Source organism: Choloepus didactylus, chromosome 1 (genome assembly GCF_015220235.1).
Source record: "Choloepus didactylus isolate mChoDid1 chromosome 1, mChoDid1.pri, whole genome shotgun sequence".
In the NCBI taxonomy this organism is placed as follows: domain Eukaryota; kingdom Metazoa; phylum Chordata; class Mammalia; order Pilosa; family Megalonychidae; genus Choloepus; species Choloepus didactylus.
Window position 1 is genome coordinate 32,812,839 of NC_051307.1, and position 576,716 is coordinate 33,389,554.

Here is a 576,716-nt window from a genome sequence, read left to right on the forward strand (position 1 = left end):
TTCTACATTGCCATGTTTTGAACGTGGCAAGCATTTCTGACACTATTCTTCCCCAAATGTTGTGTTTTTAACATTCATCAGAATTAATTTAGTGCAAATATGCACACAATGTGTTCTGGAAAAGAGACAGATTAATAATTATCATTTACATTACATTAATTACATTAGTCCACTGTGCTCCAGTTCTTATTCCTGGAGTGACATGATGAAAACCAGATGGAGAAATCTCCTATGTGAGTGGTCAGACACCAGATACTCCATAAGCAAGGGATACAAAAAAAAAAAAAAAAAGATTTTTTCTCTGTTTATAAAGGACAAAAAGACCAAAAAGACTATTAATCCCTTAGTTTCCTGAGGGTGTCTTCTTGAAAAGCTAGCTAGACTATAACTTTTGATATGTAAATAAATCTCTCCATGGACCAGTTAAGCTAAATGTTTCCAACCCAATTTGTTTCTAAGGTCCTAGGCCTCATTTCCCCTTGATATATAAACAGCTGCCTTTGGAGTTAGCTAAATTTATCTAGAGTTTTCTCACTATATATACAGTTGTAAATTAATTTATAAGCCTTCCTAAGTGGTTCAGAAAGCCGTAACTGTGCACACACACAAAAATATTTTTTCTACACTCCACAACAAGCCAGGAAGCATGAATTTAAGTTCAAAGGAAGAAATGGGAAAAGTATGAATAGAGCAGATTGACCAATTCATAGAACAGCACATTGTTACATGTTCAAATTGAAAATCAATAAAAGGGTGACAGTAAAATGGAGGAAGATGGTCACAGCAGAAAATTGAAGAGATTGAAAGTAACAAAGTAATACATTCATTACAGTAATACTTTTAAATTGATTAGATCACAGTATGGAGTTTAAAAGATACATAATACAAAAGAGTTTTTCCTAATGGCAAACAGAAATAAGATGATAAAAAAATAGTTTTTTAACAGACTTACTGATAAGTTTTGGTTACATGAAAATAAATATGTTTTAATCATAATTAAGTTGAAAGAACATATTTTCATTTATATACGTAAAACAGCTCTGTTTAAAGGATCTTTTAAAATATTAAGCTCTTTTTTCAGGAGATGATAATTTCAATTACAAGAATCTTTATTCCTATAAATATATCTAGTTTTATTTAGATTTAACTCACTGGATAATTTCATTTCCTAAGGGACAACACTGCATATTATCTTGTTATTCTAAGTGAAGTATTACAAATAAGTTGATCACATTATTCAGTGATATATACCAGGAATGTGAACTAAGTAATATTTCCACAAAAGTATTTGATGATTCATATTTTAAGTCATCTTTTTAATTCTTTAAGACATTAACATAAATAGTCCTGCATTTAATGAACCTTTTGTAATAAAAATATGTTCTACATATACATTATCAGGTTTTGATCTTCTCTACTTTTTACTCTTTCCATATATACTCAGAATTCAAATTATTCAGTTGGCTAGATGTACTTGGTAAATGTAAAAATGGAATAACGTTAGGATTAAAGTAGACAATAAAAAGGAAGTCATTTTCTTACCAATAACCCTTCAGCAGGATACTTTGTGAAGAATTTTTGTTGCAGTAATATTATCGCTTTTTGTGAAACATTTTTCAGGAATGAAGTTACGTTAAGTTTCCTACTGGCCTCTCAGGGTGTACTGGCTACTCTTTGGTTTCAGTCCTGTCTCCTGGAGTAGCATCCTATAGTACTGTTCTCTTTATACTGTTTCTTTTATGGACCCAAAGATTTTACTACTTATTTTCATCTCCTTTCTAAGCCTGCAGCTTTCCTTAGGGTTCTTTTCTCTTTGCAATTTAACACATTGTAAGATATGATCCCTCATATGTCCTTTCAAAAAAAAAAAAAAAGCAGCATTTTTGTCACTGTTCCTTACAAAGAAATAGAGAAGACAATAGCTGAATAAAGAAAGAAAGGCAACCTGGAGGTGTTAGATACAGGCTATCTGGTTTATTTTTTTTCTGATGAACATTTCTTACATACTGCCTCCATTCTTGTGATCTCTGGAAGCTATTGTATTTGGGACCTGGTGTCCAAATCTGATGACAGTTGTGTTCAATATAGTTGTTGAAATAAGAAGTAATTATTCAAATTATATTGTTAATATGAACATAATGTAATTCTTCATTTATCTACCATTCACAAATACATAAATAATTTTTAAATCATTTGCAAACTGATTCAGCCAATCCATCACATTAAATTAAGAGCTAAATAGAAACAAAAAAAATAGTTTTTTAGATTGTCTGAAAAGACCACCCATCTAGACACTATGGTATTTGTTTTGGTGCCAGGAATATTTCTACAAAAGTAAGAAATAAGATAAAGGGATAGGCATGTGACAGTGGTGGGCTGTAGACCAGAGAGAAAGGAGTGCTTACACCTTTGAGCCAATACTAGCATGAACGTCATACTAACTTCAAAGCAGTTCCATGCTCAGATCAGCTCTGCAGGACATATGACAAGAGAACAGCTGGTTACCCACAAGAGCTGGAAAGATAACCAACTCACAACACACAACTCTCACAAAAATGCAGGTACTATATGAAAAGGAGATCCTGAGTACAATTCACTTTGAAGTTTCAGAGCGGTTGCAAATAGTACTTCATGGGAAGGGGAGAAAATGTCCCAATTTTCCCAACTAAACTTTCAAAATTATTTCACAATAATGCATTCACTGGCTATAGTAATAGGAGGAAATATCAGGCAAAACATCAAAAAGTTTATAGTTTACCTAACAAATACAAACATGCATGAAAATTAAACCAACTAAAAATATTTTATCAAAATCTGAAAAGAAATTTCACCTTCTGATCCTTCATGCAAGTCTGGTGTCCTAGATGTTTAAAAAAAATTGATCTCTAGATTTAAAATAAAAATTCTATCATTTCATAAAATGATAACTACTTTTTGCACTGAAATTTTATGGGTGGACCATGTGACTAAACACTTGGTTTACTGAGTGTTTTTCCATTTAAGGTTGTGTGTGTGCTCTGAAGACTGCAGCTGGCCAAGTATGTTGAGGAGCCTAAGGACAAGGACTTCTTTGTACCTCCAATTCCTAACTGAGAATTTTGCATGTGGGAGGTTCTCATTGTCTGTTTGCTGCTGCTGGTGAGACTGATCAAAATTCTGCATTTCAGGAAGTCAAAACAGCTCTATTGAAAGTGGAAACCTTAATTAACCAGATAAAATTTTTTTTCCCCCCACATAGATACTCACAATTTTAGGACTAAAAGCGTAGTAAAGATTGGCTTTGTGATTTGTTTTTTGTGGCCATCAAAAACATTTGAGCCTTCTTTCTATGCTTGGGAAATTAAGTACCTGAATCCATGTCTCCTCAAAGTAGAAGCCAGAAAATTACTTTCCAGCTTGCTTTTCAGGTACACCATAGGCAAGTAACCGGATCTTCTTACAAGGTGAGTGGGTAAGATTTGTATTAGGAAGTAAGGGCTGTGCTCATTGGAGCAATGGTGGGTCTCATGCCTCCTTCAAAGACAGCCGTGGAGGAGGCACTACCTGTGGTCACCAGCAGGGATGCTGCTTTCTGTGGCTTTGTGCCCAGAAGCTGCAGCGATGACGTTCCCGTGCTTGCAATAGGGTGTTATTCCTGGCTGGACAGTCTCTATACCTAATTCTCATGTCTTCAAGGAGGTAAGGTAAGTTACATAATATCCTTCCATGTTTCTTTCCTCTGTTAACAAACCAAAGCAGGTCTTTTTTCTTGTAAGGAAGAGCCTGACTGGTAAGAGAAGACACAGCTGGAGTCATTTAATAAACTTCCTTCACTGGACCTGGAAAAAAGTGACATTCAAACACCAATTTTAATTTCCCAGTTTTACAGTCAGGCAGGCAAAAAATCAGGATTAGAGCCTGATTTGTTTCCTAGGGCTGTTGTAAAGGAGTACCACAAACCAGATGGCCTAAAACAATAAAAATCTATTGTCTCAGAGATCTGGAGCCTGGAAGACTGAAATCTAGGTATCAGTTGGGCCATACTTCATTTGAAACCTGTAGGGGAGAATCCTTCCTTGCCTCGTCTGGTTTCTGGTATTTACCGGTAGTCCTTGGAATTCCTGGACTTGTAGATGCATAACTCCCATATCTGTCTCCTCTGTCTTCACATGGCCATCTGCCTGGTCACTAACTGTGTGCAAAATTCCTCTTCATTCAAGGACCACCAGTCCTGTTGGATTAGTGCCCACTCTAATCCACTTTGGCCTTATATGAACTACTCACATCTTGAAAGACCCTATTTTTGGATAAGATCACATTCACAGGACTCAAGGCTAGGACCGGAACATGTCTTTGGGCTGGGGGCGGGGAGAGATGGGGCAGAATTCAACCCCTAACAGAGCTGGTGTCTTTCAAATCCTCATGAAAACACCATGCCTAATGTTTTATCTTGTTTGTTTTTAAATCCAGATGCTTTTAAATATCTAAGTATCTGGATACCTTACTTAACATCTCCCCACCCCCATACAACTATATGACATTACTTATATTGTCTTATCAACATAATTAAAATTGATCAAGAAATAAATTTCCTTGGCAGTGTTAAAGCTAGAGTGAAAGAAACCTACCCCATTTCTTAGCAATTACACCAAAGAAAGCTACTCCGATTTCTATAATCATTTGCTGCAGAAAGAACCAGGCTAGCTTTGCCTCACTATCTTTTCAAAAGACAGATAAGCCATGGGGGAATGATCTGCTTTCCCTTACTCTGTGGGCTTTTTAAAAAATGTTATAGTGAAACAATTCAAAAAATGTTTCCTTTGGGTCCGTAGTTACAATGTTATAAAGCTATTATTTCCTTAAAGAGAAATGATAAACTACAGGAAATTATTTATAGGCTCATATTATCCTTTTCTATAATATGTGTCTTGCTCTCTGACCTGAAGTTCAGTCATCTTGGGTCTTTTTAAAGCTAGGGATGAATGAATATTTGAGTTAAGAATCATATTATGGTAAGCATCTTTCTCCTTGAATAGTTCTCATTCAGCTCTCAGCTCTCTAATTCAGGGAATATTAGATTAGAAACACTTTAGAAATTCTCAAAGGTTACAGCTGCATGTGTGAAGAAAAATGATCTTCAAGATAGCTAAGGACTAAGCCACATATCAAAATGAACATTTGCACTGCTCTGAGAAGTAAAATGGTTGCCCCATACTCTACAGAGCAAGTAATGTAACTCACAGGGGAGACATGATTAAAGAAATCCTATCTACAATGGACACAGTAGTTGAAAATGTCCTATAGAATTGCCTCAGAAGTGTATATTATATGAATTTATTCTTGAGATTTAAATCACAGAAAAATGGAGATTTTGCTTCTTATAGTTAAAGCACACAGTTCATAATATTCATACGTGTATAATATTCAGATATATTTATTTCTTATTTTCTTTGTTTAATACTTAGTGATGTCTCTAAAAAAAAAAATTTAGCATGACATGCCTGCTCGAGTTGCTTTGTTAGCAAATAGGAAAGGGAAGTTAAATGAAGTAGACAAAGATCCATCATATGTGGAGCTTATATTACAGTGAGAAAGAGAAACAACTGAAAAGGAATTGCAATTACTATGATAAATATTTGGAGAAACATAACAGGGAAACATATGGATAGGTGCCTAATTTAGGTTACTGTATTCTGGAAAAGCTTCTAATTAAATGCAATATTTGAACCATGACCTGAATCATGTATGGGTTTAGCTAGATGAAAAAGCTGTGAAAATATTTCAGGAAAAGAACATATTCAAACTGATCCCAACCTTAGGCACAACTCTACAACTTGGCAAATTGATTTCACACTATAACAAGCAACTTATTTTTTTTATCTTTTCTGGTCTATTTCCTATTACTTATTTTATTGTAGCAAACCTACTTTGCATTCTAACTTTGAAGTATCGGTGAAATTCATATCATCTCTCTTTTTCCAATGCCTTTGCTTTAGTTAAGACTGAAGGTTCCTTGTTGGGTTTACTACATCACCCTTCTAACTGATCAGTCAGTCCTCTGATGTCAGTCCCTCACCTCAAATTTTCCAATCCACCATACACAGTGCACCTAGTGACAATACTTCTAAAACGTATTTATGTGATCAGTGTTCTCCTTTGCTTAAAATGCCTTAATAGTGCCCCAAGTACATCAGCTTAAAATTCAAAGACTTCCATACAACGCTTTTGGCCATATTCTGTGACCACTAAAATATCTTGGAGCACCTTTCCTATATTTGAGAAATTAACAAGGTATTTTATGATGTGGTCTTTTCCTGCCTTTTCTGTATCATCAACTGTCATACTACCCTCTGTGTTCCTACCGTATAGAACCATTTTGAATAATTCTAGACATATTATGCTTTGCAAGGATGGTTTCTTATGAACCAACTCATCTTTCATCCATCCTCCTCATCTTTTCCTGGAAAATTCTTATGTGCTGTTTTATATCTACTTGTTGTACCTTCTCTGGTAAATGTAGATTTTTCTTTTATTTCCCCTGACTCTGTATTATACCCTGATTATCCTATTTCATACATTTCTAATAGTAATAGATACGTCTCTGCTAGCTCACCTTGTGTTCACTGAGAATAGGACTAATTTTCCGTGCATATTTGTATTCTAGCAATAGTAATCTGGAAAATTTTAGGCTGGAAAATTGTAGGCTTTTGATAAATTATTATAAAATGAATGAATGCCTTGGGTATTTCAATTTGTCTCAACTTTTTAAAAAATCTGTGAATTCAAAGAAAATACTTTTAAACATTTAATTAATTTTTATTGATTACCATAATTATTTATATTTAAATAAATAATTTAAATATAAATGTGTAACAATTTTATTATTAAAAAAGAGTAATAGTTATTTTCGTTAATTCCATCAAATATGTGCACACTTTCCCCCAGGGTGTTGAGTTTCTTCTTATTGTGTATATTGGACTTCTCAAATATCATTTTGAAATAGTCTGCAATGCATGGAATATACTTCACAAATATGATTCAGGCTACAAGTTTATAGAGTATGCTCAGCATGCACACAACTGGTTGTTAAATAATTTATTAAAACTGTGAGGTGGTAAAAATAACTGAGGAAAGGAAATTTTTCCCACTCATATTGCATCTACTGAGGCAGAGGAAAGAAGTTGTTGAGGCAAAGGTCTGGCAGCATATCCTTTTCTATCAATTTATCTTTTTTTTTTCCCCCACAATTCTCTACTGCTTTCTCAATTCATCCTTCTAAATGCAAGAAAAAGCCAGCATCAAAGCAGTAAATAAAGGTATTACAAACTTCAGAGATCTTTTTTTGATCCATAAATCACAATTCTATTGATATATTTAATGAAACCAGAAGGTATTTCATCAATATTTTGCACATCTTCTTTAGATATCATGCTTTTGTCACAAAGCATACATTCAATATTTGTTGACCGAATTTGTTAGGTTTACGGACACTGTGTATATAAAATTAGAACTATCTATTTTTAATTCAGGTTCGAAGGATGCCAATCCTTGTTAGCTATTTTCCTGAGCTCTGTTCAGAAATAAAAATCCACTTGATATTCAGACAATTATGTCTAGAGAAATTGACCTATCTTCAGTTGGTATACAGGGCACTGCAGGAGGTACTGTGGGAAAAATTTAAAAAAAAAAGATAATTGATACATTTCTTCTTTTGACCATGATAGAAGAGCAAGGCATGTACTTAAATTCACCTCACTGGAGAGCTTGCAAAGAAACACAAAAACAGGACAAATATATATGAAACAACAGTTTTCAGACATTGGATAACAGGTAGTTCAGGTCTGTGATTGCTGAGAGAAGAAAAATGGGTGAGGGAAACCCTAAAATCACCTCATATATCTGACCGCAGGTACATTTTGGAACTCAGGTAAAGGAGGGTTATCGCAAGCAAAGAAAGGCAGTCTTTAGTTGATAACAGAGATGAAAGTTCAGGATGGCTAAAGTATCAGAATGTTGCAGGATAGAGTTCTGGAAAGGAGAGCATTTCACAGAAAATGAACTTCATATGTTTGCATATTGGTTCCATTCTGTCTTTTCTAAACACTAAGCTATGTATATGTATGGTAAAACTGTATTCCAGGCAAAAATAACAGGGGAACTATAAATTGCTCTTCAGTTTCTGATGCAAGAAACTGCTCTTCTCAATCCCATGCTACACACCCTTAGAATAATAATTTCTGGCCCCTTAACTGAGCGCTTCTGTAACTGAGTGCCTCAATGACATCAGCTTAAAATTCGAAGACTTCCAGACAAGGACAGAGTTCTGGAAAGGAGAGAGTTTCACAGAAAATGAGCTTCATTTATTTGCATATTGGTTCAAACGTTGTGTCTTTTCTGAACACTAAGCTATGTATATGTACGGTAAAACTGTACTCCAGGCAAAAATAACAGGGGAGCTATAAGTTGAACAATCCCCAGGGGTCACAGAGCATAGAGATATTTGAACTTCAACCATATGAATACAGAGAACTTACTGATTATTCAGGACATTGACCAGAGATAATTGAAGGGTAACACCTTATAGTAATACAACACTATATTAAAGTCTACTCCAAACAATATCTAACAATGCATAAAATGAATCCTTCAAAGAGAGAAAAAATAATTTCATTGCCTATAAGGTCAAAGCCCAGTGTTCTTCAAAGGAATAAAACACAATCCAGATACTTCTGATTTGCAGTTGCATTGCATAGGCGAGATCGATTCTCTCCACACCTAATTGGTTTAGATATTATTAGGAGTTGAATTGTTTCTCCCCAAAAGTTATTTTGAAGTCTTAACCCCCAGTCCATGTGATGTGACCTTATTTGGAAATAAGGTCTTTGCAGATATAATCAAGTTTAGATGAGGTCATAATGAATTAGGAAAGGCCCTAATCCAATATGACTGCTATCTTTATGGGAAGAGGACACCAGACACAGAAAGGAGAATGCCATGTGACACAGAGGGAAGACAGCCACGTGAAGATGGACATAGAGATTGGACTTATGCTACCCCAAGCCAAAGAATGCCTGGGGACACCAGAGCTAGGAAGAATCAAGGAAGGATTCTTCTCTCTTGCCCTATGGACAGACACCTAGATTTCAGACTTCCAGCCTCCAGAACTGTAGCATAATGAATTTCTGTTGTTTTGGCATTCCTAACCCATAAGATGTCACAAATGCACCAAGAGGATATGGAAATACTTATTACTCACATAATGATGTTCTGGGAGAGCAGAAGCTGGTGCTCAATTATCTGAAAATGACTCAAAGGGAGGGGTGAGTTACTATGGTTTTTATTGTGGTTGGAATGGTGGGGCTGGGGTGAGAGTTAACATGCATGGGTGGAAATTTATGTTGTTTGAAGCTTCCTGCTTGTGTGAAGTATCTTGGCTTTTGCATGGGCTTGCCCAAATGTGGGGTGAAAGGGAAAGAAAAAGGATGAGACGCAAAAGTTGTCTGTGGTCAAACATCAAAAATGGAGACAGACTCTATTATAATCCAGCTCAGATCCATGATTGATACCAGAAATGTTTTATTTAATTAAATTTGAATTTACTTAAATAAGCCCTTTTTTTCTCTGAGGCCTGCAACCTGAGGTTGGTAAGGGAGGTGAAAATTCTGTTGAATGCCTTGTTCAAGAGCCCAGTGTTTTCTGTTTTAAGGAGTGAAATGAGTGTCTTGGTCACTATAAATAATGTCTGGAACTCTGAAGCAGACAAAGAATGTCATGGTGAGGCCTTGTATTATGGCTTTAATATGTGCAGAGACATAGGTGGCCTTGATTTATATTTTGGTATCTATGGGGAAAAAAATTTCCAGAATTATTTAGCATAAAGATAGGGCCTTGGATGAAGAATAGTTTTTGCCATTGGCTGTACCAGATGTAAGGACCATTGGCAATGGACCATCTGTCTGTAAAAATGTACATATGGGAATGATTATTGGTCAGAGCATCTTCTAGTGCTAAAATGAATGACTAATATTTGGCCATTTCTGATCCTTGCCCCCATCCTAAAAGGAATATCCCTATTATTGAATGGATAGCAGCAGCTCTCCAGCTTGTTCTTTCACATATGATGATGGTGTAGTCTTTAAAGTATATGGACTTTGTTTTCTAAAAATCAGTTGAACCCAAGAAGCTTCCCAGATGGAAAATGGATCCAGTAGAGATGTGATCTTCCAGCACCATTGCCCATGGCATGGGACTGAGGACAGGTAAAGCCACTTATTCTTCTAGAGTATATGTGTAGGAAGATTTACATTGGCTGGATCCTGAAACTATAGTTTTCATTTCCATAATGAGGTCAGTGTGAACATGCAGATCCTGTGGGGCACTGCCTTCATGATGCATGGCATAAGGGGAAATTGGGTGTGAAGACTCATTGACTCAGGGCTTGTGAGAGCCTTCGACTCCAGAAGGGCTCAGTAAGTGGTCAGAAATTATTATTCTAAGGGTGTGTAGCATGGGGTTGAGAAGAGCAGTTTCTTGCATCAGGAACTGATGAGCAATTTAAAGCCTTCATGGGTAGTCTAGGGACTATTAGAAGTTTTGCAATAAGATTTCTGAAGTTTCCACAGTGAAAGAGTCTCTGGGGGGAGGGGGGTAGCCACCAATAAGAGTATTGTTGTATTTCAATTGGTCAGATTCTAGAGATTTTTGTGATAATGGGCCCAGTTCACATGGGACAGCTTGTGAGTAACAGCATAACAAACTTAATTAAAATTTGTAAATGAGGACTAAATTGTCTCCAAAATCCAGAAAGTCTTAAAAGATACTGGATTTGCTTTAATATTGTTAAAAGTTGAGAGGATTGATAGCTGTTTCTTGAAAGTATCTGGTATGGAGTAACCCTCAACTGACCAAATGACTCACAGGAGATGTGTGGGACAATGGCCCAGCCTTTCTTGTGAGGTCCTTTGTGAATATTTGTATATCCTGAATGAGTGTGTCCAAGGAATCTCCTCAGAGAAGGATGCCATCAATATAGTATCATACTTATGCTTTAATGTAATATCATATTTACGCTCTTGGAAAAAGTTGGATGTGGTCATTTGAACCTTCTATGGATTAAGCCATAAAAGTTTGCTAATTGATGCATCTCAGCACATGTTAGAGTTAATTTAGATAACATATTGAAGAGATGCAATGTCAATAAACACTCTTTTTATTATGCAATTTTTTTTTAGTGAATTTTGTACTTCCATTGGGTAAAATTGTGGCACTCTCTTTTGGTTTTGGTTTTCTCCCCATCATTCAAGACATTTTTCCTCCAGGATGTCTCCATGGCAATTGCTGCTTTTTGCAGCTTAGGGGCTTCAGGCTTAACTTGAATTTGAATTTACCCCTTGACATGCTAAGAAGCCTTGGCCCTCAGTTGAATCTAAAATCTTGTTTCCTTTTACAGTTTTCCAATAGGTTGATAGTGTCCTCTGACATTTTAAGGGGGGGGGGGGAGAGTGTAAAGCAGTTAGTACCATTTTGCATTAGGATCTGTGCACAACATGGGGTGCCATGTGTGTCTTTTCTCTATAGCCCTGAGGATCAGGATCATTTTTCAGCAACAGAGGCATAGTCAGCAGCTACACCAAAGGTGTGTGTAGGTCCTAGTGAGCCATCTGCTTTATGGGTGTGAACATAGCATGCTGACTTCTCTTCCCCTCACATAAGCAGCCAACAGATGAGACCATGACTCAAGGTATATGTTTTTCCACTGACCATTCTAAAGAACTAATATCTATGGCTGGGATTAAACACACAACTCATGGTCACAGGATAAGAGTTGTTCCCATGCCTCGAGTCACTCATGTCTTAAGCTAGAACTGAAACACAATTCAACCGCATGACAGAAGGCCACTTTAGGGAGGGCTCAAATCCTATACCCCATCCTTACATCCCTAAAATTTCTAGTGAAACTTCCTGCTCAGGTCAGTTAAATATGTAACAAGACTCAGTAGGATGCAGCAAATGCAGTCAGTAGGATGCAGCAAATGCAGCACAACGCAGTTTAGCTCAAAGTTCAAGATCACCAGTAAGCCACCAGACATTAGCTAAAGGTGCATGCTTACAAGTAGGCAGCAGAGCCAATTATACAAGCCAAAATCAAAAGAAGGAAGATGCCTACAATATGGTAGCTATCACTTAGACTATCTTGCTCACAGCACTGATTTTTTGTGGTTGCTCAGCAGAGGGTGAGATTGAAGCCATGGGCAGGAGAAACTGATTTGTGGAAGGATGTCTTCTGTTCCTACAACCTTTTCTTCTGAGCTTGTTTAACTGCAGGTCATATAACCTGAGCATGCCGAGAAAACACTGACTTTTGTCCCTCAGATGACCTTTGTGACACCAGGAACAGAGGTCACCTCCTTCATAATCAAGATTATGAGAACGGGTAGACATCAGAAGGAAATCAGATGTGAGATGGATCTGGCCTAAAATCATCTCTACAACATATGGACAGCTCTATAATTAACCAAATGGACAATGCCAAAATCATATCTCCCCACTTCTGTCCCCACCTCTCACCTCCTATTCTCATAAAATCTCCCTTGACTCCCAGATTGGTGAGACAGATTTGAGCATTGTCTCTTGTCTCCATGCTGGTTGACCTTGCATTAAAACTCCTCCTTTTCTCAAAATCTCAGTGTCATGGCATTGACTTCTATGCACATTGGGCAATGAGTCCTTGCTGGGTAGCAAGATCAACTCCTCACTCCATCCAAAATTGGTTAAGCTGTCAAGACTGATGATGCCACATACTTACCAAGACAGTATTATAAGATTTATTACTCACATATTGAGGTTTTCTAGGAGGGCTGGGCAAACACCCAAACTGACCCAAAGTAGATAAAGCAAAGTAGATAAGACAAATAGCTCTCTTTTTTAATTGTGATAATATGGAAGGAATGGGTGAACATGTGGGCCATGTTTGCAACATTTAAAAATTAATCAATATAATTATTGTATGAACAGATGAAACTAAAAAAAAAATAAAAAAAGATCATTCCAATATATTCAGAAAGAATAATTGATAAAAATCATACACTTATGATAAATGTTCTTAGTAGACTAGAAGTAGAAGGAAAATTCCTCAACCTGGCAGAGAGGAATTATTTTCTGTGAAAAATCTGCAGCTGAGATAATACTTAGTGGTGAAAGACTGAATGCTTTCTCAAGTTTGGAAACAAGTCAAGGATGTCCATTCTCATCACTGTTATTCACTGTTGGCTGGAGTTCCTACACAGTACTATGAGGCATGAAATAAAAATAAAAGGAATAAGGAATTGGAAAGGAAGAAGTATGACTATCTTAATTCACAGACAACCAGCTTATGTACATAGACAATCCAAAGGAATTTGCCAAAAAACATAAGTACTATAAAATGAGTTTACCAAAATTGCATGTTGCATGAGTGAGGTTAATTTAAATAATCAGTCTTATTTCTAATCTACTAGCAACAAACAATTAGAAATTGAAATAAAATAGCATAAAATGTAAAACACATAAAGCTAAATTTAATGTGTGTTCATGATCTGTACATTGAAATTTTTAAAATATTAGGGACATTAAAGAAAAACTACATAGATGCACCATATTCTTGCATCAGAAAATTCAATACAGTTATGAAGTCAGTTCTTCCAAAAATGATCTAAATATTCAATCCCAAACAAACTTTTTGTAGAAACTGAAAAGCTCATTCTGAAATAAACATGGAAATAAAATAGGACCTGTAATAGCCCAATATGTATAATTTGTAAACAAGTCAAAGGTCTTAAACAACTTGACTTCAAGACTTACAATAAAGGTATATTGATCAAGACAGTGTTGTTTTGATGAAAAAATAGATATGGAAAAATGGAACAGAATAGAGAGCGCAGTAATAGACTGACAAATGCATAGATAATGGATTAGCTAGATTAGCCACAAAGAAGCAAAGGAAAATCAATGGGGAAAGAGTTGTCCTTCACCAAAAGTTAGAACAAGTCCAATGCTGGAACAACTGAATTTGCATATGGATATTATATTTTCTGACCCTTATCTCACACCTTACAAAATATTAACTTGAAATGTATCACAAACTTGGACATACCCAACTCCAGAATGAAACATATGAGAAAATATTTGGATGGTGGAGTAGGCATAGATTTCTCAGATAGGACATAAAAGCCCAAATCAAATTTAAAAAAAAAATGCTAAATTAAACATCATCAACTACACATTCATTTCAAAGTCAAAAATTAAAAAGAATGACAATACTTCAATATACTGGTGAGAATGTGTAGCAACTAGAACTTTCACATATTTCTTATGGTATGACCATCTTCAAACAGTTTGGTAAACTGTGTAACAGTTTATAAAGTTAAAGATACCCTTATCATTTGCCCCATAAATTCTACTACCCAGTGCTCACCCCAGAGAAATGAAAATATATGCTTGCACTATGACTCATACTTGCATATTCATAGCAGCTTTATTCATAACAATAAAAGCTAGAATCATTTCAAATGAACATCCAGTGAATGGGTAACCAAATTGTGGCATATCTATATAATGGAATACTATTCAAAAAAAAAAAAGGAGGAAAAAACAACTACGTGAAACTACATGAATTCATCACCAAAATATCTTAAGTGAGAAAAAATGGAAACAAAACAAAAAAACTCCACAAAACCCAGAAAGAGTATTTACTGTAAGACTTCATTTACATGAAATTAAAAAAGAGAAGATTAATCTAATAATAGTGACAGGCAGTAGATCTGTGGCTGCTTGAGTTTTGGTATGAGTATGTCATTATATTACATTTTTGTGGTTATTGAGTATATATATTTGTCAAAGTTCATTGACCTGTACACTTAAAATGGGTACCTTTATTGTATGTAAATTAGATATCTATAAAATTGATTTTTAAAATGTTAATGCAAAGAATGAATAAATGCCCCTGGATAAGATAAAACAAACAATTTGACATGATGACATGTTTACAGTGGATTCTTTCTTTAGACAATATTTATCATTTAAAGGGAGTCAAGTTAGTTATCAAATTTATTTGGAAGGGAAAGGGGCCTTGAATTGCCAAAAACATTCTAAAAAAGAAGAAAAAAGTGGGAGGACTTACACTTCCAGATTTTAAAGCCTACTATAAAGCCACAGTGGTCAAAACAGCATGGTATTGGCACAAAGATAGACATATTGATCAATGGAATCAAATTGAGAGTTTGGACATAGATCTCCAGATATATGGTCAACTGATTTTTGATAAGGCCCCCAAATCCACTGTACTGAGACAGATCAGTCTATTTAAAAAATGGGACTGGGAGAACTGGATATTCAAAATCAAAAGAATGAAGGAGGACCACTACCTCACACCTTACATAAAAATTAACTCATAGTGGATCAAAGACCTCGAATATAAGAGACAGCATAATAAAACTCTTAGAAGATATTATAGGGAAACATCCTCAGGACCTAGTAAAAGGAGGCAACTTCTTAGACCTTACACACAAAGCACAAGAAACAAAAGAAAAAATAGATAAATGGAAACTCCTCAAAATCAAAAACTTCCGGGCCTCCAAAAAGGTTTGTCAAAAAGGTGAAGAGGTAGCCAACTCAATGGGAGAAAACATTTGTAAATCATGTATCTGATAAGGGACAGATATCCTGCTTATAAAAAGAAATCCTACAACTCAACAATAGTACAAACAGCCCAACTATAAAATGGGCAAAATATATGAAAAGGTATTTTTCTGAAAAGGAAATACAAATGGCTAAAAATCACATGAAAAACATGTTCATCTTCACTAGTTATTAGGAAAATGCAAATCAAAACCGCAATGAGATACCATCTCACACCTATAAGAATGGCTGCCATTAAAAAAACAGGAAACAATAAATGCTAGAGAGGATGTGGAGAAGTTGGAACTCTTATTCATTTTGCTAGTGGGAGTGTATAATGATACAACCACTGTGGAAAATAGTTTGCAGTCTCTCAGAAAACTAGATACTGAATTGCTCTGTGATCTGGCAATTCTACTTCTTGTTATATATGCAGAAAATTTGAAAGCACTGACATTTGTACACCAATGTTCATAGCAGCACTGTTCACAATTGACAAGAAATGGAAACAATCCAAGTGTCCTTCAACAGAAGAGTGGATTCACAAAATGTGGTATTTACATATGATGGAATATTATGCAGCAGTAAGAAGGAACAAGGTCCTGAAACATATGGCAACATGGATGAACCTTGAAGATCTAATGATGAGTGAAATAAGTGATACACAAAAGGAGAGATATTGCATGTTACCACTTCTATGAACTCCCTGAACAATGAAATTAAATGTCTTATAATGCAGCATATTGGGGACCTAGTGATAGACAGAAGCTAGTAAGGGGGAATGATAATATAATATGTTCAGATATGTTATTGATGGTGAATTCAAAGGTATGAGAATGGATAGGGGTGATGATTGCTTGTTAATGAGATTCTAAGTATCAGATCTTTATTGAAGGTGAATAGGATTAAAAAGGGTTGTTTAATGGCATGTTTCCCACAGATCAGCACCACAAATATAGATAGGTGCTTGCATGATATACTTCTAAGGTATGACAATAGTACAGAGTTGGCAACAGAATGGCATATGGGAAAAATCTACCTATTGTATACTAGGGACTGTAATTAATAGGAATACCATACTAGTACCACACAAATACTAACACCAAATAATTAAGGGCTGAAAAGAGCTACAAAGTGTTATGGTTCATGAGAATTATTTAAAGTGGAGAGTGATGAGGATTGTACAACTAAGTGATGATAATGTAAGATATGGGTGGATTATTGCGGACCTAATATATGCCGTGTGAACTTAGGATTTCCCTACTTTACAAGTCAACCCCTTGATCTTGAGTCTTGCTCTGATGAAACTTATGGCTGTAAAGCAGAGGCCAAGACCACCTAAAATTATGCCTAGGAGTCACCTACAGAGAATCTCTTTTGTTGCTCAAAAGAGGACTTTCTCTCTTTAAGCCTAACTCTGCAAATAAATTCATCACCCTTCTCCTGACATGGGACAGAACCCCCCAGATAAATGAGTCTCCCTGGCAACATGGGACATGGATTCCAGGAATGAGCCTGACTCTGGCATCAAGGGATTGAGAATGCCTTTTTGACCAAAAGCAGGAAAAGAAAGGCAACAAAATAAGGTTTCAGTGGCTAAGAGAGTTCAAATAGAGTTAAGAGGCTGTTCTGGAAGTTACTTCTAAGCAAGCTTCAGCTAGATATGCCAAATGACCACAGTATGAGAAGCCCAAGTCAATAGTAGTCCCCAAAATCCTAAAGAATACCCAGGTCCCTATCTGATACTCCATAAAAGTTTCACTCACTAAGTTTATTCTTCAGAGACTTAAATCCTACAGAGAACTCCTATGCCAACTAAGTTCCAAAACCCAAAGGCAATAGCCTCTCCAAGAACATGAACCAGATGTGTCCCTTTTTCTCATAAAGTTGACACCCCTTTTCATCATGAACAAGTTACAGTGGTCACTGTCTAGACATCCCTGAAAATCATAAAAGTGATTAAACTAGAGGAAGGGGTAGTAACAGGCAAGATGGAATTGAACAAATGATTATGAATACTGAATCTCCATGAAATTTTCTTTTTCTTAGTTGCTAGGTAGAAAGAAAGAATTGAAATGGTGGAACTGTAACCTATAACATCCTTTGAAATTTGTTCTATAGCTGCTTGTTAAATTGTAATTTGAAAGTTATCATCTTTTTGTATATATATTTAACAATAAGGAAATAATTGAAACTATGGTGTTGTAACTCATAATATTTTGGGGAATTTCCTATATAACTACTTGTTAAATCATACTTTGAAAGATATTACCTTTTTTGCATATATGTTATATTTCACAATGAGGAAATAAACTAAAACTGTGGAACTGTAAATATTCTTTGAAATTTGCTTTCTAACTATCTGTTATATTGCATTTGGAAAGTTATCACTTCTATGTATTTATGTTATATTCTACAATAAAAAAATGATTTTTAAAAAAGGAGACATTGGGGCATATACACCAAAGGAAATCAGAAATCAAAGAGGAAAAAAAAAAAAAAAGTGAAAAAACCAGAGGTGAGAACTAATTCAAGAGGGTACATTTTCATCAGAGAGTATAATTAGGGGAAAGAAAGGAAAATTATATTTTAGCAGATAAGGGAAATGATCTTTCTGAAGGCTTACAAAAAGTCAACAAACCATGAACTGATAATTACAAACAGGTTTTTTTGGTTTTTTGCTTGTTTTTTTAATCTTAAGTGGGGCAGTTCATTCATGGTAACCCAACACATAAAAGATGTAAAAGATATATAAATATATAAAAGGTATACAAAAGACATAAAACATAACATAAAGTAAAACATAAAAGATATATATTTTTTAATATGCTCTGTTACTGTGTGTGAAAACTAAGCACGATATTATGGGGTTTTTAAATATTTCAGTAGGTTTGTACCATGAATACTTTTAAATGCTTATTGTGCATTTGCTACAATTATGGCAAAATGTAACTAAAATACTGCCTGCTATTGAGATTTTCACATAATATTCTCCTTAAAAAGTACATATTATTCAGTTTATGGTGATTTAAATCATGATTCCATGGATAAAAATATACCGCTTTTTGAAGACAGGTGTTACCTCTAATGAAGTAGAATCAGTCAAGGGAACAAATTAGGATTTATTTAAATTTATTAATTTTAACAAGAGAAGTCTGACTGTATCTCTACTGTATTCATTCTAAATTATATTATTATATACTTATGGAAAACAGAGGTGTGCCAGTTTGAATGTGTTATGTCCCCCCAAATGCAATTATCTTGGATGCAGTCTTGTGTGGGCAGATGTATTAGTGTTGATTAGATTGTAATTCTTTAAGTGTTTCATGGAGATGTTACCAACCCAACTGTGGGTGTTGACTCTCATTGGATAGTTTCTGTGTAGGTGTGGCTCCGCGCATTCAGCATGGGCCTTGGTTGGTTTACTAGAGCACTATATAAGCTCAGACAGAAGGGGAGAGCTTGCTACAGCCAAGAGGGACACTTTGAAGAATGCACAGGAGCTGAGAGAGGAACTGCAGTTCACAGAGACATTTTGGAGACAGCCTTTGAAAGCAGACTTTTGTTCCAGAGAAGCTAAGAGAGGACAAATGCCCCAAGAGCAACTGAGAGTAACATTTTGGAGAGAAGCCAAAGCCTAGAGAGGAACCTCCTGGGAGAAAGCCATTTTGAAACCAGAACTCCAGAGCAGATGCCAGCCATGTGCCTTCCCAGTTAACAGAGATTTTTCAGACACCATTGGCTATCTTCCAGTGAAGGTACTCAATTGTTGATGCATTACCTTGGATACTTTATGGCCTTAAGACTGTAACTGTGTAACCAAATAAACCCCCTCATATAGAAGCCAATCCATTTCTGGTGTTTTGCATTCTGGCAGCATTAGTAAACCAAAACAGATTTTGATACCAGAGAAGTGGGGTGTTGCTGAGTTAGCAAATACCAAACATGTTGGAACGGCTTTTGAAATGGATAAGGGGAAGATTCTGGAAGAGTTGTGAGGAACTTGATAGAAAAGGCCTAAATTGCTTTGAAGAGATTCTTAGTAGAAATATGGACTCTAAAGATACTTCTGACAAGGCCTTGAACAGAAATGATGAATGTGTTCACTGGAAGAAGAGTGATCCTTGTTTTAAAGCGGCAGAGAATTTGGCAAAATTGAGTCCTGGTGTCGATGGAAGGAAGAATTTGAGAGTGACGAGCTGGTATATCTGGCTGATGAGATTTCGAAACTAGAAGTTGTAGACATAGCATGGCTTATAGTAAAATGTGAGCAGAGAGAGATAAACTTAGAACTGAACTCTTGGGCTCAAAGAAACCAGAAACTGATGGTTTGGAAAATTCCAGGCTTCCAGGGGGTGGAACCCCAGAAGCTACAATCCAACTTCAGGATTTAACCAAACATGGAACCCAGTTGCCATTTTAGTACAAGCCAGGATTGGAGATGGAGTTATCCAGAAAGTATTTGTGGAAAGTCCTATTGTTTGATGGCTTTGACCCCTGTGTGCTTCATAAGAAGTCAACAGAATTTTTGCAAGATCTTTATAAATGGAGCTGCTGCCAGTCTGGACTGGAGGAGACAGACAAGGACAAAATTGAAGGAAAAATGTCTTCAAAGACAGAGCCATGGAGATTGAGGTGTCAGGCTGGGAGTGCGGAGTGGCCCACATGCATGAAAAGGGTGAGTTTGCCCCAGAGGTCGAGGATGGGCCTTCCACCTTGATGTTCACGAAGAGTGCTGTCACCCCAGACCTCATAGAGGGTGGGGCACATTCCCAGGGAATTGGGGAGAGCCTGGCCACCACCCCACTGTTCTGAAGGGGTTAAGTATGTGACCCAGAGATGGAAAAGAAACCAGGTGCTGCCCCAATATTTGAGGAGGGTGGGGCCGAGAAGGTGGTCTCCCCAATGTGTGGATATGATGGAGCATGCATCCCTGTGTTTGCAGAGAAATGGGCTGACACAAAAGCCTTTGGAAATGGCTGGAATCCTGCTCTCTCAAGCCCCAAGGGTAAAACATCATTCTGTAAATGACTCTCAAACTTTGAAATCTAATGGAGTTTGCCCTGTGGGTTTTAGAAATTGTTTTGGTCCTGTAAACCCTGTTTTCCTTTCAGTTCCTTCTTATGACAATGGGAATGCTTATCCTTTGACTGTCCCTCCTTTACATATTGGAAGCACATAACTTGTTCTAAGTTTCACAAGTGCACAGCTAGAGGGGAATTTTCCATTAGTACAAGACCATGCCTGTAACTATTTTGATAGGATCTTGTACTTATTGTTACTGAAATGATTTCAGTTTTTGTGATATTGTGATGAGATGAATGTATTTTGCATATGGAAAGATCGTGTCATTTTTGGGTCCAGCGTGTGGATTGTGCCAGTTTGAATGTATTATGTACTCCCAAACACCATTATCTTTGATGCAATCTTGTGTGGGCAGATGTATTAGTGTTGATTAGATTGTAATTCTTTGAGTGTTTATATGGAGATGTGACCCCACCCATTCAGCATGGGCCTTGATTAGTTTACTGGGGCACTATATAAGCTCAGACAGGACAGAGCTGGCTACAGCCAAGAGGGACAATTTGAAGAATGCACAGAAGCTGAGAGAGGAACTGCAGTTCACAGAGACATTTTGGAGACAGCATTTGAAAGCAGACTATTGCTCCAGAGAAGCTAAGAGAGGACAAATGCCCCAAGAGCAACTGAGAGTGACATTTTGGAGAGAAGCCGAAGCCTAGACAGGAACCTCCTGGGAGAAAGCCATTTTGAAACCAGAACTCTGGAGCAGATGCCAGCCATGGGCCTTCCCAGCTAGCAGAGGTTTTCCGGACAGCATTGGCCATCCTTCAGTGAAGGTACCCAATTGTTGATGCTTTACCTTGGACACTTTGTGGCCTTAAGACTGTAGCTGTGTAACCAAATAAACCCCCTCTTACAGAAGCCAATCCATTTCCAGTGTTTTGCATTCCGGCAGCATCAGCAAACTGGAACAAGAGGATATCCATATTCTGAGCTCTTACCAGAGAAAGTAACTGCAAATTTTCTTTGCCTGACTTTAGCAAAATTCAAGTACCAGAATTAATATTCAATGATAAATGCCTGAAAAATCATGCTTCTCTAGCAACCTTAGGTTTTTTCCTCAATCAGTTTATATCATCAGTGAGCTACAACTTATGAAATCTCATTTTTAATTCCAAGACAAATATTTCTCTTCTGAAATTTGTAATCTATGGATCAAGCAGAGAATCTATGAAAGTAACACGCAATCAAAGTCATACCAACAAATGATGGCAATGATTTTCTCTTTGGAAATTTTTCTCATAGTACATCTTGTATGACATTTTGTTCTAAGAAGTGTTTCCCATTCTAACGTACTTGTTTGACATGTTAGTATCATAGTTGCAGTTTGTTCATATAGTTAATCCACAAGTCCAAAAGTAACAAAGATGAGTTTACAAATTATTTTAAGTTGGGATATAATGTTTTATGTTCCTAAACTTTTGAGAAGCTTAGAAGGAGTGGGGGAAATTGGAAGGGAGAAAAAAAATACTATTAGAAGTAGGGGATAAGTTTTAATTTAAAAGCAATTTACTCTAGGAAATTTTTTTTTTTTCTACTCAGAGCATATGGATGCCTGGGTTCTTTCTTACCCCCTTATTTTCTCTATTATGATATTCACAGCACTTTATAGTGTTCATTTGCCTATAGTATCCATTAGAAGTTATGTGACATAAGCCTTATAAGGATCCAAACATATCAGTCCTATTAAATTGTCTCTGTCCAAACCTCTTAGTAATTATCAGGCACTTAGAACATGAATGTATGTTGAATGCATGAATCATTGATGCAAAAAAGGAAAAAAGAAAAATGGCAGATATATGAATGCAAGCAGCACATGGAAAAACACTGGATGACTGCAAATTTTAATTCTGTGACTGTCCATCAATGCATGTCCTTGAGAAGTGTATCATTACTATGGCTCTCTTTCACATTTGCCATGGAGCTTTTATAATTATTTATCAATATTCCCTTGCTTTGAGAAACCACATAGTCCCATATGTTTAAAAAAATTTAAAAGATGACTCCAAATACAGATTTCTTCCTGACTTCCAGGCTCCAATATGAAAAACCAAACTGAGAACTCCACCCTTTCTCTATCTCTATTCCTCTCACAGTCTGATGGCATTTATTTGACATTTCCACTTAGATAGATACAGAATAGGCACCTCAAACCAAAAAACAAACTCAACATCTGTATTACCATCCTCACATTTGCTCATTTCCCATCTTGTTGAATGGAAACTACACCTTTATTCACCTTTCAATTTTTCAGGCTCCAAACCATGAGCTTATTCTTTCCTCTTTTTCTGTCATGCTCTATATGTAATCTCTCAGCAAATCCTGTTGCTTCTATCTTTAAATCCAATTCATTTCCAGCACCTCCACTGCCTTCACACTGTCCCAAACACAATAATCTTCCAACTGATCATTTCAATAGTCTCTTGGATGGTCTCCCTTCTTCCACATCATCCCCATAAAGTCTATTTTCCAGCTAATAGGTAGAATGATCCAATTAAATTGTCAAAATGCATCACTGCTCTGCTGGAAATTAGGCAATGGACTCTTGTCTCTGCCAGAGCAAAAGCTGAACCTCTGGCCATGGCTCACCAAGCCTTGCATGACTACATTCTCTAATCTCACACCCTAAAACTCTGATTTGCTCAGTCTATATGAGCCACACTGGCTGTATCACTAATTTTTAAAAGTGGTAAGCATACTCTCACCTCAGGGAATTTTGTTTATTATTTACTCTGTCTGGAAATCTCTTTTCTTAGATATCTGCCTGGTTCAATTCTTTGCCACTTTGGGTTTTCTGCTTAAGTGGCATCTTATTAGTGATGCTTTTACAATGGCCTTCAAATAATCCTTAACCCAGTTATATCAATTAATCTCATTTTTCTGTACTTCTCTTTATAAATTTTTAAAATTTATTGCCTGCAATCTTTCTAGAGTATGATGTTGAGAATGGAAAATTCCTATGTTTGTTTGTTACCATTGTTATTTAATAGATATCTATTCATAATGCATGAAAAATGGTCCCTGAACACCATATGAACCATATATGTATGACATGTATTTACTTAATTGCTCAGTTCCAAATTTTACTATGAAATATCCTTAAAATTCCTAGCTTTCATGGAAGAAATGGGAGGAAAAGAAAACATGCTGTTTACTTTTTATTTCTATTACCTACTTCCCTTTGTTTCTTCTTTCTGCCTGTCCTTGTTGAAAATATTGGAAATCCAGGATAAGTTTAATTTTTTTCTTCCAATAAGCTCTGTGTTATGTCCTGTACTGTGTTATATGTATATACAAAGAACACCATTAATTTGATGAATAATATCTTTTGGCTATATATACCCATTTCCCGGTGCCTTTAAACAAGCTTCAATGCTTATCCAGTTTGAATCTGAAGGGAATAGTGTCAGTCTAATCATTGAAATTTGGTTATAAAATGAACAAATATTGGATAAAGTAAAATATTTTTTGGCTTATTTATTCATTCCTCCGTTCATCAGATATTTATTGAGCCCCATTGTGTGAATCCATTTTGGGTGCTCAGATACAGCATAAAACAAAATGGAAGTGTTTCCTCTATGAAACTTATAGTCTTCTGAGGATTATAGGTATTAGATTAATAACTACAAAAGTTAAAATAATTATGAGAAAAATAGAGACCTATGGAAATACATCAATGCAATAGAATATGAACAGAAAATGAGGCACTGCACAATGTAATTATATAAAAATCATACTCTTGAACTTTATGACTTAGTACATGACAAACAAAGACAGAGAGTGCAAAATTGCTTCCAAAATAAAATGGTTTCTTTGCAACTTGTGATCAATCAATGGATCAATCAAAACAGCAATGCTGTCAAATTATGTAAAATAGTGGTAACTTAAGTTTATATTTTTATAAATAATCACAGATAATCAATTATGTTAACATATTTTTTCTCATTAGAAAATATCATATGAAAGTATTTTGAAAATTCAGTATCAAGTAGAATGTTTGTCAAGTGTTTTTACACCACACAGATAAATCTTATCTTTGCCAGACAAGAATAAATGTGCTGGTTCTTTTGTATTTTGACTTTTAACTTTGTGCCAGAAGTGCCACTGAAATCAACTTCTGACTAGAGGAGATAAAATAAACTCTCCAAAGAGCTGAGCCTGTCAAAGCAGATGAAAAAACATCTCTCTCAGATGCTCAAATAATAGATGCTGCATACATAAGTAAAATTCAAGAGAAACTTCAGTTCTTCTCACATTAAATTAAGTTTTCTTGTTCCAGCATATGCAGGATTTCAGCATCTTTACTTAGTCACTCTGGACAGAAAAATGTATTTGGATCTATAAATATTAGAGTTTTCGTTGATGTGACACTGAATTTCTTTTCACTGTAATGAGGCGGATGCTGGTAGAAAAGAGATGAATGAAGAATACTCAGGATTTTGTTGCTATGGAAACCAGCAATGTCTTTTCCTGATGATTAGACATTGAAGTAACTGATTTCCCCTTTTTTTTAACACAGAGGAATATACACTGACTTTTCTTTTACATTTTAAACTAATAATCTACAGTGTTCCCTTTCCACTGAATTCCATGTTCTTTATTCCCAAGTCTCTGAGTTACTATCAGTTACATATTAAACAAACTTGAAAACTTTTTGTTAGTTGGTTTATGAAAAGAAATGCTCTGCATTGTCATTTAATCCTAAAGATGTTTACCAAAACTGCTTGCTTTAAGAAAGAAATGACATGGAACTTTTTGCCTTTAAAGAAGTAGTTTTTGCTTATTGCATCTAATTAGTGTGTTTCTATGGGTGGACCTGCAAATGGATATCTATGAGTGTCTGTGAAAAGGTTCATTCTGGAAATATGCAATTTTACAAAGAGGTGGACTGACTTGTCAGCAATTTTAAGATCTCTGACTACCAATGTAAAAAATCCTTGCCATTAGGGAATTATTACATGGAAACAGACAGAGGTGATCTCCCTACCCATACTGTCTTTCTTCATTGAAATTAATATAGAATAATTCATACATGCCTATCAGTTAAATTATTTTAATGCAATAGAAAACATTTGGTATTTAATCTTTGAATTTTTGAGCAACAATAATACAGAGGCTTGAGAACTGTAGATTTGCTCAACAAATTTGAAAACTTAATTTTTTTTCCCATAAATTTCTATTCTCCACATTCCCCAAATATTACTGCACCAAAAAAAGTAAGCAAATTCAAGTAATTCTTCTCTACTTGGTCACACCTCTCAAAACTATATGCCAGAAAAGTTACTTTGTCTATGGATATCTATGTGAATTTGAATATGCATAAAATAATTCCTGGGTATAAACAAAATTGTCTCTGGTTACTGTATTCTTTATTTGTTTCCTAAGAATGAAATGTATTTTAAGTACAGTAATGTTAAATGCATTCAAAGTAGAATAAAATAGAAAGTCTTGCGTTTTTATTTTGTATTAAATATTTCAAATTAATCTTGCATCTGAAAGAAACCAAATAAAATAAAATGACTTAAAATATTCTCTGCCTTACCCTACCTTACCCCATCTTAAATCCTGCTCCCCAGAGGCAAACTCTGAATAGTTTCAACTTTTCATTTAAATGCTAGTTTCAGGGATGTTGGGCTGAATCTAAATCTCATTGCAAGTTTCAATTTGAGTTTGATTGGATTCTTATATTTTCTACTAGATTAATGCAATAGCCACCTGTTTTCCATCATGCTTGTATGACTCGTTTTTATCTTTTAGCCCATCTACTGACTAGGTAATGTATTTAAAGTAAAAATCTGGCCTGTAGCGATAATAACAAAATATTTTATTTTCTCCCCATTATTCACATATTTCCAAAATTCTTGTTAGACCTTTGTTCTAGTTCGCTAGGCTGCCAAAAGCAGAGACCATTAAATGGGTTGGCTTTTAGTAATGGGAATTTATTAACTTACAAGCTTACAGTTCTGAGGACATGAAAATGTCCAAATCAAAGCATCATCAGGGTTGATGACTTATTCCTGAAGACCAGTTGCCAGCAATCCTGGACACAGGGTCAGGTACATGGCAGCATCTGCTGATCTCTCCCTGCTATACTGTGTTTTGTTTCTTTCAGATTCTTGGTTCTGTAGCCTTTTCCCTCCTGTCTGAATTCCATTCTCTTTTAAAGGATTTCAGTAAGAGGATTAAGACCTACCCTGAATGAGGTGGGTCACATCGTAACTTAAGATCCTACTCAGAAGAAGATCCTGCTTACAATGTGTCCACACCCACATGAATGGATTGACTTTAAGAATAAACTTTCCTGGGGTACATACAACTTCAAACCATTACAGTCTTCAAAGTGTGAACACTTGGTAAAAGGGGAAAAATATTCTTAGTTCAAATAAGGATAATATATTGACCGAGGCATACTTAAACAAGATTATTTTCCCTTCTGGGATTCCTTGTCACATTTAATATCTAGCTATGACTTTGAAATCTCCAAAGATAAGGATGTGGGTTTTTTCCCCCTTTATCTGGAGCAAGTAATACTTTGTCAAGCTATACATACTCAGTCTCCAATTTATTCAGTAGGACAATCTGTATAATAGAGTTTGGTGGAAAATATACTCTTCCAAAAATTATTCTGTCTCCTCTAATTGACCCTTCTGTAACCTCATTATTACTCACCTCTCCAGCTTCATCTTTCCAAACTCCTTATCTATTACTTTATGTTCTCTCCTCTTCAACTTTTAGCATTTCTCAGTTTACAGTTTTTTCATGCCTGGAAGTCTTTGTACATTGTGGTAAAATACAGATTAATTTAGTAAGTAATTAATTAAGGGCCACAAATTCATCATTCCCCTGAACGCTTTCCCTTTTAAATATAACCTTTCAAATCCTTTCAAAAATAGGTAGATATAGTTCTCTACTCCTGAATCTGGACTGGCCTTGTGACTTCTTGCATCCCATACTTGGGGCAGTATAACATGTGGAAATGACATTACTCCAATTCTGAGCCTAGGCCAATATCCCTCTCAAATTGTTACCAAAACTCCATGTGATCAGGCTGAAGAATTCTGTTGTTAAAAGGTAAATGACTGACTCCTCACAACCCCCCACACCATGTCCCCCTGCCTTGGTCAAGCCAACCTACTCCCCCAAATCAGTACCTCCCTGAACTCGGTGATGACTTGCAAATGTGTGGGTGGGGCCAGTAAGACCAGAAGCACCACTAAACTCAGCTAATCCCAAAGTGCAAATGCCAAAAATTGAAAGCTACATAATGATTGTTGTTTCAAGTCATTGTGGTAGACTGAATCATGTAGCCTGACAAAAGTCATGTTCCTAAGCTTAACGTGGGTTCCTGTGGGAGTGAACCCATCTGTAAATAGGGAGCTTTGAAGATGTATTATCAGTTAAGGTCTGTACTCATTTGGGAATAGGACCTTCTGGCTAAACTGAATCAGAGTGGGCCTTAATCCATATTAATGGAAGCCTTATAAAAAGAAGCCAGAAATCAGGGAAAAAAAGCCATAGTAAAAAGCCAGAAGTTAGCAAAACCCAAAAGAATAGACACAAGATCATATCGTGTAGGACCTGAGAAAATGATGACAAGTTGAAAACAGATTCAGCACTACCATAATTTGAACACTAGCAGGTCTAGCATGACAACACTTTGGATGCTCAATGCAATTTATTTGTTTTCTTAATAGCAAGCTACTAACACAATCAATATAAAATAACCAGGTCAGAGACATTCAACACATTTAAAGGTGGAGGATAACTGGAGTCTCTAAAGTCCATCAGCTTGAAGGCTTACACAAAGCACGCAGGTACCATCAATGAGAGGTCTTGGGAGCCAGTCTCATGCAGCATCAGTGAAGAATCCAGAGCCATGGGCAGCAAGTGCTGGTTGTAGTGCAGTGGTGAGAGCGGTGGCAGCTCAGAGCAACCAACATGTCAGTCTGCCCCTAACCGACAATGGATTGGCATCTCCACTGGGCTTTTATGCCTGAAAAATCTGGTCATCAGTGACCTTTTCGAGAGCATGTCCCTCTGGCAGGCTTCTGGCGATATCTTATCCTTGCATGAATTTCTGATTATCACTTTTTATGAGCATGCTTTTCTCAGTTTGTTTATATTCTAACTGTGGTCAACATGTTCACAATGATTTAGGGATTCATTAATATCATTCCAGTACACAACAGATCTCCATGGGACTGGAGGCAGAGATGCAAACCAAGGAACCCTGAAGACTGTGGCAAGTCAGCACCAGACAGCTACAAGCTTTGGGGAGAAAACATGGCCTTGCTGATGCCTTAATTCTGTACTCCTAGTCTCTGACACTGTGAGAGTAATTTCCCAATGCTGAGCCAATCAGTACAAAGCATTTGTCATAGCAGCCCTGGCAAACTAAAACAATCACTAAGGTTGTTACACAGAAATACCTAACCAGGACCTTCAGGTTTTTCCTTTTGATTGCCACGTTCTTCCACTCTTTCACATACAACTAACTGTTGTGAAAACCCAGCTCAGGAAAATCTTCACCAGAATGATCTGTCGCCATTCCTTTTGGGCTCATTTTATCCATGCAAATCATTGTATCTGGAGTTTCCACATTAAAATAAAATTATGTTTTAGCCTGTATTATCCTAACCTTTCTATTTTTTTAAAGCTAGAGACTGTTAATATCCCTAGTCCTTGTATCCCTAATTGTTAGTAGAGTTACTGCTCATAATAAGGTCTCAATATTGATGAACTAATTTTAACTGAGGTGAGGTGGGTATTTTTCCTACAATATAATAAAGATGAAATAATAATTTATTTTTTCAGATTCATTTTTTTCATTCCCATTCCCTGCAAGTCAAAGTTGCTAGTGGATATGTATTCTATGAATGTATTATCTGTTGCGTTAAATAACTCTTAAGTCATAAAACACAATTTTACATCTGGAAGTGTCCTTGGAGACTATCTACCTCTAAACATAACATTGCCCACATCTAACAACAGGTGCTTTAATCTCTAACATGACAGAGAAAAAATTAAACCATGAAAGAAGCCATTCTGCTACTGCCTTCCATGAAACTTCCAGTTGTCTGAATATTTAACATTCTTTGCTTTTTCTCCTAATGAATGGAGGAGTCCTTTTTCTCCTCCTCTTATCCTCCTCCTCTTAAGTTGAAACCTTCCTATTTTCTGCTGCATCTCATTTATTCTGCCTCCTTTTGGCTTCTCCTCTCATCTCTGTTCTTTTGCTTTATTCATCTCATTCAGCACCACACACACCTCACACACCACCGAAACAACTTTTTTTTTTTATGTTGGCTGTATTATAACTCATACTGCTTATGTAGTAAAGAATTTGTACTCACCCAAAAATAGGTCCAGACTTTGTGTCTCCTGCAAGACAACATCTAAGCTCTTAAAATTTCCTGAGTGATAGCAACTTCTTTGTTATTCATGGTGGGACCCTGGAACCATCCTAATAGTTCATACTAAGGAGTGAGTACTCGGGGTGGGGACTGCCACACCCTATAGTTTTAGAGATACAGCTGTTCATGCCAGAAAGACCAACCATCTGATTTAGAATGGAGAGTTGGGGCTGGTTGATATCATACAGAACTTCAGAGAAAGCTGGAGATTGAGTTTACCACATAGGCAAGTAATCAATCAATCACATAATGAAGCCCCAGTATAAACTTTGTACTCTGAAATTTAGGTGGGCTTCCCTGGTTGGCAGTACTCTGTATACTGTTACATCATCAGGAGGAGGCAACACTGTCGAGAACTATATGGAGAGATGTCTGGAAACTCCTCATTTTGACCCCTTCCAGCATCTGCCCCATGTGCCTCTACCCTTGGCTGAATTTAACTTGCATCCTTTTGCTATAATAAAGCTATAATCATAAGTATGGTGCATTTATGAGTTCTGTGAAGAATAATTCTAATACATCATCTAACCTATGGGTGGTCATAGGGGACCCTGAGTTTGTAACCTGCTGGTCTGATTTGTGAGTGGTCCTTGGGACCCACAAAGTTGTAACTGTTGTCTGAAGTGAGAACAGTCTTGTGGAGAATCTTTCCACCTACTTTTCAGTTTGGCTGACCTCCTTTGTAGTACTGAATCACCTATCATGCCACCCATGAATACTGACTCCAGTGACTCCCTTGAAGTTTGTTACTGTGCTTTGTTGACAATGGCCACAAAAGAAAATCTCGGCATGATTATGTGGGAAAATGTGAATGACAGTTCATTTTCTGATCATATTGCATTCATTATTTGAATTTTATAGCATAAATCTAAGCAACACATCTTCAGCTATTAAAATTTATCACATTTAAAGACTAATTAAATAACATATTAAAACAATTATTTTTCCAATCCTCTGAACTCACACATCCAAAGACAGATACTTTTGATAGTTTAAATGCAGGTTTTTTGAAAGACTATCAGTTGATTAGAGTTTTTTTGTATTGTCTTCAGCTGGAATTTCCTCTTGCTTCCTACTTTACAGTTATAGTATTCTGAAATCCTACCTTCTTTTATGTAACATTCCCATGGATCAGCCTCCTGGATCTTAAGAGTAGCTGGACTGCCAAACTAGCCACAGGGCAGGACTGATGTAATGACCTAACTTCCAAATGATATCACAACTCTTGGAGTGGAGATAAGGAGGACAGAGGCTTATTACCTGGTTTCAAGCTCCATTTAACCTCTAGAGATGTCTACTGAGTGGGTAGGACCAGCTCAAGGATCCTTATGCTCTGAGGATACAAATTGTAAATCTCACTTCACACCCTATTATCACTAATACGGGCTTACTCTGAAAGCCATCTGATTTTTCTCACTAATGCTAATTGCTAAATCCTAAATCCTAATTGAGGATCCTGACTTAATCCAAGAAGTTCTTCATGACCTTAGTGGTATCTGTTTGTTTTGCTGTTTACTAGCTTTTCTAGTTACATAGAAAATTGAGCACCGGTTATGGTCAACTTTCTTGCAGAAAACTTCAATTTGTTAAAAATACAATTAAAAAAAATCTTCTATTTCAATCTTTTATCTTATCCCTTACAAATACATAGGTCTCATCATTCCTCTCTCTTGTGAGCATGTATTTTTTCAGGTTCCTACTAGTATACACTGCAAAAAAAGAATTCATCCATTTGATTTAGCTGCACCATTTTTGCCTTTCCCAGAAGGAGGATGTTTTTAAGAAATGTTTGTCCCCATATACAAGTTGTGGTCATTGCCACCTGAGAACTGTGTCTATATTTTTTTATACCAGGTTTTTGGGGTCTGGAATGCTAGTATTCTGTGTATCTTATCAACAACACTCCATGTTCAGATGTGGTTTTCTTAATTTAACAACATGGCTTTTGAACTTAGTTCCTTGGTTATATGACAAGAAATCTGGATTTAATTTGATTGCATTCTACAAATGTAGTTAAATATTCCTTTTGCACTGAGAACACTTCTAAGGGCAGCTCAGGTGTGAGTGTCCGAGATCTAGGCAGCAATAAATTTGCTTATCCTGGGTCCTCTTTAGAGTCTAAGTTGACATTTGAAAGGTTAAGCTTTTGACAATAATATTTTAATATTATATTTATTTTATTAAAGAATACTGGTACATGACTGAAAAATTCAAGCTGTGCTATTAAGTTTATGGAAATTTCCAATCCGCAGACCAAACTCTCTCTCCCAATTTTCACTCTTAAGAGACAACCACTTGCAATACTTTAAGTCTTTCTTTCTGGTATTTTCATTTGTAATTTGCATGCAATAGATCTTGATTTTCAGTTTTAGATATTGTAGCTGACATCGCTTTGGAAGAGAACAATTTGTTATTTTTCATTACCTCTCCCTCTCACACCTACACACAGTCAGACATAAAACTTAGCTCATGTCATCATCCCAGTATAGTGACCTTTGTTGTTAAATCAATATTGTGTTTTTATTGTTATAAATTCAAAGTATTTGTAGCTAAACTGTGTACTGTACTGACAGGATTACATATACTGTCTTATTAAAACTGTTTTCCTTGGAATTCATAATTGTACAATTTTTTTATTAATTTACTTAATGCTTAATTTCCTTAATATCACTAATTTATCATCATATTTTCCTAGAAAACTGAAAATACTTTCTGAAATATAGTTAAATCAATTAGATATTCCATCATTTTCATTTGTGTTTCCCTTTGGAGATACATTTCCTGAAATATTTTTTTTGTCTGCCTAAATCTGATCTACTCATCCTGTAAGTTAGCTGCTTATTGGTCATCCTGGGAACTCCCTAATCTTATTCCTGGGAATTTCCATCTAATGACTGCTTTCTTTCCTGATTCTATATCTTCTTTTTTTCCCATTTATTACTCATTTTGGTAGACTTTCATGTTCTTTGGCAGTAAGAAATTTTATCCTAATTCTTCAAAATGCTTTTCCCCTTCAAGTCTTCTGTGTTCTTTTCTGTCTCTTTTTCTTTTAACTTGTATTATTTGGATGTTATAATTCCAATACTGCTCATATACTTATTTTCCTTATTTATTTATTTTTTTTTCTTTTCCAATAGAAATTTTACTTTGTTCTGGTTGTAGATATCTTCCTCTGCTTTTTCTTCAGCATCTTCTCCTGTGTGGTGGATTTAAGCTGTTGTGTGCCCCACACAAGGCCATGTCCTTTTAATTCATTCCTGAGGCTCAGAGAAGCCCCAGAGAAGCTGAGAGAGGGAGCCACTGAAGCCAGAAAGCAATGAAACCTGGGAGAGAAGAACCAGCAGACATTGCCATTTGCCTTTCCATGTGACAGAGGTGTCCCAGATGCTGTCAGCCTGTCTTCAGCGTCCAGGTATCATCCTGTTTGAACATTTTCATAGCTTAAGAACTGTATATTGTAAGTTAATTAATCCCCATTGTAAAAGCCTACACATTTCTGGTATATTGCATTTTGTCAGCTTTAGCAAACCAAAACACATTCCCAGAATTTTTTTTTCCATTTCCAAGTACCCTTATGTCTCCCCATCCCAAATATCCTTTTTCCCCCTACATATACATCACAGTATATGTAATCCGAATATAGTACAGTACACAGTTTAGCTACAAATACTCTCTTCTTTCGTAGATTAAACAATTCTCCTGTCTTTGATGATATCAATATTTAGGGATCATTTCAAGTAAAGCACTAAAGATGAGACTGAAAACATTGTGCTAATGTCTTAGTCTTATCTATTGACTGCTGCGGTCTACATTAAGTAAATAAGTTGAGTACTCAGTCATTACATTGCAATGAATTGTGAAGGCAGGAAATGCCAATGCTGGTATCTGTACAATTTCTCTCTTAGGTTGGCCTATTTCACAGGCAGGATCATCCAATCCTCTGTCCAGGGGGTATAAATCTGTATTACAAGCATTCTCCATTAATAATAAGAGAGTTTAGGGTCTTAACATTTATTACATTTCTGTTTATTTACTATCTCTGTTTATTTACTAACTGTTTTAGTAGTATTTTAGTGCATATTAGGGAGGGAATATAGATAAATGCATGTGATCTTCCAGCATGTTTAACTGTAAATTCTTCATTTCACAGATGAGGAAATTAGGTATAAGAAATAGAACCTCACTTGCCCGAGATCTTGCAAATTTGGGCTGAGAATTCAAGTCTACATTTTCTTTACCCTGTATTCTTTCTAATATGAAAAAATGACTTACTTATTAGGATTCTATAAATTATTTCAATTCATGGTACTTAAATAATATGGCTAAAACCTCCTGGTCTCCTTTTCTTGCAAACTCGTAAAGGCCTGGCTGGGATCACTGTATACCCATAACAGCTCCACTAAGCTAGATGATGTTTTCTCTCTAAAGGATATACCCTTTAGAGGTTGAGCAATATGGGAATCATGACCTATATATATATGGGAATCATGCAAAACTAAGAAGTCAAATTGAAGCATTAGTTTACTTCTTCATTACTAAGATTAGCTCTCCACTAGTCTTTTTTTTTTTTTTTTTTTTAATCATCATTTTATTGAGATATATTCACATACCACGCAGTCATACAAAACAAATTGTACTTTCGATTGTTTACAGTACCATTACATAGTTGTACATTCATCACCTAAATCAATCCCTGACACCTTCATTAGCACACACACAAAAATAACAAGAATAATAATTAGAGTGAAAAAGAGCAATTGAAGTAAAAAAGAACACTGGGTACCTTTGTCTGTTTGTTTCCTTCCCCTACTTTTCTACACATCCATCCATAAACTAGACAAAGTGGTGTTTGGTCCTTATGGCTTTCCCAATCCCATTGTCACCCCTCATAAGCTACATTTTTATACAACTGTCTTCGAGATTCATGGGTTCTGGGTTGTAGTTTGATAGTTTCAGGTATCCACCACCAGCTACCCCAATTCTTTAGAACCTAAAAAGGGTTGTCTAAAGTGTGCATAAGAGTGCCCACCAGAGTGACCTCTCGGCTCCTTTTGGAATCTCTCTGCCACTGAAGCTTATTTCATTTCCTTTCACATCCCCCTTTTGGTCAAGAAGATGTTCTCCGTCCCACGGTGCCAGGTCTACATTCCTCCCTGGGAGTCATATTCCACGTTGCCAGGGAGATTCACTTCCCTGGGTGTCTGATCCCACGTAGGGGGGAGGGCAGTGATTTCACCTTTCAAGTTGGCTTAGCCAGAGAGAGAGGGCCACATCTGAGCAACAAAGAGGCATTCAGGAGGAGACTCTTAGGCACAAATACAGGGAGGCCTAGCCTCTCCTTTGCAGCAACCGTCTTCCCAAGGGTAAAACTTATGGTAGATCTCCACTAGTCTTGATTCTGACTTACAGAAGATTCATTCTGGAAATCATGACAATAGTGAATTCCCAATAAAGGAGGAAGAGATTGGGGCTCAGGATGAATACATTCCAAGATTCAGGAAGATTCAGATTTCTATTGCAGAGTTTGGCAGGGGAAGTACCACTTGTTGGGGAATTTGTTGTAAACCTAATGCTTTCTTTATAGATGAGGGTTGGATTTCTGTATTCCATATTATTGCAATCTTTCTAACTTTTAAAAAAATCTTAAGTTTTTAGAATAATTTCCTCTTACTTTAACTGTAATGCTTCAAAAGTTAATTTCTTATATTATTCCATGGTGTTTTGTTTGTTTTATAGTACAGAAGTGGTGGGCAGAGACTAAATTATGTTTATAATGTAGAAATGATGGGCAGAAACAAAAATAAACTATGTTTGTAAAGAAGCTTTAAAGATTATACTTATTAAATATTAAGTAGTATAAAACATTCAATATGGGTATGTAGTTCAGTTTTTGTGCATAAAAATAAGATGTAAAAAAGAGTAGAATGGTATCCACCTTGAAATGGTTCAGTGATCTGAAGAGAACAGACATTATTCCTTGCTGTATTAGATTGTGTTTCCTAGATGCAGAACCAGACATAAGGATTTTTTTTTTTTTCAAATGCCTTACTAATGGAGTATTCTTAGGAGCAGGGTTATGAGGGACACCAGATTGGACAGGGGAAAAAAGTTAAACAACAATGTGGCCTCAACTGGCATTAACTTCATTAAGGAAGCTTAGAAGCCCAAATGACACTTTGGATATACTCCTACCTGGAACAAAGAGTCCAGTGTTCTCTATCCTCTCACAAAGAAGTATACAGGAATTGGGGGTGGGTAGGCTGTGGTCTCCTGGGCAAGACGCTCCCATTTGGCCAAGGGCAATCCTCCTGAGAACAGAGTAGCAATGAATGAGTTATTCTCAGCCAACTCTTACAATAATTGCTGGGAGTTGGAGTGCTGTTGGTTGGAGGACACCAATAGCATGCATCACATTTGCCTTGTAGCATTATTCTGCACATTCTGGGTTTTAGCATAAACAATGTGGGTTTTAGCACTAATATCCTGAGTCTGTCATTATTATCTCTTTTATTCCCTTGTTTCGGGTGACTGTAAGTTTTATAGATATTAGGTATGCACATATTACTTAACATATGCATTCTAGGGAATGTAGAATTATACTTATTTCCCTAGGTCTTTTTAACAAAGCCAGACTGCTAATAGGAGAAAAGACAATATGCCCTGTCATAGAAAGGAAGGAAATAAAGAAGGAGGGAAGGAAAGAAGGAGGGAAGGAAAGAAGGAGGGAAGGAAGGAAGGAAGGGAGGAAGGGAGGAAGGGAGGGAGGGAGAAAAAAGAAAATCATCCATTATTGTCCCTAAGAAACAAGAATTTATCAACCTGACAGCAAATTCAAGTGCATTGATATAGGTGGTCTATTCAGTTAGGTCTCTTCCCTTCTAATTATATTTATCGAACTTCTGGGGACAGCAGTAACCATTCAAACTCACACTGCCTTTGATAGGTCAGTGGGGAAAACATTCTTCCTATTCTTTTGACTGTAGATGTGAGAAATGGGTTTCGAGGCTGAAAAAATAGGGCAGCTTTGAAAATTTCTCAGGAAATGGCCCAAGTCTAAATTTGTTTAAGACCAGTCCAGTGTGCACTTAGGTGACATCATTGAGAAGACTCTGGAGGTCACACTACTTTTATTTATTAGTTAATAAAACTTTATTTATTTATTTTTTTGTCAGACAATGCTAAGGTTCTGGTCAGAAAATTTCATGTATTTGGTAATGTAAAGGAATGAGAGAAGAGGATTAGATAACAAATAATTGATACTTTTAATGGAGTGAGCACATTTTCCCCCAACTGAAACCCAAATGAATTGTCATTTGAAGTAAGCCATCTATCATCACAATGAATGTGTATTTGAAGATAGGAAGATGTCAGAATATGCTTTCTCAATCAGATTACATCCTGGTTCCATTTAAAAATATTTAATGCTTCACTTTATAAATTAAATATAAGTACTGATATGTTCTTATAAAATATAGAACACTTTCCTCTTTATTCAAAGTCAAAGTGATGCATGACTCATCAAAGTTGTTGAGAAGACAGAGAAATTATATAAGAATAACTGTGGACACTAAGCCCTCCCCTAATTTCTTTCTGACCTAGAAATTACAAATATCCCTTAGAATATGGAATACTATTTTCAGTGATTTTTCAGAGCATTCAAAAGAACTTACTTATTTTTTAAAAAGTACCAGTGGAAATATTACTGAAACTTCTCAATCAATGTTAAGTTACGGTGATATTAAGAGGAAAGGAGTATACCTGGATATTTTATACAAAGCATATTCTCTGTATAATATTTTAAATAGAAAATAGTTAACTATACAAATCATGATAAAGACAGCTAACATTCATGTAATGCTTATTAAGCACTCATATTTTGCATGTTTCATATCATTTATTCACAAAAGAGTACCATAGTTACGCTCACATTGCAAGTGAAGAAACTGATGCACACAGAGGTTAAGTATTTTGGCAATGTGCCAGTTTGGATATACTATGTCCCCCCAAAAGAGCCATGATCTTTTAACCCAATCTTGTTGGGTGAAAACTTTTGATTGACTGTTTCCATGGAGATGTGACTCTATTAACTGTGGGCAAGACCTTGATTAAATTATTTCCATGGAGATATGGACCCTGCCCATTCAGGGTGTGTCTTAATTAAATCATTGGAGTCCTATAAGTGAGCTGACAGACAGAAGGAGCTCAGAGCAGCTCAGAGAGACCTTTGGAGAGACACTTGGGAGGTGACAGAGATGCTAGGAGCAGACCCAGATGCTTGCTGAAACTTGGAGATCCTTGGAGATGCAGACAGAAGGATGTTTGGAGATGCTAAGCTAAGAGAAACCCAGAGACGTTTTGGAGAATGCCATTTTGAAATGCAATCCAGGAGCAAAGTAACAGCAGACACTAGCCACATGCCTTCCCAGCTGACAGAGGTGTTCCGGATGCCATCAGCCTTTCTTCAGTGAAGTTATTCTCTTGTTGATGCCTTAGTTTGGACATTTTTATGGCCTTAGGACTATAAATTTGTAACCAAATAAATCGCCTTCATAAAAGCCAATCCAATTCTGGTATTTTGCATAATGGCAGCATTAGAAAACTGGAATAGTCAAGATCACAAGGCTAGTAAATTTTGAAACCATATTAAACTGAAAGTATGAGCATAGATAAAACAGTATTAACTATAAGGCTTCCACAGTATATAACATCATATTATAATAAAATGAATTTATTTATTTATAATCTAAATGTTCATTTGGAGTCATTTTAGAAATATATATTCTGTCCATTAAGTTGCTTTCAGATGTATACACCTGAAAGTATACTAGTATACAAGTATACGGTTAATTTATGTCACTTCCACTTAGTAGAAGGGTTTATCCATAAAAAAAGGATCAGATGTAGAATCAAGTAAACTTAACACCTAAAAGTGGGAAAAGAATTAACTTTATTAAAGGAATTAATAAGAATGGGTAGAAAGAATGAGAATGCCAAAGATGAGCATAGTCTATATCATGACAGATTGTTAACTCTTGTTAAATGCAGGTACATAGCTTACATATCATCAGTAAACATTGCATGGCAAAGTTCTCTTTTTTTTTAATCTGTTTCAACACGAGCTTCTGTAATGTTTCCTATGCAACTGCCTGAGCAAATATCAAATAGAAGAAAATCAAGAGATTTGACCAGATAGAAGATCATGGGAGAGAGAGAAAAAAAGGGAATTAGTTTTAATTGAGAACTAAAACAATATGGAAATTCAGTGTGATGTAGCTACTAAAATGTGGCATGAAACTGCATTCCTAAATAAAGGTAAGATCAGTGCAAGCAGCAGCCATGTCAAGCAAGCTCTGAAATATTTTATTCAAATCTTTGAATTGTATCTTACAGAGAGAATAGACAGGGGTAAATTAAGCTGGCTAGGATCCAGAAACCCTCTTCTGGAAGAGAGCATCCATTCAGCTGCACAAGATCCAAGATATATTTCTGAACAGTTTTGAGACCTCAATTTAAGTGCTTTTTCAGAAATTTCCCATTCATTATCATACTTACACTGTTCCATGATTGTTTGAAGTGGGTCTTATTTCCTCATTTATAGAAGTGGGTATTATTTTTTTCCATTTTACTGATGATGGAAGTGGTTTCAAAGAAGTGTAAGAACTTGTACAGGGGCTCACTAATAATAATAGTAATAAAAATAATAGCAACAATAATTATAATATTGGCTAAGTGCTTTATACATTTTAGCTCATTGCATTCTCACCATAATCCCCAGAGAAAGTAAGCAATAAATGGTGGAGTCAGAGCAACAAATCACCTGCCTGAACAGTAATACTTGTTGCCACACAGGCTGAATTAAAACAAGACACCTAGGCTGGTGAGGAGTAGGTTTTAACACTAGATTATTTGCTGTACAAACTAAGGGATATTGCTTATCTTCCCATACACTTTGGTTTCATTTTCTGTAAAGGAAAGACAATGCCTATTTCATAATGTTGTTATAAAAATTGTTAATCTTCTTCATGTCACCAATTGCTTTTCCTCCCTGATGATTTTGCCTGTTGTTATTCAGTATAGTGTCTTCTTCCAAATGTATTTCTGTGTCAGCCACAAGTTCTCTTTATATTTCATTGAACTGTACTAATAAGTTATCATTGATGTCTTGTTTCATAAACTTCTGTGTTCTGTAAATTCCTTAAGAATGAAAACTGTTATCAGACTTTCCTTCTATTTTCTGCTTTTCTGCTAAAACTGCTGATTTCAATGTCTTTTCCATGTTATTTTTCATAATAGTCTCAGAGATTTTTTCTCATTATTTAAATTAACAGGTCTTTGTTGTCTGTGTTAGCGATTTCCTTTAAAACCAATGTGGGTTATTTAAATGTCTAGTATTCCACCTACACTGTCATCTTTCACTTCCTTGACTTTCTCATTCCATTGACACTTTCCTTCACTCCACTTTCTCAATCCACTTTAACCACAATCCCCACTCCTGAGATGAACCCTCAAAGTTGCCATTACTTAAAATTGACAGTTCTTGAAATCATTAGTTCAGTCATTCCATTCTCTGATAACAACCTCAACTTCTTGCATGTTTCCACATTTACTCCATTGACACCTATAGTTTTGACTCTGTAGGGTCATCCAATCCATTGTTTAATTGAACTTTACTTTCTCACTACACATATCTATTATTTGTCTACAATTCCCTTATGAAGTAAATTTCAGTTATTCTCTTGCAAATATTTCAGACGTTATCCTCATTTCACTGGCTTCTCATCAACTTTAAAGCCCCAAATTGTGGTAAGACCTACAAATTCTTTCATTATTTGGCCTTTACTGGTATCTCAAGCTTTAACTCATGATTCTTCCCCATTTTCTTCCCAGCCATTCTGGAAGTAAAAATACATGTTCTTGTAGAATATTTGCAACTCATCATCTTACATGAATTTTTCTCTAGCTGAATTGGACACTTTTTCTTCTTTCCTTCAAAAATACAAATTGAAGTCTATTATGTGTCAAATCCAGTGCTAGGCATGTAAAATACATCAGCTAACAAAATACATTGAGATACCTTACATTTTTGGAGCTTAGGTCTTTGTTGGGGGGGGGTACACTAATCATAAAACATTAGTAAATTAGACAATGAGTTAGAGGGTAATGAGTACAATGGAAAGGTAGGGCAAATTAAGGAGATCTGGAGTAAACAGGTAAAGAAATTAGCCATGAGGGTACCTGAAGAAAAGCATTCTAGCAGAAAGAAAAGGCAGGACAAAGGCCTTAAAGATGTGTCTTAGTTCCCCAGCTACTAAAACAAAACCCCTATGGTTGATTGACTTAAACAGTGGGAATTTACTGGATTACAGTTTTCAGAATAGGAGAAGTCCAAAATCGAGGCATCAGCAAAGCAAACTTCCTCCCTGAAGGCTGTGGCATTCTGAGCTGGCTGCCAACAATCCCTAGTCCTTGGATTTTCTGTAACATAGCAATGTATATGGTGGTGCCTTCTCCTTTCTTTTCTGGGATATGTTGATTTCCAGTTTCTGCCTGCTCCTCATTGCTTCTCTTCCCATGTCTGATTTTCTTTGCTTATTCAGGACTTCAGTCATGTTCAATTAACGCCCACCCTCACTCGGTTTGGGCACACCTTATCTAATAGCATCTTCAAAGGTCTTATTAACAAATGGGTTTGCACCCACAGGATCAGAGGACCACAATTCAGTCCCCAACAGGCTATTAATTCTTCTGATCTTAGTTTAAAATAACTTCTTTGTTGCAGAGATCAGTGAGTTTCTAGACTAGGTGAAATTCCCTTTGCAATATATATATATATATATATATATTTTCATTTTATCCAGCACCTACTTTCAGGAAGATAGATCACACCATTAATTACTTTGCAGTTCTCAACCCTAGAATCCATGTTGATAGCTCTCATGTCTGTCCTTCTACAAGCAAGAAGGAGGACAAGATGAAAAGGACTATGAAGAGTATGTTTCATCTTGCTTATAAGAACATCTCTCAAACATTGACACATGGCATAATCTGAGATTAGTTATATGGTTATTCCTGGATGCAAAGAAGATTGGAAAAATAATTGTTATTATGGTTGGCCATTTGCCTAGTTAAAGACTCTATAATAATTGAAGAAGATGAATGTTGCTATAAGAGAACAAATACAAGTGTCTGCCCCTCACAATTTCATTGAATAATTAAATGATTGAGGATTGCAACAACTGACAGGTGATGTTCAAAATTCAGTAACAAGAGAAGATTTCTCAACCAGTTAAAAGACCATGAAAGTTGGGGAGAGGGGAAGGCTGAGTAAAAGAAAGACTTATTTAGAAATCTCAGACAGGCAGGAATTTTCATAATTAGGTTGATCGTTTTACCTTAGGAAAAGAAAAATAGGGCCTGATCTTTGACAGGTGAGGCTTCGGGGAAGGTTATAATTGGATCATGTTACTGGAAAAGAAGTAGTAGATAGAAATCTGCTTTCAAGGATCAGGCAACAATCCATATCATAAAAAAGGTTGATTTAATGTTGTCACCTAAATATCAACCTAGATAGAATCCCATAGATCTTTCCTGACATAGGATGCAGTGGGGAAATAATCACTATTTCCATTCCTGTTTGATTTTCTATTTTATGCATAAAAAGTAAACCACCAGGCCTAATGTATTACACACTCTGTTATCTTTGAACCCAATCATCCTTTTGGCATATCCCTCCTGGGGAAATGATAGACATTTGCTCAGTGGCCATCTCCCAGAATCTCACCTACAACACCCCTCCTTTTCTATTGTTTCAACAGGTTCCATTCTATAGCTCTGGGAAGATGTTAGGTCTAATGAAAGCGCCTGACCATGCCTTGAACCCCAAACCAAGAACAAGTCACTGTAATTGCCTATCACAGTGGGAAATCTCAGTGGCAGTGCCTTTCCTTCTCTCTGGGTCATATAAATATGCCAACATTGGCAGCACAGATTTGTCTCTCCTCTCCAAGTCTTAGTTGGCACATTCAGAAGTGCCACCTATTGACACTAACTCAAGCAGTTTTGCCTCCCCAGGAGACTGGCCATGATGGGATCTTGTCCACTACTCTTTCAGTTTGTGCTATGTAAGTAAGAAAGCAGTCATTTCCAGAAAGTTCCCATTGTACCTGGGCATAGATTCCCCTGATGCACTGTATTGCAACTCACTCCAAAGTAACCTGTTGAGATGGTAGATGATGACTCTTTTCTATCTCTAGATATTCTATTCTATTTCCAGAACATTTTGAGAGGGGATGCTGTTTAGAATAAAACAAATGCTGCTGTCATTCAAATTACAAATTTTATATATATATATATATATATATATATATATATATATATATAAACATTCTGTTTTGTAAAACACAATCACATCCCCTTAAATTTATTGTTTTGATTTTGATTGTGATCGACATAGGCCAAAATTTAAAACCTGTGAGTTTTATTCAATAACTTGAGACAGAACTTTTATTGTACCTCAGGATAGTTTTCTCTCAATATATTAAGCAAAGCCCTGGAATTTCAGACCTAAGAAAGTACTCCTTCTTCCTTTGCCTGCCATCCTCAGGCAATGAACATGTATCTGACCATAGTGAAATCACAAAATGTACAGTTGATAACTATTGAGTGCTAACCACATGCCAGTCATTTTTCTGATTACTTTCATGAATTTATTAATTTAATTTTCATGACAATCCACTCAAGTAAGGATCAGCATTATTTTTGTTTTAATATGAGAGAAACAAGGACAAAGTGGAAGCAACTTGTCTAAGATCACAAAAATAGGAAGTAGAAGAGCCAGGAGTCAAATTTAAGTAGTCTGGATCCACCCCAGGACTCAGAGAGGATGGAGGACATTCCCTGGGGATTGGGGAGAGCCTGGCCACCACCCCACTGTTATGAAGGGGTTAAGCATGTGCCCCAGAGATGGAAGAGAGTCCAGATGCTACTTTGATGTTTGAGGAGTGTCGGGCAGAGAAGGTGGTCTCCCCAATGCATGGATATGTTGGAGCACTCACTTCAGTGTTTGGAGAGAAAATGCTGCTACAAAGGCCCTTAGAAAGAATGGGACTCCTGCTCTCTCAAGCCCCAAGGATAAAACATCATTTTGTAAATGACTCTCAGACTCTGAAATTGAATGGAGTTTTCCCTGCAGGTTTTAGGAACTGTTTTGGTCCTGTTGACCCAGTTTTCCTTTCAGTTTCTCCTTATGGCAGTGGGAATGTTTATCCTATGACTGTCCCTCCTTTGTATATTGGCAGCACATAACTTGTTCTAAGTTTCACAGGTCCACAGCCACAGAGGAATTTTGCCTTAGGACAGACCACACTTGTAACAACTAGTTATGATAAGATCTTGTACTTACCTATTGTTACTGAAATGATTTAAGTTTCTGTGATATTGTGATGGGATTAATGTACTTTGTATATGGAAAGATCATGTCATTTAGGGGTTCAGAGGGTGGTTGGATATATCATGTCCTCCAAAATGCCATGTTCTTTAATGCAATCTTGTGGGGTCAGTCATGTTGATTATGTTGGAATCATTAGATTAAGTTGCTTCCATAGAGATGTGGCCAACTGTAGGTGATAAATCTGATTGGATTTTTTCCATGGACATATGGCCCCACCCATTCAGTGTGGGTCTTAATTAAATCACTGGAATCCTATAAAAAGGTTACAGACAGAAGGAGCTCACTGCTACGGCCAAGAGAGACATTTTGGAGACAGCCATTGAAAGCAGACTTCTGCTGACACTTTGCTCCGAAGAAGCTAAGAGAGGAAAACACACTACAAGATCAACATTTTGAAGAGTGCACAGAAGCTGAGTGACAAGCCAGAACACAACCCAGGATCAGCAGATGCCAGCTACATGCCTTCCCAGCTAACAGTGGTTTTCCAGACGCCACTGGCCTTCCTTTGGTAAAGGTATACTTGTGTTGACACCTTAGCTTGAACACTTCTATGGCATTAGCACTGTAAGTTTGTAACCAAATAAACCCCCTTTATAAAAGCCCATCCATTTCTGGTGTTTTGCATAATGGCATTAGCAAATCAGAGCAAATACAAACACATACACTCACAAATACACACTTATGCACACACACATGTAAACATACATGCCTCCCCAAATAAATGTAAGCGTATATGCTTTTCCTTTGATTTGCCTGATAATTTACTTGAAAATGAATATATGGCATTCTAAGTGGAAATTAAAGATGATTCCTAAATTTGAAGGTACTACTATCTCTCATTTGAAAATAAAATTGCTTTCCTTGTTTTTAGAGATTAAGGATTTTAAATGTTCTTGTAGTAATTTAAGCAAGTAAAAAGCATGGAGTTTTATTTAGAAGTAGACAGTTAAAGATATCCGAAGTTATATTAAACAATATTCTGAATAATTTATGTATCTCAAGGTAGCTATATTTAGCTAATGAGTTATTGAGGTACATATAGTCTTATTACCAAAGTTCTGAAAATGTGAGAAAGATTTAATGCCTATTTTAAAAATTAAAGAACAGATCTAAATCTAAAATGTGCACTGAGTTCTTGTTCCTACCACAGGGCACAGTTGACAATCAATATTCTATGAATGAATAAATGAATGTAAAAATGAATGAATGAATGAGTTATGAGTACTATGAAAAGGAAATGAATTGTTTGCTAGAATGTTGGGAAAATGACAGATATCTTCTACTATTTTGGGGGAAACTTCATTAACAAATAAATAAACTTGTAAAATGCATGTCTGAATATATCAATTTTTAAATAATATATTTTCAATATACTTTGTTAATATTAGGAAGGAACTCATCCTTGTAGTTATTCCTGTTATTTAGGAAGATGTTGGAAAAGACACCTTAAAAGTTTTATGTGAAACATGATGATAGTCTGTACTTGGAGATTTGAGGTTATCTCCTTTCTCACCATGGTTTATCCTAATTATCTTTTCATTGGGTGTTTCAATAGGGTGTCTCAGGAATACACTATTCTAAAAACTTAACACATTAAAGACTTCATTAATTACATCGTCCTTCAAGAATTTTCTGAGAACTTTCTTTTTTTATTTAAACATTTCAAAATCTAAAAACACAAAATGAGCCTAAAATGTAGTAAAATATGGACCAGAAGACATGTGATTGTATATTTTTCACTGAACATAGAATTACATTCATCACAAGAACTTCAGAAGCAAGGAATGCATTTGTCCCTTAGGACTTCTATGTTGATAAAGCTTGCCTGCTTTTTTTTTTTTTTTTTCACTTTTTCCCTTTCTCTAAATGTCTGAGCAGTATAAACACATGCTTTTATGGCAAGAACATTGTTCATGGAGACACCTCAACATTAGCATGAATCTCAGCTTCGTTGTTTACTAGTGAATGAATCCTGTGAAGACAATGTATCCCCTTTGAAGCCCTTCCTATAAAAAATGTGGAAGCAAATGAAATGAATATGTTGAGACCTATTGTGGTTTCTACACACAGCAAAGTATCAGTATTAGTTTCCTTAGTTCAGAACATTTTATGTTGCAGGTATTTCAAACATTTAAGGGAAAATATCCTTTTGATATTATGCTTTACCTGGAACTTAAAAAAATAAAATAAATCTATGAAGATTCTCAAATTCTAAAATGACAACTTGTCAAACATTACCAAAAAAAGTCGAGTTCATTTAGTTAAATGTGCAAAATCAACAAAATACATTTTTAAAAGTATGTTAAAAATTTATCAAAATGGTACAAAAACATATTAAGAAATCTATTAATAAAAAATTTACTCCAAAGATAATTCAAGAAAATATTTACACAAATGATTACTGCAGTAGGTGACAAGAATACATATAGTGTGTTCTTTATTAAGACAGCAAATATTTGTAACAAACAATCAACTAAGTAAATACCTCCTCTTTAATGGTGAAGCAAAATAAACAAACAAAAAAAAATAAAACAAGAATTAAGACAAGGCAGAATGGAATAAAAATTTCATTCAGATTGTCCTTAAATAAATTATTATACTTGAAATTAGGATAATCATTATGTATTAGATACCTACAATTTTAAGAATTATTATTAGAATTGATGAGTTTTGTAGAGTGGTTTTAGAGAAGATGTATATAAAATACTTTACTATATGTCGGAAATAACCAAATTAAAAATATACATAGAACTCCTAAAAAGTAAATCTATAATAGTGACAAAACATTTTAAATATAAGTGAGAAAACACACCATGATTTGCAATTTGAAAAGTACATTTTGCTTTGAAATTTTCCCTAGGTACTTTTAAATTTCATAGAATTCTAAAAATAATATAATTTGACTTTTATTGGAATGTGAGCAATTATTTAAAGCTCATAAAGAATTTAAAAAGCAAAAATATCTATGAATATGTAGGTAATATGAAGTCAGATGATAGGTTAGCCATACCAAATTTCAAAATTTATTATAAAGCTGTAACAAAAAAAAAAGAGAAAACTGTGTGGTTCTAGCAAAACAACATTCTAGGTATATTCATGGAGTATATTAACTAAAAGCATGTTAGACATATGTAAGAGTGGCAAGACATCAGAAGCCAGTGAATATAAGGGATGCCTATTCAATAGTTTTTATACTGACATTCACATGGAGAATAACTAGAATTGTTTCAGTTGTAAGTACAAACTGTATTTATACATTTTAATACATTTTTTTGGTATTTTTAAATTCAGTTTTATTGAGATAGATTCACATACCATACAATCACCCATGAACAATCAACTCTTCACAGTACCATCACACAGCTGTGCGTTCATCACCCCAATCTATTTTTGAACATTTTCTTCATACCAGAAACAATAAGAATAAGAATAAAAAATTAAAAAAGAACAACTAAATCATTCCCCCATCCCACCCTATTTTTCATTTAGTTTTTGTCCCCATTTATCTACTCTCCTATCCATACACTGGTTAAAGGGAGTGCAATCCACAAGGTTTTTAGAATCATACTCTCACCCGTTGTAATCTACATTGTTATACAATCATCTTTAAGAGTCAAGGCTACTGGGTTGGAGTTTGGTAGTTTCAGGTACTTACTCTATTCCAATACATTAAAACCTAAAAAGTGTTATCTATATAGTGAATAAAAATGTCTGCCAGAGTGACCTCTCAACTCCATTTGGAATCTCTCAACCATTGAAACTTTATTTCATTTAATTTCACATCCCCCTTTTGGTCAAGAAGATGTTCTCAATCCCACAATGCCAGGTCCAGATTCATCCCTGGGAGTCATATCCCACATTGCCAGGGAGATTTACACCCCTGGGAGTCAGATCCCATGTAGGGGGCCAGGCAGTGAGATCACCTGCCAAGGTGGATTAGCTAGAGAGAGAGGGCAACATCTGAGCAATATAGAGGCCCTCAGGGGCAATTATTAACAGGTTTAGCCTCTCGTTTGCAGTAACAAGCTTCATAGGGGCAAGCCCCAAGACAGAGGGCTCAGCATGTCAAGCCATCAGTCCCCAGTGTTAGTGAGAACATCAGCAGCAATCCAGGTGAGGAATTCAAGAAAAACAATTTAGATGAATTTGTTTTTCCTGACCTACTTTCTCTTATGGCATATTCATTTTGAGGCTTCTTCACTCTTTCCCAAACTGATCCCTGATTGGCTATTTTCATGGACCTTCCTTACTTGTTGGATTCTAGAGAAAACTCATTAGCATAATCTACAAGCTCTTGTTTTAAATTCTCAACACTTCCTAGACATCGCCTTCTTACCCTTTCTTTAATAAAGCCTGCCTATCCTCTGAAACTACTACACTGTATCTCCAATTTGGGCAGGGGGATATTAACATTCTCTTAGCCAACATTGCTACTCCTAGGGTGCACTTTTCCACCTGAGTGCAAAACCTCTTCCCTCTTGAGTCTTATTTTATCTGACTGTTCCACCATCTTCCACTCTTTCCAAAAATGACCAATATTTTTCTTATTCTCACCATTCATCAAGGACTTTTACACTGAGGATAGCATATCACAGACTGCCTTGGTTTAAATTGCAGTTCTGGTAATGACCAATTATGTAATCATGAGCAAGCAATAAAATCCTTTTTGTTTGTTTCCTTTTCTGTAGTATGTGGATAGTCATTGTGTCTATTTTATAAGATTGCTATAATGATTACCTGGTACATTTGTTATTATGACCATTATGACTTATCTTATAATTGCATTTCCAAAATACTCCAATATTAATATGGATGATCCCATCAATATGATTTCTGAAACATCTTCATTTCTAAAGAAATAAATATTAGCAGTCTTCAGACTCTGTAGATGTGAAGCCCTAATACAACTTCAAGTTCTGTATGAAGAATGTGATAATAAATCTTACTTAGTTACAAAAGTGTTATGATGGGTATTATGAAAGGGAATATACAGTGACCTGTGGGAAAATATATTCATTTACATAAGTTAGCTCAGCATCCAAGGAAGAGTTCAATAAGGATGGGTAAATATTTTGAGATTAATGGAGATCATAAGATTAAAAAAGTACAATTGAATCCCTGCTTTCAAGTCATTTGCATATATATCTAAAAGTGGAATTGACCTGTCACATGGTCCTTCTGTATTAACTTTCTGAGGAATCGCCAGTCTTCCACAAAGCTGCACTATTTTAGATTCCCACTAATAATGAATGAGTGTTCCTATTTCTCCACATCTTCTCCAACACTTACAATTTTCCTTTTTTCTTAAAGCAGCCATTCTAGTAGGTATGAAATAATATCTTGTATTTTGGATTTGAATTTCCTTAATGACTAATGATATTGAACACCTTTTCATGTGCTTTTTGGCCAATTGTAGATCTTCCTTGGAGAAATGTCTATTCAAGTTTTTTGCCAAATTTTTAATCAGCTTGTTTGTCTTTTTGTTGTTCAACTATAGAATTTCTTTATATATTCTGAATATTAAACCCTTATCAGATATTGGTTACCAAATATTTTCTCCCACTGTATAGGTTGTCATTTTACTTTCATGACAAAGCCCTTTGATGCACAAAAGTTTTTAATTTTGATTAGGTTCCATTTATATGTATTTTTCTTTTGTTGTTTGTGCTTTGTTGTAAAAAGTCTAAGAAACCATTTCTTAACACAAGGTCCTGAAAATGCTTTGCTATATTTTCTTCTAGAAATTTTATAGTTTTGGTTCTTATATTTAGGTCTTTGATCACATTTGAGCTGATTTTTGTCTATGGTGTGTGATAAGGGGTCCATTTCATTCTTTGCATATGACAACCAAGTTTCTCAGGACCACTTGTTGAAAAGACTGTTATTTCCCAATTAAGCAGACTTGACACCCTTGTCAAAAATCAGTTGGCTATATATAGGAGGGTTGATCTCTGAACTATCAATTCAATTCCATTTTTTATATATTTGTTCTTGTGCCAGTATCATGCTGTTTTGATTACTGTACCTTTCTAATAACTTTTAATATTGGAACATTTGAGTCCTCCAACTTTGTTCTTCTTTTTCAAGATGGCTTTGTCTTTCCAGGGCCCCTTAACCTTTCATGTAATTTTGAGATTGGCTTTTCCATTTCTGCAAAGAAGGCTGTTGGAATTTTGATTGGATTATTTTGTATCTGTAAATCATTTTAGGTAGAATTGACAACTTAATTATATTTACTCTTCCAATCCATGAACATGTAAGTCTTATTTATTTTAGCAATGTTTTGTAGTTTTCTGTGTAAGAGCCCTTTAATCCTTTGTTAGATTTATTCCTAGATATTTGATTCTTATATTATTGCAAACAGAATTCTTTTCTTGCTTTCTTCTTCAGATTATTCATTACTAGTGCATAGAAACACTACCAATTTTTGGATATTGATCTTGTACCTTGCCATTTTGATGAACTCATTTATTAGTTCTAGTAGCTTTGTTGTGGATTTTTCAAAATTTTCCTTATATAGGATAATTTCATCCATAAATAGGGTAAATTTTACTTCTTCCTTTCCAATTTCATGTCTTTTATTTCTTTTCCTTGCTTAATTACTCTGGTCATAATTTTCAGACCAGAGTACAATGTTGAATAAGTGGTGACAGTGGACATTTGTCTTGCTCCTGATGTTAGAGGAAAGATTTCAGTCTTTCTACATCAAATCTGGTGTTACTGATGGGTTTTCATATATGCCCTTTATCATGTTGAGGATGTTTCCTTCTATTCTCAGTGTTCTAAGTGTTTCTATGAAGTAGGGGTGCTGGATTTATCAAATGACTTTTCTGCCTCAGTTGAGATGATCATGTGTTCTGTTTTGTTCTGTTAATGTGTTGTACTGCCACCCCAATGTTCATAGCAGCATTATTCACAATTGCCAAAAGATGGAAACAACCCATATGTCCATCATCTGATAAATGGATAAAAAAATGCAATGGAGTATTACTCCACCATAAAAAGGAATGAAGTTCTGATACATTCAACAACATGAATGAACCTCGATGACATGTTGAGAAAAATAAACCAGAAAAAAAGGACAAATATGGTATGATCCCAATGAAACTAGATAATTGGAATAAGCCAATTCATAGAGAAAGGGTGAGTATAAGGAATTGAGTGGTTAATGCTTAAATTGAACAGAGTTTCTAATAGGGATGATGGAGAAGTTTTGATTATGGATGGTGGTAGTGGTGAGGCAACACTGTGAACATAATAAACAGCACTGAAATACATATTTGAATGTGATTAAAGGGGAAAATTTTTAAGTTATAGATATGTTGCCAGAATAAATTAAAAAAAGAAATCCATGGGACTGTAAAACAAAAACAGTAAACCCTAAGGTGAACCATGGTGTTCTAGTTTGCAAATGAAAACACTCAAAGAATTACAATCTAATTAACACTGATAGGTCTGCCCACACAAGATTTACATCAAAGATAATGGCATTTGGGGGACATAATACATTCAAACTGGCACACATGGACTACAGTTAATAGTACAATTATAAAAATGTTCTTTCATCAATTGCAACAAATGTACCTCACGAATGCAGGATGGGAATAATAGGGTCATTTATGGGAACTCTGTATTTTATGTATGATTTTTCTGTAAATCTACAACTTCTCTAATAAAAAATACAGTCAATCATTTGCCATGGAGTCTGTGTGAATTTACCTACTTGCTAAAATGTATTTGTAATTCCTAAGTCAATACTTGCAGGGTTTTCATGGTCATTTGTAGACATATACAGAGCAGTGAAAAGTTTGAGTTATCCAACACACATGTTCCCAGCTGAGGCCAAAGAAGGTCATGCTCTGCCTTCTTATTTCAGCTCTTCATACTGTAAACTTAAGTGTAATCATCAAAGTATATTTAGTGCTCCATTTTTTCATTTTTGCAATTAGTTGTTGATTTCAGTTTTTTAAGTAGTCTCTGGTATAGTGCTTATGTCCTGTCCAGAGATCCGAAGCACAAGGAGATTGTGATGTGCCTTATGTACTTTTTTCAGGCCTGAGCAAGGGTTGTTGGCCACGAGTTCAATGTGAATGCAATGATATCTATTAAATATGGTGTCTTTACACAGAAACTCAGGTAAAAAGAAGTTTATGTATTTATTGGTTGATAAAATTGTGACCAGAGGCTTGCAGGAATCTAAGCCTGTATTTCTTCTAGAAGCGATGGTGCAATATTTGCTAATTCACATTCATGTTTGCAGAGACTTTATAGAAAGTAACTTCTGCAAATAACAAGAATCAACTGTATTCCATACACAGGAAATAGCATGTGAGAAAGTCAGAAGGTGAGTGAGAATATGGTATATTCGAAGTTTATTCAAGGTATAATCAAGGAATTAGAAATTTTATAGGCTGGTAGAGAGAGTGAGGAAAATGGTTGAGAAGATGTTGAATCAAGTGGGGAATAGAGTTGTATATCTATATGAAGTATATTCTTTATACTAAGGTCTATGGGGAAATCATGAAAGGAGTTTAAGCATAGGGGTGTCATGTAAATTTGTAATTTTGTCTTTTGATGAAACACTTTTCTCATGTAGAAAAATGAAAGAATGTAATTAGAAGCAAACAATATAGGAAGGGACTTGTCTAAGATAAATGATGGTGATTTGTTTTGGAATGGAGAAAGTAAACAGATTCCAGGAATATTTAGAAATTAGAATCCATAAGATTTAGCAAATGATTAGGTGGAGATAAGGATCTCTAACTTGGCTAACAAACTGAATAGTGGATGGTGTTGTGAATTACCAGTTTTAACTGCTTACCAGTCTGATCTCCTGATCTGATCCCCTATATGTGATTTAAACATTTACATATTTATGCTACTTTCATATAGCTTTGGCAAATAGCTTAGAATGATTTGCTTCCAATCAAGATACATACATGCTTGCACACACACACACAAAACCTCAAAACAAAAATGAACAAAATTTAAAAGAAAAAAATAAAAAGTAAAACACCAACTACAAAACTACAATTTTTCTCACAGCATGGGGCAAAGTGATCACTATGCTCTATAGAATGAGTGTGCCCAGATTCATATAGTGATCATTTCTGAACCTTAAAGATCAATATTCCATTATTTGCCAGCAATCATGTACCTTTCCAATTTTATCTTTCTGCTATTTTCATTATAGCTGCTTTATAATCTCATTGGGATTCCCAAGCTATTTCTCCCTTAACTTTTGATCTATTTGCTACTTCTTGATATCAATTTCTTTTCTATCTAGGCAACACAAGGCCCATAACTTCAAACATTGCTCCAGTTGTAAGGTGCTGGAATGATGGGTACTGTCTGCCTGTAAAGACTTCTTTTATTTGAGCTATAGCTGGGCTACTACACACTCATCACTCCAAAATCTAAGACCCCTGGGACCTTCAAAATAAGCGATGTTAAGTCCTTCATCCGTGCAAACAGAGTAAGATTGCCCTCTGCTTGTATGGATGAACCATCAGGTCTTCAGTTATTGTGGATTAATCAAATGATGGGAAAGAGTGGCTCAAACAATCTGTGTGCTATAAAAATGTAGTTTCTAGTCTCTAGCTCGGCAGTTAATAAATAGTCTCATTTTATATACTGATACATAGACCCACTTTCTAAAATGAAGATAATAAATTCTGACATTATTTATATCACAGACGTCTATGAGAATATAATAAGAAATGTATGCAAATATTTTATAAATGATTAAAAAACTTTATAACTATAGTTCCATCAACAGACTTTCATTATATTATTATGTCTTTTGTTTTTGTTTCAGTTTTTCTTCCCTTGCCATTTTCCAGGATGTTTGTTAGTCATTGTTATTACTTCTGGCAATTTCACCATGCATTCTGCCTCTCTTTCTCTCTTCCCTATCCCTGCCCCTGAGGGTTTTTGTGTATGCATGTGTGTTATTTTCTTGGTGTGTGTGTGTGTGTATTTGTGTGTGAGAGTAGGGTAACTCCAGATTTAAAAATGTGTATCAGGTAACTTTAGATATCTTCAGAATTACATGATACAGAAGAGTCAGCAGAGTTTTGTTTTAAGTTGAGGATTAATATTACCTAACATTTATTGAGTGGCTTTCATTGAGTTAGGCAGTCTTTTAGTGTAGGAGCTCACACAATTCTAACTATGGTGTGGAGTATGTACTATTACACCATTTTAAACTGATGAATAAATAGTAAACCTCCTCCAACTCCCCCTCACCCCCCCCAAAAAAAAAAAGAACAGGATAAATAACTTGCCCAATTGCCCAAGATGACAAAGCTTAAAAGTGGCAAATGAGGATTTGAATACAGGTTGTCAAGAACCGGGAAGGGTCTGAGATTTTACCTTTATTTTACTTGCAAGTTGACAGGTTAGCCTGACACAGTTTCCTAGATGCTTGCAGAATGCACAAGACCCTTGAATTATAGGCAAAGGGCAGTTTATTATTCACAGTAATTGCAATAGCTAGAATAGTGCCATCTTTGTTTTGGTCTTCAGGCCATGTTTACTTATAGGTAAATAAGTAAATGGCAGTAACCTGCATCCTTTATAGGTGGCAGTAAGGATGTGCACTTTTTCTCCAGAGGAGACATTATCTGTATCTTTCAAAGCTGTGTGTTGTACAAACATCCTTGAAAAGGTAGTCTGGAATAAAGGCAGCTAGTGCCTTGCTCAGAAGACATGAGATACTCATGGAGAATTGTCTTCCAACAATAGCTGTGTAACATTACACTCATTATGAAAAAAACAGGAACTTTTTTTGAATAGTTTTTGAATGCAAACCTAACCCCTTACTGGACCAATTTCTAAGTAATCAATTTCATATTTTGCTCCAAATTTTTGAGGTTACCAGAAAACAGACTCCCTGATAAAAGAGGTGTTCCTGTATAAATAATAATTTGCTTTCTGGTCAATGTGCAGTTTAATATATACTATAGAATTCAAAATCAAATTATAAATGTTTGTATTATTTTTAAAAAATTGACAGCTCTTTGACATAGGGATAGCATCATGAATATAGCATAGAAGCAATCTAGTTCAATTTTCCTTTTTAAATATATGAAGAAATTGGGTAATGAAAATTTAGTTACTTTTCATAGATCTTACAGTCAGTTACTGGTCGAAACTAAGCTGGAAAAAAGCAGTCTATATCTAAAGTCTAAAACAATTTCCCTGCAAATTGTGCTGATACTAGAAATGACATTTATACTGCTTCATAATGTATATATTCAGAGATGTTTACAAATTATGTAGAAGACTGTATAACATGGATTTCCAATATAATATACAGAGGTTACATTTATGCATTAATGTTATACTTCAGCTTATTTAGATACAGAGGATAGAGTTATTTCTCAGCAGGAAAAGTCATGTGAGTTTCGTCAGATAGCCACAACTTATTCAAGGAAACAATAAACGAAAACATTAAACATAAACAGAACAGGGTTTGCACTAATTTAGATCTCCAAAGTTTGGAAAAAGAGTAAAGTAAGAGCACCCATGTTCTTGAAACAGTATTTTTCAAACTGTTCAATTATTTTGTCATCAAATAATCATGTTACACATTCTTCCACATCACATTTAGTGATATCTTAGCTCTGCAGCAGAAAATGTGCCCTCACAGTGTATTTGAAATGGAAGAAATTGTGTCATGCTAAACATTGTGAAAGTTTTTCTCAACTTTTTAAATGGATGCATTCATTTAAATACTCATCTTTATAATATAGTCATAACTCAGGACAAAAAACAATTGCAAATAAACTTGTCTAGAAATAAGAAAATTAATTGTAAATTAGCTAAAACATCTCAAATTGTCAGCATTCCATTTATTTGGTGTAATGAATCTTCTATTACAAAAGAAGATATGAAAATGTTTCAAATGTAGTGTGCAAGCATTATTGCATTTCAGTGGCAGTTTGTGTAACTTCAATATATGTCACTCAAGGGGCTATAACCTCCATTTGCTTCAATTTCATCAGTTTAATTAAATTGAGCAGTATTATAATCCTCAAGAGGGAAACTGGTCTACTTATGATAACTCCATTAGAAATACTTGAAATATGAGTATTTCTGTAGTGAATGTTAAGCGGCTGATTAAAAATACAGTGTAATAAAAAAGTGAACACCCAAGGATGACTAGAAATGCTGTAATTTATGCTTTTGTTAGCCAGAAAAGTGACAAGAAATTAAGACAAGTAAATAACCATAACAAAAGATAATAAATGTTATGTTAGAGTACCATATAAAGTGCTATGGAGCAATTTTATGTGGCTCAAAATCAAATGTGTCTGCATGGAACTCATTTGCTATTCAGTAATATTATATGTCTTGCAACACACTGACTTCCCTATTATTTAGGTAATATGTCCTCGATTTCCAGTTAGTGCTTCCCTTTCAGCGGTTCATTCATTGCATGAGCATTTACTGAACACCTGTTATTTACCCATCACTGTGCTAAACATAAGCCACTTCTTACTCGGCACTTTATTTATCTTGCCATGTCCTGCATGGTGTTCAATCTTCTCCAGTAGATTATTTCCCGAATTTGATGGTAGGCTCTATGAGAGTGACTTGAGGTGACAACTCAGTTGAATGTGAAGTAGTTGATGAGAATTGTGCTCCAAGAATAATTTAAGGGAGTAGCATTTTTAGTCAGTCAGAGATCAAGACTGAGGTAGACAGCTGTTAATTTATTTTAGTTGGAATGGTAGGTATTTTAGTTTGCCAGGCTGTTAGGAAAAAATACCATATAATGGGTTGGCTTAAACAACAATTGACTCATGGTTTCAGAGGCTAGAAGTCCAAAATCAAGGCATTGGAAAGGCAAAGCTTTCTCCCCAAAGTCTGTAGTGTTCTGGTGCTGGCTTTTCTTGCCATAGTTCTTGGGGTTCCTTGGCTTTTATCTCTGCATATTAGCACATTGGCGATCTCTCTCTCTCCTGGTATCTGCTCTTCTGGATTCTACTGACATCCAGCATCTTGCTTCTCACTCTTCTCCATAGCCTCTCTTTCTGAAATTTCCAGTAATACTAAGAGTTGCCCTGACTCAGTTGGCCACTCTTTTACTAAAAATAGCATCTTCAAAAGGTCATATGTACAAATAAATTCAACCCCACAGGTATATGGGCTATGATTAAGGCATATCTTTCTCTGGGATACATAATTCAATTCACCACAGCAAGGGTTAAGACCAGACAATACCAGCAAGGCTTAGGCTAAGGTCTAATTCTGATATGTTTAAATTTTGGATTGTATTTCACTGGGATAAAGGGGTGAATCCAAGCAAGTTCCATGTGTAGCAATTAGTAATAAAAAAGCACTATTAAAATAAAATATAACAAAACCAACATCCATAACAACATTCTGCTATCTAATACTAGAGTGACCATGTTATGTGACATCCAAAACAGGGATACCACATTGAAGATTTTATTTTTATATTTACCATCAGCCCAATTGTAAAAAAAAAAAAAAAAAATGTAATTTTTTCTTGTTTATTCCATATATAAAATTTTTAACTATTGCCTCTATTTCAATTGCTGGGGAATCACATCTTCTTTGGATGAAGTGTGGATATATCACATTGTTATTGTTTGTTCTGGATTGAACTGCATTTCCCAAAAGACATATTCAGTCCTAACCCCATTCCTATGAATGTGAATTTATTTACTAATAAGATCTTTGAGGATGTTATTAGTTAATATGAAGCCAAACTAGATTAGGATGAGCCCTAATCTAATATCACTGGTGTCCTAATGAATTTATTGAGTTAACGAGGATATTCTTTTTACCAGAGGCTATTTTCCACCCAAATTTGTATTTATATTGTTGGGGAAAAACAATAATATTTTCCTGCGGTGAACTTAATTAACTTAGGATAGCATTCAATATTATACTGGATATTTCCCTTAAACAGGACAAAATTTGGCAAGATTCGCTTGTAAATTGGAACTTAAATGATTTGGAGCATTAACTGATTTTCTATTTGAAGACTTTAGTGACCCAGATTTAAACCACACATTAACTCTTTGAAAAGTTCTTCTGCTCTTTGAGCTAGCACATACACAAATATTACTATTATCTCTTCACTTTGACATGTGCAAATGAAACTGTGGAATGTAAAATAAGCAAAATTCATTTTCAAACATTCATTTTTAACTAAATAAAATATGCTTCACAGAGTGATAGGTACCCATCAGTTTAGCAGCTTCATTTGTGATATACTATCAGTTTCAGCTATAGTCTTTTTAACATAATTAATATCTTTGAAGCTTATGAGCAAATGCATAATGAAACATTCATAAAACTTTTCTAGTTGGTCAAATGTTTTGTTCAAAATCTCTGTTAGTATTGTACCAGACTCAGAATTATGGAACCCAGTTCAAGAAACATTGTTAGTGTCTTCACTTCCCCTCATACATTAGAGTTTCTACAGTTTTCTGCAACTCTAAGCAGAAAAATGTACTTGTATTTTCTTTTCTCCATGTTTAAAGAAGGTGATTAGTTTTTTATTCTTAAGACAATTAGGGAAATGAAAATGAGAATATAAATTTAAAAGGAAAACAACCCTTATTGCCTTACTCATTACATCTTGGGCCTTTTATTTTGCTCTTTGTATTTTCAGCATTGATAGTGTATAAAGTAACTAAAATAATATAGGTGAATGAATCACCACATACATTAATTAATAATGTTTGGAGGTGACTTAAGAGGTACTTAATGTGACAGCAGCTTGTAACCTCAAAACCTCTAAAATGCTGATTGTTACTGCATCACTGATATACTAATAACGTGAATGAGAGCACCAATTTGAAAAAAGAAGTAAAGAAAAGGGGATATATAGAATTAACCCATGGGTCCATCGTTACATAACTAGAACTGAGAACTTCAGCCACTCAAGGTCCAATTCACTGGTATTTAAAAGGATGACTAGGAACTCTTATCATTGAAACTGTCTCTTGCTAATTAACAGAACTAAAAACATAAAGTAAAATGGAACTCAGATTCTATAAATTCTGTCTGCCTAACCAGTTGTTTAGAAAAACATGATATTAAATGAGAAGTAAAAATATGAATTCATGAATTTCTATAAAATTGTAAGTAGTAATATGAAAACCCAATATAGAAAGACATACTGTATATCATATTTCCTCTGGTGACTGAATTATACTGTATCATGTTAAGCATACAGCATGGAATTTTTGGTGTAGCATATTAAATATTCATGGCTTTGCTAATAAAAGTCAACTGTCCTTTTACTTACAATTTGCATTAACAGCTCATCAATATAAACAGAAATGATTTATTAAAATATTACTGAGTAGAGACTGAATGGCTCAAGGGATTGATTGGTAACAGTATATGTAGTCTTTTATTTCTAGGTCACTGATCTGAATTACCTCTTGGCAGAGAGTACAGGCTACTCAGTGACATATGGTGTGTGGAATGGGGTGGTGATGTCAGTCTTATTTGCAGTAAGTGCTGTCCATTTAGGTTTCAGTATTTCAAGGAAACTGCACAATTCTAAAGCTTGTCTCTATGGAGTCAAAACATGATTATAAATACATGTATAAAATATCTTCAAGAGAGAATAATGTTATCAGTAATTAAAAAATCATCCATTAAAATGCTTTGGATGCTTTATGTGGGTGGGTTTGGCAAGCCTGGAAATAAATATTTCAGGATGATTTAACATGCTTTTTTTTTTTTTTTAGTTTTTTAAATTCCTAATGACTTTGGAAAGTAAACAAATCTTTTGAAGTTAAATTTTAAATTTATTTTGCTATTAAGGTGATATTAAGAAATTTTATATAAGTAAACTTAATATCATATGAGAGTAAATGATAGATTAAAAGAATAGAATGTTATAATCCAGAAGGAACTGAGAAATCTTTTTAGTTAACATTGTTTTACAGATGAAAGAAGTGAGACTCATAAAGCTAAAACAATTACCCCAATATCAGACAGCTGCCCTAGGGTATAGCTCAGCTATAAGTTCCAGACTAAAGTTCTTCTCACTCCTTGTGCTATCTCTTGTTTAAGAGGGAATCCTAATTTATAGGGGAAATAGCATTTCCCATTCTTCTCAGGTCATGATAAAACAAAGAAAAAAGAAGTTATAAAGAGGTGAAAGGATCTCATGATACTGTATGTAGCAAATCTAAAAGATCTTCAGCCATACTGTTAGAGTTAGTGAGTGAATTTATCAATGTTGCTGAATATAGGTCAATTAACAAAAAATTTTAAATTTCTCTATATTAGCAGCAGATATTTAGAAAATATTTTTATATATTTAACAGCAATAAAAAATCAAATACTTAGCAATAAACCTACTAAAAGATGTACAAGGAAATGTATAAATCATTATTGAGATACATTGTAAAAGAACTAGATAAATGGAAGAATATACTAAATGAATCTATAAGGAGTCTCAGTTTTGTGCAATTGTTTTTTCATTCCAAATTGATTTTTTGATTCAATACAATGTCAATCAAACTCTACTCTATTTTGGAGGGATGTGTGTGGCAGGGAGGAGGGTTAACAGGTTCCTTTTAAATTTTTATGGAAATGCATTGAACCAAGTATAGGGGACATGGAAGAATCAGACACTGACTTTTTAAGGCATGATCTGGTGATGACAAACCACACAGGCATTTAAACTGAGACTTGGTCAGATAATTTAGTGGACAAGTGAAATGTAAGGAGAAGTATATCCTTCTGTTTGCCTATAAGAAGAGTTAAACAGTAGTAATGTCTTAAACCAACAATTTTAAGGTTTTACTTTGATGACTGGAAAAGGGTTGGAAGTGTGTTCATATTATGAAAATACATAGCTCGGTGCACACAATGAAATATGATGTTTTATTCTCTTACCACAAGCAAATGTATTAATACACTCACTCAGGCACACCAGGTAAGCAGTGAGAGCAGAGTATCTATGCCATGTTAAATGTGCATAAAGCAAATGTATTTAAGAAGAGGGATGAATTGCATTCATGAATAAACTACATCATTAATGTGTTATCCTGAAGGGTTTCTTAGTAATTTGATAAAGAAATTCTTTAAATTTCATTTGTTAATATATTTTTTTAACTTAATAACTTCAAACTCATGTATTTTTCTTAATATGTAAATGTGAGTATTTCATTTCTTTATAAAAAGTTATCTTAAATTACTTTTTCATTGATATCTGTGTGAGCAAGTATAACACTTATTATTATAGTACAAAAATGTCTAATGAATACACACTTCCATTATTGTATTAATTACATACTCTGTGTGTGCTTATGGTGTCCAATTTATAGAAAGCAATTTTCTCCTTTATTTAGGGTTTTTGAATGGTGAACATATTAGTATAATGGGCAACATACTGAGATGCTAATAGGCTGCATGCTGGGATTTTTTTTTCCTCCCCCTTCATGGCTAAACTATTTTTTAGACATAATTTAAATCATTCTGGTTCTGTTAAAACCATTTGACTTTGAAAGTAATAGTCACATTAGGGAAAAATTTTAAATGTACCCTAATAAATTTCACATATCTACGATACATATGTATTTTTTCCACAATTTTTGTATTGGTTTGCAAAGGTAAGGATGTAGATAATACATCATTTTTAAAGACCTAGAAAGTCACTTATAGTATATTAATATCATTTTATTTATTCTTATATAGATTTTTCTGTCCATAATAAACAATAAAATTTCAGCCTGGAGATACTATTTGGTGCAAGAAAACACAAATCCTACTTGTTTTAGTTTTTTAGTAATTAAAAATACTTATATTTCAGTTCATAAATATGAAAATAATTTATTTCAGCCATTTTACTTCTGTTACTCATTTTTTATGTATTCTTAAGATTGTTCTCAATTCATCTGCTTAGTTCTAAAATTTTATCTTTAGGAAAAAAAGTTAGGTATTTTCCATGAGTTCACTTCTTTTATTCAATCTCCTTCTAAACTTAATTAGTATACCTTCAGAGCAAATGTAAGCATACAAAATGTACCTTTGGTTAGTCATTTTATAATTGAGATTTAGATTTAACTTTCTTTTATCTTTGACATAGTTTATGCATATTCAAGGAAAATGAAATGTAGAATTAATGAAAAATGACAACAAATTCCTAAACTGAACCTACTGTGTATAAACATGCATATTATAAATGCCATGAGAGTAAAAATTTATCAAGAAAGATTCTGGAATCATCTTCCTTTGGAATTTAGAAGAAACTATTTTGTTTCTTATAGATTTCTTAATTAAAAAGCATTAATTTTATTTGGGCATCAATAACAAAGATTTATTAAGAGTCATTATTCTTTAGTTGCTAGATATTAGGAAGATTTTGAAAGGAGTGTGGAATTCTGCATCTTCATTTTTATGTGTTTGTGTGCATACATGTGCATATCTATATAATTTTGCCAACAAATAGACAATCTTTAATGTTTAGAAGAACTGATTGACTTTTTTTCTTTATTACAGAAGTTGTGAGTTTACAGAACAATCACACATAAAATGCAGTATTCCCATATGCCACCCCACCAGAAGCACCTTGCATTGATGTGGAACAATTGTTACAATTGATGATAAAACATTTTTATAACTGCACTATTAACCAAAGTCCACGGTTGAACTTAGGGATCACTGTTTGTGTAGTGTGGTTCCATGGAATTTTTTTCAAAATTTTTATTCCGTGACCGTATATACAATCTAACATTTTCCCTTTAATCTCATTCAGATTATATTTCAGGGCTAATAGTATTCACAGTGGTGTGCTACCACCACCATCATTCATTACCAAAACATTTACATCATTCCAAATAGGAACCCTGTACATTTTGTTAATGCACTTTTGAGATAAATTCACAAAACATACAAACCAACAAAAGTATACAATCACTGGCTTATAGTTTATACAACCCCATGATCAATTTTAGAACATTTTCTTTACTAAAGAAAAAAGATAAAAATAGAAAAGAAAACCCAAATCCTCCCATACCCTTTATGTCCCCTCACCCTTACTATTGACCCATAGTATTGGTGTAGTACATTTGTTTCTGTTGATGAAAGAGTTTTAAAATGTTACTGTTAATTATAGTCCACAGTTTGCAATAGATATATTTTCGCCAATAAACCCCTCTATTATTAGCTCCTTGTAATAGTGCTGTTCATTTGTTCCAGTTCAAAAAAGAACTTTTTTATATTTGTGCAGTTAATCATGGACATTGTCCACCACAAGATTCACTGTTAAATATTTCCATATTTTAACCTCCAACTTTCCTTCTGGTGACATACTTGACTCTAAATTTCCCCTTTGCACAACAGTCACACACCATTCATTACTGTTAACTATTCTCACAACAACATGCTATCGTCACCTCTGTCCATTTCCAAACATTTAAGTTCAACCTAGTTAAAAATTCTGCACATATTAAGCAACCATTCCCTATTCTTTAGCCTCATTCTATATCCTGGTAACCTATATTCTATATTTTACATCTATGAGTTTACATATATAATTAGTTCATATCAGTTAGATCACAAAACACTTGTCCTTTTGTGTCTGACATTTCAGTTAATACATTGCCCTCAAGGTTCATCCATGTTGTTGCATGATTCAGGATTTCATTCTTTCTTACTGCTGAATAATAGTCCATTGCGTGCACATACCATCTTTTGTTTATCCATTCATCTGTTGAGGGATACTTGGGTTGTTTCCATCTTTTAGCAATTTTGAATAATACCACAATGAACATCAGTGTGCACTTGTCTGTTTGCATCCCTGCTTTCAAATCTTCTGGGTATATCCCAAGCAGCGAGATTACCAGGTTGTAAGGCAACTCTATATTTAACTTCCTGAGGAAGCACCAACAGGTCCTCCACAGTGGCTGTACCATTTTACATTCCCAACAGCAATGAATAACTGTTCCAATTTCTCCACATCTTCTCCAAAACTTGTAGTTTCCTGTTTGTTTAGCAGCCATTTCAGTAGAATTGAGATGATATCTCATTGTGGTTTTGATTTGGATTTTCCTAATATCTAGTGAAGCCTAGCATCTTTTCATGTGCTTTTTAGTCATTTGTATTTCCTCTTTGGAAAAATACCTATTCATGTCATGTGCCCATATTTTAATTGGACTGTTTGTCTTTTTTGTTGTTGAGTTGTAGGATTTCTTGATATATTCTGGATATCAGATCCTTATCAGATATGTGGTTTCTGAGTATTTTCTCCCATTGAGTTGGTTACCATTTCATTCTTTTGATGAAGTCCTTTGAAACACTGAACTATTCAATATTGAGGAGTTCCTATTTTTGTATTTTTTGCTTTCATTGCTTGTGCTTTTGGATGTGAAATCTAAGAAACTACTCCTATCAATAGATCTTGGAGATGTTTCCCCACATTTTCTTCTAGGAGTTTTATTGTACTGGCTCTTATATTTAGGCCTTTTTCATTTTGAGTTAACTTTTGTATAGGGTGTGAGACAGGGATTCCCTTTCATTCTTTTGGTTATGGAGATCCAGTTCTCCCAACATCATTTATTGAAGAGACTGTTCTGTCCAGTTGAGTTGACTAGGGAGCCTTGCCAAAAATTAATTGACCTTAGATCTGAGGGTCTATTTCTGAACTCTCAATTCAATTCCATTAATCAATATGTCTGTCTTTATGCCAGTACCATGATGTTTTGACCATTGTGCCTTTATAATATGCCTTAAAGTCAAGAAGTTTGATACCTCCCACTGCATTCTTTTTCAAGATGTCTTTTTTTAGCTACTTGAGATCCCTTACCCTTCCAAATATAATTGATAGTTAGCATTTCTATTTCTGAAAAGTAGTCTTTTGGAAGTTTTATTGGGATTGCATGAATCTGTAGCTCAATTTGGATAGAATTGACATTTTAATGACATTTAGCCTTCCAGTTTATGAATTTGTGATGTCTTTCCATTTATTCAGATCTTCTTTGATTTCTTTTAGCAATGTTTTGTAGTCTTCTGTGTACAAGTCATTTACATTCTTGGTTAAGTTTATTCCAAGATATTTGGTTTTTTTAGTTGTTATTGTGAATGGGATTTTTTTTTTTTTTTGATTGCCTCCTTGAATAGTTCATTATTAGTGTATAGAAACACCATTGATTTTTGCATGTTGATCTTGTATCCTGCCACTTTGCTGAACTCATTTATTAGCTCAAGTAGCTTTGTTGTCATTTTTTTCTGGGTTTTCGAAATACAGGATCATGTCATCTGCAAATAGTGACAGTTTAGTTCTTCCTTTCAATTTGGATTCCTTTTATTTGGTTTTGTTGCTGAATTGCTCTAGCTAGAACTTCTAGCATTATGCTGAGTATCAGTGGTTACAGTGGGCATCCTTGTCTTGTTCCCAATCTTAAACGGACAGCTTTCAGTCACTCACCATGATGTTAGCTGTGGACTTTTCATATATGCCCTTCATTCTGTTGAAGTTTCCTTTGATTCTTACTTTTTAAAGTGTTTTTATCATGAAAGGATGCTGAAATTTGTCAAATGCCTTTTTTTTTTTGAATAAAGATGACCATGTGGTTTTCCCCTTTTGATTTTTTAATGTTGTGTATTACATTAATTGACATTTTTGTATTGAACAACCTTTGCATACCTGGGATAAAATCCACTTGGTCATGTGTATAATTTATAATATGCTGTCAAATTTAATATCAAGTATTTTATTGAGGATTTTTGTATTTATATTCATTAGAGAGATAGTCTGTAGCTTTCTTTTCTTGTAGAATCTTTATAGGGCTTTCGTATTAGGGTAATGTTGGCTTCATAGAATGAGTTAGAAAGTGTTTCCTCTTCCTCAATTTTTTGGAAGAGTTTGAGCAGAAATGGTATTAATTCTTCTTGGAATGCTTGGTAAAATTTGCCTGTGAACCATCTGGTCCTAGGTTTTTCTTTTTTTGGTAGGTTTTTGATGACTGATTAAATCTCTTTACTAATGATTGGTTTGTTGAGATCTTCTATTTCTTCTTGAATCAGTGTACATTGTTCAGGTGTTTCTACGAAGTTGTCAATTCCATCTAAATTGTCTAGTGTGTTGGCATATAGTTGTTAATAGTAACCACGTATGATCTTTGTTTATTTCTTCTGGGGACATGGTAATGCCGCTTCCTCATTCTTGATTTTATTTATTTGCAGCTTCTCTCTTTTTGTCTTTTTCAGTCTGGATAAGGGTTTGTAAATTTTATTGTTCTTTTCAAGGAACCAACTTTTGATTTTATTGATTCTCTCTATTGTTCTTTTTTTATTCTCTACTTCATTAATTTCTGCTCTAATCTTTGTTATTCCTTTCCTTCTGCTTGCTTTGGGAATAATTTGCTGTTCTGTCTCCATTTTCTTCAGTTGTCCAGTTAGGTCATTGTTTTTACCACTTTCTTCCTTTTTTAATATAGATGTTTAGGGTTCTAAATTTCCCTCTAAGCATTGTGTTTGATGAATCCCATACATTTTTTAATTCAATTTTATTGAGATATGTTCACATACCATACAGTCATCCAAAGTGTACAATCAATTGTTCACAGTATGATTTTATAGCTGTGCATTCATCACCACAATTAATTTTTGAACATTTTCATTACCCTGAAAACAAGTAAGAATAAGAATAACAATTAAAGTAAAAAAAAAAGACCCAAAACATCTCATACCCCCTTCCCTCCTTATTCATTTACTTATTGTGTCCATTTTTCTACTCACTTTTCCATATACTGGATAAAGGGAGTGCAAACCACAAGGTTTTCATAATCACTCAGCCATACTGTGTAAGCTGTATAGTTATACAATCATCTTCAAGAATAAAGTCTATTGGGTTGAAGCTAACAGTTTCAAGTATTTCCTTCTAGCTATTCTAACACAATAAAGACTGCAATGGATATATATATGTGTGTATATGTATATATATATATATATATATATATATATATATATATATATATATAAAATACAAAAAAAAATAACCTCCAAAATGTCCTCCTCATTCCATTTGAAATCTCTCAGCCACTAAAACTTTTTTTTTTCCCTTTTTCTTCCCCCTTTTGGTCAAGAAATCTTCCTCCATCCCTCAATGATAGGTCCAGATTCATCCCCAGGAGTCATGTCCCATGTTTCCAGGGAGATTTACACCCCTGGGAGTCATGTCCCATATGGATGGATGACAGTGAGTTTACCTGCAGAGTTGGCTTAGAGAGAGAAGCCACATCTGACCAACAAAAGAAATTCTCTGGGGGTGACTCAATTGTAAGTAGGCTTAGCCTCTCCTTTGTGGTAAAAGGTTCATATGGGCAAGCCTCAAGATTGAGGGCTTGGCCTTCTAAATTGGTAGTCCCCAATGCTTGTGAGAATATCAGGAATTCCTCAGGTGGGAAAGTTTAATGTTTCCACATTTTTCCCTAGCCCTTCAAGGGGGCTTGCAAGTACATTATTATTCTCTGCCCAAATTACTCTGGGATGTATCAGGGCTTCACACTAACATGTACAAGCCAACCAAATGTCACTCCCTATTCAATGTTCCATGTAATTATGGTGTTTGAATAAACTGGCCATACAAGTTCAATTATACAGTGTACTACAGAAAATGTAGATTTTGCACTAAATAAACATCTTTTCCTTTGGTCTCACATAGAAGTTGAAGTTTTAAAACACTGTTTCCAGTATAATCATATAGTTATGCATTTACCATCACAATCTATATGAGGTCATTTCCATTTCTTCCACAAAGAAAGAGGAAGAGGAGAAAAAATGAAAAACACGGAAGAAAATCATGAGTAAAAGAAAAGAAAATGTAAAATAAAAATAAAACAAAATACAATAAAAAGTTCAGATGACAACACTAATGACAAGAGTCCCATACCTCTCCCTTATATCCCCCTCTTTAGCTTTGGAATATTTCCTTTGTTACAATTAATGGAAGCATATTACAAGTTACTGTTAACTATAGACTCTGGTTTGTATTGATTGTATTTTTCTCCAATACCATCCCATTTTACACACCTTGCAAAGTTGGCATTCATTTGTTCTCCCTCATTTAAAAACATTCTTATATTTGAATATTTAATCACAATCATTCACCACTCTAGGTTTCACTAAGTTATATAATTCCAGACTTTATGTTCTATCTTTCCTTCTGGTGTCACACCTATCCCTAATCTTCCTTTTTCCACCATACTCACAGTCATCTTTGTCCATTATACTTACAATATTGTGCTACTATGACACAGTAGTGTGCTATCCATGTCTGGTCCTATACAGTCAGTCCTCTTGAATATTCTACACTCCTTCAGCATCAAATGCCTGATCTCTACCCTCTTTCTATCTCCTGATATCTTCATTTCTACACTCTTCTCCAAACCTCTCTCTCCTGTCTTTCCCTATATTTCTGTAGCACTCCCTTTAGTATTTCTTGTAGAAGAAGTTTCCCTTTCATGAGCTCTCTCAGTGTCTGTTTATATGTAAATATTTTAAACTCTCCCTCATTTTTGAAGCACAGTTTTGCCAGATACAGGATTCTTGGTTGGCAGCTTTTCTCCTTCAGTCTCTTAAATATATCATGCCTTCTCACCTCCATGGTTTCTTCTGAGAAATGTGCACACAGTCTTATCAAGCTTCCCTTGTATTTGATGGATTGTTTTTCTCTTGCTGCTTTCAGAATTCTCTTTGTCTTTGACATTTGAAAATCTGATTAGTAAATATCTTGGAGTAGGTCTCTTTGGATCCATTCTATTTGGGGTACACTACACTTCTTGGATTGTAATTCTGTCTTCATAAGAGTTGGAAAATTTTCACTTATTATTTCCTCTATTATTCTCTCTGTCCCTTTTTCCTTCTCTTCTCCTTCCAGGACACCTATAACATGCATATTTGTGTGCTTTGTGTTGTCATTCAGTTCCCTGAGACCCTGCTCTTATTTTTCCATTCTTTTCCTTATCTGATCTTTTGTGTGTAGGCTTTCAGCTGTCCTGTCTTCTAGTTCACTGATCCTTTCTTCTGCCTCTCTAAGTCTGCTGTTATACATTTCCATTGTGTTTTTCATCTCTTCTGTTGTGCCTTTCATTCCCATAAGTTCTGCCATTTTTTTTTCAAGTTTACAAATTATTCCTTATGATCAACCAGTGTCTTCTTTATATCCTTCATCTTTTATTGTCACATTTTCTTTCAACTCAGTGATTTGTTTTAAAAGGTTTGTTTGAATATCTTCATTTAGTTGTTTCAACTCCTAAATCTCAGTTGAGGTGTTTGTTTTTCTCTTTTGGGCCACATCTTTGTGTTTCCTGGTGTGGCTTTTGATTTTTTGCTCTCTAGGCATCTGATTTTCTTGATTAGTTTATTCTGGAGGTTGTTTTCTTTCATTTTCTAGGGTTTTCTTGTTGGTTATCTGATCTCTATCTTGTATTTGTTTCTCTCACTGGTCAGTTGTCAGATAGGTTCTTCTCCCCAGTCTTCTCCCTCAAATCAGGCACCCATTGTGACCTACCATAGGAATGGGAGTTAGGCACTGGGCACCCCATTAAGTTTACTGTGTGTGGTATTACAAATCTGCTGGCTTCCAGTGGTGCTCTGCTTTCTGCCAGCCAGCAAGTCCTGGGTTTTTTTTTAGAGCCCTGCTCTAACAGTTGGGTCTTCTATATTTCTCAACCAAAACAGGGCCAGGTTTCTATAAAGGGTGTGTAGACCAGCTCCTGCCATCTTAAGAAAGGGTTTTGTGTATCTTTTAAAATGTTTTTCCATTTCCTTTCACGTTCCAGCAGATGGTGGTGTTTGGTAACTTAACTGACCTCAGAAGATGCTTTGCCTTTCAGCACAGGCTGCTTCTATGTAGGTGAGCTGAAACTGTGGGATTCCTATGCGCTCAATTTGCCAGCCAAAATCTGGCTTGATATGAGGCTCCACCTATGGCAGATTACTCCCCCAGCTCACCCAATACTCCAGCCATCCCCCAGGCAAGGAAACGGCTGCTGGCTGCTGCGTCCTTCAATGGTGGGGGAAGGGCTTTCAGACCCAGGTCTGGAAACAGTGTCTGTCCACATTTTCTAGGTCTCTTGGTACCTTACTGACCTGGACCTTGAAATGTCCTCCCCTGTCCCCCAAGTCTTCAAACAGTGGGGTCATGTCTTACTGGTGTGAGAGGTTTTGTAGTATTTGTCCATGGTGGGAGGGGTCCTGTCTGTTGATTCTGTGTCTTTCCCACATGAGACAGAGTGAGAGGGATGGGAGAGAACCAGTTGGTCTGGGATGGAAGATTCCTACCTGATGTTCTCTTTCTTCAATTTGGCATTTGCAGTGTCCTTATCCAGTCTTTGTCCTCTTCCAGAGTTTCAAACAATTCAGAATTGTCCTTTTTCTCATTGAATCTCTGGAGAGAAGTTTTCAGCAGCTGTTTACATCACCCTGTGGATGACATCACCCCTGAATCCCATACATTTTGATATGTTGTGTTCTTGTTTTCATTCAAGATATTTACTGAATTTTTTTGTAGTTTATTCTTTGATCCACTGATTGTTTAAACACATGTTGTTTAACTGTCACATATTTGTGCATTTTCCAGTTCTCCATTTGTTATTGATTTCCAGCTTCATTCCAGTATGGTCAAAGAAACTGCTGTGTATAATTTCAAGCTTTTTAAATTTATTAAGAACAGTTTTGTGCCCCAGAATATGGTCTGCCTTGGAGAATGTTCCATGAGGAATTGAGAAGAATGTATAGTCTGCTTTTTGGGAGTGCAATATTCTATATATGTCTGTTAAGTTTAGTTCATTTATCATATAATTTAGTTCATTTATCATATAATTTAGGTTCTCTATTTCTTTATTGGTCCTCTGTTTAGATGTTCTATCTGTTGGAAAGGGTAGTATGTTGAAATCTCCTGCTATTTATGGTAGAATCATCTATTACTCCCTTAAGTTTTGTCATTGTTTGCCTCATATACTTTGGGGATCCTTGATTAGGAACACAGATATTAATGATTGTCATTTCTTCTTGGTGAGTTTCCCTTTTTATTAATATATGGTGTCCTTCTTTATCTCTTATAGCATGTTTGCACTTGTCTATTTTGCCTGATATTAGTATAGCTACTCCAGCTTTTTTATTGCTTACTACTTGCTTGGAATATATATTTTCATCCTTTCATATTGAACCTATTTGTATCTTTGGGTCTAAGTTGAATCTTTTGTAAATGGCACATGCATGGATCATATATTTAAATTCATTTGGCAAATCTGTGTCTTTTAATTGGGGGAGTTTAATGTATTAATTTTCAAAGTTATTTCTGTAAAGGCAGTTCTTAATTCAACCATCTTATCATTTGTTTTTTATTTGTCAGATCTATTTTTCTCTCTTTTTATTCCTTAAATTATACTTACTAATACTCTTCAATTCTGTGCCCTCCTCCAGTTCTCTCTCTCTCTCTCCTGTCTTTTATTTTCAGTCAGTAGAACTACCTTTAGTAGTTCTCATAGGGCCAATCTCTTATTAACAAACTCCATTTCTGATTGTAAGTATTTGAAACTCCATTTTTTAAGGATAGCTTTGCTGGATAGAGAATTATTGGCTGACAATTTTTCTCTTTCAGTATCTTAAGTATATTGTGCATCTGCCTTCTCACCTCTATGGTGCCTGATGAGAAATCAGCACTTAGTCTTATTTGTCTTCCCTTTTACATGGTGAATCACTTGTCTCTTAAACTTTCAGAATTTTCTGCTTCTCTTCAGCTTTGGTATGAGGTTGATGTTGGCCTGTTAGAATGATTTAGGGAGTATTCCCTCCTATTAAATTTCTTGTTACAGTCTGAGCAGAATTGGAGTTAAGTCTTCTTAGGATGTTTGGTAAAATTCCCCTGTGAAACCCTCTGAAATTGGGCTTTTTCTGATTAACAGGTTTTTTTTTTCTTTTTTCTTTTCATTTTTATTGAGATTGTTCAGATACCATACAATTATCCAAAGATCCAAAGTGTACAATCACTTGCCCCTGGGTACCCTCATACAGCTGTTCATCCATCACACTTAATTTTTGTTCAATTTTTAGAAACTTTTCATTACTCCAGACAAGAAATAAAGTGAAAGATGAAAAAAGAAAAAAAGAAAAGGAAACTCTAAACCTCCCCTATCCCTAACCAAACCCCCTCAATTGTTGACTCCTAATATTGGTATAGTACATTTGTTACTGTTTATGAAAAAATGTTGAAATACTACTAACTGTAGTATATAGTTTGTAATAGGTATATAGTTCTTCCCTATATGCCTCTCTATTATTAACTTCTAATTGTATTGTCATACATTTGTTCTGGTTCATGAAGTGATTTCTAGTATTTGTACAGTTGATCATGGACATTGCCCACCATAGGATTCAGTTTTATACATTTCCATCTTTTGACCTCCAACTTTCCTTCTGGTGACATATATGACTCTGAGCTTCCCCGTTCCACCTCATTCACACACCATTCGGCGCTGTTAGTTATTCTCATGTCTTGCTACCAACACCCCTGTTCATTTCCAAACATTTAAGTTCATCCTAATTGAACATTCGGCTCATACTAAGCAAGAGCATCTACATTTCTTCCACAAGGCAGGAGGGAGAGTCAAAGAAAGTAGAGAGGCAAAAGAAAGAGGAAACAAAAAAATGACAGCTAGGAAGCAGCAAAAGGAAAAATAACCTTAAATCAAAGTAGAATAAAGAATCAGACACTACCACCAATGTCAAGTGTCTAACATGCCTCCCCTATCCCCCCCTCTTATCTGCATTCACCTTGGTATATCACTTTTGTTACATTAAAGGAAGCATAATACAATGATTCTATTAGTTACAGTCTCTAGTTTATGCTGATTGCATCCCTCCCCTGATGCCTCCCCATTTTTAACACCTTGCAAGGTTGACATTTGCTTGCTCTCCCTCGTAAAAGAACATATTTGTACATTTTATCACAATTGTTGAACACTCTAGATTTCACCAAGTTACACAGTCCCAGTCGTTATCTTTCCTCCTTTCTTGTGGTGTCTCACATGCTCCCCATCTTCCTCTCTCAGCCGTATTCATAGTTACCTTTGTTCAGTGTACTTACATTGTTGTGCTACCATCTCCCAAAATTGTGTTCCAAACCACACACTCCTGTCTTCTATCACCCTGTAGTGCTCCTTTTAGTATTTCCTGTAGGGCAGGTGTCTTGTTCACAAAGTCTCTCATTGTCTGTTTGTCAGAAAATATTTTGAGCTCTCCCTCATATTTGAAGGACAGCTTTGCTGGATACAGGATTCTTGGTTGGTGGTTTTTCTCTTTCAGTATCTTAAATATATCACATCACTTCCTTCTTGCCTCCATGGTTTCTGCTGAGAGATCCGCACATAGTCTTATTAAGCTTCCTTTGTATGTAATGGATCGCTTTTCTCTTGCTGCTTTCAGGGTTCTCTCTTTGTCTTTGACAAAGATAATCTGATTATTAGGTGTCTTGGCGTAGGCCTATTCATATCTCTTCTGTTTGGAGTATGCTGCACTTCTTGGATCTGTAATTTTATGTCTTTCATAAGAGATGGGAAATTTTCATTAATTATTTCCTCTATTATTGCTTCTGCCCCCTTTCCCTTCTCTTCTCCTTCTGGGACACCAATGATATGTACATTATTGTACTTTGTTTCATCCTTGAGTCCCCAGAGATGTTGCTCATATTTTTTCATTCTTTTCTCCATCTACTCCTTTGCATGTAGGCTTTCAGGTGTTTTGTTCTCCAGTTCCTGAGTGTTTTCTTCTGCCTCTTGAGATCTGCTGTTGTATGTTTCCATTGTGTCTTTCATCTCTTGTGTTGTGCCTTTCATTTCCATAGATTCTACTAGTAGGTTTTTTCAACTTTTGATTTCTGCCGTATACATGTCCAGTGCTTCCTTTACAGCCTCTATCTCTTTTGCAATAACTTCTCTAAACTTTTTGATTTGATTTAGCATTAGTTGTTTAAATTCCTGTATCTCAGTTGAAGTGTACGTTTGTTCCTTTGACTGTTTTTCTTAGTGTATGTTGTAATTTTCTGTTGTCTAGGCATGGTTTCCTTGGTTATCCAAATCAGGTTTTCCCAGACCAGAACAGGCTCAGGTCCCAGAGGGAAGAAATATTCAGTATCTGGTTTCCCTGAGGGTGTGTCTTAGAAAATTGCTCCACCCTTTGATGCCTTGGGTCACTGTGCTTTTCTGCCCAGCAGGTGACGCCTGTTAGCCTATAATTCTTGACTGGTGTGAGGAGGTATGGCCGTGTTCCCCCAGGCTCTGGGGTCTGGTTCTGAATGAAAAGGGCCCCACCCCTTTCCTCCTAGAGAAGACAGACCCCTCAGGTGGAGGTCGTTAGCATTTCAATGGTCTCACTCTCTGCTTGTGCTGTTTCCACCTTTCCTGGAGTCATAGCCCTGGAAACTGAAAATGACTGGGGCTTTCTCCACTGAGCCAAAAAAGAAACAGATAGTCCCCTTCAGACCCAGTGCAAGGCAACCCTCCGGCTCTCCCAGGTCAGTCGTCACCCAAAGCCTCTGTCTGCTTTTTGGGGCTGCGTACCTGTAGTGAGCAGTTCACACTCGCTACTTAAAACCCCAGTTGGAGCTCAGCTGAGCTGTATTTGCTTGCTGGGAGAGAGCTTCTCTGTGGCACCACGCGGCTCTGCAGCTCGGGCTATGGGGGAGGGGGTCTCCTGACCTGGTTCCGCAGGTTTTACTTACAGATTTTATGCTGTGTTCTCGGGCATTCCTCCCAATTCAAGTTGGTGTATGATGAATGGATGGTCTCGTTTGTCCCCCCGCAGTTATTCTGGATTATGTACTAGTTGTTTCTGGTTTTTTGTAGTTGTTCCAGGGGGACTACTTAGCTTCCACTCCTCTCTATGCCACCATCTTGCCCGAGTCCGGCAAAGAGCATCTTGATTCACAAAGCATGATTACGCTAACAGGATTTTGGTGCAGAGGTTTAATGGGCCATCTTCCTTCTCCTCTGCCCACTTAAGACCTTTTCCCAAGTGTTACCAGCCAGAGACCACCTCAGATCCAAATTTCTATGAGAACCCAACATTTAAGCTTGGTCCCTGAACCAGGATTACAGGGGCAGGATAAGGACATTCCACAGCTTGAGCACCGTGAATGACTTTGATTAACAGGTTTTTAATTATTGTTTCAACCTCTTCATTAATAATTGATTTGTTGAGGTTGTCGATTTCTTCTTGAATCAATATAGGTAGTTTGTCTCTAACAATTTTTCCATTTCCTCTAGGTTAACTAATTTATTGGCATATTGTTGTTCATAGTATCCTCTCACACTCTTTTTTATTTCAGCGGGGGTCATAGTAAAGTCTTCCTTTTCCTCTCTGATTTTCATTGTTTTCACTCTCTCTTTTACTAGTGTCAGTGTCAGTCTAGTTAAATGTTTGTCAAATGTATTGATCGTTTCAAAGAATGAAATTTGGTTTTGTTGATTCACTTTACTGTTTTATGTTTGTTTGATTGATTGTTTTCTATTTCATTAATCTCCACTCTAATCTTTGCTATTTCCTTCCTTTTGCTCAATTTGTGTTTAATTTGCTCTTCTTTTTCTGGTTCCTCCAGTGAGCTTAGGTATCTGATTTGAAGTCTTTCTTCTTTTTAATATAAGCATTTAAAGCAATACATTTCCCTGCTAGCACTGCCATTGCTGCATCCCTTAAGGTTTGATATGTTGTATTTGTATTTTCATTTGCCTCAAGACATTTCATAATTTTACTTCTGATTTCCTTTTTAACTACATTGTTTGCTTAAGAGTTTGTTAATTTCCACATATTTGTGAATTTTCCATTTTTCCCTCTGTTACTGATTTTAGCACATTCCTTTATGGTCAGAGAATATACATTGTATGATCTCAACATCGTTTTTATTGAAACCTGTTTTTTGACCCAACGTATGTTCTATCTTGGAAAATGATTCATGTGTACTTAACAAGAATGTACATTCTGTTTTTGTTGGGTGTAGTGTTCTATATATGTATGTTTGGTTTATTTGCTTTAGTGCATCATGCAAGCCCTGTGCTTCTTTATTGATCTTCTGACTAGATAGATGTTCTACCCATGCTGAGATTGGCATGTTAAAGTCATCTACAATTAATGTGAAACATCAATTTCTCCCTTTAAGTCTGTCAGTATGAACAAAAGTTCATGTATTTTGGAGCTGTGCTGTTAGGTGCATATATATTTATAATTGTTACATCTTCCTTTGAATTATCCTCTTTATCAGTATATAATGAACATCTTTGTCCCTTGTATCTCTTTTTGACTTAGAGTATGTTTTATCTGATATTAGTATAGCCACTCCACCTCTCTTTTGGTTACTACTTTCATTATATATAAATATGAATATATAAATACATAAATTTATATAAATATATACATATACATACATATATAAATATATATTTGCCATCCTTTCACCATCAACCTACTTATATCTTTGAATTTATAGTGAGTATCTTACTGAAAGCAGGGAGTTGGGCCATGCTTTTTATCCATTCTGCCAATCTCTATTTTTGACTGGATAGTTTAATCCATTTACATTTAAAGTCATTACTATAACACAGGAATTTCTTCTGCCATTTTGATATTTAGTCTTTGTAGGTCTTACACATTTTTTGTCCCACAATCCTTCTGCTAATGTCTACATTTATATATATTTGATTTTTTATGTTGTATCATATTAAATGACTTCTCATTTCTGTCTGGATATATTTTATATCTTCCTAGTTGCTATCATGAGGCTAAACTTTAACATCCTAAATGTATGACAATCACATTTGTTTTTTTTGGGGGGGGGTGTTTATTTTGTTTTTTGTTTTTAGAGTAAGCAGATAGAAAATTTATTAGGTATCCATCTGAAGGAACATGTGGGCACTCTCACAAGAAAAGAAAGGCCAGAGTTGAGAAGCTCCAGCAATGTGGGGACATTCGCTTTTATAGATTAGGTTTACTTATCCCCCCTCCTCTTTCCTTGTTCCGGGCTCTTTTTCCTACCCTCCCTTCTCTCCAGAGTGGTGTCTGCTGGTAGAGAGTACATGTGGATGGGTCAGATGCTATAGGGTATCCCCAGGCAGGTTCTCTTCCAGGACAGGCCCTCCTCACCTTGATTAACCATCCTTGCTCGAGGGTCCCTTTATGCTATTTTCTCTCCCCTCTCTCCCCATTCTAGCCTGCCTCAACTTTCTCCTCAGAGAGCTCCTGCCCCTTAATCTTAAGGGTTGCTGAGGGACATGGTCTATCTTTTGTAGCTGCTTCCCTGCTTGTCAGGGGGTGTAGACCCTGCCTGATGGGGTGTAGAACTTTCTGGCTCTCTCATTTAAATTGAGAGGGGAGGAGTCCAGGTGGGGCAGCTGGAATGGCTAAAAATCCACACTTCAACACTGGTTTGGTGTGAAAGGCTTCTAGTTTGGAAGAAATAAACTTGGTGAGAAGTTCTAAAATGCAGAGGCTGATCAATAGCAGGAGGAAGATAGAAGTGAGCAGGTCTAGGAAAGGCACTGGCTAAGAGGGGCTGCAGAAGAAGGAGGGGAATGACCATCCTTCAGGTCCAAGAGTGCATCCTAGCTGGGCAGCTCATTCCTACCCAACTTGGGAATAAGAGGGTGCATGTGGCAAGTTAAGAGGTACAGGCATGAGGCTTAGAAGGGACTCAGTCATTCAGGCTGTGGCTTTGGCTGCTGTGTCAGCCCAGTTATTTCCTTAAGAGATGTTAGTATTATTTTTTGAGGGTCAGGGCAATGAATTACAGCTATTTCTTTTGGCAAGAGCACAGTGTTAAAGAGATTGAGTATTTTTTCTTGGTGTTTAATAATCAGAGGAAAGCCTCACTCTCTTAACACTGCTGTGTGAACATGCAGGACTAGGAAGGGATAACCTTTTCTCTTTTCCTAGTTTTAGAGCTCAGGTGAGGGCAATTAGTTTTGCCTTTTGGGCTAACGTCCCTGAGGGCAGGGCTTTGGCTTCACTCTAGTTTGGCTGACTATTGCATACTTTGCTTTCCTTGTTTTTCGGTTAATGGAGCTACTTTTAGAAATAAAAATATTTGACAAGTTATAACAGAAATTTTGACTTATATTACTTCTATACATTTATTGGGGTTCATGTTAAATTAACAGGTAGAACATAATTTATATACTTGACTTGTTTTTCTTTCAAAGTCCTTTTTGTTGAAGGTGAAGTTTTGACCTACAGCTGATTGACTAATAAAATAGATGTTAAGCATTATTTCCCTTCTTGGGAGTCAGGGTCTACTTGGGTATATTTTTTCATAGCCTCCACCAGCCTTCCCTGAAATAGGGCAGGGTTCTTTATACCCTCCTGAGTTATACTCTGTAACATACAATTTGTAGGTTTAATGGTACTCTTTTTCATTCTCTCTATTTGCAAGCTATCATGTGATCCCTGGCCTATAAGTCTGCCTGACTTTTCTGATAGTTCCACTTTGGATCAGAATGTGGAACTGCTTCTGCCCCTACTGCATATTGGGCAGGTTGCTGACCCACATATTTGTCTGTGTGGCCTGTGCTTCAGTCTAAATTTTACGTTTCTTTTTGGGAGTACAACAAGAGGAAATAATGACTTTCACATCCCCCCAGGTGAATTCAAAGGCTAATAACAGGTTTTTAAGTTTTTTTTTTCCCATAAATGTTGAGGGGTCCTCTGAGAACCAACTATTTCTTACACTGTGCCAGATCAGCCATAGAAAAAGGAACATGAATATATACGGTTTGCTACTTCCTGAATGGGAAACATGCAATCTTCTTTCCCTTTTTTTCTCCATTGGGTGGTATGGGACGTCACTACAAGTATGACCTGCCAGGCTAGTGTAGGGTGAAAGTGAAGAGGGTTCTGAAGGGGCCATGATCTCAACCCTCAGGATGTCTAGAGGCATTTCATTTTCTGGGACAGGATTGTAGTGGAGAGGGCTACTTAAAAGAGAGTCATTTAAAATATCTGTTTCCTTCTGTGAAGATGGCTCATGAGGAGGAAGATCCTGACAGGCCTCCTGGGCATAGTATAATTTGGAAGAGCACTGCATGGATTTATTCTGATATAAGGCCATAAAAAGCTGAATGCAAGGAATTTCTTGCCACTTTCCCTCCTTTTTATAAAAGAGATCTGCTTGTAAAATAGGGTTATAGCTGCTTTTTCCTTTTTAGCCTTGTGGTAGGTGGATCATCCCAATTTCATAGCAGGTAGCTCAAAGACTGTCAGTTGGAATACTGGAAGTACCACCCATTTCTAAGGAAGAGAGAGAAGAAAAAGGCAGATTTCCATACTGGTGACCAGTGTCCCAGGTCACTGGCCTGCTGTTCCAAGCACTGATCCTTTGGTGCAATGGGATTAGGCTCCCGATCCCCCACACAGGCTTCCCTGGGGTCCTCAAAGATTCACAAAATAGATAGCCTGGTACCATCCTAAAGCTGCTGAGCTGATCCACTCATTTTCCTGGGTGTCTGTGCTTTTAACTTACTGCCTAGATTACTGTCAAAGAGAAGAGAAGGGATTTGTCACAAACAAAGAAACTCTAGGGAGTGAATTTCCCAGGAGCCAGCCCCAGGTGTTGTCGTAATTGGGCTAGAGGGAATAAATATGTGACAAAGATATTGGGCTCCTTTTAAGGTGAATGTCCTGGGAAAGATCAGGGACACAATAAAATGTGGCTTAGTATGCTTTGCAGGCAATCCACGAGGTCTAGGTATGGACATATTATAGGACAGGGCCAGGAGTGAGGTTTTCTCCATCTCTTGCAGTATGGATCTTTTTCAAGAAAGTGAATGCACCCCCAACAGCTTCCTCTTGCCATCCAATGGTTTCCCCCTGCCCTGGGCAGGATTCTAAGGAGGATTAATAGCAGAACACATTGGCACTTGGGAAGTACTAGTGGATGAAGAGATGGAGAGACCTGGACAGAAAAAGGAAGAGGCTGGTCATGAGGACAGCTATGAGAAAGCCAAGAGGAAGAAGGCCTGCTTGCTCATTATGAGAACAAGGTGGCTTACCAGCTCTCAGTGGAACACAGGTTCAGCTCTTACTCACCCTAATCATGGTAGCTGGGGTTTCACTTACCCTGCAGCTGGAGGCCAGTAAAGTCTGCTGCTAAGGCATTCTCAAAGATATGGGGACTATTTTGAAACCCTTGGGGCAGCACTGTCTAACTGAGCAGGGTGGGAATTTTATCCTTAAGTTCCTGCTATTCAAAAGCAAATAGGTTTTGAGTGTCAGGGTGTAGAGGGATGCAAAAAATTCACTTTTAAGATCTAGGACTGAGAACCTAAATGCAGACAGAGGGACTATTCAGTGGGGTAGCCCCAGAAGGCCTCCATCCCATACAGATGAGTTTACTTGATTAAGGATTTCCTTTGGGATGCTGAGAGGTCTTGACCTAGTAGGGACCTCTGAGCAAATAAGGGGGTAAATACTAGCCTGGTTTACCAGTCAGTCTTCAGTTGGCATACAAGGAGTGAAGAAGAGCCCTCCCTAAAAGAGGGGTGAGGTATTCAGGGACAATGAGAAATTGATGGGTTACTAGAATGTCCTAAAGCCTACAAAGGAGAGGGATATGAAAGTTTTAATGTTGGCTTTACCATCAACTCCCATAACTAGGCAAGTTTGACTGGAGATAGGCTCAGAGTGGCAGTTCAGAACACAGTAATTGGCTCTATTATTTAATTAAGAAAGTAAAAATCTTACCTTCCACATCAAGTGTCACTGAGGCTCCTCTAGGTTGACGTTCAGATATGAAGTCAGTAGAGCCGTAAGTGGTCTCAGGACCCTCAGTCTTCTTCACTTGCCATGAGCAGGGCTCAAGTGCTGTCCAGATCCCTCTGGGAGAGGGTATACACCCTGGACCCAATGCCATGTTGGTGGAACCTGGGGCAACCACAGTAGAGGGTTGTCTTGAGGTTTCTGGCACTCTCTCTGTCAGTGACCCTCTGCCCACAGTTGAAGCAAGGATCCTGAGGCTTAAAGCCATGACTCTGGTGACCATGAGGGGGCAGGGTGCTTTTAACAGTGATTTCAAGAAGATGAGCCTGTTCCCTGGTTTTTTGCTTACCTTTCTTTGCCTTCCCCTCCTCCTCTGCCTTGTTCCAGTTGTTAAAGACATAAAACACATTTTTTAATAGGTTATCAGTGGGAGTTTGTAGGCCTCTGGAGAGCTTTTTTTTTCTCTGAATGTCAGGGGCAGACTGGCTGGTGCCCAGCTAAATCTGACTTTCCTGGGAGTCCAAGCTCACATTGGTATACTTTTCAGGGCTTTCACTAACCTCTGTTGGAACAGAACTGGGTTTTTCTTTCTCCTGAGTGATCTCCCTTAGCTTATTATAATTAACTGGCTTAGTGCTACATTTTCTTATGCCTTTTAGCAAACATGTTTAAAAAGGGGATCATCAAGATTTTCCCTCTAATGGAAATTAAGACATGGGAATAACACAAGTGACAAGTCCCTCTCAGGTCCTTGTCTTGATAGAGAGCTGTAAACATCTGGGCATAGGGAATTTCTGACTACTTTCCCTGTCTTCTACAGACTGGAGGACGGTATTGCAATTGAGAGTCCAATTGGAGGGTTATGCTTCCCCATCGTTTAGCTTATATTGATTGTTGGCATTTTTCATTTTCTCAGGAAAAGGAAATAAAGGAGCCTCAGCTGGGCCAGTGTGACCACATGGCCTCCCAATGCATGTCAGAGCTAGGCTTTTCCCTCTCCACTGGCCCAATCTCTTGGGAACACAGAAAGCAAAGTCACTGGGCACCCCCAGAATGGATCACCAGGTGTCTTCAGGATGTTCATCCTCAGGAGATACCTAGACTTAGGCTCCTGAGGTGGAGTTGACCTGCCCCACCTAAGAGAAGTCTAAACAAAACTCCCAGGAATACCTTTGTCCCCTAGGTTTCCTATGTCTGAGCATGCTCTAGAAGGGGAGCTTTATACTCAGCCACAATGGGTTTTAATAGAGACTAAATGATTAGGGCCTGGAGGGAAGACACTCCCTTTGGAAAGTTCCTAATTCCCCTGGGCATAAACCAGAGGTGACTCCCTAGAAATATTAAAGAAAACACTTTGTTTGGTACAAGAATCTGTAGCCCAGAATCCTGTGTTACAAAAGATGGAATGTCTCAGAAGGCTTCAAAAGCCAGATAGAGGAGAAAGAGGGAGATTCTCATGGAGGCAGGGGAGAGGACCTTGTGGAAGAGGTGAAAAAAGAAACAGATGCAGCAGGAGTATGGTTCTGAGTCCTCAGAGGGAAGGAAAGGAGAAAGTATGAGGAAGTCACAGAGAGACAAGGAGGGAGAGAAAAAACAAACAAACAAACAAAAAAAACAGCAGAGAGACTCAATTTGGCTCCTATTGGACTCCTGCTTAACATGGAGAGAAGCCCTCAGTCAGGTTCCAAAGGCAGTATCACCCACAACCCTGAGCCTCATTAAATCTACACATCATGGAGACAGTCTCCTGCCACCTCTAAGGAGGGAACCAGAGGCTCAGAGTGAACCAAGTTTATCTCCTGGGAGAGCCAGATCAGAGCCCCTAGATTCCTAGAGAGTCAGAGTTGCATGCAGACACAGGAGAGAATAGCAATGAGCCAAGTGAAAGGAAAAAGCAAAAACACATGGTCAAGTCTCCTGGTCAATAGCCATGAATTACCAGCCCAGATGGTTGGAGAGAAGTGTCTCCTGGCTGACCTGCCAAAAAATGTTGCCAGATTTGGCTTCTTAGGTTCTTGGCCATGCTGCAAGAGTTTAAGGGCATAGCACGGCATAGAGTAAGCAGGTAGAAAATGTATTAGGTACATGTGTAAGAGAAGAGCATGGACATTCTCATAAGAAAAGGAAGTCAGAGGCAAGAGGCCCATATTTGTTTTGATACTGTTCCAGTTTGTTAATGCTGCTGTTTTGCAAGACACCTGATATGGATTGGCTTTTATAAAGGAGGTTTATTTGGTTACAAAGTTACAGTCTGAAGGCCATGAAAATGTCTGAGCAGAGGCATCAACAGTAGGGTATCTTCACTGAAGAACACCAATGGTGTTTGGAAAATCTGTTAGCTGGGAAGGCACGTGGCTGGTGCCTGCTTGCTCCTAGGTTCCATTTCAAAATGGCATTTATGGCTGCAACTCCAAGGTCCTTCTATTTGTGAGCTTTTATAAAACTTCAGTGAACTAATCAAGGTCCATGCTGAATGGGTGGGGTCACACCTCCAAGGAAACATTCAATCAGAGGTCACACCCTAACCAAAGGTGTCACTCACAGTTGGGTGGGTCACATCTCCATGGAAACAGCCTAATCCCAGTATCCTATGAGACTGGATTAAAAGATCATGGCTTTTTCTTGAGGGACATAATATATCCACACTGGCACAGATACCAATTTAACTTCAATAGCATGCACATATATTTTTCTTATAAACCTTTCTGTCCTCCACCATTTTTTTACTAATTACCACTTACATCTTTGTGCATTGTATGTCCAAAAACATAGATGTATCATAACTTTATATGCATTTGCATTTTAGCAACTACAGGAAGAAGTGGAGTTACATACCAATAATCTAATTAGGACTCCCTTGTACATAGCATGCTGCTTTCCTTTTGCAGCTTTCAGAATTCTCTCCTTGTCCTTTGTACTCTGTAGTGTAATCAGTACCTGACAGGTTGTATTTTTCTTCATGTTTACCTAGTTAGGTGTTCTCTGAGCTTCTTGGATGTTCATATTCACATCTTTTGCCAACTTTGGGAAATTCTCTGTAATAATTTATTTGGCTATCCTTCTGCCCCTCTCTCTCTTTCTTCTTCTGGGAATCCCATAATGCATATAATGGTGTGCTTGATGGTGTCCTTCAGCTATCTTAGGCTATTTTTTTGCTTTTAATATTTCTTTGTTATTTCTGTTCCTCAGCCTGACTCATTTCAAATGTCTCATCTTCGAGTTCACTGATTCTTTCTTCTGCCAGCTCCAGTCTGCCATTGAAACCCTCCTGGGTATTTTTCATTTCAGTTACTGTGATCTTCAATTCCAGTAGTTCCATTTGGTTTCTTTTTAAAATTACTGTCTCTTTACTTAGACTCCCATATTGCCCATTCATTGTTTTCCTGATATCCTTTAGTTCTTTCTCAGTACTTTCCTTCATTTCCTAGAGCTCTTTGAATATCATTTTTTTTTTAAAAGGCTTTGTTATGTCCACATTCTCATCTTCACTGATGTTTTCTGGATTTTTATCCTCTTACTTTGGATGAGCTATCATTTCCTCTTTCTTTATTTGTCATGTACTCTTTTGTTGCACACTGTACATTTTAATATTTTAAAATGTTAACTCTGGGATTTACTCACTGGGAAGTCTGCTTCTTGGTTTTGTAACCAGCTTGTGATAAGAGAGAAGTTTTTTGAGTTCTAGCCCTCCTGTCAGGAAGGTCTGCTCAAGGCATATGCTGTGTTCAGGAATTTCCCTTTCTTTCTGGCCTTCTGTCTTGTCCTGGACTCTTGCTTGATCGTTGTTTTGGGATTCCCCTGTTTAAAGGAATTTGTTTTACTCCTCTTTTTTTTCCCAGGAGATAGACCTTCCTTTCCCATGTGTTTGAAGCTGGCAGGCCTTTTTCTCAGACTGTCCACCTCTATAGTTTTTTACACTCATTTTCTTGTCTCAAGCTGCCTTTGCCTGGAGGACAAAACCCTTTCCCAAGTCAGTCTTCACCAGCCAAAACAGGGCCAGGGATCCAAAAAGGGGGCACAGAACTGGCTCCAAAATAACCTGGGGAGAGGATCAGGAAGGGTGCCAAAAACTTCTCTGACAGCCTCCCAAAGATGAGTTTTCCTGGCCTGCCCAGGAAATGCAAATCTTCAGCTAACTGTTCCCCACAGCCCTGAGGAAACTCTGTGTTTTTAAATCTCCACTGCCTCTGCCCCTGTCTGGGAAGGGTGGAAACAATGGCTGCCACCACCTTTGCCCAGAGAAGGTTGAAACAATATTTGCTTTCAAAGCTGGACCCTGAGTGATCTGAATTCACTAATCAAAAGCTATGATAAGTGATCAGTTGTGCCTACCCCATTCTTGGAGAAGAGGATTTTTGAGTCCTTCTCTGTCACCAGCCAGCTAGCCAGGGACTGGACCCCTGGGTGGCCTGTTGTGAGAGTGGAGGAAGAGCACTGGTAGCCACCACACAGAGAGAACAACTTACTCTCTTTACAGCCTCTTCCCCCCACTCTTTTCTGGATGCTGTTCAGTGTTGTTCTTGCCTCTGGAGTTTCAAAATTGATGCTGCTGACTATTCCTGCCTGTTAAGTAGTTCTGGGAGAAGGAGTGAGTCCTGGAGCTCCCTACTCTGCCATCTTCCCTGGAAGTCTCCAAGGTATCCTGAATGACTTTTTGAAGTATGAAAAATAATTATAGTACTAAAGAACAGTAAGAGCATTGTGTTAAGATGGCTTTGTTTGAGGAAAAAAACATTTTACCTTAACATATTTCCTGGGCTCTTTCTCTTGCTCCTTGGCATTAGACAAGTCCAACAGGATCCTTTAAAGTTTTTGCCACAATATGTTACTAAATGGGAAGATGCACAGAACTAGGGATTGTCTTATATTGAGAAGGTAAAATGAAAGAACAATTAAATGTACTCAAGATTGCTATCTCCAATTGACCTTTAACATGTGTGCCAAAACAGAAACATGTACAAACTCAGACAACAATGGAAATATTAGAACTGAGAACATGACAAAATTTGAGAGGACTTTGTAAACATCAGGATGTCAATAATACTGAAAAAATAAACACATAGATGGCTATTGAGGGCTGCCTCACATAAACTACCATATTTATTTAGGTCTAAGAGGCCATCAATTGCAGAATGCCATGTTGTTTTACAACCATTTAGAAAGAAAATAAAGTACTTGCTATTTAAATAAATATAAACAATATTTTTATTATAAGACACAACCCAATTTCAAACATGAAAATATGTGAAAAATATACCTTAAATTTTATGAAATATACTTAAAAGTCAAAATATAAGAATTCAAAAACAATTAGAAGTTTACTCTTATTCTACAACTTGAAGATAGGAAAGCTGCACTAGTATGGAAAAGAGAACCAAAAGGATACTCAAATGAAAGGGCTTTCCTAAGTTTACAGTACCTCCAAATGATTATCTAGCACTCTATCTCAGCTGATGATTTAAAATTCTGATCTCAGTATTAAAACAGTAGCCAGTGAACCAAGCACAGAGAATGTAAAATGAAACCATTTTTCAGCAGATTGATTCCAACAACATGGCCGATTAGAGGAACAGAATAAGGAACTTGAGTAAGTAAACCTGTCCCAAACTCTTCCAGCCCCTTAAGTTTCCATTTGCCTCTGTGCAGCAGTGTAATTATGATTATTACAGCAGCTTTAAATACATGATGTAAAGGTCTTGGCTATTTTCTTTGCAACCTTACTTCAACAGTTGTCTCATAAGGCCATTGGATCAGATATTGGGCAGTACAATATTCAGAAAACTGGAATGGGTTTCACACATTGCAGAGAACAAGCTACCTGTTGAGTTCCTGAAAGACAAATCATCAAACACTCCCTGCCTTTAAGTATTCATGTGAAAGGAAATTCTGCCATCACTGTCACCCTTGCAGAGAGTTTTATAAGCTGCTAGCCTTACTACAGTTATCCTCAACTGCTGCTTTAAAGGCCCACAGGGAAGCTATCTTCTCAGCCTGCTGTGAGGTGGTAAGTCAGCTATGTAGAGACACCTGTCTTCTGTTGAACAGAGAGGAAAATGTAAACCTTGGTTGACCTTAGACCTATACACGATCCTCTGATTCAGTTTAGCAGAAACATTCATTGGGAATAAGTGTAAATGAATAATTTATAAACCTAATATCTGTATTCCCAGTGGAACAATTCTTAACTGGTTAGAACCCAAAAAAGGATGAATAATTACACCACTATAACACTTATGGAAACCGATAGCCATTTAATTTAAACAAACAGTACGATATTTGTAATTTTTGCAATGTTTCTAAACTCAAATCACTAAATCAAGCAATTCAATATTTGCTAGTGGACAAATGTGCACTTTTAAAAACAATTTTACTGGTATAAAAGTAATGAGGGGTTTTCCCTGTATTTTTTCAATTTACGAAATAAATTTTGGAGATTAAATAACATTCAAAGTAGTCTTCTTTGCTCAAGACATGTTTTTTTAAATTAAATATTACAGGAGTATTTTAACCATTTTTTTTCAATTAACATTCATTTCCACTAAAAAAAAAATAGGTAAAATTGCTTCAAAGTAATATAACTCACATATTAAAAATCGGGACAATCTGGGTACTTTGAAGAAAATCCTTAGCAGGGAGCAATAAGCTTCTTTCTACTTTTTTATACCCACTTAATTTAACAACTTTGAAAAACAGTTCTTATTTGTGATCTCTCTACAAGCTCTGTTTTGTTTCCAGATCTTGAATTGGAAAACAAAAACAGAAATGTGGCTTTTTCAGTAGACTGATGTTTGTGTGAGTTGGCTGGTCGGTCAGAGATGGACAAAATGGGTTAGAAAGAATGGATAAACAAATGTCAGCCAGAGAAGGGTTGCCAGATAAAACTCAGGATACTGAGTTATATTTGAATTTCAGATAAACAATGAAACATCTTTTTTGGTATTTGTATGTCTCATATATTGCATAGGACATACTTATACTAAAAAATAATTCATTGTTTACATGAAATTAAAATTTAACTGGGCATCCTTTATATTTATTTGCTAAATCTGGCAAGCCCATGTAGGGGTAAATTGAAGAGTTATTTGTGGTTTCCTTATGAATGGTTTTTACACTGTCAAGGGTCTGACCTTTTTTATGTACTTTTAGAAACAATCTGTTCTATGAAAGTACTTTATGTTCACATAATCAAAATTAGAAGGGGCTGAGGAAGAAATCAGACAGAATGTTAATTTTAATGGTAATGGTAATGGTTAGAGTTATGTGACCCGGGGGTATTGGGAGCTTCCAGTCTATAAAGAAACAAAGTATTCCAGTTCTGAATGTGGGAGAATAAAAGGGTTTCCCAACATTCTCTGCAAATCTTCAAATGTTTGTTTGTGCTTTGGGTCTCTACAAAATTTGTTTTTTGTTGTTGTTTTGGCTCTACATCATCCTAGTCTTTTACAGAGAAAATCTTTAAGCAATGGTATCATAAATTTGATAAAATTTACTGAAGATGTGTGATGTCACCATAGATCTAATATGTTGCACACACAATGTGCAGTGTTTGACCACTAGCCAATGAGCACACCCATGTACTCTGAATTGCCGTCCTTACAGATACTGAGAGCAAAGTGTTATCCACTTGACTCTCTGGTGTTTTCTTTCACTGGAATGGCCCTCCCTGTTTCTATGCATTTCTTTCATCAACTTTGGGAATATTTTTAAATAAAATTTTATCTATAATTATTCCCCAGGAAGAAAAATAACCAATGCTTTACTAAATCCAACAAACAAGATTTTTATTTAAGTGATATGCAAGAAGACAATATGCATTTATTTGTGTAACTTGGGCACCCACTATCTCATTCTTAAAGTAGAATTTTCTACTGTTCCTTTCCTAGGGCATTGAGAGGGAGAAGAGGCAAGGGAAGGGGAAGGAGAGGAAGATTTACACTTTTGTTATCAAATGGTTAGAAGTTTAACATGTAAATCACAGGAAGAGTTCACATTAGTGTATACTTAATTGAAAGGTAACAGGCATTCCACTGTAAAGTTAAAGAATCCAAGGCTACATGTAAGTTATAAAGCCAAACCCTGCAGATGTTTTATTAATAACCATCTTTTCTCCACTTCTGATACCTCTCTTCCAGCACTTTGTGACAAGTATAAACACAACTCAAAAGTCCTCTCTCCAGTCCCTGGCTGTACTTCCTGTTAACAAATCTACCCTGTAGATTTGTCACTTTGAAGGCTCAAGTTCCTCAATGGTATCACATGGAAGAGGACCACCATGTCTATTGAAAGCAGAAATACAGAGCTCAATGGGAGGCTAGATATAAAGGACACCATATGGTGGGACATGTGGGCTTACGAATCTGACTTGATAAACTTCAGGGCTTGCTTAGTGTTACTTTGAGATTGTTGAGGTCCTGCATATGCAGAGTGAGCATGGTAAAATACTTTTTCATGAATATTGTATATAGATTCTAATCATAGTGAATTATATTCAATTCAGCATCTATAATGACATTTCACATGGTCTTAGATGATAACATTAACGGATGCTCTCATACATAATGAGCAAAATTATTTTAACTAGAGGTTCCAGATTTCAAAAGGTTGTAGAACAATTGTTTGCCCACTTCGAGATAGTCACTGGTCAAGAGGAGTCCACTTTGCATACTCCTGGACAGGATTTCTCAAGTTTGGCACAACTGACATCCTTTTATGTCCTTTGCATTGTAGAATTTTCAATAGTATCCTTGGCCTCCACCCACTGGCGGCCAGTAGTATTTAATTGTAACAATCTGAAGTGTCCCTAGAGGTGGCCAAATGTTCCCTGCATGAGGATCAAGAAGACAAAATCATCCCAGGTTTAGAACAACTTTTCTAGAAAATGGGCATAATGGTAAGTTGTTTTTTTAATGTTCATTTTATATGGTTTCTAATACAAATATATCCTTCCTTCTTTCTCATAAGCTGAACCATGTGAAGCATTAATCAAAATCATCATGATTTGTGGCATTTTACCTACTCACAGAGAGAGAATATATTTTCCTTCAGCACTTCATGGAAAGCACCTTTTCTGTTGTGGATAGAATTAAACATTACTTACTGATAGACTAAAAGTTTTGAATTACTATACTTTACAAACTTAATTTTCAAATCATACTGGGAACTAAATATATGTTACTAGAGCTATTTTTGTAGGAAAAGGAAATGCTAGGGAATGTGTATTCTTCGGCATAGGATCTATTTATGGCATTTATTTTAAAAGACAGCTATAGAATGGCACAATGTTTTCTTGACTTACTTTCCCACAGTATTGTTGACTTTTAGTAACATCTGGGAACCATGATACCAAATGATTCAGGAAGTATGGATGTATATAAAAATTATTTCTAAGTGACATTTATCACTTAATTAAAATGGAAACTGAAGTTACCTAAACATTTTCATTATGAAGAAAAATAAGGGTAATTTGGATTGGCTAAATGCTTATTTACTTACTCTTTTCCCAATTATATATACATGATTTTAGGGTTGAGAATTCATTTGTAGATTGGCAAAAGAACAAAATAGGAAAATTGACTGAGGAAATTATAGTTGCTAGTACCTAAATTTTGTGTTTCTTTTGTTTTTTGCAAATTTATAAATGCAAAATGAAACATTTTGTTTGCAAAAAAAGACATGTCAGCCGGTAAATTACTTTAATTCTAAGTTAAAACTTTTCAAAGAATGTCTGACAACTTTTCTAATACAATGACTCTGGTAACTTTATCCACACTATTGGAATTCTGTAACTCAAAAGTTTTAAAAATAATTTCCCAAGAAATGGTTGAAAATCCACTGTTTAAAATGACTGCTTATTTGAACAAGTGCCTACCAAGCTATTCTTCTATAACTAAGCCCAGAGGAACTGTACCACATAACTGTTTAATTTACAATAGAAATTTAAAAGAAGAAAACATTAATTAGAGCTTTTTAAAAAGCCCCATGACAGGCAAATACTAAAATATAATAATAGTTTAAAATGACTAACTATGCAAATGTGCTCCTTTCATTTTCACAAAGGCATTTAGAGTGTCATCTAAAACTCCTCAAATATAAAATGTTAAATTATTATGAAATTATTCATTGATTTATTCAGCAAATATGTATTGCTATAATTATCTAAATAATACTTGATTAAAATAGATATAATATTTTTATAAAGTAAAATTATGAAGGTGTCCATGATTCTTTAATTTTACCCTAATAGCAAAGTAACTATTGCAAAAGACTGCTTAAGTGTGACTTATGAATAGATATGTAACAGTTTTTATGGTCCTAATATTTTTTTTTTATTTTATGCACCCTTTCCTGTAAACTTCCACAACCATATTTAAGACATCCATAAACAATGATGCAATTTTCTTATGTAAGGAATTAATCTATAGGCAAAAGGCCAAAATAGCAGTTGTTCATGTGTGGTTAATACAGCTATCTTAGTGGAAGAGTCTAAATTCTCTATCCAAAATTCTTATTAATTAAATTACAATAATGTAAAAATCAAGTCTTGGAAAACAAGGAAGAGTGACATCTACCTGTCAAGGTATTTAACACCTGATCATCTTATAATATGCCAGCTAAGTATATGATAATATTTGAAATTAATTTCAGGTAAAGAAGATCCAGCTCCAAACAAAAATTAGAGTTGGGCTTAGAAAAAACAAGCAAACAAACAAACAAAAAAAAAACATTGAAGTTACTGCATTAAATCCAGCAAGAGAATCAAAATATTTGCTATCATTAGTAATAAAGCATTACACAATAAATTATCAAACATGAAATGGTATTTTTAAAATTTGATATTAGACTTAAAAAAGGAAAAATAATAATTGGATACTTTTTTTCCATTTACACACTCCATGAAATTTAATGTTTCAAATAAAATGTAAATAGAGTCCACACATAATAGTGATATACTATGTGAAGCATGTCAGAATTAATTTAATAAATAATATCCTGTCTACAAAAAAAGAGGTTGTAAAATTTTCCTGAGGAAAATGTATGAATAAATGCTGAAACACAGCAGTTTTTGCAAGTCTCCTTTATGGTCTCCCTTTTCCCTGCCTAATCCTTTAATATGCTGTTATTCAGTTCTCACATAAGGGACTTAGTTTTATTCCTGAGCATATTATTCTCTGGTTTAAATTGCTATCTATAGGATGATGAGTCTATCCTGCACTCCAGACACATATCAAATACAATCTCACTTGGAGCCTTATAGCTACTTGATATTTAGCATATGCAAAAATTGAACAACTCTTTTGAACTCTATAATGAACAGCTGCAAAAATGTGCATCTTTTTTGTGTGCACATGGAACATTTACAAATGCAGACAATATGCTAAACCATAAAGCAAACCAAAATAAATTTTAATTACTTGAAATCATATAGATAATGTTACCTGATCAGGATGCTATCAATTTAATGTTACATGAAGATAATTAGAAAATTTACATATATTGGAAAGTAAGAAATTTAGATAACCTACAAGTCAATAAATAAATTGCAATAGGAATTAGAAAAGATTTTCATAGAATGGTAACCTAAATATTATAACTCAAGATTTGTGAGAGCTAAATGAAAAATTAGAGGGAAATTAAGACTCATTCTTACATTTCCTGGAAATGAAGAAGAGATGAAAATACAAGAGTGAAGTATTCTTTTTGAAAATTTAGAAAAGTAGCAACAAAATAATGTCAAAGAGAATGGAAAGAAAGAAATAAGAGATAAGAACAGAAAATTTTTAAAAAATTAAAAAAATACATCAAATTATCATGAAAGTCAAGAGCTCATCCTCTTAAAAGATTATTACAATTGATGAATTCTTGATGAGACTGATTCTTACATAATGTTGCATCTGGAAATCTCAGGTTTATTATAAACACGACATGTCAAATTGACATATCAGATTAGAAATTTCACTTTAGAGGATAGTATTTTTGTTAAGATTATTCATGTACTCATTTTTTCTAAATCTAAGAAACATCACAGATAAACATTTTAAATGTACAAATTAATATCTCTAAATTTTAAAAGTCATATATAATCCTATGCAGAAAATTGAGATGTCAGAAAAAAACGGATATATCAGACACAGTTAATTATCTTAATAGTTAAAGATCTCTATTCCAACTAATAATATATCCCCTAATAAAATTGTCCAATGATATGAATATTCATTTCATCAAAGGAGAACTACAAAGTAGGGGGAAACTTTAAACTCTTAATTAGAAATTGAAAATTAAAACAACAAAAAGATATCACCCAACAAAAGGGCAATGCTGAATGGTGATATACTCGCAATGTGGACTGGGCTCTGAGAAATAAGCATTTTGTTAAACTGATGGCCAAAAATAAATTGGTCAGCAATTTGACAAACCCCGTATTTCAAGATGCAATATTATGTGATGACCATTCTCATCTGGGATTTATCAATTTTATGAATATTTTTAAAGAACCACCTGTTTCATTTTTAGTTTGTTTTCTATTTCATTATTTTATGCTCTGTAATAAATAATAAAAATATCATTTCCTTTCTTTCTTCCATATATTAATATGATGAACTCTTAGAGAAGTTTTAAAACACTGGCTGTAATGGTTTTCTTTTGCTGTGTACCAAATTATCAAAAATTTAGTGGATTACAACATCTCTGGGCATACACACTGAAGAGGGTCTTTTAAGGCTGAAATCAAGCTGTTGATTTGCCTTCATTCCTTTTTGAAGACTCAGAGGAAGCATTTTCTTCCAAGATCATTCAGACTGTTGTCCAAATTCAGTTCCTATTTCATGTTGTAGGATTTAGATTGTAGGTTTGAAGTTACAGGTTGTAGGTTGTAAAATAGAGCTTCCACTTCCTTGCTGGCTGGCAGCAGGGGACCATTATCAGCTCCTACAGATTGCCTACATTGCATTCCTTGCCAGGAGGACTTTCTATCTTCAAAGTCAGTGTCTTAATTTTCCAGAGCTGCTATCTAAAACACCACACAATTAGTTGGCTTAAACAACAGAAATTTGTTGGCTCACGTTTTTCAGAATTTAGGAAGTACAAAATCAGGATATCTGCAAGGCTGGCTTTCTTCCCAAAGATGCTAGCTGTCTGTTGTTGGCAGCCAGCAATCCTCTGAGTTCCTTGGCTTGTATTTTTGCCTCCCATCACATGGTGATGCCCTCTCCTTTTCTCTTTTCTGTGACTTACAGGTTCTCTTTATAAGGTCTCCAGTAGTTTGGATGAAGACCCATCCTGATTCTGTTGGCCATACCTTAATGAAAAATAATATCCTCAAAAGGTTCTATTCATAAAGGGGTTTATACCTTCAGGAATGTGGATTAGGATTAAGAACATGTTTGCTGGGGAGCATAACTCAGTCTATCACAGTCAGCAACTAAGAATTTCCTTCTTTAGGAAGAGCACCTTTCACAGACTTACCTGTAGTTCAGGTACACCCAGGATAATATTCCTTTCTTAAGGAGATTGTGCCATATAACATAACCTAATCACTGGTATCACTATCCTACCATATTCACAAATTCTGGGAATAATATAGGTGTCTACTAGGAGGTAGGAATATTCTGTGCAACTTACGATTGTGCCTACCACACTGGTTGAGAGCAAATGAAATGTAACATAAAATATTAAATTTAAAATCATGTCATGAAAACACAAATACACATATATAATCACTGGAAATAATTGTATGAAAGATTAATGGTTCTCATCTGCAAATGGCAGTTTCCCCCCCTAGTTTCCTATTTCATTACAATGATTTTTATGTTTTAACATGCATAAATAAAACATATAATTTTCTCAAAATCTATCTTCAAACATTATTGTGAATGTTTTAAGTTTTATATCAATGTACTTAATAAATTTTGACTAATAACCCTTTTATAAGAAAAATAAAACTAATCTAATACTATTAGCAGAAGAGAGCCCACTTTGTGTATTTAACATGCTAATCAACATTTGTTTTGTTTTGTGAATATAGTTTCCTTTTGTCTTAATGAGAGGGGAAGGGTTAATATTAAACAACTATAGGATAAAGCCATATATAATAAAAAAGGAAATATTATTTCCCAAATTATCTTTCTGGTAATCAGATTTTCATATTTTGTTTTACTCCAAATGAAAGCATGCCTCTCCATTTACCTATCTGTTATATCTGACAGTCATTCTGATTATATTAAATCTTAGGATGACTTTGCTCTGTCACACTCACAGATGCTAGTGCTTCTTCTGCCCAAACATCAGTTTGCATATTCTCAGAGAATTGAAACTCATCTTACGTTTCACCAAAGGAAAAACAGTGGGAAGGTAGAGTGGATAGATATCATAATGTAGTAGAAAGCTAATTACAAGTGACTAATAATACATCATGGGTAAAAGTGTTCACTTCCACAAAACAGAATTTAAAAATGTATTTCTCTATTGATATGACACAATGCATTTATTATCATTTATAGAATTTTACTTTTTTCCTCTCATTTTCATCCAATAATTTTTTGTTAATTTCCTGTCATTACAAAATACTATTTCAAGAATGAGCAAGAAATGTGGACAAATAACAGTCATTAGAAAACAACCTTATTTGAACTGTTCTGAGGAAGAATTTTTTTTCTGAAAGTTTAAGAAAAACCCACAATGGCTATCAAAGGATGCTTACAATAATTATATATAAGCAGAAACTTTTAGTAAAACCTATGTACAACTGTATCATTTTACTGAGAGATGAGTCAATGTTGTAAAAGTAAAGGTATAATCAATTTCCCTCTTTGCAAGATAATTAGTGGTCTTGCTTTATAAAGTATAAAAGCATTATAGAAAGACAATTAATTGTTTTCTTTACCTGAGATTGCTTCCTAATCACCTAGTTATTCCTGATGTGGGAGAAGCCCAACTGGAGCAGAAATGGAAATTATAAAACCCACATATATTAACAGGAGCATGATGTAGAAGAGACTTTACTGAAGCTTATTTCTTGTTTTCATTTTTAATTAACTTCTGTTTTAAACACAGTGTCCTTATTTCAAAATAGTTTCCTTCAGAAGACATGGTGGGGGGGGGGGGGGAGAAAACCAATACATAATTAAAATAAAGGTAATTGGAGAGGAAGATGCAGAGAAAGGTAATTGGAGAGAAATACTGTTTGAATATTTGTTCTTTGAACTTAATTTGAATTTTTAACTTGGAAATAGTTTATAGAAAATGTGTAGACTATGTCTACTGTATCAAATGGTGCTAAATATATGCATATGGTTTTATTTTCTAGAAAATACTATATCATGTACAACTGAGCTTATTGTATATTTTTGATTATGCCTTTTATAATAGCTGGGTGTAATAGGTAATGGTTTTACCAAAAAAGTGGAAATTTTCTCATTGAAAGTGAACATAGAAGGCTTTCAAATGGTTAAAAATGAATAAGAATACTAGGTTTTATAAAAACTGCATCCATGTAAAAAAGTAAAAGTATTTTCTAGTGTAAATATATGTTGGTAACTCAGACTTCATGCATTCATCTAATAATGAAAGCTTAGTTTTTTTAATTTGATATAATGACATACATCTATATATCCTTAACAAAATTTTAAATCAGAATTTGTATTTTTTTTTATTTAGATTAGCTAAGAAATTTTACTCTGTCTTCACTTCATTTTCTCAAAGGTATATCAACCCTAAAGCTATAATGAATATTCAAGGAACCGAGTGAAATTTATAAATATAATACATATGTTTCCATATAAATATTTCAGAAATTTGAGTATTTATGGAAGGACTTCTCAGATCATCTCTTCAAAATCAAATATTAAGATTTTTAAATTCCACTTTGGTAAAACATCATTTGAATATAAAACTTATCATATTATTTTGCCCCATATTATTTTAATTGGTTTACTTTACAAATTTTGTATTGTATTATATACACCTACGAATACTGCTGTTATCTTGCCTACTTTTGAAATCCATTTTTTAGGTTTTGATAATTAAAAATATTTTTGAATCTGAAATATGTGTGGTAAATTAGACCCATGTTTCTGATCTTATGAATCCCTTCATCTCACATCCAACAATGTAAACATGATCTCATATTCTTCACCTATTTCAGTCTCTCCCTTGAGTTTTTACTCCTCTTCTGATCTCACTTACTTCTTATAAGCATGAGCACCTATCTAATACCAAGACCCCTTTTCCTTTCTCTTCTCCACATCCATTAGGTCAGTGAATAAAATGGTTCTGTCAATGCAATGCCTCTCAGAAATCTTCCTTTCTATTTCCTCCTCTTTCATTTCACCACCGAAGTAATTTCTGAAGTACATCATAGCAGATTCAAGTTACTTTCCTACTTCAGAGTTCTCTTCTTCAACCTATTTCACATACTGTTATAGGTTAACAATTTTAAAGGACAACCAGCAATGTGCCTCAGCACATCAGCACCAGGATGGTTATTGAGACTCAGTTCAGACTGGTGAGTGCTTTTGCCCCAAAGGCTATTAAATAATTTGAGTTCTCATCATTTCTAGTGCCACCTAATATAGTGAATGAATGTTATTCTAGTGGCAATAAACACTGATATATTCAGTCCCACTATTTCAAGTTGCTAATTAAGGGATTATATGGTGAAATCATTATCTCTAGAGAATTTCAATATGAAGTACTTTAATAAACCTTTAATTGTTACACATATTTTCATTAGGGAGTGTTCCAGTTTGCTAATGCTGCTGTTATGCAAAATTCTAGAAATGGAGTGGCTTTTATAAAGGGCATTTATTAGGTTACAAAGTTACTGTTCTAAGGTCATAGAAGTGTCCAGACTAAGGCATCAAGATGATACCTTTGCTGAAGAACAGTCGATGGCATCCAGGATACCTCTGTCATCTGGGAAGGCACATGGCTGGCGTACGCTGGTCCTTTGCTCCCTGGTTGTGTTTCAAAATGACTTTCTCCAAAATGTCTCTGGCCTTCCATCTTCACTCCATTCTCTCAGTTACTGTGTGTCCTTGCTTCTTTCTCCCAGGGCATTTCTCTCTAAGCCTCTTGGGGTCCTCTCTTACCTTCTCTGGTGCAAACTCTGGGCTTTATCTCTTAACTTAGCATCTCCAAACATCCTTCGGTCTGTGTCTCCAAGTATCCCTAAGCATCAGCAAGTGTCCAGGTATGTGTCCGCTCTTGGCTTCTCTCTTAAATACTCCAGTGAACCAATCAATACCCACCCTGAATGGGTGGGGCCACCCGCCATGTAAATAATTCAATCAGAGTTTCTACCCTAATCAACAGACCAATCAGGCTGCCCCAACAAGACAGCATTAAAGAATATGGCTTTTCTGGGGGACATAATATATCCAAACCAGCACAGGGAGTGAGGGAGACTTTTTATATATAAATAATAAATATACCCATCACTATAGTTTTGGAAGTACTTATTTAGTTTTGGGGGAAACCAATCTTCCAAATGTCAATAACTATTTGCTGTTTTATTTATTTAAAATAAATTTAAATGTCACTAGAGATTCTGATGATGATGCTCAGTAATTATTTTAGGAAGTGAAGGAGAAAAAAATAGCATTTTAAAATGAATGCATGTAGGCACAGAGAAAAACATCATTTTATAGAAATCTTTAGTATCTAAGATTTTGTAATGAAGAGAGGGTTCTGAGCTGTGAAATCAGTAGACCCAGTTTCTGAGCTTGTGTTTTTAGTAATTAGCTCTAGTGCTGAGTCATTTATTATGTTTAGATATTTGTTATTTCACACATAAAATGTGGGGAAATTCAGTTAATATCCTTTCAGCTCTATTATCACACACACACTTGTGAACACACATACACATTCCCAGTTAGTAGTGATACCTATCTGGGAAGAGAGGAACATCTTAATTTCTAACTTTTATCATATTGTTCTGCTTAAAGAGGCAAATACAGCCATAGAGTAGCGCAGAATATTTTATGCCAAGATGTGCTTTGAATCTGAAGTGTTTGTTTTACCTTTCAATCTGTTCATGGTAAAAAATGGAATCAGATGGGAAAAAGTATATTCACACCATGAAATTGAAAATATTAAGGTAGGAGTTTAATTAGAGATCACAGAAAACAACCTAGAAGTGATGCTTTCCATAATATTTCAAAATTATGAAATGTAATTTTTATGTAAAATGTGCAAAACCTTTTCTATTTAGAATACTTGATATTTAGCTAGTGCCCACTTTCCAACATTGGTGTTAATGCAGCAGATGCTATGGGTATGTAGAAGGATAAGAATACAGAGTAGAAACTTAAAGTATATTCTTAAATGATAGCATAAATGTTATTATATAGAATTATTAGATCCTTGTCAAAAGTTACCTCCAAATGATGCTTAAAAGGCTAGGCCCCTGTATATTCATTAATACTCATATTATTGAATGTCTCTATCCCTTATGAAATATTCTGTCATAATTTTTTAAATGTAATTTTTAATTTAATTAATTTTAAAATTTAATTTAAAATATTTCTGTTAATTCTAAAGCTCTACCAAAAAGTACAGATTAGTTTGATTTTCTTGTGTAATGCAGGAAAATGATAAAATAATCCATATTTGAAATTGCAAGGTAATCCAGGAAATGAGTGAGAAATCTGTTCATTCATTCATTTAAAAAGTTTTTTCATGAAGCACACAATGAAGGGAGATAAATGAGCAATTATTTAAAACTTTATAAAAAATAAATAAATTTATAGTGTTTCAGAAGACACATGCTCTGGAAAAATCAAAACATGGTAAAGGAGATTAGGAATACTATGCACTGGGCATTGCTCCTTAAATTTTCTTCTACAAGTGTGATTCAGGTAACAATTTATATAGAAATGTCAGTTCCCTGGGAGAAGATATTTTCTTTAATTATTATTTAATTTCTTCCAGTCTTAGTCATAATATTATCTATTCAGGAATTCAAGAAAATCCAGTGATCAGGAACACAGAACATGTATAAGTATACTAGATAAGATAGCGGTCTCAAAACTGTTTTTAACACACTTCCAGGTGAGTACTCAACAAATGAGTCACCTGCTAGCTAAGTATTATCTAGCCAGTTTACAAATTACTAAAATGGAGAATTATAAAATAAGCTCATTATTTTGACAGACATTTAGGGGATTGAGTCATACCCTGCCACAGAAGATATATTCAGGTCTTAGTCCATGTTCCCTGTGGGAGTGAACCCTTTTGTAAATAGGAAATTTGGTGATATTATTAGCTAAACATGGACTCATTTGTGAATAGGATCTTTGACGATTCAATTTAGATGAGGCCAAATTGAATTTCAGTGGACCTCAATCCACATGGCTTGAGTCCTTATAAGACAGAGGAAATTTAGACTTGGTCGGTCAGAGAAAGCCACACGAGAAGTTAAAGGAGACAGATCACCATGTCAGGAAAACAGCTAATGCCAAGGATTACCAGCAAGTCAACAAACAGAGTGCTACAGATTCAGAGAAAGCAAGACCTTTCTTTGAGTCTTGATTTTTGACTTCTACCCTCCAAAATCATGAGACAATAAATTTCTGTGTTTAGAACAACCAGTTTGTGGGATTTGTCATAGTAGCCCTGGCAAAGTATAACAAGCATATTTTATCTTTCAACAAAATAATTTTTTAGTGAATGAATTTATTTTCCATGAGAAACTATTCCATGATTATTAGCCTCCTGATAGAATTCATCACAGAATGTAAAATTTTAAGTTTCAATTTTTCTAGAATCCTGTACCTGTTGTGCCAGTTTCAATGTATTATGTCCCCCCAAATGCCATTATCTTTGATGTAATCTTGTGTGGGCAGATGTTATCAGTGTTGATTAGATTGTAATTCTTTGAGTGTTTCTTTGGAGATGTGCCCCACCCAGCTGTGGGTGATAACTCTGATGCAGTAATTTCCATGGAGGCATGGTCCCACTCATTCAGGGTGGGCCTTGATCAGTGGAGCCATATAAATGAGCTGACAAGCAGAAGGAACTCAGTGCAACTGTGAGTGATATTTTGAAGAGGAGCTACAGCCAAGAGGGACACTTTGAAGAATGCACTGGAACTGAGAGAGGAGCTTCAGCTTACAGACATTTTGAAGACAGCCATTGAAAGCAGACTCTTGCTCCGAAGAAGCTAAGAGAGGACAAATATCCCAAGTGCAACTGAGAGTGACATTTCTGAGGAGCTGCAGCCTAGAGAGGAATGTCCTGGGAGAAAGCCATTTTGAAACCAGAACTTTGGAGCAGACGCCAGCCATGTGCCTTCCCAGCTAACAGAGGTTTTCTGGACACCATTGGCCATCCTCCAGTGAAGGTAGCCGATTGCTGATGTGTTACCTTGGACACTTTATGGCCTTCAGGCTGTAACTCTGTAACCAAATTAACCTCCTTTTATAAAAGCCAATCCATCTGTGGTGTTTTGCACTCTGGCAGCATTAGCAAACTAGAACACCTGTCATATGATCAAATATATGCTTTCCAGTAAATGAAGCAAATATTCTGTCTTTTGGAGTCTGATGGGGAAATGGATGGTAAAAAAAAAAAAAAAAAAAAGGAAACTTACATGAAAGTTCAATTCTTTAAATGTGCATTCTTTTTTTTTATCTCTTTTAAACAAAATTAAAGACCCAAGTCTTTATGATGGATAAAAATTTTCTAGACATTAATATTCTGGCTACAGAGCCTTAAATAGCAAATTAATCACTGTTCCTAATAGCATTACACTCAATCTAAGGGGAAAAAAAATGTTCTTCCTGTAACTGATGAAATAATGGCTTGGTCCCCTCAGACACTTCTATCTAGCTTTATTTAGGAATTTTGATGCTTTTACAAAAAGTTAGGACTTGGGAGCAATTGAAAGAAAATGGAAGTTAAAGTACCTTCTATAAATCAAGTGAGTCTTTGGTAGAATATAAAGTCATATTGGTAGAGGCAGCTACAACAGCAATATTTGAGTGGTTGTAGTAGTTTGGAGCTATGTACTCCAGAAGAACATGCTCTTAAATGTAATCTATTCCTGTTGTTATGAATCCATTACAAGTAGGACCTATCAATGAAGTTACTTTAGTTAAAATGTCACCCAACTCAGTCAGGATAGGCCTAAATTCTATTATTGGAGTCCTTTACAAGCAGAATGAAATTCAGACAGATAGAGAAAGCCACAGAGGCAGCAGCCAAAAGCTGAAATAAATGGAATCTGGAAAGGAAGGAAGAGGTCAGGAAAGGCCACCATGTGCACCATAGGACATGACTGAGGAGCCAAGCACCAAGGATCACCCAGCAGCCAGCCCCGGAACTCCACAATCTTGGGGGAAACATAACTTTGCTGATTTTTGATTTGGATTTTTCCTAGCCTCAAAACTGTAAGCTAACAAATTCTCACTGTCAACTCATTTGTGATGGTTTGAAACTGTATGTACCCCATAGAAGATCGTGTTCTTTTAATCCATTTCTGTGGTTGTAGACCTATTGTGGGAGAGGTCTTTTGATTCGATTAGTTCAGTTGAGGAGTGCCTCAGTCTGGGTCTTAAGCCTCTTACTGGAGTCTTTTATAGATAAAAGACAGAAAGAAAACATTAAAAAAAAAAAAAAAAAAAAAAAAACAGAAAAGCTAAGAGAACCAGGGAATCTGAGAGAGAAGGACATACAGAGAAGCTCAGAGAGGAAACCCACTGAAGCCCGAAGCCAGAAGTAATGAAACCCCAGACAGAAGGGAGGAACCAGCAAATGTCACTGTGTGCCTGGCCATGTAACAGAGGAGCTGAGGATCATTGGTAGCTGGTCTTCAGGGAGACGATACAGTCCTGTTGATGCCTTAATTTGGACACTTTTCGTGGCCTCAGCAGTGTAAACTTGTAAGTTAATAAATCCCCATTGTAAATGCCAACTCATTTCTGATATATTGCATTTTCTCAGCTTTAGTAAACTAAAACAACATTGTGTGGTATTTGCTTGAGCAACCAAGAAAACTAAAGCAGTGGTCAACTGAAAAATATTGTACAGATAGTATTACCATTAGGAACAAACATTTAAAGATCTGTCCTTAAAGCAATTTATTTTGGAGAAATGAAAATGAATGAGATATAATTAGAAAGTGAGAGATGAAACTTTCATTAAATCAAAAAGAATATACATATGCAAAAAAGTGTATACACACACACTCACATATATAGATATATATGTATATGTATCGGTAGGATTTTTTAATTGTGAACGTTTTAGATGGCTTAACTATTAATTTTATAGAAAAATAATAAACCAGCTTGGCTTTGAAACAACTTCTAGAACATTTGGCTTTCAATAAATAAAAATCACTGGTGAAAATTTTACTGTCCCAAAATTGAATTCTCCAAAGCAGTGGTTAATTGAAAAATATGAAGTAATCTTTCAGAATGAGTCTATTGCTTACTGTTCAGTTCAGTAGGAAAGGCATTGGGAAAACACCCAGAATGTAACTTTTCTCAGTGACGGGATAACTGGAAAAATGCTGCATTTTTTCATATTACCAATTTTTACAATAAATTTTTGATAATTTGTGGTTCATAGTGTTTTTTCCTGAGACTTTCAAAAAGGAAAATATTTGTATGTAAATGCTTTTATTAAAGAATGTATAATGTGGATACATTCATTATCTAGAAGCATACCACACTTGTCCTTTTTTAATCCATTACATTGCTACCCATGCACACATACATGCATATATTTATATGTGTGTATTTGTGTGTATGCATTTGTTGTTTATGTGTATATTTACTTAAGATATGTTGTTATATATATAGAAGTGTGAATTGCTAAAAATATGGAACTCAAATATATATATATATATATATATATATATATATATGCAAGTGGGGAATTGCAAAAGGGCCTTTTAAAATTTTCTGCTTAAATTTTTCTTTATTGTTCTTTCATTCTTTACAAAATGTTTCAAAGAGAACTATTATGAGCACATCCCTTAGAAAAATCAAACACATATTCTCTTCAGTGTACCCTGTATTTTCTGTTTGCTTAGCAATCTGATATCACACAGAGGCAGAAAGACTGCGCTGCATTTGCCCTTATCTCACCTCTTGTTTATATACATAAACAAATGTTCTAGTTTATATGTGAAAATTTTACCCACAGTTAAGCTTCTGTATCTGGATTATAAAGAAATAATCGGGATTCTGGGAAGATGGAGGCATAGAAAGAAGTGGAAGACTTAGTCTCCCCCAGAACAATTCATAAATGAACAAAAAATCAGTAAATAACCTGGATTAACAGTGGGGAGACAAACATGACTGTACACTCAACATCCACTGACATGAATTGGGAGGAATGCCCGAGATCACAGCATAAAATCTGTAAGTAAAACTGCGGACCCAGGCTGAGAGCCGAGAACCTAGAGCTGAGAGCCCCTCCCTCACAGAAGCCTCACCATGCACTCTCTCAGCCCAGCTCCAAGTGAGGTTTTAATATTAACTGCTCAATACAGACAGCGAATCTTCAACAAGCAGACAGAGGCTTTTGGTGACAACTGACCTTGGGAGAATCGGGGGATATATCTGTCTCAGGATAGGGAGCCCAGAGGAGCAGGTGTTATATCTGGCTGGCGGGTGAACCTGGGAGTTTTTCTGTCCCTCGCTCTCTCTATGGGGAGAAAACCTCAGCTATTCTCAGCCCACAAGGCGTTGCAGTAAAGACAGCCTCAGACATTCTGCATTCTGAAATGAGCTGAGAGCCCCGTGGCACAGCCCAGCAGCCCAGGGCTTCCCTTGAGGGACGGCACACACTGATGATGTAGCACGGCATTCCCTTGGCTGAGGGAGGATCGTGGCTGGGAGGGGGGATCCATTCAGAGAACCCAGGGGCACTACACCAAGTCCGGTGCTTAGTGGGACAGCGAGAGAGAAAGTCTGGGGCTAAACTGAAATGAAGGCTTAGTCTCTTGTGGCGGCCTTGAATCTCCTGGAACCTGGGAGATTTGAACAGTAGAACTGCCCTTCCTCCCTGGCCACCCATACACACTCCCCACATTCAGGGCAGATGGCTCCAGCAACACACCCAAACTGAGTTCTCCAACTGAACACACAAGAATCATTTCCCCACACTCCATGGAAAAAAGGTTGAAAACTGACTTGAGGGATATAGGTGACTCACAGACGCCATCTGCTGTTTAGTTAGAGAAAGTGTACATCACCAGACTGTGTCTCTGAAAAATTAGATCGATATCCTTTTTTTTTGATACAACTTGAAAGAACCCTATCAAGCAAAACAAATGCCAAGAGGCCAAAAACAACAGAAAATCTTAATGCATATGATAAAACCAGACGATATGGAGAATCCAGCTCCAAACACACAAATCAAGATTTCAGAAGAAACATAGTATATTGCAAAATTAATCAAAGAACTACAATTGAAGAATGAAAACATGGCAAAGGATTTAAAGGACATCAAGAGGACCATGGACCAGGATATAAGTGCCATAAAGAAGACCCTAGAAGAGCATAAAGTAGAAATTGCAAGAGTAAATAAAACAATAGAAGATCTTATGGAAATAAAAGAAACAGTTGGCCAAATTAAAAAAGACCCTGGATACTCACAATACAAGACCAGAGGAAGCTGAACAACACCTCAGTGTCCTAGAAATCCACAGAACAGAAAATGAAAGAACAAAAGAAAGAATGGAGAAAAAAAATGGAAAAAATCACAATGCATCTCAAGGATATGATAGATAAAATAAAACATCCAAACTTAAGACTCATTGGTGTCCCAGAAGGGGAAGAGAAGGGTAAAGTTCTAGAAAGAGTATTCAAAGAAATTGTTGGGGAAAACTTCCCCAATCTTCTACACAATATAAACACACAAAGCATAAATGCCCAGTGAACTCCAAATTGAATAAATCCAAATAAACCCACCCCAAGACATATTCTGATCAGACTCTCAAATACAGAAGAGAAGGAGCAAGTTCTGAAAGCAGCAAGAGAAAAGCAATTCACCACATACAAAGGAAACAACATAAGACTAAGTAGTGACTACTCAGTGGCCACTATGGAGGTGAGAAGGCAGTGGCATGACATATTTAAAATTCTGAGAGAGAAAAATTTCCAGCCAAGAATACTTTATCCAGCAAAACTCTCCTTCAAATTTGAGGGAGAGATTAAATTTTTCACAGACAAACAAATGCTGAGAGACTTTGCCAATAAAAGACCTGCCCTACTTCAGATTCTAAAGGAAGCCCTACCAACAGAGAGACAAAGAAAGGAGAGAGAGATATAGAGAATTTTAACAGACATATATAGTACCTTACATCCCAAATCACCAGGACACTCATTTTTCTCTAGTGATCACAGATCTTTCTCCAGAAGGGACCATAAGCTGGGACATAAAACAAGCCTCAAGAAATTAAAAAAAAAAAAATGAATATACTCAAAGAGCATTCTCCAAACACAGTGGAATACAAATAGAAGTCAATAATTTTTGAATTATAACTCCACTATTTACTTCCTACATGATAAAAAATACACAAACTCTAAGGACAAATCAGTGTTTTTGAACTCAATGTAAAATATGTAATTTTGGACAACTATATAAAGGTGGGGGAATGAAGGAGTATAGGAACATAGTTTATGTGCCCTATTGAAGTGAAGGTGGTATCAAAGAAAAACAAAATTGATAGGGATTTAAGAGGTTAATTTTAAGCCCCACAGTAAACACAAAGAAATTATCAGAGAATATAACCACAGAGATGAAATTAGAGTTTGGGTTAAGAGAAATGGGGGAAGGGGCAATGGGAAGTTAAGAAAGGAGTGTAGGGTTGCTGTTTGAGGTGAAGGGAAATTTCTAGTAATGGATGGTGGGAAAGAGCATAACATCATTCTAAGTGTGATTAATCCCACTAATGGAAGGCTAGGGAGGGGGTGGAATGGGAAGATTTAGGCTGCATATATGTTTCCACAATTGAAAAAAGAAAAAACAAAAAAGAACAGTCTAACTAGACGACAATTGAATGCTAAGGATGAACTTGGATGGGATTGGAGGGTGGAGGACAGGTGGCTCGAAGGGACACAGTTGAGACATAAGGAAAAGGAAATACAGAATGTAAGCATTGTGTCATTGTTGAATCTCTTATATTTCTTAGCTGCACTTAATGGAATTACATAAAAGAATGTTCTTGTTCATGGGAAGTACATACACGAATTATAGTGTATGTTCAAGGATGTGTGCAGCTAACTCTCGTATGTTCAGAAGACAGAGAAACAGATGATAGATGATAGATAGGGAGGGATGGAAGGAGGGAAAGAAATAGTGATGTGACAGCATGTTAAAGTTAGTGGATTGAGCTATCGGGGGAGGGGGGTCAGGGTATGATGGAATTCCGTGTATGGGGCTAGTATTGTTTTTGCAACTATTCACGTAGCTTTGAATTTATTTCAAAATAAAAAAAAAAAGAAAGAATTATGTCACTCAGGAATTGGATAACTTTTGTCAAGAAGAGATGATGTATTGTGATCTTTAAAGGTAAATGTAAAATCAGAAACAAAATAATAAATTTAGTAATAGGCAATGTTCAAGAGCTATTTTAATTAAAAAAAAGTCATTAGCTAATATATCATCATATTCATGATTGAAACTGTGGCTTACAGTACTATCATATAGTTGTGTATTCATTACCACAATAAATTTTTGAAGATTTACGTTACTCAAAAATAAATAAATAAAGTAAGAATAAGAATAAAAATAAAACTACAAAAGAATACCCAAAGCATTCCATCCCCCATCCCACCCTATTTTTCATTTAGTTTTTGTCCCCATTTTTCTACTCATTTGTCCATATACTGGATGAATGAAGGGATTCTGAACCACAAGGTTTTCACAATCACACAGTCACACCATGTAAGCTACATAGTTATGCAGTCATCTTCAATAATCAAGGCTACTGTGTTGCAGTTCAACAGTTTCAGGTATTTCCTTCTAGCTATTTTAATACACTAAAAACTAAAAAGGGGTATCTATACAGCACTTAAGAATGCCCTCCAGAGTGACCTCATGACTCCATTTGAAATCTCTCTGAAACTTTTCTGTTTCATTTCACTTTCCAATTTTGGTCAAGAAGACTTTCTCAATCCCATGATTCCAGACACAGGCTCATCAATGGAAGTCAGGTCACATGTTGCCAGGGAGATTTACCCCCTGGGAATCATGTCCCATGTAGAGGGGGAGGACAGTGAATTCACAGAGAGTGGGCTTAGAGAAAGCGATACCACTCTGAGCAACAAAGAGGTTCTCTGGGGGTGACTCTTAGGCACAATTATAAGTAGGCTTAGCCTCTTCCTTTGCAGTAACAATCTTCTTAAGGGCAAGCCCCAAGATCGAGGGCTTGGCCTACTAAATTGGTAGTCCTCAATGTTTGTAAGAATATCTGTAATAAACCAGGTGGGGAAGTCCAACAATTCCACATTTTTCTACAGTTCCTCAGAGGAGCATTGCAAATATATATTTATTCTCTGTACAATTTACTTTGGGATGTGTGCCAGTGTGGATATATTATGTCCCAGAAAAAACTATATTGTTTAATGCAATCTCGTGTGTGTAACTTATTAATCTTTTTTTATTATAGTGTGACTACTTGATTGAATGTTTCCATGGAGATTTGGTCCTGCCCATTCAGGTTAGATCTTCATTAGTTCCAAGGGAGTCCTTTCAAGGGAAATTTCACAGAGAGGAGAGGGACAGAAAATGTCCTGGGATAAACTAAGTGGGGACACACAGACATGAGACACTTGGAAGCTGACAGAGACACCTGCTGATGCTTTGAGATGACAGCCCAGAGTTTGCTCCAGAGAAGAGAAGAGAAGACAAAACACCACAAAAGCAGCTGAGAGAGACTTTGGGACAGATGCTTGGAGTCATGGACAGAAGGATGCTTGGAGATACTAAACTAGGATACATAGGAGCTGAGCGAGGAGCAGAAACATGACCCAGGACAAGCAGATGCCAACCACCTGCCTTCCCAGCTGACAGAGATGTTCTGGATGCCATCAGGCTTTCTTCAGTAAAGGTATGCTCGTTTTGATGCCTTAGTTTGAACACATTTATGACCATAGAAATGTAAATCTTTAGCTTAACAAATCCCTTCATGAAAACCAATCCGTTTCTGGTGTTTTGCATAATGACAGCATTAGCAAACGAGAACAGGATGTATCAGGATTTCACATTAACCTGTACAAACCTACCAGATCTCACTTCAAATTCAGAGTTCCATGTAATTATGGTGTTTGAATAAACTGATCATACAAGCTAAATTATTTAGTGTGCTACAAAAAATATAGATCCTGCACCAAATAAACGTCTCTTCCCTTGGCCTCACACAGAAATTGAAGTTGTAAAACACGGTCAGTATCATTCTCTACCCTTTGGCCTGATTTGCCTTCATCTTATCAGATCTGCTTCATTCATATCTCTATTAGGAGTCTGAACTCTTTTTCAGCTTTCTTAACAGTTGCTTTATGAGGTAATACTGACATTCATAGCTGCCAAGCTCTAGATCTGAGTTTCAGGTGTTACACAGATACCCAAAGTTCCAGAGACCAACAGGGTTTACAAAGAGCTCAGAATTTGGAGATAACTGTTACAACTCAGAAACAGATGTGACTGCTGTTAAGAGCTTACAATCCAGGGACTGTTACCATAAGCATTCCCCTGATAATCTGTGCTCTAAAACTCAATTCTCAGAGTTTACACATTATATTTAGTCCATATGAGTGAGATGTTTTAATGTTTGTCTTTTTGTTTCTGGTGTACTTCACTCAAAATACTGTTCTCAAGATCCATTTACCTAGTTATGTTTCTCACAGCTTAATTCCTTCTTGCAGCTGCTCAACATTCTATTGTATGCATAGACCACAGTTCACCATTCTGTTCATCAGTTGATGTACCCTTAGGCCACCTCCATCCATTGCAAATTGTGAATACTGCTGGTGTAAACACCAGTGTGCAAATGTCCATTCATGTCCCGGCTCTCAGATCTTCCAAGTATATACCATAATGTGGTTGCAGGACCTTATGGCACTCACATACTTAGATTCTAGTGGAACCATCACACTGTCCTCCAGACAGGCTACACCAGTCTTCTTCTCCACCAACAACAATAAGTAAGTACATCCCTCTCTCCATGTTTTCTCCAGCACTCGTAACCCTCTGTTTATATTTTCCCTGAATTTTTAAAGATATATTCACATACCATACAATCATCCACAGTTTACAGAGTATCATTATATAGTTGTGCATTCATCACCACAATCAGCACTTGAACATATTCTTTACTCCAAAAATAATTTTTAAAAGAATGATACAAAGATTAAAAAAATACAATACAATAATAAGGTCAGACAACAATACCCTATCAAGAATCCCATAACCCTCCCTTATATATCCATGTCATAGACATTTAGATTTAGTATATTGCCTTTGTTATATTTAATGGAAGCATACTAGAATGTTACTGAAAACCATAGACTCCAATTTGCATTGATTATATTTTTTAAACAATACCATCCATTTCTCAATACCTTGCAAGTTGATATTCATTTTTTCTCCCAAATGTAAAAACATTTTTATATTTATACATTTAGTCACCATAATTGACCACTCTAAGTTTCATTAGTTACAAAGTACCAGTCCTTATTGTCTATCTTTCCTTCTGGCATCATACATGCCCCTAGCCCTCCTCTTTCAACTTTACTCTCAGACATCTTTATTCAGGATACACATAATATTGTGCTACCATCACACAGTATTGTGCCATCCATTTCTGAATCTATACAATCATTCCTGTTGAACATTCTACACTCCTTCAGTATCAAATGCCCAATCTCTACCCTCTTTCTTTCTCCTAATAACCTGTGTTCTCAACTTGAACACTCAAAGTTTATTCATTAATGTTAGTTCACATTAGTGAGACCATACAGTATTTGTCTTTTTGTTTCTGGCTAACTTTGCTAAACATAAAATCCTCAAGGTTTATCCACGTTTTTATATGTTCTGTGATTTTTTCTGTCTTACAGTCATGTAATATTCCATCATGTGTTTATACCACCATGTATTTATCCACTCGTCCACTGATGGACATTTGTGCTCTTTCCATCTCTTGGCAAATGTGAATTATGCCACTATAAACATCAGTTTACAAGTGCCCATTCATGTCTTAGCTTTCAATTCCTCTGAGTATATACCTAGTAATGGAATTGCTGGATCATACAGCAATTCTATACTTCGCTTCCTGAGGAACTACCACAATTCCTTCCAGAGTGGCTGCACCATTCTACATTCCCACAAAAAGTGAATAACTGTGCCTCTTTCTCCACATCCTCTCAAGCACTTGGCTTCCTCCCTATTGACCAGTTATGGCTATTTGGATTCATGGGAAATTAAAACAATCAGCATGAGCACTGCACATATTATGTCTCTTATCCTTGATAGTCTCTCGGACATTAGTTTTTCCTACGTCTATTTCCTCATCAATTTTCTCTGCATTTCAAACCTTGACCATCTTATTTTATTGTAATTTGCTATTTATATAACTCCTTGCCTATTTCTGGAAATCTAGCTAAAAGAGTTCAATGCAATGTTTACAATGAGATTAACTGTCTGAATTAAAGTGGTGAAGGGAAAACAGCTTCTGGAATTAGCATTCATCTTTCAGATATTTTCACACCTACCTCCAATATTCTCACTAAGTAATTCAGGTTCAAAAATAAATGTGTCTCCAGGCAGAACCAGGAGTGAACCTCAAGCTCTCCAGGAAAGAGATAGCCAAGGGGATTCATAGAACCTAGAAGTCTAAGATAAGGCTTGACTCAGGCAGAACCTGAGCAGGTTGACATGGTATTTTCAAAAGCATACCACTTGACACTGGAACCAAAGCTCAGATGCAGACAAAGAAAAAACACCATTCATCTAAGGATACACAAAACGTCAGGAAGAAAATCAAGGTAAAAAATTAGAATTGGTTCTTCCTATTTAGAAAAAATACAGTCTGGATAACACTTTGACAGTAAGCCAACGACAATTTATTATCATGTATATACATGTCTATGAGTATTTCTGGAAGCATGCTAAAGGTGTGAATAATACTCACCTTACCTTGAACTGTAAGCTGGAAATGTGGGGAAGAAAAAGATATAGGTATAGAAATAATAATTATATAAACACTGATAATGAATACTATTGTAAAAATATAACTTAAAAATATAACTATTAAAAAATACAGCATAAAAGTTTAAGGTGGAAAAGAAATTTTCAAAGTAAATGAAAACACAATACAAGGATGAGTGTTCCCATTTGCTAATGTTGCCATTATGCAAAATACCAGAAAAGGATTGGCTTTCATAAAAGGGGTTTATTTGGCTACAAATTTACAGTTCTAAGGCCATAAAAGTTTCCAAACTAAGGCAACAGGAGGATACCTTTGCTGAAAAAAGGCCAATGGCTCTGTCAACTGGGAAGGCAAGTGGTTGGTGTCTGCTTGTTCCGTGTTGTGTTTCAGCTCCTCTCTCAGCTCCTGTTCATTCTTCTGTCCACAACTCCAAGCAATTCTCCAAAAGTCTCTCTCAGTTGCTCTTGGGGCAATTTGTCTTCCTTTAGCTTCTCCAGAGCAAATTTTGTGCTTTCATCTCAGAGCATCAGCAAGCATCTGAGCCTTGGCTTAGCACATCCCAGGGCATTTTCCTCTCTCTGATCTCTGTGAGAGCTCCCTTTAAAGGACTCCAGTAAACTAATCTAGACACACCCTGAATGGGCAGGGTCAAATCTCCATGGAAACATCTAATTAAGAGGTCATACCTAATCAAAAGGATTAATAACTCTGACCCCCAAGATTGCATTAAGAATATGGCTTTTGGGGAGGACATACTATATCCAAACAGGCACAAAGGGTTTCATAAAGATAAAACTGCACCACTAAATTGAAATTTCAAAACAAATCTGATTTCTTAAAACTAGTTTCTTTGACAAATAAAATTAAAACCAGCAAGATTTATTAAAGAAAAAGGAAAAATAAGCATATATAACCAGGAGTGAAATAAAACTATTCTATCTACAATAATAAGTTTATAAATGCTTGAAGTACAATTTTGTGACAGTGTATTTGATTTTAAAGGACACGTACTTTTCCAATAGAATTTCAAAATTAAAGGCCACCAAATTGACCAGATTAGGAGCAGGTAACTTAAAAAAGGCAATAACTTTAGAACACATTGTGTAGATTATTAAAGATCTTTTATTGAAATAAATTAAATACATACTATATATAATAAAATAGAAACAGGCACACAATTAAAAAGTAATGTTTTAATACACATTTTCCTGATAAAAGTGATGTTAAGCATCATAACCTTTATGCATTCAGTATGATTTCTGTTTGTGTAGAGTACTTATTCATAATACTTGTACATTTTTCTGTTGTGTTGAGAGATTTTTTTTTACTTTTTTTCAAATCTTTAAGAGTTGCTTGTCTATTCTGGTTTCTAGTCAATCATTTTATCTGTTTTACACATAATTTTCACTTTTCTGCCTTGTGTTTTAACTTTGTCAAATACAAAGTATCTTTTCCTTACTGAAGCCAAAATTAATGCTGTAAAATACCCCAATCTTTTTATATGGCTTAAATCTTTCATCTCATGCTTAAGAAATCCTCCCTTCCCTGTGTTCATAAAGTTTTTCCCCCATATTTTCTATTAATAGTTGTAGCATATATTTTCAAATAGCGGTCTTTAAATCATCTAATAGTTATTTTAGTGTAGTGTTGGAAGTAATGAGTCCAACTTCATACACACACAAATATATGTGTATATATATCTATATGCACATACACATATACACTTACACACACACACATGCACATACACACCCTACACATAGTTTCAGCTATGGCTTGGTACTTCTCCGAAATTTTCATTGATCCTGTTCTTGATCAACTGATTGGTAATGCCATCTCTACCATGTACCAAGCCTTTATATATGCATGTTATGTTCTTATGTTCTCTATTTTATTCTGTTTATCTATTTCTATACCTAATCCTATCTCTATTATATTCTGTTTATCTATTTTTGTACCTAGTCCTATATGATCTAATCCTATATGATTTTAAAGCTTAATATTTAGCCTTGATATCTAGTCTTACTAAATTCCAACTCCTTATTCTTCTTTGGAATTTTTTCTTTCCTTCTTTCCCTCCCTCCCTTCCTTCCTTCTTTCCTTCCTTCCTTCCTTCTTTTCTTCCTTCCTTTCTTCCTTCCTTCCTTCCTCCTTTCCTTTCATATTCTTCACTTCTTTACATGAACTTAATATGAATTGTTTCAAATTTATATACTTATCTTGGGAGTAATTATTCCTTTAAGATATTGACTGTTCTCCATATGTAAATAGAATACTTGTACATTTGTTTAGGTCTTTTTTTTTTTTACGTTCAAATAAAGTATCATAAAGAAAGGCAAGTGAAATGGAAAAAATTGGAGAAAATCTACTTAAACGTGCATCACTATGGAATTTGAATAAATTATGCTACTTCTATTTAATAAAACGCTATTGATTAACAAATTATAATGTTAGTTAATGAATCATAACATATACAATATTATTTATTATGCATTTATTATTATATATTTCCTAGAAAAATATTAAAATAGAGTAAAAATATTTAAATGAGAGGAAAAAGTGGATGGGGTATGATATAGGGGGACTTTTACTGTTCATTACATACATTATATATGATTTGAATTTTCTTTATGTGCAGGTATTATATTTGTTATATACTTGTTTAGATACAAAAAGGATTTGTTTTGGTGGAAGACTATGATTTCTTATTTTTGTATATATTAAAAACTAATTTGTGTAAAATAAATTATACTTCATTGCATATTGATATTTAAAATATAAAGTTTACAAATTTTATCACCATGAAAAATTAGTTCTTTCTTTTATTAAGCAAAACTTTCATTTATTATTTTAATTTATTAAATTATTAGTTAATATTTTTCCATGGATTCTGGAAAATAGCATTCTCTGCTCTTTATAATAAAAAAATCACATCTTACTAAAAGCACAATGTTTTTAATAATCAAATTAGTGACAAAAACAATGTAAACAAACAAGTGTCTACTTAATTGGTAACATTATTTCCTTGCTTTGTTTAAGGATAGATTTATTATAAGATCAAATGTTCTTAATAAATTTACAGCAAAACAAAATGGTGCTAAGCATTCATAGTTTTTATAATGCATAAAATAATTATCAGAAGACACTGGATTATGTGGCAGTTGTTAAACTAATATTACATTTAGGGAAGTGCATTCCAAAAGTGAATTAAGACCATGTTGACTTTTATATAAATTCATGCAATTTAGACAGATGTCTTGCCAAACACATGCATCTATGTCTCCTAGACTTAAAGTATTGAGATACTTTAAGTGACGAATAAACTCTAGTTAACTGAAAACATTTTAGAAGCATGTGCATTGATTAATAATATATTTCCATTAACAGCTATATATTAATATGCTCAATAAATTAAAGTTACTTTTGAGCTATTTAGCCAGTAGAAAAAGCTTAAGTTTAGATATTTAAAAATAATTTAATGCTATTACTGGAAGATCAGAAATAGCATGTGCAATTTCCAATCTGACAAAGAAGAAAAGGAATAAATAAAATGAATCTAGCAAAGAAAAATAATACAGAAAAGAAAACTATATTAGAAAAGAAACGTGAATGAAGATGTCTGGAATAAATACAAATTTATCTGAAATATATTGAATGTGAATGAGGTAAATTCCATTTTTAAAATACAAGTTTTAGATTATTGTAAAACAAAACAGCAACAAGAAAAAAGAAATAAAAAGACCTATGGATGGTCACATAGCAGAAGATTCCTATTAAAGCAATGGATGTAGCAGGTATTTCCTAACAACAATATTCAGAAGTAATAATATATTCAGAAATATTCAATTACAAAGGTAAAAGCACTAAATGGCACACAAAAAATGATCTTTTATATTTAAAAAAAAAAAAAAATGAAATCCACCAAAGAAATTAATCATGTTTTGCCTTGGAGGAAAATAGCATTGAGCTAAATATGGAAAAATCTCCAAAATTCCCAAGATAAAGTGAGGAAAACCACAGTCTGAGTGGGAGAATTTATAATCAATTCCTTAAAATCGATAGGTTAAATGTACACACAAAAATAAGCACATGTAGAATTTGAATATCATGACTCAATGAATCCATATAGAATTTACACTCACTATGCATTTACAAAAATAAAATGTTTACCTGAAAACTTAATAAATATAAAATAATAAATGTTTTAGAAGTAGAAATTTCACAAGCCACTTCTTTAAGTACTAATAATACTTTTGTTCATTTGGTTGGCTATTTTTTTGATTCTTTGTTTTAATTTTTAACATCCTTTACTGTGTCTACTAACTCCAGCTATGGGTGGGACCAATGAGGAGACTGGGCACAATGTGATAAAATATCTAAGAGGCAATGGGCAGACACAACTCCTCTAAAGAACAAAAATTTAACTTAGTCAACAATAGAAGCAAAACCAGTGAGATAGAATGCATTCAGAAGTTCACAGAGTTGGAACCCAGGTGAAGAACTAGTAAAAAAAGCTAATACAGAAAGACAGAGGTGTGGTTGTGGGAGCAGGGACAGTGGCTTGGAGCCAGGAGTTAATACCAGAGAGATTCTGTGAAGTCCAAGTCCAAATTAAGATTTTAACTCCATTTCTAACATTTCCACATTTGCTCCCAGGGAAGATATGGTGGCTGACCCTTGGCACTTTAAAATGGAATTTTTAATCCACATGGTCCCAAAATACTATATAACATAGTCATAGCACTTTCTTTTCAAATCAAGTTTAGACAATCTATTTCATATTTTTGTTATCTTCCTGTGATGAAGTTTAATATTGTAGACATGAGTTTTTGATTTACCTTTTTACTCAATCCTATTAAGCCTCCTCCTTTTTATACTTCCTGCTTTTCTGAAATTAATTTTTTATTTGTGCATGTCCTCTTGTTTTCACAGACTCAACAGACAGTGAAACAAAACTACAAATAATCAAATGCCCTTATTTTCTTTATTAATGAACACTTTTCTGACTTTCACACATATCTTCCTATATTTCTTATTTGCCAATGAAAAGAAAACCTCCTGATTATTTTTACCATATCCTCTTATAAATGTTACATAATGTTTATTTCTAGACAGAAGTAACATTGTGTTAATCATGCCATCTCTATTACCGCAAAACATTTGTTTGGTCAAAGTAGTTACTAAACAAGTTCCAAGATAATCATAAATGTCTGATTAATATATAGCATTTTTATAGATAGTGAATATTAAGGCACACATAATAACTAAGTTTTTAGCAGATGTTATTTTCCATTTTAATATTATAATGTTCTCATGCCTCTTCCAACATATTCAAAATTTTCTAATTGTAAAAACAAAATGTTTATTTTAATTCCTCAAATTAATATAATTTAGCCAGTGATTGTCACTTTTAGTTCTCATACCATGCATCCTGAAGAAAACCCCCTCTTTCTGAAAAAGTGCTTTAGATCCATCTTGATTTTCTTCTGTTCCAAATGTATGACAGACAGAGAGAGGTGAGGCTCCTCAAATATTCCAAATCCCCCCCCCCTTTCATTTCTTAGCCTTCCTTAAAGATGGGCCGAACCATGTGATTACTTCTTGACAATGGGTAATGAGTGGAAGTGATGTGGTACCCATCACAGGATCAAGAAAAGCCTAAATCAGTCTTGCATAAAGGAAAAACAAAAACAAAAACAAAGGTATGTTAAACACTTGAGTTTTCAGCGTGTATAATCAACTAAAAATTTAATGACTAAAATAAGTGAATGGGTTGAACAAATAGTGGACACAGAAAAAAATGACACTGTAGGTATTAAAGAAATAAAACAATCATAGGAATGATTATTATATATGGTGGATATGACATTGGTGTTTTTAAAGTAAAGCATAAAACAAATGGAATAGAAAACTATTCAGAGGTGTAAAACTGACCATTTCCCTGGAATGAAAGAAGAAGCAAATTTGCAAAATGAAAACAAACCACAGTCCATGAAAAATGAAACAGAAAGAATGAGACGGATCATTACTGGTTGCTTGATATGTAGACTGTCAAAGGTTCTGAAAGACATGCAGAAAAAAAACAAGTCAATTCCATTCAGGATGATAACATAAATTTGCATTTTAAATATCTTCCTCTATGAAATATGTACTATAAAAGAAAAAGAATATTAACGGTCCTCAGAAACAAGATAAAGATCTCTTGTGGCCTGAAAGGGAATATAATCACATAACACTGAGCAAAGGCTGAAGTCATGAACTTTCCATTCTGGATTGGGAAGCAGGTAAAGAATATCACAACAGGGAACTCTGGTAATATAATATATGGTATAGCAGTACCCTGAGTTTCTTCAGGCATAGGTCCAGTGTAGAATATGAAAATAAGATTTGGGATTAGATTCTCTTGTTCATGAAAGCAATCCAGATTTCTGTGGTCACTATTTAAGATAATTTAAATCTTAGATTTTTACTTTGGTGAGAGATAAACAGAAAATGCCATGAAGAAAAGCACTTGTACTGTGCTGCAATGTCACAGCCTGATGGATAGTTAAATTGCAAATATTAGACCTGGTTCTATTCAGGGACACCGACAGTGTGAATGAATGCAACAACAAAATAGAATGGTTCTATTAGGTAAGCATAGGAATAGAAAATTAATAAAAGACTAAATAAATCTATCGCATTAGAATGGCAGCATTAAGAAAGACAACCAATTTTAAAATTAAAATAAGAAGATGAAATAATTCACAGCACAGATGCAAAAAACAAAAACAAAACAGAGCAGTCTCAAATTGACTTAAAGGAAGTGATTTTAAGAACTTCAAAATAGAAAACAAAGACTATAACCCACAATAAACAAAAAATCATGAAACAAGTACAGGCTAATGTAATTTTAAATGTATTTTGAAATAATGATAGAGTCATAGTAATTTGTAAAAATAAGACAGAGAAGTCCTATAATCCTCTCTGGATAAGTTATACCCATCATACATCTTCCACCAATGGTGATATTTTATATAATTACAGCACATTATCAAAACCAGAAAGTTGTAATTGGCACAATACAATGAACTACATTACAGGACTTAGTAAAATTTCACATTTACATGCACTCATTTTTGCATGTTTGCATGCTATGTCTTTATCTTTCACACATATACAGATTTTTATCACCACCACCACATTCAAGATACAGAACTTTTCCCTTATCATAGAGGAACTCCCCCTCCCCCACCCTCCTTTCCAGTCACACCCTCTCCACTATTCCTTAACCTCTCGCAATTGCTGATTTCTTCTCCAGCTCTATAATTTTGTCATTTTTGAGAATGGTATATATGGAATCAGATAGTAGGTAACTATTTGATATTGTCTTTTTTTCACTTGGAATAATGCCCTGGAAATCCATCCAAGATGTTGCATGTATAATAGTTTATTTTATTGCTGAGCAGTATTCCATGGTATGGATGTACCACATTTACCCATTTGAAGAACATTTGGATAATTTTTTGTTTGGGCTATTACAAATAAAGTTGCTATGAGCATTTGTGTAAAAGTTTTGGTGGACATAAGTTTTCATTTCTCTAGGATAAATGTTCAGGACTGAGTTTGCTGGGTAGGTGTAAGTTCAATATTTTAAGAAACTGCCAGATTGATATACAGAGTGGTTTTACCATTTTACATTCCCACAAGCAATGCATGAAAGATCTAGTTTCTCCATATATTCATCAGCATTCTCACTATCATTATTTTGATTTTAGCCATTTAGTAGGTATATAGTGAAACCACATCATAGCTTTAATTTGAATTTTCTAAATGGGTAATGATATTGTGCATCTTTTCATATGCATATTTGAAATTCATATATCTTCTTTAAAATGTCTGTTCAAGTCCTTTGCCTATTTTCTAATTACATTGCTTCTTTTCTGATCACAGACAAAGGAGATGTAGTTTTTGTTTTTTTTGGTTTTTTGTTTGTTTTGTTTTATTTTTACAGTCCTTACTCATATCAAGTGTTTATTAAATATTTTTTGAATGAGGGAATGATTGAATGATATCAAGGTATTTCAGAGTTGATAGAATAAAGCAGAATTCAGCATCTATTTTTTGAGTGTCTGTATTAGTCTGGGTTCTCAAGGAAAACAGAACCAACAGGGTATATATTATGTAAATATTATGAGATTATTTTAATTAGATATTTGCTCACACAACTGTGGGGATGGACAAATCTAAATTCCTTAGGGCAGGCCACAAACTGGGAACTACAATGAAGGTTTTCAGTGAATTCCCCAAGAGAAGCTGACTGGCCAAAGTTGAGGAGATTCTCCCTTCTGACTGCCAAAGTCATCACTTCTCCTTTTTTTTCAAATGAGATTGTTCACATACCATACAATTATCCAAGGATCCAAAGTGTACAATCAATTGCCAATGGTACCATCATACAGCTGTGCATCCATAACCACAATTAATTTTTTGTTCAAATTTCAGAACATTTCCATTACTCCAGAAAAGAAAGAAAGACAAAAAAGGAAACTCAAATCTTCCCATACCCCTAATCACCACCCCTCCATTATTGATTCATTGTTATGGTACAGTACATTTGTTATTGCTAATGAAAGAATGTGAAAATACTCCTAACTGTAGTATACAGTTTGCAATAGGTATTTTTTTTCCCTATATGGCCCTCTATTATTAACTTCTAGTTATAGCGTCATACATTTGTTCTAGTTCATGAAAAAGATTTCTAATGTTTGTACAATTAATCAAGGACATTTTTCACCACAAGATTCACTGTTTTATACATTCCCATCTTTTAACCTCCAACTTTCCTTCTGGTGACATACATGACTCTGAGCTAACCCTTTCCACCACCTTCATACCTCATTCAGCACTGTTAGTTATTCTCACAACATGCTATCACCTCTGTCCATTTCCAAATGTTTAAGTTCACTCTAGTTGAACATTCTGCTCATAAGAAGATTCGCTCCCCATGCTTTAGCCTTGTTCTATATCCTGGTAACATATTTAATGTCTATGAGTTTACATATTATAATTATATTTATATATATAATTGGTTCATATCAGGGAGACCCTGCAATATTTGTCCTTATGTGTCTGTCTTATTTCACTCAATATAGTGCCCTTAAGGTTTCTTCATGGACCCATTTTTTTTAAAGATGGTTTTGATCACATACCATATATTCTGTCCTAAGTAAACAATTGTTGGTTCCTATATAGTCACATATTTATGTATTCAGCACCACTGACACTATCTATATAAGGACATTGCCATTTCTTCCAGAAAGAAGGAGGAAGAATCAAAAAAGGTAGAGGAACAAAAGAAAAAGAAAAGAGAGAGGAAAAAAACAACATCTAGAAAGCAACAAAAGGAAAGATAGCATTAAAAGAAAGTAGAATAAAGATTCACACAACATCACCAATGCCAGAAGTCCCATACCCTTCCCCTATGCTCCCCCATATGAATTTAGCTTTGGTATATTGCCTTTGTTATATTAAAGGAAGCAAAATTCAATGTCTCTGTTAATTATAGTCTCTAGATTGTATAGAATGTATTTTTCCCCCAATCCCACCCTATTTTTAACACCTTGCAAGGTTGACTGACATTCGTTTGTTCTTCCTCATATAAAAGATATTCGCACCTTTTATTACAATCGTTGAGCACCCTAGGTTTCACTGAGTTATATGGTACCACTCTTTATCTTTCCTCTTTCCTTCTGGTGCCCCACATGCTCCTAACCTTCCTCTTTCAACCATACTCACAGTCGTCTTTGTTCAGTGTACTTACATTGCTGTGCTACAATCTCCCAAAATTGTGTTCCAAACCTGGCACTCCTGTCTTTTCCTTTCTGTCTGCAGTGCTCCCTTTAGTGTTTCCTGTAGAGCAGGTATCTTGTTCACAAGCTGTGTCATTGTTGGAGAATATTTTAAGCTCTCCCTCATATTTGAAGGACAGTTTTGCTGGATATAGGATTCTTGGTTGGTGGTTTTTTTTCTTTCAGTAACTTGAATATATCACACCACTTCCTTCTTGCCTCCATGATTTCTATTGAGAAATCCACAGATAGTCTTATCAATCTTCCTTTGTATATGGTGGATCATTTTTCTGTTGCTACTTTCAGGATTCTCTCTTTATCTTTGACATTTGATAACCCGATTATTATGTGTCTTGGTGTAGGCCTATTCAGATCTATTCTTTTTGGGGTACGCTGCGCTTCTTGGATCCACAATTTTATGTCTTTCATAAGGGAAGGGAAATTTTCATTGACTATTTCCTCTATTATTGCTTCTGCCCTTTTTCCTTCTCTTCTCCTTCAGGGACACCCATGAAACATATATTCCTGTATTTTGTTTTGTCGGTAAGTTCCCAGAGATGTTACTCATATTTTTTCCATTCTTTTCTCTATCTATTCTTTTGTGTATAGGCTTTCAGTTACCTTGTTCTCCAGTTTCTGAATGTTTCCTTCTCTCCCTTGAGATCTGCTGTTGTATGTTCCTGCTGTGTCTTTCATCTCTTGTGTCGTGCCTTTCATTTCCATAGATTCTGCCAGAGGTTTTTTTGAACTTTTGATTTCTATCTTATGTACGCCCAGTGTTCTCATTATATACTTCATCTCTTTTGCCATGTCTTCCCTAAACTTTTTGAATTGATTTAGTATTAGTTGTTTAAATTCCTCTATCTCAGTTGAAGTGTAAGTTTGCTCTTTGACTGGGTCATAACTTCATTTTTCTTAATGTAGGTTGTAGTTTTCTGTTGTCTAGGCCTCTGGTTTCCTTGGTTACCCCATTCAGGTTTTCCCAGACCAAAATGGGCTCAGGTCTTCGAAGGAGGCAATAGTATCCAGTTTCCCTGATGGTATCTTAGAAGATTGGTACATCCTGTAAGGCCTCAAGTCACTGTGCTTTTTCACCAAGCAGGTGGCCCCTGTCAGCCTATAGCTCCAGACTGGTGTAAGGAGGTATGGCCTGTGGCTGTTTTCCCTCAGGATCTGGGGTCTGGTTCTGAATGGAAGGCGGGTAGTAGAGCTTGACACCACCTTCTTCCTCTTAGGGAAGATACATCCCCTAGGGAGTTGTCATTTACATTTGAATAGTCTCTCTGCCTGTGCTATCTCCACCCTTGTCTGGGTCAGAGCACTGGGATCTGAAAATGGCTGACACTTTTTCCACTGAGCCAAAAAAGTACAGAAAGCCCCCTCAGGGTAAGTCTGTAGCCATCCTCCAGCTCTCCAAGGTCAGTCATTGCCAAAAGCCTCTGTCTGCTTGTTGGGGATTTGTATCTTGTATTGAGAAGTCCACGTTTGCTAATTAAATTCCCAGTTGGAGCTCAGCTGAGCTATATTTATTTGCTGGGAGAGTGCTGCTCTCAAGCACCATGAGGCTTTGCAGTTTGGGCCATGGGGAGGCATTCCTCCCAATTCAGGTTGTTGTATGTTGAGTGGACAGTCATGTTTGTTCCCCCCCCCCCAGTTATTCCAGATTATTTACTAGTTGTTCCTGGTTGTTTATGCCACCATCTTCTACCATCTCCTCAAGGGGATGTGGTTTCATTTACCATTGGGAATATTATCTCTGCTTCAAGGAAATAGATATTCTAAGTATGTCAATATAGGTTATAATGAAGACATATTAGTTAAGGTAAAACTTTACTGTGAGACAAACCTCAAATTATATTGGCTTCACATTTGAATTCATTTCTCAACTATATTAAATAAGTGTTTCTTATTGAGGTGTAACTTTTCTGTAAGCTATGATTTAAGGAACTAGGCTCCTTTGCTATGACTTTGCCAGTTTCTGTAGACAGCTCCCAAAGTTGCAAAGCTTAACTGTACTAACTCTGTAGAAGGGGAAAGAACATGTGAAATCATAAAGGGGATTTTTTTTTTTATCTAGGCCTGGAGTTAACACACATCTTTCTGCACATATTCCCCTAGTAGAAACTCAATCATATGGCCATACATTCTGGAAGGAGCTGAAAGATTGACTCTAGCTATATTCCCAAAAAGAAGAAATTTTATGAATACAAAGCAATCTCTGCACATCCTACACTTTACCAAGTATCTATTTCAACCTTCTTCTCACACATAAACCAATTTAACCTTTTCTAAGGGAGATAACCCAAAATCCCATCAAATAATTGCATTAAGCTGAAAGTCCAACATCCATGGTAATGCACAATAAACTCCATTAAGATATGATATTCATGGAATATTGTCTTATGAACTCAAAAGTCAAGTTTTCTCTTCTCCCAATAAATATACATTGATAATTCAAGTTCAGGATAACTACATTCAAGAAAGATAAGAGCAGGCATATAAAAATCACTGATCTCTAGCATTAATGAAATCCTGCCAAGGCAAAATAGAAAGATGCCTCTGCTCTGAAAATGGGTAAATTCCTTCCATTAACCCTGGTAGTGCTCTCTGGAAGTAGTCCCTACCCTTGTTTGCAATCATGCTTGGGTTGCTCCTCTTTGACCAGTAACATCACGTTCACATCTGAGTTTAATGCTACAGAGATGCCCTCTTTAAACTTTCAAATCCTTTTGTATGCTTAGTCAAATGTGAAGGGAATGAGAGTTGTTTTAGGGCTTGAAAGTAAAATGTTCATTATCTGGGGTTGATTGCTTTAATGGGAATATCATTTCCTATAAATTTAGCAAACTTCTGATCTCTATCTTTCTGTTTAATTCCATGTGTCAATAACTGAACCTAAAGTTCTTTTAGATAAATCCTATATTCCATTGAACTTAAAATGCCATCTATTTTTAAACACTATTATTTTATATGCCACTAGAGAAAATGCCAATTAATCTCTAACAATGTTCTTATCACTTATAATTGTTATTTTATATTTATTAAAATAATTATTTAACCTAATTTAGATATAAATTTATATATCATAATTGTGCATACATAAAAAGGTGTATTAACTATATGAAACAAATTGGTTAAATTGTTCTTAATTCTCATTCACATGTAGAGTCTGACTATTTTGAATTCCAACTCAGAATTGTCCATTTCCATGTTCTTTCACACAATATTGAACTCAGTATCCTAAGTAGGTTGATATTTGATTCTTAAGAGTGCTCAAATATTGTTTCCCAGACTTTCAAGCTACAGAACCTATTCTTCAAGTATGTATTTGCATGTTCGGGCATTAATAACTATATCACCATTTCCATCTGGGTGGCAGAAATTGTTAGATGCACCCTGATTTCAGAAATGATAAAATTTGACTGAATTTACATTTTTATATTGATGAGCATGGGAATCATCACATCTGAAATATTTTATTACCTCCTTTTCTCCATGACTTTCTCTCTGAACTAAAGAGAGGATTCCTTGTAGACATCTGAAAACATAGGAGCAAGTTGGAAGAATATCTTTTAAATTGTACATTTGCAGCAAGGCTGATTTTTTTTCCTAAGAAATCTTAAGGAGAGCTTTATTCTCAAAGCCTTTCATGTTCTTATCTCTTACTGTTTGAGCACTGGAAGTATTTTTCATTGGCTTTCTCAACCTGTAAAGACTGTTGATTTCTGAATTATCTATTCTCTTTCACTTCCCTTTTCAAACCAGTCAGTCATTTCATGGAGAGTCTCTTTTTCTTGAAACATCTTCCATAAAGCAAAGGATAAACACACATACTTAGACTCATTTCTTCCATTTGCCCCAGAGCCACAGGCTCAGTAGGTGTATGATGTTTTATCCCTGTGTAACGTACTGCAAGGGAGGCTGCAAAATAAAGTCTATTTGTGTACCTAGGAAAAAGAAGCAATATGTTGGATACATAGTACTCTCTAACTTAATGACAATCAACTAAAATGAGCATACACAAAAAGATTTTGAGGAAAATCTCAAAAGAATGAAAAGAAAGTTCTTTTGCCACTTGGTTCTACTGTTACACCCACTCTTATGAAAAAGAAAATAGATGTTTTTAATTAAAAAAAATACTTTTGTATTTATAATTACATATAATATTATTTAAGAAACCAAATTTAACTCTCTGGTTGAGCTGTAGATAATATTAATTTCATCAAATTATTTTTATTCATAAAATTCAATAGTAAAACTGTGTTTATCATCTGACTTTTTAGATACATAATAGAGAATGAATTTATAAATAGTCATACAACTCATTAACATATAACATTTAATTTATTATAGTGCTAAAACCTCAACTTTAGTTTTCTTAATGACTTCTCTGAACAATAAGTATCTCCAGACAAAAAAATTCAGTTGTGTTTCTGGAAGCTGATGCTGGGAGAAATTAAACAGCAAGGCTGTGCCTGGGCTTATAGTATATGGAGCTAAGGGGCGTTTATATAACAGCATCCAGGGTATGGGAAGAGGAGCAAATTTCAGGAGTATAAAATAACTGGAGAGAGCAAAACACAGCAAGTAGAAGAGATTACAGTGGCAGAAACTAGAAAGGATTCCTTAGGAGAAGGAACCTTTAAAAAAAGCAAGGTCTTCTAAATATTTTCAAATATTTAGTTCCAGTGTAGCTTTCAAATGTAGTAACAGGAGACTTGGAGTCCCATTCTCTTGAGATGACTTTTTTTTTTTTCCCCAAAGTTACCCCTCTGCAGCTCCTAAGGATCTGCAGAGCTCTGCGGAGCAGATGTGAACCAAGTTTAGAGAGAGCTTACAATGGGCAAGCCTGCAAAAGCACTATGTGTTTTTATTTAGCAGATGTTATTTCTTTTAATGTATTCTAACAATGATTTCATTATGTTATGACATGCTTTTTGAATTCTAAGCAATTAGAAGTGAGTTTTTTTTGGCAATAAATTTAATCTTATATTTAATAAAACATATAACTAAATACACCTATTCATGTATACTTATCACTGTGCAAATTTTAAATTATATAAAGTACACATATAGAAAGATAAAATGTATATGTTCCTTCTACAAAACAGTGATATTTATTTATTTGCCACCTTAATTAAAGCTATTCACCCTATGAATGATTGTTAATATGGTACCAGGAAATAAATACTACACTTTATTGTGGCTTATCTTTAGTTTAAAACAGACTTTAGCATATGTAGATATGATTTTGGCTAACCCACAGAATAAATACTTTAAATTTAGAAATTTGGAGAAAGAAATACATCTTTTTTGTAAACTTTTTTTTAGGCCAATGAATAGGACTTTGCTAACTGCTGTTAAAAACCATCACTCCTCTTGTGAAGCTACGAATATATTTGGAATATAATGCTGGCTACAATAAAATTGTAACTTAGTCATTTTATAAATTGGATGACTGTTAGAATTTCAAAAAGAATGCTGATCATAACACATTTAAGCTTTTCATTTTGCATATATTTGTATGGATTGTTTTCACAGAAGTTAGACGAGGATGTAGTTGAACTTATAATAATAATTGGGTAATAATTGGGGCAACAATGTGCTCTTGGCAAGGAAAAGTTAAGAGTGGGTTATAGAAAAAAGTGATAACAAAATACAGCTAAAATAATTTACTTCATGCAAAAGTATTTCTTCTACTGTCAGGAATATTTTTATCCTCCCACCCTCATCTTCCAACCTCTTTTTCAGAAACTTCTAACAGTTTCTTTGACAAGAATATGGGAGCTCATCACATATATTTTATTTCAGGAATAGAAGTAAATAGTCAGTGGGGGCTAGATATTTAGAAGAGTAATTTTTAGGATAAGGAAGAAAATTATTAAATAATTCAATGTAATGTTAAACCATAGTGGCTTAACAAAAATAAAACCAGTCCTTGACATTTCCCTTTAGAAAGAATAATGGGACTTGAATCTTCTTTTCTTTCTTCATTCTGAAGCATTGTTAAGAGTTGTTGTATAACACAGATGTTCTAGAGCACAAGACTTTGTGATTTCTGCATTAATCAATATACCACTATGCAGTGAGTCAATAAAATGTAACAGATAAGAATTCGGGTTCTATATTCCAACCATCTGAACTCTCATTAAAATACTAGGATAACTTGAATGTTCTAAGCTTTCTCATTTGATAAAAAAATAATATATCTTATTTGATATAATAAGGTTGCTATCAAGATGAAATAAAATAATATATATAAAGCTTAGATTTATGTCTGCCAAATGACAGTTAATAAATGCTAATTATAGTAAACAAACATACAAAAAACAAAATCATGTCTGGAAAAAAAGACCTTCACAATTCACTTATATGCAATGCCCTGTGACCCATTTAGAATCCTATGACTCCATAAACATAACCTCAATATATCAATCAAGGGGAAATAGGATTGGTATTAAATGATGAGGCCATGGAGATGTATATCTGAGGAGATTCCTAATACTATCCGTCATACAAGTAGTACCTGAGAGATACTTAATCCTTCAAATATATTTTCAGTTTTATCAAAATCAGTAAAAGGACACTGAAAAACTAAGGGATTGACTGAAGGACAGGGAAACATAAGTGATCAATTAAAAAAGGAAAATTACAAATACCAAATACAGCTGATTTCATTGTGAGTTGAAGAAATGAGAGCTATAGTATTTACCCATGATCTTTTCATTGCGTGTTGTGTTGTGCATATATTTTTATGAATTAACCACTATTTTCTTCTTCAATTTTATGAGGCATGTTGATAACATAATATATAACTTATGTTGATAATATAATATGTAACTTACTGTTCCTTTCTTTGGTTTCATAATCTTATCTAGAATGAGACAGAGGAGAAATAATGACATTCAAAATGGTGCTAGTGACTAATCACTCTCTATTTTAAGAAAGCATATAAGCACTCTTTAACTGTAGATACTATAATTGCATTATCTTAGTAGGGAATATGGTTGTTGTTTTTATCATAGTTTGGAAGTTTACCTTAAAAAAATTGCATGTTTTGGGGCTCTGAGTGGCAAATTGGGTTGGGGACCAGAGCAGATAAAGATTGTGTCACCCAACTCTCTCTAAAAGTCCTGTAGTATGCTTTCATGCAAATGTATTTAGAAGTCCACATATTATATTTTACAGTGTCTCTCAGAACTGTTCTGCATGTAGCATGTCAAGCAGATATTTTTGCTCATGATTTGAAAGGGGAAAATTAGCATCAGGTGATTGAGGCTGTGCTTCCTCTTCCTCAGCTTATCTGCTGGAATGAATGGTTCTGATGACGTGTGTGAGTGAGTGTGTGTGTGTGTGTGTGTGTGTGTGTCACTTGAAAGCAGATCCCATTAACCAGACTTTATATTCATGGATATTGAGTGCTAGGGTGCAGGCATCTAATGACCTATGTGGATACTAACAAGGATCTAGAAGCCTGCATTTGTGGCTGTAGCTTCCTGGTACTCAGCTTCCTGGTCATGGTAGATGTAGGAGATCCCGTGGTGGACTGGATTTGTGAGGATTTGTTTTGTTTTGTTTTGTTTTAGTTTTTTGGTTCTGGGGTTTCTGAAGGCTTAATTTAGAGTCTGTTTCCCCAGGCATTAAAACAATTGGGTACAATCACATCACCTAGTTAACTTAAATCAGTTTCCACTCTAACAAGCTAGGTTGGAATGTTATATGAACTGAATTCAAATATTGCCATTGTGATGAATGGGTTCTTAAATGGTCCCTAATGATCTCCTACACCAGGTAGTCATGCCCTTGAATAATACCTTTCTCTTGAGGGTTCATGGGATGTGTAGTCATGCCCTTGAATAATGCTTTTCTCTTGAGGGTGAATGGGATGTGTGTTTGCACTTACAGAATACTGCAAGTGGAAGTGGGGGTGTCACTCCTTTGATTATGTTACTTAAGATTTGAACTTTTGCCTTGCCTTCAGACTCACAGTATTGACTCTCCCTCATAAATGAAACATATTTCCATCTTGCAAGTTGTCATATGGAAGAGCCCACCTGGCAAGGAAGTGAGGGTGAACTCCAGCCAACCAATACCCAGCAAAAATTGAGGTCCTCAGTCCAAAAAAAAAAAAAAAAAAAGAAAGAAAAGGGAAAAAACAACCAACCAACCAGCCAAAAATCAAAAACAGGAACTAAATTACTCCAACAAGTATATCAGCTTGTAAGTATAAATTTTCCCAGTAAAGCCTCAAGACATGTATTATATAAATGAGCTAAAGACGGCCTTTGTGTATTATCCCTGAGTGTTGTTTCCTTCTTCAGAGAGCCTGGGTCCATTAGACCAAAAACCTTGCCAGGGCCAAACTCAAATTCTTACACATCCAATTGCTTTAAAAACAGTCCAAACAAGCAATTTTTAGTCGCTTTGCATACCCCATGAAACTGCATCCACCGTTTGCTAGCCATAGATAAGCTAAATCCCTGTGGTTTTAAGACCCGAGGTTGCATCTGCCCTTGGAGCTTTCTGACTCAGACACTCCGTGCTGTGTTGACTCTATGCCATCACATAGCCCCATTAGAATCCTTCCCAATCCCCTCTTCCCCAGGAATTTCTCTTGACTTGCTTCTCTTTCCGAGTGGTCCTTCATGCCTCAAACTTTGGAGAGTCTCATGCTGTGAGGGATTTCCCCTCCCATGCAACCTGTCAGTGCCATCAGAATAAGACTTTTGTGTTATTGTCATCTAGTGGTCAAATAATTTTTATGATCAATTCCAAAATCCTTGAATTCAAATTCACTGTAATGAGACTACAGGCCCAGACAATGTCTTGATTGCAGCCTTGTGAGAGACCATGAGAAGGAAGGGACACAGGTAAGCCATCCTGGATACTTTCACACAGAAAATATAAGATAATAAGTCTGGGTTAATTTGTTACATAGCAATAGATAACTAATATAACCATCTATCTATTTTTCTCTATATACATTCACCACCAATAAAAGTAATCCTATAACATCTATTGCTTTCTTATAATTCACAATTCTCAAATTTATTTTTTCACCCATATCTCTTCCCTAATGTCTGTCATAGAGTTGTTACCTACTAAATAACTCATCACCATCTGCCCCTAAATATAATCTCACGTTTTTATCCTCCTTCTTTGTGACCACACACACACACACATACACACACAGCAATTGCTTTTTGTCATTAATTAATCAAGATGCAATCTTTAGAATATCATGTTCTCCTTTTTAATATTCTGATGAACATTTGTTTTGTATATCACATCCAGCATCAGGTAAACACCATGCAGATATATTTAAACTTTGAAATATGTTTCCTGATACTAAATAGAGTATAAGCAACAGTAAGGAACATGAAAGTCAATTATAAGAAAAAGCCATGTTTGCTCAAATTAAATCTTTTCACCTGGTAAGTATTAGTAAATGGTAATATACATCAGAAAAAGTGAATTAATCATATGCTAGATACATATAGAATTTTTAAAAATCTAAAATGCGAGCAAAAGATCCACGTAAACTTATTTTTTTAAATTAAAAACCCCAAATATTTAAAACTGAAAAATAATGGGCTGTGAAATGACAAAGTGTTTGAGTTACATTTGTTTAATAAGGGACTTAGGACTGAATTATGAGTTAATGCATCTTACTTCCTAAAGGAAAATGTGCTTCATGGTACTATCCAATGTGAAACTTCCTATTTGATAGATATGTTTTTGGATTCATTTTCATTAACTTCTGATATTTTTAGCCTTAACTGGTAAATAACACATTGAAAATGTTCTTGGATATGTTGCCATAAAAATTGATTTTATCTCTGTTTACACATTAGGTGGTTTTCATATTAATTTCCATTTTGAAACTAAGGACTTAATTTATTTGAGTATATTTTGATTACTTTTTTGACAACTGAAAATGTTTATTTTGAGTTTTTGGGGATATTCATCTCAGTATTTGGTTGAATAACAAAATCATTAAATTTTTTCTATATAACACTCAATCAACATTAGCTTTTAAATATTGAATTATTGTTGACACTTTCAGAATAATGCAATAGAATTTAAGCTTATATTACCTTATTTGTGAAATGGTTTTCCTTCAATTTCCCCTAACACATGTACAAACCCATTACAGTATGAATTCATTTTTATTACTTTCCCCATCTCATTTTTTATATACACAGATATCTATATAACTATAATATGTTTCTGGTTGACTACTAGTTGCTAAATGTAAAATGGTAAGCAAAATAATTCCTCAATTTATTGAAATCCCCCACATTTCTTCTACAATCTTCTTCATAATTTATATATTTAAATATTTAAAAAGTTTTAGATATCTCAGAATATTTAAAAAGTTTCCTCTTTATCTGATTCATTCTGTGTCGTGTATGCAAAGGTTCAGTTTTGAAAAATTCCCCCTTGAACATGAATTCCTTCTATGTTGTATGCATATGCAATTTCTTTCATTTCTTTGTAGTGGAAGAAAGAAAATATAAGGCATCAAATAATAATAGATCAAATCAAATAATCCATCTATTACAACTACACTTTTAATGAGGGCTATTTATTCACACTTTAAATATCTTCTATAGATATTAATATTACATTTTTCCTCTTTGGGGTGTTCATCTAATAAGCAATGAACAGTAATATGAAATAATATGACATATATATTATGCAAATATAAATATATATATATATATATATCTTCTAGGTCAATGCATTAGCTCTAAAACAATATATTTATTTCAATAATGCTATTTCTCAAACACTTTTAAAAACCCTTACAACAGTTTCAGAATTTATATTTGTAATGCAACAGAACAAAAATGTTTTATATTCAAACAGATTGGGGTTGCTAAACAGACTTCATCCACCTTTTTTTTTGTTACCTTAAACTTGTTACTGAAGTTTCTCTGAAACTTAACAAATTGTGGACAAGATTATCTTCCCTGTAGTAATAAAATTCAATGTGATGAAAATGCACAAGATTCTCTATAGTTTGTAGTACATAACAGAAAGTCAATAAAACTTCCTCTAATCCTGCCATTTGATATTGTCCTTAAATACAGTATAAATCATGAAAATATTTTTAATTGTTATACTCCTTGTCTTTAGAGGGAGTATTTGATTTACAAAATAGCTTAAATATTAAATATTATATAATATATAATCCCATTTATGGTTAAAAAAATATAAAAATGAATATTTCTTGTAACTCAGTCAATAAACACATTCTGAGGGTAAGATCCAAAAGATGTGCAATAAGTGTTTTGAGAATTAGAAATATCTTAGAGTAGTATTAAAATATTTTATTTATTATTCTGCAAGTATAAGGCAATGCCTGACCATCTCCTTTAGGGTGACAAGAGAATATTCTTTTGGATCTAAATTCTTTGCAGTTTCTTTAGTTAATATGAAAATAGCCATCATGACAAACACCTTCTTATGAGACTGTCGAGGAAAATTAATAGTTCTGTTTTGGAATAACTGATCTTCATTATTGTCTCCTTGACCTGGCCATATTTTCACCATATTAAACCCATAAATAACATATCCCCTTCTATCCCAACAACAGGGGATTTTATGGGGGTCTTCATTGTAAATAGGAAGGAGTTACTCATACTTCAGAAACATCATCACAATTTCTCTAATGATGCCAGAAAAACCCAGGAGACTGTGAGTGAATTTTTATGGGATTACTAAAGTTTGATAAGGATAGTTGAAATAAATCTCTGTTCCCTTAAGAGAGTGAGAAAATGAGAAAAGATATCATAGGATTTCCTTCCATGAAACTCTAGAATACTTTACTTGTTTTGGGGGGTAATAAGACTATCCAATGTCCCTGGAACTATCAGATTCATGACATATTGCATCATGAGGAAAAGTTGAATGCATTACTGTTTAAGAAATCTATTTATATGATAAAACTCTCATCCTACTGCAGCATATGCCAAATGGCTGTAAGTTCTTCTGGAGGTCTGATTTCTGCCCAATACTATGGACAATATCAAAGCCTACCCCTTGGTTTAAAGGGTAATGGATATATGATGGCATTCTCTACCCAATATAACAATGGGAGTTAAGTTATTAAACAAGAATTTCATATTATGAGTCTAAGGTGAGATGTTTAATTATAACAACTTACTTTTTTTCTCACTTAAAACGTGACTAATTCAGCCCAAAGTAGCTGAATAATAATGTCATGGCCCTCCCCAAACCCACTGGCACAATGTGGAGAGGACTAGTGACGCATAACAAAGCATATTCAGGTTAAAGAACAAAGGAGGAAGACCAAATTAACTAAAGTAAATAACTGCTTTTCAAACAACTGGAAGGAGGAAGTTTCTGTGGAAATCTATAGATCATGACTCACCATTTATAAAAATAATTTGACAAAAAATAGAGGATGCAAAGTAAAAGATTAAAAAAAAAAAAAAAAAAAACCTAGCTTTCTCAAAGAACTGCCCAAATAAAAAGAGTGAGACCGGAGAGGCGGGGCAAGATGGCGGCATGGAGAGGAGTGGAAGCTAAGTAGTCCCCCTGGAACAAATACAAAAAAACAGAAACAACTAGTAAATAATCCAGAATTACTGTGGGGGGACAAACGAGACCATCCACTCATCATACACCAACCTGAATTGGGAGGAATGCCCGAGAACACAGCATAAAATCTATGCTGACCTCACCTAGTCTCCTAGACTCTGGAAGTCTTCTGAGGATTCACATATGGTGGAAGAATTCATCTCATCTCGAAGCAGTAAGGAAAGGGTCATCTTTGAGCACCAGGAGAGATTACAATATTGTCTCATTTGATGTTTTAAAACAATATGGAGAGGTGGGGCAAGATGGTGGCATAGAGAGGAGTGGAAGCTAAGTAGTCCCCCTGGAACAACTACAAAAAAACAGAAACAACTAGTAAATAATCCAGAATAACTGCAGGGGGACAAACGAGACCATCCACTCATCATACACCAACCTGAATTGGGAGGAATGCCCGAGAACACAGCATAAAGTCTGTAAGTAAAACCTGCGGATCCAAGTCGTGAGACCCCCCTCCCCCATAGCCTGAGCTGCAAAGCCTCGTGGTGCCAGAGAGAAGCTCTCTCCCAGCAAGCGAATATAGCTCAGCTGAGCTCCAACTGGGGTTTTAAGTAGCGAGTGTAAACTGCTCACTACAGGTATGCATCCCCAAAAAAACAGACAAAGGCTTTGGGTGACGACTGACCTTGGAGAGCCAGAGGGTCGCCTTGGACTGGGTCTGAAGGGGACTATCTGTTTCTTTTTTGCCTCAGTGGAGAAAGCCCCAGTCATTTTCAGTTTCCAGGGCTGTGACTCCAGGAAAGGTGGAGACAGCACAAGCAGAGAGCGAGACCTGAAATGCTAATGACCTCCACCTGGGGGGTTTGTCTTCTCTAGGAGGAAAGGGGTGGGGCCCTTTCCATTCAGAACCAGACCCCAGAGCCTGGGGGAACACGGCCATACCTCCTCACACCAGTCAAGAATTATAGGCTAACAGGCATCACCTGCTGGGCAGAAAAGCACAGTGACACAAGGCATCAAAGGGTGGAGCAATTTTCTAAGACACACCCACAGGGAAACCAGATACTGAATATTTCTTCCCTCTGGGACCTGAGCCTGTTCTGGTCTGGGAAAACCTGATTTGGATAACCAAGGAAACCATGCCTAGACAACAGAAAATTACAACCTACACTAAGAAAAACAGTCAAAGGAACAAACGCACACTTCAACTGAGATACAGGAATTTAAACAACTAATGCTAAATCAATTCAAAAAATTTAGAGAAGATATTGCAAAAGAGATAGAGGCTGTAAAGGAAGCACTGGGCATGTATACGGCAGAAATCAAAAGTTCAAAAAAACAACTAGTAGAATCTATGGAAATGAAAGGCACAACACAAGAGATGAAAGACACAATGGAAACATACAACAGCAGATCTCAAGAGGCAGAAGAAAACACTCAGGAACTGGAGAACAAAACACCTGAAAGCCTACACACAAAGGAGCAGATGGAGAAAAGAATAAAAAAATATGAGCAACGTCCCTGGGAACTCAAGGATGAAACAAAGTACAATAATGTACGTATCATTGGTGTCCCAGAAGGAGAAGAGAAGGGAAAGGGGGCAGAAGCAATAATAGAGGAAATAATCAATGAAAATTTCCCATCTCTTATGAAAGACGTAAAATTACGCATCCGAGAAGCGCAGCGTACTCCAAACAGAAGAGATATGAATAGGCCTATGCCAAGACACTTAATAATCAGATTATCAAATGTCAAAGACAAAGAGAGAATCCTGAAAGCAGCAAGAGAAAAGCGATCTATTACATACAAAGGAAGCTTAATAAGACTATGTGCGGATCTCTCAGCAGAAACCATGGAGGCAAGAAGGAAGTGGTGTGATATATTTAAGATACTGAAAGAGAAAAACCACCAACCAAGAATCCTATATCCAGCAAAGCTGTCCTTCAAATATGAGGGACAGCTCAAAATGTTTTCTGACAAACGGACAATGAGAGACTTTGTGAACAAGACACCTGCCCTACAGGAATACTAAAGGGAGCACTACAGAGTGATAGAAGACAGGAGTGTGTGGTTTGGAACACAATTTTGGGAGATGGTAGCACAACAATGTAAGTACACTGAACAAAGGTAACTATGAATACGGCTGAGAGAGGAAGGTGGGGAGCATGTGAGACACCACAAGAAAGGAGGAAAGATAAAGACTGGGACTGTAACTTGGTGAAATCTAGAGTATTCAACAATTGTGATAAAATGTACAAATGTGTTCTTTTACGAGGGAGAACAAGCAAATGTCAACCTTGCAAGGTGTTAAAAATGGGGAGGCATCGGGGGAGGGATGCAATCAGCATAAACTAGAGACTGTAACTAATAGAATCATTGTATTATGCTTCCTCTAATGTAACAAAGGTGATATACCAATGTAAATGCAGATAAGAGGGGGGGATAGGGGAGGCATGTTAGACAGTTGACATTGGTAGTAGTGTCTGATTCCTTATTCTACTTTGATTTAAGGTTATTTTTCCTTTTGCTGCTTCCTAGGTGTCTTTTTTTTTTTCCTCTTTCTTTTGCCTCTCTACCTTCTTTGACTCTCCCTCCTGCCTTGTGGAAGAAATGTAGATGCCCTTATATAGATAGTGGTGAAGGTGGTGAACACATATATTTATGACTATGCAGAGAACCATCGATTATTTACTTGGCATGGAATGTATGGTGAGTAAACAAAACCATATTAAAAAAAAAAGGGGGGTTGATGACAAAACCTCGAGGGCAATATACTGAGTGAAATAAACCAGACACATAAGGACAATTATTGCAGGGTCTCACTGATAGGAATTAATTATAATATGTAAACTCATAGACATGAAATATAAGGTACCAAGATATAGGATTAGGCTTAAGAATGGGGAGTGGTTGCTTAGTATGAGCAGAATGTTCAATTAGGATGAACTTAAATGTTTGGAAATGAACAGAGGTGTTGGTAGCAAGATGTAAGAATAACTAACAGTGCCAAATGGTGTTTGAATGAGGTGGAAAGGGGAAGCTCAGAGTCATAAATGTCACCAGAAGGAAAGTTGGAGGTCAAAAGATGGGAATGTATAAAACTGAATCCTATGGTGGGCAATGTCCATGATCAACTGTACAAATACTAGAAATCGCTTCCATGAACCAGAACAAATGTATGACAATACAATTAGAAGTTAATAACAGAGGGGCATATAGGGAAGAACTATATACCTATTACAAACTATATACTACAGTTAGTAGTCTTTCAACATTTTTTCATAAACAGTAACAAATGTACTATATCAATACTACGAGTCAACAATTGAGGGGGGTTGGTTAGGGATAGGGGAGGATTAGAGTTTCCTTTTCGTTTTTTCTTTTTTCATCTTTGACTTTATTTCCTGTCCCGAGTAATGAAAAGTTTCTAAAAATTGAACAAAAATTAAGTGTGATGGATGAACAGCTGTATGAGGGTACCCAGGGGTAAGTGATTGTACACTTTGGATCTTTGGATAATTGTATGGTATGTGAACAATCTCAATAAAAATGAAGAAAAAAAAAAAAGAGTGAGACCCTCTTAAGAAGCATGGGAACACAACAAGTACAAGAATTCTAAATTGTATTCAAAGTTGATAAGTCACTAGGTAAAACTTTCTAGTCACCACTAGTTCTTCAATAAGACATTAGATAGATGATAGATGAGGAAGAGAGAAAGAGATTAATGCTTGGATATAATGGGCCTTATTTAACTCTTAGAATTAAGATTGTATTGCCAGAGGGGGCAAAAACAAAAAACTGAATTCCTTTAAAAATTCTGTCCTATCCATTTTTTTAAAAACTGCTGTATGTTACACTTCAATACATTATTATCCCATTGAAGCTTGGAACCATTGCCAAAACATGAGTGGGTTTCAGTCTGATTTCACAAGCAGCACATTTGGCTGGGTGAGAGTCACGTGACTCCAGCAGAGCTGGACCTTAGCAGAGAAGATGTGAGTCAGAGTGGGCTAGGAGTGAAGTAAAGAATATGGTTGAAAAGGGTATCATATGGCCCCCTATTGTTACTTAGAAACTGATTTAAACAGATGTTTCCATGAAAACATCATTAAAATAGTTTCTAAATCAGTATTGTCTTCCTCTTAGAGGAATTGAGCATTCTTTTCCCCCTCTTAGCTGATTAGTCATTGTTTTAGAAGCAATTCATTGAATCCACTACAACTATATATACTTTAAGATTAATGACACATAGTTTATCATGTCATATGGTATCATATAAAAGCCTGATTTGAAATAGAGATAACACAATTCATGTGTTTCCTTGTCCTAAAAATATGGCACATTTGGAATTAATAATTGTAAAGATTTCTAAGGAAATACATAAATGTGAACTCTGACACTTAGAAAATATTTTTCAATTGCATTTTTTGATAGGAAATTGTAATTGTGTATAACTTTCCTTACCTTTTTATAGCATGATCTATGATTGAATTCATCAGTGATTCCCAAATACTGCTCAGTACAGTATTACTGAGCCTACAATATACAGAACCCTAAAATGTATACCATTATTTTAGATAGTTTGGGGAACTATCATGACTCATTATTTATAAAATAATTTGAGAAGGGATAGAGGATGCAAAGTAGAAGATAAAAAAAAAAAATCTAGCTTTCTATTTCTCCTCTGCAGGCAATTGTCATTTTTCCCTTGCTGCTTTTTTTCTTAAAGTCATTTTTTTTATTTTATTTTATCTAAGAATAAGAAGGGTCAGTTACACACATGCATACAGCTATATCTTTGTACTTGAGCTCCTTCTGAATTTTTTTAGTTCAGTTTTATTGAGATATATTCACATACCATACAATCATCAACAGTGTACAATCAATTGTTCACAGTACCATCATAGAGTTGTACATTCATCCCACAATCAATTTCTGCATACTAAGAGAACATTCAATAAATAATTAATTTGGCACACATTTATACATTTGTTTTGTGATTATTCCAGTGTGGTAGATTGAATTATGTACTCCAGAAAAACGTGTTCCTAATCTTAATACACTCTCATGGGTGTGCTCTCATGGGTGTGAAACCATTTTAAAGAGAACTTTTTGAAAATGTTATTTTTATTTAAGATGTAGCCAACTGAATCAGGATGGGTCTTAATCCTATTACTAGAGGCTTTACAGAAAGAAAGTTCCAGGAAGAAGCCTGAAGTCAACAGAACTGGAGAAGAAAAGACACTGCCATGTCAATTGCCAAGTGACAGAAAAGCCAAGGACCTAAGATCTCCAGCAGCCAACCCCAGAACACCAAGGTCTTCAAAGAGAAAACATCATCTCTTTGCACTTCTTCTAGCCTCAAACCATGAGGCATTAAATTCCCATTTCTCATCTAATCCATTTTATGACAATTGTTTTAGCAGCTAGGACACAGAGACAGTCAGGAAAGAGATGACTGTTTCATATGTTAGATATGATTTCAAATGTAGAAAAAGTAGGCATACTCCAAAAATTGATGGAGCTAGAGCCAAGGTTACAAATGAAGGTCAATATATCATATGTATAACTATTTTGAAGTTTTAAATCTAGTTAATAAAATATCAAATATAACATGTTTATTCTCCTGACTTGACATATGTAACTTCATATTATCAAAATAAAAACTGGTAAGTTATGACTGAAATGAATTCAATGTGATTTGAGATTTAATGTGACATTTAGATTTTCTGTTGATGGAACAGTGATATTGGGTGAATAAAAACTATGTATTTAAATCATTCAGAAATTATTAGGTACTTAGTCCATAATATTTTTTCTAGGGATTTCACAAGTGATTAATCACATTGTTAAAATCAAGATTTTCATACAATCTTTATTCTAGTGGCAGAAATAGCTAAACATATGCTTTTTTAGGCTGTTGCTGATATTACTAATGGTAAGCACTACACACCAAATGACTGTTGACTTACTAAATTCAAAATTAATTTTATTTTCTGCCAAACAGCATGATTTATTATGTGTTTAAGGATTTTCTGTTGTGTAACTTTGTTGTTGCTTCTTATATCCTGTGTATAATAAATCTAATTGGTTAAACATGATTAAGTAGTATTCTCATATTGTTTCCAAGAAAAGTTTATGGTCATATTGGATATATGTGTTATTTATTTGTACCATTGTTGGATATAACCAGAAAATACTAAATTTGGCTTTTTCCAAAAACATCACAGCTGTTGCCAAATTTCCTATTGAAAAATTCAAACTGTGTGCCATGCACACCTTATTTCTAGGAAACCCAAGAATGACAATATCTTAAGGGAGCCTCTTTTTCTGCCATTCTCTGTATTACAGATGAGCATATTTGTATGTTTATTAGCTGTTATTCTCTTTTCACTGCTAAAATTCCCTATCATTTGCAAATCATTTCACATATATTATTGCATCACTATTATTTCCATAGTGGAATAAAAATTTATTTTGGAAAGTTAAAATAAAATGAACTAACTCTTTCTTTACTTTTCAGATAGGAATCAATAGAAATGCATATAGATCAGCTTCTACCTTTGTTTTATTTTCTATTTTGCTTTGTTTCTCAACCTTTTATTTCTAGATGTGCTTCAGATTCACTTTTGTTGTTTGCTAAAGAATTACATCCTGTCCTTATATCATCTCCTGGAGGGTGCTGGTGTTAGTACAATTTGCTATATGAGAAAAATCATTTTAGAGCCTTTGGCACCATGCTTAGATCAAATTCTTTTTGATAAGCACAAGGTGGAAATTCTACCCAAGTATCTGTCAAATCAAATACCTCATTGCTGCATTATACGATGTTTGGCAGTCTTTGAATATCAGAAACTTATAATGATATAATGCTATTTCACTTTTTAATAAGGTAAATAAATATAACAAATATGAAAATTTCATCTGACCAGTCTCAGACTTAATTCTTGATTCTAGGAAAAACTACAATATGATATTCCTCCAACATTATACTTTATCTTCCTTTTAGCTTCAGAGATGTGAGTATATTTATTTATTTGAATCTATTTAGCTTTTAATTTATCTAATTATTTATAAAATTGTCCTCTTTAAATGTGTAATGGGAGCTAAAATGATAGTACTAACGTACTGCATTGTTCTATAGTTATTCTCGAAGATTTGTTGGATAGGTACACATTTTTAACCCTGTGGACTTGTTCAAACTAGAAAATAAGTACACATATTAAAGAACACCAACATTGTACCTTGAATATTATGTTGTGCCAAACCCTGTTAACGTTTTTAAAGAATAATATACATATTTACAATTAAAAGTTTAAAATTTAAAATTTAAAATCATAATAATATAGTAGTAGTCTGTGAGTAAGTCTAGAGCCTAATAAGCAGATTGTGCTGGAATTCCCATAGTTTTTCCAGGAAATTTGGGAGGGGATGGTATTAATCATCTGCATGGTAATATTATAGTCCTCTAAGTATCTCTTTGGGGCCCTTATCTTCCTGCTTTCTTTCTCTGTTTCCAGTGCTCCATTCCACCCCTGCAGCCATTGCTGTCATCTCCCATTGATGGTCTCTATAGCCACATAGCAGCAATGGGGCTGGAATAACACCCTGGTGCTGTCACAACTAGTGATCTAATAAATAAGGGCCCTTGCTGGTCTGTGTTGACATAAAGAAGAACTCCTTTCTTCTACATTTTATAGCACACAGCACTGCCCCCCCATCCCCCAGTAGTGTGGTATTGTTCTGGTAATGTCTTAAATCAGTTTTATTCAAAGTACTATTTAAGAATCAATAGCAGGCAAAATCCGTAGATGCTTGATTTTTCATAGGAAAGCATTATCATCAAGCCTTAACTGTACCTTTCCACATAACATTTCACAAGTCCACGTCACATCACCTTTTTTCCACTAATGACTAAATCCTAGGATGACAACAATTTGGTTCCAAGGTAGGATTCTTCCTGCAGATGTATCTAGAAAGGCCTGCAATGTTGGGAAAAAAGTTTGAGGCTACAACCTAAGGTAAAAAGTATAAGGAAGAGTGGTTTTAGTGATAGTTGTAAAATAAAACACACAGCTATTCTATCCATAATTCCTCATGGGAAATATGGACCATAATCAATTTCATTCAATTTTTGTCATTGCCTTTGTTGCTCTGGTTTAGTAATGAAGAAATGCAATAACTTCCTCATACCACCACAGGACATTTATTCCTTCCCTGCTTCTACTCTGCAATCCAGAATGGCCCCCTTATGATTAGAAGTGGCCCTGTAAACAAATAATTTCCTTCAAGGGAGAAACTTAGGTACTTGACAGAAATTGCCAATCATTTGTTTCATTTCAGAAATGTGAATGAAGTTCAACAAATTTACAACTTTTTCAGTGATCTTTACAATCCTTTCCTGGGTTATTACAGTGTACATATATATATACTCTTATAACTTGGGAGGTCTAAGCAATTTGCTTACTCATTTCCAATTATTAAAAAACACAATAGTTATCAATTGTTTTATGCATAATAAATGTTATCTCATTGATGTTTAAAGCAAAATGCTTCTTATCGTATAGACAATGAAAGTTATCCAATTGTTTATTACATGGGATTATGCAGAAGGGAAGAAGGCAAAGGAGTCACCAAGGAGGAATCAGGACTAAATCCAGAAATAATGGTTCTATTTAAACAAATCACACATTTTTGTAAAGCAATAAGCAGAACTATAGTCAATAAGTAAAAGTCAGTAAATCTTTTGAAAATTTGTGAAGTAAAGCATAAGTGTTAAGAATGGGATAAACATAAGCTTGACTTGCAACTCAGCAGTTAGTGACCTTGGAAACATGCTTAAATCATATTAAAGCTTATGTCTGCTCATATGCAAAACTGGGATATGGAGTGGGTTGAATAGTGCTCCCCAAGAGATGTGTCCACCCAAAACCTCAGAATGTGACATTATTTGGAATAAGGGTCTTCACAGATATTATTAAGGATCTCAAGATGAGGTGATACTGGTTACAGGATGGACCTTAAATCCAGTGACTTATGTTCTCAATAGAGAAAGGAGACAGAGACTTGACATACTAAAAGACATACAGAGGAAGGCCATGTGTGGTTAGAGGCCAAGATTGGAGTGACACATATACAAAACAAGGGATGACAAGGATTTCCTTCAACCACTGGAAACTAGGATAGAGGCCTGGAATGGATTCACTCTCAGAATGTCCAAAAGAAGCCCACACTGCCAACACATTGATTTTTTGGACTCTGTCATACTGTATTGTGAGAAAATAAATTTATGCTGTTTTAAATTACCCAGTTTTTGGTAACTTGTTAGGGAAGCTCTTGGAAATTAATAAAGAATACTAACAATTCCTAGAGTTTTCATGGATATTATATAAAATAATGTGTTTTCAAGCATATTAAACTACAAGGGCATACTAAGAATCATGGATCATATTTGCTGTCTAATAATCTGTGGCCCTGAGAATTAATGTTCTTTAAATATTTGCTCAAAATTAATTTATAGAATAGAGTGAAGGCTGTATAGAAGGAAGCCAGGAAAAGAAAGGTCACTGCTAGAATCAATTGGTTTTCACAATTTTCAAGATCTGCTCAGTGTTGAGTTTAAATTTACATACACCCCTTCCTTCCCAACCCATCATCCCAAAAAGACAGGATGTTTACAGGACCTTTCCTCCTGTTAATTTGGTTTAATGCACATGTACTATGACTTGATTGTATGGCTTAGGGATCTGACCTTCCACTTCCGGTTGTGTCAGTTTGCCATGTTACTAAGACAAATGTAGCACACAACAGGTTGGCTTAATAACAGGAATTTATTGACTTACAATTTCAGATGCTAGAGGGCTTGCTTCCTCCTAGAGTTGGTAGCATTCTGGCTGGCTAGCAATCCTTGGGTTCCTTGTCTTTCTCATCACATGATAATGGCCTCTATTTTCTCTTCTAGGTTCCCAGTGACTTTTCACTACTGACTCTTCCCTGTGGCTTTCTTTTACTATGCCTGCATTTCTTCTGTTTACAAAAGATTCTAGTTATATGGATTAGGGCCCAAACTCATTAAGTTGGGCCACACTTAACTAAACTACTTCTTTACGAAATTGTATTTATAATGGATCCACACCCATGAGAATGCAGATTAAAATTAAGAATATGTCTAAACTACATTATATAATTCAATACACCACACCAAGAATCTCATAAAATTATTTCTTTCAACTATGCACTGTATACTTCCTGAGAAAGGGTCTTCTTCACAGATATTTTAGTAACTAGTAATACTTTAGAAAGCCTCCAGATTAAAGATTATTTCCCTGTGAAAATGCCCATATCACACTTTCCTTTATCCATCTCTAAGTACTTGATACATATACAGTGCTCATAAATATTAACAACTTTTCTTCCTTACCCCCTTTCATTCCTTCTCTTTCCCCTTATCTTTTTCTTCCTTTTCTCTTCCTTGTTCTTTCAAGGAAAATAGTGTGAGCAGGCTGAAGCAAAGATTCACCTGCTATGTTGAAGGAAGCATGGATGGAAACAGTTTAGCTGAGGTGGATGTTGTGTAGGAAAGTTATAATAAATGGAGATTTAAATGATAAATATAGGCAAGGCTGGTAATGGAAAATGTTGAAGGCTGAGTTGGAAAGATTAGTCCCCATTCTCTAAGAAGCAGGAAATCATGGGAAGTATTTAAGAATGAATGTTGGGAGGAAGTTGGAATGGCATCATATGAAGAAAGATTACTTCAAAATGAGAGTATGAATGATAGAAACCAGTGTGGCTAGTTTGATACAAACTTGATATTATTGTCATTAAAAAAGACCATCCCATGATTTCAGTATGTAATTACAACTTCAAAGAAGAGGAAAAGTAGGGCTTTAAGGGTTCTGTATGGTGACAATGCAAATGGAAAGGAAAAGATGGGTGCAGGAGACTTTTGAGGAGAGAATATATTTTGTTTCTCACTACTTTTAAGTGAGAAATGAGATTAGTCAAGGGAAAATTTTTTGCCAATATTCTTGGTAGAATTACTTTATCTTTGCTTAAGAGAAATCTAAGCACAAACTAGTTTAGGGCACAAGATGATGTGTATATTTTCTAATGTTGGAAAATTATCGTCAAAAATAAGACTTAAAAGTGATACAATGATTCTAAAAAGAAGAGAACACAGTATTAAACTAAACAACAAATAAGAAAAGGCATGATATAGTCAAAGAAGAATAATAGAGAGCCAGAAAGAAAATTTGTGTAAGCTGAAATCAAAGTAAGGTATTATTACTAAAGAAGTGAATATTAAAATAAATGAATTTGAGATAGGAAGACATTAAAACCTCATACAGAACGTGAAAGCCAAAAATAATTGCCTCTATATAAACATTTATTTCAAAAATAGTAATATCACTTTTTCATACATTACGTGGATTGTTACTGTGTGGATGATGCATAACTAGAAGTTATATGAACTATTTATGTTGTTCATTACCTCATTGTGTGGAAGCAATGAGCTTTTATTTCCCTATTGGATATAAATGAAGAGATGCATCCATCCAAATATAGCAGAAGTAGGATGCAATGTATTCCTTGTGAAGCAAGTTCTGTAATATATATTCAGCCTGAGAGCAGGCAAACATTTTTCGATGCTACACAAATACGTGAATTTTTAGCTTACCAGACTCTTCCATAGCATAACTACAAAAACTTAAAAGTGGAATCCATTGAACACTTTTATTCATTTCATACTACATAGAAATTCTTTTGATAAGGGTTTTTGATTCCTAATAATTTACTTCATGAATTGCCTGTGGCAATTAATATTATATGATGGTGTAATTTTCAAAGACTATTGTACATGTGCATTTGTCAAAACAAAAATTGCTATAAATTATGCTATTTTTAAATGCAACTTCTACTTTACTTCTACACTTGAGTACTATGGCATTGAAATAATAAGAGTTGTGTAGTATCAATGGTTAGAGAGATGATCAAGAACTTTCCATGTTTGTCATTATTTCATTTTATCATAAAATTATATTATTTAATTTTGTCATATCATTTTGATTAATATTCATAAACCATCTACTATATTTGCTGTCCAAGACCGTCCCAATTAATATTCATTTAGTTAATGACAAATATGTTAGAAAAAAATCTGAGGTAGGCTAAGAAGAAAAATCAGGCATTATTTAAAATAAAGGAAATCTACAAAGAAACCACAAGGAAAGAACTGAAACACCAAACAAGGTAAGGGATGCAATCCAGAAGAGATTAGCAACTGCATGAAGCATCAATCCCAGTGATCTGCAGAAGAATGGGGGGTGGGGTTGGGGGGCACAGGGTGACTGATACTGGAGCCCAGAGGCCAGCATCAACTGGCAGAGGTTCAAGTCAGTTGAGTCTGTCTGGCTGTAGCAGATTTTAAGCAAACACAATCTCTGCTGGAGACTCCTCCTGGTCAGAGAGAGGGGAAGAAATAGCCCAACTGCTCAGGATCTCCTGCTTGCCCATCCACTGCCAATGCCACCACTGGCCGAATCCATAAAAAGGAAGATGAAATCGGAGACTGCGAAAGAAAACCTCTAGGATTTAACTGTTTGTTTCATATTATTTTCTTACATTTAACTTAACATGCCTTCTTACAACTGAGATGTTGATTTGACACTAAGCAGAGACGAGGAAAGGCAAGGAATGAATCTGAGGGCCTCTTTGCCTTCAGATAAAACGAAATCAGAGAGAAACATACTCAACTGAATTCTGAGAAACATGCCATGGACATTATTAAATATTGCAAAAAATTTTGAAATTTTTGAACAGCAACTCAAATCCCTGATGTTCATTAGGAAGTAGGACTGCAGAAGAATGAAAATGCATGTTAGAATGACATGAAATGACTTCACTCTCTGTATGGTACATATTCATGGAAATATTTGTTAAAAGGAAAAAAATTGCATTATGTTAAAAATAATAAAATATCATCTATCCCTCTTTTTGTTTAAGCAAGTATGTTCATTTATTCTATTTAATTTCATTTTAACTTGAACATTTCATGAAAGACCCTGAAATAGGGAAAATACTATCTGTCCTAGACTGGAGCCTTCAGAGTGGGTTTTGGTGGCTGGTTTTGGCATTTGCTAAACTGTGACTTTTGGAAAATTGGTAACTTCTCTGAGCCTTAATATGAGTGAAAAAGAAAAGATGGTACATATTTTAGAAATCATGAATCCTATTTCCAATAAGAAATGCAACTTTTAGTATTTAATATTCACCAAAGTATGGACTATAAAATATAGACTTTTTCAGATCTTAATTACAACACAACAGTTCTGTTCTTACTGATTGCTATTTTGAAACATTTTGTTATAATATGAAATTAAAAGTTGAATTAAAGTTACAGTTGTCTAAAGCAAAAATAAAAATCTTCGTTGAACTGGAGAAGTGAATTTGTCTTTAGGGAGGAATCATCAGGTTTAGGTTGGGGTAGTTTAAAAATCATGCCTTGAAGCATTGCTTAGCAAGTATACATTTTATAGAAGTTTATTTTTCTTTCTTATTGTAATAAAGCAAATCTCTGTGCACTGCTTTTTATAAACACTTGATAGATATTTTGAGCTCACGCTGGAATTTTGTGAGTATACATGAGTGTGTGATTCTGTGTTGGGGAGAAATTTGGTTTAGCCTTGATCCAAGATATAGGACACTTTAAATTCATCCAATGCTATTAAAGAAGCATACTTTAAATCAGCTTGATTTTATCAAGGCAATTTATTTTGCCCTCATACAAATGTAGGAATGATTTACAATGTGTCTTTATCTCATAAAATAACTAAATGAGTTTTCTGCTTCAAAAGTACTTAAATCACACCACTTCCTCCATTTATGCAACAATTTTTGCTTTCAGCCAAACAAGCATAATATTAAAATCTGTTATTTTTGGTATCTTTTTTACATGCTCATTGTTTATAACTCAGTTTAATCTAATTCCTCTTTGTTGTATTTTCTAAACTCAGTTGTGTATTTATCACCAAAGGTTTTATCTGCATCACCATTATCATTCATCACTTGGAAATTACTCCACTTCCTATGCATTTTTATAGCCTCCATTTCAGTTGCTGTTTGACCTTTTCTCAGAAGTAGCTAAACCAAATGTTTTCAATTTAGTCTATTATTTTCAGTAAAAAGATTCAGAGGTCTACCACTTTTTCCAGTATTTGAACAAATAATCTTGCTTATTCTTCACTGTTATAATTGTAAAACAATCTTGTTGGCTAAATAGGGAAAGATAAAACAATGCCCCCCCCCCCCCAAAAAAAAAAAAAAAAAACAAAACTTGGAAGCAGTAGAGTATGGATGTGTTTTTCCAATGATTGGAAATGTCTCTCTTGATCACAATTACCTTATGGCTCTTTGGCATGGTGGCACCAGAGCAGTCACATCCTCCTTTTATTTTTGGCTTCTGTCAGTGATGTCTTACAAAATGTGCATAGACTCCACAAGTCAAAATGTGAACAGCTACATTGGTGAGTTGTGAGTAGTTGCTGACAGGTGTTAGAGAAAAAACAGTTGATGATATCTTGAGTTTAAACAGAATATTTTTGGGAGAGAAATGGCACTGTAAAAACATAAAAGGCACACCATGTCAGTCTTTGGAATTCATGCTATTTTTGTAAATTTGGATTTTTCATAGCAATAAAGTTCACAATTTGCAAAGTCTTAGACTCTCAAGATTATAGCTAAGGTTTTTAGAGAAGTATGGTCCAAGCTCCTTAATAGAGTGATGAAAATATAGGACTGGTTCTGAAGCTAATGAGCATCATGTGTAAAGATGACATGCATAAGCCAGAATAGACAATTAGGGTCAGAATCAAGACTGGACTTCTTATTACTCAAATGCATTTCAGTCTCTTGCTACTGCATGCACAAAATAAAAACTTTCTCCATGGCATAGTGTAAACATAAATCTCATATCCTGATGTCAGCTCTCTCTTTTTCAAAACTTTAGAATATGAGCCTTAAAATGAGTATAATCTCTGTTTTACTTGAAATTCAAAGAAAATCTATTTGAAATATATAAAATGAATTTGCAGAGTTAAAGGAATGCTAACCATACTTTTTTGTACCTTAGTAGCTATATTTTTTCAGTTTAAAATAAAATATGCACTGATTACAGTATGTTGTCATAATAATCTTCTATCAAGAATTTAAAGTTAAAAAAAATCTTTGGAGATTTTTTTTAAAAGTTAGTTTTGCAACTAACTTTCTAGCTTGAAATTCTACTTATTTGCTTTCCATATAGCTTCTCATTGTTCTCTGCATTCCCTCTGTTCTTAATGTACATCACAGTTTATTTATTTCAACATTTGTCTTTAAATTTCATAAGGGCATTGACTGTGAGATTCTTAACACTTTATCTCAAGCACCAAGAATAATGAATGAATGAGTCAATGAGTCAATGAATGAATGAAAAATTGAATTTGTCAATTCAAAAGTTTCATTTCTGTTTTGTCCTCTCTCTTCCCTCTGCTTGCAGTGTACTTCCCCTGGACTTCTCATGACCATCTCAACTCAGTTGTTACCTTGTCAATGACAACTCCTTTGACCTCCCTATTCAAAGTAGTTTCATCTATCTCAAACTGCTCTTTTATCCCCCTAGTCCTGTTGCTCCCAAGGACAGTGCATTTTCAATCTGCTTTATAGCAATCACAGCAATTTAAAATTATCATGTATACTGATAAATAATGCTGAAGGATAAGGAAACATATTGCACTGGGGAAGTGAATCATAGTGGTTACAGTACAAGTATAAATGAATTATTTGTTTTGAATGTTAAATTTGTCCATTGTAGCATATGCTTGGAAATATCATATTTTTGCCTTAGATGAAATGTACAATAGTAGTGGACATAAAAATCTATTGGTAAATAATATGCTAGATAAGAGTTTATATTCTTTCAATCCAAAGAATGAAATGGGACATGAATAGGGTTGCTGTTCAATCAAATAGGGCACAAATTACAGATAGGCCAAAAAGAGGAGCACCCACTCAGTCGTCCGCGCTAAGCAGACATATTCCCAGGCTAAAGACATTATAACAGACAAAAGTGCATACAAACTAAAACAACGAGGGCAAAAAAGTAATTATTGGTTGCACATCCCATGATGGGGAAAGAAGAATCTAAGAGGAATAGTCGAGAGGTTTTGAATTACTCTAAATATGAGATTATGGGGCAGGATGGCATGCATTCTAAAATAAAATGGAATGTGTTGAGCATGCAATCTTGACTGCTTTTGGGTGTTTATAGAACTACCGTCTCTAAAACTGATTCAGTGATGGTCAGAGTAAATAAAACAAATGTTTGTGAATCCATGTTGCCACTTGTGTTTTACCTATAATCCTTGTTACATAAAGGAATTTACATCTGGCACTGGCAGATCTCAATTGTCTGGTGTCTTTACAGAGTTAGCTTGGGTTTCAGGCAGCTGTGGCAGTCTTCTGTTATGATTTATCTCTAAGACTCTTATCTCCTGCTGCCATCAAAGTTAATTATGCTCATTCAAATGAATGGAAAAGAAGGTATAAATATATTTGTTTGTTTCCTTACTTATTGTATCCTTCCTTTGAATGTGGGTCTTTATCTTTCTCATTGTTTCTTTTCTCTGTTTTTTCTGTGTTTATAACAGTTCAGAGCATGCATACTAAGCACCAATATGTATTTGCTGAATAAATGAATGATACTTATATGAAATGAGCAATGAATCATTAAGTGGCTCTTATAACCTATGATATAATGTCCTTGTACCATTGGATGGTTAAACAGGAAGGGTAGTCATAAAATTTATTATCCAAACCAGGACTATTCTGAAAGAAAATGGTTTCTGTTAATAATTAAGCCAGGAAAACTATAAAAGACTAGGTCTGTCCCAGGCAGGCGGGTTTAACGACCTTATATACTAGATTCCTTGTGATCTGTTAACTCTTTAATTTCATACCTGTTGCTAGAGGGAAAGGGGACTGCTGCAATACTGCACTTTATATTTAAAATGTTATTTTAATAATTGATTATGTGACATGATTTCAACAATCAAACAAAAGACAAAAATATTTGCCCAATATTGGGGTATGGCTGTTAATGTAACCTATTATATAACAGTGTGTTTTTTCCTTAAATATTAAAGAGATTAAAGGTATTATCTGGGAAATAATATAAAGTAATTGGAAGATTTTGAAAAATTGATATATTCTATGCATTTGAGTCTTGTGTTGTCATTTGCATACTCATTTATTAAGTTCACTATTATTAATGCTTCTCTGATTTTTATATATTTGATACTGATCATTATTTTCTTGGATTTAAATTGCTTAAGGAAAGAACCAATTTTATTAAGCCATTGAAGCCAGAAATTCTTGTGGTTCTTTGTAGTGACAATAAACAAGATGATCATATGGAGGTCTCAAATCTTTTCCCACAGCAGAATACATATATGTGTGAAATACACACACACACACATATATAAACATTCATGTGCATATATACATATGTGTTTTTTCAAAAATGCATATAATTCATTCCTGAATATATATTATATGGTATAAGAATGAAATAAGGTGCTTTATATCTTATATACACACATGAATTAATTTAATAATAAGATATAATATTAATCAATCCATATATAAATCATTACTGAATAATGTGATTACATAAACAATAATTCCATGTAAATATTCAAATGTATGTGTGTGTGTATACATATGTGTGTGTGAATGTATGTGTGTGTATATATATTTATTTCCTGTCTCTTCCTACACTCCATCTATGACTTTTTCTTACTTTAACCTGTCTTGTTAACAAGTTTGCAGTAAAAAAAGTTAAAAAAAAAAAGAGACCATTTTGTCTAGTGGGAGCTTTGAGCAGGCACCAGTACTTCAGCGGAGAAAATCATGGGTATTTACCAGCAGCTTCCACACGTCAATCTGAGAACAATCCACTTTGTCAAGCATGCAGCTCAGTCATCAGAAACAGTTTTCTTCCAGGTTTTCTGAAGTCAGAAGAGAGCTCCTTAACCTCTGCTTTAACCACCAGTTCCCCCATTGATTATATAAAATTTACTCCCTCTAATAAACACATCTTCCTTGCAATCACTAGAGAACTTTCTGTTGTTGAAATAAATACAACTCATACAAAATCATACAAAGACTTATCCCTAATTGAGTTAATGTCACACAATTTATTGAGAGCAGGGAACTGATTTAGATTTATTAGTTTTGTAATTGGCATGTTGTAAATGGAAAAATATGTGTTGAGGCAGTTTGGGGCCAAATATTAGGTTTGCATTATGCATATAAAGCTTGAAAATTATTCTTTATACAACAAATCAAATATTAATACAGATTTTCTACAATGTAAGCTGATATAACATATATTGTTGATACTGCACATCATGAAATTTTTCCCTGAAGAGTATATCATTGAATCTATGTATATGTATACATATATATGATTAATTTTATTAAAATAGTTAATTTATTTTTGTTTTTTTAGTTTATATTATTGAATAGCTACCATGGAAAAGTTGCTGTTACAAATGTTTTCTGCTTATTAGCTCATTTAATTCTATTTATTTAAATGTTTACTTTGCATGCAAAGAAACTGAGGAACACAGAGAGTAAGTAACTTTTCTAAATTAACACACTAGAAAGAGATAGAGGCAGAAATAAAACCCAATCTGTTTTCTGAAGTCATGCTCTTACCCAGGTTGAATATTACCTCTCAGAACAACTTTATGGATGATGTATTTATTCCCAAATCTAATCACTTAGTAATAGAAATTAAGTATGATGTTTATTTTACCACATTTTATATGGACACCAATTTAGTTAGGAAAAAATATATTCCAGGGTTTACTTTACATTTGTCAGAAATTAAAATAGGAAAGTATTTTTATCATTGGTAAAGGAAAGGAAAAAGACAGAAAAGATACAAGAAAATCCCTAATAAACAACTATAGCAACATAATTCTGATTGAAACTGTGAAAAGGAAATATTAAAAAAAAGTATGTGTAAGTGTGCCTATAAATTTTTCAATATGTATTTTGAAAATGGTTTATCTTTAAAAATAGCAGCTCAGAATGCATAAATATGTTGATAGAAGGTCCATGGAAAATTCTATTTTTATATTCCTCCTTCCCATGGTGATTTTAAAAGAATAAAACATTATGAGTATGTAATCACCAGGGATAAAAACTGGTAGAAGCATTCCTGAAGGAAAAGCAATACCCCAGATTAAATTTTTCAAAAGTCTCACATGTTGCTTTTGAAGGGACAATGGCTTGACAGCTTGTCTCAGCTTCTACTAAATTACTCTAGTCATAGTGGAAACTGGGGGGTGTGCCAGTTTGAATGTATTATGTCCCCCAAACGCCGTTATCTTTGATGTAGTCTTGTGGGGCAGACGTTTTGTGCTGATTACATTTGCTTGGAATGTGCCCCACCCAGCTGTGGGTGATGACTCTGATGAGATATTCCCATGGAGGCATGGCCCCACCCATTTAGGGTGGGCCTTGATCAGTGGAGCCATATAAATGAGCTGACTCAAAGAGAAGGAACTCAGTGCAGCTGTGAGTGATGTTTTGAAGAGGAGCAAGCTTGCTAGAGAGGGAGAAAGCCATTTTGAAACCTGGGAGAAAGCCATTTTGAAACCGGAACTTTGGAGCAGACACCAGCCACATGCCTTCCCAGCTAACAGAGGTTTTGCAGACACCACTGACCATTCTCCAGTGAAGGTACCCAACTACTGATGTGTTACCTTGGACACTTTATGGCCTTAAGACTGTAACTGTGTAGCCAAATAAACCCCCTTTTTATAAAAGCCAATCCATCTCTGGTGTTTTGCATTCCACAGCATTAACAAACTAGAACAGGGGGATTAAAGGTGTTGCAAGTCTCATCTGTTGACTGCTTATGAGATTTCTTTTTTAAAATATAACCTAGTGCCATCTCCTTAACCTTCCCATTGTTACTTTGAATAATGGGGTAATTCTAGACACCTGCTCCATGAAACAGCAACTCAAGGTCTCACTGTATATAAGGATGAGAAATCACCAGAAAGCCTATTTTCACATATTAGAAAATATTTGTCTAATGGGAAGAAGTTTGTTGACAAAATCAACAGCTGTGCCATTTTTCGTTATGAATACTGTTGTGATGCATCATTCAATGACATTTTTCTATGAGACTTAAGTTCACATAACATATGCAACAAGGTAGTTTTTCTCTATTTTGGTTTTCCCAGCATCTTAGAAGATAGGAAAAGTGACTTTCACTTGTGCAGCCCTTCCACAGGATTAGCATGATCAGGTGCTGCCTCATTCCCTCCCATTCCATAAAGCATGACTGACACCAGGTAAGTGAAAGTGATATTAGTATTGGGATAATATAGAATTTTCCCTATATCATATATTTTAAGAAAGAAACCAATTGCAAATCTCACCAAATTATTTGCTACATAAATTCACAATTGAATGTGGCACAGCACCTTTTCCCAATTTCATGGCTGAGAATTTCTGTGTTAAAAAATTAACAATTAATGAATTCTATGTTTCAAAAGCTGGAATCCAATAGAGAAATTCTGCCATTATCAACAATAAGAACAGAAGATTATTTTGAAAAGAACATGTATAATATCCTAATACAATGAAGGTTGTACTTTAAAAATTCTAAAGACAATTCATCTAGGAAAAAAATAAACTAAGGGTAAGAATTTATATATTTGAAAGAACTGTATTTCTAAACTGTCACTTTTAAAATATAACCTTAAACTTATATGATTATCTTTAGGCTATATGTACATACACATATATAGTTGGGAATTGTGTATATATATATATACACACACACATATATATACACGAACGTGTGTGTGTGTGTGTGTGTGTGTGTGTGTGTGTGTCATTATGTATTGAATCCCATCCCCCTTAAAGAAATGTTCAAGTCCTAACTCCCAATTCTGTCTGTGTGAATGGATGTATAAATAGGACCTTTGAAGATGTTTTCAGTTAAGTTGTGGCCAAACAGAATGAGAGTGAGCCTTTTGGAGCGAGTTGCTGCAACAATCCAGAAAGGGCAAATCTTGTCTCTTACATAGTACAAAGAGTAAAAAAAGAGCAGGGAAAGAAGCCCCATGATAGCCAAAACCTACATTTTTCTCTTTTTTCCAACATTTTGCTTTCTTAGTGAAAATGTGAAAAATAAGAATTTCAACGAAATTAATCATTATTTGTCATTCTAAACTACTCTGGTAACAAAGTACATTTAATATATGCGCATGTATTTATTTTCATATATCTATCTGAAACATTTCATGTAATAGCAAACACTCATGAGTACCCATGATACTAATTTGAAGGTTAGGTAAACACTCTCAATAAAAAAATAAAGAAATCCATTCTTAAACTTTTCTCTAATTCCTGCTTTTTATAGCTCTTTTTAAACGGATGTTCAATTTTCCTTTATCCCTCTCACTTACATTTAAGTCACCTGACCACCCCAGATAATGATTTTATTGTAGAGAGAGATTGGAATTCATTTTCTTCAAATTTTGATACAAAATTAAGGTTCTTTGGTTTAAGAAAGATTGCATAGAGTAAGGAGGTTGAATGATAGCATAGTTTTAGGGGACTTTGCCTAGGCTGGTTGCTATTAATAAACCTCATATAGGTAATAGTGACATTCTTAAAAAAATTCGTGTAAGCTAATAAGAAATATAAAAAATTTAAAAAGAACTATTTTATAAAAGTATATTTGAATAGATAAAAGTTGGAGGACAGTACTTTGCTTTACTGAAAATTGCTACGATCCTAATACAACTGCATAAGACATATTATTAAATAAATTCATTATGTAGTACTCCTTTTAAATTAACATTGGAAATCTAGCAATTATAAAGCAATTTCTTAACTTGGGATCAAATTGTCATACTACATAGACATAGAAGTTTGTTTCTGGAGTCCTAGTTAATTGTCACTAATGAAATGCATTAGCGAGTAATGAGTAAAACTAGCCTATGTATAATTAAATGTTAAGTAAATGAACTACTTAACATTTAATTATAAGCTAATACAGTGCATAATTTCAATTTAAGAAACTGTGAGATCCTTTATTATTTTGATCTATTATTTATTCATATTTGAAGGCTTATATTTCATAAATTGATCTCTGAGAGTGCTGAAGTTCTGAATAAATGTGAAGAACATTCAGGATAAAACTTATTATAGTTTTTAACAATGAAGGCTTTTAAAAATATTAAAAATGTGGTATATGCAGGACTTGTAGGAGGTGGAGTCAGGAGCACAGCATACTCAAGCACAGCATAACAATCATTAACAAGTGAAAATTATTTAAAAAAAAGAAGCAATCATTTAGCATTTTCTAAAATTGTCCTAATGACATACAACAAGTGGAGAAGTATTCAATCAAGAAAATGAACAAAATCTCAGTAAGAACAGCAGTGAGAGTCTGTGGCATCTGAGTCATCATCTGATACATTTTTGCTGCCACCCCCCCAGATTTGTGTTTCAGAAGCTCTACTCTGGGCACTCTATCTTGGACAGGTGCAGCCGAGGAAATGGGGGACCCCTTTCCCTCAGCTACCAACATGGGACTGTGGTTTCACCCCAAAAGATGCAGGCTGTCTGCTTTTCTCATATCTCCAGACCAATATTGCAGAAGCTCTATTCCAGGCAGGCATGGTAGAAAGAGCCAACTATCCCTTTTCCCATTCAGGTCCCACTCACAGTTTGGAAGCTCTACCTCAGTTACGGCATACCGAGGATACTGGGGCTCCATCACTCCTGCCCCAGCTTGTTAGAAGGATGCAAATTCCACTTCAGGAGGGGCAAGCTGAGAAGACAAGGAGCTGCCATACTACATACATGAACAAAGTCCATTAATAGAGGAGGGGTGTCACTCAAGGAAAGATGGGTCTGCACCTTCAGACCTATTGTAGTAGTACAGAATTCCTGCCCAGGTAGAGATGCAGGCCTAAAGTATGAAGAGCTCTGCAGCTTTGCCCAAGGGGACTAACTTCATTTGGAACTAAGAGCAGAGAACTCTATACCTGATGCCTTGTCAAAAACAACATAGGTCTTGGTGGAGAGTAATTAAGAGGAAGCAGGTAGCTCAGTGTTACTAGCGAAAGAGCAGATTACACAGAAGTTTAACAGAGAAAACCAGGAAAACAGACAACCAAGAGGAGCCTTCCTGGGATCACAGTCAATCTTGGAGATCTAGAAGGTCATGCATATCAGGTGCAATCAGAGCCAGGAGTGGGGCTGTCTTGAAAGCATCTCCAAGCCAAACACAGACACATCAACACAGGATGGGGCCTCACTTGCTTAAAAACAAATACTGCCTCATCAATAAGCTGCTCTAAGCCAGAGGTGAGTCCAAGAATTGAGGCTTAAAAGTAAAAGCATAGTCATGGCTAGTCTGGAAGACTCTGTCAGTGTGTATTGACCTTTTTAGTTTTTTATTATCTCACGTAACAGTGGCCCATTTTGTGCACTTTTCCAAATAGCGCTATTCCAAGGCTTTGGGCTTGTGACTGAAGGTTTAAGGGCAGCAACTTAACAGCAAATGATTTAAAATTTGGTATTAGCACTTCTCTTCTGAAAATTCCCATCACCTTTCTCATCATGGGTCATCAATTAATGTAGAAAGTCCCAGAGCCCACCATGTCAATTAGCTTCATGAGTGTCATATAACCCTTCAATTTCTATACCATTGCTGTCTGATAGACATTTATGCAATAAAGAAAATTTTATGTCTGCACTGTCCAATTGATAGGCACTAGCAACAAGAGTTACTGAGCCAACGAAATGTGGTTATATAACTGAGGAACTGAATTTTTAAATTAACTTCATTTTAACCAATTGAAATAGCAACAGTGGCTAGCACCTAGAGGATTAGACATAATTCTAGAAGCCAGTCCCAAAAGTGGCCTCCCATCAATTCCTTTTACTTTTTCTCAGAGTGGATTAATTCCATCCAGGCCCTGTGCTAGAGACTTCACCCTATATTCCTTTGACACTTCGCTGGAAAAAAAAGAAAAGGATTTCTCCCTACCAAAAAAAAAGAAATTTTATTTCTAAGATTAGAAATTATACCCTCCCCAATTTTTTTTTTTTAAATTCATTTTATTTATTTATGTATTTTCTTCATTAGAGAAGTTGGGTTTATGGAATAATCATGCATAAAATACAGGATTCCCATATGCCACCCTACTATTACCACCATACGTTGGTGTGGAACATTTGTGACAATTGATGACAGCACATTTTTATACTTGTACTATTAACTACAGTCCACGGTTTAATTATTTGTGTAGTGTATTTCTATGGATTTTTTAAAAATGTTTACTGACTATTTATTTAGGATGAGAATTTGCATTAATCTTGATTTTATCTCTAGCTTCATCACCCAATCACAATCTCTTTGATCTAGGTATAATTAATTCATATCAGCCCATAAATGTTAACCCTGTTGGAAAGTGGGTCTTTTTAATCATGTTATTGATTCTTCCTAAATCACAGACCACCACCACACGTTCATCCCAAACTACAACTTATCTCAAATCATATTAAAAAAGACAAACAAACCAAAAAAAACAAACAAAAATCCACTTTGCCTCTTCCTTTCAAGGGCAGGATAACATCTCATAAAATCACCTGTCTCTTTGCCTAGTCTTTTCTCCCCTACCATTTGCTGCCCTTGTTTTATTGAGACTATTTTTTGTTACCTTTATTATACATTCAATGATGTATGTATGTGCTGAACATTGTAGAAAACATTGAAGAAACAACATTAAGTAACAGGGAAATGTTTCTGGCTTTCAAAGAGCTTGAGGTCTAATAAGTCATACAAATAATTAAACATGTAATCATAAGGCAGGGAACAAAGTGAGCAGGTTTTAAAGGTACAAGAAAACATGGTAGGTACCCAGAGTCTCTGCTGACTGGCATGGCTCAGGAACACTTCAGAAATAAAGAGAATGATATAAAGCCCTTTTCATTAAATTAGTAGCTTCTGTTAAACTTCTGCCACATTCAACTCTCCTCCTGTATGAGTGTATATTTGAGAAAGAATTCAAAGAGATGGACTTGCACATGTCTGGGTTGAATCTGGGTGAAGATAATGGAAACATTAAGGATACAAGTCAAGAAAATAATTTAATGAAAACAGGAAACCAAAACTGGAACAAGTAGAAGAAATAAATGTTCTTCAGAATATAAAGACATCTTAGGCAACAGATGAAAATTTGAGAAAATTTAAAAGTAAGGATAAAGCCACAGTGAAAATTTAAGAGTTGGGTGTAACATATTCCTTGGTGGGACTCCTTAATATTCTAACCATTATTCTTGACAAGTTTTGCTTTATATGGTTCATGATCTTTTTGAAATTAACAACTTTTGGGGGAAGGAATTTGATAAATTCTCAAATTGTTTTGGAAAATTGTAGTATCCAAATTACTAGAGAAACTAACTAGTCATTTGATTTGCCCAAAAAGAAGCAAGAATGTCCTGAACTCTATTTTTGTTTTTATTTTTAATGAAAAATTATGGCCAGAAAACAAAGTCATAATGACGTACCTAGCTGGGACACAAAAAGTAGCAATACATAGACAAAAATTTATTTGTATTGATAAATTTACTAATTTCTACCCACTAAAGACAATTTTGGCAAGTATTACTTGACACTTCTGCACACGCACACACACACACACACACACACACACACACCTGTTGTTATAGTTTGCTATGTGTTATGGGATGAATGGTGTCCCTCAAAAAGATCTGTTGAAATCCCAGCTCCTGTTATCTCTGAATGTGCTCTTATTTGGAAATTGGGTCTTTGTAGAGGTTAACAGAGTTAAAATGATGTCAGGCCATACTGGATTAGAGTGAGCTATAATCCAATATGACTGTTGACCTTGTAAAAGGGAACCAGACAAAGAGACAGAGGGAAGACAGCCGTGTTAAGACAAGGACGAGACTGGACTTATGTTACCAAAAGCTAAGAAATGCTGTGAGCTACCAGAAGCTGGAAGAGGCAATGAAGAATCCTCCCTTAGAAGCTTCTGAAGGAGCATGGCCCTACAAAAGCATGATTTTGGACTTCTAGCCTCAAGAGACATGAAAGAATCAATTTCTATTGTTTTAAGCCACTCATTTTGCGGTACTTTGTTATGATAGCCCTAGGAAATTTACACACTAGGCGTAAAAATTAATCAGTCAGTGGAGGACAGAGGTAGGAATGGGGATTGGTAGGGACAGAAGTACTTGCTATTGACACAGAAAGAAGTGGAAAGAAATACCAAAAGGAAGGAAAGCAGGATGCCATGGGTACAGCTCATTTGTGTGGTACTGATTGTGGGACAGTGTAGTGCATGGAGAGGGATTCAGGGCCATATTTGGGAAGAGAGGTTTGGAGAATGAGAGGAAAGGGGAAATGGCATTTGCAGGGAACCTACTTTTCAACTTTTCAAGGTTTTCAAGAGACACAAAGAATATTAGAACTATTTTAAATTACTTTAGGTTGATGGATTATTCATTTTGAATGCCAAAATGGTGCCACATGGGGCTGGAAAATTTATTCTGGCTTTATTTTGTGAGGTTATCCAAGTTATTGGACTCACATGTGCTTCTGGTTGAAATCATATTTTGCTTCTGCCTAGACCTTAGCTGAGAGCACACTTTGAACAGAACTCTTGGAATTAAGGGGTAAAATAGAAGAGTCACCCTGACCTAGACTGATAGGTTTGCGAATAACACCCACAGGTTGGAGGAGCACGGCAGTGTTAGTGCTAAGATTAGAATTGCAATTTTTGAGAAAATGCATGTTTCAGGATTGAATGTTACATGTGTTAAGGAAAAAAGAAAACAGAATTAAGTAGCAATATGCAAGTTCACTAAAGATTTTGAGGAAGCTCAATAGTTTTTCCCATGAATTTACTAACTGAAAATGTACCTCTCATTTTATCTCAAAGGATTTTTCAATTCTTATAAAATTAGAATCATTTCTGAAAGAAGCTGGTGACAGAAACTATAGGACTTGTTCAAAAGTGAATTTTTTGATATGTTTTATTGGAAAAAGTAGCTCTCCATTTGGTAACAAAATAATTTAAAAAAATTAAATATCTAAGTATTTGAAATATAAATAGAAGTAATTTGTACAAATGAACAAAATATATTTGTGATGATATAAAGCCAGAAACCATGAAGGAAAAAGAAGTAGATTTGATAAATTAATAAATATGTAAAAATGATGAGACATACAAAATACAAATTGAAACTATATTCATAAGCACAAATTTATATACTATGTATAATTTTTTGCCTGTAAATTTGCCAAATGTAAATGAGCTCTCAAGTCACTAGTGAACGCTGCAAATAAGTGAAACTTCTGGAGTGAAATTTTGTAATTTGGGATGCGGCTGGGTGGTTATGTCGTGATATTTCATTCCAGAATGCTAAGAAATTTTAGTGGGTTTTTTCTTCTGTTCAGACTTTACTGAAAGGTCTGTGTGTGTGTGTATTTTGTGTATGTGAAATAAAAATGGAAAGCCTCTGGATAACTTGTGATATTTTAATATCATCCCATAGTCTCCAGATATAAAAATTCACAAGGCTTAAGAATATTCTCAGCCTAAGTTATTCATAAAATATTTGCCTAGCTCTTTGAAAGATGAATACCATATAGCTCATATGAAGAAGAATGGAAAGGACATCTTGGAGGATTATCTGCACAAGCAAAAATGCAGAGTCATGACACAGCAGGGATCATAACAAGATTGGTCCTGCAGAAAGTGCTATAGACATGTAAGGAGAAAATTGTGAATACATCACTTAGACCTCAGTATGAATAATCTTTCAATAATTCTTGTAATAAACCACCTACCATTATGCCTGAGTAGATGATGGAAATTATAGCACTTGGAACTCATGTAGACTATTTACTTTCCTTATTTAATGTCAAAGGGTGAAATTTTTAACATTCAGGCTGTCACAGTGGAAATATATGTATAGGTTGCTGCTATCAAGCTATAAAATATTTATTAATCTATGGATTCAAAGGTTCAGGAAATTAAACCTTATTCTTAGCATCCATTAGACAACTCTAGTTACTAGCGAGGCATCCCTTTGTCCCAGTCTGTATAACTCCTCAGCTATACTGCTTCCATGCCAATTGGAGTATCGACATCTTTAATAATACTGGGATCTCCAGATTAGGTGCACATTGCCCTTTCCATTTTGAGGTCTTTCATTCCATTAAGGAATATAATGGAAGCTGAGTTTGGACCTCAGTAAACACAGAATTTATTCACTATTGTTGTGTTGTTGTTTTTGATATCCAAATGTTTCTTCTCTGTTCCCTGGCAATCAAAAATCCCTCTTGTCTCCACTTGCTCACTGCTCACAAGGGCATCTGAAAACAAACAAAAAGCAACTGCAATGAAATTTAGTTAATGCTAAATCAGGAAAGAAAAAAAATAATTTTAATGTATTTTAGAGACTAGTTAACAGGTTTCAGGAAAGTAGGAGAAATAAAGAGCTCTTACAACACAAATTCATTTACCAGAAAATTATCCTGTTATGTGGGAAAAAAAAAAGTTTCACCCCTGTCCTCTCAAACATATCCACTTCTCCATAATCTTAGGAGAAAAGCAAACACTGATGAAAAGAAGAGTCTTCAGGTCTGATTGTTCACTTGATGTACAAATGTTACTTTGATGGAACAAGTTTTTCATTGACACTAGATGTTTAAGCTGTTACTAGGCCTGTATCAGATTTAGATTCAGTTGCATACAACATTTACATCAAAACTAACAGTGGTTAAAAAAGAAAAAAAAATTCTTTCTTTCTCATAAAATGGAAATTAGGAAGTAGGCATTTTAGAGGTAAGCTAGCTCAGGGCCTTTCATCTTTCTTCTCTACATTCTTAGATCATGCCTCACAATCCAATATGGCTCTTTGAATCCCACCTCAGAGCTTGCGATTCTAGTATTTGTAAGGAGGAAGGGAGGAAGAAAGACTTTTTTTTTTAATTTTTTAATGCACAATATGGACAACCCATGGAATACTTTTCATCTATCTCATCAATCAGAAGTTAACCATAAGGTGTTACATACCTGAAATTGAAGATCGGAAATGTTACTGAATCAAATCCTTATTTTGTTACTAATGAAGACGGGGAAGATAAAGGTTAAGAGAAAGCTAGTTGTCTCTGGCCGGGTTCCTATACACATCTGGAACACACATCAAAAGTAAAATTAATCCTTAATTTATTTTTCTGGGATGATGTAAAGACAATAAACACAACCATGCATCTAACTACAGAACTTAACTTGAAATTTCCTATTTGATGTTATGGATGAAGTGGTCATAGACTGAATAAATGGCATGTTCTCTAACACCATAAATGTGTGGTATTTATTCTTTGTTTCTCCAACATATCTCCATGCTTTTTCTTTATATTTGAGTAACAATTACCTACTGGCTAGGAGAAATATTTGGGCTTTTCTTATTCTCTGACACATGTGATAGGCAGAATAATGGACCTCTAAAGATGTCAATATCCCTACCCCTAAAATATTACCTCAAATGGCCAAAAGTGGCTTTGAATATGCTTGAATTAATGGTTTGGAGATTGGGATATTATCCTAGATTACACAGGTGGGCCTAATGAAGTCACAAGGATCCTTAAAAGAGAGATAAAACTATAAGTTCAGAGACAGAGAGAGAGAGTTGAAGATGTTTTGCTTCTGGCTTTGAAGGTGGAGAAAGAGGCCATGAACCAAGGAATGCAGGCAGCCTCTGAAACAGGAAAATGTGAGGAAAAGGGTTCTCCCCCAGAGCTTCCAGAAGGTATGAAGTCCTGCTGACACCTTGATGTTAGACCAGTGAGACCTCTGGCATACACAACTGGAAGAAAATAATTTTTTTGTTGTTTAAGCCACTAAATTTCCGGTTATGTGTTAGAGCAGCAATAGGAAGCTAATATACCACAAAATGAGTAACAAAGTTATCCTAACACTATTTGAATGTACAAAGAACATTTAGTCTCTTTATTTTCTGATATGTACTTAGCTTTTCTCTTGAACAACCATCTTACTAGGATGAAGAGGGGAATTGAATCTGCAATTAAGTATATCTCAGAGTTTTACATATAAATCATATCTTTCTGGTTATTACTCAGACTTTCACATCATGCTTCCCAATGTGGCATTCTTAAGTCATTAAGAATATTACATCTTTAAATCATGCTGAGTGATTAAGAATATAACATTCTTAGTCATTCTTTTATGTGAAAGATTCTCAAAAGATTCATTCTTTTCATCCAGCATTTTAAAGGAAGCAAGGAATTCAATTTGGCAATAATTCATAAAGATAGGCGGTGAGAAGGGAAATGCAAGGTACCATCAGCTTCGAACTACTGCTGTGTAAATTTAGGAACAGAAGAGAGATAATAGGCAATCAAGCCTCTTTAGCCTTCTGTTTACTTCTAAGATATCATCTGGGTATTTGTGGGGGCAAAAAGACCCGATGGCAGTGGGAGAGAAGGGAATCAGATCCACGGTTACCTCATGGTTTGTCTAATTTTTCACTAACCTACCTATGAGGTGAGACTGCTCTTACTTAGTGATAGTCGTAAGGCTGGAAATGAAATCTGATTTGACTCTGATCACAAATGTTGGGGAACTCTGTTTTTTGTCTCCATGAATCTGCTGTCTACTGACCTGGTCAAGCCCGTATTTGATCCATCCCCAAATACGGACACACATGAACCTCTGGGTCACCTACACATCATTCTCAGTGTCTCAGGAACCATGAGTTCTTCCACAGATTCTCCCAACCAGACACCTTCTCTATATAATTCTTCTATACCACTAGTACTGGGTTTTGCTTCAAGCTAAAGTTGAGGAGGCAAGTCTTCATCAGGAAGCTTATAGACATCTACGCTACTCTCAAGATGGCAGGATAACAGGTATGCTGTTCTTGGTGGCTTTCAAAAATATCTGGATATTTCTTTGATATATATGTTATTAAGGTATCTTCCAAAGATGTAGATAAAACAAGGGCACTGATCTCTTTGAGGAAATACTTGATCACTTTCTCTCTTCTCCATTCCTCTTTTCACTGACCAGTAATGAGTAGGTTTTCTACTGTCTCTCTGTCTTGGTGGAATTCCTTTTACATGATATCTGCGTCTCCTTGTCCCATGTGAAACCTACTAAGCTATGCTTCTGATATGGAATGGTGGCACAATGAACTTGAATCTCTCTTTTTGTTTTCTGAGAAATGTCTGTCTCTTAAGAATGGTCTCACTATGAATTGAAAAACAAAGTCTGTTTTGAGACTCAAATTCTGAAGACCTTTTTTACTGCTGATAGCTTTCCTGCAGCTTTTGAAGTGATGGATGACATCTATTTAATAGTTGGATGTGCAATTCAGTGGATATGAAAGTATATATCAAAATATGTCATAACATACTGCCTTGACAATCATATATTTGGAATACATGATCACTTATTCCTTTCTTATGGAGTCAATACTGGACTTTCCAATATACTGGTGAAATAATTTACTGATATCTTCCAGGCTACACTTTTCATTCTAAAAAAAACAAATGAACAAAGCAAAAAGGAATTCAGGGTATAAGTGGTCAAAGTACATGTTTAAAGTAAACCTGTTTTAAGATAGTTTTATTTTGGATTTTAATTTATAAGAATCTAATGGGAAATGACATTTTAAAACATTACTTTAGAAGGATTAATCCAATGGCCATGGGAAAAATAATTTGAGGATGATTCAAAAATGTCTTTAGTTTCCATCACTAAATAAATGTTTTGGGGGACTTTAGGAGAAATTTTTAGATGTGGCAGGGAAAGGATTTTCATTGAAAACAAAATATGAACAACTTTTAAAGTATTTCTAAATTATACTTTGCTCCTTGGACCTTAGACCCAAAGCACAAGCAACAAAAGAAAAAATAGATAAATGGGAACTCCTCAAAATCAAAAGCTTCTTTGCCTTGAAAAACTTTGTCAAAAAAGTGAAGAGGCAACCAACTCAATGGGAGAAAATATTTGGAAACCGTATATCTCATAAGAGACTGCTATTCTGCATATATAAAGAAATCCTACAATTCAACAACAATTATAAAATGGACAAAAGATATGAAGAGGCATGTTTTTTTGAAGAGGAGATACAAATGGCTAAAAACACGTGAAAAAATGTTTGTCTTCCCTAGCTATTAGGGAAATGCAAATCAAAACTACAATGAGATACCATCTCACACCAATAAGAATGGCTGCCATTAAACAAACAGGAAACAACAAATGCTGGAGAGAATGTATAGAAATCAGAACTCTTATTCATTTCTGGTGGGAATGTATAATGATACAGCCACTCTGGAAGGCAGTTTGGCAATTTCTTAGAAAACTAGCTATCAATTACCGTAAAATCTGGTAATTCCACTTCTTAGTAAATACCTAGAAGATTTGAAAGCAGTGACATGAGCAGACAATTTGTACATCAATGTTCATAGTGGAATTGTTCACAAATGCCAAGAGATGGAAACAATCCAAATGTCCATCAACAGACGAGTAGATAAACAAAATGTGGTATATATATACGATGGAATACTATACAGTAGTTAGAAGGAACAAGGTCCTGAAACATGGCAACATGGATGTATCTTGAAGACATAATGCTGAGTGAAATAAGTCAGACACAAACAGAGAGATATTGTATATTACCACTACTATGCACTCTGTGAGCAATGCAAAATCAATGTCTTATAATGTAAATTATTGGGGACCTAGAGATAGACAGAAGCTAATATGTTCAGATATGTTTTTGAGGGTGAATTTAAAGGTATGGGAATGGATGGGATGATGATTGTTAATGGGATTACAAGTATCAGAGATGCATTGAAGGCAAACAGGATTGAAAGGGGTTGTTTAAAGGCATGTAAAAAATTATAAATTTACATGAGTAATAATTTACAAAATTTGTAATTTGTAATGATAAATGTATTTAAATTATATTTTATGTGAATTATAATAAACCGAATAAAATATACTGACACAAATCATATGTGGTAAGGTTTAAAAGCAAATTTCATTATTGTTAGACTTTCCATTTTTAACTTTGAAGGTTTTCAATGAATAAATTATTTAGTCCTGTGATTTCTACTGGGAGTAAGATTTGAATAGTTTATTGTTAAAAGTACCTAAACTGTAGAATTCATTAGAACACTTATGTATGTATGTATATATCTATATGGGTATGGAATGTGTGTATCTGTGTCTGTGTGTTTATAATCAATGAAACAAAATACTCCATACCGCAAGAACTCTAGCATGGTGTTCTAGTTTGCTAATGCTGCTGGAATGCAAAACACCAGAGATGGACTGGCTTTTATAAAAGGGGTTTATTTGGTTACACAGTTACAGTCTTAAGGCCATAAAGTGTCCCAGGTAACACATCAGCAATCAGGTACCTTCACTGGAGGATGGCCAATGGTGCCTGGAAAACCTCTGTTAAGCTGGGAAGGCACGTGGCTGGTGTCTGCTCCAAAGTTCTGGTTTCAAAATGGCTTTCTCCAAGGACGTTCCTCTCTAGGCTGCAGTTCCTCAAAAATGTCACTCTTATTTGCACTTGGGGTATTTGTCCTCTCTCAGCTTCTCTGGAGCAACAGTCTGCTTTCAACAGCTGTCTTCAAACTGCAGTTCCTCTCTCAGCTACTTGATGTTCTTCAGAATGTCCCTCTTGGCTGTGTCAGCTTGCTCCTTGTTTGATTTTATATAGTGCTCCAGTAATTTAATTCAGACCCACCCTGAATGGGTGGGCCAACACCTCCATGGAAATTATCCAATCAGAGTCATCACCCACAGTTGGGTGGGGTGCAAAGAAATACAATCTAATTAACACTGATACATCTGCCCACATAAGATTACATCAAAGATAATGGCATTTGGGGGGACATAATACATTCAAACTGGTGAAAGAATTTGTCAACTTTCATCTGACCTGTTATCACACAGAATGATGCATAAGTGACAGGAAATATGTTCATGGAAGGCAATTAGTAGTCTCATAACATTATTTTATGGTCTTATTTGTCTTTTCTTCATGCACAAAGTTTAAAGATAATTCACTCTACTTTTTTCCTTAACTTTAAAACAGATGCCAATACAACACTACCAGCCAGAGTTGAAAACATACATGCAGGAAATATAATATTCAGTTGAGGAATATATGAAATATGTATGAATGAAAATCCTTTAAGATGTTCATTTCATTTTCAACATAATTACTGATGTCATGGACTCTTTTACACTTTTCCAATTTCATACAATCTAATTCTCAGTGTAATTATTGGTTGTCCTAAATGGACTTCTTGGCAACAAAGTCCAATACTTACTGCCTTATTTCTACAGCGCTCATAAATCAATCATGATTTCAAAGTATCAACTTTGTCTGCAACACAATACATAACAGTGATGAAGCAATGTAAATCTGCTCTAAAAAGTCAATTTTTCATGGACATTTTCTACTAATAGTTTAGGCTGGTTGCACAGTGAAAGCATAGTTTATATCCTATTGTAGTTTTTAAAACATCAATCTCTATTTCTCCCCTTTGAGAAGTTCAATTCTGCTAGATGGAGCATAGACTTTACATAAATTTAGTATTTTGTACCACATGTGACTCTTTTTGAGTAAGCAATTTAACTCATGTTCTACTTTTTTTTTTAATACAAACTTGCTTCTCATAAGTGCACCATACTTTGAATAAAATAAACTAAAGGTTATAGGTTCATCTACACTATGTAAGAATATAAAGTTTGTGTTTGTTTTCAGTATATATCTGTTTAAAAAAAGAAAGTTTAACCTGATAATGATATAGATGCAAACATATTACTCTGAGACCAACTTGAATAAAATATGTGTTTTTGTACTTCTATGTAAGGAAAAATAAATATATGTATATAGGTATTCATATATCCTTTACTTTCTTGATATATTTATTATACCATTTTCCTATTTTTCCTTTCTCTTAAGAGGTGCCTATTTTTATTTTTTCAAGTAGCAACTCTGATCAAAAAAGCTACCCTTATGAATTATACATAATGTTAAGAAACAATTTTACAGATAAACGTAGACTCAAATAAACATTGAGATGGGTATTACTTAAAACTGAGTTCAATATCCATGGAATCCTGTTTATTTAAAAGGTACAGAAAGAAATGTTCCCTATGAATGCTTACCACCATCTTTTAAAAAATGTTTTTGCATCTGATGGCAATGGCATCAACTTAAATATTTGAAATGCTGAAGAACACTGATTAACACTAATTAATTTATTTTTGAAAATACATTAGCTCTTTTATATACTTAAGCCAGCTGCCTCAGAAATTGAAGCCACTGATTACAAAGTGGAATGGAAAATAGAAAGAGGGGTTCATAAAAATGTATTGGCACATAAAGTATATCAAGGAACAAAGGAAGATGGGAGCTCCGTGTTCATATGTGGAGAAGAACAGGCAGGATATATACCACGAGGAATGAGGGAGCAGTGATTGGCAAGCCTCAGTTAAAGTCACACACCTATCAACTGTTTATATGAGACTGAATAAATATATTTGTCTCAGTATTGATAAATTTAAAAGAAGGTAATGTCAACATCACAGGGTGTACACAAGTTCATGTTGCTTTGAAGACAAAAAGATAATGTACAAGAACTTTGCAAAACCAATATTGTTACGCATTCACTCTCCATGGCCTATTTTATTATTTACTCCATTACATTTTATGTCATTGAACTTTCATCACGTTTTATGCTCTTAACAAAGAATGAGATCAACTACTGGATGATATATGGCTTCTGGAGGCACACTATTGGGATTAACTCTTAGATTCTCAGGGTGTTTTATTGTTTCCTACTCCTTCATTCTGTCTGCCTGTAACTTCAGGGTCGAATGTGACTGCCAATGGTTCAGGCCCTGTAGGCAGCCTCTGTTAAAGCTGAGTAAGGAAAATCCTCCCATTTGAGGGAGATGCCCTGAGACATTAGAGCAATGCTGAGCTGGACCTATACAGACGAAGATACCAACTGTGCCGGTTTGAATGTATTGTGTCCCCCAAATGCCATTAACTTTGTGGTCTTGTGTGGAGCAGACGTTTTTGGTGCTGGTTAGATTTGCTTGGAATGTGCCCCACTCAGCTGTGGGTAATGATCATTTTGATGAGATGTTCCCATGGAGGCATGGCCCCACCCATTCGGGGTGGGCCTTGATCGGTGGAGCTACATAAATGAGCTGACTCGGGGGGAGGAAGGGAGTGCAGCTGTGAGTGATGTTATTTGAAGAAGAGCAAGCTTGCTAGAGAGGAACGTCCTGGGAGAAAGCCATTTTGAGGCCAGAGCTTTGGAGCAGACGCCAGCTGCCTTCCCAGCTAACAGAGGTTTTCTGGGCGCCATTGGCCATCCTCCGGTGAAGGTACCTGATTGCTGAGGTGTTACCTTGGACGCTTTGTGGCCTTAAGACTGTAACTGTGTAGTGAAATAAACCCCTGTTTTATAAAAGCCTATCCATCTCTGGTGTTTTGCATTCTGCAGCATTAGCAAACTAAGACACCAACATAAACCTCTGTTTAGAACCTCTGTTTAGAAAGGAGGAAATGAATTAATTTGGCAACCCCGAGGACTCCAGAAGTACTTGTTACATAAGGTGAAGCTGATAGAGAGTGAATTACTCCCATATTCCTGCTTCTACTGGATAATGGGGAGTGATATATATATATATATATATATATATATATATATATATATAATATAAATTTAGGATCATAGTACAAAATTTATTAGCATATGAGGAATGAAATTAATGAATTTCCCTGAGAAAAGTCCAAGACAAAATAATTTGCCCAAAGTAGGAATTGAGTAAATGGTTTTCTTCTTATTATTTTTATTATGTCACTACCAATCTTTATTATCATTGAACTCCCATGATTTCTGAGAATTTGAAGTAAATGACTATATGTATATATAGTCAATACTTGTATATATGTGTACACATACATACACACACACACACACACACATACACACACACACACACACACAAACCAATCCTATAGTGAGCTAATTCTTCTGCTGGGAATGAGAAAGTTATGTCTTCAGACACATGGTGTGTGTGTTTGGTGGTAGAGGAGGGGCTGTCAAAAATCTTCTTTGAATTTCTGATCTGGGGTTTATAACACATGGTGTCCATGTCCAGGACAGGGGAAATCTATGCCTTGCAATTACTAAATACTCATTCTCAGAGCCAGGAAAATAAAGCATGCAGCTAATGTTTGCTGTGATCTTGACTAGTTATGATGGAGTATTTTTGAAAGTGCAGAGATATTCCCTGTTACAAAGTAAAATGTTCCCTGTCATGCATTCTTAACATCCTCAACCTCAGTTAAATGGGACTAAGTTATTAGGTCATGATGGGATCATATGCCCCAACCTAGTGTCTTAAGAAAGACAACCTGTAGATTTGAGTACCTATCTGTCTATCTATCTATATCTATCTATCTATCTATCTATCTATCTATCTATCTATCTATCTATTTTCTCACTCCCCTAACACCTGATCTCAGACATATTCCCATCCCAAACACTGCATGGGGCCTGGCCTTCAATAGACTCAATACCACTAAGTGCCATGGAAGTAAGGGCAAGTAAAAAACCTGTCTGAGAAGCATTGCTTAATGACACAGCTGGAGATGAGATAATTTTTCTCAATGATGAGGGGCAAAAGAGAGGCCAAAGGAACTATTCAAAAAAAAAAAAAAAAAAGAAAATCAGGGATCAGATGCTGGATTTTGGGAAATAATTCATTAGAAGAAAATGCATGAAATTGTATGAGAAACTGTTTGAGCTATGCAAATAAAACAGTATTACATTGTCTATGTTACTATTTAAAAATTAAACCATCAAGAAGAATATTAGTATTTAAACAGGAAGAGGTTTTGGTATGCATGTGATTCAAAGAGATTTCAAGTGATCAATACCAATGATGAAAAAGGTTTAAATGTGAATTATTTCCTTGGTTAAAAGATCTATTTATCTGCAAGTAGGCTTTTCTACTAGTTCAGCTAGAAGCTTAACATTCTATCAATAGTAGGAACAAAATCAGATTACTCTCAAGATCTGCTTCCCCCTCTAAAGCAACATTAATCTTCGAAAACTGGTTAAAAATTTCCCTTTGTTTAGGGCTTGATTTTTTTCTCAGATATGGAGATGAATCCAAGTTCTGTTGTGCCTGGGAAGATAATTATGGTGACTCCATTTCAAATGCAACAGAACGATTCTTCCAAGAGATTAAGATGTATGTGTCTGTGAGGAAAGTAAATTCTGAGTTTTCATAGCTGTAAAAGATGTGAAATGGTTAAGCTTTGAGTGCTATCACAACAAAGTTTTTCAAAAAGACCTGATGTTTTGTCAATGTTGATTCAAGCTTCTCAGTGTCACTGGAGTAATAAAGTTCTGTTGCTGCAGGGACGTGAAGGAAAAAATGTTTGATTGATTCTTCCATTATCCAATGACAGCTATTAAAAAGCAGAGAATAAAAATGGCAATTAGATTCTTGGTCTGGGGGCGGAAATATAGAAGAAATTGTGTAAAGTTTAGTGAATGGAGACAAAAATCTAAATATACATAAATGAAAAGAAATACTCAAAACCCAATTATGTCTAATTCCCAATGATTAGAATATTATGCACATTTTATTACATTATAGCAAATACTCTGTACCTAGTTCTTTCTTGAAGCTATGAATAAGAGCAATATCTGAGTTTGGTATAAGAAATACTTGGAATTATTTTGCAAGCTTAATTTGAAAAATAATTAATTATTGGATAAAATTTGAGAAACATTTTAAAATTTGTAAAGGGATTTTGTAAACATTATTTTATTAGCTTTTTGGAAATATGCTAGGATCATGCTGCAATTTTACATTTTACAGAGATGGAAATCAAAGGGCATCAAAGTTAAGTGAATCACTGTTTTAATTTGCTACAGCTGATAAAATGCAATATACCATAAATGGGTTGGCTTTTACAATGGGGATTGTCCAAATCAAGGCATCATCATCAGATTAGCTGGACTCCTCTGTCACATGGCAATTGTACATGGGCAGCATCTGCTGGTCCTTCTCTCCTAGTTCAATGACACTCAGCTTCTGGTGTCATTGGCTTCCTCTCTGTTTTTTTTCTGTGTCCTCTCTCAGCTTCCCTGTTTTGCATTTTTTTTTTTTTCTGTGTGCTTCCTTCTGTCTTTTATTCTCTTATAAAGGGCTCCAGTAAGAGGATGAAGGCCTACCTTGAATGAGGTGGGTCACATCTCAATTGAAATACCCAATCAAAAGGTTCCACCTCCAACAGGTCTACACCCACAGGAATGGATTCAATTTTAGAAAATGATCTTTCTGAGGTACATAAAGCTTCAAACATCAGAATCAGCAATGATATTTACCATGAGACAATGCTGGAATCCAGACTTTCTGAAGATGGCTTAACATTTCATCAGTTTTGCACCTCAATACATATGTCTCCTAGTAATCATTTATTTTAAAAAACAATTATGGAATAAATATGCCAGATAGAGCAACAATGTGGATGTGTATACTTAAATAAAATTCTTTCAGACAATTTTTGTCCTTAGAGCATATGAACTTGTGCTAAATGCACAATCTGTAATGTTGGCATTACAGGAGATATTTAGGAATCAGATTAACAAGAGCTGATGACTGATGGAGTGTTTTAGATATGATATTTTTGAAAGGTATCTGAGATATGCATGAAATCTGACCAGGCCCAGATATATAAAAATACATGTTATAGGTGTTAGATGGGAAATTAAGTGATAAGAAAATACAAGACACCTTAGGAAGTATTCTGGTGTAGGAAGAGAAAAGAGTTCAGTTACTCCTATATTTAAAGTAAATTTGGAGGAGGAAAATCAATAAATGAGCTTAAAAGAAATTCCCAAAGATGTTGAAGGGGAGCTAAGAGAACAGAATGCTTTAGGTAGAATGAGTTCTGTATCTAGGCTGCTAAGAGATCAAGTATAATGATGAATTTAATATATATATATATATATACTGAATTTAGCCAAATGGAGATAATTAATGAGGACTGTGTGAGCAGCATGGGGGGTGGAAGGGAGAGAATACAATTTGGAGTATTCTGAGGTTGGAGTAAGAGGTGAAAAAATTGAGAGAATGACTGTTGGCCAATGGTGTGCAGAATGCATTTAGTAATCTGTGATACCCAACTCCTCTTTGTTTTAATGACATTAGTCACCAATTTTAAGTAAGAATTTATTTTATATGGATTTTCAGATTTCTAGCTTCTCTTAAAAAATCTAATAGTTTGGCAATGCTCTGTCCAACCTTCTGCCATGGAAATTAAAAATAGCTAGAACTGAGTTAACTGCTGGCTCTTTTCAAAGGATTTTGTGTTTTAGTTAAGTACTTCTTTAGGTGGGGTCTCTTCTTTTATTGGCTGGCAGTGAGATAACTACACATATCTCTTAACAATTGTCAACCTATAACGAGATAAGACAAAAGTCTTTCAATTTCTGGACCTATGTCTTTGAGTACAGGTGACAATTTGTAACCACGTGAGCGAAGTCCACAGACGTCACTTTGAACAGCAATGCTCTTGACAAACTCCTTGATATTGAGATTGTGTGTCAGTTGCTATTTCTCATCCTATTGGTGATCTTGCTCTCTTTTATTGGAGAATTATATGAAAGCAAAATATTGCTTTTCTTTCTGTCACCAAAAAAAAAAAAAAAAAGGGAAGATAAACAGGCAAAATGACTCCTATATTTTGAGAAAGGTAAGAGAAGAACATGTATTTGTGGAAGAGAAGAATACTGATATTTGATTAATATCCAAACTAACTTTGTACAGATTAAAAAACAACTTAATCCAGATTTTTGGAACCATCCCATTCTACTAAATAAATTTCTACATTGTAGTTGTTTGAGTTTACAATCCTGATGTTCCCATTGATGAAAGTCTAGCTGTAAAAAGGAGGAGAGAGATGGAGAAATATGAGGAAGAGAAAGAGGGCTCAGATGATTCATTGTTGTTTCTTTTTAGGCAAGAAAGACTAGAAAATATTTAAGAGTTTATGGGATAAAAACAGGTGTGGGAGGGTGGTTGAAAACATAATAGAAAGGGCGAATCTTACATGTTCTTGGGAAATATGGGAGGATTGGGATTCAGAGAACAAATGAAGAAACCAACTTTTGATAGGAGGAAGGAGACTTCATTTATTTTTAGGAGAAAGGAAATTGAGACCCCATGATCTTAACAATTATCTGATAAAATATGTGTTCTGGATTGCTAATGCTGCCATTATGCAAAATACCAGAAATGGATCGGCTTCTATAAAAGGGGTTTATTTGGTTACAAATTTACTGTCCTAAGGTCATGAAAATGTCCAAACTAAGGCATCAACAAGAGGGTACCTTCATTGCAGAACAGCCAATGTTGTCTGGAACACCTCAGTCATCAGGGAAGACATGTGGCTGTCATCTGCTGGTCCTTTGCTCCCAGGTTGTTTCAAAAATGGCTCACTCAGCTTCTCTTGGGGCATTTTGTCCTCTCTTAGATTGTCTAGGGCAAACTCTGAGCTTCATCTCTTAGCTTAGCATCTCCAAGCATCCTTCTGTCCATATCTTCAAGCATCTCCAAGTGTCAGCAAGCGTCTAGGTCTGTGTCAAATCTTAGCTTCTCTCTTAAATACTCCAGTGAACTAATCAAGACCTACCCTGAATGGATGAGGCCACACCTCCATGGAAATATCTAATCAAAATGCTTTACCTACAACTGGGTGAGTCACATTTCCATGTTAACAACCTAATCCAAATATCACACAAGATCAAGGCTTTGGGGGGACATAATTAATATATACAAACCAGAACTATATGTAACCAGCACTTTTAGCTTTGTGTAATTACCTTAACTTAATCTTTCATTCTATTATTATTATTATTATTATTATTTCACTCACAAATGCCTTTAGACTTTGTCCATTTACATTGAGTCAAGTCTAAATTTATCAATTGTCTTACCTTTCTCAGGGAATACTGATTTTCATTGGTGATTAATCTCTTAACACCTCTAGTTAAGATTCATCTGTTAAACTCACTGTAGATAATTCAGGTCTTATAGTTATCTAATTTATTAAGAATAACCTTTTTTGTCTGAAACTTTCTATCTAATAAGTATTTGGAGCTAGTAGTAATGACATTGCATGCCTTAAATAACAGCAACATCAAAGTTTCATACTCCATGACAAATACCACTAAATAAATTAAATGAATATACTAGTTAAATGGCTCATTATTTCAGAACATGACTGCTTTGTTCTGTTCAATTTTATTTATAGAAACTTTTATAACATACTAAATATGTAATACTGCATGAGATTTTGAGTTAAATGCCCCAGAGTAAGACCCACTGAATTAACATCTTCTAGCACAACTCACTATCTTTGAATTGGGTTGATTTCTAATGATCTCTGTTATTCTGGAGACACATCCATTTTGGCAGCATTTTTGTACTCCTACACTCTGCCATCATCAGTGGGGTGGTTTTGCTCACATTCTGCCTTTTAACACCACTGCAAATTGGCCCCAGAAGTTCTAGGCATCACCTTCAGATAAGGCAGACCTGGCAATCTCCACAGTGCCTGCTATGGACCTGGAAAACAAAGCAAAACAAAACAGAACTTGGTTGTAATCACCCTGCAACAAACTTCCTCTGACCTCATATTAACTAGCACTGAGTAAGTAGAATGGGAGCTATATAAACCAATGTTAAAGTTTGGAGAATAGGCACCTTTCCAATGAGGACTTCTATCTATTTTACCTGGCATTAGTAGCCATATGATAAGGACAACATTGCCTATATTTTAACACACCAAGTCAAAAATATACAATAAAAAGAAACATGTCTTTCACTCATAATGAGCTTTAGCTTTTATTTATTTTTTTTTTTTTTAGGAGTGAAAGAATGCTATCTGTTATGCGAATGGTTCTCAAGCCTCAAACTGTGATTTCCTGGAGTAGCACCATTATCATCTGGAAACTTTGTTATAAATGCACATTCTCAGATCCCTCCTAGAGCTAATGTCAAAAACCCTGAGTGTGGTGCCTGGTGATCTCTGATTTAACAAGTCCTTGGTAGATTTGATACAAAATAATGTTGGAGAACCACTATTCTCACGGTCATTTAGCAACAGTAGCTGATGGAGACTTGACCCATTTCAATGCATGACTCAGTCATTACAGTCATCTCCAACTAATTGGTGGAAGGGGAAACAGCTGGAGGAGCATGAGAAGCAGGTTTTTACAGACCTGGTTTTGGTGCAACTTCCATTCACTTTCCATTGGCTAAAGTTAGTCATATGGCCACACACAGATGTAAGACAGGTTGGGAAATATAGCCATGCTGTTGTCCAGGGAGAATAATAAGCATGTTTTGTTGAGAATCTAGCAGTCTTCTCTGCAAATTCCCACTTTCTCCATTCCAGCCAGACTGAATTTCTTTCATATTCCTTTGTGCCTTACTCTGTCCCGCTACAAGGATTTACATGTGCTACTCTTACATTATTCTCACTAAGCCTACAATTTTATTGCTTACATTTGTTTGTTTCATTACTAATCCTCCAGAGCCCATCTGAAATATTTCCTCAAGAAAGTGACTGATTATGTCCTCTACTTGCATTTGCTCATGGTATTGTATTGCTTTCTCTCATAATGATAATCATTGTGGTTTAGCTTTACTCCTTTATATTTGTAAGTATTGGATTACTATGTGTCTTTCATACTTGAAGGCAAGGTCCAGGTCTGAGTCGTTCACCTAACAACATCATACTTAATACAGTGCCTGGCAAATTGTATAAATAAATAAATAGCTTCAGATGAATAACAAAACACTTCAGTGATATATTCATAGCATATGTATATATTTGAATTGGAATTCATTGTGCATGCTTTATATACGAGAAGGTGTTTTGACAGGGGACTTGTTTTCATAAAAATACTGAAAATGTTTGCTTTCTTATACCAAAATGAAAAATGGTATAAAATATAAATGGCAATGAACATTTTTGCTCTATAATCTCCCCTTTACATTTTCTCTTTATTAGCACTTCTCTGTGTTTCATGATTAAGAAAGCAGCTGTGCTTTAAAACCTGACTCCTCTGTCAATTTGCAATCCCTATTGAGGCCAGCAATGGCTAGAAACAAATTTGCCTTAGAAAATAATATTGAATCCTGATGTGAAGGAGAGAAAAATGAGGATGTTTATTGCTAAGGCTTGGGGCCAATTCTGAGTTTGAGAGAGTAATTTATGCTATCTCCTTAGGGGTTGTTATATGCAATTTCTGAGCTCTCATTTCTCTCAATCTTAATATTAATAAAAAATACAATGTTCAACAGTCTCTGAAGTACAATCAGCTTTAAATTTGTATATGAGTGAAAATTTGAGGTGCTTCTTATGTACAACAACATCTCACTAAATGTTCAGCTGCAAATCCTAAATACCAAGAAACTGGCAACATAGAAGTACTTGTTGTAATTATCCCACATGATCGATGCATAAACTGAAAAACAGTCAGCGTGGGATAGGAGGACTCTGCTCTTTTAGGGCATCCAAGGCACTTCGATTTATTACCTCATTTCATAACAAAGATTGTATATGAATTCCAAGTGATTGGGTATGAATTTCCTATTAAGGTGATGCTCTAACTAATTAACCCATCCTCACTGCAATTTTAAAACTGCCATCTGTGGGATTTTTGATTACCTTCACAGCTTTATGTGGAAAGGAAAGAAATGTCAACCCATATTTATATTCTAACAAAAGGTGATGGAAAAAAGTTATGATACCATCAGTACTTTCATTAGTTGTTTTTTTCTGTTAGCAAACTTTCACAGAAGTGTGAATTAATGTTTACAGAGACACAAAATATTAACCACATGAAATAGACAGTTTCATGATATTGCCTACCTGCTCATGCATCAAACCAGCAAAAAGCAATTTATAATTTTCTAGATATATTATATCTTACTCACAGCTACCAAATGTTTGAGCTACATTGAAAGTGGCTACTGGAGCCATAATTTTGGTCACAGCCTATGCCACAATGATTGATAGGTAAAATTGAATTTTTACTGTGAAAGTCTCAATCTGTTTAGGTCAAGCAAGTGAAATGAACGTATCGACCAATTGAGCTTTGGGTAACTGCAACTGTATGTGGAAGCCTCAACTCGATGCTCTCTAGTGAGACTCTAGAGTCAAAAGGGGTACTTTATTTGTCTACATAGTTTTATTTTCTTTACTTGTTTGAATGTAGAATATCCTTGTAAAATCTCCAGGGGAAAAAAGTACACCAAGAAATACCAGGGGGTAAATTCTGCTAGATGACATTTTTCAAGGGTAGTAAAAGGTAAATGTTCCTGAACCATGACAGAAAGCAATTTTGTTGTTTCACCATTTTGTAAAACTTAATTTAAATTGCTCTTGATGTTTCCCAAGTGACTCTCATCTTCACATGTTTGATTGTTGTATTTTGAAACATTAGCACCATTCCTGCATCATTTTGTTTTGCTGTCCAATTTCCAACCTTAGGAAATCTTTCAGATACTCATAAGAATGTAATAAAGTCTGTTACTTTCATTTCCGTGCCTTTTTGTGGGTTTTTTTTTTTTTTTTTTTGGAATTTTCAGTTGGTGAGGGGGAGATTATAATATGTTTATCTGTGAAAATGGAGATTCTTTCCTAAGATTGAAGAAAAATACCAAACTAAACTGTGCCTGACAGAAAGTATATGGTATATTTGGAGTGTGGATGAAAAAAATGCAATTTGTTTAGCAAACAACATATAAAAAGCTATAATGATCTCCAAATCCATGTGTGATAAATACATTAACAGTATATTTATGTGTGTCTACATTGTAATTGAATTGTCTAATAATTTATTTGGTGCCCTCGGTGTACATATTTATTTATTCAGTCAGTCATTCATACATTAAACAGAACTGGAGGACCTTAATAGTATTAGATATGATAAATATAAAATAAAATGTTATTAATAGGAGATACGGTTATTAATGTCAAATCTGCCTCGATTGGCTTACATTAAGGTTTGTTTGCATACTCTGTTACTTAACTGAGATCATATTTTCAATTCAAATTGAGAGATTACTCAACATAATTCCAGAATCTCTTTGGAGGACAACAAAATTATATGTCTTTACAAATCTAAAGGGAAGCAATGACATTGAACTTTTTCCAAGAAACTGATTTTATATGATTTTAGGAGATGATGTTTTAAGTGCCTATCCCTGAGGCTAAGACACTTCTTGATTTAGAAATATATGCTGAAATAAGGCTTAGTTGAAAATAAGAGACAGCATATTGTACCATTTCATGTGACCACAATGGGAACAATCTGTACAAAGATCACCTTATGAATAAAAGAAAGGATGACATCTAATTTGAATAATTGTATTTTATTTAGCATACCTGCTTAAATAACACTTCCACCCCACTAGAGAAAATGTTATCTACTATCAAAATCAAAGGAGGCTTTTTTATATGTCAGAACTTGCTACTTTATTTTTTTTTTTTCCACTATTAAAAGCCATTTACTGTAACATGAAGCAAAATCTTTAAGCTTTCTAACACTCCTCTGGGCTTCATCCAAAAAGCAATTTATATCAACTGGCAAGGTCATTAAGGAAACTGGTCAAAATGCAGGTGGAAAATGCAACCCTGTTGGGTAGAGTCTTAATGCATCCATTTATCAGAGATACAAGGTCATATCAATGGTGTTGGGTATTAAACTTTGATTTTCCAAGACTCACATGGCAATCACCAACTTGAGATGAAGAGCTAAAATATGTTAGAAATATAAAAGTCTGCAGGTATATTTCTTAAAAGTGTGTCTAAATGTGTAAATATTTTAATGGCAATATATGAGTTTATTTTTAAAAAAATATGATACATAACTTTTTTCCTGCAAAATAATATTGCAGCATGTGTTATACTAATGGCACTTTTAATAAGACATTTTCCTACTCATTGTTTCTAATATTCTGGTTTTCCCTTGGTAAATTTCTTAAACACTCTGATCTAAGTTCCCCATTTCCAAAGTCATAATTATATTTGTTTGGAGATTTATTAGTGAGTTTGTTTATGCAGCATACCCTGTATTCTGAGTGTCTGGCACAGTAGAAACTGTGCACACACATGTGCTTACTACACATGCTGTATTTTAAAAATTCTAGATATTAAGGTGGCAACATTTTTTTTTCTATTTTTTCTGGTTTCAGAAATCCCTTTCTAGAATGTCTGCTGGAATGTTTTAGGGCCCTTTGAGACAATATACCTAGGAACACTAGTGCTTGGTAGAGGAAATGTCCCCCTTGTCATATGCCTAAGGCTAACCAACTCAAGTTTCTAAAATTAACCCCCGATTTCTAGAAAAGAGAGAAATTAAAACTGGCCTCTCTTACAAATCTTCTTTCCTTCTGTCCCTTTGATGTCCTAATTGACTGAGTATCTTTTTGGTACACCATATTTTACTTATAGAACTTTCTAATAATCTGCTCGGTTGTTCTCTCACGTTGGCATTATGCCTTCATCTTTCCTGCTTTCCATTTTCTCTGCCACCTCCAAACTCTTGCTTTAAAAAAGTGAACAAAGAAAAGAAACACACACTCAGACACATACATTGTTAGTCCATGCCCTTGTTTACTATGAGCAAAAAACTCTCCCCTCAAAAATTTCATGTAAACTGATTCAGATAAAAATGTTTAAGCCCATTTGTATTTCTGAGTGTGCACCACTAAGGGAGACAGATTTTTCTGGCAGGAAGGATAGGAGGACATTTTGTTGAATTATGACATCACAAAAGTCATGATCAAGACAGCTATTCTAAATTAACTAAAGCTGCTGATGAAACCCCATTACAAAAGTTTCAATTAATGATACAGGAGTGAATTGACATAAATACATTCAAGAAGAAGAATTATAAATTGTTTACTCATTTGGATAGACATTCGAAATCTAGATATGGAAATATGCTGCATACTATAGTGAAGAAATTACAACTGCTTTTATATACAACTTATTTATATCAATATTAATCAGTAGAGAATACTTGAATAATGGAAATTAAATAAAGGAACTTTAACTAAAATAAACATTACACTTCTCTGGGAAAATGTGAAATATTGCTGCTAACATTTGTTAGATGATCTATGAATAAACTTAAAGAAAATAAATTAGCGTGGCAATATTGAATAATAAAATATCATGCTTTAAGAAATTTTTCACATGACTACTCAGAAACTTTGCTAAATCAAATACATTCTAATCTCATTAATCTTGAAGTAAAAACAATAAAGAATTGCTACAATGTGAAAAGAACATAAATTGAAAAGATTATTAAAATATCAAGTATATGAAATCTGTACTCAAAATTCAAGAACAAAATGAAAATTAACTTTTGAAAAGTAAAAAATCAATGTACAAAATAATCAAATAATAGACATAACATCTAACAGTGGTTGAAAAACAATAAGAAGTAGATTGTAATGAAGTCACATCATCTAATATTTAAGTTTTTAAATTAGGAACATTTCTAGAATACCCCAGTTCTAAACAGAAAAATAGGAAGCAGTAAGTTATAGCCTGGATTTGGGACTTGCTTTATGAATCTCTTAGCAGTAGACTAAAGGAAAAAAAGGACTGTTTATCCTTCAATGTAATGTACATGCTGAACACTTACATGAACTGAAAGATCATTCTGATTACACTTTTCAGCTTCAGTTGTATTTCCTATAAATTAGTTCACAAGCACATACCAAAGAAATCTACTAGAAATGCACACTATATTAAACATCACTGTTATTTTTTTGCATCTAGTTTATTCCTTCTCTCTGATGACAGTAATATAGGTAAAATGTTAAGTAGATGCATTTATATTTTCATTTTACAATGAAAAATGAAATTCCAAGAGCTATCTACTTATTCTCCATGCATTTTTAAGTGATGATGTCTGATTTTACTTAGGGGTAGGATAAGCACACTCTGTGATTTCAGAACTGTATCAGCATATTTTATACTAAAATACTAGATTGATTCCATTGAAGAGGATATTAACAATATCATTTATAAGGTACGAAAATTCAATTAAAAATAACTAGCACATGTATTGAGCTGTCAATTAGAAGACAATTTATCACCTGACATATGAATCCATTACATTTAAAAATAATATTTACCTCTTATTTATTGAAGCAATCACTCTCTATTTCTGTCTTTTTCCTTTCCTTCTTCCTTTCCGTTATTTCCTTTGTTTTCCTCTTTTGGCAATACATACATACAAAAACTTAGAATATATAGATAAAAAAAATAAGAAGCTTCCAGACTCCTAAAGTTAACTCATTATATCTTTTACATTTTCCTCATGCATGTGCTTGTAAATATATAACATACGTAGATACATGTGTGTATATGTAGAAAACAGAGACTGAACCACATATTGTATTCTATAATGTGCCTTTTCACATAAAAATGTATCTTGGATATTCCTTCCTTCATTCAGTAAATAGCTTACTTATCATTTATAATTGCTACCTATTATTTTATTGTATGTATAGATACATGATTTACATTTGTTTTGCATTTAACTAAGCAAGAATTTTCTTCAGAATTTAGTAATATAAACAATTACATTGATCTTTATCAGCAGCTCTACACATTTTGATTAACTAATTTGGATTTTCCCTTAGTTTAAATTCCAAAACTGAAGTATTGAGACAAGAGACATTTATGTTTCATATTTGTTAGTACATAAATGGTTTAACTAATTTATACTCCCACTTCCAGTGAATGGACAATATCCTTTCTCCATACTGTCTAGATCCAAAGCATGAACATTTAAAATTTCTTAATATTCTTGATTGTTGATTTCCCCGTTCTGGTTAGTGAGTTCATCTTAATAGTCAACATCTCAAATATGATGAAAATAATAATAAATTACCCTATATAAAAATTCTTCACTGAAGAGGAGGCATTTAAATGGCTTTTCATACTTGAGAAGGGATTTTCCAGTTAATAAAAAAGAAGATAAAATTATATCCCAGAGGAAAGGGTGTGTAGCAAGACACATTGACATTAAGGTGCATAGGATGATGGGTAAATGGCTAGTGGTTGAGGGCAGTTGGGAAGGCAAACTGGCCGAAGGCTATACCAGCTCAGTTTCTCTGTGAAGCAGTCAACAGGATGGAATCAAACATACATATGATTTATTAGAGAGAGTATCTGTGAAGGATAAGAGCCTTAAGGAGCCAAAGTAAGTGGGATGAACCTTCAGACAGGAAGGAAAGCACAGAGGGAAAGGAAGAGGATTGGTTAGGAAGTGCTTCAGTTTGCACTCCAAGTCTGCAAAAGACTTAATCAGGTTGAGGGAGTGTCGCCACGTAATGATTACCTGTTCCAGGATTACTGCATCTTTGTGGCTAGAGGTAGAATGGGAGAAGCCTTTTCAGCATGAAGGCCGAAGATGAGCCAAGGTTGAAGCAGCTGATGATCTTGAGACAACAACGCTTATCACAGCAGCTCCTGTTGAAGGGAGAGCTGATCAAGACCATGTTCATAACTACCACACAGGGATGGAGGGATGGGTGTATCCATAAGTAATTAGCTGTACATGATGTTTCAAAACTAGATTTACAATGTTGTGCTCAATACAGTAAAATGTTTAATACTTCTATGCTGCTAACTTAATATGTAGGCTTGTTCACCTTTATCAGGTGATGTAAACTTTGCACAGACTTTCAAAAAATTTTTACAGATGAAAACATCATTATCTTTAATCAAGGAGTTATATCATTTGTAAAAGAGTGACAACAATGAGAAATGGAAACATCCTTCAACACTTGTTCATTGAAGGGGTTAAAATAGCTTTTGCACTGAGCTCAGCTTATATTTTTGACCTCATATTTCAACAGAAATATGAAAGAAATTTACACTGTGATCATAATTGTATTCATTATTCTCTGTGTATTTTTGCCTTCATGTTTTTCTTACATGTTTTTTTCTTCAGTTGAAGACATCATAAAATTATGCATCTTTAGTGAAGCCCTCTGGATTCTCGAGAATTATCAGAATTTAACACACCTTTTCTGCATCCAAAAGCATTTTTCTGAAATACGTTTATTCATACATGCCTTTCCTAGAAAGTTGACCTTGTTTCTTGAAATTACTTCTTCACTGAAAAATTTGTGAATACATGTCTTACATGCTAGGCTAATTGTAATAAACTAACTTCCAATGAAAAATTGTTGACCAAGAAATATTGATTAAGCACCCATATTGATTAAACAATTCTATTTTTTTATTATATCACTAAATATTTGCTCTTTGGGCTGAAACCTATGTTGCAGCAATTGACAGGTTGGAGTAATTGACAACACATGGATTATCAGAAAGTGTCATTTATGAGAGTTGATTTGTTTGAACCTTATGTTCAGTGAGATTAACTCCATGTAAAAGAAATTTAGAATGACCAATGGATTTGAGGCAATATTGAGGTCTTCAGTTACTTTTCCAAGAGCATTCTCATTGGAGTAGTAGGAACAGAATTCTGACTGAAGGGCATTAAGCTGAAAGCAGTCAAACATAACAATGATCTACAACTAGAAAAGATCCTGAGGAGAGAACTTACTGTTTCCTGGACATAAAACACAACAAAACAAAACATAACAGACAAAAAGAAACTACAAATTACAAAGAAAACAGTCAGATGTTTCATGAAAAGGATTTAATGTTGGAAATAAAATCTGATTTATTTTAGATGGAAATGTATATTTTGAGGAAAGAAAGAGGACAACTGTTTCTTGATTTCCATAGAGAAAAGAGACACAAGAACACTTTCTGCAGGGAGTTATCATCCTTCATAATGGCTGCCAGCTAAGAATTAACTATAGGCAGTGATCATGTCTGTAGGAGAGGCAGGATGAACTGCAGCTAGTTGACCAGCCGACCATTTGGCAGAAACAGCATAATTGTACTTTCTAAAAACTAATATACTACATTTGAAGATACCAAACTTCAAAGTTAAGGAGAAAATTTGTATTCCCTTTGCTTCTATGTTGTAGACTTGAAAATGGGTTACCTTTCCTTTTCAAGATTGTTTAATGTGAATTATTGTGTTTTATTTTTCCATTGAAAGAACAAGAAAACAACTGATGGTTACCTGGAAATAATTATGAAAATATGCACGTATTATGTTTAAACTCAATTTTTCCAATAAAATTAAGAAACGTGGTACTTAATCTCCCAAAATAAATAATCTACATTAATATCCAGATAGATCATGTGTAGTCTTTCAATCAAATATCAATCTTAGTCTGAATAACCAGTCAGCATTAGAAGAAGTGAAGAAAACCCTATATATTCCAATATAAGGCATGCTCTGCACCCCAAATAAGAGAGGAAGACATGATATTTGAGCTTCTTATATTATGGGAAACAAACTTGGTTACTTTACTTTTACTTTTAACAGCTTTATTTGTAGTTAATTTATATACACAAAGTTCACCCATTTAAATTACACAATTCAACAGGTTTTAGTATATTTATGGAGTTGTGCAATCAGCACCATAATATAATATTTGAATATTTTCATCATCACAAAATTAAATCTTATATCCATTAGCAGTTAGTTCCCATTACCAACCCACTCTCACTTCTCCTCCCATGTCCTGTCCTAGGCAACCACTAATACACTTTTTGCCTTTAGAGTTTTGCTGCTCTAGACTTTTCATTTAAATGGGGGTACGGAACATGTTTAAGCAACTGCCTTAATTTTATGGAATAGATACTATTGATTTGAGTTGTTTATGCTTGGTATTTCTGCCACTTTGGGAATTGCTTACATTTGATATATAATATATGATATTTTTGCCAACTTCCTTAAATCATCACTGTTCATATTCTTTATATATCATGTATTATATAAATTAAATATATTCTATTCTAGTAATTTTCCAGCATAAGTCTTCAGAGTTAAACTACCTCAGTAAATACCTCTTCAACATCTAAGGTGTGTGTGTGGGGGGGGGTGGGGAGTGATGAATTTATCCAAGTTATCTGCATTAAAAAATTATTCATTGTTCTTCTCTATTGACTGAAAGAGAAGAACACATAAAAATCTTTACTACTTATCTCTAATCTGTCTTTCCAGTTACTCTACTGAGGTGAAGACAAGCCCAAAGAACAGCTTGGCTCTATGGCCAGGTGCCTAGGAGGGGTAAGATTGGAAGACAGAAAACAATAATGTCTGGGAAACTGGAATGATGATGAACTGGGGCAGTGGTCTCAAAGCAAATAGGTCTTGGTGTATCATATCTTTGCCCATCATAGAGTAGCTACCGCAGTATAAACACTGAAAAACTAACTAGAAAGGATGATATGTCCAAAGGAGATTAATCAGCATTTGTCTTCAGTCATTGCATGTTCACACAGTAGGTTCATAGTGACCAGGATGAAGCTATATATCAGCTAATTAGAATGGGCTTCCTCTCTATGGAGTAGTAGGAACAGAATTCTGACTGAAGGACATTAAGCGGAAATGTCCAACTTTTGAGACTGATGCATGTATTGGGTTTGGTTTTGTCTGCCCAGCCTACACTGCCTGTGCCAGTACTTTCAGAGTAGAATGGATTTTGCAGAACTTCACCATGGAAGAAGAGGCCCATTTATGGCTAAGGATTTTAAAGATTGGAAAGGAATCCACTGGTCATACTCTCTTATATATATCACCCAGAAATTATTGTCCTGATAGAATGTGGAATGACCTTTAATGTAGGATGACAGCCAGGGGATGATGCCTCTAAGGTCATGGACCTGTTCTGCAAAAGACAATATAAATGTTAAACTGACAGAGATGATATGATGTTGTGTCCCTAGCAGCTAAAGTGCAGAGGGAAAAATGGAGTGAAAGGAATATTTGCTCTACTCATTATTACACCCTGTGACCAGTGTAAGAAATGCAGGAAACTGTGTCTGGAACTTGAAGCATTCACTGTAGTGTCTCATAGTTCATCCCTGCCTGGTGATAGGATAGCAGTAGACAGAATTCAGTCATAAGGCATGGTCACCAAGGTTCAGGAACAGACATGCAGAACTGTTGGCCAAGGATGTGGGAAATACAGAATGGGTGGTAGAGGAAGAAAATTATTAATAGCCATCATGGCCTCAGAACCATCTGCACTAACCAATGAAGACTGCAACTACTTTCAATAATCTTTCATTTCATGACCTTTTTTTTTAAAAAGAGATTATAGTCAGCCACAACCCTGAAGTATCTGAGCTCACTTAGGATAGGACATGTGTGGATCAGAATGGGGAAAGAGTGAATTGAGCTGTTTTCCACACCTTATCTAATCATACCACTTCTGAATTTACCTGCAGCTTCTGTAGACAGTTTTTCACCAGTATATCTCTGCTTCTGCCTGAGGGCTTTCTACAGCACTATAAGACCTATTTGCCCTATTCAAGTGCAATCTGTCATCGTAGATAGTCAATGAACAAGAAAAATAAATCAGTAGAAAACACTCAACTTCTTATGGGAAAATGCCAATGTATATTATGCAGTTTTTAAGATATTTGCAGCAAAATTGAGCCCCAGTTGCTCTCAGCATTGCTACTGTTTAATGAACCCTTTATTAATTTCCCTTTCTTTCATATTTCATAGTCCCCATTGCCTCATTTGTTCTTCCTGGGATCAACTACCAAATAAACTATCTGAACTCAACACTTCTGTCAGAATCTGCTTTTTGCTGAGAATCCTAACCAAAGGAGGACATTTGCTCAGGATTATTTATACAATTTGATTATTTGTTTCATGAGAGAAACTATTTATATGATCTCATTTTGAGAATAATATCTATGAGGCTTGTGTCATTAACAGTGTTTCAATTCAAATTCCCAAAACAATAATATCATTTCACAGATTATAGATGCCTATAAACCTCAACACTGAATATTGTTTTTCAATATTTCAGTTAGTAACTTTTGTAGTCAGAATAACAACTCCCACAAATATATCCATGACCTAATCCCAGGAATCTGTGGGTATGTAACATTAAAAGGCAAAAGAGAATTAAGTGAGCAGATTGAATTAAGTTTACTAATCTTCTGTCCTTAAAATAGGGAGATTATTTTGGATTATCCAAGCTCAACGTAATCACACATTTAAACGTGGAAGAGGAAGATAGAAAAGTCCACATTAGAATGACACAATGTGAAAAAGACTTGACTGGGCATTACTGGCTTTGAAGATTGAAGGGGTCCAAAAGCCAAGGAAAGTGGGCAGCCTCTAGAAGCTGGAAAAGGCAAGAAAATCGATTCTCCCCTGGAATCAATTCCATAAAGGAAAACAGCCCAGAAAGCACTCTACTTTTAGCCCATGACACCCATTTTTTATTTCTGATGAGCTGTAAGAAAGTATATTTGTGTTGTTTTAAGTCACTAATTTTGTGGTACTTTATTACAACAGCAAAAGGAAACTAGTGGAGTAAGTGTAAATTTATACCTAATGAAGACATTGATCAAGAAATATTTTATGGCTTCAGAAAGAGTTGGTATCAAAATAGACTAACATTTTTTCCTCAGTGTTATAGAGATGTAAGTTAAAATAAGCATCCAATGGAATAGGCATAAAGGTCTGACAGAGAAAGCAAATTTGTCAGGCAACAAATATGAATAATGCTAAGACAGGAAAGAGGTTGAATGTGCCTATATCTAGATAGTATGCAATTCTTCATAATGCAACATGAATTGTATGGCCTCCTAAATAGTTTGTCACTCTCCAAATGTAATAAAAGACATTGCCATTTTTTTCCTTTGCAAAATTACATTTAACTCCTCAGACAAAATTACTTCTTAATTTATTTTTAGCACACCCCTGAGAAGTAGGAAATAAAGGTTGCTATTTTAGTACAATAGGTGGAGTTATAGATAGTTATATTTGTATTACAAACCTTTCTTTGAATAAGAGCGTACACCTGAGTTCTATTTAGGACCCAGTTGTGCTCCAAGTTTGAAAGTCATTGATTTATTGAAGACATTGACTCTGACTATTTGGAAGCCAATGCAGACATAAAGCTTCCTTCTCATACTAAAGTAGCACAGAATGGGTGTGATGCCTCTAATCTGGAAGGTACAAACACAATTAATTATTTTTCTTTTGAATTTATATCCTAGTTTCTCCAACTCTGCAAGCCTTTGAAAATGGTATTAGATCTCAAAGGGTAAATATTTGGTACATAAATGTATCAATTAGTAATAGAGTATTCAGGTGAGTGAATGGCAGATTTACATGTTTTAACTAACTGAAAGTTTTAAAAGTTCAATAAATTATTTGTAATAAATTGACAGTGATTAAACACTTAGCCAAATAATGAAATTGGGGTGTTTTCAGCATTTAACACAGAAAGTGATCCATTGATTCAGTATATTAACTTTTGCAGGAAGAATTAGGACTTAGACTTTTATTCAGTTCATATAATTTCCAGGTTCATTGATTAACATGATTTCTTTAAAATTTTTATCTTTAAATATTTTGACTCATTATTCCCAGTTAGGTAGTTTCAGGGTTGGAGACACAGATTTGGAAGATAGCCACATATATCTCATATGCCAAACAAGCATTGCTGATGATGTAATCCACACACAATTTTATTTTGGTTTCTCACTATCCTTTTAGAATTTATAATGGTTGATGGAGGTAGGAATTGTAATCTTCCCCTGCTTCTTGTTGAAAACCAGCAGCAGACTTCACGACTAAAATGTTCCAGAGAAGTCATGAGGAATTTTTAACAGGATTGTCGACTTGGATTCAAAAGTTTATAACCCCAAATTTTCCATAACTTTAATCATTAATAATAATCATAATGAAAGAATAGAAGCCATTTATTAAATTAATTCTACATGCCAAACACTGAGCTAAGTGTTTTAATGATTATTTTCTTTAATCTTTCCAATAATTAATTGAGAATGGGAGTATTATTATCTTTTCTTTACAGAAGAGGAATGTGAAACTCACAGATTTTCACTCATTTGTGCAAGGTTACCTAACAAGTAAGAAAGAGCTGAATTCAAATCCTGGGTCTGACTCAGAACCTGCACAATTCCCCAGTTCTCCCATCATGCTGCCTTTCCTGTTTCCTTTGTCTTTCTTCCTTAAGCCCCAAGAAATGTAAAAAAAAAAAAAGGTTAGGAATTAAGGATATACCCAAAACAATCAAAAGCAGGGACTCAGATATTTGCACACCAATGTTCATAGCAGCATCATTCAAAGTTACCAAAAATAGAAGTAACCCAAGTGTCCAACACTCTAAGAATGGATAAACACAATGTGATCTATACATAGAATGGAATATTACTCAATTGTAAAAAGGAATGAAGTTCTGATACATGCAACAACATGGATTAAACTTTAAGATATCATTTTGAGTGAAATAAGCCAGACACAATAGGACAAATATTGTATGATCTAATTGATAAGAAATAATTAGAATAAGAAATCTTATAGAGTCAAAATCTAAAATATAGATTAGCAGGGGATGCGGTGGGGATAGGGAATGGGATATTAAGGCTTAAAATGTACAGGGCTCCTATTTGGAATGATGGAAATGTTTTGGAAATGGACGGTGGTAATGGTAGTATAACATTGTGAATGTAATTAACATTACTGAAATATATATCTGAATTGGTTAAAAGTGGAAATACTAGGTTGTATATAAGGTAATAGAATACAGTTTTCTAGAAGAGTCCCTGAAATTGCACTACACACTGAATCCTAAGCTAAATCATTGACTGTTGTTACTAGTACAATTATAAAAATGTGCTTTCATCAATTGTAACAAATCTTCCACACAAAAGCAAAGTGCTATAATAGGGTAGTACATGGGAATCCTGTATGTCATGTATGAATATTCTGTAAATCCACAACTTCTCTAATAAGGAAAAAAAAAAGCTAGGAAGTAAGGATGTATTAATTTAAAGAGACTGAGTGCTACATAGTACATCAGAAAGATTACGACGTAGTTGAGATTGCTAATTTTCTTCTATTTAATTTGGAGTTATGTAGCTGCTAAAAGTTTGAGTTTAGAATGATGAAATAGTTTTAGTCCAGAAAACTGTATATGTATGTATGTATCCTGTCAGTTCATTTCTCTGGAGAACTCTAACACAACCCCTTAATTTGGGATGGGGCTTAGGCTCTGTAGCCACTGAAAAGTTCTTCACTTCAAATGGTGTTTATGACTGTCTATCAATGCCATTCTAAAATAGCTCCCCTCTGAGTGCCCTTGTAACCAGAAAGTGTTCTCCTTGATGCAACAGACAGAAACCCAGACAGTGGCAGGGCATAGCAATGGTGTGTGTCTGGAAGGGACAGGAGGCTACGTAGAAAGGAATGTAGAAAGCTGCCACATCTCAGTGACTGCTACCACTTGCCCTGAAGCACAGCAATTTCAGCAAAGTCAGTAGGGAGACAGATATATGAATGCAAAGAAAAAACAGGTAGAGGGCAGAGTATATATTTTCAGTTTAACAGGCAGAATTGTTCTTTAAAAATTGTTAGTCATCGGATTTTTTAACTTAGTGTTACAATTTACCTTCAGATGAGATTCCCTTATTTTGGAAATATTTTCAAAATGAAATATTTTCTAAGAGAAATATATTTTAAAAAAACAGATATTGTTCTTAGAGGAGGAAACAAAATCTGTGGTGTCATTGTATATTAAATCAAGATTCTCAGGCTAAAATGCTAAGTATTCTTTTTAGTATTGCACGTATATGCAAATTTAGACGGTCCATTCTCTTGAAGTATTAGAGAAATATTATTTTCATCCCCAATAAGGATATAAATAGATGAGCCAGAAGACTTGTTTCTAATTCAGTTATTCTGTACAGTTGTATGGAGCAATTGGGTTGCTTATAGAAGCTATAAAGAAAATATCTATTCAGCACACTAGACCTGCTACATGGCCTTCATAAAGCATGTGTGAAAAATGTTTCAAGAAAACTTGCAAGCCATTGTGAAATGTACTGTGGCAGAGATGGACCAAGGCTCTAAGGCAGAAGAGCCAATTCACTCAGAAAGAGCCTGAAGTTTGAGTAAAAATTAGGGAAAGTGGAACATCAGGTATTTGTAAGACACCTAAGACTCAGAGCAAGATTTCAGGAGCTTTGAATGCCAGTATTACCCCATACAGCAACTGCTAAATAAGCTGAAAAAGAGATCAGACTTCAATTAGAGATATGAATGAAATGGACTTGAGTAGGACTAAGGTAAATCAGACTAAAGGGGAAAGGATGATGTTGACTGTTTTAAAACATCAACTTCTGTGTGAGACCAAAGGAAGAAATATTTATTTGGTGCAAAATCTATATTTTCTGTAGCATACTATATAATTTAACCTCTATGGTCAGTTTATTCAAACACCATAATTACATGGAACATTGAATAGGGAGTGAGATCTGATTGGTTTGTACAGGTTAGTGTAATGCCCCAACACATCCCAGAGTAATTTGGGCAGAGAATAAAAAAGTATTTTCAAGTTCCCCTTGGAGGACTGTGGAATAATGTGGAAATATGAAACTAATTTACCTGGGGAATACCTGATATTCTCACAAGCATTAGGGACTACCAATTTATAAGGCCAAGCAAGCGATCTTGGGGCTTACCCTTACAAAACTTGTTACTGCAAAGGAGAAACTAAGCCTACAAAAAATTTTGCCTAAGAGTCACCCCCAGAGAACCTCTTTTGTTGCTCAGATGTGGCCTCTGTATCCAAGCCAACTTAGCAGTTACTTGTTGCCTTCCCCACTACATGGGACATGACTCCCAGGGGCGTAAATCTCCCTGGCAACATGGGACATGTGCCAGTTTGGGTGTATTATGTCCTCCAAAATGCCATGTTCTTTAATGCAGTCTTGTGGTGGCACATGTATTAGTGTTGATTAGGTTGGAATCTTTGGATTAGGTTGTTTCCATGGAGATGTGACCCACCCAACTGTGGGTAATATCTTTGATTGGATAATTTCCATGGAGGTGTGGCCCCACCCATTCACTGTGGCCTTGACAAGTTTACTGGATCCCTATAAGAGCTCAGACAGAAGGAGCTCAGTGCTGCAGCTGAGATGAAGATGGCCATTGAAGGCTGATTATGACATTTTGGAGAATGCCATTTTGGAAAAACAACCTGGGAGCAAAGGAAGAAGATGCCAGCCACATGTCTTCCCAGCCAACAGAGGTGTTCCAGATGCCATTGGCCATTCTTCAGTGACAGCACCCTCTTGTTGATGCCTTACCTTGGATACTTTACATCCTTAAGGCTGTAACTTTGTAACCAAAGTTAAAAGCCAATCCATTTCTGATATTTTGCCTGATGGCAACATTAGCAAATTGGAACAGGATGTGACTACTGGGGATGAGCCTGAACCTGGCATCATGGGATTGAGAAAGCCTTCTGGACCAAAAGAGGGAAGAGAAATGATACAAAAGAAAGTGTCAATAGCTGAGAGATTTCACACGAAATTGAGAAGACATTTTGGAGGTTATTCTTATGCATTGTATAGATATCCCTTTTTAATCTTTATTGTGTAAGAATAGCTAGAAGGAAATACCTGAAACTTGAACTGCAATCCAGTATCCTTGATTCTTAAAGACAATCATATAACCATATATCTTCTACAGTGTGAACCTGTGATTGTGAAAACCTCATGGCTCACACTTCCTTTATCCAGTGTATGGACAGATAAGGAGACAAATGGAGTCATCTATTAAGTAACAGTTAAAAATTGGGAATAGATGTGACTTCTGTAAGAGCTTACAATCTAGGAAGATTTACAGTGAGTTTTATCAAACATTGTATATTCCTGTATTGCTGATTACCCGATCTCTGTCCACGTTCTATCCCCTGATAACCTATCCTCTCAAATTCAGTTCACAGCATTTCCTCATTATAGTTTATATTAGTGTGGACTTAGAATATTTTTCCTTGTGTTTCTGGCTTATTTCACTCAACACAATGTCCTCAAGGTTCATTCACCTAGTTGCATGCCTCACAACTTCATTCTTTCTTGCAGCTACTCAATATTCCATTGTATATATACACCACAGTCCTTCCTTCTGTTCACCCATCAGTGTACCCTAAGGCCACCTCCATCCATTGAAAATCATGAATACTGCCACCATAAACACCAAGTTTGCAAATACCTATTCATGTCCCTGCTTTTAGTTTTTTACATTGGGAACATTTAACTAAATGTATCTATATAAACTTAAAATTGTTTTAAACTAGGAAATGATCTTTTGGAGATTTTTTCCATTTTACTAGATATATTTCCTTTAGAATATGATGTATGAATTGTCATATGTATGCACATAAATTACCATATATCAGATGAGTAGGAATTATGGGCATGGTAATTAATTCCTATTTATTGAGTAGGGGTTTTTCCCTACCAATGTGTGAAAACTACAATGATATAACATTACTTCTTTAAATTGTCCAAATTATTTCATTAGAGCCTAATGTATAATACATATTTTGAGAAAAAAAAAATCATTTTCTTTTCCAATCACCCCCTGATTTAACCCTGGATAAGAAAATCATTTTCAAATATTTGGCAGAACCTTTACTACAACATCCTTTGCCTGACATTTTATAAACCAATTAAAGCAGAGAATTCTTTTTTATGTTGATTTGCACAGTGTCTACCAACTAATAAGTATTAAATAACTGTTGAATGAAATAAAACATTGAATAATTAATAAACTAACTTATGTTTCATTGTCCAAGTACTTTTTCTCTCTGTCTCCCCAGAGAAAAAAGCATTATTGATAAACAGGAAGGAATATAAAAACTTGATTATCATGCATTCATGATCTCTGACTTTAACTTGGTTTTTGCTGTGGGTCATTGACATTTTGATTACTCTTTCATTGTTCCCTCTTAAACACTCATTGCTTCTCATGCCACAATCTGCCCTTATTCAACTGAGGTCATTTCCTAGTTTACTGAGAAAAGATTGAGATAATCTTTCATTCAATACCTCATTAACCCTCTTAATTTCCTCAATATAAAAGTAACCTTTTACTAATTCTTTCATTCTTCCTACTATAAGAAAGGGGGGAGAGAGAAACAGCTCTTCAAACAAATATATTATTTCTTCTATTTCAATAAGAATCTGAATTTTTCTTCTCTTCTAAACACACTTTGCTTTCCTAGTACTCCATTTATGTCTGTAGTACTAATTTTATTTTACAAATGCAAAGTCTTTGGAGCCATTGCTTATTATGCCATTGTTTTCCTCCATACTTTAAATTTGTCTTCATACATTATCTCTTTTTCTGAAATGTCACTTTTTCCCATAATCTTGCATTTGAAATGATGGTAAGTATTTTCAAAAGGAATAGATCCACCACAATTTTAAATTTCAGAAAGGGAGTTGTTAGCAAACCAACCATTTTGGGGAATTTCTTAAAAAAAGATAGAAATATGCTAAAATTGGAATAAAAGAGGAACTAGGATAGAGGAAGAGCTGCAACCAAAACCACATGCAGGAAGAATCTACAGTGCACATTGAAGGTGTTTCCTGCCTGATGGCAGTTATTAGAAGAGTCTGTATTTTGAAGAACTAGGGTTCTAATGGAAGTACATAAAAGACAAAGCTCTAGGCCAGTGCTGGACTGTGTCTACCTGCTATGTTAAGGAAGGGATAGCTAGTATCTCTACATGTTTAGTAACTACTTTAGTTTCCTAGACTGCTCCAAGCAAATACCATGAAATTGATTGGCATAAACAATGGGAATTTATTCACTCAGGGTTAGAGTCCTGGAAAATGTCTAAATGAAGGCATCAGCAAGATGATGCTTTCTTCCCAAAGACTAGCTTTGATAATCCTTGGCTCCTTTCCCACATGGCAAGGTACAAGGCAGCATCCGCTGGTCTCTCCTCTCTTCCAGGTTTCATTTCTCTCTACTACTTGCTTCTGTTGCTTTCTCTCTCTTTATCTGAATTTCATTCTCTTATAAAGGACCCAAATAAGAGGATTGAGACCCATACTGATTGAGGTGGGCCACACTTGAACTGAAGTAGTGTCATCAAAAGGTTCTACTTACAATGGGTCCACATCTCTAGGAATGGATTAACATTAATTTCCAGTTTTATTGTGGGGTACATACATCTTCAAACCACCACATTCCACCCTCTGGACCCCCCAAAGACATGTTCTTTCCATATGCAAAATACATTAATTCCATCACAATATCCCAAAAGTCTTAAACAATTTCAGAAACAATGCTTAGTAAAAAGTCTCATCAAAATCATTTATAGGTGTGGCTTTTCCTCAGGCATAATTCCCTTCTGTCTGTGGACCTGTGAAACTAGAGAACAAGTTATCTGTTTCAAATATACAATAGAGGGAAAAGCACAGGGTAAACATTCCCATTTCCATAGGCAGAAATGGGAAGGAAACCAAGTGCCACAGATCCCAAACAATTCTGAAACTCTGCAGGGCATACTCCATGAGATTTCAAGTTCTGAGAGTCGTCCATGGAATGGTATTTTGTCATCTAGGACTGATGGAGTGGCAGCCCCACCCTTTGCAAGTCCTTGCACAGTGGCCATGCTCTCCCTCAACACTGGGGTAAAGATTCACCCTTTCCAAGCACTTAGATGATAGTCAGATTCTCTGCAATCCCTGGAGCACAAAATCAACCCTCTCAGAGCACTGGCATGTTGGTCTCTCCACAGTCCCCAGGGCACAGGCTCTATCTAACCTCTGAGGAACTGGGTTGGTAACACTCATTCTGAACAAGGGGGTAGAGGGCATATCTTTTGCAAGTGCCAGGGCAGATTTACCCTTTCCACATAGGTGTGACTGCTCTCTTGGTCTGAGAAGATGTCCTTGGTTCAGACCTCAGCTTCCAAGGTTCTGCCCTTGAAGTGATTTTTCCTTCAGGCTGTCCATTTCCTGTCCCTTTTATTCCAGGCTGACAGTGGTTTCATTTATACAGATCTTGCAAAAAAGTAAAACCATGTCAGTTTTGCAGGTGCTACACAGGGTTCAAACCCATCAGACAAAAGCAGTTTCCCAAACCCTGGATAGCTGCACCTCCAATCCTGACTTGTGCTGAAATGGTTTACTGGGTCCATGTTCAGTTAAACCCTCACATGAAGTACTATTCTCTGGGAATCGAGTTTCCAGAAGCTCAGAAATTTCAAAACCTTCAATTTCTGATTTTTCTGTACCCAGGAGTTCTGTTCTCAGCTTATCCCTTTTCTCTAGCATTTTACTATAAATTGCAGGGAAAAATCAGGCTGCATGTTGCACACTTAGCTCAAAAATCTCCTCACCTAAATATCCAAGCTCATCACTCTCAAATTCTGCTTTCCATCCAACATCACAACTCAATTTTGCCAACTTCTCTGATGCTTTAAAACAAGGATCGCCTTTCTTCCAGTTTCCAATAACACATACATCATTTTCTTCTAAGGCTTTCATCAAAAGTTCCTTAGGCTCCATATTTTTATGAACAGTCTCTTCAAAGCAATATAGGCCTTTTCTTTCAAGCACCACACAATTCTTGTAACATCTACCCATTACTCAATTCCAAAGCCATTTCCCCATTTTTGGTATTTGCATTTGCAGCACCCCACTCTTTTGATACCAAAATCAGTTTTAGTTTCCTATGCCGCTTCAAGGAAATACCATGAAATGGGTTAGCTTAAATTATTGGAATGTGTTTACTCATGGTTAGAGCACAGGTAAATGTCCAAATCAAGGCATCATTAAGGCAATGCTTTCTTCCCTAAGACTGGCTTCCAGCTGTCCTTGACTACTTTACTACATGGCAAGGCACTTGTCTGCTCATCTTTCTCTTCTCTTCCAGGTTTTGTTGCTTTGAACTTTTGTTTCCATGGCTTTCTCTCTCTTTGTCTGAATTTCATTATCTCATAAGGACCCCAGTAAAAGGATTAAAACCCATCTTACTGAGGTGGGTCACACTTAACTAAGGAATCCTCATTAAAAAATCTTACTTATCATGGGTCTTCACCCACAGGAATGGATTAAATTTAAGAACATGTTTTTCTGGGGTATATACAGCTTCAAACAACCATGGTAACCTAATTTTGAAATCAACATTTCAAGTTAGCTCCTATGTAGAAGGCATGCACTATTTTAATGAACACGGTATGAATTTTTTGTAATACTAGAATTGCCTCATGAAAGGTTTAGCAGCATTTAGAAAGTTGTTGACTACTCCAGAAACAAAAATGGAGTCCAAAGAGGTTAATGATATTGCCGTGATTTGCACCATCGTAGTTTGCGAGGGCTGATATATATATATATGTGTGTGTGTATACATATATATGTGTGTGTGTATATATATATATCTCAAATACCACTAACTCATATACATATGTATATGTATTTGTATATGTATATGTGTGTGTATATATATGCACACACACACACGTATATCTCAAATACCACAACCTCATTGGTTTAATCAACAGGAATTTATTGTCTCACAAATAAGGAAGGGAGGTAGTCGAAAGTCAAGATATCACCAGATCATGCTTTCTCTGGTCCTTGGCTTTCTGGTGGTGCCTTCCTGACAATCTATAACTCATTCTCTATGGCTGCTTCTCTTCTGCCTCCTACCACTCCTACTCCTCTATTTATTAGGACTTCCGTGGTATTGAATTAAGACCCACTCTGATTCAGTATGGCTTCATCTTAATAGGATCTTTGAAAATCCTATTTACAAATGAATTCATGACCAGAGGTTAAGATTTTAACATGCCTTTGTAGAAGATACCACTTAATCCATAACATACTACCTCCCAGTGTCAGAAAATCATAATGGAATTTCCTAGCACTGGTGGCAATTAGACTCCACAGGAAGCTTAGAAACAAAACATAACAAAAGAAAGAAAACTGAGAAACAGTGAAAAAAACTAATTCATGGGCCCAATCTGAGACAAACTAAATAGGAATCTCTAAGAATGGTGCCAAACCACCAGTGTGTTTTCAAGTTTTTGCAGTGATTCTAACGTGCAGTTGGAGTTCAGAGCCATTTAGGCAAGTAAGAGCTTTCATCCATGATCTTTGCAGCGGAAGTTTACAAATGTGTTTCTCCTCTGGAACATTGTTCAAGTTTGGCCATCTTCCCAGAGTTAGGTTTAATAACAGTAGTCAAAAGGATACCACAATGTGGTATGATACAGAGTATAAGAATATGGCATTTGTGGTGAACTAAATAATCTATGACATTCATTTTCTGATATGGCGCAGTTTCTACTGGACAACTGAAGGAATAAGAACCACTCAGAGCTAAATGTGTTTAGCAAGAGATATAAATATCTCATTTATAAAAGCTGCATAATATCCTTGCCTCCAAAGGGGATATACAGATTAAACAGGATTTTATGGCTACTCATCATAGTTGTTGACACACTTCAATATGTACAATATGTACAAAATATCAATATGCATCTTTTATAAGTGCAAGGTCCATTTACTATTTTCTAAAAGGCCATACCCAGTTTGTTTGTTAAGCCTATGATTTTTCACTTAAGCTGTAAAAAAATCTTCAGAGACAACCCTTCTCAAAACTAAAGTGCCCAAACTGCCATTCCATGTTTTTCTTCCCTGGAATTTTCCAGAGTGTGGCACATTGTAGACTATGTACTTAGAGAGAGTTTGGAATAGCTAGAAGGTATGGAGTGAACCCTGTAGAAAATCAGGATAATTTGGGTGGCAAAAATTCAACAGCCCACAAGGCACAGGCACTGAAGCATTTTAATGACCGCTAGCCATAAGAAACTCATTAGGATATATGCATTGACTGAGCACTAGCACAGAATAAAAGACACCTTTTAGAATCTGGAAATTATTCTCAAAGCTTGGTCAATTAGGTATATATTTGGTTTCACACAGCAGAAACACCAAATAACATTGGCATCAAAAAGTGAAGTATTGTTTTTCCATGTGCCAAGAAATCTCAAGAAAGGCAGATGCTGGTGTTCATTTAGCAGCTCAATAATGTTAGGGTCAGATTCTCTGTGCTTGTGTTTGTGGTTTCAAGAGGTCTTCTGAATCTCCAGGCTTTACGAAGGGAAAGAAGAGCAATGTGGTAGGACTTTCACTGCTATATATTTCATTTCATTTTGAAACATTATTAAGATAGCGGAGCTTAGAGCAAGAACAGAACACTAGTTTGTTAAAATGGAACATAGAGCCAGGAAACATGATCTAAATTTGATTGATGTTAGAGCAGATATTGCTGATCAGTATGATATGGACTTCGTAGTAAATAATACTAAGTATGTAAGCCTAACTTACACTTTAGGTAAGAGTCCACTCCAAGTGAACTAAATACTTAAATGTGAAAGGAAAGCTTTAAAACTTTCAGAAAATGATAGAGGAGTATATCTTCATGACATTGGAATGGCAAAGGATTTTTTTCAAAAAGACAAAAATCGCGCAAACCCCAAATAAAAATCTTGATAAATCTATTAACATTAAAATTAAGAATTTATGTTTTAATAGAGAACATAATGGATGTAAAAACTCAAAGTCAAGAATTAGGAGATGCTATATTAACTGATGAAAAATTAATGTCTGAAGAATCATACAATTATACAAACAAGAAAAAGAAAACCAAAGAGGAAAACAGTCAATTATCATGAACAGATAGAACTTATCTATAAACTTTTGACTTGTTTAATACTCAGGAAAATACAAACTGAAGTTAAAATTAAATGCTATTTTAAATCCTTGATATTGTTAAAAAACTAGAAATCAGAAAATAGAGAGTGTTAATGTGGTTATGAAAGAATAAGTCTGTCAACCACAGCTGGTTGAAGCAAAAGACAGTTACTTTACAGAGAGTTGGTTTTACCCAAATTCTTAGCCCAAGATTGAATGAAGAAAAGAGAGAAGTAAGGGAGAAAAGGAGGAAAAGCAAATGTAGATTAGTGCTACAAACTCCCAGGTAAAGAAACTGCTTTCTTGATCATGTAAGATGTTTCTGGAGAGCTTTTGGCCAACAGTCTATTTGGAGAGAAAAAGGGTGAGAAATCTGTCACTTTATTCCTGTCTCCCGTCTCTCCTGGGTCAACATTTGTCCCATTCAGTACTAAATCAGGAGGACTTAGGGTTGTGTGATGAAGCCTCTCAGAGCTTTTGGGGTCTGGTTGGGTCAGACCTTGATCCTGGAGTGGATATAAATGTTAGCCGGTTGAGCACAATAGATGCTTCTGGAGGTGAAATGATGGCTGAGGCTTTCCATTAAACAAGTAGCCAATATCTGGGGTCAGTGAATGTGGAAAGGCATATAGATTTGCCCCAGCTCACCCAATAAAATTAAAAATATGTAACCCAGCAACTCTGCTTCTAGAAAAACTTCTGTACATGTAATCCAGGAGCTACATACAACAGAACTTTAGCTGTAATAATAATTTTATTTTTTAAAACCTGGAGAAAAAAAGGCAAGAACAAACAATCCAAAACCCCTTAAATAAATGTCAAAAGTGGATGGAATACTATATACAGAAAAAAATAAAAAAATAAACTACAGCTACAGATATGAACATGGGAAAATAGCACAAAAATATCTTTGCGAAAAGCAACCAAGTGATAAGAGAGCATTCAACATGATTGTATTTAAATACAAAGTTCAAAATATGTAGAAAATAAAAAATACATTATTAATATTTAAAAGTTCCGAATTCAGAATAGAATTTAGCTCTTGAAATGAGGAATGTGAATGTTTGGAAAGTATCTTATGAGAATTTTCTGAGGTACCAGGAATATGCTACTTTTTAAGCTGCATAGTGGATGTTTCTGTGCATATTTTATTATTAATATTTAATTTAAATACATTTTATGAATTATTTTATATGTTTTAAAAATAAAAACAAATATTTTAGAGTTTAGAAGAATAATCTATAATGTAATTAAATCAAGGTTGTTAATTTTTAAATAATGCTTTATTCATTTATAGTATTTCAGTATGTTAGAAAAAATAATGATTCAATTGTAAACTATAAAGTTATAACTTTCTCCTTAAGAATTTCTTCTATTAGATTAAACTCTAAAGAAATATAACTCTAATGCTTTGAAGAAACATTGGAAACTAATAGGAAGAGAGTGCCATCATTCTTTCAGATTCTTTGGACTTTTGGCAATAGCTTGAACTCCAAATAAATTTATAAGCTAACATTTTGTTTCATTAATAAATTATTCAGAGCTTTTATTTGGGATGAGTCAATTGCTATCATCTCTTTGCCAGTATCATAAATATAAGTGCACAATCCAAGTTAAATAGTTGAAAAACTTGCATACGAGTAATTTGAATTGGTTTATTTGAGACCTAAAATAGAATGCTATGTCCTATTTTATTCATTAAGTCCTGAGATTGTGCATTTCACCCACTCAGTGGGCATATCTGTAATAATTGGGAAAGGACAAGCAGAATACTATTAGACAGATTGTAACTGATTGATTTGACAAACTATCACATGTGTGACAGCTCTATTAAATTTATTTTAAATCAAATTAAAGACAAAAATATTTTATAAGTTCTTTCTAGTTTGGGGAAAATCTCTTAACAGGAAATAATACATTCTATAATATGATAAAATAATAAAAGCGAGTGACTTCATTCACACAATAGGTCAATTTTTCCTATATGTACTCAGTGTAAGAGTACAAGAATAGGTTTTGGATTCAGAGAGCATCCCAAATCATGAATTAACTCAATCACTTATTACCAAATGATGAAAATTATATTTATCTCAATATTGAAAAATAATATATGCTTGCTCTGCTACACAGTTGATGTTTAATAAGCATCATATTCATTATAGTAAACAGAGTATAATGATAATACTTGTGAACATTAATACACCACTTTCAAATCAAACTATCAATCCCATATTGTTTCTCTAAAATATTAGGATTACATTTATTTAGAGTTCAAATTAATAGGAAAAAATTACATATAAAATAGTGATAAGTAGTTTAATGTTGCTATTATTTTTTCTAAACTATTAAACATTCTAAACTAATAAAGCATTTTTTAACCAAGGAAACAAATAGGAAACTTAAATCTATAAGAACAGATGACAAGTCAAATCTAATTTATTTATTGTTAAATCTCTATCTTATTATTCACTTTTTGATGGAGTTCACATATCATTTTATGCAAAAAAATTAATTTACATTAAAATATTAAAACAAAAAATAGAATAACAAAATTTATTTTCTCACTGGTAATTATTTCCAACTATATGGGAAAAGTTATATTTCTAGATATCTGATGTAAAGGAGATTAAGATTGTAAAGATTAATGCATAAAAGTTAAACAGACATTTGGTAGTTGGAAAATTTCAGGTATTACTTTTTTCAAAACTATTTCATTCTTAGTATTCTTCCTTCATTAATGTATTGAAGAACTTTCATTAAGCAATTAAGCTACTTTGCAAACACCACAGATTTTATCTGCCTCTTTCAAGCCATCCCAAATGAATAATGAATATAATATAAACTCTGCCTGCTAAGTAACACTTCTTCAAGTTCATATCCTATACACCTATCTCTTTGCTCACCTAATTATCCCTCCTAATGTCAACTTGCTGGGTGAAATATAATGGTCACAAATAACTTGTGTGCTCCAATTTTTCCAGCTGTAAATATAAGAAATATTTCTATTGGGGTAATGGTTGTTCAAAGTGGGATGTAGAAAACACATTACTCAAAAAAAAGGCTAAATTAGGATGAAGATTACCAAAACTTTTGTTTGCCTAAGGCAGGCAAGAACAATTTCATTGGGTTTATGTAGAAAGGAATGTTTTTTTTTTGTTGTCAGGATGGTACCAGGAGGTGATAAATTTCTGAAGGCAGACTCCTCAAACCTCATCCTAACCAGAAAGCCTGGATTGATTGATTGGTTAGTTGATTGACTGATTGATTGAGTTTAGCCCCATGCTTCTGTAAAGAACACAATAGACAACTTCTGCATGATTTCCTTTCCCAAATGGGAAATGTTTTGCCATGTTACTTCACTGTTTATGTGTGCCAGTTTGGGGCACTTTTAATAATGTGTGAGGGATTAAAGTACACAGCACTTTACAGTATGCCTTTAGCACTGGAGATCAGTAAATGCTAAGCTTTATACTCACTGTTATTCCTTCACTAATGGATTTTCTTCTTCATAATAACTATATATGAATTTTTCTGTGAGAACATATAGGAAATATTTGGTATTCAAACTGTCCAAGATATGATTTAAATACAGAGAATTTAATGGTGTTTTAGTTTAGTTTTAATCTAATTCTACTATAACTGTAGCCAACTAGTAAAATTACAATTAAAAAGATACAGTGAAAACTCAACCTCCTGTCCCTGTTTCCCAACAGCTTGTTTTCCTAACATTGACAACTCTCCTACCATAACATGTTGAGGTTAGCACAATATTTTAGGATTTATGTTTTCTTCCAGAGATTTATTTTAAGGTATCTACAATAAAATGCTAATACAATTATTATTTTTCCTCCTGTTCGCGCAACGTAGAGTACACTTTATACACTTTTCTGCAATACACTCAATAAAATATTTTGGAGACCTCTCCCTATCAGAACAGGGATGCCTTACTCATTGTATTTTGCAGTTGCACATTATTCTGTTGTATGCGAGTTAATTTATATAGCCAGAACCCTAGCATTGTTTACCAAATTATTACCAAACTTTCATTAATGCAATCAATGTTACAATGAATAATTTTGTACACACCATTTCATACTTGTTATTACATCTATGAAGTGATTGCTCTGATATAAAATTATATCTCCATCATTAAGTGTTACAGATGTTTCCAAATATCCAAATGTATGCCAGGGAGTGATTCTTACTTGAAAAAAAATTCTAGAAGTCATGGTTGACATCATCATGTGACACGTCATGGATTTAATACATGGTTCTGCAGAAGAGATTATGTCCGTTTCATGCTTCCTTGTCAATATGCTGAAGTGTTGAATGGTGAGACCTCCACACTGCTCCAGAGTAGATACTTCCAATTTCCCACTCCCATTTGTGGAAAGAACTGCTACGATTCCTGGATTTTATTTTCCATGGAGTCATAATTTGACTTGAATTCTGGACACTGGGGTGCCTTTCATTTTGCCGCCATAAAATACTCTCAAGTGCCCCTGCCAAAATAACACATTATTTTCTTCTGGGTTTTTATGGCTGATTAGTATTATTGAAGCATAATTCATATGCCTGTATTTTTTTTTTTATGTCTTGATTTTTTCTCTTTTCCAATATTTATTCTCTTTATTTCTTTATTTTTTTTTCAACATCTCTTTTCTCGAGAATCCATTCCAAGTTCGTCCTTTTTTGTGTGTGATTTTTTTCATTTCTCTGCTTTCCTATTTGCTGGCAATGCTCATATTTCATGCCCTTATTTTGTTTCACTCTCTGCCCCTTTTTAAAAAATTTTGATATTCATTTATGGAGGTAATAGCTTCATTCATTTTTTAATCCATTGAAAACTATCTAATCAGTTTTCTTATTTTCTGTAGCAATTTTTTAGTGTCCATCATCTGTTAGTAACTTTTGCCCATCTTTTTGGTCTTCTATATTAAAATAGGTTTGTACTGTGTTTTTTGTTTGTTTGTTTGCTCCATTGTATTACTAATCAGAAATGAACTGGAGTTTCCTGGCTTCCCTATTTGCAGAAGTTCCTGGGGTTTGGAGGAGGTAGAAGTGTCTAAATGCCCTTTCCCTTTTCTGCTGGCTCAGAGATCATCTGAATGAGTCTTTTAACTGTGCTGGCTGTGTTTGTGTTAACCGAACTAGAGTAGGGTAAGGAGCAGGTGGTTTGGTTTTCCACATCAAGATAAGGCACTAATCTGCAGGATATGAAATTTTGCTGGGGGTTTCTGAGATGCTTTGCTTCCTGGCCCTTTTGCATTTCACCATGATCTCTCCCACACAGCCTCTGTGCAAACCCAGCTCTGAATGGCCTTCCATACATTTTAGAGCATGTGAATTTTATCTGTCTTCCAGTTTCATTAAAAGTGGTGCTGAAAATGATTTTTGATTTTTTTTTTAATTTTATTGTTGCTTTATTTGATATCCAGGAGAAAGAGTGGATAACGTTGATTCACATAGTCATGCTTACACTGGAATTTCATATTTTGCATTTATATAACTACATTGTTGTTTACTCCTTTTAAAAATGAAATTAGCATACTATGATGACAATCTTGTTTAGAAAAAAAAATATGGCATTTTAATTATCTTGCAATCTGGACCACAGAAAAAGCAAACTACCTGTTTATCAAAAAAGACATGGTTGAAACAGAATATTGGATTTAATTGGGCATTTTTTCCAGAGATATGTATTGACCCTATTCTTAGAAAAAAATAGCATAAATGTTTATGATGAAATAAACTATATTGGATGTTTTCTTCAAATTTAATGTGAAAGTAAATAAATTTAGCTGCATTTTAGAAGAAAAGAATGTTTGAGTGATTAATAATTGTAGCAACATGTGGCCTGAGCAAAACAGGCCTGCAGATCTTTGGTGCACAGCAGTCTGCATGACCTAGGCAGCTAAATGTTTAACCTATTGTCTTTCTAAGCCAGTAAAGAGAAAAAGGGTAAATTGACCTTGAAATGTAACTTTATGCAAGCAGGCAGGAAGTGAGAGGCTCTTAGTCTCACAAAAAGAGCAAAATGTAATTGTTCAAGTGTTATTCTAGTCCTTCAGGCACCACCCCCCAGGTCAAAATGACCTGTTCCTGCATCTATGCTCCCCCCACCCTTAGGAGGGCCTTTGTCTTAAACCCTTATAAAAGGCTTTCTGCCCTTTTTGCATCACTCGGTCATCTTCCCTGTGAACGCGATGCCTGCCTGGCCTGAGAGAGCCGACATGATCTCTCCATGACTTCTCACCCTGTAAGTAAGCCCTGAGTAAAAGTTCATGTATCAGAAAATGCTCATTGTCATCTTTGGCCTTTGGACTGGCATGGCCCTCTTGGGCTGCAACAATAATGGTACACTTAATGTGATTAATAATGGCACACTTAAACTTTTTCTGATAGTGGACTAAAGATCAAAATGACTCTGAATGTTGAGTGTTACCTAAAATAAGACATTTTGTCCAACTTATAAAATAAATAAACTTTGTTTTATAGATAGTGTATATGTGTTAGAACTGTGTTTCTATAACATTCATAATATTCCAAATATATACTGTTTTTTTTTCACATTTACAGATGTCTCTTTGAAGAAGACAAATCACTAATCATCTTACTGAGGTTTTTAAAAGAGAAAGATAAAGAGCAAAACCCAGGGAAACCTAACACTAACACATAATTGGAAAAAGAATTTGAATGTTTTCCAAACAGACAATTGTAGCTTTTATTACATGCAGCAGACATTTTCATTAAATAGGTTCCTCAGTAATAAATTGTATATTTACAAGGGCTTTGTTTGCAGTGTCCCTATGAGATGATACATCAAGTTCAGAAGCATCAATAAAAGTGAGTTTAATATCCAGGAAAGTACTGATGCAGCTGTTTATTTTCCACCAGTGCCAGTGACTCATAAATAACAAAGTAACACAGGCATACCTTGGGCAAAGTGGCTGTATTATCTTTTCTATGATTCTAATACCAGTGAATCAGTTACTGACCTCAGATTTCTTAGAAAATCTCCCTTATAGTTACAGTGTTCAACTGTAAACCAATAATAAAGCAATAAAACCATTTACCAAATATGTGTTATTTCTAAGTTGATTTAGACCTTGTTATATTCATTATAGGAATTTTGGATAATCTCAAGAGTTTTAGGATCACAATATTTAAGGAAGAAGGATCTTTTCTGTAGACAATCTCACCTGGAAAGAGTCAATTAAATTTAAGGTGAAATCAAGGAAACCATGCCAAAAAACAACAAAATAGGATATTTTGAATTTAATCAGACACTTTTCAAAGAGGGCAAAATGTTTATTTATTTGTCTTTGCAAGGTTCCTATTATGTTTATAGAGATAGACATTGTTGCCCCTAGTGAAACATGGATTTTTGTTACTGGTTATTGTCTCATAAATAGACACTGACCCCAAATGTAAAAGCTATGTCTCCTAGGGTAGAACTGTATTATTAAGAATATACTGTGTTATAGTTTTATTTTAAATAGATGGAGTTTATACTCCCACTTTCCATCTCACCAGAAGGCCACATGACTGCAAAAAACATTGCTCATATATTTTCCAGAAGTTTACCTTCTTGGTTAGTTCTGCATGAATCACCCCCCTTTATCAAATCCCCATTCTTCCAATCTACCAAGCATATCTTTAGGTTGTATGTACTTTGGAACTCACCCCCAATTTGATTTGATTTAGCATTAGTTGTTTAAATTCCTGTATCTCAGTTGAAGGGTACGTTTGTTCCTTTGACTGGGCCATAACTTTGTTTTTCTTAGTGTAGGTTGTAATTTTCTGTTGTCTAGGCATGGTTTCCTTGGTTATCCAAATCAGGTTTTCCCAGACCAGAACAGGCTCAGGTCCCAGAGGGAAGAAATATTCAGTATCTGGTTACCCTGCGGGTGTGTCTTAGAAAATTGCTCCACCCTTTAATGCCTCGGGTCACTGTGCTTTTCTGCCCAGCAAGTGACGCCTGTTAGCCTATAATTCTTGACTGGTGTGAGGAGGTATGGCCATGTTCCCCCAGGCTCTGGGGTCTGGTTCTGAATGGAAAGGGCCCCACCCCTTTCCTCCTAGAGAAGACAGAGCTCCCAGGTGGAGGTCATTAGCATTTCAATGGTCTCCCTCTCTGCTTGTGCTGTCTCCACCCGTCCCAGAGTCACAGCCCTGGAAACTGAAAATGACTGGGGCTTTCTCCACTGAGCCAAAAAAAGAAACAGATAGTCCCCTTCAGACCCAGTCCAAGGCGACCTTCCGGCTCTCCCAGGTCAGTCATCACCCAAAGCCTCTGTTTGTTTTTTGGGGCTGCGTACCTGTAGTGAGCAGTTCACACTCGCTACTTAAAACCCCAGTTGGAGCTCAGCTGAGCTATATTCGCTTGCTGGGAGAGAGCTTCTCTCTGGCACCACGAGGCTTTGCAGCTCGGGCTATGGGGGAGGGGGGTCTCACGACTTGGATCCACAGGTTTTACTTACAGATTTTATGCTGTGTTCTTGGACATTCCTCCCAATTCAGGTTGGTGTATGATGAGTGGATGGTCTCGTTTGTCCCCCCGCAGTTATTCTGGATTATTTACTAGTTGTTTCTGTTTTTTTGTAGTTGTTACAGGGGGACTACTTAGCTTCCACTCTTCTCTATGCCGCCATCTTGCCCCTCCAATGACTGTGTTTTAAAACTTCAACTTCTGTGTGAGACTAAAGAAAGAGATACTTATTTGGTGGAAAATCTATATTTTCTGCAGTATGCTATATAATTTAACTTGTATTTCAACCACCATAACTACATGGAACCTTGAACAGGGAGTGAGATCTGGTTTGTTTGTACAGGTGAGTATGAAACCCTGATACATCCCAGGGTAATTTGGGCAGAGAATAAAAAAAGTATTTGCAAAGCACCCTTGAGGAACTGGGGAAAAAATGTGGGAATATTAAATTTACCCACCAGGGGAATTCCTGATATTCTCGTAAACATTGGGGACCACCAATTTAGAAGGCTGAGCCCTCAATCTTGGGCCTTGCCCTTATGAAGCTTGTTGTTGCAAAGGAGAAGCTAAGCCTACTTATGACTTTGCCTAAGTATCACCCTCAGAGAACCTACTTTGTTGCTTAGAAGTGGCCCCTCTCTCTAAGCCAACTCAGCAGATGGACTTGCTGCCCTCCCCCCTACATGGGACATGACTCTCAGGGGTGTAAATCTCCCTGGCAACATGGGACACGGCTCCCAGGGATGAGTTTGGACCCTTCCTTGTGGGATTGAGAAAGATTTCTTGACTGAAAGGGGTAAGATAAATGAAACAAAATGAAGTTTCAGTGGCTGGGAGATTTCAAATGGAGTTGAGAGTTCATTCTGGAGGTTATTCTTGTGCATTATATAGATATCCCTTTTTAGTCTTTAGTGTATTAGAATAGCTAGAAGGAAATACCTGAAACTGTTGAACTGCAACCCAGTAGTCTTGATTCTTGATGATTGCATAACCATATAGCTTATATGGTGTGACCATGTGATTGTGACAACCTTGTGGCTCACACTCCCTTTATGCAGCGTATGGACAGATAAGTAGAAAATGGGGACAAAAAGTAAATGAATTATAGGAGGGGATGGGGGAATGGGATGTTTTGGGTATTCTTTTTTACTTTTATTTGTATTCTTTTCTTTGAGTAATGAATGTGTTCAAGGGTTGATTGTAGTGATGAATAGCAACTATATGATGATATACAGTTGTGAACAATTGAAATTGATTGTACTGTGGATGACTGCCTGCTATGCAAATATATCTCAATAAAATTTCAAGGAAAAAGGTTTATGGGGAACCAGTGGAGATATGGTAAGAAAGTCTAAAAACCCTGGCTCCCTCTAGGCCCTGGCCAAGAGTAGGACCACAGCAGAGCAAAAATCACTGATGTCAGAGACATTCCAAGTCTGCTGGGACTTGCTGTTTCACCCTGGGCAAGTTTCCTCCTCTGATACTTAGGCTTCCAACAAAAGATGGTATTTATCTCCAAACCCTTGATAATCCCATGAAAAGATATCTACAAATATGTTCACGGCATATTTATTCATAAAAGCTCCACACTTTTAACAGTCCAGGTTTCCATCTTTAGGAGAAAATATATACAATTGGTAGCAATTCATATAGTTAGAAATTACTAAGTATTTAAAAACATTAACTAATGCTATATACAACATTCTTACACTGAATGAAAGAAGCCTTACTCAACACACTTCATAAAATCTGATTTGATAAATATGAACTCCTAGAACAGGAAAAACTTCTCCACAGTGGAAAAAAAAAATAAGAACACTGGTGGTCTTTGTAGGATTAGAAGTTGAATTGACTAGGTGGAGATTAACATGAGAGTAATTTATGGAGTGAAGGTTAACTTGATAGGGTTTGGTTTACATAGGTATATATGCTTCCTAAAATTCACCACTTAAGATAGGTGTATTTCACTGTATGTTCATGTTAAGTATAAATGAATAAAGTAAAGATATGGAACTCTTAAAAAAAAAGTCCTTTTTCTGGAAAGCCTAATATAAAGGTATCAAAATGAACCACTGTCATCTTCTAACTTTCATATTTTATGATTAAGATCAGTGATGTATCTATGAAATTATTGCAGAAAATAGTTATAGAATATGGAACTATCCAAGCAAATGTTTTTTTTTTAAATACAAACCTTCCATTATTAGATTTTCAACAGAGACAGATTATAAATCTACCCTTATATTTAAGCTTTTCCACTACCAGATACAAAATTTGAATTCATGTTTTACTGTGATGTCATTAAAACATTTCTTATAAAGACATACTAGGTATTTTTGAACCTATCACTTTTTTACTGGAGATATTCTGATGGAAAAATATTTCATTGACTTGAGTATTCTGAGAGGTTACCTGTACCATGTCTGTATCTATCTATTCCCATTTCTAGTGTAGAACAATCTTAAAAAGCAGTGATACCAAGTGTATAATTTGCTCCTAATCCGTGCCACATGCATTTCTTATTTGATCTTCAAACCCGTACTATCTAAATTACATGCAGAGAGAAACTGAGACTCAGAAAAAGCAATGTAAATTGCTAATGTCACACAATTAAGAAGTAGCAGCATTGTGTTTGGACTCAGGTCTCCATAACATTATAAACTCTTTCTTATACTTCCTTAAGCTTCCAAAAACAGAAAAATAAAACCATTGTTTTTTGTTGTTGTTGTTGTTGTTTTTTATTAAATTCAGTTTTATTGAAATACATTCACACACCATACAATCATCCATGGTATACAATCCACTGTCCACAGTATGATAACATAGTTATGCGTTCATCACCACAATCTATCTCTGAACATTTTCATTACATCACAAAGAACCAGAAAAAGAATAAAAAATAAAAGTGAAAAAAGAACACCCAAATCATCCCCCCATCCCACCCCATTTGTCCTTTAGTTTTTATCCTTATTCCTCCACTCATCCATACACTAGATAAAGGGGGTGTGATCCACAAGGTCTTCACAATCACACTGTCACCCCTTGTAATCTACATTATTATATAATTGTCTTCAGGAGTCCAGACTTCTGGGTTGGAGTTTGGTAGTTTCAGGTATTTACTTCTAGCTATTCCAATATATTAAAGCCTAAGAGGTGTTATCTACATAGTGCATAAGAATGTCCACCAGAGTGACCTCTGGACTCCATTTGAAATCTCTCAGCCACTGAAACTATTTCGTCTCATTTTGCATCCCCTTTTTGGTCAAGAAGATACTCTCAGTCCCACGATGCTGGGTCCACATTCATCCTTGGGAGTCATACTCTGCATTGCCAGGGAGATTTACACCCCTGGGAGTCGGGTCCCACGTAGTGGGGAGGGCAGCGAGTTCACCTGTCGAGATGGCTCAGTTAGAGAGAGAGAGGGCCACATCTGAGCAACAAAGAGGTACTCAGGGGGAGACTCTTATGCACCATTACATGCAAGTTTAGACTCTCCTTTGTGGTAATGAGCTTCATAAGGGCAAGTCCCATGCTCGAGGGTTCAGCACATCAAACCGCCAGTCCCAATAAAACCATTGTTTTTTAATGTACAAATATCTTAAGAATGCAAAACAGATCAAATACTTATTTTCTTGCTCCGATAATACCATGCTCTACAAGACCCTCCATGCCCACCACTGACTTCTTCTTGAGGTCTGTGTGTCGTCACTCTTCTGTACATTGTCTAGACACACATAGATTGATCTTCTTTTAATTCCTTCAATAATCTCTGCATTTTGCTTTTGTTGTGAATGGATTGGTTTTTCTTTCTCCATTCAATCTTTGCAAGTTGTTTCCTACCCATTTTTTACTTCTCCCCCTCAAACATCTCTCTGCCTCAAATCATGTCCCCTGATATATGATCTCTGATGTCTTTGCACATTTCCTTTGTTGCAGTTTTTAAGACATGATAATTATGTATTTATTTTTTAATCTTTTTAAAGTCCATTTTTCTAATACACTCCTTTTCTTATGTGCATAACATGTCTATTTCAATTCATCATTGTATCCTAGATGCATAGCATTGTAATTGACTATGGTGTGAATACATGAATAAACAAATGCCTCAAATATCAATTGTTTTGAGAAATCTCCCTTAATATAGATTAAAAGTAATTCCAATCTTTTCAGGAAATTTTCTTTCAAAATATATTTGCTTATATATCAGAAAGGTAATCATGAGGCTGGTCTCTTAAGTGACTGTTTTCAATGATATTTGAAAGAGACATATACCAGTATCACCTTTTTTGTTCAAATTGCACCAGACACCCATCCCTATAATCTAAGTTCTCCTGTGTGGACATTTTGGTGCCACCAAATCTTGCTTAACTGATAGGACAGATGAGCATCTATCTAGCCTTAGTTGCATGGTAGATATATTCAAAGCAGCTACCGTGAAAATAATTAGTTTTCTGTGACAATTTAGCATATATTTCAAAGAAAGAGGAAGAAGAATTTCTCTATCTGTGTTAGCCTCTACAAGAACCTCAGAGGAAACTGAAATATAGTGACCAATAGAATGGAACATCAAAGCTTAGGCTTTACAATGAATAACCTACGAGGGATAAGTGAAGCTAGCACACCCACGATACAAAGACAGGATGCTGCAAAAGGAAACATCTAGGGAATAGGAAAAGAGTTTTGAGAATTGAAAATATGATAGTACAGGATTGGAAGATAAAATTGAGGAAATGCTGTGAAAAGTAGAATAAAATGATAGAAGAAATCACCAGAGAAAAGTGTTTTTTTATTTTCCTATCAACAATTTGTGAACAAATCAAGGTGAGGCAACCTGAAAAATAAGAACAGAGAATACAGAAAACAGAAAGAAGAAATTACATATTAAGAAATAAATTTCCCTGATCTCTTAGTCTCTATCTTTAAAGAACTCATAAAGTGCTCAGCACTTGAAAAATAGAGAGTACATTTTATAAAAATCACTCACATTAGAGTGAAAAGAAGCCAAAGACCCTAAAAGTTTAAAGGGGATAAAGCAAACAAATAACCAAATATTGTTCAATACCAATGATAGAATTATAATAGGATAAAATTCTAAACAGCAAAACTGAAATCTAGACAGCAATGAAGCATTGCTAGCATATAAATTTATATCTAGCCAAATCATCAAACAAATTGGAAGCTACAAAAATAATATTCATGTATTCTATCAAAAAACTGTGACTCTTATGCAATTATTTTCAAGAAGCTACTATGGGAGGAAGTATGCTTATCAAAAATGAAAATGCATAACCAGAAAGTGGAGCACAGAACCCAGAAAACATGGTATCTAATAAAAAAAGAGACAGAAAAAATGTCCAGAATAATGGTAAATATAAAAAAAATCAAATAAAATCCCAGGGTGACATTTGTATGTTCTTATTACAAAGGAGATAATTCAGGTAGTAGCAGAAGAATGGAAGATTATAAAGGTGTATCTTTTGCAAGAAAATGAAATTATTAGGTTGTCTTTTGTTTTCAAAATTAAAAAATTGAGAGGGAACTTATAGCTCTAGGGGACACTTTGTGACAAATTTTTGATAAACATAAAAATTGATTTAAAAAGAGGGTAACTGTTAAATACAATGAAAAGACAAAGGATATTTCATAATTCACTATACAATTTAGCTGTACAAAATATTGACATAGAGCCCTAAACAACAGTTCTAATATTGATGTCACCAAAATTGAGAGAGAGCTAATTATCCTGAGAGTGTGTGAGCAGGAGGGAAAGGCCAAAAATCAAAAATGGGATATTGTAGACTATATAATCTTCCATTGAGAAAAGTCAATAAAAATATGTAATACACAGAACTGTATCAGCAGTGGAACAAGATGAAATTCGTGGCCACTGAAGAGTGACAATTGAACATGGGAAGTCTTGAGTTGAATAAATGGTCTTTTTCTTTATAAGCTTTTTGAAACTATTTGCTATTTAAATCAACATCATTTTTAGAGTCTAATACACATACAAAGTAATCAAAAATGTAAGAAAAGTCCACCATAAACTCATGCATGCCTGTTTCCCTTCTTCCTTAAACATCTAAGGGATATCTTATGATATTGCAAAAAAAAAAAAAAAAAATGTGGTTTTTGCCATGGAGTTATTAAAGTAATACAAAAAAAAGAAAATGAATGAGATTGAGAAAAGGGAGCTCAGGTTTTGTCCTATTTAGTTTTGGTTTATGCTAGCAAAATACTGACCTAAGATTTTATTTAATTAATAGATTCTTTTGTAGTACAGTTTTAAAGTTACAGAAAAACTGAACAAATAGTGTTGAGGGTTACATATACTTTCCCCACTCCCCACTCTCCACCCCTACATAAAGTTTTTTCCTATTATAAACATCTTGCGTTGTTGTGGTATAATTAATGGTATAACTAATGAGCCAATATTGATACATTAATACTAACAAAATTCCATAGTTTACATTAAGTTTCGCTCTTTGTGCTTTGGAGTTCTATGGGTTTTGACCAATGTATAATATCATGCATCCACCATTGCAGTAACATACAGATAGTTTCACTACACCAGAAATGCCATGTATCATCTGTTCACTACCTCCCCTAGACTCCTATCAATCATTGATCTTTTCACTCTCTTTTGCCTTTTTCACATCATACAGTTGGAATCATACAGTAAGTAGCCTTTAAATGCACTTAGCAATATGCATGTAAGATTCCTCCACATATTTTCATGGCTCATTTCTTTTGTTTTTAAGCAGTTTTACTGAAATATATTCACATACCATGGAGCCCATTCAAAGTGTATAAAAAAATGACTTTTTAGTACAATCACAGAGTTGTGTATTCATCACCACAGTCAGTTTTAGGGTATTTTCATTACTCCAAAAAGAAACATCCCATATGCCTTAGCATTCACCTCTCAATCCCTCTATCCTTCCCCAGCCCTACATCACCACTAATCTAATTCTGTCCCTAGAGATATATTTACATTTAAATTTTAAATAAATGGAATCATAAAACATGCAGTACTTTGTGTGTGGTTTCTTACATTTTGCATAACTGTTTTTTTATTGTCATATTTATTTTTTAATTAAAGTTGTAGGTTTACATAAAGGTCATGTAAAAATACAACATCCCAAATACCCCCTATTGTTAAGACTTTGTGTTGATGTGGTGTCTTTGTTACAATTGATAAAAGAATATTAAAATATTACTGTTAGCTCTAGTCCAGAGTTTGCATTAGGTTTATTTTTCCCATATACAACCCCATTATTAACACCTCATGATAGTGACTTACATTTGTTATAGTTCATGAAAGAACATTCTTATATTTGTTTGTACTATTAGCCACAGTTATTGTTTTGCATCTCAAGTTTATTTTGTCCAATGTTAGTATAACTACCCCAGTTCTCTTTTTCTTGCTGTTTGCATGGAATATACTTTTCCAGTCTTTCATTTTTAACCTATTTGTGTCTTTGGGTCTCTTGAAGATGACATAAAGTTGGATCATACTGTTTTATCCATTCTGCCAATCTGTGTCTTTGGATTGGGGAATTTAATCCATTAACATTCAATGTTTTTATTGTGAAGGCAGTACTTACTTCGAAGTTTATCCTTTGTTTTTTTTTTTATGTCATATATTATTTTGTTTCTCTTTTTACCCTTTTAGTTACGGCCATGGTTAGGCTCATGTGTCAACTTGCCCAGGTGATGGTGCCCAGCTGTCATGGTGGTAGGGATAGAGGTTATGTATGGGCTCAGCAACATGGATTTCTACTCACCAAGGCTGACCTGGCTACAGCCACTGCTGAGTGCCCAATTTGTCAGCAGCAGAGACCCACAATCATCCCCCAATATGGCACCATTCCCCTAGATGATCTGCCTGCTACCTGGTGGCAAGTTGATTACACTGAAAAACTTCCATCAAGGAAGGGACAGCAATTTGTTCTAACTGGAATAGACACATATTCCAAATATGGGTTTACCTTCCCTGCACACAATGGTTCCACAAAAACTACCATCCGTGAACTTACAGAATACCTTATCCACCATCATGGTATTCCACATAGCATTGCTTCAGACCAAGGAACCCACTTCACAGGAAATGAGGGAATGGGCACATACTCATAGAATTCTTGGGTTTTACCGTGTTCCCCATCATACAGAGGCGGCTGGGTTGATAGAATTGTGGAATGGCCTTTTGAAGACTCAATTACAGCGCCAACTAGGTGGAAACACCTTGCAGGACTGGGGAAGTGTTCTCCAGGAGACTGTGTGTGCTCTGAATCAGTGTTCACTCTATGGTGCTGTTTCTCCCATAGCCAGGATTCAGGGGTCTAGGAATCAAGGGGTGGAAATGGGAGTGGCTCCACTCCACTCACTATCACCCCTAGTGGTTCACTAGAAAACATTTTGCTTCCTGTCCTTGCAAACTTAAGCTCTGCTTTACTACAGGTCTTAGTTCCAAAAGGAGGCATTCTCCCACCAGGAGACACACAATAATCCCAATGAACTAGAAGTTAAGACTGCCATCTGGCCACTTTGGGCTTCTCATGTCTCTGAACCAACAGGCAAGGAAGGAGATTACTCCACTGACTGGGGTGAGCATTCCTACTGACTATCTAGGGGAAATAGGGCTGCAACTACACAATGGAGGTAAAGAAGAGATTTCCTGGAATACAGGTGATTCCCTAGAGCTTCTCTTAGTATTACCATGCCCTGTGATGATAGTCAATGGAAAACTGCAACAATCCAATCTGGGTAGGACTACCAATGGCCCAGAAACTTAAGAAATGAAGGTTTGGGTCACCCCACCAGGCAAAGAACCAAGGCCAGATGAGGTGCTTGCTGAGGGTAAAGGGAACATGTAATGGGTAGTGGAAGAAGGTAGTGATAAATATGAACTATGACCATGTGACCAGTTACAAAAATGAGAACTGTAATGGTATGAATATTTCTTCCTTGTTTTGTTATATGTATTTTTGTATTTGTATTTATCATATGACAAAAGTTGTATTGTTCATGATATAGTATTTAAGTTATAGGATATCAAGTTTAGGAGTGAATGTTACCCAAGGACTCGTACCATATTCTGGAGAGATTAGTGCATTTCCAGTTGTATGCAGGACAGTTGAATATTATTAGGTGAAAAATATATCTGTCAGTGCTTTCTATTTAGAGATTAAGCATGGTTTAAGTTGATGTGTGTAACTGCCAAGTTGACAAGGGGTGGACTGTGGTGGTTATGTTCATGTGTCAACTTGGTCAGGTCATGCTGCCCAGCTGTCTGGTCAAGCAAGCATTGTCCTATTTGGTGCTGCAAGGACATTTCATGGACTTATATCATCAGTATGTTGATTGTATCTGCGGCTAATCACATCTGCAGTCAGTCAAGGGGACTGTCTTCTATAGTGATAGATGTTTAATCTAATCAACAGAAGGCTTTTATGGGGGAGGTGATAGCTTCAGCAAACAGAAGAGAGAACTTTTTCTGTACTTCTGCCAGTGAGCATCCCCTGGGGAATTCATCAGACCTTCATTGGAGTGCCAGCTTGCAGCCTGCCCTCCAGATTTTGGACTCATGCATCCCCACAGTTGCATGACACACCTTTATAAAATCTCATACTATTTACAGATATCTCCTGTTGGTTCTGTTTCTTTAAAGAACCCTCACTAATATGTTTACCCTTACTGATAATCTTCATTTTTACACTCTACTCCAAGCTTCTCTCTCCTGTATTTCTATTTAAGCCTTCAGAACTCACTTTAGTATTTTTGGTAAGGCTGGTCTCTTATTGGTTAACTTTCTCAGTTTCTATTTATTTTCCAATATTTTAAACTCTTCATTCATTTATGAAGGGCAATTTTCCTGGATAAAGAATTCTTGGCTGGATTTTTTTTTTTTTCTTTCTCAGTACCTTACATATATCATACTACTGCCTTCTCACCTCTATAGTTTCTGATAAGAAATTCTTACTTAGTCTGATTAAGGATCACTTGCATGTGATGAATTGCTTTTTTTCTTCCTGATTTCAGAATTCTCTACCTTTGGCATTTTGCTTTCTGATTAGTATGTGTCTGGTCATAGATCTATTAGTATTTATTCTGTTCGGTGTATGTTGTGCATCTTGGACATGTATATTTATGTCTTTCAAAATAGTTGGGAAATTTTCAGCCATTATTTCTTCAAATATTCTTTCTGCCCCTTTTCCTTTCTTTTCTTCTTCTGGGACACCCATGACATATATGCTTGTGCCTTCATGCTGTCATTCAGTTCCCTGAGACCCTGCTCAATTTTTTTCATTCTTTTCTCTATCTGTTTTACCATCTGTAAGATTTCAGTGGTCCTATTATGTCTTCTGCCTGTTCAGATTGGTGGTTTTATGTCTCTAGTGTATTTTTAGTCTCTTCTATTGTGACTTTCATTCCCATAAATTCTGTTATGTTTCTTTTCATGGACTCTCAAGTTCTTCTTTATATTCACCCAGTGTCTTCTTATATACATTATCTCTTTAGACATATTTTTCCTTATCTGTTTGAATTGATTTAAGATATTTGTTTGAACATATTTGATTAGTTGCAACAAATTCTTGTTTCCTCTGAAGTTTTTAATTGTTCCTTTGACTGGCCATACCTTCCTTTTTTAGTATGAATTGTAATTTTTTTTTTTTTTTTTTTTTTTTTGCCATTGTCTAGGCATCTGATTATCTTGATGAATTTACTCTGAAGGTCAGTTTCTCTCTCTTTACTAGGGTTTCATTGTTGATTGGTTTTATGTTAAGGCTTCTTTATCCTTGGTTAAACTTATTCTAAATCTTTAGTGTCGCCTGTGTTTAACTGATCAGATTTTTGTAGCTCTACTTCATCTGATTCTTTCCATGAGTATATAGCATGGTTTCTAAATATTGCACTATTTGTGCAGTTGTTTCAGCCCCAGGAGAAAACTTCCTTTCCTCTGTTCCTTCTCCAGGAATCTTGATCTATTCTGTTTGTTTTTGTTTTGCCTCGCTATATTTTTTCCTACTTTCATGGCCTATAGCTGCCTTTGCCTGGAGGGAAAATTCTGGGAGATGATCACCTCAGAGGGGACTTTCCCAAGTCATTATTTCCCAGCCAAACTGGGTCAGGGACCCACAAAGGAGCCATAGACCAGTTCCAAAGAGCCCTGGGGAGAAGATCAAGAAATACACCGAAAAGTCTTTTTGATGCTCCCTAAAGCTGCATCTTTCTGGCTTTTCCAGCAGATGGCACTCTTCAGAAAACTGTTCCTTACCACCTTGGGGACACCCAGTGTCTTAAACCTCCACCACCTTTGCCACTGTTGGGGGTGGGGTTGAAACAATGGCTGCAGCAGTACCCATCAGGGGCAGGCTAAAATAGCAGTTCAGAGCCAGGATTCAGCAATCTAAATTTCCCAATTAAAAGCTGTGATCAATACTTGGCTGTGTCTCTAGCCTGTTCTTATGGAGGAGGGCCTCCACCTCCCTCTCCATCCTCTGCAGCCAGCCAGGGACTGATTCTGAGGTGACTCAGCTTGAGAGTGCGGGAAGATGCTGGCAGCAACCATGGAGTGAGTACACAGTTTTTCACTGTAATGTCTCAGTCTCTTTGCCCTGCTCTTCCCTGGATGTTAGAGTGTTCCCTCGGCATCTGGAGCCTGTCTACTACCTGTTTTTGGAGGAGGAGTGAGTCCTGGAGCTCCCCATTCTGCCATTGTCCCCAATTCTCCTCTTCTCATTTCTTTTTATCACTGAATAACATTCTACACTATAGATGTACCACTGTTTGTTCATCCATTCACCTACTGAAGGTCATCTTGATTACTTGCAGTTTGGGGTGATTATGAATAAACTGCCACAGAAGTTCAAGTGTTGATTTTTCTGTAGACATAACTTTTAAACTTAGTTGGGAAAATACCTAGGGGAGTAACTGCTGGATCATATATTAAAACTAGTTTAGATTTCTAAGAAACTGCTAAACTGTCTTCCAAAATGACTGAAACATTTTGCATCCCCATAAGCAATAAATGGGTCTTCAAGTTTCTTCTCATCCTTGTCAGCATTTGGTATTGTCTGTTTCCATATTTTAGGAATTCTAATAGGTGTATAGCGGTACCTCATTGTTTTAATTCACAATTCCCTTAAGACATATGATATAGCAGATCTTTTCATGTGCTTATCTTCCATCTGTATATCTTCTTTAGTTAGGCTTCTTTTCATATATGTCAACAATTATTTAATTGGATTGTTTTCTTATTGATGAGTTTTATGAGTTCTTTGTATATTTTAGGAGTAAATCCTTTAACAAAAATGTTTTGCAAAAGTTTTCTCCCATTATGTCTTGATTTTTCATTCTCCTGTCTTTTTTTTCTTTAAAAAAAAAGAAGAGCAGACTTTTTTTTTTAATTTTATTTTAATACAGTCCACCTAATCAATTTTTTTTTTTTTGTGGATTTGATTTTGGTTTTCCCTCTAATAATCATGATCAAACTGAAATTCACCTACATTTTCTCCTATATTAATCTTATATAAGTGGCATAGTTTTTCATTTTACATTTATGTTTATGACCCATTTTGAATTTTTTTGTGTGAAAACTGCATGGTTTGTGCCTAGATTCATTTTGTTACATATAGATAACCAATTGTTCTAGGATCCTTTGTTGAAAAGATTATCCTTTCTCCATCAAATAGTCTTCACACTTTTGATAAAAATCATTTGGATATATATATATCATATTAACATATGTATGTTGGTCTAATTCTGGGTTCTCTCATTTCTTCTACCGACCTATTTGCCTATTCTTTCACCAATACCACACTGTCTTATTGACTGAAGATTTATTATAAATCTTGAAAACAGTTATTTTCAGTCTTCTGACTTTCTTCTTCTTCCTCAGTATTGTGTTGACTGTTCTGGGTCTTTTGCTTTTCTGTATATACTTTATCATAAGTTCATCTATATCTGCAAAATCACTTTGTGGGATTTTTATTGAGATTGGATTGAATCTATGGATAATGTTAGGAAGGATTGACATTTAAATATTATGGGGTCTTCCTATCAATGAATGTGGAATAACTGTTCATTTATTTTGACCTTCTTTGAGTTGTTTCATCAAAGTTTTGTGGGTTTCCTCATATAGATTCTATACACATTTCATCAGCTTTATACCAAAGTGTTTCTCTCTTTTTTGGTACTCATGTAAATGATATCATGTTTATAACTTCATATTGCAGTTGTTCATTTCTCATATATAGAAAACAATTGACTTTTCTATATTAATCATGCATCCTGCAACAATGCTTTTCCTTGTTCTGTTGCATTGGCTAGGGCTTCCAATATGATTTTCAATAGAAGTGGTAAAAAGAGACATATATGCCCTGTTCCTGATCTTAGCAAGAAAGCATCTAGTTACTCAGCATTACATTTGATGTCATGATGTTTTCTTTTTTAGATTTAGATTTTTAGATTATCAAGTTGAAGAAGTTCCCCTCTATTCATAATTTATGAGAGTTTTTCTCTTAAGTAAGTGTTGGATTTTGTCAAAGACTTTTTCTGCAACAAATGATATGCTTACAAAATTTTCCTTCATTAATCTGTTATTTTATCTGGATCAATTTATTTGTTTTTTGAACATTGAACCAACCTTACTCACCTGAAAAAAAATCTCACTAGTTCTTTGTTTATACCCATTTTATATTTTTAAATTTAATTTCATAACATTTTGTAATAGATTTTTGCATCTAGGTTCATGAGAGATACCAGTCTGTAGTTTCCCTTTCATGTAATGTCTTTATCTGGTTTGGGTAGTAGGGTAAGGCATGCCTCATAAAATGAGTTGGGAAGTGTTCCCTTTTCTTCTATATTCTGGAAGAAACTGTAAAGAGTTGTTATCAATTCTTCCTTAAATGTTTGGTAGAATTCACTAGTGAAACCATATGGACCTATTGCTTTCTGTTCCTCAGTTACTTTAATATATATAGTAATATATGTATAAAACTCAAATTTCTCCTTACATGAGCTTTGTCATTTGTGTCTTTCAATGAATTGGTCCATTTTACATACATAATCAAATTTGTGGGCATAGAGTGTTTCGTATTATTCCTATTATCCTATTAATGCCCATGGAATTAGCAGTGGTGCCCCACCTTTCCTTTCTGCTCTTACAAATTGTTTTGGTTTGTTAAAGCTGCTGTTATGCAAAATACCAGAAGTGGATTGGCTTTTATAAAGGAGATTCATTAGGTTACAAATTTACAGTTCTAAGGCCAAAAACGTGTTTGAACTGAGGCATCAATAAGAGGATACCTTCACTGAAGAAAGGCCAGTGACATCTGTACACCTCTGTCAGCTGGAAAGGTGTATGGTTGGCATCTGCTTGTCAATTTGCTCTTGGGTTCTGTTTTCAAAAAGGCTTTCTCCAAAATGTCTCTGGGCTTCTGTCTTTTTAGCTTCTCTCTCTTAGCTCTTGTGCATCCTTGCTTGTGCTTCCAGGGCATTTCTCTCTAAGTATCTGGGGGTCCTCTCTTAGCTTCTCCAAGGCAAACTTTGGGCTTTGTGTCTTCATTTAGCATCTCCAAATATCTTTCTGTCTACATCTCCAAGTGTCTCCAAGTGTCTGGGTCTGTGTGGGCTCTCAGCTCTCTTAAGGACTCCAGTGATCTAATTAGGACAGTAATTATTTATCCTGTCTCTGTTTTGTTTGTTTGTTTGTTTTGTTTAGCCCGGCTAGAGGTTTATCAATTCTACTTATCTTTTCCAAGAACTATGTCTCAGCTTCCCAGCTGTGATCACAAATGCCATATAGCGGGTTGGCTTAAATAACAGGCATTTATTTGCTCACCATTTAGAGGATATGAGAAGTCTGAAATCTAGGTGTCTACAATGTGATGATTTCCCCTCAATGACTGTGAAATTCTGGTTCTGGGTATGGGTTTTTTGTCTATCCCATCACATGGTAATGCACACAGTAGTTTTCTGGGTTCTGTTTATTTCCAACATCTGGATCTTCATGGCTTTTTCTCCCTCTGTTTGAATTTCATTCTTCTTATAAAGGACTCCAGTGATCTAGGATTAAAGTCCAATCTGATTCAATTGGCCACACCTTAACTAAAAATAACATCTTCAATAGGTCTCATTTACAACAGGTTCACACCCAGAGGAATAGATTAAGATTATGAACATATTTCTTTCTGGGGTACATAATTCAACCTACCACAAATCAGCTTTTGTTTTCATTGATTTTTTTTCTATTGATTTCCTGTTTTCAGTTTCATTAATTTGTGCTCTCTCTCTCTTTTATTTCTTGCCTTCCATTTGATTTAGTCTTGCATTGCTCTTCTTCCTGTTATTTCCTAAGGTGTATGCTTGTATGATTGATTTTAGATTTTTCTACTTTTCTACTTTTCTACTTTTCTTATATATATATAATATATATATAATACTATTGATTTTGCTGTAAGCACTGCTTTGTTGCTTCTGACAAATTTTTATGTTTATTATAAATTTCACTTAGTTCAAGCTATATTTAAATGTCTCTTGAAATTTCTTCTTTGACCCATGTATTACTTAGAAGTATGCTTTTAATCTCCAAATACTTTGGTATTTTCCAGCTACCTCTCTGCTGTTGAATTCTGATTTTATCCCATTGTAGTCTGAGAGCATACTATGACATTTACCTATGTTGTGATATGTCTGTGTATTAATATCTATGTCTTTTAACATAAGGAAATAGACTAGTCTAGTTATCATAGTTGTAAATCACATTTAACCATACTGCCTTCGTTTGATTTATATTGAAAAGCCTGACTCAAATTGAGGGAAATATTATGGAACTAACCAGATTCAACAACTAGTACTTTTTTCCCAAATATTAGGCAGAAGAGGCCATGCTATGCCTTTAAGCTTCTTGAATCAGAGACTCTCATATACACTATGCATCTACCTTCAGCTCATTTCTAAAAATAGTATTTTTCTATGAAATTAAAGTAGAATTAATTGCATGTAGAACCTCTCTGAAAAGGAAATTATGCATGTGGCTACCTGGTATAGTTGTGTTTACCCAAATCCAACTCAAATAAGCTTTATGAAATAATCTATACTTCTTTCCATTAAAATGGAATGGATCAGAGAAGAAAGTGACACATCCAAATCCATCTCTTTCCTCATGTTTAATGAATCCAGCCTGAGACTCTCAAGAACCACCATCTACTCTTGCAAGCACTTTCAAAACTGGAGGGGATTATGTGGAAGCAATAAGAAACAATAATAAAAGCAGCTTAATGAAGTTCTATTACAAACTGGAAAGGAAGACTATGTCATCTTTCAAAAAACTCTCTGAACTTCCTGTAGGCAAAATCAATAATTTGTTGAAAAATTATTTTTTTCCCTAAACATTTAACAATCCCAGACTTGCTGATGGAGATGGGCTTTTGCCAGAAAGTTGCATTTAAGAGGAAAATGAATAATGCTTTTTGTATCGTATCAACTTTATTGAAGCAGATAAGTAACTGGCAAGTTGAAATATAAATCACGTTACTGAAAGCTAATTACATTGATCTGTGAGTATAAGTTACAATTTGCAGTATTGTTTTGTCTTTTCTGATGTATGAAATTAAAAATAGTACCTTAGCCCTTGCCTTTGAGTTTCTTTACATCTTTTCCGTTTGTAAATTACATTAATATCTTGTTAAGTTTACGTAGATGTGCAAAAATTATATTTGTTTAACTTCTAAACATATGAAATAGAGTAGAGTAAAAGATGATTACTATTCACTTGTATTATATTCCTCCCTGTAGTGTCCTCCCACAAAGAAGGATTATTTATTGCTGTTCTGTGAAATTTTAATGAATCATGATCCAAAATATCAAAAGTTTTTACAGTCAGTATGTAAATTGTCGTTTTCCATGGTTGTGGAAACCAGTGTTGAAATAGATCCTCTGTTAACCTGGGTTCCTAAATGATAACATTGAGCAACACCCTATGTTAACTGATTATGGACATGTAACATGAGCAAGAAATAAACTGTATTGGTTTAAGCTACTGATATTTTCAGGTTTTTATTTGTTTACTTAACTGTCAGATATTCTTGGTTTTCTAACTAATAAAAGGAGTGGGACTCCCAGTTGAAATTATAATTAGCACCACTTTCCACATTGCTTATTCAGTTCTTCTATACTTGTCTCTGTCATATAAATCATACATGCCATACATGTTTTGTCAAACACATTAAGTTTGCTTTCACCTCAGGGCCCCTAAAGATGTTCTAGTATTTTATGAGGAACATTCTTGCTTCACATATCAATAAGGCCAAATCTTTCATCTCAGTTTTCTGCCCAAAGGCACTTTTCTTGGGGTCTTCCTTAATCACTCTACTAAAAACTTTCTCTGTTCCCAGACAGTTTATCCCTTTAGACCACTGTAATTTTCTTTATTGCAATTATCATTACTTGATCTTATTTGTAACCTACTTAGGTGTTCCCTTTCCTCACTGTGCTATATACTTATGAAAGAAGGAATTTTCTCTGCTTTATTCATCACCAGTTCCTAGAACAGTTTCTGACACATAGCTGGCACACACACACACAAGCACAAATATTATTGGAAGAATTAATAAACAGACTGCATTAACATTTATTATCTTCCTGAGACATGAAGAAAGCATTACTATAGCTGATTTAAATAAGTGAGCTACAATCTCAACCACAATTAGCATCAGTAATCTGAGTTAGCTTAGTAGCTGGTGGAAAAGAAGCCCTTAAGCCTTCATGCAGAGAAAAATGGAGTGCCAAGGGCTTGAAACAAAGTGTGGCATGATACAAGTAGGGCTTAAATCATAGGTGGATATGAAGGGGAAAGATTGGGAAGAGACAAATTGATGCTAAAGTTAAATTGATAAGGAAGTGGAAAAGAACAGTGAGCAAATAGGAAGGAACAAAGAATTTTTATTTATTTTTAGTTTTAAGATTTTTTTTTTTTACAGAAAGTTGAAAGCAGCTTTTACAGAAAGGTGAAATATTTTCTTTAATAAAGCAAGTAAATTATGAAGTTCTTTCAAATAGGTATCAACATCAAAATCAATAGGAAGATCTAAGATGGTGGCATAGAGAGGAGTGAAGTTAAGTAGTCCCCCTGGAATAACTAAAAAAAAATACAGAAACATCTAGTAAATAATCCAGAGTAACTGTGGGGGAACAAACATGACAGTTCACTCATCGTACACCAACCTGAATTAGGAGGAATGCCTGAGATCACAGCATAAAATCTGTAAGTAAAAACTGCAACTCCAAGTCTGGAGACCCCTCCCCCCACAGCCCAAGCTGCAAAGCATTGTAGTGCCAGAGAGAAGCTCTCTCCCAGCAAGCAAATATAGCTCAGCTGAGCTCCAACTGTGGTTTTAATTAGCAAGTGTGAATTGCTCACTACCAGCTATGAATTCCCAACAAGCAGACAGAGGCTTTGGGTGATGACTGACCTTGGAGAGATGGAGAGTTGCCTTGGACTAGCTCTGAAGGGGAATTTCTGTTCCTTTTTTGTCTCAGTGGAGAAAGCCCCAGCCATTTTCAGTTCCCAATGCTGTAACCCAGACAAGGGTGGAGATAGGACAGGCAGAGAGAGACCATTGAAATGCTAATGACCTCCTCCTAGGGGGTCTATCTTCTCTAAGAGGAAAGAGATGGGACCCAGCTCTACTACACACCTTCCATTCAGAACCAGACCCCAGAGCCTGGGGGAAAACAGCCACACCTCCTTACACATGTCAAGAATTACAGGCTAACAGGTGCCACCTGCTGAGTAAAAAAAGCACAGTGACTTGAAGCATCACAGGGTGTACCAATTTCCTAAGATATACCCTCAGGGAACCTGGTTACTGACTATTTCTTCCTTCTGGGATCTGAGCCCATTCTGGTCTGGGAAAACCTGATTGGGGTAACCAAGGAAACTGTGCCTAGACAACAGAAAACTACAACCTACAGTAAGAAAAATGAAGTTAATTTTCATGGTCCAGTCAAAAGGAACAAACTTACACCTCAGCTGAGATACAGGAATTGAAACAACTAATAATAAGTCAATTCAAAAAATTTAGGGAAGATATGGCAAAAACAGCTGAACTGTATAATGAAAACACTGGATGTACGTAAGGTAGAAATTGAAAATTCAAAAAACCAACCAGCAGAATCTATGGAGATGAAAGACACAATGGAAACATACAATAGAAGATCTCAAGAGGCAGAAGAAAACAGCCAGGAACTGGAGAACAAGGCACCTGAAAACCTACACACAAAGAACAGATAGAGAAAAGAATGGAAAAATATGAGCAACACCTCCAGGAACTTAAAGACAAAATGCAAATCAAGAATTTACATGTCATTGGTGTCCCAGAAGGAGAAGAGAAGGGAAAAGGGACAGAAACAATAATAGAGGAAATAATCAATGAAAATATCCCATCTCTTATGAAAAGCATAAAATTATGGATCCAAGAAGTGCAGTGTACCCCAAACAGAATAGATCTGAATAGTCCTACGCCAAGACACTTAATAATCAGATTATCAAACATCAAAGATAAAGAGATAATCCTGAAAGCAGCAAGAGAAAAGCATTCTATCACATACAAAGGAAACTTGATAAGACTATGTGTGGATTTCTCAATAGAAACCATGGAGGCAAGAACAAAGTAGAGTGATACATTTAAGATACTGAAACAGAAAAACCACCAACCAAGAATCCTATATCCAGCAAAACTATCATTCAGACATGAGGGAGAGCTTAAAATATTCTCTGACAAACAATGACAGAGTTTGTGAACAAGATACCTGCTCTACAGGAAACACTAAAGGAAGCACTGCAGACAGAAAGGAAAAGACAGGAGTGAGAGATTTGTAAAACAATTTTGGGAGACAGTAACACAGCAATGTAAGTACACTGAACAAAAATCACTGTGAATATGATTGAAAGAGGAAGTCTGGAAACATTTGGGATACCAGAACAAAAGACAAATGAGAAAGACTGGGACTGTGTAACTCAGGGAAACCTAGGGTGCTCAATGATTGTAATAAAACATACAACTATGTTTTTACATGAAGAGGAACAAGTGAATGTCAACATTGCAAGGTGTTAAAAATAGGGTGGGATTAGGGGGAAATACAATCAATGTAAACTAGAGGCTCAAATTAACAGAAACATTGTATTATGTTTCATTTAATGTAACAAAGGCAATATACCAAAGCTAAATGCATATGGGGTGTAGGGGAAGGATATGGGACTCCTGGCATTGGTGATGTTTTCTGACTCTTTATTCTACTTTAGGTTAATGCTATCTTTTCTTTTTTCACTTTCTAGCTGTCAAGTTTTGTTTTTTTTTGTTTGTTTTTCTCTCTTTCTCTTTTCTTTTTCTTTTTCCTCTCTGCCTTCTTTGATTCTTCCTCCATATTTGTGGAAGAATTGGAGATATCCTTATATAGAGAGTGGCAATGGTGAGCAATACATAAATAGGTGACTATACATGGAGAAATGGTTGGTTACTTAAGACAGAATGTATGGTGTGTGAACAAAACCATCTTAAATAGATTGATGAAGAAACCTTGAGGGCACTATATTGAGTGAAATAAAACCAACACATAAAGGGAAATATTGCAGCATCTCACTGATCTGAACTAATTATAATATATAAACTCATAGGCATGAAATATAAGTTACCAGGATATAGAACGAGGCTAAAGAATGGGGAGTGGTTGCTTATTATCAGCAGAATGTTCAAGTAGGGAGAACTTAAACATTTGGAAATGGACAGGGATGATGGTAGCATGTTGTGAGAAAAACAGTGCTGAAAGGTGTGTGAAGGTGGTGGAAATAGTAAGAGCAGAATCACACATGTCACCAGAAGGAAAGTTGGAGGTTAAAAGATGGGAATGTATAAAACAGTGAATCTTGTGGTAGACAATGTCCATGATTAACTATACAAATATTAGAAATCTGTCTCACAAACTAGAACAAATGTATATCACTATACTAGAAGTTAATAATAGAGAGGCATATAGGGAAAATATATATACCCATTGCAAACTATATAATACAGTTAGTAGTATTTTACCATTCTTTCATCAACAGTAACAAGTATACTATACCAAAACTATGAATCAATAATGGATGGGGGCATGGTTAGGGGTATGGGAGGATCTGAGTTTCCCTTTTTTTTTTCTTTTTTTTTTTTGGTCTTTATTTCTTTTCTGGAGTAGTGAAAATGTTGTAAAAATTGAAAAAAAATAAATTTTTTGATGGATGCACAGCTTTATGGTGGTTCCTTGGGCAATTGACTGTACACTTTGGATCTTTGGATAGTTGCATGGTATCTGAACAATCTCAATAAAAATAATTTAAAAAAAGGAAAAAAATGAATGGGAGGAAAAATATATTTGGCACATGAGCAGTGATTATGATTGAATGAAAACAAACAAAAAAGAAAACAAACAGGAAAAATAATACCTGAGAAATAAAGATTAAATTTTAGGACCAACATAGCAGACCAAAATAGGGAGACACACATCATGGCCCAGGGAATATTCAAAGGGGCATGACCAAAGCAAGGCAAGTCTGTAGAGAACATCACAACTAACTATTAAAAGAACTGGATAGCTGAGTTCTCCATCCAACTTTGCTATATCTTATGTTTTTATAGTAATCAGGCCTGGGAAGTCTATAGGCCATAAGTGATATCAAGTTTAGTGGAACAATTATTTAAGAGATATAGTGATGGAGAGGTACATTTAGACTATTTTTAATATATATGGTATTTATTTTTTTTGCAGTGCAAAATTATCTCTTAAGTCAGTTAAGAGTGTTTATGCACATGACTTTATAGCTACTGGAGGATAAACAAGGGTTTACATGTAAAGAAGAAAATTCACTATTTAATGGAATATAATATCAAACATAATTATAAAGGGAAGAATTATCACCTACTCCTTAGTTGGTTTATTATGTATTTATTCCCTGATTATTTTGAGAGAGGATACCTTTGGGTATTTTTTTACTTTTTAACCATGAAAATTCTTATTCTCATATATGAGAGAAAATCATGAGCTATGTAGTCTGTAGCCTTCATAGTTATATAGTCACACTATTTAAGAGACTATGTAAATGATCTCATGATAATAAACATGTTACAGTAAACTCATGCTAGTATTCTGATTTTTTAATAGATAAAGAAATTCGTGACTACCTATTAGTGTCTGGAAATCAATTATTAGAGTTTTTCAAATAATATTTACTTAAGAGAGTTTGCACTTCACATCATTATATCATCTTTATAGCCAATGTTTAGTGAAAATAATATCACAAAAATGTGATTGAGGAAGCCTGAAAACAAACAAACAAACAAAAAACAAACAGGAAAAAACAAGACAAAAATATCTGAAAAATAAAGGTTAAATTTAAAGGCAAGAGCCTAGTGTCAGGGCCTTTACTTGTCTCAAGGAATATGATTACGTTTATTTTCACCTTCAAGATGTCAAGGCCAAAAAAGGATTCTTTTACTAAAAGATTTCTGTAATAAAGCTCATAATTAGATAAAATTAATCTTTTAACATTGTTATTAATTGGCCTACTGAGGGACATGATGAGATAGTCATTGGCTGCAAAGTAAACTTTATTTTATTTTTTCATTATTTAATTCTTTTCTGAATATCACAAAATAGGAAATTAATTATGTACAATAATGGACATTAAAACAAGAAGATATGGCAGCATCATAGCAAAGCAAATTAATGAAATTGTTCTGTTAATAAAACTGACTTTATATATCTTTTCTAGAAAAATATAGAAAATTATTATAACTTTTAAATATCAAGTTGAATAAAAGCACATCACTCTACAAATTATTTAAATCTAAAAAAAGTAAAGTGTTAAGTAATATCTGAATAAATATAGATCCCAGTTCTTTTTTTAAGGAATCCTATGTTTATTAACACTTTAATTTATTGCTGTTTATCTGTCTTTGTTGTTACAATGTAGCATATATATTTTTGACTAAGTAGGAAGTTTCTGAATGTTACAGCACCATCAAATGTCAGTATCTGACTTTTGGAGTTTGGAAACATTCTACACATGATTTTCACTGGATTTGTCCTTTAAAACAGTGCCCATTATTTTGCTGCTTCCTATTAGATAGATGTGGACATTTAGTCCTTGTCCTGGTCACTCCTCCTGATCAAAATCAAGTGTAATTAAATATTGACAACCAAAACTTTACCCAACCATTCTGGCAACAAGCAGTGCCTATTTTTTTTTTTTTAACTTCTCACAGGAAACTCTTTTTATCCTTGAAAGTTTGTATACTAGACAATATGAACTGATTATTGCAAGAACACTTCACAACCCTTTTTTCTCTGACCTACCTTTGCTAAGGCATGGATAAGGCTAGATAGTTTAATTTTCCTGCCTTCCCTGCAGATGGTATGGCCAGATAATACAGTTCTAGCCAATTAAACATAGGTGAAAAAATAGAATATAGAAAAGCAAAGTCAAACTAAGGGAAAACAGTTTACCTTTCTCTTCTGCCTTCTTTCTGCTTGGTGCATAGACTTGCTATCTGGAAATGCAGCAACCATTTTGAGACCAGAAGGAGAAAGCCACAGGGCATGGCAGAGCTGAAAGCCAGACAAAATTGTCTATGTCTGGACATCTTGTTTGATAAGAAAAGTATGGGAACCCTGGGACCAGGCCCTTCCCCAAGGGCATTGAAAACTGTACACATAGGTCAGTTAAGGTTTGACCTATTCTCCTTGTAAAATCAGAAAATGTAATCAATAACTACCTTCTTCCTGAAACTCTCCGAGATACTGCTATCTACAAGAATCTATAATCCTTCTTTCCTCCCTGTTGACAATCAAACCCTCCCTACATGGCAAGACCCCACTTCCACCTTATACTCTCATACTCATAGGAATGTTGAGTCCTTATAACCAGCTTATTCAGCCCACCACCTCCCGCCAAAGGATGGAGTATCCTCACATTAGCTCTGAACCCGCCACCATTCAAAGCATCTCCTGAATCCAGGCTATGTGATTGACCTCCATTCTTCCTCATAAGTAAGCCCCAAACAAAAAGTTCACACCTCTGAACATGCCCAATGTCTCGGCAGCAAAGGCTCACTTGGGCCATGACAATTGGTGAGCTGCCAGCCCAGAGACTAAAAAAATCCCAGACATTGATGATACGAACTTGGGGAAGGGAAAGGGGAAGTCTCCAGGTGGGATACCAGGGTGGCCTGAGACATCTATGTGGGGAGAGGTGGCTAACTTCCTAAATGAATGGGGTCCACTGAAAGAGTATGGAGGTGTATGAACCTCCTCAGCTGGACTAATAGCCATCCTGCAGCAGGCCACAGGATTATTGGAACTTCAGAAAAAGAAAAAGTGTAATCAGACTGCTGCTGCAATAGGCTGGCCATTGTTAGAGGCTGTGTGTGCAACCAGGGAGGAGGCTTTAATAGCTAAAGTGGCAGTGCACTATTTGGAAGAGGAATTGAAGTTAGAGAAAGATATGAAGTTGACCCAAGTAGAATTGAAGGATGCTTTGAATGAAAGTTTAAAGTGAGTAGACAAAGACCTAGAAATTTTAGCCTGTTGCTATGCTAAAGTGAAAGGGTGGAAACTGCATAAGGCCCAAGTCAGGCACATTTTAACCTCCCCTTATTGGGATCCTACCATATGGGATCCAGTCAATTTTTCTCAGATGAGGATGACCCGCCATCAGAGTGGGACCAAGAGGAAGACTGAAAGCTTGTTCATCCTCTGATCCAACACAAAGTCAAATCAGAGCATGTCACAATCCCTGGTGAGGCAGGTGGAGGGGGGGTTGCTGCTGAGGCAGTTCCTGCTGCACCTACTGAGCAAAAGTTGCTAAGAATGTGAGAATTTTCCACAGCTGAATTAATAGGTATTGGGACTCAATATAAACAAAAACCTAGGGAACCCTTAGCAGATTGGCTTCTGTGGCTGTGGTATAATGGTTCTCATGGCAGCTTGCTCTCTGAGAATGAGGTGAGTAAACTATTCTTACTCACCGCCCCTCTCTATGACAGTGCATGCACTAGCCCTTAGTATGGAAACATGTTCACTACTTGATTGGCTTATATGCCAATGTAAAGAAGCCTGGCTTAATGAAGGGGACTTACCCCACCAACCCCCTCAGTGGAGCACTATAGATGATCTCCAAGATGTACTATGAGGGCTGGGAATGAAGCACTTGATATATGTGCCAGGTGCCATTGAGCCATGTAATATACCCTTCACTGCAGGGCTATGTGGGACAGTTCTGCAAACTGCTCCTAACCAGTGGTATGGAACATTAATGCCAACTCTCAAAACTTTTAATAGGAAGGACTTTGTCTGAAGTGGACCAGGTAATGACCTGACTAGGAGAAATGGATCACCTGAGGTGATGCAAAGCTGGAGGTAGAGCTACTGGACATATAATGGGTGTCATATAGACAAATGTGGGCAGACTTGGTGGCTGCCAGGATAAAAACAGAAGAGATTGATGGGCAGCCAAATGCAGTGTTAATTAAGCTATGGAGTTGGTTACCTAAGGAGCAAAGGTTTACTAAGCCAGAGGTTAGAACTCTGGAAGAGGATACTAATTCTAGCTCCAAAATCCATGATCCCAGCCCATGCCTTGTAAGAAGCCTTCCACTCCTCCAGCTGAAGAGGTCTGGGGGCCTCCCTTTCCCCTATATTAGGGATGGGGCCATGATCCCCAAGTGAGAACAATCATAGAGACACCAGGGACTGGAGGCCACATATAGAACTAACTATTTTCTGGTCCCTGACCAATGAGCATAGAGTTTTGTCTCTAGTGGACATGGGAGCTGAATGTACCCTCCTATATGAAAAAAAGGCCATGAACTGGAGTCCTCACATTAACCATTGCAGGTATAGGGGCTGTTCTAGTTTGCTAATGCTGCAGAATGCAAAACACCAGAGATGGATTGGCTTTTATAAAAAGGGGGTTTATTTGGCTATACAGTTACAGTCTTAAGGCCATAAAGTGTCCAAGGTAAAACATCAGTAATCAAGTACCTTCACTGGAGGATGGCCGATGGCATCCGGAAAACCTCTGTTAGCTGGGAAGGCATGTGGCTGGCGTCTGCTTCAAAGTTTTGGTTTCAAAATGGCTTTCTCCCAGGACATTCCTCTCTAGCAAGCTTGCTCTTCTTCAAAACGTCACTCACAGCTGCACTCCATTCTCCTCTTTGAGTCACTTCATTTATATGGCTCCACTGATCAAGTCCCACCCTGAATGGGTGGGGCCACGCCTCCATGGGAAAATCTCATCAAAATTATCACCGACAGCTGGGTGGGGCACACTCCAAGCAAATCCAACCAGCACCCAAGGGTCTGCCCCACACAAGACCACAAAGATAATGGCATTTGGGGGACACAATACATTCAAACCAGCACAGGGGCCAAGGAATTAAAGCAACACAGAGGAAGGTAGTAATGCTAATTTGCTGTCTGCCCTCTAAAACTTATACAGCATATATATCCCTTATTCCAGAGTATATACTAGGAATTGATATTTTGCAGAATATTATCTTGCAAACTACCATAGGGGAGTTTCACCTCCAGTGTCAAGTAGTCAAAGCTATTCTCAGGAGCCATGCTAAATAGCTGCCAGTGAAGGTGCCTCCTCCCAGGCACATGGTAGCCATCTGCCAGTATAAGTTGCCTGGAGGCCATTGGGAGATCACTGACACTATAAAGGAGCTAGAAAGAGTGGGTATAATTGTTCCCACTCATAGTCTTTCCTTTTTTTAAAAATTTTCTTTTATTTTTTTATTGAGATATATTCACACAGCATATACAGTCATCCAAAGTATACAATCAATTGTTCACATTACCATCATATAGTTTGTTCATTCATCACCCTGATATATTTTTTGAACATTTTCCTTGTACCAGAGAAAGAGACAATAAGAATAAAAAAAGTAAAAAAAGAACACCCAAATTGTCCCCCCCTCCTGCCCTATTTTTCCTCTAGTTTTTTGTCCCCACGTTTTTACTCATCCATCCATACACTGGATAAAGGGAAGTATGATCCACAAGGCTTTCACAATCACATTGTCACCCTTTGTAGGCTGTATTGTTATACATAGGTCTTCAAGAGTCAAGGCTACTGGGTTGTAGTTTGATAGTTTCATGTATTTACTTCTAGTTATTCCAATACATTAAAACCTAAAAAGGGTTATCTAAAGTGCATAATAGCGCCTACAAGAGTGAACTCTCGACTCCATTTGGAATCTCTCAGCCACTGAAACTTTATTTCATTTCATTTCACATTCCTCTTTTGGTCAAGAAGATGTTCTCAATCCCACGATGCTGGGTCCAGATTCATTCCCACATTGTCAGGGAGATTTACACCCTGGGTGTCAGATGCCACATAGGGTGAAGGGCAGTGGGTTCACCCACTGAGTTGACTTAGGTACAGAGAGAGGGCCACATCTAAGCAACAGTGCGGGATGCAGGGGGAGACACTTAGGCACAACTATAAGCAGGCCCAGCCTCTAACCTGCAGCAACAAGCCTCCAAAGGGCAAGTCCCATGATAGAGGGTTTGGCATATCAAACCACCAGTCCTCAATATTTGTGAGAACATCAGCCACCGTCCAGGTGAGGGAGCCCAACACCTCTGCATTTTCCCCCAGCTCCTCAGGGGGTCTCTGCCTATTTTTTTCATTGTTTTTTTTTTAATTAACTTTATCAAAAAATTAAAAAAATACAATAAAAAACATTTCAAACAAAACAAAAACAAAGGAATAAGAAAAAGCAAATAACCTAAAATAACTACATTACTTCCAACATGTTCCTACTCTACCCCAAGAAAATAAACAGACTATAACCCAGCAAATGACAAGAAAAACAAATAACATAAAATAACATTTCTGTGAACTTGGTCCTACCATACCCACCAGAAATTAAACCATAGTCATTCCTGAGCATTCCCAGAACATTCAGTTTACCCGTGATAACTTATCTGTTCTTATTAGATTATCATTCCCCCTTCACTATTTGCTGTCTTTCACCATGTCCCCTACCTTCTACATTATAAACCATTTATTTCACATTTTCCAGTGTTCACATTGGTGTTAATATACAGTATTTCTTTTTTTTTGGCCTGGTCAGAGTACTATATGTATGACATTATGGACTCTTTTTATGCCTAGGTTAACCATGGATACAACCCCTGGGGGTTCTTTGCAACCCCAAATGGATAAAATATGGTATTTAAGGCCCCCTCATAATGCCGCCTCATCTAGGACACTGTTATCTACTGATGGAAATATAGCTTGTATATTGTTAGCTCACCAAGATTTGCCTCTTACTGTATCCCATAAACATCTTTCTTTTCACCTATAGCACTGTAGGAAACAGATTTCTACAGTGGGCTTCTGCAGGAACCTCCACACATAACAGGTCTCAGTGCTGGGTAGCCACTGAGTTGCCATCAACCAGCACCACCAGCCTCCCACAGACCATTGCTCCTGCCAATCAGATGACTTGGGATGCCATGCTGATGTCACAACACACTCACCAATGGTAAGTGTGGAAAGACATTTTCCCTTTCTCAGCATTGCCAAATATTTTTCCCTCCAAAACTGAATCTTACTCTTACATATATTCCCTGGTTTGAGAGCAAATTAGTAAGTCCTAGCTGATATTTGAGTATTCAGTACAAGATGGTTTAGGATGGCTCACTGCCAAAGCAGTAACCACAGATATAGTGGCTCCAGTTTGCATGGAGTGTACTGAAGGATATATAGAGACAGGATGCCTGCCTCCTGAACTCTGTGGCATGGCCAGCCACATACAGAAGAATAGCTATTTTCAGTGGCAAAATGTTAACATTAGCCACAGAGCTTATCCATCCCCTAAGGGATGGCTCTGGACCTGAGGGTGTAACAGCTGGCCACACATGCTCTACGACTAGACTGGACAATGAACCTGGGGACAACCCTATGTGCCTGCTACCATTTATGACACTTCACCATATACACCCAGCATTTGGGAAATGGTAAAAACTAGACTTAGAATAAAATGAACTGCTTAGCGGTTTTATCCTTTAGCTATTTTAGCCCAAGGTGGTGCCACCATAGTAACTGAAGAACATGTAGCTGCTTTAAGGTAATCACACCATGCAAGTGCTCAATGAGTAAAAATTAGCTATATCATTGTTTAATGATGAGGCTACACAACTTAGGAAAGTAGTCTTACAAAACAGAATGGCTCTGGATATTTTAACCACTACCCAAGGTGGTACCCATGCTTTAATTAATATTCAATGTTGTGTATATGTACCTGATAACTCACAAAATGTAACACAAGCTCTTAATCACATGCAAGATCATATACAAAATATTGAACATTTATCTGATGATCCTTTGTCCAAATGGCTTAATTCTTTAACTTGACCATGGCACCACTTGTTAACAGGATTACTGTCCATATGTACTGGTTTACTTGTACTCTGCTGTTCACTGTATTGTTGTGTATTATGGGTGCAATGTCTGTCCTGTAGTCAGTGCAAATTGCTTTGTGGGGCTGGATTGTGGGAACTCCAGGCCCAGGGCTTTCCTCAAGGCCTTGAAGACTGCACACAGCAGCTTGCATGACCTAGGTGAGTAAAGGTGTGACCCATTCTCCTTGTAAAATTGGGAAATGTAATCTATAACTACCTCCTCCCTGAAACTCCCTGAGATATTGTTATCTACAAGATAATCTATAATGCTCTCCTCCTCTCTGTTGATTATAATCAATCCCTCTCTCCCTACCTTGCAAAACCCCTGCTCCTGCCTTGTGCTCTTACACCCATTGGAATGTCAAGCCCTTATAACCAGCTTATTCAGCCCCTCAAAAGGGTGGAGTAACCTCATGTTGAGCTCTCAACCCACTGCCATTCAGAGCTGCTCCTAAATCCATTCAGAGCAACTTCTGAATCCAGGCAATGTGGCCAACTTCCATTTTTCCTTGTAAGTAAGCCCCAAATAAAAAGTTCATGCCTCAAACATGCCTGGTACCTTCTTTGGTCTCTCAGCAGCAAAGGTCCACTTGGGCCATGACAGTAACCAAACCTTTATCTGTTTAAGCTGTTCTCTGTCAGACTTTCTGGAATTTGCAGTACCCAGTCATAATTGTTGATATAGCACCTTCATCATGCTTATGTTTTACATTCTTTGTTTGGCTTTTGATTGTGGCATGTTCCAGTTTCAAGAACATTAAGAAACACAATGACACTGACATGGGTTGACCATCTCTACAAGTTAGAAAATACTAAGCCTCATCTGTGCCTCTTCAGGAACAGCCTCAGCTGTTGATTTATGACTTCTTCTTCCTATTCCTTCAAAGAGAATATTTAAATGCCCATTTTCCCAAAGAATTATTTGTTTTGGAAGAAAGACAGTTAATGTTTACTAATTTTCAAATATGCATCAGAATCTCTGCTGAATCATTGACTTGTTTTTTCATAAGTCTCTTAATAATGTCTTGAGATAATTATGCTTATTATCATCTAAGGAAGTAGAAACTGAGCCTTAGTTATAACAAGAATCTGTCTTAAGGATTTTAGAGTAGTAGTTCTCAAAATGTTTGCTTCAGACTACAAACATCAGTTTTGTCTGAGAACTTAATAGCAATGCAAATTATCAGTCACCATCCCATACACACTGAAAGAGTAAATTTGGTTGAGACCTGGCATTCTGTGATGGATAGCATACCAAGTTATGCTGATGCATGCTAAAGTTTAAGAACCCACAGTTTTAGAGCAAGAAATACCTTTCCCAAAATTGACATATTAAGCATAACTTGAATATTTAGACCATAAACCTGACAGCAGTTTTAAAAATATTCAGGATGTTATACAATAATTTTGTTCCTGAAATAGTGGTACAGAACTGTAGGACAACATGTGGTTTCAGGCAATAAGTTGATGGGCTCTGGTTCCAAATTAGGCCAATATCAACTCAGTAAATCTGAAGTAGAACTCTTCAAATAAAACCCTGTATTTTCAAGGGTAGATAGTAAGAGATTTGATGTTAATGAAAGGGCTAGGAACTGAAAGATTTATGCCACTGAAACTAATTTACCATCAAGACTCAGCATTAAAAGCCAGAAGGGAGAGTTGAGGAGCTTGCTGTAGTTGAGAGCTTCTACAGACCTACTGAGAAAATACTAGTCTTTAGCTTAAAGCTTGTTTGCATGCTGGAAAGAAACAGCTTAATTGGACTTTTAAAATCCCAGAACAAGTAATATGTTAATTTGACTTTGCCAAACAAAATATCAATTAGGTTATCTCACTCACTTTCAGTTGTAAGTAAACAAGAAGACTGAGTCTGTTCATTAGGCTTTTGATTTAGTTCTCAGTTTTTAAGAAAAGTGGAGCTGCAGGCTCAGATGTATTAAAGGACAACATTTTTCTCTCTCCAAAAGTAATTTGGTGGCTTTGTGTTTTCGTTTCCTGGCTGCTGAAGAAAATACCATGCAATGGGTTGGCTTAAACAACGTGAATTTATTGGCTCGTGGTTTTGAGTCAGGAAAAGTCCAAATTCATGGTGTCATCAAAATGACGCTTTCTCCCAGAAGACTGTGGCATTCTGGGACTGGTTGCCAGAGATCCTTGGCATTTCTCTCACATGGCAATACACATAGTGGCCTCTCCTAGCTTCTCCTTTCTCTTCCCACTTCCATTGACTTTTAGCTCCTGGCTTTTCCCCCTGGCTTTCTCTCTCTCTTTGAATTTCCCTGTAAGGCCTTCAGTAATAGGATAAAGACCCATTCTGATTCAGCTGGGCCACACCTTAACTGAAGTAACCTCACTGAGAAGTTCTATTTATAGGAGTTCACACCATTAGGAGAATAGATTAAATTTAAGAACATGTTTTTCTGAGGTACATATCTCCAGCCACCACAGTCAGCCCTCTGGACCCCAAAAATACATGTTCTTCCCATATGCAAAATGCATTCATTCCATCACAGCATCCCAAGAGCCTTAATTACTTTCAGTAATGATGCTTAGTACAAAGTCTCACCAAAATCAGTAATGGGTATGGTCTGGCCAAGGGCAAAATTCTGACTGTGGACCTGTAAAAACTGGAAAACAAGTTATTTGCTTCCAGTATGTAATGGAGGGCCAGGCATAAAAAGACATTCCCCTTCCAGAAGGGAGAAATTGGAAGGAAAACAAGCATCATGTGAATGCTAACCAGAGGGTGATTCAGCAGAGGATTTTGATAATCAGATGGATAGGATGACCCATTCAATGGATATCAGTTGGTCTTTTTCCCCAGTGTCTTAGTTTCCAAGGCTGCTCAAAGCAATACTATGAAATGGGTTGGCTTAAATAATGGGAAATTACTCAATTACAATTGAGGCCTGGGAAATGTCCAAATCAAGGCATCATCAAAGTCACACTTTCTTCCAGAAGATAAGCTGCCACTGAACATGGCGTATCTGTTAGTCTCTCCCTTCTCTTCTGGATTCATTGCTTTCAGTTTCTTGCTTCCTTGGCTTTCTCTTTCAGTATTCATTTGGTTTATAGAGGATTCCAGTAATAGGATTAAGTCCCATTCTAAATGTGGTGGGTCACACCTTCACTTAAGTAGCCTCGTCATAAGATCCTACTTACAATAGGTTTACATCCACAGGAATGGGTTAGCTTTAAAAACTTGTTATTCTGGCATACATATAGCTTCAAACCAACACATCCAGCTACTGAAGTCACTGCCCAATGGACTCATGAAGACAGTGGCCATAGTGGTAGAGATAGAGCTTATGCATGGGCTCAACAACCTGGACTTCCACACACCAAGGCTGACCTGGCTACAGACACTGTTAAGTGCCCAATCTGACAACAGCAGAGACCAATACTCAATCCCTGATATGGAACCATTCTCTGAAGTGATCAGCCTATTATCTGATGGCAGATTGACTACATTGAACCACTTCCATCATGAGTCAGTTTTTGTTCTGACTTGAATAGTTTCATACTCTGGATAAAGGTTTGCCTTCCCTGAACATGATGCTTTTGCCAAAACTGCCACCTGTGGACTCACCAAATTCCTTATTCACCATGATGGTATTGCACACAGCTGCTTCTGAACAAGAAACCCACTTCATGGCAAATGAAGTGCATGATGGGGACATGTTCATGTAATTCACTGGCCTTACCATGTTCCCCATCATCTTGAGGCACCTTGATTGATAGAACAGTGGAAAGACCTTTTGAAAAGTCAATAATAGCACCAACTGTGTTATAATACCTTGCATGGCTGGAGCAGTGTTCTCCAGGAAGTTGTGTATGCTCCACTTTATGGTGCTCTTTCTCCCATAGCCAGGATTCACAGGTCCAGGAATCCAGTTGTTGAAATGGGAGTGGCACCAATCACTATTGCCCCTAGTGATCCACTAGAAAGATTTTTGCTTCCTGTCCCCACACATTAATCTCTGCTTGCCTACAGGTTTTAGTTCCAAAGGTAGGAGTACTTCCACTAGGAGTCACAGCAATGCTTCCACTGAGCTGGAAGGTAAGTCTACCACACAATCACTTTGGGCCTCTAATGCTCTGAAACAACAGGAAAAGAAGGGAATTACTGTGCTGGCTGGAGAAATTTTGCCTGATTATCAAGAGAATATATGACTGCTACTACACAATGAAGGCAAGGAGGAGTGATCTGGAATATAGGAGAGCCTTTAGGATGTCTCTTATACTACCATCCACTGTGACTAAATTCAATTGAAAACTGCAGAATCCCAAGCAAGGGAGGACTAATAATTACCCAGAACTTCAGGAATGAATATTTGGCTTACCCCATCAGGCATAGAACCATGACCGGCTGAGGTGCTTGTTGAGAGTAAAAGGAATATGGAATAGGTAGCAGAAGATGGTAGTTGTAAATCCAAGCTCTGACTATATGACCAGTTATAGGAATAAGGACTGTAATGGTTATAAATATTTGATTCTTGTTTTGTTGTAAATGCTTGAAAATATACATAAAGCAAATATCTTTGTTTTCTTCTCTATCTCATCCTCTTATTGCATAAGTTATATTAAATTTGTGTGTTAGTATTTAAGTTATAGAATATCAACTTTAAGAGGGAATATTACCCAAAGACTTGAACCCTCTTCTAGGGAAAGAGTTAGTGAGTTTCTGGTTGTATGCAGGGAAGTTGAAAATTGTAAGGCAAAAATATGACTTTTCTTAATTTTAGATATCAAATACGATTTAAGAAGATATGAATGGGTGATAATTTGACAAGGAGTGGTTAATGATGGGTAAGTTACTCTGTCAAATTGGTTAGTTTATGATGAAATCCAGTTGTTTGGTCAAACAAGCACTGTCATGAATGTTATTGTGAAGATATTTCATGGATTTAAATCATCAGTAAATTGATTGTATCTATGGCTGATTACATCTACAATCAATTGCCTGCAGCAGTTAGAGAAGTGTCATCCATCCAGTTGAAGTCTGTGGTGGTTTGAAGCTGTATGTACCCTCAGAAAATATGTTTTAAAATTTAATCAATTCCTGTGAGAGTGAATCCATTGTTAAGTAGGGCCTTTTGAGGAGGTTACTTCAGTTAGGGTGTGACTCACCTCAATCAGAATGGGTCTTAATACTGTTACTGAAGTCCTTTAAAATGGAAGAATTACTCCAAGGAGAGAGGAAGCCACAGGAAGCAAGAGGCTGAAATGGAACCGAGAAAAGAAAGAAGAGACCAGATGTGCCACCATGCATCTTGTCATGTGGAAGAGGTACCAAGGATCACTGGCATCTGGTCTTTGGGAAGAAAGCATCACCTTGATGATGACTTGATTTGGATATTTTCCTGGCCTCAAAACTGTGAGTTAATTAATTCCCATTGTTTATGCTAACTCATTTCATGGCATTTGCTGGAGCAGCCTAGTAAACTAAAACTGGGAGAGCTGATTATTTCACATCTTAGATGGAAGAATTTCCATCTCTACTTTAGCCAGCCAGTATCTCTTGGAGAATTTATCAGAAACCTTCATTGGAGTTCCCAGCATGAAGCCTATCTTATGGAAGTTGGACTTGCCCATCTCCACAGTTGCATGAGCAAATTTCTACAATAAATGTCATAATAGTGACATTATGTAATATATAACTTGTCAGTTCTGTTTCCCTGGAGAACCTTGGCAAATACACTTTGAATTACCTCATTGCATTCAGGTCCTCTTCAAGGTATCCCAGGCTATATGCCCATATTGTCCATTCCTTACTACTATCATATATGATCTCTTCTGCAGACAAAATAAGGCTCTTCATAGTATGGTTAGACTTCTGATACACAAACATGTTTCTTCCTTTGTCTTTGTTTACTCTGCTTATCCTTCCCTCCTCTGAGCTAATTCTCACTTTTTTGGAAAAGTGTTAGATAGCACCATTGTTTAGTCATTACTGAATTTTGAAAGTGACTGCCATTTGAAAATCATTATTATTAGCATTACTAACTAGTCTTACAGTTCTCTATAGATTCCAACAGCTTTTAACTTTTTTATTTTCTATGTGTAATATTTTCTCCATATTGATTAAAAGACTTTGCTGATAAGTGTTTACATATATTAAATCTTAAGCCCTGCAACCTACATGGAGAAGACAGCTGATAATTATTGTATATAAATTATGATCTTTTTTTATTTTTTACAAAAATAATTGTATCTGAGATTTCATAATCATTTTAAGGGACTTATTATATTACTCCCTAGATTAAGCATTATTGTTCTTACAGCCTATGAGATGTGCCACCTTCCTGAGAATTAAAACCAATTAGTGTAAATATTTAGCATTTAAGTCCCAAGTTTTCTGTTAGAATATCCACTTTAACTGTAGGTAACTGAGTAGTATATTTGACCATGTAAATGCATGTTTTAAATTAATTTGTCTATTTGACTTACTTTATTTCTGTGTATAAGTGGGTAATTAAATGCACATAAATCAGAAATTGGAAAAACAGAAGGTTTATGGATATAATTAGGATTAATTTATTGTAATTTTTATTACAGACAACTACTTTTGTTATTTATCTGTGTGGGAATTATTGCAGAGCCATGTAATATGATATATTTACTCAACTCTTGGAAATATTTAATTATTTTAGTTCTATTTCTTCCTCTTTTCCATCCTATTTTCATTCCTACTTTATTTAAAATGCCTTTTAAATGTGAGTTCTTTTTTGTAATCAGAGGATTACATATACCTTAGAGAAACTTAGACATACTATTCATTTACAATTATATAGTCAACTATTATAATTAAAAATATTTTTACACAATTAATCTTAAATTTCTTCTCCCAATCCTATGAGTTAGACTGAACACATTTTATTTTTAATGTACAAATGAGAAAAGTTATGTCACATTATTACATTTTATTCTTCCCAGAGCTAGAAAACTGGTTACAATCCCAGGTCTTCTGACTTCAAACTTACTGCATTCTTACTCTACAGTATGCTGCTTCACTAATCAGTTGTATGTGAGTGAAGAATGCATTACAGGGAGAGCGCAAAAGGATAGCCATAAACACTGACTCTTGCTTATTAATTTATTTCCATTTTTCATGTTAAGACCAAGTTAGAATGTCATCTAAAAAGGTACACCTGCATTCTTATGTCTTATGGTTGGTAATATTAGTTATGCATAACACCTGCTGTAAGTTATAATTTGCATGCTGACATTCAGCAAAATATCTGACATATGCTTTTTACACGAGTGGATCAAAAGCAAAATTTATTGTAGCTTCTTTGAATTCTAACTTTGCCAATGAAGTACAAGATAATAATGCCATATTGCCTGAAACCTAATGACTGACTGGCCAAGTACATTCCTGTAGCTCTGTCAGCTCAATATATTTTTAAGTGACCAACTAAAAAATAATAATATTAAATAATTTCAAAAAGTAACAGTTTTTTAATTCAGTTTTATGCAATATACTCACATAGCATAGAATCTTCCACAGTGTACAATCAATTGTTCGCAGTATCACCACAATCAATTTTTGAAAATTTTCATTACTCCAAAAAAAAAAAAAGATAATAAAAGTAAAAAAGAACCCCTAAAACATCCCAAACTCCATATCATCCTATTTTTCAATTAATGTTTGTCCCTATTTTTCTACTCATCTGTCCATATACTGGATAAACAGAGTGTGAGCCACAAGGATTTTGCAATCACAGTCACACTATGTAACAAATAGTTACACAATAGTCTTCAAGAATCAAGGCTGCTGACTGGGTTGCAATTCAACATATCAGGTATTTCCTTCTAGCTATTGATAGTTTAATTTTGATTGTTTATCTCAATATGTAGTCAATAAATGTTCTAGATCCTATGAATTTTTTGCTTTATTGAAAATATTGGATGATGTTAACACTAAGTGTTTTATAGGAAACAATTTAATTTAACTTTGGGTCCAAGATATTTAAATCATGCAATGTTTGGGGCTCTTAACAAGAGTTTTCCTAACAGGGGATCTGGATAAAATCACAATTTTCTTCTGTGAGAATTTTATTTTGACTCTATGGTTGTGAATAAATGTATCTTGATTATCTTCATTTTTCAAGGTTCGTTTGGCTGCCTTGTTGAGAATAGAATGGAATAGGAGAAAGGAAAAAACATGATTTATTCAGAAGCTATTGCAGTAACCCAGGTAAGAGATGGCTACCTGGACAGGTAAGAATTGGTCAGGTTTTAGATATATTCTGAAGGACATGCCAAAGTAATTCCTAGGGAATATGACATGAGAGGAAAGAGGAATAAGGGAAGGCTCTGAGGTTTTGCAAAGAGCAACAAAATTGCCAAATATTAAAGAATGTTTTGGAGGAGGGAGATCAGGCACTATGTTTGGCTCTTGTTACTTTCTAGATGCTTATTAAACATTGAAGAAATGATATTAGGTTGTTGTAAGTGGGTCTGGAGTCCAAAAGAGAGATAGACTGAATATGTTAATTTGAGAATGTTCGCAGAGTTTGTAGGCAAAGATCCAAGAATGGATGGGATCATCAAGTGGATAAGGAAATGTAAAGTGAAAAGAGAGGTCCAAAGAATGTGTCCCAGTTACATCAAATATTTACACATGGGAGGAAGAGGAGGAATCAGTGAAAGAGACAAAAGGAGCATCAGTAAGGCAGCAGACAAGCTGGAAGATTTTTAATCCTGCAAGTCAAGCAAAGGAAATCCTGCAAGTCAAGAAGGGCAGTTTGCCATTGAGCTTAATTAATGAAAGAGAGCAAGTGAGAAGGAATGATCGAACTTAGTAAAATGAAAATTGAGTGGTTTCTATGGATTGATGGATGTGAGAGCCAAGTAGGGGTGGGTTACAGGTAGAATGAGAGAAGAATTCCAGAGAAGGAGCACTGACCACTTTTAAAAGGAATTTTGCTGTAAATGGGTCAAAGAATAAGGAATATAGAGTGAGGAACACAAGGTCAGAAGGGGAATGGATTTCTTAAGACAGGAAAAGTAACAATCAGCATGCTTGCATGTTATTGGGTTATTGATAGTGATTAATTAGAGAGTGAATTAATTTATGATATAATAGAAAGCATGGAGAATTTCTGGGGTACCAAAAATTGCATTACTGGAATTTTTGAACAATTTACTGATACGAAGTATTTTTATTTTAGTTTTGCTTTTTTTTCTCATCCAAATATCTTAGCATGCCTTCTTTTTATTTTAAAAGCTATTCTTTTCTTCAAAACAAATAATGCTCTTTAAATAGTTCTAACGATGTATTTGACAAGCTATTATCTACTATATATTTATTTAATTTGTATGTCCCATCTAAGCAAGGCTATTTAGAGCATTTACAAATACTTCATTCATTTTCCTTATCAACATGCCTCTTTTGACCCTCCTATTTAAAGACTCTGTAACAGTGCTATTAATGTGATGTAAACTTTAATTATCTCTATTGACATATTTGAGCCCATTATCAAAATGAGAGAATAGGTAAAATAAATTGTGAAAACTCCATGGGAGTGAAGGGTCTGTTAATATACTTCCTTCAGTCTCTTCCTTTGATTTAAAGTTATTTTTGGACACAGTATTTAAATTGTGATATGGATTAGGTAGTACCCCATACTTTTTAAGTAACTACAAGCTAAGAAAATGTCCCATTCATTTTAATTTCTTTCAAAGAATATAGGTTTGTCTATATTAAAACAATATTTATATAAAATAGATTTTAATGTTTAACACTTCTACTCTCTGAAATGACAACCAATCTCTTTCATGTATGTGGAAAACTATTAATTACTTCTGTAAAGGAATGTGGGGGAGTAATATACATTTTCTTTTCAAATTCACAAATTTCATTTAAGCAAAGAGTTTTATAAAGTTCTTAATAGGTGCAAGGGGTTTAGCTATAGACCAGAGATACCAGATGAATGTCTTGTCTCAACAAAACATCTCTATAAACCATTGCACTCAGGGTCATTACCCTTTGTAAAATTTTATATGAAGAGAATATGAAGAAATTGTATTTCATGTACAATAGAATATTTCTCTTAATACTTAATTTAATTACTTTTTCTTTTTTTACAGCTCAGGGAACAGTAATACCAAAATTGTCTTAGTGAGGAGGGTAGAATATGGGGAAGCAAACCAAGACAGAGTAGTGTATCTTTATCAAAATCTTTGGAAATAGTATTTCCTATGAGGAGTTGCTGGTTCTGCTGGAAAATAGGTGAATATAAAGCTTGTGGCAAAACTGTTACTAACAAATTCTACCTGCTTCCTGAGAAAAATGAAGGAAAATATTTTATAGCTGGTATGTGTTTGTAAGAATGTTTTATATTTTAGAACATGTAGTTCACTACTAACTTAATATTGGAGAGCTATGACATCTGTGAATCAAAACAATTTTTAAACTGTTAGATATCATGCCAAAAGAAAGTGGAATAATGTCTCTGCTTTCAATAAAACAATGAATTATTTTAATTCACAAAATAATGAATAGATGCAGAAGTTTTTAAAATAATAAATGAAGGGAAAAGTCAAAAGGCCATACAAAAATCATTGTTACTTTTTGGAAGGTACCTGGTAAAAATAAAGGTGAATAATTTGAAAAAATTTGATTTGCCAATATTAAATACTATATATGTTATCTTGCAATGATAAATAGATAAATTGAACAAAAAAGTGCGGTAAGTCATGCAATGAAATCACAACATAAATTAAAAATGAAATGATGTTTATCAGAGTTTAAGGCTGAAGGGCAAAAATAGAGACATACCAATAAATATGTTTTAAAGATTATGATGGAATTTTGTGAAAGTGAAAAAATGTATTTTTCTACCAAAATTTTCATGTTTCAGTAGGATTAGCAATTTTAAAAACAATAGTAAGTAAGCAAAATAGGAAGCACTATTAAGAATTATTTTGCTTGCGGACAATACTGCTGTATGAATCATTGTTCATTGTAGCTTAAGAAATGATTAATTCCTTTTAGGAAATGATTGAAGCACAGAACATGTATCAAAATATGCTTATCTTTATACATATCCAGTTGCATGAGATTGGTTTCCATCTTTGAAATTTTTTTGTGTAGAATTTCCTGATCATAAACTAAATATTCTACAGATTCTTTTTAAAAATACTTAAAACTAAATCTGTTGACCTATTTCTTTGACTTTAAAGTAGAAGCAATATTTTATTGAATATTATATTAAAGGAATTATAAAATTGAGAATTTTAAAATAATTTAGAGAAAAAAAAACATAGGAAAAGCCAAAAACATTTCCCTTCTAGGAGAAATTTGGATAGTGCTTGTGTTCTGCTTAATGAGTGTCATAGAAAATTAATATTCACATAAACAATTGAATAACTTATTTCTAAATATAAGATTACATTTTATACAATTTTTTTTAACAAATTGAAATAAGTTTCCTGATTCCTTTTTAAGTGGAATGAAACATATTTTGGAGCAACAGCCAAATGGGTAAACAAATTTTAAATTCTTGATGGTAAAATGATCTTAAAAATAAGATTTTACCAGTATTATCTTAAGGTTATGTACAATATTTAAATATTGCTTGAAGAAATAGTTCATGAGCATTCTTCATAGAGAGAAATAATAAAGGATTTAGAGGTTAAATCAGAAACCTATTTGTGAATTCTTCAACATTTTCTTTATCTATATACACACAGTTTAGATGGTCCTGCTGGAGAAAATCTAACAGATAATATTTTGGTTAAAACTTAAATCTCATTAACTTGGTCTTTGCCCAACAAGTCTTTCTGTTACTCTACTAGATATTCTTTCTATTCAGCAACAGTAATTCTACCTCAAGACCCCATATTTCCAGCACACTTTCAGCCTTGCCTCCTATTAGGACTCCTTAATCCATGGGCTGCAGAATGGATGCTGTGTTAGCAGGAATGAAAACATCCATTTTATTCTACGTCTCATTCAGAGCTCTTAGGTGACCAGGTGCATTGTCAATGAGCAATAATAATTTTAAGGGATTTTTTTTTTTCTGAGCAGTAGTTCTCAACAGTGAATTTAAAATATTAAATAAACCATCCTGTAAACAGATGTGTTGATATCATGCTTTGTTGTTCCATTTATAGAGCACAAGTAGAGTAGATGTAGCATACTTCCTAAGGATCATAGGATTTTTTAAATGGTAAATGATCATTGGATTCAACTTAAAGTCACAAGCTGTATTAGTTCCTAACCTAACAAGAGTCAGCCTGTCCTTTGTAGCTTTGAAGACAGATATTGACCTTTCCTCTGGAGCTATGAAAGTCCTGGATGGCATCTTCTTCCAATAAAATCCTGTTTCATCTACATTGAAAATGTGTTGTTCAGTGTATCCACCTTTGCTAGTTTTGATCTTTTCTTCTGCTGTCGCTTACCTCTCTCACCCTTTGCAGAATTGAAGAGAGTTAGGGCCTTGTTCTGGGTTAGGGTTTGGTTTAAGGGAATGTTGTGGCTGGTTTGATCTTCTATCCAGACCATTAAAATTTTCCCCATTTTGGCAATAAGTCTGTTTCACTTTCTTATCAATTGTTCACTGGAGTAGCACTTTTGATTACTTTCTAGGACTTTTCCTTTTCATTCACAACTTTGCTAACTGTTTGGCACAGAGTCCTACCTTTCAGCCTATCTCAGCTTTCAACATGCCTTCCTCAATAAGCTTAATCATTTCTAGCTTTTGATTTAAAGTGAGAGACTTGATTCTTCCTTTCACTTGAACACCAGAGTCTGCTGTAGGGTTATTAATTGGCCTAATTTCAATACTGTGTTTTTCTCAGGGAATAGGAAGGCCCAAGGAGAGGGAGAGAGATGAGGAATTGCTGATTAGTGAAGCAGCCAGAACACACACATTTATCAATAAAATGATCCATATTATATGGGTGCAGTTATGACACTCCAAAGCAATTACAATAGTAGCATCAAAGATCACTGAACATAGATCACCATAAAGGATATAATCATAATGAAAATGTTTGAAATATTTCAAGAATTACCAAAGTGTGATATGGAAAACCAAAGTGTGCACATGCTAGTGGAAAAATATTGCTGGTAGATTTGCTCGATGCAAAGTTGTCACAAACCTTCAATTTGTAAAAATGCAATATCAGTGAAGCACAATAAAGTGAAATGCAAAAAAAAAATGAGGTATGCATGTACTTTGTTATGGCAGCCCTGGGAAACTAAGGCATGTCCTATTCACAGAGAAATTAATATGCCATCATTTTTTACACTGAATATAATATATGCCTGTTTGATTTTTTACCTTCCCTCTTGCAACAATGAAAGAAATTCCCCCCTCCTATTAAACGCTGAGTTACACACATTTTCCCTGGGCTGCACTGTCCCCTTCCTTCCCAATGACTTTATCTTATTCAATTTCTTTTTCTGAATCTTCAATTTTCCCCCTTTACTTATTTAATTCCATCTGTATTTAAATATGGCTATAGCTCCCTTATAATTACAAACATAAACCTTTCTTGAACATACATCTTGAGCTATAACTTTATCACATTTTGTCCAATTTCTTATAAAATTTCTTGAAAAATATTACCTATAGTTGGTTTTTCCACTTTCTTCTCTCCATCTCATGCTTAGTATCACCTATTCTGGACTATCTGAATAATTTCCTAACTGGACTCACTGTCTAATACAAACAAATTTATTATTGGAAAAATGAAACATTATTGTCTTTTAATTCTTTCTTCACAGTAGTTTTCTGGGAGAGGTTGTTAAGATCCAGAACAAATTTAATGAAATGAAATGAAATGTTCTTAGATTTTCAGACCACTCTATTGCCTTCATGCATACTCATCTGATGAGCTATTTAAGAGCCATATAGGATCACAGCCAGTGACTCTTGTAAGAGCAGAAGGCATCACCATTCTTTCTGGGTCTGGTGTCTTTGTGTGTCCAATTATCTGATACTTATTGTTAGAGCAGGTGTCAGTCACAGAAAGCACAAATATTTGCCAAAGTCATATTCAGAACTGTAGTTCCAGACTAAGCAGTTGGCTAATCTTCTGGTTCCCTAACTTTGAAATTCAACCTTTATTTTTCACATTTGTTCACAAAATTCTCTTGTCCTTAATATCTGCTCAATGGGTACCCTGTGTGCCTCCTTGTCAATTGCTTATATTAACACATAGCACATAGAATGCATGTAATTTGTGCTATATAATACTGAATCATGGGGATGTTTGTGCTTTTCTTATATGACTGGCCTAAGGGGTCAGATTTTACAATATTTATGTAATGTATGACCAACATTATTCAAAATCTTAATTCATCCTGTAATAAGTAGCACTTGATATCATTATAGAACAAAAATAATATGTGCATTGAAGTACTGTTCTAGAGTATTTTTCTTATATCAATTTCTTCCATTAGATATTGTTAGATATCCTTTGATCATCAGCTTCTTCCTGTTCCTTTCTACCTGATCTGGTCATTCTCACCCTGCAGACTTTTGCAACACACAAATAAATTTTCATTTCCATGAGTATATAGGCTCTGTCTCACCTTCAGGCTTTTGTTCTTGCAGCTTCTTGTACCTAGAGCAGTTTTTCTTTTTCTTCATTTGATTATTCAGCCTACAAATCTCTGCCAAAATATAATTTCCTTGTGCCACAGAGATTAAATGTCTTTTCTTTGCTTTCATATGTCACCTGTTACTATGCTGGTAACACCTAATTGTAATTTCTTATTTAATTGTTGGCAGTCCCATGTTATGCAAGTATCATAAGGAAAACATCTTTTTTTTTTATATTCACCATATTATCCCTAGTGCCTAACACAATGCCTGACACAGAGTAGTTTCTCAATAAAGAGCTCTTGAATTTTAATTTGGGAAAAATAATATTTTATAATATATATTTAGAACATATGTCAGAAAATATGATAGAGGAAGTTGTCAGTGGTGAGGTAGGCTGGAGAGTGTGAATTGACTTACTTTATAGGTCAGAGTATATATTTCCTTTGTTTATCTTAGAGACATCTTATTTGATCTGATACTTATCCAATAAACCTTGTGCACTGCTGTATTTCCATTCTTATCGGTACTCCCTTTTTCCTGCTGTCAAGGATCCAGTAAGGTCAATTAATTTAAAATTTAATCCATGAGGTGCCTAATCTCCATATGTTTAGATATTCAGTGAAATATGGTTTGTTTGTTTTGCATAGACACCCTGATAGATGTGTTTTCTTAAAAAAATCCCAAACAATATTTCCTAATAGTGTAGAAGGTTAGGTAATATAATTTCAAATGTGAACACACTTAGTATGTATTTTGTGCATCTTAATATAAATACTCCCCAGCAAATATATATCCTTGTGCCTTGATACCTTATTCCTGATATGACCTAAATATTCTGAAGCTCATATTCATTAAAATAAAAACATTGTAATTATTTATTGCTATTACTACTAATATGCAAGTTAAACTCTTAACTCTAACAGCAGTAGTCAAATGATATATTGCGGTGTACATCAAAAGAGAACATTTTATTGAACCATGAACTGGGAATGAAAATTTGTCACCAAATTTGAAACTGATTGGAAACCAATTGAATTCAACAAATATTTATTGAGCATCTTCCCTGTATAATGTGTTGAACCAGAGTCTGAAATCTATGAGTTTGGGGAGGTTCAACACACAGAATTACCTATCCCTATATATGGAAAATTAGTCATTTACCATATAAATGCACAGATTTTATATTTCACCTATTTGCACAAATGTAATATTTAAATCATAACCACTGCCAAATGCTTGGATTTTAAGGTGCACATGCATATCCAGTTTTGTCCCACTTCCCATTCCACCACCTTTTTATTACACAAAATTTTAACTGACACCATCCTGATGATAAACTAAACAATCTTTGTAAACTCACTCTAGAATATTTCCAATTAAGGCAAACTATGGCAGAAAAATTCCCTAATGGAGAACGCAGTTGAAGTGTTGCTTCATCTGACAGGCTGCATTCCATCTGGTTTTCAAAGTAGGAGTCGTGGAAAAATGCCAGCATATACTGCTTGTGTCCAAGCAATTCATTGATTTCTTTCATCTTCAGCTTGTTTGGGTAACTAGATGTGGTCTCCTTGGCAATGGTCTGTCCTTTCTTTCCCCAGTGATTCTAATTGAAAGGAAAGCTGTTTCCCCCATATGACAGCCATAATAAATTAATAAAGGCAATAAGTGTCATGCCATCTGCCCCTTATGAGTGATGGGCATTAATCATGGCAAGCTTCCCAGCTGGAAGCATCTTTAGCGGGCAGCCACCTGGAACACAAACAATGCATGGATCAATGGAGGCTATCAACACAGGGCAAGATCCCTGTGTGCTGGCATTCCTGCATTAGGCTGTTCTGTTAGGATTCCCAGGCACCACCTGGTTGGGCTTTTACTATCCTAAGTATGATTCATAAAAGAAGGTTTATATATGAAAATGTAACAGGTGATTTTTAAAAACTAGTTTTTATTAACCATAAAGGAAATTTGAAAATTAATATCAATTTAAGTATAGGAAAGAAAAGTAATTTCATAGTGTGATATTTCACCATAGTATGATGTATCACCAAAGGGTATTTGTGAAAAACTAATGGTTTAGATTTTGATTTCAGGAAATAAAGCATCTTGACAAAACAACTGAAATTTCCTATGTAAATATTTAGTGCTATTTATTTCCATCTTAGCACTGCTTTAGCCACATCCCTCAACTTTGTTATGTTGTATTTTCATTCTCATCGGTTTGTTGTATTTCTTGATTTCCCTTGAGGCTTCCTCTTTGACCCATGTATTATTTGGAAGTATGTCATACACTTTACAAATTTTTGGAGATTTTTCCATAAGTTTTCTGTCATTGATTTCTAGTTTAATTCCCTTATTGTCAGAGAACACATGCTGTATGATTTCAATTCTTTTAAAATTGTTGAGGATGATTTTACTGCCCAGGATATGGTCTATTTTGGTATATGGCCATACACACTTAAAAAGAATATGCATTCTGCTATAGTTGGGTGGAATGCTCTTCTTCTAAGAATGCTAGTTAGAATACTGCTGGTTGATGATTCTGTTGAGTTCTAGATCCTTCTGTCTAGTTGCTCTCCCAGTTGTTGATATGTTGAAATCTCCAACAATAATAATGCATTGATCTGTTTTTCCTCTTAATTTATCAGTTTTTATCACTTACTTTGGATCTTCTTTACATCTTCTCTTTCTTTGCCAAGACTTTGCGTTTTTTATTTGCTTCAATCATGTTTGTAATTGCATCTTTTTGAATCTTTTTGTTACTGTTGTATTGCTGTTTTAAAATCTTCATCAAATAATTCTAACCTCTCTGTCTTTTCCATGTTGTCTTTTCTTATTTGAGTTGAGATTTTCCTGGTTCTAGGTATGATGGATGATTTTTTTTTAATTGAAATCTGGACATTTTGAATATTATGACATGAGACTCTAGATCTCATTTAAATCTGTTTTAACTGGACTCCTCTGACATCTTTCCAGCAAGGGAAAGGTGCACATCTCCTCTTAATGTCTGATGAGTTTGAAAGTCATAGGTTCCCCACTAGACCCCTATTGACATCCAGGGAAAGAAGGAGTTCCTCTAACTGATGAATGGAGGTAGAGTTCTGGTTCCCCCCTATTCCTCCAATGATGCTGTCTTGCCGAGAAGAGACAGGAGTGCATTGTTAGTGCTCCCCGTGTGGCTTCCACTCATACTGCCATTGGGTGGTTTCACTGCCACTGGATGGTGGTGAAAGTCCGGACCCTGATGCCACCCCAATAGGGGATATGGGAATGCCTCAATACAGCCTGTTGAGGGTAGTATCTTAGGCATCCTACTGGGTATTCAGTGAGTCAGTGGGAGTGGGGCTACTTTATTTATTCTGTAGTATTTTGATGGGCAGAGTGATTGTAATATAACAGTGTTCTACCTTGTTAGGGTCTCTCTTTCCTGGAGCTTGGGCCAGAGAGAGCAGGCTCTTGCTATTTTATTTTATTTTAGTTTAGTTTAGTTTAGTTTAATCGATGTCTCTTGGCATATCTTGGTTACCAAGTTCTTCAGTACCAAGTATGGGATATATGAGGTAAAAAGAAAACCCAGGAATCTTACTCCTGTTTTGTCCCTTGGGTCCTGAGTTTCCTAGATGATCTGCCTTCTTCTTTCTACCATTCAGAGTCTTCTTAAGTTCATTCTATATGTATTATCCAGGATTTTTAGTTGTATTTAGATACAGGAAAAGGGAAAAGTATTTCTACTCAATCTTTGAAGAAGCAGAGACTCAATATATGCTTTTATGTTTCATGACATAATAAAATCTATCTTTGAAATGGAAAGTGCAGTCATTTTTTAATTAATGCTCATTGATGATAATTATGCTGAAGACAATGAGACAGATTTGTCTTCTGTGATATTATATTGAGTAATCTCCTGGAAACCATGGATGATTTAATATATCGTACTATTGAAATGGCACTGCCTTCAATTAGTTTTCAAAATAAAATGTATGTAAGATAAATTGTAGAGTAAAATATAATATTATAAAATAATTGTCACTCAGCTTAAATAATGAAATCAATGATAATAGCCCAATGTGAACTAATGTTCTAGATTGAAAAAGAACTTCTAAGAGACAGAGAATGTTTGGTTTGAAATGATCATCTATATTGTAGATATTCCAAATTTGTAATTCAGATATCAATGAATTTAAGTAGTTACTTCCATATATTTTTAGTGAAAACAAATCTTGAAAAATTTTAATGTTTCAAGTCCATCTTGCAATATGTTACTCTATAAATGTTTAATAAAAAGAAACTCATTTTTGCTATGAGTCATATTCTAATAGACATTTCAAGATCCCTCAAAACATTGAACTAAGTTGAAAGTTTTTCATTTCTTTTCAGAGAAATGTCAAAGTTTTTGTAATAAAACCATTTTCAATTATTTGCTTCTTATATACTTTAAAAATTATTAAAATTCTACTATTGGCTTAATAGTGTGTTTCACACAGTTCTATTTTAGGATATCTTTTTTTAAAGGTATTCTATGATCTCCATATAAATTATCAATTGTTCTGCATCATGTATTCAATATGTAAAACTGATGACCCGGGCAGACTGGTGAGTTGTATGTTTTAGTTACTCCTCCAGGAAAGTAGGTAGAAAGCCAGGAACTGCGTGGACTGGACACCACAGAGCAATCTGACTTTGGGCATACTTCATACAACACTCATGAAAATGTGCAACTGCTGAGATCAGCGAAATCTGTAAGTTTTTGCGGCCAGGGGACCCGCGCCTCTCCCTGCCAGTCTCAGTCCCGTGGGAGGAGGGGCTGTCAGCTCCGGGAAGGAGAAGGGAGAACTGCAGTGACTGCTCTTATCGGAAACTCATTCTACTGATACAGACTCCAACCATAGATAGACTGAGACCAGACACCAGAGAATCTGAGAGCAGCCAGCCCAGCAGAAAGGAGACAGGCATAGAAAAAAAACAACACGAAAAACTCCAAAATAAAAGCGGAGGATTTTTGGAGTTCTGGTGAACATAGAAAGGGGAAGGGCCCTGAGGCGCATATGCAAATCCCGAAGAAAAGCTGATCTCTCTGCCCTGTGGACCTTTCCTTAATGGCCCTGGTTGCTTTGTCTCTTAGCATTTCAATAACCCATTAGATCTCTGAGGAGGGCCCTTTTTTTTTTTTTTTTTTTAATCCTTTTTTCTTTTTCTAAAACAATTACTCTAAGAAGCCCAATACAGAAAGCTTCAAAGACTTACTATTTGGGCAGGTCAAGTCAAGAGCAGAACTAGGAGAGCTCTGAGACAAAACGCAATAATCCAGTGGCTGAGAAAATTCACTAAACACCACAACTTCCCAAGAAAAGGGGGGTGTCCGCCCACAGCCATCATCCTGGTGGACAGGAAACACTCCTGCCCATCGCCAGCCCCATAGCCCAGAACTGCCCCAGACAACCCAGTGTGACGGAAGTGCTTCAAATAACAGGCACACACCACAAAACTGGGCGTGGACATTAGCCTTCCCTGCAACCTCAGCTGATAGTCCCAGAGTTGGGAAGGTAGAGCAGTGTGAATTAACAAAGCCCCATTCAGCCATCATTTCAGCAGACTGGGAGCCTCCCTACACAGCCCAGCAGCCCAGAACTGCCCTGGGGGGACGGCACTCACCTGTGACATAGCACAGTCATCCCTCAACAGAAGACCCAGGGTGCACGGCCTGGAAGAGGGGCCCACTTGCAAGTCTCAGGAGCCATACGCCAATACCAAGGACTTGTGGGTCAGTGGCAGAGACAAACTGTGGCAGGACTGAACTGAAGGATTAGACTATTGCAGCAGCTTTAAAACTCTAGGATCACCAGGGAGATTGGATTGTTTGAGCCACCCCCCCCTCCCTGACTGCCCAGAAACACACCCCATATACAGGGCAGGCAACACCAACTACCAGGCAAGCTTGGTACACCAATTGGAACCCACAAGACTCACTCCCCCACTCACCAAAAAGGCTAAGCAGGGGACAACTGGCTTGTGGAGAACAAGTGGCTCATGGACGCCACCTGCTGGTTAGTTAGAGGAAGTGTACTCCACTAAGCTGTAGATCTGATAAATTAGAGATAAGGACTTCAATTGGTCTACAAATCCTAAAAGAACCCTATCAAGTTCAGCAAATGCCACGAGGCCAAAAACAACAGAAAATTATAAAGCATATGAAAAAACCAGACGATATGGATAACCCAAGCCCAAGCACCCAAACCAAAAGACCAGAAGAGACACAGCACCTAGAGCAGCTACTCAAAGAACTAAAGATGAACAATGAGACCATAGTACGGTAGATAAAGGAAATCAAGAAGACCCTAGAAGAGCATAAAGAAGACATTGCAAGACTAAATAAAAAAATGGATGATCTTATGGAAATTAAAGAAACTGTTGACCAAATTAAAAAGATTCTGGACACTCATAGTACAAGACTAGAGGAAGTTGAACAACGAATCAGTGACCTCAAAGATGACAGAATGGAAAATGAAAACATAAAAGAAAGAATGGGGAAAAAAATTGAAAAAATCGAAATGGACCTCAGGGATATGATAGAAAATATGAAACGTCCAAATATAAGACTCATTGGTGTCCCAGAAGGGGAAGAAAAGGGTAAAGGTCTAGGAAGAGTATTCAAAAAATTGTTGGGGAAAACTTCCCAAATCTTCTAAACAACATAAATACACAAATCATAAATGCTCAGCGAACTCCAAATAGAATAAATCCAAATAAACCCACTCCGAGACATATACTGATCACACTATCAAACACAGAAGAGAAGGAGCAAGTTCTGAAAGCAGCAAGAGAAAAGCAATTCACCACATACAAAGGAAACAGCATAAGACTAAGTAGTGACTACTCAGCAGCCACCATGGAGGCAAGAAGGCAGTGGTAAGATATATTTAAAATTCTGAGTGAGAAAAATTTCCAGCCAAGAATACTTTATCCAGCAAAGCTCTCCTTCAAATTTGAGGGAGAGCTTAAATTTTTCACAGACAAACAAATGCTGAGAGAATTTCCTAACAAGAGACCTGCCCTACTGGAGATACTAAAGGGAGCCCTACAGACAGAGAAACAAAGAAAGGACAGAGAGACTTGGAGAAAGGTTCAGTACTAAAGAGATTCGGTATGGGTACAATAAAGGATATTAATAGACAGAGGGGAAAAATTATGACAAACATAAACCAAAGGATAAGATGGCTGATTCAAGAAATGCCTTCACGGTTATAACGTTGAATGTAAATGGATTAAACTCCCCAATTAAAAGATATAGATTCGCAGAATGGATCAAAAAAAATGAACCATCAATATGTTGCATACAAGAGACTCATCTTAGACACAGGGACACAAAGAAACTGAAAGTGAAAGGATGGAAAAAAATATTTCATGCAAGCTACAGCCAAAAGAAAGCAGGTGTAGCAATATTAATCTCAGATAAAATAGACTTCAAATGCAGGGAGGTTTTGAGAGACAAAGAAGGCCACTACGTACTAATAAAAGGGGCAATTCAGCAAGAAGAAATAACAATCGTAAATGTCTATGCACCCAATCAAGGTGCCACAAAATACATGAGAGAAACACTGGCAAAACTAAAGGAAGCAATTGATGTTTCCACAATAATTGTGGGAGACTTCAACACATCACTCTCTCCTCCTCCAACCAGACAGAAGACCAATAAGGAAATTGAAAACCTAAACAATCTGATAAATGAATTAGATTTAACAGACATATACAGGACATTACATCCCAAATCACCAGGATACACATACTTTTCTAGTGCTCATGGAACTTTCTCCAGAATAGATCATATGCTGGGACATAAAACAAGCCTCAATAAATTTAAAAAGATTGAAATTATTCAAAGCACATTCTCTGACCACAATGGAATACAATTAGAAGTCAATAACCATCAGAGACTTAGAAAATTCACAAATACCTGGAGGTTAAACAACACACTCCTAAACAATCAGTGGGTTAAAGAAGAAATAGCAAGAGAAATTGCTAAATATATAGAGACGAATGAAAATGAGAACACAACATACCAAAACCTATGAGATGCAGCAAAAGCAGTGTTAAGGGGGAAATTTATAGCACTAAACGCATATATTAAAAAGGAAGAAAGAGCCAAAATCAAAGAACTAATGGAACAACTGAAGAAGCTAGAGAATCAACAGCAAACCAATCCTAAACCAAGTACAAGAAAAGAAATAACAAGGATTAAAGCAGAAATAAATGACATAGAGAACAAAAAAACAATAGAGAGGATAAATATCACCAAAAGTTGGTTCTTTGAGAAGATCAACAAGATTGACAAGCCCCTAGCTAGACTGACAAAATCAAAAAGAGAGAAGACCCATATAAACAAAATAATGAATGAAAAAGGTGACATAACTGCAGATCCTGAAGAAATTAAAAAAATTATAAGAGGATACTATGAACAACTGTATGGCAACAAACTGGATAATGTAGAGGAAATGGACAATTTCCTGGAAACATATGAACAACCTAGACTGACCAGAGAAGAAATAGAAGACCTCAACCAACCCATCACAAGCAAAGAGATCCAATCAGTCATCAAAAATCTTCCCACAAATAAATGCCCAGGGCCAGATGGCTTCACAGGGGAATTCTACCAAACTTTCCAGAAAGAACTGACACCAATCTTACTCAAACTCTTTCAAAACATCGAAGAAAATGGGACACTACCTAACTCATTTTATGAAGCTAACATCAATCTAATACCAAAACCAGGCAAAGATGCTACAAAAAAGGAAAACTACAGGCCAATCTCCCTAATGAATATAGATGCAAAAATCCTCAACAAAATACTTGCAAATCGAATCCAAAGACACATTAAAAAAATCATACACCATGACCAAGTGGGGTTTATTCCAGGCATGCAAGGATGGTTCAACATAAGAAAATCAATCAATGTATTACAACACATTAACAAGTCAAAAGGGAAAAATCAATTGATCATCTCAATAGATGCTGAAAAAGCATTTGACAAAATCCAACATCCGTTTTTGATAAAAACACTTCAAAAGGTAGGAATTGAGAGAAACTTCCTCAACATGATAAAGAGCATATATGAAAAACCCACAGCCAGCATAGTACTCAATGGTGAGAGACTGAAAGCCTTCCCTCTAAGATCAGGAACAAGACAAGGATGCCCGCTGTCACCACTGTTATTCAACATTGTGCTGGAAGTGCTAGCCAGGGCAATCCGGCAAGACAAAGAAATAAAAGGCATCCAAATTGGAAAAGAAGAAGTAAAACTGTCATTGTTTGCAGATGATATGATCTTATATCTAGAAAACCCTGAGAAATCGACGATACAGCTACTAGAGCTAATAAACAAATTTAGCAAAGTAGCGGGATACAAGGTTAATGCACATAAGTCAGTAATGTTTCTATATGCTAGAAATGAACAAACTGAAGAGACACTCAGGAAAAAGATACCATTTTCAATAGCAACTAAAAAAATCAAGTACCTAGGAATAAACTTAACCAAAGATGTAAAAGACCTATACAAAGAAAACTACATAACTCTACTAAAAGAAATAGAAGGGGACCTTAAAAGATGGAAAAATATTCCATGTTCATGGATAGGAAGACTAAATGTCATTAAGATGTCAATTCTACCCAAACTCATCTACAAATTCAATGCAATCCCAATCAAAATTCCAACAACCTACTTTGCAGACTTGGAAAAGCTAGTTATCAAATTTATTTGGAAAGGGAAGATGCCTCGAATTGCTAAAGACACTCTAAAAAAGAAAAACGAAGTGGGAGGACTTACACTCCCTGACTTTGAAGCTTATTATAAAGCCACAGTTGCCAAAACAGCATGGTACTGGCACAAAGATAGACATATAGATCAATGGAATCGAATTGAGAATTCGGAGATAGACCCTCAGATCTATGGCCGACTGATCTTTGATAAGGCCCCCAAAGTCACTGAACTGAGTCATAATGGTCTTTTCAACAAATGGGGCTGGGAGAGTTGGATATCCATATCCAAAAGAATGAAAGAGGACCCCTACCTCACCCCCTACACAAAAATTAACTCAAAATGGACCAAAGATCTCAATATAAAAGAAAGTACCATAAAACTCCTAGAAGATAATGTAGGAAAACATCTTCAAGACCTTGTATTAGGCAGCCACTTCCTAGACTTTACACCCAAAGCACAAGCAACAAAAGAGAAAATAGATACATGGGAACTCCTCAAGCTTAGAAGTTTCTGCACCTCAAAGGAATTTCTCAAAAAGGTAAAGAGGCAGCCAACTCAATGGGAAAAAATTTTTGCAAACCATGTATCTGACAAAAGACTGATATCTTGCATATATAAAGAAATCCTACAACTCAATGACAATAGTACAGTCGGCCCAATTATAAAATGGGCAAAAGATATGAAAAGACAGTTCTCTGAAGAGGAAATACAAATGGCCAAGAAACACATGAAAAAATGTTCAACTTCACTAGCTATTAGAGAGATGCAAATTAAGACCACAATGAGATACCATCTAACACCGGTTAGAATGGCTGCCATTAAACAAACAGGAAACTACAAATGCTGGAGGGGATGTGGAGAAATTGGGACTCTTATTCACTGTTGGTGGGACTGTATAATGGTTCAGCCACTGTGGAAGTCAGTCTGGCAGTTCCTTAGAAAACTAGATATAGAGTTACCATTCGATCCAGCGATTGCACTTCTCGGTATATACCCGGAAGATCGGAAAGCAGTGACACGAACAGATATCTGCACGCCAATGTTCATAGCAGCATTATTCACAATTGCCAAAAGATGGAAACAACCCAAATGTCCTTCAACAGATGAGTGGATAAATAAAATGTGGTATATACACACGATGGAATACTACGCAGCAGTAAGAAGGAACGATCTCGTGAAACATATGACAACATGGATGAACCTTGAAGACATAATGCTAAGCGAAATAAGCCAGGCACAAAAAGAGAAATATTATATGCTACCACTAATGTGAACTTTGAAAAATGTAAAACAAATGGCTTATAATGTAGAATGTAGGGGAACTAGCAATAGAGAGCAATTAAGGAAGGGGGAACAATAATCCAAGAAGAACAGATAAGCTATTTAACGTTCTGGGGATGCCCAGGAATGACTATGGTCTGTGAATTTCTGATGGATATAGTAGGAGCAAGTTCACAGAAATGTTGCTATATTAGGTAACTTTCTTGGGGTAAAGTAGGAACATGTTGGAAGTTAAGCAGTTATCTTAGGTTAGTTGTCTTTTTCTTACTCCCTTGTTATGGTCTCTTTGAAATGTTCTTTTATTGTATGTTTGTTTTCTTTTTACCTTTTTTTTCATACAGTTGATTTAGAAAAGAAGGGAAAGTTAAAAAAAAAAAAAAAGATGTAGTGCCCCCTTGAGGAGCCTGTGGAGAATGCAGGGGTATTCGCCTACCCCACCTCCATGGTTGCTAACATGACCACAGACATAGGGGACTGGTGGTTTGATGGGTTCAGCCCTCTACCACAGGTTTTACCATTGGGAAGACGGTTGCTGCAAAGGAGAGGCTAGGCCTCCCTATATTTGTGCCTAAGAGCCTCCTCCCGAATGCCTCTTTGTTGCTCATATGTGGCCCTGTCTCTCTAGCTAAGCCAACTTGAAAGGTGAAATCACTGCCCTCCCCCCTACGTGGGATCAGACACCCAGGGGAGTGAATCTCCCTGGCAATGTGGAATATGACTCCCGGGGAGGAATGTAGACCCGGCATCGTGGGACGGAGAACATCTTCTTGACCAAAAGGGGGATGTGAAAGGAAATGAAATAAGCTTCAGTGGCAGAGAGAATCCAAAAGGAGCCGAGAGGTCACTCTGGTGGGCACTCTTACGCACACTTTAGACAACCCTTTTTAGGTTCTAAAGAATTGGGGTAGCTGGTGGTGGATACCTGAAACTATCAAACTACAACCCAGAACCCATGAATCTCGAAGACAGTTGTATAAAAATGTAGCTTATGAGGGGTGACAAGGGGATTGGGAAAGCCATAAGGACCACACTCCACTTAGTCTAGTTTATGGATGGATGAGTAGAAAAATAGGGGAAGGAAACAAACAGACAAAGGTACCCAGTGTTCTTTTTTACTTCAATTGCTCTTTTTCACTCTAATTATTATTCTTGTTATTCTTGTGTGTGTGCTAATGAAGGTGTCAGGGATTGATTTGGGTGATGAATGTACAACTATGTAATGGTACTGTGAACAATCGAAAGTACGATTTGTTTTGTATGACTGCGTGGTATACGAATATATCTCAATAAAATGAAGATTAAAAAAAAAAAAAAGAAAAAAGACATAATGCTGAGCAAAATAAGCCAGGCACAAAAAGAGAGATATTGTATGTTACCACTAATGTGAATTCTGTGAAAAATGTACAATGTTTTATACTGTAGAATGTAGGGGACCTAGAGATACCAATTAGTGGAGGGGGAATGATAATAAGAACAGATAAACTATGGAGGGTAATCTCAATGTTATGGGAATGCTCAGGAATGATTATGGTTTGTAAACTTTCTCGGATATAGTAAGATCAAGTTGGAAGCAATAGAGTTATTTTAGGTTTTTTTTTTCTCTTATTCCTTTGTTTTCTTAGGGGTTGTTAATTTTCTTGGGGTATGGAAGGAACATGTTGGAAGCAATGCAGTTATTTTAGATTATTTGTTTTTCTTACTCCTCTGTTTGGACATGGTTTATTAATTTTCTTGGGGTATGGTAGGAACATATTGGAAGCAAAGTAGTTATTTTAGGTTATTTGTTTTCCTTAATCCATTGCTTTGTTTGAAATGTTGTGGGGTTTTTTTGGTTGTTGTTTGCCTGTTTGTTTTTAATTTTTTGATAAACAAAGTTAAAAAATTGAAAAAAAATCAGTAGAAAAATGGGAGTAAAAACTAAATGACAAATAGGGTGGGATGGGGGGATGGTTTGGGTATTCTTTTTTCACTTTTATTTTTATTCTTATTCTGATTCTTTCTGATGTAAGGAAAATGTTCAGAAATAGATTGTGGTGATGAACGCATAACTATATGATCATACTGTGAACAGTTGATTGTATACCATGGATGACTGTATGGTTTGTGAATATATTTCAATAAAACTGAATTAAAAAAAAAAAACAAAAAAACTGATGACCCTTTAAACTTTTTTCCCCTCCAGAAATAAAAGTAATGGTCAACATATCAGGGCATAGTTATAGATTCATTTCATATCAGCTTAGGTCATTGGGTACTTCTTTCTCAGATAAATACTATACAGAATTTTTAAAATAAATGACCAAGCATCTTTTAATCTGAAACATAAATGAAAATTCGTTCTTCTGATAAATGGGGGAGAGGGGGTAATAAACTGGAATAATTCAATTATGTTCGTGCCATATTCATCACTTAAATTAATAATAATGGCTATTAAAATGGCAAAGAGGAAAAAGTCAGCATTATTTTAACAGTACATTGAAGGCAGAAAGAACTCAGTGGTATTTGATCTTTAGTTCCTGAAATACTGAGGTAGTACTGATTTCTTTGCAGTGGTAATATGGAGGAAAGAAGATAGACACTTTTCTTTAAAGCACTTCACTACAAAGTCACACTTTATTACATACTTAAACATTTGAAAAAAATTTTTAATAAAGGAAAGGGCAATTTTTCAGAAACAAGTCATGAGGAAAAAACATTTCATTTTATATAATGTTTATTGCTTTTATAAATATATAAAATTATTTCTGTTCTAAATAAAATCACTTATTGCTAATTAAAATAATTTCTAGTGAAACTCTTTGATTCATCAGTGTTTTTCCTTCCAACTATACAACTCTTTTAAAATGAATTTCAGTTAATGAGAGAATAGACTGATATTTCATCTGATTTCTAAACTGTGTAATTAATCATCCTAATATTTTCACTTATCCAAAGATATTGGTGTTTCTAAAAGATACCAAACCATGAAATTGAAGATATTTAAAAGTTCACTGAGTCCAGAAAGTACCTCTGCAATAAAGAAGGTTTTTAGCAATCACTGATTTAAATAAGCATGAGCATACATAGTTTTCTTCCTATTATTTGATAAACTCATATGGTACTTCAATATAAAAGATGGAGAATTTTATGAACTTAAGTCTGGTGATCTTATATGTATATAAAAGGACATAAAAATACCAAGGTTACCATAAAAATATATTAACCACTTCGACTAATACTAAAATCTGTTTTTTTTTTTTTTGTTTTTTTTCTTTAAATTTGTTTGTCACTTGTATTTTTGGTGGAAAAGATCTTTAAATGCAGCCAGTGTGTAGGGTTCTGTGCTTGACTCTGTCACTTCTTTTTTCCCCCTACACAGTATCTATAGACCATAATATTAGTAGTCTTGGTTTCAGCTATCACTTATATGCTGCTGGATCCCAGTATGTTAGCTCCTCCTTAAACTTTTCTGAGGCTCAGGGTTCTGCTCTCAGCTAGTTACACGAGAATCCCAGTTGGATTCCATAAGTACATAAATTGTGATATACAGGTATATCATACAGGTATGATAATCTGATTACAAACTGCTGTTGACTTCCCCTCCTGATCACATAATTATCTTTCCATCTATAATGTCTTACAGGGTGTGCTGGTTTGGATGTATTATGTCCCCCCAAACACCATGTTATTTGATGCAATCTTGTGGGGGCAGACATATTAGTGTTGATTAGGTTGGAATCCTTTGTTTCCATGGAGATGTGACTCAACCAACCATGGGTGAGACCTTGATTGGATAATTTCCATGGAGGCTTTATCCCACCCATTCAGGATGGGTTTGAATTAAATCACTGGAGTCATATAAATGAGATGACAAACAGAAGGGACCTCAGAGCAGCTGTGAGTGACATTTTGGAAGAGCTTCAACTTACAGAGATGTTTTGAAGATGGCCTTTGAAAGCAGAGTTCTGCTGATGCTTTGGAGGTAACTAGCCAAGAGTTTGCCCCAAGAGCTGGCACAGAGACATTTTGGAGAATGCCATTTTGAAACACAACCTTGGAGCAAGCAGACACTAGCCACATGCCTTCCAAGCTAACAGAGGTTTTCTGGATGCCAATGGCCTTTCTCCAGTGAAGATACCCTATTGTTGATGCCTTACCTTGGATACCTTTATGGTCTTAAGACTGTAATTTTGAAACCAAATAAACCCTCTTTATAAAAGCCAATCCATTTCTGGTGTTTTGCAAATGGCAGCATTAGCAAACTGAAACACAGAGTATTAAAGGTTATCACTAGAATGAGTTTTTAAAATGAAAATCTTATTATTTATCATCACTGCTTAAAATACTTCTATGACCCCCCATTTATGACAAAATCCTTTATGAGACCTAAAATCCCCTTGGTGACTTAGCTCTTGGATGTTTATTAGATTCAACTCCTGTCACTTCTTGGATATTCTGGGAAGCAAACTCTGAGGTGGAGATTAGTGTTTAAGAAGTTCATTAAAGATTGCACTTTGGATCAGGAGACTGAAGTAGGATCAGGCGGGAAAAAAGCTGAGCTGTGATGCAATCACAGAGGAGGTCTCAGCTGAACTTAAAGGGACCTCTGAAGCTGGTTGACCTTCAGAGTTGTTCATGTCTATTGGGGATAGGAGTATGGGCATTGATAGATAAACTTGCATCAATCAAAGAATGTAAGGTATGACTTCTGTTGTTATCCCTTGATGTTGTAGGCATTGGGTCTTTGCATGCAATATTATCTATTTTGTCAACTGATACAAATATGTTCCTTCCTTCTAGATAAATATTTTTCCCAGGTGTAATTCCAAACAGATGAGAGTTTCCCCCCTCATCTTCCCCTACCTCACATTTATAAGGATGGACGAGAAGATATCCATCCATGGGCAATTTCCGAGGACATAACCTAGTAAAAACTTCTCTTCTTGGGGTCGGCTGCTCCCATCATTTATACACAAGATGGTTGCATAGATGTCAATTAAACATTTTATTTTAGAATATGTGGAACAGAGAGGCAGGATTCTTTATCTGTCACATATATTGTGAAACAATGCAAATATTTTCATAATATAGTGCAAGATATGAAAAATAAAAAATAATATGCCCCTCCCCCACTTGCTATTTATAATATGTATAATTTTGGGGAAATGAAAGCTTAGTTTTCCAATTATAGTTTCTAAAGCCTGTATCTCACAGATGAAGAAAGGAATATTGCATGGTGACTAGCCAAAACAAACAAAAAAACTCTATTGTTATATGAAAATTACCTAATACTTTTTGACATACTGAAAAGTAAAAAGTAAAACACATTGATTAATAACTCAAAAAAGGTGTCCTGCTTCACAAAGATTTATTACTCTTTTACTTGATATATACACTTAGAAATAAAAGCAGCTAAACAGGTGGCATGCTTTCAGTAGCATTTCCTCTCACTAAGGAAAAATAGTTAAAGCTCTCTTACCCAAGTGTTATCCAATGCATATTTTGTCCTCTTTATCTAAATAATATCTTTTAAAAATGTTATATTACAGTAAATTTCTCAGTAAATCATTTCTGCATTTGCACCAATAATAAAAGTATTCATCTATGCTATAGCCACTTATAAGCCATCTCCCCCACCCTTCCCTTCTTGTTTGCTTGTGTGCAAAAAGTCTGTGAAAAAACAAGCTATACAGAAATGGTACTGCCTAACCATCCCTTGAATCCAAAACTGGGAACTAGCCACACCAGCTTCTTGCTAGGATGGAAATTTCTGCACAAAGCTGCTTGATGTATACTTTGCTCAATAGTGTCCCCTTGGGGTGTATAAAAACCCAACACTCAGGAAGCACAGGTATCCCTCATCTCTGACATGACGCTGAGTGTATGAAGTTACCATCTACTGACCCCGACCCATGTAATTAACCTCCCTGGGGACCAGCTATGATGGGCTCTCTTCTCCTGTTCTTTTGGACCCTTTACGCTGTGTGAGTAATAAAGTGGTCACTTGCTGAAAATCTCTGTCATGCCTGAGCCAGTGTTCCTTTGATACACTGTGTGTTAGAAATTGTAGGAAGTGTAATATGTGGATCAAACCAAATGAACCATAAGCAGTTAACTGCCATGCATGTTAGCAGGTGCCAAGTTGTCTACAAGGAAGTGAATGAAGCCTAACAGAAAGCCGGAGAGTTTCGGTAATAGTTAACAGATCACTTGTACCTCTGCTGGGGGGTAGGCTCCCTGCTCCACCTGCCGTGAACATGCTTGTGAAACTGAAATAAGGAAGTCTTATGATCATACTAAGGAATTAGCCCTTCCTTGAGAAGTGCAGCAAAGCACTTATACTCCTGGACACATTGCCATAAATACTGGCCCGAGTCCCTGGAGAAGTTGGAGGTCTCATTCAGGAGGAGACGCTCTGCCTGGGATGTGTGCCAACCGGGACTCTTATCCGCTGAAGACCTGGGACTTCCCCAGCCAGCAGTATCAGATGTGGGGGCTTTCCATGGTTTGGTGAGTTTTTCTTTTCCTTTCCTTTGTCTGCTGGACAGATTGCTTTACTCTCAACTATCGTATCATTAATGATAAATGTTTGTAGTCTTGTAGTTCAATAAATTTTCTTCTATAAAGTTATGCTATATCAGTTTGTGTCTCTTCCTACCTCCCATGATTTGCTTTGCACAACACACACTGTACAGCAGTTTGCTCCACAATATAGTCCTATTAAAATAGTGATAGTGGAAATATTCACTTGTTTCCTTCCCTTTCATGGAGGTAGTGTGTCTCCACTGCTTTTTTGTTGGATATGGCCAACAATATCAGAATGAGTGGGGCATCTTTCTCTCTGTTTGAAGTTGTGATTTATTTTGCCCGATGATATTTTAGCATATATAATGCACTATATTCTTAAAATGTGTTTTTAGTTTGATACTTGCACTCTTTTCCCTTTGTCATCACCACAAAAAGAATATGCCTGGGCTAGCTCACTGTCCAAAAAAAGAATGAGAGACATCTGGAGTAGAGCCACACACAGGAGAGTGCAGTCTAGCTTAGTCTTCCCCAAACCATTCTGCAGAGTCATGGGCTAAATAAAAGCTTGTTGTATGTCACTGTTATTGTGTGTTTTGATGACAATGCTGCTGCTGCTGCTGATGCAGCATTTTTGTTACAATACCTAAGTCATAGCGTGATCTTGGATATTCTCTAGGCTGACCCTCATACTGTACATTTCCACCAATACTTATTTTTGTTTATTCTTATTTAAGTTAGTCTCACTATGTTAACAAAATACAAGCCTTTGACATTCATTGCTATCAATTTTATTATCAGTCTTTTTTGTAGAACTGTGATTTATCTCAGGTACTGTACATGATCACCTAGAAGTGACTGTTTTAAATGAAATCAGATGACAGTGTATATGTGATAGATATAATGATTTATAATAAAAGTCAAAGTGCTGGTTAATGACCCACAAATTATTTATTTCCTGATAGAATTGTTCTATGCTTTGGAACACATTTTCATTTTGTCCTCTCACAACTCCCACTGGAATATTATTTACTTCAATGGTATTTGAATTTTCCAAATGTTATTTTATTGTAAATGTACAAAGTTTGAATTCATATAATGTAAAATAGTGATTGAATATTCAACACATTGAAATTAAAAGGATATTTTATAAGCTGAAAGGAGACTAAATATATAAGGAATTTTCATAAGAATAGCATAAAGCTCTAAAGGAAATAACACATGCTTATCTTCACCTTGGGCCAACTTTGTAGCTTAATCAATATGTGAACTTTTTAATTATTAATGCAGTATTGATCACATGATAACCTGAAAAGAATGTCATCTAAGCTTAATTATATAGCTTCATACCAACATTTTGTAAATATATAGCAACATTATTTAATACAAATATATGCATGTAGCTCAGTATTAAGTTTCTGTAAATATGTTGTTTATATACAGTCATAAAATAAAAAATAGTTGTCAAGTCTATCAGGTGTAGGATAACTGAGCCATATACATCAAAACTGGGATCAAAACACAATTCAAGGAAGTGACAAGTAAGATACAATATCTATTTTTAACACTAAACATCAAATTATGAAAGAGTAGCTGTGTCAAAATTATTTTACCATTCAATAATTCCCTCTTAAGACCTCTGGAAAAAATGTTCCATTATCCTATAGGTTATGTAGTTATGTAGAAGCATAAATATGCATATCCAAAAAGTTGAGTATTGAAACTTGTTAATATATTTAACCCTATTTTTCTGTGGAAAATTACTTCTCTATGAAACCCTTTGGGAGAATTCAACAATAAGAAAAACACATGCCTGCTGCTTGTCGATACCAAGGGTAAGTGGATATTTGTATCAAAATGATACTGGAATGTTGACCTAAGAATTAGTCCAACCAGAATGGTAAATTCAGAGACTTTTTTAGTGGATTGATATACATAACAAATAACAATAAAGATGTACAATGCTTCTTCATATACCTTTTCTATCTCCTTATAAGAGATAAATATTGCTCCCTTTGACATTTTCTCTTCAATAGATGTTGATTTCATGCTCACATCTTCTGGGTCTGATATGAGACCAATCCATTCCATCATCAACCCAATTGAGGAAATACCAGAAAAGGAAAAGAAAGGAGGATTATCAATTATAAAATGCATTAGTTTTGTCACTGTGTGTACTAATGATAAATCTGCCAGATTTTCTCCCCCAGCCACCACCACCTCCTTAGACTGGGAGAGGGGATGAGGTATAGGTGCTATTTCCAAAGACAGGTTCAGTTTGTGCAGTTAATTTCTCAATTTTCACTAATAATTTTGTTAGTTGAATATAGGATTCTATGAAAATATTATTTAATTGTCTAAACAAATAATTAAATCAGAATTAATGATACAAATTACCATTAAATTAATGTGTGAAGTCTTTGAAAATAGTAAGTTTATCCTGTCAGATATTAAAATATAAGTATTAGGCTAAGATATATGCTATAATAAGTATGGTGCTTATTAATAGGCATATTACAAACCTATTAATAATTTATTGAGTTTCAAAATTAAGCATCACACTTTGAACAGTTTAAATTAAAATAATTAAGTCTATTGTCATAGAGAGGAATTTAGGCAGAAGGAGAAATGTGTTTACATTTTTTTTGTTAAAATTGGTCACAGAAGAGTATAGAGTATCCATGAATCAAAAGTTAGAATATGTCTTTCCCACTACTTCTCAATCCTGTTTCCATCTTTCATGCTTTCCTCAACTCTAAAGTGGAGTAGGGAAAGGGACTCATACAGTCACATAAATCTTATAAACTCATCCAAGAGCTACTACCTTGAATACATGTAAAAATGTCATCTGCACCAAATAACAATAATGATAAAATTATGTTATAAAAATATATCAATGCAAGGTAGGAGTTGACTCATCTCTTAAGTTTCCAGTACTTAGAGTATTTCAATATGCCATGCTCTGTTTAGCATCCTCATCTTCACACTACTGACCACTTATTATACCATGACCTTACCTTGTTAGGCCAACATGTGTCATCATCGCTTCTTGGAGTTTTCCCCCTGGTAGCTCTTCACCCAGCCATCACTCCAATAGTAAATAGGATACCTTTCTTAGTTAAAACCATGAAACTTTTCATTGAACTCATTATACTTTATAATAATGGCATACTAGTTTATTTTCTCCACTAGACTCTGAGCACCTTGTATGCAGGGACAAAATATTATTCATAATCATATGCCCAGTGAATTGCACATCACCCAACAAATAGTTGTTCCATAAACATTTAATGTATGAATAGGCCTCTGGACAACTGAGAGTTGTTGACAATTAGGAATTAGAAATCATCTTTGTATTATAAGTAAGAATATTTTGGAGTAAAAGTTTTAGTTATTTTCCCTGAAGATTATGTCAACTCTACTTTTATTTCTTTTTGTCCTTTATTTACTGCCTTCTATTCTATCTTATATTGGATTCAGGTAAAAACAATCAAACAACCTAACAAATTAAAAGCAATAACTAAAATCTTTCAAAAGCAACACTATTTAATTGTAAGTACTAAGCCAAATAGTGCCTACCAATTATCACAACTAACTAACGAAAAGATAGAGGCTGCATCTTCAAGTAGAAGAAGTGATTATTAACATTTGGACATTTTGCATCGAAGTTAAGGCTTCAGATAAGATCAGGGAAGATCACATGAGGTTAAGGCTTGAGATAAGATCAGGGAAGGTCACAGGTGCTCAGTAAAGTGTGTTAATAGAAGGAGTTGGTGCTTTATCTCCAGAGCTCTATGGAGTTGTTGTCAGGCTTTAGCAAAAAGGCAGATGCTAAGTTTGCATTTTAGAAAAATTATTTCAGTGTCAGCAATACAAGACAAATGCCAGATGCATTGCAATGATCATAGGAAAAATAAACAAGAGACTGAATTAGGGTGATAGGGGAGAAACTGAAGAAGCAGGAAAGGTGAGAGCTATTTAGGAGATTAAATTGAAAGAAGACAGTGAACATTTGGATGTAGCGAGATAACAAATAGGGTAAAACTTAAGATTGTGTATTGTGTGACTGGATGGATAGTTGTTCTCATAAAGATAAATAAGAAAAGCTGTTTTGTGGCATATTGTGAGATCAGTGTTGTTTATATTTAAATCACAGTGAAATTTTTGGCATGATCTAATTGAACAGAAAGACAGAAAGAGTAAATTTGACCAGGGGCAACACAGGTGGTTGGGTACAATGCCTAGAAATAAAATCTAATCACTAAAAATTAGCCATTTATGTTATGTAGACAGCTTATACTCCTCTCTACAGATTAAAATAAACTAATTAGAGCAATTTTTCATCTATTCTTCATGAACTGAAAGGGTCTTTGTTCTGATCTTTCAAAAGATAATACAGTCTAGCCTTTAAAGCTGTCTAAAATATAGTTGAAGTTTATTTTTAGTTGACATATTAGAGACATCGCTGTAGTTTGCATTTCTCATCAAAAATATGAATAGGCAGTAAATGCAATGTACAAAACTGCCATGAAAGGGAGATTAACAAGGAAAAATTGTCATTTACTTTCAAATACACATCGCTTATTTTATACAAAGTACTTTTATACAAAAGTATTAGCTTCATGGTGTATGAATTGGGCCATAAGATATACATCCTTAGAACTGTAACAAAAAAGTTTCCTAATTGGGCATACATTTTCTTTTTATTCTAATTGTGTATTTAACAAAAAAAAAAATACAAGTTATAACATCATAACCAATCTGAGCCTTGTAATGAACTCGAATTCTCAAATTTATATATTGGAAGGCACCTCTAATTATTTTCAACAATATCTACTTGCGACAAATTAAGATATACATTAAGATTCTATAATTCCTTAAAATTTACTGGAAATTTTTGGTCTTTATTTTTTTACCAGAGTTGTTGCAGGAAACTATCACTTGGGGAACCAGGGGGAATTTGGGTTGGCTATCTGTGTTTGGTTAAAAAAAAAAGTACCTAATTTTAAGTATCACACTCTGGCAAAACAGGAAAGGTATGGGTAAAACTGTTAATCAAATTATCTTCTTGGTCATCTGAGATACAGTATACACTAAAGACAGGTCTTTGAGAGACTAAGTGGCTACTACCATTTAAACCTATGAAGAGTGTATCAAAATCAGTGTTTGTACAAGACAGCTATATATTTCCCTTACTCTCCGGACAGAGCAGTCCTGAAAAAAAGCCTGCATCATACCCATGATGTTACAGTACCAAGTGGCTGACAGGGACAGCAGCATTGAATATGTTTTCCACACAAACCTGAGTCTTAAAACGGTACCTGTTCCTGTTGTGTTTTGTTTTTCTAAGAATAATTTATCAGTTATTCCTTCCATGCTTTCCTTGAAAGAGGGTGTTAATTACCTTGCATCTAGAAAGTCATGACTGGAATTTTTTCAAATTTAACACTCTCAGAATAAAGTGTCTCACAAAGTACCAGACAAAATCATAACAGAGATTGGAAATACAAAATGGAACCTCAGTTACCTATGTTGGCTCAGATAATACAAAATCTAATAACAATACTGTTAAAAAATCTGGAATAAATATTATGTGAGAAGGACACCAGAAGGCAGATATAAATGCAGATTGCCCTGAGAAATCAGTAGTCAACCTAGGGATAATGGAAAGAAATAATAACTATAACCTGTCTTGTAAGCTAATGCAGAAACAAGGTTTCCACCTTTTTTTTTTTTTTTTTTTTTTTTTTGTATACAATTCCCATACTTTGGTCTACTATTTTATATAGTGTATCTTGGTAAACATTTACTTTTTAAATATCATCCTTTGATTACTGAAATGAGAATCAATGTCACTGAGATATTCTGGAACCTGGAATAATCTCTGAAGAGATGGATTCAATAACTGATGAGAAATTTAGTTGTTCCCCATTTGAGATAACATTTCTTTTTACTCAGTTGAAAGCTGCATTATATGTATATACAGAAAGGATTTATATTTTATTGGATGGTCAAACAAACGGACTCTAGTACATTTACTCTTTTTGTCATTCAAACATCTGGTTACTCTATCTTCTGTTGGGTGATTTTCAACCTATGAGACATGGATGAGTGTGTGTGTGTTGGGGGGGGGCGATGTTAGAGGAAGAGTCAGTCAACTTGCCAGTAGAAGCATAACTGATCTTTGTTTTACCAGGCTCCCCTGCAGCTAAGCTAAGGTGTCCACACAGGTCCTAGGCTTCACTAATCAAATGAACCAGTTTAGACTTTAAAGAAACAGGAAAGATCAGTGTTTCTGTCTAGAACCATTGGGTGCTGCAGAAAGCTGTTCCTGTCAGTAGTTGTCAGCCCCAGCTCTGTTGGGAATGAGAACCAGAGTTGAGGTCAGTGTTAGAAGTTCCCAGAACTGCATCTCCCAGTTCTGTGGTGTGACCGTGTTCAGTGTCCCCAACAGGATAGTCTCCATGTCTGACTCTGTGGCCCACCTGGTTATTGACGGTATTCTCAGTGCTCCTATAGTGCATTATTTTCCTTCTTAAATAACACAGAATTGATTCCTGCTGCATTTAACTAAGAATCCAGACACTACATATTCCATTAATGATTCCTGGGGCAAAGACTCATGAATTCATGACAACTTTTGTCCATAATGCACAGACAATATTGCAAAATCATCTTTTAAATATGTTTTTAAAATATTTATCTTATTACTGGCTCAGGATTAAAAGAGAAAAATCTTTCCAGCTCTGCCAGAATCAGTTATCTTTTTTAAATGCAATCTTGGTAATTCTGGGTAGAGCAATTGGTAGCCTTTGATTCAGCAGAGAGACACAGCAAACAGAAAGAATAATGTTGATCTTTACTGTAAGTCATCCTCAAGAGTGTGATCAGGAGCTTCACTTTGCATATCACAAATAATTTTTCCCAGAAAACCTGCCTAGACATTGTTTCTTCTCCCCAAAGTTTCACACTAACACCCAACATCAGAAATCTCACAACTCCCTCCTGCTAGTGACTGGCTCTCCATGGGGCGCCTGCCATCTACACCAGGTACTTTGGAACAGCTGCAGAACAGTCACTTCAGATAACCTGGCACATTTAGTTCCTCAGGAAATGCTGCTTTTCATTCTCATGTAAGAAATTCTGATGAATAAAATCAGCCACTTCTTTATACAAATAGATATTTACTATCTCTCAGTAGCATTGCCACTACTAGTGTTTTTCCTGATCCAGCTAATAAAATTTGTCTAGCCTGAGGACATACTGATTAACAAGGAGGAGAAATAGGTTTGTGAACCCCAATCACTGGAGTCATTTTGATAGGAAATTTACCATGAACTCAACTATCTACCTTCATGTTCAAGGCAATTGAAGGAGGTTATCATCACCCCGGCAGAGGTAGATAAGCCCACTGCAAACAAATTCATATCAGTGAAATGGCAGCATCTATTATTGGTAGACTCTCCTCAGCTTCTCTGACTGCTCAGAAGAGTTCATAATATTAGTCTATAATCTATTTCTTCTTCATAAGATATGCCAGTATCTTGCTAATAATTAACCTTTATTATAACAACTTACCCCTTCCTCAAGATGAGAAATTCATTAAAATGGGTTATTTCTTTGTTCCATGTATGAGATTAGTTTAAAATAATAAGTGGCAAGCACCAAACAGAGATGTACATTTCCTTTTTCTTTCATTGCTCTGACTCCCATGATTAGAGTGTTTGCTAACCAAATTCTATTTTTTCCATGCTGATTTTTTCACTGCATCATGCTCACTAGTTTTAAGGACAAATGTCATTTTCAGGTATTTTTAGATTATAATTGATTGAAGTACTATTACCTTTATAAATGAATTACCATCAGACCATGGTCAGTCTGATCACATCAATTTGTGTGACATTTTGCAAAGCAAATCTGTCATTAACCTTCCAGTCCAGTCAAGTGTGTATTAGACAACCTGTAATAACCCTTCACAAACATGAAATGGAGTAATGGATATAATGAGAACAGGTAAAGCCACCAGACAGGTGAGTTGAATCAGAATACAAAGTCTGGTTAAAACCAGGTGATGTTTACTAAATGCTAAGTATGATGCTGAGAAGTCTATCTTTATAGCAATTTTTTGATATTCAGTGTTCCTATAGCAGCCACCTTAGTGTCATGTGTTTCTGTAGGTACAGGCTTGAGAGTGGAAAGTGAAATAGGAAAGAAAAATTGAGGGAATTTACTTGCAAAATAATTTTCTTAGTGTATAATAACCATGCATGAGTGAGCTCAAATGAGGGGCTAGAAAAAATGAACTAATTTAAATTTGGTTATGTGAATGTATATATACATTAACAGACTTTCAGGAACTGACCTCTTAGTGCATTAGACAGATTTCTCATAGTTTGGTTTATCATCATTTTATACTGAGAGTGGTTGCATATGATTTTTAAAATATTTCCATGGTGTAGGTAGATATTTTCCTTCCTCATAAATCCACTTTAAGACTTTTATTGTGTTTATTAAATCTTAGATGTAAATACATCAGTACTTTACTTTCCTCAGAATTTTATTTTTTTCTCACTCATATACTGAAAAATGATTTAATATGAAATACATTGTCATCTTCTATCATCTCTTTTCTTATTTTATGCCAGTGAGAAGCAGCCAACTTTATCATTTTGACTATACTTTTCTTCCAATATGAATTTTTAAGGTTATTATTAGGATTTATTTCAAACATACGTAAACTAGGGGAAAAAAGAGTACAATGGCCTTTATATATTCATTCCCAGCTTCAACAATTACCAATATACTGATGTTTGTTTTATCACATATGCATTTTAAAGCAATATTTGACATTTAAGTAATAAACCAAAAATGCATCTGATTACCAAATTTTATTATTCCTTTACATATATGAAAAATAAATGCAATTATCTTCAATAAACAATAATTTGGTGTTAATTATATGTGTATTCAAATAACTATATATTGTTATCCTTACCCTCAAGGGGTGAGGTGGTTTATGTTTGGAGAACTCTTATATGGATATTCATGCACACTTTATTATATACACATACACCTGTGTATATGCTTAAATCACAGAATGAGAAAGTCACTGATAGGTCTCAAAGGAGTGTATGTAGACCATAAAGTGTGCACAAAGGATGGAGTAGCCATAGAGAACTGGAATTATTAGAAAAGGGAAAAAAATTAAAGAAAATATAGAATTTGAGTTCAAATAAGATGTAGTTTTTGCTGTAATGCACTACCCAGATCTGCCTTCAAAACTGAAAGACTCATCTAGGGATGCCAGCCAATGCCTGTCTTCACCTGTCATCTCTGGACATTGACCTACCAGAGAGCACCTCCTAGCCCAAGGCCACACATGCTTTCCAGGGCAGCCTACATCTAAAGTCTTAGAGAACACCACAGTTACCTTCAGTGGGACATTGTAGTGTCTTGAGGGTGGGGTAGGGGAGAGGGCTGGCTTCACTTTCACTGAGTCTGCATCATAACCCACCTTCTCCTTTACCCAATCCTGCTTCTTTTCTTTCCATTTCAAAAGAGTAGATCCCAGTAGCACTCACTAAGAAAATGCCTGCATGCTATAACCAATTCAAGTTTATTTCTAGAAAAGACAAATTGCAACATAAGGCTAGAGAGGTCATCAGGGGACTTCAAGTAGATGGCTGTCAATAAACAAATAGAGATATGATGGTTTCTAGTGTTCTTAGGAGACAAATAGATTTATTTAACACAAAACAATGACATGCTTAAAAATGTCTCAGTATAAAATTCATAAACTGCTTCCATCAAATTTTAATTCCTGGACACCTCCCAAATTTCTAGTTGTATTTGCATGTATGGTTGGAATAGGAGACATGGGGGGGATCTTGGATCTGCATATTTAAGAGGTTCCCTGGGATGTTCTGTGCATCCTACTGTGTGGAGAATGGCTTGAAGTACCTAAAGCAAAAACGAAGAATGATGTCTGGGAAGTCACATATTATAATATTTATTTAGACATTCATTTATTCATGCATTGATATTCATTTATTTATTCTATATTTACTTATTTCCCCTTTCTATTTCCATTTCTATTTTGAGTGAAATTGTGGCTTTACATTAGAATTTAGTGCAAATGTTGCCAAACCTCAAGAAGCCACATTTGAACAAAATGGGGAAGTCTATAGAATGCCTAGACATAGATATGATGATTGATGGGATTTTGAGTTTCTGTGCTTTCAGCAGGGGCAAGAGTATCTTCATTTGTATGATAAATAGAGCCTCATGTTAGAGGGAAGTCTTACAATGGAGTCAGGGTGAGTTTGAGTGCAGAGTAGTAAACCAGACTGTGCTACCTTTGTACCTGTTTGACATCAGAACCATTCCTCATCCTTGTCCTACTGATCTTCAGATTTCAGAGGAACTAACGCCAACAGACTGCATTCCCCCAGCTCCCAGGTCCGCTGGCTTCCAGCTTGGTTTCACTAATGGGGAAATGTCTTAGTTTATCAAGTCTGCAATGGCAAATACCATACACTTGGCTTAAAAACAGGAATTTATTGGGCTCACACTTTTGGAGGCTAGGAATCCAAAATCAAGGTGTTGGCCATGTGATGCTTTCTCCAGTGTCTAGTGTTCTCATGATAGCACTTCTCGGTCACATGGCAATCTCTCCTCTGGCTGTTCCTACTTCTGGCTTCTAGTTCTGTGTGCAATTTCCTGTGTACAAAGATTTCAGCTATGTTGAACTAAGTTCTACCTTCATTCAATTGACCACAACTTAACTAAAAACAGCCTATAACCTCAACAAATATCCTATTTACAAATGGATTTACACTAACAGGACCAAGGATTAGGACTTGAACATGAGTCTTTGGTGGAGGGTGTGATTCAGTCCTCCAGAGAGGGGGGGAACAGAAGCCTGAGGATTTTTTCTCCCTCTCTTCCTTTGGGAGTAGTTGCATCTCCTCAACCTCCTGGGTACCTGCACCCTATAGAGCCATATACTGCAAGAAAACCTGGGCTGCTGAACTCATAACCTTTTTCACTCCAGCTTAGGGTCGATAGAGGCTTACTCCTCCCACTAACCTCTGTTTTGCCTTGTCACCCTCTGTTGGTTTCTTAACTTTTGTATCAATTGCCTAATAAATTTCCTTTATTAAATTTCCTTTCATTAAGTATGTGTGTTGGTTTCTGTTTTTCTGGTTAGATCCTGAATGATATATAACCATAGATCCGAGGGAAACATTTAAGCCAGTCAAAGACAGCTGAATAAGGAAAAATATTTATAGTGCAATAAAAACTACACAAAACTTCAACAACAGTAATAAAAGAGTTTAAAATAATTTGGTTCTCTTCTTTTTCTGAAACTTTAAGAGGTTGAATGTGGTAGGATATGAGCTACAGAGTGCACATGAGTTAGGCTCACACATCAGTATCTTGTTTCCTTTCATCTCAGCACATCATTCCAATTCTTCTAACATCAGTTCCTATTGCTCTAATAACATAAAAAAAATAAAAACAAGACAACAATACTTACATTTATAATCTTTATAATATTTGACACCAAGGGTATTTTTAATCTCTGGAGTTCAGGACTCAGTGAATGCTCACATAAAGCCAAAACAAGTGCTGTAAATACTTCAGATGAATGCGTCTCATATTTCTCTTTTTAATTATCTTGAAAAATAATACTAAAAAAGGCTATTCTTCCGGCAACCTTAAAAACAAAAAACACAGTCAACAGATAAACAAAACTCACTAACATTTTTAAAATCTGTGTTTCAAGGTAGAAATTTACAAATAAAAGAGCTTAGTAAATCAATGAGAAATGATGATAAAGTATATCTAATTTTATTGGATATAAAAGTAAACAAATAATTGATTTTACATAAGTTGCTTAAAACTTCAAATTAAATATCTTTTTGTTTCTATGTCTTTATATCTATAAGCCAATTGATTTACAGAACTCATCAGCATTTGTTTTTTTCATTATAGCATGGAAAATAATAGTTGAAGAGGTTATACAACTTTGAAGATTTTCTCATATTTTGATAAGTACTTTCATTAAAATTCCTTATTTGACAATTTCATTTTGGCTTATAGAGAAATATGTGCAAGATAAAAAATGATCAATTGAATTTAAAAAAATTAAAACTTTTAATAGAAATTATGTTAGAATTTTTCTAACTTAATCTTTCCAGTGATGATTAGAAAGACATGCAATATTTTACCAAATGAGGATGTAAGAGAAAAATAAGCTGCAACAATAAAAATATGATCAATATAGTAAGAGGAAATACTTTGATGAATACTTTTAAGCTGAGATTTATAAGCACATCACGAGTTAGCAAGTTGAATATTAGTCTTAGTTCAGTATATCAGCACTAAAATAAACAAACAAAACAGCAAATGAGAGGCTCCAGTTACTAACTAATAATGGCATCATTTCTTTGTGCTCAGATTTAATTAGTATTTTTAAAATGATCCATTGTCCCTGCAAGATGTGCTTGTATTATAGAGGAAAAGAAGGGAAAGATAACATCCACAAGTACTAAAATTTATAATCTGTGTCTTTACTGAGTTTTATTTACACAATCTTTTAAATTTTTGTCCTTTGGAACATTAGTCTGGCAAGCTACTCCAAGAATAAAGGTACCATGACCAAAGTAGTTTGGGGTATACCATATAATAAATTTGTCACTGAGCATATTTGTGGTAAAGGCCATAATAAACCCTGTGCTAAAGAAAACTTTGGGGGTTTAACCCAGTGATATCCAACTTTATTTGAAACACATACCAACATTACATAAACGAGTTTCTTAAATACATATTTTCTAAACCCAATGTACCGTATTTTACTCATTATTTATTTCTTTCTAAAGAGTTAATTTGTGTTTTGTTTATTTTTGAAAACTAAATTTTTCACTCTCTTATCATTGGAATGTATGTGTAAGTTAAAGCACAGAAAAGAAGCTTATTATATTTATTTTTTCCTGAAAATATTTACAATTAAAATAAAATAGAAAAAAAAAATTCTGGCATGTTTTATAAACTTTAAAAAATATAATATCTTTATTTCACTCATTGTTTCACATTTGTAAAAATAAGTTTTAAAAAGTAATTTTTGAAAATCTTATCTCAAGTTATCTTAAATGTCCATTTCCTGTACAATAAAGTAGACCATATCTCCAAAAAATTTTACTTTATAGGGCCTGTTGCTAAGATCACATTTAAAAGTAGTTCTTTGATTTAACTAACCTTTACCTTGATTTTGTTTCTAAAAAACAAATTCCACAGTAACAGAGTTGTATATAATTTTACTGTAGTAAGTTAATCTCTATAATGGAAAATGGAAATTCTAGTGGCTCTTTAGTCTTTAAAGAACTGTTATGTAAATTTGCTCATTACTTTTCAAATCTGAAATCAATAATTATCTAATTTAATTATCTACATAACAAGTTTTCTACATAACCAATTCTCAAAAATCTTTTTGAAGGAAAAGCTCCCTGGTACTTTCCACACATGAATAGCAGAAGTAAAATCTTTTAGAACTGGTGTTTAAGACATCAACGTATATTTTCCTGAAATTGAGAAATAACCCATCATTATACAGGATTGTTTAAAGATGTAAGTTATTTCTGTGTGCTGAGTTCAGGTAATTTAATGTTAAACTAAGTTAGAAAATATACGTATCTTTTTAGCACCTGATGCAACATTTTAAAAACCCAGTTATAGAATTCCAATTTAGGATTCAAATTTCACAAACCTTAGTTTTTTTTTAAAAATCCATAAATGATTTAATTAAATACTAACTACATTAATCTTTTTATGTCTATACTATATGGCTTTCAAAAATCATGTCAGCTTGAAATGCAATGTACATACATGGTATTTGATATTCCATATTATTAAGCTTTTTATGGTGTTTAAATGCCTAATCCTATTTGTCCCAATGGATCAGAAATCTTCTCATATAACAAGCAGAGTAAAGGTTAGTTTGTGGCATTTATTATTAGATGCAGAAAATCCAAATTTATCTTTCCTGAAACAAAGAGATGGAACTGCTGTCAAAAACAAATTTATGGAATTATTTTAAGAATACATTTGGCTAGGATGCTTGAAGTATAATGTACGGGATTCTTAAAAGCTTCAGATACCATGACATACAAGTGGTCTTTTGCAGAGATGAAGAGTTTCACAAAGATGAAGCTTTTTGTTTCAGCTGGGATGGAAAGCCACCTTCCAGATGAAATGTCAAAAAGATATAACTGAGCACAATAGAATGTTGAGGCTAGTGTGAATTTCATAATAAAAGATTTTGTTCTGCTTCAGATTAGTCGTTGTTTCATCTTATGCACTTAAACTCAAAAAGTTAACCTAAAATCATGGTGGGTTTTCACTACTTCCATGACAACTGAGATAAGGTATCATATACTAAATCCATTATTTGAGATAAAAACTTGTGCTGAAAAACAAGTTATCAAGTTTGGTTAAAGAAGACAGTTTTCCAATAATATTTCAAAAGACCTCCTGTTTATTTTTTTCTGTCACTCACAGAACAAATGCAGAGTGAAAATGGAGAAATTTAGTTTCAATATGAGAATTTTATAACTTTTTGAATTATGAGGAATAAAACAGCTTTTAAAGTTTATCCCTGCTCTCATCTCTTCTATTTTTATTTTCCCGTTTGTTCCTGGTAGAGTTCCCTGCAAAGAGTTGAGACTCTGTCAATGGTGTTACGGTGTTGAATTAGGGATTTCAGAAGCAGGAGCATGATTCTACAAAAACAGCCCTTTAGAAATGTCAGTTTTATTAGGGCAAGCCTATTTCCAAGTAATAGACCTAGCACCTAAAATTCAGTACTGCCACACAACAAACAGATGAGGGAAAATAACATTGCAGTAGATTAAGATTTATAGACAAATAATTTTCTACCTGATTTGTGCTGTATTGTCTTGAACTGTAGTATTATCTGTATATTTTCAGGTAATTTCAGCAACAGATTTATGTCTTCATCTAATATAAAATGTATACCTTCATAAAATGTCCAATTTCTTCATCTTATAAATAGTGGCATTTTCTCTCCTTCTTTATGAAGGTGTGGGTAAAAAATAGCTTCTTTCTCAAAATATATGTATACTTCAGGGCACTGTGGTCCCGACAGGGCAGAAAAATTCATAATAAAATCATGAAGATAACATTCAATCAATCAGTAAACATGTGCCAGTTTTTTTGTTTTTTTTTTTCACTTTGGATTATTTGAAGCTATATAGGGCAAACTATTTGAAATAGTTTGGAGCCAGGAGCCCAGACAGCTGTACCTGGCATAGGTTCTGCCCCGCCTTTGGACCCCATCATCCTCTGTGTAAAAAGAAGAATACAACAGTTGGAGCTGAAGTTTCTACTGGCCACTTCTCCTTCTGACATTATATGGTCCTTATATGGGATATGTACCATCTGTGGTCAAGTATTCATTCATGATAAGGAGAATTTGCTTAGTGGAAATTTTCTTGACATGAGATTATGAGTCCATGGAAAAGCATGAATTTTCAAATAATCTGAAAAGCAGGAATTCTTACATACAACTGTCTCTCTCTGGCCTCAACAAAATGCGTATGCATGTGTGAACACTGAACACACATGCACATACACACACATATTCACAGACATACTCACTTTCACATATGCAGGAAGAAAGGATTTATAGAAATGATAAATTCTGAAAAATTAGAACCTCACAGCACAGATTTGGGCATAGGAGGAGATAGATTAATATTTTTTCCACTTAATTGGGAAATGGATATGGGAGTCAGCAAAGAAAGGATGACTTCTCAACATGTAAATTGTCCTGGGAGAAATGCAAAGGCTTTATTAAAACTAATCAAGATTTCTTAGCATTTCCAATATAGCATTTCAAGCTTAGAGTTTCAAGTTAGTATTTCAAACTCAGCTGACATGCCCTTTTCATTTGCATAAAAAGCCACAGGTTATCCCTTGGTGAGTGTGGTGAACTCCCAAAAACTTGAACAAATATGCAGTGTTAAGTTTGCCTGGTGTTTAAGATGAGCTTTTGATTAAACCTTACTTGGCATGTTAGCTATACTATGTGTTGCATCCACCTCCATCATTTTCTTGCTGACTATATTTGAAAAGAGGAGAATGGAATCCCATGTAACCATGACAATACTGCTTGAAATAATAGTTATAATATTGACAATTGTTATGCTATGGTTTGGGGGATTGAATCATACCCCCCACAAAATATATGTTCAAATCTTAGGTCACATTCCTGTGGGTGTGAACTCATTTGTAAATAAGACATTTGAAGGTATTAGTAGTAGTTAAGGTTTTGTGAATAGCATATTCATATGTGAACAGTGTCTTCAAAGATCCCTTTTAGATGAGGCCAAATTGAATTAGGGTGGGCCTTAATCCATATGAAGGGGTCCTTAAAAGGCAGAGGAAATCCAGATGCAGTCAGTCTGAAAAAGTCAAATATCAGAAGAAGCTAAAAAATGAGGGAGAATGCTATGTGACAGTAGTAAAAATGCAAGCCAAGGAATCCCAAGAATCATGGTAAGCCTGCACCAAATTGCTACAGACTGGCAGAAAGCATGGATGGCATGCTGAGATCTTGACTTTGGACTTTCAGCCTCCAAAACCATGAGACAATATATCTCTGTTGTTTAAGCAAACTCATTGTGTGGGATTTGTCATAGCAGTCTTTGGAAACAAAGACATATGGTTATCATGTACATTTACTAAGTATCAAATACTCTTCTAAACATTTTAGATTTATTAATTTATTTCATCCCCATAGTCCTAAACTGTAGGTATACCCATTCTAACAAACAAGAAACTTAGGCAGTGAGATTTGAAATAAATTGCATAATGCCATACAGCTAGGAAGATAGATAAAATGCAGTAAAACCTACATTCACACCAGATATTGTTCCATCATGTCTCCTGTCAAGAGAGGTAAGAGGACTTAATGAAATTCATTGACTAAGTATGGATCAGGACTTAGTCATATTCAAAAGTTCAGTGAGGAGATGGAGGCAGCTCAGTGGAAGGATTATAGAGAAAAGATGTAGAGGAAACATCTGCCCTGACCCTTGTGATCAGAAACTCTGCCCTTGATCAGAAATTTAATTCAAAAAATGGATTTCATTCCAATTTGAAGGCAATAACCATCTCTGGTAGTTCAGCATAAACAAAGAAAGCTGTAGTGCCATCCCCGAAAACAACATGTCCAGCTTGCCACTCTTAGGTAATGCCTCCTGGAGATAGCCTTTAACAGATTAAAAACATACAACTGCTTCTGGGAAGTTGGTGGAGTAAGGAGAGGCAGAACCCACTCCTCCAACATAAACACCTAGAGAACAGGGAGAAATTATCCAAAGCAGTGGTTATGGGACTTGGGATACCAGAGAAGGAGCATTACAAAATATAAGGAAGAGCTGGACAAAGAAATGGAGAGACTACAATGGAAAAACTGTGGTGAGTGACTGAACTCCTGGTGCCAATCCTCCACCCTGAGGCCAGCAACTTTGGGTCAGCCTGGTTCTCACATGGCTGGCTGCTGCAGACTTGGAGAGACAGAGAACCCCTCCCCCAGAAAAAGAGGGGGTTATTGCATAGCTCTAAATCAAATGTTGGCCAGGGAAGTTGACCCTCGGGGTCTTGCAGCCTTGATGTCTTCCAAGCAGAAGCCCAGGGCACCAGTTGCACTATTGTTTCCACTCACAGAGAAAATGTGATGAATGACTGAACTCAGCTGCATCTACCAGTGCCCACCCTCCGCTCTCAAGGCCAATAGTTTCAGCTCATCCTGCACACTGCTCAGCTTCTGGCTGTGGACTGGGAGAATCAGGCAAGCCCTCCCATTCAGGAACAGAGGGGAATGTGGCACAGTTCTGGTCTAACTGTTGGTCAGCAAAATTGGGTCACAGGGTTCCACAGCCTCGGTCCTTTCTGAACAGCTGCCAGTAGCACCATGGTGCCATTATTTCCACCAAACTCAGAAATAGGACAGAGGGCTAAAAAGTAACTTACTTTTGTGGGGCTGTGGGGAATAGGTTGCTGAAAAATGCCATCTGCTGGGAGGCTGGGAAAGTGTAATCTTGGGAAGCTGGCTTCCCAACCCTCTCCCCATGGGCCTTTGGAACTGGTCTGCACCCTTGCATTGGACCTTGGCCAAACTGATGAACCAGGTACTGAAGAAACCTTTAATATGAACCCAATCAACAACAAAATCTCAGACAAGAGAGGGAAACCAACTTTCAAAATAATCTTATGAAGATAATCAGATGCCCAGATACCAGCAAGAAATTCCAAGACATACTAGGAAACAATAATATATAGCCAACCCTAAGATCAAATTAAAAATTTCAGAGAAGCTACTGAAATTGAAACAACTAATCAAAGATGTTCAAACAAATCTCCTAAATAAATTCGACAAGATGGCTAAAGAGATGAAGTATATTAAGTACACACTAGGAGGGCATAAAGAATAATTTGAAAGAATACATAGAAAATTAACAGGTCTTATGGAAATGAAAGAGACTGTAGATGAAATAAAAATAAACTAGAGACACACAACAGCAGATTTGAAAAGGCAGGAGAAAGGAGCAGCAAGCAAAAAGACAGGGCAACCAAGGTTAAACAAACAAAAGAACAAATGGAAAGAAAAATGGAAAATTTTAAGCAGGATTTCAGGGAAATGTTTAAAAATATGAATCATGCAAATATACACACCATAGGTGTTACAAAAGGAGAAGAGAAGGGAAAAGAGCCTGAAAGAATATTTGAGGAAATAATGGCTGAAAATTTCTCAACCCTAATACAAGATATAAATATGCAAATCAAAAAAGCCCAAAGTACTCCGAATAGAATAAATCTGAACAGACTCACCATGAGACACATACTAATCAGACTGTTAACTGCCAAAGAAGAGAGAATCATGAAAGCAGCAACAGAAGTGATTCACCACATACAAGGGAAGCAACATAAGACTGAATGCTGACTTCTTGTGAGACATCATGGAGGTGAGAAGGCAGTGGTGTGATATATTTAAGATACTGAAAGAGAAAAATTGCTAACCAAGAATTCTTTATTCCATAAAGCTATCCTTCAAAAAAGGGTGAGTGACAAATAAAAGTGACAAATTAAAGCAAAAAGATTAATTGGTTAAAGGAAAGAATGCTTTTATAGTAATAACACTGAATGTTAATTAATTAAATCCCCCAAACAAAAAGGCAGAATGGGTTAAAAAAAATGATGCATTCATATGCTGTTTACAACAGTCTCATTTTAGATCCAAAGATACAAATATGTTGAAAGTGAAAGGATAGAAAAAATGTTCAAGAGGGCATAGCTATGCTAATATCAGAAAAAGTAGACTTTAAATACAAAAAGGTTAAGAGACAAAGAAGGACACTATATATTAATAAAAGGGGAAATTCACCAAGAAGAAATGACAATGATGAATATTTATGCACCTAATCAAGGTGCCCCAAAGTACATGAGGCAAACACCTAAGCAAAACTGAAGAGAGAAATAGACATCTCTTAAACAGTCAGTGGGTCAAAGAAGAAATTGGAAGAGAAATCAGTTAATATCACAAAATGAAAGAAAATGAGAACACAACACATCAAAACTTATGGGATGCAGTGAAGGCAATTCAGAGAGGGAAATTTGCAGCCATAAATGCCTACACTGAAAAGGAGGAAAGAGCTAAAATCAAAGACATAACTGAGTGCCTGGAGACTATAGAAGTAGAACAGCAAACTAATCCCAAATCAAGCAAAAGGAAAGTAATTACAGAATTAGAGTGGAAAAGAAACAAAGACCAGAAAACAACAGAGGTAATCAGTAAAATCAAAAGATGGTTCTTTGAGAAGATCAATAAAATTGGCAAACCCATAGCCAGAGTGACAAAGGCAAAAAGAGAGGAGATGCACATAAATAAAAATAGAAATGAGAGGGGGTTATTACCATCTACCCCAAAGAAAGAAAAAAGAGCATAAGAGGACACTGAACAAATATATGTCAGCAAATTAGATGACTTAGATGACATGGAAAATTTCCTAGAAATACATGAACAACTTAAACTGACTTGAGAAGAAATAGAAGACCTCAACAAACCAATCACAAAGTAAAGAGATTGAATCAGTCATCAAACCTCCCAACAAAGAAAATCTTAGGATTAGATGGTTTTCAGTGGAATTTAACAAGCATTCCAGGAAGAATTAATAGCAATTCTGCTCAAACTCTTCTGAAAAATTGAAGAGGGAACATAACCTAACTCATTCTATGAAACCAATATCACCCTAATACCAAAGCCTGCTAATGATATTACAAGAGAAGAAAACTACAGACTAATATCTCTAATGAATACAGATGAAAAAATTCTCAAGAAAATACTTGCAAATTGAATCCAACATCACAATAAAATAATTATACACCATGACCAAGTGGGTTTTATCCTGGGTATGTGAGGGTGTTTCAGCAGAAGAAAATCAATTAATGTAATACAGCACTTCAAAAAATTGAAAGGAAAAAAACCACATGAACACCTTGATTGAAACAGAAAAGGCATTTGACAAAATCCAGCATCTGTTCTTGATAAAAACAATTTGAAAGGTAAGTGTGGAAGGAAACTTCCTTGACATAATAAAAGGCACAAATGAAAAATTCATAGCTAAAATTGCATTCAACAGTGAGAGACTGAAAACTTTCCCTATAAGATCAGGTACAAGAGAAGGTTACCCACTGTCACCAACATTACTCAACATTGTGCTACAAGTTCCAGCTGGAGAAACTAGGCAAGAAAAAAACAAAATACATCCAACCCAAAAAAGAAGTAAAACTTTCTGATTGCAGATGATGTGACAAAGCCCCCCAAAATTATGTTAATGCTACTAGAGTTAATAAACAAGTTCAGCAAAGTGGTGAGATACAAGATCAACATGCAAAAATCAGAAGTGTTTCTGTACATTAGTAATGAGCTATCCAAGGAGGTGAGAATAAAATGCCATTTACAGTAGCAATTAAGAAAATCATATATGTAGGAAAAACAATTTAACCAAAGATGTAAAGACTTGTACACAGAAAACTGAAATCAAAGAAGGCCTAAACAAATGGAAAGACATTCCAGGTTCATGTATTGGAAGGCTAAATGTTAACATGTCAATTCTGCCCAAATTGATCTATATATTTAATGTAATATCAATCAAACTTCCAACAGCCTACTTCACTGAAATGGAAAAGCTAATTATCAAATTTATTTGAAAGGGAGAAGGCCCTCAAATAGCTAAAAAAACTCTTGAAGAAGAAGAATGAAGTGGGAGGACTCACACTTTCTGACTTTAAAGTATATTATAAACCACAGAAAGTCAAAACAGCATAGTACTGGCATAAAGCTAGAGATATTGATCAATGAAATTGAAGTTCAGAAATAGTCACTCATATCCATGGTCAACTGATTTTTGACAAGGCTCCCAAGTCCACTCAACTGGGACAGAATGGTCTCTTCATGAAATAGTGCTGAGAGAACAGGATAGCCACAACCAAATGAATGAAAGAGGACCCCTATCTCACTCCCTATACAAAAATTAACTCAAAATGGAACAAATACCTAAATATAAGAGATAGTACCTTAAAGTGCTGTGGTGGTTTGAAGCAGTTATGTACCCCAGAAAAGACCATGTTCCTTTAATCCATTCCTATGAATGCAGACCAATTGTGGGTGGGACTTTTAATTGGGTTGTTTCAGTTGAGATGTGACATACGTTATAAAGGTGGGTCTTAATTCTTTACCAGAGTCCTTTATGAAGACAAAAGACAGAAAAAAAACAGAGAGCTAAGAGAGAAACACCCAGAGAGAAAGCTCACAGAGGGAGAAAAGCCCAGGAGATGCTAAGAAAGGACCCATAGATGCTCAGAGAGAAAGTCACTGGAATCAGAAGCTGAAAGCAATGGAACTCAGGAACAAGGGAACTGCAGATGCCAGACATGTGCCTCCCCATGTGCTAGAGGTGTCTTAGGTGCTTGAGGGCTTTCTTCAAGTGTCATCCAGCTAATGTGCTAATTGGAACATTTTCACAGTCTAAAAACTAAATTGTAGGTTAATAAATCCCCATTTTAAAAACCAAACCATTTCTGATATATTGCATTCTGGCAGCTTTAGCAAATCAAAATAAGCTCCTATAAAAAAATGTAGGGAAACATCTTCAAGATGTAGTGATAGGCAGTACTTTCCTAGACCTTATACCCAAAATATAAGCAATGAAAGAAAAAATAGATAAATGGGACCTCCTCAAAATTGAGTATATCTGTGCTTCAAAGGACTTTGTCAAAAAGATGAGAGGCAGCCAACTCAATGAGAGAAAATATTTGGAAACCACATATTGATAGGGTTTTTAAAATATTTTTTCAATTTTATTTATATTTAATGCAATTTTATTGAGATTTCACACACCATTAATTCCATGCAAAATATACAATCAGTGGCTCACAGTATCATCACATAGTTGTGCATTCAGCACCACAATTTTAGAACATTACTCCAAAATAAAGAAAAAATAAAATAAAAATAAAAAAGAACACCCAAAACACCCCATACCCCTTATCCTCCCCTATTGTTTACATTTTCTTGTCTTTATTTTATTACTCATCTGTCCATACACTGGGTAAAGGGAGCATTAGTCACAAGGTTTTCACAAACACATGGTCACATGACAAAAGGTATATAGTTGTAAAATCATCATCAAGAATCAAATCTACTGTATTACAGTTCAATAAATTCAGATGTTCCTTTCTAGCTATTATAATACACTGGAAACTAAAAAGGAATCTTTATAATGCAGAAGAATATCCTCCAGAATGATCTCTCAACTCTATTTGAAATCTCTTAGCCACTGAAAATTTATTTTTTTTCCATTTCTTTTCCCTCTTTTCATCAAGAAGGCTTTCTCAATCCTTGATGTCAGAGCCAGGCTCATCTTTGGGAGTCATGTCCCATGTTGCCAGGGAGACTTACCCCCAAAGGATTCATGTCCCACATATGGGGGAGGTAATGAGTTAATTTGCAGAGTTGATTGATCAGGGAGGCCACATCTGAGCAACAAAGAGGTTCCCTGGGGGTGACTTTTAAGCATAGCTATAAGTAGGCTTACCTTCTCCTTTTTTTAAAGCAATTAAATCCATCCAAAGTATGCCATCAATGTCTCACAGTATCATCATATAGCTGTGCATTCATCACAACAATCAATTTTTAAACATTTTCATTACTCCAAAATAAAGAAAAAACATAGAAAAAAATTAAAAAAGGAAAAGAAAGAAATAAAAAAGAACTCCCAAAACATTCCATACTCCTTATCCCCCTGTTATTTATATATTTTTGTCATTATTTTGTTACTCATCTGCCCATACACTGGTTAAAGGGAGTGTCAGTAATGAGGTTTTCACTATCATATGGTCACATGATAAAAGCTATATATTTATTCAGTTATCAAGAATCAAGTCTACTGGATTACCATTTGTTTTGGTTTGCTAATGCTGTCATTATGCAAAATACCAGAAATGGATTAACTTTTATAAGGGGTGCTTATGTGGTAAAAAATTTATAGTCTGAAGGCCATGAAAACATCCAAATTAAGTTATCAACATGAGTATACCTTTACCCAAAGAAGGACAATGGCATCTAGAAAATCTCTGTTAGCTGAGAAGGCATGTAGCTGGGGTCTGCTTAACTTGGGTTGTGCTCCAGCTTCTCTCTCAGCTCCTGTGCATTCTTCAAAATGTTTTTATCTTCACAGTGCTCCAAAATGTCTCTCTAGGCTGCAGCAATGAGCTCCTTCTGTCTGAGCTCCTATATAGGACTCCAGTGATTAAATCAAGACCCTCACCTCCATGGAAATAATCCTAATCAAAGGTATTACCCACATTTGGGTGGGTCGCATCTCCATGGAAACTACCTAATCCAAAGATTCTAACCTAATCAGCACTAATATGTCTGTCCCCACATGACTGCATTAGAGAACGTGTCATTTTAGGGGACATAATACATCCAAACTGGCACACCATTCAACAGATTCAGGTATTTCCTTCTGGCTTTTCTAATACACTAGAAACTAAAAGGTTATATCTATATAATGCATAAGAATAACCTCCAGATTGACCTCTCAAATCTATTTGAGATCTCTCAGCCACTGAAACTTTATTTTGTTTCATTTATTTCCCCCTTTTGGCCTAGGAAGGCATTCTGAATCCCATGACAACAGGGCCAGACTCATCACTGGGAGTCCTATCCATCATTACAAGGGAGAATTACACCCTTGGGAATCATGCCTCACAAAGTGGGAGGGCGAGTTAAGAGTTTATTTTCAGAGTTGGCTGAGAGAAAGATGCTACACTTGAGCAACAAAAGAGGTTCCCTGGGGGGTGACTCTTAGACATAATTATAAGTAAGCTTAGCTTCTCATTTGCAGGAATATGTTTCATAAGGGCAAGCCCCAAGACTGAGGGATTGGCTTATTAAATTGTGATTTCTTAATATTTGTTGGAATATCAGGAATTCCCAGGTGAGAAAGTTTGATATTTCCACATTTTCTCAAGTATTTTGCAAATACTTTTTTTCAAATTTTCTGCCCAAAGTACTCTGGGGTACATCAGGGTATCACATTAACCTGTACAGAATAACAAGATCTCATTCCTGAAGTGGGGCCCCTTTCCCATTAATCCTATAACGTCTGCAAAGTAAAAATGTTGTGTAAACGGCATTAAGCCATGAGGAGGAAGGAGTGAGACTGTACCAGTTAAAGGAAGCGAAAATTTTCCATTCAGGGGAGGCGAAACTGCTGTTGCACACATCAGCCAAGCATGACCCTTTAACAATCAATAACTGCACCAATTCCAAGTGAAACTTTTTGTATCAATAACTGCACCAGTTCCAAGTGAAACTTTTTGTGAAATGTTTCTTAGCTAAACCTTGCTAAGTTGTCTTTTGTAACCAATAGCTAACTGCCAACTCTGCTTCTGTTAAAATAGCTTGCTTGCATTTCCAGGATATGGTTTCTGTCTATATAAGGCACCAGCACACACAGGTCGGGGCTGCTTACTGAACTCCCTGCGTGGAGTGACAGTGAGCAGTCGCTGGCCGGCTAATAAAGGCTCTTTAAATTCTGTTTAGCTGTATCGTACTTTAACTCATGGGAAATTCCCTATGCTAGGTTCCCTGCAAACATATTGTTTAAATAAACTCACAGTATGGGTTATGTTAGAAAGCATGCTACAGAGAATATGAAGTCTGTACCAAATAAACATCTCTTAAATAACAGTCAAAACTCAGGAATAGATAGGACTGCTGTAAGAGCTTAAAATCTACCAACCTCTACAACTTGCCTCATGGCACACTCCACACTCCTGCATCATCAATTGACCAATCTCTGTCTCCATTTTATCCCTGATAAGAGTTTGATATCAGAATATATAAAGAAATCCTATAACTCAACAATAAAAAGACAAACAACCCAATTAAACATGTGCAAAAGATGTGAATATACATTTTCATAAAGAGGAATGACAAATGGCTAAAAAACACAGGCAAAGATGTTCAGATTCACTAGTTGTTAGGGAAATGCCAATGAAAACCACAATGAGATATCATTTCACACTTAATAGAATCATCATTATTAAACATAGAGGAAACTTCAAGTGTTGGAGAGGATGTGGAGGAATAGGAACCCATATTCACTACTAGTAAGAATGTAAAATGGTACAGCCATTGTGGAAGACTGTTTGGCAGTCCCTCAGAAAGACAAGTATAGAGTTGCCCTCTGATATGGCAATCCTGCTACTCAATACATACCCAGAAGAACTGAAAGCAGGGACACAAGCAGACGACACTTGCACACTGATGTTCATAGCAGCATTATTCACAATGCCCAAAAGATGGAAACAAACGAAGTGTCCATCATCCAATGAATGGATAAGCAGATGTTTTACACACATATAATGGAATACTATTCAGCAGTAAAAAAATGAAGTCCTGAAGTATATGACAATATGGATTTAGAGTCATATATGTCACCAGAAAGAAAGACAGAGGTTAAAACATAGGACTGCATAACTCAGTAGATCTTGTGGTGAATGATGTCTGTGATTAACAGTACAAATGTAGAAAGAATCTTGTGGTGAATGATGTCTGTGATTAACAGTACAAATGTAAAAAGAAAAATTGTTCCATGAACTAGAACAAATTTAAGAAACAATTACAAGGAATTAATAATAGAGTGGTGTGTGGGAAAAATGCACCTATTGCAAACTATGGACTACAGTTAACAGTAACATCTTAACATTCTTTCATCAACAGTAACAAATGTACCACATCAAATGCTAGGGATCAATGATAGAAGAGGATAAGGGGTACGGAATGCTTTGGGTTTTTCTTTTTGTTTCCTTGGAATAATGAAAATTTTCTAAAAATGTTTGTGGTGATGAATGCACAACTATGTGATGACATGGTGAGCCATTGATTGTATACTTTGAATGGATTGTGTGGTGTGTGAATATATCTCAATAAAATTTCATTAAGAAAAGAAAAAAAGTTTAAGGAGTATATTTGACTCAGATTTTTGAAATGGATTTTGATGGCCTTTTATGCTGATTTGCAGCCTACTACAAAAGGTGATCACAGTATGGGAAAAAAACAACATAACACTCCCCAGAGTGGGAAAGCTTCTGTCATCAATCCCACTGAATGTTTGGGACTGTCAAGCTTCAGCTTCAGATGATTACATTTGTAGTAGCAGCAGTGAAACCTGGATTACACAGTTTTAGATGGCAGAAATGATGGTAAATTGCATCATTTCACTCAAATTGGCCTTTTAAAATAATTAGCTTTCATTGTTAATAAATGTACAAAATTTGAAAAAGTCAAAGCATACTTAAAAGCTATAATAAAAATAAGAAATACTCTACATCCTCTTTCTCATGCCAACACCCTCCCCAAATACAATCATTTTTAATAATTTTATATGCTCTTATTGAAATTTAATTTCAATTATTTAAATAGTATGCTGATACACACATCTCTTGGATAAGGGATTCAGACATTACCTATTAATCACTTCCTATTATGGTATGTGGAGATTTAACTTTGCTACACTCTCTTTTCTCTTTCCTACTCCTCCAGAAATCAGTCATTTAGAAGATTTAGCTATTGACCACATATTCTTGACAGTCACTGCTCTAGGAACCGGGAATAGTGTTAAGGAGCTACAATTCCATTGGGAAAGGAGGTGGCAAACAAATAAATGCCATGTTAGGTGATGATAGGTGCTAATGAGATAAGGGAATAGAAAAGAGTGATGGGGTGCTGGTGGTGGTTAGTCATGGAAAGTTCACTTTCAAAAGCTCATATTTGAGCAGAGGCTTGAATGAGTGAAGAATGGTCTATGTGGACATCAGGGAAAAGTATTCCAGGCAGAAAGAGAAAAATTGTGAAAATCTGGGTCAGGAACATTCTTGGCATTTTCCGGTAATGACTAAGAGGCCAGGAGACACAAGACAAAGAACTGAGGGACTGAGGGGATGAGGGGAAGAGCATGATTTTAATAAGTAAAAGAGACCAGATCATACTGGGCTTTCTGGGGCTCTCAGTACTTCCAGCAAATCATACTCTCCAATACACACCCAACACTACCTTCACTATTCTTATTCACATCATATAATCTTCCCACTTTACTGAGAAAATTGAATCAATAAGCAGCTCCTCTCACACATTCTTTCTTTTCACTTGCTGCAATGCAAGATGAAATTTCCCTGTTCCTGCATAAAGTGAATCTATCCCTCATGTGCTAATTTATCAATTCTTGCTTGTTCAAGAACCCTTATCTAGCAGCTCTTCTCTTTGTTTCTTACATTAGCAATTTTTTGCTCTCTATTGGATTATTATCATAAGCAATCAAATGAATATGTCAAAATAAGATGTTTCTCCCATCTTAAAAATCAAAAACATAAACTACAATAATGACATGTCTACAGATACCTTTTGTCTTGCCAGTTACTTCCCAGCTCCTTGCCTTCTTTGCAGCAAAAAGTATTTGAAATAGTCATTTACATGTCCTGTCTCCAATTGTTCTCTTTGTAACCTATCTTTAACCACACAAGTCAGTGTTTATCTCATTTGATATATCAATATCATCATTTATTCAATATATCAATAGCAACACAGTTGATCATTCCTTTCTCTTTTATATATTTTGTTCACTTGGCTGGTAGAAGCCTATAATGCCTTGCTTTACTTCAAACATCACTAGTCACTCCTCAGTCTCCACTGTTGATTTCTGCTTCGCTTCCTCAAATCCTCACTACTTATTCTTGCAACTCCCCAAGCTTCAGACCTCTGTTCTTTTCCTAATCAATACTCATTTCTTAGACAATGTCATTCAAGCTCATGATTTTAAATAGTGGTCATCTGCAAAGACTTTCACGTTTACATATTTAGCTCAGGAACCATATCATGAAGGGGGTAAGTTTTCTTTTAGGCATACAAATTATCATATAATTATTACACATTAAAATAGAGAGAACCATGTAGGTAGTTCAATTTTTAGGTTTAATGTCAGAATAGAGTTAGAAGCTACAAATTAAAAAGAAAAAAAAATATTTGCCTTCAAGATGTTTAAAGTTTTGGATCTTGATGTAACACCTAGGAAGTGAGATAAATTAAGAGAAGAAAGGCTCAGAATTGATATCTAGGACACTCCAAATTATTGTGGTATGTCTGTTGATGGTAATGTAGCAAAGGAGACAAACCAAGGTCATTGTATTAGTAGGAGAAAGGAATACTGGTAGTATTAAGAATTAAAGGAAGGAGAAGAGAGTGATCAATTATGTTAAAGGCTACTGATAGTTTGATTGAGATGTGCTATGGATTGAATCATTTCCACCAAAAAGACCTATATTCTAATTTTTGTCTCTACGAGCTTGCATATTATCCTTTATTTTCTTTATAGTTACCACGGGGCATAAATTTAACATCTGTGATGGTTTAAAGTTATATATACCCTAGAAAATTATGTTCTTAAAGCTAATCCACTCCTGTGGGTGTAGACTCATTGTAAGTAATATCTTTTGGTGAGTAGGATCTTAAGTTGAGAGATGACCCACTTCATTCAGGGTCTTAATCCTTTCACTGGAGTCCTTTATAAGGAGATAAAGGAGAGAGAGAAGACATATAAAAAATGTCCCAGAGAAGCTGAGAGAAAAACACAGAGGCCAGAAAGAAAATCCAGAGAAGGTGAAAGAGGACACACAGAAAACAGAGAAACCATAGAAACAGACAGAAAGCCACCAAAGCCAGAAGCCAGAAGCCATGGAACCCTGGAAGGGAGGGACAAACAGACATTGCAATGTGCCTGGCCATGTGACAGAGGAGCTGAGTATCTCCAGTAGCTGGTCTACAGGGAAAAGGTATTGTCCTATTGATGCCTTGATTTGCTTCAGGACCTCAGAACTGTAAATTTGTAAGTTAATAAATCCCTATTGTAAAAGCCAACCCATTTTTGTTATGTTGAATGTCATCAGCTTTAGCAAACTAAAAGAGATTTTGGGACCAAGAGTGGGGTGACGAGATTGCCAATACAAAAAAAAAAAAAAAAAAAAAGCTGTATGGCTTTATAAATTGTTAAGAAGAAGATTCTGGAAGAACTGTGAGGTTCTTGATACAATAGGCCTAGATTGCTGTGAAGAAACTGTTGGTAGAAATATGGAAATATGGATTCTAAAAGTATTTTTGAGGGGGCCTGAGGTAGACAAGATGAATGTGTCATTGCAAACTGGAAGAAAGGTGATCCTTATTTTAAGATGGTAGAGAATTTGGCAAAATTGAGTCATGATGTTGGATGGAAGACAGAATTTGAAAGTGATGAGCTTGGATATTTAGCTGAGGAAATTTCCAAATTAAATGTTGAAAGTGCAGTCTGGCTTCTCCTTGCAGCTTATAGTAAAATGTGAGAGGAAAGGGATAAGCTGAGAACTGATTCCTGGGTAGTAAGAAACCAGTAATTGATGGTTTGGAAAAGTCTAAATTTCTAGAAAATTAGTCCCCAGAGAATAGTGCTCCATGTGAGGGTTTAAGTCAACATGGATCTAGTCAGCCATTTCACTACTGGATCCATTTTACTAGGTCAGGATTAGAAATGTAGTTATCCAGAATGGACTTGTGGAAAGTCCTATTTTCTGATGGTTGGGATCCCTGTTGCTGCATGTGAAACTAACAAGTTTTTTGAAAATCTGTAAGAATGAAACCACTGCCAGCCTAGACTAAAAGGGACAGAAAAGTGACAAATTGAAGAGAAAATTATTTCAAAGGCAGAACCATAAAAGCTGACATCTGGAGCAAAGAAAGCTTCTTGGGTCAAGAGCGTGGACCCATCCATGTATGTGGAAAGGATGAGTATGCCGTGGAGCTTGCAGAGAGTGGGCCTTCCACCCTACTGTTCAGGAAGAGTGCTGCTGCCCCAGTCTTAAGAGAGGGTGCAGAAAATTCCCCAGGGAATGGGGAGAGTCTGGCCCCACTCACCATTCTGAGGGGGTTGGGGCTGTACACTGGAGACTGCAGAGAATCTGAACACCACCCAGATGCTTGTGGATGGTGGGCCTAGAGTCTGGCTGCTACCCAGATGCCACTTGATGAGGGCAGACCTGAGGGTATGGCCTTTGCACAAGCACTTGCAAAGGGTAGGGTTGATACTCCATCAGGCCCTGAGGATAAAACATCACTCTATAGATGACTCTCAGACCTTGAAATCTAATGGAGTATGCCCTGTAGAATTTCAGAACTGTTTTGGACCCAAGACTCCTATTTTCTTCCAATTTCTCCCTATGGGAATAGGAATGTTTACTCCATGACTGTCTCTCCTTTATATATTGGAAGCAGGTAACATGTTCTACGTTTCACAGGTCCACAGCCAGAGGGTAATTGTGCCCAAGGATAGTTCACATCTATAACTGATTTTTTTTTATCATCATTTTATTGAGATATAGTCACATACCACGCAGTCATACAAAACAAATCGTACTTTTGATTGTTTACAGTACCATTACATAGTTGTACATTCATCACCTAAATCAATCCCTGACACCTTCATTAGCACACACACAAAAATAACAAGAATAATAATTAGAGTGAAAAAGAGCAATTGAAGTAAAAAAGAACACTGGGTACCTTTGTCTGTTTGTTTCCTTCCCCTATTTTTCTACTCATCCATCCATAAACTAGACAAAGTGGAGTGTGGTCCTTATGGCTTTCCCAATCCCATTGTCACCCCTCATAAGCTACATTTTTATACAACTGTCTTCGAGATTCATGGGTTCTGGGTTGTAGTTTGATAGTTTCAGGTATCCACCACCAGCTACCCCAATTCTTTAGAACCTAAAAAGGGTTGTCTAAAGTGTGCATAAGAGTGCCCACCAGAGTGACCTCTCGGCTCGTTTTGGAATCTCTCTGCCACCGAAGCTTATTTCATTTCCTTTCACATCCCCCTTTTGGTCAAGAAGATGTTCTCTGTCCCACGATGCCGGGTCTACATTCCTCCCCGGGAGTCATATTCTACGTTGCCAGGGAGATTCACTCCCCTGGGTGTCTGATCCCACGTAGGGGGGAGGGCAGTGATTTCACCTTTCAAGTTGGCTTAGCCAGAGAGAGAGGGCCACATCTGAGCAACAAAGAGGCATTCAGGAGGAGACTCTTAGGCACAAATATAGGGATGCCTAGCCTCTCCTTTGCAGCAACCGTCTTCCCAAGGGTAAAACTTATGGTAGAGGGCTCAACCCATCAAACCACCAGTTCCCTATGTCTGTGGTCATGTTAGCAACCATGGAGGTGGGGTAGGCGAATACCCCTGCATTCTCCACAGGCTCCTCAAGGGGGCACTACATCTTTTTTTTTCTTCCTTGTTTTTCTTTCTTTCTTTCTTTTTTTTTTTTTTTAACTTAAGGCCTTGGGGATATTAGGATGGAATGAATATATTTTGCATATGGAAAGAACATGACTTTTGGTGTTCCAGAGAGTGGAATATGATGGTTTGAAGCTGTATGTATCCCAGAAAAGCATATTCTCAAAGCTAATCCATTCCTGTGGGTGTGGACCTATGTAAGTAGGATTTTTGGTGAGTAGGATCTTTTTTTTTTTTTTTTTTATTAAATTCAGTTTTATTGAAATACATTCACACACCATACAATCATCCATGATATACAATCCACTGTCCACAGTATGATAACATAGTTATGCGTTCATCACCACAATCTATCTCTGAACATTTTCCTTACATCAGAAAGAACCAGAACAAGAATAAAAAATAAAAGTGAAAAAAGAACACCCAAATCATCCCCCCATCCCACCCCATTTGTCCTTTAGTTTTATCCCCATTCCTCCACTCATCCATACACTAGATAAAGGGGGTGTGATCCACAAGATCTTCACAATCATACTGTCACCCCTTGTAATCTACATTATTATATAATTGTCTTCAGGAGTCCAGACTGCTGGGTTGGAGTTTGGTAGTTTCACGTATTTACTTCTAGCTATTCCAACACATTAAAGCCTAAGAGGTGTTATCTATATAGTGCATAAGAATGTCCACCAGAGTGACCTCTGGACTCCATTTGGAATCTCTCAGCCACTGAAACTATTTCATCTCATTTTGCATCCCCCTTTTGGTCAAGAAGATACTCTCAGTCCCACGATGCCGGGTCCACATTCATCCCCAGGAGTCATGGTGAGTAGGATCTTAAGTTAAAATATGACCAACCTCATTCAGGGTGTTTCTTAATCATCTTACTGGAGTCCTTTATAAGAGGATGAAATTCACAGAAGCACTGAAAGACACAGAAGGTGAGAAAGAAAGACACAGAAACAGAGAGGAAGCCACTGAAGCCAAAAGCTGGAAATAAAACCCAGAATTGAAGGGAGAGACCAGTACATATTATTTGCCTTGCCATCTGGCAGAGGAGTTCAGGATCTCCTCCAACCTGTCTTCAGGAAAAAGGTATCATCTTGATCATGGATTGATTTAGGCATTTTCATAGCCTCAGAACTATAAGATTGTATAAGATTCATTGTTAAAAGGCAGATCATTTCCAGTATATTGCATTTCAGCATCTTTAGCTAACTAAAACACCCAGGAAACAGTTTTCTCAAGGTCAAGGCAGTGTTCCCTTGCCTCAGGCAGCATAACTGACTCTTCTCCCACAGTGTTCTGAAGGAGAGCCCTGTGAACTGCCTTCTACATACAGGGCAAGTTCTGAGACAGTGAGTCCTTCAGGCTACCGCAAGACAGTTTGGGCCAGACATATAAGCTTTCAGTACGTGCATGAGGGTAAACCTGTCTCCTCTGGAACCAGGACCAAACATCCACCCTGGGAGTACAGGCTGGTTCCTGACAAGCTGATGAAGATGGGAGAGGGGTCAACCAGGTGGCCAAGAGTTCCTACCATTTATAATAGACTTATTCTTTCAGCGATTTCCCTTTCTATGTTCCTTTAACTGTTTCAAGAACTTTCAGAAAAATATTTCTGCCAGTTCTTTATGGGTATTCAAAGATTCTGTAGGGGAGCAGAGTCCTGAAGCATCTCACTCCACCATTTTGATTGGAACAGGGATCTGTATATAATCCCCCCTTTTTTCTCTTTGGAAAAAGGGGGGATTATACAATAACTGAAATCTTCCCTTTATTTCAGTTATTGTGAAAGTTTATAAGATGCCTGAAATTTGCTGGAGGAAACTTGATCTTCATCTTGTGAGTCTTTCCTTTGCAGATATAAAATTGCAGCCTTTCACTAATCTGCAGTCAGTTAGCAACCCATTTACTCTCTATCCTAATTTACTGAGATCCAAAATTAGAGTTATCTCACAGTTTTATCAAAGGTAGATATTTTTTTATCTAAAATTCTTGCCTTTGACTTGTTTCTTGAACATTTCTTTTAGCTGAAAACACATCAAAGAGAGCAAGGGGCCAAGAAATTAGTCTCTAGAAAGATATCTTCTAGGTCAAAGTGACTCCAGTTCAATCTGGAAAGAGTATGGCCACCACCATGCCATGTTTAACATTTATTTTTTCTATCTTGTGACTCTACTCTACCTGTCTGTGATTCTCTTTAATCATCTCAATCAACACAAGACTTTTGATCTTTGCTATTAACGGGTATAATTCAAATATTTACATGACTTGAAAATTTAATTGTCCACATATTTGGATTTTAATTATGTTATATAATTTCTTTGTTCAACATATAGTATTTGTATTTTTATTTACTTTTTCCTGTATTTTGCTACAATATTCCTCCTTAAAATTGTCTCTCTTTGGCTTTTTAATACTCTTCTCCATTATTCACTCAGCCCTGTCACAACTAAATTTATTCACCTTCTCTGAAATTACTGAGTCCTAAAAGGAGTAGAACTTTTCCACTTGCTATTATGGTAATATTTCTGCATTTGTTACATTTAAAAGCATATAGAGTCTCTTGCTTTAAACATACTATTTTCATTCAATCAACTAGATTGCTCAAATAAATCTTTATTTACTAATTCCCTGTGTAGTAGTTGGATATATAAATAATATATCTTACTCTGTGGGCAATTTTCGACTTTTCTAACATAATAATTTTATATTTTAAAAGCAACATTTTGACAAGAAAACGTATTGTAGAAATACAGGCAAATTAAATATTAATATATTTTATATTCCCATAAGCTAGAAATACACATTACAATCTTTCAACATTTTTATTTTCTACCCCAGACACCATATAGTATCCTAAATCAATAATGTTCAGCTATTATTATTAAAGCTGTTTTTTTTTAATCTTCATTTTATTGAGATATATTCACATACCACGCAGTCATACAAAACAAATCGTACTTTCGATTGTTTACAGTACGATTACATAGTGGTACATTCATCACCAAATCAATCCCTGACACCTTCATTAGCACACACAGAAAAATAACAAGAATAATAATTAGAGTGAAAAAGAGCAATTGAAGTAAAAAAGAACACTGGGTACCTTTGTCTGTTTATTATTAAAGCTGTTTTTTTATTCCTTTATTTCTTTACTTGCTAGTCTGTAAGTTTATTTTTAGGCACATTGAAATTGAATAAAATGAACTTACAAAATGTGTGCTTTGACTATAAGAACATTAGGATGGGTTTGGATTGGTATTTCAAAGTTAAAGCCCATGTTATAATGAGGAGTACAGCAGAATTATGAAGATTTTGGCATTGGAAGGAAGTTTTGTTTGGGTTGTATACATCTCTGACTATAAAATGATTTTGCTTATATTGTTTAGCTCCTTCCTGAAAAGTCCTTTTCTTCAGGGACTCTCCCTTCTGGCTTCTCAAATCCTTCATTGGCAGGCTAAAATTGTATACCTTCAGAAGTTGTTACTGTCCTTCTCATAGTAGGAGACATCTCCCTCCCTTTAAGTCTTGGCCTCATAGCATTATATCGGTTATTTATTTATCTCACTCATACTACCAGCCACATCACTGTAAGTTATATTTAACCATCTAATGTATCCATATTTAGATTATGTCTTTCACAATTTGAACTACCTCCATGCATAAACAGCAGATACTTCAATTAAAGTTGCCTAAGGGGCCTCATCAAAACCACCGCTTCCTTGAAGGAGACTGACCACTGAAACAAACACAGAATGAGGTCACTGTTTCTATTATACAGTTATCAGCAAATAAGTCATCAGAAATTTTATGGTACAATTTCAGAACATACTGTTAAACAATATAAGTTTTAAAATAGCACAAAGAACAAACACAAGTACACGTGTAATATTTTCTATTAATTGACAATATACTGAATACCAGATAAACATTCAGCAATTAGATCAATAAAGACTTAGGCACAACCATGCTTTTTACTCTAAGGTGCTGTCTAGGGACCAGCACAAGCAGTCCTAGAATACTTACCTCAATAGGGAGTACTGTAATTTCAGGTCTGTGTACCTCAATAACCTTGTGGTTTCCAATCTCACCATGCCCTGAATCTCTTGCTTTGGTCTTCCTTAACATCTCAGTGTCTCATATATCATCTCTCATATTCACATCTCAACTTTGCTCTGTGGTGATCTGTCCTGAAAACATTTATTCTTCCTTTCACTCCTAAATCTTTCTATTTTTCCCCTATGGAATTCCTATTCCACAACTTACATATTCCGTTACATTAGTAAAATGTTTAGCAATTGTCCCATATAATTATGTGCTTCCTTAAAACCTGCATTTACCTCCTGGAGAGATCATCTCAATATTGCAGGAATCCCAAATAAAGGCTCCTCATTTTTCTATATCCCACCAATCTTAAAGTCATTGTCTTTCTCCCTGACCAGTTCCTTACAGACTCTCATTGCCTTGTAGCATACCTCATTTTTTAATGTTATTCCTATTTGCTGCACTACAATCAACACCTTCTTTACTTCTAGCTATTCACCTCTTTGGTGCTCACCTTATTGATCAAAAATTGTGACATGTGCCTCACAGAATTTTTCAGTACCCAAAGCTTTTCCAACATCTTAAGTGAATTTAATGTCTACTTATTTGGAAATCAATCTGATTAAATTCTCAATGTTTTGACAAAAACATTACAATGGCAATATTTTCTCTTTTCCCTTATACATCTACCCCACTGGATCAACATGCAGCTTTTTATTTTTAAGGATCCATCTCCTATATGGTAAATCTTAAACACCATTGACTGACCACATCATCCTATTCTTATAGTACATTTGGTGATTGTTCCCAAGATCCAGCTTTTCCACCTTCAGTTCATAAACCACTCTTATTTATCCCTATCATTTAGATAATTCCTTAATTTATTTTCTTACATATAGGTAATATGTTTTCCAAGTAGTCTAATCTCCCTAATACTTGGTGAAACTAATTTTTGCCTTTTCTGCAGATACACTCAGGATACTGAATGGTGCTAGAGATAAATCCATGGTCACCAGTTTTAAGAGGGTCCTCAAGACATTTCATCTATACTACTCTAATGCTTCCAATCAATGCTCTGCCATTCTACATAAATATTAAAAACTTTCCACTCAAGTCAAACCTCACAACTTCCAAACAACTTCAACAGTATCAGTAAATTACTTTGCCTCCTGCATTACTGAAAAGGGCAGAAATCATTGGAAAGGAATGTTTTGGTCTTCCCATGAAAGAAACCATTTCCTCCATTGATCTCTATATCAGATCTCCTGCAAATTCAACAACGACTCCACTCATTACCTTATCTTCTTCCAGAACTATTTCCCATTCTGCAACTTATGATCTGCAGAGACACAGAAGGCCCCCTGGCTTAACAAACTATAGAGCAGGGCCTTCCCAAAGCTCCAGATGTCTGAAAGCGGACACTGGGCTAGGAAAAGGCCAAAAGCCTTCCATGTCTGAAAGCAGACTGCAATTTAGATGAGGGAATAATCTCTGAGCTCCTGCTGGGCTCCTTCCTTGCTCCTGTCTCCCACCCCACTGTTTCCCATCTAGCCCCCAAAGAAATTGTCCCTTAAGACTAAAGATATGTAAATATACCTCATGGCTTTAGAAAAAATGTACCCTCCCGGAAATACCTGAAAGGAGTCATGTAGGAAACTACCTTTTATGCTATAAAGACCTGTAGAAATGAGTAGAATAAAACTTTCTTTTGCATGAACTCTGAAGACAGAGTGTGCTCCCCTTCTTTCACAATGATCTTGCTCTAGCCTACCATCAACCCCTCTTCCATCTGCTGACCTAGATCTCTTCTTCCCTTCAAAGCCAAGTTTCTTGAAAATATAGTCTATGGTAGCTGTTTCAATTTTCTCAGCTTTTATCCACTCCTCAGACATTTTCCATTTATATCCTGACCCAATCATTCCACCAAAATGGTTTTTTAAAAAGCCAAATATGACCTAAGTCATTTCATTTAAAAATATTTTCAATCATTTTCTTGCCCAAATTCTTATGCTAGTTGATGTTATTTGCTGTTCTTTCTTTCAGAAAATATCTTCACCTTTGTTTTCATGGTATCACACTGCTCTGGTCTTCTTCCTAACTCTTGGTCACTCTTTCAGTCTATTTTGCAGGTTTTTCCTCTTCAATTCTTACCTTCAATGATGTCCTTTAGTGCTTAGTTCTAGTCTCTTCTGATTATTTCTGATATCATGACTCTAGAACCTAAATATATAGTCAATGGCTTTTTTTCCCTACCTCCAGTCCAACATTGCTAACTGCCCATACCTATAATTTATAGTTACCTGAAATGCAACATGACCTAATCAGAATGCACTATTTTCCATAATCATGCCATTCTTCATCTATTTTCTATGCCTTCAGAGCATGCCATCACAACCCAAACAATTGCCCAGGCAGAATCTTTGCAGTTAGCCATAATTCTTTCCTCTTCCTAGACCCACTGCCAATACAATCACTATGGTATAATCCTTCTGTCTCCTAAAAATATCTCAAATGTGCATAGTTTTCTCCATCCTCTGGAACTGCTTATTATTTTAAATTATCTTCTGAAGTTCTAAAATTAATTTCTCAGATCGAGTTCAAATCTTTCAGCATTCTTTCAATATTATAGTGATCTTTCAAATACACAAATCTCACATAAATCTTCCTATGAACTGTTCACTAACTTTGCATCAACTTCAGGTAAATTACAGCCCCTCCACCCTTGTACCTGATACCCAATTGCACTTACTTCTAGCTTTCTCTTCCCATAACTTATTTTATGCTCTGTCTGCACACAGATTATTTGGTTTCAGTTTAAATACTATGTCTTGAGAGACAACTTATTGAATTTCCCTATTCAATTTTTTTGACTGATTCTTGTAATTTTTTTTAAAAAATACTCATACATGTCTGCTTGTTTAAATCACTGTACATGTAGTATTATACTACATATTATATCAGATCTTCTCAATACTACACATCTGAACCCCAATCCTCCTTTCAGCCCATAAAATATTACACTTTTGGAGCTAAATAATTGAGAGCAGTTGGAGGATATCTACTACTTAAAGATTTTTAAAAATTTAAATTTCTCTTTGTTTTTCATTTTTGTGCCTTTTAGCAAAAAAAAAAACAATATGTATAAAAACACATGGTTTGCTTGATCTGATGTAACTTTCCCTGAAATTGTGAACTATGCCTTTTCAGGAATTTAAATTTCATAATTTGGAAAGTTAGAGATTATAAAGATCATAAAACATTACATAGTAAATAATATTTATTAACATATAAAGAAATCTTAAAGGAAATAGATTATTTTAATTTAAATGCATGTATTTTTATCTTTTTAAATATAATACCTTAAAGTTATTGCTAGCTGATAAGATTATTGTCATCAAATACTAAGTGATGTGAGGAAAGAACCAGCCTATGTTTTTATTCAGTCCTCTCACCTGTCCATGAGGAGCTCAAAGAAGTTTTTCCTTTAATTTCCATATCTCAAATTCTGTAATTTAAAAATGCCTTCCATTATAAATTACTAAGTATTAAATATACACTTAGTCCTTTATGCTCTGCTAGTTGAAATTATAGATGAGGGGAAAAAAAATCTCTGCTTATTTGGAGTTGACAAATTGGTTAGAAAAAGGGAAATATTTGGCAGCTTGTCAAAAAACCGGATAATAAGGACAATAGCAATTCAGGAAAGTGAAGGTCAGTGGAGGTTTGCTTTGTCAGGGAATTCCATTCTATTTTATTCCATTCCATTTTTTTTTCTATTCTATTCTATTCTATTCTATTCTATTCTATTCTATTCTGTAAACATTTATTCAATGCTACTCTGTATTTGTTATGGCATGTTGGGGACAACATGAAATATATAAAATGAGTAATAAAACATGGATCCCTCTCCAAGGAAGCTTGCAATCTAATAAGAAAGTCAGTATTTTTCATAAATGACTACATTACAAGGAAAATCCCATATATGTTATATCGTAGAGTTAGAAACAAAGTGCAATGGAAAAACTAACAGAGGGTGAGCTCAATTTTGTTCAGGGAATAAGGAAAGGACTTATATGACAACTGGCAATTAAATTGATACTTAATATATACATTTTAAACAATTAGAGTTTACGGGGCAGTTGTTCTGTGCAGAGGAAGTGTCATGAGCTACCAGAGATATGAAAAATGCTAGGTACTAATGACTAAAATGTATATTTTAGTGGCACATTTTAGAGATGTTTCTGAAAAGACAGACTGATAATAGGTGGTAGAAAACCAATGCCACACTGGCTCTCAATTTTGGAAGTAAAGAATCATCAAAGATTTTTAGGTAGCACTGTTATTTGATTTAACCTATGTCTTAAAAAGTTAATCTGAAAGGGTTTAAAAGAGTTATCTATATAAAACCAAAACAGTGATTGATAACACAGAATTCCTGAAAATGTGTGGTGGCCCAGGGCCTATCCCTCCTCCTAAATGGGGTTGAAACCCCAAGCATGTAACAAGGCTGCTTAACCTGGACAGAGGTCAAGAGATAAACAATCTTCCCAGAGGCAAAAGAATGTAATCATGGATGTAAAACAGCACTGACTGTATCTTAGTTTTAAACATTAATCTTAGTACAATATATGGTCTTAAGCTCCTTTAATGATTTTCCTAGAGGTCTGATGGCCTCATACTATATGGAATGTCTTTTCTAAAAGAATATACATATTGCCCCTTGTACTCCCTTCCCCTTTGCGATGCACTACACTTTAGATCAGCCACCACTGGAGAATCTCTTCTGTTCGTAAATCCTAATAAATCTATGTCTACTTCTGTGCCTGGTATGTTTTGTGGTCTCAGGGCAGCACCAACATGTGCTTTGCATGAACTTGGTCTGGGCCCAAATGACATGAAACTTATATTTCAGTGGGAAATGTCAAATAAATGAATTTACATAGTATAACATCATAAAATAAAATACAATGTGATATGATATGACAATATAATCTGGTGTGATATGATTAATATAATAGAATAAAATATATAAATTTGAAATTGCTATGTAATAAGAAAGGGCAATAGCAGGTATATAAGTACTGTGAAGAAAATCAAAGTTATGTTAAAAGGGCAAACAGTAACTGAGGATTGATGGAATGACACACTGAGTAGAGCAGTGACCTCTGATTAAATGAGTTTCTCTAAGATTTCAAGCCTAGATAACTGAAATAATGACATAGACATTATTCAAAATACTGAATTGTAGAGAGAAAAAAGACAAGCTTTGTAGACAAACCGCTGCATACAGTTGAGGACATGTGGATGGAATCCTGTGGCGATGACTACAAATGATTGTTAATTTGGGTCTGAGTGACAAGGGGTAGTATAAAGCTAAGGATATAGACTTGTTCTTCAGTAACTTAAAATCAATCAAAATCTGATTCAATAAATTGGAATAGAAAAGGGACCCATAACAGAAGATTATGAAACCCTATAAAAATATCTTGAAGAAGTTGGACTATTTCAAAAGATTAATGTTTCATTGTATTTATCTTTAACGGAACAAGAAGAACAATTCTATTTAGAGAAGCTGCAAGGAATTTTGAAAGTTACAGGAGTTCAGAGTCTGTTTGTTTGTTTAGAGAAATAGAAGATAACCTTAGACAGTATAGAGCTTTCCATTTCTTTGAGATAGGTTTCAGAAATGTTTGTTTCTTAGAATATTTCTAACTGATGATACTTTAATATATTGCTCACACAGAAAAGATTTAAACAATTGTCTTACTACTCTCCAAAGATTTCCCTTTTGCCATCATTCCCTTCCTTTTGAGATTCCACCTGAGCACAGAATGAGGCTGATTGTAGCATCTAAACTGATGATACAACTTAAAAGTCAGCAGAAGGATTAGTAGCACTTGAGTATAGCAGCCGTTACTATACAAAGTAAAGTTACTTAAAACTGAAAAGTTCCATTCCTCTACTTATCATGTTAGTGAGTATGTATTTTAGTAATTATAAGGGTGTAAGAAATGCTCTCCTATCATTCCCTACAGAGAAAACTACTCTCAAATCTATTTCATTATTAGAGTGAAACAATTGTGGTAGGACATAAGGATAGTTTAAAGTGATCTTACCTGTAGGTTTCTTTGGAACAAATCTCAAAGGGCTGGCCTTAATTGGCATGTTAGACTTTGACAAAAATGTCTTTGAGATTTTGGCTGGACCATACTGAATTTGGAGAGCAAATTGTTGAAATTTGATCTTAACAATAGTCCCTCAATCAATGGAGTGAGTCTATTTCTCAACTTATTTAGGTCCTCCTTAGTTTATCCCAATAATATTTTGCAATTTTCTGTAAAACATAGTTTGCACATATTTTTCAAAATCTCTAAATATTTCATGCTTTTGATGCTATCATAAGCAGCAATTTGTTAAAATTTTATTTCTCAAATATTTCTAACACAGAGAAATAAAATGAATTAATTAACTTTTGCATACTTGCCTTGTGTCCCATGAATTTGTAAAATTCACTGGTTTCAATGGTGCCTAAGAGTCTCCCCCTGAGTACCTCTTTGTTGCTCAGATGTGGCCCTCTCTCTCTCTAACTGAGCCATCTTGACAGGTGAACACGCTGCCCTCCCCCCTACGTGGGACCTGACTCCCAGGAGTGTAAATCTCCCTGGCAAAGCAGAGTATGACTCCCGGGGATGAATGTGGACCTGGCATCGTGGGACTGAGAGTATCTTCTTGACCAAAAGGGGGATGCAAAATGAGACGAAATAGTTTCAGTGGCTGAGAGATTCCAAATGGAGTTGAGAGGTCACTCTGGTGGACATTCTTATGCACTATATAAATAACCTCTTAGGCTTTAATGTATTGGAATAGCAGGAAGTAAATGCCTGAAACTACCAAACTCCAACCCAGCAGTCTGGACTCCTGAAGACAATTATACAATAATGTAGATTACAAGGGGTGACAGTGTGATTGTGAAGACCTTGTGGATCACACCCCCTTTATCTAGTGTATGGATGAGTGGAGGAATGGGGATAAAAACTAAAGGACAAATGGGGTGGGATCGGAGGATGATTTGGGTGTTCTTTTTTCCCTTTTATTTTTTATTCTTGTTCTGGTTCTTTCTGATGTAAGGAAAATGTTCAGAGATAGATTGTGGTGATGAACGCATAACTATGTTATACTGTGGACAGTGGATTGTATATCATGGATGATTGTATGGTGTGTGAATGTATTTCAATAAAACTGAATTTAATAAAAAATAAATAAATTAAATAAATAAATAAATAAATAAATAAAATTCACTGGTTTCTTCTAGTACTTTTGTATATTCCTTAAAGTTATCCATGTATATGATCATGTATTGTGTGAATAATGCCATTTTATATTTTTCCTTCCAATTTGTTTGTCTTGTCTTTCCTTCTGTTATTCTTTTTGTCTCATTTCATTGACTGGCAACTCTAGTACACTGGGGAATTAAGGTGATGGAAGCAGATGTCTTTTCCTGTTCCTTAATCTTAGAAAAATATCAATCACTGTTTAGGATTAAACATGCTATTAACTACAGATTTTTTTGTAGATGCCCTTATCAATTTGAGGACGTTTCTTACTATCCCTACCTCACAGATAGATTTTTATTTTGTTATGAATTGGTGCTGGTTTTTGCTAAAAATTTTTTGAATCTATTTAGATAGAGAATATGGTTTTATTTTGTTTTGTTTTGTTTTTGTTATTTTACCTTTAATATATTTGATGGATTCAGAAAATATAGACTATGCTGATTAAGCAAAATACAATTAAGGTAAGATCAGTAAGACTATGATAACTTCTAAAACATATATTGTGGACATTCATTAAACATGGGTTGTGGATATCATAATGGATATTAGAATAAAATTAGAATAAAATAAGAACACACTACATATTAAAATTTGGAAGAGAAAGTGATAAACTTAATCTATAATCATAACTGTTTATATTAGAAAAAAAGAAATGCTAAAATTAATGATCAAGGTATCCTATTCAACAAGTTAGCCAAATAACAATAGAATGATTCCAGGAATAACCATAAAGTTGTATGTGTCAGCATCCAGCTCACTGCACCAAAGCAATGGTCAGAAAGAGACAACTATTATCACCTCCAGGGGAGGGGTCTCACTGCAGGGAGGGTAACAAAGAGCATAATAAAGTTGCCAGGAACAGTAGTCCTAGGGTCTTAACCCACTCCATGGTATGCAGTGCTGGGGTATCTAAGAAAGGCACAAATGACACAGGCACTGGATGGAGCAACATTTACTTACATAGAGAAGAGATGGAGATGGAGTGAGGTTAGCTTAAATAGTGGGTATCTACTCCCCATGGCCAACATGTTATGGTCAATAGCCAATGCAGGGAGATGGACAGCACACATTCCTATGCCGCAGTAGATGGACATCACTCCTTCCCCAATGGGAATAGATATAGAAGTGGGGTGGGCCAGGAGCATAAAACTTACATTTTTAGTATGGAGATACTTATACGTGCTCTGGGCAAAAAGTTGAGCAGTATGTGGGCAGGCCACTATTTGCTGTGAGATGTCAAGGTGACCCAAGAAGGAAGTCAGACCATACTCTGACTTCATCTCAGGAGCCAAGGCAATACACCTGGTCCTAAGCACAGAGTTCATTTGTGGGTCACAGGGAAAAGCAGCAGGCAGCACTCGGCTTCCACAATATGTAATAAAATCTGAAATTAAAACAAACAGAAAGTAAAAATGCAATAGAGAGAATAAGGAAGCAAAAGTTATGTCTTTGAAAATCATAATGAAACTGACAAAACCTCAATCAAAATGATCAAAAATACAAACAAGAAACACAAATAAACAATATTAGGAATTTTTTTAAGCATGAAGAGACAATTAGCTTATGTAAGTCCAAACTGCAGTTGTCTTAGACATTAAAATAATAAGTAAAAGTAAATGATAAACAAATTTATGCTAGTAGATTTCAAAGCTGGTGTACTGGTTTGAATCTGTTATGCACCCCATAAAAGACTATGGTCTTTTAATCCACTCTTGTGGGGCCAGATCTGTTGTGGGTGGGAACTTTTGATTAGGTTGTTTCCATGGAGATGTGACCTATGTAATTGTGTGTGGAAACTTTTGGATTATTTCCACAGAGGTGTGACCCCTGCCCATTTAAGATGGGTCTTAATTAGTTTACTGGCACTCTTAAGAGAGCTCACAGAGACAGAAACTCAGAGAAGCTAAGAGATACAGAAGTCCAGAGACATTTTTGAGAAAGCCACTAAATACAGAACCCAGGAAAAGAAGGACTAGCAGGCATTGCCATGTGCCTTCCCATGTTTTATTTTTTTTTACTTTTTTTAACAGCTGGATAAATTATGAAATTTATTTATATTTCACCTCTTAAAAGCCAGAACAAACAAATTTCACTTTCTGGAAGGTCTTCTTATTAGAAATACATGAAGTGCACTTAATACAAGAAAATCAGTCAAGTTCTCTCTATCACCAGTGAGATGGACATGCTCTAATCAGTTCCCTCAAATGAAGGTTTTGTCAAATCTCCCTCCAAACTTCTACAAAGATTATCTCAACTCACAGAGTTTTGAGTGCACTTTTTCCAGAAATTACAGTGAAGAAAGTACCTTTAACGTTGGGTCCTCCCAAGCAACAGCACATTATAAAAAATTATTGTTGCAAACAGGCCCAGTCTTTGCTGGTGACTAGGCACTTGCAGATGGCAGAAGGAGGCCCACAGAAGAACCCCGGATGCCATCGGGCTTTCCTCAGAGAAGGAATCTACCTCTTGATGCCTTAATTTGGACATTCTCATGGCCTTAGAACTGTAAATTTGCAACCTAATAAATCCCCATAGAAAAAGCCAACCCATTTCTGGTACATTGCAACCCAGCAGCTTTAGCAAACCAGAACAGCTGGTTGCATTTCTGAAAATTACAACTTATCCAAGCCAAAGAAAAGCAAATAGAAATCCTTCAATATACAACCATAAAGAAATTGTCTTGGAGGACAAAAACTTTTCCATAGAGAACAATTCCATATTCAGATAGTGTTACCATGGGGTACTATTATGCATTAAAAAAAATAATAAGTACTTCTAAATTCACAACATTCGTCCAAAAGAAAGGGAAAGAAAGGAAAATCACCAACTCTTTTTACATTAGCATAACTTTTAACTCTATGCAAGTATAGTTTGAGGAAAAAATAGTGGTTCATATGCACTCATCAATACTGATGCCACAGCACTGTAAAATCATTAACAAATTGAATTTAACAACGTATTCCAAAAGATGCTATCATGACCAAGTGCAACATTGCCAGCATTGTAACATTGGTAACATATGAAAATCAAACAGATTATTAATAGATTAAAGGAGAAAAATTATTATATTAAAGGAGAAAAATCAACTAATTTTATCAACTGATGCAGAGAAAGCATTTTTAAAATGCAATGTTTAATCAAGGTAATGACTTTGAAAACCAGAAAGAGAGGAATAGTTTAAATATATAAAGAATTGCTACCTAAAATATGGAAAACATCCTAGTCAGTAGTGAATGATTGCATGAATTCCCACTGAGATTGTCAGCATGATAAGTTGTTTACTATTCCACATCTACTCAGCATTTTCTGGGGTAACCTTGAGAGCAGAGTAACACATGTAAAATATATTAAAGATTGAAAAACAATACACAATACTTTCAAATATTTGCATTATATGAATATTTACATTAGTTGCATTAATTTTTTTAAAAATTCTACTACTGGAATTAATTAAGGTGTGAAAAGGAGACTGGGTATAAAATATAAAAACCAAATTAATTGCATTTCTGTGCAATTTCCACAAATGAGAAATAAAATAAACCTAATCTTTAAAATAACAAAGAATAATAGTAAATACCTAGCTCTTAATTTGTCACCAAATACCTAAGAATTATAAACCTTTTTTGTTTAAGAAGATTTAAATAAAATATAAGAGTTTACAGCTTCATGGATTATATTACCTAAAGACAGTTTAAAACAAACCAACCTGTAAGTTTCAATGAGATTCCAAATTAATATTGACTCTGTGGATGTGTGACTATGTATGTGTTTGTGTGTACATCTCAAAATGCTCTCAGAAGAACAAGGCAATGCATACCAGTTATTAACACTTATCATAAAGCCATAAAAATATGACATATATTCTAGTGGAGCAGAACAGGAAGCCCAGAAACATGTGTACCTGATAACCAACAGATTTGGTAATTCAGATTTTTGGTGAAAGAGCAGACTTTTCAAAAAATGGTTTTGGGAAAATGGCCTAATCATTTGGAGAAACTGAATTTTGACATAATTTGCACCATAATAAAACATCAGTTCAAGCTGAATTTAATACATTAACACAAAATACCCTTTTATAATATTTTTAGAAAATAATATGAGAATATTTTAAAGACTTTAGTGTAGGAAAATGTGACTTAAATGTGACTCTGAAAATCCAATGTATAAAGGAAATATACTTTGGATGTATTTGACTGCATAATAATAGTAGAAACTTTTTTAAACATATCAATTACTTGCTAGGGAAAAGAGTCAATATGATCATTGAAATTTAAAATATAATTGATATAGACTTTTAATTTAGAACTGATTTTCATCAAATTGCATCATAAGGGAAGTTTTAAGAGAAAATTGGGAAAAAATATTTTAGATATAAACCACAAATTATTGGTATCTAGAATATATAAAATAGTTTTATGATTAGTAAAGAATAGACATAACACTCTACTTTAAAAAAATAGTAAAAGTTGTAAAAGTAAAAGTTAAAAACAAGCATAAAAATTTGAATAAAAAGAGTGATCAAGTAAATATATTAGAAAACAGGGAAATGTAAATTAAAATTATAAAAATGTTTATATACAATTTCATAATCATATAACACATTTTAAAAGTCTACAATATCAAATATTGACAAGTTTATGATGCAAGGACAACTTCATACACAGCTGGGAAAAGAGTAAATTAGGAAACGTGCTTTGCATAACTGTTTGGCAATTCTTAATATTATGGCACAATTAAATAATTAATAGGTATTTACTCTAGATTAATTTATGCAGGTGTGCACTGTTGGACAGCACTAAAAGGTTTATAGTGCCATTGTGTATAACAGTAAATATCTAGGAACAGTCTAATATCCACCTACAGTAGAGTGAAAAAGTAAATTGTGGTAATTTGATATAGTAAAATTAGTAAAATTAGGACTGCAATTGAATGAAAAAAATTATGCAGAGTAATAGATCAAAAGTGTAAGAACATTTGTAAAATGTTTAAAAATAGATATTACCTAACAATGTATGATTCCATTTGTAAAAAGTTTAAAAATAGGTATTACCTAACAATGTGTATGTAAGAAAAGTAAAAAAGTATGAAAAAGTGTCAGAGAATGATTAAAACAAAAATAAGGATAGTGGTTAATCTTGGTTGGGAAAAAGGACATATTATCAGGGAAAAAGCCTTTGATGGGGGAGATGGATCTTCTAAGTTACTGATAATGTTTTATATCTTAAATTGAGTGATAGGCTCCTTAGTGTTCATTTTATTAGTATTAAGTGTACACTAGGTTTTACACTTTTGTGTGTTTATGTTTGTGTGTGTGTGTGTGTGTCTGTTTGCTATCATTATAGACTTGGTCAAATTATTATGTCCAGTTTCCCAAAGATTTAGAGTCAGTGAGTGCTCACTTTTAGTAGCATTAAGGAATTTCCATTTTCAAATACATGTTTCAGAATTAAATTACACTTTGCATTCTCTTAATGAAGATGCAGCAAGAAGCTCAATCATATATTGACTTTGTGTTTGTGAATCACTGATCTTCCTATCGGCAGGAACTGGAACTAATAGCTTTAGGGATGGATGAATGCAGTTTGGCAAATGGAGCACCTACTCAAATATCATGAAGTCAAAGTTTGAATTTGCACTCAAACATCTCAAGGTTCAAATTCCAAACATTACTAGAGAAAATCAATTCCTGGTTCAAGAGAAAAGGTCTATTTTTTCTAAGTCTCCATGAGTATTTAGCACATTATATAAAAAATATTTAACTAATTGAATTAAACATGATGGTTCTAAAACCCAATACAATTAGTTTAAAACTAAACTAATACGTTTAATTTTAAGGAAATTTAATTATTTTCTAAAATAAAATTATTCTCCAAATGTTTAAATATCCAATGTGTGTCTTATAATAATAATTAATCCATTATCTGAGTGAGGCCCAGCTGCTTCCAACACCTTGCTTGAGCAGCTGACACTGGAGAAAAGTACGGGCTTTTGAGATTAACATTTGCTGTAGCATTTCTAAGCTCTATGTTCTTCATCATCTGAGAGCAACAGCCTGAAATATATCATACTAAAAAGTATTTTGTGATTTAATATTCAATAGCACTTTTCATTTTTTGCAATATCTAATTGAAAACAAAAATGAATTACAATAAAGCAATTTTGGAGAAATCAAGAAACTTTCAATGACCGTCCTACTAAGGAAAGTACCAAAACTAAGAAATTCAGTTTCTTTCTCATTTCCCATGGCAAACTGTAGTTCTAGTGCTTATGTCTATTTTTATCATATGTTTATCAGTTTTACAATATTTTTAATACACATATATTTCATCTGCTCAAAGGAAAATTTTTAACACCGACTTTCATCCAGAAACCTGGGATATCACATTCTTATAAATGCCACTTAGCTGAACTTGTAAGGTACTGACTAGAATAAATCATTCAAGCTGTAACCTAAGAGCTGAAGGAATCTTATAACCAGAAGGGAAAACAGAGGTTGGTAAAGACCAGTGAAAGAGGAGAATTGGGCAACAGATTCAAGATGAAAATTCAATTCCTATAACATTTAATTAGAAGACTGATCTAAAGAAAATGTAATGAATAAAATCTTAGCAAGCCGAGATTGTAAGGATTAATTTTATTTGATGCTGGGCAGCTGACCCACAGATGGGCCAGTTGGCTAAAACACATCGGGTCAGGACTGACATCATTGTTAATGTAATATTGAGTGCATCCTTCACTCAACCATCAGTTGGCATTTGTCTCCTAGGTGCCCTAGACATGTTAACTTTGAGGAGTACAGAGAACAAAACTCTTATCTTTGGCCTCAAAATGTTCATAGACAATTTGGAAAATAATTTCTTTCATTCATATGATCAAAACTGCTCCAAGAGAAATGTTTGCAGAGTTATTGAAAAATGTAAATTTAAGTGTCAATTTGTTCTTGGGGGTTGAAGGCAGATTAGTTTTGAAGTACAGTATGATAGTGTCCATAAGTAAGGATCATGAAAATCATTACTGCTACTAGAAAGAGTTTGTACAAAGACATGAATGTGGAAGAAAAACTGATCAAAATTGGGGCATTGATGGAGAGAGGGCAACATTTAGGAACATGGCAGATGATAAGTCTGAAAAGATATACAGGATTAGAACATGAAGCTTTTTGTATTAGACAGTAGAAACTTTAAAATTTATTTTAAAGGCAATGTGAAAATTCTGAATAAACTCCAGAAAGGAAATAAAATGATCAGATTATTATGTTAGAAAGACCACTCTATCAGCAAGACGGATAATGAATTGGTATTCAGTGAGCCTCAAAGATGCAATTAACATTTACATGTGTCCTTAATAAAGTATAATATGGTCCTCAAAAAAGATGGAAATAACTATATATATTTTCAAATAAATTTTGAAGACAAAATTTATGGAAATAATATACATATTTTAAAATAAATTTTGAAGACAAAATCAATTTGGTAAAAAAATTACCCATGGGTACAAGGAAGAAGATAAAGTGAATGATGAATTCAAGTTTCTGTCTCATTTGACCAGGAAAGTAAATATGTTTTATTCCCATTGGACATCCTGTCCTTACTCAATTTAAGATACAATCCCGCATGAGAGTTCCCTCAGCCAAGCATGCCATTTTAATGGAGGAGGAGGGTGGGGTCAGAGAGGTCTTCAAAATTTAAAACTCTCAGTCAAATGGATGCAGCATATTCTGGGATCTGCAGGTTATTAGCATGTACTAGCCTTCCAGGCATCTGGACTAATGTGTTGTCAATAAGTGCAGAGCCAAATATTCTAGGTCATATTCTTGGTGACAAAAATGAAAATTACCAGCACATCTTATGTCCTTACTGTGCCCTGAGCATTATCCTAAACACTTTAAATATATTTACATATTAAATCTTCCAAACTGAGTACTATTATTATTTCCACTTGACACATGAGGAAATTAAAACACAATGAAATTTTATAACTTGCCTAAGAACACATGACTGTCACATGGTGGAACTGGGAGTCAAAACCACCCAACCAGGCTCCAGTGCACTTACAGGCACTTATGTTTGAATAGGGTATTTTCTAATAAAAGAGCATTTTGATCTGTAAAAATTATAAACACATGCCTGTAAAGACAGTGGGGAACTTCTTGACTCTTGAATTAAGAGAAATAGCTTTAAATTTCTTTTTATTTCCAGTTCATTGATGAAATTGCTGTTGCTCAGTAAATAAATGCAGTTTAAGTATAATCAGACAAGTTGATGCTGAGTATACCTCTCATATTGAAAGTGACAAAAAACGGTTGGCATATGTGCAAATACATGTGCACAAGTTAGAAAAGTCAATAATTGCTAGATGTCACAGAAGTATCCAAATGTAAGTGAATTTCACACCACGCAAAGCTATTTTTCCAGTAGGTGACAAAGTGGTTTTGCAATGGTTGTATTTGTATAGAATCAAAATCCAGTAGCAATTGCCAACCCTAGGGAACTTGAATATATCTTTTTGTTTTTGTTACAGTGACGTTATAAATTGCATGCACTTCATCTAAATTGAGGTGAATTCCTACAGAATTGATATAGTAGTCTTAGAATGTTTACAAATTTATCCCAATTATATTTGTGTCCAATATTGTGGAAGATTTAGAAAAATAGAAGGAAGCACCCTGTAGGGAAATATGAAATTTTATTTTTTTCACTTTTTATTTTTGGAAATTTCCCTCAAAATGTCATCTGAGCATTATTTCTGAATTTCCAATCTTCAAAAATCATTTATCATTCCATTTTCTGTAGTACTTTCCCAGAAGGAAAGTATTAATAAATCACTGGGACCTACTTTGAGATCAGTGCTGACAAATGCTTCTCCCTTACTTCTCCATAAAGATGATGCAAATTTCCTAAATAATCTCATTCTGCTATTGAAGAGATAAGTTTTAATCCACTTTTGAGAGGAATGAAAATACTTTTGTGATGCAAAAGATAGAGTGAAGTGAGATAGTCACTGAAGAAAAGCTGCCTGCAGGGACATTTGCTTTTCCAAAGTGCCAAGCACTCTTGAAGTCAGTTTCTTAATTAATACAGCAGCATGTGGCAATTCAGACTCTAAGAAGGCTGATTCTGAATTTTTATCTGAAAAAATAAACCCAGAGGTTTGCTTTACTGTTCTTGAAAAAAAATATACCTAGAGGAAACATTCTTAAGTAGATTAGAGAAATTCCAGGTTGGAACTATCAACATGACAGTCAATTTCACTTAAAATGTTCTTTAGATGACTGGTATAATAAAAACAAATTTGTATTTTATTTTTATATGTTCTTTCAAGTTTTTGATATTTATGACACCATGGTTTTATATAGACAGTCTCAATATTAATTCTATTTTTTTAATTGACCACTTTTCATCTTTGAGATCTCTAAAGAGCATGAATGCTACAAGGTGCAAGAGATTATTAGCTTCTTGCTTTCAATAACAGGTGTGTATTTTTGTCATGTCAACTGTGACGATTGAATAAAAACATTAAAAACAGTTTATGTACTGTTTTCCTAGGATACAAACCTGACTTCTAAATCACAATTAATACATTTGGTTTATACTTCACTCCTTAAAGAAACATTCCTTGAACACTCTGCCTTTTTCTCCCTCTCCCCATTCAATTATGATATCCTTGACCATCAAAGGGTGATGCTACTTTGAAACCAGACATAGAAGAGAGAGTATGATCAATGTTACAAGATGTTTCTAGAATCACAGTTGGGAAAATTAGACTCACTAAATGACATTTGAGATAAGTAATACCTCATTGAAACCCAAATCAATGGAATTATTGGATCATTCTCTTTGTAAGAGTATCCCAGTGTCTTAGAAAATAAAGTAGTATAGTTTACCTTTAATTAAGATAAAGATAGTTACTTTGTAAAGTCATTTGTTAAGGGACATTTAACAAATACTTTCTATTTATTATGGAAGACTGTGTTCTGGAACAATCATTAAATTAATAGGATAAAATCCTTTCCATAATTATGACCAGTAACAAGGTATTTTAATTCCACAAAATACATATTATAATATAAAGTCAGATATGTTAAGTGGCATTTAAAAAATATTAAAACTATGAAGGTTTCAGGAAGGAAGGATCATTCTTGGGACTTTCAGAAGTTAAGACACATTGAATATGCCCTTGAAGATTCAGGGAAAGGCATTACAAGACAAGTTAATAAACGGAAACAGAGGGTAATGTATCAGAAAAGGAAAGATATAAGGTTGCTGTAAACACTTCTAGTTTATCACATATGGTGTGTGTTTATCCCATAAAAATTGAAGGGACATGGATACTGTGTACATAATACATTCCTTTACAGAATTAATAAAGCTTTACAGTGTATATGAGGTGCCATTAGCTTTGGGTGCTAAAATTAAACGTCTGTAATAATTTCAATGAAAAAAGACTTTAATAAATATTTAAAAAAAAAAAAAAAAAAAAAAAAAAAAAAATTGAAGGGAATGTTAATGTCACAGCTTAAAAGAACTTGAGTAACAATAGTCAGAGGAATTTGGACTTTTTAAGAAATCAAAAATATATGCATATATATATATGTATTAATGAGTTTATTAGTGAAGAGGTTTGATAAATCTACAATATTAAGGTGATTTATTTGGCAAAACCTAGAGTAAATTAGGTGAGAGATAATAGGGACATATTGAGGAAGTTACTGTATAACACTAGTTACAATATTGAAGACCTAACTAAATAACTGGAATTGGAAAAAAATAGAAAAAGATTTGAGACATAATGGATGTAGAGAGACAGAGGATAGTGTGTTAGATGAAGAGAGAAAGTCAAATATTACTCAACGATTACTTTTCAATTCTGCCTGGATCATCTATCACTTTGTTTCAAACAGAAAACCTTTGACTATATGATTGTAGGTGCATAAAGAAAAGCATGTACAAAATAGGACTAAGAATAATGCTGTCTATAAGACTGTGTTATTAGTTACCTTTTTCATTGTTGATGTTAATTAGGATTTTGATGAAATCATGAGAATTAGATTGTACCCATACATGTCACTACTGGAGCAGAACAGAAAAAATCTCTTCGTTTGAGTTAATTGGACCCAATGTTTCCAATTTAAAAATTGTGAGGAGGAAGACTATATGGAAAGAGTCAACCTTTCCTAAGTCAGCAATATTACTTGAATCAGGAAATTGACATCATTGATTAATAAGGTCAAGGACTGCTATACTAGCAAATTTAACACATATATTCAAGCACTGGAGGTCAATGGAGTAAAAAATTCATTGACCCAGCTGTCCTCTTTTACAAATGAGATAACTGCTAGTATTTATTTTTTAATTGCCATCTTTTGTGGCCCTGTTTAGAAAGATCAATGGTCTAAGCTCTGGCTTGCCAATTTAAACTCACTGAGGAAGTGAAGTCAGGTGCCCAAGACATACCATGGTTTCCAGACATGTAAAACATGGTTTCACCTTGAATTCACAAGAGATGGAGAACGGTGACCAGCACATGACCCTAATTGATATTCACCTGCACTGTGCTTTATGAAAATATATTAGGGGACAGCTAGAATACCTTATCAACCTCAGGGCAACAAAGGAGAAAGATTTTGGGGAAGAGATCACAAACTACTGTTGAAAGGCAATTTGAGGTTAATTGTATTATCTTAGGTCAGGATTACCAGTTCTCCAGTCTACAGCAGAAGTTGAATTTTAATTGAGAAGTGATATTATTCCAGGAGGAGGTATAATGACCATACTTGGTGAATCTGTGATTGCAGGAGCAATGATCTGTGAAGTGATGGATAATCCCCCAGAGAGGGACTCCGTGACCCAGAACTAAGTAAAGTTAGATCACAAGCAGAAATAAGTGCCCACTGTTGCTAAAATTTCAAATGTACAGGGAAGATGCAGAGACAGGTCTTCAAAGCTGAAGAACTTTCCTTAATAAGAAAACCAGGCTCACCATAGATGACGTCCAATAGATTTGATGAAAGAAGCAAATATCCAATGAGGGTTCCCAGGAAATACACACACACACATGTGCCCGTGCACACACACAAACACACACACACACATTCATATGTAAATACATATATGCAAGTCATATATATCATATCAACTATGTAACATATATTATTCACCCAATGAGAATAGAAGCAAGTGACATTTGGGACATGTGTGAGATATTGTATAATTGCATGCTAAATAATATTTAATAAACTTTAAGATATTTAATTTAGATACACTATTCCTAACATGACATGTACATGTTGGAATATTCCTTAAATTTATTTTGATGTATTCAGGGAAGAATTTACTCATACACTCTCGGCCAAAGAGCTATGGCAACCTCATTGTTCCTTGAGCATATGGTAATCTCTATTGTCAAATGGTAAGATAAATGAAGTTGCATTCCCTATACAAATACATAGTTTACCATTTAAAAACATTCCAAATGACTTAAAATGATAAGCTTTGGTATTGGTTATATCTTTGATGACACTGACTCTGTCAATTATTCAATCCCCTTACAGTTAAATAATCAGAACTCAACATTTGAAGAACAAATTACAGAAGGGATCTACCTTAAACAATACCTTTTTTTAATATATCTAATCAATTTTCCATAAAAATGAACTATTTTCCATATTATGATCCTTTTCAACACGCATTTACAAGAAATATTAAGTGAGAATGTAATTTCCCTCTTAACATAATCTAAATTTTGCATTAAATATTTTTAAAATTATATCAATTATTTTATCTTAATCTTTAATTTACATTGTGTTCATATTATGTATTTGAAATTCAATAATTATGGACTCCTTTATTGCTTAAAAATCTTCCCATTTTTCATGTAACTCTTTTTTTTTTTTTGTCTATTGGCATTCACTTTCTTGAAATTCTTTTTTAATATCTTACTGAGATTTCCAACTCCTTAACTAAATATCATTTACTGTTAATATTCATTTGTTGATTGTTTTGTTTATTTTCTACTCTGATTTCTTGCTTTTAAACATTGCTGTAATTATTGCTAAATACTCATATACTTTACATTTTATTATAAACAAAAACAATTATTAGAAATTTACTGTCCTAATCTGTACTTATAGTTGCAGCATTTCTCAAACAATTGAAAGGATAATAAAATAGTGATATTTGGAAAAAATTTTTGTGATCTCACAAGACAGAGTTTCAGTCAAACATAGTTAAAAATGTTCCTTTGCTATAGCTTTCAAGAAATCTTAATATGCTAACATGTATTGTTAATCTTGAAGAGGACAGATAGTGTCTGCAGCATTTCACAAAATATTTGATTAAGGGATTGTTTTTATGGAGACTCTTGTTGAATGGATAGTCATTAAACACTCTCCAGAAAATGCTATATGATTGGAGTACTGTGGTGCTTTGGACTTATGTACCCCAGAACAACATGTTCTTTATCTTACCTCTTTCCTTTGGGTATGAACTCATTGTTTTGATGATCTTACTTCAGTTAAGGTGTGGCCAACCAAATTGAGATGGGTCTTAATCCTATTACTGGAATCCTTTTTAAGCAAAATGAAACTCTGACATACAAGAAAAAGCCACGGGAAAATGTTGGAAGTCAACGGTACCCAGAGAAGCCAGGAGAGGTCAACAACTGCATTAGGATGTGACAGAAAAGCCAAAGGCCAAGGATTACCGGCTGCAAGCCCCAGAATGCCACAGTTGTCTGTAGGAAAGCATCACCTTGATGATGCCTTGATTCTGGACTTCTAGCCTCAAAACCCTCAGCCAATAAATTCCCGTTTTTAAGCCAACCCATTTCTTGGTATTTGTTTAGCAGACAGGAATCTAAAACAAGTACTAATAAATAAAAGACATATATAAGAACTTACGTACCATACTTATCACACTTATATTCTTTGCAGTTGGTTCTTATATTAGCAATTTTGCCAGACATTCGGCAGCTTACTCACTCATTTTGGAAAGCAGACTCCTGGTTTCACCAAGTGCACAGTCCCTGTGAATTTAGCAGACATTGTCCAGCTGGTGCCTCACTGGAACTGGTGTTCTGGTTCACTTTCTGGCTTTTATCTGGTATTTTTCATGGAGATGTTTTTTTTTTTTTTGCCCTGTCTCACCTAGCTGCCATCTTAAGTTCTCCTATGTACTGAGTTTTGATGTCGTATCAGAAAAAATTTCCACGATTTTCTGAAAAGAATATTAATAAAAAGAAACTTTTCAAATTACACATTTGTGTGAAGCCAGATACACTATTACAATAAGTGGAAAGCTGAAGCATTAATGAGAATCCAGGTGTCTTCTAGAAAAGTGATAAGCAAAAATTGGAAAGTGATAACTTTCTTCTCACTAAGGTTTTGTCTTTGAAAATATGGTTTATTTGCAAAACAATTATATTAGTAGGTTATTACATAATAGGGTTTTACTTCAAGATGAATTGATAAATAATTATTTTACAAATTCCTTAGTTATGGTTTCTAACGCAGTATGTGTGTGTGTATAAATATATATAATTAGAACCCCCATTTGAGGTCTTCAACAATTTTTAAGAGTGTAAATGAGTCTTGAGAACAAAGATTCAGATTCATTGGTGAAGATGAATGGGAAAATTTGTGCCTGAGAATCATATTAAGAGATTATTCTAGTTTGCTAATGCTGCCAGAATGCAAAACACCAGAGACAGATTGGCTTTTATAAAAGGGGGTTCATTTGATTACACAGTTACAGTCTTAAGGCCATAAAGTGTCTAAGGTAACACATCAGCAATCGGGTACCTTCACTGGAGGATGGCCAATGATGTCCAGAAAACCTCCATTAGCTGGGAAGGCACACGGCTGGCGTCTGCTCCGGAGTTCTGGTTTCAAAATGGCTCTCTCCCAGGATGCTCCTCTCTAGGCTGCAGCTCCTCAAAAATGCCACTCCAAGTTGCACTTGGGGCATTTGTCCTCTCCTAGCTTCTCCAGAGCAAGAATTTGCTTTCAACGGCCATCTTCAAAATGTCTCTCATCTGCAGCTCCTGTAATTTCTTCAGAGTGTCCCTCCTAGCTGTAGCTCCTGTTCAAAATGTCACTCACAGCTGCAGTGCACTGAACTCCCTCTGCCCCTCAGCTCATTTATATGGCTCCACTGATCAAGGCCCACCCTGAATGGGTGTAGCCATGCCTCCATTGAAATGTCTCATCAGAGTTATCACCTACAGTCGGGTGGGGCACATTTCCATGGAAACACTCAAAGAATTACAATCTAATTAACATTGATAGGTCTGCCCACACAAGATTACATCAAATATGGCTTTTTCTGGGGGACATACTACATTCAAACCAGCATAGAGATATTATAAAATTTCCAATGGTGATGAAGACTTTAAATTAGGCCATCTTGATGAACGTGGAAAGAATTCATTTAGGACCTTTCATACATAAAAAATGATGGAACTTGAAAATTGATGAATGTCTAGGTGGAAGAAAAGGGAAAAGTGGATATAGTGGTTTGGATCTATAAATACCCCCAAAATCTGTAAGTAACCCATTCCTCTGAGTATGGACCTATTGCAAGTAGAACCTTTTGATGAGAATATTTCAGTTAAGGTGTGAACCACCTCAGTCAGGATGGTTCTTAATCCTTTAGCTGGAGTCCTTTATAAGTGCAATGAAATTTAGATATATAGAAAGAAAGTCATGGGAAGCAAGAAGCTGAAATTCAGTGGAATCTAAAAGAAAAGGGAGAGGCCAGGAGAAGCCACCATGTTCATTGCCATGTGACAGAGGAGCCAAGGACCAAGAATCACCAGTCTTTGGAAAGAAAGCTTCACTTCATGATGCATTGATTTTGTCTTTCTTTTAGCCTCAAACGTGGAAGATAATAAATTCCCAATTTATAAGCCAACTCATTGCATGGTGGTCTCTTGAGCAGCCAAGGAAACTAAAACAGTGGAACAAGGACAAGTTTGTAACTCTGTGTGATGAAATGAGTGCTGTTAGCTCAGTTACATAACAATGGGAGAGAGATTGGTTTAAGTATGAAACGAGGTGTTAATGAATAACAGAATTTATGAGAAGTCAGTGTTCAATCCTATATATTTATTGACACAGAACTCAATTTTGTCATCATTCTCTATTTAAGAGAGAAGATTTTTTTTTGTTAAATCAATCCATGATTAATTTTTAGAATAACATTAGATAAATTATTGTTGTAAGGATAAATGGAAAAAACGAATAAAATGGCTATCTGTGACTATATTACTTATTGTTCTAGTGTTTAGACTCCCGCCCTGACTGAAGTCTTTAGTCAGTTCGCCTTCAGTAAATAATCCTCCCAATCTTTTTTAAAGTTTTATTTTCAAATACAAACTTACAGAGAAGTTGCAAGGATATTGCCAAGAACTCTTTTATACCCATTATCCAAATTCACCAATGTTTTACATGTATGTGTTATTATTTTTCCCTAAACCTTTTAAGAATAGCTTACATAAGTCATGTCCCTTTATCTCTTCTATTAACAGCAATGTTACAAATTATTCACCAGATAATAACTACAATAACAATAAATTCACCATAGTCAGCAATTACAATGCCTCCCTTATTTTTGTTCATTCCTCAATCTTGAGGGATTTGGGATGATGACCATTCTTCGGGATGAGGAGGGACATAGGTCTTATGGGGCAGAGGAAGGGAACTGTTTTGCTTGCTATTGAGGATACTCCTTGCTTTTGGGGTGGGACTGACCCATCTTCATCATTTTGTTGACGGCAGGCCTGAAGAACTGGAGAGTGGGAGTTGATTGAACACTTTGGATTTCAGGGCTTAGCTGGTGTAGAAACAATCTGGAGGCTTTAAATCTCTGAGAAACAAACTTAACAAATAAATTGAAAATTATAATGAATTATAAAGTAGAAGAACAATGATTTAGGTGATTGATGAGTGACTGTATCTAGGTTACCGGGTAAATAGCTTTTCATAGATTCCCAGATAGAACCCACTGAGGGGGTACTGATTTCATGTAGCATGTGGCTTGCCTCTGGTGTCCAGATGTCCCCAGGACCTCAGGAGCATTTTGGTTTGGGGCTTTGCATACTGTGGCAGTTTGTGGAATCTGGCTGAGACCTGCATAAGAGTGACTTTCTTTCAGGAACTACCACAAAATTACATCACTATTACAAAGCGGTATATGGGGAAAAATATACCTGAAGCAAAATGTGGACTGTAGATAACAGTAATATTTTAATAGTCTTGCATCTACCACAACAATGTTAAGTGCTAACAATGGAGGGTATATGGGAATGTTGTATTTTTTATTCTTAGGAAAATGCTACATGTCATAAAAACAACTAAATTTCCTTGTCAGTTGCACTGTTTTACTCTGATGCTTCTCTGGAAGTACTTGTGGTCAGCTGCAGGTTAAAGCTTCATCTTCAGGGGGAAAAAAACTTTACATGCGAAACAAGACAAGTACACACACTATGTTTTACTTGCCAGTTGGCATAACCGTGGTAAGAATGTAAAGGTGGGACAAGGCCAGTTATCTCCCACTTCTTTTAATTGGCTTATTTTTTCATTATTTGCAGAAAATCTGGTGGTATGTAGTCACATGAAAACTGATGATTATGATTAAATAGCACTTGTAGATGAAGTTATTTTATTCTATCTATAAGAATATAAGACTTTCTAACATCCCGTTATTAGTTTTTAAATTGAGATGTCTGATAATTATTTGTGCATGAACTTGCATTAATTAAAGTGAACACATTTGGCCAATGTTTGGGGTGTCACTGGTCTGAAATAATCTCTTTTAAGAAATGTCATCAATCAGAAGCCCTCCTGAAGTTCACATATGCTGAGATTATACACAGATCTGTAGAAGACTTAAGAAAGAAATGTGGGGAACTGAGTCTTCCATTTTGCCTGAGGCATATCTGGGGTGGTGGCTTAGAACGCTGAGCCGCAGGCCTGCATAGAATGCCATGCAGGCCCGCCCTGTAAAGATGTGTGTCTTGTGACTACCATTGTCTTAAACCTAGATTGTATTCACCTGATGTAAACCTAGATTGTATATACCTGATGTAAACATAGGTATCTGGTGGGCTCCCCACCTGAGAACCTTTAGCATATACACCTGATCTTCTGAAATAAATAGCTGGAGCAAGGCTGTATTGTCGTCCACTTAGCACGAGATGCAAGTGAGTCCCCTGCTCCCTTAATTCTTAGCTTTGTGTCCGTGTCTCATTCCTGCGTCGCCCTGTCAGCAATAAGTGGCGCCCAAACAGGGACTTAAGAACTGGATCTGGTTCCTGACAGAAGAATCGCTTAAACGAAGGACGTACAGCGGCACTGGAACTCGGGTGGAGGTAACGGCCGTGTTTGTATGCGTTCCTTGTAGAACAACCCCGAGCATTATAAGCAGGGTAATGGATAATGTTGAAGGACACCATAAATATGTTTCCTGTATTTCCCTCTTACGGCAGCTGCTGTGGGCCAGTGGTGTCAAGGTGGGGGAGTCACAAATCTTAGAATTGCTGCAGGTTATTGAAAAATACTTCTCTTGGTTCCCTACCCTTGGCTCCCTTGAACTGCATGACTGGGAGCGGGTAGGTAAGGAATTGAAACAAAAACATATGCAAGGAGTTGATTTACCTGTTACTATTTGGTCTACATGGTCTTTAATTAAGTCTGTTCTTAAAACTTTAGAAACTGATGATGAGGAGGAAGAATATGAGTCTGATGACAATACTGGTCCCAATCCTCTTTCTGATGATGATAAGGGTAAAAAAGAGCCAGTAAAATCTCAAGTTTTTTATTCTTGTCAATGCCCCAAACCTTCTTCTGCACCTTGCTGGGAGGAATGGCCCCTGCCTTCTCTGCTGCCTCTTCCTGCACATAGCTGAACCCTGGTAGTTAAACCTGCCCGTCTCTCTGGCGTACAGCAGGGTCTGGCAGAAGCCAGGCAGCAAGGAGATTTAGAGGCCATATGTTGTCCTGTTGCCTTCCCTGTTACGGTTCGTGAGGAAGTGCCTCCTGGACAAGACGCTAATTATCCTGATGGAGTTTATACTTACTTCCATGAGCATGTCCCATTTGCAGTTCTTAAAGAATTGAAAAAAGCTGTACAAACGTATGGGGTTCATTCCCCTTTTTCAGTTGGCATATTGCAAAATTTAGCCAAAGTTTCTCATCTAATTCCCATAGATTGAACCACATTAGCCCGTACAGTCCTTAGCCCAGGAGAATATCTACAATTTAGGACTTGGTGGACTGAGCATGCAAAACGACAGGCTGCACATAATCAGCAACATGGAAGACTCAGTTCCCCACAAAGAAAAAGTTGCTTTTCCTTAATACATGATATATAACTTTGAATGCCCTGGAGAAAGGCTATAAATATTTTCTCTATATACTTGTTAATCTCATCATCTTGATTGATGCTTAAAATTAAAATAAGTGGGAGTCTGTAGGTTGCTAGAAATCTGAAAGATCAATAAATTCAAATAAACTGCTTTAATATTCACTGTATGGAATGTTATTAGCATTCATATCAATATCCAATAAAACTTTCATCTTAAATATTGTGTCTTTAGAATAGTTATTAATACCTCATAGAATAAGCAAATCAATATGTTTCTTTAAATTTCTGGGTAATGAGATTTAGTTGATCATGTAACATCATTATAGATTATTATTGCAATCTAAAGTAATTAAACTATTAAAATTATTTCATGTATCCACACACACAGTTACACACACTGTTACACACACACGCATATATATACACACAGTATTTCTCTCTTTGAAATGCTATATATCATGCCTGTGTTCTATAGAAGCAAATATGAAGCCATTAAAATTCATAAATAGCCTTTAAAACACTAGTAAAGCTGATAACATATTTAGTCCTATAGTTTGACGCTTCTCATCAGGGTCTTAAACAGATATTAGTGCAAACAAAGCAAGTAAAAAAGACACAAATCATAAAAACTCCATGTAAAAATCAAGGTGTATCAAATTAGTGGTTAATTGTCTCTTTAGAAACAATCTTCTCTATTATAAATATTATTAATGAGTAAACTAATACCAAGATCCAAAAGTTACCTATTATTTAAAATTAAAAGATAAATGAGCATAAAATTATTTTTCTGACATGGTTACATATATTTTCCTTAATTAGGTGAACTTAAACTTCTATAGCAATACTTGTTAACTTTATTCAGAGAAAATAAAATAAATTTACAGAGACATTAGTGAGTATAAATGGGCATTCAACTTTTACAAATTATTTAAAATTGTTGGATGTCAAGTGGCAGGAATATAATTTAAACTATTTCAGAAAAAAACCTCACAATATTTTCTCAGTGAATCCAATGAAAATGTAAACAACGAAACTGCAGGAACAGCTGAGATTAAATGAGAATATGAACAAGGGGACCAGGAACTAGAATGCAACCATTATTCTCTTTATGCTACTTTTTTTTCTTTCAATATGTTGATTTTAGCTTCTTTATTTTAAAGTGTTTTTCTCTAAACAGTAGGAAGCATAACCTCTGAACAGGCTAATGTTTTTATGCCTTACAACCTTTACCAAGGTAGATTGTCTTTATTCTAGAGTAATAGCTTGAAAAGACTCAGGCAAGAACTCTATTTGATGTCATTTGGGTCAGTTTCCCACCTAATTAAGTATGATGTGGTGTACACTTATTGACCCAGTTTGCATCATGGATTAAAGAACTCATTTATGCATGGATTAATGAGTGACCACTTATTTGAAATAGAGGCCATGGCAGAGAAAGGCGAGGTCATGTGTGTCTTGAAGGCATCACAATAGCTCTCTAATATGTTTATTTTTCTGATGTTTCACAGACCAGAGGCAAAGTTATGTTGGTTCTAGCAGTCACATGTCAATATTTCTCTGGCTTTATCATTATCTGCTCTTTAACATTGACTATCATCTTAAAATACTGCCTAATACTCCTTGGATAGACCAAAATCTAACTCATGTGCAACCCATGTGCTAGTTTTCTCAGTCACTATTCAAATAAAACCCACAATATCTTCCTTTTCTGCTCAAGTTCCCTTTGATGATATCGCTTCTTTCTGACATTATCCAAAGAAGTAGTTATATCATTTTTTCCTGCCAAACCCCAAAACCTCACCAACTAAAAGAATGAATGTAGATGCTGTTGCTCTTTTGTGCTATTTCTTAGACTTCTCATGTTCCATGTAAAGGGCAAGATGACATCCTCTTTGTGTTACATCTTCCAATTCAGGCAAAGATATTTTCAACAAAATTGGTGATGACAGTCACTCTCAATAGCTAATGTAGTAGAAGTTAGAATTATTTTTTTTTGTAGCAGAGTGCTAAAGGACCTTTATGTTTTGATTTAGCAGATAAAGGAGAAGGACATGGTAAATAGGGTAATTGCAGTAGAGCCAGTGGACCCCATATACTTTCTTGACAAGAAAAGAGTAATTTAGACTTTAAATTTATGTAAAAGAAGTTCTCACTGAAGAATAGTTGTAATTTTATTTGGGAAGGGCCATGGCTGTGCTTGGAACTTGGTATCCCTGATGTCACCCTAATGTTTGGAGAGAGTGGGGCATAGATCCCAATTTTTAGGAAAATTCCAATGCTTGGAAAGGGTGGGACTGCTGCTTTAGCAGACCCAGAGGACAAGACATCAATCTACAGATGACCCTCAAAATTTGGAATTTAATGGAGTTGTCCCTGCTGGTTTGTGGTCTTTGTTTGGGACACATGTGTGGAGACATGGAAGGTCCCCTGGCTTAACAAACTATAGAGCAAGGCCTTCCCAAAGCTCCAGATGTCTGAAGGTGCACACTGGGCTAGGATAAGGCCAAAAGCCTTGCATGTCTGAAGGCAGACTGCAATTTAGATAGGGGAATAGTCTCTGAGCTCCTGCTGGGCTCCTTCCATGCTCCTGTCTCCCGCCCCCACTGTTTCCCATCTAGCCCCCAAAGAAATTGTCCCTTAAGACTAAAGATATGTAAATACACCTCATGGCTTTAGAAAAAATGGACCTTCCCTAAAATACCTGAAAACAGTCACATAGGAAACTAACTTGTATGCTATAAAGACCTGTAGAAATGAGTAGAATAAAACTTTCTTTTGCATGAACACTGAGGATGGAGTGTGCTCCCCTTCTTTCACAATTGGCACCCCGTGAGAGGCTCACCAATCCTGACCACGACGTTTGGAAGCTGCGCAGTAAGTACAAGCGAGTTGTCTTGCGGTGGGTCAGAAGTTCCAGCCACTCAACGATATGGGTCAGTCTCTCAGTGTTCCCCAGCACTGGTATGTGTTAGTTTTACAACAGCTGCTGCAGGCTAGTGGAGCTTCTGTTTCAGAAGATAATTTGTACTCTTTATTGTATGATGTTGTTCAACATAACCCTTTGTTTCCTGAGAAAGGCACATTAGACTTAGATGTGTGGGAGTGCACTGGACAAAATTTAAAGCGCCACTTTGAGCGAGGACAAAAAGTTTCCTCTAAAACATTTACTACATGGGCTCTTATTGGCACTGCCCTGGCCCCTCTTCATATTGCCAAGACCGAGAGTCCTAAAACTGAGATCCCTGAAAGAGAAACTGCTGCTCTCTCTGATAAAGTTCTCCCGCTTCCCAAGCCCTTGGTCCCCATAATGCCAGCTGACAAAGGTGGCAGGGAAACAACTATAGCCTCGTTCCCTCCCTTTCATCCTTTATTGCCACCACTGCTGCCTTTCCTCCTTAAAAGTGCTGCACCAGTTTTGCAACTCTGTCTTCACAAGGCAGCATTAGCCAGAAATTTTATTTACCCCATTATGCTTAACCAGTTGCCCAGAAATTTTTCCTAGAGTACCGGGACTGGAAAGTCCAGATGAAAGTGCCTGCCACAAACAATCACCAAATGCATCTGAGTTAAGGTAGCTTTATCATTCAAACTTTCCCTGTGCTGGGTAAGTGTGCAATTTTTGTTTATTGTATTCACTTTGCTTTCTTATGTTTCAATTACTCAATTGTGTAGTAAAGCTAACTAAGTTAATCCAAGAGTCGTGCATGCAAACTCATGGGTTTCAGCTGCACTAACTATAACCCCAGATTTGTAGTTCTCCTTTTAAATTTAGTGCAGTTTGCACAGTTTGCATTTCTGTAAAAAACCAGTAACATTTAAACAGCTCCTACTCCGATGTTCTGTCTTTATAATTTCTTTTGCTGTTGTTCAGCCATGGGAAACTCTCAAAATGTGCCAGTTACATCCTCCTTAAAAACTATTCTTAATAACTGGCCCAAATTTTAAAAAGTGTCATTAAAATTGTTAATGAGCTATAGCTGCAGCCAGCTGGCCTTTATGTGTGGTATGGTTAGCTATAGCAAACCGTCTCAAAAAAGACAAAGAAAACTGTAAGTTAAAAGAAAAGTTACAGTTTAAAAAATATATGCAGAACTTCCACCTCTGCTTTAATATCATGACTTCCAAAGCAATTAAAATAAAAGAAATAATAACATAAATGTACTAACCTATCTGTTTTTAAAGTAAGAAGTCAAAAAGACCTAGCCAAAAGGGTCCTTACAAAAAACCTAAAGTTGCTGAAAGAACATCAAAAGTAACTAATACAATTTAAAAATCAGCAAAAGTGCAAATTATCAAACCAGTGTCATAAAATAATATCTCTACTAAGAAATCTGATAATGAGAACTTTTGACTCCCTCTCTCTATAAAGAATGTTTTGTTTTGAATATTTGGCATCATTCCAGCAAGTTTGATTTTGGTGGCAATAGCATGTTGTATAGAAGGTATAAAGAATGTTTTTCTAATTAAGGGAAAAAGGCAAGTAGCTTTGTCCTAAATGACTGACTGTTTAGGAATGTAAAATAAAGCCTGGAAGGACAGGAATGTGGGATAAAGCTTAGATAGATACAGAAAGTCGTAGAAGGTTCGTAAAGTGGAAAATTTATTTCTGTAGTCAAGGTTGAAAGATAGCTACAAAAAGCTGTAGAAAGTTTGTGAAAACAATTATTTCTGTGGTCAAAGTTAAAAAATGGTAAAAACTAGTAATAACACTGCTTAACAATAAAATCTCACAACTTAAAGAAAAAAAAAGGTGGTTTTATAAAACAAAATAGCATTAAATATTTTAACCACCACCCAAAGCAGTAATTAATATTCAGTGTTGTAAGTATGTGCCTAATAATTCACAAAATATAAAACATTCCTCACCATACTGCAAGCTCCTCATGTTACGGTGACTCCTATTGTTTTTATTAAAAAAAAAGTTTTCCTTAAATTATTAAGGTATTCTTGATAAAAGGTTGTAGAAGTGTTTTTCTAAATAATCAGTAGAAGATGCAAAAAGTCTCTTTTATCAAAATAACTTCTTGCACTCAACATATGTTAAGTTTATCATGTCCTTGGTTGTTTAAAAATACTGTCTTCTCACTTTAAAAAAAAAGCTGTCTTTTCCTTAACTTTAACTAAATAAAAAATATATATATACTGTTTCAAATCTAATAACTTTTAACATTTTACTTTCTCAAGGTCAAACTCTAAAGAATATCTTTTTATTCCCAACAGTTACAAAGAATTTATTCTTTCATCTTAAAAAAATAAACTACTAAAAAATGATTAAATTCATGCAGTATGTTATAAATTGCAGAAAAAATATTTAGACAATGGTACAAAAATTAAAAACTTTTAAACTTTTTGGTTCCTAATGTGCATAACATCAAACAACAATATAATATAATACTAATAATTATAATTTCAGTTATTTTTAAATGTTATCTGTCACAAAACAGCCCAATGGAATGCTGGAGCCCACCATCCTGCTTCCCAGAGGCCAACGATGCTGTGCTGTAACAACTGTACAAAGAAGATACCTCCCAAAGCTAACTCCAGTGTGGATGGATGTGGCACACATTCCCGGAACCCCTATGATATCCCTATGAATAAGCTTTATGTCACTACACCAAATTGTAATCATAATAAAAACGGGGGAGATGTGGAGGCACGGAACGTCCCCTGGCTTAACAAACTATAGAGCAGGGCCTTTCCAAAACTCCAGATGTCTGAAGGCAGACACTGGGCTAGGATAAGGCCAAAAGCCTTGCATGTCTGAAGGCGGACTGCAATTTCGATAGGAGAATAGTCTCTGAGCTCCTGCTGGGCTCCTTCCATGCTCCTGTCTCCCGCCCCCACTGTTTCCCATCTATCCCCCAAAGAAACTGTCCCTTAAGACTAAAGATATGTAAATATACCTCATGGCTTTAGAAAAAATGGACCCTCCCTGAAATACCTGAAAACAGTCACATAGGAAACTACCTTGCATGCTATAAAGATCTGTAGAAATGAGTAGAATAAAACTTTCTTTTGCATGAACACTGAGGATGGAGTGTGCTCCCCTTCTTTCACACACATGGCCCCTATTTTCCTTACAATTTCTCCTTACTGGAATAAGAATATATAGCCTATGCCTGCCACACCATTGTAATTCAAAAGCAGAAAACTTTCAAGTCACAGGATCACAGAGAGGAATTGTGGCCCAGGAAAAACACACCCATAAATGATTTTGATGAGTCTTTGTAATTAGAGAGCTGTTACTGAAATACCTTAAGACTTTCAGGGTATTATCATGGATGAATGTATTTACATGTGGGAAGAACATGTGTTTTGGGATTTCACGGAATAGGATGTGGGAGACTGAGCTATATACTCCAGAGAAAATATGTTCTTAATCTTCATCCACATTCCTATGGGCATGGATCCATTGTAAATAGGATCTCCTGAAGATGTTATATTTAGATAAATTGTGATTCAACTGAAGGAAGATGGGTCTTAATCTGGATTACTGGAGGCCTTATAAAGAAGATCCAGAAATCACAGAAACCAGAAAGAAGAGAACATAGCCATGTGACCTGAGGCAGAGATGCAAGCCATGGAACCTGTGCCAGTTTGAATGTATTATGTCCCCCAAACGCCATTATCTTTGATGTAATCTTGTGTGGGCAGACCTATTGGTATTGATTAGATTGAAATTCTTTGAGTGTTTCCATGGAATGTGTCCTACCCAACTGTGGGTGATAACTCTGATGAGATACATTTCCGTGGAGGTGTGGCCCCACCCATTCAGGGTGGGCCTTGATCAGTAGAGCCATATAAATGGGCTGAAAAGCAGAAGGAACTCAGTGCAGCTGTGAGTGATGTTTTGAAGAGGAGCTACAGCCAAGAGGGATACTTTGAAGAAAGCACAGGAGCTGCAGATGAGACACATTTTGAAGATGGCCGTTGGAAGCAGACTCTTGCTCCGGAGAAGCTAAGAGAGGACCAATACCCCAAGTGCAACTAAGAGTGACATTTTTGAAGAAATGCAGCCTAGAGAGGAACATCCTGGGAGAAAGCCATTTTGAAACCAGAACATTGGAGCAAATGCTAGCCACATGCCTTCCCACCTAACAGAGGTTTTCCGGACACCACTAGCCATCCTTCAGTGAAGGTACTCAATTGCTGATGTGTTACTTTGGACATTTTATGGCCTTAAGACTGTAACTGTGTAACCAAATAAACCCCCTTATAAAAGCCAGTCCATCTCTGGTGTGTTGCATTCCGGCAGCATTAGCAAACTAGAATAGAACCCTAAGGACTGTGGCAAGCTAGCCTCAGAATGTTGCTGACCCCTGGAGGAAACTATTTTGTGGTATTTGTGATTATAGCTCTGACAAGCTAAGACAAAGAAGGAGGAAAATTAATGCAAGGAATTGAACATGAATGTCTGTATCTTAAAAAAGAAAAGAAAACAGAAAAGTGGAAGCTAACACGTAATATAAGAAATGAGTGATAAAATGTTTCTGACCCCAAAATGATCTCCATCAAAAATTTAAAAAAAAACCCACAAAGTACATCCATGGAAAAATAATTTAACACCTAGACACAATATTGTGAAAATTTGAATCAAGGATAAAGATAATGCTAAAAATAAATAATAATAACAATAATAATAATGATAATAGAGTTTACAAGTAAAGGAACAAGAATCTGATTGTCATTTTAATGTTTATCTGAAAGTGGGATGTTAGAAGAAAATAGTAATTGAATTATAACTTCTATGGTATAATGACTTTAACCCTACAGTTTTATATCCACTGAATTTATTAATTAGTAAACTTAAAATGAACACATTTTAAGAAATAAAGTTTAAGAAGGTTTACCTCCCATATATTCTTTCCAGAAAAATAGATGTTATACTCCATGTTAATGAAGAAAGAATATTGGAACATAGAAGACATGGAATCAAGTGGCAATCTAACTTAATCCTGGATGTAATGAAATAAAATGCCAGAAATACAGCAGCAGGACTAAAATTAATTAGTCTCACAAGAACTGGAAGCAAGAAAAATTTGAAATCACTTTAAGAAATATTTTGATCAAGAAACCAGATGATCTCCATAAAGGAAAATCATATTATATTTGTCAATAAGAGAAAAGCAAAATAAATTTGTGGTAAACCAAAATCTATTCAATAAATGCCAAATGGAAAACAAATTAAATAGGACAAGTTTAAACTGATGATATATAGAATGAGAAAGTGGAATATAATGCATCTTCAGAACCCTACTGACTTCAAAAAGGAACTATACTGTTATAATCCTTATAAGTTAAATACTGTTTTATTAAACTTCCTAATCAAACACTATCCTACCATGAATTTAAAGTAAATTTTAAATTAAAAGTGGAAAGTAAATATCAATTTTTTGGAAAATGTATCATAACAGTGTAACTCACAGAAAATGGGTAACAGGTGGTAAGGATGGGCCAAAATGTACTAATACTGCAAAATGAAATGTTAAGTGATATTGTCTATAAAACCAAAATCTCATAGATGGATAAATAGATAGATTACAGATTATGATATAGATATATATGATAGGCAGACAGATGATGTATGATAGGTAGATAGATTAATACAGATATTGACAGTTTGGGGGAAAAGAATGAGGAGATGGGGTGTAGTGTAAGTGGATTTAGTATCTGATGTTTCGTACAGGCAGATAGAAGATATTATTCATAGTGAAAAGACAAAAAATTAGATCCAAAGGAATAATTAAATATATTGAGATAACAAAAAAAGGCAAACGTGGTAGTCACAGGGAGTAAGAAAGGATGGATGCTTGGGTGTGTTTGCGTGTGTGTGTGTGTGTGTGTGTGTGTGAATGTGCATGCATGGGTTTGTTGTAGAACTTTTCCTACACTGTGTGATTGTTTTTCATCATGCACATTTACACAGCATGAAATAAAATTTAAAAGCTGATGGTGCATTGTACCATCAACGGGTTTTAGCATTAAATAAACATAGTAGCCTGGTAATGTAACCACCAAGTTAACATTCCATTTGAGCATGAATTTTCCTGAACTCCAGATGAGCAAACTTCAGCTCATTCAAGGGCCTCTGTTATATACATATGTAAAGAGGGAGGTAAGATTTTCTTTACATGCCTCCTACTCTCTTTACATGCCTTGAATATTGATACCGCTAATTCAAATGTCACTTCATCCAATTATTCTGTACCCTGTATTAGATGCTTATTTTATGCCACCATATTCTAAATTGTAGCTTTTATATTTAATCTCATCCCTGGAGCAAACTTTAAACACCTTTAGGGCAGAGATCAAGTCCTATATTTCTTTATTTCTCTAGCACACAGTATATTCTCATGCAAATAAAAGACAGTAACTATGGAATTTGGTGGTGAAATCAATGGAACCAGAACAAAAGAATTTATAGAAAAATTTTCATTTCCTGGCATGTTATTATTGAAAGAATGAAGCATAATTTCTATTTAGGCCAATGATAGGAAACTTTCATCATGTTTCCAGCCCATTCCTCATTTGTAATATATGTTTTCAGGGAAAAAAAGAAAGAGAAATAAAGAATGAGAGAATGAGGGATGGTAGGGTTGAGGAGGCAAGGGAGTTAAAGGAAGTGAACCATGGGGAGAGTAGAGAAGGCACACAATAAAGCAGGGGTGGATAGAGTCAGAGGTTAGGAGAATTGCTTACTTGCTATGGAAGATTGAGTTATGTGCCCCAGAAAAAAAAAAAAAAAAAAAAAAAAACTTTTTCTTAATCTTAACTGCTTTCTGTGCATGTGAGCCGATTGTAAATAGGACCTTTTGAAGACGTTATTTTCAGTTAAGTTTTGATTAACTGAATCAGGGTGGGTCTTTATCCTATTACTAGAGGACTTATTGGAAAAAATCTACACCTAGGCACTGGAAGCAGGAAGTCAAGGGAACCTGGAAGAGAAAGGAAAGGACATTGTCATGTAACAGGAAAACCAAGGAACCTAAGAATTGCCAGCCAGCCAGAATGCTACCCACCAGAGGAAGCAAGCCTTCCAGCCTCTGAAACCATGAGCCAATAAATTCCTACTGTTTAAGCCAACTGATTATGTAGTATTTGTCTTAGCAGCTGGTAAACTAAGATACTTACTATGATGGTTAGGTTCATGTGTCATCTTGGCCAGGTGATGATACCCAGCTGTCTGGTCAAGCAAACACTGGCCTAACCATTGCTGTGAGGACATTTGTGGCTGGTTATTAAACCAACAGTCTGGTTTATTAAATCTTCAGTCAATTGGCTGCAGCTGTGACTCATGGTATCAACCAAGAGCATGTCTTCCACAATGAGAGAATGCAGTTGGCTGGATTTAATCCAATCAGTTGGAGACTTTTAAGCAAGACAGACAGAGGACCTTCACTTCTTCAGCTGACCAGGGAAGCGTTTCCTGAGGAGTTAGTTAAAGTTGCCAGTTTGTTTCCTGAGGAGTTCATCAAACACATTCATCAAAGTTGCCAGTTTGCTGCCTGCTCTATGGAATTTGGACTCATGCATATCCACAGTTGTGTGAGACACTTTTATAAATCTTATATTTATAGATATCTCTCATTGATTCTGTTTCCCTAGAGAACCCTAACTAATATACTCACCATTATATCTATACCTGTTCAACATGAATCTCTCCCTCTGGAAACATTGCTATGGCATAGTTTATCTGCTCAGAGAAGCTTTTTAATTCCCCAGACTTGATTCTGCCTTGTTCCTACATATCTTATTAAACCCAATTTTAACCTTGGTTTAAAGGCAGTTTTCAGGATCATAGTTCAGAAACCTCGTGCAGCACTCCCTGGAATAATGCCATGCCACAACAAGACTGATTTAAAACTGCCTTCTAGAGACAGGGGTGATTTAATATATCAGAGGGAAATCAAGCATCACAGGGAATCAACAACAGTGGGTTCGGTAAGCAAGGGAAAGGAGCAGGTTTGGAGTTTGGAGTCCTCTTTTTCCTTTCATCTCTTCCACCCCAGTTTCTGAAAATGGAAATGAATATATCTGGTCATTTACACTGTCTGTGGAACTCCAAAGACTGCTCTGGTATGGAGTCCCAGTGAGTTGGAAGTAGAAAATAATGACCATCAGGCAGAAGTGTCATCTGGAAGATTAAAGAGTGAAGCTCGCACAGCTTCTGCATCAGAATGAAATGCCATCCCCATTCAGCTGCAGGGGTGACTCAGTCTGGCACCAGAGCGATTTGTCTCTAAGCAGTTTCTGCTGAAGTAAAGAAACTCACATTACAGCATTCGTGACTGAGATGGTACAAAGGGTCAGTGATCAAATTGCTGTTACAAACTTCCCACAATTTCATAGATCTTGAAAGCAAAGCTGTTGATCCTGAATGCTGGATCCATTCTATTTGTTTTGTTTTCACTCACAAACAATGGTACAATCTTTTAATGCATTATTTTCCAGGGTCATATATCACATTATTAAAATGGCCAAATTGACAATACTTAGAAGTTCTCTAACTTAACTCTAAGTGAAAGAATGCATAACAAAAGAAACAGAATGAGTGGGTACTGCATGAAGATTGTCTTAAGGATTTTGATATTCTTTTCCCTCTACCTTCAGCTAATTGAGGTTTGTTATAATATAAAACAGATCTCTTTATCCAGTTGTTTTGATGAGAACCTACAAATCTGTTGTCATAGTAGACTGATCATTACTTTATGGGCATCAAATACCATGTTCTAATTCCCCTTTGTGGTATCTGGACATTAATCACCCAAGGGCAAAAGACTCATCAACAATGTATTCAGTTTGTCACCTTAAGATTCAGAAGCAATGAATCTCCTCTCTACTCCTTAACCTCTAGGTATGGATGGAGCCAATTTGCCTATATAAATAATTATCATTTGTGTCTGTTACAAATAGGGCAATCAAGGGGCAAGTTTAAAGATGAGGTACAAAGGGATAAAAGAATTTGCTAATCATGTGGCTATTTGAGAAAGAGGGATGTACTTTAATAGCACCCTTTCTAAATGATGTTAGGGAAGTCAAGAAAGAGAAAAATTGTGATTCATTAAGAAACAGATACATTTTATTTCAAAATATACATACATGTATTGATTTGAGTGATTAAAAAGCATTACCTGTTCCTTGAAGAATCTGAAATGAAGTTATTTTGACATGTATCAAATTAATAACAATAATAATAAATGACAAACATGTAACATTTACTAAGTATACATAGTATTCCACACAACGCTAAGTATTTTACATGTTTAAACATTTAATTTTATCAAAATCCTCTGAGGTAGATACAATTATACTTCAGTTCTCTGACTTAACTCTGAAAGAATGCATAACAAAAGAAATATGCATTATTTAATTTACTGCATATAAAAATGCAATAATATATAAATGTAGAATAATTTATTTAAACAAACTCTAATAAATGAGAGTATAAGCCATTTCTGATTATTTTCTTTTTACATGTTAATAAATATTTATGTACATGTATATTTATGCACTTATGGATCCATTCACAAATTAAACAAGTTTTACAGGGTTGAAAATACAGCATTTTTTAATTAAGATATTTCAAAATATGTTGGTTGTATTTTGTATAGCTGATCTAATGTACAATACTATGTAAGGTTATTTTAGATTCTTTGGGTTCAAATCACCTTTTAATAACTTGGGTGCTTTCTGATAAATGCTTCATCTTTACTATGTCTGACACTTCACCATTTCTGCTACAAAAGGTGATTTGATCCTTGTGTCTGACACTCCACTTGCCGAGTGTATGGGCAGATGAGTGATAAAATCATTACAAAGTAATATATAAATAATAAGGGGGGATATGGGATTTGGGATGGGTTGGGTGTTCTTTTTTACTTTTATTTTTATTTATATTGGAGTAATGAAAATGTTTTAAAATTGATTTGGCAATGAATGCACAGCTATATAATGACACTGAGAGCCATTTATTGTATATTTTGTATGGATTATATGATGTGTGAAATATCTCAATAAAATTACATTTAAAAAAATGTGATTTGATGTATGGGGGAATCGGAAGAGGGAACTTACATAATATAGTCCCCCATATGGGGGCTCATGGACTGATACTATCTGGTTTTGAATTGGAGTGGTTAAGTCTAGTCCTTGCCCTGGTGACTACTGAGGGTCAGTGGCTGTCTTTACTCTTTAAGAGATGCAGCTAACTGCCCAACCTGCCATTGTCTGCAGTGAACAGGTTCCTTCCCTTCATCATGCCTGCACTTCCCTCACCATGGCACCTGGTGGAAACTTCTAGATCTCAGGCTTACATGAGCAGTGAACATGCCCCAGACTGTGCTATCTAGCTGCCTGTTCCACCAGGGCTGCTCCATTGCTTCTGGTCTCTGTCCTTCATTATGATTGTGAATATTTCTAGGGAAACAGGTAACCAGTTCTGGTTTCTTCATGTTCCTTCTTACAGTTGCTACCTGTTATGGCCTAAAGTAAAGCATGGAGAGGTTTCCCACCTTCTTTCTTTCTCCCTCGTCCTTCTCACATACTATAGGCATAAAAGAGAGTATCTAACAGGTCTTTCAAAGTTCCTGAAACATCCATCCCTGTGCCATTATCTGTTCTTTCTATCTTTAAATTTACAGAGAAATTTTTATGATTATGTCTTGCAGGATTGTATCTTGATGAGGGCTAAACAACTTTATTAAAAACAAAAAAATTTACAACAGTATTATTTCTTCCAAAACTTGACTCTTAGGACTATGTGGTGGCTTGGAACTATATATCCTAGGAAAAACATGTTCCTAAACTTATTCCATTCCTGTGAGTATGGACAACATTCTAAACAGGACCATTTGATGAAATTATTTCAGTTGAGGAGTCGTACAACTGAATCAGTATGGATCTTTATAACTGGAGGCCTTATAGGGAGGGCCACAGAACGAGAAAAAGCCACAGGGAACAGACAGAATCTGGAAGTCAATGGAACTGAGAAGCCAGGAGAGGCTGCCATGTGCATTGACATGTGACAAAAAAGCCAAAGCCAACGGTCACAGGCAGCCAGCTCCAGACCACCACGTCGATGTTCCTGGAAACTTCCTCTTTCCACAGTATATGGCTGCTTTGCAATCTCCATTGCCAACAAACTGCTAATAAATCCTTTGACTTGATATTTACTCACTCTAGCATCAAAATTTGAGTCATAAGCATCATATAGGGTTATCAGTCTAGGACCAACATGGTCCCGCCAATCCCTACCTTCCACCAAGTCTCACAGAAAGGTTTCCCCTAAGGGCCCAAACATCCTTGAGCCTCCAGAGAGAAAGTGAAAGGGGGAGGAAGGGGGAGAGGGAGAGAGAAATGAGGGAAACCAACAGCTGAATAGTGTCAAGGAAATAAAAAAATCAAGGTGTGAAAGGAAACATACAAACACACACATATACACACCTGTTTCAGGAATATTAGTGGCCAAATTAGATTTAAAGTTTTTACTGAGTTATCATTTCCAACTTGTAGACTTTCATTTTATATTTTATGTAACCAGGCCAATTTTGTAATCTTAACAAAAAAAGTTTCACTTCCAAAGTTCTGTTATCTTTTACAACATGAAACTTTAAAAACTTTCATCTGAAAATATCAATGAATGCATTAATTCATTATTTCCCTCCTGCTATTATAAGAGACTTCAACTTTGATATGCAAAATCTTCATCAATTTCTTATTTTTTTACATGAAAACATGGATAATTAACTATTGAGTTAGTGAAGCTGATGAGCATTTTTTTAAAAATATGCCCATTTAGTTGCTAAATTTCTATCAGTTTTAACATAATGAGGTTCATAATAAGATACGGTTTTCTGTGAATTATTACAGAATTACAGAAATCTGAAATTTAGCCATCTCAGTAAAAAAAGTTCTACCTATGATTTCATTTAAGTTTGCATATACTTACTCTTTTTATTGACTTGCCTTGGCTCAAATTTCTAAGAACCAAACAAAATTTGACTAATTGTACACATTGTGTGGTCTAAACAATAAATACATAAAATAAAATCCAAAGAACTAGAGCTATGTGTTTTATAATAATGCTAGATGTTTCATCTCTTTAGCAGCAAGAAAAATGTAATGATATTTTGTTAATCTGAAAAATATAAACTGAATTCAAATTAGGATTTAAGATTGCTAACACTAAAAAAAAATCTATTTCACTGTGAGCAACATTTCACATCTTAATCCTCTTCATTTTCGTCCTTTCCTAATACTTACATTTTCTTTGCTTTCCTTCAAGCAGTTGTTTTCTCCCCTACTTGAAGCAGTTAACAGAAAATGTTAAGCCTGAACAAAATAATGCCTTAAAATATATATTAAAAATGAATCATTAGCTTGTCTTATAAAAGAGAGAGACATGGGAAGTGTAAGGCAAACAATGGGGGAAATTTTATATTTAAAAGCAGACAGGCAATCTACAGATTCTGTAAAATAATCCAACACAGAAAAAAATTTAAATGCTAGATAAAATAATTTTAAAAAGACAATTAAATGTATGGCTGACCTGGTAAGATAGTGTGGGAAATCACCACATCAGAAAGGGAAGAGGCCTCCAGAGAGGTAGGAAGGCACTGGAGCTGGAGGTTGCCATGAGGGTTTTGCACTACCCAGTCAATGATGGGATGCTTTGTTTCAGTGGCTACACACAGAATGGGAGTGAGAGCCTCAGGCCTTTACATCAAGCCAATGCCCTTAAGTGCTACCAGTTCAGGGGAAAATAAAACCTCCATACAAAGGGAGATGGTAAGGAAATGTGTCTTGGCTATGACTCTGGAAGTAGGGAGAAAAACCAAGTAGGCTTTTAGAATTGGTGACAAGAAACCCTTGGTCCATTCAGAATTCACTTGCTGTGTGGTCCAAAAGATAATTAATTTTGAATAGGCAATAATTCCAAGGCAATTATCTAAGCAAAGGCTATCTTAACCCACATCAGTTAATTAGTTAATGGTGATATATTGGTAGCATTAACATTAAGATCACAAACAAGATCAGGTTGCCATCACCACTTTGACTTAATAAACTGCAGGTCTTAGTCAGCATAGTACAACCAAAGTAAATAAACATATCCAAAAACAAAGCAAAAGAATGTAAAATACAATAAAAATTGTGAACTTGCAGAAGAAAATAAAGGATTTTAATGACTTCAAGATACAGGGAGATTAAATTAAATACCTGAGAAGCATTTGGTTAGTATGCAAACTCAAAAGAACTGGGAAAGCCCAGGATGGAATGCAGCCTATGACAAAATAATCCAAATGTAAATTTATGAAAACAAACATATATGTATAAATATATATTGCAAATATATGATATAAACTCAAGGATGGGGGTGGGAAAAAAATGGAACTAGTTTAAGTAACTTTGGAAAAAGATGTTTTGACTGAAAACAGTCTGAAGACAAAAGGAACTGTGTGCTGGTTTTGATGTATTATATCCCCCAAAATGCCATGTTCTTTGATGCAATCTTATGGGGGCAGACATATCAGTTTTGATTAGGTTGCAACCTATTGGTTCAGTGTTTCCATGGAGATGTGACTCAATCAATTGCGGGTGAGACCTTTCATTGGATTATTTCTATGGAAATGTTGCCCCATCCATTCAGGGTGGGTCCTTATTGGATCAGTGGAATACTTTTAAAAAGAGCCACTCAGGCCCAGAAGCAGAGCAGCAGTGAGTGACATTTTGAAGAGAACCTGCAGCTAAGAGAGGACAAAACACCTCAACAGCAGCACTTTGGAGAACACCATTTCGAAACACAATCTGAGAGCAAGCAGATGCTAGCCATGTGCCTTCCAAGCTAACAGAAGTTTTCCAGACACCATTGGCCATCCTTCAGTGAAGGTGCCCTATTGTTGATGACTTAGCTTGGACACTATTATGGCCTTAAGACTGCAACCTTGTAACCAAATAAATCCCCTTTATAAAAGCCAATCCATTTTTGGTGTTTTGTGAAACAGCAGCATTAGCAAGCTGGAACAAACTGTATAAAAACATTGTACTGTGGTTAATAAAATTGCTTCACATGCATGTATGAGTTAAATTCTGAAACTGCTCTACATATATACTGCAATTGAAAAAGTAAGTAAGTGAAAGGTGGATGGGAGTAGTCAGATTTCTCACTACTGTAAAGAAAAGTTATAGATAAACAAGTGGGGAAGGCTAGAAAGACCTCTTTGGTACTGGATTATAATTGGAGACATCAGTATAAACCTATGATTAGTGTAATATCAATACTAAATTACAGATATAGAAATTAATATAAACATATATGTATAAATGGGGTAGTGTACTTTCGTATAGCTCCTAATTTTGCAAACTGAGGCAGCCCAGAAGCAATAACATCCGAGTGGCAATGAGCACACTCATAAATACCATTCTCCAATAAAAAAAAAAATGAGGCTTTCTTGGAGAAATGGCTGATTCTTCCAGAGCCCGGGCATAAAATACACACGATGCACTTGGAGTGTCTTGGAGTGCCAGAAAGAAAGGAAGTGCTAAAACAAACATTTTTTCTATTAGTTTGTCTATTTTCTTTAATTATTAACAATTACTTTTATAATTTGGCTGCTAATAAGTAATTCAAGAGTTAAAAATGTTCAAACTATCTTTCCTCAGTATGACTTTCTACTATATGACTTTTTACTTTGTCTATATTGTCTTTTGTTGAACAGAAGTTTTTAATTTGAAGGAAGACAAATGGTTTTAGAAATATTTCATGGTAAAACATGATTGATTGATTACTTGGATGAGGGAACTTGATGACTGATTGGATATCAGATATTGGCCCTAAGCTGTCCTACCCACCAAGAAGCTGCCCCCTTAGCATGCATGAAAGATTGGTTAACAGATTTTGCCTGTTGTTCCAGTTTAGCACATCCTTTCATCCTCAAAAGTATCCTTGTTTGGACAATAAATTATATGCCTATACTATGCAGGATTACATTGCCCTCTGGCTTCCAGTTCACCTCAGGCAATGCAGATAAGATAGAGGGAGGAAAATGAGGTCAACCAATTTATTTCTGTGGTCCTTCCTGACTTGCCTTAGTGGGTTGGTTGCTTTCTTTACTCAATTCTACAAGTTTATGCTAAGCTAATGGGGAAGGGGTACTTTACAATCCTCTGTGATTTTGCTCACCCTTTTTAAGAGCCTCCTTATTAAATTACCCTCAATTATCCCATTGGCATGTGCCATCTGTTTCCTGCTAAGACTCTGATTGAGGCAGGGATATGAGCGGAACCAAGACAGTATGGTGTCATGAAAGGCAAAAGAAGTTTTTCAAGAGGGTTTGAATGAAGTATGGGGGGAAAAAATAGAAGAAATCCACCAGAAGCTCTGGCAATAGAAAGAAGAGAGTCAAAATCATGAACAGTGATAAGAAGGATGCAAATTATAAAATTTTGTGCTGTGTAGGGATATAAGTAAACCAAAGTTAGGCAAAGATGAAAAATATAATATTCACTTTTCCATTCAATTCAGTTTATCAGTTGTTATTCATTGAAACATTATTCAACAATTGTATTTGATTTTTAGGATAGGGAACATCTTTTGAAGGGTATATGGGGGAGAAATTATGGATGGGAGAGACCAGGGAAATCACAATTTATGTTAATATTTTTTATTTATGTTTACACTTATTTATGTTTATTTGACCTCAGCTCTGTTTATCCTTAATCATGTTTGGACAAACAGAAGCACTGGGCTGAGAAATTTTTACTGATAAATTATTCTGTATAAACACACATTTGTCCAGTTTATGAAGACGTCACTTTCATCAAAGCCATACAAATACTTTAGTATTGGAAGATTATCAACAGACATAGACAGTAAAAATTTGTTGAGCTTTTTATATTTTTGCATCCTGTCTTTGATGTGCTTAATGACTCTTACAAACTGAAAATGTAAATGTCCAAAATGAAATGGACATTGTATGATTCTTAGAAATAATACTAAGAAGTCCTAGAAAGAAAAGATGTGAGCATGTGTCTGAAAACAAGACAAATTCATCGTGGGTGATAACTGTGGAGGAAAATCAAGCAAATAGTGTGGGGAAAAAAATAAAAAGCATTCCATCCTCAGGAATTCAGAAGCCAGAGCAATTATTCCAGTCAGAGAAAGAGTCAGTTACTGCCACTTCCCACCAATTTCTCATGGTCTTTCAAGAGCTTGGTATATCTGAGGATTTTGAGAACTGAGCTCTGTATCCAATTTACAAAGAGCATCCCTAATGTTAGCTGAAGGCATTGGAATAGAAATTTATCACTATGGAACTTAATTCATTCCTTTTGGCTGAAAGTTGCTTAGAGCAATGCAATCTTAATAAAAGTGCACAGAAATATTACTTGTATTTTTCTTTAAAATTCTCTATACCTTTAAGGGACAGAGACCCTAAAAAGTGCTTGGGTAAATAGGGAACATCATAAAGAGCATTTTACAGTAAAATCTTCAAAGTGCTCACTGGTATATTTCCTATTACATAGCTCAGGTTATCTGGAATTTTGTAACCCAACAAAACTTTATGCTTCTTCTATTCCCATCCAAGCCCCAGAGTTGGGCAGCAAGTTCTTACTAAAGTTCTAAACTATCGGGCACACAGAGGTTATTCTGCTTGGAAAGTGAGCATAGCCAAGTACTATACATAGATATTCCGCCATTTCCGAAATACATTCAACATGTTTTTGAAGAGTCTTCTACACCACTGTGTGTGCTAGGCTTGAATTCAGTACATAGTCGAGGAAATCAGAGAGGAAGAATGTAGAGAGAACAATGTCAGACACCAAAACCCTACATGAGTACAAGAGTGCTTTTGTTTTTTTAATGAAATGATTTACTCTCCAAATCAGCAAAAGAGTCCAAAGCACCCAATTCCAATGTGCCAAAATGAAGATTTTCTCAGTTGGTTAACAATAGTGTCTTCATGGCTTAACTCTTCATATTCTTGAGAGAAGAAAGTAGCACGCAGGTAATGATTAAATATATAATAGGATAATGTTAAAACCTCTGGTAAACCCTCACATGTTTTAGAGGAACAGAGGGCCTTCGGGATGTGCCTAAATTTCACAGTAAGCTCCTTTCTTTCTCTCAGAACAGTTGAGCATGCCACTGTCCATCTACTCTCCAAGATGGAAAGCTGTAAGTAGAATATCTCCATCCCCTGTTCACACCTCATTTACTCTTTCCCAAAGGACTTTAAAGTCTGGTTAAGTTGAGACAGGGGATTGAATATGAATGACTCAGGCAAATTCAGATTTCCCTTTGCAGAGGACTGTGCTCACAGCTCAAGCACTCTTTTCCTCTGCTGCAATGAGGAATTCCTTAAGGACCAGATTCTTCTGTTACTTCAGTACATAATTCAGGGAGAGAAGTAGGGAAGATCATTTTGAAATTCAATAGGACTTAAATTTAAGTCAGGCCCTACAATATTTCATCAGTAATAAAGCTGACATTTATTCTCCATCTGTCAGAATCCCATATTCTCTCTATAAATTTGCTAGAAACTTATATTTTAGGAGCTGAGCAATTATCACTCCTAAAATTCACTCTTCCCACCTAGTTTCAATATGTCTTTTCTTTTAATTTCTCTAAAAAGTCATGTGATTTGCCTAATTCAATCAACAAATCCTAATAAAGGAAATGCCAACTTCATAAAAATTCCATTGCTAGAAATTTGGATGTTTTATGGGGTTGGTGCACTGGTATACTTACCTTTACTCATATTGGATAGCAATTTCTTGACTGCATAGAATATTCTGTTACAAACAGAAGCTCGATAAATTTTTGCCAGCTTGTTTTAACAAGTATAGGTTTTTTTTTTTTTTCCTTTGCCAGCCTAAGCTATTTATTGGATACACTATTGACCCAAGAAAGCAATCAACATTTATAGTCTAGACATTTCCAATGGTAATATGTTTGAGACGATGGAAAATGCAAACACCTAGACTATGAAATGATTCTGTCCTTCCTTGATCAGGAAAAACAACCAAAAATATAAGATAAACAAATGTGTAAAATGAGTAACCATATGCCCCACTGACATTATACATCTGCTTTTCTATGTAAGTCAAAATCTGACTCACATAGGAACTAGCTAATAATATATTAGGGGAAGAATGATGTATAAATATTTACAAGAGAAAATTCAATAGTGCCACAAGGAATACTGTTCTGTGTGTGTATATACAAATCTTTATGGTTGAAAATTCCTTGAGAGTTGCATGAAAGAGTCTAGGCTTGCCCAAATCATTTCAATGGAAAACAATAGTAATTATATCCTCACACCCTCATTTATGCAAAACCCTCCTACCCCACCCTCCACACACATACATACACACCCACCTACAATGATATTATGGAAAGATTAGACCCTTTTTCTATAATCTCAACCAATAATACATTTGTATTCTCTTTCAACCACTACACATATTTGCATGCATTTAAAATCTGTGAGAGGTCAATTTTCTTTAAGTATTGTAGACAGCAACTGAAAACTTGCTAGCTTTAGTCACTGGAGTAATGGGAGATACCTAAGTTTTGGTCCAATGGAAGGAACAATGAGTCAATTTGTGAGTAGTCTCACTAATAAAAATAATCAGGTCACTCAAACAAAATTTTTGAGGTAGTTATACCTTATATCATAGAATAAGTCTTACTTATCCTGTACTTATCCCCTAAGGAGATGTAATCTTGCATTCAAAATTCTTAGGAGACTTACCACAAATTGCCCCATACATTCTTGCAACAAACTGTATGCTTTTTATATGACCACTGTGAATGACAGTTTATGTCTCTACCTCTATTTCCCAGATTGCCTATCCTCCTAATCTTTCTTCCTATGTTACTTTGCCAGGGATACCATGACAAATATCACACAATTTGTTGGCATAAACAACAGGAATTTATTGTCTCATGGTTTTGGAGGCCAGATGTCCAACAATAACGTGCTGGCCTGGAGTCTGTGGCATTCCAGCAATCCTCCAACAAATGGTGATCTCTTTCTCTGACTTCTACTTCTGTCTTCTACTGACATGACTGATTTTCTTTGCTTATAAGGATTTTACCCATGTGGATGAAGACCCATTCTGATTCAATTTGGCCTCATCTAAACAGGAATTTCCAAGATCCTACTCACAAATGTGTCCACCCCTTAACTAACAATAGCATCTCCAAATGTCCTCTTTACAAATGGGTCCACATCCACAGGAATGCATATCAAGACTTGAATATGTCTTTTGCAGGGTACATGATTCAAACCCCAACACTTCCTTAAAATACCTTTTCATAAGCTGAATCTTGATTCACCTCTTGCCATTTTTCTAATTCACACTTGCCTCATAATCCCTGCTACAGCAGCAGAGAACCTATTTCAATTACAGAACATGCAAAGTTTTCCCCCACTTGAGTCCATCTACCTATAGAGTTTTGCCTTTAGAAGCACCCTCACATCTAATTCTTAATTTATACTTTTGATTTCACTTTAAATGATATTGCCTTTGGGAAACCATCTCTTAAATTCACCTATTATGGGTTAGGTGAAGAGTTACCAGATAAAACATGAGATGCATAGTAAAATTTGAATTTCAGATACATAATGCATAATATTTTAGTGTACAAATTTCTTAAACATTACATTGGGATGTACTTGGCAGACAAGTATGGGAGAGGGAAGAGCTGAGGAGAGAGAAGGAGCCCAAAAATGGACATGAAACTGTAAACACGATAGAAACTAAGGAGGATTATTAGATTGGCTTAATGTGAAGCAATTTTAAATCACAATACAAAGGCATATTCAAACTAAAATTTTGGTTTACAAAGTGGCTCTGTTTCACTTGACCTTGAAAGTCAAGTACTTAATCCATGAGAAAAATTCACTCATTTCCCCTCCTTTCTGTGATCTGTCTTTAACTATATCTGTGAATGACCTGACCAAGTTATATTTATACACATATATTATATTTTTTTCCAAATGATTCCCCAGTAGCTTTCATAGTCACTTAAACTATCTATTATCCTTTTCTGGTTCAAAAGGTTTGATTCTCATTGATTGGTTAGTAAATTAAAGAATGGGCATTTTAAATGGCAGTACCGTTAAGCAGGCAAAGTGAAATTTCACTCCCTTTTCTATGTATTTAAAATGAAAACACAAATAAATTATCAAAGGCAAAGGTGTTATCCATTTAGAAGTTGATAACATGCTCACAGTTTTAGAGGGAAAATGTTAATGGGCTCAAAATTTCATGTGTAGCTGAAAATCACAGGGCATCAACATTTTTTAAAAAAATTATTAGCCATGTTGTTTGCCATTCAAGCTAATATAAAAAAATCAAATTCTGTGACCTTATCATTAAGTCCATACAAAATGAAACTTAATATCAGACTCAGTATATTTTCTATAATGAATACTTTTAATATTTTATCAAAAATGTTAAATATAAAGATAAATCACATTACAAAACTCTACATGTACTAAATCATTAAAATTAATACATATGGTTTATAAATACATATATATTGCAGATATATTCACATTAGAAAGATGTTGAAATAGAAAAAGAGATTGAAATAACTGGATACTTACCCAATAACTGTCACAAATCATTTTTTGCTTGAGGGAATGGGATCACAGAAGACTTAAATTTTCTTCCTTGCTGAGCAACATTTTCTAAATATTCTGTAATGATCATATTTTGCTCAGGCCATAAGAAAAATATTTTTAAAAAGAGTTACCACTATTAGTTTTTTTAATTTTTACCTTTTAGTGCTCACATCATTTGCTAGAGGCCCAAATAAATAACAGATTCTATTGATTTTTATGTGCCTAGGAAAACCAAAATGTGAAAATAAATGGATGATGAAATAACATGCAAGGCAATAATTTGTTCCCTAATAAGCTACATATAAGTCACTTCTTGAGTGAAGAATAGGTCAATTGTACTTGGTTTGCTAATGTTATTTATATCTTCATATGAATATGTTTAACATTTCCCCAGGGTACCTTTCTGTAGTTATTGATGATTTCAGTATTCATTGGTATATGCACACAAGCTGAACCAAAATATACCTGGGGATGAATCTCTTTCTTTTACAAAGGAGTAGATTTGTTCAAGAAACCACTGCCCTAAAGCCTCTGTGCAAGGAAGTTAATCTTTACAAATACAGAAAAATTTCCACTGTGCAAACAAGTATGACTAAAATACTTCCCTTTGTTTATCTATTAAAAATTACGTAGCACGCCTAATAGGACACTTTCTAAATCTATGAAATACTATGTGAGTTTAAATGAAGTCACTTTTACTGTGATTAACTACCACATAGCAAAAACAAGGACATAAAAATCTATCCATACAGACTTATGAAATAAATTTATTTAAAAATATCTTACCCAGAACAGGCCAGGTATTGCTAAAGCTTGAAATTAATTAAAATTATAATTATGTATTCCTACTAAATATCTTAACATAGCAAAATATTCAACAAACCCAATATTCATATCGTACAAATATTTTATTATAACCATTATATTTACCCACACTTTAAAACTCTCACAGGTTTTAAGTGTGATAACGAATAGAATGATCTCAAATACACTTGTTTCTTCCAAACCAATTGTTTATGTTAAAATGAGATGCAAAGTTAATGACATCTAAGAATCTTAGTCATATCCATTAAAAAACTGAGAATTCATTGTATTTTTCCTTCTTTTCATCATTATGGAAAATGCAGCAATAAATATCCTTACATGTAAAGACTCACATAAAAGTGAGTTTAGTTCTAAGGGATAGAGACATAAAATTTTACTTGATGGATAAAAAGTGTATGTGCATTTCAAATTTTAATATAAATTTCTAAATGCTTTTCAAAAGTTTGAAACCATTCTCATTTTAACCAGTAGTGAAAGAAAATCTTGTTTTTGCTACCGAATGGTGTGTGCCTTATTTGTTATTCTGCCTTGTAATTTGAAGAAACAAACTAATGGGTAATAAAAATTAAATAGGAATTAGTTGGACAAAAATGTTTAACACCCCATGTATATGATTTTTAAATGCTGACCAGAAGTTTTGAACCTGTTAATATTCACTTAGAGAGTTTGCCTCAGAGATGGGCAATGGGGAAAAAAGGTTTTAATTAAAATCCTACTGAATTTTATCACTGAAGTGAATAGGTTTCAGGGTTATACAATTTATCCATTCTTATAACAATTATTTATTGAGAGTCTAGGTATGCTAGGCACTGTCTAGACAGACCCTGAGGATGCAGGGTTGAAAAATGTAGAAATGAATCCCTGTTCTCACAAATTTTATGTATTCTCAACAGTTATTCTCACTCCATTTATTGAATGATCAAGTTTCCTCAAAATAATATATAATGTCTGTTCCTGTTTGGTAGAGCTGCTGTTATGCAAAATACAAGAAATGGATTGGCTTTTATACAGGGGGTTTATTTGACTATGAATTTACAGTTCTAAGGACATTAAAGTGACCAAACTAAAGTATCAACAAGAGGATACCTTCACTAAAGAATGGCCAATGGTGTCCGGAAAACCTCTATCAACTGGGAAGGCACATGGCTGGCATCTGCTGGTCCTCTGCTCCTGAGTTTCAAAACGGCGTTCTCCAAAACGTCTCTGGGCTTTTGTCCTAGCCCCTCTCTCTCAGCTCCTGTGCATCCTTTCTTCTTTCTCCTAGGGTATTTCTTTCTAAGCATCTGTGGGTACTCTCTTAACTTCTCTGAGGCAAACTCTGGACTTCATCTCTTAGCTTAGCATCTCCAAACATCCTTCTGTCAGAAACTCCAAGCATCTCTCAGTGTCAGCAAGCAACTAGGTCTGTGTCAGCTCTGAGCTTCTCTCTTAAATATTCCAGTGAACTAATCAAGACCCATCCTGAATGGGCAGGGCCACACCTCCATGAAAATAATCTACTCAAAAGTATCACCCACAGTTGGGTGAGTCACATCTCCATCGAAACACTCAATCAAAAGTTTCCACCCCAATCAAAAGACGAATAAATCTGCCCTCACAAGGTTGCATTAAAGAACATGACTTTTCTGGGGACATAATATATCCAAACCGGCACAATGTCCCATACATTTTTAATGTATTTGGTTCTGTTTCTGGACATTATGAAGTCACTTTAATCTTAGATAGATCTCATTAAAATCAGATAGGTGAAAAGTGATAATGTAATCTGTATTAGTTTCCTGTGACTGCTGTAACAAATTATCACAACTGGTGGCTTGAAAAAAACAGCATATTCTCTTGTAATGCTTGGAAGCAAGAAGTCCAAAATTAGAATCACTGGGATGCTGAAATCAAGGTGTAGGTACAACCACACTCCCTCTGTGGGCTCTAGTGTAAAAGGCAATATTTCTTGCCTTGTCCAGCTTCTGCTGGCTGCTGGCATGGTTTGGCTTGTGACTGCATTACTCCATTCTCTGCCTCCCTGGTCACACAGCCACCTCTTCTTTTGTACACAGTAAAATCTCCCTCTGACTATCTCATAGAAGACTGCATGTACTTGGGCCCACCTGGATATTACAGGATAATCTCCCCCATCAAGATCCTTAACTTAAGACCATTTTTTTTTTTGCAATACAAGTTCTGGGGATTAGAACTTTGGTATCTGTGGTGGTTACAGCCTATTACATCATCATTATAATTTGAATTGATATTGAATAATAATCAAGTTATTGAGTTTTTTTCTTTCAAGGTAACCATACAAAAATGGTCAAAATAGCTCAAATTAATGATCAGTTATTTAATTTGTTGTAATGTTATAATAAATAACATATGAAAATAGCATCATGGGAAAGGACATGCAAACAATAAGCATATGTAGATCTAAATTAATATTTTTAAATTATTATAAAGAAATTTAGACATATACAAAACATGAACAAAGGAATTGCATGATGTAAATTAATATTTTTTAACTACTGTAAAGAACAAAATTTAGATATATATGAAACATGAACAAAAAGACTGCATGAAAGAAAATCAGTGCCTCTAATCTAAGAGGAAAAGAAAAGATACAAGACCAAAAATTCATAGCTAATTTCAATAAATTCAGAGTAACTACATTTATCAATTTGATTCACTTCCAAGTTTAAGTCATTGCATATTTTTTCAACTGATAAAGAAAACATTAAAAGTGCAAAGTAGCAAAATGCTCAACTAGGATTTAAAAAAATAAAGAGCTTTAAGTCTCAGAGGAAAGGTTAATGTCCTTACAATAGAAACACAAACCCTGAGAACTCAATTAGACTTCATCTAGAATGGGACTTCTAAACCTTTACATTATTAATACTTTGAGCCAGACAGTTCTTTGTTGTGAGGGCTGCTTTGTGCATTTAGGGATGTTTACTAGCGTCCCACACCCCAAGCCTCTACTTACTAGATGCCAGTCGCACTTTCCTAATTAGTGATAACCAAAAATCTCCCCAGACTTTACCGAATGTTCCCTACAGAGAAAATCATCCCCTTTTGAAAACTGCTGATCTAGAAATAAGAGCTTTGCCTTACAAAACAAGATCTTCAGAATGAAGTATATGACATGATTCAGTAGAAGTTACTTGCATAATTTATGCTATTATTTTCAGACTACTGAAAGCAAAAGCCAATTATATCTTATTTCCTGGCAATACTTTAAAACAAAAATCTTGAAACGGTTTAAAGGGATTATTGATTTTAAATCTTGCTTTCCTTAGTTTGTGTCTTTGAAGGCTATGACTTTATGACATGATATACTAAATAAAAAATAATGTATTGAAATTTTAAACCAAGATTGTGTTTCAGAGTAAAAATTACTTATTATCAGTATTAAGTATGTCAAAGCTATAACCTGAAATACCTACTTAAGGAAAGAGTAAATTATCTACAATTTCATAAAACAAAGAACCGTAAATAAAAACAATATCTCTTTTAATAAAAACAATTTGATTGTATTCCTGGAATTCATTTTATTTTAGAATGCATAATTTCTCTCTGCTTCGTGTTTTCTGTGGGGAGTCCTCCCAAAAAACTTGTCCCTGCCCTTTTTCTCTTTCCTCCATTATCCTTGAGATGTGGCTTCCCTGATTGGTGGGGGGGAATTAAGCCTGGGTAGATCAGCCCCTTCTCTCTCCACTCTTTTGGTGATCTTCCTACCAGCATCAGCATACTTTCTTCCCTGCCCCCAGCCCCCCCCACACACACCGCACACACACAAAAACTAATGTACAGAGTTGTGGGGTAGACCTGTGATTATCCACTGTGCCAGTGACCAGTTAGATACATACGTGGTTCCAAGGTGATATATTTGTAAACAGAGATAACTATCAGAAACTATCAGAAAGAAAGCCAACATTTTGGTCCCCATCTGCATCTATTAAATGGTTTTGAGCAAAGGTTACAGAAAGGAGTATTCTTTATTGAATTTCAAGTGATTCTGATAAAATGTTTCATCCTATTAGAGCTACTAATTGAGTTACAAACTACATATTTTGCTTAATTGGTGGATAGAAAAATAGGATGCTTTATTAGAGATTAGTGAAAATAACATTTTTATATCAACGTGTCTATGAAGAAGTTAGAATTAAGTTTTTCAATTAAGAAAATGGTGATGTATGTATTGTTTTAAATCTAGGTGTTTGTGTGTCAATAATTATAAACCACGCTAGATTTCTTTAATTATAAATTTACATATAAGTAAGACATTATTAATAGAAAAAAATGGAATATACTTATTTATAATTTAAATTTACATATAAGTAAGACATTATTAATAGAAAAAAATGGAATATACTTATTTATAATTCCATTGTCCTAGTCAATCTCTTCAAACAAATACAAATTCGTGTCTTTTAGCAGGATGAAGTTGTTTTATACAGTTCGCATTTAACTATTGTCTTTTGGAATTTCCTTTTTAATAACAACCACCTGAGTCATTTCCATGAATGGCACAATAGTAGAATAATGTTGATAAGAATAGGAAAAGTTATATAGCCCATATAACATGCCTGTCACAATCCATATCCTGCCCCTCTACTTGCTCATGTAATACTCACACCAGACCTAAGAGTAGGTACTTTTGTGATCTGCTTAAGAAAATAGAGATACTGAGATAACCTTGAAAAACTAAACCTAGAAATATAGGAAAATGTGTCTCTAATACTAAATTTAACTATGTGCTGTCAAAGTAGGGTGGCAATATGCTTAACTGTTTGCTGCCCACAGACATAGGTAAAGGATGTCCGTTTATTGTAGGTTAACAAAGGTGTAACTACATAGGGCAGGAGAATGCAGTCCTCCCATTTGGAGGAGTAAGGCCCTCGATACGGGGCACTTTGCTGGGGACAGAGTGAGTAACTTTTTACTCTTAATTAGCTCAGTCACCACTCTAATTTATGCATGAAGTAGAAGAGTTAAACACAACCAGCTCACTTTTCCCCCACATGACAAAACCTTACACTAATTGAAAAGAAAAAAAAAGAAAAAGAAAAAAAGCACTGGCATAAAGATTTTTTCTTGTAATTATGATGACTTCAATACTTGGCACATGTTTATAAGCAGTAAACAATTGAAAAGAGGAGATTTTAAATTTGTTTGCACTTGTAAACACATGTATTTGTTGAAACAAAATAATTTTGCAATTTAATATATATAGAACATAAATGCTAGCTTTTTCTCCACACTATTGAATGTATGTGAATATTCATTCATTATCAATTTAATTCAATCTTACTCTTCTTCCTAATTCAAAAGTTATGAAAATTTCCATTTTCATAACAATTAGCATGGTATTAGGCTAAAAATAGAGAACTGGATCAAAATGATATTATAAAAATACATTAAAATATATGTCAACATGCATTATCAAAACAAATTAAATTTGTGTCTACATCATGATGTTGAGATAAAGGGAAATATACATAAAATATTTCTAATGTTGAACAATTTAGCTCATTTTTGCAATTTATTTGAATTTTGGCAAAATGAAGAAATAGAAAACATCCCAAAGAAAATAAGGTATAGTTCAGTAACTATTTAAAAGCAAAGAATATTCAGATTAGAGGAAGAATAAATTTGATTGAGCCAAGTTCAAAATTAACCTTTAGCCCTCAGAAAAATTATGGGTTTATATTATCAGTAGCCAAATATCTCACATATCTATTTCTTAAAATCTCATTTAGCAAAGAGAGATTTCAATTTGATAATAAAATTTGTAAACTGTTTCTCTTTTCATGGGTCATAAATGTACAGTTGCCATGTATTGTACCATAAGAAGGATAACAAGATTCATGCAATAACAGAGTACTATACATATCTTTATAAATATAAATATATAATAGATATGTAATAGGTTCTATATATTATATGGTACATAGTATATAGCATACAGCATGTAGTATATAGTATATGATATTATATGTAATATAATATACAATATATGATATATAATGTAATATGTAAGATATAGACCAAAATAAATATATAAGTGATAAATAAATATTTATAACATATTATATCTGAGAGGTATTATTCCCTGAACAACAGGCAAATTATATAATACTTTGAAATAAAAATAAAATGACTGGGAAATGATATCTAAAATGTAACCTATCAGTTTCTGCAGTATATTTGTATTTAAAGCCATTCATTTAACATCCTGGACATTTGACATGTAATTATATAATTATGAATCTGCAAACACACGCCAATCCAGAACAAGTTTCTCAATTTTGATTAGTTTTGAAATAATACTTCTTTGATTCATGTAAATTATAGTGTCTCCCCCTTATTTCTGCTCTTTTCCAGTTCCCCCACCCCCAACTTTGAATTTCCCAGTGCTGATGCACTAACCATGTCAGAGTCGTGTAAGAAATGAGGGTTATGCAACCATAAACAGAATTCTGTTGATATTCTGAAAATTCAGGCATGGATGTCTATAAATTGGGAGGTATACACTCAATTTGTGTAAAGCATGTTTTTATGTGTTTTGTTGTACTGAGTTTTCTTGGAAATAAGTATTAAATAATTCAAAATGATTTGAGTCCCTTTTGTTTACACAGAGACTTGGGAAGCCTTTCATGCTGAGCTAAAATGGATTGATCCCTACAGAGCCCCAAAGGAAGACCCAGCATTTGGAAGAAAAATGATGCGACTCGGTGGAAAAGAAGTTGCATCATATGTATACCTTGCAGTGGAACCCCCACCTCTGTCCAATGTTTACTTTTAGCAGGTGTGACTCCGAGGCTGCAAAATCATGTCTTCATTTTCTAAAAATCAAATGAATTTCAACTCAGAAATCCTGTCCCACTAGACTCACAGAAAAGTTGAGGCACTTGCTCCCCCAGCCAATAGTGCTAAAATTATGTTAAAATCCAGAATTTAAAAAGTTCTATAGCATCTGAAGTTGTGGCCCTCTCATCATCTGTCGTCAGATTTCATGTGTTAGCAAATTTTTCTTCCTCTGTATATTTTCTATCCGTCCAAGTCTATGCTGCTCCTGGACCATGCTTAGAACATAGGAATCTCCTGATTCTGCCTTTTATTTTTCTTTTAAGACAAGAAAATGTCTGTGTTTCTCAGAGAACTTTTCATCTTTCCTAGCAGCTTCTAGGGAGGAGGACTACTCATATAGGTCAAAGACTTATAGGCCTCTCTCTCCTTACCTCAGCCTGATGCGGCATCTATGTAACAAATAAGAAGGTTCTATAAAAAGATACGTTATCCAGTTATACCTTTCATGTAGTATATTCACAAAGTACATTTATTTTCTTTCCAAATGTATTTTAGCATACAGTCAGACTATGATTTCTTTGGTAAATGAAGTTTTCCCTAGGTAAAAGCAGTTTCCGCAGGTCCCTTTTGGGGTATGGGGGGTTGGGGGAAGTGGGGGGATAGAGGGGAAGGCACACTTGGTTTTGTGACAGAAACTAATACTTGGTACATCCTGATTGGTAAAATCTAGAATCATAAAAACTGGTGAATATGATTACTTTTGATACAAACTCTTTGGGGAGCACACTTTTTATTTACTTAATATCCTAAGAAGAGTAAACAGAGAGAAAATTCTGCACAAAAATCAGCTTCCTTTAAGATATCAGCCATATATTATGAGAACTATAAAAATCACAGATTAAGTAATTCAAAATATTCATCGTGTAAATCTTCAGACTTGCACTGCTTACTTTTGAGTATTTGAGCCCTCAAAGTTGGAAAAGTATTTAACCGCACATTGACTTTCAGGTATCGCTAGGATAGCAGCTTTTACACTGCCGACAAGAAGAGTAAAAACCTCCCATGTGAGCAAACAAATTGCTGAAAAAAATCCTGAAAATGCCATATGTCCCATCCTCTTTTTGTAAGCCATAATTGTACTGTCTGAAAGTAAATGTAGTTCACCCCTTCTCTAGGATTTGGGGCTTTATCTGGATAAAGTTTCCGGGACTTTCCAGGGGAAGCATCTACACCATGTCCACAAGTGAAGAAAGGCTGCCAATACTATCCAGCCACCCCAACTTCAGCTACTGAAATTTTTCCATGTGTGTTTAGAAGAGTTTTAAAATAGAGGGTACTATTTTAGAGGCAGGGTTAAAGGAAAGAGTAAAATAAAATGGTGCAAGAAAGAAAACATAGGATAAAAAATAATTTAAAAATTAGCAACCCAAGTTGAGAAGCCATTCAAAATTCTAAAGGGCTTCTTTTAATTTAAGTTCCTCTTTCATATCCTGTATTGCCTTTTGGAATAGAAAATATAATATTTATGTTTTTTTCTTAGGAAACAGAAAATTAAATATGTTGAATAAACAAATTTGGTTTATGAATCATCAGTTCTTGGATAAATACCCACTGTGGCATGGTGTCTTCTGCCTCCTTGCTGTTGCCTCATGCAAGAATTCCACCTTTAACTTTACACACCAGGAAAAGAGAAACTCTTGTAACTTTATACATAGTAGTATCATTACTACCACATGTGTCCATTCCATTTCCTCTGCTTAGAATGCCCTTTATCTACTTACCCCAAATAACACCAACTATGTTTACCCCCAAGTTTTTCCTATTCATCCTTTAAAACTCAGAGAAGGAGTCATTTCTCTGGAACCTGGTAAGATACTTCACTTCTCCTCATGGTTAGATACTTCTCTGTGGCAGAGACCTCAAACTGTTCTCCAATGTTATAGGTTCATCCAAAAGGATACATTAAAGCTATAACCCCCAATATCTCCCAATATGACTTTATTTGGAAATAGGTGCCTTATGAAGTCATACTGGAGTAAGATGGGCCCCAAATCCAAAATAACTTGTGTCCTTAAAGGAAGGGAAAAAGAGACACAGAAACACTAGAGAAGATGGTTATTTGGTAACTGATGCAGATACTGACAAGCTACAGCTTCCAGCCAAGGAAACCCAAAGATTGCCAGTAAACCACCAGAAGCCAGAAAAGGCATGGAAGGTTCTCCCTTAGAGGTTTCAGAAGGAGAATGACTGCCAATACCTTGATCTAAGACCTCTATCTTCCATACCTATAAGACAATACCGTTCTGTTGTTTTAAGGTATCCAGGTTGTGGTACTTTGTCACAGTAGACCCAGGAAACTAAGGCACTCAACATCTGCTAGATGTCAACTGCTGCATATTTAGGTGTGTGGCATGGCTTAGACAGGTATCCTACATTAATGACACAGATGTTGGCGACTAGTAAACTAATGTCCCTTATATCTTCAAAAAATATCTGTTAAAAGTTTTCTTTCTAATATCTTAGAATATAGACCATGTGCTGAATAAGGCTACAGTGTTAGAGGAAATGATAAGGAAGATTCAGGGTTTTGGTGTGTGTTAGTTCAGGCTACTTTGAGTAAAGCCATAGAAGAAACATGAATTTAATTTATGTGTCCCATATACAATGGAACACAATTGAGCCTTTTAGCTCAAGCCTATGATTTCAGATGGCTTCAACAGAGAGAGGGAAATGGGCAGTAAGGTGACCAACCATTCAATTTTGCCTGTGACTGAGGGGTTTTCTGGGAAGCAGGGCTTTCTGTTTCAAAACCAGGTCAGTCCCAGGCAAACTGCAGGTGTGGTGGGGGTGAGGGGTGGAACTGGTCATCGTATTGGGTGAAACCCAGACACCAGTAAATAAATACTGATTTTCAGGTGTAATAAAGAATGCCTAGTCTGGGTGATAGTGATTATCAAAATGGAATTGATATCAAAGAAACTATAATATAATCCTAAATTCCCAATGATCTTTACTACTTCAAGAAAGTCTTCATTACTCACTTCAGATGGAGCCATGGAAAATAATATATATGGAAGAAGGTCTCAGTCGTACAGCCAAGAACCAGAGAGGACAATAAACAAAGGCCCTCTATCTCAAATAGCAGAATTCAACACAGCCAGATAGACTAAGCAAGGGACTCATTCCTCTTCCTGCCCATCAGGACATGATAATGTTTATAGACCATAATTTTTCATGACTCCTGTGCATTTCACACTTACCTTTTCTGAATTTGAGGGTTTTAAAAATGTTTTATTACTATTACTTTTTTCCTATTCCTATTGAGTGCTTCAATTAGGAGTAGGAATAAAATATGTTTATTATTTTATAGGCCAACAAACCATGAAGAGCTGTATTCAGACTTGAGAGGGCTCCTGGATGGTGAGCTGGATGCAGTAGCAGATGGGCATTTGGGTTGCCTAACTTGGGGAGAAATTTAAGTGTATATGAAGAAAGGTGTGCATGGATACTTGAGTGGTTAGAGGGGTGAACTGTAGCAGATAGTAACTGTTGCCCTCACTTCCATTCTCGCTTTTTTCCATAGTAATATAATTTTTAGCTGTATACATGGCCAACTAGGTGAATAGGACATTTTTCAGAAGCATTTGCAGCTAAAGTTCTCAATGAAATTTATGATCAACTAATGAGTCATCAATCTAAGAAAAGAATTAGAATTTAGAACCAAACACATGGGAGAGGAAAGGTGGAAACGATGATACATGGACAATCAGGTAAATCCAATACATCTACCAGTAACTTCGGGTCCCTGGACTGCCACCAAAGTGATGCATGCCACAGCCAACAGGTTAGCTGATGACACTCTGATCTCTAGATTCTGGTTAAAAGAGTGTTATTCTGAAACCAAAGTTGGCAAAGCAGATTCCTGATAGAACTAGCTTCCTGATTTTGACAAAGCTAATTTTTTTCTTGGTGAACCATTTCTGAAAAGTTGTTCTAGGAGTTGTTCTTGGAGGCTCAGCTGGCCCAGACCCAAACTGTGTAGTATGGGGTTGAGTCACACGTGCCTGTTGAGCATGTGAATTGCTGCTGGTCTGAAATGAGATGTAATAAAAGTAGGATACACACACCAATTTCAAAGACCGTACAAAAAACGCAAACTATCTAATCTATATTTTTATATTGATTACATGTGTAAATAATAATATTAATATACTAGGTTAAACTAAATATATTATAAAATTAATTTTACCTGTTTCTTACTATGCTTTAATATGACTTCTACAAAATATAAACATATATATATATATATATATATGTTTGTCATATTATACTTCTGTTGGATAGCATTGGTCTAGAATTTTCAAAGATTTTTTTCAGCCTAATATTTTAAATTCTGTGGCCCCATTTCTGTAAGAGACAGACTTACACACGCTGTCTTAACCACAGAAAATGAAAACATTCATTTCACTTAAAATATAGAAATCCTTTTTAAGCTTCTTCAAATAAAAGAACTTGGAAAGAAACACATTTGTTTCGAAAAAAAACAAACAGTACCCTGAAATATTATACTAATAATATTACATTGCCTAAAATGTAAATAAAATGTATTCCTAGATGTAAAGTTAAAATACACAGATGTTGAACAGCATATGTGAGTTCTGAAACTTTCTGATGGGCTAAATAAATTACATAAATTAGTAATGTTAATTACTCTCCAAAGGGAAATGTCAAAATGATAGATAGATAAATTTGATTATTGGATGTTCTCTGTCAAGCATAGACGAATGAATTAGATCAACACAGCCTGAGTGCTTTTTTTTTTTCTTTATGTACCCAGTGTTTTCATCAATATTTTTCTCTGGACCTTTCCTTCTCTCTTAGTTTTCTTCCTTTAATAATCATTAAACCCAAAGTGATTTGGGCAGAGGATAAAGAAATATTTGAAAAGCCCCCTTGGGGGACTGGGGAAAAATGTGGAAATATTAAATTTACTCATCTGGGGGATTCCTTATATCCTTGCAAGCACTGGGGACTACCAATTTCGTAGGCCAAGCCCTCGGTCTGTCACTGCAAAGGAGATGCTAAACCTACTCATTATTGTGCCCAAGAGTCACCCCCAGAGAACCTCTTTTGTTGCTCATATGTGGCCTTTCTCTCTAAACCACCTTGGCAGATGGACTCGCTGCCCATCCCCCAAGTGGAACACGACTCCCGGGGATATGAACCTCCCTGGCAACGTGAAACATGACTCCTGGGGATGAGCCTGGATTGAGAAAGTCTTCCAGACCAAAAGGGGGAAAGAGAAATGAAACAAAGTAAATTTCAGGGGCTGAGAGATTTCAAATGGAGTCAAGAGGTCATTCTGGAGGTTATTCTTATGCATTATATAGATATCTCTTTTTAATTTTTAGTGTATTAGAATAGCTAGAAGGAAATACCAGTAGCCTTGTCTACATAGCTTATATATATAGTATACATAGCATATATATATATATATATATATATATATATATATATATATATATTTATGGTATAACTGTGTGATTGTAGAAAACCTTGTGGCTCACACTCACTTTATCCAGTGTATGGACAGATGAATAGAAAAAATGGGGACAAAAAGTAAATGAGTAATGGGAGGGATGGGGGATGGGTTGTTTTGGGTGTTCTTTTTTTACTTTTAGTTTTTATTCTTATTTTCACTTTTTCTGGTACAAAGAAAATGTTCAAAATTGATTGTGGTGATGAATGCACAACCATATGATGATACTGTAAGCAACTGATTGTACACTTTGGATGATTGTATGGTATGTGACCGTACCAATAAAATTGAAGAAAAACAGAAATAAAAAAATAATAATAATAAAATAAATAGCTTGCCAAATCAGCTGATTGTTAAGTCAATTTTGGAATACTTTTTCAACATAGAAAAGATAAACTAAAAATAATATCCTTAGTTTCATATTTATTCTACTATCATTATACACAACCTTTTGTTTCATCCCATTCAGTTATGTTTTGCCTTTAAAGCACAGGAAATAGGTAAAATACTGGAACATAAGTATGCCTTAATACTTGCTTCATATATTCTTATCAGGTAACAAATCCAATCATTTTTTCCTGAATACATTTCTCATGTTTTATAGCAAATAAATTATGAGCTTTCACTTTAAAAAAAGATAGAGATGTGCTGGTTTGAAGATGTCATGTACCCCAGAAAAGGCCATTGCCTTTTAATCCATTCCTGTGGGTGCAGACCTGTTATAGGTGGGACATTTTGGCTAGGTTATTTCAGTTTGGAATATGACCCACCCCATTCAAGGTGGGTCTTAATCGTTTTACCAGAGTCCTTTATGAGAGGATAAAGAACTGAAAAAGCCAAAAGAGCTGAGAGAGAAAATCCCAGGAAAAGCTAACATTAGACCTACAGAACACAAAGAGGAAGCCACTAGAACCAGAAGCTGAAAGGAATGAAACCTGGGAGTGAAGGACCAGCAGACACGGGCCACGTGCCTTCCCATGTGACAGAGGTGCCCTAGATGCCTGCAGCCTTTCCTCAGAGTCCAGGTATTATCTTGTTGATGCCTTAATTTGGATATTTTCATGGTCTAAAAACTATTAATTGTAAGTTAATAAATCCCCATTATAAAAGCCAACCCATTTCTAGTATATGACATTCCAGCAGTTTTAGCAAACTAAACAAGGGTTATCAAATTGTTGAATTTATAAAAAGAAAACTAGGATGCGGTATCCTATGTAACTTCAGTGGAAGTAAGAATTTGTACCTCTTACTCATGGCTGTGAGGTAAAACCAAACACCTTAAACTAAGAAAATACAGCCCAGAAGTTAAACCCAATATGCAACAAATTAAAGAAGCAAGTAATTCAGTTCAGAAGCTATAATGACAAATATGAGGGATCTATTGAGATTAAAAAATCAATTCAAAATAATTAAACCATCATAGAATCAGGAAGAAAGAAGGCTGACAAAAGTCCATGAGTTAATCTTGAGCTGAAAATTAGAGAGTCATGTTTGTATTTAATTTCTGAGACTTTTTTTGTGCATGTGTGTGTGTGTGTGTGGGGGGGGGTGATGTTAATTATTGCAATAGATGGCTAAAGAAATTTGAGTATAAGAGACAGATTCAGGGAAAGGAAAACAAGGGAGGGAGAGATGCAGAGAGCATTAGGAGGACTGAATGGTTGAAACCTATCATTGAAAAACCAACCTCTTTATCTTATATTAGTATTACATAGCAGAAAGGAAGAAGAAACAAAAATACTTAAAAGAATAAGAACATTTTCTTTATTATTCTGTACTTTTCACATAATTTAAAAAATAATATCCATTTTTTCCTTAAACCCAATTTTATTGATCATTTATTATTGAAAACTATTTCATTTATTATTGAAATAGTTCTTGTCTTCTAGGACCCTACAAACTTGTTGACTTAAAATCATAGAAATCAACTTATAGGCTCAATTGCTAATTATGCATTCCCCTTCAGCAATTACTCATTTCCATTTCCCTATGTGGTTGATTTGACCACAGGAAGCAATTGCTTTCTTTCAGCCATTTTAAAATAGCATTGTCTTATATCACTAATTGTAGCAGTAATTATACACATCTGACTTGATAAATGCTTGTTTTCACCCAACCCATTGGTTCTAAGTTAGCATCAGCATCTACTTAGGTTTACTTCCTAGAACTTGTGAACTTTTGTTTAGCTTGACAACTAGCTAAGCATGTGTGATAGCACCTCTACTTGTTGTTGTTCTTTTGCTTTGTTTTGTTTTGTTTTATTATTGTAGTTTATTTAGTTGGGTTCTCTTTCCCTCTCTCTTTTCTCTTTCTCTCCTTCCCCTCCATTCCCTCCCTTCATCCCTCCCCTGTCCCTTCCTTCCTACCTTCCTCCCTTCCTTCCATACTTCCTTCCTTCCTTCCTTACCTCTTTCTCCCCTTTTTAAAGGCATATTCCTTTAATTGCTTAGAAACAATGTAGGATTTTAATAAAGAGAATCACAAAAATGGTTTAAAGTAATGAGCAGATGTAGTCCATTGATTGATAGACATATTTTATTACAATAATGACAAATATGTGTCTAATTGAGGAATCCAGCTTCTGGCCAAAATCTTATGTGTGATTTTTCAGGCATAACTATAGACAATTACAAAGACTTTATGTGACAGTTCTCATGAAGGAAATCTGTCCTCCCCACACAGACTTGGTGCACAGCCAATGCACAGCCATCTCTCAGGGAAGTTGCAGTCAAGGATACAGAACTCCTGGCTGGTTGGTAATGCTATCACACATACCTGTGTTCCTAGGCCAAGACGACCCTCATGCACCTGCACTGAGACCTCCTTTCTTGGGGGAGGAGAGGGAGACCTTGAAAACACTTTTCTCTACCTAACTCAATGCTCAGTACTTTTCCACTCCTAACTCCCCTCCTTCTCCCTCCTCATAGGTCCATATAACTTTAGGAACCTTTTGTTCATTGGAGGCTCCCTCTGCAATGAGACATCCCTCATGTCTGTGCTGATTTGTTTGACCCTCAACTGGTAGGACTGTTCCATGGAGGAAACTGGAACTGGGGGAGCCAGCACTTTCACTCTGGGGTAGCCTCTTGCTTATACCACTGTTGTAAGTGATTAAAGCCTTCACTGCTACTCCCATTTTGGCTTTGATTGTTTTAATATGCTACTTTCAACATCTGACAGCTCAGCTCTGCTCTCTCTCAGCTCAGTCCAGCTTTTGATATTAATTTGAAGAAGTTTTAACGTAAAGGGTTAGATTTAAAAGATCAGTGTCATTAGAGATTTTCCCTTTTAAAATCAGAACACAGTTGATGTTATGTTCAGTTAATCAAAGTTCAATGTATATATTTTCAGATATACAAGACTCTCCACTGATTCTATCCATCTCTCTCCCTTATACACACACACACACACAGACACACACACACACACACACAGACACACACACACGCACACACAATCCAGACTCCTTTCAGGAAATTCTATGCTAATTCTCTGACTACTGAAAAATTAGATTTATGAACTCACTTTTTGAAGAGTGTATTTTCCTTGAGCACCTACTTCAAGAGCAAACATTTTTAAAAAATATATTATTAGGATTAAAGCCTACAATTGCTGACCAAATGTGAGAGATTTAAAGTCATTTTTAGAAATTCTAGGCTCAACTATTTTATATGAAATTACTGTATGAATGAATCCATTTGAGTATTTGAAAGAGTATTTCCTCTAAATAATGTATGATGCTTCAGAGAAATAGAAATATTCTTACTCCCTATTTGATCTTCTGGAGAATAAGCTCTATGACCCAAATAACTTCTTAACATCCTTTTTTTTCTAGAGGAATATGTCAACTCACAAGTGTCTGGTAGTTCTTTTATCTTATGTGGCCTCTTTAAAACCCACAAGCCTGTCTGGGTTATCAGATCTGCTTTAAAATGCTGCCATTCATCTGCTCAATTTAATGCTTGCTCAGGCGGTAGTTGCTCTATTGACTGAGGGCTATGCCACACTGCAGCTGGAAAAATGAGTAAAGAAAGAAAGGCAGGGCCAAGCTAAACATACCATTAACTTTGCCTAACATGGTGATACATCAGTAGAGCATTAGACCTCATCATGTTTTGTATCATTAATCAACCACTGAAAAGAACTATCAGATATTTATTCAGAAAGGAACATGGTTCACTCTTTTAAACATTTGCTATTCTTTTAGACCTTGAAAATGATATGTAGTGATTTTTTTTCATCTGAACAGACATTTTCTCTTTTAAATATTAAACATGCCCTACTCTGAAGAATAGAAATTTTAGAGGAAGATATAGCATTTGCCTGCATTATGCTGAAAGGACACTTATTAAACAGAAAATAGACTAAATCCATTCTTACTGGTAGATAATATTTTTGTGTTATGTATATTGATTGAAGAGGACTGGAAATGTGATCCCTTTTTGAATGGGACCAATTTGTACTCATTAATAAGTAAGAAAGTCTTGAGGCATTAAGGCTTGTTGGTAATTTACGGCCAGCTCAGCAAACTTTACTTCTATTCTTCATGTATTAGAAAGTTAATTAACTTCCTCAAAAGGAAAATTGCCCAAAATAACACTACAAAAAGAAAAGACAAGATGGAGGGAGGGAGGGAGGGAGGAAGGAAGGAAGGAAGGAAGGAAGGAAGGAAGAAAAAGCCAGCCTGCAGTGTGATTTATCTGGGAAGTAGTGTGTTATAGTGGAAGGAGTATGGTCTTTAGTATCAGGAAATCTCCCAGTTCTGAGTGATTACTCTGCTACTTATTAGGAATCCAGTCTATGATAAGCCATTTTCTTTTATGCCACCTTCTATTACAGCTGGAATTTCAAAGAATAATACTTATGTCAACAGATTATTGTGAAGAACAAAAGAGATTTTATATACATATATAAAGAGTTTATAAACTATAAAATACGGTGCAGTGATTATCAACCATTACTCCCAGAAAATACAGGTAATTTGTGAGCTGAGATGAGTTGTTACTTCACTGAAATAGCCTAAGGATAGTATTTTAACAAGTCTCAGAAATAATCAATGGATATAATGTTCTCAATTTTAAGCTCTTTTTATTTTCTTAAACAGTTTGCAATTGCTACCTCTACCCAAATAAATGGACAAAAACTAAGAGAATACTTTGAGACTGGCACTCAGGACATATTTAAACCTCTGTTTCCAGTTTCCAATAAACAGAAATTATAGAAACAATACAGGAAAGAGATTTACATATAGTTAACTGCTTATCAATATGGGCTGACCTGATGCAGGAATCACCCACCAGCTTCAGATACACACACACACACACACGTTAATATTAATATAATGTCAAACTTGTAAGTAATAGAGGGACACACAGGTGCAAGAAACAAAGAAGGAATTCAGAATCAGAAATCTCAAGTGATGAAATCTAAAGACTCATAAGGGACAGAGATGCATATACAAGTTTTCAGTGAAATCCTGTAATATATACAGATTAAAAACCTGTGAGGAAGAGCTTGGTTTTTAGTGCCTAATATTAGGGAACTAAGCTACCCCAAATAGCTGGGAGTCACTTGTGACTAGAGAAAAACTCCCCAGATCCAGTTCAAGGAAGAAGCAAGCATATTTGTGATCATTCCCCAAAGTAGGGAAAGTAGGGAAAAAAGTTGTCTGCAAATAATTTTCTCACAAAAATTGTGAGGCCTGATTTCATGCTACCCCACTAATACAGGAACTGTAATGCATATAAAACGCATTTGTGATTATGATGTAATTTAGGGATTCACATTTGTATTTTCTGGATGTTTCGTGCCTTATATCACCATAATTTATTAAACTGTTCTTTCTTATATACAAGTAGTCCTTTTCATTGACAGAAAATAAATATAACTTAATTGATTAGTTGCTCAAATGTTAAAATGTACTAGGCCCCTTGCAAGTGTCATTCCCTCATTTAATACTGAAGTCCTTCTGTTGAACCTGTTACATTCCTTCATTTGAATCTTTGCATAGCCCCTAGAGCAATGGATCAGTAACTATCAAAGGGAGAATTCCCTACATTTGAATTGGACAACGTTTCTTTGTGGGGGACTACGTATTATAAGAGGTTTACAAACCCTGAACTCCACTTAATATCGGTAACCTCTTTCAATCACTATGACAATCACAAAAGTCCCCATGTATTTCCAAATGCAGCACACTGGGGCTGTACTGCCCCTAATTGAGAACTTCTGAAGCAGACATTCACAATTTTAAGGCTAGTGAGACTCTCAACAATGCATATTTATTCAGTGTAATTAATAAAGCATATATAAGTAATAAATAATACAATTTAAAAAGCATGTATAATAATAAATAAGAGATTATACTCAACCTGTTATTTGTAAATATCTATATATGGTACTCAATGACAAAATAAGTTAATTTAAAATTCATTTTAGATACTATGGAGAGATTAATAAGATATATTCTCAATTAGATGAGATGGCAGCATTGAAAAAATATAATGATTTGATAAAAGGGAAGGTGAAGGGTTAATTCATTCAGAGCAGTGTCTGGTTCATAATAATTCTCACTACTTTAGCTATTAGTAATTTAATTGTTCATATATTCACAATATATACAAATGTTATTTTAATTATTTATACATAAAGGCTGATATAAAACTTAATTAAAAATACATTGGGCAAGTAGTTGATGCACACCATTGTCCGGCCTCATGCCAGCTGTCCTTGCCTCGTCCTTGAGATTACTTAGATGCCTCCACAACCCATCAGCTGAAAGATTAATTCTGGCCCATCAGGGCATCTCCAGGACTCTGTTCCAGTGCTTAGGCCAGCTTCATTTATGATTAGTTGCATTACAACAGTTGTAGAAAAAGATTCCTGCATGAAAGTCCCATTGCAGGGAGGATGTAACAAAACTAAGAAGTTTATTTATGGAGCAAAAAGTCTTGAAACAGATTAAATCAGGGAGCCCTTGTGAGCTCACGTCTTTTTTTGTTTGTTTATTTGCTACTGCTTCCAGGAATGCAAGAATATCTCCTTGTTCTTTAAGCTCAATGTTTCCTATGGTATCTATCATCCTGACAGATGTTAAAAATCATTTGCTAAAATAAAGTACCAGTTCCTATTTTTTTAAAAAATACAGAAACTAAAAACTTGCAATAGCAAGCACAAAATAAAGTTTTCCTAACACAAGAGGCAAATTTCTGATACAGATTTATGTTAAAATATTTAACATCATTTGATGATTTTAATTTCTTATTTCCTCAAGGTGGATGTGTGTCTATATCAAAGCCTAAAACTATTAGCTGATTATATATGAAAGAGCCAGAAAAAGATTGACAGGTGTAAATGCACAAAATGAAATATTTTACGTATATTAATACAATTAGGCCATAAACAAAGTAAAATGGCAAATGATAGACTGAATAAAATATGTACTACTGAAATATTAATAATTATAACAGCTTAAAATAATAAACAATATTTTAAAAATACTGAAGAAAAATGGATAAAATATATAAACAGGCATTTTGTAGAACAATATATTAAACTGTCAAATAACATTAAAAAGTAACTTGAATGGGCATAAATTTGTTGTTACTATAAATGAATATGTGTACAAGCAACATATTTTGTTTTCCTATTGTTAAAATTACATTTATGTTACCATACTTAATAAATCATTTTAAAATTAGCTTTTTTTTACTCAATATGCTTTTTAACTACTATAAAACATTGCATTTTATGATCAAACTGCTGTTTATCCTTTCTTTGGTAATGGCAAAGTCGTGAGTAACAAATTTTTCATTATTACAATCAATGCTGCCCTCAATGAACATACTTAGAAAAATTTGCACATGTCCTATTCTCCTAGAAATGGAATCAATATTTCATTGTGCATTATTCTTAGCTCTACTAGTTAACACCAAATTGTTCTCCAAAGAGACTAACAATTTCCACCGTCACCGCCAATGTCTAAGAATTTGGACTTCTTAATTTTTGTCCCTCTGATAACTATGAAATAGTGTTTCATTGTGTTTTTAATTTGTGTTTTCCTAATCACTGATTAGTTTGTCATTTTTACTATATTTATCTGTTTTCTTGTTCTGTTTCCAGTATTGAAAAGTAGCCATTCTTTAGATATTCTGAATAGTTATATTTTGTTGGCCATTTGCTTTTAAAATATATTCTCCAGTTTTTATCCCACATGTTAATTTTCCTTTTAATATTTTTTACACCATTTAAAACTAATATAGTCAAATTTATGAATCTTCTCCTTTATGTTTTGTCCTTTAGGCATCTTATTTAAGAAATCCATCTATAACCAAATTATTTCATCAATATCCAGATGTATTAGTTTTGTTTTTTATAGTTAGATTTCTATTTATTATATGATGTTATGTTGTATTATATAAGGCAGAGATCTAGATTAATCTCCCTCCATATGGATAATACAGGCTCTGGTATCCTGTATGCCTGAGTCATTTCTATGTTGTCCTTTGGGATTTATTGATATACTTGTCTCATCCTGTACCAATACCACAATGGCTAAATTACTAACATTTTATAATCAATCCTATATGAAGTAGAGTTAATCATATTTTTGTCTTCTGTACTCTTAGCTATTACTGAGTCTTGATTTTCATATGAATTTAACCATCTATGGTACAGATTTCATGATATATTATTGGGATATGGATATTGTTATTAGAATTGTCTTAAATTTAGAAATTGATTTGGAGAAAATTGTCATTTTACCATAAAAATCCCATCCATAAACATGGCCTAATTCAGCACTCATGCCGGTGTTCTGTTATGTCCTTCAATATTGTCTTAGTTTCCCAGCTGCTAGAATACCATACAATGGTTTGGCTTAAACAATGAGAATTCATTGGCTTAGGGCAAAATTTCTCCCCAAAGACTGTGGCTTTCTGGATTGGCTGCTGGCAATCCTTGGGTTCTTGGCTTTTCTGTCACATGACAAAGACATGGTGTTGTCTTCTTTCTCTTCTGGGTTCTATTACTTTCATCTTCTTCCCATGGCCTTCTCTCTCTATGTCTGAATTTCATTCTGCTTATAAAGAACTCCACTAATCTGGTTGAACTCTTAAACTGATTCAGTTGGCCACATCTTAACTAAAAATAACGTCTTCAAAATGTCCTATTAACAAAGCATTTTTACCTAAAGGAATGGATTAAGATTAAGAATAGGTTTTTGTTACTTTCCCTTCCCCCACCCCGGGGTACAAATTCAACCCTCCACAAATATGTTCTCTTATTTCATCACAAAGTTATTGCACATTATAGATGTATTCCTAGGTGTTAAGGGTTTTGTGTTATCATTGATGTATTTAATTGAAATTTGCTTTTCTAATGTTTTATTGGTTGATCAGCAACCTTGCTGAACTTTCTGAATAGTTCTAATAGTTTGCAGTTTTTCTTTGAAGTTTTTCATAAAGATAAGCATATTCTATGAAAATAAGGACAGTCTGTTTCCTTACTTTTTTTTCTTTTGTTTTTCTGGATGTTTGGATAGTACTTCTACCCAATGTTGAATAAGAGATGATAGTAAGAATACTTGTCTTCTATCAGACTTTATATTTGAATATTTAACTATTAAGTTTAATATCTGTAGTAAAAATTTCAGTTTTTGAATATGCCTATGTACCCTGTGTGCGTGTGTGTATACATGCATCACAAATTCAAACTTAAAAAGTGGAAAGTATAGTATAAATAGTTTTGTTTCTCTATATCATTTCATCAGTAAGTTACTGATCTGATGTCTCTTTACTCCTGCATACGTAAGTGCTTATATATATATTCTCCTGCGCAACCATATTGGAATCAGCAAAACCAGGAAGCTGATATTGCTATATTACCACCATCTAATCCTCAGACCTCAATCAAGTTTTTCCATTTGTTCCAATAATGTTTTCTGTAATAAAATGATACAGTTGAGAATCATCCCTTAAACAGAATGGAACGGTTTCTCACTCTTTCTTTGACTTTCATGGCCTTGATATTTTGAAGGTTACAGCTATTTAATAGAATATTTTTTATTTTGGGGTTTTCTGATGTTCAGTCAAAATTAGATTCAGGTTACATATCTTCATCAGGAATTTAAGTGATTCTGGGTTTTTACTCTTTGCTTTCTGTTAAAGGATAAATTTTCTTTCCCCCATTGCTGATGATATTCAATGTGATCACTTGATTATCTACTAGACTTCTCCCTGCTTAAGCTCCAACACTCATGCTAGGTTGCATGTCTCATTCTGCTTGAACTGCGAAAACCCACCCTGGGGCCATATGGCCATGTATATACCTCTGCACTCTTCTTGGGCTCTGACCCCCTACTCTAGGGACCCCACTGTGTTCCTACCCATCCTGATTAGGCTCCCAAACTGCATGCTGCGACAGCTATCTTAGAGAATGCCTTCCTAATCCTGCAGGGCTCTGAAAGCTCATGAAGCACTTTCTCAGACTTTTAGAAATCTTTTCATTTTGTTTTGGCTCTGAAAATCCTTGCCAGTCTTTCTCCTAATTTGACACCCTTTTTATCCCACTCAGGCTCTGAAACTCCACCGCAGGTCAATACTTCCTGAGGATGCTATCCTTACCATGCTCTGGCTCCTTTACTTCATGCCAGATGACCTTCTATAGAAGAATCTACCTTGCTTTGCTCCACCTAAATTCTGTAAAACTGACTAGTTCAGAAAAAGGAAAGGAGCAAGAGCTGAATTGTACTTATACACAATATGTCTCTTTTTTTAACTTGGAATTTAATTTTCTTAACTCAATTGCAATTATAGATGTATCTGAAGTTATTTCTGTCATGTTATTTGGATTTTTAATTTACTATATATTTTTGTCACTACCACCTTTATATTACAATAATTTTTATTTTCCCCAAATTCTTTCTATTACTTTGAAAAATCATAACTATTTTATCATTATAATTAAACAGTTTAGTTAAAATGTACAAATAGTGAAGTAAATAGATCTTATAATAAAATCAATGAGTTTTGATAAACAAATATATCATGTAACCAATGTCCCAGTCAATACAGAGAACACCTCACAGAATTTCCTTGTGTCCTTTTCCAGTCAATCCCCACCTTCCATAGGTAAACACTGTTCTTATTTGTAGCACCATAAAATAGTTGCACCTGCCCGTTAACTTCATTTAAATGGAATCAAGACTTGTGGGTTGTTTGGAGCCAGCATCTTTCCCAAGATCATTCTGCTTAGCATCTGCAGGTTGGCTGATCTAGGCCAGACTTTGTTAGGGTGACTCCTCCAAATATCCGTCATCCTCCTTCTGGAACCACTGGGATATCCTGGGCATGGGCTTCCCACTTCAAAGGCAGAAACAGAAAAAGGAAAAGAGGAGATACAAAAGCCCTCTTAATTACACAAATCAAAACAGGCACATGATCCTTTTGGCCTTGTTATATTGGTCAAAAAGGAGGCCAAATTTTTAGATGCAAAATCCTAGAGTAGGAAATACATATCACATCTGTAGTGAGAAGGATTGAAATGTCACATAGAAAATGAAAATCAGGAGCTAATAATGGAATATACTGAGTCTGTCATCTTGGCCATAGTTATTTAGCTCTTTCACACATGTAAAATATTATCCTTTCCACCCCAGGACAATAAAAGTTTAATTCAAATTTAGTATCAGTCTCTTGATCCAGAAACATATGAATTGAAAAGATAATTTATCTGTCTCTTCAATTCCAAACATGCAATGTGGCTATAGGGACAAAAGAACTGCAATAAGCACATCTATTTGGAAAGCAGGAGAATAGAAAGCATATAGCAATCACTCTTCCCTAATACTTCTAAAATCTTCCTGGGAAAATACTGCTCAGTCCTCCTATTCCTCACCCAAAATCTCTTCTGGGGTTGATTTTGTTCACTAAGGACATTTGGCGATGTCTGGAGACACATTTTTGTTGTCTAAATTGAAAAGGTGTATGCTACAGTTGTATTGCGTATAGAGGCCAAGAATGCTGCTAAACATGCTACAACACATAGGCCAACTCCTCTTAACAAAAGTTATCCCACCCAAAATGTTAGTAGTGCCAAGGTTGAGAAACCCTGCCCTATTCTAAAGGCAGAAAATGATTCTTTATTGGGCCTTTGTTCTCTTCCTTGGGAGTGGCTCCTTAGTCCATTTTTTTCTTGGCTTTTGCTTCCATGATCTGGAATATTTTTTTATCTTTCTCATATTCTTTGGCTATTTCTAAAGAGGTCATTGGAAAATACACCCTTCTAGGGTACACCAAATTTTGCAGAGTATTTCTTGATGTGGAAAACAGGATGGCTAGAAGTCCTTTTATATTTTGAGATGTCTGAGTTTCTTTTAGACCAAGCTGGTAGGACTTTGATAATACAAACAATCGAGATTTTCTACATATTTCAATTTTGTCCAGTCCATGCCCCCAAATCCATAAAAGTTATACTGTGTTGTCCATTGTCTTAATAGACACTATTTTTAAAATATAAATGTGTTTTACATCATGGAAAGTTTTGGGCAAGGACACTCTAGAGAAAGAGAGAGAGAGATGTAGTGCCCTCCTGAAAGTGTTGCTATTTTTACTAATAAGGCTAAAAAAGAGCCCCTCACATTTTTGAAAGTTGTAAATTTCTGATTAAAAAATAATTGTATAATACAGTCATCTGTTTTTGTTAAAAGGGACTGCAAAATGCTCAATGTGCATGTTACTGTCTTCTAATAGCAGTGGAGTCAATAGGGTCACATAGGCAAACTGTATCTCATCTGACAGGGATAAATAGTGGAGAATATTGATTAGCAAAAGAGCTTGGGGGAGTGACATTTACAGTACAATAGATTAAGCTTAATGAGAGGATTTACTACTTGTCAATAGAAGGCTTAACCTTATCCCCACATTAGTTAGGTGGTATTGTGCAAAATAATTTAAAGTAGATTAAATGATTTATTGACTACATATAAAAGTCTGGAAGAAGATAAACATTAGTGTCCTAATGCAGAACTGTTTTCACTATCCTAAACACATTTCTGCATTTTTTTCCTTTCAAACAGCATAAGGAAAAACAAACAAACATCATAAAACTAAACTTTATAAAGTTAAAACTGAATTTTAATTTTAGGATGATATATATCACAAACTATCAAGATAGATAAATAAATAGATATTGATATTATTTTAAAATTAGTTCCACAAGGAGCTCACAATTTATTTTCTTGGAAATCTTGACATGTTAAAAATATTTCCAAAAATATTTTGAATATTAAAGTATAAAATGAAAATTAGATACTGAGTAAGCTTACTCTTCCTACATAATGCTATTAATTGTAAAAATTCAAGTGAATTATTGAAGTGAAATGAACATAGCAAAAAATTAACTATTTTAAGGTGAAAAAATCAGTGGCATTTAGTATATTCACAGTTATGTGGAACCACTATCTCTATTTCCAGATTTTCAACACTCCAAAAGGAAACCCAGTATCCGTTAAAAAGTCGCTCCCCATTCCACCTCACCTCAGACACTGGCAATCAGCAATCTCTGCTTTGCAACCATTTATTTACTGATACTGGGGTGGTATCATGCAATATGTGAACTTTGTTTCTGCTTCTTCGCTTCAGCCAAATATTTTTAAGGTTCATGTACATTGTAGACCATATTAGTACTTTATTTCTTCCATTCCCTTTTATGGCTGAATAATATTCTATAACATGTATACACTACAATTTATTTATCCATCTATGCACTGATGATCATTTGGGTTGTTTCTACCTTTTGGCTAATGTGAATAATACTGCTATGACCACGCATGTACATATATTTTCAAGTACCATTTTCAATTCTTTGAGAATATACCTATAAATGGCATTTCTGGATTTTATGATAATCCCATGTTTAAAATTTTTAGGAACCACTAAAATTTTCAACAACAGCTGCACCATTTTACTTTCCCACCAGCAATGTACAAGTTTTCAAATTTCTCCACATCTTTACTCACAGTTTCTATTTCCCTTTTTTTTTTCTTACTGTTATAATTATCCCTGTGTGTATAAAGAAACATCTCATTGTGAAGTTGACTGGCATTTTTCTAATGACTAATGATGTTGAGCATCTTCACATGTGCTTTTTGGCCCTTTGCATATATTCCTTGGAGAAATGTCTATGCAAGTACTTTGCTCACTTTTAATTGAGTTGTTTGTCTCTTTATTGTTGAGTTATAAGGGTTATTTATATTTCTGTATACTGGATCCTTATCAGGTATATAATTTACAAGTATTTTCTCCAATCCAGTAGGTTATCTTTTCATTTTCTTAATAATATATGCTACACTATTTTTAAAAATCCCATGAAATCCAATTTATCTTTTTTAAGTCATATAAAAGAATCTATTGCCAAATTCAAGGTCATGAAGATTTAGCACTATTTTCTTCAAAAAGACTAAGTGTTTCAATTTTTATATTGAGTCTCTTGATCATTTTGAGTTGAATTTTGCATATGGTGTGAGGTAGGGGTCCAATTTCATTCTTTTATATAAAGATTGTTGTCCCAAGTACCCCAACACAATTTGTTTAAGGGACTATTCTTTCCCAAATGAATGATCAGGGGACCTATATATGAGTTGAGTAGTATCGCTCCAAAAGGTCATATTCAAGTCTTAACCTTTAAATGTGACCTTATATGGAAATAAGCTCTTTGAAAATGTGCTTAGTTTACATGAGGCCAAACTGGATTAGGGTGGGACTTAATCCAATATGACAAGTTCCCTTATAAGAAGAGGAAATTTGGACACACAGATTTTTTAAGAAATTTTATTGAGATATTTTCACATACCATACAGTCATCCAAAGTGTACAATCGGTTGTTCACAGTATCATCATGTAGTTGTGCATTCATCACCACAATCAATTTTGAACATTTTCATTTTTCCAAAAAATAAAAATAAGAAAAAAAATAACAGTAAAAGGAGCACTCAAAACATCTCATACCCCTCCTCCTCCCCCCCCATTATTCATTTACTCTTTTGTTCTTTTTTCTACTCATCTGTCCATTCACTGGATAAAGGGAGGTTTTCACAATCACACAGTCACACCATACGAGTTGTATATATATATATATATTTCCTTATAGCTATTCTAACACACTAAAAACCAAAAAAAGGGATACCTACATAATGCATAAGAATTACCTTCAGAATGAGCTATTGACTCCAAATTTGAAATCTCTCAGCCACTGAAACTTTATTTTTGTTTCATTTCTCTTCCCTGTTTTGGTCCAGAATGGTTTCTCAATCTACAGTGTTGGATACAGGCTCATTCCTGGGAGTCATGTCCCACTTTGCCAGTGAGATTTACACTCCTGGGAGTCATGTCCTATTTAGGGGGGGAAGGCAGCAAATCCACCTGCTGAGTTGGCTTAGAGAGAGAAGTCACATCTTAACAACAAAAGAGGTTCTCTGGGGGGAGACTCTTAGACACAATTATAAGTAGGCTTAGCCTCTCCTTTACAGTAACAAGCTTCAAAAGGGCAAGCCCCAAGATCATGTGCTCAGCTTACTATACTGATAGTCCCCAAAGCTTGTAAGAATAACAGGATTCCCCAGTCAGGTAGTTTAATTTTCCACATTTTCCCATATCACATTCCCTCAAGGGGGCTTTCCAATAACTTTATTCTCTGCCCAAATTACTCTAGGATGTATCAGGGCTCCACAATAACCTGTACAAACCAACCAGATTTTACTTCGTATTCAATTGTCCATGTAATTTTGGTGTTTGAATAAAATAACCATTCACAGGAGAGAAGGCCATGGGAAGATGGAGGAGTCAGAGATTGCTGTGATGCTTCTATAAGCCATGGAACACCAACGATTGCCAGCCAACACCAGAAAAGAGGCAAAGAGGGATTATCCCCCAGTTTTGGTGCCAAAAGCTGTCTTAATTTCTTAGGGCTGGCTTAACAGAGTTTCAAAAACTAGATGGCTTAAACAACAGAAATTGTTTCACACTTCTGGAGGCTAGAAGTCTGAAATAAAGTGTCAGCATGACCATGCTCCATCTAAAACCTGTTAAGGGGGAATTTTTCCTTGCCTTTGCTGGATATAGAATTCATTTACACTTTTTTTTTCCTCCCAGGACATTAAAAATATCCCCTCACTCCCTTCTGGCCTTTACGTGCTCCAGCGTGGATCTCTTTGCATTTATCCTCCTTGGTGTTCATTGAGACACTGGAATATGTATATTTGTGTCTTTTATCAAATTTTAGGTGTTTATAGCCATTATATTTTCAAATTTTTCTCTCTGCCTTTCTTCTATCCTTCTGAATTTTCCATATGTGATGGTTCCCTACATATCTCTTAGGCTCTGTTCATTCTTTTTCATTCATTTTTTTTTTCTTTCTGCTTTTCTGACTCGGTAATTTCAACTGAACTAACTTCAAGTTCTTTCTTTCTTCTGCTTTCTCAATGGTGCCATTGAACACTTATAATGACTTTTTTTTATTTCATTTCAGCTTTGGTATTTTTCACCTAAAGACATATCTACCTGGTTTCTTTTAATCATTTCAATTTATTAATAAACTTTTGTTATTCACACACCATTCTCCTTATTTCCTTTAGCTCTTTGACTTCACTTGATGTAAAGTCTTTGTTTAGTAAGTCTGAAGTCTCTGCTTCCTCCAGAATAGTATCTGTTAGTTTTGTTCTTGAATAGACCATACTGTGACTCTTTGCATATTTCATATTTTTTATTGAAAACCAGACATTTTCAATATTATAATGGGATAAGCTGGATATTGTTGCTTGAATCAGGTTGTAGTTGTTTGTACAACTTTACTAACTGATTTTTTAAGTCTATGTATATTCTTCGTTATGTCTCTGAAGTTCCTGTCCCATTAGATAAATGGTCAGCTAGTGATTTTACAGAGACTTCTTTGAATATCAAGAGCCAAAAAATAGAAAGAGGGGAAAAGATAGAAAGAAAAAATAAAGAAAAAAGAAATAGACAAAACAAAGCAAAACCAAAGGAAAACTCACCTCTCCTTGCATCGCTGATTGGGTCTGTGCTTTAGCGCTCCTTCATTGATAGCCAGGTCATTTATAATGCTACTTTAGCCTAACTTCCTGCTTACAGTGAGCCTAGAGTTCAGCCAAAGGAAATGCTTAGGATCTTCTCAGGTCTTTTATCAGCATGTGTTCTGCCCTGGGCATGTGCATGTCTTTCTAAATTCGCCAGTGAGTACAGGCACTTTTGAATGCCTTACTTTCTCAAAGAATATCTTCAGCTTTTACTCCCAGGCTTCCAGTTCTCTATTTTATTCCTCACCTGTAATCTTTTGTCCCAGGTGTCTGTTGATTACCTTTCATTCAATATTTCCAGAGAATGCCCACAGCTTCTCTGCCCCAGGTGAATTTCTAAGTTAGACAAATAAAAAAACACACAATTTGCATCAGTAAACTCTTCAGACATGTTGGAAAACAAAATCAATTCTTGAAAATAAGTTCTGCTTGGTTCCATCTGGAGCCAGGCACTAAAATTCCCCAGTAGTAAGATAGGTTGTCACCCTCAAGATAGGGAAGGATGGGATACGCACAAGAAAAATAACCACAGAGCTTTGTTACAATTTTAAAGTTGCCTTTTCCTTGATTCAGCATTTGAGGACTATAAAAATTTGACTGTTTTTAATAGTTCTGACAGTCTCTACTTAATTTTTGGATGTTTCTGTGGAGGGATGGGTGGGTGGAGCTCCCTGCTCCACCATTTTCTTAGACATCAGCCTCTAGGTACAGAGTTCTTAACTGAAAGATAGACATTCTAGAATTATAAAGCATCCAAATTAAAGAAAACTGTCAATACCATATCTCTTTCCTTCAGTCACTACCAAAGACATATAAAAATGTGATAGATATTGATAAATGTGGTATAAAATTCGGACAAAGGCATTCAAGTTTTAAATGAATTTAATACGAAAATATCCTGATTTTCCATCCCACTTATAACAGCACAAATCTCCCCTCCCCAGCAAACAAAGTTTACATTAGCTGAGTACATTTTGCAAGACTATTTCCTTATTTCCCTTCCTTTTATGAATTCCTATCTGTTCTCAGAGGTTAAGCATAAGAACATTACTAGTCTTAGTTCTCAAGTTTTTGAATTAGAAGGAATTGACCAGAATTTGTAGAATAGGAGACTGGGCTGTGGAAACAACTCCACAGTTCCTAACTCTGTTCTTAAAAATCTCAATTTCTGTTCTAACAAATTTTGCTTGTTTTGGATTTTATTGAAGTGAAATTTATATACAGAAAAATGTACAGACATTAATTGTAAAATGAGATTACTTTTGGTAAATGTATACACAAGTATAACCAAAACCCAAATCAAGGTATAAATTCCATCAACCCATAAATTTCCCTCATTGATCTCTCCAGTCTATACTCACATCTGGCTTATGTCACCTCTGTTCCAATTTACATCATCATGGATTAGTTTTGTCAGTTTTTGAATCTCATCAAATGGAATTATACACTCTGTACTCTTTTGTGTTTGGCTTATTTCATTCAACATAATTTTTTTGAGAAAGATCCATATTGTTCTATGTAGCAACAGTTCACTTTTTTTATTACTAATTTATTTCTCATTGTATAAATATATTTTTTTCTATTTTCCTGCTGATGGATGTTTAATTGTGTTCAGTTTTGTCTGTAATGAATTAACATGCCATTAACATGCTTATACAATACTTTGTGTACATACAATTTAATTTCTGTCAGAGTGAAATTGCTGGGTTTTAAGGTTGGTGTATATTTACTTTTAAAGAAACTGCAAAACTATTTTCAAAAGTGATGCATCATTTAACATTTCCACAAACAACATGGGCAAATTTCATTGCACCACATCTTTGCCAAGAATTGACTTTTGAATTTTTACAATTTCCATTTAAATTTTAGTCATTCTATTAGGTGCGTAGTGGTATCTTATTGAGTTTCAATTTGAATTTTTTTTAATGACTAATGATGCTGTGAAACTTTTACTGGCATTTTGTTTTTATCATTATTTGCCATTTATTCATCTTCGTGAAGTATTTATTCAATCATTTTACCCACTCTTTGTTGGATTCCTTATATTTTATTGTTGAGTTTTAAAATTCTTTGTGCATTCTTGATATAAGCCCATTGTAACATTATATTTTGTGAATACTTTCTCCTAGTCTGTGGCTTGTCAATTAATTTTCTTAATGAGTAGAAATTTTAATTTGGGAAAAGTATAATTCAGCAATTTTCCTTTTATAGTCATTACTTTCTGTTTTTTCTCCAAGAAAACTATGGTATCTTCAAGATGATGAGGATATCTTGGCAAGTTTTATTTGCAAGTCTTTTACAGATTTAACTTTTTTATTTAGTTCTATGATCCATCTTTTTTTTTAATTATGTGATTTTGAAGTAATGATCTAAATCAATGTATAAATTAACCAATATAATATAATATATAATATACATAATCAATATAATATGTATATATATGAATATGGAATCATTACAGGTATTCAATTGTTTCTATAGCATTTGTTAAAAACACTTTTCATTCCCCCATTAAATTGCCTTAGTGAATTTGTTGAGTAATATATATTAGGACCCATAATTTCTGGACTCTGAATTTTATTTTCTATATCCTCAAAATATTTTGTAATTTTCAGTATAGAGATTAGTCACAACGTTTTGTTAAAGTCACTCAAAGTGTTTTATATTTTTGAGGTTTTCCTAATTTTATTTCCCATTTATATTTTGCCAATGTATAGAAATGCATTTGAATTTTAAAATGTTTTCTTTGTGTTATTCGATATTGCTAAATTCACTTATTAACTCTTTACCTTTGATTTGCTATGTAGATTTTTCAATTATTTTTACATGTACAATCCTCTTATCAAATGAAGGTGGTTATATTTTTTTCCTTTTCATTTGCCATGTCTTCTTTTTCTTGGATTACTGCAGAGACTAGAACCTGAACTATTCAATAGTGAATAGAAAGGGTGCATGTGTACATCTTTTTCATGTTCCCAATTTTAGAGGGACAGGATTCAGTCTTCAGTATGAGATTATCTGTATGTTTTTCATAAATACCCCATAGCTCTTTACAGCCCTTAATTATTTGTCCACAGTATCTGTGTGGTACTAACCATTTGTTAAATTGCACTTGGAAAGTTACTATTTCTATGTAAATATGCTATATTCCACAAAAAAAAAAAAAAAAAAAAAAAGAGTGCAGTAATCTGGAATAAAGCCCAATCTGATTCAATAAAGCCCAACCTGAGCCACACCTTAATTGGAAAAAAAAGTTTACTTAGACATAATATTGTACCACTTCACAAAATATTTTTAAAATACCTTAAAACAATAAAATGCCATTTACACTTCTCTTCCTCTGAGTTATTATTTACACAAATGATGGTGCTAAGGCTTATCTCTCTACAATGCAGTGTTATCATTAAAGCTTTAAACAATCATTTGTACTTTAAGGAAAGGGAAGAAAGAATATACATATTTAAATATTAGAATACATTTACTATTTTTATGCTCTTTGTTGCTTCCTATCGATTTCAGTTTTCATTCCATGCATTTCTCTTGAAGCTGAAAGCTTATCTTCAAAAATTAGTGTAGCTCAGTGCTGTTACTGACAGATTATTTTAGCTTGAATTTATCTAAAAATGATTTTATTTAGTCCTTATTTTTAAGGGTATAGTTCCAGATATAGTTTTATATCTACTCTTTTCTATCACACTAATGAAATGATTCCATTGTCTTCTAGTTCCTATTTTAATGAGAAAATATCAACGATTATGTTTTGCTTCAAATGTAAACAATTTTTTTCTCTTGGCTGGTTCTTTGTGTTCCTTTTCATCTTTGGTTTCTTGAATTTTGGCTTTGATAGGACATGGTATGTGTTTTTTGTTTGTTTGTGCTGCTTGGTTCAGCTGAACTGCTTAGATATAAGAGTTAACATTTTTCACCAAATTTGTGAAAGTTTTTGCCATTTTAACTGCTGAATTTTATTTCATAAAAATTTTACCTTAAAATATAAAGAGGAAAAGTGATCCTATCAAACAGTTAATGAAATTAAAAGCTGCAGTGACATATTAATCCTGAGAAAAATAATTTTTAAAACAATTTACACAGTATAATTTCATTTTTCTGTTAGCATTATTATGTCTATAAAGAAATAACTTGAAATAATATGAAAGCTATACACCAAAATGCTAACAGGTATTATCTAAGGATAGTTGACATTATGAAATGGTTTTCTTTTTTATCTGTTAAAAATTTTTTTCTATATTTTACTTTCATGATTAGTTAACTTTTTAAAGAGTTTATTGTAGAAAAATTACCTCAATGACATAGTGGATTCAATGACTGAGATGGCCTCTGTCTTAAAAAGAGAAGAAAATTTTATGAATATGAGAAACACAATAAGAAGAGTGATAGAAGACAGAACTATTCTGCTTCACACTTAGCTGAGATAATCCCCAATTGTCTCTGAAAGTAGTAGGCTTGGATCTATGGGTGAGTGTGACAGAGACTGTAAGTTATCTTCTGCTATGTGTTCGCATTCTCTTACATTTTAATAGTATCTTGGGCTTTTAGCTGGGCACATGGCCATGCACAGCAAAGATGCTATTTCCCAGTATTCCATGCAGCAAGGTGTGGATGAGTGACTAAGTTCAGAGAAATGACTTTCAAGTAAAAGTGTTTTGAGAAACTTTCAAGGTTTATCACCCCCTCAAAAAAAAAAAAAAAATATATATATATATATATATAGCTGTGGTTTCTATTCCAAAGAAATTACTTGTTTTTCCTTAACAAAAATAATAATAAAGGCTCAAAACACAGTGCCAAAAATATAGTGACATTTAAAAACTTCACTAAAAGGGAAAAACTATAGACAGCATGGTTTCAGAAAGATACATTAAGTTATTCAAAAAGAACATTGCCTTAGACTACAAAAAGAAAGGCTCTAGTTGGCATATTTAGTTTATTCCTGCTCCAAAATAGTGACATTTATATTATTTTGGTGAATTCTTAAAACATACTAGGTATAAAACATGAGCACATCCATCAAATGACTGTGAATCCATTTTTAGGAAAGTCAGTGGCCAAATTGTTAAAATGCCAACAATTTAAAGCTGTTACATTTTATATAGTGTTAGGGTTCCTATAAAAGGGACTGTTATAATTGTAAGAAAATTCAGGGTATGCTTATAGCAAAAGGCATATGATTGGCTGAATTACAAAAGTTGTAATAAAATGATAACCACACATTTCTCTGTCACTATGACTCATAGAATGCCGACAAGAAGCACAATAAGAAACAGATTCCTATAGATAATATGCTTACAAATGTGTAAACACACAGTGCCAGTTACTGCTAAACCATTTTTAAAGGGCTTCAGAATTCACACTGATATAATAACTTTTTTTTCCTTACTATCCAAAGACCCTTTTATCTTGACTAAATGATAATTACTATAAAAGGAAATACCTATGAAAATTTTGTTCAATTATAAAGGAATCATTTCTTTTTTAAGACTGGTTTCTGGATGGTGGATATCCTCTCACCATGTTTTTAGTCTCTAGTTTCCTTGAAAATGGTAAATTCACCTTGCAGATTATATGCCAGGTTAATCTATATACTTCAGGAATGTGTTTCTAATCTATGGAAAATTAAATGAGAAGTTCACATGGATCACAAATGCACATTGCTTTATTCTGCCTCTTCACTCTTTTCAGAAACACTGTTCGAGTTTCCTGCTTCATATTTCCTCCCACCACAGCTTTCAGAGGGTGTTCTACACACTCAGGTTATACTTATAAAGCCCATGAAGTGCTTGAATGTGAGCTCCTGTCTGGTTTAACTGCATGACTGGTCAGTCCCAGGTTCCTTTTTCTTCCACAGTGAAGCTATACTACTTGTTCCCTTTCTTTCTTCTGTTAGGTGAGTCCTTTCCTCCATTTCAAATCATCTTTGCTCATCCTAAAAATATTATCAAATTCATTGATATCAACAAAAACAGTGGAACATATTTACAATACCTGCTTTAAAGTCTTTTCTGATTCCAGTATCAACATCTTATCAGTAGAGTTCTATTGATTGCTTTCTTGCTCACATATTATGGGTAATACCTTGTAGGGAGTCTGAAAATATTTTATTCCTGGAAGTGTCTTTGCGGTTCGCTTGAAAAGGCAATAGTAAAACTGCTGGAATTTATTTTGTGTATCTTGGTTTTATTTGTTAGATGGTCTTACATTTGGCTTTTAATCTACTGTGTGATCACCAATCAAAATGGTTATTTTGGGTCTCACTGAAAACTGTCAGTGATCAGAAAGGTCTCTGCACTAAGGATGGTCTGGAACTTTGATATCCCCAGTGATCTTATTATCTCTATTCTGCTCCCTGAAAACAAGGATCTGTGCTAGGCCTTGCATGTTCCCCCTGTATATTTTCACCCCAACCCTCAGTCAATAATTATGATGCTTCTCCCACTCTCAGCAGCAGCTCCTTCTGCTCTAGTATCTTTCCTACAATTCCAGCCACTTCAACAGCTCTAATCTCTACTTTCTTCTTATCCACTTTAGCAAGCTCACCTCTCTTCTTTGTTTCTAGCTCCTTGATCTGTACAATTTTGTGGAGTTTTGTAAATTTTTTCAGTGAGTGGATAAGTTTGGTAATGTTTCCTATGTCCTGGATGGAGGCAGAAGTCCACCAATACTGTTGGGCTTTTGTCAAATTACCATAAATATATCGACTACTTGCTTCAATTTAATAAGAACATATTTGGTAATTAATGGAATTAATTCAGAGTCGATTTAAAAATTCCCAACCCCTAGAGTAAGTTCATTTGTACATATGTGAACATTAAACTGTAACTCTCACAAGTCAGTAGAGAAATAAGCTCCTACATATTTTTATGTCTCTTTACAACAATTTTTGTAAGTTTCCTCAGCTGAAAGTGAAAAGATTAGATATCAAGCCAAAGGTTGGAAGCTGATTACAAATTAGGAGGGATTCTAGACACTATGTCCTAAGTGGTTCACTTTGAATTCAGGAATACACATTTTCGATTTGTTATTATCATTATGACAAAAAGCTAGGGCAGACGTGATACATCACAGAATAATTTGGGCAGAGAGTGAAGTGTTTGCAAAAGTCCCCTTGAGGGACTGGGGAAAAAGGTAGAAATATTAAATTTACCCTCCTGGGGAATTCCTGATATTCTTGCAAACATTGGAGACTACAAATTTAGTAAGTCGAGCCCTCAATCTTGGGTCTTGCCCTTATGAAACTTGTTACTGCAAAGGAAAGGATAAACCTACTTATAATTGTGTCTAAGATTCACCCCCAGAGAAGTTCTTTTGTTCCTCATATATGGCCTCTCTCTCTAAGCCAAATTGGCAGGTGGACTTGTTTCCTCCCCCCTACATGGGACATGACTCACAGGGTATAAATCTCCCTGGCAACATGGGACATGATTCCCAGGGATGAGCCTTTGCCTGGCCTCATGGGATTGAGAAAGACTTCTGGACCAAAAGCAGCAAGAGAAATGAAACAAAGTAAAGTTTCAGTGGCTGAGAGATTTCAAATGGAATTAAGAGGTCATTTCGGTGGTTATTCTTATGTATTATATAGATATCCACTTTAGTTTTTAGTGTACTCAGATAGCTAGGAGGAAATACTGAACTGCAACCCAATATTCTTGATTCTTGAAGATAATTGTATAACTATATAGTTTATGTGTTGTGACCATGTGATTCTGAAAACCTTGTGGCTCACCCTTCCTTTATTGAGTGTATGTAGAAAAATTGGGACAAAAAGTAAATGAATAATAGTGAGGAAGGAGGGGTAAGGGACATTTTAGATGTTCTTTTTTACTTTTATTTTTATTCCTATTTTAATTTTTTTGGAGTATTGAAAATGTTCAAAAATTGATTGCAGTGATGAATGAAGAATTATATGAGGTTCCTGAGAACAACTGATTGTACACTTTGGACAGTTATGTAGTATGTGAATATATCTCAATAAACTTGCTTTAAAAAAGTGAGGCAGAGATTAAAAAGTTGTCCACTGCTGATTATGTTCCACAGACTCAGATATATATGGGGGACACTTTTACCTGCATATGCTCAATTTTCAGCAAATTATTATTTAATAATAGATTAACATAAACATAGTACTTGCAAATATTGTATCATGCATGTATCCTGATTTTAAGACATGGATAACAGCTGACTGTGGATTTTAACCTTTATTAATGCAATAAGGTTACTTACTGGCCAAGTGTCATGGTTTGAAGGTATATGCACCTCAGGAAAACATGTTCTTAAATCTAATCTGATATATTGGGTGTGAATTTATTGTAAGTAGGACTTTTGATGGAGTTCCTTCAGTTAAGGTGTGGCTCACCTCAACCAAGATGGGCCTTAATCCTATTAATGGAGTCCATTATAAGCAGAGTGAAATTCAGACAGAGAGAAAGCCACAGTGAGAGCATACAGAAGTTAAACATCAATAGAGGGGTAAGATGGTGGAGTGGTGAGGTGTGAGCTTTAGTTACTCCTCTGGAGCAGCTGGTAGATAACCAGGAACTGTGTGGAACAGACACCTCAGGGGATTCTGTCATGCATCATACAACAGTCTCAACATATGGAGCAGCTGAGATCAGCAAAACCTGTAAGTTCTCATGGCCAGGAAGACTGTGCTGCATCCCACCAGGCACAGCCAGACTGTTTTGTGGCTGGTTTCCTGAGGGAGGAGGGGCCAAAAGTGCTGGGAACCAGGAGGGAGGATCAACCTGGCCCCAATTGCAGAACTAATTAACAAATTCAGACTGCCAAACAAAAACTCAAGCCATAGATAATCTGAGACCAGACACCAGCGACTCTTGGAGCAGATTCATACAAAAAGGCTACATAGAGGCAGGACAAGAAACAGAAAAACAAGAAGTGAAAAACTCTGATCAACTAAATAGAACCTAAGTTAGAGGTCTAGATTAAGTTGAACTGAACAACAAAGATAAGAGAACAAAGCCAACCAACAAGAAAACCCAAGGTAAAAGAGTGAAAACAAGCTCCAGAATAAACTAATCAAGCAAGTCAGATGCCTAGACAGCTTGAAATAATGAGCCATACTAGGAAACACAAAAGCATGGACCAGCCAAAGGAACAAACTAATAGTTCAACTGAGTTACAGGAGTTGAGGCAAATGATGCTAAATCAATTCAATGAACTGAGTGAAGATATGATCAAAAGGGATGAAGTATATAAGGAAGACATTGGATAACCATAAAGAATTCATAAACTTGTAAAAAAAAATGACAGAACTTATGGGAATGAAGGGCATAATGGAGGAGATGAAAAACACAATGGAGGGATACAACAGTAGATTTGAACAGGCAGAAGAAAGGATCAGTGAAATGGAAGACAAGACAATTGAATTCATACACATAAAGGAATAGATTGTGAAAAGAATGGAAAAACAGGAGCAGGGTCTTAGGGAGCTGAGTGACAATACATAGCACACAAATATATATGCTATGGTATCCCAAAGGAGAAGAGAATGGAAGAGGGGAAGAAAGAATAATAGAAGAAATAGCCACTGAAAATTTCCCAACTCTTATGAAAGACAGAAAATTACAGATTCAAGAAGTACAGTGTACTCCAAACAGAATAGATCCCAGTAGACGTACTCCAAAACACTTACTGATCAGATTGTACAATGTCAAAGACAAAGAGGTAATTCTGAATGAAGCAAGAGAAAATCAATCTATCACAAACAAGGGAAGCTCTATAAGACTATATACAGATTTCTCCACATCAATCATAGAGGCAAGAAGAGAGTGCTAGAATATATTTAAGATACTGAAAGAGAAGAACTGCCAACCAAGAATTCTATATCTGACAAAACTGTCCTTCAAAGATGGGGGAAAGGTTAAAATATTTTCAGACAAACAGAAACTGAGAGTTTGTGAATAAGGGACCAGCACTAAAAGAAATACTAAAGGGAGTGTTACAGGCTGATAGGAAAAGACAGGAGAGAGAGGTTTGGCGAATAGTGTAGAAATGAAGATTATCAGGAAAGGTAAAAGGAAAGAGAGGAAAAAAATAAGACATGACATATGAAATTCAAAAGACAAAATGGTAGAAGAAAGTACTGCTCTTACAGAAATGACACTAAATGCTGATGTATTAAACTGTGCAATAAAAAGACACAGACTGGCAGAATGGATTAAAAAAAAAACAGGACTCATCTATATGCTGTCTACAAGAAACTCATTTTAGACACAAGCACAAAAGTAGACTGAAAGTGAAAGGTTGGAAAAAAATACATCATGCAAACAACAACCAGAAAATAGCAGGAGTAGCTATATTAATATCAGACCAATTAGACTTCAAAAGTAAAACAATTAAAAGAGACAAAGAAGGGACACTATATATTAATAAAAGGGTCAATTCATCAAGAAAACATAACAATCATAAATATTTTTGCACCAAGCCAGAGTGCCCAAAATTCATGAGGCAAACACTGAGAACACTGAAAGGAGTAGATGCTTCTACAATAATAGTTGGAGACTTCAATGCACTGCTCTCATCAATGGATAGAACATCTACACAGACGATCCATAAGGAAACAGAAATGTTGAATTGCACTACACCCCACAATTGCAGAACACTACACCCCACAAGAGCAGAATACACATTTTTTTTAAGTGCTCATGGAACATTCTCTAGGATAGACCGCATGCTAGGCCATAAAGCAAGTCTCAACAAATTTAAAAATATTGATATCATAAAAACACTTTCTCAGAACATAATGGAATGAAGTTGGAAATAAATAACAGGGAGAACATTGTAAAATTCACAAATATATTGAGGGTAAACAACACAATCTTTGAAAACAAGTGGGTAAAGGAAAAAACTACAAGAGAAATTAATAAATATGCTGAGATAAATGACAATGAAAACACATCATATCAAAATTTATGGGATGTTGAAAATGTGGTGCTGAGAGAGAAATTTATTGCCCTAAACACCTGTACTAAAAGAGAAGAGACAGCAAAAATTGAGAAATTAATTGTTCATCTGGAGGAAGTAGAGAAAGAACAGCAAACTAACCCCAAAGCAAACAGAAGGAAAGAAATAACAAAGATTAGAGCGGAAATAAATGCAATTGAGAGCATGAAAACAGTAGAGAGATTCAACAAAACCAGTAGTTGGTTCTTTGAGAAAATCAACAAAATTGATGGACCACTAGCTAGGCTAACAAAGGAGGGGGGGAGGATACAAATAAATGCAATCAGAAATGGGAAAGGAGACATAACCACTGGCCCTACAGTAATAAAGGAGGTAATGAGAAGATACTACAAGCAACTATCTGCTAATAAACTAGACAACTTAGACAAAATGGACAACTTCTTAGAAAAACATAAACAACCAACAATGACTCAAGAAGAAATAGACCACCTCAACAAACCAATCACAAGTAAAGAGACTGAGTCAGTCATTAAAAACTCCCAAAAAAGAAAAACCCAGGACCAGATGGCTTCACATGTGAATTTCACCAAGCATTCAAGAAAGAATTAGTACCAATCCTGCCCAAACTCTTCAAAAAAATTGACGAGGAGGGAAAGGTACACAACTCATTCTATGAAGCCAACATCACCTTAATACCAAAATCAGACAAAAATACTGCAAAAAAGAAAATTATAGACCAATCTCTTTAAGGAATATGGATGGAAAAATCCTCAACAAAATACTCACAAATCGAATCCAGCAGCACACTGAATTATACACCATGACCAGGTGGGGTTTATTCCAGGTATGCAAGGTTGGTTCAACACAAGAAAAATCAATCAATGTAATACACCACATCAATAAATCAAAACAGAAGAACCACATGTTCATCTCAATTGATGCAGAAAAGGCACTTGACAAAATTCAACTTCCTTTCTTGATGAAAACCATTCAAAGGATAGGAATAGAAGAGAACTTTCTCAATATGATAAAGGCAATATATGAAAAACCCACAGCTCACATCATACTCAATGGGGAAAGACTGAAAGCTTTTGCTCTAAGATCAGGAACAAGGCAGGGATGCCCACTGTCACCATTGTTATTCAATATTGTGCTGGAAGTTCTAGCTAGAGCAATTAGGCTAGAAAAAGAACTGAAAGGCATCCAAACTGGAGAGGAAGAAGTAAAACTTTCACTTTTCAAACAACATGATTCTATCTGGAAAATATCCAGAAAAAATCTACAGCAAAGGTGTTAGAATTAATCAGTGAATACAGCAAAGTGGCAAGCTACAAGATCAACACGCAAAAAACTTTAGTGTTTTTATACACAAGTAATGTGCAACAAGAGGAAGAAATTAAGAAAAAAATTCCATTTACAACAGCAACCAAAAGAATCAAGTATTTAGGAATAAATTTAATGAAGGTCACAAAAGACCTATACAAAGAAAACTATAAGAGATTGCTAAAAGAAATAAAATAGGACCTAAAAGAATAGAAGAACATACTGTGTTCAATGATTAGAAGACTAAATATAATTAAGATGTCAATTCTACCTAAACTGATTTATAGATTCAATGCAATAACAATTAAAATCCCACCAACTTACTTTTCAGAAATAGAAAAATGAATAACCAAATTTATTCAGAAGAGCAAAGTGCCCCAAATAGCCAAAAATATCTTGAGAAAGATGAATGAAGTGGGAAGTCTCACACTACCTGACTTTGAAGCATATTACAAAGCTATAGTACTCAAAACAGCATGGTACTGGCCTAAGGATAAATATTCTGACCAATGGAATCAAACTGAGTGTTCAGAAATAGACCCTTGCATCTATGGACAATTTATCTTTGATAAGGTAGTCAAGCCATAGCAACTAGGACAGAGCATCCTCTTCAATAAATGGTGTATGGAGAACTGGATATCCATTCCAAGAGAATGAAAGAGGATTCCTATCTCATACCTTACACAAAAATTAACTCAAAATGGTTCAAAGGCCTAAACATTAGCACTAAGACCACAAGACTCCTAGAAGAAAATGCAGGGCAATATATTAAAGATCCTGTGATAGGAGGTGGTTTAGTAGACCATACACGCAAAGCACAAGCAACCAAAGAACAAACAGACAATTGGGATGTCCTCAAAATTAAATACTCTTGTACATCAGCAGACTTTGTCAGAAAGGTAAAAAGGCAGCCTACACAATGAGAGACAATATTTGGAAACCACATATCAGATGTGTTTAATATCCTGAATATATAAAGTGATCCTACAACTCAACAACAGAAAGACAAACAACCCAATTAAAACTTGGGCAAAAGATAGGAACAGACACTTTTCTGAAGAGGAAATACAAATGGCTTAAAAACATATGAAAAAATGCTGACCTTCACTGTCTATTAGGAAATGCAAATCAAAACCACAATGAGATATCATCTCACACCTACCAGAATGGCCATTATCTAAAAAACAGAAAATTACAAGTACTGGAGAGGATGTGAAGAAAGAGGCACACTTATTCACTGTTGGTGAGAATGTGGAATGTTGCAACCACTCTGGAAGACAGTGTAGCAGTTCCTCAGGAAGCCGAGTAGAGATTTGCCATATGACCCAGCTATTCCATTACTAGGTATATACTCAGAGGAACTGAAAGTTAAGACATGAACGGACATTTGTAAACTGATGTTTATTGAGGCATTATTTATGATAGCCAAGAGATGGAAACAGTTCAAATGTCCATCAGTGGGTGAGCAGATAAACAAACTGTGGTACATACACATGATGGAATATTACACAGCTGTGAGACAGAACAAAGACATGGAAAATATAATAATGTGGATAAACCTTGAGGACATTATGTTGAGCAAAGTTAGCAAGAAACAAAAGAACAAATACTGTACAGTCTCACTAATATGAACTAACATTAATGAGCAAACTTTGAGAGTTAAATTCTGATAACACAGACTATCAGGAGATAGAAAGGGTAGAGATCAGGCATTTGATACTGAAGGACTACAGAATGTTCAGCAGGATTGACTGTATAGATCCAGAAATAGATAGCATAATACTGTATTGATGGTAGCACAATATTTTAAGTACACTGAACAAAGATGTTGGTGAGTAAAGTTGAAAGAGATGGGCTTGGAGCATGTATGACATGTGAGTTATTAAAGATAGAAGATGAAGACTGGGACTGTTAAACTTAGCAAAAACTAGAGTAGTCAATGGTTGTAACTACAATGTACAAATATAAAACTGTTCTTGCATGTGGGAGAACAAATGAATGTCAACCATTCAGAGTGCTGAAGAGGGGATGGTATTGGGGAAAAATATAATCAAAGCAAACTGGAGTCTATGGTCAACATGGCATTGTAATATGCTTCCATTAAATGTAACAAAGTCAATATACCAAAGCTAAATGTGTATGAGAGGGGGATATAAGGGAGGGATATGGGATTCTGGTAGTAATGGTGTTGTCTGACCCTACTATTACAATGTATTGTATGATATTTTCTTTTCTTTTTTATGATCATTTTTACTATTGGTTTAAAGAACTTTTTTTGTAGTAGCCACTATGTTCAATTGCTAACTGTGGTGATAAATGCACAACTGTATGATGATACCATGAACAGCTGATTGTACACTGTGGATAATTATATGGCATGTGAATAATCTCTATAAAATTATAGAGGAAAGATATAAACAGGGATAAAAGTACTGAAAAACCATGGAGAGAAGGATATACATACTTACTGTGGGTTAGAAGACAGACTGGTGTAGCCTTTCTGGAGGGCAGTGGGGTGGTTCCACAAGAAGCTCAGTATGTGGGGGCCATAAGGTCCTGCAACCTCTTTAGGGGGCATATACTTGGAGGATCTGAGGGCAGGGACATGAATGGACATTTGCACACTGGTGTTCATGGAGACAATATGCATGATTTGCAATGAGTGGAGGTGGCCTAAGTGTACATCCACGAGGAACAGAATAGTGAACTGCTGTGTGTGCATACAATGGAATATTGAGCAACCATAAGAAAGAGTGAATCTGTGAGACATGCAATGAGGTGAATGGATCCTGTAGACAGCATTTTGAGTGAAGTATGCCAGAAACAAAGGCAAACATTATAATGCCTCACCAATATGGACTAACTACAGTATCTAAACTCAGAATTTATTCTTAGAGCACAGCTTATCACTGGAATGCTTATTGTAATGGTCCCTAGATTGTATGCTCTTACAGCAGTCACGTCTGTTTCTGAATGGTAATGGCTATTTCCAAATTATGAGATGCTGATCCCTTTGTGTACAACCTGATCAATCCCTGGAACTTTGGGTATCTGTGTGACACCTGAAACTCAGAGCCAGAACTCAGCATATATGAATGTCAGTATTAGTGCACATAGCAACTGTTATAAAAAGCTGGAAAAGATTCCAGACTTCAATTAGAGATATGAATGATGCAGATCTGGTTAGGACTAGGGCAAATTGGGCCAGAGGGTATAGGATGATACTGACTGTGTTTTAAAACTTCAAGTTCCATATGAGACCAAGGGCAGAGATGTTTAGTTTGTACAGGATCTATATTTCCTAAACAAATTAACTCATATAGTTTGTTCAAATATCATAATTACATGGAACCTTGAATAGGAAGTGAGACCAAGTAGGTTTTTATAGGTTAGTGTGAAATAGTGACATATCCCAAAGTGATTTGGGCAGAGAATAAAAATATATATGCAGGGCCCCCTAAGGAGGTGGGGGATGATACAGAGGTGTTGGGCTTCCTCACCTGGACTGTTGCTGATGTTCTCACAAACATTAAGGACTGGCAGTTTGGTTTGCCAAGCTCTCTATCTTGGGACTTGCCCTTATTAAGTGCATTATTGCAAAGCAGAGGCTAGACCTGCTTGTAGTCGTGCCTGAGAATCTCCCTGAATGCCTCTTTGTTGCTCAAATGTGGCCCTCTCTCTCTAGCTAAGCAACTTGGCAGGTGAACTCACTGCCCTTACCCCATGTATGATCTGACTCCCAGGGGTGTAAATCTCCTGCCAATGCAGGATATGACTCCCGAGTATGAATCTGGACCTGACATTGTGGTATTGAGAACATCTTCCTGACCAAAAGAGGGATATGAAATGAAACAAGATAAAATTTCAGTGGCTGAGAGATTCCAAATTGAGTCAAGAGGTCACTCTGGTGGGCATTCTTATGCACTAAATAGATAACCCTTTTTAGGTTTTAATGAATTGGAATAGGTAGAAGTAAATACCTGAAACTGCCAAACTGCAGTCCAGTAGCCTTGACTCTTGAAGACAATTGTAAGGCAATGTAGCTTACAAGAGATGTCAGTTTGATTATGAAAGCCTTGTGGATCATACTGCCTTTGAGCACTGTATAGATGGATGAATAGAAATATGGGGACAAAAACTGGATGAAAAGTAGAGTGGGATGGGAAAAGATTTGGGTGTTCTTTTTTACTTTCATTTTTTATTCATATTCTTTCTTTTTCTGGTATGAGGAAAATGTTCAAAAATAGATTGGGGTGATGAATCACAACTATATGATGGTACTGTGAACAGTTGATTGTACACCATGGATGGTTGTATGATATATGAATATATCTCAATAAAACTGAATTTAAAAAAAAATAAAAAATAAAAAATAAAAAAAATCAGTGGAGCCTGGAAGAAAACGGAAAGATCAGGAGAGACTGCCATGTTAATTGTCATGTGACAAACTAAGGATAGAGGACAATCAGCAGGCAGCCCCAGAACACCAGTCTTGGGGAGAATTAATTGCCTTGATGATGCCTTGATTTGGATTTCTTTCAGTTTAAAAACCACAAGCTAATAAATTCCCGTAATTTAAGCTGACCCATTTTATAGTATTTGCTTGAAGAGCCAAGGGAAATTAAAACACTAAATGGCAAGATTCTAGCATCAGGAAAATTGTGATAAGATCTTTATTTTTATTGTCTAATCTCTTCTGACCAATTAAAATAAAACTGCACAAAAAGTTCACCAAACTTCCTAAAATCTCATATATGATAGCTTAAATATAAAATGACTAGCACTTTTAAGAAGTTTTTCCCATTCCTGCTGCTGAGAATACTATATTTTTGGTGATAATCAGTGCGTGTTTGTGAATTATTTTTTCATATTGTTACTTATTTTTCATATTGTTACTTTGATAAGGAATGCATTTTCTATAACCTAAAATACCTTAAATTGTTGAGAAATGATGAACGATTATATGATCATAATATGAAAAATACCAATAAAAGAAGGCATACAAATTCCAGAAATAATAAAATATCATTACAGTCATCCATCTCTGTCCAAGAACCCTGACTCCTTCCTCACATGGGCCTGAAAGCTTCCTTCAGAAGGTCCTGAAAACCTGACTAAATTTTACAATTTGCTTTACCAGCCACAATTACTATTTGATATTTCTGCAATGTATATTAATTTATTGATATGTGCTATGAGTTCAGACATAGTGTTAAGTGTAAACTAAACAGTTTCTGATTATATATTCACTGCACTGAATCAGAGCAGAGGAGGACGGCAATTTAAAGAATATGTGTCTAAAACACACTGTGTATTTAGTGTTCCATTAGACTTTAAAAAAACTTGTTCTTTTATCTCAGTCTTTTCAACAGCTTTAGTTGCAGGTCATTTTTCTTGATAAAGTATCCATGAGATTTCCCTATTTACATATTAAGATAAAACTCTAGTTTATATATTATATGTGCAGATAAGTGATTGACTTACTCAGAGACTAATGAGTTTTCTATCTCATGTTTGCTTGTTTACAGCCTGAGTTGAGAAACTCATATATCTTTTCACTATGCAACTGGCAATATAAAAATTAAATCTACATTTTTAAGGCTTATCAGGGGAAAAAAATAAAAGCTCTAATCAGCAATAAAATAAACACTCCTGAAAAGGTAGGGGTGACATCCTCCAGAATGTGGGGTGAGATGCTCCAGGGTTCCATTACCTCTAATAGAAACTTTACATAGCAAGCAGAACCTGGGACAAGCAACATTATCAGAAGTCTAGAAAAGAGTTAAAGAATTGGAGTTATAGGGCAGGCAATGAATCAAGAAAAGTACAACTTAAAATGGAAGGAAAATTTTGTTCTGCCTTTGCAGGCTGTTCCCTCACCACCTCTCCAGTTTGGTGCAGTGTCAGCCTGTGTTCTGGTGGGGGTCCCAGTTTCCAGCTCCAGAAGGAGCAGAGTAATTCTTGGGCACATATTAAGGCACAAGTATGTCTCTACCAGTGTGTTTGGTGGCAGCCTCAAGGACTGAAGTAGGACATTTGTTGCAGGCTTGCCATCCTAGAACTTTCCCTGAATGTAGGTGCAGCTCTTCCAGCAGCTAGAACACAATAGAACAGCCAAATTACAGCTATGTGGTGTTGGGAGAACTGGATATCCACCCAAAAAAAAGAATGAAAGAGGACCCCTATCTCACACCACATACAAAAATCAAGTCAAAAGGAATCAAAGACCTAAATATAAGGAACAGGACTATAAAACCCTAGAGGAAAATGTACGGAAGCTTCTTCAAGATCTTATGGTAGGCAAAGGTTTCTTAGACTTTATATCTAAAGCATAAGCAACAAAAGTAAAAAATATAAAGAATTAAATGGGGCCCTCCTCTAAATAAAAAAATTTTCTGCATCAAAGGAATATGTTCACAAAAGTGAAAAGACAACCTACTCAATGGGAGAAAATATTTGGAAACCACATGTCTGATAGGGACTTAATATCCAGAATATATAAAGAAATCTTGCAACTCTACAATAAAAAACAAACAACCCAATTTTAAAAATGGGCAAAAGACTTAAATAGATCTTTCTCCAAAGAGGAAATACAAATGACTAAAGAGCGCATGAAAAGATGCTCAAAATCACTAGTGGTTAGAGAAATACAAATCAAAACTACAATGAGATGATATTTCACACACACTACAGTGGCCAGTATTAAAAAAAAACAGAAAACTACGAGTGTTGGAGAGGATGTGGAGAAATAGGAACACTCATTCATTGCTGGTGGCAATGTGAAATGGTGCAGCCACTGTGGAAGACATTGTTGTAGTTCCTCAGTAAGCTAAGGATAGAATTGCCTATGATCTTCAATCCTACTACCCATTATATACCCACAAGAATTGAAAGTAGGGATTCAAACAGATAATTGCACACTGATGTTCATAGTTTCATTATTCACAATTGTCCAAAGATGGAAGCAACCCAAGTGTCCATCCACTGATGAATGTGGTTTAAACATACAATAGGATATTATTCAGGTGTAAAAAGGAATTAAGTCCTGATGCTTGTGACAACATGGATGAACCATGAAGACACTGTGTTGAATGAAATAAACCAAACACACAAAGACAAATATTGTATGATCTCACTGTTAGGAACTAATTATAATAAACTCAAGGAACTAGAATCTAGAATATTCATTACCAGGAGATAGACCAGAGTTAGAGAATGGGGGAGTTGATGCTCAACATCTACAGAATCTCTATTTACATTGATTATAAAGATATGGAAATGGATGATAGTGATGGTGGTATGTTATTATGAGTGTAAGCAACAGCACTGAAGTACAGAGGTGAATGTTGTTGAAATGGGAAACTTTAGGATGTATAATTACTAAAATAAACATTAAAGCATAAAATATAAAGGTCTGTACATCACAGTGAGACCTAGTAAGATAATGGACTATGTAGTTAATTGTACAAGAATAAGAGTGTTCTTTCATGATTTATAACAAATGTATGATACTAATATGAGGTATTAATAATAGGATAGTATATGGGGGAAAATATGCCTAATGTTAAATTATGGATGATAGATAAGAGTACAATTTTAATAATCTTTCATCAATTGTACAAAAGTAACTACTGTTAAAAATAGTAAAATTATTTTTAAATGCTATCAACAATTGTAACAAACGTTCCACACCGATGGAAGATGATGGGAGTGGTGGGTGGAAATCCTGTATTTTATGTATGATTGTTTTGTAAACCCATAACTTCTCTAATAAAAAAGGAATGGTTTAAAATTATATACATATATATATATATATATGTAACACATATATGTATAATATATATTTATATATGTATAAGCATTTTTAAAATCTGGTAGGAAAACAAAAATCCAAAAAATACAGCCACCTGGGGCAAAGGATTGACAGCTGTGGGCATAAAATGAAGCACCCTGAGCTGGGAGGAAGGATGATTTCCTAGGGGAAAAATGGTATTTGGATCCATTTAAACAGGGGACTTCCTATAAATGGTTTCACCTTGAGCTGTTCTTTAAACTTCTTAGGCAGGCTAAGCTCTGAAGGAAAGCCCTTAAAGGATAATGTGCAAAAACTGGAAAAGTTTTTGTTGTTGTTTGTTCTTTCATTTGTGATGGTATTCAAGAAAATCTCCATCATAATACTAGCTGCATACAAGCTACAGTAACAGATGTCTCAGTGACTAAATTCCAGAAATAAGTACATTAAGATACCAGAAAGTCCAGTATGTACCAGAAGATTACATGACACATTAAGAAACAGGAAACAAAGGGCTTTGGTGGTTTGAAGATGCATGCATATACCCAAGCAAAACATGTACTTAAATCTAATCCATTCCTGTGAGTGTGAACTCATTATAGAGTAGGACCTTTTGATGAGGTTACTTCAGCCAAGTTGTTGTCCAGCCCATTCAGGATGGGTCTTCATCCTTTATGAGTTGAGTGAAATTCAGGCAGAGAGAGAAGGCCACAGAAGGGGCTGCCAGAAGCTGAACATCAATGAAATACAGAAGAGAAGGAAGAGAGCCAGCAATGCCACCATGTGCCTTGCCATGTGACAAACTAAGAACCAATGATCATTGGTATTCAGTCCCAAAATGCCAGTCTTGGAGAAGAAAGAATTGCCTTGATGATACCTTGATTTGGATTTTCTTTTAGCCATAAAGTCATGAGCAAATAAATTTCCATTATTGAATCTGACCCATTTAATGGTATTTTCTTGAGCAGCCTAGGAAACTAAAACATGGCCCATGCAAAGAAACAAGATAAACATATTAGAAACCATCAACAGAGAACAACAGACCATGATCATACAAAAAAAAAAAGACTTTTAGAAGTTGTCCATTGTAGCACATTATACTGTGTGTAATTAACAATGATGATAAGAGGGTGTGATTGTGAGTGAAAGGAAAAGTTTAGGGTCATGTATGCCACTATAAGGAAAACCAGAGAATGAAACATGGTACTGTATAACAGTGAATCTTGTGGGTGGAAAGATTAGAATTGATTATGGTAGTGAAAGCATAACTGTGAATATACAAGAAGACGATTATACAATTTAGATGGATTGTGTGGTATGTGAATTTATCTTGATAAACTTCTTTCAAAATATTATCCAACATATGCTCAAAGAGCTAAAGGAAAACACAAAGAACTAAAGAATATAAGAAAAATAGATGAGCCAAAAAAGAATATCGATAAAGTGATAAAGGAACCAAACATAGCTGAATAACACAGTAACAATTTAAAAAAACAAAAATGCCTAGGGAGATTAATCAACAGGTTGGAGCTAGCAGAAGAATCAGTGAATTTGGTGATAAGATATCTGATATTATTCAGACTGATGATTAGAAAGAAAAGAAGAATGAGGAAGTGAAAAGAGCCAGAGAGACCTGTTGGATACCATCAAGCATATCAATATACACATTGCATGAGTCCAAGAAGTAGAAGAAAGACAGAAAGAAGCAGAAAGAATATTTGAAAAAATAATGACTGATAACTTCCTGAATATAAGAAAAGGCATGGATATACACATGCAAGAAGCTCAATGAACTCCACAGGACATAAACCCAAATATAATCACACTGTAACAAATTATAATCAGCTGTTGAATACCAAAGACAAGATTATTCTAAAAGGTGAAAGAGAGGAGCAATGTATTATGTGTAAGGGAGCCCCAATAAGATTAAGTTCCTATTTCTCATCAGAAACCATGGGAAAAAAAGACATTGGAATAACAGTTAAAGCACCAGAAGCAAAATTTCCCAACCAAGAATTCTCTCTATAAAAAAAACTACCTTTCAAAATGAGGTAGACAAGCACTGGGGACTACCAATTTAACAAATCAAGTCCTTGATCTTAGGACTTGTTCTTATGAAACTTATTCCTGCAAAGGAGAGGCTGAGCTTTCTTATAACTATGCTGAAGAATCATCCCCCAAAAACCTCTTTTGTTGCTCAGATGTGCCTCTCTCTAAACCAACTCTGCAGGTAAACTCACTGCACCCCCCACCAAGTGGGCTATGACTCCCAGGGCTTTTAATCTTCCTGGAAATGTGGGACATGACTCCCAGGGATGAGCCTGGCCCTGGCATTGTGGGACTGAGAAAATCTTCTTTGACCAAAAGTGGGAAGAGAAATGAAACAAAATGAAGTATCAGTGAAGATTTTAAATAGAGTCAGTAATCATTCTGGAGGTTATTCTTATGCATTATATAGGTATACCTTTTCAGTTTTTAGTGTATTAGAATAGCTAGAAGGAAATACCTGAAACTGTTGAACTGTAATCCAGTAGCCTTGATTCTTGAAGATGATTGTATAACTATACAGCTTTTATGGTGTGACTGTGTAATTGTGAAAACCTTGCAACTGATACTCCCTTTATCCAATGTATGGACATAAGAGTAAGAAAACAAAGACAAAATAAATAAATAAATAATAGGGGATTAGGGGTATGGGATGCTTTGGGTGTTCTTTTTCATTGTTATTTATTCTGTTATTTTTATTGTTATTTTTAAAATTTTTTTGTGGAGTAATGAAAATGTTCAAAAATTGATGGTGCTGTTGACTGCACAACTATACGATGATACCATGAATCATTGATACTTTACTTTGTATGATTATCTGGTATGTGAATATATATCAATAAAATTGCATTAAATTAATTAATTAGTAAAATAAAAAAGGAGATGCTTTGAAAAAATAAGCTAATAAAAAAATAAGGTAGAGAATAAGACATCGACAGATAAAAAATTTCTGAGGGAATTTGTCACCACTAAATCAGGTCTATAAGAAATGCTAAAGGGAGTTCTGCATGTGTAAAGGAAAGAACTCTGACAATAAATGGAAGCCACATGAAGAAAGATCTCCAGTAAAGTAAATGACATGGGTAAATGTAAATGCCAGTACTATTGTAATTTTCGTGTGTAATTCCACTTTTTAGTTCTTACATGATCTAAAATGTAAATACATAAAAAGTAATGGAAACTTACAGTTTGGGATTGATAATATTTAAATATGCAATTTGTCACAAGAAGAACATAATGATGGGAGGATGAAGGGTTATACGAACATAGTTACTGAAGTTAAGGTGTTGTCAAATCAAACAAGATTGTTATAGATTTAGGATGATAAATTTAATACCCATGATAACAAAAAGAAAATATCAAAAAGTATCACAAAAGGAAGTAAGGAGGGAGTCTAAAGGGTTTTCTTCAAAACTCAATTAAGTATATAAATAAATAGTAATGGAAGAATTAATGAATAAAAGCTATAAAACCAAAACTTACAAAACCAAAGAACAAAATGGCAGACTCATCTTCCATTTAAAGACAAACATAGGTTGAGAGTGAAAGGATGCAGGCATCAATACTAATATCAGACAAGATAGATTTCAAGACCAACACAGTTTAAAGAGACAATGAGGAAGAGAGAAAAGCCATGGGACACTAGAAGATGAAATTCAATGGAACCCAGAAGAGGGAGAGGCCAGGAGAGGCCACCATGTATATTGCCATGTGCCACGAGGAGTCGAGCACTAAGAGTGGCCAGGAGCCAGATCTGTAGCACTAGTCTTTGGGAAGAAAGCATCAGTTTTGATGAGGCCAGGAATTGGACCTGATTAGGACTTCTCCAGCCTCAAAAATTTGAGCCATTAAATTCCCATTGTGTAAGCAAACTGATTGCATGGTATCTGCTTGAGCAGCCAAGGAAACTAAAACAAAGACCTATATAAATAGGAAGATATTCTGTTCCCCATTATTGGAAGACTTAATATCATTAGTATGTCAATAATACCCAAAGTAATTTAAAGATTCAATGCAATCCTAATCAAATCCCAACAGTCTTCTTCTCAGAAATTGGAAAGTTAATTATCAAATTCGTATGGAGAGACTAGGAAATCTAAACAGCCAAAACCATACTGAAAAATAAGAACAAATTTGGAGGACTCAAACTTGCAGATTTTAAAATTTATTACAAAGATACAGTAGTCTAAGGTATGTGGTACTGACACAAGGACAGACATATAGATCAATGGAATAGATTTTAATGTTCAGAAATAAACCCACAAATTTATGGCTAATTAGATTTTGAAAATGGCACCAAGTTCACTTGATGAGGAGGGAATATTCCGTTGAGTGGTATATACCCCAATGAACTGAAAGCAGAAAATTGAAAAGATATTTATAAATAAATGTTTATATAAATACATGATCATGGGCTGGATCTGAAATAAAACACTCCTTTTCAATGTGGGTATGTCACTGCAGGTAAGTTTATCTCATTTACATTTGTTTCTGTGACAGACATATTTGGTCTTGGTTCTGTGACACTATTATATACATTATATAGTATTGTATATGCATGTACACACATTTACATGTAGATAGCCTTTTTTCCTTCTTTTTCTGTGATTCTAATATTTAGGGAAATTTGCAAAATTTAGTTTGTAATTTTGTTCTAGAAGTTACTTTAATGAATTTATATTTATGAAATATACTTTTATTTAGTTATTTCTCAAATTTGTTTCCTTTTCCTTCTCCCCAACTATACTATCACCCAGATTTAGTAAATGCTAAAACTGCCTTGTGTTTGTCTTTGTTTCCTTACATGTTAATTTTTCACTATTTTATTTGTTACCTTTAGATAATGCTCTTTGACATCTAACCATTACAAATGTGATGATCAGCAAACTAATTTTACTATTATCTTATTAAACCTTTCTGCTTCCATTTTCTGTTAGATGAATGATTTCCACAATGTCAGTATATATACTATTTACAGTTCATTCTTTAAACTCTCTCCTTCCTTTTATTTATTTGTTGGTTGGGCAATTACCCTTTCCTCCTGGAGTCCATACTCTCACAATGTTCTCAAGAAGAGTATTCATTAAGTTTTATGAATGTTCAAATGTGTTTTTGTTCAAGGAAAACCTTCCTTGCCTCATAATTTCTTTCTTTGAGTATAAGTTATTCTAAACTCTCACTTCTGGGTGACTTGCAGTTTTGATTGTGACTTCCTTTCATTATAATAAGGTGAACATATAAGTTATCATTTAAATTGGGGCAGTTTTGAGAGTGAGATGAGACACTATTAATTATTATACCAGGACCACAGGCACAACCTCTGAATCTCTGGCACAAACCAGGATGAATGGGGTGTTGCTTGTATCTCACGAGACAAGTGTGATTTACTATTACAAGTTTTCAGGAAAAATTGATAGGTACATGGGGAAATGGGACAGGAAATGAGTCAAAGATAGAGTGAGATATTCGTAAAGTCCCAAAGAGGAGATCTGTAGAAAGTGGAGACAATACCTCAGAATTTTCCTGATTGGAAGCAAGGAAGTTGGAGTGTTTATACACCCCCACAAAACTGTCATTGTTTAAGAGGTGTTAGGACAAAAATTCTCAGGCAATTGTTCTCTATAGGTAGAAACAAACCTGATTCTAGCCACCTGTGCATAATTTTCTCCTAGTGATGCAGTGCAGGTGCTGAATATTTGGAATGGAAGCACATATGGATCCATTGTGCAAACAAATGGAAAGGGATCTGGTAAGTTGTGAGTGTAGCACTAAAAGCATGCCAGAACGCAAATATCCTGGTAACTCACAATGAGTCACTGTAGGTTTTTGAATTGTACTAGTTATAATTCCTATGGGGAAAATTAAAAAAAAAAAGACTTAGAAGAAAATAATTAGTTTCAGGACATATAGCCCCACTACTGCAGTTGGCTGTAAGCTACAGTTGATATTTTCATTATCCTTCCCTTCTATCTATGCTATGTGTTTCTGCATAGGCACATGTATGTGTACAGTATGGTACAGGTTCTTTTCGTACTTCCAAATGCACTTACAGTAGGGAAAAGATTGTTCTTTCCCCTATTGTATGGTTTTCCCCCATTGTTCTTACCACCACTGTCAAAAGTCAATTAAGCATATGTGCCTGGACATATTTCTGGATTTCCTCTTCCATTCTATTAGCTGTATGTCCAGTTGTACACTGTCTTGATGACTGGTTCTAAAAATGATTTGAAATTAAAAGGTCCTTAAGTGTTCAAATTCTTGATATTATTATCAATGGCATGTGATGTAACCTGTAGGCATTTTATTACATTTTCTTCCCTATTGTATTCCATTCAATATAGAATTGAATTCATTAGAATGCATATCCTTGCTATGTTTCACAAATTAAAAGAAAAATAATTTAGTTTTTCATCTGAGGGCAGGTTGATGGGCTTGCAACCTGGGTAGTCACATAAAGCTACAGGTTCAGAATGGTCCCATTCTTGGCTTAATACTCTGCTGCACTATCTTGAAATTCTTAGTAATTTCATCTTCATACCTGTACTCTTATAAATGAAGTCCTATGGGTCATAGGCAGATGAGTGTGAGCTGAGTAGATATGATATGCATGTTTACTATTCCTTGCTGTTTCATTCACATTGAGTTTTTGTGATGCCCCATGAGCATGGAATTACAATGAATGGGCATTCATCAAGATTCAAGATGAGTACCAGTCAGGTGCCATCCATTACCTGTGGGATACAGAGGTGTTGACAACCTGAGAGGCCATGTTTTCCATTCAAACCAGAACTTGCTTTGTACTCAGAGAAAAGACAATGATTTCCTAAGAAACACAAACAATCAAGGAACCCCTCATTTTAATTATTAGCTCTATTACTTTACTGTACTAGTGAACTACTTATGCTAAAAATGATGACAGAGAAGGAAAGGAAAATATAGGGCAACCCATAGTTCCTTATCCTTTCTGTTCTTTGCTACTTATTCCATCTACTTTTTGTTGTTATTGTTATTTACTCCTCTCATCAGCCTTCTTTGCATTTAGCATTTTTTGCCTTCCATTTTAACTCTACTGTTAATTGATTCTAATTCTTATTTTTTATGGTTGCTTAATATTCACAATATGCATCCTTACAAGTTTACCTTTAAATAATATTATATCACATCATGTAAACACCCAATTATGTCCTAAAAACAGTTTTAAAAATTGCAAGGTTACTGGTAATCATCAGTCCTTTGTGACTATATTAGTTTCCATCTGGTATCATTTTCATTGCTTGACAAAACTTTAATATTTCAACTACTGTTTAGTTGGTGACAAATCTACAAAACTTTTGTTGTCTGGAGAAGACTGTAATTTTAGTGGATATAAGATTCTAGGTTGACTATTATCATTTTCTTCCATCCATGAAAAATGTCCTGTTGTCTACCAGCATGCATAGTGTGTGATCAAATCTGTGAATACTGTTGTATTTCATCTATGTACACCATGAATAGACCTCTACTCTGGGCACATGCAGCTTGTATTTTTTTTCTATTTTGCATTGTTTGTATTTTTCCCCAATACCACCCTATTTTTAACACCTTTCAAGGTTCACATCCATTTGTTCTCCCTCACATAAAAATATATTTGTATATTTTATCACAATTTTTGAAAACTGTAAGGTTCACTGAATTGTACAGTCCCAGTCTTTATCTTTCCTCTTTCCTTCTAGTGTCCCACATGCTCCTAACCTTCCTCTTTCAACCATACTCACAGTCATCTTTGTTCAGTGTACTTACATTTCTATGCTACTATCTCCCAAAATTGTGTTCCAAACCTCTCACTCCTGTCTTTTCCTATTTGTCTGTAGTGCTTCCTTTAGTATTTCCTGTAGCACAGGTATCTTGTTCACAAACTCTCTCATTGTCTGTTTGTCAAAAAATATTTTAAATTCTCCCTCATATTTGAAGGACAGTTTTGCCAGACATAGGATTCTTAGTTGGTGGTTTTTCTCTTTCAGTATCTTAAATATATCACAACATTTCCTTCTTGCCTCCATGGTTTCTACTGAGAAATCCGCACATAGTCTTATCAAGCTTCCTTTGTATGTGATGGATTGCTTTTCTCTTGCAGCTTTCAGGGTTCTCTCTTTGTCTTTGATGTTTGATAATCTGATTGCCAAGTGTCTTGGCATAAGTCTATTCAGATCTATTCTGTTTGGGGTACACTGTGCTTCCTGAATCTGTAATTTTATGTATTTCATAAGAGATGGGAAATTTTCATTGATTATTTCTTCTATTATTGTTTCTGCCCCTTTTCTCTTCTCTTCTCCTTTTGGGAAACCCATGACACATACATTCATGCATTTCTTGTTGTCATTCAATTCCCAGAGATGTCGCTCATATTTTTCCATTCTTTTCCCTATCTGTTCTTTTGTGTGTAGGATTTCAGGTTTCTTTTTCTCCAGTTCCTGAGTGTTTCCTTCTGCCTCTTGAGATCTGCTGTTGTATGTCTCCGTTGTGTTTTTCATCTCTTGTGTTGTGCCTTTCATTTCCATAGATTCTGCCAGTTGTTTTTTTCAAACTTTCAATTTCTACCCTATGTTCACCCAATATTTTCTTTATAGCCTTCATCTCTTTTGCTATATCTTCCTTGAACTCACTGATTTGGTTTTTGATGTGATTTTGCATATTCCTTTGAAAATCTTTAATAGACTGTTTCATTAAAGTGGAACAATATCTTAACTGTATCTTGACTGAGGTGTAAGTTTGTTCTGGACCATATCTTCATTTTTCCTCATATAGATAGCAGTTTTCTGTTGTCTAGTTTTCGATTTCCTTGCTTACCCCAGTCAGATTTTGCCAGACCAGAATGGGTTCAGATTTCAGAATGGGGTTATATTCAGGGTGTACCTTAGAAGAATAGCAGACTTTCCTGTGAGGTCTCCAGCTGCTGTGCTTTTCCTAACCTACCCAGCAGGTGGCCCCCATCAGCCTGTCACTCTCAACTGGTACAAGGAGTTGCGGCCCCTTCAGTTTCTGTGTTGGCTGTTTTCCCCCAGGCTCTGGGGTCTGGTTCTGAAGGGAAAGCTGAGCCCCACCTCCTTACTCTTAGGGAATATACACTCACTAGGGAATTATCATTTGCATTTGAATTGTCTCTCTGACTCTGTTATCTCCACCCCTGCCTGGGTCAGAGTGCTGCAAACTGAAAATGGCTGAGGCTCTCTCAACTGAAAATGGCTGTGGCTCTCTTCTCTGAGCCCCTCAGTTTGAGAGAGAGAAAAAGGGACAGAAAACCCCCTTTTAGAGCCAGTACATAGCTCCCCAGCTTCACTTATTGGCCAGAGGTAACACCTGGCCTTCTGGACACCCCTCCTGGGACCGATGAGTCTTCTGGTTCTTTAAGGACAGTCATCACTAAAAGCCTCTGTCTGCTTCTTGGGGGGTTGTAGCTTATATTCAGCAGTCCTCATTTGTTAATTAAAACCCCAGTTGGAGCTCAATTGAGCTATATTGGCTTTCTGGGAGAGTGCTGCTCTGTACCACAGTGAGGTTTTGCAGCTAAGCCTGTCATAGGGGGAGGGGGCTTCCAGCACAGTTCTGCAGTTTTTACTTACAGATTTTATTCTGTGATCTCAGGCATTCATCCCAATCCAGGTTAGTGTATGATGTGTGGACAGTTGCAGTTGTCCCCTAGCAGTTAATCCAAATTATTTACTAGCTGTTCCTGGTTGTTCATTAGTTGTTCCAGGAGGACTAACTAACTTCCACTCCTCTCTATGCTGCCATCTTGCCAGCTCTCTGCAGCTTGTATTTTAAAACAGAACGAAGCAGATACAAGCTTGTCTGTGCATCATTCCTTTTTCTGGTACTTTGTCCTTCAAATTTCTAGCTGTCTCCATCTCCCTGGCCTTCTATGTCTATTTCTTCATTTTAGTGAGATCATCATTCTTTGCTTGAGAGAAAAGTCCCTTTGTCACAGGTTCATCTCTTTACACCTCAAGCTAGTGATCACCTTTATAAAAGGTCTAAAGCTTATTGGTTCATGATTCAGTAAGTTTTGGCTTCAAGCAACCTCCCACTCAAATAAGAGTATTGGGTAGACAAGAATTTTCAAGTAAAGTGCACTCAAGACAAGAATTCAAGTTCTCTATATATTTACTAAAGAGCACATAAGGTAAAAGGAGCAAGTTTACAAAGTAATAACAAATGGACACATTTCCAAGCCTGGGAAAGTCCAGTCTCTCCTGTTGCAGCTGTATGTGAGAGAAAAGTTCTACTCCAGTCTAAGTTACAGAGTATTTATAGAGCCTTTGATTGAGGTTGTATTCAATTAAGTTGTACTTTATTTTTATGCTTTCAATCAGGGGAATTTTTGACAAAAACTTCAACCTTAATCATTTGAGTCATACTTTATTTTTATGCTTGACAAGCTGTTGGATCTAAGTTCAATCAAATACAAAAGCAGGTATTCACAGCATTATCAGAGATTCAAACTTAACCTTGAATGGCCACAAAACTTTACTGAAAATATTTCTACTAATTGAGCCATGACTTCTGTAAGCGCAATATAACATACCTTTTACTTATATAAAGACTAAAAATTAGAAGATGAATTAATATTACTTATAACTAACTTATTTTATTCTATAATTAGTCTAGTCATTACATCATGTCTAGTCATTACATCATGTTTCTCACTTCCTCCTTTCTTGCTTGGGCCTGTTTAGCTTATCCTTCAGTACATTGTTCTAGGACTCAAAGGATATGAATCATCTGTCCCAGTTATTATAATAAGGCCTCTCCACTTTCTGTCATTTCAAAGTTGTACTTGAGTGTTGGGGGCAAAATTTTTGTTAAGTAAGCTTTAATATCAGAAGGAATAACTGGTTCCTCACTATCAGAAGAGAAGACATCAGGTGGTATATGAGAGCAGCAAGGCTCCACAGCTGTCAGATCCCTGTATAGGGAGAAGGAGCCAGGTTTTTCATTCTCAGATTCCTCAATAGAAATACTATCCGGCAACACTTTCAAGACAGAAAGCCAGAGCAATCCTATAGCTTATCTCAATTGTCTCCTTTATCATAGGATCATATTTTCTATGCTGTTTGTCCAATGTCTGAAAACATATGATACATATATTTTATCAAGTTTCCCAGTTGTTTAGAACAGAAACACAAGCTCATTTCAATTACACCACAATACCCAGAACAAAGTCTCTCTTTCATGCAATTATTATGCTGCTACTTTTAGAGTTCTTATTCTTTCCCCATGTTTCCTCCCCCCCCACCCCCCGCACCCTTCACTTCTGTTTATTTACTCCCTTTCAGTGATGTTTTGTTCTATCACAGCTTTGCTCAACCAGTTCCTATTCTATGTGGTGCCATCTCTTCTGGGAGTGTATTTTATTAGGTCATTTCTTTCATACCTGCCCTCTCTGTCTGTCTTATCATAACAGTGCAGCCTTTTCTGCTCTATATGCTTTAGTGGAAAGTGGGAAAAATCACAAATAAAATACCATCATTTTCTTCCAGGAAATACAATAACGGTTCAGCCTGAACACACACATACACACACACAGGATTGTTTGGCATTATCTAATAAATATGCATATTTGCACATTGTATCCCATTTTAATACTCAACTCCCTGTCTATTTTTTGCATGTTCCTGTGAAGCTGAATTTTGTGTGAGAAAAACATACCTGAAGCTGATTGCTATCAATTTTAAAGTGTGGCTACTAACTTAAAAGCAGTGGGTGGTTATTGTTGCTCAGAAATCAAATAACACTTTTCAATTCATTTGTCATCCCACTTTCTTAGAAAGTTATTTCATACCTTCTCTTTTTCCCACAAATATCAAGAACCACCTCTGTCATCTTTACTCTCAGCTAATGATTTCATTACCTATTTTGCTAAGAAAATTCACTTAATTCTTCTGTAGGATCTCACCACCACATCTGCCCATCTACCTGTAACTATGTTCCAAATCTAATTCTTTACTTGATCTGTGGTTCATATGGAAAAATCCTATGTCTCCTTGGCTATCACCTCCACTTGTACAGTATATCCCCTCCCCTCTCGTCTATGCAAAAAACTGTTCCATCATTTCACTCTTCTCTCTAATAAATCTTTAAATTTTCCCTTTCTAATATATATTTACCTTCAGTTCATAAATGCTGTTGTATCTCCATGTTACAAAAGGTGCTCTTAATTCCAATTCTACCTTCACTTACAGCCCCAGTTTTGCTCCTTTTGCATGGTTATTTATACCACAATTTCTCAACCATCCTTAGTCTTTTGAACCCATATAATCAATCTTTCAACACACTCATCCTCCTCCTCCCTTCCACTCTCCTTATCAATTTACCAATTACCTTCCCACTTTAAAATTAATACTAAATCCTCAGTCTGACCCATCCACAGCAGTTTGCACATTTAACTATCCCCTACTCCCTGGAAGAATGCCTTTATTGGACATGTAGTCCTCTACATTCTCCTGGTTTCCTTCCTACTCCCATTATCCCCTTAGTTGTTTATGTTGGTCCCTACTTCTCCCATTACCCCCTTAACTCTCTATGTTGGTTCATCCTCATTTCTGACCTCCTTCTGTTGGATATTCCAGAACTGAGTCCTTGAAATTCTTCCTTCTACAGAGACTCTTTTTTATTTTATGTAATTCCATGACTTTAATCACCATCTATTTGTGAAGAAAGTCTGGCAGAATGATAAATCCAGTGCTGATCGCTTGGCTGAATTCATCACAGATATCTGATTAAATACTCAGTACGTATACATTTGATGCCTGTTAATTTTTGGCATTGTAATGCAAAGGCAGTATAAAAAGAGTGGTTTAGTGTTAAGTCCTGTGCCTAAATGACACATGATACAACTTAACACTATTTGTATAAGAATTGTCTTAGTTTGCTACGGCTGTCAAAAAAATATCAAAAGCTGGGTGGCTTAAAACAACAGAAATATATTCTCTTCCAGTTCTGGAGGCTAGAAGTCTGAATTCATGATATCAGCAGGACTATGCTTTCTTTGAAGTCAATAGAGAAGAATCTGCTCCCTATCTCTCCCGGCTTCTGGAGGTGGCTGGCAGACAATCCATGGCATTTTCTAGCTCAGTCATCAAGCAGAATTTTCCCTGTGCCTGTCTCTCTCCATCTGTGTCCAAATTTAATCTTCTTAATAGGACATCAATGATATTGGATTAGGGGCCTATGCCACTCCACTATGATCTCATTTTAACTTGCCTAATTCCAATGAAACTACCTCATTTCAAAATAGTATAACACTTAAAGTTACCTGGGTATAGGACATCAACATGTCTTTTTGGGGAACACGATTCAATACTGAAATGGATTCACACAACCTTATAAATATTTACCTATTATTTTACATATATTCCAAGTTACATTTTATAGACTTCACTGAGTTTGTGACTAGTGGCTGTGCTATTCAAATTTTAGGATTTATATTTTCTTATTTCCCTTTTGTAAAAATATCTACTTGATTCCATAAGAATAAGGAGATACATGTTACTCAGATAGATTTTTTTCATCTTTCCTATGATTCTATTGTTGTCCAAGCCTAACTAGAGCAAATCAAGAATAAAGGCCATGTTTAAATATGGCTATACCAAGACAGAACTTAGAAAGGAACAGAATAGGCTTACTTAGGGACATTCTCAGTGGATAGGAAGCTTGGCATGTTAGTTCCTGAACATGAAAACAGAAGGGCCATATCTCAGGAATGGACTGAATAAAGTGTGTGGCCTATTCTATTATTAGAGGTGTGAGTAAGGCAAATAGATATTTATAAAAGGAGAATGTCTGTTAAGAATTATTTTATCTATATGTGGATTTACAGTTTTATGCATAATATGTATAACTAACTGTATGGTGGATATAATATGTATCATTTATACGTATTTTATATTGGCAGTACTTTCAAATAATTGGATGTATTATGCAATGCAGTGAGTTCCAGTAAAGAGATAGAAGATGTTGCATTATTTTTCCTTTTCATATAAGGGAAGGAAGGTTAAGGAAGGAAAAATCACAAATAACCTTATGCAGCAATCTCATGTATATGAAAATAATTGGATGATGAGATTAACTCATAATTCTATAATCATAATCAAATATATTAATTCACCATGCCACTACAACTTAAATCTCATCTTCAAATTATTATCTATATTTTTATGATCATATCATCAAGAGTTTGAAATTTGGACTAATGAATTTCTGTATCTCCTGCAAACAAGAAAGCCCTTTCAATTTAGATAAATTAAAATGCACCACCATTGAAATAGACCTTAGGATGCTCTCATGATACTCAAGAGTAAAACTTCACTGGCCAAAAATAATTATTTCTGCTTCATAAGAAACATTTAGTGACTTTACTATAAAACACAGTGTACTTCTTTCAGTTTAAAGAATTTTAAATATTCTAGTCGTGAAAAGCTGTGGCCAACTTATTTTATTTTTATAATATAGACAGTGAAAAATAGCAGCTTTCTGTTATAATTAACAATGGTTTTCTGAAAGATGGAAAATTGCTCATCACCTACGACTTATAATGAATAACTATGTTGAACTTTTTTTTTTTTAATTTTTAGTTTCCTAGCAAGTTGTCCCAAACGTAACAGTGAATTAATATAGAAAATGCATCTTTACTCTGCCTGGCAGAGAAAGAACTTTTGGAAGTATTTATGGAATTCTAAGAAAATGACTTTCCAGTGTTAATGTTGATAGGTTATATCACAGTGTTCAGACCAAAATTAGAAAACCAGTTTCTATTTTAAGAGGTGAAAATACATTTAAATTGTGATATTCTTTTTGCAGTTAATCCATTGGGTGTTGTGTATAAAATTTGACTAATTAGTTTAAACTATGTATTCAATTGAGTAGCTATGTTATTCCTATATGTTAACAGTTGTCTCTTGAAATAATTACTATTTAAGTTTGCAAAGTATTCATTAACTGTCTGCCAAATCACTTAAAAATCATAATAGACATTTAATGGGTGCTTTAAAACTGAAACAGAAATTACATTTGATTATAAGTAACTGTAGGTTTATAAAGCTATCATTATATGTCTATTAAGACCATTTAACTTAAGTGTTACATAATTAGAGAAGAGCCAGGTTTTTAATTGCACATTTACAAATTGCTAGCTCCCCTTGCTAAATATTCATTTTATCCCCCACAGCAAAGTATGAGTGAGGTATAAAGTTTCCGTCATTTTTTCTTAAGCACTTTTGCCCTGCAGTCCATGGGATTAAATGATCTATCAAATACACATCATGTGTAATAATGAATACATATGGAAAAACTAAAGAGATGTATCCTGTATGTAGGATTCATTTCACTTGATTGTCCCAAAAGAAAAAAAAAAAAAAACAGCTCTTTGATAGGCTAAGGGTTAGCAAGGGAACTGGAGTTCTTTCCCACTTTTCAGATTACTGATGGATCTTGGTGCTATTACAAAATAGCTTAGATAGAAAATAACTGGTATCAAATTATGATTCAGTGCTTCCTCTTGTGTTCTTAGAAATTGTATCCCAAGTTGTCAATATAAAAGCATAATTTCCCATTAATTACCACAGTAAGCAGTTGCTTGTTATCATCGAAGTTAAGTGGGGGATTAAGAGAGACACTAAATTACACTTTTATGCCTTGAAGTGTCAACTCCTCTTGAAGTCGAGATTGGTATAAAAATGCAAAGACACACAAGATTGTAATTCAGTTGCAGGTACAGTTCAGTAGATAAAGTGCCTCAGACGGCAGAATTTTAGAGGCACTAAAACTCTTTTCAGAAAAGTTTCCACTTTTAGTTCTTCAATATATCTCCATTAGACACCTGAGCTTGCCTCTTGTAAACCTGGAGAAAAAAAAAATCTGCTAAGAGAAAATTTATTTATATATCATTTCTTCTCTGAACGTTTCTTCTTCCTGGGAACATTTGCATTTAAACAAGCTTTTGATTTCTTTGGAATCCATCTGCCTACACTTACCATGTTTTTAACTCTGAATAAGCATCACCTGTGAAGTATGTTGTAAACAGGGTTTCTGCTCTGCTCTCTTAATTATGTATGTACCAATCTAAAGTGATGGGATGGATACAACTTGACCCATTTAACTTGGAACGGGTTACTTGGATCCTTCCTCTCTCCATGTGTTCTGGTTATTCAAAGTAATCTTCTGACTGAGACAGTGGGATTCATAACCCACTTAGTATGTTTGGATCCATTTTTAGGAAAACTAGTAAAAATGAAAAGCTCTCAGACCAAATGATACTGCAGACCAAAATTTCCATGACAACGCACTGAATTTTCTCTATGTCTACAGTATATCCCAAAGTTAATAAATAAGATATTCCAGATCTCAACATATCCTTTATTTATTTATTTATTTATTTATTTATTTAGCCAAGGGCTTTTAATTTCAATCATTACAAAGTAAAAGGCCATATATGGGCAGTTCTATTTACCTTCACGTGTTTCAGATTTGGTGAAAGTCCCGTGTCCTATACTCAAAAGGAGATATTTTCCTGAGGAACCTCATTTTCAATCTATCAAAAAAGTGCAGAATGACCATGTATACCTAATGAGGTTATAGCATAGAGACTGAAAACTGATTGCAGCATTGTACAATAAATACATGTTTTGAATTTACTAATGTTTTAAAAATTGAGAACTTTCATAATAAAAATCCAGGTGTCTATTGATTTTTTCAATTAATGAAGGTTAAGTAACAGTCAACACTACAGAAGGAGTTGAGCAGATTTAACTTTGGCTGTTTCCATTACACCAAGCAGAATGTCCCAGCTACATCATTCCTTGTGTCTTCAATGATAATGGGGCTGCAAATTGCCATATATACTCATATTTTCAGTATTGTATTTTATACACAGCTCATTTCATTTATTTATACTGTTTGTTCCTCCTTTGTAAGCATCCTCTCTTTGACACTAGCTTAAGTGATCATCTCTAGTTTCTATGCTGAGTAAAGATACATATTTACCATGAAGAAAAAGAAACATGAGCTTCCTTTCACTTGTACCAACTCCCTGGGATGGACCCTATCAATGTGTTCACAATTTCCTATTTTTATGTAAAATTTTCAAAAGCAAGGTATTTTTGTACTCTTTCTCTGGAAGAGGTCTCTGAAAATTATTTATGATTCAGCTTCCATAAAAACTGAATCCACCACTAGCTGAGTGATAACCATATTCTAATCACAGTTACCAACAGTATATGTTTCTAATGACAAGTTTTCTTTTCCTTTTCCTTTCTATCCCTCAGTGGATAGTATTTGATAAATTTAATAAATTAAGGACATGTTTCCTATGAGAATGTAAAGAAAAGTAAAATAGAGATCACTTGCCTACAGAAACTTACTTCTTACTGCAGGCATATAAATATGATCTCGGACCTCTTTATCAATAACAAGTCAGAAAAATGGTTTCATGGAAATTAAGCAATAGCTCTAATGAATCTTGGATGGATACATTACATTTCCGCTTTCATTTGGCTCTCACAGAGCTAGTTTTGTGAATATGATGTGATAGGTGAGGATATTTAAAGCAGATAGATGCTTGCATTTTTTAAGCTGCAGGAGGGAATGAGAAGAGATATCTAAATAAGGCCAAATAGAATCTTTCAGCCCAGAACATTTTAGAAATGATTTCCTAGCAGTTACTAAAATGTACTCCTGTAATGATTCAAAGATAGCCATACCTTTTGAAGTAGTATATTCATATTCTTAGATGTAGAAAAAAAGCCAACAAAGGAGGAACTGAGGATGAAATTAAATAATTTAGAAACTTGGCTTTTATTAAATACTTTTAAACTTTTCATTGAAGTATAATATACAGAGAGAAGTGCAGAAATCAAAGTGTAGAGCTTCTTAACTTATCATGAAGTTAATACATTCATAAAACTACCACACAGTTCAAGAATAGGCACATTACCAGAAGCCTAGGAGCCTCTTTCCCACTCCTTTCCAGTTTATTTCCATTCCTTTGCCTATATTAACTGCTACCCTGACTTTAGCACCCTAATATTATTGTGCTTCTGTTTTTAATTTCATCTAAGTTGAATGTGGCACTTTGTATTTGTGTGGGCAGGAATACAAAAAACTTTATGCATGCCATTTCATACACATATGTTCCTTCTTGTACATGTAATTCTGGTGCACATATAAACATTCTTGCAAAGGATATGTATGTTCTTTAAAGCATACTGTTATTCACTTATGGTGTGTATACCTAGGACTTTTTTAATAGGTCATCTTTTGTTAAGATATCTTTATAATTTGGGGCTATTAGTTCATTTTCATTTTTTAAATATGTATGGGAAATATATTCTGCCCATCTGGGGCTTGCCTTTTCACTTTCCTAATGGTGTCGTTTTAGCAACAGAAAATTCTACTTCAATATAGTCCGTTAATAAGCATTTTCCTTTATGTTTAGTGCTTTGGCGTCCAAGGTAATAAATCATTCCCTAGCATAAAATCATGAAGATATTCTCTTGTATTTTGTTCTGGAGGGGCACTGTCCGGAAACTTTCTGCAATGATGGTCTGTACTACTCAATAGGGTAGCCCTTAGCCTGTGGCAGCTACTGAGCATGTGAAATGTAATTAGGGCATCAGAGGAAGTGGACTTTAATTTTACTTACTTTTAGTCCATGTAAATTTAAATATAAATAGCCACAAATATCTAGTGTCTACCACACTGGGCAGCGCAAGTCTAGTTGTTCTATTGTTAAATATTTTACGATTAGATTTACAGTCCATCTGGAATTGATATTTGCCTATCTTTTGAAGTAGAAGTCATTCATCTTTTTTCTTGGTAATATCCAATTAGTTCAGTAAAATTCATTTAAAGGACCATCTATCTCCACTCTTCCAGTGTCATTTCATAAGCTGAATGACTATTTTGTTCATTTGGTCTGTTTGTCTGTACTTATACTAGCATGAATCTGTTTTAATTACCATAAAGCCCAAAGGTATTATATTGTAATATATGTTCTCCAATCTTTTCCTATAAAATTGGTTTGCTCTTTTAGTCTTTTGCATTTCTGTGTAAAATATTACTATCAGCTTGTCAATTTAAACATCCCACCACATGCAAATTTGGGGGATTTTGATTAGAATTTATTTGAATCCACACATCAATTAGTGTGTGTCCTAGTTTGCTAATGCTGGAGAATGCAAAACACCAGCGATGGATTGGCTTTTATAAAATGGGGGTTTATTTCACTACACAATTACAGTCTTAAGGCCACAAAGCGTCCAGAAAACCTCTGTTAGCTGGAAAGGCAGCTGGCATCTGCTCCAAAGTTCCGGCCTCAAAATGGCTTTCTCCCAGGACGTTCCTTTCTAGCAAGCTTGCTTCTCTTCAAAACATCACTCCCAGCTGCACTCCCTTTCCTCTTTGAGTCAGCTCATTTATATAGCTCCACCGATCAAGGCCCACCCCGAATGGGTGGGGCCACGCCTCCATGGGAACATCTCATCAAAATTATCTCCCACAGCTGGGTGGGGCACAGTCCAAGCAAATCCAACCAGCACCAAAACTTCTGCCCCACACAAGACTACAAAGATAATGGCATTTGGGGGACACAATACACTCAAACCAGCACATTCCACCCCCTGGAACCCAAAATGGCATTATCTTTCCAAATACAAAACACATTCATTTCATCACAATATCACAAAAACTTAAATCATTTCAGTTACAAAAGTACAGTACAAGATCCCATCAAAATCAGTTTAGGCTTGGTCAGTTCTAAGGCATAATTCTTCTTTAGCTGTGGATCTGTGAACTTAGAACAAGTCATGTACTCCCAATATACAAAGGAGAGACATTCATAGGATAAACATTTCCATTGCCATAAGGAGAAACAGTAAGGAAAACAGGGTTAACAGGAGCAAAACAGTTCCTAAAACCCGCAGGACAAACTCCATTAGATTTCAAAGTCTGAGAGTCACTAACAAAACAACGTTGCATCCTTGGGGCTTGAGAGAGCAGGAGTCTAACCCTTCCCAAGGGCCTTTTTGGCAGCTGTTTCCTCTCCAAATGCTTGGGTGAGTGCTCCAACATATCCACACATTGGGGAGACCACCTTCTCAGCCCCACCCTCCTCAAACCTCGGGGCAGCTCCCGGATTCCCTTCCATCTCCGGGGCACACGCTCAACCCCTTCAGAACAGTGGGGTGGCAGCCAGGCTCTCCTCAATTCCCTGGAAATGTGCTCCACCCTCTTTGGGACCTGAGGTGGCAAAACTCTTCCAGAGCATCGAGGCGGAAGGCCCGCCCTCGACCTCCAGGGCAAACTCACCCTTTCCATGCGTGTGGGCTGCTCCGCTCTCCCAGCCCGAGACCTCCTGACTCCAGACCTCAACCTCCATGGCTCTGTCTTTGAAGAGATTTTTCCTTTAATTTTTTCCTTGTCTGTCTCCTCCAGTCCAGACCGGCAATGGCTCTGTCTATAAAGATCTCGCAAAAATTCTGTTGGCTTTGCATGAAGCATGCAGGGGTCAAAGCCATCAGACAATAGGACTTTCCACAAATCCTTTCTGCTTAACTCCTTTTCCAATCTTGGCTTGTACTGAAATGGCGGCTGGGTTCCATGTTTGGTTCCATCCTCACGTTGGGCTGTAGCTTCTGGGATTCCACCCCCTGGAAGCCTGTAATTTTCCAAGCCATCAACTTCTGGTTTCTTTGAACCCAAGAGTTCAGTTCTAAGTTTATCTCTCTCTGCTCGCATTTTACTATAAGCTGCAAGGAGAAGCCAGGATATGTCCTCCACACATAGTCTGGAGATCTCCTCAGCTAAGTATTCCAGGTTGTTGCTTCCAGATTCTTCCTTCCATCTGACACCAGGACTCAATTTTGCCAAATTTTGTGTCACTTTAAAACAAGGATCACCTTTCTTCCAGTTTGCAACAACACATTCATCATTTCTGCTCAAGTCCTCATCAGAAGTATCTTTAGAGTCCATATTTCCACAAACAGTCTCTTTAAAGCAGTTTTGGCCTTTTCTATCAAGCTTCTCACAATTCTTCCAGAATCTTCCCCTTATCCATTTGAAAAGCCGTTCCAACATGTTTGGTATTTGCAAACTCAGCAGCAAAAGCACCCCACTTCTCTGGTACCAAAATCTGTCCTAGTTTGCTAATGCTGGAGAATGCAAAACACCAGCGATGGATTGGCTTTTATAAAACGGGGGTTTATTTCACTACACAATTACAGTCTTAAGGCCACAAAGCGTCCAGAAAACCTCTGTTAGCTGGAAAGGCAGCTGGCATCTGCTCCAAAGTTCCGGCCTCAAAACGGCTTTCTCCCAGGACGTTCCTTTCTAGCAAGCTTGCTTCTCTTCAAAACATCACTCCCAGCTGCACTCCCTTTCCTCTTTGAGTCAGCTCATTTATATAGCTCCACCGATCAAGGCCCACCCCGAATGGGTGGGGCCACGCCTCCATGGGAACATCTCATCAAAATTATCTCCCACAGCTGGGTGGGGCACAGTCCAAGCAAATCCAACCAGCACCAAAACTTCTGCCCCACACAAGACTACAAAGATAATGGCATTTGGGGGACACAATACACTCAAACCGGCACAGTGTGAAACTCAAATCTTTACACTATTGTCTTCCAAATCATGGTTATGGTATGTCCTTCAATTTATGTAAATTCTCTTTAATTCATAAATGTTTTATAATTTTCTGTTTGTCAGTTCTGTACATAAAATTTTATTCTTATTCAAGATATGTGCTTTTTTCTATTTTTTTGTAAATATTTTCTAATTACCTGTTTTTCATTATAAAAGATACAATGATTAGTGTACCTTGATATTGTATCTTTAATGTCTCAATTATTTTGTGCTTCTCTTTGACAAGTCTAATATCTAGACCTACTGTGGATCTGTTTCTTTTTCTTTTCTTATTATTTGTCTGTTTTTTCAGTGAAAGATATTTTGTATGAAAAACTGAAGTGAAAATTTGAAACAATTGATGATATTATAATAAAGTATGTTTCTACAGAGGCATTCTACTTCCCTAATGGCAGGCTTTAGAAAGTGGCAGCTTACTTTAATCCAATCAAGTATTGCACTAATTCAAAGTGGGTGTTAGACTTTGTGAGCATCAGATAATTTCTGGTTTTATTCTTGGAGGATATAAATCTTTGGGGTTCCTCCTGAAAGTCTATCATGTTTTCCGAGAATCTACCTCCTTAACATATTCATAACTCAAATATTTCCACTATCTGCTCCAAGCTTCATGAAATTGCTGAAATCCGTGGTTGAGTTCTGGCTCTCAGGAGTTATTTTTTAATAATAAATGTTTTGAGTAAAAAGTGGTACCAGGAGAGGATTATGGTAACTTGGTGAAGTAGGAAGCTCCAGGAACAGTTCCTTCACTAGAACAACTATTAAACAGGCAGGAACTGCCTGAATCAACTCAAAACTCCAGATTCAAGAAGTCCATGATAAAGCATCCAAGGAAGAGTGGGAGGAAGAGGCTGGTAAATTGAAGTAAATACCATTGAATTGTACTTCCACATGGCAGAAACTGTCACACATCTCCAACCACCCATTTATGCCAGAATGGGACATAAAAACAAACCTCCCCAGGAACCAAGGATGTAAGTTCCCAGGACTGTTCACAGCTTTTTTACTTTTTTTTTTTTTAATGGTGGCTGTTATTTATTGAGCACTTGCTTTGTGCCAGGTAACTTGTTAAGAATTTTTTTAACTTCAATTTAATTGAGATACATTCACATACCATAAAATCATCCACAGTGTACAATCAATTGTTCACAGTACCATTATACAGTTATGCATTCATCATCACAATCAATTTTTGAACATTCTCACTGCCACACACAGAAAAGAATAAGAATAAAAGTTAAGGTAAAAAGGAACACTGAAAACATCCCATACCTCCCTCATCCCTCCCTATTATTCATTTACTTTTTGTCTTCATTTTTCTATTCATCTGTCCAAATGCTGTATAAAGAGAGTGGGAGCCACAAAATTTTCACAATCACATGGTCACACAGTGTAAACCATATACTTATGTAATCATTTTCAAGAATAAAGGCTACTGGGTTGTAGTTCAACAGTTTCAGGTGTTTCCTTCTAGCTATTCCAATACACTAAAAACTAAGAAGGAATATCTATATAATACATAACAATAACCTCCAGAATTACCTCTTAACTCTTTGGAGATCTCTCAGCCACTAAAACCTTATTTTGTTTCATTTCTCTTCTCACTTTTGGTCCAAGAAATCTTTCTCAATCCCATGATGCCAGGGCCAAGCTCATCCCCATGAGTCATGTCCCACATTGCCAGGGAGATTTACACCCCTGGGAGTCATGTCCCATGTGGAGGGGATGGAGAGGTCAATGAGTTTACCTGAAGAGCTGGCTTAGCAATAGAGGTTACATCTGAGCAACAAAAGAGGTACTCTGCAGGTGACTCTTAGGCACAATTTTAAGTAGGCTTAGCCTCTTGTATGCAGTAACAAGCTTCATAAGGGCAAGCCCTAAGATTGAGGGCTCAGCCTTCTAAATTAGTAGCCCCCTCATGCTTGTGAGAATATCATTAATTCCCCAGATGGGGAAATTAATATTTCCACATTTCCCCCCAGTCCCTAAAGGGGACTTTGCAAATGCATTTTTATTCTCTTTCCAAATTACTCTGGGATGCATTGGGGCTTCACACTAACCTGTACAAACCAACCAGATAGCACTCCCTATTCACCTTTCCATGTAATTATGTTGTTTGAATAAACTGACCATACAAGTTAAATTATATAGTGTTACAAAATGTACAGATTTTACACCTAATAAGCATGTTTTCCTTTAGTCTAACACAGAAGCTGAAGTTTTAAAAACATCATCACTATCATCCTTTACCCTTGAATCTGATTTACCTTAGTCCTAACCAAGTCCATTTTGTTCATATCTAGAATTGAGGTCTGATCTCTTTTTTCAGACTCCTTAACTGTATGGAGTAGTGCTGACATTCATAGTTGCCAGATTCTGGCTCTGACTCTCAGGTTTCACACACACAGATATCCAAAATTCCAGGGATGAACAAGGTTTATACACAAAAAGCTCAACATCTCAGAATTTAGAAATAACCGTTACAACTCAGGAATACATGTAAGTGTTGTAAGAGCTTACAATCAAGGAATCTTTACAATAAGCCTTCCACTGATAACCTATGCTCTCAGACTCAATTCTCAGAGTTTGCACTTTATAGTTAGTCCACATAAGTGAGGTATTATAATGTTTGTCTTTCCATTTCTTGTTTATTTTACTCAACATATGGTCCTCAATGACCATTCACCTCACAACTTTACTCCTTCTTGTAACAGCTCAGTGTTCCATTGTATGTACACACCATGGTTTACCATTTCATTCATCAGTCAATGGACCCTTAGACCACCTCCACCCACTGCAAACTGTGAGTACTGACACCATAAACTCCACTGTGCAAATGTCCATTCAAGTCCCTTTTTTCAGTTTCAAGTATATAGCCAATAACTGAGTTGGCAGGACCATATGGCAAACCCATGCCTAGCTTCCTGTGCAACCACTACACTGCCCTCCAGATGGGCTATACCATTCTACTTTCCCACCAATGGTGATTAGGTATATCCCTTTCTCCACATTTTCTCCAGCACTTGCACCACTCTGTTTATTTTTTAGATGGTTTTATTCACACACCATACATTCCATCCTAAGTAAACAATCAATATTTCCCTGTATAATCACATAGTTATTATTCACCACCAAGATCTATATCAGGACATTTCCATTTCTTCTGTAAAGAAACAGGAAGAGGAAAAAAATAAGTAAAAAGAAAAAAGAAAAAGAAAGAAAGAAAATGACAACTAAAAGCAACAAAAGAAAAAATAAAATTCAAATAAAATACAATAAAAAAGTCAGAGAACACCAATGCCAAGAATCTCAGACCACTCCCTTATATGCCCCTCTTACAGACATTTAGCTTTGGTATTTTGCCTTTGTTACAATTAATGGAAGCATATTACAATGTTACTATTAACTATAGACTCTAGTTTGCATTGATTATATTCTTCCCCAATACCACCCCATTTTTAACACCTTGCAAAGTTGATGTAGTGGTTAGGTTTATGTGTCAACTTGGCCAAGTGAAGATGTCCAGGTGTCTAGTCAAGCAACCACTGTCCTATTACTGCAAGGATATTTGTGGCTGGTTAATAAACAAGAAGGCTGCTTTATTAAATCATCACTCAATTGGCTCCAGCTGTGACTGATTACATCAATGAAGGGTGTGTCTTCTGCAATGAGAGAATTCAATCAGCTGGATTTAATCCAATCAGTTGAAGACTTTTAAGGAAGAGAGAGAGAGGACCTTCACTTCTTCTTCTTTCGCTAGCCAGCAAAGTGTTTCCTGAAGAGTTCATTGAACACTTTCATCAGAGCTGCCAATTTGCTGCGTGAGGAGTTCACTGAACATCATCATTAGCATTGCCAGTTCACTGCCTGCCCTATGGAATTTGGACTCATGCATCCCCACAGTTGTGTGAGACACTATCATAAAATCTTATGTTACAGATACCACTTGTTCATTCTATTTCCATTGAGATGCCTAACTAATACAGCGTGTTACTGAAAATGGGGTGATTCTTGAGAAAAAGAATCTTAAAATGAGCATTTACTATTGTTTTTCTCATCTGATTAGATTCAGAGGCACCATTTCCAATAATCAAGATGGTGCTGATAGTCCATGATGTGAGTTGGCAATGGAGATAAAGAAAATATCACCATTTGATTCACCTAATCATACTCTTGTATGAAGAAAGGCTCTGGGTGACAGTGTTTTTGACACCTTATCAGAGTTTTTCAGCATTAAGAGGTATAATGATGTTGGTTGGTTGCTCTTAGATATGCTGGATAAAGGTGTAAGAGAAAGGGATGAGCTAAAGTCTTCAAATTTGAAAAAAGCACTATATGACAGATGCAAAATTTCCACGTGTGCCCTGAAAGAAAATCTTATTTTCTGTGGCTGAAGACTTGAGATTTCTGAAAACCAGACCCAGAGTTTCATTGTGTAAAGTAGATTTATAATGTAAACTAAAATCTCAATCTTGCAAGGTGCCTACTGTTAACGTAAAGGCATTGATTGGAAAAGAATGTGATCCTGAAACTTGGGATGGGGATATATGTATTGATAATAATGGCAGTGAGGACACTGGAACCCTGGATTCTGCTGAGTCTTTGCTAGATATATCTGTAATGGTCTGCCCTAAGGAAACAGCCCCCCCCACTCCCCACCCCACCCACAGCACCTCCAGTCTGCCCTGAAGAGACAGCTACCCAACCTCCAGCCTGCTTTGAGGAAACAGCTTCCAGATCTCCAGTCTGCCCTAGAGAGCCTGCCATCCAACCTCCACCTAAAGAAATTAACTTCAGTGCCTGTTAAACCTATAATCACCTCCCCTAAGGAAGCAACTCTCACTCCTTGTCTGGAGAGATTAATGCTGTTTCACCAGATGAAACTGAAATGGAATGTCCTGAGGTAAATGGTTTGAAGGATACTTCTAATTCTTTTCATGACCCACCTGCACCTCCAGTCTTTGCTTCAAGCCCTATAACTAAAGTCCCAACAGACCCTGAAGGATGAGGTGCAAAGTGTGACCCATGAGGAGGTATGCTATATTCCAAAAGAACTGTATGAATTTTCCAATTTATTTAGACAGAAATCAGGGGTATATGTGTGGAAATGGATATTAAGGGTGTGGGATAATGGTGGAAGGAATATAAAGATGGATCAGGCTGAATTTATTGATATAGGCTGACTAAGCAGAGATTCTGCATTCAATGTTGTAGCTCAAGGAGCTAGAGAAGACATTAACAGTTTAGGTGCTTGTGTGAGAAACAGAACTGTACCTGGGAGAAAACAGAGGCTCACCTGATTGTGGAGGAGAGAAGAAATTTATTTTGTTCTTGCAAGAGTGGGCACATGACCAAAAGAAAATGGAATGGTTGGCATGCCACACAAAGGAAAGCAGCACAATTTATTTCTTAAGCCTAACATGCAGGTCCATCCCGTTTCCCTGTTGGCTGGTACTCCAGAGGTTATAGTTTATCTGAGAAAGCTGACTAACCTGTCTTTGATTATACACCATATTCTTTCACACTTCAGTGACCTTGGTTGTTACTTGTTTTTACCCAGATAAGGAGCTGGCATTAACTCTAGGCTAAAGTCAGAGGCTCTTTCTTTCCCTCTAACCACAGAGTCAGTTTGTGCTAGTTATGTTTAGCTTCTATTTCCCCTATTCCACATCACCTTTATGTGAAAGCTAAAATTAACCCTATGACCAAAAAAGAGGCACAATGCCTAGATCACCTCTTTGGATTTTGGAGACAACATATTCCTCATTTTGATGTCCTACTCTGGCCCATTTAATGAGTGACCAGAAAATCTTCTAGGTTTGAGTGGGGACTGGAACAAGATAAGGCTCTGCAAAAGGTACAAGCAGCTGTGCAAGCTGCTCTGCCACTTGGACCATATGATCCAGCTGACCCAATGTTGCTGGAAGGATCAGTGGCAAATAGAGATGTTGTTTGGAGCATCTGCAGGCTCCTATAGGAGAATCATAATGCAGGCCCTTAGGATTTGGAGTAATGCCTTACTATCCTCTGCAGATAACTACTCTCCATTTGAGAAACAGCTTTTGGCCTGTTTTGGGGTACTAGTGGAGACAGAATGCTTAACCATGGGCCACCAAGTTACCATGAGACCTGAGTTACCTATCATGAGCTGGATGTTGTCTGACCCACCAAGCCATAAAGTTGGACGTGCACAGCAGCACTCCATCTTAAAATGAAAATCGTATATATGAGATAGGGCTTGAGTGGGCCCTGAAGGCTCAAGTAAATTGCATGAGGAAGTGGCCCAAATGCCCATGGCCCCCACTCCTTCCACTTTACCTTCTCTTTCCCAGCCCACAGCTATGGCATCTTGGGGAGTTCCTTACAATCAGTTGACTGAGGAAGAGAAAACTTGAGCCAGGTTTACAGATGCTTCTGCATGATATGCAGGCACCACCCAAAAGTGGACAGCTGCAGCACTGCAGTCCTTTTCTGGGATGTCCCTGAAGGAAAGTGGTGAGGGGAAATCCCCCCAGTGGTGGAATTTTGAGCAGTGCACCTGGTTGTTCATTTTGCTTGGAAGGAGAACTGGCCAGAGATGCATTTGTATGCTGATTCATAGACTGTTGCTAATGGTTTGGCTGGGTGGTCAGCGACTTGGAAGGAACATTATTGGAAAATTGGTGACAAAGAAGTCTGGGGAAGAGGTATGTGGATAGACCTTTCTGTGTGGGCAAAAAACATGAAGATGTTGGTGTTCCATGTGAATGCTCACCAGAGAGTGACTTCAGCAGAGGAAGATTTTGATAATCAAGTGAATAAAATGACCTGTTTGGTGGATATCAGTCAGCCTCTTTCCCCGTCACTCCTGTCATTGCCCAATGGGGTCTTGAACAAAGTGGTCATGTTGGTAGGGATGGAGGTTATGCATGGGCTCAGCAACCTGGACTTCTACTTACCAAAGCTGGTGTTCACAGGCACTGCTGAACACCAAATCTGCCAGCAGCAGAGACCCACACTCAGTCCCTTATATGGCACTATTCCCTGAGGTTATCTGCCTGCTACCAGGTAATAGGTTGATTACATTGGACCACTTCCATCATGGAAGATGCAGTGATTTGTTTTCACTGGAATAGAAACATACTCCAGATATGGATTTGCCTTCCCTGCATGCAATGCTTCTGCTGAAACTACCATCTGTGTACTTATGGAATGCCTTATCCACCATCATGGTATTCCACACAGCATTGCTTCTGACCAAAGAACCCACTTCACAGCAAATGAAGTGAGGGAATGGGCACATGCTCATGGAATTCTCCGGTCTTACCATGTTGCCCATCATCCAGAGGCTTCTGGGTTGACAGAATAGTGGAATGGCCTGTTGAAGACTCAATTATGGTGACAACTAGGTAGTAATACCTTGCAGGGCTGGGGAAGTGTTCTCCAGGAGGCTGTATATGCTCTGAATCAGTGTCCACTCCATGGGGCTATTTCTCCCATAGCCAGGATTCATGGGTCCAGGAATCAAGAGGTGGAAATAGGAGTGGCACCACTCACTGTCACTCATAGTGATCCATTAGGAAAATTTTTGCCTCCTGTCCCTGCAACTTTAAGCCCTACTGGTCTACAAATCTTAGCTCCAAAAGGAGGTGTGCTTCCACCAGGAGACACAACAATAATTCCATTGATGTGGAAGTTAAGACTGGAACCTGGCCACTTTGGGCTTCTCATGCCTCTGAATCAATAGACAAGGAAAGGGTTACTATCGTGGATGGGGTGATTGATCCTGACTCTCAAGGGGAAATAGCACTGCACCTGCACAATGGAGGTAAAGAGTTTTCCTGGAATACAGGAGATCCCCTAAGCATCTCTTAGTACTACCATGCCCTGTGATTAAAGTTGATGGAAAACTACAACAGCCCAATCCAGGCAGGATACCAATGGCCAATAAACTTCAGGAATGAAGGTTTGGGTCACCCCACCAGCCAAAGAACCAAGGCCAGCTGAAGTGCTTCCTGAGGGTAAAGGGAACCTGGAATGGGTAGTGGCAGAAGGTAGTGATAAATATGAAATACAATCATGTGACATTTATAGAAATGAGGACTATGATGGCATGAGTATTTCCTCCTTGTTTTGTTATGATTAAAGGAAATCAAGTTTAAGAGTCGATGTCACCCAAGAATTTGCACCCTATTCTGGAGAGATTTAGTGTGTTCCTGGTTATATGCAGGACAACTGAATATTGTTAGGCAAAATATATGTCTCTTATTGTGCTCCACTTAGAGGTAAAGTATGGTTTAAGGTGATGTGCATAATTGCCAAGTTGACAAGGGGTGGACTATGATGGTTAGGTATATGTGTCAGCTTGGCCAAGTGATGATGGCCAGGTGTCTGGTCAAGCAAGCACTGTCCTATCCATTACTGCAAGGACATTTGTGGCTGATTAATAAACCAGAAGGCTGTTTTATTAAATCATCAGTCAATTAACTGCAGCTGTGACTGATTACATCAATGAAGGGCATGTCTTCTACAATGAGAGAATTCAATCAGCTGGATTTAATCCAATCAGTTGAAGACTTCTATGGAAGAAAGAGAGAGGACCTTCACTTCTTCAGCTAGCCAGCAAAGCATTTCCTGAGGAGTTCATTGAACACATTCATTGGAGTTGCCAGTTTGCTGCCTGAGGAGTTCACTGAACACCTTCATTGGATTTGCCAACTCACTGCCTGAAGAGTTCATCAAACACCTTCATTGGTGTTGCCAGTTCACTGCCTGTCTTACAGAATTTCTACTTGTGCATCCCCACAGTTGCATGAGACTTTTATAAAATCTTATATTTACAGATATCTCTTGTGGATTTTGTTTCCCTAGAAATCCCTAACTAATACAACAGGCATTCAATTTACAATGTAAATTGTGTACATTTTATCACAATCATTGACCATTCTAGATTTCACTAAGTTATTCAGTCCCAGTCTCTATATGCTGTCTTTCCTTCTGGTGTTCTACATGCCGCTGACCTTCCTCTTTCAATCATACTCACAGTCTTCTTTGTTCAGTGTACTTACATTATTGTGCTACCATCACCCAATATTGTGCCCCAAACCTCTCTCTCCTGTCTTTTCCTATCTGTCCATGTGCTCCCTTAAGTATTTCCTGTAGACCAGATAGCTTGTTCAAAAACTCTTTCATTATCTGTTTGTCTGAAAGTATTTTAAACTCTCCCTCATTTTTGAAGGACAGTTTTGCCAGATATAGAATTCTTGCTTGACAGTTTTTGTCTTTCAGTATCTTAAATATATCATAACACTGCCTTCTTGCCTTCATGGTTCATACTGAGAAATCCACACATAGTCTTATTAAGCTTCCCTTGTATGTGATGCATCACTTTTTTCTGACTGCTTTCAGAATTCTCTGTTTGTCTATGATATTTGATAATCTGATTACTAAGTATCTTGGTGTAGGTCTATTTGGATCTATTCTGTTTGGTGTATGCTGAGCTTCTTGGATCTGTAATTTTATGTCTTTCATAAGAGATGGGAAATTTTCAGTGATTATTTCCTCCATTATTGTTTCTACCCCTTTCCCCTTCTCTTCTTCTTCTGGGACACCCATGACACATGCATTCATGTGCTTCATATTGTCATTCAATTCCCTGAGATACTGCTCATATTTTTCCATTCCCTTCCCTATCTGTCCTTTTGTGAGAAGGATTTCACATGTCCAGACCTCCAGCTGATGAATCTTTTCTTCTGTCTCTTCAAATCTGCTGTTGTATGTCTCCATTATGTTTTTCATCTCTATTTTGCCTTTCATTCCCATAAGTTCTGCCAATTGTTTTTCAAACTTTTGAGTTCTTCCTTATGTTCACCCAATGTCTTCCTTATATCCTTCATCTCTTTTGTCATATCTTCCCTCAATTCATTGATTTGATTTTTTCAATTGATTTAGGAGATTTGTTTGATTAATAATTAATTGTTTCAATTCCTTTATGTCAGTTAAATGTAAGTTTGTTCATCTGACTGGGCCATATCTTTGTTTTTCCTAATGTGATTCATAATTGTTTTGTGTGTAGGCATCTGGTTTCCTTGATTACCCCAATCAGATTTTCCCTGACCATACAGGCCCAGGTCTCAGGAGGAGGCTGTATTCAATATAAGGTTTCCCTGAGTGTGAGACCCAGCATATTGTGAGACTTTCCTATGAAGCTCTAGACTCTGTTACAGCAGGTGGCCCTTGTAAGCCCATAGCTCCCCACTGGTTTAAAGTTGTTTGGTCCTTTTAATTCTCAGTGTACCCTGTCCTGGCCAGGGACCAACGGTGTCAGAAGCCAAGCTTAAATTGTTTCTCTTCCCCCCACCCCGGTCCCTGAGGTCTGAATTCTCTTAAGGAGGGCAGCCACTTGAGCTGGGCCCTGTCCCCCTTTCCTTAGGGAGTTATCTTCTACACTTGAATTTCTCCTTTGTCTCTCTGACTCTGTTAACTCCAGCCTTGCCTGGGTCAGTGCTGACAATTGAAAATGTCTGAGGCTTTCTCTAATGAGCTACTCAGGATAAAAAAAAAAAAATGGAAAAGGAGAGAAAGCACCTTTTCAGAGCCAGTCCCCAACCTCTCATTTTCACAAGTCACTGGTGTTGGTACCCAGTTCTCTGGGCCCCTTTTCTTGGGACACAGCAGTTTTTCAGTATTCAGAGCTCAGCTGTCTCCAAACACCTCTGTTTTTAAATATGTATGTATTTGTTTTTCTCCAGCCTTGTTTTCTGTCTACTAGGAGAACCCTAAGGTTCCTTTCCTGCTTGCTCTGGGTTTATCTGTGCTTGTAGCTTGTATTCAGTAGTCCATATTTTTAATTAACATCACAATTGGACCTTGGTTGAGTTACTTTCCCTCATGCCAGGTAGCCTGCTTATTTTTCCCACAGGTAATGTTTCAGCTCAGCCTGCCAAGCTGGTGGGGGAGGGGCACTAGCTTCACAGTTTGGGGAGCTTTACTTACAGTTTTATGCTGTGATCTCAGCCATTCCACCCATTCCCTGCTTATGTACAATGTGTGTTTAGTCACAGATGTCCCCCAACGGTTGTTTCAGAATATTTACTAGTTGTTCCTGGGTATTTACTAGTTGCTCTAGAGGACTAACTAAATCCCACACCCCTCTATGCCATCATTTTCTGTTCACTGCTTTTGATTAGCTACTTCAGATCACTGTGAGTCCATCTCTGGGGGTGGCCATTGTTCCAACCCACCCCACACAATGGCAGCTGAGGAGATTTGGAGATGACATGCTTTCTCAGAGCTGTGAAGGACAGTTGAAGGGCTGTATTTGCCCTTCAATGTATGAGACAAGTATGCACAGTTTTTGGGAGATGTGGAGAAGCTCCTGATGCCCAACCCAATCCTTTTTTTATTCCCTCTCCTGAACATTTTGAAGCCAGCTGGCACTCCATTTGTGGGTCCCTGAATTTGTTTTGCCTGGGAAAGTGACCTGGGAAACTCCTCTCTAGAGTTATTCCTTCCCCCAATCTTGCCCCCAGAATTTTCCCTCTAGGCAAAAGTAGCATGGGATAGCAAAAACAAAGACACAAATGAATCAGGAAACCTGGGACAAAGGCTTACCTTCTTTAATTTCTGCAGAGGAACACCACCCTGGGGGAGGAAGAAAGTTCTGTTTCCTGTGGAGTAGAGAAGGAATTCAAATTCCTGTAAACAGGAACTCCTGAGGCCTCTAGAAGCAGAGACCCAGGACAAGGCACAGGCTCAGGAAAGACAAGTTTTACCCTTAATTTTGCATTAAGCTTGGGTTGGCCTTTTTGACGGAAGGGCTGTATTCTGAAGAAGAGGACCAGCCAACACAAAGACAATTTGCAGAGACTGTGAAAATTTGTTTGCTGAAGTTTGCTTGGGTATGTAACAATCTTCAATATGTTCAAGGAGGTGAAGGAAAATATGGAGAACTAAAGCATGTCAGGAAAACAATTAATGAACAATATGAAAACCTCAATAGAGATAGAAATTTTAAAGAGGAACCAAACTGTACTACTGGAGTTGAAGACAATAACTGACATGAAAAATTCCCAGGAGAGTTTCAGCAGATTGAACCTGATAGAAGAAAGAATCAGCAAACTCAAAAACAAAGACAAATGAAATGACTTAGGTGGAGGAGCAAAAAGAAAAAGGATTATAAAAAGTAAAAAATAGCTAAAAAGGCCTCTGGAACTCAATCAAGAGTATCAATACATGCATTATGGGAGATCCAAGGGAGAAGAAAAAGACAAAGGGGCAGAAGGAATATTCAAGTAAATTGTGACAGAAAACTTCCCAGATTTAGCAAAGGATGTGAATATGGACTTCCATGAAACCCAGAGAACACCAAACAGGATAAGCTTGAAGAAAAGTATGCCCTTCCACATACAGGTCAAACTGTTGAATGCACAGGACAAGAAGAGAGTTCTGAAAATGGCAAGAGAAAAGCAACATGTTATGTACGAGGGATTACCAATTAGATCAAGTGTTGATTTCTCATCTGAAACCATGGAGGCAAGAAGGCAATGGCTTCAAATACTTAAAATCAACTTGAAATGGATCAAAGATCTAAATATAAGAGTCATAACTATAAAAATCCTAGAATAAAATGTAAGGAACCAACTCAAGGATATTGTGTTAGGAAATGGCTTCTTAGATTTTATACCCAAACCCAAAAAAATAGATAAATAGGTCTTCAACAAAATTAAAAACTTCTGTGTATCAAAGGACTTCATCCTGAAAGTAAAATGACAACCTAAACAATGGAATAAACTATTTGGAAGCTACATATTTGGTAAGGGTTTAATATCCAAAATATGTAAAGAAATTCTTCAACTCAAAACATAAACAACTCAATTAAAATTGCACAAAAGCCTGGAATAAACATTTCTCCAGAAAAGATACACAAATGGCAAAGATGCATAAAAATGTGCTCAACATCATTAGCCATTAGGGTAATGCAAATCAAATCCACAGGGAGATACTATTTTACACCCACTAGAATGGCTATCTTTAAAAAAGCAGAAAACTTCAAGTGTTGGAGATGATGAGAAATAGGAACATTAATTCATTGTTTTTGGGAATGTAAAAATGGTGCAGCCACAATGGAAGATGATTTGGCAGTTCCTTAAAAAGTTAAGTATAGAATTGCCATATGGCCTGACAATCCCACTTCTGGATATATACCCCCAAAGTTTGATAGCAGGGAGTTGTACAGATATTTGCACACCAATGTTCATAGTGACATTATTCATATGAAAGGAATGCAAGTGCCCCTCCACTGATGACTGGATAAACAAAATGTGGTATATATCAAATTTGGACAATATTCAGCCATAAAAAGAAATGAAGTTCTAATACATTCAACAATATGGAGGAACTTTGAAAAAATCATGTGGCTTGAAATAAGCTAGACACCAAAAGGACAGATACTGTATGATCTCACTGATATGAAAAAATTAAAATACGCAAACTCATAGAGTGAGAATCAGGAATATAGAGTACCAGGGGACGGGGTGGTGTAGAGAATAGGGAGTTAATGCTTAAATTTTATAGAGATTCTATTTGGGATGGTGGATAATTTTGGTAATAGACAGTAGTGATGGTAGCACAACACTGTGAACATAATTAACAGTCTTGAATTATATATTTAAATAAGATGAAAAGGCAAAATCTTGGGTTGCATATATGTTACTAGAATACATGGGACTGTACAACACAAACAATGAGCCTGAATATACACTGTGGGCTGTAATTAATAGTACAATTATAAAAATGTGCTTTTATCAATTCCACGTAACTGCAGGACACAATTTTACTTACCTTTTTGTCACTACATAACAAGGGTCTCCTTCACTCCAAATTCCAATAGCAAATGTCTTACTCTTTTCTGAGTTTTCACTGACAGCTTCCGTAAAGTCCAGATTTCTACTAGCATTCTATCCAAGGCAACTAGACTTCCTGTAGGGCAATTTAGGCTTTCTTTATCATGCTTCTCAAAATTCTAAAATATCTTCTGGCCTTTGCTCACTACTTGGTTACAAAGCCACTCCCACACTTTGAGGTATTTATGAACACATAGGCATTTTGTAAGAAATGAATACGATTCACTGTTGGGTGCAGTGTTTGATGTTAGATCAATTCAGTTGATAGTTTTGTTGGAGTCTTTTGTATTCTTATTGATTTTATCTATACTTTTACTGTCAGTTATTGATAGAGGTTTAAAATCTATATTTGTGAATTTGTTTATATCTCTTTACAAATCTATCTTTTTTTATTTTGTGTTGTTTTGTTTCATATATTTAGATATGTAGACACTTAGGAGTGTTTTGTCTTCGTGATGAATTGACCTATTTGTCAATATGAAATGGTCTTCATCACTGAATGTATTATTTCACTCTGAAATCTACTTACATACAGCTGTCCAGCTTTGCTGTGCTTAATGATATCATGGTATACACTTTTTTCATCCTTTTGATTTTCACTTCTGCATATGTTATAACCCCATAATATATTTTTAAATATTTTGGTTAAACTTCCAATTAACTTTTCAGGAAATGTATATGATAAGAAACATCTTAAATAGTTGCCTACATCATCACTATATATATGTATTTAAAATTCTGTATGGAAAATGTTGTACCACTACTCATTTGCATTGCTTCTGATAAGAAGTGTATTGTCATCCTTATATTTGTTCATCTCTATGTAAATTTTTTTTACTCTTTCTGCATCTTTTACTAGAGAAGTTGTAGATTTACAAAAAAATCATGCAGAAAATACAGAACCCCATATTCCTCTGTCTGCTTTTAAAAGTTTCTCCTTATCATTGGTTTTGAGCAATTTGATCATAACGTGCCTTGGTGTCGTTTTCTTCATGTTTCTTGTGTTTTGTGCTCAATGAGCTTCTCTGATCCATGGGTTTATAGTTTTCATAAAATTTGAGGAAATTTTCAGCCATTATTTGTTCAAATATTTTTCTATCTTCTTTCCCCTTCTCTTCTTTAAGGACTTCTGTTACATGTATTTTGAAGTTGTTCAACCATTTATTGAAGATCTGTTCAAAACTTTGAACCTTTTTTCATTTTATAATAAATTGGGATTTACACAAATTTTGCATGGATAGTTTAGAAAACACATATCCTGTACCCAGTTACCCCTATTGTTAATATTTCATTTTACCTGTGGTTTATCTTTCATAATTAAGGAACCAGTATTGATATATTATTATTAACTAAAGGCCCTACTCTATTCATATTTCCTAATTTTTACCTAATATCTGTTTTCTATTCCATAATCCCAACCAGAATATCACATTACATTTAATAATGTATCTTCTAAGGCTTCTCTAGGCTGACAGTTTCTCAAACTTTCCTTGTTTTTGATGACCATAATAAGTTTGAGTAATATTGGTCAAGTATTTTGTAGGATATTCTTCTATTGCAATTTGTTGGTGTTTTTCTCACAATTAGACTGGGATTATTGATGTTTAGGAGGAAGGCCGCAAAAATGAATTGCCATTTTTGTCATTCATATCAAGGGTACATATTAATATGACTTAAGACTGTTGATGTTAGCTTTGATCACCAGGCTGAGGTAATGTTTGACAAGTATCTTCCATGTAAAGTTTCTCTTTTTTTTTTTTTTTTTTCCTTCTTATTTTCCATACTTTGCATTTTGGAAGGAAGTTACTAAATGAAGCCTACACTTAAGGTGTGGGGAGTGATGCTGTGCTCCATCTCCTTGATGAAGGAGAATGAGTACCTATATAAACTAATTGGAATTCTTCCATACAGATGATTTGTCTATTCTCCCCCCTCCCCATTTACTTATTTATTCAATCATTTACTTAAGTCAGTATGAACTTATTTATGTTTATTTTATATTTTGGATTATAGTCCAATACTAGCTCTATATTGTTTCTCAAATTGTTCCAGTTTTGGCCATTGGGAGTTCTTTCAGTTGACTCTTCTGTGATTTTTATTTATTCATTTTGTCTTCTACATTTTATTTTGGATACATTCTATTGCCTTTTCTTAAAGTTTACCAATTTTTTCTTCTACAGTGACTAATCTGCTATTAAATGCAACGACTATATGTACTTTTTATCTCAGCATTGTAGTTTTTACCTCTAAATGTTCAATTTTGGACTTTTAAAAATATACACTCCATTTATTTTTTTAGCATATGTAATACATATGTTTGTTTTTTAATATCTTGTTTTCTGCTTCTGACATCTGTGTCAGTTCAGGATTGGATCATATTTTCCTAGACACTTTGCATACCTGATTATTTTTTATGAGATTCCAGATGTTGTAGATGTTACTTTGTTGGGTAATGGATATAGCTGCACTCATATGTACGTTCTTGAACTTTTTTCATTTTATTAGCAATGACATTTTTAGATGGAATTAGAGAAGCATTTAATATAGAGATAATTATACCCTCTTACTGAGGCAAGAACCTTCTGAATTTTCTGAACAATCTACCCACAACTCACAACTCCCAAATAATGCACTTTTGTAGTGTAGTACCAGAAAACAGGTACTATTCACAGTTCTGCATGAGCCTTAGATACTATTCTGTTATCCTTTTAGGTGTTTCCAACCATTCATGGCTCTGAGTTGGTTTTTGCACACTCAAATTATGATCAGTGCTTTTCTGAACATACAAGATGACACTCAACAGATCTCCAGTGTTCTCTTGCTCTGTTAAACATTCTTTTCTCCATTACTTGGCTTTGTATGCTTTAGGTACCATAGTCTCCCTCATCTCTCAATTCTGTGTCCAAACCCGGGGCATCCCCTGAGTTCTACCTTGATTCTCTTTTCTTAGTCATGACATGGGGGTGCTATCAAGGCAGTAACATTGAGTAACCATAGGGTTTTTATTTTTATTTGTTTCCTTTCTCTCAGGGATCGCTATTCTTAGTTGACTGATGCCTAATGTCTTGAAAACTGTTTATCATATATTTTGTAATTGATTCAGGCAGGAATATAACACTTTCAACAGAGGTTACTGCAAGTGGTTTAAGGAGTTGCAATGACAAATATACAGAAAGCATCAAAAGAAAAAGTTACAGCTACAGAAATCAGCTCATTAGAATAAAATTCTCTGAAGGAGGTAAATTCCACGTTGGCCAGACAGGATATACCCATTAAAGTTCCCTTTCAGTTTCCAGACTCTCCCTTCATGTGGAATTTATCTCCTGAAAGAATGTCTGGCAAGGGCCCTGAACCAATGACACCTAAATAATTTTCTATACAAGTTAATACATATATGTTCCTATAAAATTGTTTTTTTATTATTTAGGTGCAGAGAAAGTGTAATTATATACCCTAATGAAGAGCACTTCAAGGCTTGCTGGGTTTTTAAATTTTAATTTTGGGGGAAGAAAGGTTAGCACACATAGACACTTCTAGTTTTAATGACTCTGGGTACAATTTTCATTGCAATCTCTGTGAATTATCATCTACTTTAAATCTTTAAAAACAAAATGGTCAGATTGTAATATATTAGTGGTTTCATTATACTTTAAATTAAAAAGTAGGACAAAACCTTAAAATTGTTTCATAAGTTGCCTCATGTTGGCTTACAGAAGAGAACTTGCTTTGGTGTAAATTATTTGCAGTACATTTTTTGGTAACTTACAGGCAGAAATTTTTCATCTCTCTACAAACGGATATTTAGAAACCATTTTTAATGGTAAGTCCAGTGTTATTTACCATGATCTTAGTTTTATCACTTTCGTAAAGACAATCTAGGAAAGGAGCATGACTTCTGACAACTATATTTAAACTGACACAAGAAAGACTAGAAATTAACTACTCTAATGAATTGAGCAATATTTCCTTTTAACACACCAACTCCTGTCTTCGGTACTGCAATTTATCTATCATAACCAGTTCATGAGGTGAAGAATAAATAATGTATAAAAGTAAAGCAGGATTTAAAAATTCACTGGTTGAATCATATCTTTATTGTTTTAAAGATGATAAAGCAGAATATAGATTTTTAAAATAAACATAAAGCCCACTACCAAATAATGACAGTTGCTGATAAAACAGTAGCAAGTGTATGCATGCGTGTGTGGTTATTTTCTTGTTCGGGGGATGGGTTTGTTTTTTTTTCTTTTGGTATTTTTTACTCCCCTTCCACCACATTATAAATTCTATATTGTGGTTGCGGATTGAGAAAGGTGAAAGAAAAAGTAGGAAAGCTGCATGAAAAGATTTAGGTAGAATTGTTTCTGAACCATACTATCAAGCATTTTCTGTAAGATTTTCAACAAATCACACTGTGCCTTAGTCATTAAATCTCAGGAGAAATCTGATAAGAAGAATGGCAGCTGTGCCACCCTTAGCTTAAACCTCTTGACACACACCTTTGTGATTCTATATAACCTGATGATAATACTTCTTAGTGTCCACTTTTCCAGACAAAGATGGTGTCTTGGAGCTTTTTCAAGTACACAGTATAAAGTATTTATAAATGTTCAAAGGGAGGTCCTAACAGAAACCACATTCTGCTATCCTACTTACCTTTGCTGTGTTAGAAAATAATCTCTCAAACCTCAGTAGATAATAGTAAATATCTCTTTATTACTTTACATGATGCTAGCTGACAGACTATTGCAATCCTTATGGCCATAAGTCAATTGTGTGACCATTCCATGTACCTTCTCATCCTGAAACAAAAGCTTTAGGATCAACCCCTATGAACTCACACAAAGTGAAGAATTGTCAAGTCAGGCTAATAAAAATGAGATATCTTTCTCAGTATCAAGCTTTACTAATAACCTCAAAATTGCAGGTAATCAAGAGGGTTAGAGAATGACTTTCTACATCTTTTTTCCTGTATTTTACATGAACTTTATATATGGAGTTTCTAAAAAAGCTTCCCACAGAAGCAAATGTGTTTAACTTATGAACTGGCTCTATTTCATGCCACAAATTGTTGCATAGCTTGCAAGGCATTCTCTAAAGAGCCATGCTTCCTATATCCATACATTCAGCATTTATTATCTATAAATCCTCCTTTAACCAGGGATATCCTGCTAAAGACATTCTGAAATAAGGTTATGCCTCCTTGTAAATATCATTAATCCAGAATTCAGAGATGAGGTCAGTCCACCTGATATTTTTTGTCTTCCCACACCCTCACCCTATGGAAAGGGAATGAATGGGTGAAGACCAGATATGTTAATTCCTTCCTACCAGCTTATTTGTTCTTATGGCATAAGACAGATGAAGAAAGAAAATTTTCTATTCTGTTCCATTAACTAATTTGTCTCTTTATGCCAGTGTCACCCCATCTTGATTACTCTTTTCATATTTCAGGATTATTTTGGCTACTGTAATTTCTTATATTTACATAGGAGTTTTAGAATTGGCTCTCAATTTCTAAAAAAAAAAAATCTGGCATTGATTTGATTTATGATTGCATTAATTTTAAAGATCATTTGGGAATATTTGACATTTTCTCATTATCTAGTTTTCTAGAACATGGCATATATCTCTTTGTCTTTAGTTTTTATCAGCAGGGTTTTTTTTTATTTTTCAGTGAAATCTTGCACATTTTTTTTATAATTTATTAATAAGCATTTCATGCATTTGATGCTCTTATAAAAGACATTTTAAATTTAATTTTCCATCTTACTTAGAATTATGGTTGATTTTTGTACAGTGACTATGTATCCTGAACATGAGCTAAACTGACATATAACTTCTAGAAAGTTTTTGTAGAAGCCTTCTAGTATTCATCTACAAGATTATGTTCTATGAATAAAATATATTTATTTATTTATAAAATTTATGCTTTTTATTTTACTTTCCTACCTTATTGCAATAGATAAGAACTCTGATCTAATGCTGAGTAAGGTAGTAACAGGAGAAATCATTGTCTCCTTACTGATTTTATGGGGAAATCATTGAATTTCTTTTAGATTCTAGGGAGAAAGCATTCAATTTTCCACCACAAATATTCTCTTAGCTGCTGGTTTTCATAAACGCTCTTTATCAAGACAAGGAGTTTCCTTTTGATTCATGGTATGTTGAGAAATATTTTATCATGTCTCAGTTTTCTAGGGTTGCCGTACCAAAGTGCCATAAATGGGATGACTTGAAACAAAAGAAATATATTGACTTGAAGTTCTGAAGACTAGAAGTCCAAAATCTGTAGGGGGAATCTTTCCTTGCCTATTCCTAACTTCTGGTGGTTTGCCAGCAGTTCTTGGACTTCAATCTTGACCTTAGTCTTCCTGTGGAATTCTCACTTGTTCCTGTCTCAATATGTACAATTCTTCCCTTCTTATAAGGATACCAGTCATATTGGATTAGAATCCAGTTTGGCATCATTTTAAACAATCCCAACTTTAAAAAATCACATTCTGGGATACTGGGCATTAGGGCTTCATCATATCTTTTAGCAGGAAAACAGTTCAGCCACAAATATATATTGGTATTGAATTTTGTCAAGTGCTTCATAACTAAACAGAAATGATCAGAAATTTTTTTCTTTTGCTCATTTATATGGAATGCTATATTGAATATTAAATAAAGCAAATTTGCATTCCTTGAGTGAAACCTACTTGCTCATGAAGGATTATTAATTTTTATAAATTAATGGGCTAGACTTGAACAATTTTGTTCAAATTTTTGTGGCCACAGTCACGAAGCATCGCAGTCTGTAGTTTCCTTTTCATTTAATGTCTTAGTTTTGGTATCAAGATAATTGTATATATATAATAGTTTGAAAAGTGCCTTCTCCCCTTCTATTTTCTGAAAGAATTTTTAGGAATTTGCTGTTATTTCTTTGTTTAGTGATTGCATTCTTTAGAGAAATCATCTGGGCCAGGCCTTTTCTTTGTGAGAAGGTTTTTAAATATTAGTTCAAAGTTGTTAGTTGATAGAGGGCTAGTTAGATTATTTGTTTCATCTTCAGTGACCATTGATAGTTTTCTCTTTTATGGAATTTTCCCATTTCATCTAAAGTGTATTGGCATATTTGTTTTGCAAAATATTCATTTATTATTTTATAATGTCTTTAGAATTTATAGTGATATCCCCTCCTTCATTCCTGATATAAATAATTTGTCTTCTCATTTTTTTTCTCTCTGATAAGTCTATTTGTTTATCAATTGCATTGGTCTTTTTTTAAAAAAATGCGAACTCTTGGTTTCCTTGACTTCTATATTGTTATGACTTCCATTTCCTTGATTAATGCTTGTAACAGCTGTTTCCTACGTATTTTACATTTTATTTTCTCTTCTTAATCACATTTCCTAAGTTGGAAGATTAAATGATTGATTTGAGACCTAGAACTTTCTTCTTTTTGAATATAAGCATTTAACATTATATTCAATCTAAGAACTCTTTAATTTGCAATGTATGTTTTTAAAATCATATGAGCTGTTTGAAAATATGATTTAGTTTTATTTTCTGCTTATTTGGCTTTGGTTTATTTAGAAGAATTTTGTCTCTTACTTTCCAGATATTAGGAAATTTTCCACTTACCTCTACATTATTAATTTTGATGTTAATTCAGTTGTTGTCAGGGAATATACTATTCTAGATATCAATTATCTTAAATTCATTGGGACTTGTTTTATATTTCAGAATATGGTTTATTTTTATGAATGTCCCATGTGTGCTTGAAAAGAGTGTGCATTCTGTTATGTGTGAAAGGTTCTATAAATGCCAATTAGGTTGATTTGGTTTGATAGCATTGTTCAATTCATCTATACTTACTGATTTTTCTCTCTACCTTATCTATCGATTACTGAGGTAATGATGTTGAAATCTCCAACTCTAAAAATGTATTTGTCTATTTCTTCTGTAGATTATGTCATTTTGTTTTCCATTGTGCATTTTGAAGCTCTTTTATTAGTTCCATTCAAATTACATTGTTATGCCCTCTTGTCCTTTATTATTGTGAAATAAAATGATTCATGATAATATACCTTGCTTTAAATATCTGATATTGATATAGCTTTTCTAAATTTCTTTTGATTCATTTTTGGCATGATGTATATTTTTCCATGCTTTTACTTTTAACCTATCCATGTCTTTACATTTTAAGTAGGTTTTTAAGAGACAGCTTATATTTGAGTGTTAATGTTTCATCCAGTCTGAAAATCTCTGGTTTTTAATTGAGATGTTTTAGACTATGTCCATTTAATTTGTTCAACCATATGGCTAGGTTTAAATCTATGAATTTTCTACATGTGATTTACTGGTAGTTTTTTTTTTTTTTTTTTATTTCTTAAACATTCTCTTCCTTTTGTCTTTTGGAAAAACAGTTCATAGTTCATGTCATTATCTTCAGTATTTCTTTATTATATATACTTATTCATTTTACTTTCTTGTTTTTCTATGGTCTACAATTTTACATTTTAGAGTTTATCTACTTTATGTAAAGTGTTTGTCATACCATTTTAGTTCCATCTTCCTACCCCTGTCATTTCTGATATTGACTTCATGCACTTTACATTTACATAGATGTTAAATCCACAATAAATTGTAGTTATTATTTTCAACTGTCAATAACCTTTTACTTAAATTAAAATACACCAAATTAGATTGTATATACCATGCATCTGCATTTCTGTTTCTCTTCAGTTGTTTAATTAGGTCTGAATTTCCACTTGGTATAATTTTTCTTCTGCTGGGAATTATTTTTAACAGTTCTTCTAATGTATATCAGCTTTCATTTATCTCAACAAAGTATTTTCACATTTTTGTTTTGGAATGTTATTTTCATTGGGTAAAAATTCTAGTTTGACAGTTGTTTAAAATTACTTGTCCTTCTTTCTGTACTTAAAAAATTGCACCTCCACTGTCTCCTGTCTTGTTTAGCTTTGGATAAGAGTCTACTGTAATGCTTATTATTAAAACAGTTTTATCTTTTTTTTTTCCTCTGAATGCTTTAAGATTTTCTCTTTATCACTAATTTTTAGCCAGATCATTATAATCCACTTTTGTGTAGTTTTCTTTAGATTTATTTTGCTGAAAGTTCATTAAGATTGTTTGACATGTAGATTTTAATTTTTAACATTATTTCATAAAATACCCTTCACCTCTCCCACCTTGTCTCTATTTACTTGTACATTAAGCCACTTGCTTTTGTTATTAGCTAATTGAGGTTGTCTGAATATTATCAGCATTTTTCTTTCTTTCTGCACGTCATTTAGAAAAGTTTTTTATTATTATTATTACTATGTCTTCAAATTTGCTCTTTTCTTATGCATTTTCTAATGTGCTAATCATATAGTTCCATTTGGGAAATTTTTATAACTTCTGTTTCTTTTCTCATCAAGTACATGATTTATTCTCCTTCTGGAACATATGAAACATTTGCAATGATTGTTTGAACCCCTCTTGTCTGCTAGTTCTTTCACTTCTGTCATTTCTCAGTCTATTCCATGTACTAAATTTTCTCTTGGTTTGGTCCATATTTTCCTGTTCATTTGCATGCCTAGCAAATTTTTTATTGTATGGATATTGTAAATTTTATGTGGTTGGTTTCTATATTTTTATTATCCTTTAACATCAGCTATGTTCCAGCATGTAGTTTAGTTATTTGTAGTCTTTGTATCCTTCTAAGGCTTGTTTTCAAGTGGGTTTTTTTTTGTTTCTTTTTTTTTTTTTCCTGTTTTTAGAGTAGGTCTCCAGAAACCTATAGTCTAGGATTAATTTATCCCAATTTGCAAGGTATTATCATTTTTATTATTCTATTCAATTATCTGTTTCTCATGTGGTCTTCCCACTTTAGTTGGTGGGAACACAATGTATTCCCAGACTCCTAGAGTTCCAGTTTTATTTTGTTTTTTTGTTTGTTTGTTTTCTGACTAGCCCTACTTAAAGGATCTTTCACCAACCTCAGGTAGTTTCCTCCCATGCATGCACATATCTATATTAAGTGAAAGGCTAGGAAGGAAGACTGCAGATCAGCACAGGTTTCTCTCTCTGCAGATCCCTCCTCTTCTGTACTATGTGTCGCAAATTTGAGCTACTGTCGTTGCTTCACACTCTGATTTCTGTCTTTTACTTCAGCAAGAACACTGTGCTCTATTTATTTCTCCCTTTTTGTCCTGTGACCTGGAAATTACTTCTAAACTATGAAGTGTGTTTTTTTTTTCCATTATTTTTCAGTGATCTGGAAATTTCTTCTAGGCATAAACTGGTGCAATCATAGGGCTCACATTGTTTTCCTTATATCATTAATCACAGTCCTACAGTGTCTATAAGTCCATATATATATATATATATATATATCATGTTTTTTTTGTTTTGTTTTGTTTTGTTTTGTTTTGGTATTTTTTGGCCCAGTTTCTATTTGTTTAAGTTTGGCAGGAAATAAATCCTATTGCTGTTAGTTTATCATATCTGGAGGAAGATGTCAGCCGTTTTATTATATTAAAGGATTTATAGAAGAAAAAATATAGAAATAAGGCAGCATAAACACATTTTGTAATGATAATTAAAACATAAATTTCCAATTTTGTGGACACCACCTTAACTAAGTGATCAAAGTTAACACCAATTGTAAAGAAATGTATCACTATCATGTGCTCCCTGATACAGCAAGAAAGGATCTGTTCTATAGTATTCTTCCAAAAATGTATTTACTTGACTTTAATCATTAGGAAACAGTAGAGAAACCCAAACTGAGTGACATTCCCCAAAACAACTGGTCAAAATTCTTCAAAAGTTTCAAAATCATAATGAAAAATGAAAGACTGAGAAACTGCTCCAGAATAAAAGGAGACTAAGAAGATATGACGACTGAATACAATGTGTGATCTTTGTGTTGGATATTGATCTAGGAAAAGGACATTATTGAGGCAAATGATAAATTGTGAATAAGATTTGTAGACTCAAGAATATTATTATAGATGCTAATATCTAGTTTTCTAAACTGTACTAAGGTTACATAAGTTGTTAACATTTTGGGAGGTAGGATGAAGTGCTTTCAGGAATTCTTTGCACTGTTTCTAATTTGTAAAATGTTTTACATATATCTAAAATCATTTCAAAATGAAAACAAATCATTGCAGACTAAAATTTCTTCAAATGAATAAGAAAATAAAAAACAGTATCTCAATAAATGTAAAAGATGAAGAAATATACTTAAGCATTAAATTATTCTTATGTCATGTTCCTGGGTTGAACCAATTTGACTGAAAACATTAAACTAAGTTGGAAAAAATAGTATTTTTAGACAAAAATGTGGTAAATTTGCCTCATACCATTAAGTTATTATTTCCAAGGTGTGCATTTATTATAAAGAAAGATATTTGCCAGATACAAAATGACATTTAGAAAAGAATGGCAAATATCTGTTTCTTATGCTATAGGCTTTAAAGGTTTTGCTTACTGCTGTAACTTTTTCAACTCTGAGTTAAAGAAAACAATGGTTTAAAAGTGATATAAATATTGTTTTTCTTTCACATAAACTTGGCAGTCTAGGACTAGCATTGTAGCTCCACAATAATTGTTGACCCCATCCATGTTGTTACTCAGCCATTTGAAACCCATAGCTACTACTTCATGGTCCAAAGTGGCTGCTCTAATGCCAATCATTACAATGGTGTTCCAGCTTTCTGGAAGGGAGAAATGGGAAAAGAATGCTACTCTCCTTTAGAAATTGCACCCACAGCATTTGTTTATATCCCATTCACCAGAAATTAATTATAGAACCACAGCCATATTGGGGGAGACAATCTATTTAGGGTAGTCATATATATGGATGTTCTACTACTCTATTAGAGGAGAATGGGTATCATGGAAAACTAATAGTCTTTGTAAAAATTACTGGATATGTAGACAGATTGAAAGTTCTCTGTAACTTATGCAAATAAGAACCTTTATTTAATGCATCATTTTCAAATAATTTATCAGCCAAGATATTATATAATAGCCCTTTTTGTACAAAATAGCAAGAAATATTGTTACATACCTATAGTGTCTTGAACCATTGTCAGCCTTCTTCAAATATAAAACTTCGTTTATTCACTTATCTAGAAATCATTATGACCATTAAAAAGAAGTATTACCTTCCATTACTCTAGAGGTTACCATAGCCCCAGGGTAGAAAAACAGTTATACAAACAAATATTTGACTAAATGGTTGAATGCATATAAATTGCATTGTGCTGAACACATTTATTAAGAAATCTTATTTGTGGAGCATGTGCACATATCCTGTTTTTCCTGTGTGATCATCTCTTGGGTAACTTCACAGTCCATGCCATAGAAATATGTCATAACAGACTTTAATTGCATGCATTTTATGACGGCTGCCAACATAAGGGTAAAAAGATTAACACTTTGCACTTAGTTAACTTACCAGGGCCTTTTAAAGATTTCAGTCTTGTTCATTTTTCTAAAAGGTTCATTTGAATGTTCAGAAGTACATTGAGATTGACTACCTTCCCTGCTATTTCCATGGCCACACTAAAAGCCGGGACATTTACCAACAAGAAGTAAAATCCACTTAGAATACAACACACCTGGGAGTAACAACACTGAATAAAACTGGCAGTTGCAATTGAAAGATGTTTGCGTTGTTTTAAATAAAATGGCAAAGAAATACCCTAAATGAAGTAAAGTAAATCCCCATTTTTCCAAAATGGACTGTTATTTATGTTTAGAAACATAAGGTATGATGGCACTGGAGGATGCATTGTGTCCTTAAGATGCCCTGGGTCAAAAGTGCAAGAGACTGCTCAATGAAAAGTTGAACAGAGCAGCAAGCAGAACTTTCTGTATATTTTAAAAATTATTCTGTGTTCAATTCTCTGTTTGTACTGATGATCCCTGACTACCTTTTAAGCTTTCAATTTGGATTTGTTCTGGGACATTTTTTTTTCCTGTGCTGCTCTAAGTATCTTCATTTGCTTTGAAAAGTTACGACATCACTTCCAGAATTTAGTCAATGCATGCCTCCCAATCTTAGATTCTCGCCATTAAAAATACATTCCACAATTTCAATTCTACCGCATCTAGGCATGCCAAATTTAAGTTATTTGCCAAACTGTACTCATGTCTAGGCTGCTAAGTGGAAAAGCTTAGAATAGTTTATGACATCAAACTATGGATTAAAAATGCCATACTGCAAATAGCAAATAGGATCAATGGTGAAAGATGCAGTGATTAACCAATAAGATTAGAACACAATAGACAGAAGTCATACTTTTGTGGATAATACCGTCACACATGCCCTGCCTTTTTAATAGCTGTGTTTTATGGGGAAACCTCAACCTGTCTGGCATTATTGTTCCAGATAGCATCTTACCTAAGAGAAAAGGAAAACAAAAAGCCTCAAGCTGTGCCTAAATCGAATTTCCGTGGAGGTATGTCTTGACTCTTAGGTCTACAATCTAAATCCTTTGTTAGAGCACTGGACAAGAAAATAATTCCTTTGGAGGACAGTGATAAATTTTAAGTGATGGGCACAAAAAAGATAGTAATAATCGTGATTTGAGAGCTATATACTTAGTGAATTATCACCTCCTGCTCTCTGTTCAAGAACTATAACTGGAAGAAGGAATTGAGTGAGAAATTCCAAGAAAGTATTTTGGACCATGTATGGAATAAGGTCACTTGAATTGTGGTTCTCAAACTTTATTTAGAATAGCAACTACTTAGGTATATTAGTGAAAATGCAGATTCTTAAACTCCAGTTACAGAAATATAATTCAGTGGTTATAGTGTAGAAAGCAGAAATCTACATTTTTTACCAAAGATTCTGCTGTTTTAGAAGCAAGAAAATCAGGGGACAGATTTTGAAAAACACTGCTAGAGCAACAACCTAAATTTAATTACAATTACTTATCAGGATGAAAATCCAAGTAGCAAGTAAATATCTGTACCAAAACAAACTTTTACTTATTTAACCCCAGAGACCAACCTCTATAGACTCCCTAAATGTATTTAACTAGTGCTTCTCAAGTTTATAGTGCTCTCACTGATGAGTTGCTGTTGTGGACCTATAAAGACAGATCACCATGTGACAGAGGCAAATATTGAGCCACCACCATAATGCTACCAACTTTGGAGAAGACATGGCCTGCTGATACAATGATTTCAGACTTCTACCCCCCTAAACTGTGAAACAGTAAATGGCCTGGGCCATGTGGTTATAGCAGCCCTGATGAACTAAGACAGTTGCCCAACTGTACCTCTTTTGCCAGCAATGTGGCAATTTTTCAAAACTGATTTATTCCATTGGTTCTCAACCTTGTCTGAAATGAAATTATCTGGGAAGAGTAAAAAACATTGATCTGTGGATTTCATCTGCAAAAATTATGATTTAATTTGTCTGAATTTTGGCTGGCCTGGACAATCTACCCAGGTGATTTTAACATGCATTGCGTTAAGACTTATTTTTAGGCAATGATTAAGTAAATGATTTTGATGCCAATTAAGGGAATTGGCCCAAATGGTGAACAGAATCTCCTCACCTCTAGCTTTATTTCTCATGCACAGTTGCTGTTTTGAAAACCACATAGACCATGGAAGCCTTCTCTGAGACAATATACTCTAATGTCAACCTCATGAACAAGCAAACTATCCCCATACTCAGACATAATCTTGTTTTCCATAGGTAAATACTCCTTTATCATCATATCAGTGCCTTATTACAATCTTCACAGCCACCTTGTACAATTTGTATCAATAGAGGCTAGTACACACATCACCTGACTCAGCTAATTTTCTTTGAAAAATTAATTAATACTCTGCGAACTGACCATATATGATGGTGTACCTTCTTTACAGATAAATATTTGCAACATAATCAAACTTATTTTATCTTAGAAAAGGTTGTAGTAACACTTTCAATGGTTCAAGTGGCTACATTTAAAATTATTTGCACAGGTGAAACAGTAACAAGTGCAGCACTTATATTTCTTTTTCATTTTGTTTAAACTTCTGGAACATCTGTTCTCTCAGAGTTATAGACCCAAGTTGATGTCCTAATTCCAATACCCACATGTTTGCCATTGCAGAAGTTTAAAAAAATATATCCATTACTCAGAAAACAAAGCAAAACAAAACAAGATAAAAAAAACAAACTTCTTTGGATTACCCAGTCTTAATCTCAGCATTTTCTTCTGGAATTACAAACAGTATAATGTGGGATTCTTTGGGCAGCAACACCTCACCACCTGCCAAAACTAGTCAGGATTTAATATTGTGAGAACTCTCTTAAGGACTTCTAACATTTGCAGTTTAGGACAATTGCATATCCCCTAAATGCAACTTTCTCTGCCTCCTTGGGCTGATGAGAATGGCTATGCAAAATCTCTGCCAGCTAATTTGGAATGTGTATGACTCTAGATATGCCACCAGGTATTGCAATGTATTGCCTCCTTCAAAAATGTTCTAAGGACATCAGACCAGCACTGAATACTAGAATTGAATGGCAGCAAAGACTTGGTCCTCCCATTGAGTGATTACATTGGGTGAGAATTACTTTGAGAGGCATTTTGAGATCAGTCTTACATGTACGCAAATGGAAGATGATTTAGAATTTAATATGACCCAAGAATCCCATTGTGTGCAAAATGAACAAATAAGAAACAAGGGTGCAGTTTATTTTGGAAATTCTGTCTCTTAGAAAAAAAAATTGATCATTTCTGTGTTATTTGAATAAGGAAAAAATCATAAATATTCAAAACAACAATTAGTACAATTGTTAGGGTCAAGCACAGACTACCAGGAAGGAATATTTTTAGGCTGAGTTGCTTTTTGAAACAGTATCATCATATTTTTCTCTCCTTATTTATAAACAAGATAACTTCTATTTTATGTTACCTTTTGTGCAAATATAACCTACTTTAAACCTGTGTATTTGTGAAGAATTTCCTTGAGTTAATGACAACTGCTTTACAAAATGTATTATTATTATGAGTTTACTTCATCTTTTCAAATGTTATATAATCCTTGACCTTTAAAGAAAACTGCATGTTGCTATCCCACAAATACCTGCTGTGTGTTAATGATGTATTTTTTTTCTGTTTCCACTTCTAATATCCTATTAAGCATACCAACAACAAATAGGACTATATCCTTCACCTTGTTCATGGTCATATAGTGTCACTGAATAAAATGTGGGGCTTGAAGATTGCATTGATAAAATATTCAGAGAGACAAAGTGTGGATCTGTGCTTTCCCTAATTCAAACAATACAAGAAAATAGTGTATAATAGCACATCTGTGCTGATATTTAGTTTTGTCTTGAGTAGTGATTCCATGCACTATTATCTCAACTTCCAGGTCATCTTTTTGTTCAAACATTATTTTCTTCTTTGTCCATAAGTACAGCAAACTGTTGATAAAGCAGAATTTGGTTACTTCTGTTTTTTTTTGCTTATGGACAGTCAAAAAAAGATCAGATGGTCTAAAGTACATTCTGTTAGCTGTGTGTGGTAAGTAGAAAAGGCCACACATACTTGTGGAACAAGATATCCACACCCTAATCCCTGGGACCTGTGAATACGTTATGCTACATGGCAAAAGGAACTCTGCAGGTGGAGTGAAGTTTCCACCTTAATTTAGAGAGATCACCCTGGATTATGCAGCAATGCCCAATGTAATTACATGGGACCTTGAAAGTGGAAGAGGAGGGCAGAAAATCAGTCAGAGACATATGATAATGGAAAAAGCTGGAGATTCAAAGCATGAGTGGAAATTCTTTTCCCACTGCTGACTCTAAATATAGATAGTCATTTAATGAATGACTATGAATCATTTAATGTGGATAGTCCTGAGAAGCTAAGACTGTCACCCAGGAAAGAAACTGGTACCCAGAGCTCAGCCCTGCAGACATGTTGATTTTAGCCTTGTGAACACAAAGCAGGCACTGCACAGAGTGATGCTTCACCTGGTGTCTGCCCACAGAAGTTGTGGATAATAAATGAGTGTTGCTTTAAACCACTAAGTGTGTGTTAACTTGTAATAGCAGCAGTAGAAAACTAATAGAGTGTGCAACTTAGCAACTTTTACCCTTCAGAATTAAAGGTCAGCATCTAAATAGTACAGATATCTAATTTTAGTTATTCCCTAATGTTTAGTTCTCTCCCGTACTTTAAATGTAATATCAATTTTAATTGAGAAATTCTGAACTTATATATAATAGGAATTAAAGACTGTTTATTATACAATTAGTTTAAGTAAGTTTATAAGTAACTGTATCCATGTACTATTACTGCTGTAACAACACAGTTTTACTATATTAGAATTCAGTGGGTCAGACATGGCATTAGAATTCTGTAGATCCGACACAAGTCTCACTGGAATGAAATCAGGTTGTCCGCAGAGCTGCATTCCATCCTGCAGGCTCTAGGGGAGAATCTGCTTCCTTACCTTTTCCGGTCTCTAGAGGCTGCCCACTTTCCTTGGCTCATGGATCCTTCCTCCATTTTTGAAGCCAGCCATGCAGCATCTCTCTGACCATTATTCCATAGTTACATATCCCTCTGACTTCAACTGGGAAAGGTCCTCCTTTTTTAAGGACTCATGTGATTAGATTTGCCCATCCAGATAATCTTCCCATCTCAATGTCTATGTCCTCAATCACATCTGCAATGTCCCTTATGCCATACAAGTCCTGGGGAATAGGGCATGGACATCCTTGAGACAGAGTAATGGCCTGTTGCAGTAATAAAAAAAAAGGAAAAAAAAAACAAAAACAAGGTAGTGATTTCCCTATCTTTGACTCAAGAACAAATGAGACTCCTTTGTAAAATACACCTCAGAGAAAAGCCTCTACTCTGTTCCTTATTCTTCTTTTATCAGCACAACTCTGTTGTGAGTTGTGCTAGTTTGAGTGTATTGTGTCCCCCAAATGCCATTGTCTTTGTAGTTTTGTGGGGCAGAAGTTTGATGCTGGTTAGATTTGCTTGGAATGTGCCCCACCCAGCTGTGGGAGATGATTCTGATGTGATGTTCCCATGGAGGCATGGCCCCACCCATTCAGGGTGGGCCTTGATCGGTGGAGCTATATAAATGAGCTGACTCAGAGAGAGGGAACTAACGGAGTGCAGCTGGGAGTGATGTTTTGAAGAGGAGCAAGCTTGCTGGAGAGGAACGTCCTGGGAGAAAGCCATTTTGAGGCCGGAGCTCTGGAGCAGACGCCAGCTGCCTTCCTAGCTAACAGAGGTTTTCCGAAGGCCATTGGCCATCCTCTGGTGAAGGTACCCGATTGCTGAGGTGTTACCTTGGACGCTTTGTGGCCTTAAGACTGTGTAGCGAAATAAACCCCTGGTTTTATAAAAGCCCATCCATCTCTGGTGTTTTGCATTCTGCAGCATTAGCAAACTAGAACAGATTTTGGTACCAGAGAAGTGGGGTGCTCTTGCTGCTGTGTTTGCAAATACCAAACATGTTGGAGTGGCTTTTTAAATGGATAAGGGGAAGATTCTGGAAGAATTGTGAGGAGCTTGATAGAAAAGGCCAAAACTGCTTTAAAGAGACTGTTTGTGGAAATATGGACTCTAAAGATACTTCTGATGAGGCCTTGAACAGAAATGATGAATATGTTGTTGCAAACTGGAAGAAAGGCGATCCGTGTTTTAAAGTGGCAGAGAATTTGGCAAAATTGAGTCCTGGTGTCAGATGGAAGGAAGAATTTGGAAGCAACAACCTGGAATACTTAGCTGAGGAGATCTCCAGACTACGTGTGGAGGATGTATCCTGGCTTCTCCTTGCAGCTTATAGTAAAATGCGAGCAGAGAGAGAGAAACTTAGAACTGAACTCTTGGGTTCAAAGAAACCAGAAGCTGATGGCTTGGAAAATTACGAGCTTCCAGGGGGTGGAATCCCAGAAGCTACAGCCCAATGTGAGGATGTTACCAAACATGGAACCCAGCCACCATTTCAGTACAAGCCAACATTGGAGATGGAATTATCCAGAAAGGATTTGTGGAAAGTCCTATTGTCTAATGGCTTTGACCCCTGTGTGCTTCATGCAAAGCCAACAGAATTTTTGCAAGATCTTTATAGACAGAGCCATTGCCAGTCTGGACTGGAGGGGCAGACAAGGAAAAAATTAAAGGAAAAATCTCTTCAAAGACAGAGCCATGGAGGTTGAGATCTGGAGTCAAGAGGTTTAGGGCTGGGAGAGCGGAGCAGCCCACATGCATGGAAAGGGTGAGTTTGCCCTGGAGGTCGAGGACGGGCTTTCCGCCTCGATGCTCTGGAAGAGTTTTGCCACCTCAGGTCCCAAAGAGGGTGGAGCACATTTCCAGGGAATTGGGGAGAGCCTGGCTGCCACCACACTGTTCTGAAGGGGTTGAGCGTGTGCCCCGGAGATGGAAGGGAATCCGGAAGCTGCCCCGATGTTTGAGGAGGGTAGGGCCGAGAAGGTGGTCTCCCCAATGTGTGTATATATTGGAGCACTCACCTAAGCATTTGGAAAGGAAAGGGCTGCCGAAAAGGCCCTTGAGAAGGGTTAGGCTGCCGCTCTCTCAAGCCCCACAGATGCAACATTGTTCTGTAAATGACTCTCAGACTTTGAAATCTAATGGAGTTTGTCCTGCGGGTTTTAGTAACTGTTTTGCTCCTGTTAACCCTGTTTTCCTTACTGTTTCTCCTTATGGCAATGGGAATGTTTATCCTATGAATGTCCCTCCTTTGTATGTTGGAAGCATATAACTTCTTCTAACTCCACAGATCCAAAGCTAGAGGGGAATTGTGCCTTAGGACTCACCATGCCTAAATTGATTTTGATGGGATTTTGTACTTGACTATTGTTACTGAGATGATGTAAGTTTCTGTGATGTTATTGTGGGATGGATGTATTTTGTATTTGGAAAGATAATGTCATTTTGGGGTCCAGGGGGCAGAATGTGCCGGTTTGAGTGTATTGTGTCCCCCAAATGCCATTGTCTTTTTAGTTTTGTGGGGCAGAAGTTTGATGCTGGTTAGATTTGCTTGGAATGTGCCCCACCCAGCTGTGGGAGATGATTCTGATGAGATGTTCCCATGGAGGCGTGGCCCCGCCCATTCAGGGTGGGCCTTGATCGGTGGAGCCATATAAATGAGCTGACTCAGAGAGAGGGAACTAATGGAGTGCAGCTGGGAGTGATGTTTTGAGGAGGAGCAAGCTTGCTGGAGAGGAACGTCCTGGGAGAAAGCCGTTTTGAGGCTGGAGCTTTGGAGCAGAAGCCAGCTGCCTTCCTAGCTAACAGAGGTTTTCCAGACGCCATTGGCCGTCCTCCGGTGAAGGTACCGATTGCTGAGGTGTTACCTTGGATGCTTTGTGGCCTTAAGACTGTAACTGTGTAGTGAAATAAACCCCCGTTTTATAAAAGCCTATCCATCTCTGGTGTTTTGCATTCTGCAGCATTAGCAAACTAGAACATGAGTCTTATGCTGACTTGCCTCAATTCTGTCTGTGCCAAGATGTTCTATCCAGACAGGAAAACTCGCAAATACTGTCCAGTGTTTCCCACTGTTCTTGATCTCTGTCCTGTGCTATTCATTGATTGGCATTAAGTCTGCACAGTAAAGAATTCAGAAAAGAAAACAATACCTTGTTTGTTTGTTTGTTTTTAACTGCCTCTTCCTTTATGAAAAGCAGTTATGTAATGTGTTCGTATAAAATAAAGATTCCATTGTGAGATAAAATTGCTCCCAGTAATGCTTAATATAGAAGTTTTTAGCATATTTTCTAGAACTTACTATTACAACAATCAGCAAGAAGTCTGGTATCTTTTTTGTTAAAACACTATGTTTAACATATTACTACAAAGATAAAACATGCTTAAATTAAAAATCAAGTGCATTTATAAACTTCCTAAAAAAGATCATGCTCAATTTACAAGGCACTTTATACCAAGTAGTTAAAACAATAGCAGAAAGTATTCTAATCCTTGTTGAAAATCACCAAAATATAATATTTGAAAGTAATTGCAGAACAGGCATAGTATTTCATTGCTTCTCTTTTAGAGTATGTTTGGATATAGTTAGTATGTATCTACTTCTTCTAATGGAGTATTTTTCCTGTATTTATTTCAGTCTTACATTAAAACAATAATATAAAATACCCCATATATATTAAAAATTTATAGGGATACTTAAAATGGAATGTTGACTGCCTATTTCCAAAAGAAGTTTTATTAGTGATTATATTCATGAAAGAAGGAATTAAAAAACTCTACTAGATATGACTTGGTCAACATATACTTTGTGTTCCTACTGTCTGTTATCTTATTGGACTCTTAAGGTATTTAGAAAGAAAGTTTAAGATATAGTGATTACCCACAGCATCATGCATTGTAGTATCAATACATTATTACATACAATATAGTCTTTTTCTATGGCAAAAAAATATTTTTTTCCATAACACAGACATATCTAATGGAATATAAGCTAGTATGCATTTTCAAGGCATATGCCTTGGAATTTTAAAAAATAATAGTAACTTTAGTAAAAAATTTACAGCATTTAATTGTCATTTTGTTTAGCTACTGTTAGAATATCTATTCAGTGTATTCTTTCACCATCATATATTCATTCATGTACTATTTGCAGCTACTCTGTGACAGCCAATGTGTTAGGTACTAGAAGTACAAGAGTGAACAAAACAGAGTTTTCGCTGTCCTGAAACTTACAGTTTCATTTTCATTGCCTCCTGGCATAAAGTCTGATTACATTGTAACTGGTGCAACAGAGGACTGATTTCACTGAGATGATAGAGAAGAAAATATAATCAGATGTGAACACAGTGGATGTGTATCACAAAATCCCCAAATTCAGAAGAATACAATAATAAATCAATACACAGAATAATACCTCTCATGCAATAGAAAAGTCCACGCTTTATAGATCCTTGAATATTTATTGGGTTTATGTTCTGCATCTTTCGTGATTTCTATTTTTTTAATTTCAAGAAGAATATCACCTCCTGCTCAAGAACATCATGATTTCATTTTAGCATTTCTATTTCTTTCTTTCCCCACCCCTTCCTTTTTTTTTTCAAATTCTTTAAAAATGTCTGCTAGTGGGGATGTCCATGATCTCTGGTCAAAATGGAGAAACACAAACTGGATTTACCTTCCCACCTGAAACAACCAAAACAAATTTTAAAAGATACTTTTGTGTTTCACATAAGAACCACATTTTTCAAGACACTAGGCATCAAGCGATGAAGGACAGTGATCCCACTGTAGAGAAAAACTCCAACTCACTCCCTTGAGAGAGTTTTCAGGCTGTGGCAGAGACAGGGGAGATCCAGGCAGTGCTCCAACTATTCTCTCAATGCAGAAGCAGACACACATCCATGGACAACTATTTTTCAAAAAAGACACAAAGTCAGTTTAGTGGAGAAAGGATAGCAATTTCAACAAATTGTACATACTAGAACTATTAGCTATCCATATGCAACAAAAGAACATTGAACTATACCTCTTAGCCTACACAAAAATTCACAAAAACATCATATATATGAATTAAAACATATAAGAAAATATAGAATAAAATTTTGTGATCTTGGATGAAGAAAGCTTAGTCACAAAACCAAAACATCTCCTGAAGAATATATTCACAAATTGGTTATCATGTAAAGGACTTTCATCCAGAATATATATATAGAACTCTCAAAAAGAAAATAGGCAGAATGATTTGACAGCCATTTCACCAAGAAGATAAACAAATGGCAAATAAAAAGATAAGGTATTTAATATCATTAGTGACTATGGAGAGACCAATTTATACCTCAATGAGATACTAACACATACATATAGAATATCTAAAATTGAAAAGGTTTATCCTACCAAGTTTTGGTGAGGATGTGGTGGAGGAACGTCACTGTCTTTCACTGCAGATGGACATGAACAATGACATGGCCACTTTAAAACAGTTTGACAGGTGTTTGAAAAGTTAAGCATTAATCTACCATGTGATCTAGCCATTCCACTCTTCAGTATTCTCCAACAGAAATGAAAGCATATGCTTTACAAAGACTTGAAGATGGCTGTTTGTAGCAGCACTATTTATAATAACCAAAAATGGAAAGAATTCAACAGGAAAATAGACAAATATACTGTGATATATGCATGAAGGTAATACCCTATTCATAAAAAAAAAGAATGAAATAATATTACGCTCTGCAACATGGATGGACCTCAAATAATTATGCTGACTGAAAGAAGTCAGACAAAAAAAGAGTACATGTTGTTTGATTCCATTTATGTAAAATCTAGAAAATGCAAACTAACCTACAGTGACAGAAAGCAGATCAATGATTGCTTAGAGACAGGATGGGGTGGGCGGAGATAGGTCAGAATGAGGGATTACATAGTGGCACAGGGAAACTTTTGCAAGCGATGAATATATTTACGATCTTGAGTGTGCTGATGGTTTCATAGGTGTAAACATATATCAAATGCCATCAAATTGACACTAGAAATATTTGCAATTTATTGTAGGGATACTTTATCTCAATGGAGCCAATTTTAAAAATCCACAAGTTAGTGATAGCTAGATGTCTCACCTAGAAAGCAGGATGCTTCCATATGATCTTGAATGAAATATTAGAAGTAAAAGTGTTTGCTATCTACAGTAAAAACACATTTTTGCTCTAAGAAAATAAGCTTTGTGTATGTGATGCTTTGAATATCTATTTACTACTTTATGATGCTATACACAGTATTAAAAGTGTCAGTAGACTGGGTAGAAAAAAAGAGACCCTCATTTCCTTGGAAAATATCCGGTGAATGGTGATGCTGGCAAAAGTATATTACAGTGTTTTATTTTAAAGGCTGTTATATTTTAATGGTGAGTGAGGGGACATTTATAGTGTCTATGAGATGCTATAAAACTCTTTAGTTTAGAGCTTCCATCTAATGAATTAAATTTGTTATGCCATGGAGACATTTGGAATTGGCTATTTCCAATCACAGGAGAGAAAAACTTAAAATTCATGTTTTTGTGAGTTCACAGAGAGAATTAACTAAACATATTATATTAGAAAGTGTATATTTTCTAACATTCTAATATCAGAAAAATTGTTATAGAACCTTTTAATTCCAGCTTTTAAACAAACACATACATGAACAGTTTATTTCACGTAACAGTATATTAGTACATGTGCATAATATAAAATGATGTACAGTTCAGTAATCTTACTTTAAGACAGAGGGAATTTCTCTGAAGTATTAGATATATACAGGGTTTGAATTTTAAAAGATGTATTGACAAACACTATCACTAAAAACGTTAGCTTCTCAGTTGTAAATAACAGAAACTTTGTGGTAAAATAATGACTACATATATTTAGATGTTGTTCTAGTTTGCTAATGCTGCTGTTAAGTAAAATACCAGAAATAGATTGGCTTTCATAAAGGGTGTTTATTTGGTTACAAAGTTACAGTCTTAAGGCCATAAGTCATGAACAATCGGGTACCTTCACTGGAGGATGGCCAATGGTGTCCGGATAACATCTGTTAGCTGGGAAGGCACTTGGCTGGCATCTGCTCCAGAGTTCTGGTTTCAAAATGGCTTTCTCCCAGGATGTTCCTCTCTAGGCTGCAGTTCCTCAAAAATGTCACTCTTAGTTGCTCTTGGGGTGTTTGTCCTCTCTTAGCTTCTCTGGAGCAAAAGTCTGCTTTCAACAGCCATCTTCAAACTGTCTCTTATCTGCAGCTCCTTTTCTTAGCTTCTGTGCATCCTTCAAAGTGTCCCTCTTGGCTGTAGCAAGCTCGCTCCTTCTGTATGAGGTTATATAGTGCTCTAGTAAACTAAGCAAGGCCCATGCTGAATGGGCAGGGCCACACCTCCATGGAAATTATCTAATCAAAGTTATCGCCTACAGTTGGGTGGGTTGCATCTCTATGGAAACACTCAAAGAATTACAATCTAATTAACACTGATACGTCTGCCCACACAAGATTACATCAAAGATAATGGCATTTTGGGGGACATAATACATTCAAACTGACATAGATATTAAGTACTCTAAGAAGGGGAAGAGAAAGGTAGACACAAGGTAGCATAATTTGTATCCCTTTGAAGATCCTACCACATATACATAAATAGAATCTCCTTCCAATTTATACCATATCCATACTTTCATATATATCTATATGAAAATTTACTCCAAATTTTATTAAAATATGTTGAACTCAAAGGAATTTGGGAAAGAAGGAAAAAGTATTGTTTATTTTATAATTATTTTAAAAATGTACTTAACATCTAGGTATAAAACTTTAATTGTTTCTCTAATTGAGTATTTTATATACATCAAATGTCCACTATTATTAAGGACTTTTTATTTTTTATTGCCTAATACATGTTTTCTTCCCAGCTTATATTTTTCTTATACATCTATTATGATGTAATATTTGAAATATATGATGAGTCTCCCTAGCAACTAATTACTGTATCTATTGAACTTCAAGTCAGCTGTTCTTTGTTTTATCAGAGTTTTATCAGTAGCAGATCACTACCACTTAAAAGTAAGAAACTTTCTGATTTCTCTTCCCCAAGGTTTGTATATGAAAGAAAAGCTATTTGTATTAGTTAGGGTTCTCTAGGGAAACAGGACCAACAAGGACCAACAAGATTTTATAAAAGTGTCTCACACAATTGTGGGGAGGCATGAGTCCAAATTCTGTAGGGCAGGAGGCACAAGTCCAAATTCTGTGGGGCAGGCAGTGAACTGGCAACTCTGATGAAGGTATGTGATGAACTCCTTAGGAGACACTGGCTAGGCAAAGATGAAGAAGGGACCAGAAAGGGGCTGCAGTGCTGCAGCAGTCCACTTTCAGGTTGTACCTGCATGTCATGCAGAACCATCTGTAAACCAGGCCCAAGGTTTCTCTTCCTTGGTCAACTGATAATAAGGAACTCCCCAAGAGGTCATACCTGTGGGCTGGGAAAGAGAAGTTAGTGTGGCAGGAGTGGGAGCCATGGGCATTTGGGCCACTTCCTCATGTAACTTACTTGTGCCTTCAGGACCCTCTCAAGCCCTATTTCGTATATACCATTTCCATTTTATGATGAAGTGCTGCTGTGCATGCCCAACTTTATGGCTTATTGGGTCATACAACACTCAGCTCATGATAGGTAACTCAGGTCTCATGGTAACTTGGTGGCCCATGGTTAAGTGTTCTCTCTCTACTAAGGCCCAATGGCAAGCCAAAGCTGTTTCTCAAAAGGAAAGTAGGTTTGTGATAAATACTACTTTCATTTTATATTATGAGTTCCTTAATTTAAAAAAAAATTAAAATTTTTTCATTTTCTATTTTTAATATTAATTCCAAGGAAAATAATTTCTTGAAATGTGAATATTGCCCAAAATATATGCTTATATTTGCACTCAGCACAAATTTGTTAGTGCTGTGAAAGGGTGCCCATTTCACATTACACAATGAAGGATTTTTCTTAAAGGCACAGTATAATTTTAGACCATTTTCTGATGTTTACTTTCCATAGTCAAATGTCTAAAGTCTCATGTAAACTGCAATCTTGGCAACAGATTTATGGAAACAATTTTAAAAACATTTTTCCATTTCCCTGAGTAACAATTCACTTGGCTTTTCAGTAGATCAAGTTTTGACATTAAAATGTGGATGCAATGTTACTTGTCACAGCAAGGCATTGAACTTATCAAAGTCTCTACTTGAAAGAAAGACTTCATTTTTTTCAGGAGTAAAATGTCTTAAATCCTGTTCTACAGTGTAAAACTTAACTACAAAATGCAGTATAAATGCTTGTTAGTAATTTGAAAGTTTGATAAGTCAACAGCAGTATGACCTTAACAAATAGATGAAAATGGAACTAAGATGGTTCTCAAAATTCATTTAGTACAACCACATTTTTAATATCTATATTCCTTATCATTCTCACTAAACACTGGACATCCTTCTAGGATATTCTTGATCATTTCCAGCTACAGTAAAGTCAATGAATCTTCAGGCAATAATGCCAACACGAAACACTCTTGCTTTACCCACTAGGCCCAGTTTTAACTCATAGGCCCATAAAAAAATAAAATAAAAACTGAAGTCCTCTTCCACATGAGACCTCTTCAAATGTCTGAAAAAATATCTCTTTCCACACTCTAGGTAAATATTCCAAGGTCTTTCCTTTTTTATTGCAAATTTGGCATATTCAACTTTTCTTCCCATCAAGTTTTTCTTTTCCTTCCAACATAACACAATTAGTCTACAGGTCTTTAAACTTATAATCACCTTGACTGAGAGTCATTCTCCAGGTGGAGTCTAACCAACAAGTTGAGGTAGGCAATCACTTCTCATGGTATGGACATCAGGCTGCTTCTGTTATCACACCCAACCTTTGTAATGACTCCATCATGCTATCAAATAATCCTGTGTGTCAGTCACATGTGATTTCAAAAGTCCACATTTCTCCCATCTCAAACCTGTGTTTTGGAATTAGAAAACCAAGCAGAGGAGTAAATAGTTTATTTATCAGGATTAGTCAGAAACAAAACTGGAGGGTGTTGCTATGTACTCAAAATTTATTTATAAATTATTCCCTGGGACTAAGAAAATATAGTTTGGTATTCAGACCACAGACTCTGAGGGCAAGCTGCATGGATCTCTAGATTCATCTTCATCACCTGTAAGATGGGGATACTGTTACTATCTTATAAGAAGTTTACGTTGATTGAAAGAGATAATTCTTGTCAAAGCTTTACCCATAATGACTGGCACAGCAAGCACTAAGGTAATGTTAACTCTTATGAAGATGATGAATAGTTTGAGGTTTAGTAAAACCAAGGATCTCACATTTTTCATCTAAAGCTATTTTATTACAGTAGAAACAATTATACAGCAGTAAAATATTTATTGTCATAACAGAAGAAGCAACAGAGTTTGTACCCTAGTTTCGAGATCTTATATCTAGTGGTGGAAGACAGACATGCAAATATAAAATTAGAAATTAATATGAAAGCAAATATGGAAATGTATATGTAGTTACAACCAGATTTATCTGGGGAATCAGGATGGACTATACGAAGGTTACAGGGTTTGAAGTCAAAACAGAAGATAAATGATAGTTTTTATTATTATTATTATTATTTTAGGAAAAACCTTCATATGTATGCTGTCCAGGAAAGGTAGCAATAATTGCACCGAGGAATGAGAAAGTATGTCACTGCCAGAGATGAGGAAAGGTGATACATAAAGTATGAGGAAGATGAGGGAAGGACAGGAGATTGCCAGACAGATAGTCCCTGAAGGGACCTGCAACAGGATTTTAAATTGTTATCCCACTTGTGAAAGGAAATTATAGGATAAATAGGGGAATGCCACAACCCTGTTCTCAGGTTTCAGAGATAACTGTAGCAGGGCTGATGAGAACAAGTAAGACTGGGCAAGAGGGTAGCCGTGGCAGGGAAGTAAGTAAGCAAAGAAGTGAAACAGTTCAGTTGAGAAAAGATGAGGATCTAATGGAGTAAATTAGAATTTATAATGTGAAGAAAAGATAGTTATAGGTGTTAAGATATTTTTAGATTTTACCATGGAACATTAGGAAGAAGCAGGGATATAAGGAAATGCTGAAGTTTCTTGTTTATGACAAGGGAGGAATGATCTTCAAATTGCCTGAAATTGAGAATAAGGGAAAGGCTACAGGTTGGAAGAAGTGGTTAATTGTTAGGACCCATTTTAAGGTTATGAACTTTAAAGTGTTTGAAGTAGAAATAAGATTCGTGAGAAAAAGAGAGATTTGGGGAAAACACATACAATACAAATTAAAGTCAAAGATATGGATATGATAAAATTTCCTAGATAGAATGGGCAGAACCAGGAAAGACTGAAGTTCAAGCCTTATTGAATGCCCATGATTATGGGACATATTTTGATGAAAAAAAAATGAGTGTGTTTGCATGCTGAGGGGAAGATGCTGATGGGCAGATTGAAGGTATGTGAAATGGAGCCAACTCCCATGGAAAGAGCAGGAGATGTGATCCTAGAAAGGGAGGGGATATGCGGTGGTGTTGATGCAGATGAGCGTGCAGGTGAGGGGAGAGAATTTTGAAGGAATTTATGCCTGGCGAATCTGACTTTCTTTTGAAAAAGAAAGCAGAATAGTGTGGCAAATTGCAAAGAAACAAAGTTGAAATAGCAAGTTTTAAGATCATAAACTATGGAACAGTTGCTGAGTTAGACAGGATGGGGGCTGTCCAGAAATATGCAACAGGATGATCCAAAAATGTTGAAGAATCAAGAAAAGTCACAATCCTCATATCTATAAGATAGTAAATATATATATGCACATATATTTATATATATATATATTTACAATAGGAATGCATTTTTTGGTTAGAGGGACCACAAACACATGGCAAAGGCAACTTTATTGGGAATGTCATCTATAACACGCTCTTCAATAAAGTACAACCCGCCATTTGTGTCTCACTATATGATAATTGTAATTTCGTTGCCTTTCCATGAATTTCCTGCTATAACCTGAAATAAAACTCATCCCTCTCACTCCTACCCAAAATATCCCCAGCCTAAAAACACAGACCCTCTGTTCTAGTTTGCCAATGCTGCCAGAATGCAAAACACCAGAAAATGGATTGACTTTTATAAAAGGGGGTTTATCTGGTTACACAATTACAGTCTTAAGGCCATAAAGTGTCCATCAACAAAGGATACCTTTACTGGAGAAAGTCCATTGGCATCTGGAAAACCTCTGTTAGCTGGGAAAGCACGTGGCTGGCTTTTGCGTGCTCCTAGGTTGCATTTCAAAATGGCATTCTCCAAAATGTCTGCATCAGCTTCCAATGGCTATCTTCAAAATGTTTGTCTCAGCTCCAGCTCGCTATGCTCTCCTTCTGTCTGAGCTTATATAGTGTTCTAGTAAACTAAACAAGGCCCATGATGAATGGGTGGGGCCATGCCTCCATGGAAATTATCCAATCAGAGTTATCACCTACAGTTGGGTGGGTCACATCTCCATGGGCACTGAACCAATAAGTTCTAACCCAATCCACACTAATACATCTGCCCCCACAAGAATGCATTAAAGAATATGGCTTTTTTCTGGGGGACATAAATATACAAACCAGCACACACTACTTCTGTAAGAAGTTTTCTTCAAATATTCCAATTTGATCTGCACCTTTCTTTGAAATGCTATTGCACATAAAATCAATACACATATTTTAGGTCTTAATTGTTCTATATTTTTTCACATGTTAGTTTTGTGGCATGATTCAATACACTGCCACTTTTCTTATCGTTTATACTCCTCAGGGTTCTTGGTACAATAATTGCTACATATGCACAAAATAAAAACTTTTAATTGAACATGATTTATTCAATATAGGCAACCCCTTCCTGCTAAGTGTCATAGACCAGGGGTCAGTAAACTTTTCTTTAAGGGTAAAATAGTAAATATTTTCATCTTTGCAAGTCACAAGTCTCTGTTGCAACTATTTGACTTGTCATTGCAGTTGAAAGCAGCCATTGACAATATGTAAGTTAATACGTATGGTTGTGTTCCAATAAAATTTTATTTATGGACACAGAAATATACACTTCACCCAACTTTCACACATTAAGAAATATTATTCTTCTTTTGATTTTGTTGTTGACCACTTTAAAAGATATTTAAAAGGAAAACATTCTTAGCTCAAGAATCATACAAAAACTGGGAGTGGGTCATATCTGGCCTGTTGGCCATGGTTTACCAACTCATGTTATAGATCAAAATTTCTAAAGTGCAAATGTTTGAAGCCTGTTAAGTGATACATTGTATGGATTTAAAGCATATCTTCTTATTTTTAAGATCCAGTTTTTATTTTAACTTTTAAAGGTAGAAAGTGGCTTAAAATATTTCAGTCTTGGGTTTGTGAGGCAGTGCAGGATATGACTGCAAGCATTCCATATGAATCTTAGACACTGTGAGGCATAAGGAAGATCATATAATACCTCTAAGCCTCAATTCCTCAACTGTCACAAGAGGTAGCTGTCTAATAGTCATGTGAGCATTCAAAAAAGTTAGTAACAGGTCAATTTGTTTAGAAGAGTGCGTGGAACATAATTTTAAAAAAAACGATAAAGGTTAGATTTTATAATACTTACTATTACCCTATTTTTTTTTCTGGAAGGTTAAAATGGGATGTTTAAGAATCAAAGTTCTTTCACACTTCTTTTAGCAAAAGAACCAAGGTTTATAAACAGGCTTTTGTTATAAAATATAAACACTCCTCTACATTCCTCTATCAGAAGGCAATTTATTTGTTTAGCTTTTAATTAAACATTTAGTTGCATAAAAATAGAGTACCTTTGTCTTAATTGTACTCCAGAAAAGTGCTGCTTCTTATTTTGCTTTGGTTTATCTTGATTCATCCTGTTCATTATACAGAAAATCCTAGATATAGTAAATCCATTTCAGACAGGAGAGTGAAAATATTCTTGGTCTGGTCAGAGAAGTAGAAAAAATGAGAGAATTTTACTTCTGATTATTAAATAGCATGAAGCTATAACTTTTAAAGGGAGCATTATTAAATAATTGTTTCCTGTTACATCTTAATAATAATTGAGACCAAGGCAATTACATTTTATAAAACCTCTTCCAAATCATTTGGATTAATTAAAGCAATCGATAGGAAAGGAGATAAAGTTATTTTCATTAGAAGGTGGGAGATTGATACCTAGATTATAAATATATACATAGATGGATAGACAGATAAAGCAAGAGAAATAGCACTTATCTATCATCCATCTATCTCTGTTTTTATATCTACCTATTGACCTACCTATCTATCTATTAAAAAAAGACACCAGACTTGTGAAGTCAGATAAAAGTATTTGGTGAACTTAATTTAGTAACTTTTAGTGTGTATTCTGTAGTTCTTGAAATCCTACTCATGTCTGAAGAACATAACTACAAAAAAATTTAAATCTTTATAGGTAAAGAGAAAACAAAGAAGTTGTGGGAAATATTTTACTGTGTTTCATGTAATGCTGAGCTCTGTCACTATATCTACCAGCAAATTGTGAAATATTAGTAATACTGTCAGTAAACTTGGCACATAACATTTTTGATATAAACTTCTCAAGTGATAAGCATAAATGGAGAGTAAAACAGTACTCTTAAATTCAAGAATTGGGAACAATATGTTCAAGTTCATAGCTATTCTGTATAAATAAATTATATTCTATTAATGAATTTATGGGCAGATGAATACACATAGCATAAAATATAAAATGACAGTTTGATGCTTTTGTATCTATTTTATAAAACACTCTTCTGGCCAGATATGTGCAGTTACTCACTTTTAAAATCATCTTCAATAATAGATGCATATATGTCTAAAGAAGTGTCTAATCTGGGACTGTTCATCAATATGGAGGAGTAGAATTAAAAGGGGCCCAATGGCTATTAAATGTCAAAAAAAGATCACTTTACCAACAAAGAAATTCAGTACACACTGAGGGGAAAAGCAGCAGATTTGCCCTTTGGTAGCTGGTGATTGTCAGAGTAAGATTAAACTCAGATCTCATGACTTCAAGCTTGTAAACTTATTTTTAGAATATTCTTCTTAGGGCTGAGAAACGTATTTTGTGTTCTAAATGGAAATTACCAAAATGTCCACATTATATTGGTAAGAGTTTTAGGGAGACACGGGGTTGGGGAAAAGAGCAGAAGAAGTGATTTCCACATTTAGGTCCATAGCTACCATGAACTAACAGTAAGAAAATAGATATATTTTTATGATAATATGCAAAATGCAAGAAAATATACCATATAGCAAATTAACAATGAATTTGTTTTTGAAGATTTTCTCCATAATTAAAATAAAAAGTCTTGAAAGATGAGTAAGTGGATGATACGTAGTCTTATGGAATTGAGAGGCACCATTCCAGCTCCTGGTAAATCATTTTCATAAGTTCCAAAGTCATTACCATTGAAATCCTTGAGATAGTCTCTTCCAGTTCCACTCCAGTGATTACAAATGTTGATGGGGAAAAACCAAAAGATCTCCACATTTAATATGGAGGACAGGACTTGGTTAGACCAATAGCTCCTGAAAAGTGGCATTTCTCCAACTTTAATCACCTGTGATTCCTTGATTCAGAATTAGGATTATCTCTAAACAATTTACAGAGAGTTATATTTTCCCCAAAAAGATCAATGTCAAAGAATAAACCAGAAATACTTTCATCTGAAGTAGAGATTCAAATGAGACTTCTCAAGGAGATCAGCAAAAGCAGAAGCTACATTTCGCTGCACCAGCTACACAGTTAACTGCCAAGGGACCTAGAAAAGTTATGTAATTTCAACATAGCTACAAAACTTTTTCTAATAGAAACTGTGTGATAATGAGTGTACTAGGTTGAATTATACACCCCAACAATCTTAATTTGTTTTCCTGTGGTTATATGCCCATTATAATTCACAGGAGCTGAGGAAGGGGCAGACATCACTATGTAATGGGAAGCAAAGATATAAGCCAAGGAACCCTGAGATTGCCAGAAGCCAGCACCAGAACATGTAGGTATTTGGGGAGAAAGAACACCCTCCCTGATTTCTTCATTTTGGACTTCTTGCAGCCTCAAAACTGTGAGCCAACAAATTCTTGTTTAGGCCCAAACCAGTTTGATGCATTTGTGATAACATCTCAGACAAACTAAGACAGTTTTTGGTACTGAAATTTGAGGTGCTGCTATTACAAATACCTAAAAAGGAGTAAGCAGTTTTGGAATTTGGTGATAGAGGAAGGGAAAATTTTGTAATGCTTGAAACAGCCTAGGTTACTTTGAAGAGACTGTCAGTAGCGATGTGGATATTAAATGTGTTTCCGATGTGGGCTCAGCCATAAGTGAAATCTGTAAAGAAAGTTACTATCATCTTAAAGAATACATAATTCATCATGAGCAGAAGGCTGGTAGAAATATGGATGATAAGATGCTTCTGATGAGACCTTAGAGGGAAATGATGAATGTGTTAGTGGAAACTGGGAGAAAGACAACCCTTGCTATAAAGTAGCAGAGATCCTGGCAAAATTGTGTTCTGAAATTGGATGGAAGGCAGCACTTGCAAGCAATGAACTTGAATATTTAGCTGAGGAGATTTCCAAGCTGAGTTAAAAGGTGCTGCTTATTTTCTCATTGCTGTTTATAGTAAAATGTGAGAGGAAAGGGATAAACTGCAAACTTAACTCTTAAGCAGAAAGGAAACATCAATTGATAATTTGGAGAATTCTCAGCCTATCCAGGTAGTGTGCTCTGAGACTGGGGCCAGAACCAACTCTTATCAGGGACCTCTCTGGGTTCCTGGGAGTTGAGTCCACAGAGAACGTAGCTCCACGCAAGGGAATGTCTACATAACTCTGAGTTACATAGGATGTGGCTGAACGTGGACACAGCCATCTCACAGGAAGTCAGAATTGGAAATGCATTTGTCTAGGAAGGTTCTGTAGAAATGCATTTGGTCTGGTGGTTTTGGCCTTCTTGAATTGACAAGGTTTTTTTAGAGTTTTGTATGAGTAGAACCTCTGCTAATCTGGACTGAAAGGGACAAAGATGGGAAGGGTTTAAGGAGGAATGGCTACACGGGCAAAACTATGAAAGCAGGGGTCTGAAAGGAAAAGCTCTCCTCAGGCCAAGAAAGAGAGCCAATCCAAGCATGTGGAAAGGACAGTTCTGCCCCGGCACGTCCAGAGTGTGGGCCATCTGCCCTGGTACTTTGAGGGGGTGGGGCTTCTGCCCCTGTGTTCAGGAAGAGGTCAGTTGCCATCCTAGTGTTTGGAGAGGGTGGGGTCTATATCATAATATTTGGGCAGAGCAAGGTGGCCACTCCAGTGCTCAGAGAGGGTGGGACCTATACCTCAGCATTCAGGGAGAGCATGGCCACTGCCCCAGCACTTGGAATGGATAGGGCTGCTGCTACAGTAGGCCCAGAGGACAAAGCATCATGGATTCAAAGATGACTCTCAGATCCTGAGATCTAATGGTGTTTGCCCTGCTGGGTTTCAGACTTGCTTAGAGCTTATGACCACTGTTTTCCTCCCAATTTCTCTTGGAATGGGAATAGCTATCTTATTTCTGTTCTACCACTATATTTTGGAAGCAGATAATTTGTTTTCTAGGTTTCACAGATCCACAGTTGAAGAGGATTTTTGTCCCAAGATGGACCACTTATAACTGATTTTGATAAGACTTTGTACTTAGAGTTATTAATGGAATGACTCAAGGCTTTTGGGATGTTGTGATTGAGTGAATGTGTTTTGCATGTGGAAAACATGTCTTTTGTGGGTCCAGAGGGTGAAGTGTAGTAGGGTGAATTATGTACCCCAACAAAAACAGTTTTAATCTTAATCCATGTCCCTGTGGGTGTGAACCCATTGTAAATAGGAACTTTTGAAGTTATTACTTCTGGTTAAGCCATGGTGAATTAAATCAGGGTGGGTGAGGTAGTTTGAAGCTGTTATGTACCCCAGAAAAGATCATGTTCTTTTAATCCATTCCTGTAGGTGCACACCCATTGTGGGAGGGCCTTTTGTTTAGTTTATTTTCCGATTGAGATGTGACCCACCTCATTTAAGGTGGGTCTTAATCCTCTTACTGGAGTCCTTTATAAGAGGATAAAATATATACAGAAGCTAGGATATGAAATTAAGGGACGCTCACAGAAAATGTCCCAGGCAAATTTAGAGAACACCAGAAATGCATAATGTTCACAGACAGAGAAGCTGGGAGAGGAAACCTCTGAAGCCAGAAGCTAGAAGCAAAAAACCGGAGAAAGAAGGACCAACAGACATCACCATGTGCTCTTGTATATGACAGAGGAGCCCAAGTTCACCAGTAACTGGTCTTCAGAGGAGGTATTGTCCTGTTGATGCCTTAATTTGGACATTTTCATGACCTTAGAATTGTAAACTTGTAAGATAGTAAATCTCCATTGTTAAGAGCCAGTCCATTTCTAATATATTACATTTCATCAGCTTTAGTTAATCAAACAGTGGGTCTTACTCTGGATTGCTAGAGGCCTTATAAAAGAGACCAATAAGTCACAGAAGCCAAGCAAAGAGACAGAATCACCATGTGATGGGAAGCAAAGATAAAAGCCAAGGAACCCAGATTACCAGTAGCCAGCACCACAACATTATAGTCTTTGGGGGGAAAGAAATCATTAATGCCTTGATTCAGGAATTATTCTAGCCTCAAAACTATGAACCAATAAATTCTTGTTATTTAAGCCAAAATAAGTTTATGATATTTGTGATAGCAGTTCAGGCCATCTAAGACAAGGAGCTTCTATAGCTTCACGTTAAACACTAGTTTCAACTCTTGTTCTGTACTTTTTGAAACAACACTTTGGAGGAAAAGGAACATAAATAAAGGAAACTGTTTGTGGGTTTTGGAAGTGGAAAATATCTTAGTATCAGCACCATGTCTGAAAATTGCTTTGTATACCTAGTGTGCTGATTTGGATATATTATGTCCCCAACAAAAGCCGTGTTTTAATCCAATCTTGTGGGATTTTGGATTAGGTTGTTTCCATGGAGATGTGACTCAACCAACTGTGGGTGACACTTTTGGTGTTATTTCCATGGAGGTGTGCCCCTACCCATTCAGGGTAGGTCTTGATTATTTTACTGGTATATTGAAGAGAGAAGCTGTTCTGGTTTGCTAAAGCTGCTAGGATGCAAAACACCAGAAATGGACTAGGTTTTATAAAGGGAGTTTATTTGGTTACACAGCTACAGTCTTAGGGCCATAAAGTGTCCATCAACAAAGGGTACCTTCACTGGAGAAAGGCCATTGGCATCCAGAAAACCTCTGTTAACTGGGGAGGCACATGGCTGGCATCTGCTTGCTCCTAGGTTGTGTTTCAAAATGGCATACTCCAGAATGTCTGCATCAGCTTCCAAGGGCCATCTTCAAAATGTCTCTCAGCTCCAGCTTGCTATGAGCTCCTTCTGTCTGAGCTTATATATTGGTCCAGTGATCTAAACAAGACCCATGCTGAATGGGAGGGGCCATGCCTCCATGGACATTACCCAATCAGAGTTATCACCTACAGTTGGGTGCGTCACATCTCCATGGATACTGAACCAATAGGTTCCAACCCAATCCACACTAATATGTCTGCCCCCACAAGAATGCATTAAAGAATATGGCTTTTTTCTGGAGGACATAAATATACAAACTGGCACAGAAGCTAAGAGCCAACACAGACCCAGATGCTTGCTGACACTTAGAGATGCTTCCAGAGGTAGAGAGAAGGACTTTTGGAGATACTAGGCTAGAGGATGAAGCCCAGAGTTTGCCCAAGAATGGCTAGGAGATGCTTGGAGAGAAGGACCCCATGAGGAATAGGCAAGGATGCACAGGAGCTGAAGAAGCTGGGAGAGGCTGGTCTAGAGACATTTTGGAGAAAGCCATTTTGAGGCTGGAGCTCAGGAGCAAGGGATCACCAGATGCCAGCCATGTGTCTTTCCAGCTGACAGAGGTGTTCCAGTCACTAGTTGCTGTTCTTCAGTGAAGATGTCTGTTCTGGCTTGCTAATGCTGCTATTAAGCAAAATGCCAGAAATGGATTGGCTTTTGTAAAGGGGGTTTATTTGGTTACAGATAGCCTTTAGATTCACAGTCTAAAGGCTATGAATATGTCCAGATTAAGGCATCAACACAAAGTATACCTTCACCAAAGAAAGGCCAATGGCATCTGGATAACCTCTGTTACCTGGGAAAGCACATGGCTGGCATCTGCTGACCCCGGGTTGTTTTCCAGCTCCTCTCTCAGCTTCTGTGAATTCTTCAAATGTTGCTTTTGCGGAGTTTTGCCCTCTCTTAGCGTCTCCAGAACAAAATGTCCGCAAAAGTCTGCTTTCAATGACTATCTCCAAAATGTCTCTCTCGACTGCAGCAGCGAGCACCTTCTGTCTGAGCTGTGATTAAATCAAGACCCGCACCAAATGGGCAGGGCCACACCTCCATGGAAATAATCTAATCAAAGGTATTTCCCACAGTTAGGTGGGTCACATTTCCATGGAAACAGCCTAATCCGAAGATTCCAACCTAATCAACACTAATATTTCTGCCCCCACACGATTGCATTAAAGAACATGACGTTTTGGGGGACATAATACATCCAAGCCAGCACAGTATCCTCTTGTTGATGCCTTAGTTTGGACACTTTAATGGCCACAGAACTGTAGATTTGTGGCCTAATATACCCCCTTCATAAAAGTCAAACCACTTCTGGTATTTGGCGTAACAGCAGCACTAGGAAACCAAAATATCCAGTATCATACAGCAGTTACAGATGTACAACTCCTTCTATGGAAAAGCTAGAAAAAAGCAAAAAACTAAGAATAACAGACAAAATAAAAATATATTTGAAAACTTAAGGTGTCTGCAACACCTTCAAGTGATAATATGTGAGTCAGGCTGCAGCCAAAACTGACATGAGATCAGTTTAGGCAATGCAGCTAGAATTTGTAGTAGAAAAAGTGGTCAGAGTAAAATCATATGTGGCCATATGGCAAATGGCTGTGTCATTTGAACACCAGACATCAAGCAAAAACCACAGGGGCTGCATTAGTATAACCTTTATAATGAATGGAAAAATATTGGAATATCTCTACATATTTATTTTTTATCATTTTATTTTCTTTTTTGCATGTTCAATACTGTTCATAGCATATCATATGGTATGCTTGTCTGTATACACATATACTTATTCCCATACAGTGAGAAAAGATAAACATTGTTTCTCTAGATAGTAGCCAATTATCTAAGGTGTTTGGAGACATGTACCTTAGAAGTAAAATCTGAACCTTTGTCTAGAGAATAAGAAGACCGGTGAATCTTGCAAGCTGCAAGGAGTAGAATGAAGAATTAGATAAATATCTCATAGGTCCCTGATAAATATATCCAGATAAACAAGGCCCAACACAGTTTAATGCCATGTTAGAGTGTAAGGCCTGATAGGTAAAAGGTGTAGCTGGATTTTTCCTAGTTAGGTAAGTCCGTTTCACTGCAAGATGTAGAGTTACAAATAAACTACAGAACAATATAAAGAATATAGAGCAAAGTGAAGCAGTTCTGAATCAGCTGTTCTGTTTCTGAAACAGTAAATGACATGACAGTGTCCTGGATTACCCAACTGGTACTTAAACCCAAGTGTCCTTAAAAAAGACACACAGAGAAGAGTCACACAGAGAGAAAAGGAGGCCATGTGAAGACAGAGGTAGAGACTGGAGTTACGCAGCCACAAGCCAAGGAACACCTGAAGCCACCAGAAGGTGTAAGAGGCAAGGAACAGAGTCTTCTCGAGCTCCTGGAAGGAGTGTGACCCTGAAAACACACTTCATTTTGAACTTCTGGCCTCCAGAATTATAGGAAAATAATGTTCTGCTGCTTTAGCTCACCGAGTCTAAGGTAATTTGTTATGGCAACTTCAGGAAAGAAATGTGTCTGGTTAAAAACAAAACACAACAACAACAAAATGATTGGTATTTTAAAACAACACAGGAGCATTGCAAACAGTACATTTCATTTTAATGAGCACATCCTGCCTACTATAAATAAAAAATGTTAGAATACATAGAGGATGCAAAGATGAATAGCTCCTAGTAATAGGAAACATTTGTGACCCAGGTAGCTCACTAAGAATTAGAATTTTCAGCTTCTTTTTTTTTCACTTTTGTTCTCTAGACAATTTTAAAATAAAGCAACTAATTTTTAGACTAGATACACATTATTAAAGTAAAAATGCCTAACATCTAAATATCTTAAATGGCCATCTTGCCCAAATTTTGTGGAGCATGAATGAAGTAACAAGTACAACACTTGCTCACACAATTTGGGAGAGTGCTATTATTCACTAGTTATGATGAGAAAACTAAGGTTACAAAATGATTTTCCAATCGTCCAAGGTCACACTGGTATTTAAAGGAATAGCCAATGCTCAAACCAACATTTGTCTAAATAAAATATGCCTTCTGAATAACTCTTTTATTGCCATGTAAACTCTTCTCACATTTACATAGCTCGTTATTTTTCTAGAAGTAATGAATCTGGCTTTTAAAAAAAGTCATTTACATTTTCATTGTGCTCTTATCATATTTAGTTTTCATTTATTGCCTTATGCACTCAACTATAATTTTTGTTGTTACAAGGTTTAAATGTCAGCAACCAGATAAGTGATAAACAAGATGGCACAAGATTATCATTTCCTCTAGAAAGATATTCCTTAAAAATATTCCCTAGATGTTTAGGCAGCAGATGGTATCTAATAAGTTAAACTCCAATGGCAGTCATGAGCGAGCAATGATTAAATTTTAAATCAAATCATGTTCTCAGAAGTATCTTGATATTTTGTTTTATTTGTTAATTGCTCTCTGAATAGTTCAAGGCTTAGAAGTAATCAATTCAATTCCATGTGTCTTTACATTTAGTAAGAAATGTTCATTTGCAAGTTTTAACAGATAATCAGTGAGACATAGAATTATGAAATTTTGTTTACTATTTCATTTAACATCCCAAAATGTATTGAGCTCCTAATATATGTCAAGTGCTAAAGCAGATGAAAGGGATAAATAATGCATGATTCCGCCTGCAAACAACTCCTAATCCAATAATGAAGCCTAGGAATAAAAACTGGGGCTGCTATTGTGGTACAGGGATCTGAGAACATGAAGAACAAACAGGCATTGTACAAACAAGGATGTGAAATGCAGTGTAGGATAGGTCAGAAATAGGTCTTGAGAGCTAAGTGGGAATTACTAGAAAAAGTGAGGGCAGACAGATATTTGAGGCAAAGAGAACACCATAAACCAGATTAGGAATAGAATGTATGTGTTTAGAGAACAGCAAGGTTTTCTTCTTGACTAACATAATGTTGAGAGCTAGCAATTATGAGGTGAGGATGTGGGAATACTAGAATTTCCATACACTACTGCCAGGAATGTAAAATGGTACAAACATTTTTAAAAACAGCTTGGCAATCCCTTTAAAAATTAAACCTCCACCTACCATATTTACACAACATAAAGGAGTGTGATTTATGTGTTAGAGACTATAGGATTTACTTGTAAGAGCCTAATGGGGGTTGATGTGTACATGTCCTAACCCCTAGTTCTGCGGGTATGAACTCGTTTGTAAATAGGATCTTTGAAGGTCCTATAAAGACAAGGCCAAGTTGAATCAGGATAGGCCTGATTCCTATATTACTGGAGTCCTTCTGAGCAAAGGAAATTTGTGCCTAGAATTAGAAACCACAGAAGGAGACAGCAAGAGACAGGTTGCCATGTGACAGAGGCAGAGACTGACTGCCAGCAAGTCATCACCACTACACTATGCACTTCAGAGAAGATATGACCTGTTGGTATTTGATTTTGATCTTCTAGTCTCCAAGTTGTGAGCCAATAAATTCGTGTTTTTTAAGCCAAACAGTCTGCGGTATTTTGTTATAGAGCAGTGGCAATATAAGACAGACTAAAACTGGAAGCAGCTCAAATGTCCATCAACAGGTGAAAGGATAAACGATTTTGGTATATTCATACTATAGTAAGGTTATTTAGTAATAAAGATCAATTAACTATTGACACACTACATACTTCGGCATGGATGAATCTCAAAATAGTCATGCTGGATCAAATAATCCAGAAAAAAGATTGTACAATTCCATGTATATTAAATTGTAGAAAATGAAACTAATCTGTTTTTACAGAAAGCCAATCATCATTTTCCTAGGAACGATACAGGGATCTACAGAATGGGATCAGAGGAAGGATTAACTAGGTACTAGGATTCTTCAGGGGATGATAGACATGTTAATTGTCTTGATTGTGGTGATTGATTTATGGACCCGCACATTTGTCAAAATGTATCCAATTTTACACTTTAAATATGTATGGTTAATTGTATGTAAATTGTACCTCAATAAAGCTGTCAAAATAGATACTCAAAATTTGACAAATGACAGGAAAACTAGTAGACCTACATAAATTTGAAAATAACTTGTGTCTGCAAGACTATAGCCAAAAGAAACTGTACATAAGAACTGTACTCTAATTGATAAAACTCTTTTCCCAGGAGATATGCACTAGCAGCTCCAAAAACACTGTTTACGTAACTGGATGATGGATTGTGGAGACCAGATTTGTTGCCATTGGGGTGGGAATTTGCAGATAAGCAATGGGAAGGGGGTGGAATAATCCATTTTGTAACAGATTAGAATTGGAGGCATTGATCTGAATACCTATTTATCATAGTATGGTTCCATAAAGAAATATTTATTGATATGTGTATATACACAGGTTAGTATACATATGTATAGTTCCTTCTTCTGTTAACTCCAAGTACCTGAGTGCAATAACACCTTGGTAACAATGAGCACAGCTTTGGCCCAGATCTTGGTTTCTAATACCATTCTCCAATAAAAAGTATCAGAGCTTAATGGAGAAATGGCTGATACTAGGACTGGACAGGAAATAAAAAAGACAAGCCCAAAACATCCTGTAGTGCCAGAAAGTAAGAGGTGTTTAAAAACAAACACCATACATTGATGGGGGCATGTCAAAGGAAGACAGGAGCCAACAAAAGAAATACCAGTGGCCATAGTCATTTGAGTAATAAAATGTAGTATTGTATTATAACTGAAAGTCTAATGCAAATATCCATGAGTACACACTGACATAAATAAATGACTGGTTAAATAAATAAATAGTAGAGAAGAGACAAATCTGCACAGAATAGTTCCAGATAATTTATATATATGTATGTCAGCCTCAAGGAGGTGGAGCCTAATACCACACTCCTTAAGTTCAGGTTGTGCAGAGTGATTCCCTTTCACACTACAGTATGGAAACAGGGAAAATAAAATGGAGAAACCAGACGGATACTCACTCAGCCAGTTGATCAAGATCAGCATCAATAATGATAGTTCATGTTGATTGACTGCAGCCTTGATATGATGTCACGCAAATAGCACTTTACCTCTATGTTCTTCCTGACAAAAACACATAACTCCATTCTAATATGAAAAAACATAAGGTGGAAATTCAAATACAGTGCATGCTACAAAACATTTTGCCAGCATTCCTCAAAACCATCAAAGTCATTAAAAGCAAGGACTATCTGAGGAAATATCCCCGTCAAGAGTTCTTTAAGGAGACATGACAAATAAATGTAATGTAGAATAACAGATGGGAGCCAGGAAGAGAAAAAGACATTAGGAAAAACTAAAGAAATGTCAGTAAATTACGGACTTCAGTAAACAGTAATATATCAATATTTCTTCATTAATTCTAACAAATGTAAGATCTCAATTATAGGGGAAACTAGGAGGCAGGTATACTGGGACTACTTGCACTTTCTTTAAAATTTTTCTGTAAATCTGAAACTATTTCTTTAAAAAATGAGATATTTAAAATATTTTTAAATGATAAGTAGATTAAAAACAATACCCTCAAAAAAAAAAACAAAAAAAAACCAAATCACTCCTTAAGAGTTTCAAAACTGTCGACTTAGATGGATAGACTACAAATTGCATTTTAGCAGACCTCACTGACTCCAATTTACAGTTAAGCAACAAAAAATTTATCATATTCATGTTTGGAATGGATGATGGTTCTCCTCATATCCTGAAGTATAAGGACAATTGTAAATAATAAATTCATTCAATTTTACCCACATCACTTATCAGTTTGTACTTTCAGCTCTTGGTTTACTTTTTCTTTTACTAATTTTTCTTTTTATTTGTTTCCGCTTGTTTTTCCAAACTGCTAAGTTGAGACATATATTTGTTGTAGGTTATTTGTTCTATGCAACATTGCATTTCTATTTCTGTCCTAAGTCAGTGTTATTCTCCTTTGGTAGTTTTAAGAATCTGCTGGTACTCTACAATAATTGTGACAGCTGTTTTTATTTTGTTTTTCTATGTTAAGATAATGACTTTACAGGAATATAACACATTATGAAAATTTCTGATTTACAGATTTATATGCACTTTCACAGTAGTTTGTAACAACAAATATTATGCAAAGTTCACAACAGGTCAATTCAATTTCATCTAACCATGTCACTCCACTGATACATAGTAAACCTTTATGTTAACACATGCATATGTGGGAAATCTGTTAAATATTAGCAAGAGAAAATACTAATTTCTGGAATTTTTGTGTCTCATTACTAATCCTGTTAAAGAATTCTGTGGAGACAAAGATTAAAAAACAAGAGATATTATAAAAGGATAAAATAAAAATGAGAAACATATGCTGAAAAAAAAGAATATACTAAGCAAAAAAGAAATATGGAGAGAACATTATCATTAGAATACATTCCAAAGGATGTCCAAGAATAATTGCCACAAAACGTATAAAATCAGTATGGGTTTTCTGACATTTCCCACCAGACCATCACATAAAAGAAATTTCCAAACCTTCTTAAGAACACACAGCAAAGGAAATTCTAGAGAACTCCCAGGTCATTTTATGAGGTTATCAAAATCTTAACTCCAAAGCCTGATGAAATGGTTCAGTATACAGATGAGCTGTATTTACGTATCAAATACATAATACATAAATTGCAATTACTTATTAAATAACTACTACATAAAATACTAGAAATCAAATAAGTGTGGTAATTAATAAGGTTTCCTTAACAAAGGGGTTCATACCAGAACAGAAAATACAGCTCAATATTAGAAAACTACCTTTGTTTATATATCTCAAAAATAGGTTAAAGTAAAAACATTAGATATATAGAAAAACACATCAAGAAGGAAAATGCAAGACTTTTTTTTAAAAGTTCAGCATTAATCTATTGTATGATAAATTATAAAGTGGCAAATAGTATTTCCCTTCAGCTTTTATCAGTTATGTATGTACAGAGGGAAAACTCTAGAAAGCTGAGAAAAGAATACATGGAAAATTCTAAACATAACAATTCCCAGAACGTTTACGGCATGGTGAGACATTTGAGTTCGGAACAGACAACATGGAGAGTAATCACTGTGTGCCCTAAGTGATCACCCAGAGTCATCAGAAACCTCCAAATGAACAAGTAAAATATTTTCTTGAAACTTAAAACTTTCTTGGAAAATGATGTACAAAAAGCAATTTATTTTGAAATGCTATTTTTTTGAGTTACAGAAGCATAGACAAAAAAGTTTGATTACTAAATCTATGATAATAATTCAAAAATTATAAATTTCATCATTTCTATTTCCCTATGTATGCTTAATTTGCATGGCAATTCAAACAAAATTTAAATATTTGACTTTTTATTTAAACATAGTCTTTCAGTAAAAGATGACAATCTGATTTGATGTAATGGAAAAGAGAGAGAGACAACCATTATCACCAGAATTGTTTTGATTTGCATTTCTTTTATTGTCAGTGAGATTGACCATTTTTGTTATGGGTCAAAGGACTATTTGAATGTGTTCTATGACCTGTTCATTAAGGCTATGTTGTATTGTTTTTCCTCAGACAAATTTATATATTAGGGATATTAGCTATTTATATTTGAAATTAGTTATAAATATTTCTGACTAGTTTGCTGTTTGTGGATTGACAATTTTTAGTTTTGCATTATTTTAAAAATAAAATCTTACATACTCAATTTATCAGTCTTCCATTGATTCTGAATTTTAAGTCATGATGAGGGGTATTTCTCCTTCCATATTATAAATGAATTCACTTATGCTTTCTTCAAGTTATTGTATGTTTTTGTTTTTATTACATTTTAGATAACTAATCCATTTGAGATATCATATATATACATAACATGAGTTACATATGTGATAATTGTCTTTTTCCCAAATCTGTGAACTAGTTGTACGCATAAACTCATTTTTAAAGTCAGTTGCTCTCTGATTGAGATGCCATTTGGATCTACTTCAGTTCCATTCACCTGTCCATCGTTCATAAACTAATGTAGCATTTAGAAGTTGAATAATGCATCTTAATATTTAATAGAGTTAGCATCTCATATTGTCTCCTCCCTCCAAGAGTTTCTGTGGCTGTTCTCCCTTATTTATCTTTACATATTAAAATAGGAATCATCTTGTTTATTTTCAACACCCATTCCTTCCCCCTCCCAAAAGAAAGCCTTTTGCTATACATAAGAATGAACCTTTCACTATTTTTATTGAAAATGCCCTGGTTTACTAAGTTATTATAGAAAGAACTATTATTTTTAAGATTTTTTATTGTCCTATCCAGTACTATGATATGCCTTTCCATTTCTTCAAGGCTACTTTTATGTTTTTGGTGTTTTAAGTTTTCCCCAATATGTTACACATATTTCCTGCTATATTATTAAATAGCTGTTTTATTACAAATAGAGTATATTCTTGCAATGTATCCTCAAACTATTTTTATCATAAATTAAGGCTATTAATTTTTGTGCATTTATTTTACATCCTATATTTTCTCACACCTTGCATTGTTGATAAAAATTGTTCAATTGACTTTGCTTGTTTTTTCAGAAATACAAGTATGTAATATACATATGAAGATAGTTTTGCCTCTTATTTTAAATTTTTACACCTTAAATTGCTTTCTCTTGAATGTTTTCTAGATAATACTTCCCATATTATGTTAAATATTAGAGGCAATTACGGTAATAATTTTGTTGCTGACTAGCTGAAGTGATTTTAATCTATTCCCTTTCAATAGGTATGATGTCTGATGTATATCATATTAAAGAAGTAGCCGTTATTCTGCATTTTAGTTTTAGATTTTTTAAATCCTATTTTGTTTTTGAATTTTGGTAAATGCTTTTATAGCTTCCCTCATGTTGTTCATATGATTTAATTTTGTTGTTTGTTTTAGTTCCCTAATTCATTTTAATTATTCTTTTCTTTTTTTTTTGGAAGGGGGGTTATTTTGAAGTCCTTTTCCTAGTTTCATACCAAACATCATTTTCCTATTATAGTGTTTTCTCCCTAATATTGGATTTTCTTGCCTTCTGGGTCTCTTGTAATGTCTTCTCATTTACCTCCTTTTCACTCAAGTCACAAAACTTGAATTTGCCTACACAGCCTGGAGACTAAGATAATTTTTACTGTCAGGGCCATTTGAGCACAAACTGGCTGAAAAGAAAAATAAATTCTAAACTCCTTCAACTGGAACACTTTGCCTTTGATAAACAGAACATTTCCTATCTCTGTTGATGACCAATCAGATAGTCCCTTTGTTACAGAAACAGAGCAAAGGGCTAGGTTTATAGTCAAAGGCCAAATTTGTGTATGCAGGTATACCTTTCTGTTAATATATATAAATGCTAAAATTAGCCACTCTGACTACCTTATGGCTCTGTAAATATTAACTTGAACAAGTTTAGAGTAAAGTGAAAAATGCAGTTTAAATATTAGCATTTGTAATATGATACCAACTGTCAGGGAAACTTCTATATATTTACACATTCATATATTAACAGTGGTAGCACTATGTGTGATGTTCACTTTTTCCATATGCTTTCCTATATGAGTTTAGATCTTTATACTATGTAGATACCATGTTATATTCATTTTATCAAAATCTCTTAGTTCTAAGCTATTATTAATGGTTTACATCAGCTCCTTAGTCTAATGACCCATAGGTTTCTGAAAGAATCATATGCCTACATTCCAAATAAAAGCTTGTGACAGTCATTTTATTATTGTATTATTTTTATCTTCATACTTTATTGCCACTCCTCTTTCCCTCTCCCCATAGTTAGCCATTCTGATATATTAACTAGTTTCTTATTTAAGTAGGTACAGATTTTGATTTATAGACATAATGGAGTAGCTCAATTCAGACCAATATATCTACCAAAAAGTACTTGAGAAGCCAGATTTTACTCATGCAGGTAGATTTGTATGTGTGCTCGTGTGTGTGGGTGGGTGACGTGGGTTTGTGTGTGTGTCTATGCATACACCTTGGGGAACCAATGAGTCAAAAAAAGCATAAAGGGCCAAGATCCTATAAAAAAGGAACAACAGGGAAATAAGCAATTCTTGAGCTTATTATTCGTCCCTCAAGAGATTTGCCATTTCATTCCAGGGACAGAGTAGGAGTTGAGAATTGAGTCAGGGAACCTGAACTTAGGGCTACTGTGAGTTGCACAGAATCCAGCAGAAATTTGTCAATTTCATGGGACTTAGAAGAGAAGAAATAGGGATCTGGACTATGGAGGCATCCCGGATTTAGAGTAAAAGGGTCAAAATACCAATGAGAAGTAATATTCAAAGAATTGAGCCCTAAATCACATTTGTCAAATTTTTAAACTGCAATTATACAAGGGAAGCAGAGCAGGAATCTGATGGAGGATTGAATGAATATAGCAGCAGTCTCACGATTCTGCAGAAGGAAAGTTTGACTTTAAATCTATCAGTTGGGAACCTTGGAGGACACACCCTAGAATCTTGTAATAAACAATACTGGAAAGAGCCTTAACAAAATTATACCCCAGGCTTAAATCAGCTCTGGCTCATATCAGAAGAAAGTGATATGCTGCCCTCCAACTACCTAAACAGGACAAGGTGGACCCTTTCTGATGAGAATTTAATATTATCTAGGTCCTTCACTATTTGCTGTACACCATGTTTGGAATTGAAGCAATTATTTTCAAGAATACAAGAAACAGGACAAATAAAAAGACTATAGCATTTAGTACAAACCCACAGATGATCTACTTGTTAAACTATCAAAGACAAAATTTAAAATCACAGTGATTAATATGTTTGAGAAAATAGAAGGATATAAGTGGTCAGATTTTGAATAAATTTTCTCCATGGAGGCCTCAAAATTTCCTGTCAAATTGGATATAGGTTTTGGGGCAAAAAAAAGGAGAGGTAAAGATGATGTGAGACTTTTGGCCTGAACATCTAGAAGGATGCAGGTGTTGTTAACCCAGAACGGAAAACTGTTGTTAGTTTAGTTACGAGGGAAATAATAGGAATTTTAGTGTTGAGCTTGTTAAATTTTAAATGTAAAATGGTTATCCAAAAAGATATATTTGAGTGCTTATGTCAAGGATGATAAATTAAATTAAAATTTTATAAAAATATTGCTATGGATATAATATCTTATTAATAATGTGCACTTATTTATAATAAGTTAATACTAATAGGGGAAATACGAAAATCAAAATAGAAAAATAGTATAAATATGCTATCCTACAATTCACAGAAGAGATGCAAGTCTAATCAACAGGTTGGATAAAAGTATTTAATAATTCAAATTAAATAATGTGATTTTGTTCCCCATCAGATAGGAAATTAGTGTTAGTATTGACAAAGGAGAAACCGTTTCATAAAGTACAGCTGGAAAATGCATAGTGAAATACAAACACAAAAAGTACCACAAGTGAGAATATCAGTAGTATTGCTGGTACTAGCATAATTATTCTAGAGAGGAACTCAGGGGTAAGTTAATAACACCTCTAATATATTGAACCCCTTCTACACAGTAATTTAATTCTATAAGTTTATCCTAAGAAAATAATAAAGATTTTGTAGGAACTTACATTTGGAGTGCCATGATTTTTTTTTTAATTATCTTTTTCATTTATCTTTTAAGTAGCATATTACAGTTGAAGGAACCTGTAATTATCTTGAGGACAAGAGCCATGTCTTACTCCTTTTGCTTTGCTTTGGGCTCATTAAATTGTGTCCAAATCAACTGGAGTTTACAAAACTCCTAACCCTTAAATATAGTGGCTATAATAAATACATGCTTACTAACTGAAGAAATAATACCAGTGATTATACATTTTCACATATGAAAAAAATTCATGGTTTATTTTGCATCTAAGATAGGAAACTAGTAAAGTGACATTATCCTTCATTGTAACTTTTGTAAATCTGTGAAACGGCATCTTATAAGTCTAAGCAAATGCTTATTTTGTATCTTGTTTATAAATCATCATTCAGTGGGTCTAATCACATGCAGTTTATTGTTGGAAGTTTTTAATTATTCATATATCAGATCCCTATCAGTCAATTCAGAATATGCCTCTTCTAAGGAAATTTCTTTCATGATTTAGATACTAGTTGTTGGTGCACAGCTATACTCTCTTCTTTTGTAATTTAGATGGAAGCCAAATTTGACCAAAATCATAAAATACAGGGGCAAATAAATATGACTTGTTTTATTTTTCTAAATATGCTTATCTACTTTGAATGAAGTCCTAAATTTAAGAAGGAACTTTATTTTTTTTTGCTGTTGTAGCTTATCTACTTTTATAACCTATATTTCTTTCATTTACTTACTGATAGGAAAAGATAATGTCACATGTTTAAAAATACTCAGTAAAATAGAATAACTCCAAGATGATTGGTGAGGAGATTAGCTTTGCTTTAAGTTAATTTTTGGTAGCTTTCCAAACAGCAGAAAATCAATGAAGCATTTCAAAAAATTGATTCATTTATTTTTTTCTAACCCCCATAGTCATTGAATTTAATTTTTACCGTTTTTCTCATTTATTTGTATAATGCTTTAAATCTAATACTCCAATTTTTAAGTTTTAATCATTTAAAATAATTTCTATTTTTAAAGCACTATTTATACAATGCATTTGAAAAGTCTATTTTTAAGTCATTTTATAGTACTGTATTTCCACAGACCTGATTATCACCTAAATTCTAGACTCATGTGGCTAGAAAATTAGCCAATTCACTTAACATTTCTAATGAATAGGAAATTATTATAATAGCATTTCTAGTATATTTATGATAGAGGAACATTGATTAGCTGATCAAAGCCCTTTTCATGTTCAGATGTAATAGTCCAGTAGTTGCCATGCACAATTATTGAGCTATTAGGAATTATAATAACACTTGCTACTTAAGACCATATGACCTTTTTTGCTTAGGTCAGTCCTGGTGCATGACCAATGTTCCTATGCAATTATTAATGTTGTTACCACCTTCGCTCTAGAAATTCTCTAGTTTGTACAATAAAATATATGACCATTTACTGATACTTTAGGCTTTCCTTTGTAAGTGTGAAGACTTGATTGTGTTTCAAAGACTATTTCCTTTACACCTGGAGAGGTGGATCCGAGTTGAGTCCTATTTGCCAGCAAGAATCCTCCAGTATTGCTTCATGGTAGACTATACATATTCATATCACTATTAAGAAGCACATGCTGAGATTCCAAGCTAGATATGTGAATAACACCATAGAACAATGTATTTTCTTCAACTAAGAATCCAATCCTAAATACAACCATGTTTAGTTCCATCTGTAATTTGTTCAGAACAACTACTGTCTATTGATTACTTGAATAAGAAAAAATTTCATTCCAAATAACTTGTATTTTTAAAATGTCCCTTTTAAATATCTCGCAAATCCTTGCACTTCCACCACTTCAGTCCGAGCCACCATAATTTTATCTGGATTCCAGGACATGTTACCAGTCAATGGACTTCAACTGTGGGCTTCCTCAAGATTGTCCTCTACGCTGCAGCCTGTAATAATTTCAAAGTGAAATCTTATTATCGTATTCCTCCAACCTATGGTTATACTGTATCCAATTACTCTTCATAATGAAGAATTGATTCTTAGTATAGTTTATAAGCCTCCCATGATTTCATGCTTACCAGTTCTCCATCTTCTTCATGCACCACACCGTTCCTGCTATCTGAGCACCAACCCCACATCCTTTTTGCAGATGCTGAGGTATCATGCTCTCTTTTTCCAGACTCTATACGCGCATTCTTGTTGTTTAAATGTACTTCCTCTCAACAACCATTTCTCACTCATTGCTTTTGTAACTCCCTTTATCCATATTCAGCTCAATTCCTCAGAGAAGCATTTCTTCACTAGGTCAGTGATAGCAGATGATTCTGAATGGCCCTGGAGACTCATTTCCTTCCATCTCCTTGGTTGCTTTGCTACAAATTGGTTCCGTTGACCTGAGAAGTCTGTAGGGAGATACCAAACACTTTTAGCTTCTTTCTCTATGCTTTGCATAAAGGATGTGTCCTTGTATGAAAAACATTATCTTTGGGACGTGGACCTTGGGCCCTGGTATGCTGTTCCTCAGCCTGGGGCTTCCTTAATTTTTTTCTATTTATTAGAGAAACTAGTTGTCTTCTCTCTTCTTGGGCTTATCTATAAATATGTAGCACAATTGTGGGGACAGAGTATGGTTTCATTTTAGAATGCTCCCAGGCTGGCTATTTTCTGCTGAAGTTCTGGGGCAGGACATATATAGAGCTTCTGTGTTTGGCCTAGGCAGTGGAATAACAAGAATTCAGAGGATTATAGCACCCTACTACTTCTCTGCTTGCAAATTTCCCCCAACATATCCTATGTTACATTTGCAACTTATGGCCCCAGGGTTTTGTGTGTGTGATCCCCCTGTACAGCAGTCAGCTGCCTCCATTTTGTATCTTCATTGCCTTCCTCTCTGTACCATGTACTATAATCATAATTGTTACATTTGGGTCAATTTTTTAATTAATTCCTGCCATCTCATTTGAATCTATGCTCCATGAGAACATGAAGGCAGAGACTGAGTGCTTTGTTTTGTTCTACCTCAGTGTTATAATTATCCTTAATCTCTGACATAGTGCCAAGTACATAGTTGATAGTAAGTAAATATTCATTAAATGAACAAAATATTTGATAAATGATTTCCCCCAATGAAATAGGTGATATAATAGAGATTTGAGGAGGAGATGACATATCTCTCAAGTTATCTTACAATGACAGTGCAAATTATATGCTTCAGGCAGGGAAAAGTGTTTGGTGATATGAACCCTTTCTAATAGCGTGATGTTAAATAGATGATTAAAATTATATAAATCATCGATTAAGGCTATAAAAGAGGAGAGAGGAAGTAATATCTGTCTTTATTAAAGAGAACAGTGATGAGATGAATGAGAATGTTAACTGTTCTAAGAAATTGAAAAGGAGAATGAAGGCAACTTATATTTCAATACTACAATATTGTGGGCTCTGAAGGAAGGTTTGCATGGATCATCTCATTTTAATTCAGCGCGTAGCACAAGTGGCCTTCAAAGGATGTTTCTGGATCAATTGTTCATAAATACTATATTTCACAACAGTTTAGGGATAGAGTATGGTTAAGAAAAGCAAAATGTTTGCTCCTACATCTAAAAATGTTCTTTTCCTGATCAGTTGCTAAAGTGGGTGAAAGCCTTGCTCAGCTATTTGTTAGCCAAAACCCTGTATTTATGTATTTGTGTACATTTCTCAAAATGGTTACTAAATGTTATTACAAGAGCCTTATGTTTCTTCTAATTCATTAATCAACTAAAATTTAAATACCCTTGCTACTTTTGCCAGTCTTTCTTTTCATCAGTGATTATATATGAAAGAATCTTACATTGCTTCATATTTTGTCATGCTTGATAATAAAGAATTTATATAATAAAATTTAAGAAAACATTGAATAAAAGTGCCTATTCTAATTTTCTCTATTTCCTTATACTGTAAATTCCATTTGAAATAGTAACACAATTTAGATTATCTATTTTTTAATAAGGAGGAATATTTTATAATCTCTTCCTCTTTTTCTTAAGAAAAAGTCTAATTTCTTCATTTTTACAATTCAGATAAAGTTGGAAATTCTGGAAATTGAATTGACTTGAAATGAATAGCAAAAGAAAATGAATAGTGTAAGAAAATAAATAGCATAAGAAAAATTCTTACATCTAAAGGGCTGAATTTAAAAATTATTCTAAGTGTCCAAGCTTCCTGGAGAATTAAAAAAAGAAAGGCCTATTATAGTGAAATTTCCAGAATGCTAGTAACGAAAAAAATCTTGTGTGCTTCGAAAAAGAAAAAATTGGGTCAAATATACAGAGCAAAAATGACATAAAATTGCACTTTCCAATATCTAGAATAGTTTCTATAAGACCTAACAACAATATCATTAATAGTCTGAAGGAAAGCATTTTTCAATCTTCAATGAGATATCTATCCAATTTATAAATCCAGATATTTTCAGCCACACAATATTTCATTAAGTTTACTGCCCATGCATTATTTCTTGGGACAACTCTTGAGACTATAAACCAAGGTTTAAACCAAGAAAGAAAAAACCTGGGATTTATGTAAGAAATGTTTACAAGATATTGAAAAAATCCTAGGATGACAGCAATATAGCAGGCTTGGAGGGAAATGAGCCCTAGAGACCCCTCCCTACCTTACCATATACATGAAAACAGTCCAAGAAGAACAATAGATCTAATATGAAGATCAAACAATAAAATTCTAGGCGATCTTGTAGGACAATAATCTTATACCTTTGGCATGTGTATAGATTTCTTAAATAGGATACAAAAGAACCGATCATAAAGCAAATGATAAAATCAATTGAACTACATAAAAATAAAGAAATAAGCTTCTAATAATAAAATGACATAATAGAATGAAACTGCAATCCACTGAATAAATAGAAGTGATCACTCGAAACACATTTAAACATAAATTTATACAGAGAAACAGTTATCAATCAGTAAGAAATGTGTCAGAAAACCCAACAGGAAAAAAAAAAAAAAAACAAACTGTGAATAAGAAACCTAAACAGGCACTTTACAAAAATTAAATTCAAACACCCAAATAGACATATAAAATTATGCTCAAGTGCCTTAATAACTAGAAATGTAAATTAAAACCAAAACAAGATGCCACAACTTATTTACAGAATATCTGAAATATAATACTTAAAATTCCATACATTGGTGATGAAGTAGAACTCTAGGAACTCATCTACGGTGTAGACAGTTACCTCTACTGTGGTAAACAAGTTGGCAACATCTACTAAAACTTGACTTACAATGTTTACAACAATATTTATTGTGGACAAATTCATTCTTGGCCAACAAGTGGCCTAGCATTATATTTGGAAATTAGGATGGATTAAAGCCAGAGCAATTCTTCTTGATTAAGGCCACTGAGGGAGTTTTTATAGCAGATAAAATGGATTAAATAAAGTGGAAAAATGATGATCTAAGCCAGCATAGTGTAATAAAGTCAAATATAATCAAGGGAATTAAAATTTCTATCAACAAATCAACTTGGCAATCTCTCAGCCTATCTCATAAACAGCATGTTTTTGGCCTGCAACATCCTGCATTTGTTTGTCAATTTTTTGCTGAGTTATAAATGCATTCCCTGCCCTCATGTGCTAGTTTGGTCAAAACAAAACAGACATGTATGAGCATCATAAGTCCTAGACTAGGCCATTATACATGCTTTAAATCCTGAATTCCTAAGTAAAGTGAATGTAGAAAGATCTAACTCAATGGTTTGTCCTAACTCCCAAGTTCATCCGGTGGGACTAATCTCCAGTCACCATGGTGGTAACTTGCTTGATAATACACCATTCTTGGTGTCTTTCCCTTCCATTTTTTTATCTCCTACCCTGGCAGTGTTTCTTTGGAATACTTCCCAAATAAGTTAATTGCTCTTGAATTCTTTTCTCAGGGCCTACTTCAGTGCAAACCAAACTAAGATATATGAGCTCCATATTTGGCTTGGTTGGAGCTGATAATTATTTATTTTATAATACTGGTGACTTGTCAGAGTTTCTTCTACTCATAATTCCCAAGAACTTAATTTTAAGACAGCTAGCTTGGGAGCTGAGAATATCAGATTTTTATATTTCCGATGTCCAGATAAGGCCTGAATTCAGGAAGGAGAGATTCTACTTCATGTGGTCTTTTACTGTCAATTTAAAGTGAAGACATTGTTCTTCTGAAATGAAAACATCAGGACTCATTGGCCTTAACCCCAATCTGTTTGGGACCAGATTAGAATTTTCCCCTCTGGGGTTCTCTATTTCTAGCTACTTTTCTTTAAGTACACATGCCCTCCCTTGTTAGACACAGTAACAGTGGCCGTTTCAACACTGACATTCACTGATTTTCCCCTCTCTTTCCCCATTTCCTCTTTTAGCTTGGCTGGGTCTGGACTATGCATGTGAAGGAACTGGAGACTTCGCCATGCGGCCGGGCTATCAAAATCTCACTTAATTTGGTGGCATCATCTTTGAAAAGAAAATCTCTCTTTTTTAGTGTTACCCATGATGTCTCTAGCTCATACAACATCTTTTTGTACAATGTAAAATGTCCAGTCTAGGCTGATAATTTGAAAACAAATGGTCCCCCTTTGGGCTAATGAATTTTAAAAAGGTGAGCTGTGCCAGTTTGAATGTATTATGTCCCCCAAACGCCATTATCTTTGATGCAATCTTGTGGGGCAGACATTTAGTGCTGATTACATTGGAATTCTTTGAGTGTTTCTATGGAGATGTGCCCCACCCAACTGTAGGTGATAACTCTGATTAGATATTTCCATGGAGGCCTGACCCCACCCATTCAGGGTGGGCCTTGAACAGTGGAGCTATATAAATGAGCTAACAGGCAGAGGGAACTCAGTGCAGCTGTGAGTGACGTTTCGAAGAGGAGCAAGCTTGCTAGAGAGAAACGTCCTGGGAGAAAGCCATTTTGAAACCAGAACTTTGGAGCAGACACCAGACACGTGCCTTCCCAGCTAACAGAGGTTTCCGGGATGCCATTGGCCATCCTCCAGTGAAGGTACCCGATTACTGATGTGTTACCTTGGACACTTTATGGCCTTAAGACTGTAACTGTGTAGCCAAATAAAAACCAATCCATCTCTGGTGTTTTGCATTCTGCAGCATTAGCAAACTAGAACATGAGCCCTCTTTGGTAATGTACTCTGGTATTGCAGGGCTTGGGAGACAGGGCTTTCCTGAATCTCTCTCAGGCCTCCAATGCCAGAGATCATAACAAAGTCATAACATTTTGATGGAACAAATATGTATTTATATGATTAAAGTAATCATGCATAGTTGTTTAATCACCCTGACTTCCACTTTGTTTTGTTTTATTTATGCTGCTGTTGTTATTGTCTGTGTGTTTTTCTTATCCTCAACACACAAACATAACAGCTTCAGTCAAAAGTCAATGTTCCAAACTAATATGAATAATATTTTTTCTCTCTGCTACATAAAAGCCATGGGATCATCTGATTACAAGCAGAGATCCCCTTTTATCGGTCATAGAAGGCTAATTTTGCCTAAGCAAAATTAGGCTTGAAGTAGAAAACTCAGTGATTTTACCTTTTTTATTTCATTATGTCATTATCATTTTAGTTTAGAGCACTTAGTAGATGCTGCTGGAAATGCTGAAAATCATTGCCATCAATGACTCAACACATTTAATCCAAATATTATTAATCTGTGATTCCTGACACAAATTACTAGAATTAAACAAAATGCGGGCAGGTATTTTGGTCTATTTTATTCATTGCTATATTCTAAACACCCAGACTAGTGCCTAGCATATAGTTGGTATGCAATCATTAGTGTTTAGATGAATGACAAAATTAATATTACAGTAGGAGATTCTATAAGAAATAACTTTTTCTACACTTTGTACATGCAGGATTCATATATCAATTTGATACATTTAATTATCTATTTGGAGGGTATCTGGCATAAATAGGGAATTATTTTTGAGTATTAGTAATTAGTTGTTGCTGTCAGCTCAAATAATTTGCACAAAACACTAAATTACAAATCCATATTTGCCTGTAGGAAAAACAGTTAAACCAGCTGATCCGTAATTCATTTACTCTTGTTCTGGGGGTGGGGACAGGAGGGTATTCCTGGGGGAAAGAATATAAGGCAGGCAACTTGCTCTAGCCTCCTGTCAATAACTTAAAAGTCATTTAAAAAAACAATAAACCTCTTTGTAAATAGACACGCTATTTGCTAGGAGGAAGGAAACAATCTCTGAAACGCAATTGGCAGTGTGGGTGCGGTTAAGATTATGTATAGTAAATAGAACCCAGAATCTGGGAGTCTTGGGTCTCTCCAGAATGTCAAATAAGCTATATAACTCTCTGGGGGTCTGAATCATGAGGTTTCACAATTTAAACATTCCCTGCTCTGTAAGGAACTCTTCAGATTTCATTAAAGACTTCATTTATTCTAGCTCAGAATTGCATGTCTGATACGAGAAGGCAGGAGCCAGGGGTTGCTTTCAATATCCCTGACCCCTCTCCTTCTTCTCAGCCTCTAGGTTGCCTATATTTTTGAAATTATTTAGTGAAGTTTGATAAATACTGGGCAAGAACTGTGGGTCTGGTATTGCAATGTGATCCTGTATGTTAGCTCAGAGTAGCACCAATATCAGAATGCTCTTTTTGACTCAAACATCATAATGGCTAAAGTGACACTTGGAAAGTTAAAAGAGGCGTGACAAAAATATGGCAAGTATCCAGTGTTTGCCCATTTTGAGTCAAAAGGCAGAGGATAGCCTTGGCAATGAAATTTGGGGAAAACAGGCTTAGAGTCAGGAATTACGGTAATTATTGATAAAACTGGCATTCCCTGAGTTCCCAGCATCTCTAGTGAAATCAAAACCTTTAAAGAGGAGAAGGAAAGAATGTTCACACAGGACTTAATAGACAATCATCAATCATATTTGGGGGTGAAGAAGTGTTGACAAGCTGCTGTCAAAAACAAATCAAACTTATGTAAATAATGATATCCAGGTATTATAGCTTGAATTTTGTTCCTCTAAAAGACATGTATAAGCCTTAACCAACCCCTGGTCCTCTGAATATGAGCTGATTTGTAAATAAGATCTTTGAATATGTAATTAGTTAAAATGAGCCTAAACTGGATTAGAGTGAGTACTAATCCAATATGGCTGGTGTTCTACTAAGCGAAGGAACATTGGACACAGTGAAAGACACAGTGACAGGAGAGAGACAGCCATGTGATGAAGGCAGTCAAGGGAAAGCCGTGGGATTGATTTTCTCCTCAAGAGGAAGCATGGCCTTGCTAAGACCTCCATTTCAGACATTTAGCTTCCGGAACCATAAGACAATTGTTTAAAGCAATTGCTCAGTAGTGCTTTATTGCAGAATCCCTGGCAAACAAAGATATTAGTGTAAGAAAATATTTTGGGAAACTGAGGTGCACATCTGTGCTCAAGGATTGGTTGGAAAAGGAAGCAAGGGAGTTTGACCCTAGAAAAATTACACATGAACAATTAAATGCTTTCATAAAAACATACATAGATATTCAGACAACTGTGTATTATGGAAGGAAAGAGTAAATGAGCTGGTAAGAGAATATCAAGCTACCTGTCAAGAGGTATGGTCACCATGAAATGCTTTGTGAAGGGAACCTTTAATCCCCACTGTATGGTTCAAGTCCTGGTGGTAGTTTGGGTGTCAGTAAGCCTAATTTGTTTTGCATAAAATATTGTATAAAATGTTTTAAGACAAGTAATGAAAATATATGTGAGATATATGTGGCAAGGTGGTATTGATTGAGGGCAGAAGGGACATACATAACTACAAAAAAGTTATACCAAGAGGAGAATGAAAAACTGCGAAAATCTATATATTTTTACTCCAAGCCCATACTGTCCATAAAGGAACACAAATATGTCATGTTTTATTTTAATATATTTAAACTTTTGTGGTATATGAAAATAGTTCATAAGAAGGCAATAAAACATATTAAAAATAACTGACTTCTTCTTTCACTGCTCAGGGGAAGGCCATGGATGAATTTTAAAAGTTATGATCCAAATTGTCCCTTCTTTTACAAAGTATATTCAAGTAATGTAAGATGCTGGGTATGATAGGGACAAATGCCAACAGACTCTTTGTTAAAATGAAAATTTTAACAAATGAAATGAAATGAAAATTTCACACAAAATTTTAAGTTTGTAGAAGGATGTTTACTATTTTCACTTGTCTAATATCCAATCAGTAAATTTTAAAACAATTAAAATTCCTCTAATCATTCACAACTAACCCAACTAATTGACTAATAAATTCTACTTACCCAACTAATAAATAAAGAATTATGATATTAAAATTGGATTTCTCCACATTTTAAACACTGATTGCAACTTACAAATTTTGCAAGTATATCATATCATATCAAAACAAGAAAGTATTTTGAACCTATTTAGAAGTAGACACACAACCTCCCAGTGATTAATTTACACAAACATTGATGCAAAATGTTAATCATACATTTTTCTCCTTTAATATTTTTTCTCTTATAGGGAGAGTTGGAACCTTGAAAATCTAGAACTTTTCTGAACTGCAATATAACCTCCTTCCCTCATTTAAAATCTCAGGAGTCTTCATCATTCTGTTTGTTTTAAAACTAACATGTATATATTCTCTGTGCTATTTTATTTATTTAGTTATTTATTTTTCTTTTTAATTTTATTGAGATTGTTCACATATCATACAATTATCCAAAGAGCCAAAGTGTACAATCAATTGCCCACAGTACCATCATACAGCTATGCATCCATCACCACAATTTTTTTCAATTCTTAGAAAATTTTCATTATTCCAGAAAAGAAATAAATGCCTTTGTTATGTTAAAGGAAGCATAATACAATGTTTATGCTAACTACAGTCTCTAGTTCTCACAGATTGTATTTTTTTCCCCAATACCACCCTATCTTTAACACCTTGCAAGGTTTGGTATTCATTTGTTCTCCCTCATGTAGAAACATATTTGTACATTTTATCACAATTGTTGAGTATTCTAGGTTTCACTGAGTTATACAGTCCCAGTCTTTATCTTTCCTCTTTCCTTCTGGTGTCCCACATGCTCCTAACCTTCCTCTTTCAACCATACTCACAGTCATCTTTGTTCAGTGTACTTACATTGCTGTGCTACCATCACCCAAAATTGTGTTCTGCACATTGTCTTACCAAGCTTCCTTTGTATGTGATGGATCACTTTTCTCTTGCTGCTTTCAGGATTCTTTCTTTGTCTTGGATGTTTGATAATCTGATTATTAAGTGTCTTCATGTAGATCTATTCACATATATTCTCTTGGGGGTATGCTGTGATTCTTGGATCTATAATTTTATGTCTTCCATAAGAGTTGGGACATTTCATTGATTATTCCTCTATTATTGCTTCTGCCCCCTTTCCCTTCTTTTCTCCTTCTGGGACATCCATGATATGTATAATCATGCATTTCATGTTGTCATTCAATTCCCTGAGACATTGTTCATATTTTTCCATTCTTTTTTCTACCTGTTCTTTTGTGAGTAGGAATTCAGGTGTCTTGTTCTCCATCTATTATGTTGTGCGTTTCATTTCCATAGATTCTGCCAGTTTTTTCAAACTTTCAATTTCTACCTTATGTTCACCCAGTGTTTTCTTTTATAGCCTTCGTCTCTTTTGCCATATCTTCTCTGAGCTCGTTGATTTGGTTTTTTATTTGATTTAGCATATTTCTTTAAAAGTCTTAAAAGACTCTTTCATTAAAGTGAAACAACGTCTCAGCTGATTGAGATGTTAGTTTGCTCCTTTGACTGGGTCATTTTTCCTAGTGTAGATTGTAGTTTTCCATTGTCTAGGCATCTGGTTCCCTTGGTTACCCCAATCAGATTTTCCCAGAGCAGAACGGGTCAGATCTCGGAATGGGATTATATTCAGTTTCAATTCTCCCTGCAGGTATGTCTTAGAGATTGACAGTCTTTCTTCTGAGGTCTCTAGTTGCTGTGATTTTCCTAACCTGCCCAGCAGGTGGTGCCTGTCAGCGTGTTGCTCCTGACTGGTGTAAGAGGTGTGGCCCCTTTAGTTTCTGTTTTGGCTTTTTTCCCCAGGCTCTGGGGACCTCCTGACTCCAGACCTTAACCTCCATGGCTCTGTCTTTGAAGAGATTTTTCCTTTAATTTTTTCCTTGTCTGTCTCCTCCAGTCCAGACTGGCAACGGCTCTGTCTGTAAAGATCTTGCAAAAATTCTGTTGGCTTCTCATGAAGCATGCAGGGGTCAAAGCCATCAGACAATAGGACTTTCTACAAATCCTTTCTGGATAATTCCATCTCCAATCTTGGCTTGTACTGAAATGGCAGCTGGGTTCCATGTTTGGTTACATCCTCATGTTGTGCTGTAGCTTCTGGGATTCCACCCCCTGGAAGCTCGTAATTTTCCAAGCCATCAGCTTCTGGTTTCTTTGAACCCAAGAGTTCAGTTCTAAGTTTATCTCTCTCTGCTCGCATTTTACTATAAGCTGCAAGAAGAAGCCAGGCTACATCCTCCACATGTAGTCTGGAGATCTCCTCAGCTAAGTATTCCAGGTTGTCATTTTCAAATTCTTCCTTCCATCTAACACCAGGACTCAATTTTGCCAAATTCTGTGCCACTTTAAAACAAGGATCGCCTTTCTTCCAGTTTACAGCAACATATTCATCATTTCTGTTCAAGGCCTCGTCAGAAATATGTTTAGAGTCCATATTTCCATAAACAGTCTCTTTAAAGCAGTTTAGGCCTTTTCTATCAAGCTCCTCACAATTCTTCCAGAAACTTCCCCTTATCCATTTAAAAAGCCGTTCCAACATGTTTGGTATTTGCAGACTCAGAAGCAAAAGCACCCCACTTCTCTGGTACCAAAATCTGTTCTAGTTTGCTAATGCTGCGGAATGCAAAACACCAGAGATGGATTGGCTTTTATAAAAAGGGGGTTTATTTGGCTACACAGTTACAGTCTTAAGGCCATAAAGTATCCAAAGTAACACATCAATAATCGGGTACCTTCACTGGAGGATGGCCAATGGCATCCGGAAAACCTCTGTTAGCTGGGAAGGCACATGGCTGGCGTCTGCTCCAAAGTTCTGGTTTCAAAATGGCTTTCCCAGGACTTTCCTCTCTAGCAACCTTGCTCCTCTTCAAAACGTCACTCACAGCTGCACTCCGTTCCATCTCTGAGTCAGCACGTTTATATGGCTCCACTGATCAAGGCCCACCCTCAATGGGTGGGGCCACGCGTCCATGGAAATATCCCATCAGTTATCCTCTACAGTTGGGTGGGGCGCATCTCCATGCAAACAACCTAATTCAAACGTTCCAACTTAATCCCCACTATTATGTCTGCCCCACAAGATTGCATCAAAGAATATGGCTTTTTCTGGGGGACATAATACATTCAAACCAGCACAATCCTATTATTCAGCAGCAGTTAAGAATATAGTATATATACAAAAATCAGTAGAAAACTATAGAAAGATATTAAGAAAAATATGACATGATCAAAATCTTATTCATTAAAATAGTCATTCTTGTTCTAGCGGAGGAGGGAATTGTAATGAAAAAAGGTAGGAGGAACAAAATTGCAACAGAACAAAAGAAAGGTGAAAGTAACTTGTACTAAGATCGTAGCTGTAAAAATTTGGTATGGTTTTAAATTGGATTTTTGGGTAAAATCATAGGAATTTCTTTATAGACTATATTTGGTTGTGAGAGAATTGGAGTTCAAGAATATTTTCCAAGTTTCTGCAATTAATGAAGTTGCTGTTATTTGCTAATATGGAAAAGAAAGGCAAAATCAAAGTTCAAACTTTGAAACTGTCAAGTTCCTTATGCTAAGTTGAAATCAGTGGAATGTAGACACTACCCTGGAAAGAGAAAAATCAGTTATAAGCATATTTCAGGTAAGACATGATTTGGGCTGGGGTGGGTCAAGTAGAAAGATAGTAAACAAAACCTATTTTGAAGCTAAAATGTATTGGACTCCATCATTTATTGTGTAGGGTAGTAGAGAAGAGGCAGTTTTCAAAGATGTCTCCCAAATTTCTTCCATAAATACTTGGGTGGATGTGGCACAGTATCATACTGAAATAAAAAACACTCCTGAAGAAGGACTAGATTGTGTTACGGCATGAATGGTGTGGAGCCAAGGTTCCTGGCTACCACCAAGAGAGAAGGACCACCACATGGAGAGCAGCAAAGACAAGCCATTCACCAAGAACAGGAGTCCAGACACTTCTGCCAACTCTGTGGTATATCACTATTACAATCACCAGAGAAGATACAACACACACAAGCACTGTTTGGAATAACGCTTTACTCACATAGAGAGGAAACAAAGCAAGGTCAGCTTTATTGGTGGGTGAGGATTCCCCGCGGCCGGAAGATCCGATGGCTGCCGGAAGCAGGTTGAGGGACTGTGCAATGTCTGTCAGGTCACAGTAGCCAAGACCCCTTTCCTTCCCTGGGGAAGAGATATACTAGTTGGGTGGCCAGGTGCCATATTATGCACGTTTTAGCAATATATAGGAATTCACTGTGTAGCCAGAAGAGGAAAATTACCCCAACATAGAAGAAGTTAGGTCAGGCCACAGGCTCAATGTCCAACCTCCAAGGAAGGAAATGTTCTGTGCCCAGGGCTCTGATTGGGCAAGCCCGGCGAGGTGCACAGGTCACCGCTATGTCTGCTTCCCCAACAAATGGCATGAGAGAACAGCATCCTGAGGTTTTTCTGAGGAAAAAACAAATATTCTGTTGTAAACCTTGTTATGAGAAAGTCTTATTTTTCTTAATTTCATATGTTTGGTAGTGAATTTTTTGTAGGTGAAGGGTTTAGGGGGACTGCATAAAAAGAGAGAAGAGAGAGGGAGAAAATAATAAATGCCATATTGTAGTGATACTGTTCTTTCCAGAATAAAGAAATTCCCAGGAATAAATTCTTAGAATTAGCCAAAAATGATTAAAAGCAAACTACTAGTTTTAGTGAAAGTCACTGGTATTAGGAGATAATAATACGCACTAAACAGAAAAGGCAGCAGATACTTCTACACATTTGCTATAAGGAAAGAAAAGATTTATAGTAATTTCTTTGCATAATAATATGCAGCTATTGCAGAGGCTGGGACAGCTCTGTCTACTGATGGGGGAAGACGATATTTCAATATTTCAGAACAATTTTACTTTTGAGGCTATATAAAAACACACTTAATAAACACATAAGTAGGACAGCCCCAGTGATTAGACATGTGAGTTTCACTTTAAAAAGAACTGTTATGATACTACAGAAACTTTAAAATTAATAAAACGCATTTCCTCTTTCTAAGAAGTTAGAACATTGAGCCCTGCCACTGAACTCATAATTTAGTAATAAAAAGTGAAAACAAAAATTTCTTACCTGATAAAGCACTGGCCAAATGTTATCTACATGAATATTTGAAACTTGTAATAATTCAATTTGGTTCTTTAATATGTTTTATCTCTGTGCACACACATAGATACACAAATACAAAGGTATTATATAGCTGCTGTCTTGCATTACTCCAATTTTTCAGCCACACTTTAACTGGTATTCGTAAATGCAGTGTTCCTGTATATTAAACGGTAGACTGTCCTGGGTGTATGTTCCCCAGATGTAAACTGCAATTATACATTGATAATTGGTCAAAAGCACATGTTTATTTGTCATGTTCAGTGAAGTTAGATAATTTTTAACTAAAAAGTGAGCAATTTTTCAGCTAAAGAAAATATAAATACTATTTGACAGTAAATAAATTGAAAGTAAATATATTTAGACATGTTTATTAATATGCTTCATAAATTTCTAAATATTAGAAAAGTAAATAGAAGCCTGAACCATACTACTTTGGTTCATTGAGTTTTCATATATTTGGAGGGATAAAATGTAATCCCATTTTCAGAACTTGACAATTGATACCATGTTTTCCTACTGGTGCAAAATGAAGAAGACAGTCATACAAGTTCACAACAAACCCAATTCTTGTAAGTTTTTTTCTTTAATAATAAAAATGGAACTTTTTTGTGCTGTTTTATTTAATTGTCCCAAATCCTTCAACATATCAAAATATTATGATTTACTTCTGAATTTCAATATGGAGTTCTAAATGCAGCTTGACATATGGAAACACATTTCTCTGAACCAAGTTGCTTGCTTGCTTGAAAGAAAACAGATCATAAGACTTTTTTATCTGGTGCTTACAAAGATTCATTCTCTTTTAAAGGTCAAGTGCCTGTAAGCAGTTTGGTGTCTGGTCAATACGCTTCACTCTTGAAAGTAAAAAGGGCAGTCGGGCTACCTGAAATGAGTTGCCCACTATGATTCCCAGCTGTGATGTGAATATGTGCTGATTGAAAAACAAAGACTGCAGAAGCTGAGCTAATTTTTCTTATTCAAGACCTGCTGTTGAGACAGCATCTGGCCCTTATCATTGCAATGCTGTATATTCATAGTCTGGTTAGAAAATTCACATTAGCTATTCAATTATAGCTCTTATGGTGAAGCAAAATTTAGTAAGCTAATTTCTGATTTTGGATACTTTGAGTTGTACACTTTTAAAGTCTTTCTTAAATCCATTTTTTAAAAAGTATGAATTAAAGATTTTTACCAATTCTAAATGCCAAGCACAATATAAAAAAGTATTATGTTCTATGACTACTTCAATCCAAAAAAAAATCTATTTAATGCAAGTCTAAAATAGTGTATTTTGACCCTTAACCACCTGAACAGGGTTAAACCATTAATCATTCCTGATAAAAAATATACATAAACATTTATTTTCTAAAAGTATATGTTTCTTAAACATTGGCTTCTCAACTATGTAAGAAAACTATAAGAGGTCATATTTTCTCCAGGAAATTCATAACAATCATGGATTCATGATTGATTAAATAAACTTTATTTCAGGATGTTCGAGGCTGCTATAAATATACTCTTAACAAAGACTGACTTATTCAACTTGTGGCTTATTAAACTTTCATTGTTTTCTATCTATCTAGGGATACTCACTGAATTCTCAAAATAAAGTAAAAAAGCAGGATCAAGAAAAACATGTTTTCTGATTCTTTCAAACTATTTTAGATTGAAAGGTAAGAAATGAACATTTGACATCTAGCAGAGTACTTTTCCTGAAATCAGAGAAGAAAAAGAAAACTGGGCATCGCATACTTGATTAATTGGTTAAAATGCTAAATATTACCTTTAAAGCATACCCTAAATAGATACCCATCTCATCCACTGTCATGTTATATATGGAAATCAAATGTGAAATTAAATATTTCTATCTTTTTGTGTCTTAGAAGAACTAAAAAAGAGTAATTGATTTTACATTTTAGATAAACTTGGAACCATATGACTTAAACATAATGTATGCTAGATGTTTTATGAGGAAATCTGTCAAATAGCTTTGCCTAAATGGAGAACCACCTAGAACGTTTGAATTAATTATTTATGGCTGAGATATGAAAAAAAGTGTAGTGCAGGGGTGGAACTTTCAAAGAAATAGAAGTACATTTCTTAACATGAGAATATTGTAAAAATGAGGTTCAAATAATTCATTATTTTACTTATTTGGCAGTCATATGGATACGCTCTCTACCTATAGACAGATCTAGGTGTTGGCACCAAACTCATATCATATTTTGATATGAATTGGAATTTCACTGAGTCAACAGTATAACCTGTTTCCCAAATGAATGTTGTGTGAAGCTTAAAAAGGTTAAGTATCTTAACCCAATATATGACATATTTATTTCATTATACATAAAATGTGCATCAGGTAACTCTGAAATGAGCATTATTAGTGGTTTTTGTAAGTCATATGACTATAATTTGAGGTTAAATGTAGTATTAATATTTATGTCCAAGAGCCGTTTTTTTATATGGCATGGGTGATTAACAAGGGCATCACTGATGAAGATGCATTTTTACCATAGCTTAATATCTTTTCCCTCTTATGAAATGATATTTTTCTGGTACTATAATAATCTACATTTCATGAAACTCTGCACCATATGCGAGACTTAAAAGGTTTGCATGTACTCCTGACAAGGTAGCAATTTAGTGTCACAGTTGATCTGTAAAAGCAGAAGATTCAATAGGAAAAGAAATGAGGAGGTGTAAGAGAGACACAACGTAGGAGAATCTGACTCATGAAGCAGACTCACTGTACCGAAAGGACAAGGGCCTAAGCAAATCCTTCCCTGCGTATGCTGACATGATGACATGCCTTATTTCATGCTCCATTGAGAGGGAATGCGGGAGTTCAGCGTTAATGTTCATTGTCACTCTCTTTGCTCCTGCTGATATTAAAGCCTTCATTACTGTGTGTAAATGCAACGCAGCGTGCAGAGTAATATTCTGTGGGTCGTATTCTCTCCTGCCATTTGGCCCTTAAAATGGGTACATGGCTTTACTATAGAAATTCATTTGTATATTCCATATTTCAAAAATGGTTGGGAATTGGCAGTAAAAATGTACAAAATGACTTCTTTCAGGATGGGAGTTCTGTAGAGCAGCAATGTACTGCCAATATTAATGAAAAAAAGTTTATGCAATGAGAGGCTTAGCACAGTTGAAAGATCATGTTCAAAAACATGGGTTCAAAGGCTAGCTCTGTGGCCTCACTAGCTGTTTTACCTTTGGAAAGCAATGTTCCTTTTCTGAGGTCTATTATTTTTAATTACAAATAGTAGTGCCTATCCTGCAGAATTATTGTAAGGATTAGAAATAATGAATGTAAAGACACTGGCAAATAACATATGGTAGTTATTAATATAGAGGGTCTGACAGGTTTATCAGGTAGGGCTCATTCAGAGTGGCAAAACCACTAAGAATGATGGAATAAGGGATTTATCAGAGGGATGAGACCTTAACAATTGTGACAACTAATGAAGAAATCTGTGAAAATCTGGTAATAAGGCTGAGGTTGGAAACACTAGGCATACAGAAAAAAAGAGAAAGACAAAACTGGAACACACATTGAAACTCGTGAGGAAATACTAGAATTTTAACCTATCACCACTTCAAGCTCTTCTCCTGCACTTAAGATGACACTCTTTGCCATTAAGTTGCACACAAATGGCCTACAACTTTGAGAAGCCAAATGTGATGGTTTGAAGCTTTATGGACCCCCAGAAGGTTGTGTTCTTAAAACTAATCCATTCCTGTGGCTATAGACCTATTGTGGTAGGACCTTTTGATTAGGTTATTTCAGTTGAGGCATGTCCCAGGCAGGTATTAATTTTCTCACTGAAGTCCTTTATAAGAGGATGAAAAACAGAGAGAGACACACACAGCAACTGAGAGAGGACACATACAGAAGCTGAGAGAGAAAGCCACAGAAACAGAGGAAGCCACTGAAGCCAGAAGCTGGAAGCAATGGAACCCAGAAGAGAAGGGAGAGACACTGCCGTGTGCCGTGCCATGTGACAGAAGAATCCTGAATCACCAACAGCCTGAAGGTATCATTTCAATGATGCCTTGATTTGGATATTTTCACAGCCTCAAAACTGTAAGGTTGTAAGCTAATAAATCCCATTGTTAAAAGCCAGTCCATTTCTGGTATATTGCATTTTGTCGGCCTTAGCAAACTAAAACATCAACAGATAACATCTGATGGGAACTGAAGGAGCTCCAGGTCTAGCAGCCTCCACGCTCCATCCAACAAGACAGATCAGCAATAACATAAGCAAGCTGCAACAATGTCTGTGCCTACTCTGACCCTCAGAGCACATTGGCTATTTTATTTTTGTCTTCCAAATCTTTCCTAAGTTTCCCTTGTGTCCAATTCTAACCCAGAACCACATGGGAAGAATTTACGGATAAATATAGTTTCAGCTTAGCTAAATTGGCACAGTACAACACCACTACAGTAGGTTAGGCTTGGCTCTTCTGTGGTGGTATGCCCCAAACCTCGCATGCTTAAAAATCAACAAGGATTTAGTTCTTATGAAAGTTATATGTACATAGTAGCTTTGCCTTTGCTGTAGCTCTCTTCCTCTCTCATGTCCTATTTCTTTCTGGTCCCAAGTTTATAGAGAAGACTTTAATGGGAAATTACTGCTTAGTATGGCAGAAGAAAAAAAAAAAGCCCGTCAAACAATGCATGGGCTCATTGAGCTTTTGTAATGACGTGACATACATTACTCCTGCTCACATTTCATTGATCAAGGAAATCACGAGGCAAAGTCTGATACATCAGCGTAGGTAGGGTAGTATAAACCTCCTCCAGAAAGGGGGAGCAGATACCTGCAACTGATAATACAGTTTTCCACAGTCCACTCCTCTGCTTGAAAATATTTGGTGCACTCTTCTTTCTGTATGCAAGTAAATTCACCCACTTTCCTGGGAAAACAACACAAACATGTAATTAGTTAGAGCATCACTAACTAATTAGTTTGCTAGGGCTTCCATAACAAAGTGCCACAGACTGGATGGCTTAAAACTACAGAAATGTACTGTCTTAATTTCTGGGGGCTGGAAGTCTGACTTCGTTACTGCACAAGGGAGCTTGCTGCCCAATGTGTACAGAAGTCAGTGCCATGACATTAGGACTTTGAGAAAAGAAAGTTTTATTATGTGACAGCCAAGGAAGGAGACAGGAGCAAGCAACTCAGATCTTTCTTCCTGAGCTACAGAAGCTTGCAACTTTCATGTAATTTGAAGGAGTTTCAGCCAGGGAAATGAGATAGGATGAGGTGAGATTACGTAGGTCAGGCAGCTGGGATAAGTGGAGCATGCGCTATTACAAATCATGTTTATTCATATATCACATGTTCAAAAATGACAGTTAAGTATGCTGAGTAAGTTTGTTTTTTGCTATTACAATTAGGTATAGGTAACTTTAGATCAGAATTTTGTTGATTTGCTCATGTGTGGCTAGGGGTGGCTAGAATTTTCTGACTTTGTCTAGTTTGAACTGGCTGACAAAGTAGAAGTTCAAAACAGGAACTTATATTTATGTGAAGCAAGCAACTCATTAATAAACATGAGCAGAGACAAATCCCTGATTAATAGACATAAGGAGGTTGGCTTTCCATGAAAGGGGATGCAGAGGCTTTTGCAAGCAAACAAGGGAGGGAAAAACAATGGGCTCTTTGGCAATGGTTTCAAATTCAAGAAGTCAGACTGGCCACATTCCCTCTGAACCTCTGTATGGATGGATCTGTTCCATTCCTCTCTCCTGGCTTCTGGCAGTGGTTGGCTTGTGGCATAGCTCAGTCTCAGCCTCTGTTGTTACATCATTACATGGCCATCTTCTCTGTGTTTCCTCTCCCCTTCTTATAAGCACACTAGTCATATTGCATTCAGGCACCACCGTCCTCCAATGTGACTCATTTTAACTTCTCTAGTCCCATCTATAAAAACCTTATTACCCGATAAGTTAACATTCTGAGGCACTGGTAGTTAGAACTACAACACATTTTTTTTTTTTTTTTTGGTGGGGGTTCAGGGGGTGGCACAGTTTAATCCGTAACAGACTCAAATTCAAGTTCCTATGTGAGTTTCATTGATCCTGAGACCAGAATTGAAAACACAAGATTTTGTTGTTGTTGTTGGTGTTTCCCTCACACTCTATGTGTAATGGTGGAAGGAGAGAGTAAACAGAAATAGGTAAGAACAGTAAAGATAAACACAAGTGAGTATAGAAGGGGTAACACATTTACTATACCATGGCAGTTTTGAAACCACAGTGGGCAAAATGAAAATTTCCTTGATTAGGCTCTAGTCACTTTTTCCTGTGAGAATTTCCCTAGTTCATAGCTTTTTAGTGGTTATGGCTTTACCCTCTGGGAGACCCTTCACTCTCCATTATCCTACCTGACTGTGCTTGAAGAAGTCATTGGAAATATGTCCTCATTGGTGGATAAGCTGTTTTCATAACTTTCCTCTTGCCTGTAGAAATTTGGGAGTCCGAATGCCATTTTATAGGTCAAACAGAGTCTTTGAGCCATGGCTGGTGGTTCTGCAATATAACTTTCTCAAAAACTTAGCTTCAACTTTCTGCATGATTTTTCTATAAACCTGTGCCTGTGCTAATACATACATACATACATACATATGTACATAAAAATAAATTACACCTTCTTATTCATTTGTTGTCAGCTCCATGTGCCAGGAAATACTTCCACAACTTTTTTTTTTCTTTTTAGACGTATTTCTGATTATTTTGAGCCTATTCACTGGCTTTCCAAGAGCTACATCTTTATTCTCTTACTGAATCTTGCTGAAATCTTTATTGGTCACCACATTAAATAGAAAGAAGATTTGACATCAGATTGTTAATTTAGTCCTTGACACAAAACCGAGTTTCAGTTGGCCTTTTCACTCAACTATTTTGTCAAATTTATCTTATAATGTTTACAATTGATAGAAAATAGCCTCATCCAACCTGATAAGTTCTTGAACTTTTGGACCCTGTTTCTGTTAGGAGACAATTTTCCATGAATCTATTGCTTTCTGCACATCTTATGAGTGAGACATTGATGAGCCTTTATTCCTGCTTTCCTTTTCAAGGATGTTTGTGCAGCTAACAGCTTTAGAAGATATAGTGTCCTCCTTCCAGAGCAAAGTGTAGACATGCTAACTATCTAGGATAATGAAGATAAAGTCTTCCTCTAGAGCAAAGGGCAAACATGGTTATTGTCTGTCATGAAATATTTATGTTCCTTAAACTCAGACTTCCCCCAAATGCATTGCATTGCATTTACAGATGCCATCTAGCCCTATTCTCATCACCCTGCAAGAATTGGAGCTTAAAGAACCGCAAACAAATTCTGGCATGATGGCTACCACTGTTTCATCCAAAGTCTCATATTTTGCATCAGCACCCACCCATGAAGTTGGGGTGGACGAACTTACTAGCTTGCAAGTAGTGTAAAATCTCAGACCTCTCAATTTCTTCATATCTTCCTGTTATTACTGCTTGTAAACTGGTTTTTGTTTGTTTGTTTGTTGTTTGTTTGTTTAGTGAACTCATCTCTTCTGTGCACTCTTGTCAGATGTAGCCAATGAAAACAAGACATTCTATTAATATTCTATTTTCATTTTTTTATCCTGAAGTTCTTTCAATACAGTATTTGCCTTCTAAGTAATCCCAAATACTTTACCAAATGATTCACATTGAATTATGCACTTTCTGTTGTCTAATAAGTCTCTTTATCACACTTTATTTGGGTCCTAAATTAATGCTATACTTTGTTCTCTTTTTGTTACATTGATCACACATGCCAGAACTATCAGTTTCCCTGATCCACTGAGGTAGTCCCCACTTTTCCATCTACTTTGTATCTTCTGAAAGGTCTTATATTTTAAATTAGGATCTCATTCTATTTACTATTGTATATATACATCTTTTAATTGTCATTTTACTGTGATTTAATGAGGCAAAGATGATAAACATGTTTTTATTAATTTTCTGTTTCTTCTTTGGGTCTATTACCCCACTCCCTTCCTTTTCTGTTACAAAAAAAATTCTGATGCAGGGTTCTTGCTTCATCTATCGCTGATGAATAGAGAGGAAAATATATGTCCAATGTATACAAAATCTTTTATTTTTAAGGTAAAGTTCCAGCAGAAATTTTAGACTAAACATTTAATTATAGATAACGTTAAGCTATTTTGAAACTATGCCAAATAACTTTTAGTAGCAAATGAACTCTGTTGTTTTCATGATGCTGTACTAACCTCTCTTGGTTACATGCAATTATATGCTTGCAATTAGAGTTTCATATTTTTCATATACCATTTGGCTCTCCATATTTCATTATTAAAAGTTTATCATATTACAATGTATTCCCAATTATAAATTCAAGCCCTGTATTGAATGAAGCAATTAAAAGGAATGACTTCAAATACTTCAGCCACTCTCAACTATAAAGGCAATTATGAAACAAAAATAGAACTAAGCAAAACTTTCAATATTGATTTTAAAACCATAAAAAAGAACCTTGAACCCCAAGTGCCTTTGATTTAGCACCAGCAACCTCCATGCTTCATTTTCTGCCTATGTCTGTCACCTCATTCAGAATCTCTATAAAGCTGACTTCCACTCATAATATAAATGTATGTGCCTTTTTGCTGACTATTTTAAATGTTGCACTCAGTAGGTGCTTCGAAAAGCCTGCAAGACTTTGCCTTTATAAAACATCTGTGCATTTGCTTCATTTCTAAATCCAGACCTTTTCCTGAGAGCCACCCTCAAACCCTGGCCTTGGAACTTCCCTGTGTAATTTATTTTTTCTTTTTAGACTTATTTCTGGTTATGATCCTTCTTTGATCTTATCAAGGACTGCTGGACTGTTGTCATGAGTTTTATCACCTAAGCCCAACTTTTGGAAGGAGTTTCCTCACATTTGAATGAGGTTACTATAATACTGACAAATGCAGGAAATAAGGGATTATAGTAAATTATTTTAATAATATCAAATATATATGTATATGTCTGTGCATATATGTCATGGTGAATTTGTTTGTTTCATGAACAGATTGTAATACTCTACTGTGAATTGAATTGTCCCCCATAGAAGTCATGTCCAGGTGCCAACTTGTGGTCCTGTGAGTATAAACTCATTTTTAATTAGGACATTAGAAGATACTGTTAGCTAACATGTGCCCAAACTGAATGAGGGTGGACCTTAATCTAAAGTTGGCCAAAGTTCTTATAAGCAAAAGAAATTGGACATGAAAAGAGAAGCCATGGCGAACAGCTGGAAGCTAGGAGTCAATGCAACCTGGAAGAGAAAGGAGAAGATGCCACCATGTGCATTGTCATGTGACAGAAAAGCCAAGGACCAAGGCTCAAAGAGAGAAAATCATCGCCTTGCTTACACCTCGATTCTGGACTTCTCTTAGTCTCAAAACCATGAGCCAATATATTTCCCCTATTTAAGTAAACTCATTGTATGGTATTTGTCTAAGCAGTTGAGAAGTTAAAACATATCTATATATTTTATGCAGCAAAATCACTTTACTGCTTTGATTGAGTTCTATCAAAGTAGAGAAATAAGCACTAGTTACTTTTATTCAATTAAAATAGAGAGATATGGACTGCTAATTTTCATTATAACTATTTAAAATCACAAAAATGGTAAAAAAAAACTTAAATATTTTAAAATTAAAGTTCAAATACATATAAAACATTTAAGACATTTGTTCTGAATAATATGGTTTTCTAAAAATACAGTATTAATTTTATAACTTTTCGTATGAACTTGATAATTGAAGAAATATTTGCTTGTTCTTTGAATACAAATCAGCTCACCTTGTTAAGTATCATTGCCCGTTACTTATTATACTTTCCTGAAATATCCAGCTCATTCATCAAGCTGCTTTTACCTACAAAGAAAAGGAGCTTTCTAAATATTGATTGCATCTATGACATGTGTAGCATTGTATAAAGACAGGATCTCTTTCTCCTTACTGCCAAAACCTTCCTCTTGCAGCTAAAAGTAAATTTAAATACTATCTGGCCAACCTTCCTTTTATACTTCTTTGTAGTGCAAGAAAAGCTAAGAAAATGATTTCCCAATTAAAATGAGAGTGTGTTTTTTTCCAAACTTCTCAAAGTTCTTCACCATCTGCCAACTTACTTTGGGACATTTTACTTTTTATTTTCCTGCATTTAAGAGTGGGGCCTCTTACAGTGATAGCTTGCAAAGCATAAATACATCTTATTCATGCTTCTACTCTGCAAACTGCTTCTAATAAATAGGGTGTATTAGTTAGGGTTCTCTAGGGAAACAGAATCAGTGAGAGGTGTCTCTGACTATCAAATTTGTAAAAGTGATTCACACAACTGTGGGTATGCACGAGTCCAAATTCTGTAGAGCAGTCAGCAAACTGTCAACTCCAAGGAAGATGTCTGAGGAACTCCTCAGGAAACGAACCGGCAACTTCAACAAACTCCTCAGGAAATGCTTCACTGGGCAGCCAAAGAAGAAGTGAAGGTCCTCTATCTGTCTCGCTTATAAGTCTTCAACTGATTAACTGGATTAAATCCAGCCAATTGCATTCTCTCATTGTGGAAGACACGCCCTTAGGTGAGTCATCAGTCACAGCTGCAGTCAATTGACTGATGATTTAATAAACCAGCCTGTTGGTTTATTAACCAGACACACACATCCTCACAGCAATTGTTAGGCCAGTGTTTGCTTGACCAGACAGCTGGGTACTATCACCTGGGCAAGTTGACACATGAACCTAACCATCACATAGGGCTAGCTGTATCCACTGACTTTTTTTGGATTTCTGTAAGTCTCCCTCTCCAAGGCTCACCTAACAGAGAGAGGAGGGGGAGAGGAGATAAAACAGTTCCCTATTATATGGTCCACTTCCAAGGATGGGAAGGGACAAAGTGGATTACCTCTTACATAATACACTCTAAGGCCACCCCCCCCCACCCCCAGACAGGAAAGGACAAAGATCCAGACACCATGAAACTGAGAAGCCTCTGCATAGAGCACTAAGTGAGCCAGTATCTAGCTTCTCTTGTCATAGGACTCCCCATTGTTTGCAACAATTCAAACAATTGAACATCCCTGGCTGCTTTCTCTTTGTGTTTCTCTTCCTACATGGTCTAGAGACCTGCACGTTTTTGCCTGAATGTGCTGGCTCCTTTACAAGTTAACCTTCATGCTTTCCCTTGCTTTTGAGAGGCGAAACAGCAGTGTGGTTAAAAGGTGAGATTTTAGAGGTAGAAAATGTAGATTCTAATCTCATTCTTACCAGTTACTGACTGGGTCACCTTGCCTTGCTTTCCTTATCCTTAAAATGGAGGTAAAATTATAAACTTGCTTTTCAGCTTTAGTGTGAGCACTGGATGACTCAATATGTATAAAGTGCATAGAAAAATGCTGAGGCTCAGAGTTAACATTACACAAGTATTAATGCACATTAAAATTTCTAAATAAAGGTATTGCCTCTGATTTCTCCTTATGACCAAAATTCTCAATTGACATGTATGTTTTCTCTTCTCTCTACACTTTTTTATATTTTGAAAGTCTTTCCTCTTTAATATACTCTAGTTCATTGACCATCTTCAGATTCAGAAATCCAGCAAGGTATGGCTTATTTGGGCTAACATCATTCTGACTAAATTGAAGAGGATGTTTGCTATTAGTTAGTAACGATGAAATTAAAATGTAAGGGAAAGAAGAACATAATAAATAATTAATGAAGGAAATACAATTTTTTTCTAACAAAAACCGCAAAGGATCATTAAATGAAAAATAGACTCATGCCATCAGCTTAAAGGAAAAAAATCACCTAATGGGTTATTTTATTAATTTATTCAGAAGTCTCATTTATATTGTAAATTTCATACATTTCTCACTCTCTTGACTTTGGAACTCCATTGAAGTTATAAGGCACATATTTTAAGCAGACTATTTCACATATGTAAAAAATTTCCATGCATCTTATGGAATCAGTGACAAAAACATTTTCTGTACTTTCAAACATAATGAAAACTATGTTGCCGGACAATCCTTTGCACCATGTAAGTTTGAATTTCTTTAAAGTAGATTGAGAAGTTTTATCACCCACTTCTTAAACACAATGACAATATTATGTCAAAGGCAGGGGCATTTTTTTCAGGAATTTATAATGGCAATGGTAGTGATATATAAAGAATTATTCTTTACTATTTTTTATATTCAAATTTTTAATGATGCACTTAGTAAAGTTTTACAAATATTTCTTTTTCCAAATATTCTTTTGTTTTCATTATTTCTCAGAAGTTGCCAGCATTAATCCTAGAGGGGTCATCTCAGTTTGTCCAAGTGATAAAATAGTGAAATCTTACAATAACTGAAGATAATGTTATGTTTGTTATTTGGATAACATTACAGTAAGAAACATCAAAGAAAATCTTGATTTCACTCTTGAATCTTCATTAAAATTCCCTTATGGTTTAATTTTAGAAAATAACCAATGAATAATTCCTGCTACCTGTTTTAGAAAAGAAATTATTAACCTTGTTTTCTGATAAGATAAACAAAGTTAAAAAAAATCACTTTATCTGTTCTGCAAAATAGTCACTTCTTAAGATAGGAGCTAACGTCTAAGTAATATAGACACAACAGACTGTATGTATTCCAATAGGGGACATTTTTGAACTATAATTAATTTGCTTAGTATCTACTTTTTAAACTCATAGATTCCATGCACAAGACCCAAACTCAATATTTGATTTACATGTCTAGGATCTATGAAGTAACTAAAAGAACTGTATTTAAGTGTCTGCATTTATAATATAGCTTATTTCTTAAAATAATTTCACTTCATTTTACAAGAGACAAAAGCTTTTCAAAATCCATGATTATGACACCCACTTGCATCGCTTTTATGGTGTTGTGGGGGTAGGTCTGAAAAACACTCAGCAAACAGATGGCTAACCCTCTGAATGATATTATTCATGTTAACAAAATGGCTTTCTAAAGATCATTATGTAGCACCTGCTCTGCCGTGGTTCTTCTAAGGGCAAAGGAAATATGGAATTCAGTGAGTTTGTCAGTTGCAGTATCAGGCTTATGTTTGCTATCTGCCTTATACAAAAGGGAATTGCTAATCAATTAGCAACAGCTCGTCACTTTACAATGCTCATCACAAAGTGGTTACAAAAATTAATTTGTCAAATTATACAGATATATTTGTTTATACCGAAGAACAGAAGAACTTTATGTACATGCTGTAAACCTGAGGGTATAATATTTTTTTTCCAAATGTACTGAATAGCTAAACTGAATCAAACTACTTCTGAAATTTTAAATGCAAAAAGACATATTGCAATGTTCAATTTTATCTTTACAATACACTTGTTACAATTTTCCAATCATATTTCAATTATCTCATATCATACTATTTTCACCATTCATACTGGATGATTATTTTAGCAGTCAAAATTTCTCAGTATAAAAACAACCTCCAGACTATATGATTTTCCCTTTCCATATCTAATATAGCTGCATTTCTGCTGAGTCCTTTCAACTTACAATAACCTTCCCTAGTGAAATGTAAACCTATTTTTTCCAAATTCATTATCAGTGGTCATGAAATACAGGTAATCACCCTGGAGGTTTTATTTCTCTGCACTACCTGATGTTTATTCTGTTAGAATATTTGTACTGTTAACTTTACACAATTATTTATGCAGTGTAAGGCTGTTCCTGACTTCTCTACCAGTCCTAACTTTTCTCAGATGTATTGTTGCACCATTCTAGCACCACCATGACCAATAATATGTGTGAAGGAAGAACTGGCCCCAAAGATTTTAAACCTACCACCGTGTGTAGCCCACTCACCAAAGACTATGTACATGACAGTTGTATTTGATGCACTTGCCTCCCCTCATCAAACTAAAGACTCTAAAAAATTAAGATAAATAGTGTTTATTGTTATCAATGTAAAGTATATTTAATCATGTCTTTTCCCTCTTGAATTTATTGAATTTAGAAAGCTGTATGATTATATGTACTTAAAGTTTTATGCTCAGAATTCATATGGATATTGTTAAACCATATTTTGATGTTTTATATATATATATATATATATATATATATATATATATATATAAACTGTTAGAAGGAGTAACAAAGTTTCAGTAAAAGTAGAAATTACTCACTTTGATACCAATTTTACATATCTTTAAACTTAATGACAAAAATAATCTAAGGTGTGGCCCTCTCTCTCTGGCTAAGCCAACTTGAAAGGTAAAATCACTGCCCTCCCCCCTACGTGGGATCAGACACCCAGGGGAGTGAATCTCCCTGGCAACGTGGAATATGACTCCTGCGGAGGAATGTAGACCCGGAATCGTGGGACGGAAAACATCTTCTTGACCAAAAGGGGGATGTGAAAGGAAATGAAATAAGCTTCAGTGGCAGAGAGATTCCAAAAGGAGCCGAGAGGTCACTCTGGTGGGCACTCTTACGCACACTTTAGACAACCCTTTTTAGGTTCCAAAGAATTGGGGTAGCTGGTGGTGGATACCTGAAACTATCAAACTACAACCCAGAACCCATGAATCTCGAAGACAGTTGTATAAAAATGTAGCTTATGAGAGGTGACAATGGGATTGGGAAAGCCATAAGGACCACACTCCACTTTGTCTAGTTTATGGATGGATGAGTAGAAAAATAGGGGAAGGAAACAAACAGACAAAGGTACCCAGTGTTCTTTTTTACTTCAATTGCTCTTTTTCACTCTAATTATTGTTCTTGTTATTTTTGTGTGTGTGCTAATGAAGGTGTCAGGGATTGATTTAGGTGATGAATGTACAACTATGTAATGGTACTGTAAACAATCGAAAGTACGATTTGTTTTGTATGACTGCGTGGTATGTGAATATATCTCAATAAAATGAAGGTAAAAAAAATAATAATAATCTAAGGAAACAAGAAATGTCCTTAAACATGTATCTTATCTGCGTACCATGGAAGAAACAAATACCATCTTACTTTCACATTTAAAAGCCTGAGAAAATGGAGGGTAACTCATTCACAGCTCACCCAAGGAGATGGTTGACCTACTTGTATTCGAATGACAAATCTGGAAAATGTCTAATGTGCCTTAATTTCTATTGAAATTCAATTATCTCCTTCCCTTCAGGATCTTTCAGTGCCATTTAAATGCAGCAGATAAAATAATTTCCAACCTAGTTTATCCCTTAAGGCTGATTTCCTAAAAAAAAAAAACACACAACAACAACAAAACTTTCTATTTTAAATAATATTAAAATATAATAAGTGTAGGAAGTTATAAAATATGACTTTTAACACATTGATTTTGGGATGGTGGTGCAAGTAACATCTCCTTATAGGAAAGATTTAAGAATTTGTACTGATTCCCTGATTAGTTTTTCAGTTATTTTTATTTGTTTTTTTTTTTAATAAGAAATTGATGGCTAAATAATACTGCAAGAAATAAGGAAGGAATGAGTGCTATGTTAACCCATTCTACAATATTTAAGTCTGATAAATTAGGGATTTATTTTACTTTCTTCATTATTTATGCATATACATGTATATAATTAATATGAATTAATTTGGTAATATTTACATAAGTGAGATTCACTACCTCTGACCCCAGCTCCCTGTAGATATCAAGAAAATAAAAATATAAGTGTACTTCTCTATTTAGGTAACAAAGATATACTCTTAAAATCAGAGTGGCCTCAAAAGAAAATTGCTGTAGCTTTTAATTAATTGAACATACCCTGAAACTGATTTGGCTAATATATACAAAGCTGTGTTCTAAGGGATAACACAATATTTTGGCTTTTGTTTTCTGAGAAAAATTGTGACCCACCCTATAGATCTTCTGTCAACATTCTACGTGTTGTGGCATTTTACTTAGCTCTGTCACGGTGAGGAGTTTTCAGTCCTAACTTCTAGTTTGACTGGTAAAGCACATGGATCTGCTTTAAATTCCCAATACTTGTGACATTATAATTTCAATTTTCCTTAAAAGTATAAAGCACTACCTACTAAAAAAAAAAAAAAAAAAAAAAAATTAGTGATGTCTAAAAAATACGAGCATGACCTTCTTTAACAAGGCATATTCCAACGAATTGAGCTGGTTTCCTTTAGAATACACTCTGCTAATATAATTCTAATACCATGGTAACCAGCCATGTATAGGTATACTATTTTCATCAACCCCATGGCTTCTATTTCTTGTAATTTGGATACATTGTTAGCAAATTTCCATACTCAGTGGGATTGTTTCCTGTCTTTCTGTTGCCTATGGCAGCTATGTTACAAGTATTTATTGTTGTTGCTTTCTGGAAAGTAGACATTTTCTTAACTTAATTTCAACTTGTATCTTCCCTCAGTGAGACAAAGCCTTCTCAAATAAGTAAAACATTTGATCTCCCCAAGATACTGGGATTTTTCCACACTTCATATCTTTAAGCTCAGTACCTGGAATATTCCAAGTAGTGTTGGTTTATTCCTCTTTCTTTTGATCATTAGTTTAGATGTCAAATAATATCAGCTTTAAGATTATCTACCAAAAAGACATTTTATCAGATGAAGGCTTGGCCATTTGTCTTTATCTAAAGTTATCCAGACTGCATTTTTATGTTTTTTTTAAACTGATCATGCAAGTGAAACTTTTAGAGACAGTGTAAAACACTCTGCCAATGTCCAAATAAGTGACAGCTGGTCTATTTCTCTCCTCCACTAATTTTGTGATTGTATTTAAATCTGTCAAGTGAATCTGGTGTGATTGATTATTTCAACCTCATGCTATTAATTGTACCTGTCTGTTTTAACATTTATAATATTTATTTTATTTTAAGCATCTCATTAATAAGAAGAAAAGTTTACAAAATATATTTTATTGTATTATTTTCCTTAACCTTTCTGTTTATAGTTCTTCACCCTTTTATGACTTTGTTGACTCTTTATTTCTTAGAAGAATGTTCAGAAAGGTTCACCTATTAATAGTGTATTAACCAGTTATTACAGCTCCAGCTAGCAAAGTAGTAGCCCATTTGCTTAAGGTTCAGAATTTTTAGCGCTCTTAAATGGAATAAGATTCAATCTTAATGTTCTTGTGCTTATCAGAATAAGATGCCTAAATGTCAGAAAAGTTGCCATTAGCCTTCATTCTTCAATTTCCCAAATACCCCACCTATAGACTATCCCTCTAAAATGTATCTCTATTCTGTGGCTACCACCCTAGTCCACCCCATCACCATCTTTCTCTGAACTATAGCAATTATCCCTGAACTGGCATGCCCACTTCCTTTCCTGCTCCATTCCAATTTATTCTCTGCATAAAATTCAAAATAATTAAGGAAAGCAAAACAAAACAGAGCAGACAGGGAAACCATGAATCGGATCAGGTCACTGGTCCACTGAGTGTGCTTTCATGGCTTCTCTTTTTCTTTTGAACCCCACATGATCTGCCTGTGAACATGTCTTGACCCCCACCTTGAACTATTCTCCCTTACACCCATAGTTGCATCACTCCAGCTCGGTTCAAATGTGCTCTTCTCTACATTGGACTGGACTTGGTATTTTTCACAGCTCAACTTGGTGAGCTTTGATAGGTGGTATATCATTATGGGTAAAATATGGACTCTGGAGCCAGATCAACTGCACTCCAACTGTAGCTCAGTCTTTCACTATCGTGTGGCCTTGGGCAGGTTACCTCACTTCTGTACCAATTTTCTTTACCTATGAAATGGAACTAATATCAACCATCTCACAGATTTTTTCCTGAAGATTATGTGAGTTAATATATGTAAAGCATTTATAAGAGTTAATAATACATTGTAAGCACTCAGTGAAGGTCAGTCATTATTTTTTATGTCAATAAAATGTCCCTGGTAATTATAATAACAATAATAATAAGTATAGCTAACCTATCAATGTATCTTAATCATTTGCAGGCATTTCCCTAATTAGATTCTCTCCATTCCTATCACAAAACTGATTACCTTCTTATGACATTACACATCTTATTTATTTATTTATTTATTTATTTATTTATTTATTTATTTATTCATTCGTTCGTTCATTCATTTATTCATTCAGTCAGTCATTTATTTAACTATTTAATTCATGTATAATATCTCCACCTACATAAAGTTTAAAATGAAACTAACAGAAGTGGCTACAGATGACACTTTGACAGGTAGGTCAGTACTTGAACTTTCAGACAGCAAGGCAATCAGTAACAAGCAGACTCAAGAAAGTATCCAAAAGGAATGTTGGTGGGTGAGTAGAGGTAGTGAGGGAGGGATCTGTCAGTAGACAGTAAGTAATATCAGGGCAACCTGTAAGTAAGAAAGTGTTAATAATTAGTGTAGGCATCTGATCATATGAGCTGTCTGGTTCAGGGTCAGATTCAACAGCAGGTATAATAGCAGGAAATGAGGCATTGGGAAACAAGTTAGGAATTAATATACCAGGTAAGAGATTGATCAGAGGTGGCAAAATAAAAGCTCATAGGCAAAATATATGGTAATGATAGCATAGTGCTAACCAACACAATTAAACAACTATGCTTTTTAAAATATTCATTGATTTTTTTGACTTTTCTTATGTCCTCATTAAGGGATTTCTATAATTTTTTTTGTAATAACTATGCTAGACACACTGAAAAGCAAATTAGGAAAACTAGCTTTCTGCAATGAAAGAATTTACATCTAATGTGTTTTTTACATGGTGATTTCATTGTGCTTTACTTTGTCTTTGATTTTTGCACTTCACTTAAATCATTGTAGCAATTTTTCTTTGCTTCTGCCTCCTCTGCCCACAGATGATGTTATTTGAATTTAAAAATGCAGCTGTCTTAATCAATCTTTCATGGTATATATGGATTAAAAAATAAATTTTTGTGTACAAAAACTCATGAATTTATTCAACTCATGAGCTAATTCAAGATCTGTTTGGCATGATGTAGTGCTTTCCATTGCTATGCAAATTCTGCTTTGTTCTTAGTATTGACATTTTCTTCCATTTCACAGTCGGCAGAATTTAAAAACAGACTAAAACATTGTAAATAAGCTTCCATTATATTAATGCAAAAGATCAAATTACTATAATTATAACCATTAATATAATTAATCCCACAAAAATGCTAATGGCAATACTAGTTTATGTGACATGTTGATCATTTCAATTTAAATATCTTCCTAAGGATTCTCTATTTTCATATCCCCAGAATGGGAAAAGTTATGCAGAAATATCTCAAAACCTCTGTGAAATAAGCCACATTGCTTTTGAGATGCTAGTGAAGAAATGTAAAATAATCAAGCTAATACTTGGTATTAATTTTTCTTTTTAGGTTTGAAAATTATTATGAACACTGAATACCTACTGTGTGCTTGTGATTAAAATAAAATGTTTATTATTCTTTTTAGGGAGGAATGACATGTTTCTAGAACCAGGTAATTGTGCTTGATATGCCTGAGAAGTCACTGTCAAAATAATGCATATTTTAATGGAAAATAGTCATAATCATACATTCTTAACTTGCCAACACTACTGGATTTGTGAAGAAAAATGTGCTTTGAACATGTCCATATTTTAAATCTTTTAAACAAAGCAGGATATCCCATTTTACTTAGATTATGGTTCCCTCGTCTCTGAATACATTCAATCATATCATTAATGCGTATTAAATTAGAATTAACCTTGTCCCCACCACATATAATTTTATAAAGAATGATATGCATATCTCTCAACTGTTTGAGCCAATAAACTTCACTGCAGTGAAATAATTAGTAGGCCATAATATTTAGGAAGGTGACATTTCTCACTTTTGTTGAACTCATGACTTCTTGGAATTTGAAAGGAAGAATAAGTTACCAATACCAGGATTTTAATCTAGAGTAGTGTTTACTTGGTAGTTATCTGAAGCAATGCCTTTCCCTCAACAGCAATAAAATAGAAAGGACTAAAAACTCTAGAGAGAGTATGAGCAGTAAACCACTGTTACGGTCTATTCCACCATCTACACCTTAAAATTATAGCTACCAGACTAACAAACAAACAAAAGACTTAATCATGCTTAATATATTCTTCCAAGTTTTTAAATTGTTTATTAACATTTGCTAGTAACTATGAGTAGTTAAAATAAAATTTTATTTAAATAATAATCATATTTTCAATTTATACAAACATATACATAATTAGAAGTTTTAAAAAAATAATAACCAAGCCAATAATCTGATTCAGAAGTTTTTAAAATTCATTTTTGAATCATATTTATTCTTATCATTCTCTGCCTTTTGTAAGAACACTTCCAAAATCTAAGCATGCAGAATGTCTTTTGTAATTCTGATGCAGTGCCCCCTCTTCAAAACAGATAGCATCTATGATGCTCAAAATTTAGTTTATGCCTCACTATTTTCAAGAAAGATAATTTTAAATATGTCCATGAACATGAGAATATAAATCTTACAGAATTCATTTTTACTTAAAACAATTAGATATAGATGCATTAGGCCTGGAAGAAAGGATATGTGACATTGTGTTCTTTCTTTGGATTAAAGCCAATATAAAAGTAAATTTATCTGGGTATAATGTAGATTTTTAAGAATGCCAAATTGTAATATGTAATATGCTTTTTAATGATTACAGACATATAAAATCACATTTCTCTGATGATCCATAGTTTCATGAACCTAACCTTTGAACAAAATGAGAAAGTGGAATTAAAAATACATTTTTTTATTTTGTTTTAAGCTAAGAGGCTCTAAGAAAAGATCAGTCAAAAAGATAGTGTCCATGAGGCTCTATAAATACCTTAAATAATTCATGTTAAATTTCAAACCAGTGTGAAATATTTCTCTAAGTTTTAATGAGAACATCCTTTTATATTCTGAAGCTACACTTTTCCAGAACCGCATCATGATTTTGAAAATCACCTTAAATTAACCATTTTACAAGGCATAAGTGTTACCAAAAATGCAGAAAATCCCTCCTCTGCACTCCTTCTTCTAATATAAAAATGTACTCATTTATCATTCAGGGGAAATAGCCTGACTTATATTTTACTGATATGAAATTAGATCCAATGCATTTATTGGAAATCATAATATCAGCTTGCTATACATGTTAAGATCATCACTATCTTATATAAGTGCTATATTCTTGCTGAGTGAGTGAATATGCCTCGTTATTCCAAATTGCAAGAAAGGAAAGGCCAGATTACTAGCTAGGGTCTCTGAGTGGCTGAAGACTGACTCAGATTATGTGTGCCTCCTATCTGAACTGGTTTTCAACTAGGAATTAGCTTTTTCTTCTCACTGAGAAGAAAATAAAATCCCCACTGTTGGCTTCTGGGTGACCAACATGGAGGCAAAAACTCTCCAGACTACCATTCCTCCATAGAATCTGTGAGCAAGTAGCAAATCTGGCAGAGCCATCTTCCTCAGAACTCCAGAAAGGGTTAAAGGGTTGCAGTAACTGGGTAAGGACAGAATTAAGAAAATGCAGTTTTAAAAATTGGTAGGAGAAGCTCATGGCACCTTTGCTGGCCCATCCCCCAACCCCACTCAGGCATAGTGTGCAGTCAGACTGTGCTCCCACTGTGCATCCCTGGCCATACTAGACAGAGTATAGTAACCCACCTGTGCATACTGACACATCTGTATGTACAATGCCAATCTGTTAGGTGGCAACATGAAACAGGAAACTCATCTCTGACATACCCTCACAGAACTTGCCATGCAGGCAGAAGCAGCTTATGGACAGCTAAGGCAATATAAGAAACAATTAAGTCAAAGTGTCCTGGGGCAAAGGATTAATGGCCTGAAGTCACACAGTAGAGCTCTGAGGAGGGAAAGAATTTCTATTTCCTAGGGACTAGAGAGGACATTCAAATTCCTGTATTTAGGAATTCAGATTCCTTAGAGAAATTTCTAAGGCCATGAACAAGCACAATCTCAGGACAAGACACAAGCTCAGAAAAGATGGAGAGATCCTGTACTTCACATTTGCCTTAGACTGATTTTGTTGATAGAGAGCTAAATTCTGAAGGAGAGCACCAGCAAGCACAGAATGTGCAAGGTGTTTTTGCATTGGTTAGTTTCTGGCACTTGGAAATCTCTATCATATCATTAGCTGGATACTAATCTAAGTAACAGCACAGGGACTAAATTTCAGAGATAACTCTTTAAAATATTAAAATATACATGTGCAACAAAAGATTGCAAGACAAACAAAGAAACAAGAAATGATAGCCTACCTAAAGGAACAAGATAAAATCCAGAAACCAACAATGGAGAAGACCAGATGTTGGACATCCTGGAGAAAGACTTAAAAAAAAAGGTCCTCAATCAACTCAAGGAGATAAAGTAAAACAAAAAGAAAGAATTAAAGGATAGCAGAAAAACATGAATTAACAATAATGATAACATAAATAAAGAGATATAAATTTTCAAAAGGAACCAAACAGAAATACTTTTGGTGAAGAGGAATATAACTGACATGAAAAACTCCCTAGAGGGTTTCAACAGCAGACAGAAGCTAGCAGGGGGAAAGAATCAGCAACTCAAAGACAAGACAATTGAAATGATTCAAACAGAGGAACAGAAAATATACATTCAAGAAGCCCAATAAACCCCAAAGTAGATAAACTTAACAGGCCCTTGCCAAAACAGATAGTGTTCAAATTGTCAAATACAAAGGACAATGAGAGAGTTCTGAAAGCTGCAAGAGAAAAGATCAGATTAAGTGTTGATTAATTAAAGTATTGATTAATCATCAAAAGTTGGGGAGGTAAGAGGTCAGTGGGATTAAATTTCTAAAGTGCTGAAAGAAAACAATTTCCAACCAAAAATTTTATTTCTGATGAGATTATCCTTGAAATGAGGGAGAGATTAAGACATTATCAGATAAACAAAAGTTAAAGGAATTTGTCACCACTAGAACTGCCCTAAAAGCAATGCTGAAGGAAGCTCTTCAGACTGAAAGGAAAGGACACTAAACAGTGTTGCAAAGCAGCATAAAGAAATAAAGACCTCTGATAAAGGTAACCATAAGAGTAATTACCAATGTCAATACTACTATATTTTTTGGTATGTAACTCCACTTTTTGCTCCTTTCAACATCAAAAATGCAAAGGCATAGAAGGTAAAGATAAATCTATGACTTTAGATGTGCAATGTAAAAGATATAATTTGTAATAACTACACCAAAAGGGGGCAGTTGGAGAGGTATATGAACAGTATATGTGTATGCTATTGAAGTCAAGTTGGTATCAAATCAAACATCATTTTTATGGATTTAGGACATTAAATTTAAGCCTTATGGCAATCATAAAGAAAATATATGGAAAATAACTTACAGAAAAAAATGAGAAGGGACTCAAAAAATCAAATAAATATGCAAGTAGGGCATAACAAAAATTGAGGGACAAAAAAAAGTATGGGACTTACAACTACCAAATAACAAAATAGCAGAAGAATGTCCTGCATTATCAGTAGTTACTTCAAATGTAAATGAATTTAACTCCCCAGTTGAAAGACAGAGATTGACAAAAGGGATAAAAAGCATGAACCAACTATATGTTCTTTACATAGAAACTCACTTTAAATTAAAAGGCACAGCAGATTGAAAGTGAAAAGATGGAAAAATATATACCACAGATAGTGGCTATAATAATGTCAGATAAAACATACCTTAAGTCAAAAACTGTTATGAGGGAAAAAGAGGGACCAAATCAACAAAAAAATATAGCAATTATATATGCACGCATTGGCAGAGACACAGAATGTATGAAGTAAATACTAAAAGAATTGAAAGGAGAAACAGTTGGTGCTATATTAAAGGTATGAGACTTCAATGCACCACTATCAGTAATAGATAGAATATTTACACAGAAGATAAATAAGTAAATAGAAGACTTGTATGATACTGTAAGCCAACTAGAACTCACAGACATATATAGAACACTTCACACAAAGGCAGCGTATTCTTCTCTAAGCATACAGATCATTTTCCAAGGTAGATCATATCTTAGGTAATGAAACAAGTCTCAATAAATTAAAAAGAGTTGAAATCATATGATGCATCTTCTATAAGCACAAAAAATGAAAGTAGAAGTCAATAACAGAGGGAGAATATAAAATTTACAAATATGTGGAAATCAAACAATGCACTCTGAAACAATCAATGTGTCAAAGAAGTGATTTCTAGGAAAATTAGGAAATATCTTGAGACAAAGGAAAAAGAAAACAAAATACACCAAAACTTATCAGAGGCTGCAAAGGCTGTGTTAAAAGGGAAATTTATAGCCCTAAAATTTTTCATTAAAAATGAAGAAAGATCTCAAATCAAAGAACTGCCCTCCAGCTGAAGAATCTAGAAAAAGAAGAGCAAACTAAACCCAAAGCAGGCAGAAGTAAGTGAATACCAATATTAGATCTCAGATAAATGACATAGAGAATAGAAAATCAATGAGAGAATCAATAAAACTAAACACTGTTTGTTTTTTTTTTTTGAAATAAATTTAAAGTTATATGAACAGTTGCAAAAACAATACTAGCCCCATACACAGAACTCCATCATACCCTGACCCCCCTTCCCCCGGTAGCTCAATCCACCAACTTTAACTTGCTGTCACATTGCTATTTCTTTTCCTCCCTCCCTCCCTCTCTCCCTCCCTATCATCCATCATCTATTGCTCTGTCCTCTGAACATATGAGAGTTAGCTGCACACATCCTTGAGCATTCACTATAATTCACATATACACTTCCCATGAGCAAGAACATTCTTTCATGCAATCCCATTAAGCGCAGCTAAGAAGTACAATACATTCAACAATGATAAAAAGCTTACATTCTATATTTCCTTTTCCTTATGTCTCAACTGTGTCCCTTTGAGCCACCTGTCCTCTATCCTCCTGTCCCATCCAAGTTCATCCTTAGTATTCAATTGTCATCTAGTTAGACTGACTTTTTTTTTTTTCAGTTGTGGAAAGATATATACAGCCTAAATCTTCCCATTCCACTCCCTCCCTAGCCTTTCATTAGTGGGATGAATCACGTTTAGAATGTTGTAATGCTCTTTCCCACCATCCATTACTAGAAATTTCCCTTCACCTCAAACAGCAACCCTACATTCATTTCTTAACTCCCCATTGCCCCTTCCCCCATTTCTCTTAACCCAAACTCTACTTTTCATCTCTATGGTTATATTCTCTGATAATTTCTTTGTATTTACTGTGGGGCTTAAAATTAACCTCTTAAATCCATATCAATTTTGTTTTTCTTTGACACCACCTTCACTGCAATAGGACACATAAACTATGTTCCTATGATCCTTCATTCCCCCACCTTTATATAGTTGTCTAAAATTACATATTTTACATTGAGTTCAAAGCCACTGATTTGTCCTTAGAGTTTGTGTATTTTATATCATGTAGGAAGTAACTAGTGGAATTACAGTTCAAAAATTATTGACTTCTATTTGTATTCCATTGTGGTTGGAGAATGTGCTTTGAGTATATTCAATGTTTTTTTTTTTTTTTTTTTAATTTCTTGAGGCTTGTTTTATGACCCAGCTTATGGTCCCTTCTCGAGAAAGATCTGTGATCACTAGAGAAAAATGAGTGTCCTGGTGATTTGGGGTGTAAGGTACTATATATGTCTGTTAAAATTCTCTATATCTCTTTCTCCTTTCCCTGTCTCTCCTCCAGCAGGGCTCCCCTCAGAATCTGAAGTAGGGCAGGTCTTTCATCGGCAAAGTCTCTCAGCATTTGTTTGTCTGTGAAAAATTTAAGCCCTCCCTCAAATTTGAAGGACAGTTTTGCTGGATAAAGTATCCTTGGTTGGAAATTTTTCTCTCTCAGAGTTTTAAATATGTCATGCCACTGCCTTCTCGCCTCCATGGTTGCTGCTGAGTAGTCACTACTTAATCTTATGTTGTTTCCTTTGTATGTGGTGAATTGCTTTTCTCTTGCTGCTTTCAGAACTTGCTCTTTCTCTTCAGTATTTGACAGTCTGATCAGAATATGTCTTGGAGTGGGTTTATTTGGATTTATTCTATTTGGAGTTCGCTGGGCATTTATGCTTTGTGTATTTATATTGTGCAGAAGGTTGGGAAAGTTTTCCCCAACAATTTCTTTGAATACTCTTTCTAGAACTTTACCCTTCTCTTCCCCTTCAAGGACACCAATGAGTCTTAAGTTTGGATGTTTTATTTTATCTATCATATCCCTGAGATCCATTTCGATTTTTCTGTTTTTTTTTTCTCCATTCTTTCTTTTGTTCTTTCATTTTCTGATCTGTGGACTTCTAGGACACTGAGATGTTGTTCAGCTTCCTCTAGCCTTGTATTGTGAATATCCAGAGTCTTTTTAATTTGGCCAACAGTTTCTTTTATTTCCATAAAATCTTCTATTTTTTTATTTACTCTTGCTATGTCTTCTTTATGCTCTTCTAGGGTCTTCTTTATGCAGCTTATATCCTGGGCCATGGTCTTCTTGATGTCCTTTAAATCCTTTGCCATGTTTTCATTCCTCGATTGTAGATCTTTGATTAACTTTGCGAGGTATACTGTATCTTCCAATATTTTGGTTTGTGAGTTTGGAGTTGGATTCTCCATATCTTCTGGTTTTATCATATGCATTAAGATTTTCTGTTGTTTTTGGCCTCTTGGCATTTGTTTTGCTTGATAGGGCTCTTTCAAGTTGTAAAGAAAAAGGGATATCAATCTAATTTTTCAGGAGCACAGTTTGGTGACATACACTTTCTCTAACTAACCAGCAGGTGGCGTCTGTGAGTCATCTATATCCCTCGAGTCAGTTCTCAACCTTTTTTCCGCTTTGTGTGGGGAAATGTTTTCTTGTGGGTTCAGTTGGAGAACTCAGTTTGGGTGTGTTGCTGAAGCTGTCTGCCCTGAATGTGGGGTGTGTGTATGGGTAGCCAGGGAGGAAGGGCAGTTCTAATGTTCAAATCCCCTAGGATCCCAGAGATTCAAGGCCGCCGCACAAGTCTAAGCCTTCATTTCAGTTCAGCCCCATCCTCTCTCTCTCGCTGATCCATAAACCACCGGACATGGTGTAGCGTCCCTGGGTTCTCCGAGTGGATCCCCCCTCCCAGCTGCGCTCCTCCAGTAGCTCAGCCAAGGGAAGGCTGTGCTACGTCATCAGTGCGTGCCATCCCACAAGGGAAGCCCCGGGCCGCTGGGCTGTGCGGCAGCACACTACCAGCCCGAAGCAAAAATGGCCGAGCTGGGTGTCTCAGCCCCCTCCTCCTTGCACCGTTCCTCCTTCCCAGCTCTGGGACAACTGGCGGGGCTTTGGGCTATGGGCACGGCCACAGGCAGGAGTTTATTCAGCCCTCTGGGAGCTAGCTGCTAGCTGCGGGGTTTCTTTCTGCTTCCGGCTCTCCCCTCCATTCCCCCAAACCCAAGGGCGTCTGCTGCAGGCTGTCTTCCCGGCCAGACAGCAAGAGACCAGCCCAGACCCCTCTTGCTGTGTTTTTCTGTGTGGTTCCCACAATTGCTACTGGAGCCGCTCCTTTTTTTTTTTTTTTTTTTTTAAACAGCCAGCTGGTCTCTGTACGCTGAACCCTGGCTTCCCCAGCCCGCCGCGTGGCTGTGGGTCTTCCAGCCAGCTTACTCACTCATTTCAGAATGCCGACTCCTGGTTTCACCAAGTATACGGTCCCTCTGGAGCTAGGAGCCCTCATCCAGTTGGTGCATCACTGTAACCGGTATTCTAGGTCATGTTCTGGTTTTTAGCTAGTGTTTTTCACGGAGGCATTTTTTCCGCCCTGTCTCAGCTAGCCGCCATCTTAGTTCTTAACACTGTTTTTTTTAAAAAGATCAAAACAATCAAAAAATATTTAGTTACACTGACAAAGAAAAAAAAAAGAGTGGTTGCAAATAACTAAAATCAGAAATAAAAGGAGGACATGCCTACCAACCCCAAAGAAATAAAAAGGATTATAAGAGGATACTATCTAACAAATGCATGCCAACAAATTAGGCAACCTATATAAAATGGACATATTCCTAGAAACAGGCAAACTACTGACTCTGATTCAAAAAAAAAATTAGAAGATCTCAACAGACCAATAACAAGTAAAGAGATTGAGTTAGTAATCAAAATCCTCTAAACAAAGAAAAGTCTAGGACCAGATGACTTCACTGGTGAGCTTTACCAAACAGTTAAAGAAGAATTAATACCAATTGTTCTCAAACTCCTCCAGAAAATTGAAGAGGAGGAAACACTTCATAACTCTTTCTATGAGGATATCATCACCCTGGTACAAAAGCCAGAAGAATATCTGACAAGAAAACAAAATTACTGATGAATATCTCTTATGAATATAGATGCGAACAGGCCTCAACAAATACTAGCAAACTAAGTGCAATAGCACATTAAAAGAATTATACACCATGATCAAGTGGGATTTATCCCACGTATATAAGTTGAGTCAACATAAGAAAATCAATTAATGTAAAATACTACATCAATAAAATGAAGAAAAAAATACATGCTCTTCTCAATTGATGCAGAAAAGGCACTTCACAAAATCCATCATCCTTTTTTGATAAAAGCACTTAGAAAATAGTAATAGAAGGAAACTTCCTTAACATGATAAAAGGCATATATGAAAAACCCACAGCTAACATCAGATTTCCTCTAAGATCAAGAGCAAAACAAGATTGGCCACTGTCATCACTGTTACTCAATATTGTACTGGAAGTTCTAGCCAGAGCAATTAGGCAAGAAAAAGAAATAAAAGACATCCAAATGATAAGGAAGAAGTAAAGTTCTCCCTATTTGCAAATAACAGAAACTTATATGTGGTAAACCATGAAAAATCCACAAAAAAAACTACTAGAGCTAATAAACAAATTCAGCAACATTAACATGCAAAAATTAGTAGTGTTCCTTTGTACTAGTAATGAACAGTTTGAAGAGGAAATCAAGAAAAATTCCATTTACAATAGAAGCCAAAAGAATCATACATCTAGGAATAAATTTTACCAAGGATGTAAAGCATTTATACATGGAAAACTAAAAAAAAAAAAAAAAAGAAGAAGAAACTAAAGAAGTCCTAAATAAATGGAATGCCATTCCTTGTACATGGATTTAAAGACTAAGTATTGTTGAGATATCAATTCCACCCAAAATGATTTTCATATTCAATTTAATTCCAATGAAGATTCCAAAAGCCTTCTGTGCGGAATAGAAAAGCCAAACATCAAATCTTTATGGAATTCTAAGGAACCCAAAAAAGGCAAAACCATCTTGAAAATGAAGAACAAAGTTGAAAGACTCATATTTCCCATTTTAAACATTATTAAAAAGCTACAGTAATATAAACAGCATGGCATTGGCACAAAGACTGACACATAGACCAATGGAGTCTAATTGGAAGTGAAATCAACCCTCATGAATATGTCCAATTGATTCTGACAAGGTGCCAAGTCTACTCAATGGGGAAAAAATAGTCTCTTCAACAAATGATGCTGGGAAAACAGGATCTTCATATGCAAAAGAATGAATGTATACCCTTACCTCACACCATACAAAAAATATTAAAAATTATTAAAGACCTAAATATAAGAATCAAGATATAAAAAAGTACTAGAAGAAAACCTAGGGAAATATCTTCAGGGCCTTGTATTAGGCCAAACACATGAACAACAAAAGAAAACATGGTTAAAAGGGAAATTCAAATGTAAAACTTTTGTGTATCAAATGACATCATAATTAAAGTAAAAAGACAACCTACAGTATGTGAGAAAATATTTGGAAACCATACCTGATAAGGGTTTAATATCCAGAATGGATAAGAACAAAAAAAAGAGAAAATTAAAATTAAAAAAAAAAAAATTTAAGTGGCTTGAATAAACATTTCTTAAAAGAAGATAAACAAATGAACAAGAAAAGACACTAAATATCATAGCCATTAAGGAAATGCAAATCAAATCCACCATAAGTACCATTTCACAACCACTAGAATGACTACTATTTAAACAAAATGGAAAATAACAAGTGTTTGGGAGTGTCTGGAGAAATAGGAAAACTCATTCATTGTTATTGGGAATGCAAAATTATGTTGCCACTGCAGAAGACAGTTTGGAGGTTCACCAGAAAGTAAAATATGAAATTACTATATGGACCCAGCAACCCCAATTCTAAGTATATACCCAAAAGAATCAAAAGCAGATGTTTGCACATTGATGTTCATAACAGCATTATTCACAGTCACCAACAGTTGGAAGCAACCCAATTGCCCATCAACAGATGAGTGGATAAACAAAATGTGGTATATATACATACAACGGAATATTATTCATCCATAAAAAAGGTTAAATTCTGATACAGGCAACAACTTGGATGACCTTTGAAGACATCTCATTGAGCAAAATAAGCCAGATAGAAAGGGACAAATATTGTATGAACTCACTGATAGGAAACAAATATAATATGCAAATCCATAGAGTCAGAAAATACAATAGAGTTTACCAGGGTGCAGGTTGAGATTGTTAATGTTAAATTAGTACAGAGTTTCTGTTTAGGGTGATGGAAAAGTTTTGGTGATGAATGGTGATGATGGTAGCATGGCTTTGAGAACATAGTCACCAGCACAAAATTGTATATTTGAATGTGGATAAAAGGGGAAATTTGGGGTTGTATGTATGTTACCAAAGTAAAAATTAAAACACACAAACAAACTTAGAACTGTAAATCACAAATAGTGAACCCTAATGTAAACTCTGGACTATCTTTAGTGGTATAATTATAATAATATTGTTTAATAACAAGTATGTCTCTGGGAAATATAACTCTATCTATCATATGGGCCAGGAGATGAGATCAGTTTAGTCACAGAGGCAAGTCCACACATGACCTTGTAGAACATTTCAAGGACTTTAGCATTTGCTGTGTCTTCGGGGAAAGCCATTGAAGTATTATAAGCTGAGGAGTAACATAATATGATTTATATTTTAAGATGACACTTTTGTCTGCTATATGGAAAATAAGCTAAGGAGAGTAAGGGCAGAAGCAGAAAGACCAATAGGAAACTACTTTTTAAAGCCAGCTAAAAAGGTGGTGAAGAGTTGGAACAAAGTGGTAAGAATGAAAGTTCTGGGAATTAATCAGAATCTGAGTATATTCTGAAGGCAAAGCATTTTGTCAGGTACTTGTTGATGAATTGAATTTAGGGTATATGATGGTTTAAATCTGCATGTACCCTATAAAACAAAAATTAAAAAAAAAACACGTTATTAATGGTGTGAACCGATTGTAAGTAGGACCTTTGATGAGGTTACTTCAGATAAGAAAGTGTGTCCTGCCTCAATCAGAATGGGTCTTAAAATGTTACTGGAGTCCTTTGTAAGTGGAGTGAATTGCAGACAGACAGAGATAAAGCCACAGAGGAAGCAGCCAGAAGTTGAAATGAACGGAAGCCAGAGGAGAAAGGAGAGACCAGGAGATGCCTCCTTGTGTTTGCCAAGTGACAAACTAAGGACCAAGGATCACTGTCACCCAGCCCCAGAATATGACAGTCTTCAGGGGGGAAAGCATAGCTTTGAAGACTCCTTGATTTGGACTTGCTATTTTACTCAAAATGGTAAGCTAATAAATCCCCATTGTTTAAGCCAACCCATTTCATGGTATATGCTTGAGCTGCCTAGGAAACTATAACAGGGTATTAGAAAGAAAAGAGGTTTAGAATGAGACTAAATTTCTGTCCTCAGTCACTTGATTTACTGAGATGGCAAAGATGGCAGAAGAAGCAAGTTTGCTGGTGTAAATGTGAAGTGTAAATAAATGAGAAGAGGTCAGTTGATCCATACCTCTGGATTTCAACACTACCCAGAGGTCAAGAGAAAGTTTATTATATATTTTCTTAAGATAGAATAATTTACAGCATCTTTTTGCACCAGTATAAATTAATCATTAGACAGAAAAAAATACTAAGAGGGATAGAGAGACAAGTAAGAGAAGTGTTTTCAGAATGATATCCTTGGAAAGATAAGAATGGAATCAATCACAAATGGAGGTAAGTGTTCATTTTATATAGGAACCCAAATACTTCATAGAGAGAAATAAGAAGGTGGGAACAATAGAGCACAGAGAACCAGTTCACTGGGGAGATGTGATGGTAGAAGTTTTGGAAGCAATCTTCTGTGTATGTTTCTTTCTTCAGTGTAAAGAGAAGTAAAATCATCAGGTATGAGAATTGGGCATAAGGTTGGAGATTTGAGAAGAATGGAAAAGGCAATGAACTAATGCCTAGGAGCAGGGAAATGTAGTACAATTTCCAGGACACATTAATGGTCCATTTGATGTAAATGGTCATAAATTCGAAGTGAGACTAGCCAGCTTTCTTTCATGTTTCCTCCCAAGCCACATTCAGCTATATAGAAATAAATTGTGTTGAGTTTTCGTCCTACAAGTAAAAGAAGGAAAAGAAAAAGACATTAAATGATTCAGCTGAGGTATTTAAAGATGAACTGTGGGGTGGAACCTGTGAGAGGAGGATATGAGTGGAAGAGTTTCAATGAAAATGTGGCCATATCATTGAATTGTAGGTGATGGTGAGGCTGAAGAGATTGGGTAGAATAGAAACTGTTCTGAAAAGATGGAAGGTGGTATTCAGAGAGTGAATGCATACTTTTATCTTGGGGTCAGGAAGTAGTTATTGGTTATAGCAATGCCTAGGCCAATTTAAGAACTGGAGAGATGATAGATTGATTCAAGTGGGGAATTAAGATAAATGGAGCAAAAGAAGTCAAGACATTGAGAGTCCAGGTGATTTGAAGGGTCATTGACATGAACATATTAAACAGGAATTATAACAGGAGTAATGAAGGAATGGCAGTAATGTAGGTAGAAGTCTTCAAGAAGCCATGGTGTGTGTGTGTGTGCGTGTGTGTGTGTGAGAGAGAGAGAGAGAGAGAGAGAGAGAGAGAGATGAGGGTATTTGGTGACCAGGTGGTAGTGGATGATACATACAACAAGGAGAAGTATGGTTTCTATAACCAGATGATCTGAGATCTGATGCAGGAGGAAAAGGAGAAAAGTCTGGATTCTGCAATGAAGAGCCAGGAGAAATTTTTTCTTGTTCTCCAGGACCTATGGTTTTAAGAATACGGAGAAAAGAAACAGCATTTGAGAGGGCTCAAAAGGAATTCATGTTTTCAGTGGAGAGCCAAGATTCACATAGAACAAAAAGGTACATAGGAACATAATGTGCATGCAATTATCATTTATACTTTTGAATCACTGCTTGTATAATGATCTCTTCCTTTAAGATAGTTTTGGTGAATTTAATAAGGAAAAAAAAAACACTTTTTACATTAGAAGCCAAGTCAGTCAGAATGAAGGGGAAATGTAGGCATTCATATCTGAGCTTATAAAAAATCTCTTTGTAAGTGATATGTTTTGACATTTTTGAAAAATAAATTGCTCATGAGTCATTAATCAACCATTCTCCTTTAATTAAAGGAATTCAAAAAGTAATTGAACAGACAGCAGGGAGTAGAAACGAAACCTCACACCTAACCATCCTCAGTTATTTGGGAGTGGAAAGGGTGGGGACAAATTAAAATGTTCATGAAATTTTAGATCTGGAGGTAAACTTATGTTCATTATGCTTTCATGTTAGAGGATTTGAAACTTGCCTTTGTTCTGTCATTTCTTCCTTTTGATTTCACAATGCCCTAAAATCTATAATATTCCCTATTATTTTGTTTTTTTTTTTTTTGTTCTTAGCTTTGAACACATTTTAACTATCCTGAAATAAATACCTCTACATCCTCTTCATCACATTGATAAATGATATTAAATGTGAAAATAATGTATAATAAATACTAATGTTTAATGAAATAAAGTTTTCTACAAATTAGTGTTAACAGTGTTGTTTACTGTGACTGTCTTAAATTTGTCTATCAAATCCAAAAATAGTTACTTAGCAATCCATTCATATGTTGTTTAATTCTTTATTTTCCTTTCACAGATTATTGAATTGCACTACAATGTGGTTCCTCTAAATCAGGTTTTTTAGGTTAAAAAAGATTATTATGCCAGACATTGATACATAATTCTCCTTTATTTATACAAAACACTTTGTGACCCATATAACCATCTCAAAAATATCGTAATCATCTTGTGGTGAAAAATAGATAAATAATGGTCTTGTGCATTACACTTGCAGAGAGGTTATGTTAGAGGGGAGCAAAATGAGAATCAGAAAAATACAGAATATAATAGCTTCTGCAGGGTTGTAGATGGAGAGAAGTACCTACCTGTCTAGAAAGCTGAACCAATGAATCTGAGAGTACTTAAAATTATGATCGTTGCTCCTTTCAGCATGGATGTAGGCACTTTTTGCAGGTTTTAGCACTGACATTTCTGCCTCATGGTTATTTAACTAGATTTCTTGTTTTCTTGTAATAAATAAACTCAAGGATAAATTGATTCCCTGGCCAGTCAGATTAACTCATTGTTATTCTAAGTCAGGGTGTGAGAGAGCCTCTGTGGAACATTTCTTATGGATTTTTTTTTTCCAGAACAATCTAACATGGAATCAATTCAACAGTTACGTATTGAGTGCCAGTATTTGTTCAAGTCACTGAAAAGAGCAGGGTAACAAAAAGTTTATAAAAATATACCCATGACTTAAAGAAGGTAAAAATCCCCTTTGAGGAGATAGGAAACACATAAACCCCATGCCTGTATCACCATGTCATTTATCTGAGTATATCTTGATCACGTGATGCCTTTTAGACATATTTGTAACTCCTCTCTCATCCTAGATCCTTCAGAGCAGGGGCAATTTCTGTTTCCTCTTTGTTTCTTCAACCACACTTTGAAATATAACTTGCATATACAGCAGTGAATATTTGCCTTACCAATAACTTGATTAGGTGGTGGTGGGGGCAGGGGTTGTGTTATGATGCAATCACAGTAAAAGGCTCAACAGCTGATCTACTGCGGGACACTGATTACGTGCTTCAACTTGGTGGGCCTGGGCTGGGGTACCTGATCAGCCCCTGGGGAGGGTGGTGGGCACGGGCGACAGCACCCTCCGCAGCCCCCCGGGCCTGGGAAAGTGAGGCCGGAGACAGGCCCCATTTCCTCACCCAAAATAACACTGTTAGGGGAGGCTTGCCGGAGGGAACCGCCTTTTCCCCACCCCCTTATCTTGCCCGGACACTCCCCGTTGCCAGTGCAACTCCCATCACCACCAGTGCGCATACATTGTTGCCAGACACCGTTACCAGAGCAACTCTCGCCCCTTTTCAATCAACCTCCGCGCCCTCTCAGAACCAATCCAAGCCTTTAACCTCTACAGCTACCCCGCCCTCTAAACGCCCGATATAAGCTTGTACTCTCCCCTAATAAACTCTCTTGGTTTCTTCACCCTAAAAGAACCGTGTCCCGCCTGTTCCTTTCTCGCCGCCCTCCATACTTTGCACGCCACCCCGCCGGGGACCTGGCCAAGTCCCCCGCCTCGCCCTCGCCTCCGGGAAAGAGCCCCCGCCGCCGGTACCCTCCAAGCAATCCTGAGAGCCTAGGATTTAGCAACCGGCCGCCACCCCCCCCCCCCGACGAATCAACTGCGACCGCAATCTACAAGCAGCTATTATGCTCAGATGAATCTTCAAAGTTGTCTTCATTTGGTGTAAGTGGGTTGGCTGCTCTTTTCCACCTGATGTAGGCCACAGGGAAGGGGCACAACCTTGGGTAAGGCTTTGTTCTTCACATGAAGCAGTCATCAAAGTTGGATGACATCTGAGGGCTGTCTGCAGGCTTACTGACAGCAGTTGAGTGGCTAAGTTGTTTATCCCTGAATGGGGTTCTAACTGGTATTTCACAACGTCTACCACAAAGAAAATATACCATAGGATTTCCCCGTGTGTTTAGTATGAACAAAGTACTATAGAGAGTCAAAGGAAAGAAAACTAAGATATGAATGGAAATATTAAGAAAGGTTTCATAGAGCATATTACACCTGTGATGCATGAATAACAGTGATGAGTACAATGGATGCATATCACATAGAATGTTCTGATTAAGTAAATAGCATGAGCAAAGGCACAAATGTAGAAATGAGCAGAAAAACCAAGAAGAGAAAAAAATAGTTTAATTGATGTAAGTAAGGGTATTCTAGGCAAAAAGTCATTAAATAAAAATGGGGGTTATATCACGAGGGAATTATAAATTTCATATCTATTCATGTCCCTTTCATGAAACCAGACTTTTGTAATTTCTTGATTATTTGAGTTTTTCAATTATTTTAATAGAGAAAATTTTATTGTAATTGTTTCTTCACAATATCTAAAGGCAACAGATGGTAAATAATTTTAAAACATCCTGAAACTCAAATGATAGTAATCAGAACAAAAAAGGAAAGCAAGAAAACCAAGAGACATTGCAGAGTTGAAACATACCTCAGCAACTGTATTGTACATATGAAAAGAAAGAGTACATTTCATCAAGGTTTCTATCCTGGGCATTAGAGATTGTTGGTACCATTAGTTGAAAAGTGACCTCAAAACCCTCAAGAAAACAAAACAAAATGACCTCAACAAGTAACCCAACAACTGTGCCATGGCACTGCCAGCTTGGGACATATGGAAATAAACAAATCTACCCAAATGAGAACCAGCAATCCTCCATTGTCCCATTGAACTTCCTCCATTGTCCTATTCAACCTCATTAACAAAACACAAACACAAAGATAAAATTATTTATTCAGAGCTTGCTATTTCAAGGTAGCCACCATTACTTGAATTTGGAAGAGATGCAAAGCCAGGCAGAGAAGGAAGAAAATTTATAGCAGAAAAAAGGGAACGCCTTAGATGTGCCCTGATTGGAGGCTGTTAGTACAGGAAACCTGCAGGCAGGCTAACTAGATGTAGTCATTCTATGTAATTGGTTAAGGAAGCATATTTGGCTTTCTCCGGTTGATGCAAAGTTGGAAGCAGGGACAAAGAATAGCGAAGTTGCCAGTTATTAATTAAGTCCTGGCCATTTTGAGACAATTCTTACAGTGATCGAGGTTTGGCTTCTTGTACTGGATGCTGAAGATTGTGTATAAGTATTCTATTTTTTATATATGGCTCACTTGTGCATTCAGTCTCTCAAGCATGAATCATATGCTGACCCTTCCTGCACCTGCACTCAGGCCCCCATGCCAATGGTGGAACATGGGCTTATCCCAAAAATGCTACAATGTCAATAGTCAGGTAGACCTAAGGTTCTAGGAAGTGGGAAGTGGGTAGCTGAGAACTGGTTCTGAGGAGGCAATGAGGTAGTAGAATGCAGAATTGTGTATGATCTGAGGTTCCAAGCCCTGGGTACATCCTTCATTTTCCCATGGGACTTCACCTACAAAACACAAACTGAAAGATAAAATTATTAAGAATTTCAAGACTTCCACTGAAGAGCGTAAAAAGAAATTTATGAGTGCAGAGCCCTGTGTGACTGCACTAGCCATATGCTTATGAATCCAACCTCAGTTGAGACATAACCTTTCCAGGCCAAGGGTTCCTGGACGTCAGGAGAGACTAAACAAGACCCGAGATCTGTAGGACATTCAAATGTAAGTACAAACTAGGAAAATAGGAGAGGTACTGAGAGTCCAGGTTATAGGCAAAGATGAGTTGTGGCTTTTCCTGTTTGAGGAGCACAGAGGTATCAGGGCTGTCTTTGTGGGAATCCACTTGCATCTTACCATTCGTGATGACAGAAGGAAAAGTCTGGCTTTGCAGAGAGAAGTGATGGTAGGGAAAGGAGCATCCCCAGAAATATGGTCAGCAGTTTGTGGGTCTGGGATCAAGAAGCATGGGGTTGGGTGCTGGGTTACCTATGAGAGGTAGAGAGGTAGGCATCTCCAGTGACAGTACAAGTCCTCACCCCAGGGCAGAGTCAGGTCCCACCTACCAAAACACAAGCTACTTTGACACTTCCCACGGAAACTCATATCCCCTAAAATAACCATAGCACATTGTCTTCTAGTATGTAAATCTCTGACCAAAATCTGTTCTAGTTTGCTAATGCTGCAGAATGCAAAACACCAGAGATGGATAGGCTTTTATAAAATGGGGGTTTATTTCACTACACAGTTACAGTCTTAAGGCCACGAAGCGTCCAAGGTAACACATCAGCAATTGGGTACCTTCACTGGAGGATGGCCAATGGTGTCCGGAAAAACCTCTGCTAGCTAGGAAGGCAGCTGGCATCTGCTCCAAAGCTCTGGGCTCAAAATGGCTTTCTCCCAGGACGTTCCTCTCCAGCAAGCTTGCTCCTCCTCAAAACATCACTCACAGCTGCACTAAGTTCCCTCCCTTTGAGTCAGCTTATTTATATGGCTCCACTGTTCAAGGCCCACCCTGAATGGGTGGGACCATGCCTCCACGGGAACATCCCATCAGAGTCATCACCCACAGCTGGGTAGGGCACATTCCAAGCAAATCTAACCAGCACCAAAATGTCTGCCCCACAAGACCACAAAGATAATGGCATTTGGGGGACACAATACATTCAAACCGGCACATTCCGCCCCCTGGACCCCAGAATGACATCATCTTTCCAAATAGAAAATACATTCATTCCATCACAATATCTCAAAAACTTAAATCATTTCAGTAACAAAAGTTAAGTACAAAATCCCATCAAAATCAATTATAGGCATGGCCAGTCCTAAGGCGTAATTTTTCGTTAGCTGTGTGTCTGTGAACTTAGAGCAAGTTATGTGCTCCCAATACAAAGGAGAGACATTCATAGGATAAACATTCCCATTGCCATAAGGAGAAAGAGTAAGGAAAACAGGGTTAACAGGACCAAAACAGTTCCTAAAACCCGCAGGACAAACTCAATTAGATTTCAAAGTCTGAGAGTCATTTACAGAACAATGTTGCATCCTTGGGGTTTGAGAGAGCGGGATTCTAACGCTTCCTAAGTGCCTTTGTGGCAGCCCTTTTCTCTCCAAATGCTTGGGTGAGTGCTCCAACATATCCACGCACTGGGGAGACCACCTTCTTGGCTCCACCCTCCTCAAACATCGGGGCAGCTCCCGGATTCCCTTCCATCTCCGGGGCACACACTCAACCCCTTCAGAACAGTGGGGTGGCAGCCAGGCTCTCCCCAATTCCCTGGGAATGTGCTCCACCCTCTTTGGGACCTCAGATGGCAAATCTCTTCCAGAGCATCGAGGCGGAAAGCCAGCTCTCGACCTCCAGGGCAAACTCACCCTTTCCATGCATGTGGGCTGCTCCGCTCTCCCAGCCCGAGACCTCCTGACTCCAGACCTCAACCTCCATGGCTCTGTCTTTGAAGAAATTTTTCCTTTAATTTTTTCCTTGTCTGTCTCCTCCAGTCCAGACCAGCAATGGCTCTGTCTATAAAGATCTCACAAAAATTCTGTTGGCTTTGCTTGAAGCACACAGGGGTCAAAGCCATTAGACAATAGGACTTTCCACAAATCCCTTCTGGATAATTCCATCTCCAATCTTGGCTTGTACTGAAATAGCGGCTGGGTTCTGTGTTTGGTTACATCCTCATGTCGGGCTGTAGCTTCAGGGATTCCACCCCCTGGAAGCTCGTAATTTTCCAAGCCATCAGCTTCCGGTTTCTTTGAACCCAAGAGTTCAGTTCTAAGTTTCTCTCTCTCCTCTTGCATTTTACTATAAGCTGCAAGAAGAAGCCAGGGTACCTCCTCCACATGTAGTCTGGAGATCTCCTCAGCTAAATATTCCAGGTTGTCACTTTCAAATTCTTCCTTCCATCTGACACCAGGGCTCAATTTTGCCAAATTCTCTGCCACTTTAAAACAAGGATCGCCTTTCTTCCAGTTTGCAACAACACATTCATCATTTATTTTCAAGACCTCGTCAGAAGTATCTTTAGAGTCCATATTTCCACACACAGTCTCTTCAAAGCAGTTTAGGCCTTTTCTATCAAGCTCCTCACAATTCTTCCAGAATCTTCCCCTTATCCATTTAAAAAGCCATTCCAACATGTTTGATATTTGCAAACTCAGCAGCAAAAGCACCCCACTTCTCTCGGTACCAAAATCTCTAGGACTAAGACCAATTTGTTATTCATCACTTCTACCAACCTGCTGTTTTCTTAGAGATCCCTGGAAATGTGTTGTATAACATATCTTGGCCTTCACCAGGTATTTGCCACCCAGAGAGCTAGGCTGTGGTAATTTTCTCCTTCGGATAGCTCTTGCTAGAGAATATTTCACCACCATGGGCCCACCAGCTTCCACAGATAGCCAGTTACCTCCATATCCCTTGGGGACTTCCAGTGACTCACTGGTTGCAGATCATGTGGCGTCATTGTCCAGATGCCTGCCTGCCCCCAAGCCCTGGATCATTTACTCCTTTAGGTCCTTGTGATGTCCCCAGCATCATTTCCTTCTTCTGCTGATATATGGCATACGTAAGCATGGGAGTGCAAATGCTATCATTTTACATGCATTTGACGGTCACCTTTTAATTATTGCTGGTTTGCAAGTGTGTCTTCCATTCCTGATCAAGTTCATTAAATGTAGTGTCTTTGCCCAGGATCCATGTCTTTCTCCAATTGCTAAATATGTAAGACATCTAGAGACAGCCCTGTTCTTTTATGGCCCTATTTACCAGGCTTGGCTAGGACACCCCCTTTGGTCTGGTTAGAATTTCCTTGTGTCCAATTTGCGTGGGGTTGAGTCTTCATCCGGCTGGAAGACTCACTAGGGATATGGAAGGCTCTCCCAGTCTGGCTCTTTAAGGGTGACAAGGCTCAGTGTGTGGCTTTCCTGGCAACTGGTAAATGGATCCATGTGGCAGCTGCCACACTAAATTTTAAGCTTCTCAAACATAGCAAATTTCTATTTACCATTGTATTACCAGAGCCAAGAACAAGGCCTTAATACTCATAGATGTTAGCCAAGTGGTAACTGAATGGTAAAATTGGAAGATAAGTAAAAACAAAACAAAAATGAAAAGTTCATTGTGGAATAAGATGAGCTTGAAATGAGAAAAGTTTGGAGTTGTTTAGTAGGCAATGGGAAAATGCAGGTCTGTAGTTGAGAAAGAAATTGGTAACAGAGATTCAGATTTGCAAGATATCTACATAATGGTTTGGTGAGCCTCAGGGGTTGGTGAAATTACAGAAATAGAAAATATGGCCTAGGACCAGTTGTATGCTCAGAACTTTATCATGGGCAATAAGTACCTTTATCTTTTAGTTTCTACACTATACTCTTACCTCTTTACATGATTATTTGTCTTTTATCCATGTTTTAATGTTTATATATAATATAGATGATATATATTATATATATATTACTGTTCATCATTTCTTATCTTTCTGGGATAAGGTAGGATAAAATTAAACAAATGTTAGGAAAAGAGAAATAATCATTCACTGATACAGTAGAAGGACGAGACTTAGATGAAGACAGGAAGAATTAAGTTTCACACAGTAGAGTGGTCAGATACCATGGGGGCATCCATGAATGAGAACTGAGAGGAGGGTACTGGGCTTTCTCTTAGGAGTCATTAGTAACTAGGGAGTGCAGTCTTAGCGCACTGGTTGGGGGTGGGTTACCGCATTGATGCAGAATTAAGCTATTCTGGGACAAAAGACTTGAAGCAAATGTGTGTTCATACTGACTGCTCTGGGTAACTGAATTAAGGTTTTCTAAATTTGTCCATTCCAGTAGTATGTTTGATCCTGCACTGTGGACAGAGCTGTCTGTGGGCAAGGGTCAAAGAATAAAAGCCAACACCCTGGGAGCGAAAGCCAAAGAATTTAATTTGTAGCCTTAGTCTCCCTGGGAACCAGTTTTGCTTTCTATTCATGGCAAACTGACTATTACCTTCACTCCTGAGAGTTCTCATCATCCTTTAGACTACAATGTAAAAGTAACAAATCTACTGAAAACATAACTCAAAGAATATGCCCTCTTGATGTTGAGTTGGCTATATGACATCAAAATACTATCAATGCCTTAAAAGAGAGCTGTTTGCTGGCAAGTTCCCATTATTCGGTGTTAATTTAAAGCACATATTTTCTTTATCAATATTCTTGTTCTTGTCAGATCATGACTTTATTGACTTACCTCCTTCATGAATCTGGCACTAATAATCACTCTGCAATCAAATACAGGCGTTTTTCTTTCCTAGTTAAGTATATATGTATTTAAATAATGGCTATATTATTTTATATTGTAGAAAACCTGGATGTAATGTTTATTCACCCAAATATATTTCTATAAGCCAGACATTTGGTATGAAAATAGTCTAATGTTAAGTCGTATGATGATGGTGTCTTAATTTTGTTACTCTGAAAAGTACTTGCTGAAACAAAGAGTTTAAGGCTAAGAGTTTATTTAGGAGACAATACCAGGAAGCTTGGTTAGAAAATAGGAAAGTCAGACAAGGGAGGAAAAACAATAAAGGATTCATTAATTAGCAGGTGGCCCCTGCAAGTAATCAGATTCAACACAATGGAAAAACTTCTTCAAGCACATCTCAGATGTGGGTCCTCAAGGGATGAAGAAGGCAGGCTGGTTATTCACCAAGATTCATTCTTCATTGGTTTACAGTTGCTCCTGCAGAAATTAGCTCCTTGGAACTTCCAATCTACCCACAGGCAGGTTGACCTTGCTCACGCTGACAGAGAAAATCTTCAGACAGAAACATACAGGTACATAACATAGAAATCCATTGGCATATAAGAAGGCTGTGCACTGAAAACTGCAGTTAACCTCTGGGATAGGATAAAGGGATTTGAATGGAGAACTGAGTGCATCACCTACCATCTACACACTTCACTGTTTAGAGCTCATGACCAACACTGCATCTACTCTGTCCTTCACTGATAATTCAAGGTAATTGGTGGTCAAGATCCTTAAGGAAATAATATTGATAGCCAAAAGTTTAATCAAACTAATTCTAAACTGATACGGTTGCTCTTAAGTCAGTAATTGATGCTCGTCTTCCTGTTCTTCTAGCATTAATTTTAGAGTCCCTTCAGTTTGGCCAACACTTCCACTAGTTTAGGTTGCCTGCCTGGTGGGGTGACATAAATCTTCAACCCAGAAATGTGTGAACTCTAGGTTGCCCTGGTTGCTCTAATTTTCTGTCCATTGTTTTCCCTGGGTATGGAAACAACATGAGTTACAGACATATATTTTTGTATTTCCATTATTTAATATTAATCCTAGTGTCTCATAAAAATTAAGGTTAAAAAAAAAAATCCCAGGCATGATAGTAGCAACTGATGTCTTTGCATTCCAGTTTATCAGCATGAAAAGCACATAGTTTCCATGAGAGGCAGCCATTGTTATAAGTTATATAGAAATCTTACTGTGTTCTCTGATAGAAGCACCAAATTCTTCCAGGTGTCAGAACTTGAAATCCAAATGTGCCTTGAAAACACAAATTATCCAAGTGATTCATTGGCTGCGACGGTGAGATGGCTCTTCCTATTTCTATTCCTTAGTTCTGAGAGGCTTGTATTCTAGATATTGAAAACATAGGATCATATAATGACTATCAATTTTATACACATACTGCATTGTGAAGGATAGCACACAACCTCCACAGGATACCTTTGAGCTCTGCCTTTAAGAGGCCATTCCAACTATTAGTCTAGCAGATTATGAGTAATAATATATGTAGTGTGACATACAGACTTTCTGGTCATGTGCTCATTACATCCTTTGCTCTCAAGTGAGTCTCCTGACCCAAAGCTATGTAATGCAGGATCTTCTGTGGAAAATTAGATACTCAGTGAGCCCACAGAGTATGGGCAGATGCACTGGGATTAAGAAAGGCAAACCCATATCCTTATTAATTCTAATAAAAATAAATTACTACCCCTGTCAGGGTGAAACAGGTGTGATGTAGTCATCTGTACACAGTATCCATCTGGTCTCTTTAAGGGAAGGTAAAATGTTGAAATATCATATCAAGGATGTTTTCAGATGTTGAAAAGTCAAATACTCAGCAGTGACAGTAGCTAGGTCAGCCTTTGTGAGAGAGAATCCATGCTGTGGAACACATGCATAGTCTCCCCCCTGCCACTAACAGTTCCATTGTGAAAGCCTTGGAATGAGCCATTATACCCACATGGTTTTGGTACTTCTAGAACTGGGCATTGTTATGAATTAAAAAGAGATTTCTCCACACTTTGTAACAAATCCCAAGGTCCATTTGTATGCTTTTTCCCAAAACAAACTTGTCTCTACTTGTTCCATCATTCTCCACTCAAATCATTTGCATTTGCCCATAAATCCATATACATCCTTATCTCACAATAAGTGTACTATTCAAATCTTGAACTACTATGAGGATTTCCACTCACCTCTTCTTTCAGAGATAGCCTTAAGTATCAGCAGTAAAATTTCAGCCCACAGCAACATATTGAGGTGACCTAAAAATAAATGAGATCTGGGTTTTTCCTTCTCTGTCATCTGGACATAGTGAAGCTAAGATATGAGCTGAGCTAGAGGTCATGATATGACTGAGGTGAAAGGGGTATTTGGATAACCTCTTTTTATGACTTGACTGTGCCCTCTGGACATTCGCAGCCCTGACACTGAATGTTCCATTTCAAACATACATTTTTGCTGTCATGTCCCAGTCTTAAGTTGTGGTGGATCTGATAGTACCTAGTTCATGATTAATTGCTACTGGTCACATGCTTAGACTCTACTAGAGTCCAGCAACCTGCCAGAAGTTGTTTTCAAGGAGTGAATAATTCTCTGATGCAAAAGTCATGACTTTACTCCAGAACCCTATAGCAATCACTCCTGTTGTGGTTTATCAGAGATTCCAATCAGTACTTTTATCTGCAAGAGATACCAGATCATATGAATGGAAAGGTAGTGTAGTTTTCCTATGACTTCTGCAGAGTCCTTGGTTACTCTGCAATGTGGGCAGCTTTCCAAGTCGCCCCACAAATGACTGTGGTCAACCAATAAACTGGTTGTGAACATTTTCAGAACCTCATCCTGAATGTTCACTTTCTAAGAACACTTTTAGCACCAAAACCCCTAGTATGGCTTTTCCTCAACAGTATACCCTGGTGACAAAGATATTAGTAAATTAAATGGAGACATAATGAAAACAAGTATTCTATCTTCTTTAAATCTTTGAGATAATTTTTTGGGAGGTTATCCCACATCAAAGGAATGCAAATATTATACAGTTACAAAAGCAAGGTCGGTAAATTAGGACATTAATGAATAGGTTTTCCTGTGGACAGATGAGGTGCAATCTCACTAGAAACAATCTGAGATACTGTGTAGAACACACCATGAAATTTTCACTCTTAAGTTCAAGGACACTGGAATGTAATCCACCAAATCTTTAGTTGGGAGCATAAGTTCTTGGCACTTCCAATCTGCCCTGGGAATAAGCTGATAATGCTTCTGCTGCCACAGAAAACCATCAGATAGAGACACATTTTCATGAAGTAGGAAGTCATTGACATATATTGTAACTCTTCCCTGAAGCTGATAATAACCTTTGTGTGGAGCAAGTTGCTATGTGGTATGTCATGTGAACACATGTTCAGGCACAACAGAAACTCTCAACAAATGACCACAGCACGAAAGGTCCAAAAGAGTGGGAGAAGAGACCCCATTATGGCTGGTCTCCTGGGAGGCCAACTGCTTAGATCAGGGTCAGTGGATGGCTGCTCCGTGGGCCCCACTTCATGTTGAAGACAGAGTCCCTGTGCTGTTTGAGTGTTGAGTATTTGTACATCCCAAGGGGAAGGAGCCCTGCCACATAGAGTTCTCAATATGATAAGCAGCTGAGGCTGCTTGTCCCAGTTTCTGTTCCAGGGTCTGAATTTGAAGTATGCTCAAGCCTTTTCATTAGAACTAATATCTTGCCTGGCTGCAAGTGGAAACATACTGAAAAGGAAGTGGGGGTAGACAAGGGCTAGGAGATGCCCACTAGGTATATCCCTGACTTCTCCAACACTCTGGGGTGGGCCAAAGGAATAGAGGCAGACACTAGCTGCTATAGATTGATGAGCTAAAATATTTGATTACTAAAGCATTTATAATAAGATGATGATAAACTATATTGAGGAGAATTGTAAGCCAAGGTGGAACATCCAATAACCAGAAGGTAAGGATACAAGGGCATAGAAAGGGGGTAATTTAAAAATGAGTGAGGATGGAGAGGAGAGCTCTGTGACTCACCACTGATTCTAGCCAGATTCTTCTCTGTTTGTTCCACTAAGTCCAGAGAAGCTGCATCTAGTTACCATTTCCCTTTTGAGGCAAGGATTCTGGTATTGGGAATTTAGTCAAAGAAATTTTTAGTTTTCCTAGAGGAGACAATTGGGAAGAAGTCGTTATGGCAGTATTTGATTCTGGGTCAGTTATTTGGTTCAGGGGGGTGAAAGAGTTGTCAATGCATTCCACTTGACCCTTAATTGCCACATTCCACCCTTGTTGCACAAACAGGCTAAACTTGGTTTCAGTTGTGCAGTGCACTGTTTCATGATCATTGAATAACACTGGATTCATAAAAAATTAAACACATTTGAAGCTCTTACATACATACAGTATGCTGCTTATCCACAAAAAAAAGCAAGGTCAAAATTGGTCCCTTAGTGCCCTATTAGAACTTTATTTTTCAGTGGTAATTACTTTCAGTCTCTGATAAAATTTGGATTTACTGACAGCTCTTTATGTCTATTAGTAATTTAACCATAAACTCCATTAGTTATTGAGCTAGATAAGTGAAGAAAACTAAATTCTTATTTTTAAAATTCATTATTTGTTGTAAACTCTTAACAATAAAATGAGAAAATACAGTTTATATTTATATGTAAAAATTATTCTAGAAGACTAATTTTTCTTGATTATCACTTTCCATATTATATCTTTCTACCTATATCCAGAATGATCAAGGTGATCCCCTACCCTATCCCTCTCTCCCTCTCTCATCACTTCAGTTTACTTATGTATTTTACTCTGGATCTCTAGTTTCCTGGACTCCTTAGCCTAAATGCCAAAAATAGTTCTGCTGAAGTCCATGGTTCCCTGGTGGTATATAGATAGAGAACAAAATATGAGTCTTTTGGTATTTTAACTCTATTTGAAGATTTTCATATAGTTATAAATATGATTGTAACTGTCTATCATCACAAAGCATTATTTTAATACTTTCAATATCTGTGTGTATTTTAGGTGCAGAATAGTCTTTTCTATTACATGTATGTTCTGAAGCTTTCAAATGTAATTACTAATAGTAAAGTAATTATATTTAACCTCTGATTACTGAATATACAGTACTATTTTTGCATTTTTATTGTGAATGCACATTATAGTCTTACCAGACAATGTCAATGTTAATCATCCTCTGTTAGATGATAAATTGTAATTTTGAACTTGATGTCAATGCAGCAGTTAACAAGTAATTCAACATTCTAAGAAGCAACATGATGGGTTTTTTTTTAATTGTCAAAAACAATTAATTAACTTCTAAACTATATTCTAGGATATAACACAAACATCTTTTCATATGTCTTCTTAAAACTCCTTAGTTTATATATTATAAAAACAGTGAAAAAAAATTCATTCCTCCCAAATAAATATTTTCTTTAATATTGGTATTATTTTATAATTGTAGCATATTAATCATATTGGATGATGTCAATGGAACATTTCTTGCCCTATCTCAAATTTACTTTCAAAATCTGTAGTGTTCATAATGTTCTACCCATTCTCAATAATCAAACTTTTCACATTCCTTTGAGGCCTACCTAGTTCAAACAGAAGAAACTTGATTTATTCATTCCTGATTATCCAAGTAAAGTGAGACCTTTGAGATAGGGGTGAAGAATAAATATGAAAATTGGCATCAGAAAAAGTTGGGTTTAAGTCATAGGGGTACCATTTTTGTCATTGTGAGAAATCAGATGAATATGATAAGGTAAAGTGCCAGGCAGTATACACTTTATTTAATGGTCATTTATCTTTCCTGCACTCATGCATAATTTTCTATATCCTTTTACTACACAAAAGATTATTGTCTACTTATTTGTTGACACATCTTTTCAAGCTACAAGTTTGATGTCTCCAAAGGAAAGGAGGAAAAAAGGAAGGAAAGGAAGGAAGGAAATTAGGGAGGAAAAATGAATACAGAAAGAGAAAAAAAGAAGAGACAAGTGAAGTAAAGAAAGCAGGAAAGGAAAAGAGGATAAAAATGAAAGGAGCTGGGAAAAGAGAGCATAAGTAGTCCGTATCTTCAGCTATTTTTCTCTCAGCTCCTATATGCCTCTCTCTTCTATACACTTCCATGTAATGGCAGGACTAGGAGCTGACAAACCACAATTCTGCTGTGTCCGGATGGGGCTGTACAGGAAGACTGCGAGGCTGAAGGAGGAAGAAGGAACGTTTCCTTCCTGTTTGCTTCCTACGGTCTTCCTTTGAGTTTGTGGTCCACTGAATTCCACCAGAGCAGCAGCAGTGCCTACCTGAAGCAGCAGCAGCTGAATTCAGTTTACAGCTTTCCCAACATTTGCAGACTCAAACCTCATTGTGCATCCTCAGTTACCGTGAATAGCCAAAGCAGTGCTCCCTCCTCAGAGTGCTGAGTTTCATCTACTCAGGTCCCTCCTCCAAGGTTCTGATTTCCAATAATTCCAATATTTTTTGTCATTGTTCTTCCAGCCATGGTAGCTGCTTCCTGAAGTTGCTGCCTCTGTGATAACAATAACTAAAGATGCTCATCTAACCTTTTCTGTTACCTAACTTTGTACATGGTTAACAATTCTTTATGTTAATTTCTATATTATAGAGTAACTGGTGTGATTTTTGTCTACTGACTTGATCTGATCAATACAGATATGAAAAAAGAAGAAAAAGATAATCTTTATTCAGTGTCTAATATATGTCACATTGCTAAGTACTTCAGTTGTATGTGTCATTTAAAATCTCACATATACTAATATCAATATATTAAAAATAGTACAGCTGATAATCATAGCAGCTGAATAACTTGACCAAATCACACAGCCTGAGTCTTTGTTTACCAGGCTTCAATGACAAACATCAGACAATGGTTTGGCTTAAACAAAGGAAAATTATTGTCTTGTGATCTCAGAAGATAGAAGTCCAAAAGCAATGTCATGCTTTCTTTTCAACGTCTAGTACCATTCTGGTGAAAGTTTGCACACTCCTTGGGGTTTCTTGGCTTGCATCTCTCTCTAGTCACATGGCAATCTCTCTTCTTCTGTCCATTCTTCTATCTTCTGCTGACTTCTGGCATCTTGCTACACCCTGTAGCTTTCTCTGACTTCTGGTCCTGATTTCTTCTCTTTATAAAGTCTTCCATAATGTAGAATAAGACCCACCCTAATTCAGTTGGCCCCACCTTAATTAAAAATAACATCTTCAAAAGGTTCTATTTACACATTAGTTCACACACACAGGCACACTGTTTAAGATTAAGAACATGCCTTTCTTTAGGGTATATAATTCACCCTACCATAGTCTGCTCTCTAGACCCCCAAAAAGCATAATCTTTTCACATGCAAAATGTATTCACCGATTTTAATGTCTCAAAAGCCTTAAGTCATTTCACAAACAATCTAAGTCCAGATCTCATCAGAATCAGTTGTGGGTGTTGTTTTTCCAGTAGCAAAATTCATCTCCATCTGTGGCCCTATGAAACCTAGAGAACAAGTTATCTGCTTCCAAAATACAATGGAGGACAGGCATAGAATATACATTCCCATTTTAGAAGGGAAAAATTAGAAGAAATACTGAGGTCATGGGTCCCATACAAGTCTGAAACACTGCAGGACAAACTCCATTAGATTTCAAGGTCTAAGAGTCATCTGTGAATCAGCACTTTGTCCTCCAGGCCTGCTGAGGTGGTAGCCCCATCCTTTGCAAGTGCTGAGGCAGCAGCCATGCTCTCCCCCAACACCAGGGCAGAAGCCCCTCTGTCTTGGTATAAGGTGATTGCTTCATCCCAGATCTCTGCTTCTGTGGTGTGGTAGAATTTTGTACCCCAATTTAGGCATATTCTTAATCTTAATCCACTTTCCTGAGGGTGTGAACCCATTATAAATAGGACCTTTTGAAGATGTTATTTTTAGTTAAGGTGTGGCCCAACTGAATAAGGGCAGTGCTCAATCTAGAATATTGGCAGCTTTATAAAGAGAAAAGGGAAATCACAAGAGTCAGAAAGGAAAGGATATTTCCATGTGATGAGAAAGCCAAGGAACTGCAAGTATTGCCAGCATGCAGTATCAGAACACTAATCTTTGGAAAAATGCAAGCCTTGCTGATATCTTGATTTGAAATTTATTTAAAAATAAATTCCTCTTGTTAAGCCAAGACCAGTTTGTAGTATCCGTGATAGTGTCTCTGGAAAATTAAGACAATATTTTATAACAGGAGTGGGGTGCTGCTATTACAAATAGCTAAAAATGTGAAAGTGGCTTTGGAATTAGGCAATGGGTAGAGGCTGGAAAAATTTTGAGGCTGTTGATAGAAAAAAGCCCAGACTGCTTTGGAGATACTATCAATAGATAGATGGATATCAAAGGTATTTCTGGTGAGCCCTTAGATAGGAATGATGAAAGTGTTATTGGAAACTGGAAGAAAGTCAATCCTTGTTATAAAGTAGCAGGAAACTCATTAAATTCTGTTCTGTTGTTGGATGGAGGGTAGAACTTGTAAGTGATTAACTTGAATGTTTAGCTGAGATTTCCAAGGTAAGTGTGGAGGAAACAACCTGAGGATTGTCCTTGCTGCTTATATTAAAATGATAAAGGAAAGGAGTAAATTGAGGACTGAACTGTTCAGCACAAAGGAAACAGCAATTGATGACCTGGAAAATTCTCAGCCTATCCAGACAGTGTGCTCATGGACTGGGAGCAAAAGTGGCCCTAGCAGTGTCCTCCCTGAGATCCTGGGAAGTGCATTCACAGAGGACATGTTCCTCCTGACTATATGTCTAAAAACCCTTTGCTAAAGAGGGTGTGGTTGAACATGGACCCAATAAGTCATCTCAGAGGAAGCCAGGATTGGAAATAAAATTATCTAGGAAGGATATGTAGAAAACGCTTTTGTATGGTTTGTACTCCCTTGAAGTACAGGGAAAATCAACAGTCCCATGTCTGTCCCTTTCAGTCCAGGTGTAGTGCTTTTGCTTATACAAAATTCTCAAAAAATGTCATAAGTTTTTCTTGCAGTTCAAGGGGGTTCAACCTATCATTTCCAATCTTGACTTCCTCTGAGATGGTGCATGGGATGCATGATTCATACAACAAATCATGTTAGCGAAGGGTGGTTCATCTACACACATTGCTCATAGCTGTTTACTTTGAGGGCTCACTTCCTTGATGCTAAGGAAAATCCCTGATAGAGATACTTCTGGCACTAGTCTCAAAACATATTCACAAATTCTACTTTCGATCTAACATAAGAACACAATTTTACCAAGTTCTCTGTTAGTCTATAAAAATGATCACCTTTCTTCCAGTTTCCAATAACACATTCATCATTTCCTTCTAAGACTTCATCAGAGTTACCTTTAACATACTTATTTCTAACAGTCACTTCAAAGCAATCTAGACTTTTTCTATCAAGAGCCTCAAAATTCTTCCAGCTTGTACCCTTACCTAATTCCAAAGCCACTTCCACATTTTTAGGAATTTGTAATAGCCACACCCCACTCCTGATACCAAATGCTGTCTTATTTGCCAGAGCTTTTATCACAAATACCCCAAATTGGTTTTGGCTTAACAACAGGAATTTATTGTTAAATGGTTTGAGGCTAGAAGAGGTCAAACATCAATAGTGGCAAGACTTGCTCTCTCCTGGATATGGGATAGCATAGATTCCAACCATGAACTTTTTTTTAATAAAATGGCACTTTTTATCAATTCAATAATAATACAAGATCCTCACTTCTATGAACATTGTCTTGCAAGCAATGTGTGTACAATAAACACTTATTAATAAAAATATATAACATAAATTGAGTGCTTGCTATTGCCAGCCATTTATTTTTAATGCCTTTACATGAATAAACTTATTCATCCTCAAAATAACCTTGTTAGGTTGGGACTTTAATCTTCATTCATGCCATGTTCTTTAGTTTTCATTTATATTGATGGTTAATTCTAGCACAACAAAAGAGTTTTATGTAGTGGTGCTCCAATTGTGTAGGCTGTAATGGGATGGATTCAGATAATAAATTATGAATAATTTCTTCCTATTGAAGTTTTAGAAGACTTTTGTATATTAAATTTCTTGGGTCATTTTTATAAACAAATACGAAGCTAGATTTAGGAGACATTTTGAATTCAGTCTGTTACAAAGTTTGAACAAGGTGATGATTTAAAATTTATTCCTTTTGTTACTCATTTTTTTAAACAATTCAATGTGTCAGGCCCTAAATTCTGTTCTGGAAATTTGTACTGTGGTACAAATGCTTTACTCCTCCTTATGTCCCTGACCTTTTCCACTTATCTTTGCAATTCCTCTCACAAAGGCAAATACATTTCTCTGCCCCTTGACACTGAACTCTGCTTGTGACTTGCACTGGCCCATGCAATATTATCAGATATGTCACAAACAAGGATTGGAGTTGTGCTTGCAGAGTTTGGCTCGTCCTCTTGTCTCAAGCTTAGGCACTTGGAGAAAAACTACCCAGCTGAGCCCAGGCTAGATTGCCCAACAGGTGGACATGTGAGTCTGCCCAACTGAGATCAACAAAGCTGCCCCAGTCAATTCACAGATGGTTGAGAATACAAAATGCTTATTATTATATGCCAGTGAGATTTTGTAGCTGTTTGTAATATAGCAACAGCTGACTGAATCAAATGCATAAAATAAAGTGTTGCCATCAAAGAGCATATAATTTTGAAGTGGTTACAATTATACATACATATATAATACATTTTTATTGTAGACCTATAATTAGTAAAAAGCATTGTCCAAGCACATAGATAGAAAAACAGACTATTTCCAGCATTATGATTACATACTTTTTCATTTTCATATACTTAAAAATTTAGGCATGACTCTTCTTGACTGCTAATATGATATTTCAACATAAATAGGGAAATTATCTAAAAATTTAGTGTGGCATAATAATCACAGAAGCTTTGGCAGAGTTTGAAAGTTGCCTATCCAAATTCCATCTACCCCTGCTTCCCATGTAAAGGCATACCAAATTTATCAGGGAAGTCAAGCAAAAAGACTGAATCACCCAGCAACTCTTGCACATTATGAAACAGATTCTGATTAATGAAACGTTCACAGACGTGTTGTGTCTAACTTTCAGGAAGTCTCCTTAAAGAGAGTCTACTCAGTTGAAAATGTACCCTTTTAGCCTTTTTCCACATTCCTTTGAATTAAGCTACGGACCTGGTAACTGTGCTAGCCATTTTTGAGGATGATTTGACTTGATGGAGGGAATAGAAACTAATTTTTCTACAGGGTAGAAACATAGAAGAATAGTGGACCTTTCCAGAAATATAAATCCCTATACTTTCTACCTCTCCTTTTTTGTTTTATGTATGTTTATTAACTACCCTTATTTTTGAGATTTTTTACTATGTTCTGAGTAGTCATAAAGCCTATACCTGAAAAACTGTAACACAGGTGAAATTTTTACTGTAAACAAAGAATGCAAAACAATGTGTAATTCAAATCTCAGCCTGCCAGAATATACAGAAAAAAAGCTTTCCTAGTATTGCTGGCAAGAGCATGAAATTCACCAACTTCCCTATCAGTGTCTTCTATAGGACTTTTTAATCTGCTAAAGCTAATGTTCCATCTCCATTCATCCTGCTAATATTGCTAGTCAGGAAAGGATCTAAAAGATTCATATTCATTCATGAAGGGTATATTCTTTATTAACATTTCACTATGTCACCTACTCCATGTCTATATGCTTTGGGCAAAGTTGAAAACTTAAAGTAAAGAATGAATAGCAATACTGGAATTTTTCAAACCTTAACCACCTTGATGGACAGAATATAAAAACATGTAAAACTCTATCTTCTAAAAACTGTTTCATCATTATTACTACTATTACCATTACCTCTTTAATAGGTACTCATTTCATTTATCAAAAATGAAAATCTGTATTACTGTGTTGATAGAGAAATTTTGTTTTGATAAATGTCAGGATTGGACAAAATAAAATTTTTTAGTTTTAATGTCACTTCTGTATATTCATGTGAATATAAAAAATATAGAAGAAATATTATTCAGGTTTGGTTGGAAATCCATCTATTTAGGGTCAAATGGGGCAATTGCCATCAATAACAAATGTAAACTGTCTGCCCCATCAAAATTCCTTCCCATCACTATATCCTACACCCAAGAATGTGGTTTTTTGAAGGTCTCAGCTCAGAAAATAAAATGTTCTTCACAATTCTCACCTTACTTGTTAAGATAATAAGCACCTCCTTTTGTTTCACTCTGTGTTAGGAAATTTCTGTATGAATCTTTAAACTTCATTCTAGGATGATTTCTTATTGGTTAAATTTTGGTGTTTAGGTTTATAATTTATTTTTAGCTCTTGGTGTGAGTTATGGGCCAAAGTTCATTTATTCATATATGAATATCCAATTGTTACATCACCATTTCTGAAATAACTATCCTATCTCCATGATGTTGTTTCTGTACCTTTTTGAAAAACATTTGTCCATATATGTATGGATCTATTTTGGGACTTTCTATTTTGGTCCATTGATGTATTTGCCTATCTTAACAGCAAAATCACACTGTCTAGATTATTATGGCTTTGTAAGACTTGAAATCAGGTAGAGTTAGTTCTCCAACTTTTTATTCCTTTTCAAAGTTGTTTCAGCTCTTGTAGGTCCTTTGCATTTCCATTGATTTGTTGATTTATACCATTAAAGCTTGCTGGGATATTGATTGGGATTGCATTGAACCTATATAGCAAACTAGGAAAAATTACATCTTAAAAATATTGAGTCTCTATACCCATGAACCTCACGTCTCACTTTATTTAGGTCTTCTTTAATTTCTCTGAGAAATATTATGCAGTTGTCTTCAATTTTCCAAGCAAAGGTCTTTCACATCTTTTATAAGATTTATTCCTCAGCATTTCATACATTTATGCTATTGGAAATAATATTTTTTAAAATCCCAATTTCCAAAATTAGATTGCTAGAATATATAACTTTAATTACTAAGTTCATTTATTAGCTATGGTAGTTTTTTTACAGATCTATTAGACTTTCTACATGCATAATCTTGTCATCTACAAATACAGGCAGTTTTATTTCTTTCTTTCTAATTTTTTTTTTTTTTTTTTTTTTTTTTGCCTTATTTTACTGGCCAAAACTTTCAGCACAATGTTGCTGAAACATCTTTGTCTTGTTTCTGATCTTGGTGGAAAAGCATTCAATATTTAATAAGTAAGTAAGATGTTAAGTACCGATTTCTCTTAGATGCCTTTTATCTAGTTGAAGAAGTTCCACTCAGTTCTTGGTTTGTTTAAAACGGTTATCAAGAATGGATGTTGAATTTTGTCCATTAAAAATAGGCCAAAGATTGGAACAGACTTTGCCAGAGAAGATATATAGATGGCAAATAAGTACTTGAAAAGATGCTCAACATCATTGGCCACTAATAAAATTCAAAATAAGCCATTATAAAATACTGCTACACACCTATTAGAATGGCTTAAAATAAAACAGTCTGATTATACCAAGTGTTTATGAGAATGTAAAGGAACCAGAACTCTCATACATTGCTATTGAGAATATAAAATTTTAAACCCATAGCTTAAACAACTGTGTCAGTTTCTTAAAAAATTAAACATATGTCTACACTGAGTCATCCGTTCCACTCTTAGTGTTGTGGATTGAATCTTGTCACCCACAAAAGGCATGCTCTCTTCCCAACCCCTGCTCCTGCGGTTGTGAATCCATTTGTCAATAGGACCTTTGAAGATACTATGAGTTGAGGTGTGACTGAACTGAATGATGGTGGGCCTTAATCCAATATGGCTAAAGTCTTTATAAGCAAAGGAAATTGGATATGGAAAGAGAGAAACTATGGAGGGAAGCTGGACTCTGAGAGTCCATGGATCCCTGGAGAGAAAGGAAAAGACTCCATAATGTACATTACTGCGTGACAAAAAAGCCAAGGACCGGCTATCACCTTGCAGCCAGCCCTAGAATGCCACAGACTTCAGAGACAAAGCATTGCCTTGCTGATGCCTCGATTTTGGACTTCTCCTAGCCTCAAAACCTTAAGCCATTAAATTCCCATGGTTTAAGCCAACCCATTGGATATTATTTGCTTTAGCAGCTGGGAAACTAAAACACTCAGGTATTTATCTGAGAGAAATAAAAGCAAATGTCCATACAAAGTCTTGTAAACAGATGTTGCTAGCAGCACCATTTGTAATAATCAAGAAAATGCAAACTCAAATGTCCATTAAAGGGGTAATAGATATGTACATTGTGGCATATACATAAAGTGGCATACTACTCAGCAATCAAACAAATAGCCTATTGATGTGCATACCATGTGTGGCCCCCAAAATAATTAAGGTGAGTGCAAGGAGACAGACAAAAAATATGTACTATATATGATGCTATTTATTTAAATTTCAAAAAAAAGTAATACAACCTAATGTATAGTGAACAAAATTAGACTAGTGGTTTCCTTGAAATAGTTGGAGGGTGGGGAGAGAGTGGTAAGAAAGAATGATTAGGAAAAACTGGAGGAAACTTTTGGGGGTGACTTGGGGCAATTTTTATTATTTTGAATGCACTGAAGGCTTCACAGGTGATAAATAAGTAAAAATTTGTCAATGTGTACATGTTGAAGACACTCAACTTACTGAATTTTAATTATACTACAATAAAGCTGTTAAATTGAAATAAAAATGAGAATAAAATACTGGTTCAGCAGAACATGCTGATGGCTAGATGAAGGAAGAAACTGAACAATTCAAAAATCTTTTAAGAAAAAAACAAAAATATTTGCCTATTTGTTTTTTCTTTATCTTTCTATACTTTAGATTACAATTTATGTAACTAATTCTCTTAAATAGGATAGATATTACTGCTTTATACAATGAATGTAACAATCCTTCAAAAGCTCTGCATTAATTTCCTGGCTGCTAAAAGAAATACCATGCAATGGGTTGGCTTAAGCAATGGGCGTTTAATTGACTCAAGGTTTTGAGGCTAGGAAAATTCCAAAACCAAGGCATCAGCAAGGCAAGGCTTTTTTCCCTGAAGACTGTGTGGTTATCTGGGGCTGGCTGCCAAGCAATCCTTGGTCCTTGGCTATTCTGTTGCATGGCAGTGCACATGATGGAATCTTCTTTTTTCTTCCATGCTGCAATGACTCCCAGCTCCAGCTGCTCCCTTGGCTTCTCCCTCCATGTCCAATTTTATCTGCTTAAGAGAATTTCAACCATTTTAGATTACGGCTCACCCTTGTTCAGTTTTTGGCACACTTTAACTAATAGCATCTTCAAAGTTCCTATTTAAAAATGGGTTTAAACATACATGAATGGATTAAGATTAAGAACTTGTTTGCTCTGTAGTATATAGCTCATTTTACTTCAACCTCCTCCAGGCAATAGTATTGTTTTATATGACTTTAAAATATGTTAAACATTACAGTTTTATAACCACAAAAAATACACCTTATGTTTGTTCATTGTAAACCAGACTGGCAAATTAATATCAGCCATTTGTTGGTGATTGAGAATTGGATGATGGTATCTCATATCCTGTGTATGCTTCACTTGGAAGAAAATCATTGTCCATGCACCATTAAAGTACATTTCCTTCCAGACATATGGACAAAAGATATTTGTTGAGGTGTACACTTTTCATATCTATTTTATAAAATATTTGTTACAGGACTAGAATAAGTCATCAAAATAGTATCTTAGTTGATAACTTAGCATCATTTATAAAATGCCCTGCTAATATCTCACTAAAATATATGTGTGGTTGAACAATATAGGTGATGCCACTAAGTTCATTTTGTTCTGTTTTGAGATAGGTAGTTGAGTTAACCATAGTGAAATTCTATAAAAACAATGGACAATTATCGGTGTATCTTAGGAAAAAATGTTGGAAATTGTTCCTTGAACTGTTGTCAATTATTTAATATATAAAATAAATATAAATATTTAAATGCCCTTTCTTTCATGTCCCTCCATATCTCTTATCCCAAAATAACTGTATTTGAGGGAGCAAAATATTTAAAATATGGAGAGAAATTTGAAGGAGACTGGCAATTATGGGGAGCAAATGTTTCTCTTGATATCATTCCAGTTTGTTCATTAATGTTTTGTAAATTTGTCTTCTTTCCTTCAGGTGAAAACTGCGTAAAACATTGTATTAGTTTCCTAGGGTTGAGTTAACAAAAACACCCAGACTGGGTGGATTAAAACAAAAGAAATTTATTCTCATATTTCTGGAGGCTAGAAGTCTGAAATCAAGGTGTCAGGTGGGCGTTACACTTTCTGAAGTCTCTTAGGGAAGAACATGTTCAAAGCCTAGCTTCTGGTGGTCGACAAGAATTTTTGGTATTCCTTGGGTTGTATACATGTTACTCCAATTCTGCCTCCATCATCATATGGCCTTTTTCTCTCAGGTGTCTGTGGCTCCAAATCTCCCTCATAAGGACACCAGTCATTGGATTTAGGGTTCATGGTAATCCACTGTGACATTATTTTGACCTGATTACATCTACAAAGACTGTATTTCCAAATAAGGTCACATTCTGAGGTTCCGGGTAAACATGAATTTTGGGGTGACACTATTCAACCCAGTAAAGATATTTGAATCAATTAAGTTCAATATGCTGAGATACTGATATGGATTCAATGGCCATCCCTCTAGAAGTTAACATGTATAACTGAATCATACGAATGTACTAAATGCAATCATTTATGCAACTGTTGAATTCTCAGATATTTTGTCTTTGTGACTAGCCCTGATTAATTCTGGAAATGCAATTAATTGCTACCTCTAACCATAAATTTCAATTGTATTAAATGGATACTGGAATAAATCCCTGGAGGTCTCTTTGGCCTGAAAAAACCCGAAATCTTACAAGGATTGATTGAGCAGGAACTGAGTTCAACCTAAAACCTCTTCTCTCAGAATTCATCTATTCTCTTTGTCTTTCCCCCCATCTCTGTGGTTTTCTCTGAACAAACACAGTAACACGCACTCTCTTTATTGTCCTAGTCTGCAGATTAACTAACTACAGAAAGAACTCATTTGATTTTCTGTAAGAGACTAAGTGCTACTGTGATTGATATTATATAACTACTTACCTGAATGGAGCATTCTCTCTCTTATTGTGGAGCCGTATCATGCCTCATTCTATTAGCTGTTGTAAAGGCTGCTGAATTATTGAATTTTTAATGGCTAAAATAGTCTCTTCATTTTTAGATTTCTTGCTTTACATTTCCTAGGTGATGTATAGATTTAAATGACTCAATTCCCTACTTTTCACATTTTTAAGGACTAAAAATTGTAACCCAGTTGGCTGGTATGGAAAGGAAGAGAGAAAAATTTTAAAAGGACATTTTTTCCTTTCTGTATCAAATTATATGATTATATCATAGTGCTTTAAAACGAAAGTAAGTACTGGAAGTTTGAATTTGGTTAAAAGAAAAGTTTGGGTTGAAAAACTCTCAATAAAATATATTTTTTAAAAAAAGATTTAAAACGTATTGCTCCTACACAAATCATATTCTTCTGCAACCTCTTCATTTCCAATCAAGACTTATGAAGTAAAATTTTATGTGGATATGCAGTTTGAAACTTTAAGTAATAACACTGTTATTAAAAATGTATGTTTTTGTTGTACTTTTATAACATTCCTTACATTTGGGTGCTATAATAATCCTTGATTTTTAAGGGAACATTATGATAAGCCCTTGATAAAGTGAGCTACCATCACTAATTTAATTTATCTTATATATTTGAGTTGATCTATGCTTTTTAAAATCACTATATTAAAATTTGCCAGTGACCTTTCCATGATATTAAGATGTTGTTGCATTTGTTTTCACCAATATTCTTCATTCAGACCTGATGTATCTAGAAGGCAGGAACCATGTCATCCTGTCTGAGATATAGCACTAGACATAGCACTATATAATATTCAGCTCTCAGTAATGCTATTTTGATGGTGGCAATTCAAATTATCACAGCAATGAAAATTGTCATACAAAAATAGTAGATGTTCCAAAAGCAGTTGATAAAGAATTGCCTGTCAGCATTTACACAAACCATATATTGTTAGCTTTATTAATAGAACTTTCAAAAGTCTTTTCAGTATTGACCTCTGGCAGTAACTGTCCTTGTTTTGTTTTCTTTCATCCCATTAGAGTGTAGTCTGCACTCAGAAGCAGCTGTACAAATGGGTGTGGGTGAAATAGTCGGAGAATTACCAAGTGTTTTAAATTAGTTTAACCTTTTAAAAATATGTTCAAAATCCCTGCTCACAGAGGACTTGATCTTTGCCATTATGCAAGGACTTCATCTTATTTGAGGACTGAGCTCATTAATAAAATTAATGGTAGGCTACGCAGTGAGGAAAAAGAATAATTTTACATGGTTTACACTGGGTGAATTAGAGCTAACTAAATTCTTTGTAATCACATATACACAGATGTTTTATAAAATGAATTGAAATAATATATAATTTCCAGGCAATAAACCTACGTATCTTTGTGGTAAACAAATAGTAATGCATCAGCCTCTTGTGCCAAGGATAAGGAGCTGAGAATAAAATAAGAAAGAAAGAACTTCTAGAATGGTAATCAATTTGTCCATATTTAATCAATTGTTGCTTAAATTAAAATGGATTCAAGATCTATTAGTTACTGGAGCCACTGCACATTGCTCTCTTTTCCTTCAAATGGGAAATTATTCACAAAATTTTCTTCTGGCTTTGCATAGTAGCCATATACACATAAAAGTTGAGAGCTGAAACTGACTCAGCTGAGGAATCCATTTACGTTTCCAAGAGCATATTAGGGATGATAGAACTCTACTTTTGATTTGTCTGTTTTGATTTGTTGTTTTAATACTGCATGGAGACCAAAAGTCCAAATTTAATGAACACATCAACCAAGGCATTGTTTTTAAATCAGAGAGAAAAGCTGTGTTGCTGATGAAAATTGCAGCAGAATTGACTGATTTGTTTTTATTGTAAACGAATTGTGGAGTTAACAGAAAGGTTAAGAGGAAAGAAAGCAGAGCTTACCCACCATCAAATCATAAGGCTACAAATGATTATTCTTTGAAAGCAGACACCAGTCCCTCGGTGGAAAAATATGTGATTGTTGCAAATGATTCCCAATTGTACTCTTAAGTTTAAGGGCTAAGATAATGAAAATATTTCCTAGGATTAACAAGCTTTGCTAAGGTGAAACAAACAAAGTGGAAGATGGAAGGAAGCAGATGAATTTTCCCTATGAAGACACTTTCCGACAAAAGGTTAAAGATTTTATGAATTGAAAACATTTTGCAGTGATATTTATTGTTTCAGTTTCAAACACACACACACGTACATATATACATAACTGTATTATAAGTGGAATAGTTTTCCTGAAATTCCAAATACTGCACATATAAATAACATCAAAAATGTGCAAGTAGCAACAGAGGCTTATAAATGAACATTTTAACCCTAATTGTTTCCAATGAGACCTAAGCCATCTCATATTGAGAAAAGTAATTAGCCTACTACTGAGTGCTCTGTATCTTTTATTGTGATCCTGATAGACCTAACTTGGCACTGACACTTCTGAGCAGATTCCTCTTTTAGATTGCTTCTTCATTCTCCTGGTAACTCATTAGTGATTTTCTTGATCATCTAGACCACAGTTCGCATAAAGCATCCACTTCCTTCATGGGAAATTGTATTTCTTTCTTTTTTTTTTTTTTATTTTATTTTGGCATGCTGACATTTTATTTTCTGATATTCTATTAAGCAGGTTTAATTTTAGTAGAACTGTACTAAAACAAGCAAAATTTAATAGCATCTACCTAAAAAAGTGGAAAAACATATGTAAGGTTATAAATCTTCAACTAGAAATGTTATAAAAACAATTTAATTTTAGAAGAGTCAACTTTTTAAAAGATTAAGATTACTTACATGGCTCAAATGGTGATGTTTTTAATGGATAAATAAGTTACTAAATGTACAGAGTGATTTGTGACTTTACAAGATGTAACCCATTTAAAACACTGTACTTCTGAGCTTTTTGTTTTATATATTAAAATTATTTATAATTATTCAAAAAGTCAACTTGGAAAAAAATAAGTAGCAATATTAAAAATATGTGAACATTCAAAAGTTTCAAATAAGGAGAAAGTTAAGTAGGATATAGGATAGAAACTATTGCAACAGTTTCTCGGCAATTGAATATTAAAATGAATATTATTGAAAAGTACCAAAAGTATTGCAAAAGTACAAATTTTTTGGTAAAATGGAAAACATAATATACTGTTTAGATCCATAAAGTAAAGGGTAGGAATTTGAATGTCAGTTTCTGTTTTGTAATGACTCCTTTGATTGAATTTTTTAATTTTCTTACATAAAATGGAGGAAAATTTTCTTACTTTTTATAGTTTATTTTGCATGAGTGATGGGATACATCAGACTGAAGATTTTAACATAATTCATATATATTTATTCAAATTCTACATAACTGTCTTCCTTGATTTGAAAAAAAATTCCACAATCATTTGGAGTTCTCTCAGTATTATATTGGACAAATTAAAACAAATAAAAATATTCCTCCTTTAAAAGTTATTCCAAAGATAACTGGGATTTTTACAAAATTCTTTTCTTGGAAGTAGTTAAACCACCTTAAACTAAAATCACTTAAATGACCTGTTGAAATTGGAAAGATCTTGCTTGCCTATTACTGCATACCTGATGCCTTCATTAAGATGTGTTCATCTCTGCTGCTGATATTAAAATAAAGGTAACTTTGGTAACATGTTCTGGGAGATAATCAGTTATTAATGTGTTGTCGAACCAATTGGAGACTGCCATGAGGTGGAAGAAGAGTAATGGTTCCCACAATAAATTTATCGGTGGGAACTGTATGTCCCAGGCATTAATTTATGAATCATAAGTCAAATATCATGCATTATGTGAGATCTGATTTTTAAATTATTTCTACATTTTTAAATGGAGTCATGACATATATTACTGTTTAAGATATTAAGGAAAGTACAGAATGGGAGAATGACTCTTCCATGTTGCAGTTGAGTAAAATTCCTATCATAATAGCCATAGTAGCATTAATAGTAATGTTTTTCCTGACATACATCACATATTCTAGAGAAACCATACTTGATTGGGTACTGTGGTAGCATCCTATTGTGATAAACCCTATGTTCTGATATCTACATGTTTCTCTCTGGAGCAAAGACAGAGAAATAGTATTGACTATATTGACACTTCACAGCGTGCAGAAAACTCTCCTGTGGGTTTGTAGTCGCAGTCTTGTGTGCTAGCTGCAGGCTTGAATAAGGCTGGCCTAGAGGAAGACTAGCTGACAGAGACAGAGATGAGATCTTAGATTTGGTCTTAGCATCTTCTTTCCACAAGTATGGCAGCATTCACTGGACTACCAAGACCCGTGATGCGGCAAAGTAATAGAAAAGAACACTAGTGTAGTATGTATGTAAATGAGTGCATTTGTTCTTAATTCTGTAATTTTTTTTTTAAATCCATCCAGACTGGCATATCTTCTGTGAATCAATGAGGCATAGCTAAGTTTCTGGATTTCTCAGGGAGAGAGATGGTTTGGGTAATGAACTATAAAAGTACACATAATTGAGCTATTGGCAGTACGTAATGTTTCAACAAAATGTAGAAATCCTCTTTGTGCTACAGGTAAATGAGAAGATTCTTTTCAGTATATAGGCAGTAAAATTTGCCTATCCAAACTTCTAGGTAATTAAAAAAAAAAAAAAAGCTTTCTTTTGCTTTTACTTTCTTTCTCTCTCTCTCTCTCTCTCTCTCTCTCTCTCTCTCTCTCCTATCTCTCTCTCTCTCTCTCTCTCTCTCTCTATCTCTATCTCTATCTCTATCTCTCTATCTCTCTGTCTTTTTACTTTTCTTTTCCTGGCCAAAATCCCAGAATATGAAAGGATTAAGAAAAGAAATGTTTTGAAGACAAAAAGGACAAAAGCATTGGAAATCTGAAATGACCAACTCAACAAACACATTAGAAGAGTCAGTAATGAACAAACCAAATGCAGAGAAAAAGAATTGCAGTCCATTTAATTCAGGAAGGCTCAGGACATTCAATCACATCTGTTTTATTGTGGGTTGAGAATGATGAAGCCAATGTTCCTAAGTTTAGGTGGTCTAGAAATACCTCTGACCCAAGTTCTAGGCACCCAAACTAAATTCGTATTAAACACTAGAGGATGGATATGACATTTTAATACTCATTTGCAAAATATTGACTATTGATTTTCATATCTGAATCTGCTCATTCACTGCATACAAAAGCGTATAGCGAGCAATTAACTCATACTGTTGTGTTGTCTAGTAGATTAGTGTAGCCTTTAGTAATGAGAATGTGTTTGCATGAATCATCAGGGTTTGATACAATGTGGAAAACATCTGCCTCTAAAGATGCCAATTCTCTTTATGGAGAAAGAGCATGGGTATCTCTATGTGGCTTATAAATGTTAGACAAGGCACAGAAAAGAATCTTCAGTGGGAATCAGTAGTCCCATTTTCTCTCCTGCAGAGTTGTTTCCATTAGAATTTCCAGTCCACGAGACATCAGACATGTTCAAGGATATCTGAACCTTAATATGAACAAAGTTCAAATTTCTTCCCATGAAGCTCTTAGGCCCCATTTGAATTGGAAGTGGCAAAATATGTGTTTAAGTGAGACTGCAAATATTCCATTGTAATTAATGAGAACTATGATTAACTAGAACAGAGTATTTTAGGAAGATAGAGAAATATGCATCCAGAGGCAAAGGTTAAAAAGTTAACTCTGACAATCAGAATATCTTGCTTTATAAATGTTTTTATTGATTTACTCATTTTAGTATATTACCAAATATTTTAGAAATTCTCCTAAATAGATAAAATTACACTTTCTTTCTTCCATCCTTTGCAACTTCACCAATTCAATTCTGCATAGTAGTATTCAGACAAAGCATTATTGAAACTTTATGACAATTTTATAGAGTACTTCTGTTCTAATTGAAGAGAGCTGGGTCTGGACAAAAATCTTGGAAATTCTTTGGCACTTAGAGAGAGAAAGAGAGCAAGAAAGAGGTTTTTATAACATATGGAGTGGAGGAAACCACCATCTAAATAAAACTGAAATTTGTGGCCCACTTTTCCATCTTGCTTGAATTTTCTGTGACACTTGACAATGTTGATTATCTCTAATTAGTTGAAACACTTTGCTTTGATCTTCATGTAAATCAGTTTTTCTCCTAGTTTAAATTATTTTTGTGCTTATTTTCTTCAACTATCTATGAACTGTTTGTGTTATCCAAGTTTCTATAGCAGCCCTCTTCATTATTTACAGAAACTAAACTCAGAAATTTAAAATGCACAATATTCTGCCCACCCTTCTCTATGTTGGATTCTTTTCAGGAGTTTCAGACAAAAATATTCATAAGCCTCTTAACTTCACATGGGTGGTCCAAAGAATCTTCAAAATCAAAATATCCAAATGTCAACTTATTGTCTTTCTCTCATATTTTACAGTATATGCTCCCACTTCAAAGGACAGATGTAAGTTTGAATTCTGACTCTACTACATAAATCCCTTTGACTGTGGATTCCTCCATGCTTTAAAATCTTTACCTATAATATTGGGATAATAAAGACTACATCATAGTATTATATATTTGAAGATGAGATCATGATTTAAGTAATAAAAATTGGGATTTAATGAATGGTAGTTATTACTAATATCTTTAGTATTACTGTTGTTATTATTAATAAAACACAAAATCTACCCAGATATACTAGCAGAAATGTGGTGTTCTCAGAGACTTTTCCAATTCTTCACCCACCAAAAACAATCACCACTGAAACAGTGTTGTTATGTCCCTTGGCATATCACTTATCAGTTCCCTTCTTTCCGTATCCCTTGCTAATTCAAGCTCTAATGTTCTCTTACAAGGAATTACAACTTACCAATGGAAATTCCAGTGAAAGACATCAAAAACAGATTTAGATATATGAATGGGATCTCAACAGAGTCATGAAGAGATCAAGGCTTAAGTTATATAGTTGGTGGTTGTGAACAGATAAATGGCATTCAAAGCAATTAACTATAGAAGGTCAACTAAGGAGAGAGAAAAAACACAAAAAAATATCGGCTTGAGTGTCATATGAGACCTTTATTATCTGTTCTCAGGCTACT